The 576,716-nt window shown below is 45.1% G+C and overlaps 1 protein-coding gene across 5 annotated transcripts; it reads right to left on the reverse strand.

Moving 5' to 3' along the window:
* Positions 1-42,809: 42,809 nt before the first annotated feature.
* Positions 42,810-451,951, reverse strand: LOC138511558 (ATP synthase subunit C lysine N-methyltransferase-like). 5 transcript variants are annotated; one of them, XM_069627315.1, is made up of 7 exons: positions 451,801-451,949; positions 411,890-412,025; positions 373,172-373,370; positions 276,155-276,259; positions 261,678-261,818; positions 113,234-113,284; positions 42,810-45,260 (listed from the first exon to the last, which is right to left on the reverse strand). In XM_069627315.1, the coding sequence occupies exons 3-7, from the start codon at positions 373,340-373,342 to the stop codon at positions 45,048-45,050; spliced, it is 681 nt and encodes a 226-aa protein (XP_069483416.1). In that variant the 5' UTR covers positions 373,343-373,370; positions 411,890-412,025; positions 451,801-451,949; the 3' UTR covers positions 42,810-45,047. The 5 variants fall into 5 exon arrangements, with proteins under 5 accessions (XP_069483416.1, XP_069483415.1, XP_069483417.1 ...); XM_069627314.1 differs by lacking the exon at positions 411,890-412,025 and having other exon boundaries at positions 451,801-451,951; XM_069627316.1 differs by lacking the exons at positions 411,890-412,025; positions 451,801-451,949 and adding an exon at positions 401,506-401,579.
* Positions 451,952-576,716: the final 124,765 nt, after the last annotated feature.

The following is a 576,716-nucleotide window of genomic DNA, read 5'->3' on the forward strand; positions in this document are numbered from 1 at the left end:
CAGCATGCTTACCAACACATACACCATCAATGTGTCTCACACCTAAGAGGACTCACATGTGGCAGCCTCACACCCCTGTCCATATACATCCCTACATGGCCCTACGAAAACACATGTGCAACCTGCACACTACTGGCACACCACCACACGCACAGCATCCAATCAATATGCATGTACACTTACCGCTCGATTCCAGATGTGTCTGCCTCTCAAGGACCTGGACGTGGATCGCTGGGCATATGTGTTCCAGGGCCCTCATCTGGTGGTCGGACAGGTGGCCCCGGCGCCCCTTGGCATCCGCTGCCTTCAAGAGGCGCCGGGCCTTGTTGAGGGTCCTGGACCTGAAGTCATCCCAGCGCTTCTTGACATGGTGTAAGTCGTGGACTGCCACCCCCTCCCCGTTGATGGCAGTCACAATGTCCATCCAGATCCTGGTCCGTCCTTCATTGTCGGCGCGCAAACTTCCAAAGAGGGCATCATACTGCCCCAGGACATTCTCCACCAGGACACCAACTTCCCTGGCACTGAAGCTGGTGGCCCTCTGCCTCTCTGGCTGGGGGTTGTCAGTGGTGCCAGATGGTGTTGTGCCTGACATGGCAACCCCAGAGGCAGGAGTGGGTGGGCAACTGGGTCCTGGGGCTGGGCTGTGGAGCGATGGTATCCCAGTCGGGAGTCTTCGGTTCCAGCAGGGGTGGTCTCAGCAACTGCACCCCTGGCTGAAGTGCAGGCAGCAAATAGCAGGGAACGTGGGCAGCAGGCAGTCAGGCAGCAGCAGATGGCAGCTGGGAGCGTGCTCGGGGCTCTGGGAGGCAGTAATTCAGCCTTCTGGGCAGGAGCGTGGTCTTCTGTGTGTTGTTGCGTGATTCGGAGTGATTTGGCACATGAAAATCTTGCACGTCAGCGTGTAATTCGAGGAAAGGCCCTTCGCGCATAAGCACGTCAGCACACGTATGCAGTTTCATTGGACCAAAGGCCCTTAGCGCGTAAGCACTTCTGTGACGTGACTCGCGTGAGCATTTCCCTCGTGACGTGGCAGCGCGCGAGGAAAAACAGCATGTCTGCGTGTGGATGCGTGTAATCCGAGGAAAGGGCCTACGCGCATAAGTGACATGAAGCGCGCAGGCTTTTCCATCAACACGGGTGCATGTTCATCGTACATGTCCAAAAACTGAACGTCCGAGTGTCAACTCGTGTAATTGGAGGAAAGGGCCTTAGCGCGTACACACGTAAGTGACGCTGTACGTGTGGACCGCTTTAAAAGGTACGTGTAGGACCCCATTCCCTTGTACGTGCTTTTTGTGGAGAGCGAGTGGGTGAATTCTGTACTTCTTGTCGGTTCACACGCGATTACTTCACAGCGTTTCAAGTTTGTACTCCCTTTTACCTCTGACAGCGTTCTTTATTCTTTTTTGTCCTGTCTCCTCAGACAGCGTACAATTCTTCTTTTGGCGGGGGTGTTGCCAACGTGTCTTTTTCACGTTCCTTTTCCAGGCAGACAGTGAGTCGCGCACGTATTTACCAACTGTGCTTGCCCTGTGTGTTGCGTACCCCTTCAGAAGTCATTGTAGGCTGCGTGTATTACGTGTATGCTTATTTTTGTGTTTCTGGGTGCCACAGCGTAGTGTGGGTTCATTTTTCCACGCACGTGGTCTATGAGGGCTTGCGTGCACGTTATTTTTTGATTTTGGGCTGCCTGTGCATTGCGTGACCCGTCATCTTCCCCCAGGGGTCACAGACGGCCTTGTTAGAGCACTAGGGTACGAATTCCATATAGTACCCTACCCCTTTCACCCCCAATTGCCCAGGACAATAGTTTACTGCTACTCCCATATGCACAACATCAGTGCCATGGTTGGGAGGTGACCAAGCGGTAAGGGAGGCAAAGGTGGCCGACCTTCAAAAGGTGGGCGTGGTGGGCGCGGTAGTGGCCGAGATTTGCAGGGTGCCCGTAGACCCCCATGTGTGGAGGACCAATCAGGGACACCCATGCCCCCCCCATGGTTGAGGGAAACGTGGCTGACACCATCCCAGCTCAGCCCTTGTTGGACCAGCTCATTGTGGCACCTGACCTGGCACAGGATGACTCCCAGGCTGACTTCCAGGTCAGCAGGTCTAGGCCACGTGTGGCGGTGCAAGTTGGTGTCACCAAGCCACGTGGATCTGGGGCAGCTATGTCATCTGCTGCCCCAAGTAGGCAGGGTGGGGAGGCTGCAGGGGCAGCTGCAGATCCATCCACCCCAGCTCTGAGTCTCCCAGCCAGGACAGTGTCGGTCCAAGTCCATCAAACTGACGTTCCCCCTGCCAACATCACACTTCTGCCAATGCCTTTACCAAGGCCTATGGTCATTGTGCATTCGCACACTCCTACTACCCAGTCCACCGGTGCTTCTGCCCCTACTGACCAGAGCGGAGTAAGCCACTCAGGCTCCGCTCCACCTTTGAAAAAGAGGAAGAAGGGTGCTCTGGCAGAACAGGCTGAGACCCCAGACACGGCTACACACTCCGGCACGTCAAGGAAGCCTAGCTTTAAAGTCCCGGAACTTGATGCACTTGTGACCTAAGTGTCGGCACATAGCCACGAAATGTTGGTGACTGCAGGGTTCAAGACCACACCTGCTCAACGTAGGGCACACGGGCATACCATCTCAGAACGCATAAGTGCCCTTGGATTTGTGAGGCGCACAGCTAATGATTGCTACAAGCGGTGGAATTACCTGAAACACAGAGCAAAGAACAAGCTGGCCTCAAATCATGCCGCTACTCTGGTGACTGGCGGTGGGTCTCCACAAGAAGACAACGAACTCACTGAACATGAGTCTGTTGCTGGGACCTTCGTCACAGAGGAACAGATCCAAGGTGTGGGAGAACTACCTGATTACGAGGCATTGTCCGGTGAGTGCCCATGCGTGTGTGTGTAATACATGTGTATGTTGTTTGGGTGACAGGTTCTGATTGAGTGCCAGGTGAGGTTGTGTACTCCTGAGTGTTATGGGTCACCCATTTGCTTCCTCCCATACATTCACGTGCCTTGGATTTGGATATGACTGTATCCCTTCTGCCCACAGTTGCCAATTACGCCCAGATTAGTGCACTTTACCTTGAACTGTCATCTTGCAACTACATTGGTCAGATTTTTTTGTAAGTGTTCATTCAGGCTGATTGTTTCCACTCTCCCATTTTTAGTTTCCCCAACTCTGCCCTATTGCAACATATGTGATATGCTTCGGTCATTGTTTACAGCCCACACTGGGCCACTACTTTTACCTGGTTATGTTAATGATTACACCATTCAGGCCGATGGAGTATTGGACTGCATACATTTTTTATTACGCCCTGTTTGCATGTGGAATATGACAGGTGTTTCCTGTAATGTTAAAGTGACCAACCATTGATCAGCCCACAATGACTGTGTTATTGGACACTGTATGTGTTTCAGTGTGTGGCACATGCATATTTTGCAACACTATTCAGCATCAATCTTCGCATCATGTCTATGTGACATGGATGTGTGACAGTACTCATTCACTGACATATTGCTGTAGTTTTGTAATTTTCTGTGGCTATGCTACATGACATCTGTGTGGTGGCATGTGTCACGTATGTGTATTGGCCATGCCACTCACAGCCTGATGTGTGATGCCAGTGCTACCCAACATGCTGCAAATGTGTTGCATATCCATCTTGCTCTCCCCAGTGTCTGCCTTTTTGACTCCACTTCCGACTCTTTGACAGTGCATGCATGGCAGGTTTATAGTCATGTGGGACATGTATAATTCATGTACTGGATCTCAGGCTTGTCACGGCCTATGTGTGTGCTATGGTGCTAATGCCTGTTTCCATTTATTGTCTTTCATGTTTTTGCAGGTGATGACGCACTTGGTGCTGTTAAGGTTGAGGAGATGGTGCAGACCCAGGAGGAATCCAGGCACGACCGGGCACCAGTGGGGGACGTGGTGTGGTGGTGGGTGAAAACCCAATGTTACTGCAGACATTACTGTCCAGGGGTGCCTCTGGCTGCACCTCCCCAGACCTCTATTCAGGTGCTGAGTCGGATGATGAGACTTATGTGCAGTCGCAGGTAAGTGTTTCTGGCAGGGATTCTGTTCTGTCCACCCGACCTGGACCAGGGGTAGAACCCTCTATGGAGATGTCAGTGTTGGTAGGTCCGCCTTTGGCGGTTACGGATGCAGGGTCACACTCCACATCATCTGATCCTGTTCCTGGGCCAGCAGATCAGAGGGGGAATGCAGTCGTGCAGCCTCAGGCAGTGCCAGCACAGCAAGGTGTAGATCGCCTTGCCCAAAATAGGTGTGGTGCCCGTCGATGCGGTGGCCGTGCACCACCAAGGAAATACTGTATGGGAAAACTACATGTACGGTATGGCAACCCAACAGGCAGCATCAGTAGAAATGATGGCTCAGGCAATGTAGATGGTGGCCACTTCCATTATCCCCCCTGAAAGGCAGATGGAGCAACAACAGCATGCAACAGACTCCATTTGCCAATCACACAGGGAAGACATGTTGGCGTCCAACAGGGACCGACGGGCGGCACTGGAGACTCTGCGCAAATCCATATCAATAGAGTCCCAGGGCCACAGGGAGGCCCTGAGGGTAGAACTCCATAACCTCAGGCAGAGTCTGCTTGAACTTGAGGCTTCCCGAAATGTTAGGGCAGAACAGCAGCTAGAGCAGCTCACACGTTCGCTCTCAGCTGAGCTGCATACAACACATGAGGAGATCCGGGCATCACGCGAGGCCATGCATGCAGAAATGCAGGCAACCCATGATGTGCTGCATGGCGATCTCCGCACTTTAATCCTCCAGATTCAGACCTTCAAGACCCGCATGCTTGCTGCCATGGAGGACCATACCAGGGCTTTGCGTGTGCTGCCTCCCATAGTGCCACCGCCTCCTGATGCAGCAGCAGAGGATGAGCAGAGCGACAGCAGTCCTCCCACAATGGCATAGCCGTGCAGGCCATGAGCCCAAGGAGGTATTTTTTTTTCTGCAACATCTACGCAGGTGGGTGTTGGTGTGCACCCTGCCCTCGAACCTCCTGGGTGGCCTCCCCCACGCCACCTGGCTCCAACATGGCCATTTTTGATTTTTGATTTTTTTTTATAGTGTGTTGCCTTGTATGGCTCCCGTGGGCATCCACTGTATTCCGGCTGGGCACATGCAGGCTTGTCCTGAGTTTGGGTTAGATGCTTGGGTTCATGAGACACACACCCCTCCTGCTTCCCGTTTCCATGGGCTTGCAAAGGGTGTGACCAAGTGACAGTGAGACGTTGGGCTCCCATGAGCTGTGTGGGCAGTCTGTAGTCAATACTGTGTAGACATCCCTAGTGGATATTGTTGTTGTATTGTACACTGCATGGGATATTGATATGTGCTTGTGCATCCATGTCTTCCTCCTAATCTGCAGGTTCCTTCCCCATGTCTTCACAAGGCCGTCTACTTTGCAGATGCAGTTCATGTTGTATGCAGTACACTGAGACATTTGTGTGGCAGCAACACTCTACAGTTGTAAGGGGTCGATGTGCTGGCGTATTCAGGTTGTAAGACTACCACTACTTGAACTTAGTACTGTCATGCTTTTGCATTTTTCCATGGTGTGTCGCAGCATTGTGTTGGTGGTAAGTATTTGGTAATGTGTGCTGTTAGTTACACATTACTGGGAGCATATTGTGTGTGGGCAGTTTCCATTAGGGACAGTGTACTTTGTGACACTTGTGTCAGGTCTTGTGCATTGCTTTGTTTGCTTTCACATTGCATGACATGCCATGGTGTGTTTGGTGGTGGAGCTGGGGAGGGGTTGGGTGACATGGCGCTGTTCTCATGTTGTATTTAGCAAGGGGGTAATGAATTTTGCAGCATAGATGTATGTCTTTTGATGACACAGCATTGGTGGTGTTTGGGTAGGTAGGGATGCACACAATGTAACACTTCCCAGTGATCAATCTCAGGATGGTATGGTTGTGACAGTTGAGTGTCCCTTATGTCATCATCATTGATTGTCAGCTGGTATGTGCCAGGGCTGTGTGCACTCCCTTGGTGTGATTTTAGGTGAAGTAATTAGCCACAAGCTGCGTACGGGCTGCCTCACCACATGCCCTTTCCCCTCCCATGCGCAGCGGGCGTGCATGTGGTTGGGGATGTGGGGGCACCACCATGTCCACCGGCAGGCCCCGGCGTGTTTCAATGTTGTGCAGGACACATGATGCCACTATGATCCTGCACACTACTGGGGGAGCATATAAAAGCTGCCCACCAGAGCGGTCAAGGGAGCGAAAGCGTGACTTCAGCAATCCGAATGTGCGCTCCACTATGCCCCGGGTTGCAATATGGGCTGTGTTGTATCTTACCTTGGGTGGCGTGGTGGGGTTCCGAATTGGCATCATCATGTGGGTGCTCAGAGGGTAGGCACTGTCCCCTGGGGAGGTGGTGATGGGTATCATTAGTGGGGTTGTGACATTACTCAGTATCTGACATGCATGCATGTGCAGTGGCATTTATACTCACCAAGAAGCCATGTACCACCATGCCGCCCAGCTTCTAGGTCCCGGTTTAGGGTTGACATTCTGTAAATGAAACTGTCATGGGTGGACCCTGGATAGTTGGCATATACTGAGGTGATGATTCCCTTGGCATCACATACTACCTGCACGTTGATGGAATGCCAGTGCTTGCGGTTTCTATAGATGTGCTCAGATGCCCTGGGGCGACGTAGAGCCACAGGGGTGCAATCAATGACACCTAGCACTTTGGGGAATTGTGCCACCGCATAGAAATCCTGTACGGCAGCCTGCCTTTCTGCAGGTGTTCTGGGCAGGTATATGTGCCTACGGACTGATGGGCGTGCAGTCATGATGCCCAACACCTGGTGTAGGCAGCATGACTGCGTGGCCTGTGACACCCCCACCCCCACTATAGCACTTATCCGCTGAAATGATCCAGTGGCCAAGAAGTGCAGTACATTGAGGACCTTCTCCAGGGGGCTGAGTGCTTGTGAGCACAAAGTGGGTGATGTGAGTTCATCCTCCCACTCACTCACCAGGTTGAGTATTATGTGAGGTGGAAACCTGTACCTCCCGTACACCTGGTCATCAGGCATCCCAAAAAGGCTGGGTGTGGGTGTAAAAATTCTGGGCCTGACTATCCTCCTCCTCCTCCTCCTGCGGTATCCCATGACCACTGCTGCTAGGAACGGTATATTCATCTTGGCGTCTGGGCTTGTTTGTTGTTTACACGCACTTTTATGCTGCGCGGTTCCACGTATGCCTGCTTCCTGCTGGTGTACGTGTTTCCGGATTAGCGTGTCTTTTTTGGCGCACGCATTAGCCCCGTTCAATTCCATGAATACGTGTTGAAGATGCGCGTGTGGGCGTTCCGCGCATTTGCCTCCTGTACTTCCTCTGTGACGCCCACATTTTCACGCATTCTTCCCCATTCTGCATATTACGCCCCCTGTTCCGCCTACTTTTGTTGTGTGCGCTGCTCTATGTGCCCTTTCGCTGTGGGCTTAGCGCACGCTGTTTGGAGACGTGTGCGCTAGTGTGCACCATGCTGAATTTTAGCGCCAATCCAGGGATTTACACGCGCACCGACTTCCATGAATCGCTGTGCGTGGGTTTCGCTGCGATTTTCACACTTGCACTGCGATTCGCACGCTTGCGCCGGAAATTTCAGCGCACATTAATTCCATGAATCGGCCTCTGCATTTCATTGTATTTCATTCCTGAAAACCTGCTGATTACTCAAATTGGAGTAGAATTGCTCCTGTGTATTGAAACAAAACTTTGCAGAGGGAACATTTACCTAAATGCTATCTGTGTGCAAAACAAACTGTTCTTTTTCCCTGTGTTTTCTATTTTGCCTCCTTATAAGTGAATTCAATTGCTCTGCTTATCTTTCTGAATTGTATTGTCACCCTTTGGGTGATTGTTGCCCCATATATATCGAAATTAAACCTATGTGTGATTGAGTATTAAATAAATAAATCTTTACCTTTACAAACTAGCCTGATTCCTGGTTCAGTGTGACCTGGGGGGTATTTTGAGAAGGGAGTGATACGAGTGGTATATCATTCAGAATACTGAACGTATAGACACAAATAAAATAAGGGTTTAATTTGCACACTACATGCTAGGCGAGACTTGGATGTGTGCCTGATTGAAATCCCTTAAAATATGTTGGATGATTCATTATAACTTCTAAAGATATGTTGTGTGTAATATACAATGCATGTGTTTTATACAGTTTTAAGGGGTGTATTGTATCAAGTTTGTATTTGCTGCTTCTAGGTATGCTAGAGAAGACCATGCATTTCTTTTGTAGGTTTTCACGTGACGCTTAAGCGCTGAATATACACGCCCAGACACAGCAGTGCTTGTTTTACCAGCACCCAGAAGGTTGAAAGGCGAACCACCTGCTGTAATTTAACCTCACCCGGGGCACTTACACGTGGATATATGTACTTGCTTTGTCAGTGCTCAATTATTTGTCGTTATGGATACCAGGCTACAACATCCATTCGCGTGTGGGCTGGCAAGCACTTCCAGCTGCGGCAAGAGTTTTTTTGTCAGAAAACCTTTAGAAAATGCCCACAGCATGATACCACTTGACCATGATAATATTATCTGGTTTGACAGCTGCTGGCAACCACTTTATACCACCTTGCAACAGCAATTTAAACATTTGCGGTTTGTAGAGGGTATGCCCGACAGTCTCAGTGATGATCGTTTACTTCCACTTAGCATGGTGAATATGATCGTCGTGGATGATTTGATGACTGACGGGGGCCAGAACGCTAAGCTAGAAAAATCCTTTACTCAATACTCCCACCGCCGCAATCTAAGCATTTGTTACATCATGCAAAACATGTTCAACAAAGGCAAGAGAAACAGATCTATAATGCTAAATGCTAGTTACATAGTGCTATTTAAAAAAACTCTAGGATAAACAGCAGCTAGCCATGATAGCCCGCCAGATGTATTTGTCCAAAACACATTTCTTTATGGAGGCTTTTGAAGATGTAACCAGTAAGGCCTGCAGATATCTCCTATTTGATTTTAAAACAAACACTCGAGGATTATTAATTGCAACACAACAAAACAACATTAATCGCATTACAGCGTCAGTAGCCAGTCATGCTTTCACCATGTCGACACACATATGGAGAAACATTGAGCTGCTCAAAATGCTCGTATTTGCCACCTCTCAACAAACCAAGGTCATTCTAGCCGTGGCCTCCGACGATCTGGTGGCAGCTATTTCAGAGATTGCTCAGAACACTTTGAAGGGACACGTGCCCCTAATACACCATAAAATCATTTTGTTGAAAAAGAAAAAGAATGTCATCAAAAAGTTGGTCAATAAGCAAATATTATTAAGGGCTAAATGAGAAAAGGTCTCGCAGGCTGGCGGATTCATAGGGTCTTTGATAAGCATAGCCGTAATGCTAATCACCAGCTTTCTCAGGGTTAGTGAAGGAGCACACCTATAAAATGTATTTGGTGAACAAGCGTCAGAATTCCTGACAACTTCCACACCTGTGCCAGATTGGGACATGCAAAAGGTTGATGCCATGCGTCTCGACTCAGAAATGAAGGATATTTTGAACAGATCCGATTTAGTGGCGCATGATAAAGTGGCCTTATACATGAATATTCTGTATAAATACTTAAACCACACCAGACACGGCAATGCAGAGAAAAAGAAACTAACTTTATACATGCCGCACAAACTGTATATTGGTGTGAAGGTTCCACCAGAGACAGAACCGGTTGCGGCTGATGTGGTGAAGACTCTTTGCCAATGGTATAAACCTTGCATGGAACTATTGTTACGTAAAATGAAACTTGCAAAGGATGTGGCTGCGTTGACCGATAGGGTAGAGTTTTTCTACAGAGGCAGGGTTGTCAGGGGCTCAAACTTGCATGATCTAGTATAGGGTGTTACAAATCACCATCCTGCTGCTATAATAAATGCCCTCATTGACTGGAAAGAGTTTATGCAGTGGTCACTGATTTAAATATTCCAACTTCCGTCGTGGGTAATGTTGCCCAATTATGTGTTCTGGAGCGGCTAAGAACTGGTGCTTCCAGAGCTCCTTGTCAACAACACAGCCCTTTATTCACCCCCGCTGTCCCAGCCCCAAAAAGGAATGGAATATCAGCTGGGTTAAGGAATCTTTATCCACCCAGTCATGCATGTGGTGAGGGACCCACTTGTTCTTTGCTATATTGTGGTATAACATTTTTTCATTTTGTATTTAATATGTCTTTTATTAATAAATGTTTCAAATTCATAACATTGACTGGTTCATTATTATGTTGTATTATTTATTATGTATAAAAACACACAACAGATGAATTATTTTTAAAAAACATTATTTTTATAATACATTTATCACTGGATAGATGACCTGCATTAACATTTTTGACACACTGTGAACATTTTGCGACATCTATACACATTAGCTAACGCCTTGTTAACGAATCTGGCCACCATTTGATCATTTTTATTACATTTTCAAAACAGCCGACAGCAATCTCCATTCAGACATTTGACTGATAAAAAAAATATACACTCCAGACCACAGGTCACGGCTTTAGAGTCTTGAACTGGCACAGTGGCATTACGTAAATACTTTGTGAGGCTTTTAACTTAGTGCATTAAAACTCTGGCATACATGGGTTGTTGCAGGAAGTGCGCCAAACTAGCAAACACCTTTAGCACATCCAACCACAAAGTTATACAATATGTTCCACCACAGGTCTGTGGATTGGTGTTCCCCACCAGGCTAACCAGCCAATTCCTGGGTAGGTGTGTGGGACATGCTTCACTGGCATAAACACCATGACATGTTTTCCGAGCGTATCTATGCTTAAGCAAATATCCTTTTATCTGTAGAGTATCCATTAAATATGAAATGGTATGTTTCTTTGTGATCTCGAGAACACTATCAAAAACGCTTCAAACTAGCAGCGAGTGCATGGCCGTTAGGTTTCTTACAAACTTCATCTCAGCACTTAGGTTTCCACTCTTCATGAGGTTCAAATGACCCGCTGATGCGTTGTTAGGTCTTAGATCGAAGGCAAGTACGGTATAGCTGAGTGCATACTCATTGTGTGTGACTCAGTCCAGTGCATCACGCATGTGCTTCCCCGTGACAGCCACCAAGCCCATGTATTCCCTGATTATTCTCAGAACTCCAAAGTTAGGAGTGTATGCTTTGGCAGGGATCAGGACGCTGTTATTATGCAGTGCTATATAGTTCATGCTACAGTGTTTCAAGTCAAAGGGATTTCGATTGTACGCGCTGGTCATCGATCATGTTTCAACAAATCCCATGATAATTATTTTTGGAAGCTGGCCCAGGAACACGTGTCTTGACTGGTGCCCCGGCTACAGGTAGGAATGCTGTAGACCTTAAGGCCTACTCTCTCAACAGGATATTTCATGTTAGATAACTGCAGCGCCTCTGCATACACGTTTGTTGAATAAACTAGCCGATATGATGAATAGTTTGTATTGTTCAGCATCTCTGATCCTAAGACAAAAAGCATCCATGTTTCTGGATAGTTTTCCTTTACTGTCAACGATGTTGATCAATAGTTTATCCTGGAAGAAAAGGTCAGTGTGTAGATGTCCTAGTAAAGCGAATACACTACTAGTTCTGGAATGAATCTAGTCCTTGTCATCGCCATCCAGAGCCGTGTTGTTAAAATGCCTGCACTGTTGTGATAAAAGAGCCCCGCCGAGAGCTGCCTATCCAGGACATCATTGCCATAATTTAGTGAGCTCTCTATATCGGTCAGCTAGGCATACATATTATCGCTCTGCGTTATCATTCAGTCACCCAACTGGTGGCTATCAGGTAGGGGATCATTCCCACTTGCGTTGTAACTGCGATGTCGGTCCCATCCACCTTTGTTATTTTACAGGTTAGATGCAGCAGCGCGTCGATCAAATCCAGATACATGTTGGTCAACGCTGATACAAAGAACTCTATGGGGGCTAGGGGTGATAGAGCCACCAGAGGCGAGACCTCCATGTAGAACATTTTATCAATGTATATTTGGATCTGGGGTATGGTGAAGAACTCAAGCTCCGATTTTACACATTCCCCAAAGGCTCAATGTAAGAAGGCCATTGTTCTTTAAAAGATATTCTCACCCTTGTGTCTTCTAGTGATAACACGCTTCTTCTTTCTACTCGGCTGTCTGTGTCTGGCTTTTTAACTGCTTTTCGTGGTGGGTTTCGGGGAGCCCGGGCTACATAGATGCTGACCTCTTCCTCTAAACGCTCCTGCACGGTTTATAAATGAGTCCTAATCTGTCGTGGCCCTCCTTTTTCTGTTTGGCGAGATGCTCAGCAATCGCCTTTGTCAAGTTTCCAATGGTGTCTTTTACAATATTGGTGGCTGCCGTTTTCAGATGTGGTTTAACCAATTCAAAGCCACAGAAAGGCAAAAAGACTTCCTAGGATACCGCTGTGCCCCGCACCATTCATTACGGGGCTTTCGCTAAAATAAGGCTGATTGCGTAACCAGCCTGGTTGATGTAATATTCCATATAGGCCAGAGGTCTCCACAGTTCTTCACCACTGCCATTATAATGTTATTTGAATAGTCTTTCAGCCAGAGCGATCTGAGTGCAATCACAGCCAGATTTTTCCATATCTAAATTAGACAAAGTCCCCCTGGTCGTCTCTTATCTGTATGTTGATGGTGTCAAAATGGTTTTTACAAAAGGGGACACAATAGGGCTTGTTGCACTGAACTGCTGAATTTTTCACGCCACCTTAGCCATTTGACTAGATACTGTTTCCTGTCACCACAACCGTTACTCTTTATGACTTGTTCTATTCGATAAACTTGCTGTTGGTCTTTATTGACTTTCTAGATCTCCTCCCTGTAAAAAAACACCTTGAACACCCTTGCCTGAACAATCAATTAGTGTATATAAATATAGATAGGAAAAATAGCAGATTCTCCGACCCCAACATTTTCAATAAAGGTTTTACAAATTGTGCCAGTGTCATACTTGTGATACCATGCCTTCCTTACATATGATGTCAGAAGTGGGATGCAACTTAATTGAGACAAATTGAGGGACCCTAAAACTCCATAGTCACAGAGCCTCCGACTGCGCTAATGTCACAAAAGAATCCATAGGCTTTGATATCTGTAGCAGCAGAGAAGCCACTATCCCCCCTGGGAAAAGAGAGATGATTCCCATGGACCGAGTCTCAATAACCCTTGCAGGTTGTTATATAAGATTGGACCCACATTCCAGCCTAGCCTGAAAGTATGGTTTAGATGTCCTCACAGGTGTCATAGATCCAGACTTTCAAGGAGACATAAAGGTTCTCCGACAGAACCATGGTGAAACTCCATTTCAAATACACAGTGGGGACAACATTGAAGAGGGAATTCTTGGGAATGCCCTATTTCCCTGTTTTAAGGAAGAAAGTGAAACAGAAGAAAGTGGGAGAGGTAGCTTACACTTTGGGGAGACTGATGAAACACCTATCACTGAGGCAAAAAGGGAAGAAGTACCTACCATCCTTCCTGATTTAGCCTTTACCCAGCAAAATGACCCAGCACTCGGAGAGGTGTTTGATTCCGGAAGGAGAAGGATCAGAAAAAGAGAGCCCCTTTTTCTTGCTGAAACAGGCATTACTATATAAAAAGGAAACATTCAGAGAAGGCCTGAGTAAAACTCAGTAATACCCAAAACCCATCCAAGATCGAGCTACAGTTTGCACATTCTCATTTGACGGGGGACATTTAGGGCAGTCTAAAATCCAAGCTCACATCAGTGGGAAATTCTACTGACCAGGAATCTATGCTGACAAAGAATTTCATTTAGACATGTGAAATATGCCAGAAAACCAGTGCACATATTCCCTTACCTGCCCCCCTACACCTGTTACCGATAATAGAAGTCCCTTTCTCCCAAATTGGGATGGATATTCTAGAACTGTGGGAAACCTCTAGACTGGGTGAAACATATTTTCTCGTAATCGTTGATTACGCTACTATATCCAGACGCCTTCCCCATGCGGAACAACACAACCCAGCAAATTTTAAAACACCTACAGCCATTAATTTATAAGGTTGGTTTCCCCAAGGAAATTCTAACTGACCAGGGATCCAATTTCATCAGCATACTTATGGGTGAAGTCAAGGAATTACTACACATTACCACCTTAAGAACCTCAGTTTACCACCTGCAAATGGACGGATTGCTAGAGAGATTTAACATGACGATTTTGAGGAAATTGGTAGATGAAGATGGGGAGGACTAGGTTTGCATGATCCCATGGGCCCTACTTGCAGTAAGAAAAACCCCTCAGGCATCCACCGGATTCCCTCCTTTTGAACTACTTTACAGTAGAGAACAAAGAGATGTCTAAGACATGATCTGCTAGACCTGGGAAGAGGCACCTATTCCCCTCTCACAGACAGCTACGCAATTGCGAGAACACCTGAAACTCATCCGGAGTCGAGTCCATACTCACATGGAGAAAGCTCAAGCCCAACAGAAGTCAACCTATGACAAGTGGGTGAGTTTGAGATAGTTTTCAGTGGGTCAGAAGGTATTCATTCTCTTACCGATCTCTGAAAATAAACTTGTCTCAAAGTTGCATGGGCTATATGAGGTGCTAGAGCAAACAGAACCTGTACCTATAAAATAGCCAAACCTGAAAGAAAACAAAAGACCCACCTTTACCACATAAATCTCCTAAAGGAGTGGAAAGAAAACACTTCTGCCACCACCTCCTCGATACTGTCTTGTTTGGTACCTGAGGAGATAGACAACTCTGAACTTATTCCCCCAGAAATATCTAAACAAAAACCAGAAGATTTGAACAACCTATTATGGCATTCCACAATGTATTCTGCGAGAAACCAGAGAGAGTACATGGTACTTATCATTATATCAGAACCCTAAAGGGAAAAGGGTCCATTTGAAACCATATAGACTCCTAGAAGCATGAAAACAAATAGTGGTTGAGGAAGTGAAAAAAATGCTGGAGGCAAACATTATTGAGCCCTCTTCCAGTCCATGGTCCTCCCCTATTGTGTTGGTAACTAAACCCGATCATTCTTAGAGGTTTTGCATAGTCTTCAGGCAGGTGAACATCATCTCTGCCTTCGATGACTATCCAATGCCATGCATCAATGAGTTAATAGATAAACTTGGCAATGCCACATTTCTATCAACACTTGATTTAACCAAGGGATATTGGCAGTTCCCAGTACATGGACCTGGTAAGGAAAAGACAGCTTTCCCGACACTCCTGGGAATATTCCAGTTCAAAGTCCACCCGTTTGGCCTGCATGGGGCCCCAGCCACTTTCCAACAAATCATGGACAGGATACTACAGCCCTACTCCGATTTCTATGGGGCTTATATTGACGATATAGTCATTTATAGTCAAACTTGGGAAGGCTATCTTTTCCATCTTTCTACTAGAATGAGAACCTTCCAAGAGGCCAGTTTAACTGCAAATCCATCCAAATGTAAGCTGGCTCAATCGGCCCTGAAATACCGAGGCTTCTTTGTAGGGAATGACACTGTCCACCCCCAACAAGAAAAAGTAAAAAGCCATCCTAGATGCCCCAACACCCAAGACAAAGAGAGACCTCAGGGCATGCCTATGATTGAATGGTTATTACCATAGGTTTATCCCAAATTATTCAGATAGAACAGCCAGATTAACAGACACACTCAGGAATGCCGAAACCCCAGAAGATTCCTTGGGCTGATGAGGATGATGCATGTGACAACAACCTAAAACAAACCTTGTGTCAGAACCCCATCCTAAAAGTAGTAGAGTTTTCGAAAGAATTTGTGTTACAAACTGATGTCTCTCTCACAGGGTTAGGAGCAGTTTTGTCACGTATAGACGATGGATTAGGAATCCATATCCTATTCACTATTTGTAAACTATTCCCTCATGAGAAGAACTACTTTGTGTTGGAATTAGAGGCCTGTGCCATCAAATGGGCAATTGTCCATCTAAGATACTACCTTCTACGGAGAAAGTTCCCACTTGTCACCGACCACTCACATTTAGTATGGATAAGTCAATGGAAGGACTCTAACCCTCAAGTCATGCAATGGTTCTTAGAGCTGCAACCCTACTGTTTCATTGTGGAACACTGAAAGGGAAAAGAACAGGGGAACCTTGATTTCCTTTCCCGGTTCCCCTGTGAAACAGATGTGGCTACATCACATAGGGGAAGGGTATGTGAGAAACCAGAGAGTGTCTCTCTCGCTAGTCCCCGGGGATCTCTCTCTCTCTCTTGTGTTCAGGGAATGGCCATCACCTTTGGATCCAGGCCCTGGGGTGTAACAGTGTAAGAGAATCACCTTGGTGAGGGGTCTTCAGGGAGTGGGGGTGAGATAGCTGATGGTGAGACGCAGTATTTCCCCCTTTTTTATTCATCTATCCCATCCTATTTTCGAGGATTATTCAAAGTCCCAACTCCCCCAACCCCATTTTCACACAAACACTGGGCCGAGGAAGAGGGTGACAGAGTAACCAGACTGATTCTCTCACATCGTACTGGACATGTCCCGTAAATCGGGTCAGGCAAAGTCAGGCACTTTTCACTAAGTGCATACACCCGATACCAGTTGGCGCTCCTCACACAAATAAAAGGCAAGACCTAAAGACACACTCTGAGCAAGGCAGAACACAAGTACAAGCAGAACCTCCGGGACGAAGAAACATCTACTGGAGCAGAGCAACAGACCAAGGGATAAGAACTGCGGGCTGAAAACCCCAAGGGTTCCCTACTGGTAATCCTTGCCTCCGACAGACTGAAAAAGACATGTGGAGAAGGCCAGATCCCAAAAGTGAAGATTGCATTGTGTTCCACTGATGCCAGCGACCCTCCCGGCTGAACGACAGAGTTGGGGAGGCGAGGTCAAGCCTGTGGTGCTAACCTTGACTCGTGAATTGGAAATAGCAAAACAAGAAAGAAGCACACACAGTTGGTGAGTTGACAAGCAATCTGAGAGATGGGTGTGTGTGTGTTAAAGCGAATGAAGTGGCAACATTATATCACAAGTAACAGACAGGCGGAATTTTGAAGTAAAAGGCAGCTGTGATATTGGCGATACTAAGTAATGGAAAGGTCCGGTGAAAGGAAGTAGACCTTTCGAAAGTCTCTGTGAATGGTACTTTGTTTGAAGTTAAAAAGCAAAAGTGAAATAAGCGTGAACTTTGAGTCGAGTGGTCCTGCGGTGGTCTGTAAAGAGAGCCACACACATTCGAAAGCCATCAACATCCAGCAAAGGGGTCCGAGACCAATTTAGGGAGACCCAAAGTATAATAAGCTTGAGGAAGGACCCCCCCCGACAAGTTTGTGTTGAACTGTATTGAGAGGTCTGAGTCCGGAAGAGTAGAGGTCTGAGCTCGACAGTGGGGGATCTTTGTGAACTTTACGTTGGAATACAATTTTGAGAGTCAAGAAAGAGACTTTAACATGTAAGGCCAGGAGGACCTCAATCTACTGTTTGGAACTGCTTAGAGTGTCAGAAACCGAGCCAGTGTGTGTCATGCTGCCCACAACAACAGCCTTACTCCGTGAGCTTTAACGTGAGGAGGAGAGCTGGCTCAAGTACCTTTATTCGTTTGAACACTGATGTTTCCTTTGCATACATTACTCCCTTTTAAACGTTTTGTAAAAGAGATAGGGCAGGCATTAGGTTTTGTTAGCATATGCCATTTTGATTTGACGGACTTCACAAGGACTGTTTTGTTTATCGTTTGATGGTCGAGACTACTCCCATCTTAGTTATAGGGCAAAATAGGAGTTTCTCTGACCCCAACATTTTCAATAAAGGTTTTACAAATTGTATCCATTGTGTCAGTGCCATACTTGTGATACCATGCCTTCTCTACACGGAGTATTTAAAAACTCCATACCGGCATCCCTGTAGTTTATCAGTGGCTCAGCCTTTGTTAAATATGCGATTAAAAACCGTTGCCATGCTGTGACCCATCTTGTTCTTTAAAGCCTCAACATAGGCGTATTTCAATAGAATGTCGATGACAGTTAGAATGTAGCGGAACCCATCGTTGTTTTTGCAGAATTGGCTGAAATCCTTAACATCTGCCTGCCATTGTTGGAGGAAGTTGACAGACGTCGGCTACTGTGGTAATTCGTCCATTAAATTGTTTTTTTCGTGCTAGCTTGTGTAGCGTGTAGGCCTCCTCTCCTGAAAGCCACAGACCGCTCCCTTTGACACCTTCTCACCATCGGTTTGCTGTTTACGGAAAAGACTGTCAAGCCCACCATAACTAACAACACCTCCTTCATCATAACGTATTTTCGACAGCTTCAGGCCAGACATGTTCACCCATAACCGCTCAACATAAAGACACAGATAGGTTTTATAAACAACAGATTTTAATTAACATTTAAAACATGTATTTTTATTACAAATATATTTGCAGTACAATGCTAGAACAAATGGTCCTGCTATAGGCTCTGTAGTACATGTGATTACTGCACAGATACATTGAAAGCCTCCGCCTCTATTAGCAAACATGTCGACATTCCATTAGGCGGTCAATTAGATAACCTTTATCCCTGCCCACCTGGGAACTGCTTTCTCAATGATGTTTTTAACAGCCGTCGGACTAACATGTCTAAACTGCATCATTTTCAAAAGGGGGTAATTTGTCCCTTCTATACCCCATATTGTTTAATACATGCATTGTTCAGTCCCTATGCCAATCCTTATCTGTGTCAGCAGCTGCGTCAAGTGCAGCAAATCTACTACACGCAACATATATAGATGACAAATTATCCGCGTAAGATATTTCCAAACATTCGTGAGCATCCTGCTGGGGATCATCAATTTCATATCCGTAGCGCCATCTGTAAAAGTGTTATTTTAAACATGCTCCAGCTACTATAGCCATAAACCCCTGAAGGCACAATGAATAATAACATTGTATTTAACGCTACCGGTTTCAATTGTGGGTTGCATTCAAAAGCCCCAAACTGAAGTCACTTTCACATCTAAAGCAGGGTTTTCAGCACTGACACAAAGAAACAGCTTTGCTTTTGGCTGCATTTGACAATTGAAAATCCCTTTCACATGAAAAACAGGATTTTTCAACACTGACACAGAATTGGCATTGTAGTTTAAATGTGAAAATGTACCACTGCTAACAGAAAAATGGCAGGGGAAATACATGGTGCGTGTTGATAAAAAGTAATATATATTATGTTTTGCATACAAAATACCAGTGACATTTGAAGAGCCACTTTGTTTTCCATGGATACATGTTAGCCCAAGGGAAACCCTTTTGGCTTTTGGGTGGGAAAACTTCACAAAGAAATACGCCACTGCCAGTTTGGATGTTACATCCCCCATCTAATTACAACTGCAATAAAGTGTGTTCTGCTAAAAGCGTGTAAACTCCAGTTTTCCCCCGGACTTGCTGGCTCTGAAGGCTAGCAGGACAGTTCCTCTTGGCTGGAGCATGACTAAAAGGTGTGAAGACTGGGGGCTACAACTTTAAACAGGCAACCAAATTCAAAGGGCAAGCTGCAAACACAAAGAGAATAATAACAACTCTGGTTACAACCTGACCCAGTGAGATCATATGGCCTGAAGGCAGGAGAATTGGCATTTGTCCCACATGAAGATTTACAATTAATTTAAAAGGACTGTTATAATTTAGTCCTTTTTCCCAGCAACCCTAAGGAGGATTTTCTTCATTTATGTACCATTTATTAGGTAATTTCCGGGTCAACTTTGGAGATATAAAACTCATCCCCCTACGAGTTAAGGAACTGCAATGGCCAATTAAACTAGGTTTCTGGCTGATCTGAAAATGATGCTAATGTGACAGTTGGTGAACAGGTGGAGGACAGAATTAGGAATAAAGGGTAATAAATTACATATTCATAACTTGTATGCTTTTTATGGAAACAGCAGAAAATTGTCACATATGATATGAGATGGCCGTGCAATATGTTGCTGATCTGGTTTCCATCTTATTTAATTCCCCATGAATAGCAGATTCAGAAGATATTTATATTATGGCAGTTATTAGTAAAATTAGGAAGTTTTGCCACACCACTAGTTTTTCCCCAAATTTGATATGAGAACAAATGGGGCTTGTACATAAGCTGCCATGTGTCTGCTCCAGACTCTTAAACAAATCTGTAGAGATGGGTTGGATTGGGGAGGAGAGAGAAGGGTAACTGTCCAATCCTAGTTGCAAGAATTCTGGCAGGGCACTCCCTCAAGATTGTACAATTGGTGGTGTCATCACTGCTATATGAGGTGGACCGCACTAGGAGGACGGGAGCTTCTGAAATTTACCATCAGAACAGTGCTGCTGCAATTTACCACCTGACAGCTGCAAGGGAATACCAGAGGAGATTGTTGAGAGTGCATCTGGGTAGAGCCGTCTATTCCTAGGAAGGCCAAAAGCTGACTGGGTCCAATGGTGGAGATCGGGAGGCCATCCTTAACAGTGGAGTGACCAGACCCCTGTCCTATCTTTTCAGAGGGTCCTGACATGCTGCTGGCTGTCCTGAACTTTAAACAGAGGTTTTCAATGTAAATAGACTTGAGCCCTTTGTAACCAAAAGCTGGGGGAATCTTCTGGCCTTAAAATCCTTTCCCTTTATAGTGGGAGTGGGGTGGAGGGCTGCAAAATTGTGTAGATCCTTAGCCTATTTAGCTAAAAATATAAATTGAATTAATTCCCCTTTGGCAGAACACTACGGAGTGATTTTGTTAAAATTCGAAATTAACAAAACTCACTTCCCAGTGTGCACTGCAATACTATAGCCTATAATTTAATTGGGCAATCCTTTTTGTCCCGTTGACCCCGACTTCTTTAATGAAGAGCTGTGTTCTTGTTCTTAGATCAGTCCAATCTTTTGATCCAACTATCCCCTAACACAGGCTTTTTAGTGGAGCGGGGTTCCGAAATCAAACATTTCACAAATGTTGCCAATTTTTCTGTCAGACTTCCCCAACCCAGACCATAGTAAGGAGGGGGGGCTGAATAACTAACTGCTAAATCACCCTGAATTTATTTTAAAGTGAAACATGTGGGTGAAATAATTGCCATATGCATTTACACAAATTTGTAAAAATAAACTGCTAACCTTTTAATGCGCAGGAAAATCAAAATTGCACAGCGCTACATTTATAATTGTTTTGATTATGGATCAGTCTAATTATTTCTTGAAGTGAAATGTGTAGAAATAAACAATTGTAATTTGTGTTTTAAAAAATAAACTAATTTATGTAATGGTTTTGAGTAACAAGAAGTTAATGGTGAACCACAAAGAAGGTGACGTGTGCAGTTGTGCGTTTTGCATTACTTTTAATTTAAATATATACACATATATTTCCTGTACACTGGCCTGCTTTTTGGCTCATTGGTAGCTCAGCGGGAGGGACCCAAGGGCATAATATGTGTCTGAAGTAGGGCTGAATAAAAGAATCTTTTAAACAGTTTGTTGAGTAACTACACGTGGTGTTCCCTAGGGGTCTAACTTTTCTCCCTGGCTCTTTAATCACTACTTGGCACCTCTGGACCACTGCAACTCTGCCTTCTGTTCTAACTTTCAGTGTTATGGAGATGACACTCAGCTCTCCTTCAGGCTCCCCTCAGCCTCTTCTGCTCCTTCTCTCATACCTGACTGTCTGTCTACAATTCGGGAATGGTGTGCCTACAACAATCTCTGCCTTAATACCAGTAAGACTGAGATCCTTCTGATTGGGGCACCTGCTCCCACTTTCCCTCTCTCACTATGGCCGCCCAACTTGGGCCCTCTTCCTGCACCTTCCTGTGAGGCTAAGAACCTTGGTGTCATCTTCGACTCTACCCTCTCCTTCTCTCCTCCTTCCCACCTCACATCTGTGACTTCTCTAAGAAGTCACACTATCAGCTGCACCTCCTCAGGGTTATTCTTCCCTTTCTCACTTTCTCTCAGAAGCTCACTGTCTCCAAAGCCCTGGTTCCCTCTAGGCTGGACTGCTGCAACAGGCTATTTCTAAACCTGCCTGCCTCTACTCTGCGCCATCTCCAACTTATCCAGAACAGGACTGCAAGACTTGTCGTTGGCCTCAAGCCCAGGGATCTTATCTCTCTAGCCCTGGAATCTCTCCAGTGGCTCCCTGTGGCTGCAAGGATCAAGTTCAAGACCCTCTGCATCATCCAAAAAGCTTTCTGGGGTCAGGGACCACCCTACATCCAACTTTCTCTTCCTAAGCCTCTTCCTTCTTGAGCCTTCCGCTCATCCACCTCCAACTCTCTGAGGGTCAGACGCTTCTCCAGGCAGAGAGTGGGTGGTAGATCTCCATCTTCAGCTAAGGCCTCCCTCTGGAACAGCTTCATTGCCTCTCTTAATCTTGAGCGGGACCACTTAAGGTAACCGAAGCAACTCAAGACCTTCCTTTTCGCTTCTGCTTTCTCTCTCCCTCTCCCTTGCTGATGCCCCCGTCTGCTGCGCTAACTTGCGTTGCCTCCATGCTCAAACCACTTAGGGACTGTATCTATAACCCTACAGTCTCCTGACTCCTTGCACTTATGAGCCACTTCCTGACAGCACTTAAGCATTCCTCTGCACTCTACCCTCCCCCTTGTACTTCTCCCCCCGCACTTGCACGATCTGAATGTCACACAGCCTCGTAAGATCGCTGTTTCGTCCTCCTTCTGTCTTCCCTGCCTTGTCTTGTCATGCCTAGAAAAATTTGTGTACAAGTGTGCTATAAATGACGTATATCATAAAACCTTGAGTGGGGAGGGAAGGGACTCACAATGTTGAGGGTGGCTTCTCAGTAAACCATTAAACAATTAAGCAACACATTCCTTACATAGGCGATTGTCGGGATCCACTGTGTTTTCCAGTTGGTTTGAACAGCAAACACAATAACTATTGATAGTCTCTGGTACAGCTTGGCGCACAGCACCCCTGCACACAGGCCTCTGCTGTTCATCAAGGTACCCGGGGGCTAGATCAGTCTCTGGCACCATCACTGCCTGCAAAACCCTAGATTAACAGTCTCCCATTGGCCGCGGCTGGTTGCTCCAAAACCACATTGTTGTTGTCCAAAAACTCTTCAGGTTCATAGTCGGCCATTAAATCCTGGCCTTCTTCCATCTCATCATACACCAAACAGCATATAACAATCAGAAATATGATTATTGTCATAACCCCCAGGGCTTAGAGGGGGTGTTTTCCCCTTGTCATAACTATAGCTGTTCATAAATGTTGTTTCCTGGATAGTACCTGGAAAGCTGAAAGAGTGCCTGTGTTTCTCAGGCCTACCAAAAAGGCTATGTATCCGGGTTGTAAGCCCCTCTCCCCACGCCATCATAGCCTCAGGGCCGACCCTTTAGATCAAAATGTACATCAAACATTCTTGGGATTCTTAAAATATATAAAATGTATGTACAAATTATTGGGGGTCAATAAAATTGCATAAAAAACTTTGGGGGCATATCAATTTGATCTAAAATGTATATCTGTTTCCTTTCGCAGCGGGGCAGAATTCTTGTGTATCGTCATCACCGCGTCACTCTGCGAAACCCTAGCCGGTCCCATCTATATATTGATTTTATATAAAATGTATATTCACTTTGTATCAAAACTGATATAAATTGGAAAACACTTATATCCAATACACATTTGATTGATATATATTCGATATCAAACATTTTGGATATCATTTTTATATCAAATTTATATTTAACTTATATTTAACTTTATATCAAAGCACATCAAAAGAGGGAGGAAAATAAGACCGAAAGCAGGGGGCGTGACTACCTGCCAACATGTTTACTTGTACAAAAGGGGGCCCCCTTCTACTACTTCACATGGGGCAAAGGAAGAAATCTATCAAACATAAGGGTTTTAATAAATTTGGCTTTGGATAAACTGTTAACACACTAAATAGGCCAGTCTTTGTTTCGCGGAAATGGTAAAAAGGATCCCATAAGTGGAAACATTGAGTAATATATCTGTCTTGATGAAGGCCATCCCAATTTAGAGGACCAAGAAGCACAGAAGGCTGGAACACTGCGCGTCGACCCATATTATATGACCAAAACAACAGTTTTGTGTACAAAAATATAGGAATACAAAAAGGAAATGTTTTAGATTCTACATCAGAATTAAAGTGGCTCATAAATAAATCCTCAAAATAAGAGCAAATCAGTCAGTACTGTGTGTGAAAGATAAACCAATAGTTGAAAATCATTGTATGTATATGTTCTTTGTCATGTTTTATATTTTTTCATACGATTAATGCACCGATGTATAGTTGTGTAAGGTTGTGGATGGCTCTGTGTATAGAAAGGAAATCTATTTTGTATATGTACTACACATCAGTGAGATGTTTTTAAAGTATCCAACGTTTTGCAACAAAAACATTCTCAGTAAATAGAAAATGAAAAATAGAATCTAAGCTGTGTCTATCCATGATCGGTGTTGATGTATACTTTGTGTAGAAACCTGGGGGATCAGGGGTAATCCAGGGGCACTTTTCTGTTTAGAAGTTTTGGATGGGACGAGAGATATACCTAAACACAATAAGAGTCCACGTGGTCAAAGTTGTGACAGTATGTTAGTGTGCCGAAGGACAGTCAATCAAGGTTAACATTTGAAAGGGTGCCTTGTTGGCACATCCTTTGACAACCATAATCAACAGGGATGTCACCTGCCACCACAGCACCATCCAGCATTGGTGATGGTGACGATGGTACCTCAGTTCACCCTATCCCCTCAATTATAGCAGCTGCCAGTTGTGCCATACAATGGCACGGCTGTGGTGGCACCAAAGCAGCCTGTTGGTGGTGGTATCATAATGGCAAAGTGCCACATGGGAAAACTGGAAGGACAGACTGAGGCAGCATGCAGGCATGCACTGCCTGTATTTGCTATGGTGAGGCAAATGATATAGCACCATCCTTCCCACGTGTACAGTTGGTGGCCTGGGCAGTCATGGAGAAGAGGCTCATTTGATGGAGACCCAATACATTCTGAGAGTGTCTCTATTCTGTGACAGACCTCATGGGATTGTGGGAGAGGCTCATCTCTATGGGTGAGGTGACTCCTCTCAGAGAGAGAAGTGGAAACCATGAGGAAAGGTCTCCACTCTGTAAGAGCCCCATTAAAAAAATAACCAATGTCTCTGGTCGTGTGTGAGAGCCGGTAGAACTGTAAGAGAGTCTCAACTGTGAGAGTCTGAAAGTTTCAGGCAGTGTCTCTGCTCTGTAGGAGAGCTGGACAAATTAAGAACGTGGCTCAGCTCTCTGGGTGTAATGGAATAAATGAGGCAGCGGCAGGGTGAGTTAGTAGGTAGGTAATACTGTATTCAGCTTTCACCATTTACATTTAGTACAAAATACAATGTACAATAACATTTGAGCCTGGTATTTGCAGATGCAAAATACAAAACAAATCGTTAGTACATGCTAATTGAGTAAGACATTTAAAATGGACAGCAATAAACATTTCTGGGTGACAAAACTGAAAATTAAAGAGGCTCGATATATTCACTAAGATCGGAGACAAAGCTACTTTCTGTACTTGACAAAATATACTGCATAGCCTCCAAGTCTGCTCTAATGTTCTTACAAATAAAATGACCGCACACATACTTCCTCCTTACATCTAATAACAGCTTACATATTAACAAGAAGGGTAGGTCCTGAACAGCCCCGGCATCTCAAGAACAGTACTTCTCTTTAAACATCCGGGACATGAGAGCTTTCAGTGGTGAGACGTTTAACCTACGCCTGTGCGTCTGTAATCAAATTGTGCAGAATGACATGTATTCAGATGACAGCAAGCAGCTACTAAATACATTAATGCACACCGATTTCTGATATGTTTTTAAGCCAAATCAAAGTCTGCTTTTATTTTGAGCTGTTGCTTACTAACCTGTCTTCACTTGCACAATGTATTCTCCACTTTCTACATATCAAGGTGCATCTCTTTTTGGCAACATGTCCCCCATGGTATTTCTGATATTTGGGATTTCTGAGCGATAGATCAGCAAGGAATAGCAAGGCTTTGTACCACCAAAAATTTAATCTGCCAGTCACGAAGTCAAAGTTATGAATGTAACTTTCAGATTCAAATATCAAAGTAGATAGCTATCTGGCTCCCAAGTGCCTCGCAATGTGTACCAGCAGACACTGTGAGGGGAGTGAGTACTGGTCATCACAAAGCATGCAGTATTTATACACAGTCCTGGTCATAGCCCAGCCCTTCTCAAAACTAATAAGTTACTCATTTGGTTTTGTGCCCAGTTAACATAACAAATATAAGAATATTAGTATAGACTTTTGACATGTTGTCCTATCTATGAAGATTCAATGGTGATGTTGGTTCACCAGTTTAGGTTGATCGTAGTTTCAAGAAACAAATTCAGTAGTTTATTGCTAAGGCACATAGTTTTAGTTTGTCTACCATTCAGTTCTGATGTTTGTATATGGCTGATGCTATTGATGCAGACAACACTTTGAATTGAGGTTCACTGTAGCTCCAAGGTTCCTTAAAGACACTGACAAACTTTGTTGTATTCAGCTGTGTAGATCTTTCCTTGTTTCTTGAGCTTTAGGATAAGTCCTTTTCCAAGAAATGCACAAAGGATTTCTTCCAAAACTCACAGCATTAGTTACTTTGCATTGCATGTCACTGTTTGAGGGAGGATGAGTCTGTAGACATAGATAACACTTTGAATGAGAGTTAATTCTGACTACAAGGTCTCTTTGCACAGAACAAATAGTCAGCTCTTGGTAGCTCAAGTGTTGACATAGGCTCAAAGGTCAGTCTGCTCTGGCAGCTGAAAACATGGTTAATCATTTCTGAACAGAGAGCAAGAGTCAGAATCAAAATGGCAGATGTTGCCCAAAATGGCGGCAAAGTCAATTCTGTCTAGATCTAGTTCAGCATAGGTTTTTAATACAAATGCGAAACGGCTTAGGCCAATGTTTATAATCAGGCAGTATTTATGTGAATATGGATTAACATGAGGTGTTTAAAAATAGTTTGACAGAACTCTAAAAATCTTAGTTCTATCCGCATGCTGATACAAAAGGTGCCAGTTTGCAGCCTTAGGGCTGCTCCAGGGGCGCTCAGGCCTCAGGCGAATAGTTTCCTAAGGAACATGTGTTGGTGCGATCCAAGCAAAAACAATTCGCACTTCAACAAATCTTGCTGCTATATAAGACGGCTGATGTGGGAGAAAATACAAATAGAGGTAGTGGCACAGCTCCAAGCTTGAGGAAAAGATGAGGTGGCAACCTGCTCTGTGGCTTTTGTCACAGGAATTTTCAAAGGAAAACTCTTGCTACCCTCTGGTTTGTGGCACACATGTAGTAGTACCATTTTACAGATTCATCATAAATAACCAAACTCATGAACTCTTTTTTTTTTCTTTTTTTCCTATGCTTATTTTACTCAACTGCTATCAGTTTCTAAGTTACCACCTTTGCATATGGCACTGACTAAATTTGTATTTTTTATGGACTTGAAGAAATATCATCCTCATTCAAATTCTTTTGTATTGCATGTGATGGGTCGGATGTTTATTGACATAATTTACTGGTGCTCATTCAATCTTATGAATGTTAGTTCTCTCACATCTATTTCAGCGATGCATCTCCTACATCGCCTAAGACCAGTGTGAAGGCATCATGAATCAAGACAAAGACAACAGAGTTAAAGTTCAAATACAATGGTTTATTAACTTCAATGTCAGGATAGTTGAAAGTCTTACTTGCCCTATGCTAAGATGGGATTTCCCGACCTAAAGAAACTAAAGATCTGTTATTCCATAGCAGTGTCATTAGAGCTTCTTTCATTGAATATGTATTGTGCTTTCTTTTTAATCACTCTCTCTCCTATAACAATACAATTAAAAGTACTTTATTGCCATGACAAGTCAGACATGATTAACACCTTTATTATATAGAATATGTACTAAGTACAATTATGGGAAACTCAGTTTCACATAACAATTGATTTAAACATTTGTAAGTAAAAAAAGAATTAGGCAGAATGTTGGATCAGTCCCTCATAATGGATGTACCCATGCTTAAGCATGACCTGCCCTTTCTGCCTCTGCTTGAGTTGCAGTGAAGAACACAAAGTATTATAATCCAATCACAGACTAATGTCTTCATCATGCTTCGTGGTGTTGTGGTGGTCAGGGTAGGACCCCATGATGAAGAGGGGTTCATATTGCATGCGTGATATTTGTGACAAGGGTGCAGCAAACTGAGCACGATGCTGCAATTTCATATGCATCTAGTGTAGGTAAATGTGAAAGGAATATGTTACTTTAGTATTGCTTTTTGTTTAGGCCGTGACTGCCGTCTGCCAGACCCCCTGGCCCTCCGCCTACAAGGTACTCTTGCATCCCTTTTCAAACACTGCACTGTCACAGTAGCCCAAACTTGCCTCAGTGTACATACGTGTGACCACTCTTTTAACATGAGCTGCCTATGCAGCCTGACCATGCCCTAACCTGAATTACCTACTCCCACTGCCAAATGTGTCTTGTGGGGGATGTCTCTGCATGTCTTGTTATAATGGTTTTCTCTCCCTACTGTGTCATTTAGCGCCTACTACTCAGCAGTACTATTATACTATGTACTTTATCTAGGGTGTACTACGACATTCAATGGCTGCATCGTACCCAAATATATCTATATTTACCATCAACTAGCCTAGAGGTGCCCTGTGCCCTGAATTGCATTTAGCCCTTTTGTATTGGCATTGACTAGCCTAGAGGTGCCCTGTGCCTTGAATTGCATTTAGCCCTTTTGTATTTGCATTGACTAGCCTAGAGGTGCCCTGCGCCCTGAATTGCATTTAGCCCTTTTGTATTTGCATTGACTAGCCTAGAGGTGCCCTGCGCCCTGAATTGCATTTAGCCCTTTTGTATTTGCACTGACTAGCCTAAAGGTGCCCTGCGCCCTGAATTGCATGTAGCCCTTCTGTGGTGTGCTACTGCCCCTGTATTCATACTGTTGCTTTTCATACCCAGGTGCCTCATGGCTGTATGCTAACTGCCAACAACCACCGTGCACCTATCCTATCCTATCCTATCCTATCCTATCCTATCCTATCTGCGTACACAATGTATCTCCATACGCTCTATACTGTGATACTTAGATCACTTCTTTATACTATGAATATCCAATACCCGACCATGATACCAAACTCACCCACACACGAGCCCCAACCGAATTTCCACAGACCAACTGATATGATCTCTGAACCCTCCACTGTCCTCCAGAGGAACCTCAAACTACGTGCAAGGCTCCCTTAACGAAATCAGCCCACAGCAAGGCTATTACTAGCCCCCACAGACCCTCCCAGCACCCTCTTCAACTAAACAGTAGACTATCGTGAACCTATCCACACCCAGAAAGACACACATAAATCCTCACTACGACCTTTAAAACCAGTACAACCCGAGACCAAGGGAGCTCACGCTAGAGACATTGCTGACCTACTCCACAATGAAGACTTGGACTTCTTAGCCGTAACCGAATCCTGCTACATCCAACAGCAGGCCCCGCAATTATGTTAGCCATACCAGATGACTATACTCTACTAAGACTTGATCGTACTGCCTCTCGAGGCGGAGGTCTTGCCAGTATAGCTAAAACTAAACTCCCTCCGACCATTGAGTCACCAGCCAACATAGGATCTTGTGAATCCTTAACTGCAAAGTTAACCTTATCTAATACACAATCCATCTCTATTCACCTTATTTACCGTCCACCTGGCCCCTTAGGGTCATTTGAAGAAGACCTCACAAATATCCTATCAAATAAACTTAACAACTCCTCACAAAGTATCATATTAGGAGACTTTAACCTTGGTTTTAGCGACCCTGCAGATGCTAACGCCACAATAATTAATACTACCTTAGAGGAACTGGGCTTCACCCAGAGGATCACTGTGCCCAGACTGGCTAGCTGTGCACAATTGCCCAGTCTTGATCTCTTCTATACTTCCACAGCCCTGGACAGACCATCACCTGATCTCGTTCACTTTAGAGCCGACACCAGCGCAAATTGACAGTATAGCTCCAGCTGTTCAGACCAGAAATAAAAAGAACATCACCCCCGAAAATTTGATCCCATTAATCGTACCAACCTTGAATGCCATTCCGGACCACTTAGATCCCTTAATGATGGTAGACATATACAACAGAGTCATGCTCTCATCTCTTGATGCCATAGCCCCACTGAAGTTAAAAAAGAGCAAACTAAGAAAACACATCAACGCCTGGTTTTCTCCTCATCTTAAAGCCCTCAGACAGGAAAAGCGACGCTGTGAAAAAATTTGGAGAGCACTTCCCTCAGAAAAAAACAAGAAAAACTTGAGTAGACTAGCCTCTCATTATAAAAAAGAAATCATCCTGGCCAAACATACGTCCTACAGCACTCGAATCTCACAAGCCAAATCCAACACCAGGGAGCTCTTTACAATACTAAAAGAGGTTGAAATTCCGATCCAAGCTCCTGACTCGTGCCTCAAGGACAAAAACTGGTGCACGGATATACAAAATGCCTTAGCTAACAAAATCTCCTCTCTCAAGACAAAGATGAACATTAAAAAGGACTCCCTTCTCTCTTCCACTAAACCCAACATCCCCACCCCTAAAAAGATACACCCAATTCAGACACACCACCCTGTGCACATTCCCCATTTCAACTTCCACAGAGTATCCACCAAAGAGGTAGAAAAGGTCATTCTCACCCTCAAACCCTCGAACTGCCACAGGGACCTATGCCCTGCACAATTGATAAAGGATGCGGCTCGTGAACTCGCACCATTTATAACCAAACTAATAAATGTGTCATTCACATCAGGCAGCGTACCTAACAATCTGAAACAATCATGGGTCCTCCCCCTGCTCAAAAAACCGAATTTAGATCCCTCTACTCCAACTAATTACCTCCCCATCACCACACCACTGTTCTTCTTAAAATCCTCGACAAAATAGCATACCAACAAATCCAACATTACCTTGAGCACTTCCACCTCTTAGGAGTCAGACTATCGGGTTTCAGGCCTCAACACGGCACCAAAACCGCACTCACAGATCTTAAGGCACAGATAGATGAGCTGAGAGATCAGGGTAAGGTGGCACTACTGCTACTTCTTGATCTCTCGGCTGCCTTCGACCTGGTCGACCATGAGATCCTATGTGACCACCTTCAAAAAGCCACCCACTTCTCAAGAGGCGACTGACTGGATCCAATCCTTTCTAAATAACCGCACGATGAGAGTATTTTCCCTACTAGCAGCAGCCGACCCTACACCCATCACCTGTGGCGTGCCTCAGGGATCTTGCGTCTCCCGACCCTGTACAACATCTTCACGAACTCCCTTTTTGATGATCTAGATGGTCTGGGTATCACCTACACCAACTATGCCGATGATACCCTGATCCTCATCCCGTTGATGGGGGATTATGACAAGGATTTAGCCTTCGTCAACAAAGTATACCTCATCATCCATGCATGGATGGCCTCACACGGTCTATGCCTGAATGACGTCAAAACAGAACTCCTCATTCTAGGGTCCTCACATAACCTTAACAAACTAGACCAAAACTACTCCTCCTTTGTAATTGACAACAATAAGATCACAGTAGCCAAGGAGGTCAAAACCCTTGGCTTATACCTAGACTCCACTCTCACCTTTAAAAAACAAGTTAATGCTATGGCATCCGCCACATCATATACATGCAAACTCATCAGAGCAGCCAAACCTTTTCTCTCCCCGTCTAACTGTATCACCCTAGCCAGGGCTCTTATCCTGTCCAAGCTGGACTATTGCAACACACTTTATGTAGGATGCAACAAATATATTATGAACAAAATTCAGATCCTCCAAAACAACGCCCTAAGAGTGGCCCTCAGTATCCCAAAGAAAGTCCACATCTCTGATTCTAGAAGGTCTGTCAACTGGCTTTCCACCAAAGACAAAATATTCCTCAAATCAGTTTCCCTGACCCACAAATGCCTCCACCAAGCAGCCCCTCAATACCTTATTACTAGATTCACCAGAGCTACCTCCTCTCGCCCCTCTAGAGTGGCCAACTCCAATCTCCTCCTGGTGCCCAGGTTTAAACGTTCTATGTCGGGTGGGAACAGCTTTCCTGTTAAAGCAGCACAATACTGGAACTTCCTTCCACCACCTTGCAGGGAGGACCTCCCCTACCGCCTATTCAGAACTAAGACCATCCATTGGCTCAAGATTCACGACACATAACCTCTTGCTCCCTTGCTACCCTAATGCTCCACCACTGTGATTGTAAATATGTACATTTAGGTGTGTCAACTGCTCAGTGTAGTTGAGACAACAACTTTCATGAGACAACCGATTTATTGTATCTATAGTATTACTTATATTGTATATTTCTGTAACCCATGCATCATTGTTTCTTTTTACGCATCCAGCACAGTAACCACGGCTGGACTTCATTCCTTGTATGTTACCAAGCTTTGCATTCCTCTTGTTGCCTCTGTGCCTTGCTACTCCTCTTGGGGTTAGGTCCGCAATATAAATAAATAAATACTTAAGTTGTTACATATATGATTTGCATGTGTGTAGAAAGATAAAATGTAAAACCCACCGAAGGAAATATAAACGCAATTCAAACATGTTGTGCTACACAGTGCCCAGAAGCAGGAATCAAGGAGTTTCTTAATGTGCATGCATGGAAGGGGGGCCTGTCTTGGAGAACGCACTGTAAAGGAGAGATCATTTAAACATGCGTGCACACTGAGGAACATACAAAGGGAATTTATAAATCTGTATGTAATGAGCTTTTATGATTTAATTTAGGTTCTCCAGCCAGCAGTTTGCGCTGTGAATTTCAGGAGGCTGGGAACATCTAGTTCTGCAGATTCAACCTTCCCTTCCTCCTGCACCATTCTGCTCACTGGCTGTTTGGTGGGTGTCCCCAGAGTCTTACAGGACACCAAGCCCTCCTGCACTTGCCTGTTGGCCTTCCTGCACTGCCACCTGGCCTCCTGTGCACTACCGTTGTGTGATTCCACTTGGATTCCCAGACTTCCTTGCACTTAACTCACGGCCCTGCTGCTCTGGGAGCACTTCTCCCTGTACCCTCTCCCCTGCACTTCTTGTCTGCGCACTTGCATGACCCAAATGATATCAGGACTAGAAAGAACATGTGTCTTGTCCTCCCTTGTTCCCCCTCCCATGCCTGGTCGGACCTTGAAACACTTGGTTATAGGCGCATTATAAAAAACAGATCAATCATTTAATCTATTTAAGTGCATTGAAGCTTTGCAGAGGGACCCAGCCATTTGTTTTGACCATTGATAAATATGGGATCAAGTAACACTCGAGGCTAAAGTATAATTGCTACCCAGAAGTTTAAATTCTATTCTCAGATATGCCGTCCATGTTGAAATGGCAGTCATTTAGATTAGATTGTTCCAGGACACCAGTAAAGTTGGGGTGGATTAGATATTTATCACCATTTCAAAGATAAGCTGATTTTCAGCTTTTCTCATGTTACCTCAAGTATCCATGCAAACCATGTGCAATTACAATTAGGGTTAAACTGTTTCAGGCCAGTTGGGACCAGAAATGAATTATGTCTGTATATGAATGATTAACTATGTGCTGATGTCATTACCTACCACGGACGAATCCCAAGAAGGGGTGTGCTATGAATGTGACCAGTCATAAGATAACAAGTGCCCAATAAGAGTTTAAGAATTAGAGAAAGACAGCGTTTCCTTGTTTAGGTTTTCTCGAATCACATGTGGGGTTAGATGGTAATAAAATATATGTTAGTGTTTTAACTGTTGCAAAAATGTACATAATGTGTTAACTTATGTGGTTCGGTGAGAATTGGGTTAGTTTTACTCTGCAGCGCCATCTAGCTCCTCCTCGGACGATTGTACAATAAACTTGCTTTCTATCCTTAAAGAGAGGATTATAGACAGGCATGTTCTGTGTGACGGTGTAGAGCACAGGCAAACTTTAAAAAAGCGATGAAGAAAAGGCCCTATAGAAACAGGTATGCTGGAGATGTTTCTACAGGAGAACTTCATTTATTTTGATACATCTGTTGCCAAGTTTTTTTTTTAATTTCTGTAACGTGAATGGAAACTAATGACTAATACTGAGCAGATAAAGAAAATTAATTATTCATTTAAAAACACTCATGAACCAACAGATGTACTGAGATAGCATAGTGCTTAGAAAATGTTTAATTGATGAAAGCTTTGAAAGCAATTCAGCATGTCCCTCGTACTACCACTCCATAGTCATGTTTCCTCTAGACTTGTGCAATGTCGTCCCAGGGAATGGGATGGAATCTGAGCATGGCGCAGAACAGTGTGACTGATAGATTTAGAAGAAAGCATTGAACCAGGTGCATGTAAGTGTGCGGGTAAACTAAGCTTAATGTACCCCCTGTGCATTGCCCCAGTTCTAACCTCAAGTCCTTTTACGTTAGCACAATTTAAACAGTTTCCTTTTAAGGGGGTGGAAGTTGAGTTCCATTGAGAACAGGGGTCTAATGGATTAGGAGTTCAATATTCAGTACATCAGGTGTCTGCAAGCTGTGGCTTTCCAAATCTCCCGGGATGCTTAAGCCCTGGGTTGCGCTGATGTGCCGCTTATCTGGGTTAGGGGACAGATGGAAGAGGCTTGCCCTATCTAGCACAGGCAGTGAGTGAGTTTCTCAGTAACATTGTTAAAAACACACTATTACGGGCACTGGGTGTTGTGCCCTAAAGCATGACAGAGGCCATGCAGGATGGTTATTCATTTTTAATGTTCCTGTTTCAATTCAGTGCTCTTCAGACTTGTGCTTCACACATCCAGACCTATATACATCCCTATGGCTGCCACATCAACGTGACCTAGAGCCAACTTCAACTTGTCAATGGCAACGTGTTTGGCATCTGCAATGCCAACAAGGAAGAAGGAGGTAGCGCCAGAGAGAATTCCCGAGCACGGCTTAGATCCACCTTTTTACTGATGCCTCTGATGCTTTTCCTCTGAGCCTGAAGCAGTTGATGCTGTAGACGGAGAAGCTTAGAGCCAATTCTATAGCTACCAGTACCAAATGGGCCAATAGATTTAACCCTAGACAATTCTTCTTCTACCGGAGTTCTGAATTTTCCATCTAACATTTTGTTAGTCACGCAGACGGAAAGTGGCATCTTTCATAATTTCCTTGCATTCTTCAAAATATCAGGTTGAAAAAGAACGCATCAGGGTCCTGGCATTTCCATCACTCCTACTACACCCTCAAGGAAGAAATCCATCATTTATTGGGAATCATCACCTTCTGCTCTGTGAAGACCACTCTCAGATGACAGACAGGGAGGAATGATGGTTTTTGGCTGTGAAGATCTCCACATAAAGGTAGGAGGTGTTGGTGATGCAAAAGTGTATCAGTTTTGAAGGCAGCAAAGGTGGAACTGTAGATGAGCAGGTGGATGCATTTTCCCTAACTCCTTCCCCCTCACCGCCGTCATACTGGAACAGCAGGAGAAGGGCCCTGTGCGATACTCCAAGGGTTATGCCTATACTGCATCGAGTGTACGAGAGATGATATGCACTCAGACTTCCATATCGAATGTACCCTCGCACTGAAAGTGTGGACTGATGCTGTATGGAAGGATGTCAGCATGCACCATTGGACATCATGGAGCGCTGTGTGATACCCAACATGGATAGAGTGATGTCAAAGTAGATCTACATATCCTTGTACGAAACAATAAAGTAATCATGAATGCAAAAGAAGATCAAGTAACTTGCTTACCAATAAGTGTAAATATGCAGTAACGCAAGGTAGAAAAGATGCACAATAGCTGGCTAGAGGAATATATAACGTGGCAAGGACACCCATAGTTGGAAAATGGACACCGGCTCGTTTAAATATTCCATCCAACTACCTCAGAACCAGATCAGGGTTCCAAAGTTAGGAGACGCTGGATGAACAGCTTTGTGTGCAAAACAAAGAGGAGTCAATGTTGGCTTGGGATCAAGGATGTTATTTGTAAGGTATAGCTGCAAATTACGAAGGGAGGCAGACGGATAAGCCATGGATGAGACATATTTATCTTAGATTAAAGAAGAAGAAAAGATCTGCAAGAGCCAAGTATTGGACAATTAAAAGTGTATACAGTTAATACAAGGTAGTGTGAGCAAGTCTCTAGAGGCCAAAAGGAGAAATGACACCTAATATAATTAAATAGCAGTAAATAAGAGGCTGAAATGGACTCATTCGTGGTCTCTTCACATGTGACTAAGAAGTCGAAAACAAGGGCTATTCGTTAAGCCTCGGATGAAGATAGTGATGTGCTTTCACTCCCTTGAATGTAATAGAAGAGCGAGCAGGCTAGAAAGTCAACTACATATGGGAGTCTTTGGCTCATGCACATTAATTACCACAAAAACCTTTAACGTAAAGGCCTGGTCACTCTAGTCGAGATCAGAGTCTCTTCCTTATCACTTAGTTGTGATTACTGATGTTTATATGAATAGATGTACAATAAAGAAAAATACACAATTTGTATGCTTTAGGTCAACTGTATTGTGAGGTCATTCAGTTTTCCACAAAGGATATAGAGTAAAGTGAATTACATCATTCATTAATACAAAAAAACAACATTTCCCAAATTGATTCATACACAAAAAATGATTTTCAAGAATAATAAGTAAAAGAGTGCAACATAGCAAATCTCTGAATTTTTCGTCTATTTAGAGATTCATCACAATATGTTAATACAATCTCATATTTATATACACTACGCATTTCGGGGTTTCCATGACCCCTTCTTCAGGTGTAGATGTTGATTGTATAGTCTTCACATTCTAAAAAATTATTATAAAGAGACAAAATCACTGCACTGTCTCATTTTCCATGTGAACACCCATGTATTAGTTATGGCAAAAAGAACTTATTTGACTAACCTTTGTGAGAACAAGATCAGTCTTCAACTTCAAAGCTCTAAAAAGGCACAAGATGTATTGCTGAGATAATCTCCTTCTGTGTAGTCGAGTGTACGAGAGATGATATGCACTCAGACTTCCATATCGAATGTACCCTCGCACTGAAAGTGTGGCCTGATGCTGTATGGAAGGATGTCAGCATGCACCATTGCACATCATGGAGCGCTGTGCGATACCCAACATGGATAGAGTGATGTCATAAAGTAGATACACAAATCCATGTACGAAACAATAAAGTAATCATGAATGCAAAAGAAGATCAAGTAACTTGCTTACCAATAAGTGTAAATATGCAGTAACGCAAGGTAGAAAAGATGCATAATAGCTGGCTAGAGATTGCTGAGATAATCTCCTTCTGTGTAGTTGTTAATCATATGTTGCTTGAAAGACAACCATGACTTTCGTTTCCCAAAAAGGCTGCAAGAGTGCTTGGCCAAATCTGAAATATACAGGAACAACACCTGCCATCAGTCTAATGTCTAAGGAAGCTGTCAATAGACCGCTCAAACTAGTGCAGTCTGATATGTTCCCAAATTCAGCGTTTTAGATACGAAAGTGCTTACCTCTTTGTCAATTTCATGGAACGTGATGCGGGAACGGGAAATCATCTGTTGATACAGCCTCCTGTCCCGCATCGCATATATATTTACTTGCTTGATATGTCACGTGATCGTGAATGGATCACGTGATCATTTGGTACCCGATAGTGTGTAGATTCCATTTGTATAGTCGAAACTGCATACAACGCGATGGACCATATTTAACAGGGGTTTTAAGCAAAGGTGCTAAATTTAACTAGTTAAAATGCAGAATGTCCTAATAGAGGATGGCCTCAATACTGTCTAAGAACGTCAACTAGTCACGAATGTGGCGGTCACCCGATTACTCCGAACCGCTATCATTGGTTAAACTCAAAAGCTGCATTGTAGCTGCACTTCAAGGTCCATGTTGTGAAAACTAAGTATAGTTCAGGCTGTATACTAGTATGGTTAAGTGAAATCTACTAGTGCCCATGATGGAACACTATCTTCAGCTAAAAAGACATACTCCAATTGGAATGTTTGCACAGAGATACTTGAATCTAAAGCCTCATAATGGAGTTCATCCACTGACATTAAAAAAGTAATGATTTTCGTAGTGGCTAAATGGATGTAGAGGGCACTCTGTCAAAAAAATCCCAGACAGAATATTACTGTCTGCCGGATGGTAACACCAAAAATAAGTGTGTTATGGGGGTCATGTAGAGTTCTTGACCAGTTAACTGGATGATTAAAGTTGGTTACTGATATTTGTCTTTAGTCTTTGGCTCATGGCCAGTCTGATGTAAGATGGACTAATTGGGAAAGCAGGGAGTAATTGGACGTGAATCAAGCCCCAGGGTTTTGATTTCCTTACATGCTGCTAAACGAGCCGAATGTCCGCGGTTGCATGAGAATGCCAAGCAATCAGTGGGTGTATGGGGCAACCTGCTATACAATGTTGCATAGACCAATCTGCTGCCATATTGTTCACTATAATCAGTATATGTGTTTATAGGTAGTTTGAGATGTGTCTTACAAATAAGAGGCAGCCAATGAAGTACTAAACCATATATATTCTATAAGTAGACATGTTCCCCTAACCAATCCCTACCCCTAATACATTTTATGGTTTGGCACGAAGGATGACATCATAGATGATGCATGTAGGGGTATACGATCTCTTTGTAATCAAGTTTGTGTGTGAGTGTGCAAGCTTCCGTCTGATATTTGCCAGTTGATTCTGCTTTGTTACACTGGGAATAAAGTAGTACTTTGCCATATTCTATAAATCTGACCATTTATTTGGTCTTAGATATTTATTTGTAATTCCATCTAGCACAAGAGACGCTTCAAGGTGGTAGAGCACAGAACCAATGGTGGATTGTCTGGAGGCTGAAGTGTTAGAACAGGAGGTAGGTACCAGGGGCTCAAGTAAAATTCAATGCAGTAAAAATGCGGCTGTAATCTCATTACCGCTGCATTACCGGAAAATTGGAGTTTTCACCTCCAGCCATGAGCTAGAGGTATATCCACTGAGTTTCTGCCCATTTTCGGCAGAATTATTGCATCAGAATTGTGGACAAAACAAATTGTGATTTACACCGCCACTTGTAATCCGGCAGTAATACAGCCAGACCAAGTGGAAGTAATGGTAATTGCATTGGGCGGCATTCCAGTGGATTTACCACCCAACTTGTAATGAGGCTCAAAATCATTGAAAAATGCCCCCATGGGAGGTTATGTCATGGTCTGCATGAAATTCTGGAGGGAATTCTCTTCCTGTTGCTGTGAGTTCCCCTTAAAAGTATGGAGCAGACTCATCGAAAGTGGGCAGATCTCTCCTCTTCACTCCTGGCCTCAACGACTCAACTCCTCCTTCTTGGGGACTTCAACATCCACTTGGATGCCCCCTGTCCTTCCTCTGTACTCCTTTGCGACCTCTGCAACTCTCTCTCACTTACTATTCTCCCCTCTGGCCCAACTCATTCTGCAGGGCACACTCTGGATGTTCTGATCTCCTCAGACCTTCCCCTCTCTCCCTCTCTCCACTCCTCTCTCCTGGAGTGATCACTGTCTCCTCTCTTCCCACCTCTCCCTCCCTACCCCTCAGGCCAAGCCACTTCCATCACTTCCACTCACCTTCTTGGTCATCCGACCCATGAAGCGCGTGTCAGTAGAAGCTTTCGACACCACTTTCTCTGCCCCCCTCCCCCTTTGGCCGACTCTCACCCTGACACTGCCCTCTCCATGCTTCACTCTGCTATATCTGATACTCTTGATATCCTTGCCCCTGTCATGAGAATCCGCCTGAAGCCCAAAGCCAAGTGCAACTCCTGGTATGAATTGGACCTCATCACCCTAAAACGCAAATACAGGTTGGCCGAGAGGAAATGGCGTGCTTCATGTTCATCCTCTGACAAACCGGCCTGCCGCCTGCTCCAAAGGCAATACCGGTTCTCTGTCCTAACCAAGAAGAGAGTACATATCCACGCCCTCGTCTCTGCAGCATCTAACAACTCGGCTGAACTCTTCAAAATCTGCAAGGAACTAGCTAATCCTGCTGCAGTCTCTACCTCGCCTGTCCCTTCCCAGGCCCTTTGCATGGCACTGGCTTCTCACTTCATCTCTAAAGCTCAGGACATCCTGTCCTCACTGTCCTACTATCACCTCCCACCCCTACTCCCTGCTCTTCCTCTGGCCCTTCTGCAGCCACCCCTCCTCCCTCCTTCTCTGCCTTTCCCCTGTTCTCCACTGAGGATGTTTCTAGACAAGTCTGATCTGTGAAAGTCACGTCGAAACAGGTTCACCCCTGTTCCTCCAAAACTATCAAGGACCACATCAACTCCCTGGCTCCTGCCCTGGCTGATTTCTGCAATCAATCCTTCGCCATGGGAGTCTTCCCATCCCCCCTGAAGCACTCCCTTGTGCACCCTTTTCTTAAGAAACCCTCTGCCAACCCCTCCTGCCCGGCTAACTATTACCCAATGTCCATCACTCCCTTCTTGGGCAAGCTCCTGGAAAAGCTGGCCATCTCCCAGTTTAACCTTCACACTGAATCTGTTGGTTGTTTCCATGACCATCAGTCTGGCTTCAGAGCTGCCAGAAGTACGGAAACTGCTCTCCTGAATATCCGTGAAGACCTGCTCTCCCACCTCGACTCTACCACCCCTTGCATCCTCATCTTGCTTGATCTCTCTTCTGCCTTTGACACTGTCAACCATGCCATCCTGCTCAACTGTCTCCTAATAACCTGGGTAACACTGGTCAGGCTCTGGCATGGCTGACGTCTTTCCTCTCCGACAGACCCTCCCGGGTCCAACTTGGGTCCTTCCTCACCAATATCTTTTTCTCTACCTGTGGTGTCCCCCAGGGGTCTAACCTCTCTCCATGGTTATTCAACCAATACCTTGCACTCCTTGCACACCACATCACTGCTCTCTGCCCCAACCTTCAGTGCTATGCAGATGACACCCAGCTCATTTTCAGGCTACCCTCTGCCTCCCCCTCTCCTTCCCTCATCTCCGACTGTCTGCTATCCAGGAGTGGTGTGCCAACAACGACCTCTGCCTTAATGCCAGTAATACTGAGATTCTCCTCATAGGCACACCTTCTCCCTCCTTTCCTGTAACTCTCTGGCCGGCCTCTCTTGGCCCTCTTCCAGCTACAACCTGCAAGACTAAAAACCTTGGGGTCATCTTCGACTCCACACTCTCCTTCTCTCTTCATATCTCGGACGTCTCTAAGAAGTCACACTACCAGCTGCACCTCCACAGAGGTATTCTTCCTTTCCTCATCTTCCCCCAGAAGCTCACTGTCTCCAGAGCTCTGGTCCTCTCTAGGTTAGACTATTGTAACAGCCTCTTTCTCAATCTGCCTGCTTCTACTCTCCACCCTCTGCAATTTATCCAGAACAGGACTGCGAGACTTGTCCTTGGCCTCAAGCCCAGGGATCGTATCTCTCCACTACTGAAATCTCTGCACTGGCTCCCAGTGGCTGCGAGGATTAAGTTTGAAACCCTCTGCATCGTTCACAAGGCCTTCTGGGGCCTGGGGCCTCAATACCTTCAACTCTCTCTTCTTAAATATCTTCCCTCTAGAGCTCTTCACTCATCCGCCTCCAACTCCCTCAGGGTCAGTCGCTTCTCTAAGCAATGAGTTGGTGGTAGATCTCTTTCTTTGGCTGGTGCCTCCCTCTGGAACAGCCTCCCTCAAACTTGAGGAGAACCATCTCAGGTTCCGGAAACAACTCAAAACCTTTCTCTTTGCTTCTGCTTTTTCTCCTCCTCTCCTCTGCTGACCTCCTGGCTGTAACCTGAATTACATTGGCCACCTGGACACCCTCTGATCTCGGACCCAGGTCCTTCTCCTGCCAGCTTCACACACCTGCACTGCCCACCTGGCACCCTGCACTTGGGACTGTTTCTGTATCCCTACAGCCCCCCTTCCAACCACTAACACCTGATGTCTGCACTTACCTTCTACTTGCCACTTGCTGGCCGTTACTTACTTATTGCTATCTTTTCCCATGTACAGCACTGTCCCTTCCCCCTTCCCACGCACTTGCGTGATCTGAATGACACCTGGCCTAGTAGGATCGCTGTCTGTCCTCCCTCTGTTCCCCTCCTTTGCCTTGTCGCGCCTCAACACACTTGTGTATAGGCGCGTTATAAATGCCATATCATATCTTATCATATCATACCTGCGTGCGTTTCAATGTTTGACAAAAGCATGCTTCATGAATAATGTGAGGAAAATGTTACATTCTACCTAAAATAATAAAAATGTTGGCATGGTAAATATGAACACATTAAAATAAGTCAGATAGTTTAAAAAGGTCTTGTGTGATAAGTTTAATTGTCCTTGAGGAGGGCACAGATTTTAGGCAGCTAAAGGGTGCTTTGCGTGTGCTTTCAAAATAAAAATGTCCCTTTACAGAGCTTAACAAGGAATCATTAGGAACGCTCTGCCCAAAACAATGGTCTCTTAAATAGGCCATCACTTGTAAATCACTCCGACTTTAAGTGCTCTGCTTTAAGAAAGAAAGTGATAAGCAGTGCTTTCTCTCCTTTTCAGAGTTTGGGTAAGGATGCAGCTCTAAAATTTCAATGCACAAGCCCTCCATTCATCGGTGGAATTACAGGTTTTCAATGTTGGTAATCAGGTTTTGTAACACATGCAAGGCAAGATCTCCAGACAACTAGACAATAAAAACACTCCTCTAGGGAAAAGGCTTGGTGCACTTCTTTACAAGTAAAACATGATTTATTTTTTATACAAAAAGGAAAAAGGTATTAGAAGGTCCCGTAGAACCGAAATGACATAACTCTCAGTTAGTTCAAAGCAGGTACATGGCTTTTAAGGAGCGAAATCGTCACTCATGATATGAATAATATACAGTGTTATCCCCCACCCTAAATGGCTACCACCTATATACATACTAACAGACCACTACAGTTCCTTGAATGATTGGCCACATCCTAATCTACCCCTACCCTCACCCTCTAACACGTGGTCCCCCTATTCCATCATTTTGATTAGCATATACTGGATTAGCGAGTTTACCTATAATATTGCCCGCCCCATTGGCCTAGTCACATGGTGTGCACCTGGTCATTAGCATGAGGTCAGTGGACAACTCCAAGGTCAAATCAGCCCTTTGAAATATAGTATGGTCCTCTTGATACCAGACATAAAGGCACCTCAGCCATTCCTCCCCAGCTCTTGACTAGATTTGTCGTCATCACCTCTTGCTCTTCATACCACAAATCACAAAATGTTTTGCTCCCCACTCTCCCCTTATCAGTTGCCGACCCGTGGTACATGTCCTTGCTGTCTCTTGAGGACCTGAATAATCAGAGCAATTCTGATGGATTTATGTACTCTACTTTCCAGCCCACTGGCAGATCTAAATCGCCCTAAATCTAAACCGAGAATGTTGGCAGCTCAAGACCTCTAACCTAACCCCCATGGATTTGTCCTCCGGGAAGGGCTCAGACCTACCCTCGTTCTGCCATTCATATTCCAATCTCGTTCCATAAGCCAACAGCTTTATACAATTAAACAATGCCACTATTCTCAGCTTCAGTCCTGAGGCTTGGGAAAGGGAAAATGATTCGCACCCTTAATTATGTCATGCTGCTACACCTCCAACAGAGTATACAAAATGCTAGGCCTCACTTCCAATATGGCGATCCTTCAGTATTTCCGGCACCCTGGCCCTGTGTCTGCACCATCATCATTACACACATTTCAATACTGCTACACAATATCACCCATGCCTTATACCTGGGCCTACCTAAGCTTCTATAACTACTTCAGGAATGCAGTTGTTGCTCCCAACTGGACTCCCTATCCCTCGGCACACCTTCATTTACTTTGCGCTAATAGATTTTCTTATCCTGAATAATTTGGCAGTGTATGGGAGGTGTACGTGCATCCCAACACACAATAAACATCTACAGACCTTGCATGGAAGGAATTGTACAAGAAACTGAAAAATGATACTTGTTTAAAACTATGAGAGAGTGATACTAGTAATGTAGAGAAATACGAGGACCAAAACAAGTTCTTGATTTATGCAAGCACTTAGAAGAAATACAGGAAGATTATCAGGTAGCAGTATTTGCCAAGACAATAATCAAACCCATTTTAAATTTAGCTCTACATTCTGAAGGTGATGAAAATTAGAGACTTCTGGATTATTTTTTCAGGAATAATGTAGTCCATGAAACAACCGCAAATAGTACATCACAACACATCTTACTAAGAGTTAACCTGGAAGGTAACTTGGCGAATCAGAAAAAAAAATAAGGAAACTCCCCAAATCATTGAAGACTGTATTTTGTTGCCATCAACCAGGACACATATGTTCTGTGGTGAAATATTCTCCCTCTTTCCTTCTATCCTAGTTTATCCCGATCCCTATAACGGCCTATCTGACCCCACAACCCCAGAATGTGATTTTGCTTTCTAGTCCTGTAGAAATAGCAGGGCAGATCCACATAAAGAGAGAATTTGGGTGCATTCACTCCACGTGGTAATATGGGCCTTATCACACTGATAATAAAGATACATTTGTGTATGAAATGGATGTCATACTACAGTGATACGCTACCATATTTTTCTTAGTGTACTGAGGAATGCTATTTTCAAGGGGTGAAATGTTGTGTGCCATCACTTCCTGTGATGTAATTTTGGGGTGGGGTCAAATAACATTACAACACTTCATGTGATGTCATCTGAGGTCAGGGGTCATGTGATGTCACTTCCGCTACCCTTGGCATTTTGGTGAAATGACATCCCTGGGTGGAAGATCAAGGCCTATTACCGCAGTAGGTGAGTCACAATTCACTTTTCAGGCAGATACCTGTGCGTCAAATAATTCAGCACCCAAAATGGCACAATATGTGATTTCAAATACACACAATGCAATCAAGGCAGAAAGTAAAAAGGAACGTAGCAGTAGTGCGCGTGTCAGTAATTCGACTCATGAGACAAGGAGAATCCTGGACATGTCTGTCTGTCAAGAGATGTCTGTTTCAGTGTTTGCATGTCATAAGCCCACACCTGGTCCAAGCCGGATCCCTCGGAGCACGTGGGTGTCCAGTGAGGAAACGGAAAGCGACAAGAAATCACCCGGGCATTCTCCGGAAGCTCCGCTGACAACTTATGTTCAAGTGCTTCCATCTAAATAGAAAATGTCATCATTTTAAAATTCACATTTTCACAGTCTTAGCATTCAATAGTGTGCCCTTTTGTACACAAAATTAAAATTATAAACAGTATGCACCTTATTAGGAGTATGGTGGTAACAGTAAAATCTGGCAGAAATGACCAAGGCCAGCTGTTTCTACACCCTACCTGAGAAAGGGCCTCGCGTAACTACTGCATGTGGCTATTCAAGTGGAATGCCACATGTAGTTATTACTACCGGCGGATTGAATGAACTCATTTAAAATTCATTTTTACCCTCCCCGCCCCCAGAGAAATTGGAGTCACAGAGTTTCACAATCCCCCAAAATCTCTTTTAAACAATGTTTCCTATACTGTACTGAAGGGAAGCACATGCCTTCCCTTTCAATGCAGCAAGCCGTGTTTGTGCACGGAGACAACTAATGGTGCTGAAAAGGTGGGCCTCTCTAAATGACAACTGACCCTTCAGAAGCGGCATAACCTGCTACTGCAGCCAATTAATTTCCACCCTGAAAATGAGTGTGACAATGGGTGAAACAAAAGACAACAACAAACTTGACCTCAACCACAAATCCTTCACCAGTGACAGAATTACAATACCAGTATCCAATATTGGGAAAACCCTGGGCGTATACCTGGACGACACTTTGTCCCTGAACAGACAGGTCAGCGCCTTTGCCTCTTCAGTGGCATACAAGACAAAACGTATCCATGCCTGCAGGCCGATCCTGCCCTCAGGCATCTGTCTCACAATTGCAAGGACACTCATAGGGTGAAGGCTTGATTACTGTAATGCACTATTCGCAGGCACCTCAGCTCTAAATCTCAACAACTCCAGATAATTCAAAATAACGCCCTCAGAGCAGCACTAAACATTCCAAGGTGTGACCACATCTCAGTAGCCAGGAAAAAGACCCACTGGCTAGCCATTAGACAGTGCATCCTGTTCGGAACACTAAGTAGAACACATAAATGCACAACCAACACTGCACCAAGATACTGCTCGATAAAAAATACTAAAAGCTCAATCCTCCAGACCCACACAATCACTCCACTCAAACCGCACCACCTTAAAGACTAAAACGAGCTGGGGCGCAAGCATCCCTTCCATTGCTACCAGACACTGGAACGCTCTTCCACACAAACTGAGAGTGGAACCTTAACATGGGGTTTTCTACAAGCAGCTCAAAAACGTTCTCTTCTCTCAGGACACCCTACCCGAGGTGAACAATCGTACACCCCAGACCCTTTCCCCCACCTTCACTATTTAATGGTCCTCTGTTGTTGTAGTATGACTGTGCTCCTATCACTGTACCAGTACCTCTGTACCTGTATCTCTGTTCTCGTATTTCTCTGTGTCCTATTCATATAACCAGTGCCCTGATGACTCTGGGTTTGGCGCACTGTACAAATGTTAAATTAATAAATAAATAAGAAAGCACGTGGATTGCTGAAAATAAGGTAAGCATTATTTTCTGGAAATACATATCCAGAGATACTGCATGGATTTCCAGAGATACTGCATGCAGTTATACCATTTACCAAATGTGGTACTTTCATTTGGAAACCTGCAAAATGTAGGAGGGCCTTAGAAGCACACATTTTTAATGTATCATGTCCGCTATAGAATGTTGGCATTCAATTAAATCTGCATAAATAGTACGCTAATATTCCAAATGAAGAAACACATCATTTTTGGTACATCTTAAATAAAAAAAACGAATTGAAACTCATAAAACAGAATTTTCTAATTAGGATAATAATAATCACAACCATAAGAAATATGTTTCAGTGTTTCACTATTAGACTGATCACAATTGCCACTCAGAAATTTGTGAGCCAGATAGGTAGACACCTACTCCAAATTTGAAGGCAAATTTCAGTTAAGGAGCTGTAGGTCATTCAATTGGATATTCTGTGTGCCCATATTTGGACAGAAAGGGGCCCTCCCATGAATCGTTTCAAAACAAAAATCATGTAAGCAATCACCAGTGCCACGTTGCGATAAAACATGTCTGTTAATCCAAAATATGCCAATACATGCATTCCAGGGGGAGCCATGTTTTCCAGTGGATTGGTTTTGTTGACAACATCCATCACTCGTACGAGATCTCTTCAGCGATTCATTCAGGGACCTCTGGCTAATCATTATTCCAAGCACCATTATGCCTGAGACTAAGCACTGGGATTTGGCTACAGTCTATATCATAAAACCCATGAATATTACTTTGTTCTCTTTTAGGACTGGCCTAGTCAGCCTTGCCTCTCACCAAATACTGGATACACTCACCCAGGTGATTTTCTGTCAATCCGAAGATTTCTGAAGCATAACCTGCTTCTGGTTGGTCCATTGCCTTGACCTTTCCTCCCCAATTATAGCCCAGCATCCGGTCTACCTCAGTCACTATGACCTACAAAGTTATATTATGCTGCAGTCAGCAAACAAGTTAAATGTATGCTGCAGTCAGCATGCCACTAGGTGCTGAAAGCAGCTTACAGCCTCAGTAAATCAGCCCTGCAGCACAGGAACTGTGGACATGGCACAGAAAGGAAGAACTAACTCTTCCCAGTTGTTTAAGCAGCCATTGATCACTTTATCTTCATTAATATTGTTATTAGTCTAACAATCAAATATGTGCCGAGTACGGCCTTTGATCACAGTGTCGTACTAAAATAGCTTTGAACATATTCTGTCGTATGTTGCTTTTTGTGTTCAACAATGCTTGCGTAAGCGTGTCGCATTATTCCTCCTATAAATATTAATACACATAGACATTAGATATTGTTATAGGCCGATCATCCCGCTTGATATATTAGGGAAGGTGTTTACAAGGTGGACAGCAATTAGATCAGAAAACTGAGTTCGTTCCACCAAAGTTATTCCCAAATAAATCAGACATGCTTTTTCACAGGGTCTTTGCCAGATGATCATTGCCTGATGCTTTTAGCCTTGTGAAGTGGGAGAATGGAAGACCAGGCTCCCGTCCTTCACCTCTCGTGCTTGGCATAGAGGGTCACGACCCAGACACCTGCCACGAGAAGAGTTTGTCCATTTACCAGACGACCAAATACCCTGGTACAGGAACATACGGATGTGTCCATCTGCCTGCCCAACAGCCCGCACTGGCCATGCCGACACCTGCGGCACGGACCAACTAGACTAAAATCTACACGTCGTTAGAGATGCCATGACGACCTAGACAACGGGAAGCACATCTGTACAAATATACACACTGGACATTCCCACACCGATCTACACGAAGAATATACTCAGTGCTATGACGTAGGCGACAGGCATATTCACGGACGTGCATCTTTATTATTTTTACATAGGCTTTCAGAATGCAGAAACGCAAGACGCGTCATTAACTCATCTACAAAGCTTGCTCACGCTTCTCTTAAAACCAGTTACCACCATAAGAAATATAATGAAGACACGATACTGGTCATGGAACTATATGCTACTATAACCTAAAGCACCTATGCACCAAACGGACCACTTATGCACCAGGCCCAAGTAGGCCTCAAACAAGAGCTCCCGTGGACATTAACAAAGCAAGAGTCTGGTTGCTGATCCTGCAGAATGGGCCCGGTGAAACAACCAGCCAAGGTCGCAATGTTGCAAACCCACATTCCAAGAACAAAGCATCAAAGGCACGATGTTGCAACCTCGCACTCCGCGTACCAACGTTAAGGTCACACCTACAAATTAAACCAGACACACAGTGGAAAAGCAATATTAATTGTGCAGAATTCTGCCTCAAACACGGTCCCTCCCCACGTGACCAAGCCGAACCTGACGAGATGCCAAACCCAGGAGAGAAAAGGCGTCTGGATCCCTCGCTACGAGACACAGGCAGATACACTTGAAAGGCTCAATGGACATCTGCGACAGTGGGAGCGGTCAGCCTTCCAACTATGAATAAATCCTCACATTGTCTGCACGTACCCATAGTGAAACATTGTTGCAATTGCAGGTACACCGAGAGCTGGGAACAGCGGTGGTCCCAGGCTGGGAAGCTCACGGGCGCACCAATCAGAACATGGGGCTCTTATCACTGACGCCAGTAATATTAACCAATCCTCAGGAGTCTTCATGTAACAATTTTCATGTATCTAATTGTAGGGACAACCCAGATATATCACCTGACTACCCTTTGTCCACTAACATTGTCCTCTATATGTGTCCTATACTAACCCTACCACTCGAGCAACCAATTAAGAGTGGCGATAGGTTTTTTGTTAACTTTCTGAAGTGACGCAAATAGCGCGTCATAATACAGTAAAAAGGGCCTGCGAGCCCCACGATTGTGTGTGTGTCAGGACGGACACGTACGCTCCTTGACCCATCCCTGCCGTTTTGTCTAATAAACAGCAGAGTCACCTTGCTCCTTGTGTGTGTCTCATACTCTATCTCATCTGGGATACACGGGAGGAGTTGGGGCCTCCCTGCCTGGAGGTCTGCGGACGGCCCGGCCGACCCCGGCAGAATTTCCCCCCGACAAGTTGGAGGCACTGCTGAGATCTGTTTAAGATCGACTTTTTATTTTTTACTTTTTCCAGGCACTCCCGTTGCGAGGAGGCCCGGCGGCGCGGCCCCCTCTGCCGTTGCCCCCTTCTGAGGACTACAGGACCATCGCGGAGCTGCGAGAAGACCGGACAGCGCAATACGGATATTGGCCCTCGGGAGCCGGTTGAGAAGTATCCAGCCCGCGGTTGGCGCGTGTCCAGATGTGGTCCGGACGAGGGGAGGTGGCGAGCCGCTTGGGGGGGTGCACGCAGTCGAGCGGCCCTGCATCGAGAGAACTTGGTGAGCATGACACGCACAACAAGCAATGCGAAATTGTGAGGGAGGGGGGAGGAAGTAAATAAGGGAGGTGTTGTACAGATGCACGGCGAAGGTCTAACAACTTAGTGTTGCCAATGGAATGAATGGTAGCAAAACGAGTGTGAGAGCAGTCGGCTACGTTACACGAAAAAGGGAGGGCGGAGCACGAAAACATCACGTGCGGCCGCTCGTAAGGCACTGATTGGCCTAAGTCGTGACTACGTGTAAGGGTGGGGGTGTGTGTGGTTTCCTACGATTTGGCATTTATTGATCAATGAGTAGACGAGGATCCCTATTGTTCGAGCAAGAAACTCGATAGGTAGATGACGATTCCCTGTAGGCGGTGGCTAGTTGCCTAGTTGCCCAATACGGAAGATAATTGGCTGGTTAAGCCCTCCTGTTGAGGGGCGTATCACACGCGAGGCGACGCAGCGTGCGCAGTCCGATTATATTATTGATTTGATTACCTTGTTCCAGGAGTGATAGGAAGACAGCTGTAGGGTTAGCGGGGGTAGATTGCAAGTGTATTTTGAACTTAAAGAACATAATAAGAATGTACCAGTAGCTCGAAGAGATCGGTGACGTCACCAGTAGGGATTTAATAGGATATCGCGAACGCAAGAAACTTTGGTTTTGGGAGTGGTGGGGAAGAGAAATATGATAAGGGAGCGGACGCGGAGATAAACGATAAACGAGTGGATCGGGAAAAGGAGAAGGGGAAAGGGCCGTGGCTGCACACGGAGAACGCCGGCCACGGCAAGTGTAAAAGGGGGAGGAGAACAGGGAAACAGGACGACTGTATAAGAGCGTCGTAAAGGGTACGCAGCCGCAGGGGGCTGCGTGTGCTTCGGCCGCAGGGGGCCGTAAGGGTGTAGTAACAGAAGGGAATCGACAAATGTAAAACCATACATAAAGGATTGTCGTAAGTCCCCATACTTACGGGGCCAGGTAAACAATATAAGGTTGTATATTGTAAACTAATAGTGAAGGGAAGGATAACAAGTGGAGCGCCACTATGTCATACAGGACAGGGTCGGGAGGGTGGGGGAACACCCTCACTACACCACTACAACACATATGCACCACACTGCCACCCCATAGGGAGAAATTAATCAAGTACAGCATAGAGTGGACCCAGGGGACGGATAACAAAATGTTAACACCATGGCCGCCTAATGGGAGTTTCGATCCATATGCCCAACATTCACTGCTAAACCATCTGCACAATACATACAAGGGGAAGAAGTTGGCAAACCATGTGGAGGTGTTTAACTTATGGAGGATGTTCCAGGGGTCCCGACCAGGACCAAATGGAATGTTCACTATGGGGGAAACACCGGAAGAAAAGGAGATTAAGAAAGAAGGAGAGGATGGGAAACAGGGGCGTGAAGGCACAAAGAATACGGGGAACGGAGGAGAGGGAGGAGAAAAGATTGTTAAATCAGACGACATAAAAAAGGAACCGAACACCGAGATACCCATAACACCGGGAGTGAAAACGGAGGGAGGAGGGTTGTACCCTTTAAGAGAATTAGGAGAAATAGAAGGACAGTTAAGGGCGGCTGAAGGATACTCGAACCCGGCATACAGCCCTCCACCATATGTGGCTCATAGGAAGATGCCAGTGGGGGAGGGGAGGATTGGAGAAGAGCAGACTGTAGAGATAGGAAATGATGAGTGGGTAGCTGCACAGATATTATTAAAATTACGAGGTTCACTAACTGGAGAAGAGAGGGAGGTAGTAAAGAGAACAGACGAGGATAGTGCAAGAGAGAGTGAAATGAGGGGGGAGGAGCTATTACGGCAAAAGGAAGAGATTTTAGAGGAAAGATTAGCAAAGCTAAGGGATGAGCAGAATGAATTGATCAAACAGCTTGAGAGGGAGGAAAGAGAGAGAGTGAGGAAAAGGAAAGAAGGTAAGAACGAATTGGAAAAATTAAGGGAACGAAATGAGGAGCAAAGGAGAGAAGCTGAAAGGGTAAAAGCAGCAGCAGACAGGGTATCAAGAGTAGTGTTGAGAGAGAAGAAGAAGGAAGAAGAAGAAAGAGAAAAGGAAATGGCAATATGGAAGAGGAGGGTACTATCAGAGACAGCTAAGAAATATGAAGAGGGGAAAGTAATAGAAAGTATAGTAGAGAGAGAAAGAGTGAAATGGGAAAGGAAGAAAGAGAATGAAAGAATATTGGAACAGATGAGCAACGAAGTGATGGAGGAATTGAAAAGGAAAAGGGAGGAAAATAGTAGGGAGATGGAGGAGAGAAGTGAAGGGGAAAGAGAAGGGAGGAGTAGGGAGAGTGAAAGATGGGGGGATGTATATAGAAGTAGAGAAGTAGCAACAACATCAGCACTAGGGGGAGCAGTTGGTAACAAAGGAAAAGGAGAAATAGACCTAATAGACTTAGAGACAGTAACAATAAAAGGGAAAAAGGCAGAGTGGGGGGTGCAATTTATGAATGATTTTTGCAGTGAGGAAGAAGAAGGAGTGGAGAGAGAAGGAAGAAAGAGTGAAAGGGAAAGCTTAGATAAGCTATACCTCACTCGAACAAACATAGACTTGCCATGGATCAGTAGGAGAAGGGAGGACCTGGAGAGAAGTGAGGAGGGAGTGCAAGGACTAGTGGAAGGACAAACCCATGAAACCACACCATCCCCATCTCCATCACGCCCTCCCCCATCGCACCCTACATGCTCAACCACCGCATGCTCGCTGCGCAGAATAAAGCTCGCGCCCTTCATGGACGAACTGACACCCTATGCATGTCGGCTTAGAGACCTCCCTAGTCGCAGGCAAGACAGACAAATAAACACGCCCACATTAAATACAGGAAATGACGAAAGGGGAATGGATGGAGAAGGAGCTAGGAGCAGGGGTAATAAGGACGGAATTGAAGAGGTAAAGGAACCGGAAGAAGAGGAGGGGTGTGAGGACTCGATATTATGGAACATAAAAGGTGACACAAGACACAACTTAATGCCACTGTTGGAGAGAGGAGGGGTTAGACCACAGTACGTCCCTTGGAAGCATACGGATAAAGAAAATATAAAATGTAGGCTCCCATCACTAAGTGGAGGTGCGGGTAAGTGGATATATGAAATGGAAAAACACACCGCAGGACAGAAACTAGCAGTAGGAGATGTAAAAGGCCTGTTAATATCAATATTAGGGGATAGAGCGGATGACATTTGGAAGAGAGCGGGATTCCATGGGGTAACAATAACAAACACATCGCATGATGGGGCACCATTTGCAAACTGCAGACATGCGTTATGGCAGGCAGTGAGAGTACAGTACCCAGACACATCAGACATAGGAGCAATTACTTCCCGTAAGATGCGTGAGAATGAGGATCCTGTTGATTATATCCAGGATATCCAAGAGAAGTGGCGCATGGAAACTAGAGAACAATGGGACAAAACACCAGCCATATTTTATCATATACTAGTACAAGGGCTCCCAGAAGGAGTTCAGAAACAACTAAAGAAAGTAGTGGGAATGGAAGCAAAACCATGGCCAGAAATACAACTGACTATAGTACATCACTGCCGGACATGGCAAGGAAAAATGAAACAAAAGGAAGAGGACAGGAAAACAGAAGAGGCTAAACTAGTACAGAAAAAACTTACTAAATACACAATGGAAGGGGCACTAATAACTACGCCCACACCAATGGCCCAAAGCCCCACACAAGTAGTGGCTGCACAAGATCCTGCTCAAATAGCACCTCCACAGACTATAACACAACAAGTCCCGCCACTGCAATTACACGCACCAAACATGGGAGGAGGGTACCCAATGCAAGGAGCTGGGTATTATAGTTTTAATAGGGGGAGAGGAGGATTTATGAGAGGGAGAGGATACGGATATAATGCCCAACAGCAGGTGGGAGGACTCAGAAATTCCTACCCCACAGGGCAACCAGTATACCAGGACAACACAGGGAGCTTCCCATGGCAAAGCAGGGAACCACCCGTGTGTTGGAGTTGTGGATTATTAGGACACATGTCACGTACGTGTAGGGTCAGGCCAGGAACACCAGCATGGAATGAACAGGCACAACCTAGGACCTCACAAGAACAGCAGGGCGTACAACAACAGCAGACGTTACAACAAGGAAGTGACCAACAACAACAACAAATAACACAACAACAGCCACTGCCACAACAACAAGTAGCGCTAACACAGCAACCCCAAACTCAACAAACACAATTGGGTAGGGTGACGGTCTTGGGACACAACCCTTACACAGGGAATGGCCAATCATTGTACCCACAATAGGACAGCCCACAGACGGCCTTGGTGTGTCCCATCCTGTCAGTAACACCTAATAGTGCGGAGGAGCCACGCATAGAGGTAACGATAGGTGACAAAAAATTATCATTCCTTGTTGACACCGGGGCAACCCGGTCTTGCATAAGGGAAGGTAAATTTAAGATGTCAGGCGAAGCCAGGAACACCCAAGGATTTTCTGGGGCTAAAGGGTTGGTTCCATTTACTGATAATGTTCCCTTATCTATTGGAGATTATGATCTGTCGGTTCCACTTTTATATTATAGTGCCTCACCAGTGAATATACTGGGGAGGGACATAATGAACAAGTTGAATATGACGATCTCCTTTACAGAGGATGGCATAATTTGCTCTACTCCAGGGATTAACATGCTCGCAGCACGACAGATTATGCAAGCATACTGTGGACAGACAGCGATTAGGGCGGAGCCAGTAGATGGCGAGCTATTCCAGTATGGAACAGACATGGCGTTTGCATGGATGCCAGGGATAGAAGGGAAGATATGGAGGAGGCCAGCAGCCTATCTGTTCCGACCAGAAACACCTGTTAATGAACCAGAAGGAAAGGTGTTTGTAATGGACATTGAGAGCATTATTGCAACAGCTGATTATATTGCTGTACATGCCCAAGATAAAGAAGGGAGAGCATGGAGGGCAGTGATAGCACTAGCAGAAGGATGTAGGCTGACCCAGGTGTCAGATGAGGAGCTGTTCTCAGAAGAAAAGGAGGAAGGTGAAATGGTGTTCATGATGAGTGTAGAAATATGGCTAAGAGTGGCTCACAAACAAGTAGCACAGAAAATTGCAATGGCACTTGAGGCACCCGCATGCACCCCAGTCCCCTTCTTTAAGGAGGATATGTCAAAGGTGCCCAAATCATTATGGACTATTAGCCCTTATGACGTGGGATGCATAAAAAGCATAGGGGGTGTAAGGATAAAATTGAAAAAGGGTGCCATACTACCAAGAGTGAAACAGTACCCACTGTCAAAAGAGGCAGATGAGGGCATATATGAAACCATAACGGCCCTTATAAACAATGGCATATTGGTCCCCTCAGAGTCACCATGTAACACGGCTTTGTACCCAGTGCGCAAGGCTAAAGGGGGGTCTTGGCGCTTCATACAGGACCTCAGGCCCTTGAACAACATAGTAGAAGCAGAGTATCCAGTAACAGCAAACCCGGCCACAATATTGTGTGGCATTCCAGCAGAAGCATCACGGTTTACAGTGATTGACCTTAAAAATGCTTTTTTCTCAATACCATTACACCCAGACTCACAAGATTTGACAAGCTTCACTTACCGAAATACAAAGTGGAAACATACCAGATTGCCACAGGGGTATTGTGAATCACCCTCAATTTTCAATAGAGTAATACAGATGGATTTGGGTAACGTTGAAGTGGAAAGCACAGTGTTACAGTATGTGGATGACATAATAATTTGCAGTACAAACGAAAGTAAATGCAGAGAGGACTCCTTAAAAATGTTGACGATATTGGCTGAAAAAGGGTACAAGGTAGACATGGATAAGATACAATACTGTCAGGAACAGGTACTTTACATTGGCCAACTGATATCCCAACATGGAAGAAAGATTGCACCACAAAGAGCACAGGCCATTTCAAGCACTCCAATGCCACAGACTGTGAGAGAACTGCAGCAATTTCTGGGGCTGTGCAACTACTGTAGAGCATGGGTATTTGATTACAGTTCATACATAGGACCCCTGCTTGAGGGTTTGAGAGAAGCCAATAAAGGGGAGAAAAAGTTGAGGTGGACTATGGAAATGAGGGAGGCCTTTGAAGAATTGAAAGACGCGATATCAACTGCTCCGGTACTGGCATCCCCAGACTATGAGCGACGATTTTTTATATTTTCACATTGCGACTCAGCAGTGATGAAAGCAGTATTGGCCCAAAAAACGAGCATGGGCTATAAACCAGTAGCATTTCACAGCGGTCATTTAGACCCTGTGATGTTAGGTCACTTCCCTTGCGAACAAGGTCTCGCTGCAGCTGCTTTTGCAGTAGAAAAAGCATCAGCAATAACCATGGGGTGTCCAACTACACTGTTTGTGGAACATGCACTATTTGCAATATTGAATAAACCTAAGTCCACACTAACAACGCAGAGGGCATCAGGTTATGAGATCATTTTGTCTAGAGCTGAACTAGCAATTGTTAGATGTAGCACGGTTAACCCTGCAAGGTTCCTAGCAGAAGTAATTGAGGAGGGAGATTACGCCCATGACTGCACCCAAATAACTGAAATATACTTGTGTACTAGAAAAGTTGAAGAAAACGCACTAGAGGGAGGTGAGCTTTTGTTTATTGATGGGTCATCAACTATTGATCAAGGAGATGGGATACGGAGGACTGGGGCAGCAGTGGTAAAAATGATGGAGGCACCGGTGTGTGTGGCTATGAAATGTGTACAATTACCACAGCATTATTCTGCTCAAGCCGCGGAACTGGTTGCACTAATATTGGCATTGAAGGAAAGTTTTGACAAGCGAGTAACCATATATTCCGACAGTGCATATGTTACATCCACTGTCCACTCAGGGCTATCGAAATGGAGAAGAAGAGGGTTTAGGAGAGCTGATGGCACTCCAGTGCAACATGCCCTCTTATTGGCTGAACTAATTGAAGTAATAAACGACCCCCAAGAACTGGCCCTAGTAAAATGCACCGCACACACCAATGGTGAAGATCACGTCTCAAAAGGGAATGCAGCAGCAGACGCACATGCGAAATATGCTGCATATTTTGGTGAGATATGGAACCCCACAGACTCACAGAGAGGGAGGGGAATGGCTAGGGAAATGTTGATAAAAGAAGGATACACCCATCTCCCAGCCACACAGATTATGGAGCTACAAGCGGCTGCACCAATGGCCGAAAAAGAAATATGGGTAAAAAGAGGATGAACAATGTCACCAACCGACGCACTATGGCGCCAGGGTGGCACTGGGAAAGTTGTAATACCGTTGGCACTTTTAAACACCGCCCTGAGCCAATTACATCACCCAGCCCATACAGGCAAGGAAATAATTGCAGCACGAATTAGTGAAGATTGGTTCTGCCCCGAGTTAAATTCTCATGTGTCGAATTTTATCAGCAATTGTCTCACATGTCAGCAGTTTACGGCCAGTCATACCCTAAAGGTGATAAGAGGTACCATACCCCGGCCAGAGGGACCTTTTCGGCACCTTCACATTGACTATGTTGATATGATCAACATATGTCAAGGTAATAGGTATATGATTGTAGTAGTATGTCCATTCTCTAGGTGGATTGAAGCAGGGCCCTGTTCACACCCAGATGCATTTAGAGCAGCCAAATTCCTAGTAAGGGAGGTCTTCCCCAGGTGGGGAGTGTGCGAGGTGTTAAGGTCAGACAATGGCCCACATTTCGCAAACAAAATGTTCCAGCATATCACATCCTTGCTGAGCATAAAACATAAATTTGCATGTGCATACCACCCACAGGCTAACGGTGTATGTGAACGCCTGAATGGCCTATTGAAGGAGGCAATTGCAGAAATACAACAAACAACAAAGAAAAGCTGGTTGTATTGCCTTCCATTAGCCCTATTTGAATTGAGGAATAGGCCAGGGTCCGACCACCACCTCACCCCTCACGAGGTGGTTACTGGACGTCAAATGCACCTTCCCCTAACGCCAACGTCAAGGGCATTCACTGACCACGAAAGTTCAGCAAGTGTGTTAGGTGATGAAATGTATCAATATGTGTCTTCTTTGATTACTAGTGTTGTGTTTGTGTCTCAACACCTCGAGCGCACACGGGGCGGGTCTACCAGCAATCAAGAAGAAGGCGCCAGTACAGAATTGGAAAAGGAGAACTTGTGCAAACTTGCCAAAGGTGACCACGTGCTACTTCGCAATTTCAATAGGAAGTGGAACGATAAGCGGTTCACTGGCCCCCATCTGGTAGAGGACGTATCAACAAGAGCAGTAAAACTAAAAGACAAGCGTGCCTGGAACCACCTACATGATGTAAAGATCTACAAACTGCAGACCCGCCCCAGCGCCAACGACAGGTCCAGTGGAAGAGCAGCAACAACATCCCCGACAGAGGAAGGAAGCTCTACCACGGACAACGACCCAATTGTTCCCTTACCGTGTCACTACCCAGCTTCCCCGGAGACAATAACTGACGAAGAAAGGGGTGATCCCCATACTGCCCACCCCATGGTCACACGCTCAAAGAGTAAATATACTTCCGCCATCTGAGCCCAAACCCCCCGCCCATTGACCCCCAAGTATAGTTATAACTGAACTGAAAGACATTGCCTCACAAATACACATGTAAACACGTGAATGTTCTCTTTTTCTCTCGCACATACAGGAACTGCGTATTATTGTATTGTTAAGATAATAGCTTACTAACAAGTTCACTGCCCAGGTGTAGATGGTACTCCCAGACGATAACTACCCAGAAGAATTGTCACACCAATTTGTATACGAAATAAAAAGGCCAACGTACCTAAAAAGAAGAAGGGTGCGTGTCTACTACACAGCATTCCTCTTGGCCATAGAATATTCCATGCCCCACCTCCGCCCGTACTTGCCGATCCTAAGAGACAGATCACTTAGAGTAGCGTGGGAACAGCTCTTCGCCTGGGCACTGAATGACTATTTGATAGGGAGAGCTTAAAGGAAACAAACAACTAACATTTAATAACAAGCATTTTAAGAATTTTCAGGCGGGCAACTTTAACGTCGCAAGAATACGCTGCCAGGACTGCAGCAAGGTAAGAGCAAAATACCGGTGAGATTAGCATATGTAATAAAAGTAATAGGGATTTTGATGATCACCGGGTTCTTGGCTGCCTCTGTATGGCAGTACAGCTATGCTATTAATTTTATTGCTGCACCTAAACCTAATATACCCCCGTCCCCTGCTGCAACAGGTGTTACGTCAGGTGATAGTAGTAACCTTGCACCCAAGCAAAATAGAGTTAAACGCAGCACATACTCAGACAATAAAAGGTATTGATAATTATATACAAGATTCGGCACACGTCACAAACAACATATGGTACCAACACATGACCCGCATTGGTAAGCAGACAACTGAGGACAGCTGCTACGTTTGCTCATTAATACCATACGCCATGAGTGCTTCACGAACATTTGTTGCCACAGAAATAGATGAAAAGACAGCACAGTGCATAATATACTTGGCACTGTTCCAAACGAAAGGAAGATTTCAAGGGACGGTAGTGCACATGACATGGAAAACACGAGACTCATATCCATATGAAAACAACTTCCTCAAGACCTATTTGAGTTACCACAAGAGCAGTTTACATGCTGAAGCATTCAGATACATAACAAGTGGCCCTGCAAAAGGAGAAACAAAGAAAGTAACACTGCAGTATCTACCATGTGATTGGTACGCCACTGAAGTTCCGGGTAAACAAGGATGTTGGGAGAGGCCGCTGGTGACGATAACAGGAAAGGTGTATCTGGACAACAGCTGTGAGATAGGAGTGATTGGCAGCAACATGATAACAAAAGAAACTATCTCAACTATCGAGGCACACAATCACCGATGTTGGACGATGTGGATCAAGTATGTACCAATGCTCACGTGGGTAGAAACAGATGAAGACCCAATAACAATACTACCACCGACTGCGCCCAAGGTATGCTACCAGCATAAAGGAGAGGTGGACGTAGGATATAACACCAATTGTGCAAGTGTGATGGAGTTACCTGAGGGGGGAGCAGGAACAGCAGTAATAATGGACCATTATTGGGCCTGTGGAGAAAAGGCATACCATACACTGCCCCCCCTGTGGAATGGTGTGTGCACAATGGTGCACGTCAATGTACCATCACTAGTGGTACCTAAGAAGCATGTCAATGTGGCGAACTTTCCCAAAATGGATGAAGGGGACAAGAGAAAAAAGAGATCTGCACCACTTCAGGAGGAGCAAGGGAACAGGACCAACAGCAATGATACTGTCCTAAATAGAAGAAAAAGACAAGGAGAGCCACTGACAGGAAATTACCTGTGGGGAAGGTCGGAAACGGCACTAACCTCCATACCGCCAGAACACAGACTATTCAGCAGAGCAGCAATGTTCTTCTCCTCAATAATACACCCGGGACTGCAGGCTTATGCAAACGCGAAATGGCTCCAAATAACTAGATGGGAACTAATGATGACCATCAATTCTACAGTAAATGGGTTTAACGCAATAAAAGAGGAGCTGCGAGCTATAAGGATGGTAGCACTCCAGAACAGATATGTATTGGACCTTCTCACAGCGATGGAAGGAGGAGTTTGTGCAAAGATAGGACAGTCATGCTGCACGTTCATACCTGCCAATGATGCTGATAATGGTACACTGACGGAAGCGGTTTCACAATTGGCCCAGATGCACTCCAAAATGATGGATGAAAGTAACGGTGTAAACAAGGATAAGAGCTGGTTTTCACTATTATGGTCATGGATGCCATCCTGGCTGTCAGATGGACTGAAAATAATAGTGGGTTGTACTATTTTGGCTGGAGCTACGCTGATCATAATTAGATTTTGGAAGGCCCGGAAGGCACGTACCACTGACGAGTTGCTCGAAATGGTGGGAATGCACCCCTTGATGCCAGCAGATGACGGCCAACATACAGGTGTGATAATACAGGAGAGGGAGAAGTTGCGCACCCAAATCATCACCAACCATCTAGACCCACCATCAGTGAAGATCGAGAACCCAAGAAACCCCAGAAGTTACATAGGGAAATGGGTATACTGTACTCCTGGAGGAACCTGTGAATATATGTATTGGTCATTTGAAGATCATGTAAACCATTATGGACATCTAGGAGGAATAACTAAGATATGGCGAGTAAGAGGAGATAACGAGAAGGATATGTTTGTGGTCGACAAGTCGACCAGAGGGGGGACTGAAGTGGGAGAATGGAAGACCAGGCTCCCGTCCTTCACCTCTCGCGCTTGGCCTAGAGGGTCACGACCCAGACACCCGCCACGAGAAGAGTTTGTCCATTTACCAGATGACCAAATACCCTGGTACAGGAACATACGGATGTGTCCATCTGCCTGCCCAACAGCCCGCACTGGCCATGCCGACACCTGCGGCACGGACCAACTAGACTAAAATCTACACGTCGTTAGAGATGCCATGACGACCTAGACAACGGGAAGCACATCTGTACAAATATACACACTGGACATTCCCACACCGATCTACACGAAGAATATACTCAGTGCTATGACGTAGGCGACAGGCATATTCACGGACGTGCATCTTTATTATTTTTACATAGGCTTTCAGAATGCAGAAACGCAAGACGCGTCATGAACTCATCTACAAAGCTTGCTCACGCTTCTCTTAAAACCAGTTACCACCATAAGAAATATAATGAAGACACGATACTGGTCATGGAACTATATGCTACTATAACCTAAAGCACCTATGCACCAAACGGACCACTTATGCAACAGGCCCAAGTAGGCCTCAAACAAGAGCTCCCGTGGACATTAACAAAGCAAGAGTCTGGTTGCTGATCTTGCAGAATGGGCCCAGTGAAACAACCAGCCAAGGTCGCAATGTTGCAAACCCACATTCCAAGAACAAAGCATCAAAGGCACGATGTTGCAACCTCGCACTCCGCGTACCAACGTTAAGGTCACACCTACAAATTAAACCAGACACACAGTGGAAAAGCAATATTAATTGTGCAGAATTCTGCCTCAAACACGGTCCCTCCCCACGTGACCAAGCCGAACCTGACGAGATGCCAAACCCAGGAGAGAAAAGGCGTCTGGATCCCTCGCTACGAGACACAGGCAGATACACTTGAAAGGCTCAATGGACATCTGCGACAGTGGGAGCGGTCAGCCTTCCAACTATGAATAAATCCTCACATTGTCTGCACGTACCCATAGTGAAACATTGTTGCAATTGCAGGTACACCGAGAGCTGGGAACAGCGGTGGTCCCAGGCTGGGAAGCTCACGGGCGCACCAATCAGAACATGGGGCTCTTATCACTGACGCCAGTAATATTAACCAATCCTCAGGAGTCTTCATGTAACAATTTTCATGTATCTAATTGTAGGGACAACCCAGATATATCACCTGACTACCCTTTGTCCACTAACATTGTCCTCTATATGTGTGCTATACTAACCCTACCACTCGAGCAACCAATTAAGAGTGGCGATAGGTTTTTTGTTAACTTTCTGAAGTGATGCAAATAGCGCGTCATAATACAGTAAAAAGGGCCTGCGAGCCCCACGATTGTGTGTGTGTCAGGACGGACGCGTACGCTCCTTGACCCATCCCTGCCGTTTTGTCTAATAAACAGCAGAGTCACCTTGCTCCTTGTGTGTGTCTCATACTCTATCTCATCTGGGATACACGGGAGGAGTTGGGGCCTCCCTGCCTGGAGGTCTGCGGACGGCCCGGCCGACCCCGGCAGAATTTCCCCCGACACTTGATTGATTTTTCATATTAGAGAATGCAAGAGCCATTCTGATTGGCCCTCGCCGAGTCATTACCAGGCCGGGAATCCCTCCGTCAGGATTCCACGGCCTTTGTCCCCGGCATGGGAAGCGGGGCAATCCCTGCTCCGAGCCTCCCTGCGGCTGAGAGGCTGCCTTCGCCCCCCGCCAGGGACTCGGGTAAGTCTTCTTTTTTTTTTATTCCATTCCCTCACTCCCACCCGCCGCCCCCCCACTTACCTTCTTGTTGCTGCGTCCCCAGCAGGGGTCGAGGGAAGCCTCCAGCCGTGTGGAGACTCGGAGTGGGGCCATCCCCGCTCCGCGCCGCCACACGGCTGGAGGCTTCCCTCATCCCTCTTTGGGGACGCAGGTATGTTTTATTTATTTATTTATTTTTTTCACCATCTCACTCCTGCCCTCCCAAACCCACTTACCTTCTTTTTGATCCTTTTTCGGGAGCTGAGGCGCTGGGAACACTTGTGTTCCCAGCGCATCCGCTCCCGATGGCCGCCATGGAAAGGGAAAACGGACTCAGTTTTCCCTTTCCATGGCGGCGGCCATTTTCTTGGTCGTTTCTTTTTTTTTTCTGTCCTGAAACGCTGCAGCTGCTTTTAGTGCCCCGGTCACACACAAAACCATGCTTCGCTCGGGGCCTATACCTATGGGCCCCAGGGCATTACCTGAGTCGGTAATGGCCCCACCGCTCGGGTCATATTGCTTAATTAATTCTTTCTGACTTTGAGACTCACTTGGAAGAATCAGATTCCATTGCCCCCTTTTCCAAAGGTATAAGATATCGCTCTCTACTTTATGCTGATTACACTATTTTGACCTGCATAGATATTCATAGAAATGTGGTTACTGCCACAGACTATTTTAATGTGAATAAACTGGAATTGAATTTGGAGAAAACCACAGTAATTTTACTTGCTTTTAAAAGATCTAATTATAATTGGTCTCTCTATCGCACTCCAGTGGTGAAGTAACACAAAATATTTATTTGGACATTACTGTCACCAAAGGTTGCTCTTGCACAGTGCATACAAAAAGACCCAATAGCACATTACATAACAGAATTGGAGGTTTAATAAAATTATACTATATATATATATGGTGCAGGGGTTTACTAGAAGTATATAGATGTTTTCTAGTAACAATAATCACTAGCACTTTACAGAGTTGAATTTTGGGGACATTAAGGTGAACGCCATTGGAAATGATACGAAATAGATTTTTAGGCTAATGGTAGACGTTCCAAAATGGAGCCCAGCGGGTAAGATTGGAGGTGGGAATGGCTCCTTTGGCTGCAAAAGCATTGTTTAAATATTAATTAAGGATGAGGCAGTGCTGGATTACCCAATGCTATAATTGTTTAAGATAGAGGAGGTTCCAAATAGCTAATCGGCTTTGTGGAGTCACCTCCTCACATTATTATTGTGAAAGGTGAGACCTAACAAACCCAGAAGTAGATTGATGAGTGGGAAAGTGGGCATCAATAAAATGTAAGCTCCTTACGATTGTTGGTGCAGATGAAAAATCCTTTGTTCTCATAAAACAAATAGAACAATATGTGTTCCTCAGCTCCAAGAAGCTTAGTAAGGCATGAATGTGTCTGAAAGCTCAAAATTTGTGACAAGAAGTGGTATCAGAAAAGGGATATTTGACATACATTGTGCGATTGTGAAATTGTTGGCTAGATTATCTGACATGCTTTATCTTGTCATATACAAAATACACAAGCTTGAGGAAAAACTGTATTAAAGCACATTAATGAGGAGTAGGAGTCAGCAGGAGACTGGGAGATGTAAAAGTGATTTTCTGTAGCAATGATGTAATGCTGAATTATGTTGCACACTTTATACGAGAGACAATGCTAATGAGACTCAGAAATATTAATGTTCTCTATTCCTCAAGGTATTACTTGATGTTTTAAATTGTTTGAATTGGTTTTATTGAATATTCTGTTGTATTTTTTGTATTAATAATTTTGGTGTATATTTTGTATGGTAATATATTTTTATTTTTTATTTTTTTTTTATTTACTTGTGTATAATCATAAGAGACAATGATTTTTACAAGGATGATCAGAATCCGGGCTAGCCGCGTGTGCTTCTGCTTTCGTGTGAGTAGGCCAGCTCGCACATTCCGTTGCAAGAAGTTAGGGTCCTTTACGGGTTGACCGGACTGGTCAGGCCCAGAAGAACTGAATGTGACTGTGGGTCCGAAGGTCAGACCTTGCTACACCAGAGGAGGTGCTGTCTGTCTCAGTGAGAGGCCGTGTTTTCACCTGCCTAGTGAAAGATTCTATGGCCTTTATTTTTGTGAAGGCAACTTCCAGTAGCTTGCATGCCGCTACAGCCCAGTGTGTTTTTTCACCCGAGATGAGACGGCACCACCACGTGTCTTCCTCTACCAACACTGAATTGACCCATAAGGGTTCCAAATAGGCTACACGTTCTGCGTTGAGAGTGTGGCAGTTTAGCAGAAGATGGCGAATTGTCTCGATTGCGTCCTCGGATTGACATAATCTGCATGTGGTTGCCGCGGCCAGGCTTCTTATCGCCATGATTTCTCTGGTGTGGAGCAAGTTAAGCCTTGCTCTTAGGAAGTATGTTCGAAGATTTCTGTTTGGAAATTTTACACAGTAGGCCAGTGGGCAGTTGAGCCGGTTGAATGACGGTGGCAGATGCTTTAAGAATTTGATCGCTCTGGTTTGGTCGGCTGTGGTGATCCAATCTTGATTTTTTGTAATATATTTTTAAGATCTTAAATGATCTTTTAATGGCAGAAGCCGAAAAAAGATAATCAAATCCAAAAGATAAGCCATGTGATCTTTGTTGTATGTTAAAAATGTCAATTGGTTGATTCTCCCGATTCTGGGTGTTTAGTTTATGATCCACTAATTATTGAATTGCATTGTGAACATAACAAACATGGAAACGTGCCTTTAGAATGTGTTATCAAATATGTTTGTTGTTTTGTAATTAATAAAACAGATTTAACCAATTTCTCTCTTACATCTTTACCTCTCACATGAGCAATCATTGGTGGTCCCTTAAAAATGTTTCCCACACTATTATCTAATTATAAGATCTTTCAGTTGTTCATCAATTTAAATCATCAACACACATATTGTTATGAGAAGGTCAGCAGCAATCAATGGAGAAATGTGGTCCACCATAAGAAGGGTCTGAGGTAATTCAGCATTGAAACACATTATACAAAAGTGCTGGCCAGTTACAGAGTAGCTAAAGTAAATTTCTGGCCTCACCTTTAGCTTGATTTTACTTAAGTGTTCGGACCATGGGCCTATGCTTAGAAAGGTTAAATAATCTAGTAATTAAAATGCAAATAGTTGGGGGCTAGGAAGTCACAAAAAGCTAAAGCCAGTAGCAAAGTGTTTACCATCAGTGATCAGGAAATTTTTGACAAGCATTCCAAGAAATTGATGAAAGTGAGGCAGTAGGGTCAAGTGTAGTCAGAAGAAATGGGGTCACTACTACGGAATTTTGATCTTCAGTACGTGCTTGAGGGGTGGCATTGTGCAATTTAAACATTGATAAGGGATTAAAAGCAGGAGGTGGTTAGCATCTAGAATTATTGAGGTCTGCCACACATACTAGTTAATGTTGTCTCATTTCGATCTGCATAGTATCAAATTTTGATCAATCGACTGTTAGAATCACTTTTCCTTGTATAAAATGTGTACCATAGTCACTTGTCAAACTGTATTCTACCTCTGGTCATGGCATTCACGCCATGAGACCTCAATAAAACTCATTAATAATTTACATTAATGATGGAGTAAAAGATGTAGAAGTTCCAGGAATAACAAAACAAACAAGATCTAAGTGCATTTAACACTACAACCTTCAGACTCCCCTGGATGAGAGTTTGTCTTCATTAATAATGAACCCATTTCAGGATAGGAGTAATGGATGAGGAACACCAATCATTATGGCCCTTAATAGACTGGAGAAGAACCTGCTCTATGAATGGAATGTCAAACCTACAGACTTTCTGTTGAATGTTTATTGATGTTGTTGATGATCTGCAGGTAAGTCAAATCACATAAAGGTATATAATTAAGATGAATTGTATGTCCGTGTGTTGGTAATTACATGTATCAATTGAGACACTGCTTGGGCTATAGCTACATATTGTGCTAATGTTCATGGACTACTAAATGTTGTGGATTTAATTCAAGTGTATGCAAAGTTCCTTAAAATGATGTGAATAGAGAATATGTTTATTTTTAAATATTTGAGAAAACCATGGTTCCCTGTGTTGACTATGGGCAGGCAAAGAGGTAAATATTGTTTTAATTCATTTAGCTTCAATTATATAACACAATGGCATGAAGCTGAATGGGATCAATGAGAGCTGGGAAAACATATGAATAAAGAACAGCTATATTAAGGAACATTAAAGGATTAGGTCAAACTCAGCAATATTCAACATAAGAAGAACAAGAGGATGACATGTCCACTATTCCCAGTCCCTTTTGTGTCCAAGGAACTACCTTCCAAGTTCCCTTCCCGGGGCTTGTGAAGATTTATCGGCCACTCACATTCTTGGTTTTATTAGGGCATTCCCCTACACTTCTTTCTAGTCAGCTTGGTTGTACAATGAGATTCCCTACTTCTTCCTTTTTAGATATCCATGGCCCCTCATACTCTTGATTGATGTGCCGGAAACAGCAGGTCGTGGGGTTAAAGTGTAATAGAACCAATCTCAGAGTGTCACAAAATAACATGCACCTTTAGTCTAAACATGGATTTATTTTTTCACCATATCAAGTAACCAGGGTCCTGGTTCTAAATACCATCACCCCATCCTCATTAGCTCCATGATGATTTGCAACAATCTTGTGCATGAGACTCACCCTGTCCACTGAACCTCTCCTGGAATTCCTCCTTTATCTCCTCAATGCCTCACACTGTGCTTGTACCACCACCCTTCCTTAACGCTGTTTCGTCAGGCATGTAGTGTGTCTGCACTATCCCCTCAACTCTTTCTGTCTGCTGTCATTTCTCCTCTCCTTCTCCTCTGATTTCTCCCCACCAAGCCCCCCTTACAGTTCTCTCCAACACCCTCCTTACTCCTCTTAAAGACTCCTCCAAGTCACTCCTTAACACACTTCTTCCTTCTGAAGTTTACAACTGCCGGCTTAATACAGCCCTTCCATCTGATGTTTCCAACTAGCACCTCCTTCCTATTATTATCTCTTCCAAACTCCTCTTTACTACTCTACTTCTCCCCCTCCTTTCCGTTGCCTCATGACTTCACTTTAGCCTCTTTGTGCCCGTGCCTCAAACTCACTCCAACATTCCTCCTCTGTTTTTGGGGGTGTTTCCTCTATTAAATAGAAAATGCATTAACAGTTAACATTACAATGTAAATAATGTCAGTTACATAGTAAGTGTTCATAGGTATATTCCTGCTGAATCTGCATGAAATATTTTTTCAGGAAGGGGTGTTGTGGTGTACTCAGTCAAGAACCAAGTGTTTATTTCATTTAAACAGCAGTGTTCTTTAAATAACCTTTTTTCCTCAGGGAATGCCCCATGTGTTCAGAAAACTGTGAGAAGAAATGTTTCTGTACAAAGCTAACAGATCATCGAAAGCCCATTTGCTGTAGAGAGATCTGCAAAACACCGGTAAATGTGGACTTGGGATGCTCAAGGCCAAAACAGATGCACTCAAATAGCTTGTGTCTAGGCCCCCTCTCTAAAAATGCATTACATCATGGAGTGGTGTTAGATCTATTAGTTTGACAGGTTAACAATGACCGACTATGAGGGCAAACCTGACAAAACAGAATCTATTGTTTTCAGTTGACCCCAGGGGACTCAGTAGGGCAAGCTCCAGAGTTAAAAGCATTCCACAAGTGCAAATGGCTTTTCAAAGCATGCCCTAGTGGAAGAGATGTTATGTTTCCTACGCAAACTAGAGGCGGTAAACAGAGACTAGGTATAAAAAATGTAACTGAATATTAGAAATTGTGCTGCCAATAAGATTTAAAGTATTTAACTCTGCTTAAATTGGAAAACCATCAACAATGCTATATCCTATCCCCCCAATGTTGTATAAAAATTTTAAAAAATACATGTACCTCATAGTGGTCTATGCTGCATCCATACATATGAATATTACTAGCCTTAAGTGACATTTTGCAACTAAAATATTAGAATTATAATTCTCCAATGGCAAATTCTAGGAGATAGGATGGATTGGGATGCATTATTCACAGTGAGAGACCCAAGAAAATGTGATTGTATTTACTGAGCATATATTAGGTAAATCGTGGAATTATTTTGCCTAAAGTCTATAGTTTAGTGACGTCAGATCCTGGAGGAGGTGGAGGGTTTGGGAAATAAAACCAAAAATGAAGACACATTCTCATTACCACACCTCTTATGCGAAAAAGCCAAAAGAAACGTGGGTGAGAGATTCAGGTGTCATTTTCAATTGAGTGTAAAGACCAATGAAATAAATTGACCAATATGGATCAGCTGTACCTACTTTGCCCTTATGGATGGAGTTTTCTGGGAATTTAAGATCAAACATATAAGACTAATACATGGTTTTAAGGGAAAACAGAGAAGCAAGAGTGAAAGTGCAACAGGTGAAAAGTAGAATGGATTCTAATTGGATGTTGATGCAGGGGAAATCTCATTAAAATGGCCTTATATAGATTTGAATATATTCAAAGGCCTTTAACAAAGCAGGATGATATTATCCGAGAGGGATTGGGGAGCAGGTGCACAGATTGAAGGAGAAGCTGACCTCACTCAGCTGCCCAATGCCATTCAGTGTCTTGTAATGGAGTCAAAGAAGGAAGCTGACACAAACGTGGCTAGATTTTGGTTATAGAATTATTAGTCTATGGAAAAAGGTTCTCACTATCCCTATCTTCTAAGAGTGGTTGCCCTGCCTCAAAGATAATACTAAAGGGTCTGTCAGAATGTCTTCTGAATTAATCCCCACCATCTTGCGTCACAACCTACTTCTATCCCTCACACTACAACTAAAAGATAAACTAACAGAAAGTTCCTTCTCTAGGAGAATTTCTCCCTTCTCCTGCTTCTTGAATAGTGTCCAAATGAATGTTCTCTAACAACAGAAATACCAGTGGGAATGACTCCCTTCCCCTGGCTTATGGGTTTCACCCAGTCTTTATGCAATTTCGCATGCAAGAGAATGGCTCCCCTCTCCTCGTGTAGATCTATACAGTTTCCAATAAAACAAGAAGGAATGAATGACTCCTTTCCCCTGGTGTCTTCAGCACAACTCTCAGCCCGGGGCCAAGGAATGCCTCCCTTCGCCTAGTATTACTTGATACAGTTCACAAGGCCAGGGGGAATTGCTCCCTTCGCCTGGCATCTTTAACACAACTCCTGGGCCTGTACCAGGAGAATTACTCCCTTCTGTTGGTATTGCCTGGTTCAGTTCACAACCCCATGGGGAATCACTCCCATCCCCTGGTGTCTTCACATCTCCTAGTTCGGTAACAGAATGACTCCCTTCTCTTGGTATTGCTTGTCACAGTTCATTCTCACTGCTTTCAGCCTGCGGTAGCCTTTGCCACTTTGGTTTGTTCTTAGTGAAGTTCCAAATCCTGTTGAGGTCCTAGCCACTTCTCTGGTGGTCAGTGGTTCACTCTTTCCCATTGTGATGAGGAAGCTTTCCTCTTATGCTCTTGACATCTAGCTCCGGGTCCCAGACCCATCTCTGGCTCTTGCTAGGGTCCTTGATCCTTCTGGTACTCTTGTTAGGGGTCCCTGACCCTTCTCATGTTCATGGTAGTTTCCCTGAACGTTCCCTGGTGGTTATTGGTCTTATCTCTGCCACTGATGCATCTTGTGTTCTGATTAGGTTCCCTGTTAGGCACAATTGCATGCAGCACCCTCTGGGACCACCACATACAATTAGGACTACACGTGTAAGCAAAACCAACCTTTGGTGTAAGTCTGTACTACACAGTTTTGTGGGAGTGAACTGAGCAGCCATTCTTTTCTCAAGAGGGAATGTAAGCAGTACAAGAGGTTACAGAGAGGTCTTACAATCACAGTGGTTCGAGTAGACACTTACACTCAAGGTTTCTTGGTAAAACACTTATTAATTTATTACACAATCATTTAGAAAACATTCACTAGAAGGAGGCAACTTAATATTATACACAAACACACTTCAAAATCAACCCAATAAGTTTCTGAACAAATTAGAGTCCCCTGAAATAGGAGCAAAATGGCATTTCAGTTACTTTCAATGGGAGTAAAAAGGCACAAGTTATCAGACTAGATCACAAATACTTTCTTAGGCAGTGCAAATAGTTTTAGTTCACTAGAGGACTCGATTCAGTTCAATAGGCCTAGGCTAAAGTCAATGGACTAGTGTCTTGGATAGGAAAGAGCAGTTCTTGAAGTAAACGGTAAAGTCTTTGCCAAAGTTCTCAGAAGTAGTTTGTACGAAAAAGAATCATATATTGGGTCACGAGCTGATTAGGCCTGCAATTTGGGAAAGTTCCATGAACTTTCACCACTAGAGAGGCGTTCTCTCAATCGGGTTGGCACAGTACCATAATATGAAGCAAAAGATGCAGCTGAAGACGTTGGTTCCTGGCAGTTCCTGCAGATCTCACTGTTCCTGAGCCTCAGATGTGGGGACAAGAGGGAGGACGTCGGAGGACTCCTGCACTGCACGGGATCATCAGAAAACACTGAACAAATGTACTCACTTCAGTTCCAGTAGCTGTAATTCAAGCACACAAGATGGTGTCTTTCCCCGTGGTTAATCCTAGCCAGCTCCGAGAATGGTATCCAGGTGGCTTACGAGTTGATTGGTCCCACCAACTCAAACGAGAAGTCGTCCTTGAAGGGGCTTCTCTGTCGAGATGAACTTGGCAATTCGGACCTGCAGTAGGGCTTCACCAGGCTATCCAACAGTCCAGGGGTTGCAGCAGCTGTCCTCTTCCAGCTCGTCTTCGGTTGTTTCATTCCAGTGGTCGACTCTGCTTTCCAGTCCAGGAGACTCGCTTTTTAAACAGTTTTCTCCAATTCATTCCAGCCTAGATGCCACTCACCCAACAGGGTGGCTGTCCTTGCCAGACAGTCAGCCAGCCAATCACGCCAGAGTGCATTTGGGTCTCTAGGGAGACTAAGCACAGGGAGTTTCAGGCACCTCCCTCACTTCCTGCCCACCCCGGACACTCAGACGCCAGAGGCGGTCTTCACTCCTGAAGCCTGCCAAAGGCATAGAAACAAAGGGACCAAACCTGGTTTGGCGCGCAGAGACAAACACTAGAAGGACCTTTCAAAAATGAAATGGCGAAAAAAGACCTGGACCTGTTTTAACAAAGGGGCTTAAGGCGCCATCTTGAAAAACATGGGTCCCGCGATTTTTAGCGACCGGTGTTCGCAGTCTGGAAAAACCATGGTAGTTCATTGTAAAACCACTACCACCAGCCATTTCGATAGAAAAGGGTAGCATTTAACTGCTTCATGAGTTTCTAGACACAGGGGATACTCGGTAACACTTCCAGCACGCTATATGAAGATAGTGTGTGCTGGGTCTAGGAATTTAAAAAGACTAGTAAAGTCAATGTAACCTTACATTCTCTGGGAAACCGTAGTTTATCCCAGAGAAGGTATTTAAACCTTTGGGAAGTCTAAAAAGACATCCCTGTGTCACTGCACTGAGGGTGCTATGTAACACATGAAAAGATGCCTATGGAGTTATCTTAAAACTCCATAATCAAAGAACACAAGAGTAAAACACACATCAAAATACATGAAAGAGTGGGGAAAAAAGGCTCACACTCTTTCCAGGTAAAAAAAAATCAAGTCCTGAAAATCCAGCAAAGTTGCTGGGGGTCTCTAAGGTGAAGGGAATTAGCACATTTTTGAGAATTCTCCCCAACAGTCCCGGACCTTGCTTGTATTCGTGGTAGGGTCCCTGACCCTTCCCTGGTAGTCAGTGGGTTTCTGTCTGCCGCTGACACGAGGAAGATGGTGTTGCATGCATGACTGACACTGGCTAGGCCGAATAGTTGGTTCACTCACACTGGGCTGAGGGAAAGCTGTTGGAGTACCCCTACCACCTGTTCCTGCGTCCCCTCTGGGTCTCCCTTGCCTTCTTGGGAGCTTCAGTAAGCCACCTGGGCTTCCAGGCACCGGGATCAGCTCAGTCAGCTTTTCTGGCTTCTCTCCTTATCACGACCTGCAGCGTGGCATCTCTCCTCATAGATCAACTTGCTTACATCTCTTAGTCCTGTGATCATGTCTGCACGGGCAGACCAAACAGAGAACTCCCACAGCTGTTCACCCGCGTTCTCCAAGTCTCCTTCCCACTGGACCACCAGCAGGATTTGAAACTCCTGCATCGGAGATCTGCTTAACCTGCTTTTTTCTCACAGCTGTGCTTGACTCTGTGGCCGAGCTTGACACATCTGATAGTCCCTTGTTACTTCTCATACACTGTATCCATGCGCAGTGCAAGAGTCCTTTCTCTCTGCTAGCGACTTAATCCCCATGCTTCCTCTGGGCCACCTCGTACCAGTGTTCGCCCAGTCAATGAACTTCACATCTCCTGTTCTCTTCCTCGCCCCAGTACTGTCACAGCCACACCTCCCTAGCCTCATGGAAAAGGGCTTCCCATAGGGGAGAAGCAACAACACCTTGTGAATCTCTACACGTATTGGGCCTTTGAAATACTGGAAAAAGTGAGTACCTTTGCAGCACAATTATTTTGCCTTTTTCACAAGAATGAATTAAATACCAGATTGCATTTCAAAGTATTTTTCCCGAGCACTGTTTAAAAGGTATACAACTGAATAAGCGAACATTGTCCAAGGTGTATGAGCTTTGTCATTTAAAATTAAAACTGAAACCCATTTTATTACGGCATTCTCCTGCAACTTGGTATTTCTGGTGATTAGTAATCTAAAATTGAATACAGAATAGCAAGTCCTATGATCGGAGTATTCCACAGACAATTAGGTAGTTGAAATCTATTCCTTAGTGAACACATTGAACTGGGGTATCACAAGAGATATCCTAATTCTTTGACCCTACTGAAAAATTAAATGCTTTCCTATTGTATGCAAAAATCCAACATCATACAATATGCAGTCAAGTAGTGTCTATGTGCAAGCTAGGAACCAAGAGTTTGTCATAGCTAATGCCCAATTTTCTGAATTTAATTCAGCCCGAGATATAACGTAAGTGAACTGTAACCACAGTACATTATTTAGTTTTAAACATTATTCTGAGAACTGCTTCTCCTTTTGATTTCAGGATTTGATGTGGATATAAAGTAAGTATAATTCTCTGATATATATGGTTTTATTTAACACTACATATAGAGTGACGACAAATCTAAGCGGGTGCAGTCCCATTGTAATTGAAGGAGGAAATCATCTGTTACATTATTTCAATGCCATATCATTTAATACAATCATTTATTTTGCTAACAGCTTGTTCCTTGTTTCCAGCTGTGGGGGTGGGATTGTTACATGCTAAATTATTAGACTCTGGGTTGTCCGAGACCTGAAATCTAGAAACTCAAACTATAGGGCTGAATTTCAGAGGTGATCCAAGGCTGAGGACGAGGATGGGTAGGTGTGAATGTGCGAGCAGGTTAGTGTTGGTCAAACGGTGTCATAACTGCACACTGAAATTCAGAGAAAACACAGTAAATGGAAGAGGCATGAATAGGGGAAATAGACAAAAGAGATAGAGGTCCACACACCATCAAGGGAAGGGGCAAGAGAGTCCTGCCTGAATGTCCTCTTAGTCATTGAAGAAGGGAGCAGAGTAGCAGAAAGTGGAGGGACTGAGATGTTAAAGTAAAGAATGAAGTGTGCAGAGGGAGCGGTCAACAAAGAGGACAGAGGAGGAGAGTGAATTAGAGAGCAAGATGAGGTCGAGAGAGTTTGCACTAGTGTGGGTAGGCTGCTCATAGAGGGAGTGGTCCGATAGGAGGGATTTAAGTTCAAGACACTTAACTGCAGAGGGTTTAAGTCCCCCAGCATGTCGGTAGGAAGTGACCCAAGGAGAAGGATCGGATCAGGGAAGGAGGAGTTGAGAGAACCATGTGGTCGATAGAGTCAGAACAGGGTAGAGGAGTAGGTGGGAGGCTTTGACTAGTGGCATAGTCAAAAGAGGAAGAGTTGATGAGAGAGCGTTAGAGGAGCAGTGTTGAGGGTCTTATTGATAAGGAACCCCATGCTGCCACACTTCCCAACAGGTCTAGGTGAGTGGAAGAAGGAAGCAGGGTCAGTGTGGAAAGATGCTAGTGTAGCAGAGTCATGAGGGAAGAGCCAGGTTTCTGTGATAGCAAGAAGTGAAAGTTGGGGCTGATCAGAGTCAAAGTGGTCAGTGATGTAGGAAGACTGGTGGCAGAAGGATTGTGCATTCTAGAAGCCAAGCGTGAAATGAGGTGGGGGAAGAGGAGAAGGTGTTTGGCATAGGCAAAGGGAATAGATGAGTGTGGAGATCCTCAGAGCATGGGAGAATTTTATTTTAAGGGTGCAAGTGGGGAAGGAGTAAGATGAACAGGCCAGAGACTGATGCAGAAGTTATACCAAGTTGATGCTGAATGCTATGAGAGAAGCGAAGGAGAAGAGTGAGTAGAAGGAGGAATGGAGCGAGATCAAAATGCATGATGGAGGGTAGAAGAAATAGGCAAACGAAGAAAGGGTTCAGCCCAAGAGAGAGGGAGGATAGGTGGGTAAGTGCAAATGGAAGGCATGGATGGCTGGCTGAGAATAACCTGGTGTAAGTTCTGAGTTGGGCTAGAACCCAGTAACCAAATGACAGTTAAGGAGTTACTGTGATTGTGATGAAGTCACTATTGATTGGGTAACTAGAGGGACCCCATGCCACCCACTACATAATGCTTGGCCGGGAGATGTGGTGCAGGGTTTACTGTGCCCTAAACCTCCATGCCACAGTGATCCTCACGTTAAGCTCCCGTTATATAGCCGGTCAGATAGCACAGCGAGTAGAGTGCTGGCTTTGACATCCGTGCAGACCTGCTGACGTAGTTTCGAATCCCGGCAGGGCCAAACTCAGCCTTTCATCCTTCTGAGGTCAATAAATAAGCACCACAAACCGTGGGAAATAAAAAGCAGCGCTTAGATGCCTGAGGGTTCATAGCTCAATATAAAAAGAAAAAGCACCCTTTTAGTGCTACCATACACAAAGGTTGTCACATGTGGTAGCTCGGGGAACCCCATTTGCCACCCATGTGCGCTTACATGCCATACACAACAACTGGTAAGGCAACACTGTAGCCATTGGCGAAAAAGTATATTTAAAGCTCTGCTCATAAAGATAAAACCACGACTCAATTACCACAACCAGGGGAGAACATTATCCATAGTGGAGGGGCTGTTTCCAACATTCGAAGACCTTGGACTGATAGCTATGTATTGCAAACTCTTCATTCCACTGACTGTCATATGCAGATGACCAATGCACACTTCACTGCAAGATACAGAGCTCCATGACTACAGGTCCACTTCTGGCTTTTAAAGCATGTGATTTCAAAATGGTGGCTAGCTTTAATCATTGGCCTGAGCAGCAAAGGTGGCAAAGACCCTGCAGACATTCCCAAGATATTAAAATCGCCTCAAAGAACAGTAAAATTAAACAGCTGAACATGCTTATATAAGCCGCTGACATTTAGACCATAGTGTGTGTTAGGAGGCAGAGCATGTTCATTGGTGAAAGCTGTAGGTGAAAGCAGAAAGAGATTGAGGTGCAGTAGAAATAAGGATGCTGGATAAAGGCGGCCAGAGAGAATGAGAGAGAGAGAGAGAGAGAGAGAGAGAGAGAATGAAGATGAGAGAGAGAGAGAGCGCACACCATGAAGAGTGAGGTGGCTGGTGGGAAAGTTGAGAGCAGAGAGGATGGAGGTAAGGTTCGAGGTGACATGGAGGGGTGCAACCAGGAGGAGACAACATGGGTGAGGGTGATGTGTAGAGTGTGTGTTAAGGAGGACGATGGAAGAGGAGTTGAGGATGCAATGTCTAACATTGGGGCTCTAGAAAAGAAGATTAGAGAGGTTAGGAAGGAGCAGCCCTACCTTACCTCATAGAAAATGCAGATAAGGTCCTGTTAGGAATAAGACCATTGTGACTCGTAAAGGAGGTAGACGAGGATAGCATATTGGGGACTAAACCCAGAACCCTAAAACAGGTTGGTGGAGAAGTCACTCAGACTTTACTGATAAAAAAGTCAAGCGGGCATCCTCACTGTGGATGCTCGGGGGAACTTCTCTTAATTATCTAGACCTAACCTCTGCCCAATCTGCAAGCACATGTGGTTTCCTAGGGGTCAAGGGCAAGAAGCAGAGGACCTGAATCAACTGAACTGGGAGCCAAACAAGAAAACATGGGGACACTGAAACTTCAGAGACTGTTAGGGACTGGCCAATATACCAGAGTAATGGATCCCGTATTTAGAGTTACTACACTCACACTTGCTGATAATGATCATGGGTGAATTCATCCCATCTCCCTTACATTTTCCTTGGTTGGCCCATATGTATCAATCCCAAATAAATCTGTATTTTAGAAAATGTATACCTGTGTGTCCTCCTCATCTTGATCACACTCCGCTTTGTGACAACTATTTTGGGGCTGGGATGCAACTGGCGAAAAAAAGATTCTTTCTTCAGACAGCGCTTGCTACTACTGATGATGATGAAGTCAAGGAAAGCCAAGTTTAGAGGAACATCACAAAAGCCTGTTGTGTGGGAAACTGAAATGAGAGAGCTACACAAAGTTTCAGCATGGCACGAATGCCCACCTACAAGAAACTGCAGGCAAGACAAGTGGGGACTATGTGACAAGGCTGGTACCCTGGGGAGAGAGCCCTTCCGAGCCAAGGGTGGGAGGTACTTTGGGAAGTGCAAAGCCAGCCCTGAACCTGGTGACACAGAGAGGAGGCCCACACCCCTATTCTCATCCCCTGTGCCGAAATGGTTTTGTGAAGATAATGCAAAACTCGATAGGAGAGAAGAACAGGAGAGAAGCCGTGCCACACAAGCACTCCAGCACCACCTGCCACGAGGAGCCCAGTCAGAGAGAGAGAGAAAACCGAAGCTGACGCACCAGTATGCAGCAGCAGAGGAGCAACATGGCAAAACTAGGGACACCAGAGCCAACACACAGAACCTAATAGACTACATCAACCAACAGGGACTTAACAGGGAGCTATTCCTACCATCCCCAGATTCCCTCACCTTTGGGCCCTGCAGAGATTGGCCCAGACCATGAACGTGAACATTGGCCCAGCAAGGCCGGCATCAATATGCTGCAAGCCCACGTGGAGAAAGTGGTGTCAGGTCAGGAAACAGGATTTATGGGTAGGGTCAGAGGTGGAGAAGGACGACAACCAAGAGACCAGCAGGAGGAAAGAGGGAGCAGTGGCTTATGAAGGGGACGCGTGGAGCAGGTGAGGTATTAGCTTAGGGGTAGAAGTGCTTCTGCATTGGCAGTGTGCCTGTTTTTGTGGTGAGTGAATATAGAGGATAATCTAAGGAGGGAATGTGAATTGAAGACTACAGAGAGAAAGAGGGGTGTTTGAGTAGTGGGTGTGAGGAGAGTAGTAGTGATAGGAGGAGAGTAATAGTGGAGGAGGGAAGTAGTAAATGATAAGAGGAATAGTGAAGTGGAATGGGAGTAGTAGTAACATTAAATGGTGGAGAACAAGCAGAGAGAGTGAAATAGTGAGGCAATATCTGAGGTGATATCAGAAAGGAGGGAAGAGTAACTATGCAGTTGTCAGAGTAGCGAGGTAGAAGTGAAGGATATCCTGGTTGAAACCAGTGTACATGTTAGAGACTATCCTGGTTCCCAGTGGGACACTAAAGTTTGGGAAGAGCAGGGAACGCTAGGGCGTCCCTGAGGGTGATTAGCCTGCCAGTGCCTTAGAATACCTTAGTATGCCCATGACAAATAGCAGGAATGGTATAATTTAAAGCTGGTTGTACGTGGCCTTGGAGAAGATCTGGAGAATGCCTGGGAACACTGGTCCAAGGAACAGGGGGCCAGTGAAAAAACCCCTGCAGGGAGATGGCATGCGCTTGGGAGACATACCTGTGGTGCGCATGCACACCTGGCCCATAATGCTTTTTTATTCCTCCTATGAAATGAATATTCCAATATGTGCCCTTGCAGCCGTGACATGCCATAAGTCCACAGAAAGGGGGGATGGGCATCCCAGTGATTTATAATCAGCCTTAGATCCCTTGTAGACTTTGGCTCTGAAGTGTAACCATTACCACCATGTCCTTCTTCATCGTCCCTGTACTTATGTTTGAGGTGCCTTACCTCTCCTCAGGAGCCTTTCTACTCTTTATTCTTTCTTTTCTGGCCCTGCCTCCTCACTTCCGGGCATATAGTACCCTACAAAGGACAACAGACAGTTTAAAAAATATCCAGGGACCCAGGCAGAGATGGCAACTGTTTATCTTTCCTTAGCTGGGCCGGGGGGCAGGGGAGAGGCAACATTCCAGGGCTGGCACCCCTTGCTGAGCTCGGCCTCCCTTCCCCTAGGCGATGGCTCCCAGAGACCCTACAAAGCGAGAGCCTTCTGCTAAGTCATCAGAGGATTAAATTCCTGGTGGACATGCTGAGCAATCAGCGCTGTTTCAGTGTTTAGGCCAAGGGCTGAAGAAGCACCGAAACCGCAAAGTGGATCTTCAGGGGGATCTCCAGGTGCCCAGGACGATAGCGCCCCAGGCATATGTAAGGAGAGGGGGAGGGTCATTGCTGGTTGCCTAGTACCATGAGCACAGCATTGTTTAAGCATGGAGTGGGGTTTCTAGGCAACCCACAGCACACATCGTAGGACGCTTTGGAAGCAGAAATGCTCATTTAATCACAGGGAGTGGATAGCAAAATGTCAGTTCTCCTTGGTGGCGTGAACAGTGTGTTTTCTTTGCTTGAATAGGCAGAAGCAAGGCTCTGAACAGCTTATACATTATGGGGACACACACAGAAAAGGATCTTCTTCTTCACCCAATTCTCCAGTCAGACCCCACAAGAGAAAGACATATGAGATGTCTCAGAGGAACACTTTCTAACAATCTTTAAGAAGGCCATCAAAGAGGAAACGATTAGTAGTAGGGGTAAACGCAGACATGACCCACCCTCCTCACCTTCATCCTCTGAATCTTCTTCCTCCGATGCTTCAGAAGACTCGCTTTCCTCAAATGGAGAGAACCTGAAGGGAACACCCCTGGACAAGGAATCGGTGGCCAATGTCCTGATACAAGTGGCCTATTACATTAGGTTCTGCATTCGGATTCCACAGGCAATGACAGGTAGATCACATTCTAACAAGCCTGGTGGGGAGGTCTTTGATGGCACCAGAAGAAGCCATTAAGGACACCACATAAACAGAAGGTGGATGGGCCCCTGAGGAAGGCTTATGGACGGTCGGACCTAGCCATCAGGGTTGCCACCTACTTGCTGTACACTGCAGAAACAGTGCTAGGAGGACTGAGAGCAGTGCTAAGGCAATTGAGGATGGTACTGACCCCCTCCCAATTATGCAGGCTGTCAGAACTTAGGTTGAGATTATATCTGACCTCGCCTATACAGGGTCAAGGCATCTGCGATGTCTAATGGATCCATTGTGCCAGGAAGGGGGCATTTGCATATCAAAGACAGGAGAACCGATTTGCATCAGAAGAATATAGCAATGAGAATTATCTTTGAAGGACAAATGCTTTTTGGTGAGACACTGGAAGACAAAGTACATGGAGTCTACAAAGCTGACAACCATGCAGGGAAGCTCAGAAGGAAGTTGGAGGTGAGACCCAGGTTTTACCTCAATGCCAAATGTTCCACAAAGCCTCAAGGATGGCAGAGCTACCATCAATGCCCTTGTACTGGGCAAAAGTGGTAGCCCATCACCCCTCTCCAGCTAAACAGCCAAAGTCCTGATGCCAGGCTAGTAGGAGGGTGCCTTTGACATTTCTGGAAACAATGGAGTCTGCTTTCTGGAGAAGCCTGGGTCAACAGGCTAGCCCATTAGGGATACAAGATAGAGTTTCCATCCATTCCACAGTCATTGGGAACCATCGGTACCCGATTACCCAGGTGCAAGGTCAAAAGGACAGCAATGCAGCAGGCAATCAAGGAGCTGCAGACAAACAAAGCCATAAAGAGGGTTCTAACACAGAAGAGGGGGAATGGAGTCTATTCCTTCGTATTCTTGAATCCCAGACAATCGGGTAAATACTGGCGTATTATAGACCTGAAAGACCTCAACTACAATGTGACAAAAGACCACTTAAAAATGGATTGCTTCCAGAGGATCATCCCTCTGGTTCAGGAGAAGGACTTCCTAGCCTTGCTGGACCTACAAAATGCCTATTTCCATATTCCTATATGGAAACCCAACCAGCAATTCCTGAGAACGTCAATAGGCAAAAACCATTTTCAGTTTAGAGCGCTTCCCTGTGTTTTAAAATTAACATTGTGCATCTTCACCAAGGGCTTAGGAGCAGGTGTGGCTGTACTTCATCTTCAAGGGATTCAATGTTTCATTACTCCAACAACTGGCTTCTCAATGCGACTCCAAGGATGTCCTGGGTCAGCATTTGGAATCAACATGCAGATCACTCAAGAGATTGTGGATTCTCTTCAACAAGCCCAACTCCCAGCTCCAACTGTCACAGGATATTCAATTAATTGGGGAAAGATTCTGGACAGTGCAAGGGAAAGTGCTACTTCTATACAGCAGAGTAATCCAACTTCAATCAACAATACAGCAACTGCTGTCACAATCCCAGGCTACAGAAAGTGATTTTCTTCAAGTCCACGTTCATGTTCATATGGCCTCTTGTGTTTTCCTAGTTCCTTGAGCCTGGCTGAATCAGAGGCCCCTCCTGATCCATCTTGATAGATTCTGGTAGCACTCCTCCATGTATTTCAATGCTCTGTTGTAAGACTTGCATTGGTGAATGCAGAGGCCCATCCTCGTGTAGGGGTTTTCCTTAAAACAATCACTAGCGACCATGGTTACCACTGATGTCAACAGTGTGCTGGAACCATTAGCGCAATACATAGACCGAGCATTTCAACCTCTAACTCGCAAATTCAAAACCTACATAAAAGATACTAATGACTTTTTGAACAAACTAAACTCAATTGAAATAAATGAAGAGCAAGACATCCTGTTTACAATGGACGTCGTAAGCTTGTACACGAACATCACCCAATAAGGGGGGCTAGAAGCCATGGAATGGCTACTGCTGAAACCTGATTCTGACTGTAAAGCTGATAAAATGTTCATCCTAAATTGCTGAAGATTGTATTACAGAATAAGTTCTTCATGTTTGAAGAAAAATACTTTATACAAATATACGGAACATCGATGGGAGCCGCTATGGCCCCTAGTTACGCAACAACATACATGGCCTACCTGGAAGAAACCAACATCTTTAATGATGCAAGATGGACCCAACAACTGAAATGCATCTACAGATTTATAGACGGCATATTTGGGATTTGGAGAGGCACACACGAAGAACTAGGAGTTTTCTTTCAACACCTGAACCAGATGGCACCAAGGATTAAATTAACATCAAAAACAAGCAAAGAAACGATACAATTCCTAGATGTACAAATATACAAGAAAAGAGGGAAATTGGAGACCACCATATACACAAAAGAAATAGACAAACAGCATACTTCATGCCAGCAGTTTTCACCCAAAATAAAACAGTAGAAAGCTTACCATTCAGTCAATTTTTAAGATACAGAAGAATCATCTCTGAAAAAGGTGAATTCAACAAAAAATCACAAGACTTGAAACAAAAATTCGAGAAGAGAGGCTATCAAGCAGCAAACATAACACAAGTGCAGAAAAAGTAGGTACAATCAGCAGAAAAGAAGCTTTAAATCACAAGCCCTTGGACAAAGTAGACAATTTGGTGTATGTCACCACCTTTTCACAACAAAGTCTGAAGATCAAAAAAATAATTAAAAAAAACTGGACAACTCTTACATTGGATCCTGTGATGAAAAGACTGTTTCCTGAACCTCCACTCTTTGCCTACAACAAAGGGAGATCGATTAAAGACCAGTTAATAAAAGCAGACTTCTCCGCAGCAAGGGAAACACAGAAAAACCACAAAGGGACGATTCCTTGTCACAATTGCAACAATTGTAACAACTTAATCAAAGGCAACAGAATCACTCATTCCCACAAGGGATACAAGATAAATCTTCAACATTCTTCCATATGTGACTCGAAAAATGTAATATACGGCATAAGATGCCCGTGTGGGATATATTATGTCGGGATGACAACGAGAAAAGCCAAAACAAGATGGGCGGAAGATAAGTCCAACATAAGAACAGGGGCCATCAAATCGCCAGTTACACAACATTTCAAACAAGAGACACACAACCTCGCCCAGATGAGGTTCATCATCTTGGAACAGGTGAAAACCCCAAGAAGGGGAGGCAACCTTAATAAAATGTTGCTTCAAAGGGAAACTTACTGGATCGAAAAATTGAATTCCATGCAACCCAACGGCATGCATGCTGATTGGGATTTAAGTTGTTTTCTATAACAACTGAACAAATGAAGAAGGGCATGTTAACTACATATGAAGATTGAAGATCTCAATACGATCACACAACAAGTAAGGATATGTTCAAATGGCGCCCATGGAATACGAGTAATAAGTCACCTCCTCTAGTTCCTCAACAATACAGTTACCATAACAACCAAATTGAACGGGAATGCTGAGCTACAGTGGAACGTTTCACACACACGGAAATATCAAGAGGTGGACGCCGGAGTAGGAGAGAAGCAAGACGAGACGAGCGAAAGATCGGTGAGCGGTCGATTCAACACATACGGCGGCCCCGTTACAGCGACGGGAACACGCACGGCACTGGAACTCTAGGACAGAGGTGAGCACAAGATTCAAGTGCCCATTAACATTTACTCTTCCTGAAAATGTTAACAACCAGGGTTTTGACACTGGGACTCAGCGCTTCTTTCCAAGCGACTGATCCCGGTGCATAACCTGCATCAAAACGCCCCAAAAAAAGACTATATGGAGTGAAAACAATCCCCTATTGTTTTCTCAACAGATTTAACAAAGAGATTGTTCGTTGCACGCTAAAGACAAACAAATCATTAAGAATCTACAGGCCAAGTGTGGAAAGTGTTTGGAAGAACACTTGATTTTTTTCATCAGTGAAACTGAAGGTCAGAGGTATTTTGAATTAACATTTTTGAGAAGCACGTATCAAGTATTCTGAAACACTGAGTGAACAATGATACTGACTAGAATTCTTTTCTACTTAAATTACAGAAATTGATTTATTGGAACGTGTGAATTACCCGCACCTGATGAAGGGCTAGAATAGCCCGAAACACGTTGTGCATTAAAAATCAACACAAAGGCAATCAAATTGAAAGAAAGGAAGCCACACATTTAGACTACCCCATCTGAAAAAGACAGGGAATATGAAATTGTGGACTAATTATGTAAATTTGAGTGGCTAATTCTATCATCACATTTTGTATGCATGTGTAAAGAATCACATTAGGAAACTAAGTACCTTGAAAGAATTGTTTGTTTATGTAAGTAATGAAGTTATGTACACAGTAACCTGCAATGTTAAATTAATTGCGAGAAACATATAAATTCCGTTTTGGGAATTTACTTTATTTTGAAATATTAAATAATTTTAAAAAAGTCCTAACCATTTACGAGTATATCATAATTGAAAAGTAAGATTTAATTTGCATAGTTATATGCATTAGAGTGTGCACGGAGATAAGGTCACTCAGGTGTTGAGCGACCCTGTTAATTTTGTCTGTTTAGATTGGATTCTGTAGCCCAGAATCAGTCTCTGTCAGCACCTGAGTTTGTATTCAGAAACTGTAGAACTATCTTGAGTATTCATACCACAACGCAAACTTGATTGAAACAGGAGTGCTCCTCTACACCTATATTACCACAGTTACCACTGATGTCAGAAAAAGAGGCTGGGGGCGGTGCTACATGGTCAAGTTCACCAGCAGCTTTGGTCAGAGCAAGAGGAAGCTGGCAGCAGCCTCCAGTGCATTCCAAGTATTCTCACCACTCTATAAGGGGAAATCAGTTCTTCTGTGGTCAGACAACACCACCACAGTGAGATATGTGAAAAAGCCAGGGGGTTTCATTCAGAGTCCCTTTGGAGCCTGGCAAAGCCCTGCAGGCAGTCCACATCAGAGGACATGAAAACAGAGGCGGACAGACTGAGCAGGGTCTATACCTCAGCCGACTAGGAACTGAAAGCAGAAGGTTTCCTGAATATTTGCACAGTCCTTCGGTCACCCACTCTAGATATTTTTGCCTCCCTGCAGAATGCCAAACTTACTAGGTTCTGCTCCAGGTTTCCCTCCCGGGAGCATGCAGAGTAGATGCAATGTCCATGGCATGGGCAGAGGGGCTTCTCTATGCCTTTTCCCCTATGCTTCTAATTAGAAGGATCCTACTCAAGATTAGAGGACTCGTAGGAAGAGGTCTTCCAAGTAGTTCCCCCTTTGGCTCTGCAGGAGCTGGTTCCCTCTCCTCCTAGATCTGGCTGTAGCACGTAGGTTTCTCCTGCTGCATTTTCCCCCGGGGAAGGCAGGTCCAAGAAGCTTGCTGAATGGCCTAGAGGTTGAAGGGCAAATGCTATGACTAGGATCTGTCTCTGGTGAAGTAGTCTGTGCTATACAGAACAATAGAAGGCCCTCCTCTCTGAAAGCCTATGAAAGACACTGTATGAATGTCAATAGTAACAAAGCTCTATGGGCCTGGGGTTGAGTAAACTCCAATGTCTTCAGGATGTCTTTAACCTGGGCCTACAAGTGTCTATTCTGTGGGCACAATGGGCAACCATCTAGGCCTTCATGTTCCTGGGAACCAACTCTGCTGACCTATAGGATCTAGTGGGTAGACTCCTGAAGAGTTTTCCATTTCTAGACCCAACTCTGCCTCAGGCTCACATCCTGAGATGATGATCTTGTCCCTAAAGCCTTTCAATGTCCTCCTTTTAAGGCCCTAAGGGAGGAACAATTAAGATTCTTGCCACTTAAAACGGTATTTCTGGTGCCCATTACCTCAGCTAGATGGCTGAGTGAGCTTGGGGCCCTCTCCTGCAAAGCCCCCGACCTGGTGGATACCCCAGAAGCCTTACTCCTCAGTTGACATCCCTCCTTTCTTCTCAAGGTGTCCCTGAAGTTCCACATTTGTCAGGGGATTGTTCTACCTTCCCTTTTCCACAACTCTTCCTCCCCGTAGAAAGACCTCTGGGGCACCTTAGAGATCAGAAGGGCTGTGCTCACCTACATGGAAAGGAGCAAGGCTATTTGTTCCTCCACTAGCTTGTTTATCACCTATCGGAGCCTTCCTGAGAACAAAAGCAGTGGTACTCCACCATGAGTCGCTAGCTCATAAACATCACCCCTCACCCATGTGTCCTTGGGCTCCACTCCTCACACAGGGATCCAGCGGTGGTCCACCAGGGGTATGTCAGAAGACAGGGGTAATCCATCCAGGACATTTGCAGGACAGCTACCTGGGCAGACCCAAACTCATTCATTAGGCACTACCACCTTAACCTACAGACAAAGGAAGCTGGTACTTTTGGAAAAAGGGTGTTCAGTGCAGCACTACTGGGATAGTTTTGCACATGTTATCTATCCTGTTCTTGAATGAACCTGCCGATATTTAGTGTGCATATCACTGTGGTGTGGGTTGTTTCATGTTCAAGGCCCATTCCTTAGCAAGAGTTGCTATGTTTCACACCTAAGTACTGGGTTGAGGAAGAGGGACGTGGAGATAATGCCCTGAATACCTATGGGTAATCTTCATTACTCCTAGTCATCCTCTGCTAATCCCAGCACTGGCGCCCTGCCTCTCCCTCGTGTCTGGGTTTGAATGAAATGGCCTACCAAGGGAGTTGGTTTTAACTGTCGATTGTCAGGTGCCAGAGTACTGCATGCCCTGAAGGGAGAAGGCGGGCGGGTGGGAAAGAATAAAAGTAGTAGAAGAGCTCCTAAAGAGAGGTAAGGTACCTCAAAGATACATACTGGTACAAGGAAGAGTAGGACTAGAAGTAATGAAGATTACTGGTAAGGAATCAGGGAATTCCATTTGCAAAAGTCAAAATATATTTAATGGTTATGTATGTCAAGCAAAAAATTCGAAATTTTAAAAAACTCAGTTATTACAAATATCAGAATAGTTTCTCTTTGACTGGGACAATTTTATTGTGACCACAAAAGTTCAGCTTTTTAACCAATCAAAAAAATAGTAATTAGGTTTGCTGACGTTACTATAGCCAGTGGCGTCTTTCCACAAATTCCTAATTGTAGAAAAAGTGACTTTCCATGGCATTTGATCCATCCTCCCCCAGGTTCCATGTAGACATCTCAGAAAGGTACATCACACTCTTTCGAACCCAGTCATGGCCCGGTGCGTATTTTTAAGAAATGCTCTCTTAAAATCCTGTGGCAGTGGCATGCAAATAAACAGTGAAAGTAAAAGCAAAAACCACCTTCTAAAGATAGTGAAAGGTCAGGGATTGAAATTAAGACTGGATATGCAGGAGCTAAAAGCAGCTCCTGGGTATTCAGTATTATCCAATGACCAGGAGCTACCACTTGGGAAGGAGTAGCTAGCACACAACTTTCCACAAATCTAACTTCCAGATAAGATGCATTTTCATTTTGTCCACCATTTGTGAGTCCTTATGCTTTAAATGTCATATAGATGTGTCCTAATGTTTATCTAAACGTTGTCCTAAAAGCAGCGAGTTCATTTCACATAGGTATGCTTGCTCTGCATCAGTTGGCCTATGGAGAGTCTCCTTGTATGAAGCTAACCAGGCTCACCTAGGGTACACGCCTGGAGCAAAATAACTCCCAGCTCTCCTCAATTTAGAACCCTGAAGCTAATGGCACACCTATTTAAAAGATGAGACGGCAGAAAAGGCAAAATCACAATCACAGGGGTTGCAAGCAGTGCATAGCACTTCCAAAAACCATAGTCCTGTAACAGCTGCTTCCACTAAATGCCATCTATGAGAAGTAAAGATTTTTTTTTTTGCAAAGCCAATAATGCAAACAGCAGAATTTTCACAGAGTACACAAACACATAAAACACATGTTAGATCTGACTGGAGTGGCAAACAAATTATAAAAAACAAATGGATTACGCATGGGTTGCGCAAGGTTTAACGCCTCATTTGCCAAACTTGACAATTGTCCTCATATTTGTAAAGCACAGCAAAGGCACGTATGGAAATGTCTGATCCTGCCACCCCTCCACTCAGCCTGACAAATATAGGAGCGCCTCCCCCTACATGCCATATTGAGGTGCTCTACACGACCTGCTCAAAGGTTGGTGATGTCATAGAATCCTATGTAAATGCCTCCTGCCATAATAATTGCCTCCCACAATGCACTGACATGGCAAGAAACAGTGAAGATTGCATGCACTGCTGCATTTCTCTGTAGATTGCACTTCAGGGAGTGCACATGGATGTGTACCGCTCAATGCAATTGTTAATACAAATGGAACTATTTATTTGGGAGTAATGATTTAGGGGAAATATACACACGGGCCCTGAATTAACAGTACAACTCAAAAACGAGCCCATTTGGGTGAAGTTACTGAATACTTCATTGGATACTTTATCACCTTATCTCTTACGCTAGAACAACCATTTAAGTAAAAAAGGTGAACTGTGAAAATATTTGACCTTTCTAGTGTAAAAAAGAATGGGAATAAATAAAATAGAAAATAAGCATTTGGAAAGCCAGTAGTTTTGGTGTTTACTGTTCTTTGAATTTTGCTTTTATAGGAACCAGTGTGCAAAGAGGAGAGTGCAAAGGTTCAAAGGAGGATGCGATAAGGGATTCAGGTGTGCTAGAGAACGAGAAGAGGAATACAGAATGGCAGGAACCCATTGGGAGAGGGTGCAATCAATGGTGAGCAAGAAAGGGTGAGTAGGAGGTGTGAAGGCATCATGGAGCAAGACGCAGGGGGTCAATACAAGTTAGGCGGAGCAGTAACACGTGGTGGTGTTTTTACTGCTGCATTTACTGCTCCACCCAATCACGTATTCCGGGCATTCACCTCCAACTGTGAGCTGGAGGTGAATGTGCCGGCTTTAAGGCCTTTTTCGGTTCTATTACCGATGGCGCTATTACCAGCGGTAATAGTGCCCCAACCCCATTGTGTCCAATACCGCCACCCCCCCACCCCACATCTGGTGATCCGGGGCTAAAAACACCCGACTGAGTTGTGATAACGCTATCAGCATTGGGCAGTATCCCCGGCGCAATGAAATAGTGCCCAATTCGTGATAGAGCCCTAACATTCAAACAAAATATATTTATTAAATTAAATGTCAGGATGGTTGAAGGGCTAACTTGCCCTATGCTAAGGTGGAATTTCCCTACCTGAACGAAACTAAGTAAAGTCTGCATCAAAGAGCCAACTTAATAGTCTGTCTGTGTCCACAGCCTATTCTTGCCCTCACCACTAGAACAGACAAATATGTAGGGATGTCAAAGTCAAAATAAACAGTGCTCAACTTAAAGTTCTGAGCTTCTTTCAGCTCAGAGCTTTCTCTCAGCTCCCCTTCCCCAAGCATAAGAACGTTCCATGAAAAAGAGTCTTGAAGTGTTCCTAGCTTCGATTCAAAGCAATACAGTTCTGAGTCACAGCTGGGATTCCCTTCTCCAAGTTTCAAATACCACAATCCAAACAAAAGGGGGTGTTGAGACTCCAATCCCAAGACCACACACAAACTTGCCAAGCCTCAGGGTTCCTTTCCCCAATGTCAAACAGGTTCCTTATTCCTTGGCTCCTGTGCACCAATTACCTTCACTTGCTTCCCTTCACTGCTTTCGGGATTCAGGGAGTGCTCTTTGGGCTCCTCTGGTTTCTCCTTAGCCACCTTGTGACTCTGCCACCATGTGTTACACAACCCTTTTCGAATGGGAGCCTTGTCACACTTTATTCAACCCTTAAAGTTCACTGTTTAGGCTTTTCTCATTGTGCAACATGTATTCAATATTCAACATTTTACTGGTTTTCTGCAATGTTAAATTTCTCTTTTTAGGTCGGTATTCAATATGCATTTACTTATGATTTCATTTGTTGTGAAAAATGCATTATATTCAGCTTCATTCAGTATTCATTTTTTTGCTGGTTCGCTTCAATGTTAACTTTCCCTTTTAGTTCGGTATTGAATATGTATTCATTTCTGAGTTCATTTACTGTGGAACATACATTCACGTTCAGAGTTTTACTGGTCTGTTTTAAAGTTAAACTTCCCTTTAAGTTCGGTATTCACTGTGCGTTGCTTTTCAGTACTTTCATTATTTTACTGAGCCGGTAAGATAGCTCAGCGGGTTGAGCGCTCGCTGCTGCGATCTGAGCCTGATCTGCAGGTCGCAGGTTCGAATCCTGGCAAGGCCAACTCAGCCGTTCATCCTCCCGAGGTCGATAAATGAGTACCAATTTCGGTTGGGTGGTATTGTATCTATATATGCTCTGTAAAGTGCTTTGGATTAAGGCGCTATATAAATAACACATCATTATCATTTTGTTGAAGTCGTTCGAAAATGTTCCTTGTAGGTTTGTGACCACTTCAACAAACTTAATTAGTTCAAAAAGGAAGAATTCATAACATTTGCAAACTTTCAAAAACGTGTTTGCTCCTTTAACAAGGCAAGCAACCACTCCATTACATTGTACCAGTCTTGTGCCTCATTGACAATAGCAGTCTTCAAGAGACTCGCGGTTACAGTAACACTGGGTTTCTTGCTCTGAAAAACTCACTGGCTCAATTTGAAGTCTTCTACTATATCCGTAGGCCATAAACTTTGCGGCTTCCTTCCAGTGGGTTTCTCTCTGCCCCTCTGACACTCTTGCGCTTTTGCAGTGCCACGGGAGAACAAGCAGTCCTTTAAATGGAAGAAAGGACAACCCCTCATCTGGTCTCCTTCCTTTGCCTCGCCTCTGCTCCCGAGAGCTCCTGCTCCCACTTCAAACTCACCAGGACCCTCAGCTGCTTCAGTCCTCGGTGTGCTTCTACAGCTGCAGCATGGCTTACCATGGCTCCCATCAGCGTCTCACCTCTCTCTTTTCTCCTACATGCACGCACCCCTTTCATACACCTGAGTTGTGTAAAGTGGTTGCAGGTGTGAATCCTTTTCATTAATTTCCTGGCTATAGTTAGGCTTGTTAGCAAGACATACCTGATCTTTACCATGGTACTCCTCTGAGGCCCTCTTCCTCATCTCAGTACCAAAGTGGTGCATGTTGGTCTGCAAAATTGCTAACCGCCTCCTCCTCATCTCAGTACTGTCAAAGGTCATGTGTGGAAAAAAGAGGGGTGCTGATTTAAAGTAGCCCATAAAAGTCGGGGGAAGGTTAGGTTTGTCATCAATGGGGAAAAGGGGGATACCATGTCTCGTCTCCTTCCTTTGCCTTCCTTTGGAAGGTTTGCCCACTTACAATCCTCAAGGACCCTCCACCCAGGTGATCCTCCCCCTCTTCTCCGACCCCAGGGTCAGGATCTAAGAGCGATTGCCTTTCCCTGGCCACCTGCACATCGGATCCCAGGGGAGTAGGAGTCGGAATACCCTCAGGTTTCTCACAGAGGGTAAACAAAAGAAGGCTATGAGAGGAAAGATGAGAGAAAAAGTAAGGGATGCGATTAAATGTGAGAGTACGGAAATTGGAATGAGGGTGTAAGAGGGGATATCTTCAAGGGTGCTGGGGCAAGAACGAGAGTAAGGTTGCGAGCAGAATTGTGGAAGAGAGAGAGTAACAGCATAAGGTGAGAAAGAGACAGCACATGGAGAGAGACTGAGTGAAAGCACAAGGAGTAGGAGTAAATGTAGTGTGAACGCAAGGAGAAAGGGAGTGAAAGCGCAAGGAGAAAGGGAGTGCAAGCGCATGGAGAAAGAGTGAAAGAGCATGGAGAAACTAGTGATTACAAGAGCAAAAAAGACAATGTATGACACAGGGATAGGCAACGCAGAATATGACTCACAAGAACTATTTAAGATCCTAAAGGAGTTGGAAACCCGAACACGAAGGCCCACAAAAGATGACGCCTGGTGGATGTTCATTCTAGAGGCAATGCTGGATAAGTTAAACAAGATCAAAAAAACTATTTGTGAATGCTTCCTTCAAAGAAAATCATGTGCCTGATGTACTGAAAAGTGCATGGATTTCCCCACTTAAAAAAGAAATAGGCCTTGATCCTTTTAAACCAACTAATTATATGGGAATCACTAATACCCAATTTTTACTTAAAATACTCGATCGTGTGGCCTATGAAAAGATTCTTGAACATCTGACAAACCATAACATACTCAATAAATGGCAATTGAGTCTCCGATCGGGTTATGGTGCAGAAACTGCTTTATTGCATCTTAAATCTAGCATGCTGCAAACAATCGACAAAGGACAAATAGTACTCATGTTGTTGGACTTGTCAGATGCTTTTGACTTGGTAGAACACTCTCTGCTGATTGAGAGACTAAAGGAAGTGAGAGATCTCTCTGACAGTGCTGCAGCGTGGGTGAATTCTTTCTTGGAAAATAGATTAATATGGGTTTGTAGTAATATTGCAGAAGCTAGCCCAGTTCACCTACAATATGGAGTTCCTCGGGGTGCCTGACTCTCACTGTCTTTATAGAATATTTTTACTATTCCACTCTTTGGAATTCTTGAAAATAGGGCAGTATGCTTTGCCAATAACGCAGATGATACGCAATACGTTATTACCCTATCAGGAACCCAGGAAGAGGACACAAGCACGATCAATAAAGTATATGGGCTCATCCAAGCCTGGATGTTAAAAAGCGGTTTAGCCTTAAACAATGAAAAGACAGAGTTGATGATGTTGGGTGGGTACAGGAATTGGACTACAAAGGCTTAGCCTAGAATACTTACACTTTCAGGTAGCCGACTGTAAGATCGCTACTACACAGAAAGTTAAACCTTTAGGATCTATTTGGATCAAAATCTAAATATGCGAGCCCAAGTCAACAGCTTAGTTTAGACATCGGCATATCATGTATGATTATTATCACAGATACGACTGTATGTTACAGAAAAAAAAGCTGTGAGACAGTATCCAGAGCCGTTGTGAGCACTAAGATAAACTATTGTAGTAGTCTTCTAGTAGGGGAAGGTAAAGGCGACTGTGCTAGACTATAAGTGATTCGAAACAGCATAGTGAGGGCTATAGTTGGCCTAAAATGAAGAGGCCATATATCAGAGGCAAGAAAGTAATTACATTGGCTCCCCATTAATGCCAGGATAGAGTATCGCCTGCTTCTAATTACTCACAAATGCCTGGCCGGATCTAATTCCCAGTACTTGGCAGAAACATTCAAAAGGAAACCCATGCTCAGCGCACTTTGATCCAATGACACCAACTTGTTGGTGGTGCAAAGATCCAAGCGTACTCATGTATTATTTATTTATTTGCATTTATAAAGCACTCAAGGTGGCCCATGGACATCATGGCGCTGTTGCAGTAGGAGTACTTGGTAACATGAGAAAAGCAGTATCGCCTGTCTGTGGTTCTTTGTTAAGTGTGCCGGGTGGGCGACAGTTGATGGTTACATTGACATTGACGTAGTGGGCAAAGTTAAGTGGCAAAAAGAAAACCGTGAGGTCTCACGGTTCCGTGGTTACAAAGGAGTACCGCAATACCTCCAGATTCCTGAAACTGCTGGTTTCGTGGGCCTTGAGAGGTGGGGTGAGCTAATTGAAGAGCTTTGTTTTGAGTGCTTTGCAGAAGGAAAAGTAAGTGGTCTCATTCCTTATGGTTGTAGGGAGGGCATTCCAATGTTTAGGGGCTAGGAGTAGGAAGCTGGAGCCTCCAGCTTTGGTTCTTTTGAAGGTAGGGACGTTAAGCTGATTGAAATGGTGCAAATGTTTGGGTCTGGAGGAGGTGGCTCAGACTATTTCTTCTGAGAGATAGGAGGGGGCTGTGAGTCAGAAACATTTATGAGTTATGGCTAAGGTATTGAACCAAATACGTTCTTTGACCGGGAGCGAGTGGGCATCACTCCTTACGTGGAATATGTGCTCCTTTGTGGAAATACTCTGTGCTGCCCTGACAGCATTACTTTGAATGACCTGTAGTGTGTTGAGGATTTTAGTCTAGGTGCTAGCAAAGAGGACGTTACCGTAGTCCAGTTATGCCCCACTGGTGACTCTGGCTATGGAGAAGCAGTTTTGCATGGATAGGTAGGGTTTGACTGCATTGATCAATTTGGTTGTGAAAGCAGCCAAGGATGCAATAGCACCGATCTATGGAGACGGTGGAGTCGATGTATATCCACATGGTTTTGACTGCTGATGAGACAGTGATTTGGGTGTTGTCTATGTTAAAGATGCTGTATTGTTTGTCAAGCTTGTTGACTCACGTCAATAGAAGTGCCTTCATTATCATGGCTTCCAGAGCCTGCAACACTATTTCACCTGACCTGAGAGAAACTAAATCACTGGACATGTTTAAAAAGAAACTAAAAAACATTCCTGTTCATATAATTACATGTGCTTTTGAATGGTCGGTGCCTTGTTGTCCACTAGCATCTGTCAGTCTCTTTGTTTATTGCTGTGTTTGATCATCTATTTTACATCTTAGGGCCTGTATGCCTCCATGCCCTAGGTGTGCAGTATATTTTTATTTGTTTTTTATTTGTAATTCATATAGCGCTTTAAGCCAAAGTGCTTATAGTGACAATAATCAGTAGAAAAATTCAATAGCGGTTTACACTAAATAAATCAAAATCACACAGCAGATTGAAGATATTTCTTCAAAGAGGTGCGAAATAGAGAATAGGAATTAACAGAACAAAGAGAAAGTGTAAAAGCATTCCAGTTGAGGGAATCTAATAAATAAAAAGCACAAAACCGTGACCGAGCACACGCAGAGCGAGGAACAGATAAAAGAAATTGAGGTTGGCAATGTGGAGAACGAGAAGGACAATAAAATGAAACAAGAAAGGCAAGATACAAGACCATAGATGGATTTAAAAACAAGACCAAGAAATGTAAGTCGAGATTTAAATGAAAGCCACCCAAGAGAGGTTAAAGAAGATGAAATGGAATCTCGAGGCAAAAGAAGATGCAAAAGGTGAATTGCAGCATTAAGGACAGACCAAGAGGTGCAATGTGAGAAGCTGGAAGACAAAAAAAGAGATGTAGAACAGTAAAAAAGATGTGAGAAAATTAGTGAGACGAACAAAAGTTTAGTAGCCTCAAAAGTTAGAAAAGGACGGGCTTTCCGATATTATAGTGATGATAGCGACAGGTACGTGAGGAGACAGAGATATGATGAGAGACAGATAAATCAAGATCAAGCCTCACAGTGCAGGTCATAGATGAACTAGACAGCTGAGAAGGGGGAAATGAAATAAAGGGAAGAGGGGGAGGTGGGAATCATGTTACCAGGAAAGAAAAGAACCTCAGTTTTTGTTGCATTTAAGACGAGAAAGTGAGCAGACATCCACGAATTAATAGCAAGAAGACATGCAGAAAGACCATAATGAATAGAAGAAGGAAAAGAGGAAAAGTTGAGTGTCATCTGCCTAAAAATGATGGGATAGTCTAAAAGATGAAATAACTTCAGCCAGCGTAGAATAATAAGGGGAAAAGAGAAAGGGGCCTAAGAGGGAACCTTGAGGAACTCCATAAATAAGAGATAAAATATCAAAAGATGACCCTGGCCAAGATATCAAAAAAGTATGATTAGATAAATATGAACGAAACCAAGAAAGAACAGAACCAGAGAAGCCAAAGGATGTGAGAGAAGACAATAGAGTGTGATCCACAGTGTCAAAACCAGAAGACAAGTCCAAAAGAATGAGAATTGAAGAGTCTTTAGTGTAACGCGTAGAAAGCAAAGTTTCACAGACAGAAAGAAGAGCAATTTCAGTAGAATGAAAAGGCTGGAAGCCAGACTGGAAACGAGGAAGAATAAAATTATCAGAAACAAAAGTAGAAACCTGGCATTAAACAAGATGTTCAAGTAATTTAGAAAGATGAGGAAGAAGAGAATTAGGACGAAAGTTAGATGGAAGAGAAGGATTCAATGAAGGTTTCTTTAGAATAGGAAGAATAGACGCATGTTTCAAGAAAGATGGAAAACTAAGTATGAAGAGAAATGTTAGAGAGGTAAGATAGTCAGAGAAGGATAAACTTTGGGAATAAGCAACAACAGAATAGGATCAAATGGGGAAGCAGTATGGTAGGCTCGAGCTAACGGAAGTGAAGTCTCATCATTAGAAAACGTGGACAAAGAAGAGATAGTAATATTAGAGGGCAAAACTGGAGAAACTGTAGAGGACAGAAGGATGTAAAATGTGATGGACGCTCGAAGAGTGGCCGCTTTTGTGGAAAAATATAATGCAAATCAGAAGCAGTCAAAGTAAAATTAAGTGAATAATCAGGAGAAGGAGAAGAAAGAAGACGTGATAATGATTGAAAGAGTCATCTAGGATGAGTGGATTAGGCCTACAGAAAATCAGAAATATCGGAACGTTTAGCAGAAAGTAAGACATCATCATAAAGTGACACTGATATGCAGGAATTATCATTTATTCAGGAACATACATTAGATGCTGTGGCAAGATTCACCAGAGTCTATCAAATGACAGAATGTAAACCAACCACAAACAATTCCACAAAGAAACCTACAAAGGAAACATTCCATCATAACCTATCTATGTACAGTATATATACAGGAGAAAACATATGAAAGACATAGCTAGCTTTGAAACCCCAATAAACCTTAGAAAGATCACGACACACATCCCCTCCTAACTAATGGTCCAACTGAGAACATCTTTAGCAACTCAACCATACTTAGCAACTGTCTCCTTGCTCCACACCTCACCACCCATCATTCTCAAGGCATTACCAAGATCCCTCTCCACAATGTTGACCACTGATAACTTCTCACCATACTTCTTCCCCTTCCTTGGTAAAATAATTCTCGCTTTGTCACCACACGCAAATGCAGTGACTCTACAACTCTGCACCCTGTGAAACCTGCATTTCACAACCTTTCAATTTCTCAGAATCCAATCTCTAACCATCTTCCCATTCACAATCACTAACTTGGATTTACCAAGCTACCCTGGAGTGAGAAAGATATTAGGCGTCCTCCCTCTAAAAGGTTCAAAAGGTGTTACACCATAGGGCGTCACTCTGCACTGAAATACTCTCTGCAACAAGTCACCCTTCCAATCCCCACCATTAGCCACCATCATTATCACACCTTCCATGAACGTCCTATTGAACCACTCTACACTACACACCCGTTTGTCAGAGGATGATATAGAGAGGTTTTCTTGTTCCAAATCCCTAAGGATCTTAGCCAATCCTCAAATTCAACTGACACAAATTGAGGAACATTGTGACTTAACACATAAATTGGAAATCCTTCCCTTAAAAATACTCCTTCCAAGAATTCAATTACATATCTTGATGTTATCTCCTTCAGTACTCCGACCTCCGGCCACTTGGACATGGCATCTACCCCAACAATTACATAGCACCCTCTAGCTCCTTAAAAATGTGGTGGTTCCACAAGTCAACAGCCACGGTGTCCCAGGGAACTTTACCCACCTCGGGTATCATCATGGGTCCCACTACTGGATTCAAAACCTTGCCACTTACTTTGCACATACTACACTCATCCACTGATTGTTTAATGTTTTTGTCCATCCGAGGCCACCAAAAATCTGGCATAAAAAAGGAATTTGTCCTCTATATACCTACATGGGACTTGTGACCCAGACTAATCACAATCTCTCTCATCCCTACGGGAACTAACAACCTCTCTCCTCTATAAACCAATCCGTCATGAACACTCAATTCATTCTTAACTCTCGTTAAACCCCAGCACACTTCTCTTGCCATTTCTCAAAGTCCACATTACGCCATCTCTCTTCTGTGAACTGCTTCACCAACTGATACTGCTCATCACGGTTGCACTCCTCTGACCAAAGCATCTGATCCAAACATTCCTCTACAGCTGAAATATCCAAAACATCTTTGTCAAATTCTTCAACCTTATCAATACCTTCTTTATCCCTTACAGCACTGTGTGACAAGACATCGGCTACCACATTCCTTTTCTCTTCTATGTGTTCCACCATGAAATCCAGTCCTTGAACCTTAGTTAGTCACTTGACAATTCGTCTAGACACTCCATCCAAACCGCCTCTGTTAAAAATGTTGACTAAAGTTTTATAATCAGTGCCGACCGCAAATAACCTCCCAAACAAGTATACTTTTAATTTCATTATGGCCCATACCATTGCCAGAGATTCTTGCTCAATGACAGAATAACGCCTTTCGGCATCCTTCAGTATCCTGGATGAGAACGCTATAGTCCTCTTCCTCCCTTCATCATTTACCTGCATCAAAACTCCACCTAAACCCAAATCACCAGCATCAGTGTAAACACGTTTTCAAATTACTCCTAAAACCACTCAGCACTGGGGCACTCACCAGATACTCTTTAATGGCTTGAAACTCTTTTGCACACACTCTGAATCCCACATAAATGTTACTCCTTTTCTCGTAAGCTTTCTGAGAACATGAGTACAATTCGCTAACTCCTTCATGAACTTTGCAGAATACTCTACCAACCCTAGAAAAGATGCAACTTGCATCTTGTTCCTGGGCTCAGGCATCTCCACAATAGCCTTAATGGCACAGGCATTTTGATTAACTCCCTCACTTACCAAATTATGCCCTAGATGCTCAACTTCATTTTGTCTGAAACTACACTTTTCAAGTTTCAACATTATCCCTGAATCACCTAACCTTTCTAGTACCACTCAAAGTCTCCTATCATGTTCTTCTGCGTTCCCTCCCCACACTAAAATATCATCTTGATAGCATTTGACACCTTGGAGATCTCCTAGGATGATTTACATAACTCTTTGAAAATCACTAGCTGCAGATACAAGACCAAAGGGCATTCTTACACATCTGAACATCCATCTTTGCGTTTCGCAGGTTCGAATCCCGGCAACGCCAACTCAGCCTTTCATCCTTCCAAGGTCGATAAATGAGTACCAATTTCGGTTGGGTGATATTGTATGTAAAAAATGTGCTCTGTAAAGCACTTTGGATTAAGGCACTATATAAATAACACATCATTATCATTATGAATGCTGTCAAGTCTCCTGAGTTGGGGTGCAAAGGTATCTGATGGTACACTGATTCAAGATCAAAAATAGAAACCAACTTCGCCCATGAAAGATCAGAGATTAGCTCATCAATTTCCAGCAACAGAAATGTCTCTGATATCACATTCCTTTTAAGATTCCGCAAGTCAATACACAACCTCACTGATCAGTTTGCTTTCCTCGCCACCACAATGGGACTGACCCCTTCCTTGCCTCCACAGGCTCCATCACACAATTGGTTGTCATTCTTTCAAGTTCCAGCTCTACTTCTTTTCTGAGGGCAAGAGGCACCGTCCTCATCTTCGCCACAACTGGCCTCACTCCCTTTCTAAGCTGGATCTTATGCATAAACTCCTTCAAACATCCCACTTTATCAACAAAAATCTGAGGCACCCATATCGCTACATCACCATTCACCTTGTAAAAGTTCCTTCATTTAAACTGGCTACAAGAGCATTTCTTTTCACCCCACGCTCTCTTTCTCCCGTTCCAGAACAATCCACCAGCGATGTGTAAACAGTTTGATCGGCATTGGGATCTAATTTCATTCCCAAGGCTGCCTGACTGCCCCAAGAAAGCAAGTCACCTCCTATATTCGTCACGTACACATTTTCTCTTGCCCACGTCTCTTGAAATTTGAAAACATCTAATTCTCCAATAATGTGTATCAGATTTTCTCCATAAGCATTTGCCTTACATTGGCTTCCTTCAGTACACATCGATTGAACTTTGTTATCCAAGTTTCTTTCCCAATGATGTTATAGTCTGTCCACTGTCTATTAACATTAATATTTCAATCCTATTGACTTTGACAAGTTCCTTAGGTTTCTTTAACTTCTTTCCTAACACAGCATTTACAACTTGTACCACTCTCACATCACCAAAACCTTCCTGGTTCTGAATCACTCTCACTGCACTCCTGAATGCTTCCAGACATGTCAGACATTCTGCAACATCTGGCAAGATGTCCTAACTCTACACAAACAGCACTCTATAAACAGTGGTGCACTCTCTTGAATTCACGAGGTGCTGTGTGCTCCCGCATCTGAAACATCTCCTTTGTGTTTGTTCTCCAAAACGCAATGCCCAAACCTCTCTGCTTTCTTTTGCTGTTCTCGCCTTTCCTGCTTTTGTAGCTTTTCAATTTGTGAGTAACTTGTCCTTTGTCATCCCTCTGACTTCATATCCTGGTATTAGTAACTGCATTGACCTTGGAAATATCATTCTCACGGAAATCCTTGTTCCCTTCTTGACTGAGTTCTTTAATGCACAGTGTAGTGTGTTCAACTTGAATAGCTATCTCAATCGTTTGATCAAGATTAGGGCCCTTTTCCATCCACAACTCTTCCCTTATTTTACTGTCCAAGCACTTGATCATAAACTGATCTCAAATGTGCACATCGTAGCAATGTTGGCAGAACCAACATACTGTTGCTAGCCCTCTTAGAGCAGTAACAAAGTATTCTATTGATTCTCCTCCTTTTTGCTCTTGTGTGCCAAAATGCTATCTCACATAAATCTTGTTCTCCACTATTTCATAATGTTTGTCCAGCTTGGCAACACTGTTGTCAAAGATGTTCCATGTGCTTGCATCAGGCGATTGAGGTGGTTCAGGGAGTCACTTGAAAACGTCTTGTCCGGCATGTCCAAGACAGTGGTTCAGAAGTGCATACTTCCATTCTGCTGCGTAATTTGTTCCGTACACTGCTCAAATGTTTTTTTAGGAAGTCTTCCTTCCATTCTCTGCATTTCACAAATGGTTCCCCAGGTTGGGATAGAGAAAATACAGGACCTGGTATATCCTCCATTGTCTGCGATGAATGTGGGTGAAATGTATGAGAAAAGTCTTTTGTTAGACAATCAGCATGAATAAATGTCTTGGATTCAGTATTCTGTTCCCTTAATCTTATATGATGTGGCAGTGATTACCACATCCACTTTAAACCCAGAGGTTGGTGGCTTGTGTCTGGGTGGTGTTGGAAAACCCCAGTCTGTTTGTTGCGAGAGATCTCAGGTATGTTGCTCAGTGGCCGGATCCCTGTGGTTGTGGAAGATCCCAGCCCATACATCCGAAAGTCGCAAAGATCCCAGCCAGACACAAGCCACCGACATCTGGGTTTAAGGTGGATGTGGTAATCACTGCCATATCATATGGAGAAGCCGATCTAACCAGACGCAGCAAGTTACAGGTCCTGATGATGATGACATACGTCAGAACGTCATTGAAAGTCATCAACCACCTGGATTGACGATACCCCTGAAGAGATATGGGATACGGTTATAACCAACATCACTGTAGTGGAGAACAGATGTTCTCCTCTTCTCGCCATTTAATTTTTAACAGTAACCATACTTAGATTATTTGGAAAACCGTGATTGTTAGCCAAAAACCCCAAACAATTGTTTTGAACATGGAGCCTATTGAGCCCATTAAAGAAAAATAGAAGTAACATCATATTGCGGCTAACTATCACCTTTTCGATACCCTGAAGGACATTTGCATTCCACACAAGATATTTTCATGATCTTTTGTAAAGGCTTTGAAAGATTTCCTACATTGTTTGGGCTTACCCATAACTCACCATCAGATCTACTAAATACTGTTGACACACTTCCTGGAAGGTCAATAAAAGGAAAATAGGGCCCTGGTGCCCTTTGGAAACAGTTCCTCCTTGAAATGTTGACACAATAAAAGTAGATGCGGTTCAGCCCTGTGATTAATATCTGTTCACTAACCAAGAGACACACTTGTAGATTTAGGGATAGCTCTCCTTCTTTCCCTATTAGATAGGCGGTCCACCACCTCTTACCTAGGGACAGGCACACTACACAGGGAAAGGGTGTTCTTCCGCTTAGGGACTTTGGTAGTTCACACATTTATTGTCAAAAGAAACAAGATTTCAAGAAATGTCTTTTCCCCAAAGTGTTTTGTGTGTTAAAACAGTTACCTTAACTAACACTTAAGGCCATGTGTTACTCTTAATCAGATTCCCTGATTGTTTTTTGAGAAGGTCTTATGAACAGCCCTGTTGATTGAACTCATTTGTGTGAGATTGACCAAACAACACCTGGCGAGAAGACCCCCTAAAACAAACTTTGGTTTCCCACTTTTTGTTGACCACTATTTTTCCTTTAAAAAAAAAAAGACTTCCTTTCACATTTTTATACAGAGTGAGGGTAAGCAGAGGTTTAGACACAGGCAGACTTTTATTTTAGACTATTAGAATATGACAGCGATTAGAAACATCAGTTAAGGGAATTGCCCCTTTAGAGTTAGGGCCAGTCAGACATTAGACCAACCCAGGAACCTGAATAAATAAAGGTTTTCAAACAAACCCTTTTGAGCCTGTGCCTCTCTTGATACCATGCCTGTCTCGCACTGTCTTTTGTTCAATGTTGAAGTTCAGAGTATAATGGGTTCACTTGAATTATTAAAGTTCCTTCACTTTAAAGTTCAAATGTGTATTGGTTTTACTTAGATTCAAAGTTTTGTTCACTTAAAGGTTATTGGATTCACCAAATGTCAAGGTTCTGTTCATTTGAAGGTTCAGCATATATAGATTTCACTTGAATTAAAGCTGCATTCATTTCTGAGTTCGGCACATGGTGGTTTCATTTTAATCTTAAATCTCCATTCATTTGTAATCCTTATAGGTAACAGTTCTGCTTATTAAGTTTTAATTCAGTTCAGAATTCAAGAATTATGAAGATATATTTATTAATATTTTCATTTGATTCAGAATTAAAAAATCATGAAGACTCCACCGCCTGCCCCTGAGGCACTCCTGGGTTGGCTTCTGTCCACAGGAGAACGAGCACTGTTAACACCAGAAAAAGGGGCAACCTCTCTGCACGGCTCCCTTTCCAGCGTTCAATCAGTTCCACAAAGCCCCAACTCCCGGGCCGCTCTTCCATGAACCGTCAGCGTGCTTCACAGTCACAGTTCCATGCTGCTTCTCTTGGATCCTCTGCTGCTGCTTCTTCAACACCACTGCCACCGCCTCTACAAACAGCATTTGATTGTGGTTCCTTTTATACACCTGCAGCCCATTGACAGGTTACAAGTGCGAATTAGCTCTGCATAACCATCATTAAGGGGACATGTCGACCTCTACAACTAATGAAAAAACAAGAGTCCACACTCTTGTGGGACTCTCCCATCCCCTGCACATCTCTACAACTCTCAGCAGGCCTCTTCCTCATCCCAGTACCAGAGTGGTAAAAGGACCTAGTCTTTATTACTCCCGGTTGCCTCTTCTTCGTCCGAGTGCTGTCAATGGTCATATATGAAGATGTCAGTGGAGTGGACGTACAATAACCCATGAAGACTCAAAGGGTTTGGTTGGTCATTAGTAGGGAACAGGGGATACCAGGTCTCTTCCAAAGGCAACCCACTCCTAGTCCCAAAGAAACTCCAGCCAGGTGATCCTCCCTCATTTGGCCACCCCCAGGGTTAGGATTCAAAAGCAATGACCTTTCCCTGGCCACCTGCGCTGAGGACACATGGGAAATTGGAGGAAGAATACCCTCAGGTTTCTCACACAGTGCACAGAGAACGAGTGTGAGAACATACTGCGAGATTGTGGCAGCGCAGAGAGAGATAGAGAGTGGCAGTGGAGAGAGTGTGGTAGTGCACAGAGTGTGGCAGTGCACAGAGAGAGAGTGTAGCAGTGCAGAAAGAGAGTGAGAGTGTGGCAGCTCAGAGGGAGAGATTGGCAGCACATGGAGGACAGTGTGGCAGCAGAAAGGGCATGTGGCAGCATATAGAGCGAGTGTGGCAGTACACAAAGAGAGGGTGTGGCAGTGTACAGAGTGGGAGGGTGTGGCAGCAGAGAGAAAGAGAGTGTGGCAGCCCACAGAGAGAGAGAGAGTGGCAGCTGTGAGAAACCTGACAGTGTCTCCCTGGCTCGTCCCTGGGCATCTGTCATCCAGGTGGCCAGGACACGGTCATCGCTATTGGATCCTGTTCCTGGGGGTGCGCCAGTGAAGGAGGATCACCTGGATGGGGGTCCTTGGGGAGTGGGACACCGACAGGTGAGACACGGATCCCCCCTTCTTTCAACACCTTTTCCCCATCCTAGCATGTAGGATATTCCAACAGACTGTCCTCCCCTTTTCTGACACGAACAGTTTCGCACAACATGAAAGACAACGGACTAACACCAGAGCCATTTACCCGACATGTCGCAATACAAGGTTCAGGCAAGGTCAGGCAATTGACCAGGATCACACACACCTGATTGCCCTTTCCCTTCCCCAGAGTGATCAAAGGTGGAGCACGAGAGCACAGGATGAGCAAGGCAGACCGTACGACATGAGAGCCAACTCAGCACAGCAGTTCAAGAGGAATAGAAAGACTGCGCATACCGAGGGGGTGACAAGGAGAGAGGCGTCCTTGCTCTCTCTGATCAAGGTCTGTGAAACCTCCACACATGGAAACATAAGGCTGCAAACAAAAGCCAGCGTGTGTTGCAGCACAGGCGCATGGTACACAAGAACCTCTTTCGCTTATTACCAAGAAGGGGAGAGACGCTTGTCTTGGTGGTACCAACCTTGACTCCAAAGAGAAGGAAGGCCACGCGGTTCAATACAGCCGCTGAGTCGAGGTGAGAATCGATAAGAGACTGAACTGTATTGAATGAAAAGTAGCAAACAGTTAATTTGAACTTTGAAAGGTTTAAAGAAACTATTGATGAAAGAGGGGGAATGCCACAGCAACAGAGTCGTCCGGCACCACGTGGGTGCGCACACAGGAAACTCTGGGCATTACTCTAGTGTAAACTACTGCAACCAGAAAGTGTTGAGAAAAGGCATGAAGAGGTCAAAGTGGTCATACAGGGGTCTTGTAAAATTCTCTGTACCGTCGAAAGTCTTTGACTGACAGATGATTGGGAAACTAAGAGAAATTAATCCCGCTTGTTAAAATGAATGTGATGAACAGTGAACTGTATCATAAAGGTGGGCAAGAATGAACCCTGGCGGAGGAATGATAACAAGAAGGGGCGAAGTCTAAAAAAAAACAGTGAACTCTTTTGTAAAGGCTGGCAAGAGTGGACCCAGCAGAGGGATGCTAACGGAAAGGGGCGAAGCCTAAAGTACCTATGAACAGAGTGTTGACAGTGTTGACAGAAGTGAACCCTAGCGAGGGACGTCCACAATGAACTGTTCTGCAAAATGTGGCCAGAGTGAACCCGGCAGAGGGAGCCCGACAAACAGGAGTGAATCCTGAGGGACTGTTTAAAAATAAGACATTAAGATTCATGAAAGCAAGAAGCATTGCAAGACAAGGGGAAGTGAAGTGTCCCCCTTGTAAATTGGGGGCCGAGCCCGGCTAAGTGAGATCCAGGGGTGGAAAGTCATCACCCAAAGTTCATTGAGAAAAGAACTGTTTAATTGATTTTGTTGACTACGACTTGTGAGGGGTCTGCGCCCAGAATAGGGGGACCCAGGGGTGATGCCATCGCCTAAAGTATTCGTGGAACAGAACTTTGTGTTTGTCTGTTGAGAACATCAGGCCCTCAAAGGCACTTTCATTGAAAAGAGATGTAACCATCGAAGAACCAGATAAGGAACCGTTGTTTCGTGGTGGGAAGGCTCGAGTGTGTGCTGTACTCCAGAGATCCACCTTGTCCCATCCTCAAAACGTGGGGAAAGAAGAACCCTGGCAATCACATCCCGATTTTTTTTTTGTGAACACTTTTTTCCTTTATTGAAAACCCTATCCCACACTCTTTCTGTAATTAGTTGTTAGGATTTGGCAATAGTGTTTTTTTTTGTACAGGCCTTTTTACTTGGACAAGACGCCACAAGGACTGCCTTATTTCTCATTTGATGGTCGAGGCTTGCTCCCATCTTAGATTTACGTTTAGATTAGGCGCTTTTCCACCTTAAATTTACAGTTAAATGAACACCCTTGAACTGTGATCACGTATGACTTTCTTTACTGTAGCCACCATGTGTTCCTTACACAGCCCACAGAGAGAAAGAGTGTGGCAGCAGAAGAGAGAGAAAGAGTGTGGGAGCAGAAGAGAGAGAGGGAGTGTGGGAGCAGAAGAGAGAGAGGGAGTGTGGGAGCAGAAGAGAGAGAGGGAGTGTGGGAGCAAAGAGAGGGAGGGAGTGTGGCAGCAAAGAGAGGGAGGGAGTGTGGCAGCAAAGAGAGGGAGGGAGTGTGGCAGCAAAGAGAGGGAGTGTGGCAGCAAAGAGAGGGAGTGTGGCAGCAAAGAGGGAGGGAGTGTGGCAGCAAAGAGGGAGGGAGTGTGGCAGCAAAGAGGGAGGGAGTGTGGCAGCAAAGAGGGAGGGAGTGTGGCAGCAAAGAGGGAGGGAGTGTGGCAGCAAAGAGAGAGGGAGCGTGGTAGCAAAGAGAGGGAGCGTGGCAGCAAAGAGAGAGAGAGTGTGGCAGCAAAGAGAGAGAGAGTGTGGCAGCATAGAGAGATTGTGTGGCAGCAGAGAGAGAGAGACAGCAGAGAGACAAGAGTTGTAGCACACATTGAGAGTGTGGCAGTACATGAAGAGAAAGAGTGTGGCAGCAGGGAGCATGGCAGTGCAGAGAGAGCGTGGGGTTCACATAGAGAGGAAGAAAGTGGCAGTGCATTGAGAGTGTGACAGTGCAGAGAGAGAGTGTGGTGGTGCAGAGAGAGAGTGTGGCAGTGCAGAGAGAGAGTGTGGCAGTGCACATAGAGAACATGAAATCACAAAGAGTGGAGAGTGTGGTTACAGGGCACAGAGTGTGATAAAGCAGAGAGCGTGACAGCCAACTGAGTAAAGAGGGTGACAGCGAACAGAGAGAGAGTATGGCAGTGCATGTAGAGTGTGTGGGAGTGCACATAGTGAGTGTGAGGGAGAGTGATAGTGCTCAGATAGAGTGTGGGGAAGTGTGACAGCACATGGAGAGACAGCATGACAGAATAAGGTAACATGTGGGAACATGTGATAGCTCAAGAAGAGTGTGGGAGGAAGAGGCAGCGCAAGATGAGTGTGTGACAGTGCAAGGAGAGAGTGTAGTAGAGTGTGACAGTGCACAGAGAGGGAACAGGAGAATGTGACAATGAGAGTGAGAGAGTTTAAGGAGAGAGTGAGAAACAGAGCAACGAGATAGCAAGTGGCAGTGCAATGGGAGAGAGAGAAAGAGAGAGAGAGAGACAGAGAGAGAGAGAGAGAGAGAGAGAGAGAGAAAGAAAGGGTCTGGAGAGAGAGCCAAAGCAAGGAGAGGGATATCAAGCTTAAGCAGAACCAGAGAAAGTGAAAGCAGAGAGAGAGAGAAAGTGGAAACAGAGAGAGAGAGTCAGACATTGACAGGAGAGATTGCAAATGTAAGGAGTGATAGAGAGTTCAAAGAAAGTGATAGAGTGACATTACAAAGAGAGAGAGTGACAGTACAAAGAGAGAGAGTGACAGTACAAAGAGAGAGAGTGACAGTACAAGGTTAGAGAGTGAAAGACCATGCAAAGTAGAGAGAGAAGCAGTACAAGCATAGAGAGTGGGAGTGTGTGACAGTGCAGGGAGAGGATGTGGGAAAATGTGACAGGGCAGGGGGACAGTGTGACGGGCAAGGAAAGTGTGCGACAGGTCAAGGAGAGAGTGATAGACAATGCAAGGAGAGAGGGACAATGGAGAGTGAGGGACAGTATAAGGAAAGTGAAATGGAAAGATAGTGCAAAGAGAGAGAGAGAGTGCATCAGTGCAAGTAGTGGGAGAAATAATGAATAAAGTGAGTGCAGGAAGAGGGAGTGCGTGGTGGCACATGGTGAGAGTTGGGGAGAGGGTGACAGTGCATGGAGAGACTGTCAAAGGGTTTGGTAATGCAAGAGGAGAGAGAGAAGTCACATGCACATACACAGCCAGTCAGTCTCGCACATCAGGGACTAACTCACACGTTCACACTAAGCTAGAAATCCATTCCAAAAGGCATGCAAATACATTTTTTATTTTACTTACAACACACATTCCAAAACTTTTTTAAAATGTTAGTTACCTTCACTCACATGCTGATGCTGCACACGTAACCAGCCAGTCTCCCACATAGAACCTTCTCCCCACTGGAAACATTTCTGGAAGGATAGACTTTATGATATTTTAGATTATGTAAAGCCAACTAGGGCTACGGGTTATTTAATATTATGCTTAAAGTCAATTCCACGTTTTTTATATTAGCCATATACCTTTATCCTGGAAGATCTTGTATTGTGTGCTGATATTCAAGAAGGGCAAAAGATTGGAACATGTTAATCCATTGTCCCATTGTCCTTCAAGATGTTTGCTTCCCTACTTCGGTTTAAATTGAATAGCTGGGCTACGGAATCTGGCCTGTGGGATAAACACAAACCAGGTTTCTCCAAGGGTATGGGTACCCAGTTCATTTGACTTCTCCTTTCTTTAATACAGAGTGGATGACAGCTGCATAAAATGGCTAGATTGCTCAGCAGCCTTTAGCAAAGTGAATCGGTGGATGCTCTTGGGGAAGCTTAAGGCCTTGGCCTTACCAAATGACTTGCTAAATGCAATCGTACTGGTACAATGTCTGACCAATTGAATATGTTCAGAGGCTTATGTCAAGGATGTTTTGTGGACCCCTCTCTCTTTAATCTCTATATTGCTGATTTAGGTAACATACTGAATAAGGTTAAATCCTTTCATCCAAAATTAGGCCATCACACATACATTATTGGGTCTACACGGATGATTTGGTCATCTTTGATCAACCTCCAATTGGTCTCCCATGAAGTCTGAATGCACTACGCAGCTATATGTCTGACAATGACTTAGAAATGTATTGTATTAAGTGTAAAATACTAATTATTACTACCGACCGGAAGAAGCTTACATTTTCATGGTATTTGGCTGGATAAAAGATGGAAGCTGTACAACAATTTACCTATCTAGACTTGCCTTTTTACAAAAACATCCGATTCAAATTACAATTTTTCTATACTTCACACTACTAATCAACCGCAAAACGCACTACTAATCAACCGCAAAAGGGTGATGCTTGCTTATCCAGTGAAAAAGATGAATATGCGTTTTGGACGATACTCTTTATTACTGTTTTTTTATTATTGTAAAATGAAGGTCGTACCATGTTTATTGTACAGAGCAGAATTGGTTCTTGTAGAAGACTAGCAAATTTGTCAGAATTAGAGGGCTCAATCTGGAAGAAAGCCCCAGGGCTCCTAAATTGTATTCCAATTTCAGTTCTGACGTATGAATTGGGTTTACTGTCATTAATTTACAATATCATATGGAAATCCTTAATGCTATATAGGAAAATCTTAGATCCCTGGCAAAACCCTGTAATCTGACCTAGACCTATTGAGGAAAGGAAGCATGTCTCCTATACATAATAACTGGCTCAAAAAATGTGAGAAGTTGATGAATATCCTATCTTTGAATTGTACTATACTTTTGGATAATCCCTTGCCAATTAAGAAAGCTACTAGAGACGATGTGACTCATTACGAGTTGGGTAGTATATGGTAAAAGTGGCAGTAACAGAAGTATGGCAACATTTACCGTACTGCTGAATTATAAGCCAGTGGTAATTCTGCCTGCGGAATTAGCCCCGAAGGAATTACTGCCAACACTGGGTGGAATTAGCCCTGTGCTAATTCCACTGTCAGAATTATTGTCCACATCTACCCTGTTCTTTCCGCCATATTATAAGTTGAAATACCGCTGAAAATGGGTGATAATTCCACCAAAAACATATGCAGACAGGCATCAGAAATGAAGCCACAGGTGCACCCAATCCACTCAAGAAGGCTACATAAGGCACACACCTTCCCCAAACACACTTTCCAACACCATGCTGCCACTAGCTATTGCGAACTGGGCCATGCAGCTGCTTATGCTGCATATTGACCCCCAGAAGCAGACGATCAGTACAAGGAACAGGGTGCAGAGAGGAGGAGGAGATGGCATGCGAGGCGAGTGCCCATATCTTGGGTCAGGCCCCCCTTCTGGACCTTGACCGACAACCAGCTGGTCACCCTGTACCAGCTGAATAGGGAGACCGTAGCTGAGCAGCTACCCTTAATACAGGATGACCTAGAGAGCAGAAAAAACATAACAGTCATAACCCCACTGCTGAAGCGTGTGTCCATCCTTCAATTCCTGGCAACAGGCACCTTCCAGCACTCTTTTGGCATGCTGCATGGCATGTCACTGCCCACATTTTCCAATATGCTTGTTCAGGTGCTGGAAGCCCTCCTGCCCAATGTGTCCCAGGACATGTTCAATGGCATTGCTGCTCTGGACTGCACCAATGTGGCGTTATTGGCCTCTCAGGAATCTTAAGAGTTATACTGCAACAGGAAGCAATGCCCAGGTCAACTGCAATCCTGACCTCTTTATCACACACTGCTGTGATAGCTTCCCTGGTTCCACCCACAATACCATGGTCTGGCAGAACAACAAATGAGCTGGATATGTGGAGAGGCACAGAGGCCAACAGACGTGGATATTAGGTGAGCACAAGTGCCATAACACACATTCATCTTGCAGCACTACAGAAACGCAATGTGAAAGGGGTGGAGGGGCTGCATAGCCACAACTGCAAAATGCATGCCCAGTCAAGGCCCTGTACATGCAGGACCTGCCCTCTCACAGCACAACTGACAGCCCACAACCCACACGACTTGGACATGGTGGACAATTCACAAATGCACATTGCCCCCACAGGCTACCAACACACACACGTCAACAGGTACCACAATGCAACATCATATATCCCTATTAATTGAACCACAAAGTGCAACACTGAACCAAAACAATTTAATACTGGCAGTAGTAATGCCATGTACATGACGTCATCATGGAATAGACAAAGACAACAGAAATCTGCTAAGGTACAACAAACCAACCATCAGGGCACATGTATGAGAGCAACACACAAGCCTACAGCAGGCACCATGGCATCCTGCCATGACAATCACCGACCCTGAAAGCAACAACTGCTGACTGCGAGCTGGGTGCATGGTGTTACAGGATAATGACAATATGCTAGTACTGTGGATTGACAGACAAGTTGTGCAATACTTCTTGTAGAGTGCATGCACAGAATTTCCATCAACATGCTGCTGTAAAAGGCAACACATCCAATGCTCTGTGACTGACCACTTTTCCCTCGCTGGTGACTCAGGATACTGTGAGGGATCAAGCGTAAGACTCAGACACAGTGGCATTTTCAGTGATTTTCAAAGACTTTAATTAAAGGAAAATGAGGGGTTGGGAAACTCCTACCTATGCCTAACTCTACGAGGGGTTTCCCTGCCTCAACAAAACTAAGGAACGTCTGTGTCAGGATGTTTAAAGTTCTCCGTCCTGTGTCAAAAAAACTTAAGCTGACCCTCACACACTAAACCCAATATAACATGACACAGAGTATTTTTGAGCTGCACACCAACAGTCTCTTCTTAAATGTCCAAACAGAAAGACCTGAAGGGGAGGAAAAGAAAAGGAAGAACAGGGTTCCAGTAGAGAACGGATCTTCCCATCCCATAGTGTCTTTTTGGTTGTTCACCATGTTAGCAGTAGATGATCCCCAAGGAGGGTGGTTCTTCCCTTGGGCTTTCTCCCTTTTCACAGATGTTCACAAGGTCACTTACTGGTACATTTCACAGTTCCTTCTTTGGCTTTTCTTTTATCTTGCTACAGAAAAAAGGGGTAGGTCACAAAAAGGTGGACGTATCTCTTACCCAGCTTTCCACAATATGAAAAAAACCAGCACGAGTTTGGCCTTTTTTGGAGGCATGCGAAAACTCCTATTTTAATGACAATAGTTTTGTCTTAAAGGTAGCACTACAAATTACAGTTTAAAAGATAATTGTATACGTTTTCTGCTTATGCATTTTAAGTACAAATCAATAAACAGTATTTAAATTGCCGGGTTTAATGTTTTTTGGAGAGTGAGTACAGGGTAGCCGTAGCAGAGCAAGGGGGGTGTATTCTCGTGTGTCTCTAGAAACTGCCCTGAGTCAGGTTTGGACCTTTGTGAGAGCATGGTGGCAAGACATCCCATGGGTTTACTGGGGTCAGCGGCAAAACACAGGGTCCACCCCCAGGAACTCGATCCAAAAGCGATACACCTTCAGCTTTTTCACAGTATGCTGTTAGGACCAAATGTGTGAAATACATTGCGTTATTTTCTAATTAGAATGCTAATTCTTGATGTAATTTATCAATCTATAGATGTATATTTTCAAATGTAATGCATTGTAATAAATTATGTATGTATTATGTATTTTTCGTTCTTACATTTGTACTATAATTGTTTACAGTTTCGTGTAAACCAAAAACAAAACTTTAAAAAAGGCTCATACAAACACACACCGCCAGTCAGTCTCGCACACACTCACTCACACATACAAACACAGCTTGACATACCTTCAAACATGCATGTACGCACATACACTGTTTGTATTTAAATTACCATCACATGCATACTATTTTCAACTCCTCTGACCATTGTTGTGGTCTTGCATGTATTGTTGGGCCTCTTTCTAAGGGAATTAAGGCTTACTTCCGTTTGTATGGCTGCAAGCCCGAATTCCCTTAGGAACAATGCCCCAAAACACACGTTAATAAAATTATGTTGATACCCGGATTGCAGAAACTGTGGGGCTGCTAGCAGAAGTATTGGGCCATAGCAGTCCCTGCTTCGTAATTTGCCAACATCAGGGGATCCCCACTCCTGAGCCTCCCGCACAATGCGGGGGCTTCAGGGGCCCCTGTTACAAGTGTGGATGAGTTTGCAAAGGAAGTGTCACTACTCAGGTACAGGATGAAAGCATATGCTTTCAAACCAGACTCCTGATAGAGGGAATCATTGTAAAACACCCATGCATTGGTTTAAATGTCTCAGAGGGACACACAATAGCATGTGCATATTCAGCAAATTCATTTCTTATTTCCAGGTACCATGTCAACCAGATCTTGCTTCTGAACACCTATATTTCTTTCTTATGTTAGCAATGCTTTGCCACATAAATGGTGCCAGCTCCAACATATGTGCCAAATACAAACATGGAGGCTTCAGTGCACACTACCAGCTATGAACACAGCCAATGATGCAAGCTAGAGAAGGTACTCACCACATTGGGAGCCAGAAAAATTGTCACATTATTGTAACAGGACATGTCCGCCTGGAACACAAAAACAATAATATGAAAGAATGTCTGCTTAGAGATAAACAGCTGTTCAGTTTCTGATCAAGGATGTCATGCTCATAGCTTTGTACAAACGTGTTACATTTTCTTTAACAACAACAAAGGCTGCATTCTGATCTTGAACAAGAAAGCAGACAAACATGAGCGCTACTACTGCACCTTCTGTGGGATTGCTAAAATGTATGAAACCAAGAATTAATCAAATGGAAAACTCGCGATAATGGTCACCATGGATAGGGCTACACCGTCGGTGGTTATAGCGGGGGATGAAAACGGTGCGCACGCTGCAGTGATAATCTTTCCGAGACGGGTTCCCTGCCTGTACCCAGGAGTAAGGTAAGCAGGAGGGATGACTGGAAGAGAAAGGGGCCCTCTTCTAGAATGCAAAGGTACGGTCCCTGGCATGAATGCCATATTGGGTGAGGGCATGCCGTTTTGGTGATGATAACTTTTGATTTAAAAAAAAAACTATTTAAGAAAGATTTATCCAGGCAGGGTCACAAGGCAACTCTCCCAGCTGGAAGAATTGTCCTGAGCACAATGAGTAAAAAGACTGAGAACAGAAGCATCTGGAAAAGACAGGGTAATCATATTCCACAAGTGTAAGTACAAAGCCTCTGTACTTCCATACCCCATACAAAGAATTTACCATATAGTCCATTTTTTCTGTTTAAAGATTTTATTAAAGTATGGAAGAGGCAGATAATACAAGGAAAAAATAACTTGTTAATCATTTTAAACTGTAACTGTTTCTTGTACCAAATCCTATATAGCAAATTTAGAATACGTTGAAAAGCAATTGAATAATCCATAAAGACAAAGTTGATAATAAAAATGAAGCAATATATCAATGCAGCATTAGGGGTATAAAGACAAGACAAAAAGACAGGATGCAGAACAAAAGGGAAGGAAGGGGAAAAGGTCAAAGGCTATACTCGGTTATACATGAGATATTCCAAGAGTACATTCCATTTTTTATCAAATTTATGTAAACAATCAAAAGTAATAGCATGACATTTTTCAATACGATGTATTGAGCAGACAGAATTCCACCAAATATAAGTGATAAATTGGTAGTATTCTTCCAATTAAAAGTAATGTTTTGAAAGGCAATATTAATCAACAGGTTAAACAAACTTGGCAAAACGATTTGTCTTATAACTGGATTGGCAACAGTGTCAGTCATAAGGTTGGCCAGCGTTAATGGTTCTGTTCGATGAACAAGGTATTGCAAGCGAGACCAGACCTTTGACCAAAAAGCATTAACACATTTACAATTATATATTAAATGAATAAAATCTGCATCAGACTCACAACAAGACCAACATTTATTAGAACTATCCTCATTTCTGGCGATGTGTAGAGGAGTTAGCAAGGCCCAGTAAAGTATGAAGCAGTAAGTTTGTGTAAGGTTGGCAGCAGGAGATGTAGAATGACAGATCTTCCATATTTTAGTCCATTGATCAGAGGGAATCTGCATGTCCAAATCCATTTCCCATTTTTTCACAGTATTGAGATTTGGAGGTTTGGACAATGAGTGTTCATTTATAATCAAATAAAATTTGACAGCCTAAGTGGATGAATTGTTAATCAGTATATTAAGGAGAGGAGCAGGAGATTTTTGATTAAAGGTAGATAATGATTTAGAGATTGTTTTGCTCAAAGAAGTGTAGAAGGGGAGGTCAGATATAGGGATGTTATAACGTGAGCAGATATCCGTAAAAAGGGACCTTAGATAAGTTGTGGACTAATTGTTTGACAAATGCCCGAAGAATACCATATATGAATAGTGGAGCAATTGAGTTTGGTAGAGTTTTGCTTGTTAAACCAAAGGAAGATATTCTGAGGATTAGATTTAGAAAAAAAGTTAACAGGAAGTTTGTTCCATACAATTTTAAAGAAAAGTAATGAGGAGAAAGAGGAGATGTTAGGCCAGGAGGAAGTAGTTAAGAAGAGAGAAATGGAGAGGGGATAATATGTCCAGATTCAACTTTTATCCATAGGGGGGCATTATCAGGGTGGAGTTCATACTTTTTTAATAAGACTAATTGTTTTAGGATAAAGGCTTTGTGATATATCTGGAAGTAAGGGAATTTTATACCTCCTAAGGATTTGGGAAGTCTTAATTTATTGATAGCTATGCGTGGGATTTTTTGATTCCAAAGAAATTTAAGAAGGAGGAAGTCAAGTTTTTTATAGAAAGAGGCATACATTATGGTGACAGTCATGTAAAGTGAATATAAAATAATGGGGCTGATCATCATTTTGATAGTGTCCAATTGTGCCCACCATGAAAGAAATAGAGGTGACCATCTTTCCGTCATTTCTGAAACTTTATCAATAAGATAATTAGTATTGAGGTTGATGGTGGTATGAATGTCTTTAGCTATGAAAAGATATGCCAAGATAGGCCGGATAGAGTGGTATTTGCAGGATTGCAAAAGTTGGTTAGAGGCATGCATTTTGATTTATCGAGATTTCATTTGTAGCCAAATACTGTAGAGAAATTATTTATCATGTTCACTGAGTGGTGAATTGATAGAGTGGGTTCTGAAAGATATATTAGGATATCATCTGCCTATGCTGATAGCTTAATTTCAATATTATTTATAAAAATACCTTTAATAGCAACATTCATTCTAATACTTTGGAGAAGGGGCTCTAAGGCTAAATTGAATAGTAAGGGAGATGGGCAGCATCCTTGTCGGGTGCCTCTTTCTATACAGAAAGAAGAGGAAAGGGTTATTAATGAGAATACGAGTAGTAGGTGAAGAGAAGAGAATTTTAATTAGACTAATAAAGGAAGGAGGGATACCATGCCAAGCTAAAGAGTGGTAATTTAAATGACCACGACACCCGATCAAAAGCGGCAAGAAGGGGGAGCGGTTCATGTGAGTTTTGGGAGTAGGCTAAATAATTAAATAGAAGTCTACAATTGGACGAGGCAAAGCGACCTTTGATAAATACGGATGGATTGGGGTACATAAGTTTGGGGAGGAGTAATTCTAATCGTTTGGCAAGTATTTTAGCTAGGATCTTAGAATCTGAATTAACGAGACCAATGGGTCTGTAATTTTTTTTATTAAGGAAGGGTCTTTATCAGGCTTGGGAAATAAAATTAAGAGCTTCACTAAATGATCCAGGGCTTTGTTCAATTTCATTAAAATAAGCATAAGGTTCTATAAATTTAGGTGCAATGGGTTCCATAAAAGTTTTATAGAAATCAGAAGTGATTCCATCAGGGGTGGAGCTTTATTGGGTTTGAGGTCCGATATAGCTTGTTTAATTTCAACAAAGGTATTGGGATTATTAAAATGAGATAAATCTGTCTAACAGTATTATCCTTAGCATTGGATTTGAAAAAGGAATTCATTTCTTCGGAAGTAATGGTGGGATCAGAGGAATATAATTTAGAGTAGAAATCAAGAAAGGCGTCATTGATGTGTCTCGGTTTCTGTTACCTTTGGGGTAATTAATATGAGTTAAGGGATTTTTCTTTCTTTTTTTTTCAAATAAGATGCTAACATTTTGCCAGCTTTGTTGGATCCATAGTGTAATTTGGTTCTGGATCAAAGAATGGAGTTAGCAGCTTTGTCAGTTTAAATGTTATTGAAGTCAATACATTTAATTAGAAGCTCTTTCAAGATATTGGGATCTGGGTTTGTGCAATAAGATTGTTCAAGTCTTTTGATATAAGTTAAAAGAACATTGTGTATGGATTCAGATTGTCTTTTTTTGATAGCAACAAATTGAATTATAAAACCCTGAAAGGAAGCTTTAAAGGCATCCCGGTTATTATGTAAGGAGGTGTTTTCGGGACGATATTTGAAGAAAAATTATTTGATAAACAAATTAGTTTTGTCAATAAAGGATTGATCTTTAAGAAGATATTAATTGAATTTCCATCTAGGGGAGAGATTAGAGACAGGGCACCATTCATAGTGGTGGAGACGTGTGAATGATCTCATAGTTATTGGGCCAATTTCATAGTTTAAGATAGAAGTTAAGAAAGAATTAACAAAAATGTAATTTAATCTAGAAAAAGATTGATGAGGTGAGGAATACAATGTGTAATCTTTAGTCTCAGGGTGACAAAAGTGCCAAGAATCATATTTAGGAAATTATTTCGAGATTTAGAATTAATGAAATTTGATGTGGATTTCCGATCAAGAACAAAGTCATACATCTGGTTCATATCTCCATAGACGATAAGCTTATCAAGGTTTTGGTGAGATAGTTTAAATAGTTAATTGGACCAAAACCTTGGCTAAGGGGCATTTGGACCATAAACATTGACAATGGTGGCAGGTAGATTGTTTATAATAGCGTCTATAATAATCCATCGGCCGTCCGGGTCCTTTTCTTCATTAACTAGAATGGACTTCATTTTTTTATTTATTAGAATGGAAACTCCTTATTTCTCGTCTATTGCATTGGAATAAAGTGTATGGTTTATCCAAGGAGCTCTAATGTTGCAGTTTTCAGTGTCTAAACTTAAATGAGTTTCCTGGAGACAAATAATGTCTGTTTTTTGTTTGGCAAGTTGTGCAATAATCTTAGAGCGTTTGATAGGGTGGCCCACACCTTTAACATTCCATGTGAGAAGTTTTATCACCATCAGAGTATTAGAGAATAAAAACTAACAACAGAATGATATGTGGCAAGGTGTTAGAAAAAATTAACATGCAACCATATGTAGATTCTAAATGAAATAACAATATCAATTAAGTAAAAGTTGCTAAATCTAACAGTAATCTTGGAAAAGGCGGGAAAGAACATCAGGGAGGGAGGATAACAATATGAAAATGATAAAGAGATGTAGAAACGTAGGATTTAAAAAAATAAGTATGAACATGTAAAAAGAAAGAGGTACACATGTGGACAGTTAGAAAGCAACCAAGCAAAACAACACATGAGTACAGAGATATAGTGGCCAAAGGCAAAGGAGCACAAGAGCCAAAGAATTAAGTAACAATAAAGGGTAAAGCATCATGAACTAAGTAGAAAGTCATTAAGAATAGTAAAGAGAGGAAGTTGGTTTTGTACGCAAAATGAGGTTCAACCTCCGAAGAAAAGGATATGTAGCTACTGTATTTAGAGGTGTAGTCAAGTTTGCGGGTTTGAGAGAGTGAGTGTCATGGTCATGGTCATGAAGTCAGGGGCACAGGCATGCAGGGGACGCATGCACAGGAGACCCGGGTGGACACTGTCCTGGCGCGTTGGCGCCATGCTCATAAACAAAACTAAACAAGAACATCCATTTAACACCAAAAAGCTTTTATTATGGACATAGCACTTCAGATGCGTTAACCTTGAACATTCCATCCATTAAGCAGGATGCATTAACCTTGAACATTCCATCCATTAATCAGCCCCAAGTGTATTCTTGGGTGTGGCTGCTAATGGATTGCCTTTGCACGTGCTCACTCTCTAGGAGTGGCAGGGTATGGCTGGTAAACCGGCCCTAATGGGCGTGCCCACGATCTCAGCTATATTAGCTCAAGACAGACGCTTTGCGTTATTCTGCACTTGCAAGCAGCATAACGCTCATTGTCGCCTCAGGTCAGACTTACCTTTGAAGATCCTGCTTCCTGGACATCCTGCTTCCTGCCAGCATACTTACAACTAGGGGAAGCTGTTTTTACCTGTACATCTCTTCGGCGAACCAAGTATTCATCTTTACACTTTCTGGAACGCCGAAATCTTCATCTTGGCGCCGCAGCACAACAAGCTCCATCGTCGACAGCAGCGCCTGAAAGGAAAAACAGAAGACAAGGTTAGAAATTGAAAAAACAGTCCGTTTAATGTTGCGCTTCGCCATACTTTGTGCTTTTCCTTAAACCATCAATTACCTGCTGTCGAACATTGCGGTAGCATCCATCTTCCATCCGACCGCATCTACCGTCTCACAGCTGCATTGAGGCCGCATTTCCATCTAAGGAAAGAAAAATGAAGAGAGACATTATTGCGGGCATATATAGGAGCAACATATAAAGACAAACAGTGCGTTGCCCACTTGGCCAATTAGCATACCACCTCTCATCAGTTAGGCCCTGAGCCAAGGCTTCTTCTTTGTAGTTGATCTTGCTGACTGTTCTCTTCCTCAGAACTTTAAAGGGAGTGAAGTTACATTGTTATCTTCTTCTGGAGCTTAATGAATAGGTCTCGTTTTCTGGTCTTGCACCACGTTTGAGGAGACTACGATTTTGTCCATTCTGAACTTTTATTTGGTGCTATTTGATTCAATCATACTGGATGCTATTACTCCTCTAAGCCTCTGGAAGCTTGGTTGCTCTGTGTCTTTGATTGTTCAATACTTGGTTCTGGTTACCAGACATTTCATCGAAAAAAATTGGTCGACTGGACAAATGGTCGAACCAATTTCGTCGAAAACCAAATGGTCGATTTTTTTTATTTTTTATTTTTCCCCTTTTTTTGGGGGGGGGGGGGCGGAATCCCCCCCAACCCCCTTTTTTTTCTAAAAAACCCTTTTTTCCCCTAAACTACAACCTTAAAAATAAATATATAAATTTAAAAAAAATCGACCATTTGGTTTTCGACGAAATTACGTCGACCAAATGTCCTGTCGACCAATTGTTGTCGATGAAATGTCCGGACACCCTTGGTTCTTGCAAATGTTCACTCCTTTTCTTAATCTAAGAGAAATATGTTGTGTGTACGTAGCTTATCCTCTTTCGACTGCTCTTGTGCCTTGCAGTTCATTCTTGATGTGGTATCCTTGATCCTAAGCCAAACAAATACCTTATGTTCCTTGCACAAAGCTGTTTTCCAGCGCTTGTCAGCTCTGCAGCTTTGGTCTCTCTCCTAAAGGGTTCTTGCTTACTAGCTATACAGCGTCAACATCATCATGGCTGCTTTAAACCGGTTATATTTTCTACTTCAGCAAGCATCTATATGTCTCATCTACCTTGCGTTTCTGTGTATGTACATCTACTTCATCTCTTCCCACTTATCTTCTCAGTGTATATGATTTCTTCATATTTGCATAATGTTCACTGTGTCACTTAAGTCACATCTTCATTATTTAAGTATTTGCATATCGCTTCAGTGTGTCCTTGTATGTTCTCTTCATGACAACACTGTTCTCTTGTCAGATTTCACTTATAGCTCTTCTATGTTCAATTGTGTATGCAAACACCCTTCTACCACATCAGTGTGAGGGTATACCGATATGGTTGTTTGAGTAAACAATGTCTCTCATATCTTTGATGCAGTATTGGGATGATAGCTGGTGTCATGCACAGTGTCTTCTTGTTCTTCCAATATGACGGATATGAGGGGGTGGGTACTATAGATGGCATGTACATCTGCCTCTCTACATTTACCCCTCTGGTCACGTCCTCAACCACCTCCTCAATCTTCTTCATCTTTTCTTCACACTTTGGTTTCTTCGGGAATCCATATCCTCGTCACCTGCCTCAGGTCACCTGCATTCTTCATGTGCTCATCCAAACTCCAGGTCATATCGCAACACATCAGTTGACAGAATACCCAATGTCCTACATAGTTCCTATGATCCTTGGGGCAACAGAACTTTGTTCCTGGGATTGCTGAGGGACTTCCTTTTAAGTGCTCATGGGTGGTGCTTTCAGTCTGTGTATGCTCGTCAGTCAAAGCATTCACATCGATCATTATCTTCATCCAAGTAGCTTTCTTTGCTGTCTTCATGAGTTGAAAGGAAATACAACTCCCATTAGTATTGTAGTCCTTGGGGTCTGGAGGGTGCCAGTCTGCATTTATAAAGCAGCTGGTTCCCGACCTCGCCTTAGAACAGTTTGCAAGCAAGTTTATGCACCGCTACTTGTAGATTTTGGAAGTTTTAGCCCTATTCACCTTTAGCATTATTGTTGCTCTGAAAAACAAAATATTTTAAAGTTGTTATACCTTGTTTTAAATTCAGTGTAGTGTTTAAAATTGACTGGCTGGACAATATGTTGATGTTTTAGCTTTGATCCATTCATTTTGCTGAGTTTACTTTAATTGAAATACTTCCTGCGTCGTTAGTAGATCAAGGAACTACAACTCCCATTAGTATTGTAGTCCTTAGGATCCTATTTTTTTTCCTGACATGCGCGTCAGTGCCGGCGCGTCTGGGAGGTGCCAGTCTGCGCTAGTCTGTGCAGAACGTGCTTCGGGTTGACTTTAAGTTGATTTAAGGGCCCTGCATTTGACCTAGTATACAACTACTGTCTAAGGGTAAGCGCCCTGTACCGTCTTATTACACATACGGATACATTTTGGTCATAGATACATTGATTCTACATTCCTACTTGGACGTCTAAATGTATCTGTGTTACTGGCTGCTTGCATTTTGCTCCCTTACTAAAAAAAAAAGGCTTTCCGTTAGAATACATCAAACACATATCAAAGACAAACAAGTCCTCAAAATATGTCTGCTAAACACCAGATCACTCGACAAGCATGCCATCAGTGTGGCAGGCCACATTCAGGATGAAAACATTGACATAATGTGCATCACCAAAACATGGCTCAGGGACTCAAGAGGCCCCAACATTGACCTGGCCACCCCAGATGGCTATAGCTTTTATGCAAAAACAGAGAAACGGGTCGAGAAGTGAGTGTGGCAATTATCTCCAAGCAAGAAAAGTACTTTCTCCAATCACCCATTGCATGTACGGGATGTGAATCTATATTGTTAAAATGTATTAGCTCCCCTAATGATTGCATTAACCTGGCCTTGGTGTATCACCCCCGACCCCATCCATCTGAATTATCCTTATTTTTGGATGAAATCTTAGGAATTCTATCTAAACTTAATACTCCCAACAACAATTCTATTTTACTAGGAGACTTGCAACAAATGGATGGGTAATCCTAAAGACCCGGAAGCCATTGAATTAGAAAAGCTATTGTGGAGCTACAACTTTACCATTTTGAGTAATGAGACCACACATGAGCCAGGCAATGGGCTTGACTGGGCTGCAGTCAAACATCTGAGTACCCATAGTATTGATATTAAACCATGTATTTGATCAGACCATTATCCCATAACCTTTGAGGTTATACTCCATACTAATGTACTCCATAAAGCGAATATAACACAATTAGTTACCAGCAGAAATCTGAAGAAACTCAGACAAATTACAGACAGTTATTCAGGAACTAATGGATACCACGTCTGATTTGGATACACCTTCTTCTCTAGTGTTAAAGTATACGAAAAATATATGGAAACTTATAGATCAAGTTCCTCCTTTAAAAGAGAAGAAAATTAGAATCAAAGATATCAATCAGAAATGGTATACTCCGCAGCCAACCTCCCCAAAACAAGAGAAAAGAAAGGCAGAACGAGTATGGATGAAAACCCAGCTATGAGTGGATAAAGAGCAATGGAAAGTCTTAGAAAAAACAACAGATCACAAACCCTCCAAGCAAAAAGAAGTTTGTATGACACTCGAATTTCGAGTTCAACTAATGGCATTAAAAAACTGTTCGAGATCGTCAAATCATTAGAGAAACTGAAAGCCCAGATTCAACAACGATGACTGTGAAGCAGTGCAAAGGTCTTTCTCAGATAAAGTACATAAAACACAATTCTCAATTGTGAATGCAAGAAAAAAACTTAAGTATGTTGAGACTCAGAAATCCACCTGCCAATTAAAGATCCCTATTAATCAACGATTTTCACTTGAACCCATTACATAGGAATTCCTGATTAAAACCTTGAAGAAAGTGCGTCTGACTACCTGTCAAATGGACATTTTACTGTCAAAAATGGTTGTAAGAAATGCACAGATTATTACGCTATTTTTAACTCTTTTTATAAACACCAGACTTATTAAAAAGTGTGACATTCACACCACTACTGAAAAACCCTAACTTAGACCCTAGTACTTTTTCAAATTATAGACCTATGACTATTGCCAAATTATTACTGAAGATAGTGGATAAGATCGCAGCCACTCAATTTCAGAAAAATGTAGAGAAAACCAACATCCTACATCGGCGACAGTCAGGATTTAGGACCGCACATGGAACCGAAAATGCTATGGTAGATTTACAGACCCTAATGTTGGACATTGTAGATGAAGGCAAAGCTGGTCTGCTAATGCTTTTAGCGGCGTTCAATATTGTCAATCAAGCTAAACTGCTAGAATGTATCCAGGGAAGTGGAATTTGCTCTCCTATCTCAGTTAAATGGTTTCACTCATTTTTAAGCAACAGGCAATCTAAAAGAATCTGGCAAAATGTATCCTGTAACGTGGAACAGATTACATGAAGATTTCTGCAGGGAGCTTGCCTGCCTCCGTTTTTTATAATGTGTTTTTCAGATCTCTGTGTGACCTACTAGAGTCTATGGGGTTATATTTTTCGAAATTACGCTGATGATGTTCAGCTTTTATTTAGACTCAGTGGAGATTATGAAAAAGACACAGAAATGATCTCATCCGCATACAGAAAGATTTACACCTGGATGATGGACAACAGACTTTGCTTGAATGGCCAGAAAACACAGATTTTAATTTTTGGCTCTGAGAAAGCTAGAGTCAAACTAGGAGCTGCGTATGAAAAATTGAACATTGATAAGCACATAATCCATACAGTCAGCAAAGTTCACTCAATCACTCAAATCAGACGCTCAAGTTGCAGACGTTACAAAGAACATACACTACGACCTCAAGCTTATACGCTTCATAAAACCTTTTAACTCTGCAGCCAATTGTGCCACACTCATCAGGTCTCTAGTCTTAATGAGACTAGATTATTTCAATGCACTTCTTGGCGGAACAAGTAAATGGTGTATTAAAACATTACAGATCTTACAAAATGATGCCGTGAGAATAGTAAAATGTGTGTCGAAGTCTGTACATATCTCGCAGCACAGAAGAGACTTCCACTGGCTCCCTGTGGAGGCAAGAATTGAGTTTAAGATTAATGTTCTAACCCAGAAATGTTTGTTTGGAGACACACCGAGCTATCACAAAGCACATATCAACGTTCAAAATACAGTCAGAACCACCAGATCTAAAGACACCATGTGACTGCAGTGGCCTAGAGCTCGCCGTGTGAAGGGGAAAGGAAGCTCGTACCCCGTCAAAGCAACCTTCGCATTGAACAAGCTACCTGCAGACTTAAGATGTGAAACAAATCTATCTACTTTCAAAAAAGCTATGAACACCATTCTGTTCTCATAAATGTATGCCTCCTGGTCTTCCCTATATATCTGATTTGTAATTTGCTTGGAGAGCTGTTCTCCGCGCCCTGATGCCCATGGGCTTGAAGGCATTTGTCACAGGACCAGGATCCAGACAACATCTTCGGTCTTATATACTTCTTCATCTTTTTTCATATACAGGGTTGCTAGCATAGTTATTGCCTCTGTCAGTGTGCCATTTGCTCCATCGTGGGCACTAGGTATGTGCGGCAGGAAGGCCTGATCTTGGCGCACACACCCCCTTCCATTGCTCTAATCAAGTCCTGGACATACCTGTTGTGGAGGGTCATGAGTCTGATGGCCCTCAATTCTTCTCTAATCGCAGTAAATCCTTTTAGCGTTGTATTTATTGTTTGTAACAGCTCCCCCTGGTTATTTGTAACCACTTGGCGTTCACTGCAGTCTGAATTACTGGCATGAATATTGATGTAAATATCACTGCCATTCTACTGAAAAATGTATGCTCAGCTTGAATGTCATGATAGTGTTATGCTCACCTGGTCTCTGTGGGGACGTTGGGGCACGGTTGCAGCCCTCCCTGGAACTGGCTCCCCTTGGTCAGGCTTCTTCCCCTGCTCTTGTGTTGTGGACTGCGCTGGTTGTTGGCACTGCCCCTGCGAGAATATGAGAGGCCGTGAAAATGATGTGATATGACTGTGGTCCCCCTCAAACCCTTCTTTCCTGAATGTGGTGAGCATGTGCCAACCCATATAGTCTCACCTCTTTAATTATGATGGCGAGCTCTCCGTCCTGCTTCTCACTGCTTGGGTGCTTTAGATAGACATAGTTTCTTCACTGGTCCATGTGCGTGGCAGCCCAGACCAGCTGTGGCTGAACCTCTCCAAAGGTTAAGTATCCTTTCAACAATGATTATTGTCTGTATCCTTTTGTAATGTCTTTCCTTGATTGTTGTCCGTATCTTTTTGTAATGTCTTTCCTTTTCCCCAATAGGTGATATGAGGCCCAGCGGTAGTTGCCGTGCAAGAAGCGAGCCCTAATGGAAGAAAAGGGAGTTCACAATGTCCCAATAGGTGGTAAGTTTGGTTTGAAGGTCAAGCGCAAGGATTGAACTAAGCGCGACCTTAGCGTAATGTCTTTATCACTTTTCCAACCTTGTTTTGTTTGTCCGACTGCGGTTGCTGCTGGTATCAGGTAAGGATGCGCTCTGATTGCGATTGCTGCTGGAATCAGGTATGGATGCGCTCTGACTGCAGTTGGTGCTGTAATCATGTAAGGATGCGCTTCAGGCGGCGGTTGTTGCTGGAATCAGGTAAGGATGCGCTTGAGAAGGCAGTGAGCGTTACGCTGCTAGAAGCAGACTAACGCGAAGCGGTTGCATGTGGGCGGGACAGGCTTAAATAGTCTGGTCCCGGCCACACCCATTTGTTCTGACTCGTGGCCCCACCCTGCCACTCCTAGAGAATGCTGCACGTGCGGCCCCATTCACTCCTATGGCCACGCCCGACATGGAGGCACGTGTAGGCCCTGCATGGGAAAAAACAGTACGTGCACCAGAATAAAAGTGTGCAGAGCACACTTTTTCATGAGCCTGGCGCCGAAGGTGCCAGGACTGGGTCCAACTGGACCTTTTTATGAAGTGGAGCTTGTGGTTCTTGCCCAGGGGCCATAACAGCACTCCCCCTCAAGGCCCCTTTCTCCTGGTCCTGGCTTGGAGGGGTTATTGCGATGGAATTGTCTGATTAGTCGTGGAGCATGGATGAGAATTCACTAGGTTCCCATGTACCGTCTTGAGGTCCATACACTTTCCAGTCTATAAGGTAATACAGTTTAGATCACACTATCTTGGAATCCAGAATAGTCTTGACCTCGTATTCCAGTTCTCCTTCTATGGTGTCGGGCTCAGGTGTTGCCTCAATCCGAGTGTCTGGTTTCATTGGTTTCAAGAGAGAAACATGGAACACCGGATGGATCTGCATATTAGATGGTAAATCCAATTTCATGGCAGCAGGGTTAATTATGGCTTTGATGGGACAAGATCCCAGGTACCTGGGACGGAAGGCTCATGGTCCTTTCAAGGGAATGTTCTTGGATGCCAACCAAACTTTAACCCGACCTGATAATGTGGAGCCTCTCTTCAGTGTAGATCTGCAAATGTTTCTGTTGTTCATTGGCTCTGGTCAGATTTTCAGCTGCTTCTTTAAGGTTTCAGGTGATAGTTTTGTGCAAGGTTGTAACTGCTGGCCTTTCTAATTCGTCGAGTGAATCAAAAGTTGCAGTTCGAGGATGTCGAGCATGCACTGTATAGAATGGGGTCTGTCCGGTGCTAGCGTGGATGGAATTATTGTAGGCGAATTCGGTCAACCAAAGGATGTATTTCTAGGACTCCTCAGTTTGTTGTAACATACACCTCAGGTATTGCTCCAAGGTCTGGCTGGTCCGTTCAGTTTGACCATGGGTTTGGGGATGATGACTAGTGGATAACCGGAGATCAATTTTGGCTATTTTGCAGCACCTCCTCCAGAGTGCTGAGACGAATTGTGTTCCGCAATCTGAGATCAATACCAGTGGGAAACCGTGTAACTTGACAATTTGCTCCAAAAACACAGTGGCAAGGGCAGAAGCAGTGGGGAGCCCCTTCAATGGAATAAAATGGGCCATCTTGGAGAATAAGTCTACAATAACCAGTATAGTGTTAAATCCGTTGCAGGGAGGAAGATCAGTGATAAAGTCCATAGACAGCATATGCCATGGTGCTGGTGGTACAGTCAAGGGACGTAGTAACCCTGCTGGACTTAACTTCTGAGATTTGTGTTGCGCGCAGCCACCACAGGTCACAATGAATTGGGCAATGTCTTTTCTCCAGGTTGGCCACCAACAGCCCTTTTGTATTTTAGCTCGAGTCCTGGCAATCCCTGGATGTCCTTCCACTAATGATTCATGGTAGTTTGCTATTATCTGGTCTTGTAATTTCTTGTCCCGAATATATAGTCTCGCTTGAAAATAGGGTAGATAATTTTTGATGGTGTATTTGTCTCCTCTAGCTAGCCACTCCTGTTGTGCTGTTTGGTTAATCCGTGATTGGAGATCGGTTTTCAAGTCATCCAAACAGGCGGTTGCAGGGATTTGGTTTTGGATCCATTCTTCGGGAATGATGGCCACAGGTTCAGATGTGGTGAAAGCTTATTTGTCCTCACCCATGCGTGACAGAGCGTCTGCCTTCCAATTGCGTACTCCTGGTCTGTAAGTAATGACAAAATCGTATTCTGCAAAGAAGAGAGCCCAGCGAAGCTGGCGTGAGGATTGGGACTTGGCAGTCTTCAAGTATTGTAGATTACGGTGATCTGTGATAACTGTGACCGTGTGTCTTGCTCCCAGAAGATAGTGTACCCATGTTTCGAAGGCTTCCTTAATTGCTAGCAGTTCCTTGTCAGTGATTCAATTCTGGTGCAGAAAACTTACGGGACCAAAATGCTATGGGATGTAATTTCCCTGTGTCAGCGTCCTTTTGCGATAATACCGCTCCCATGGCTATGTTGGAGGCGTCTGTTTCGACCACATATGGCAGGTCTGGTGGAGGGTGCCGAAGAACTGGTGCTGTGGTGAAGGCAAGTTTCAGCTCCTGGAAGGCGTTCTCCGCTTCAGGAGACCAGAAGAATTTCTTATTTTTTTCTCAATAGGGAGGCAATTGGATGAACTATTTGTGAAAACCTTGGAATAAACCAACAATAAAAATTCCGAGCACACATTGTACTCCTTTTGTGGATGTTGGAGATGGCCATTGAAGGATAGCATCCATCTTGCGTGCGTCCATGTGTACCCCTCGTGGTGTGAGCATGAAGCCCAAAAATTCAACCTCCGTAACATGGAAGAAACACTTTTCTAATTTGGCAAACAGCCGATGCTGTCAAAGCTTTTCCAAAACTGGTCTTACATGGCCGACTTTGGTCCTCCTTGGAAGCAGAGTAAATAAGAATGTTATCTATGTAGACAAGTGCGCAAACGTCCAATAATTCATGAAGCACATAGTTCATAAAGAATTGAAACGCTGCCAGGGCCTTACATAATCTAAAAGGCATGACCTGATACTCGAAAAGCCCATATTTGGTTTGAAATGCCGTCTTTCACTTGTCTCCCTTTTTAACCCTCACAAGGTAATAGGCTCCTCGTAGGTCCAGTTTTATGTAAATTTGAGCATTCTTCACCTGATCTAGAAGCTCCGGGATGAGTGGCAGGGGGTATCTGTTCTTTTACCTTGATTTGGTTAAGCACTCTATAATCTATACAAGTTCTTAAATTGCCCTCTTGGTATGAAAAAGAGAGCTGAGGAGGCAGGGGACTTAGACGGGCAGATGAAGCCATTAGCTAGTTACTGATCCAGGTAAGATTTCAGATGCTGGTTTTCATGCTCCATTAGAGTGTAAATTCGACTGCAGGGAATTTGTGCTCTGGACACCAGGTCGAACAGGCAGTCATAAGGTCTGTGTGGAGGCAGGGTGTTTGCTTGCTCCTTCTGGAACACATCCTGATAATCCAGATATTTAGAGGGTAGGGAACCAGAGAGCCTCAGGATAGATTTTGCCTCGAGTTCCCTGCTCTTCACATTTTTGTGGTAGCAGATGTTAGCACATTCTTGAGGGCAGGTCAGCACTCGTTTTTGCCAGTCGATCCTAGGGTTGTGGGTTTCCAGCCAAGGCATTCCTAAGATCATCTGGAACTGGGGAGCTCCAATGAGATCGAAAGAAATGTCTTCCCGATGACCATCCTGACACATCAGCATGACTTTTTCAGAATGTTGCGTCACTGGGCCGGATGACAACTGAGAACCATCCACTGCTGTGACGTTTTCCGATTTTAGCTTTTGCTGGAGAGGAAGGCCTATTCGTGCAGCCAGATCTTGATCAATATAATTTCCCACCGCTCAGCTATCAATATATGCCTCCAAGGCATGTACCTTTGACAGTTGTTGGTGGTTGACCAAAGGTACCGGGATGACCTAACCTGATGTAAGGTCTGTACAGATTCCTTCTTTTCGCTTGACAAGTGGACCCCTACGCTTGTCGGGCGTTGGAGTTTTCCAGATTGTGTTCCTTTTCTTCGTTGCCATTGTCCATTGCACCAAATATTTTCTTGGGGGGTTTTACCGGGCATTCCCGGAGGAAATGTCCTGCTCTTACGCAGTATAAACAGAGTTGTTGTTGTCTTATTTTTTCTCTCGCAGCCTTGGTGATAGGACTTTGTAATCCCCCGGTCTGCATTGGTTCGGTTTGTTTGTGGGTTTTGGTTTGGTTGTCCCGGGGGTTGCATATAGACCAACCTCCCTTCAGTTCTTGTGTGATCCATTTTTCGATTCTGCAACCTATGGTCAAGCTGCACAGTTAGGTTGATGTATTCCGCACAACCCTCAGGAAGATTGACCACTTGGGCTAGAACATCCTTTAGCTCCCCATGCAATCCCTGATAAAAGTGTGGTCCTCTTCTCTTCTGGCCAGTTTGTCTGTGCCACGAGACGATTAAAAGTAGCGATATAGGTCAGCAGATCTTGGTTTCCCTGCCTGAGTGACAATAGTTCATTGTCCAGGGCTTGTCCTCGAGTGTGCCTAGCAAACAATTTTTCCATCTCCCGCTGGAATTCCCCAAAGTTTCGGAGTAGTGGGTCATCCTGGTTTACTAATTGTATCGAGCAGTCCACTGTGCTGCCTCCTAAATATGAAAGAACAAGGGCGACTCTTGCGCCATCGTTAGGAAAAGCCCCAGGCCGGCACAAAAAGTGGAGGCAACATTGGTTCATGAATATAGCGTACTTATTGGGGTCGCTGGTAAAACGTTCGGGTGGGGCCAGTGGGACTGCACCTCGAAGCACCACTTGAACTGGTGGTGATGGCTGTGGCATAGGAGGATGGGCAAGCCCATGTAATGGAACCTAACCAGCTTGGGTCTGAAGCATTTGTCTTGCCAAGTCGTCAGTTTGTTCTTGATCTACAATAAGGTCCCTTCTTAAGGCATCGGTTTCTTGTCTGGGGGCATGGACTTCTGCCTGTAGTTCTCCCAGCGGTTGGGCCAACTGGTCCGTTTCCAAGGTTTCCATAACGCCCAGGCAGAGATTCAGAGAGGCTTGGCATTCTGTTACGCTCACCTGGTCTCTGCGGGGATGTTGGGCCACCGTTGCAGCCCTCTCTGGAACTGGCTCCGCTTCCTCAGGCTTCTTCCCCTGCTCTTGTGTTGTGGACTGAGCTGGTTGTTGGAACTGCCCCTGCGAGAATATGAGAGGCCATGAGAATGCTGTGATATGACTGTGGTCCCCCTCAAACCCTTCTTCCCAGAATGTGGTGAGCATGCACCGACCCATGTAGTCTCACCTGTTTAATTATAATGGCGAGCTCTCCGTTCTGCTTCTCACTGCAGGGGGCACTTTAGATAGACCGAGTTTCTTCACTGGTCCATGTGCATGGCAGCCCAGACCGGCTGTGGCTGAACCACTCCAAAGGTAAGTATCCTTTCAATAATGATTATTGTCCATATCCTTTTGTAATGTCTTTCCTCAATTGTTGTCCGTATCTTTTTGTAATGTCTTTCCTTTTCCCCAATAGGTGATATGAGGCCCAGCGGTAGTTGCGGTACAAGAAGCGAGCCCCAATGGAAGAAAAGGGAGTTCTCAATGTCCCAATAGGTGGTAAATTTGGTTTTAAGGTCAAGCGTGAGGATTGGTCTAAGCGCGACCTTAGTGTAATGTCTTTATCGTTTTGCTTTTTCTCTTGCAGGGATTGTTTGGCGATGTCAGACTGAAATGCTGTTATCCAAAGATCTGCCGGTGGGAGAAGGATGCTTGATCTGCGATGATGCAGGCCGAAAGTGGACTCCCGAGTAAGTGTTGTGGGTGGGAGCCAGAATCAGGTAAGGATGCGCTCCGACTGTGGTTGCTGCTGCAATCAGGTAAGGATGCACTCCGACAGTGGTTGCTGCTGGAATCAGATAAGGATGCGCTCCGACTGCGGTTCCTGCTTGAATCGGGTAAGGATGCGCTCCAACTGCGGTTGCTGCTGGAATCAGGTAAGGATGCGCTTCAGGTGGCGGTGAGCGTTACTCTGCTATTAGCAGACTAGCACGAAACGCTTGCATGCGCCCATTTGTTCTGACTCGTGGCCCCACCCTGCCACTCCTAGAGAATGCTGCATGTGCAGCCCCATTCACTCATATGGCCACGCCTGACCTGGAGGCACGTGTAGGCCCTGCAGGGGAAAAAACAGCACGTGCACCAGAATAAAACCACACTTTCTCATGAGCCTGGCGTCAAAGGCACCAGGACTGGGTGCAACTGGACCTTTTATGTAGTGGAGCTTGTGGTTCTTGCCCAGTGGCCATGACAGATAGGCTTCTATTGATTTTGCTGAGAAATAGTTCCCTCTGTTCAGTCGGATGAGGTAAAGCGACCTCTTCTTTCTTTGAAGTGTATCCATTTTTGGAAAAATGTCGCTATGGAAATCACTTGGGGAATCACCAATGCAGAAACATATATGATCACCATATAGTATATTCCTCCCCAATTTGTAGGCAACTGCATATAGGCTCATGATCCACAAGCCCAATAGTGGTCCATTAGCACAGCAGTTCCTTCATTCATTCCTGGTACATCAATTATTTGCTTGCATCCTGTATTTTCTCCAGCTTTGGTCAAACCCTTGTTCTTGAAACACAACGTGGTATTCTTTATTGCCAGTATGGATACAGGTACTGCTTCATTTTCATCCCATGTTAATAATTTGAAATACTTGGCCTGTTCTTTCAGGCATTCATAATTCACGATTTGCACTATCTGTACTTGTGCTGTCATCAATAAATGTGCACTGCATGCTAGCATTCTGTCTTCCCATCATGTGCTGGTTGTTACTAGTCCATATACTAATATCTGAGCTCTCTGCCAGCATCCTGGCAATCCTGGCATTTCCCATGCATCTGCACAATCCAGGATCTTTTCTTCAACAATCCTTATCTGGTCTCCAGTCATACCACTAAGTGAGTACATGAGCATCCTGGTTTTCCAATCTGGGTCATTTTCCATGTTCTGCGTTTTTATATATGCACCTTCACATGGGAATGCCTTTCTCAATCTCCATCGTAGGTTTACCCATCTTCCTTCAAATTGTCCTCTTGTCATGCGCACTGCTAGATGGCTGGGATCCTTTGCATCATGTACAGGTATTTCTCTTGCATGTAATGTGCTGACTGTGCTCATGGCATAAGGTATGGGAGAACACACATCAGCTCTCATCTGATGTTCTTCTCCCCACCTCCTTCATGTGATGATACCAAATTTTACTCTTTAAATGGGCTGAATTATCAATATTTATATCCTTTAGGATCTTCTTCAGCAACTCTCTTGAATTGAATAATTTGTTCAAGAATATCCAGAAAAAGATCGCTTTTGCTAGGGATAAAAATAGATGTCTTATTGCTAAACATGTCATCTGTATTATTGAGCATTATTTGATGAAATGTCATGATATGGAAGAAAAGACAAATCATCGTAGCGAATGTAGTTAGAAGAATTATTCCAAATAACCATATCGATGTTCTTGCTGGCAGTTTTTCACTTATAACTTGGAAAATTCCCATTCTATTTTATCAACGTGTAATTCGTATTAATCTTTATAACAGACACACTCTTTTATAATAGAAATTGTAAAATGATTGCAAAGATGATCCTGAAAATAGTAGAACTGTTCTTAGGATTTCCCAAATATTTAACAACACCAACGTGTCGTCTTACTAAGGCTGGGTAAGATTGAAGTATGTAAGTAAAAACAGCATACAAGAATGTATGCAATGTTATTTTTATAGGAAACAAAGTGCTGTGTGCTCTTCTTTTCTTTGGGTTAAAACATTGTCTCTTTAACCTATAGAATCATTTTGGTACTGTTGCAAAGTATATTTGTTTTTCCCCTTTAGACTTGGGAATTTAATTGTCTTTGTTTGGGCTCTTGGTAGCCGATCTCAACATCATCTGTGGAAATTCTTCTCTTGCTTCACTGTCAGCGGGTGCAGGAGGGCTTAGGGTCTCTCCTTTGTAGAGTTTTACAGCTATTCTTCCTTTGATTTTCACTACGGTGGGAGTGATTCCCTCTACTGGGTATGGTCCTTCAAAACTGGGCTTATTCCAAGTATGGACAAAACTCTTAACAAGCACTTGGACACCAGGGTACAAACTAGGCTGTTTCAGCAAGTCTATGGGATCAACTGTTTGTCTTCTTCAATCTTCTGCAACCCCTCCCTCCAATTGTTGATCTGTTGGGAAATAAAAAACACTAGCTGTCCAATTTGTCAAATAATCATGCATCTCATCACCTAATATGTTTGCTACCATGTGGGCATCAGTTTCTATTCGAGTGGGAGGAGCAAGGGTGTGAGGCATCATAAGCGAGGAGTAGCTTGGGTCTCTAGGCCCAGCAGGCTTGGGATCCTGCTGACCCTGTAATGGCTTGGCAGGCTGAAAAACTATGGTGTGGAGGGTTGCCCAAAGCAGTGGCCGTGGTTAAGATTGATTCAAAAGCCTCCAGCCATCACCTTTTTGTTTTGCTTAGGTCACCCTGAGTGGGACGGGTATGCCCAGACCTGGGTCCCGAGCCTGCTGGAGCTGGGAAACCAAGCTACTCCTCACTGATGAGGCCCAACAAGGATGAAACATGTTTGGGGATGCTTGTGGTCTCGTGCAGAAAAGGTGTGACCTACCAGTTTGGGCTGGACTGACCCTTTTGGGGTGGATCCAAGCCTGATTTGCATATGGTCTTTCCCCTTTTGTAATAGTTTGGCAGGCGAAGATCGATGGTCTGGAGGGTTGTCCAGAGCAATGCAAGAGGATACGATTAATTCAAAACCTTCCAGCCATCATCTCTTTTGTTTTGCTGATAATACTGAACACATCTGGTCGGTCTGTGGGCTTTCCTATTGCGGATATAAATTCATCCCTGTACCCATGAAAGGATTTCCTCCTACAACAGTCACACTCCCTATGATGGATGTGGTGGCTTGTGGGTCTCCTGCATTCACATTCCATTGTGGCACCATTGCTTGTTGTGTCTGTGCTTGCTGAGTCTGTACTTGTTGCGACTGTGCTTGCAGTGGAACTTGCTGCGCTTACTGTATTTGCAGCGCACGTGTCTAATTCTGTTTGTTATTTTGGAAATAATACTCCTGCAGTTCTGTATTATGCTGTGAAGAATAGCCCATCCCCCCTCTTGGAGCTTGCCATTTCTGCTGCAGGCCCCCTCTAGTTCTACACGTTTGGATCATATGTCTTACCCTCCCACATGCCAGCCTTGTTGCAGCTGTCCTCCATTAAATGCTCCACCGCCTTGAGGGTTCCGGAATACACCTCTTGCTCTTAATCCATTCCCTCGAACTCTGAGCCAAAAATGTTACCCACCTTGATCTAGAAGATATCCTACATTGCTAAGCCGCGCTGGCTGTAACTCTTGCATTGCAACACCTTTACCACTTGTCAATACTGCTCTTTATATGGCACAATGTGACATTTTCTTCTGAAATAACTTTACTTCCTCCTGCTTTCTACTGTCAGCTTTTTTCTTATTCTTCTCTTGTAATAGACGACAATGATGTATGATAATCAACTGTATTTCTGGACATGGCTTTGTTCCATCTCCACCTGTTTCTTCAGCTGCTGTTGCACCGGCTGGAGCAGTCCCCGACTAACATATGATGAAATAATGCTACAGATGTATCCACAGTTCCCTCGTCTCAAGACACCAACATTCTTGAATGTGTTGAATAATAGCACCTGGATCTTCGTCCTCACTGATTTTCCTTGTCATGATCACACCCATGTCTGATGTGTAAGGATATTGTACTCTAAGCGCCCTCCATAGGTCTGCCCTGCAATTGTTAAATGGCACTCTGTCATGTTCTGGTATTCTGCGCGGTCAAACTCGCATATCCTGCTGGTCTCCAAATGTCATCAGCTCTCTCCCCTAGAATAGCTGCTAGCAGGCCTTTTATGTCACCCACTGCCAACGTCATCCTCGCTATCGTTCTTTCTAACTCACAAATCAATTTTCCAGCACCTGCAGTGAAATTAGGTAATTTACATTTCAGATTATCTTTGTGCATTTGGGGCCACGGTAAATATGATGGTCGTCGTCCTCCTTTCTCTAATAATGGGAGTTGTGTAAATCCTGATCTGCAATCATACCCACCTACACTTCTTGTGTTTCAGGTGGGCTAGTTTCAGCCATTCGTCTTCATCCTGGCAATTATCTTAATCTGCTTACAAATGGCTGGGATATATCTTCTGCACTGCACGACCGTGCTTGTGGTAGTTTGGAATATGGTTTCGGTTCTGGTGTTTTTTCCTTTGGGTTTTCTAAATCTGACCACTTTACCCCTCTTTATATGCTTGATTCTATCGAAAAAATGCATGCACCTTCTCTTCACGCTCTTTCGTTTTCTTCCCTTTCTTCGTCGGACATCATTATAATGCAGCTGGTATGGCTGTCATTCCTTTCCTCATCATCACGATCTAGTCTGCTTAAGGACTGCATTCTACACTCGCCCATCATTATGTGATCCAAACTTTCTCAGTTTCGTTTGGTGGAGCTCCTTCGATGCATCCTTTGGTTTTATAGCCATCTTTCTGCCGCATTTGCCTATATACATCTCCACTCCTTTTACCTATGACTTCTGCCTTATGCTCATCAGCCCATGTCTGTATTCTCGAGATCCTTGATGCCTTTGGGCCATTTGTTTGAGCTCTACAAGTCTATTCACATTACATTCCTTGCAGATCCCTGCATGGCTGTTGTGACCCTCTTCTTACAATTGTTCTCATGCTTCGATTGGTACTCTACATCTATTAAGGATGTGATCTATTTCGTCAACCCTTTGTTCCCTACTCCTTCTCATTTCTTCTTCCCTTATCTCCCTTTTCTCTTCTTCCTCTCACCTTCTTTGCAACCTACTTTCTTTCAATCTCTGGGTTTCTATTTCGTCACATTTATTCTCCTCTATTCTCTCTTTCTCTCTCCTTTGTTCATCAAACTTTCTTCAATCTTCCTTTTGCTTCCTCTCTTTTTCCTTCTCCTCTTTATTTTATTTAAGTATTTATAATGCGCCGGTAGCCCGCAGGCCTCGGGGCGCAGATACAGGGACACGAGACAGACAAACAGAGACAGACAGGAGGACAGGACAACCAAATAGGGTTACTGGGAAGCTAGGTGTGGCCCAAAAAGATTATTTATTTGAAGATATGGGTTTTCACCAGTTTGCGAAAAACAAAGGTAGTTAGCTTCCAGTCTTATGTGGTTCGGAAGATTGTTCCAAAACCCAGCTGCGAGGGTGGGAAAGGATCTGCCTAGGCCACATTTGAGTTTGTGTGGGGCCACTAAGATTTTACCAAGGTAGGATGATCTAAGAGTTCTACTGGGTACATATGATTGAATCATGGTTTTTAGGTAGGCCGGGGCTTTTCCGAAAATACATCTGTGCACAATTGTTACGGTCTTGAAGTGTACTCCATCTTCGATTTTCAGCCAATGTAGCTCCCTTTTGGAGTCGCTGATATGCTGTGATCTAGCTTTGTGCTTAACAATTCTTACGGCATTGTTCTGGACAACTTGGTAGCTGTGCAAACACTGCTTAGAGGCACCCACGACTAGAGCGTTTCCATAGTCAAGGCGAGACATGATGGTAGCTCTTGCTATGGTAGCACAGTTTTCCTCTGATATGTAGGGTCTGATAGATTTTATTAGTCCGAGATGGTAGGTGCAGTTTTTTTTTTTATGTACTGTACTTGGGCATCAGCCCCAAGGGGTGCTTCTAGCATCATACCGAGGGTTTTAACCTTACTCAGGACCGGTATGGATGTTTCTTTAATCTGGAAGGACTTGTAGGCAGAGGATAGTTTGGCTCTAGCTGAGGACGAGCCAAATACCATGAGCACTGTTTTTTTTCCGTTGAGACACATCCAATTGGTGTCCATCCATTTCTCCACATTGTTATAAATCATAGTGAGTTGGTCACTATCTTTCTGATAGTCGCCACTTAGCTCCAACACCAGCTGCGTGTCGTCAGCATAGTTTGTAAAATAGGTGTTGATATGATCTAGGACAAGGCATAGGTATCTCGGGTAAAGGTTGAATAACAGTGGTGACATGCAGGCCCCTTGAGGTACTCCACAGAGGATTTTCTTTTCCAAGGAGAACTTGTCCCCCCAATGCACCCGAGATATCCTGTTTTTTTAAAAATGACATTATCCAGCCGGTGGCTTCATCTGAGCAATTGGTGTTTTTTTTAGAGCATTCTGAAGTAGGTTATGGTCAAGAAGATCAAACGCTGCGCTGAGGTCAAGGAGGATGAGGAGACCGGTCTTGCCCTTATCAATAATGCTAAGCATTTTGGTCTGTAGGTCTAGCATGGCCGTCTCCGTATTATGGGCAGGGTGGACACCCGACTGTTGGGAGTGAAGGGAGTTTGATGTTTCCACGTGTGCCTGGAGCTGCATGGTAGCGATCTTGTCCATGATCTTAAGGACAAAGTTGCAGTTGGTGATAGGTCTCAAATTGTTGTGATCTCGTTGGTCGAGGTTAAGTTTCTCAACCAGAGGCGTCACTGTGACCTTTTTGATAGAGTTGGGTACTTTCTGGGCTCTAAAGGAGGCATTAATAATCTTAGTTAGTATGGGGGCGAAGATGTCAGTGTTGTCCAGTATTATTTTGGGCGAGAGAATATTCTCTGCACATGTGGTGGGTTTCATGGAGGCAAGTGCATTGGCCATTTCATTGATGGTGATTTCTGTGAACTTGAAGGTTTTGATGTATAAGGGTGGGGTCTCATCTGCCAAGGTGACTGTCATCTTTTTGTTGGTCATGGAGTTTATGATAGAGTCCCTGGCATTGGAGATTTTATTAAAGAAGGCGATCTGGGTGGCATCACATTCTTCTTGTGAGGGCAGGAATGGTGGGGTGATGGCTTTGGTTTTTTTTATTGATTTCAAAATGGTAAAGAGTTTACTGGTGGAGTTGGCAGCTGTGGAGATCTGTTCGTTATAGAAGTTTTTCTTAGCCTCTATTATCATGTATTTATATTTTGTTTCACTTTCCTTCCATAAGGCTTTATTGACAGGTGATGGGTTTTTTCGCCATTTTCTCTATTTCGCTTGTCCCTTTTTTGTTCTGCTAGTTCTTTTGAGAACCATTGTTGTTTTTTTTGGTCTAGTTGACTTGGTTTGAAGGGGTGCTTCTTGATTGGTTAGTTTTTTGAGGTGGATGAATAAGTTTGTTAATAAAGTTTCACATGAGTCATTCTCACCTTGGTTACTTTAAACGTCAGCCAGGCATTGCATGAGATGATTCCTATCAATGTTTTCATAGTTTTGATATGTCGATGGAATAGGACAATTGGGGGTTTTAGGTTTGGGAAGTGGCAAGACGATATGGAAAGTTATACTGTGGTGGTCTGACCATTGCACGGTTCCGTCTTAAAGTCACGTGTTTCGAGGTTATATGTAACGACCCAGTCAAGTAGATGACCATTTTCCATCGTGGGTTCCTGGTTATTGATCTTATAATCAATATTGTTTAGGAGTCTTTGTAGTTTGCTGGCTTCTTTATCTTTGGTGTCACCATACCATCGATTGAAGTCACCCAAAATTAATGTGGCTGTATTGGGCCCTTTGAGCATGTTTAGCTGGTGTGCTATCTCATAATTTAATAGACGTGGGGGGCCTGTAGAGGACGATCAAATTTAGGCTGCTGTTAGCCGTAGGGAGGTGCTTAAGGTGCATAATTTCACAACCCGTAAATGCTATGTTGCTGGGAAACATGTGAATGGAGTCTCTTGCAATTACTGCAACACCACCCCCCTGACCATCTTCTCTGTTAGAGTAGAAGATGGAGTAACCTTCCGGGACCGCAATATCGCAGGATGCTCTCTCGCTCATTTTCCTTCTTTTCGCCAACATTGTTGATACCCTTTATGTCCGATTTCAGTAATATCTTCCCTCCCATCCACTCGTTCTGTACTATTGTCACTTCCTTGGCTTTGTCCTTCCCTTCTATTTGTCTCTAAGCTTTTTCTTTATCTCCGTCTGTCCTTTCTTTCATCACACTCTTTATATTCATCTTGTGCGAACATATATTTGCGTTCTTTAATCTTGCTATTTTCCATATTGTCCTCATGACTATAAGCGGGCGCGTATGTTGGATTAACATACCACGACAATGCTTTTAACTCCTTCAAAGGATAGAATTCATGTTTCTCAGCGTCTGTACTCTTGTTTTCAGAAGGAGAAAGAGGAGCTGAGGGCGTTGCGTCCTCCCCTTTATGCATCCACTCCTTTTTGGGCAGGTTTTCCTTCTCGCTCTGATATATCTTCCATAGTTCTAAAATGGCTAATCTTTTCTGTAACTTCTTCCCTGTATATGCAGGATGTAAGTATGTTGTTGTGTGTTGCAATACTATTCTTGATAGCGAACCTTCTTGAGGCCACAGCATGAACATTTTGTCAGCTGTGCCTTTTACCTATTCGGCATGGTACTTCCTAATCTTGGGTGCGTATCTCAGTAATGTTTTGCACAAGTGTAGCAGGGGTGTCCCCCCATAATGACAAGTCATTTTTAACTGTCAATACTCACTGAACCTTTTAATCTATTATTACTTTAATCAATTAAACCACAACAATCAATTCAGGCAAGCACCAACAATTGCTGCCCATTACCACACTACAATTCTTTAACCAAGTTTGAAGCTATGTACAATAATGTTCTCTTTATTGGTATTGGTTAGGGGAACATGTGCACCTATAATTCGTTTAGGTGTTAACGTAATTGGCTGTCCCTTATTTGGTAGGCAAACCTCGGGCTCCTCTCCTCCTCCTTCCACTGAGCCAGAAACCTTGGGGCCATTTTGACTCTTCTATCTCCTTCACCCCTCACATCTTGGGCCTTGCCAAGAAGGCCCACTTTCAACTTCGCCTCCTAGGCATTCTCCCTTTTCTCACCCTCACCCAAAACCTCAATGTCACTAGAGCTCTGGTCCTCTCCAGTCTGGATTACTGCAACAGCTTCTTTCTCAACCTACCTCTTTCGTCCCGCCGCCCTCTTCAGCTAATCCAGAATAGAGCTGCAAGACTTATCCTTGGCCTCAAGCCCAGGGACTGTATCTCTCCAGCTCTAAAATCTCTCCACTGGCTCCCGGTTTCGCAATTATCAAATTCAAGACCATTTGCATCATCACTAAGGCAGTCTGGGGCCTGGGACCATGCTACCTCTGAATCTGTACAAATATATTTAAAAAAAAACGAAAGTGAGAAAACACCAATAACGGCATAAGAAAAACAAAATGAAAAAAAGTCGATCAAGGGCAACGCAAGTTGACATTCCGTGCCTTGGAGATTGCAGGAGTGTACCCCGTTTCCCTAAAAAGGAAGTGGGGACAAGCAGTAAAAAAATAAAAAGGAAAGGACCCTGTAGCGCCAGTTCCCTTCCATGTGAGTGAAGGGAACCAGCGTCGCAGGGCGATGGCTGATGCAGCGGCACACTTTGATGTGTGCCGCCAGAAGGTAGGTAAGGTGGTGGGTGGTAGCGGGTCATCCGAAATGGCCGTGACAGAGATAACCAAAAATTATTTTAGAAAAAATTACTTTTTCTTTCTCACTGTCATTTCGTAATCGTATATATTTCTCGATAATACCGCTACCTGCAACTCTTTCTCACTAAATACTCTCCTTCCAGATCCCTTCGATCTTCTTGCTCCAATTCTCTGCTGGTCAGACACTTCTCCAAGCAGAGAGCTGGGGGCCGATCTCTCTCTTGGGCTGGCTGGCTTGTCTGGAACAGTCTCTGTCCCTCTCTCTCCGTCTTGAACCAGATCATCTCAAGTTCTGCGAACAACTCAAGACCTTTCTCTTATCCTCCCCCACAGCCACTAAGATTTGTGTGCCTGTCCCTCAAGAGTCCAATAGGGTCCTGGCCATTTGCCCAATCAACACCAGCACCCCCCCCCCTGCACTGCCCTCTGGGCCCACACCCACTAGTCGGTGGTTTGCCTCAGCCATGAACTTACATGATGGGCTTTTGACCTCCCTGTTTTGGCTTGGGATGTCTCCGCCCATGCACTTACCTGCTACCTCCCTAACAGGCACCTCTGGCAGTCCTCCCCGGGAAGCCCTTTAGTACTCCCCCCATCCCGCCTTTGTTCTCTGCACTTGCACATTCTAAACGTCACAAGGCCCAGTAGGACCGTTTTTTGTTGTCTTATTTATTCTTCGTCATTTCCATTGTTTATTTGCTCCCTTGTTCCCATCCCTTTGAAACACTGTCTTGTTGTATACGCGCCTTATACATAACCAATAAAATAAATTAAACTACCTCTAAATACTTATTGTACAGATTAATAACAGAATAATAGCAGCAGATTGGCTTCGGCAAAAATGTATGGTCCATTGCCACATAGGCCTGCATGATTGGTTGGCATTCTCTCCCAACCTTGGACATTCGGCTCATTAGAAGCATGTAAGCAAAACGAAACCCAGGTGCCGGGAACAATGTCAGACCACTGCCCACTTGGCCAATTAGCATACCATCTCTCATCAGTTAGGCTCTAAGCCAAGGCTAGCTCTTTGTAGTTGACGTTGCTGACTGGAGTGAATGTACATTGCTATCTTCGTCTGGAGCTTAATGAATAGGCCTTGTTTTCTGGTCTTGCACCATGAGTGAGGAGACCACGATTTTGTCAATGTTGACCTTTTATTTAGTGCTATTTGATTCAATTATACTGGGTGCTATTACTCCTCTTGGCTTCTGGAGACTTGGTTGCTCTGTCTTGCATATACTTTCTGCATCTTTGATTGTTCAATACTTGGCACTTGCAAATGTTCACTACTTTTCTTAATCTAAGAGAAATATGTAACGCGCACGTAGCTTATCCTCTTCAATTCCTCCTGTGCCTTGCATTTACTTCTTGAGGTGGCATTATGGATCCTAAGCCAGACAAATACCCTGTGTTCCTTACACAAAGCTGTACCTGTCAGCTCTATAGCTTTGGTCCCTCTCCTTGAGGCTTCTCCCTTATAATTTATATAGAGTCGACGTCCATCTTTTCATCATGGCTGCTTTACCCGTGTTATATTTTCTACTACAGCAAGCTTCTATACGTCTCATTTACCTTGCATTTCTGTGTATGTAAATCTACTGCATCTCTTCTCACTTATCTTCTCAGTGTATATAATTTCTTTGTATTCGCATAAATGTTCACTTTATTTCTTCAGTCACATCTTCATTCTTGAAGTATGCGCATATCGGTTCAGTGTGCCCTTGTATCTTCTCTTCATGACATCACCTTGCTCTTGTCAAAGTTCACATATTGCTCTTCTATGTTCAATGGTGTATGCAGACATCTTTCTACCACATCAGTGTGAGGTTATATTCAATACGGTTGTCGGAGTGCATAACGTGTCTTATATCATTGATGAAGTATTGGGATGATACCTGGCATCATGCACAGTGTCTTCTTGTTCTTCCAATAGGACGGAGGTGAGGGAGCGGGTACTAGAGAGAACGTGTACATCTGCCTCTCTGCAGCTCTACTGTACTAAAGTACATCTTTACATTCAATATAACTGAGTATTTCTTAGATATCTATTTCAGCCATAAGCTCACCTATACTACTTCCATATTACTGCACCACTGTTTCCATGCTCTGGGACATGCTACCATACGTTTCCACGTCACACACGTGACAACATCATCACGCCATTCAAGCTGTTGGCGTAATATCAGCCATTTAGGCTTCTTAAGAATGTCTCACACAGGGATACTTGTTTGACGGAGACCTTCTTCTTCTTGGAAAACCTGCCTTCCTCTTCAACTGCATCACCTTTTCCTCCATCGCCTCTTTGTGCACATCATTGGGACCACCTTGCTCAAGCCATGGAGGACACACTCTCGTATTAGTTTTCCTTCCCTTCATCAACTCAAAAGGCACTTCCCTCGCACGGCATGCAGAGCGTGCCTCTCATTTCCAATCACAACCACTTTCCTCTGCTATACATATTCCTTCCATGAAGCACGTATTCACCCTTTCCACAGCACCATTATCCTGCAGGTATCACAGGAGTGGCACCATCAAGTGGAGAGAGCAGGGAGCATCATGGGACACGCATGTCGCTTTGGGACGTTTATACATGGGGGGCCTGGTTGGGCACAGTCATGGACACTTTCATTATGGGCAAGAATACTCTAAAGAACTCTCATTAAGAGTGTAACTAGTCTGGGTGTGGACTCCATCTGCATGTGCAACTTCTAGGAGTGGCAGGGTGTGGCATGCAGGACTGTGCTAGGGGGCATGGCCTTATAAAAGCCACAAAAGCGAGCCCAACCCCAAGGCACACGCTTCGCGTTATTCTGCACTTCCGTATGGCTTAACGCTCACCGTCGCCAGGGATTCAACTTACATGAAGATATCCTGCCATCTACATTCATACTCACCATCCAGAGGATCCTGCTCTCACCTGAACGCTTCTTTCTGGCACCGCGGATCACCTGCAAACATCTCGTAGTGCAGACATCTTCTTCCTGGCACCGCGGCTCACATGCAAACATCTCGGAGCGCAGTCATCTTCTTACTGGCAATGTGGCTCACCTGTAAACATTTCAGAGCGCAGTCATCATCTTCCTGGCAACGCGGCTCATCTGTAAACATTTCGGAATGCAGACAGCATCATCTGGGCACCGCGTCATGACACGCTCCATCCGAACTCACAGCACCTGCCAAAGAAAGGCAAAAGACAAGGTTAGACACATAACAGACATTCATTAAAGGTGCACTGCCATTTAACCTTGCGCCTTCCTAAAGCCATCACTCACCTACTGCCGGAGATTGCGGTCGCATCCATCTTCCGCTCAGCCGTGTTCCGCGCCTCCACTGCTGTAGTTAGGCCTCATTTCCATCTATTGGGAGAAAACAGAGAGGAGCGTTATTCAGGGGAAAACAACAACATTGAGAGCAAAAAACATTAAGACAAATCGAGAGAAAGCAGATAGAAGGGAAAAGACAAGAGACATTGCGAGAAAGCAGAAAGAGGGGAAAAGACAATAGACATTGCGAGAAAGCAGAAAGGGGAGCTTGGTCGCAGCTGGACTGGACTAATACTCTGGAATCAGTGAAGGAACTCGATTCCATTAACAAACGCCCCTGCCAGAAGTAGCAGGACTGGGAGCTCATCATTCACACTTATCAGGTGAGCCTTATGGGCCGGTACGTTCCCACTGAAATCAAACCTTGGCTCGAAGTGTTAGGGAGATACCACACTCATGTTTCCCCATATCCACACAGGAGCAGTGCCACTGATTGTCGCTGCCCACAGCTGATCCGCAGGGGACGAAACCAGAAGAGGGTGATCTAATTCCAGGGAGGGCTGCAACCGTGCGCCAACGCCTCCGCAGAGACCAGGTGAGCGTAACAGCAGGTGATACAAATCTATACACTTATGCTTGATTCCATTACCCTTGACGAACACTGCCATATAATCTGCAACAAATTGAGATGCATTGTCAGTTGAGACACGTCTTGGAGCACCCTCCCTCGCAAATACACCATCAAGAAATGTCTTCACACCACTCAGTGATCTTCCTCACAACCTTCACTTCGATCCATCAGGGATAGTAAGTCCACCAACACCAAAACAAACTTCTGCGCCTCTATACCTACAGGTCCTTGGATATCTAGAGCCAGATCCTACCACACTCCTTTCAGTTGTTCAGGAATAACCAAATGCGGTTCCCTAGCCACAAGCCCCTTTCCTGACTCCCTACACTTGCCACACATGTAAAGGGTATTTCCACGTGCTTGTTCAGACCAGGCCACCAATAATCAGCCAGCCTTCAACACATCCTTAGTTTTCTTCACTCCACAATGCCCCTCATGGGCTATGTCTATCAATCGGTCCCTCACTCCACTGGGCGTCACAACCTTACCAGACAGATATACCAAGTTGTTTTCTACACTAAGCTCCACCCACACTTCCCAAAACCTTTCCTGTTCTTCAGGCAAATTAGCCTTCCTATGCCACCTACCCTGCACATACCTCCTTACATCCTTGGCACACGTCATTTTCATACTCTGTGTCCCACTCTTTTCTTCCTATTGTTAGACATGGTACACACTTTCTGATTACATTCCATGACATGTCTTCGTCCATTCTCTTCAACTCTTACTCTTGAAAAGTGGCCTGCAAAAGCATGTCTCCTACCTGACAATACTTCTACCTCGAAATCATGACAATGTACGCGCGTCACCTATACTGCCACTCTCCTGGATACCTTTTCCATTCCCTTCTTCTAAAAAAATCCATTATTAAGTGGCTTATGGTCCGTTCACACAGTGACGTTTGTACCCCACACAAAGCTCAGAAACCTTTAAAATTCCAAACATATCCAAGTGGCTCTTGTTCTATTACAGAGTACCTGTTATGTTATGTTTTGGTAATGAATTTTGTAAAGCGCACGCATGCCGGAGCATCTTGGCACTGAGAGGAACCGGAGGTAGGCGAATTATACAAGCATAAAGGAGAATAGAAAATGCAGAACAAATACGTTTTTAACAACCGGCGGAAAGAAAGAAGATTCTCTGTGGGCCTAAAGGGAGCAGGCAGGGAGTTCCACAACTTTGCTGCCGCCACAGAGAAGGCACGACCACCCACTCGTTCATGCTGATAGCGAGGAATCACCATCATGCAAGCACCAGCAGATCGCAAGTCGCGAACAGGCGCTTAAGGACAGAACTTCTCCTGGAGATACTCTGCAGTAGAACCATAAAAAGCCCAATGCACTATCACCATAGATTTGAATTGGACCCGCTGAAGGACCGGGAGCCAATGTAAAGGGCAGAGGACAGGAGAATTATGAGCACCATATGGAGTGCCAGTGCAAATACGAGCAGCAAAGTTCTGAAAAAGTTGTAATTGGTGGAGGCGATACAGAGGTTGAGGCAGGAAAAGAGAGTTGCAGTAGTCCAGCCGACTTAAAACTAAGGAAGCTGTGACTAACGACCTCAGTTGGACAGGGAGAAATGGCAGTACCTTCCAAAAAACCCAAAGCTGAAAAATTCCTGTTCTGCAGATGGCCCCAATTTGTCTCTCCATCAATAAGGAAGCAGAAAAGATTACTCCCAAATGTGTAACCTCCGAAACCGGGCAGGGACTTGGGCCAAGTTCCATATGCCAAACGGCCGGAGACCACACTGCAGCAGGCACAGAGATGGCTGCCCGAGGGCTGGTGGGGGCACCACCAATATCTCGGTCTTTACCCATTCAATTTTAGCCAGTTACTGCCCATCCACTCACTCACGGCCAACAGGCAACTCCTAAGCTGAGATGCAAGGCCTGGCTGTGAAGAGTTCTAAACTCTGCACCCATCAACACTCTGAAAGCATGCTCTATAACTACCTCCTTTCCATCCTTCCGTACCTGCGACAGTACCGTCCCCAAACAGTGTCACTCGCATCTGTAGTTATAAATAGTTTTATCTCTCATATCAAACTGACCCAATGGCTTTACTAACAATCTCTTTCTTTATGTTCTCAAATTCACACTCACACCTGTTACTCCACTTAAACTCTAGCCGATTTTGTTAAAACCTCTCCTTCACCATTTCTTGAGAAATTCTTTATAAACGTCTGGTAGAATTCCACCAGACCTAAGAATGATCTAAGGTTAACTTTATCTCTTTTATAGTGTGCAGCTCCTCTTTTGGCCTCACACCTTCTTTGGAAATCCTGTGCTCCAGATACTCAACTTCTTCAAATATCCATTACATAACATGAGATACAACATTTACAACCCCGCCCCCATGGGGCCTGTGCAGGGGAGATCCTCCAGGGGTTGACCGCTTCGTGGGCTAGTGCACAAGGGGCATCTCCCCAGGGGATCTGGAGGGCAGCCACCTGGTCTAATCCGAACACCTTTATAAGGCATTACAAACTGAATGTGGATGATCTTCATGCCAACTTGTTTGGTATTGGTGTACCTAGTTCAGGAATGCACTCGGGGACTGGCAATTTCATGAATTTGTGTTTCATTAAAAAGTGGTGGTGCAATGCCAGCAATCTGTATTTGAGTGTTCCCCTTTCAATTAATGGATATTCTGGAAAATCTCATAGGTAAGTACTCTGATGAAGAAGAGAGACCTGGAGATAATGATCTGAGTACTTACCAGTAATCTTCATCACTCCTCCTACATGTCCTCATCACAGTATTGGCGTCCCTTCTCAACTTCTGACATTGGGAAGGGTCCCATGACTTGGCTATGAGAATGAAAACGGAGGATGATGGCTAAAGGAGGTTATACCTCCCGGGGAGGGTCAGAGCCGGAAGTAAAGGCTTGTAAAATTAAGTCCCTGGCTGGGAAGCCAGCCTCATAGGTAAGTACTGTAATGAGGAAGAGTGGGAATAGGAGTAATGAGGATTACTGGTAAGTATTTCAACCATTATGAAACAGAAACACGCTAGAAAACGAGTCTGATAATAGTGAACAATGATCAGCAAATCAATTTATCTAGCTTGGTAGAGCAAGTGTATGTATGTATTGGGTTTAGGGGAGGACAGTGAACAGGGAGGTAAGGAAAATGTGCAAGGGGAAGATTGACAAGTTCAGAGCATAGGGAGCGTGGTGTGGTGCAAGCTGGGACTCTGTACTATGTCTATGTCCAATGAGGAAAGAGCAGTGGGAGAAATCACTGCAGGAAGATACAAAAGGAAGATGCATTGGGGCATTAACATTGGAATTTGGTAGAAAGAGCAGGCGGAATGAGTAATCGAGGAAAAGGGCCAATGAGGGGTCAACACGTAACAGGACTCACAAGAAACATCATGAAGCTTGCAAAGGTGGATTGGATGGTGTAATAAACAAGGACAGGAGGGTGCACTGAGGGAAAAATGAGCAACGGGCTAGTGCACATAGCACCGGTGTGAATGCATCACTGGGGGTGTAAAGTACACTGTGAGTGAAAAGTGCAATGGGGTCACGGAGGACAACACTGAGGAACCGAGGACAAAAGAGGTACTGGAATGGTATGAACACTAGGAGTAGAAAGGGTACTTGGGTATGAGAGTAAAAATAGAATGGCCAGAAGGGGAAACGGGATGCAAAGTTGTCATTGGGGGCAGAGCATGCATGGGGGAGTGCAAAGAACAATGGAGGGCACACTGAGTTTTCCATGTTGTACAATGAGCAGTGGAGTCGACCAAAAGATGCTCCGAGAAGAGCGAGGAGAATTGGGGATAAAACCCTAAGGGCACAAGAGGGCACTGGGGATGCAAGGATCGCTGGGCGTGCAAGGAACACAGGGAAGGGACGAAAGAAGAATTAAAAGTTGCAAGGATAATGGGGGTTGGGGTGGCAAGAAGGGCCCAGGGCATGAGACCTGCGGGGAGGGGGGGTAGGGCACAGGGACCTCTGGGGAGGCACAAGATGCACTGTGGGTTGCCTAAAGAATACTGGGGAGGGGGGAAGAGTAGCACGTACCCATGTAATAGTTGTGCATGATCAGCCTGCTGAATGGGGCAGGAGTGTTCGCGAAGCTTGACTTGAACAAAGACTACCACCAGATTGTGATAGAACAACAATCTTGCTACATCACTAAATTCACCATGTCGATCGGATTCTTCAGATACAAGAGACTCATTTTTGGCATCTGCTCGGCAGTGGAAATACTTAAGAAGAGGGTACGAGGAGTGATTAAACATGTTGGAAACTGTTTTAATTACAGTGATGACATCGGTATTTGGGGCCACCCTCGCTCAACAATGCCAGGCACTTCACTGAGTATGCTTGGCACTCGGAGAAGCTGGCCTGACACTGACAAGGACAAATGTGTGTTTCACAAGTCTTGCCTTAAATTCTATGGGCACATTTTCTCGCATGAAGGCATGAGTCCCGACCCAGGAAAAGTGATGGACATATCCTAGATCTCAGGACATCAGTGAGGTGAGGTCTTTCTTGGGCATGACCAGCTATTGCAGACGATATCTTCGAGACTTTACGACCATCAGGACCCCGCTCAGAGAGCTCACCAAACATGGCAGTGCATTCTGATGGTGTCAGCAATGTGAAGAGGCTTTCACGCAAATAAAAAGGGACATTGCTTCGGCTGAACGCATGGCCTACTTCAATCCAAACTTGTGCACTGAATTGACTGTTGATGCCAGTCCAGTTGGCATGGGGGCGGTCCTAAAACACCAACCTGGGCAAGAATCCCCCAGAATGCTGATCGCCTATGACAGCAAGAGCCTGTCGTAGGTGGAAACATGATACAACCAAAAAAGAAGGGCCTGGCCATCGTGTGGGCTTGTGAGCATTTTCAGGTGTTTCTCCTTGGCAAGCCTTTCACGATTGTGACGGATCATCAAGCCCTGGTGCCCATATACAGCAGCTCAAAATCTAAGATGCCACCACGAATAGAGAGCTAGGGCCTGTGATTTTAGGATTTTGACTTCACGGTCATGCACAAACCGGGGAAGGAGTAAAACCCGGCGGACTTCATGTCACAGCATCCCCTCGTGGATGTGTCAACTAACAAATCGATAGCCGAAGAGTATGTGAACATCCTCACTCAACATGGGGCTCCAGGGGCCATCACACCAGAAGTGATCCTGGAGCACACGGAACAGGACACCATGATGTTGCAAATACAAGACCTCACAAGGTCTGGAAGGTGGAGAAATTAAGAATTTGCAAGCAAGGAAATTGGCAACTAGGCTGTGACAGAACTTCAAGCGTTCAAAAATATAAGAGAGGAACTGTCAGTATTAGCAGAAGGGTTTGTCATGCAAGGCCACAGACTAGTGATCCCGTGGACCTGCAGCTGCAAGTCATAGACCTGGCCTATGAAGGACACTGGCGAGTGTTGGCCACAAAGAGGCAGGTGAGAGACACCATTTGGTTCCGAGGATTCGATCAGATGGTGGAACACACAATTGGTGCCCGCCACTTATGTCAATGAACATCCAACACAAACAATCCAGAACTCCTAAAGATGTGGGACATGCCAGAACTCCCATGGACTCACCTGGCGATAGATTGCTTCACCACATTCGGGGAGAGCAGATACAGGCTGATTATCATGGATGAGTATTCACGATTTCCTCTGGTACACATGGTATCACCAACAGCGCCAGTGCAATCATACCCATGTTGGATAGCATTTTCTCAGCATGGGGCATTCCGGAAGTCCTTGGGTCAGACAATGGCCCGTCATTCAGCAGTCTAGTGTTTGCAAAATTCATGGAGTACATGGGCATCCGCCCGCGAAACATTACTCACCTATGGCCACAGGCAAATTGTATGGTGGAGCGATTCATGGGAAGCCTCAAGAAAGTTCTCCAACAGAACCAGTTACGATCCATGTCGCTCCATCAGGCCCTATTCAACATGCTGCGTGAATACCAGAATGCTCCTCATGGCATGACAGGAAGGTGTCCCTCGGAATTGCTATTCGGCAGGAGAATCAGAACCAGACGTCCTCATTGGCAAGCACTCCGAAAGAAGATGGGGAACAGGTGGGAGAAACGGATACCAGCAAGAAGCAGGACATGAAGGTCTATGCCGACAGTCAGAGGCGAGCAAGGAACTCCAACCTACAGGTGGGATACAAGGTGTTAGGAAAGATTTCATAATTGAATGTAATTTTCCCTCCATGTGTCAACCCCCAAACGTTTTGCTGCTGTTTTACACCCTGAACTAAACTTTGCCAGAGAAGCACAGCCCTCAGCGGCACTCCTCTGGGCTTTTGCTCACTTTTTATGGGGAAACTGACATGACATGCCCTTAAGACAGTCAGTATTGGGAGACTTGTTTCCCTTAGTCCTTTCCTCATGTTGCAACTTTTGTGCAACATGTAACAGGTGTACAATGTAACTTAACTTACAGTACACTTGGGTCTCTAGTCTTTCCAAATGCCCTAGAAACTCTCGCTGGACTTTTTGTGAACTGCGCAGATGTGTCATGGACAGGACTGGTGGTAGCTTTTGTTTACATATATTTTTAACCATTTTCTTGCCATGTTAACCACGCTTACCGCGCTTGGCACGAATAGGTGGCCTGGCTCCAAAATGGCCATGCCACGAGGTTCTTTGTCCTGTCCTTTGGCCATCTTGCACCTTCACCTTCCACAGGTCGAGCCGACCCGGGTTAGTCCTTATTTGGTCATGCACTTTCCCGCGAAACCCAATGCTTTTGCGGGCTTCTGCATGCCTTGTGTGTGCGCCTCCAGGATGTGGGCTGGGATGTCTGTTCCCAATACACATCCTGGGTGCCAGAGAGTCTAGAGTGTCCTGAATGCCTGGGACCACTGTGGTCGTGATTGGTCCATGTATGGAGTGAGTGTTGTGAGCAGATCTCCCATTGGGTCCTCTCCGTTTTGGCGCAAAGGGAACTTTGGATAAGAGGAGGCTGGAAACACCACTACCATGTCAATCTCCTGAGTTCACACGAACAAAGGATTAGGAGCCAAGTATCCTGTAACAAGAAGCCAAGTCGAGGAACCGCTGGTGATCCGCTGGAAGGTTTGGCACCCTGAGCCCGCTGTCGTCCTGTGGGACCCCTCTGCCTCCGATTGTCCTAGAAGTTCTGCGAAGACGCTTTGACCCCTTGGAATAGTGGGACCAACTATTCTCGGCACCTTCATCAAACCCTGCAAGTAAGCCTCTTCGGAAGTGTCCCTGGGCCAACCATTGGGCTGACCAGCTTACACGGGATGTTTGCTCTGTCACCGCCGCCGTTTCGAGGAAGCCCTCGAAACTTGGCATACTGCTAGCTCTGTGTCCACGGCACCCTCACACCGAATTTCGTACACTTGGTATTCCCAGGTCTGAAGTGAGACGAGTGCGCCCAGACCGGAGTAAACGCGGTTGCCGTGTTGCCCTGCTGTGGCAATGACCTGTGCACGTTCGCTGCATTTGTGACCCCCTTGACCCTGAAGCCTGCTACCGAGGAAACTACACCGTGTCGAGACGTCCTGATTGTCGCATTCAAACCTGCCAGCGAAGTGGCCTGAACTGGCAAAGTCTCGGTCTGCCTGCATCGGGGACCGGTGAGTAGTCCATACCCCAACCGGTGGCCCCTAGCACAGGAGCCCATTTCTATGCACAAAGTGGCCCCCGAGGGCCCCTTTCCTTTCCACCGCTATTGCGAAATAGCGACTTGATCCCGCACTCTCAACCTGCCTCTGCCTGCAAGGCGAGGTTCTGCTTGAATAGTGGGGACTTGTTCTTCATCGACCTTATCCACCTTCCTGAGCTGCTAAAGACCCTCGGAGAGACCCTATTTTGTCCATTGGCACCAGCGCGTGCAGGTACTATTGAGCGTAAGGCTCCTCTCTTCGTAGGGCTTGGACTGCCTCTTAGTTAGGTGTATTCCTGATGTTGAACTGGGTCTAAAGATTACTTGCACTGCCTGTTTTACTCCCCATCCAGGTGGCCTACATATTCCGTGCTGTTAACTCCTTAGACCCCTCGGCCTTGTATATATATTGTATTGATTGTGATGTATTGGTTTATTTTAGTGTTATTGTGATTCTTCGCTACGGTCTATGTTACAAAGGCCTTGTAATAAATGTGCCTATATTTTTAATATAACACCTGTCTGTAGTAATTTATAAGTGTGCTTGCTTTGTGTGCTCATTGAGGTCTTTCAGTCACCCTCACCCCTCTTGAGACTTAGTCTTGACCGCCTGCCAGAGCTACCCTGATTAGTCTGGCTTGTCCAGAGGTTACCCTGTTCCAAAAAACTAGGCCGGCCTTCTGAACCTCTGCCCCTCCAGGTCAGAGTTCAGAAATCCATCTTAATACAAGGTGATCATCTGCAGAAGGCAGGAAAAAAACTGGATTCGAGAAATGATCCAGAATACCTGACAGTATCCAGCGTCAAGGGAACAATGGTGACTGCTCAATCTCCCACAAAGGTGGTCACTCGAAATGTCTACCAGTTTAAATGATACAAGGAAGGGGAGCAACAACAAGGGGAGAGAGACACCTCAATGACCTCAGGTAGTGAGCCAGTGAGAGAAGACATGGAGGGAGAGCCAGAAGAATGTTGATTGAGGCCAAACAGATGCATCAGAAGACCAGTGCATCTAATTGAAGAAATGTACAGACAGAACTGTAAGTGACTGATTAGTTTGTTCGACAGGGGGAGATGTAGTGTCCTGGCAAGAACAAAGTTAACAGAGATTTGGAGCGCTGCTGGCTGGGCCCATGAGCATGCGCAAGGTTTCGGGAAGCGGAACTGAATAAAGGTGGTTCAACCTGCTGAAGGCTCCTGGTCTTTCTTACAGTCCTAGGCCTGTTGGTTGTGCGTGGGTGCTGCATACACTCCCTGCAAGCTGCCTTCCCTCCAGAGCGGAATTAAAAGAACCCACAGAAATAAGATAGGACACTAGAGGTGTAAGGAGCACTGGGGGCCAAAGGGGCACTGAGAATAAGGAATACTTTAAACGCAATTGGGTACTACTACTGGGGGTGCATGGTGAGGAAGAAGCAGGGGGTGCATGGAGCAAATAGATATCAAGGGTTTGCAAGAAGTGGTTAGAATCACTAGGAGCCCTGAGTAGGGAAGCACATGAGAGATTGATTGAGACATTTGGGGCAAAGAGCAATAGGGGGCATGCCAGTTGTAGGAGAGCGATCCAGGAGCAGGGCTAGAGGGTGCTGACGAGAAAGTAAGGTACACGGAGTACAGAGAGAGTGACAGGGTGCACAGGGAGCACAATTGGCACTGAGGTATGCAAGAAGCATTGATGGGCACCAGGAAAACTAGGACAGAAAGAAGCATAGGGGGCATAAGGCACACGTTCAAAAGGAGAACAAGGGTCATAAGTGCATTCAACCAAAGGAACACTGGGAAGGAGATCTGGGGATAAAAGCACAACGGGAGGTATAAGGGGAACTGAGAGGCACCTTGATTTGGACAGGTGGCATCAAACGCAATTTCAGGGGAGAGGGGTTTCGGGGTTGGATTCAAAAGCACCTCTCATGGGCCACACCACTGGATCAATGAAAATTAAAAGTATAACACACAGTGAAGGCTGTTGAATTTTTCATGTGCGAGCGGAATGACCATAAGAATATAACATATATCTGCAGGTAACAGGCGTAATACTTGAGAAGCCAGATTGCCAACAGTACAGAGTAGCATTTTACTACAACAAACCATGGACATGGTCATCAGAACAATGCACGCCCCCTAGAAACCATGGTTTCACTGCATACACATACATATATTCAGTAAAAAAGCTTTGTTAAAGGGACGTTATGGTTGTCATCGATGACATTTGTGATGTCATCTTTGATGTCCTAGGTGTTAGTCTTAACAATGCACGGTGGTAGCACGAGTTATGGTTGCTTAGCTTACCATAACTAGTGAATTTCAGGGGGTTTTCGGTTTTACTTGGAACCATAACGTCCCTTTAACAAAGTTTTTTTACTGAATTTCATAGGTTTTTAATAGCGCAACTTAACCATAAACTTCCTTTATCAAAGTTTTTTTTTACTGAATATACATATACATAGTGTGAATTTCATAGATGTTTACTAGGATTCCCTTACTTTATATACATGTAACATAGTTTAGTTTAGTTTATTATTTGATAATGCGCTCAAAACCCTGGGGTATCCGGGCGCATCGGTAACAAGAATACTTAAGCTTAGTTACATACAGTGGATGCATTACATGTTCTTGCAATATTTACAGTACAAGTATGCAAGCTGAAAGTGCCTCACATCACACAGGGGGAATCAAGATAGTCAATAAAAACAGATTTCAGGATAGTACAGGTATCAGTATATTTACATGCAGAGATCCAAAGTCTAAGGTAAGGGAACAGTTTAGCGGGTGTCATTAGTCCAGAGCCAACTTTTGACTTTATTTCTGAAACTAGCGTAGGGTTGATCATCTCTTAAAGCAGGCAGGAGTGCATTCCAGGCACGAGCAGCTCTAACCGGGAAGCTCGCTCCGCCCGATTAAGTGAGTCTGAATCTGGGGGGTTCTAGTAGAAGGTGGTTAGAGGCTCTGGTGTAGTGCCTAGGGGATTTTCTAATTAGTCTAGCCGAAATATATAGTGGTGCTTTGTTGTTCAGTCCTTTGTGAGTGATGGATAGTGTCTTGAGAAGAATTCTGTCACTAATTTTTAACCAGAGGTGGTCTTTCCTGATATTGGAAATGTGCTCTCTACGGGGTATGTCTAAGGCTGCTCTAAGGGCATTGGTCTGCAATATTTGCATTTTGTTTATGACAGTTTTATTGGCACCTGCATATAAGGCATTGCAGTAATCTAGTTTAGACATTACTAATGCGTTGGCTAGTGTAATGCAGTTAGTTTTGGAGAGGTAGGGTCTACAGGCCCTGATTCATTTGCAGGTATAGGCTGTAGATGAAGCCAGGGAGTTGACTTGTTTTTTGAGAGAGTGTGGAATCAAGGTAGAAACCTAGTGTTTTAACCTCAGTTACCACCTTGATTACATTGCCATCTATGTTAAAGGCTGTGTAGCTGGGGCTGAGTTTTTTGAGGTTAGAGTCAGAACCCAGGATCAGTATCTGTTTTGTCATCATTCAGGCAGAGGCTGTGAGAGGCCATCCAAGCCTGAATGAGGAGGTAAATCTTATTTACTAGAGCTGTGTCTGCGACAAAGATAGATAGAGGTATGCGGATCTGCGTGTCGTCTGCGTAATTAGTATAGGTTACCCCTAGCCTGTCAAGTTTGTCAAAGAGTGGCTTAGTGAAGATGTTATACATTGTAGGGGAGACACATGAACCTTGAGGGACACCATAGATGATTTGTATTGGGTCAGCTGAGGCTAAGGGGGAGAACACTCTCATAGTCCGGTTGGCTAGGAAGGATTGTACCCAGGCTATGGCTTCACTTGAGAAATGGGCGGCAGACGCTAGATGCTTGCATAACACTGCATGGTCAACCAGGTCAAAAGCCGCTGATAGGTCAAGGAGGAGGAGCATAGCTGTTTTACCTTTATCCTTCAACTCGTCGATTTGAGTCTTGAGGTCAATTAGGGCCGTTTCAGTACCGTGTTGTGTTCTGAATCCAGATTGGCGTGATCCTAGTAGTTGGTTCGTCTCCAGGTAGTTTTGGATCTGGAGGTAGGCTACTCTGTCAATGAATTTAAGGAGGACCGGGACTGTGATAATGGGCCTATAATTGGTGGGGATAGCTGGGTCAAGGGTCTGTTTTTTAAGGAGAGGCAGTACCCATGATTCTTTAAGGTTAGTGAGCACAGTGCTTGATCTAAAGGAGGCATTAATTATCTTAGAGATGAAGGGTGCCAAGTCTCTAGCTGCGTCCTTAATTACTTGTGCCGGGCAACCGTCACCCTGGCAGTTTGATGGTTTTAGAGATGAAATAACCTTTTCGGTTTCTAGTACGGAGATGTTGGTAAACCTGAAAGGTTTGCAGCTACTTGGTACATCTGAACTTGGGGTATCTGTCAGGGGGGTGGTGTGAGTTCCTGTGGAGCTCAAGGTGGCTTTCTTCTTTGCCATTTTGGATTCTAGGGTTGTTATTTTATTTGCTAAAGCATTTTGGATGCTGGTGCACCATTGTTTGTCCTTAGGGACATTGTCAGTGGGAGGAATAGGGTTCTCCATTTCCTGGAGGATGGAAAAGAGTTCTTTGGAGTTGGAGTTCGCTTTCCTGATTCTCTCATTGAAAGTATTTTTTTTCGGTTTGGATGATTTCTTTCTTGGATTTGTTCGCAAAGTTGGCAAGTAGAGTTTTATTCTCAGAAGGTGAGTGCCTCCAGATTGCTTGCAGTTTGCGTTTTTGTATTTGTAATTCTTTGAGGGGGGGTGAGCCACGAATTAAGGTGTGATTCTTGTTTGTTTTTGTGTAATTTGATAGGGGCAATAGTATCCAAGGCTTTAGACATAGCAATGTTGAATGTGCCAACTAATGAGTTTGGGTCCGTGTTGTTGGCACTAGCAGTAAGGGCTGGTAGGAGGGGGGGGGGAATAGTTTTTCAGCAGTAATTTCTTTTTTGCTTCTGGTTGGCAGAGGTGGTGCTATTTCTCGATTATCTACTTTTAAGGGTTCTATGATGGATGAGAAACAAATGAGGTGGTGGTCAGTCCAGGTTTGAGGTATAATGTTAGAGATGGTAGTGATGCAGTTCATATTGGCAATCCAGTCTAGTGTGCGTCCTTTTATGTGTGTGGGCGCTAGGACTTTTTGGTTAAGGCCATGTTCGACTAAAATCGATTGGATGGATTGGGCTTTGTTTTCCTCAACATCATTAAATCCCAGATTAAAGTCACCTAGTAATAGGAGTTGGGTGGAAATTTTAATGTTGTTGGTGAGGAGGCTGGAAAGGTCTTCCTCAAAGTTCCCTAGAGGGCCAGGTGGTCTGTACACCAGGGTAATGGTTAGTGTGCTATTATTGGAAATGGGTAGTTTAGCTAAGAGTAGTTCACAAGATGTGATAGCTGGAGGTGGTGTGAGTCTTAATGCTGACTTAGTTTTGGCAATGATAGCCAGGCCGCCGCCTCTCGAGTTAGGCCGGTCGACTCTCAGTATATTGTAACTGTCTGGTATGGCGGTCATGAGTGCTGGACCTGCAACATCATGGAGCCAAGTCTCAGAGACAGCCAAAAAGTCTAGGTTGTCCATAGTAAGTATGTCAGCAATTTCCGTGTTATGAGCTATGAGGGACCTTGCATTGATGAGTGCTCCTGATACGGTAGGAGTAGTATTTCTTTCTTGGGTGGGTTTTGGTTTGGGGTGCTTCGGTCTCTTCTGGTTATGAGGAGAGTAATTCAGCGGTTTTGTAGGTCTTTCAGCAGCTGTACCAGAGGGGTTAGGGTTAGTGGCCGTTAGAGTAGGAGTGAAGATTGAGAGTCTAGTTCTATTGTTTTTAAGATCATAGAGTCGTGGTGGCCTAGCTCTAAGTCGCATGTTTCTCTCCTGCAAGTTGCAGGGTGTAGAGTTTGTGTGGGCCATTATTGTGGCAATTATAAGAGTAGCCCCGATTAAGGAGTAGAGTGTGTATACTAGGTGAGTCTTAGAGGTGCGCATGTGTGGTTATTCTATGGTCACTCCAGTATTATGGGAAGGTTCTACGTAAATAGTTATAGGAACTAACCAAATGTGTAGTTGACATTTGACAATTGATAATACAGCTAAACATGCATACATGTCCCTATGGGAGGGCAACTAGATTTGATAATCCCCAATTTAGCTAAAAATGCATACAAGTCCCTATGGAAGGGCAGCTAGATTTGATAATCCACAATTTAGCTAAAAATGCATACAAGTCCCTATGGAGGGGCAACTAGATTTGATGGTCTACAATATAGCTAATGATGCGTGCATGACTCAATGGACAGGCAACGAGATTTGACAGTGTAGCTAAAAATACATAGATGCTATTGCTGCAATACATTAAATCAATTCAGCAGAGTGTTTGTAATGCAAGTAAGAGTGTGTTTGTAATGCAAGTAAAAGTGGACACACGGTTCATCCTGGAGTTGCAATGCATGCAGTTGCATGGGTTCATGGAACATACATCAAACGGCAAAGAGGAGAGGCAAATTGTTCCATGTAAAGGTATAATATGAGTTTTGCTAGTTGAGTCTCTTATGCAAAGAGTACTAAGGAGAGATAGGTTGGGCATAATGGGTTGCCCATGCCGCGCTTCCATGCGCCAAACAGGCGTGTAACAGGGCCTTTTCCTGCGGGCCTTCTCCGGAAGGGCCGCAGCCGGCGTCTTCTGACTGCCGGCGGATTGGTGATGGGGAAATGCACCTGGTTGCTAGGCAACGTTCATTGCCTGGTTGGAGCGTGCGCCATTTTAAAATCAGGCTGATGCGAACAAAGGGCTAGAGGCCACGAGGGATATTTACTGTGGCTGGTAGTGACGTTGTCGAGGGGGGCACGCCAAAAGGTGCTAGGCAGAGAAATTGTGCCTCATAACTGCGTGCTCAGCTCACCTCGTTCCGAGGGGGAGGCTGCCGCAGTGCCGTAACAGCGATCAGCTGTTTTCCTCCTTCGTGATGCGGTGCAGCTGCAGATGCAGAGCAGGGCTCCTGACCTCTCCGTAGAATGCGGACATAGAATATATTGAACCCCCTGCTAGTGATTTTGATGTCCTCGGACAACATCAACACTACCCAAAAACTCAGCGGGTATCTTAGATTGTTCTATCATGCCATATAAACACTGAACATGTTCAAAAAGCAGCACACGAACACATTATATGTAATAATAAATAAGAAGTGGAACCTATATATGTAACACATCACCCGTCCATTTAAATAGCATATGTACTAAAATGAAATATACCAAAACAAAAAAGATATGCCTCCAATATAATTACCTCACAGAAACTGCACAGCAAGAAGCAACAGCAGACCTACACAACAGTAGCAACAAAACCTACCAGAAACTAGTAAGTAAACTTCATTTTTCTTATATATTTCAAAACTTTCTTTATTAGGTACACTAAAAGTAATACATTTTTTTCTACACAGAAATGTCCAGTACTTTGGAATGGCTCAAAGAAAATTTCCCAAGTGATGAAATGCTACTAATGGTAGACACTTCTCTATATAAGCAAATAAATAATCATTAGTTTATGTGTACTTAACCCATTTTTTTTTAACAGACCATACACAGAGTGAAAATAATATAGCAAAAGAGATATTAGAAAATGCTCTGCAGCGCATGGAACAAAAAATGCATATGCTTATGGAAAAAATCAATCTTTTGAAACATTTGGTGGAGGACCACATCAAAGAAAAAATTCAATATCATTGTCCCACATGTACCTATTCCCCCTCTCCGTGTTCCAGTCAACTATCCCCAAACCCTCACTACGAAGAAAAACGTTATGAGACTTCCATCCCTTCATCCCCTCCCATCCATCCTCCCCAAACTCCTAATTCCCCTGTATTTGTGTCAGTTTCTGCTTCCCCCTCTCTTTCATAAATTCTATATTTGTATGTAATAAAAAAATGATTATGTTTATTTTAATTCAGTTCTCTGTGTCTTTCTTTTTTTAAAAAGGCAGTTGGGGTGTCCGTGGACAGCGCAGGTGTCTGGAATGTCCGCAATTGACTAAAATGGAGGTGTCCTAAGGACACTATACCTGTCCGTGCTGTCCGCAATCAAGATTAAACTTTTCTTAGAACACACTCGGTGTCCGGAATGTCCGCAATTAGCCAAAATGGAGGTGTCCTAAGAAACTGTTCTTAGAACACACTGTCCGGAATGTCTGCAATTAACCAAAATGGAGGTGTCCTAAGGACACTATACCTGTATGTACTGTTCGCAATCAAGATGAAACTGTTCTTAGAACACACTCGGTGTCCGGTATGTCTGCAATTAACCAAAATGGAGGTGTCCTAAGGACACAATACCTGTTCATAATTAAAATGGGAGTGTCCGTACTGTGCGTAGAACATCTACGCAAATGCGGACCACACCCATAGGTCCTACGAACATTGCGCCTGTCCGTAACTGTCCGTCGCACGTGTGTCACACTTTTAATTAGTTTGAGGACACAAACACTGTCTGTAGAACACCCACGCGCATGCGCACAACCGTCCCTGCACATTTGGTGTCCACCAGTCACCCGTCCCATTCGCAAACGTGTTTGCGACGTCATCATGTGACCGCACCCATGCTGAGCATGTGTCCTTATTTGTGGACACTGTCCGGGTCCCCGAACATTTTAAAAGTACTTTTTTGGACAATCCAAAGTATTTTACAGTAAAAGTTCACCATTGCCCATGTCCCGGACAATGTCCCTGGCAATCTATATACTTATTGGAACTTTTTGAGCCTTTTCTGTGTGTTCGGTCTGTCCACGGACAGCACAGCTGTTCGTGGAGCATGCACCTGCACCCTTATGAAAAAAAGGCCACACCAAAGAGCTCATCCTCATTCTGTCTTTCGACTATTGCAGATTTACCTGCTTTTGCTGCCTTTGCTGCTCTTGCTGCGATTGCTTCATCAAAACTGATGGAATCCATGGCAGCTGCTGCTCCTGCTGGTGCTACTTCTGTCTCAGCACCACCCCCACTCCCTCCACCACCACCACCACCACCTCCTGAAGGGCCTGCAGAGGGGAACAGGCGTGAGGATGTAGAGGAGAAGGATGAAGAGGATGAAGAGGTTGAGGTAGTGGAAGTCCCTACTACCAGCACTCGCCGTGAGTCTTGGGTGTGGCGGTTGTTTACCACTCTTGATGGAGTGCCAAAAGCACGTGCGAATAAGGTAACCTGCAATCAGTGCCACATGGTGCTGAGTCGTGGGAGGCCTGGTTCCTACAGCTACGACATCAATGAAGCAACACCTAAAGTCGTTCCACGGTGGGGCTATTCGCAAGGTTGTACCTTGTGATAAACATAGTAGGTTCAGTTCTTCTACAACATCCTCTGTTTCCGCTCCTGTCACCACAAGAAACACTCCTGTGGGACAGCGCATCCCTCCAGCTGCCTCATAGGCCATTCATGATGCTGTTGACCCTTACCTTTTCCGAGACTGCGGTCAAGGAGCATGAGAAGGTCTGCCCACTACCTGAATAAGGCCCACCCTACATCTTCCTCTCTCCACCTGCCCTTTCTTATCCCCTTGGTTGGTGTCCCTTCCTTACCCTCCTTTCATAACCATTGCACTTTTCTATGGGAGGAAGTGGTGGCTCTGAAAAGAGCCTTTTAGTGGTGTTTTTCTGTGTTTGAAAAACTTCAAATGATCAATACCTACTGCAAAATGGATTGCTGTAATTCCAAAAAAGGTTGCAATGCATTTTGTACATTTCTCAGAAAAATCTGATTGCCAGCATAAGTAAGATGGACTCCATCTCTGCAAAAAATGTATGTGCTACGAAACATAATATTTTCATTGTGAAAAGAGGACATGCCAACATCTCAAGGCACAAACAACCTTATTGACATTGCGCCTCGCTTTCTCCATTTGTGGACCAAATGAAGAAGAATGCAACCACATTTGTCTCTGCGCAATATGAGAAAAAAAATTACTTGGGGGGGAAAAAAAGCCTGCTGAGAGGACAAGGGCGCTGCTGTTTGGAGCTGAGAAAAGGCAAAAATTGCTTTTGTTTTTGTTCACTGTGCCGTGAAGATTTTGGCTCCGCCCCCCTGTATACAAGGACTTCAAATTCAATACCGGCAGCCCTTGCGGCGAAAAGCCTGCTGCTGTTTGGCTGGACGGCAGGACGCTCTATTCCACCCAGAAGATCAAAAATCACCCAGATATACTAATCTGCAACAATCGTGAGTAACCATAAAGGCAATTAGATTGGATTGACCCCGTAAGCTTGATTGCCGCAGGAAAATCTAAGTTAAGTAACGTTTTATGACAATCCGATAAACACGTCGATTCACTCGCTATCATTGGACTTGAAACTTGGAACAGGGAGACTGTTGGGGCTTGACCCCTTTGATCCCGCCTACCGACGCTATCGTCACAAGTAAGATACAAAAGGTAGCAAAATCATAAAAGGCGCTATTCAAATTTGATATACTTGCCGACCAACTGGAGTGTGACCCCCAAACGAACTAAAGAAATAGTAACGGAAATTAGAAAGTAACACAATAATTAAAGCACGAACGGCCTGAAATGACAACTCCAGCTGACGGTCCTACACTGCCGAACAGCTATGACGAACACATGACCCCACAGCAGCCAAACACATGCTCAATACCGGTTGCTACACAAGGAGACCCACTACCAACAAAGGAGTACATTGAAGAAATTATAATACCCTATTACAACAAAGCTGCTTAAGTTGTGCAAATCGTGAATTCGAGCTTTGAAAATAAAGACCTCAATCAAGGTGGAGTGCCTGTTCACGATAGAGGTGAAGATCGGTAAGCGAACTGAGTCGAGCATGGCACAGGAGGAAACACATCAAAATCCTGTGAAGGAAGGGAGAAATCTTGGCACAGACAATTACACAACCTACCCCACAGATAACACGACTGAGATCGAGCAACCATTTCAGACACAGGAATGTAATGCGATTCGATGAGAAGGAAGGGAGCTATCTTATCTAAGTCAAATGAAGTACCTGACACAAACAAACAAGAGCCAGAATCAATAAAAAAGGCTGACCATCCAAAGGAAGGTGTGTTAGGTAACCCACTAATCACATTAGAAGCAAGGCTAAATGAACCAACTGAAAACACACTCAAGGAAAGTGAACCAAAGAAACCCCAAGGATAGAACCTAACGCCCCGGGCAAACAGTCTGACAAAGCACCAAATGTGATTCCTAGCCCAACAAATGGCAGAACAACTCCTCCCAAATCAATTACAATGGACTTCATAAAATACACAGACTTAGAAAAAGAAAATATGGAAACCACGAACATTATCGTCAGGAGACGCCCAAGATAGAAATAACCATTAGATAGAAAACAATCTCTATTAAATTGGGGTAGGGAACCGCCAACCATGCACCCAAAAAAAACCCCATTAAAAGCACTACGCTAAATGAAATCCCAGATGCGTTAATGTTGGAAAACTCAGCTTTAATGGACAAAGACTCTCTGGCCACAGGGATGGCAACACAAACTACGGAAGGGGCAACGACAAACCAGTCAAATCAAACAGACATCCGGCAGGAATCAGAATTGTTAGTGCCACTCTCAACAACAGAACCCCCTCAAACACTGGGGGAGCCTGACTCCAAACCCGGCCAATGAGAGAAAAATTAGAAAACGATCACTTCCAGATGATCACTACAATGGTATCAATATTGGCCCCCTACATGAAACTACATGAAGATGCCACAGACACCTTAAAAGACCATACTACTTTGTTAGCAATGGTACACTCGAAGATAATCTTTATTGAAGGATTCATAACGGCCATACAAAAGAACATGCAAAACGTCGAGCAAAGAATCTCTGATATGTTGTACACTATATTGGAACCTATAATGAAAGAGAGGGAAAAATCGGTGGAAAAACCCCAGAAGAGATTTACTAGGAGGTCCTGATTTCTCTGCACTACAATCAAAGGAACTAGTGAAAGAACAATCACAAACAGAGAAAAAATCCAACAGAGAGCCATCAGAAGAACATCCTTAAAATGCCATCGAAGAGAAGAATTCAGAAGGGCCAAAAAATGTGATCGAGCACCCAACAACATCTTCGGTGGAAGGATGGATCAATGAATCCCTGCCGCCGACGGTGAATGGCAGCGAACAAAAAAACGAAGATAGTGACCCACCGCCAAACATTTCTAAAACTCTCCCATCTAACGAAGTACAGGAAAGGGAGAGGTCAAATAAAACTTACTCGACAAGTCCAAGTACTCGGCCGAATAACGATCCTCAAGAAAAAGCAAAACAAAACACTAAGTCAGGACAACAAGCACTACAAATAAACTTGGACACTTCACAACCAGTAAGGAAAAATTAATTGCCTAAGGTTGACAATCAGAATCCCAAACTGTGTGAAATCTTTAAAAAAAAAAAGAAACACAAACCAGAAGGTGGTGAATGTCTGACTGTGCCAAAGGAAACAGCGATAACTAAAGTCAATCAAAACACCTGTAGTCCGGAAAAGGCTAGCATGCAGGTAAAAACGAGTCAAGAGGTCGAAGAGGCAGTAACAACTACTGGACCTGTCCACGTACTCTATCTCGGATGAAAACAATTCGACCTCTAGTGACTCGGAAGAAGATGAAATTGAACAAGCAAACAAGGAGCAATCAGAGACAGAACAATTAGAACATCCTAAACCAAAAACATTGCAGGAAGGAAACGTGATACATGAGCAAAACTCATAAATCTGAAGTAGCAAAAAGAAAAGTAGTATAATTGAGTCCTGATCTGTAAACAAGCTAGTCTGTAACAATACAGATGGCGGACAAAAGAAAAAACTAAAAACAACGGTAATAGGAGGACAAAGTACTCCAGCTAACATTCCAACATTGAAGCCGGAAAGCCAAAACAAAAATAGTGTACACAGAAGAAAGCAATCACAACATGGGAAATGAAAAATTCTTGATCAGACCCTGAGATTACCAAATCAAAGGCTAAACCCTGAAAAGACGGGTAGGGGACTACTCCTGGAAAGACTAGTACATACAAACGACAGACTCATTGTAAACCGGGCCAATGTGCTAAGATTGTTCCACCACGTACCAACATTGAGACTAATTAGCTCTAGTGATATATCCCTGATTGAATTTCCTGACAAAACCTGTATGGACCGAATACGGGTTTCAACTTGCTCATAAGTCATCCACCAGTTATTACTATCAGAAGTTGAACCGGACGTATTTGAACTAGAAATTCTTTCAAAGATAGCACAATATCAAGAGGCATACGACACGCACAAAAAAGCCATGCAACAATCCCAAGTAACTCAACACCAGGATAGAGAACAGGAGAGATGGGAATGGCTGGCTAACCTAGCAGCTGGTAAAATGAAGACCCTATAGTGCCGAAAAGAAAGCCGGAAAGAAACCTGGACCCTTGTTACATGGAATACAAGGGGATTTAACCACCTTCTAACAAAAAACGAATTTGAAAAAAACATGCGAGATATTTTATGCCTGCAAGAAACTTGGTTGAGAGAAACTCCCCTGATTGAAGGTTATTCAGTAAACATAAACCCAGCAAAGAAAGGGGAAAAAGGAAGACCAAATGGCGGGTTTGCTGATAGCAATAAAAGAGGAACTAAATTGGAATGCGATCCATTCATTGAACTCATCATACATTCAAATCCTAGTTGTGGAAATACCAGCGACCACATGTGATCATCAATCATAGTACGTATTGCTGATCAACATATACTGGATGCCGGAGCCAAAGTAAACAAATCACTCCCGAAGGATGTGGTAACCGCAATTGACGACTTGAAAGCCAAATGGCACGACGCTTGGATAATAATGGTGGGTGATCTCAACTGCACCTGCTTTTATGAAAACAACAACGCACTTCAAGACGTACCAAAAATGGCAATGAAACAAAAAAAAAAAAAGAGGTGTCAACTGGAGGTCTAACCTTCAATCTAGGGATTGTATCATTTTAAATGGAAACACACCAGGTGATATCCCGGGGAAAACGACATAGCGAGGCCAGAAATCAGAAGCCACCCTAGACTATGTCACAATTTCATCCAACTTTTCAATATTTATCCAAAAACTTGAGGTAGAAACCACGCCGTCGAGTGACCATAACCCGGTCAAACTTACATGCTAAAGTCTTTCTGTGAAAAAGGAAATGGAAATGTATCCATTCAACCTGGAAATCAATTCAGGCAGAAAAAGACTAAGAATGAATCCAGCGAAACTGCCAACGTTGAATGGAAATCTGTCGACAATGATAAACAAACTACAGTCGCAGGCAGTCCTGCAGGTCATCGACTACGTGCCATTGTTAAAAATCTTTAACATTACAAGCTAGCCTGGAAGTTCAAAACCAATGTCTCACCGGCACATATATGACCGAGCCATGGTTGTGAAGAAAAGAACTTTGAGGAAACATCTAAAACAGTTGAAGCAATCAAACGAAGTGAATACAACCGTGGAAATACAGAAAATAAAACAAACCTTTCACAATTGGATAAAGATGCATAAGAAAATAATGCTAAACCACGACTCGCAGGTAATGATAAACACGATATGCAAGAGAAACACTTCAGAGATGTGGGCCTTGATAAACAGTAAGGCGACGCCGCAAGACGCTTTAACATCCAACCCAGTTCCAGGGAAACAATGGCAAGCACATTATAAACAAAGACAACCGTTACTCAAACCTCTAATAAACACATGGATTCCAGCGAAAATAGACGAAAGCTTGCTGGACATAGACAGTTCAACCTTAGAAGACCTCATCTGAAAACTAAAGAATTCGAGAGCACCGGGACCCGACAGTTTGACAAATGAAGGATTGAAAAAGGACCCAGTGGAATGGGCAAACATCTTACACCAATTATTCAAATACATCTTGCAATCAGGAAAAATACCAAATTCATGGAAGACGAGTGTCGTGGTGCCAATTTTCAAAAAGGGCATAAGAACTGATCCAGAAAATTACAGGCCCATCGCCCTACTAGACGTGGCAGGGAAAATCTTTGCCACCAATTGCTAAAAGCTTTGACTAAATGGGCAACTCAAGCTGGCCACAAAGACAAATGGCCATCAGGTTTCGTAAAGGGACAAGGCACACCATTAAACATCTTCATCTTAAACCTACTAAAAGCACGAACCCTTAGAAACAAAGAGGCGAAATTCTACATGGCCTTTATAGACCTTTCTAAGGCCTTTGATACAGTAGATAGAGAGGAGACATGGACAAAATTTAAAAAATGGAACTGCCCGGAAGTTCTCATCTATAATATAAAGGAGCTAAATACAAACACTTCTATCAAAGTGAGGCTAAATAAAGCTGGCCTCCTGTCTGAGAAGAAAATTCCCATGACAATTGGGCTCAAGCAAGGTTGCCCTTTGGCACCAGAACTATACAACCTGTATTCCTCAGACATGGAAGATGCCTTTGCAGACTCAATCTTTCCTGCAAAACTCGCTAATGTATCAATTGGAAGATTAATCTACACGGACGACATAGTCCTAATTGATCAGACTCCAATAGGCCTTCAACATCAACTAAATCCAGGATTTTGACATTCACCAATACTAAAAAGGGGATAAAAACAACACGCTCAATGGTACCTAAACAATAAAAAGATAACAGAAGTGTCTAACTTTACGGACCTAGGGCTCTGCGTCAACACTGACAGAAATGAAGCCCCAAGATGTCTAGACCTGAGAAACAAACTCAGAAACTTGACTGGACAAGCAAAGATCTTATTGGCGCGATTCTGTCGATTTACCTTGAAACCCCCGATAGACTTCTATCGAGCAAAAGTGGTGGCAATCCTCACATATGGATCGCAAACCTCACTTCATTTGGCTGCCAATATATGGCCCCGGCTAGAAGGCAAATTCTGGAGAACAACCTTGGGACTGCCAAAATATTTCCCAATTCAAATAATTCAAAGAGAATCCTCATTGAAAGTCATCGCAGAGTGGAAGATAATGTCCTTCTTCAGGAAATTCCTGGAACCATCGACAAAGGGTGGTTTCACAGCTATAAAAAAAGCAATGGCTGAGAGGTCGGAACCAATACTATCTGAATGGTCCAAGACATGTCAGATAATTCTTCTTAATCTGAACGAAACAGAAGAGTCTCTACTAAGCAACCCGGACCAAGTGAAAAACAAAATGTACACCAGAGACTGGATTGAAACATTGGAAGACCTCTACAAATATCAAGGGTACGAAGATTTCTGGGCAGTTCCACGAAAACTGAACAGACTACCGAAATATCTAACACTATTCCCTAATTGGTTTTTGAGAATAGGCTTTTTAAAACTACACCTCAATCTCTGGTCAAGTAGAACTAACCACTACAGAAAGAGAAGAAAATAAGAACCAAAGGAATGTAGATTATGCAAAAATGCAGAGACGGTGGAATCCCTGAAACACCTGTTGCTGGAATGCCCAACCTTGAGAGGGGAAAGGCAGACCTATATAGGCCATATCTGGCATGACTACAGGTTTAAGGAAATTGACCTCTGGTGGACACACTTGCTGGAAGGAGACAACATTGCAAATAACTTTGCGGTTGTTATGCTCCCCTGGATCCAACAGCGGCATAGATCGAACCCAGACAGCTGCGGCATCTACCAGCGTGAAGCGCAGGGCAAAGATGACCGTCTGGACGGACCCCCTTAGTCTTGTGAGCTTGACTCGTAGAAATATTCTCCTGTAGATGGCGAAAGGTATTTAGGCCCGTGGGTGTGAATGCAGACCCCCTCCCTGCTCCCGTTCTCCCCACTTGCTACCTCCGATATTCCCAGTCAGTGTCCTCACCTTATGTTTTTGATTGGTGAGCTCTCCATCCTGCGTGGCATGCAGTGGCGCGTAGATACCAGTTACTTCACTGGTTTTAGGTGCTGGAGTTCTGGACGATTATTGAATCTGGAGTTTGCCAAGTTTAAAGAGTTCAAAATGTCCAATGTTGACTTACACTTCTCTGTTGATTTGCGGGGGCAAATTCTGTTTGGCGGTTGCTGGCGGCGTTCAGGTAAGAGTCTGTATCACTCAAACTATCCTGTAAAGGTGCGTAGAATTAGCTCACTGTCTTTTCCTTTTTTCCCAGATGCGGCGTATTGAAGGATAAAGCCTCCGGTGATAATCAGGTAAGTCTTGAAATATAAGTGATTGTCTTTTTAGTCTCTCTTTAGGCTCACCTTGCTATTTCTGGTCTTTCCCCCAGGTGTTGAAAATCACCGAAAAAGATGACAGAGGCAGCGCCGAGTCGGAGATGCTAGGGGCTGTGAAAATGGAGCGGCGCTGAAGCTGGGATGCGACGCGTGCCGGAAGAATGTCCCTTTGGACTCGGAGTGATGCAAGATCCGAAATCATGTGAGGAATCAGATTGAAGTCTGTAATCTAACCTCTTTTCCTATTTTCCTTTCTCTCCTAGGGGCTCCGTGTTCGAGGCGGGTGTGGCTGGATGCAGGTTTGCAGACACGGTGAGCGTTACGCTGCTACATGCAGAATAACGCGAAGTGTGTGTTGTAGATCGGGCGTGGCTTAAATAGCTTTCAAAAAGTAGTCCCAGGTAAGAAGTCCCTAGAACCACACCCGAGTGTAAAGTAGTCCTTGTGGAAAAATAGTCCCTTCCCGGTCTCACGTTGGCCTGGATGCATGTGCAGCATGGTCTGCCTGAGGTAAGTGATGACTATGAGCCTGGCGCCTAAGGTGCCAGGAATGAACCCAGATAGCCCCTAGCCGGGGCTTCTGAGGTTTAAACAAATATCCGGGTGCCTGCTTCCGGGGCAGATGGGCTTGGTACAGCTGCCCGGGGGCAGGCATCATGACAGCAGTAACAAAATGTATGCTGGTTATCTTCGAGAAAATCGAGGGAGAAGATTCAAACACAGGTTGACGACAAGGTTCCGAAGCATAACGGACACACTCAGTTATAAGTATCACATAATTTAAATAAAAATTTAAATAAACAGAAAGAGAAAGGCAACCAGGCTGGTTCTTGTACAAATTGTTTATTCATATTTCAGCGTATTTTATAGTACTGAAGATCTTAAATGTAAATTTTCCCTATTTTTTAAGTTAATTCTCACTTTTATATTTTTCTCCTGGTTACTAATTGTTAGTTTGCAGTTATAACACTATTTTTGTTTTTTATTAATTGAACGATTTATTGATTTATAGTTTTTGTTCAATTTAGGCCTCATTTTTTTGGAATAGCCAAAGGTTTTCCTTTATTGTGTAAACCAAAGAGCTAATAAAAAAAATAAAAACTTGGGAATTTGGAAACATGTCCATGATCTTCCCAAGGCTCCTTTCATTGCAAATTGCAAAGAAATTCCAGACACATTTCCTAAACTGTTCCCTCCACAATGGATTATAATTATGTCTGGATGATGCTGCGTCTCCAATGTAGCACAGAGAGGTACCAAGTCCAGCCACTTAATTCCACACACTCCATGCCAGTGCACTCCCACATGAGGGAATCCAAAATGTGCAGCTACTCCACAGCGTTCTGCATGCACCTCCAACCAATGTATCCATGAATCTCCCAAAATCCAGATAATCTGTTTTCTGAAACACACAACCATAGCTATCTGTTCTTCTCTCAGGACAAAGACTTTCTGACAAACTCTCTCCTTACACAACACACCCAGTAAATGTTATTGACCAATTACTTGCTCTACTCATTCTCATTTGCATGCCTCTCCACCCCAAAATCCTTGTATGTAATACGCGGTGTCAGTGGACAACCGCCATGTCCGCGGACATATCAAAAATCTGAGCGTGATGAATTTAAATTTAAATAATGTACCACATTTCCCCGTTGAGGTTGGCTCTGAAAAGAGCAATTTATTTAGTTTTTTTTTTGCAGATGCTTGACAGACACCTGTTATTTTGTATTTTTTTGGGGTTTTATTTTCTTACTTTACTCCTAAAATCTTCATATAAGCTTCTCCAAAGCACCCCTTATGTTCCAAAACAGCATGGCATTTCCCATAAAATATAAAGAAATGCCATATTCTTTAAAATAAACAGCATTACTGGAATCAATATTGGCATTATTACAGAAGAACATACCAGCTCTAAGCATGAAAGCAAACATGCCTCGGTTGATAGCAAAACATTGCTAGGTGTGCAAAGGACAAAAAACAGAACTATTGTCCCATATTGCCCTAGGTACTAAACCAGAAAAAATTAAGGCATTTGGACGAACATTCATTACTGCTTGAACAAAGTGTTCCAAATCTGCCAACAAAGTAGGGGCACTGACATAGCCCAAATGAAAAGCACCACAGTGCAGAACTACCACCTGGGGACTGTTCATCCTACCCATATCTTCACAAACGTGTACAATTCCCTGTACATTGTAATCGGGCACAGTGCTCCACACCACTTCCACTCCTTTAATATCAAAATTGTTTGCCAAATTCCTGCATTGAGCATACTGCTATAAACCATGCACAAACCTATCTCCATCCACCAACACCTTGACTTTCTCCACCTCTGCCATCCTCATTACACACAGCCTCTTTCAACACAAATCCACAACTTCAACACCTGATTCTAATCCCTACAGTTCCCTTTCCATGCTGGATTTTCTGGAAAACCCCAGATGTGGCACGCGGTGTCCGCGGACAGCCGTGTTGTCAGAGGAGCATGTAACTCTTAGACAGCTCTTGTAACATTTCCACTTCACTCTCTGTTCCATTCCTTCATTGGATACAGCTAAGCAGTGACACAACCATCCACCAATCACATCCAAGACCTCTACATCTAACTCCATCATCATAGTTCAGCACTTCAAATGTACTGTTGATCACTCTGAGTACAAGTCTCATACCATTGGAAAGCACCTACTACAAAAACTACAGTACAAGTCTCCAAGATTTCTACTTGCAGCTGAAGCATATCCACACGCATGAATACAAACTACAGGTATGCATATTTTATGCACAGTACATGTACAACTCTTATAAATGCATATAAACAGAGTAACTGCCACTTAACCTGTATAACCTATAAAATGAATTTACTGTTATTTTTCCCTTCTGCTATAATCAACTGTCACTTCCAAACCTGTCTGCTATCTAAATTCTTTTTTTACACACACAGCTTTCTAAAAAAGTCTAATTTAATATTAAAAGATGGGAGAAATAACAGTATAATTGTAGAAATACACTTTCGGGGCAATTAATGGAATTAATGTGCGCTGAGAAGGGGAGCGCAAGCATGAAAATCACAGTGCAGGCGTGCGAAAGCCACGCACGCAGCCGATTGTTGATTCATGGAATGCACTGCGCGTGGCTTACCTGATATGTGTGCTGAATCCGCTTGTAGCGCACACCTCATTACGACATCCTGAAGGCTGTGCGCGAGACGGCCAGTGAAGGTGCACACAGGCCAGCGCACACCTAAAAAGGGGGCAGAACACGTGGAATGGGGAACAACACGTGAAAATGTGGACATTACGGGGGAAATACCGCTGCTAAATCCTCACAACATCCAAACGCATATAACACGTATTCATGGAATCGAACAGGGGAAACGCGCGTGCCACAAAAGATGCGCTAATCCGGAAACACGTACGCCAGCAGAAAGCAGGCATAAGCGGCTCCGCGCAGCATAAAAGTGCACGCAAACAACAAACAAGCTCATACGCTACAATGAATGTACCGTTTCTCGCAGCAGTGGTCGTGGGACACCGCAGGAGGAGGAGGATAGCCAGGCCCTGCATTTGTTTACTCAGGACCACCCTATTTGGGATGCCTGATGACCAGGTGTATGGGAGGTACAGGTTTCCACCCCAAATCATCCTAGAACTGGTTGCTGAGTGGGAGGATGACCTCACATCACCCACCCTGTGCTCCCAAGCACTGAGTCCCTTGGAAAATGTGCTCAATGTACTGCATTTCTTGGCTACTGGGTCATTTCAGCAGACAAGTGCCATAGTTGGGGGCGTCTCACAGGCCACGCAGTCACGCTGCCTACACCAGGTGTTGGCGATCATGACTGCACGCTCCTCAGTCCGCAGGCACATATACATGACCATAACAGCTGCAGAAAGACAGGCCGTGGTCCAGGACTTTTACGGGTGGCCCACTTCCCCAAAGTGCTAGGTGCCATTGATTGCACCCATGTGGCTCTATGTCCTCCTAGGGCCACTGAGCACATCTATCGAAAACGCAAGCACCGGCATTCCATCAACATGCAGGTTGTATGTGATGCCAAGGGAATCATCGCCTCAGTATATGCCAACTATCCGGGGTCCAGCCATGATAGTTTTATATTCAGAATGTCACCCCTAAACCGGGACCTGGAAGCTGAGAGGCATGGCGACACATGGCTCATTGGCGAGTACAAATGCCTCTGCACATGAATGCATGTCAGACACTGAGAAATGGGAAAACCCAACTAATGACAACCATTACCACCTCCGCAGGGGACAGTGCCTACCCTCTCTGCACCTACATGAAGACGCCAATATGGAACCCCACCACACCACCCCAGGTAAGATACAACACAGCCCATATTGCAACCCGCGGCATAGTGGAGTGCACATTCCGAGTGCTAAAGTCAGGTTTTCGCTCACTTGACTGCTCTGGTGGCCAGCTGCTATATGCGCCCCCAATAGTGTGCAGGATCATAGGAGCATGTGTCCTGCACAACGTTGCAACCCGGCGGGGTGTGCCAGTGGACATGGTGGTGCCCCCACATCCCAAACCACATGCACGGCCGTTGCGCATGGGAGGAGAAAGGGCACGTGGTGAGGCAACCCGTACCCAGCTTGTGGCAAATTTCTTCACCTAAAATCCAACCCCTCTGAAGTGCACACAGGCCTGGCACATACCAGCTGACAATTGATGATGATGACAAAAGGGACATACAACTGTCACAACCATACCACCCTGAGATTGTTTTCCTGGAAGTGCTACATTCTGTGCATCCCTAGCTACTTAAACAGACCCAATGCTGTGTCAGTAAAAGGCACACATTCATGCAGCATGAAGGACTAACCCCTTGCAAAAATAGTACACCCAAATAGTGGCATGTCACCCAACTCCTCCCTAACCGCATCTTAGCCACCCAACACACCATGGCATAAAAGCAGCCAAATGAATGCACAATACATGACACACGTGTCACAAAGTGCACCGTCCCAAATGGAAACACGGCAGAAACAATTCCCTCTTACTAACGAAAAAGAAACAGCACACATGAACAAATAGTTACCAGAATGACAAAACATGAATAAGGGACCCAACAGTGGCAACGTATGACAGTAAATAATGAAAGTAGTGCAAGTGTCACAACCTGACAAAGGCAGCACATCGACCCCTTCCATCTCCAGTGTGTTGCTGGTAGGTAAATGTGTCAGTGTACTGCATTCAACATGAACTGCATCTGCAATGGATACAGGCTAGTTAAGACATAAAGAAGCTACATGCAAATATGCAAAATGGCCTGTATGGAATTCAATATACAAATCAACCATGCAGTGGAGAAATCATCACCAATCCTCACTAGGGGTGTATACACAGTTTGGACTACAGACTGCCCACACAACTTATGGAAGCTCAATGCCTCTGTGTAAGTTACTGTCACTTGGCCACACCCTTGAGAGCCCATGGAAAGGGGAAGCAGGAGTGGCATATGTGTCTGGAACCCAAGTTTCAAAGCAAAACACAGGACAAACCTGCATGTGCCCAGATGGAACACACAGTGGATGCCTGCGGGTGCCACACAAAGCAACACACTGTAACATGAATGTAAAATCGGAAATAAAATAGTTATCAAAAAAGGAAATGTGCATTAAAAAAATGAAAAATTAAAATAAAATGAAAAGAAAAAGTAAAAGAAAAAAAAATTAAAAATGAAAATGTTAAATACTAATTGACATGAAAAAAAGAAAAAAATCAAATGAAAAAATCAAATGAAATATGAAAAGAAAATGTAAAGGAAAAGAAAAGGAAAAGAAACTGAAAAAATCAAAAGAAAAAATGAAAATTCAAAAATCAAATTCTAATTTCAAATGAAATATCAGAATCAAATATGAAAAAAAAAATCAAAAATAAAAATGAAAAATAAAAATGAAAAATCAAAATCAAAAATGTCCATGTGTCAACCAGGGGGGGTGCAGAGGGGGCACCCAGGAGGGAGGAGGTACATGGTGCACCCCAACACCCACATGCGTGCATGTTGAGAAAAAAAAAACCTCCATGGGCTCATGGCCTGTGCGGCTACCCTATAGTGGGAGAACTGTCGTCGCTGTCATCACCCTCTGCTGGTACATTAGAAGGTGTGTGTGGTATGGGAGGCAGACCACACAAAGCCCTGGCATGCTCCTCCATGGCAGCAAGCATGCAGGTCTGAAAGGTTTGGTTCTGCAGGATGATGGTCCGGAGATCCCCATGCAGCACCTCACGGGTAGCACTGACTTCTGGCTGCAAGGCCTCACGCGATGCCCAGATCTCCTCACGTGTTGCCTGGAGCTCAGCTGAGATTGTGTGTGTTAGCTGCTCCAGCTGCTGTTCTGACCTTGTACTCTGGGACACCTCAACTGCACCCAGAGTATCTCTGAGGGACCTGTGTTCTAACCTCAGGGCATCACTGTGGGCCTGTGACTCTGCAGATATGGCTGTGCGCAGAGTCTCCAGTTCAGCCCATCGGTCCCTGTTGGATGCCAACATGTCCTCCCTGTGTGAGCAGCACATGGTCTCTGTTGGCTGCTGCTGGAGAGCTCCACCTGTCTTTCAGGGGGGATAATGGAAGTGGCCACCCTATCCACAGCCTGAGCCATCATCTCACACAATGTCCCCTGTTGTGCTGCAATAGTATACATGGAGTTCTGCCACACAGTATTGCCTGGTGGCGCACGCCCATCGCATTGGCGGGCACCACACCTGTTTGGGCCACGGTGATGTGCAGCTTGCTGTGCTGGCACTGCCTGAGGCTGCAGGACTGCATTCCTCCTTTGATCTCGCTGGCCCAGGAACAGGAGCAAATATAGTGGAGTGTGACCCTGCATCCGTAACCACCACAGGCGAACATTCCAACACTGAATGCCCCATTGGGGGGTCTACCCGCAGTGCAGGTGGGTTGGACAGAACAGCATCCCTGCCAGAAACACTCACCTGCAACAGGGCATTTGTCTCAATGTCTGATTCAGCACCTGAGCCATAGAGGTCATCCAAGGTGTACCCAGAGACACCCGTGGACAGGATGGTCTGTAGGATTAATGGATTTTCCTGCACCACCACCCCAAGTCCTCCACTGGTGCCTGGTTGGGGCTCCGAGTACTCCTGCCCCTGTGCCATATCCTCGTCCTCAACAGCATCTAGTGCCTCATCACTTGCACAAAGATAAAACAAATGTAATGTAATGAAGACAGGCATGTACAACATAGCCGACACATACAGGCATCACAATCTACACATCGAATACATTAATGACATGTCACACATGACACTAATTCTGGCATGCATGCACTGGCAATGAAGTGGAAGGGAACCCTAAAAGCAGACACTGAGGACTCCAAAATGGAAAAGCAACACATGTGCTGCATGGTGCATAGCACCTGCATCACACATTAGCCGGTGAGTGGCATGGACAATCCACAAACATGACACATGCCAACACACAGATGGCACGTAGCATAGCCATGGCAGAATTGATTACGACACCCAGATGGTAGTAAATCAGTACTGTCCCCCATCCATGTGAGACGGACATCATCCAATAGAACATGCAAAAGAGTGTGACAAAACACACATGTCACACGCTGCAACAAAGCCAGTGTTTACTAATACAGCGATGGTAGGCACATGGATACATCAATGGTAGGTCACTTGGACATAACACAAGTCAATTGTCATGTTGAACATTCAAACAGGGCTCTGAAGTGATCGTGTGCAGTGCATGTGTATGTGCACAAAAGTCAATCAGTCTGATTGATGAAATCATTCCCATAAAAAGTTAACACATGTGGGGCATTGTGGGGTGAAATCTATGTCTGAAGTATGGTGAATTTGGGGCAGAACTGCACAAAAATGTGTGTTTATCATGCAAATGATTCCATCAATCAGGCAGAATGAAAAAGAAATACAGTATTAACAATGTTGTGGCATGATGCCAGTTGAAGGGCAAGAGCAGTCATCAGGTGCAACGTGTTTACTGCGGTCAGTAGGGAGACTGTGAAACCCAAACCCAAGGGTGGGGGATGGTTTGGAGGCACCACATTGGGTGACCTATAGCAGTCATGACTACACAGCCTGACCTGGCACTGAATCAGAACATATCACCCAAGCAACATAGACATGGTTTGCACACAAATGCATGGCCACTCACCGGACATTGCCTCAAGATCTGGTAGGTCTCCCACGCCTTGGATCTGATCCTCTGCAATGAAACCTGCAGTGATTGCCTCCTGTTCTGTGAGTTCATTCTCCTCTGGTGGAGACCCACTGCCAGTCACCAGAGTAGAGGCATAATTGGAAGCCAGCTTGTTTTTTGCTCGGCGTTTGAGGTCATTCCACCGCTTTGAGCAATCATCAGCTGTGCGCTTCACAAATCCAAGGGAACTAATCTGGTTCGCGATGCACTGCCAGTGGGCCCTACGTTGAGCAGTCGTAGTCTTGCACCCTGCAGTCACCAGCATCTCGCAGGCCATGGGCTGACACGTAGCCCACAAGTGTGTCTAGTTCCACATCATTGAAACTCTGCTTCCTTGACGTGCCGGAGGGGCAAGCCGTGTCTGGGGTCCCAGCCTGTTCCGCAAGAGCATGCTTCTTCCTCTTAAGAGGTGGTGCAGACCCCGAGTGGCTTAGGCTGCTCTGGTCGGTAGAGGCTGAAGCACAGGTGGACTGGGCAGTGGAAGCAGGCAATGGCATCATGACCAAAGGTCTCACTTCAGGCATTGGCTGCTGGGTCCTGTTGCCAGCACCAAGCTGCACAACTGCCTTGGTGTGATGATCTGGAACCAACATTATCCTGGCTGGGTGAATCCGAGCCGGGGTGGATTGAGCTGCAGGTGCCCCTGCAGCCTCCTCACCCTGGCTACTTGGGGCAGCAGATGACATTGCTGTCCCAGATCCACGTGGCCGGGTGACAGCAACTTTCAGCACCACACGTGGCTTTGACTTTATGACACGGAAGTCGGCCTGTGAGTCATCCCATGCCAGTTCTGTGACCAATCTGGGCCGGGTTAACAGGGCCTGAGCTGGGATGGTGTCAGCTGCATCTCCCCGACACATTGGGGGGGCATAGGTGTCGCTGATTTGTCCTCCACACACTGGCCTCTTGGGCCACCCTGCTCATCCTGGCCACATTTTCTACCACGGACACCTCTTGGAGGTCAGGCACCTTTGCCTCCCTTAGCACTTGGTCGCCTCCCAACCATGGCACTGATGTTCTTGTGCGAATGGGAGGTCTAGTAAACAATTGTCCTGGGCTATTGGGGTAAAGGGGGCAGGGTACTAAATGGAATACGTACCCCTATGCTCTAGCAAGGCTGTCTGTGACCCCTGGGGGGAAGATGACGGGTCACGCAATGCTCAGGCACCCCGAAAACAAAATTTAACGTGCATGCGACCCCTGGTACCCCACGTGTGTGGAGTGAATGGGTACGCGACACAAGGGGGCAACCACAGTGGAAAAATGCATGCTCGACTCAACTGGAAAAAGAACGTGAAAAAGATGCATATGGCACATTGGCAACACTCCTGCCGAAAGAAGAATTGAACGCTGTCTGAGTAAACAAGGAGTACGAACAGCAACCATTGTGAAGTAATCGCATGTGAACCGACAAGAAGTAAAAGAATCTCCCACTCGCTCTCCACAAAAAGCACATAGAAGAAAATGGCGTCCTACGCGTACCCTTTAACCCTGCCCACAGAAATGCCCATGCGTGCCATGTCACTTACGCGCTAAAGGCCTTTCCTCCAATTACACGCAGTGACCCCCAGACGTGCTGTTTTTGCACGTGCGGATTCACTATGCACCCGTGCCGAGGGAAATGCCTGTGTGCATTACGTCACTTAAGCGCTAAGGGACTTTCCTCAAATTACATGCGGACGTGCTGTTTTTTCACATGCCAAATCACTCCGTATCAAGCTGGCCACGCGACAACACACGGAAGACTACGCATCTGCTGCTGCCTGCCTGCCTGCTGGCCACGTGCCCTGCTATTTGGTGCCTTCACATCAGCCATCTGCAGGGGTCCAGTTGCTGTGACCACCCCTGCTGGAACAGAAGACTCCCGACTGCAGTTCCATCGCTCCACAGCCCAGCACCAGGACCCAGTTGCCCACCCACACCTGCCTCGGGGGTTACCATGTCGGGGCAAACACCATTGGAGACCACTGGCATCCCCAGCCAGAGAGGCAGAGGCTGCCAGCTTTACAGCAGGAGAGGTTGGCAGCCTGGTGGTGCAAGTCCTGGTGCATTATGATGCCCTCTATGGAAGAAGACGCAACAACGAGGACGGACGGGAGAGGATCTGGCTGGACATCGTGGTTGCCATCAATGCAGAGGGTGTGGCAAACGGCAACCTACCACACGTCCGTAAGCGATCGGAGGACTTCAGGTCCAGGACCCTCAGGAAGGCCCAGCAGGTCCATCTTACCACCGATGACATGAGGGTCCTGGAATGCATTAAACCAGCGCTTCACCGCCAGGTCCTCGAGAGGGAGACCGGTCCGGAGTCGAGCCGTAAATGTCCATGCGTACTTATTGGATGCAGTGCATGTTGAGGTGTGCCAGGAGTGTACAGCTTGGACATATGTCTGAAAAGGGCCATATATGGATGTGTATGTGCAGCGACATGACCATGCTGCATGTGAGTCCAGTCATGTGTGATGCACATCAATGGTGTATGTGTTCCAAAGCATGATGCACAGCTGCATGTGGATATGCACACATGTTAGCATTTATGTTTATGGACTATGGCATGGTTGGGGTGTGACACATGGATGCTGGTTCCACCTTCATGTATATGCACGTTATACATGTGCGTGTGTGTATTTGACATGTGTGCGACTGTTGTACGCCATGGATGCATGTGACAGACATGTAGGAACCCGATAGTTGCCGATGATTGAACTGTGACAGGTGATGGAGATGTACAGATGCATGTTTGTCTGGTGGCGTGTGTGCATGTGTCGGGCACTCCCCATGTTGCTTGTGACGTCAGGCCAACCTTTGGATGTTCATGCTGGTGTGTGTGTGTATGGATGCTGGTGCCTGCTGCACGATTCCTGTTAATTTGTGCATGTGTGTGGGTTCTAATGATATGAGTGCTGGTGAGTGTGATGCCATCTGTTTAGTTTCACACTGCCATTCATGTGCAACTGTCATAGTGTATTCGACCATTGTACAGTGCCCTGATGCCTGTGTTCTGTCTCTCCTTGTCTGCAGCGTCGACTGATGAAGAGAGCGGAGACGGTGCTGTGGAGCTCAGCGGCAGGGATCCCACCGCCAGCTGGAGATGCAAGGCCCAGCTCCCTTCCCATGTAGTGATCCCTTCCGGGAGTGAGGAGTCTGGTGCTGCATCCACGGATGCAGCTGCCGAGGGGAGGTCCAAGAGACAGAGTTTGGAGGTGGACTCTTTGGCCGCAGTAGGGGCAGCCGAGCCCCCACAGGGGCCTATGGAGGAAGATGGCACAGAGTCATCGAGGTTGGTGGGGGGGTTCAGTTGAGGAGGAGGCTGTGGAAGGGCCACGCACAGGGCTTGGACGGGGGATTCCACTGGTGCTAGTAGTGCAGTCCAGGGGCAGGGGCAGGAGGCAGCACAGGCTGCCCCGGAGATGCCTGTGTGTAATCCTGCCCACGATCCTGTGACTGCATCATCCGGCACCAGCAGGGATGCCTCCGTCCAGACCCGTTTTCAGGGAGGGGATGCGCATACAACAAATGGCCTTCCTCTCCCTGCAGACGTTGCAATCCGTGACCGGATTGAGCCTGTCCTAGCTGGGGTGGCGTTGTGCCAACGTGGGATTCGGATGATGTGCAGGATTCTCGTCTGGACAATGCACGTCATTTTGAATCCTTCTTTGGCCACGTCGACCTACTAGGACAGGTTGTCGGCACTGGGTTCATCCGTGTGCTGGAACTTCTTGCAACCCCCTCCTCAACTGAACCCCCTATGCGCCAGTCATCCTCCGTGCCATCTTCCCATTCAAGTATCACCTTGGCACCCTGCGGAGCTGCCTCTGAGCCAGCGGCAAGGCTGGTGGAGGACACATCCCTGCCACAGTCGGAGGTCCAGCAGGGGTGGCCACCCCACCATCTGGACCCCAGCAGATGGAGGATGTGCAGGCATCATCAAGCAGGGCACTTGCACAGCGGCACCAGAGGATTCCATCAGCCTGGAGGCCATCGTGGTGCCAGAGGCAGTTACATTGGAGACAGCAGCAGGCTCAGCGTTGGAGTGATCTGGGAGTGTGGGTCACGGTCTGGGGTGATGGGCTGCCTGCGGGTCATGGTCTGGGGTGATAGGCTGCCTGTGGGGCATGCCCAGGGGTGTAGTTTGGTCCCCTGTGGTATGGGCAGCCTGCGGGTCATGGGGAGGTGGGGAGAGGCACACCAGGGAGGGCCCACACTACCAAATCGTGTGTGAAACTCCATGCGTACTCCCTTGAATATGCATACCCTGCTTGCGCTAGGCCAATCGCGTGTGAAACTCCACGCGCACCGACTGGAATATGCGTACCCCGCTCGCACCAAGCCAATCGCATGTGAAACTCCACGCGCACCCCCGGAATACGTGTACCCTACTCGCACCAGGCCAATCGCGTGTGAAACTCCACGAGCACCCCCGGAATATGCGGCCGATCGCATGTGAAACTCCACGCGCACCCCTTTGAATATGTGTACCCCACTTGCGCCAGGCCAATCGCATGTGAAACTCCATGCGCACCCCCGGAATACGCGTACCCCGCTCGCAACAGGCCAATCGCATGTGAAACTCCACGCGCACCTGAATATGCACAGGCAGCCCATCCACCCTCCTCATGACCCGCAGGCAGCCCATCCACCCTGACCATTACCCGCAGGCAGCCCATCACCCCAGACCATGCCGCGCAGGCTGCCCATCCACCCTGACCATGCCGCGCAGGCAGCCCATCCACCCTGACCATGCCCTGCAGGCAACACATCACCCCAGACCATGACCCGCAGGCAGCCCACACCACAGTGGGGACATTTTCCATGCAATTTGGCTGGCACAGGCGGGGTACATGTATTGAAGGAGGTGCGCAAGTTGATTTCCACACATTTTGGCTGCCACGAGTGGGGTACGTGTATCGAAGGGGGTGCGCAGGGAGATTTTCACGTGTTTTGGCTCCCGTGAGCGGGGTACACGTATTACGAGGGGTACACAGGGAGTTTTACACGATTTCGCTGGCACCAGTGGGGTACGTGTATTCCAAGGGGTGCGCAGGGAGTTTTACATGCGATTTTGCTGGCGCGAGCGGGGTATGCGTATCGAAAAAGGTGTATGGGGAGATTTTCACACGTTTTGGCTGCCGCGAGCGGGGTACCCTTATTCAAGGGGGTGCGCGAGTACATTTTCAGGCGTTTTGGCTGCAGTGAGCGGGGTATGTGAAGTTTTTCACGCGATTACAGTGTAGTAGGCCTGTAGGCTGGCACAGGGTTAGCGTGGCCCTTTGCGCCGTATTGGGAATTTCGATGGCTTTTCCTTGTGCAAGGGGCGTTCTTGGGGGCGTAACTGGCATAGCAGGATGTTCACTGCGCCACGGCTCAAAAAAATCCATGAATACACGGTGTGCCAGAATGCTGTTTAGCGCACACGGCTGGCGCACACTGGCGCACGCTCCCTCTCTGCGCCAGCCGCGTGCGCTGCTTCTGCACATAATTATGTGAATTACCCCCTCTGTAGTGTATTATAAAATTACACACAGCCAGGATAAGATCATGCATCTTTATACACTCACACAGATAGACACCATCATTAAAAAGCTCCCAGCTGAAATAACACTACTGCCCGTACATCACATCCTTCTGCTTTATTACCCACACCTTCACAAATGCATACATTTCTATACAGTTTCTGCCATTTACCCTATACAAATAGCTAAATAAGTATATGATCATTTATTCTATCTCCTAACATCCAATAACACAGCCTTAAGAAACCAAGTGAGTTTCATAGGCTTACTATTATACTCATTTGCAAAGCATGTTGAACTAACAGATTGTAAGTAAAATATAAATGCTGCACATATTCAAAGGAAACTGCATGCACACAAAATTACGAACTTTTCTTTTACAATTTCAGAGTAGACCACTCTCCTGAAAAGCAGCAGCATTAGAAGTACAAACAACAACTCAGAAGAAACCTGCTCATTCCAAACAAAAAAAGTAAGTACAATACTACCACAATGTTCTAACTGTTACTCAAACACTCTGTGGGGTTGATTCATGGAATTTGTGCGCCGAAAAACGGGGATTTGTGCGCCATTCTGCCCACTAATCCCCATTTGTTAAACAGGGATTTGCGGGCAGAATGGCACACAAATCCCTGTTTTTCGGCGCACACATTCCATAAATCAGCCCCTAGAATGTTAGTATTGCAGAACAAAAAAATGTTTTAATTCTATACCATTAGATTAAGTATTAGTGCTTCTCCTCACCACTAGCTTACTTTGTATTATCATCTGAACCCCAGTATAGTAACACCCAAATACAAGATTAGCCTTCCCAACTAGTTGTAGCTGCCCACTGCACAATCACACACCTCCACATGCATCCTTACCATCATACTCAGACACTCATGCACACAGCACACATACATTGCAGAACAGCCCAACCCATACATTATTTTTTTTCCAACAGACCCCAGAAAATGTCTACCAAAAAGCAAGTCCGTAGAAAGCAACGCAGAAGTAGAGCAAATGAAAATAAAAATGTCGAAAATAAGCATCCATCTCTAGCAGAATTTGTACCAAAAGTTCAAACAAAAGATCTAATAGAGTCATTAAGCGAAACAAAACAAGCTTCCAGGACAAAAACCTTGCCTCCTCTTTCAAAATGTAAAACGAAACAGACAGTGATTAACAAGAATTCAGCTACCACTACTGCTAACAATGCTCCTATAAATCTTGATGTAGTGACAAGTAACCAAACCAAAAAAAGTATTTTACAAAAAATGTTCCGCCAGAGTCCTTCCGAACATTATAAAAACAGGAGAGAAATCATGCAGAACCCTTAAAACCTACCGTAAAAAATTAATCATAGAAGCTCTCAGACAGTGCAATCCTTCTCAAAAAGGAAGTTATTTATTTTAGAGTTAAACAGAATGAAACCACTAACAAAACTAACTACTAAACTGCAAAAAAGACTTCTCAATAAACGGAATGTTAACAAAAATAACTTCTTAAATATCTGTGGAGGTGAATGGAGTCACACCACGAGCACAGAACCATATTTCAATGAAGAAGCATACAAACAAAAGCAAACGCACACAATTGCCATACATAGCAGTGGACGAGGGGATGAAAAACTTAATACCATAATGGAACAAGAAATGCTGCTTACAAAAATATCCCCAGAAATCTCAGTATCACCTCTCCATCCGACTGAACCAAAACGTCCATTGTACAAATGGCTGTGCACGTCAATGTGTAACATTGACAAAAAAATCTTTCAAACCTTTAAACCAGTTCCTCAATCAGTATGTGAAAGGCAAAGACAAATTAAAAATGAAACTACTACATAATATGGATACCTACAAATTAAAAATGAAACTACTACATAATATGGATACCTGTCCAGTGCACAAATACACAGGACTACAAGGACATTCATTAGCCTGCATTTCAGGACCTACTTGCAAAAGCACCTTCCATCATATCACAGTGATATCAACACATCATTCAACTATAAGAAATCTAGTCCATAAAGTGAACTATTCTAAAAGTCCAGCTTTAGCATTAGGCAATTGAAATAACAATCCTCCACATGGTACATCCAAAGGCCTACTCGAAGAAATAGAGCCTATCCAGAGAAAATATTTTGGAAGTGAAAGCCACTTACAAAATGCAATGGCTTTACAACAGACTAGGTACAATTCTACAAATGGCAACCTTCTACTACACACATACAAAAAAGGAATACTAAAATTTAAAAGTACATCCGCTGAAGTACCAAACCATGTGTGTGTGTGTTGCCGCAGAACTTTTTTATAAAAGTAGCAGAAAAACTGTAGACATACCATATAAAATAGAAGACAGTGAAGATTCCAAATAGTTTGAATTAGCTATCTACCTTATAGCAGAAAACAGATACGAAATAAATTACCTTGACAACAACCAAACTCCTTCATGTGCTATCACAAATAACTTTGAATTAATCCCACTACCAAAACCCCTGCAACAACTACATTTATATGAGAGCATCATAATTCAAACAGTGCACCCATTTCAAGCAATAATACACCTTCAACCAAAAACAGCAAAATTACCTCCCTCTGAATTAGTGAAATGCATTTGTGGCAAAGTAGTTTATTTACCATTAGATCTGAAAGAAAATGTACACACTCTGGGAGTGCAACGTCCAACAGATCAATCTTTAATTGTCTTAGTAAATGGTGTAGCTACAAAAGACAAAAAAAATTGGCAACAATTCGTAGACTTACATAAAGTTAGACAAGCCTTGCAATATCTAAAAGATAATAATGAATACTACAAAGAAATTAATATTGAAGAAAACCTGTGGGAAACAACTGAAATAATTCAAGAGTCTCCAGAAACTGGTCAATTTCTCCTGTCACTGTTTCTTTAGGATTTCAAACAAGCGGAGTAACTTACATCTGTCGTTTCTCTCGCAACAAATTGGTAACCTGTGCCGCTGTACTCTCATCAGGCACCTCAAGATAACAACTCCATTAATCAGTAAGGTAAGCCGTATACCAATCGGTACAATAAAAAACTGGTACACATTGTTATACTATGGATACCAATTTACTGCATTAGAATGTGCACCGATGCAGAACGACCAAAATGTGGGTTTCGCATAAGAATCAGTCTTTTAAAGGAATTAGTAATCTATCATAGTTTAAAGCCCTTCGGAATTGAGGTTAGGCTCTCGCACTCCTCCTGTGGCTATATTATGTATGTACAAAACCTTTGTGTATCAAACCTACACAATAACCATTACCATTCTGTCAAGAGTGGCACAGGGTACCCAGGTAGGGTTTGGGTGGCTGTGCTGAAGTAAGGTAGCAGATAAGCACACACAGCAGGAAGTTCAACAAGAAAGAAGAATAGGAAATGTAGCTGTGAGCCAAAAGGGGCAAAAGATACAAAGGTACAAACAAACTGGATTCCCTCTTGGGGTGTATGCTGAAATGGGAAAGAGTGTTCCACGAACCTTAGGAAACTCCAGCCTTCTGCACAGATTGCTATAACGGAGGCCCACGCTGTATGCTCATGGCTGGGAACAACAGCAGTGGGTGTCTGTAACACTGAAAACGCGACAAGGGAAGTGGCAGAGGTTGCCTGCCGGAAACCAACAGGCAAGCTCTGTACAAAGGGATTACATAAGACACATGAGAAGACAAGAACAGAAATATCCAGCGAAAAGAAAATTAATGAGCAATCTAGCAGAAGGAAATGAAGGAAAGGCAGTTAGACTGAAATAGATAACCTAAGGTGGAGTATAGATGACTCAAGGAAGAGAACAAGGTAGCTGCAGTCAGGAAAACAGAAGGATGCAAAGTAGGAAGCAGGTCTGCAGTCAAGAGTGGCACATGGTGCAGGCAAACTGTAGTGGACTGCGGAGGACTGTAGTAGGCTGCAAGGCAGGGAGTCCAGAAGAACAGGACAGAGAGAGATTAGTAGTAGGCGACAGAGAGCCCAAAAGAATAGGGCCGTGAGGTAGGGAGCCCAGAGGAGCAGGGCTGTAGGCAGCTAAGTGTAAAACAGGCTGTAAGGCAGAGGAGTGTAGCAAGCCACAAGGCAGGGAGCCCAGAGGGCAAGGGTTGTAGGCAGCGGAGGGAGACAGGCTGCAAGGAAGGAGCCCAGAGGACACGGGCTGTAGGCAGCGAAGAGGTGCAGGCTGGAAGGTAGGGAGCCCAGGGAACAAGGGCTTGGAGACAACAGAGGGTTGCAAGCTGCAAGGTAGGGAGCCCAGAGGACAAGGGCTGTAGGCAGCCGGAGTGAGGCAGGCTGCAGGGCAGGGAGCCCAGAGGACAAGGACTGTAGGCATCCGGAGTGAGGCAGGCTGCAGGGCAGGGAGCCCAGAAGACGAGGACTGTAGGCAGCCGGAGTGAGGCAGGCTGCAGGGCAGGGAGCCCAGAGGACAAGGACTGTAGGCAGCCGGAGTGAGGCATGCTGCAGGGCAGGGAGCCCAGAGGACACGGATTGTAGGCAGCCGGAGTGAGGCAGGATGCAGGGCAGGGAGCCCAGAGGAGAAGGACTGTAGGCAGCCGGAGTGAGGCAGGCCGCAAGGCGGGCTGCAGAGGACTGCAGTAGGCTGCAAGGTAGGAAGCCCAGAGTACAAGGGCTGTTGGTAGAAGGCAGCAGAGCGTGATCGGCTGCAAGGCAGGGAGCCCGGAGAGGGCACTGGGTCAAAACAGGATAATGCAGCAACAGGAACAGCATACAAAGTAGAGGGTCAAGGCAAACAGGAGCTGGGAGATCTCAAGATGCAAGACGCTGTGCTCCTGCAGGCAGCTGCTTATATACAGCCCTGCCCTGTTCTGAGGCAGGCCAATTGACAGCACCTGGAGCAGCACACCTGAAGACAATCTGCCTCCTCCCTCTCTGGTCCTGAGCAGATGGAAGCAACACTGGCCACTAGGACTTCTGGGGATTGTGGTCCCAATAACGATGAATGAGAATAGCCAGGAATTGAGGACTGTAGCCAGGTGCATTATGGTAAATGTAGTTAATTGAATAAAATAAGAAAGAACCAAAGTTGAGCAAATGGAAATAAAAGACCAAGGCGTGAAAAGGAGTTGTTCAAGGAGTATTAGGAGGATAAATGAGTACCGAATAGTCCACGATGGTTGCCAATGCGTGTGCCAGCGGCGCGGGCATGACAGTTAAACCTATTACCACACCCTAACCCTTCCGAGCTCTAATTTCTCTCTTCAATCTCTTTTCCCCCTTAGAGCGAAAAATGAATCATAACTATCTAGTGGCTTATCCCTCTCTACCCTCCTGAAGAACCAGTTCCAACACACTGGGGAAACATGTGTCGAGGGAATCAGCGTGTTGTGAGACAAAAACACATGCATACAACAAATCACTCTAAAGCAACAACTGATGTTTTGCATTACCTTCAAGATTTACTTAGAAGTACAACAACACCCTAAGGACTCCACAATATGCACAATACTCTCATCATATAAATATCTCAAGGACCTTGAAAACAAGAGCATTTTTGAACAAAAATTGACTGCAACAAGGAACCAAATATATGTAAGGATATCTTTTGTAAAACTAACAATATATCCAACAAATAGGGAATAAACTTTTTTTGCAACAAGGACTTTGAAAGGATATTTTTTGTGAAACCAAAAAATATATCCAACCAATAGGAAATTTATTGCAACAAGGACCAAATGGCTTGCTAAGAAAAAGTACACTATAAACAGATACGCATTGTGAAGTTAACAATGCACTTAATACAAGATACCTATTGTGGAGCCAACAATATATCTTAATAAACAAGTATCTGCAACATCTACTGTGTCTCTGTTTGTATTTAAAAAGAATTACTAACCTTAAGAATACTGTAGGCGCAACTTACAGGTAGTACACTCAATTGTTTGTTATCAATTTGAACTTCTAGATCCTGCTACAGTATCCAATATTTTAGACCATTATACAATTCATCCATTACACTCTAAAGCCACCATAGATGATGCACTAGAATCGTAACAAATGCGACAAAACAAAGGATCACCAATCAACATCTGGGAAAAAAAGTATAGACGCACGTGCTTTTCCTCTACTCTTTCCTACTGGGAAAGGGGGAATGTACAGTGATAGACCCACTCAGATAACAGCATCAGAATACCGCTCGTTATGAATGTATTCTGAAGATCCACATTTTGTCTAAATCTGGGAATACATATTCCAGCTACTCTTTGGAAGTGAACTAGCAACTCTAAGATACAGATTTACACACACATTGAAATCAGGTACCCCTTTTCAAAATATGTCAGCTGCGCAATTACTACAAAAAGTGCAAGAAAAAGATGAGGTTCTACAATCAAGCATTACAAATCTGTTAGCAAACATGCGTGATACAAAAGAATACTGGTTCCAACATCACAGAGATGTACGTTGTATGATGTACGTTGTATGATAAGAAACGTTGGCCCACCCACTTGGTTTGTTACATTAAGTTGTGCAGAATATGCATGGGAAGATTTACATGATTTCCTACGCATATCAAACAAAAACAAAACAAACAGATATAATATCACCTGGAGAACTCTGCTCTCTAGATCCCGTTAATGTTTCAAGATATTTTCCATCATCGCTTCATTGCTATGCTACACTTTATTTGTAATAAAACTGTTCCTCCCCTCAGAGAAGTGCAACACTTCTTTTTGGAGAAAATACCACCAAACCAGAGGAGGACCACATATCCATATGCTTTTATGGATTAAAGATGCTCCTAAATTTGGTCAAGACAGTGATGCCAATGTTTTACAGTTTATTGAAAAATATATAATTTTTGAAATTCCTTCACAAACAACAAATAGTGATCTTCATGCACACAGTTTACAATTTCAAAGACACAAATGTGGGAAATATTGTCGTCGAAAATACAAAAACAAAGGGAAATACTACACCAAATGCTGCTTTGGTTTCCCTAGACTAGTTACAGCAACAGGTCAAGTAAACAACTTCATGTCTTCAGTTAGACATAGTGTTAAAGGTAAATCACCTAAGAACACATATTACATAAAAAGAACAGAAGAAGCCAAATATATCAATGATTACAATGCAATCATTGCCCTCTACTGGAATGCAAACATAGATGGGCAGTACATTGCAGACAATTCCAATGCAGTTGCACAATATGTTACAGCCTATTTAACAAAAGCAGAAAAAACAGAGCTTCAAGACCTCTGGAATGACCTATCATCGGACAAAACACTGTCTCAGAAATTGTACAGCTTAGGCATAAAATGCTTTCTCATAGAGAATATGGCTGCTATGAAGCTGCAGACCGTTTAACCAGTACTGCTTTGTATGGAAAATCTGGAAATATAGTATGGCTAAGTCTTGGTCCTGCAAAATCTAGAAAAAGAGTTCTCAAATCATACGAGGACATAGTAACAATAGCCAAAAATGATCACAACAGCCAAGACATTTTGAAAAACAATTTACTAGACATATACTACCCAAAACAGGAGTACCACTTTCGAAATCATGTGTCTATAAAACATAGCCCAAAACTTCACATACAAAAATAATATAAAACCAGATGAAAACAAAGGTAGATACAGAGTGACAAATTGTGAAGGCAGCTTGCAGCTTAGTGAAACTTACCAAACAAAGCTCAATTAATCATATCAAATTGTCATTAAAAACTCAACAAAAAGAACTATATTACATGTCCCTGCTACAACTATTTAAACCATAGATAAAAGAAGAAGAGTTACTAGATATCTATGACTCCTATGAAGACGCATTCAAAGCAAATGAAAGCACTATAACAGATGTAAACTTTATACAGTACAAAACAATGTTGCACAATGAACAGCAACACGAAGAAGAACTCCAGGCCCAACTAGATAAGGACACTCCCAACAGTAGTCAACCTTCTGTAACAGGAAGCCAAGAACCACTGGGACAGCCACTTACAGCAAATGAGGCAGAATTAGCTATTACAGAAGTAGAAACACCATGTGTCACTATGAAGAAGATACAGAAGACTTAACTGTACTGAAATAAAAACTGAAAAATGAGCAGCGTAGCATTTTTCAAGAACTAACAAAAGAAATTGCACATGGTGTACAACATGAAAATAAAAAAGTGTACCTGCCAAAATTATAAACCTACACTACTATATGTCAGTGGTCAAACTGGTTCAGGACAAACATTCTTAATCAAAATCATAAGCAAGTTCCTTCAACAATTGGCAAACAACAAACTGTCAGCTGTTGTAACAGCCCCCACAGGTTTAGCTGCCTACAACATATGCGGTGTCACTTTACATCGATTACCACTCCTTTCAGAAGAACACCAAAACAAATTAGATTATTTCAAACTTTCTACAGAAGCTGCAAAGGTACTATGCAGAGTTTTGAAACAAATGAAAATGCTACTAATAGATGAAGTGAGCATGGTCTCCAACCTAATGGTGGCTTCGATTCACCTCAGATTACAAGAAGTACTCAAAACAAACTACGAAGAGCTCTTTGGAGGAAAACACATTATTGTTTTTGGAGATTCAATTGACATCAGTGAAAGGTGAACCTATTTTTAAAACCTTAGGGCACAAACTCTGCCGTAAAACTGTTGGCAGTATAGGAAATGTCAACCTTTGGCAAAATGTTTGAATACAGAGAATTAACAGAAAACATGCGCCAGTCTGCAGACCTCACATACGCCAACATTTTTAAAAGTATTAGAGTTGGTGTACTATCTCAAGGAGCACAATCAATATTAAAAACCTGGCATATCCATGTACTCTATGGCCATAACTCATGTGCTACTGATGTCATGGAAAAATTGGCACACAAAAATGTCAATTGTATGTCCTTGATGCCAACTCTTGCAAGCTGTTCAATATTCAATGAAACAATGTTGAAAACAGAAATGCAACCAATAATTGAAATTTGTTCCACTGACAAACTGGATGTACATGATATGACACTACCCATGTGTCAACAAGCCACAACAAGACTAAATACCTTCGAAAACTCTACCTCTGACACAGCTGGTTTGGAGAAAATATTAAAATTATCTTTAAACTGTAGAGTAATGCTTAAACGTAACCTTGATGTGGAGCAAGGACTAGATAATGGAGCACTTGGTACAGTTGTTGGCTTTCAAACATACCCACATGAAAACAACATTCAGTTTGTCAATATTCTCTTTGACAAACTATCAGAAGTTAAAAGGATAGGACGCTCAACAGCCCAATTCCTTCTTTTCAAAGACATGTATGTTCGCAGAGAACAATTTTCTCTAATCAAATCACAAGGTCTTACCCTAGATAAAGCATTGATAGATATTGAGAACACAGTCTTTACTATCACGCTTATGTACACTTGACGGTCTATTTCTAATCAACTTTGATGCAAGTAAAGTAAATGCTGATATTCCTTGCATTTTAGAATACAATAGACTACGTTCACTGTACACCCCATCTAAATACCTATCCTGCTCCACAAAAAGCAAAACTTTGTAAAAGAAAACTACTTGAAACAGAAATGCCACAGGATGCACTGCAAATCCTCCAAAGAGAGTAAAAGAAGCTAATACTTCATCAATTACTACAACCAAAGAAGAATCTACTACTCAAAGTAACTCAGGTACTTCTTCAAAGAAGCAACACACACTCCGAAGAAATGACTTGGACACAGAACTATCAGGTCCATTAACAAATATAACTGGTGTAAATTGCTACACAAATGTAGCAATAAATATTCTATTCCAATTGCCACCAATTATTGACATCATTTACTTACACAATACAGACCAATTGTGTTTGCAAATGTTAGTCCTTCATAGAAATTCAAACAACAATCCTGACAACACATACAGTGTTCATGGAATAAGACAAGAATTGGACTACTGTGCTGGAATGGTGAAATTCACTATAAACTCACAAGAAGATCCACAATAATTGTGTATGTACTTACTACAAGTACTGGAAAACAAAAACATACCTACAAATGAAATCTTCCAGATTTTATACATGTGGAAACCTAGATGCACTCTCTGCAACCATGTGGCACACGAACAAATCCCTAATGAACGCTTCGTGTATGTATCAAAACCTAACAGGGAATCCATTCCATTTCAGCAACTTGTACAAAATGCAAACCACAGCAGATTATGTAATACCTGCAATTCAGATATTCGTTCCACCTTACAAATACAAACACATAGTAAATATGTATTACTAATGCTTTGATGTTACAATGCAGATGATACCAGAAACAACTGCAAGCTGACTGGATTCACACATGGTCAAATATCACTTGGTAAGAAAACCTTCACAACAATAGGTATAATCTACCACGCAGGAGCTACAATCAATGCAGGTCACTACACTGCATATATAAAAAAATTGTGGATGGTTCGAATGTAATGATAATACCATTACTCTAAAGCAGAGATTACTAGCAAATCCTATAAACGCTTATTTAATATTCTTAAACCCAACATTTAATAACTAATCTGTGCATAAACATTAACAAAACTTCAATTAGAAAACTATAAACAGTTAGAATACACCAACAGGTATCTAACTTCCCCAAGATTCTGCAACAACCAAACAGATAAATCAATGCCACTAAAATATAAGAAGAAATAAACAGTTAGAATATGCCAATAGGTATCTTACTGCCCAAACAATCTGCAACAACCAAACAGTTAGATGAGTAACTTGAAAATATAAATAAAAAACTATAACCAGTTAGAATACGCCAACAGGTATCTAACTGCCCCCAAAAAATCTGCAACAAGCCAACAGATAGAACCTTAGCCAGAAACAACAAATAAACACTCAAAGCAATGAAAGAAATATACATAAAATATATATAAAAATATAAATATAAATATAAATATACCATAACAAAAAAGTTTTTAATCCACAGTACACTGGTTTGTAAACTACTAAATATGAGGGTCTAAATAATACAGAAATGTCTATTATGCAATGCAATACTGATTATGAACTACCTACACTAACATGATATGAAAAAGAATATGTGCTCCAGTTACCCAAGTCATGAAAAAAATATATGCAATCAGAAAAAAATAAAACCGTAAGTATATAATAATTCAACTCACAAATACTGCTCCATAACACAACCATTGAAGCAAACATCTAATGTTTACGTCCATGGATATGTTATACTACAGTGCTTGTTACCAAACTCTACAATCTTAATTGCATAACGTAGCCAAAACTTCACATCCAAACTATACAAATCAAACAGTACACAAACTGTAGATTTGTGGATATTTGATGGATGTTTGATTTGATGGGTGTGTTATGCTGCGGTGGTTGTGACCAGGGCCTCTGGCCATGCACCCAACACTCTAGGCCCTGGCCACAACCACCGCAGCATAACACACCCATAGAATCAAATATTTGAACTGTGCTATATGGGCTACTGATACGCGATATTAATTACTATCAACGCTGTACTAACAACCCAAAACCAATATCATACTAAAGTAAAATAGCCAGAAGTGCAATCTGTATGTCCGCGGACAGCCGCTGTGACCGCGGACATGATGAACACATCAGGGGTACCTGCCACCTAAACAAATACAGCATTTGACCCATCTTTTACTCCCCCACCCGCCCCAAGCACTCTTACACACCAACACACTCCCCAAAGTTGTATTTTTCCCCCGTTCGTCGCTGCGATGTCTGCGGATCCAAGATGGCGGATGCACCAAAACAATACGACGCACCTCACGCTTATCCCAGCCAATCAGCGAACACGTTGCATGTCCGCGAACATGACGCAAGCCGATTAGCGAACAGAGAAATGTGTCCGTGGAGTGGACATAGATATCACTAATTTTTTTGGACCTACTTTTTGGTCATTTTAAAAAAATACTACTGGACGTATTTACACCAAATTTACAATAGCACACTTTTGGGACCAAGCCGCTGCCCCTGACGCAAATTTGGTCCAAATCCGTCCAGCGGTTTGAGCTGTAGGCGTGAGCAAAGTTTTTTCCCCATTCACTCTATGGGAAAAAAAGAAATTTTGGGACCTCCCTTATAACTTTGCCCCCCCCTGCACCAAACCTCACTAAACTTTACAATTCAGAGTGGGCCATATACTTTTTTTCGCAAAGTTTGGTGAGGATTCATCCAGGGAGAGCGAAGTTATAAGCCACCCAAAAAGTGATCTTCCTATGGGATTAGCAACTTAACCATAACTACACAGCCACTACCGTGGGGCGTGTAATACTTCTGGCATATCATCACTGAGTGCTACTGCCACACTGGGGAAAATGTCAGTAGAAATGACACCATCTTGAAATATTAAAGGGATTGGAAGGGCTGGATATGAAACTGCCACATTAATTGAGTTTTGTTGTGCAGATTTACAATTTGAGCAACCCATGCAGACCAACTTTGCTAGGCATTTTATTGTTAAGTAAGGGCGCCATGATGCACCAGCAATGTTGCACTAGACTGTTGAAGAAACATGAGCTGGCAGACTCTATAGCAATCCACAGCATTTGCGCAGGCATGAAATTCCATGCTGGCGCAAATGCTGTAGCATAGGAAGGGGCGGTGGAACCCTAGGTTACAATCCACCACTGCTCTCTAACATACAAAAACATTTAAATGGGGCGTACCAAAAACGAAATGCGTAAATGCCTTATACAAGGCTTTTACGCACTTTGTTTGCGGTACGCATAGCCCAACATGAGCTCCTATTTGTTCAATAATAGTAATACTAGTCAAAACTATTATCTACACAGAGAAGCAACTCAAACTGGACCTCTTTAAAAAAACAACAGCCCCCTTTGACCATGCAAACCTGTCCTGCTGTAGCGCGGTCCTGCTCTTGAGGCATCGCCCTGTAGGCCACCTTCAGACATGGCATCCTTGCAAGTGTGTGTTCCATCCAATTGCGAAGTTTTAGGAGCATTTTAGTGCATATTAGTGGGCTCAGAAAAATTCTTTATCCCATGGTACTAAATTTTCAAGGGTGGCTGGTGAAACCTAATAACAATGAACCTTTGCTGGAAGAAGTGTTTCGTGCAATGGAGTAACTTTGCTGAAAATGTTGGGGCGGACATGACATCTGAAGAAAAGGTGCCCCAGCCGAATGAATGGGGACAAAATGGTGTGCCATGAAAGTTGGGGGGGACAAACACCCCTATCCCCCCCTAAAATTACGCCCATGGTTTCGTGGTAAGGTAATGGTGTCTCTATATTTATTTGATTGGTTACATTTTCACTCGCCACTCAGTTGTCCATCTTTCATTAATATTCCATGCCTTTGGTAGGTTGGTGATCCCAGATGTTCTACAGAAAATCGGCTACTAATGACAGCATCTTCTTCTCACTATATTTTATTTATTTATTTATTTGGATTTGTATAGCACACATCTCCCAGGGGCATCGTGGCGCTGAGAGCAATCTTACTTGTTACAGGCATACATGGTGTATACATAGATACAGTGCAGAGCATATTTGCATATTTACATACAGTTGTGCTTATTTACATACAGTTGTGAAAATACAGTCAGGATAGGTAAGGTGGAGTAAGTTAAACAACGTGGTTTTGAGTACTCTGCGGAAGGTATGGTATGAGTTTTCGTTCCTTAGCACGGTGGGGAGTGCGTTCCAGTTTTTGGGTGCTAGGTGTTGAAAGCTAGACCCTCCGGCTTTGCTTCTTTTGAATGTGGGTACATAGATCTGGTTCGTCATGTGTGACCTAGTGGGACTAGTGGATGTGTTAAGGGTGATTCTTTCAGAAAGATAGGGCAGAGCCTTTGCGCAAAGGCATCTGTGGGTGATGGCCATGGATTTGAATAGTATCCGTTCTTTTATTGGTAACCAGTGGGCTTCTTTTCTGGCTTGGGAGATGTGCTCCCTTTTAGGGATGCTTAGGGCTGCTCTTAGAGCATTGTTTTGTGTCACTTGCATTTTTCTTAGGTTTTGTGCAGACGTGCCCAAGAAGAGAGCATTGCAATAGTCCAATTTGGTACCTACTGTGGCTCTGGCTACGGCAAGGCAGTTTTTAGTGGATAGGAAGGGTTTAACAGCGTTGGTTACCTTAGTGGTAAGTGCCGCAGAGGAGGCTATGGCATTGACTTGCCGTGTCATGGAGAGAGTGGAGTCAAGGTAAACTCCTAGCGTTTTTACTGCAGTGGAGACTGTGATGGTGGAGCTGTCTATGTTAAAGGATTTGTACTGCAGAGGGAGTTTGTTTAGTGTTTCTTTGGTGCCAACTAGTAGGATCTCCGTTTTGTCCCCGTTTAAGCAGAGGCCGTTGGCTGCCATCCAGGTTTGGATGGCTGTATAGATCTTGGTTAATGCCGCTGCGTCTTGTTCATAGACCCCTGTGAGAGGGAGCAGGACTTGCGTGTCATCAGCATAGTTGGTGTATGCTATGTGACGATGGTCCAAATCATTGAACAGTGGGAGGGTGAAGATGTTGTATAATGTGGGGGCAGTGCAGGATCCTTGAGGGACACCACAGTGGATAGTGGTGGGGGTAGTGCTCGCAGAGTCAGAAAAGACTTTCATAAGACGACCCTCAAGGAATGATTTGACCCAGGAGATGGCTTCTGGCGAGAAGTGGGCTTCATTTTTGAATTGCGTGCCTAGAATATCGTGATTGACCAGGTCAAAGGCGGCAGATAGCTCTAGAAGGAGCAGGAGTGCAGGTTTGCCTTTGTCCATGATGTCATTTAGTTGGATTTTGAGATCTAGTAGGGCCGATTCGGGCCCATGTCCCGGGGCGGAAACCCGATTGCCTTTTTCCTAAAATGTGATTTTCTTCCAGGTATTGCTGTATTTGTGTGTAGGCAACTTTGTCGAGGATCTTGAGCAGGAACGGAACAGTTGTGATGGGTTTATAGTTGTTAGCGTTTTCGGGATCTAGAGTGGGTTTTTTGAGAAGAGGGCTCACCCAGGCTTCTTTTAAACTGGTTGGGACTGTGTTTGTGCTGAAGGATGCATTGATGAAGGTGTTAAGAAATGGTGCTAGTGTTTCTACGCAGTCTTTAACTAGTTTAGCGGGGCAGGCGTCGCCTTTACAATTAGAGGGTTTGATTCTGTTAACGATATCGACTACCTCTTTTTCTGAGACTTCTCTAAATTTAAATGGAGTAATGAGATTTGTCTTTTTTTTCTCAGTCAGTGTTTCCATATGGGATGCTGATAGGATGTGCTGAGTGAGATTTTTCTGATGGTCTAGGATTTTCGCTTGGAGGAGTTCAATTTTGTTTATGAGGGCGGACTGTATGGTGTTACACCAGGCTTGGTCCTTGACAATCTCTTGAGTCTTAGCGGCCGGTGTGGATAGTTCCTAGAAGATGGCGAAAAGCTCTTTGGATTCTGAGGTGGCGTTGGCGATTCTTTCATTGTAGGACATGGATTTAGCTGCTATGATACTTTTTTTGTATTGGGTGGCCAGCGATTTGTAGGAGGATAGTGAGGATGCATTGGGCGCACTTTGCCATAAGTTTAGGGCTTTGCGTTTTTTGGTTTGTAATTCTTTTAGTTCTGCTGAGAACCAAGTATTTGAGTGTTTGGTATTTTTTGATTTTTTCTTTTGGAGAGGGGCGATGATATGGCAGTGCTAATGGTGGATTTGTAGATATCCGCCAGTGCGGCTGGGTCTGGTGTGGCCAGGAGGTTGGTAGTGAGGGTCTCTAGGTAGGGGGAAATATTTTCTTTGGTGAGGTTCTTGGCGCTTCTGGCTAAGGCTGGCGGTGCTGGCTTGAGTTTTTTTACCGAGTTGTTAGGTGTAGGGATGAGGAAATGAATGAGAAAGTGGTCGGACCAGGGGGTAGGTGTGATGGAGCTGATGTCAATGCCACAGTTGTGGTCAGCTATCCAATCAAGAGTACGTCCTTTGTTGTGGGCAGGATGGAGTACTTTTTGTTCAAAGCCCATTTCTTGGAGAGCTTGTGCTAGTGTAGTGGAGGGTCTATCTTTCTGGTTGTGGAGTCTCAGGTTAAAGTCTCCAAGAAGAATAGTTTTGGTAGTTGTTTTAGGGTTTTCACCTAGTAGATGTGAGAGGTTGTCCTGAAAGTCCAGTATTGGGCCTGGCGGGCGATATACTAGATTAAAGGTGATGGTGGTATTGGGAGAAAGTGCGATCTTGGCCGATAGAGAGTCTACGTTTTCCCCTAATTTGGAGGAGAGTTGTCTTATTTCTAGGTGATCTTTGACTATGAGGGCTACCTCCCCACCTGTGGACAGTGTTCTGTCCTGTCTAAGGATGGAGTATCCTGATGGGATAGCTAGGGAGATGGCAGGGCCGGCGGCATTGTGTAGCCAGGTTTCGGTGATGGTGTGGATGTCAAGGTCAAGGTTGGTTAGAAGGTCATGAATTTCTGTAGCGTGAGCAGGGAGGGATCTGGCGTTGATTAGTGCATATTGTAAGTCTGGGCGTGGCAGTGGGTTGGGGTGGTATTCTGCCCTTTGGCTGCCTTCTTGGTAGTGGTCAGTTTGTGGTGTTTTGAGGTAGGTTTGTTTTCAATTTTGGCTAGAGGGGTTTGCGGAGCGGATCTGGAGCGGAGTCCTAATATTTGATTTCTAGAGTTAGTAGCTCTAGGGCGCGTCGTGGGTGTGCTGGGTTTGTGATCTGTGGGTTTGGTGAAGAAGGATGGAAGGAAGGGTGTAGGAGGGATGAGTGCGAAGGGTGGGGGTGTGATGTTGGCCATGATGGGTGGGCACAGGGCAACAATCAGCTATCAGTTTTTGGCAGAGCACCAATCAATTGGCTAGGTATAGGCGGCACAGTGGCTAGGTAGGGGCAACACAGTGGCTAGGTAGAGGCAACACAGTGGCTAGGTAGAGGCAGCAATGTCTAGGCATAGGCAACAGTGGCTAGGTAGAGGCAACACAATGGCCAGGCATAGGCAGCAATGGCTAGGCATAGGCAACAGTGGCTAGGTAGAGGCAACACAATGGCTAGGCATAGACAGCAATGGCTAGGCATAGGCAACAGTGGCTAGGTAGAGGCAACACAATGGCTAGGCATAGGCAGCAATGGCTAGGCATAGGCAACAGTGGCTAGGCATAGGCAGCAATGGCTGGGCATAGGCAACAGTGGCTAGGCATAGGCAGCAATGGCTGGGCATAGGCAACAGTGGCTAGGTAGAGGCAACACAATGGCTAGGCATAGGCAGCAATGGCTAGGCATAGGCAACAGTGGCTAGGTAGAGGCAACACAATGGCTAGGCATAGGCAGCAATGGCTAGGCATAGGCAACAGTGGCTAGGCATAGGCAGCAATGGCTGGGCATAGGCAACAGTACAGTGGCTAGGTAGCGGCAGCAATGGCTAGGTAGAGGCAGCAATGGCTGGGCATAGGCAACAGTGGCTAAGTAGAGGCAACAGGGCTACCCATGCGGTTATCAGACATGCTCACTGTGAGAGTGATCAGCGTATGAGCGTGTGCGAGGCATAGTGGTGGGCTTACAGTAGCAGGCGCTATGTAGCAGGCAATAGTCTGAATACTTAGATGTTGGAGCCAGGAAGGTAAAGTTAGCAGCTGAACAGAGATCTGAAGAGCGTTACCTTGGTGTTGGGATTGCATCCGCAATCTTCAAGATGCTTACAGCAGCGTCTGGGAGGCAACAGAGTGGCTCACTGCTCCTGCAGTGGTCCGGGGAGCTCTGCTTCCGAGAGGGATGTTACCTTCACAGGGCAGACAGATAAGGAGTATAAAGGAAATTTAAGGAGTATGGACTCAGCCCACGGATAGTGCGCGAACAGGCGCAGAACAGGGCCTTTTCATTCGGGGCTTCGCATTGTGGGGCCGGCTTCCGCCTTCCGGCGTTGGGTTGTGGGTAAAGTATATTACTGTTGCTTAGCAACATAAACACGGCCTCGTTTTCATGCCGAGGGGCATGGCGGCCATCTTGGAGGCAGGCAGCTTAAGGACAAAGGCACAGGGCTGTTGAGGAGATATTTGTATGCAGTATACAGCATACAGAAACTGATGCTACTTCAGCAGAGTTGCTTTTACCAACCCCTCACCACCTCCCACCCCCACACGCCCTCAGTGAGAGTGGTATTAAGTGAAATGGTCTTTTTCATTTTCTCTCAAAGTAAGAATACTGATTTACCAAGACCGCTCTGAGACTGCTTGGAGCAGTCATTCCAAATCTTATTTTCACACCCCAGCGGCTGACCGGCGCTGTGCCCCAGAAGACGGAAGCTGTGGGTGAGGAAGTTAAGAAAGTGTGTGTGTGGGTCGAGGAGGAATGTTTGCTGCATTTTCGGGAGGATGCAGTTGGGCAAATAAGTATCTGTGATTGTGTTTGTGTGTTTGTGTCGGCTTGAGAGGGGAGAGGAGGCGGGGATTAGATAGTAAAGGTCAAGGCGGGGAGGGGGCAGGAGAAGAAGCAGAGATTGGGGGTAAAAACCTCTAACTAAAAGGTTGAGGGTGGGTGGGGGATGGGTTAGCAAGGGGGTTCAGGTGGGTGAAAATCCCCCAAAAGTAATATTAATGAATACTGAAAGCTGCACCAAATCGGCCCCAAAAAAAAAAAAAAAGAGGAAATCATTAAAACACGAAAAAAAGAAATTTTGCTTTGGAATGCGGCCTTCAATACCTGAAAATATCACATGGAACCGTTAGAACACAATGCTATACAGTGTGCACTGTCCATGTGGATGGACTGATGAAGGGGCCCGATCCGGCACATGGGCCCATTATTTGACACCCGTGGTTGCGTTGGGGAAGGGAGAAAAGATTGCACACGGGAAGGAGGAAAAGAGACTATGGTTCCAAAATGCACTGGGGATGCATGGGGTACCAAGCACAAAACAGTGCAAGCAGTGGCAAGGAAAGGGGCATAGAGGATATAGGTGATGTAGGGTAGTCTAGGACACTGAAGAGTAGATTGTCTAGTTTCATGCCAATAATCAAATAACTTGTGCCCAGACACTCCCCAGAACTTATCCCTATTCGGGATAAGGCATCTGCCTTGCCATTTTTACAACCTGGTCGATAAGTGATCACAAATCAAACTCGGCAAAGAACAATGCCCATCGAACTTGACGCGACGATTGGGCCTTGGCTGTTTTTAAATACTGCAAGTTCCGGTGATCGGTGATTACCGTAATGGTATGCCTGGCACCGAGAAGATAATGCCGCCAAGCCTTGAAGGCGGATTTGATGACTAATAATTCTTTATCGGTAACCGCATAGTTTAATTCGGGTGCCGAGAACTTTCTGGACCAAAATGCTTCTGGGTGAAGTCGACCGGTTTCAGGATCCTTCTGGGACAGGACAGCTCCCATGGCTAAACTGGATGCATCAGTTTCAACTATGTATGGAAGTTCGGGGTGTGGACAGGTGCAGACGTGAATTTCGCTTTCAGCTCTTGGAAGGCCTTTTCAGCTTCTTCGGTCCACAAGAAGCGTTTGTTTTTTCGCAAAAGTGCTGTGATAGGGTGTACAACATGTGAAAAATCCGGAATGAATCTGTGGTAGAAATGAGCAAATCCGAGCATGCTTTGTACCCCTTTAACTGAACTGGGTGATGGCCACTTGAGGATTTCGTCCACCTTTCGAGAGTCCATTCGAACTCCATTTGGAGTCAGGATAAATCCAAGGAATTCAACTTCCGTAGCATGAAAAACGAATTTTTCCAATTTTGCATATAACTTGTGCTGGCGTAGTTTCTCAAGGACTGCACGAACGTGCTTCACATGGTCTGATTCAGAAGAGGAGTACACTAGAATATCGTCTATGTATACAACAACACAGACATCAATGAGTTCACGAAGGACATCGTTCATAAAATACTGGAAGGCTTCTGGTGCATTGCACAACCCGAAGGGCATGACCTGGTATTCGAGTAACCCATACTTAGTGCGAAAATCAGTCTTCCATTCATCGCCTTTCTTTACACGTACCAGATGATATGCTCCTCGGAGATCTAATTTAGTGTAGATGCAAGCGTCCTTTACTTGTTCTAGTAATTCGGGGATCAGAGGCAATGGGTATCGGTTCTTAACCGTGATCTGATTTAATGTGCGGTAGTCTATGCACGTTCTGAGGTCACCTTCCTTTTTAGGCACGAAGAACAAAGCTGAAGATGCAGGGGACTTGGATGGACAAATGAAGCCATTAGCAAGGTATTGGTCCAAGTATTGTCGTAGGTGAAGGTTTTCGGGTTCCGTAAGGGCGTAGATCCTACTACATGGAGGTTGTGCACCGTGTATGAGATCGATTTGACAATCGTATGATCTGTGAGGTGGTAGGGTGTTTGCCTGTTCCTTTTGGAAAACATCCTGGAATTCTTGATATTCCTGAGGTAACTGCACGACTGGAGTAGCGACTGTGGCCAGGCCTTGGTTCAAGGGTTTTTTGGGTAACAAGTATGTGCACAATCCGGGAAGGTTATTCTCTTCTCTCGCCAATCAATACAAGGATTATGTGTTTCCAACCAAGGTATCCCCAGTATTATTTGGAACTGCAGGGCTTTGATTAAATCAAAAACAATAGTCTCTCGATGCCCATCCTGACCCAATAGTGTCATCTCTGCGGTGGAATGAGTTACAGGCCAGGAGGCAATTTCAGTTCCATCGACTGTGGTGATGACATCCGAAGTGGTCTTTTTGCAGAGAGATAGATTCATCCTAGAAGCCAACTCGTGGTCCACATAGTTTCCTATGGCCCGCTATCAATGTATGCCCTCACTGCGTGCATACGTGATGGCTGCCTTGGATCTATAAGGACCATTGGTATGATGAAGTGCATTATCCTTATAACATGCTTTTAGGGTTACATGACCCCTTATTTATCCAGCATGGGGTCTTGTGTGCAGTCACATGCTCATGAATATTTCCTGTCAGTCTGGGAATCCTCGGTAAAAACAAAGCAGTTTAGCTTTAAACTTTAAACTGCTCTTCTTCTCTATAGAGGATTAATCCGTTGACTGTCTTTTAAATTACCACTGTTTCAGAGTAGTGTTTTTTTACTGGGGATCCATTTGAATTTTGTAAATAGGTAGATTTTAATTTTTATTTCCGCCTGATTTTAGCATTTGCTTCGCCTCATTTTAAACCTTGAGCCATCATTGTGTTATTCTGTGTGTTTTAAGACTCTGCGTTGTGGGAGAATACTGCTGGTGCATCATTAACGCTCTTCGTGTTGCAAACTACAGTTCCCAAGAGAATTGTAGTCCGGGCACTATTTAGGCTTTTTTCAGGTGCGTCAGCGGCAGAACGTCAGGGACCAGCAAGTCTGTGCAAGTCCACTCTTGATGCGCCTGCTGCTCACTGTTTTAGGAAGGTATGGATAAGGGACTGGAGGCATGGGAGGTATCTTCCACCCCCCCGGGGCTGAGGCAGAAAAAGAGACTGTAGCGTGCTCACTCACCCCGCTGGGTGCACCTGACACACGTCCACGTCCACATACATGAATCTTGCACACAAGATATCTACTGTGCACCCTGTTAGTGCAGGGGACACACAGCCAGAAAGTCACATGGTTACATGTCAAGATCTCATTACTTAATACTAGATCTCTAGATAAGCCAGGTTTGAATATTGGGGAGTATATTGCATGATTCTAGTGGCCCTAGTATACATCTAGCCACGCCTCCAGGTTACACTTTTTTCGGCCAGAGTAGAGATGCTGGAAAGGGTGGGGGAGTCTCTATTTTAGCTCCGAATGATTTACACCTCTTCCGATCAGCCATCAGCTGCAATAATTGTGAAATCATTTTACTCAAAATTACCCCATCTCTAATAACTGTATGAACATTATTCTGGTATATCCTGCCCCCAACAACATGCCACTCTTTACCGACGATCTTCTGGAAATCTTATCATCCCACAACAAATCCAACAACGCCACACTTGCACTGGGAGATTTCAATAGATGTTATGGTAACCCTCAGGATACAGAAGCCACCTGCCTGGCTCAACGGCTTTGGTCAGCAGGCTATGAAGTCTACAGTAAAGACCAAACGCACAAACTAGGTAATACCTTGGATTGGGTTGCCAGTAAAAACCTTAACTTAGGTCCCTAAGAAAAGAAGTCCATGTATCTGGTCTGATCACTTTTTTGCCTCTTTTCAGCTGACACTCCCCTCTTACATAGCTGACAAAAATAAAAAAAAACACTGAGAAGGTCAGTAGCAGGAACTACAACAAAATTTGCCATGCAGACCTAGCGAGATGCCTTACAAGACTTATGAAGTCCACTTTGGACCTGGACTCTCCCGATCGCCTGGTACTTTAATATGATATAGCAATAACCGATCTATTGGATCAGGTGGCCCTGATTAAAGTTAAAACCTGTAGAGAAAAAAGTAATAACCAAAAATGGTATACGACAGCCCTGACTACCCAGAAGAAATATAAACGCAAGGCTGAAAGAGCTTTGGAGAAAAAAACAAAAACAGATAATTAAAGACACAAGGAAATCCTTAGAGAAATTAAATGGTGCCAAGATTGTGCTAGCCAAACGAAACTATTTTGCCTGCCAAATTGCTAGCTCAGAGAATGACTCAAAGAAGCTTTTTGAGATCCTTCGAGAGCTACAAAAACCCACTGTCATCATCCGATTCCGATTGTAAAGATATTCAGAGAGCCTTCTCTGATAAGATAGCTAACGCCATTGTCAATATCACCTTAAACAAAGGTCGGACAAACCAGGCGCTATGCCCCAAGATCCCTGGGGAACCCCGGACCACTGAGTCCGATCGGGTTGGGGAACCTAAATTCATCTTTAGGCCTATTCATGAAGGAGACTGGATAAAAACCCTAAAATCTATTAAACCACCTAGATGTGTCGGAGAAACCCTTCACGCCAAAGTTATCATCGCAAACAAAGAGCTCTTCACCCCATTCTTAGCCCATCTCACCAACGCATCCTTTAGAGATAGCAAGGACCCCGATTCCTTGAAGAAGGTAGCTGTGACCCCCCCTGATCAAAAAAACAGGGTTGGTACCTAAAGAATATTCCAATTTGAGACCTATTTCAAATGTACCATTCTTATTGAAGATAATTGACAAAGGGACTGCAGCACAACTCCATGCCCATTTGGAAGATGCTGAGGCATTGCACCCTAAGCAATACGGCTTCAGGGTTCACCAGGGCACAGAAAGTGCCTTGGTGGACCTGCAGACGGAAATGCTACTTCGCATGGACAAAAATAAGGCAGGGCTGCTGATTCTACTGGACCTCTCAGCAGCCTTCGACCTCGTGGACCATATGATGCTCATAAATCAGTTGAGGAACATTGGTGGGAGCTCGGGGGAAGCTGCCGCCTGGATTGAATCATTTTTGTATAATAGGATGTTCAGAATTGTCTGGGGCAATGCAAGCTCGCCTTCCGAGATTCTGAGGTGTGGTGTGCCTCAGGGCACCTGTCTCTCGCCATCCTTGTTTAATATATTCTGCCAACCTCTATGTGTCCTATTTGATGAACTGGGAGAGTGTTTTACGAACTATGCTGATGACACACAGCTGGTGATCAATCTGTGCGGAGTACGTGAGCAAGACGCTGAGAGGGTATCTCTGCTTTACATCTCAATTCAGAATTGGATGGCCAATAGTGGAATGTGCCTGAATGCAACCAAGACCCAGCTGCTTCTCTTTGGCTCCTCTCAAGAAAGAGGGAAACTCGGGACCGCTACACCAGTTTCACCATTGACAAATCATTACATTCCTGTCGTCGCCAAGGTGAAAACATTGGGAGTTACCTTCGAAGCGTCATTAAGCTCAGATGCCCACATTCAAAATGTGGTTAATAAAACTCACTACCACCTCAGACTACTGCAATTAGTAAACCCCTATGTCTCGGAAGCCAACTGCACTACCCTGATTAGAGCATTGATCATGCCTAGGATAGAATATTGTACTGGACTGCATATTGGCGCTAGTAAGGAAGGCTTAGGTCGCATGCAGGCGTTACAAAATGATGCTGTCCGCATTGTGAAAAACATGCGCAGACACGAGCCTGTGTCAACGCACAGAAAAAGGCTGCAATGGCTTGCAGTGGACGCCAGGACCCGCTTTAAGCACTCACCATTCTCCATAAATGTCACTACGGACAGGTCCCAGCTTATCTAAAAGCCAGTATAAGAATCCACACTCCAAGGAGAGCTACCAGAACCAGCGATGGTATATGCATGGTGGTTCCCAGGAGTAACCGTATAGAGGGTTGGGAAGATCTTTTCCTGTCCAGGTTCTAGCCTGGAACAATCTGCCTGAAGACCTACGTGCAGACTGCAGACCCTAACCTTTCAAATCGATCCTATTCGAATAATTTATAACCCTAGTTACACTGACCCCGTTTCTCCGTCCCTCTTCTCTTTTTTCTGAGCTCTAATTCCTGTGGGCTCCGGCACATTACAAACGAGCAAAACAAATAAAACATATATCAGTGTGCTTTGGGTCATGCTGCCACCAGTCAATGACACTTACTCCTAAACTCCATCCCTGGTGGCAATCAGAATTTACTGCACGTTTCTAGTGCTCGATTCCTCCTGCTTCATTCCTTGAAATATGTAGTTTTTTTCCAGTTTTTTCCAGTTTTCTTGAAGTAATCTGCGATCTTTTTTTCATTAACCATCACGCAGCGATGACCGACAGATCTTCAGTCCTCCGTTGGATCTTCAACCCGTGATGCCAACAGACCCAAGCTTGAGCCTACACCTCTAACACCTCGACCATGGCTGATGCCACAAAGAAAAGCCTCTTCAGGGCCTTTGAAAGCTGTGGCCTGAAGTACATTTTCGTTGAGGACCGGCAACTCAAGCGCCTTGATTGTCTTCATCCCGACCACGACGCAAATGGATGCTCCATCTGCCAATCCTTTTCATTGAAGACCAAGAAGGATCGGCACCGGAAGTTGGTGGCCTGGATTGAGGAAGGGAAGGATGCAGTCACCAGACCACATCTTCTAAGGACCCATCACTGACTCTGTCGTCGGCGACTCCATTGTCGTCAAGGGCCCAATCGACTGCAAACCACATCCACCAGGACCATCGTCCTCACCGCGACAATGAGCAGCCCGTCGACAAAGGCAAAATCAAACTTTCTTCACCTGCAACAAGTTTGTCAAAGACAGTCATCTTTACCTCATCAATGGTCACCAAGTCCATGGTCTGTCTGCCTCCCAGACCCCGTCAACGGTCCCAGTGATGATCCCGTCGACGATGGCTCATATTCTGGTTTCACAGTCTTCTGTTGTAGCCTCTTTTCCAAAGGGCTCTCGCCTGGTGAGACATATGCCTGCAACTCTGGATTTCCTGCCTAGGCCCAAAAGGCCCCAAATCATCTACACCAGTTATAATGAGGACCAGCCAGAAGAAATTTATTTGGATGTGGAAGGGGACCATGATGAACTTGACCCCATTCTGCCTATGGCTCACTAGTGGTCACCGGCCGGTAGGCTTTCCCGGCCGTTTATCCCTCCAAGGGGCTCAAGCCCAGTTCCTACTCCTCCTGCACTGGTAACACCAGCTCCTGCACCAATGGACATATAACTGGTCATCCTAATACACTGCATGTATTGGCGTCCAGCCAAGAGTCCTTCAAGGCCACCTCAGCATCAGCTGACACTACCTCATAAGGCACTTGTTACCTCTCGACCAGTGATAGGGGCCCTGCCCCCTGTGGCGAAAGAATCAATTCACACCGACACTGGCACAGGCTCCGACACCACCAGCACTCACACTGATGAGTTTGATGACTACAATCCCACGGATGGCGAACCCCTGGCTGTTGATGAATCCTCCAGGGCCTATCAACCAGACGAAATTGGACCATTTCACTCCATGATATCGAGAGCTACAAAACCCTTCAACCTGGTGGCAGAGGATTCCTTTTTCAGTAGCGGGAGTCTGCTAAAAAGACCATTGTACCAGTCCCTTTGTTGGACGACACATGGTAGGATGGCTTGACAATAGTGAAGGCTCCAAATACCACGCCTGCCAAGCATGACCGGCTAGAGAAGGAATACCAGGTTCAATATTCGGCTCCCAGGTGCCTCAGGTCTCTGCCTTCGCCAGACTCTGTGGTGTCAGCCACCGCCAGGAAGAGGTCATCCAACCACTCTTCATCGTCCATGGTGCCTCCAGACCAGGAAGGAAAGAACCTTGATGCTGCTGGCAAGTGCATCATTAGCACAACAGCCTCCACAATCAAGGCCACCAATGCACTCACCATCCTATCAAAGTACAACAGGGAGCTGTGATACAAGCTGGGGCCCATGCTTGACCTCCTCCCTGATGACAAAAAGGCTGAAGCCTTGGCCATATTCCAGGAATGAAAATTAGCTTTGGACCACGCCATCACTGTCTCGCTCATCATATCAGACTCTGGCTTCTGCCAAATGGCAAATGGTGTGGCCCTCTGATGCCAAGGTTGGCTAAAGGCCACTAATTTCCACACAGACCAAGGTCATCGACATGCTGTTCGATGGGAACAAGCTATTTGGGAAGGCAGTAGATGACACCCTCCAGGCCATCAAGGCTGGCACGCCCTCTGCGGACCCTACAGCTGTGAAGATCGTCCTTTTGTTACCCAAAGGGGAGAGTCTCCAGATCATCCAAGGGGTACACCATCACCTCTCGTCAGCCCTCCCACTCCACCATCCATGAGGCTTACAGGGGTCGCTCCAAAGCCTACGGCAGTGGCACCAAGCATCGTCGTCACCCCTGCGAGGGGTCAGAAATGTGAGGCGAACCACGTTGTGGTGTTTTCTCAAAATATGCCATTTTATTAGAATATTAGGTTGGATGAACGCCTCATCGTCCCTACCCTGACAAGGATTTCCCTGCCTAAAATAAACACTTAAACATACAACAAATAAACAAGGAATACATGGCAGTTCAAAACAATAATGATTGAGCTCATAAAGTAACCAAAGTCTCTTCAGAACCTGGGCAAACCCCACTTCCTCAGGTCTTAAATGTGATTCTGCTTCACAGCTCAAGAAAAGATTTGTAACCCATTTCCAATAGTCTGATGTAAGTTCAACTTATCAACAGAAAGTTCCAACACATAGATTTAAGGTTGTTGAATCTTCTTTGAACAGGTTTTTAGTTCTTCAATAGCAAACATGTTTATTTTGGTCAGGATGATTTGCCACTTTAACAACTCCAGGAAATAGAAATTTTCCTCAACCGACTTGTTGGCTTTTCCTCCAGTACTACTAAAACAAACAATGGACCTCATTACGAGTTGGCTGGTAAAAAAAGCAAATTACTGGCATGCCGGTACAACCGTGTCCGTGTTGCACTGCTGCCGGAATCAACAGTTGATTCCGAGTCAGCGTGCACGCCCATTCTGGCATGCTGGAAAAAGCTGCACTGGCATGCCGTAAGGCCCTCCATACCCCCGATAGCGGCATCATCAATGCCGCAGACACCAGCACCGGCATCCTAGATGCCATAAGAAATGGTATCCTAAATACTGGTACCAGAAATACCAGAAACAACGTCATCGCGCTGTAACGGGAAATGCTCCGCCGGCCATCTTAAAAACCACACTCCATTGCAATCCTCTGCCTACAGCACCTGGACCGAAGAACTGTGCAGTGTGTTACCAAGCTGAGGACAATGGCTACAAGGAAAGGCACAGTGCGGCTGCGAAAGCCACGTTTCAGCGACAAGGAGCTGAACATGCTCGCGGACACAATGAGGGAGCACGCTGCCGTAGTTTTCTGCGCAGACCTGCGCCGGGCGGCTCAAATTCGCTAGAAAAATATATGGGAGGAGGTGGCACAAAAGGTCTCTGCGGTGGGGACAACACCAGGCACCGAACGTGACTGCAGGAAACGCTCTAACGATCTGCGGCTGCGTGTCCACTACATCCTCTCTGTGAATCGCAGCCAGGGCCGGGCCACAGGTGGAGGAGCACCATCCCCAATTAAGCTTGCACTATGGGAGGAGACGTGCAGCACAGTCATGGATAGGGAGTCCATCAAGGGTGTTGGCCATGCAGAGATGGGAGTCACTTCTTCGGCCGATTACAGTGAGTGACCCTTAGCGTAATACAAAAGTCACAACACACACTTAATACCCCAAGTGCAATGGCGGTGCCCAAATGGCAAGTAGATGAGAGCAAATACATTGCCCATCACCTCACACCTAAAGTCAGCCTCTACAAAACCGCAAAGTCCCTGCCATGAAAACATCCAACAAACCCCACTGGCACAAACCACATGAGTCCCCAATTGTAAACACATGCACCATCTGCACGCGCACACACTCATATACATCACCGTACAGATGGAGGCCTGACCACTATGCCATCCCATTGCATGGTGCACACATCACCACTACCTATTGCACACTTGACCCACCCACCAAGACCACGCACACAGTGTTAAAACACCAATGCAACTGCGCACATAGTGCAAGCACATCTGATCCACATCTAAACAACACATGGCACACAGCCCCTGAGGCATGGCTGCAACATGCAAGCCACGATACACCTGTAGGCCACTCAACAGACACCATGCACATCACTGCACCAGAAGGATGCCCAAACACTGCACCCCCCCCCCAACTCCTGTAAGCCCCATGGCTGCCCCTCCAACATGTCCACGAGAATGCACATGACTCTAAATGTACTAGCATTAATGTATTTAGGATGTACATTGACCCATGACTGATGCCCTCCCTCACTGTCCCCCACAGGATCAGACAGCGAAGAACACACTGCAACACCCAAGAATACACCTGCACGCCTGAGCCGAAGGGACGACGATGCCTCCAGGCCTTCTACATCAAGGGCTGCCAGAAGCGTCCCACGGTTCCCAAGCCACAGCCCCCAAGACATAAGGGCGCACAGGCTGGAGAACAAGCCGAGCAGCAACCACTGACACCCAGAAAGGAGCCCCAGCAAAGACACACTGCTGGCATCAAGGCACACCTGCCAGAAGGTACCCGTGCCACAAAGGTCCCAACCCAAAAAACAACATCTGGGCCACAGGAAACACCTCAGATGGAAGAGGTGGGATCCCCAGTAGCCAGTGACATGGAAGGGACACAGTCAAGGGCTACCAGTGACCTGGGTGAGGTGGCACAATCTGTGCAACACAGTGCGGAGGAGGACGACGTGGAGGAAGCAGACATGGCAGGCAATAGCATACCTGAAGACATGCCAAACACCCTACCCATGGTGCCTACCCCACAGTTCTCACCGGAACCTGGCTCAGGTGGACACAGCTCTGAGGATGACCTGGTCATAGTTGCCCACAGTCCCGGAAGCGCACACACACACCACCTCCCGTGCAGCCACCAGCTGCACAATCCATCAGGGACCTGTAGGGGCAGCTGACCTGCATGGAGGAGTACCAGCAGGCCATGCAGGACATGGTCAGGCAGTATGTAGCAGAAGGTGAAGCTACACGCCAGACCATGCAGGAGAATTCCAGGACAGTCAGACGTGCTGTGTACCATGTGGCCCAGTGCGTGCAGGAAGGAATGGCAGCCATGACACTGGCTGTCACCCAGTTGGTTGCCACTATGGCCCAACAGCGGAATGCAGAGACCGACCCACAACCAGCACCATAAACCAGCACAACCCCGGCAAGTTCAACGCAGACCAGTACAGTGCGGAGGTCACTGCATAGTATGCACCACACAGACCAACAACCCCCTCCAACTAAAAGGGGGCGTCAGTAGCCTGACACGCATGTACATATCATGAGGGAGTTAAATTGAATTTGCAGTGAGGGTAGTGGGGGGGTGTGGGGGTGTTGGGGTATGGAGGGTGGGGGGCGTGGGTGTGTGGGGGTGTTGTTGGGCATGGGTGTTGGGGGATGAAGGGCACGGGTGTGTTGGAGGTGGGGGTGGGGCGCATGGGTGTGTGTGAGTTTTGGGGGTTGTGGGGTGGGGTGTTGGGGGGGAGGTAGTTTGTTGTATATTAAAGGATATAGATACACGTTCGTTCATGTTCAATGTACACAATTCTCATTTAATTAATAAACCTGGTGTGCATAAGAAAAACACATGACTGGGTATTGCTTTTTGAGTGTGTGTCTATTTATTTACAGTGCCCAGTGCCCGATGCAGTGTCCTCCATTCCCAGTGCCTTGTGTTACCCAGCCCTTCAAAAGTATTGTGCAATCAAAGTTTGGCATACAGCACGTCCTTCATTCACATTGTGCCGTGGGCGATATGCAGCATCTTCACCATCATCCTCCTCATCTTCAGGTGGAATCAGGTCCATGTCAGGGGGCAGGGGTACGTTGCGCCGGATGCACATGTTGTGCAGCATGGCACATGCCAACACTATCTTGCCCACCTTCTCAGGCATGTATACGAGTGCTCCACCCGACGTGCTGAGGCAGCGAAAAAGGGCCTTCAACAGGCCAAAAGTCTGCTCAATCGTGACACGAGTTTGTTTTATTATTTGTAATGCGCGAGCATACCCTCAGGTAACAGTGCGCAACATTTACATGAAATTCCGAGGCTTAGTTACAACAAGAATATATAACACAGTAAGGAACAAGTTACTTACCTGTAACTGTTGTTCTCCAGCATGGGTCTGGCATGGATTCACATGCTCATGAATATTCCCCGTCGTCAGGCTGGGAATCCTCGGTAAAGAAAAAACCAGTATCAGTTTCATTTCTGATCTGTCTTTCGTAGCAATAACCAATCACTGGTCTCTGCGTCATACTGACCACAGCCAATGACTGCCCTCTACCTAAGCACCGCCTCTGGCAGCCATCTTCAGATTTGGAAGCACGTGAAGTGGCAGTATGACCAAGTGAAGAGCCGCAGAAGGGTAGGCGGGAGGGTTCGCATGTGAATCCATGCCAGACCCATGCTGGAGAACAACAGTTACAGGTAAGTAACTTGTTCCTTCTCCAGCATGGGGTCTGGCATGGATTCACATGCTCATGAATAAAGAATACATAGCAGTACACACATGCACAACCACGGGAGGTGGCAAAGGCTCAACATTAAGCATTACATCAAACCCAACATTAAGCACCTTACCTCCTCACCAGGCTCACCTCAGGCGAACAGGTTGCGCAGCACTGCTTGGCCGACCCTGGACTCCTCCCTGGAATCCCGATCGACGCAGTAGAATTTCGTGAAGGTGTGCGTCGACCTCCACGTAGCAGCACTGCATATGTCCAGCAGGGGCACACCAGAAAGGAACGCCGTGGTGGCTGCGATCGCTATGGTGGAATGGGCTCTCGGACGGCCAGGCAGCGGTCGGTTTGCCAACCGATGACAGTACATGATACAGCCGGAGAGCCATCTGGAAATGGAAGCCTTCGAGAGAGCCTTCCCCTGATTGACAGGTCCAAAATTCACAAAGAGTTGTGACGTCTTCCGAAAACACTTTGTGCGGTCCACGTAGAACTTCAGCGCTCTAGCCACATCCAGCGAGTGCAAAGTCCTCTCAGCCGGCGACGAAGGCGACGGGAAGAACACAGGCAACACCAAGGGTTCGTTGAGATGGAAGTCCGACGGTACCTTGGGCATGAAGGAGGGGTGCGTCCTGAGCACTATCCTCGTGTCGTGAAAAGTCAAGTACGGGGCCTTGCAGGAAAGGGCCTGGATCTCTCCCACCCGTCGTGCGGAGGTGATGGCCACAAGAAACGCTGTTTTCCACGACAGAAACTTCAACGGGGCCGAGTGCAGAGGCTCGAACGGAGGTCCCATGAGCTTGGTCAGCACCACGTTGAGCTCCCACGCCGGGGCTGGAGCCTTCACCGGCGGGAACGATCTGAACAGTCCCTTCATGAACTCTTTCACCAGACGATGAGACCACAAGGACGTCCGGCCCGTGGTTCTGGTGTACCGGGAGATCGCAGCAAGATGAATCTTGATGGACGCGTGTGCCAGTCCAGCTTTGGCCAGCGTCAGCAGGTACGGCAGTACCTGGGGAGCCGTAATCCGTAGAGGGTTAATCTTCTGTGCGTGGCACCAGACAGAGAACCTCTTTCATTTGTGTCCGTAGCATTTAAGAGTCGAGGACGCCCTGGCCTTTGCAAGAACCTCTCTGCAGTCGGCCGGTATGTCGTATCCTCCAAACTCTAGCGCTGCAGGAGCCAGGCCTGCAAGTTCAGCGATTTCGGGTCGTGGTGGAGGATGGCGCCTCCTTCCCTGGAGAGTAGATCCGCGTCCACTGGCAGCTTGATTGGCAGGGACGCTGATCAGTCCAGAAGGTCCGGGAACCATATCTGCCTCGGCCACACAGGTGCGACGAGGATCATCCTGCACCGTGACCTCGTGAGCTGGTTGACGAGCCGGATTAGCAGTGGCAAAGGAGGGAACGCGTAGAGGAACAGGCCCTCCCAGGGGAACGAGAAAGCATCGCCCATGCTCCTTGCCTGGGGAAACCTGCTGGCGAACCTCCGGCACTTAGAGTTCGTCGCCGTCGCAAACAGGTCGATCTGGGGTGTGCCCCACCGTCGGAAGAGGCGATCCACTAGATCCTGCCGTAGTTCCCACTCGTGGCACGAGCGCAGCTCCCTGCTGAGTGAGTCGGCGATGGTGTTTTTTATCCCTGCCAGATGAAACGGCACCAGAAACATCCTTTGGGCGACGGCCCAATGCCACAGGTCCTGCGCCTCCTTGGATAGTGCTGGGGACCTGGTTCCGCCCTGTTTCCTGATGTAAAACATGGTGGTGGTGTTGTCGGTGAAGATCCTCACCACCTTGCCCTTGAGGGACGGAAGGAAGGACCTGAGGGCCCAGAACACTGCACGGAGCTCCAGGACGTTGATATGGAGGGACTTCTCCGTCGGGAGCCAAAGGCCTCTCGCGTACAGATTTTCGGTGTGCGCTCCCCACCCTTCCAGGGAGGCATCCGTGGTCACTGTCTCCTGGTGGTCTGGGGTCTGGAAGTCCATGCTCGCCGTCAGATGCGCGCGGGTGCCCCACCACCGGACCGCTCGGCGGAAACTCTTGTCGAGTGTGATCCTCTCCTCGAAGCCGCCCGTCGTTTGGATCCAGCGCGCGTCCAGGAACTCCTGCAACGGGCGCATCCTGAGCCTGCACATGGGAATGAGGTAGATGCAAGAAGACATCATTCCGAGGAGGGACTTGATGGACCTCACCTTGGCCGCGTCGGAAACCAACATCCGCTGTACCTTGCCCAGGATGGACCTGGTCCTTTCCTCCGACGGGGAGGCCAGAAGGGACACTGTGTCGAGCTTCGCTCCCAGAAACAGTGCTTTTTGCGCGGGTACCAGGTGGGACTTGGCGTAGTTTACGGAGAATCCCAGGTCCGTGAGAAGTTGGACGGTCCTTGCCGTGTGCTCCACGGCGAGCTCCCTCGTCTTGGCACGGATGAGCCAGTCGTCCAGGTAGGGGTAGACGTGGATCCCCTCGCGGCGCAGCTGCGCCGCCACCGGTGCAAGGCACTTGGTAAATACCCTGGGTGCCGACCGTAGTCCGAAGGGGAGGGCTTTGAACTGGTAGTGACGCCCTTGGACCACAAACCTGAGGAATTTTCGGTGCCCCTTTAGGATGGGAATATGGAAGTAGGCATCCTCCAAATCCAACGACAGGAAGTCTCCTTCCTCCAGCTGACCCAGGACGTGCTGGAGGGTGACCAATTGGAACTTCTGCGCCTTGATGAATTTGTTCAGACGTCGCAGGTCTAGGATGGGACGCCATCCTCCCGTCTTCTTCTTCACAAGGAAGTATCTTGAGTAAACTCCGGAGCCCCGAAGCCTCTTTGGGACGAGTTCGATGACGCCCTTCCTGAGCATCGCCTTTACCTCCAGGAGAAGCTGAGGGACGTGAAGCTCTTTCCTGGCCACGGGGGGACGCGCGGGCACCTTCTTTGAAACTCGAGCGCGTGGCCCCGGGCTAAGGCGTCCAGCACCCAACAGTCGGTGGAGATGGACTCCCACACGCTGACGAAGCTCGCCAGCCGGCCTCCCACCGGGGTGCTTCAGTGGGGGCCCGACCCCACGGCCGGTTCAATCCTGTTTCGACGAGGCTTTGCCACCTTGACCTCCTTGGCGACGACGGCGGGGTCCGCCGGACTTGCCTCGTCCTCTGTAGGCCTCCTGAGACGACGAGCGGGCCGCTTGACGGTAGGTGGAGAAACCGCCGCCGGAACCTTTGGAGGCACCCTTGCCTCCACTGCTCCGAAAGGGCGTCCGTCGTTGCTGCAGAACCCCAAGGGCCCGGGCCGTCTCAGTGTCCGCTTTAATGGCCTGGAGGGAATCGTCCACTGTTTTCGCAAACAGGTTGTTCCCATCGAATGGCATGTCCAGGACTCTGGTCTGTACGTCTTGACGGAAGTCCGTAGCCTTGAGCCATCCACGCCGCCTAAGGCACACGCCATTGCCTAACTGGCGAAACCCAGTGTCGGCGATGTCCGTCGCAATAGTGATGGCGTGGTCCGACGCCACCTCGCCTTCCTGTAGGATCTCCAGGGCATCCGCCCTCTTGTCGTCCGGTAGGAAGTCCAGCAGGGGAGCCAGTTTGTACCATAGCTCCCTGTCGTAGCGGGCCACGATAGCCAAGGCGTTGGCCGCTTTAATCGTCGTCGCTGCCGACGAGATGACCCTGCGTCCCATAGCGTCCAATTTCTTTCCCTCGCCGTCCGGTGGGGAAGTCGATGTGGAGGCCGCATCCCCCCCGCTTTCTTGCTGGCCGCCGCGGAGACGAGGGAGTCCGGGGTAGGCTGCGCCCGGAGGCACAGGGGGGCCGCGTCCGGGACCCGGTACTTCTTCTCGTACCGGTCTCTTCTAGCCGGCGTCGTGGAAGGGTTCTTGAGGAGGGCGAGGCCCTCATCCCAAATGTCGTCCAGTAGAGGCACCGCGAGGACCGTCTTCCTCTTGGCCTTGCGCCGTTGATAAAGGAATCCTTCCTTTTTCTTCTCCTCAGGGCAGAGTTGGAAAAGCTCAGATGCCCTGGCGATCATGGAGTGGAACGATCCAATCTCGTCGGGTGGAGAAGCCCTGGTGGGAGGTGACGACGGTAGATCCTCGTCGTATACCTCGTCGTCCGTACCCGTCGCTGCCGTGTCAGTCCCCGTATCATCCCCTCGGGTGGACGGGGAGGAGGGCTGGACGGGGCGCGACGGCTGAAAAGGAGGTGGAGGGTGAATCCTTCTTTTCTTGGGCGGGGGAGCGCCAGAAGGTCCCGGTTCAGGATCCCCCGACGGGAGAGGTTCCTCCGTCGGCAACGGTAGTCTCGTCCTTATCTCTGAACATAAGGACTGTATAGCCAACAAAATGGCCGCCGAGTTGTCTTGCGGCGCTGGCAGAGGGGAATCCGACGGGCGATCAGGGGCCCCGTCGGCACCCTCGACGATGTCGTCGTCACCTGCGTCGGTCTTCTTCCACGCCAAGGCCGTGGCTTAAGACCTCGATCAGCTCTTCCTCTGAGGTCGAGGCCGAATCTACGACGACGCCCTGCCCCCCCTTTTTCTTCCCCACCGGGGGTTTCACGGGGGTCCTATCGATGGGCACAAAAGAGGACTCCCTCCGAGGTGCCAGGGAGACTCCGAGCCCCGAGGTCGCCACCACTGGTGTAGCCTCCACAGGCTGAGCCAGGGCCGCCGCGACAGTATCGATAGAGGGCGTGGCCGGATGGATTAAGGCCTTCACCACCATAGGTGCGCTCACCGCCTTATCCTTGAGGGGGGGGACACTGCCTCGCTCCCCCTCCGATGGGGCCTTCGAGCTCGACCGGGGCCTCTCCAGGAGCTTCGCCGGGTGCTCGCCCTTCCTCTTACCCGACCCAGAGCATTGGCTCGTGGTTGAAGGTGCCGGGGAGGGTGCGCCCTGCCTGGCACCCGTAGAGCCCGACCGTTTGGCGCTCCCGGTGCCAGCGGACTCGCGGTGCTTGGCCTTGTGTTGGACCCCCGTCGCCGGGGCGTCCTCAAAGGTCTTAGAAGACCGCTCGGATTTCTTCCTCTTCTTCTCGCCTGACGGGCTCTTCCCTTTCAGCCAGTTGGCGAGACGTTGATGGCGGTCCTTCATGTTGCCGCAAAACGCAGTCCTTCTCCACGTGCGTCTTGTCCTCATGTAAGCAGTTGAGACAAAAGGAGTGTTCGTCCTCCTTAAAGACGTTCTGCAGCTGGCATCCAGGGCAGATCCTGAACAGCTTTCCGGGCGTCGAGCTTCCCTTCTCCTGGGCCATGTCCGGGCCTGAGAAACTTCTGGAATCCTCCAAAAGCGTAACTCGACGAAATCTTCACCCTTGAGGGGCGCAGACGAATCCGACACAGGTCCCCGTTGATCGGATGGAGAGTCGGTGGAGCTTGAGGCTCTTTTGACCGAAAAAAACGAAGTTTTTGAGAAAAAACGTGAAAAAATAGCACTAACGCTCGAGAGCAATAGCACGAGGATTCCAACACATGAACGTGCGGTAAAAATCTGAAGATGGCTGCCAGAGGCGGTGCTTAGGTAGAGGGCAGTCATTGGCTGTGGTCAGTATGACGCAGAGACCAGTGATTGGTTATTGCTACGAAAGACAGATCAGAAACGAAACTGATACTGGTTTTTTCTTTACCGAGGATTCCCAGCCTGACGACGGGGAATATTCATGAGCATGTGAATCCATGCCAGACCCCATGCTGGAGAATATCAGGATTATATACATATATACAAGTAGGCAGCAATAAGTACAGGCAATAGGCAGTACAATATGTACAGATGGCAAGAGTATGAAAGACTAGGCGCCTGGATGTGTTTGGAGGCCTACGTTTTCAACCATAAAACGACCACAGTTTTGAAAGGGCAAGTCCATTCTGAGAGTTGGCGGTAGAGAGTCCCACAGTTTAGCTGCTTTCACTGGGAAGCTGTTACCCCCTATAGTGGAGCGTTTAAAGCTGGGGACAGAAAGGCAGTCTTTATAGGCTGTTCCTGTGGGTCTTAGGGAGGTCCGTCTATGGAATCTGTCGGTCAGATAGATAGGGGCGGCGTTATGCGCACGGTGTCGGGTTGCCTGATGGGGGTCAGGAGCCACGGTTTCAGGGGATACCCAGCATCACCTGCACAGGAGCAATGGAAAGTGTATTTGTGAACATTGTTGTCATTCCTTGTGTGCACTGTCTGTACAGTGTTCATGGTCACATGCCACAGATTCTTCATGACTGCACTGGACATTTCCTTATAGTAAGGCCCAGGTAGGTGTAATTAGGGATGGCCCATGGTTGGGGGGGTATCTGTGTCGTTCACGTCTTAGGGACCTTTCCATCAGATACAGCACTCACACAAATTAGGTGAGAAGGTCCATGATATGCTGACATCTGATGGGTGTGTTGCATTGGAAAAATGTACGATACATGTGGAGTGCATCACGACACATTTGCCTGATGTGCTTTAAGATACGCAGTGGTTTGCTATTCATGCTTTCGACTACTTGATGTCACCATTTACTCGTCCATCAACGCCTTCCCCCCATATGACCAAGGCACAATGGCACTGGTGGTATGGTCCGCAAGTGAAGGCAAATGTTTCTGTGATGGGGCTCGGTGTGTACTGGCATGGTGGAGCTGAGGTACTGTGAATGGGTCCTGCACCACTCGCTCATATGTTAGTGATGGTAACTGATTGGTGATTACAATAGTTTCCTTGCTTGCACCATTGCATTTGTAAGTGTCCCTTAAGGTGCCTGGGCCGGTATACTGGTCTGCGGTGTACCTGTGGGGTGGGTGCAGTGACAGAGATTTCCAGGTCCATGTGTGGCAGTTGGATTTGGCTCAGACATGGCAGCATGCCCTGTGATGTACTTTGCTCCCCTCATGTATTTCATGTATTGTGCCTGCAGGGTGGTGCATTGTGGTACCTGTTGTTCATGTCTGATGGTGTTCCAGGGGTATGTGCTGAAGTGGGCTCTGTGTATGTTGATTACTTTTATGCACAGCTGTGTAGGTATGCCACATCTGCATCCATTGGCTGTGTCCAACATTCTGTTGAGGTAATTGGGGTCACAGTTTTCGCCACCCAGGTCGCTGTGGTCCCCCCTGAACAACACCGCTCATACCCCAGCCAGCAGACAGGTTGCCCATGCTTGTGGTATCCCCCCCAGGCAACACCCCTCATTGCCTTGTCGTTAGACTTACCCATCAGCCAGGTATGTTGTGCATCGCGTTGTGCCATGTAGCAGGGAAGCGTGGAGTTGCGCAGCACCATGTCGGACTCTTGCCAGTGAAGTAACTAGGCAGCAACGAGCCCGAATCAATCAACGCGCCCCTGCGCTGAAAGCAGGACGGAGAGCACACTTTCCAAGAAAACAAGGTGAGCTGTGGATCAAAGGGAAGGGTTGGACCCCCGGGGAAGAAGGGGTTCAAGCACACAGAGACAATGGGGAGTTAAACTCTACCAATCCTGTGTTTCAGGCCCAGTCTCCAGTCGAGTAGACTCCAGGGAAGGGTTTGAGGTCGTAAGAGGTCAGAACAGGCTGAGTGATATCCCTGTGGATACCAGGTGAGCGTTACAGTGCTCATAACTGTCTTTTGGTTCATGACGTTCTGATCTCCCCGACGTAAGTTCCTATCTCAGTTTCATGTTAATGGTTCCAATGCATCTTACCTATCCTTAATGTGCCCCCAGTCTGGAGCATCGCCGCCAGGCCAGCGCAGAGTCCCCTAGCTGTCGATGCCATTGGTTTGGATTTGTTTATGGGGTATTCATTTCTCTGATTGGGGGGAGGGATGTGGATGGGGTTGGGTTGGGGAGGATGTTTTGTTAAAAAAGGGTTGATGATCACAGGGAGGGCGGAATGCGAGACAATCCCGGGTTAGCCATACGTTGAGGGGGGTGTTACTTGCCTATCCTGGGCTCCAGGCCCTAGGTTGCTATCCTACCGAGGCTTAATATCTATTCAGTGTCCCTAATCTAATGGGTGTCGTTGATGTGATGTTCATAAACTGGAATGTTCGGCGGCTGGGTAATCATAAGAAAATGAGGCAATTACAATTGTATACTGAACGCAATGGGGTTAAAGTTCTACTTCTCCAAGAAACGCACACAGGGGCTGAGCATTGTGAAAAATGTGCCCAGGTATGGGGCCCTCAAAGATATTACACCAACTATTCCACACAGATTCATGAGGTTATGACACGGATTCACAGAAGCCTCAAATTTACTTGCACATCCTCACAGACAGACCCTATGTACTGCTCCACAGTTTCCTACAAAATAAAGAACTGGTTTTGCTGAACATCTATGGTCCCAACTTAGATGACCCCGAATTCTTTCTCCATTTGGCCTCTCTCTTGGCTAGCTTCGCAATGGTACCGATACTATGGGGGGGGGGGGGGTGATTTCAATACAATATTAGAAGTAGACCTTGACAGATCGGGCTCCAGACCCCGGCAGCTTTCTAGAGCAGCTTACACCATTCTGTCTTCCCTTCCCCGGCTGGCTATTGTGGACACATGGAGACTGTTAAACCCTGAAGCCCGAACATACTCTTTTTATTCTTCAGTACACAACTCGCACTCTAGAATTGATAGGTGGTTGATTTCAGATATATTGGTAAGGGACGTCTCAAAGCAGTTAATTTTACCCAGAACCCTTTCTGACCACTCCCCTGTAACTATTTCTCTCTGTTGGGGACCAGACTATGAAAGAGTTCGGGGTGGAGAGTGAAACCAAACTCCCTGCTCGATATAGCCTTTGCTTCAGAACTAGAAACTGCAATTGAAGACTTTTTCAAATTCAATACTAGCTCCGTATCCACACAATCCACTCTGTGGGAGACATTCAAAGCATACATTAGGGGTATTGACATCTCTAAAGAAAGCGGTAATCTGAGAGTGATCCGAGGGGACATCCGAAAAAGCAAATCGGCCCTCGCTTCCCTTGAGTCTCAATATGCCTTCCGTCATTCCACCGAGACCCTAGCGTCCTTAGGCGAGGTGCTTGATACGTTCTGAGCACATGCAGATCGTGAGGTGAAGTTTCTCGACAACCCCCATCTTGCGAGAAAATACAGGGAGGGCGAGCGTCCGGGCCGGATCTTGGCCAGAATCATTCGCTGTGAGTTTGGCTCCCCCAACATTCCTGCAATTGAGAGAACCAACGGCACTTTAGCCACGCTCCCTCAGGATATCAACACAGAGTTCTATGAAGCCCTTTACTCAGAAGTTGAGGATACCCCTCAGCTGAGATTGACACCTATCTGGACAGTCTTCCCCTGTCGGTCCACTCCTATGATACCAATAGTTCTCTCGAGGGACCGTTTACTGCTGGAGGAACTCTCAGAGGCTATCGACTCCTTGGCATCTGGCAAGTCCAAAGGCTCCGACGGCCTCCCAATAGAATTTACAAACACTATAAATGACTCCTAATTCCACACTTGATGGCCCTTTGGGACGAGGCTGGTGAAGTAGGCAGTCTCCCCCCTTCTCTTCTGGAGGCTATAATAACGGTTCTTCTTAAGCCTGGGAACCCCCCCCATCCAATGCTTCTCATACCGTCCCTTATTGCTAATCAACTGTGATGTGAACATTTTTGCCAAGTTGTTAGCCTCACGCTTAGCCCCCTTCATGCCGCATATCATTAATCCGGATCAGGCTGGATTTATTCCAGGGCGCTCCACCTCCCTGAATCTGAGACGACTTTTTAATATAATCAGTAAAATTGGTCCCAATGTGCAAGCAGTGGCTGCCACACTAGACATGCAACAAGCTTCCGACTCGGTGTCGTGGAAATGCCTTTGGCGGGTCCTCGAAAAATGTAAATTTGGACCTAGATTCTGTTCTTGGGTTCGATTACTCTACTAATCTGGTGGCCAGAGTCCGCACCGAGGACAGATGTTCACCCCCATTCCGAATCTCAAGAGGCACAAGACAGGACTGCCCCTTCTCCTCCTTAACTTTTGCAATAGCCATGGAACCGTTTGCCGATAGGATGTGCCAATGCCATGCACATAGAGGGTTACGAACGGCAGGCCAGGCGGAGATAATCTCTCTATATGCTGACAATGCCCTGCTCTACATCAGGTCCTCCTCTACCAACCTAGCCCTGATACTGGAAGATGTGTCCTCTTTGGGCGCCTTTCAGGGCTCAAAATAAACTGTTCCAAATCAACCCTCTTCCCCCTCACAGAATGAACCCCCCCCCTGATCTTATAGGGTTCACTTGGTCCCAGTCGAATTTTACTTACCTCGGTATAGAAGTAACTCGCCATCCTGAGTCATTGTTCGAGGAGAACTATCAGAAGTATCTTGCGAAACTCACAGAAATGGTCTCCGGCTGGGCGAGACTTCCAATTTCCCTGGCTGGCCGGATTGGGATTCTAAAGATGGTCGTACTCCCCCAACTATTGTATAAATTCTTCAACTTACCCCTTTGGCCAGGAGACAGCTTTTTTGAAGCGTTAACCCGGGCTGTAAACACCTTTTTATGGCACTCTGGGGCGGTTCGGCTAAAACTCACGACACTGACCACCCCCATGGAGGGTGGCGGATGTAACGCCCCCGACTTCCTCAAATACTGGCTGGTAGCGCAGGCCCAATTTTCCTCGTACTGGTTTAACACACAGGATCCCCCTCCACACGTCAGACTGGAGAGTATGGCAGTCAGTGACCGTGAGGTTCGTTCCGTGATTCCTTCCCCCCTGCCGACCGTGTTGGAATCACTGGATCCTGTTGTCAGTACATCTATTGCTTTATCAAAAATCTGGAAACTATTGGGTATCCTGCACCCATTCCATGGCAATTTACCACTATGGAACTTCCTCCCAGGGGTCCCACATGTATCACCATCCATCATACACTGGTGGGCCGTAACAGGCTATGTAGCAATTTGAGACATCTTTGAGAATGCCAATTTCATAGAGTGGCCAGATCTCCCACCCATCCTCAGACAAAAACCATCCGTGTGGCTCCAATACTCGTCACTCCGAAAAGTTCTGAAAGTCAGATATCCCGATTTCCCCATGATACCCCCCGATGACCAAATTGTCGCGGAGCAATGTAGCTTCAATTCCTCTAAGGGAAAGGTATCCAGACTATACACATTGTTGCAAACTAGAACAGCCCCCTCCTTTGATAAATTGAAACGCAAATGGGCAGAGGACCTGGACATAGAAATGACAGACGAACGCTGAGAACTCATGTGTGCACGCACCCATAGAGTTTCCTTTAACTCCCGGTTCAAGTTGATCCAGTTTAAGTACCTGCACAGATACCACCATACCCCAATTCGGTTACACCACATGTCGAAGGACTATCCCCCCAGGTGCCCTAGGTTTGTAACTGAGTGTGCCACACATATGCATATGATTTGATCTTGTTCTAAATTGGTACAGTTCTGGGAGGAAGTATGTGCTACAGTGGCTGCTATTCTGGACTGTACAATCGCCCCGTCCCCACGACTTCCCAGATCTGGGTCGGGATTCCAAAAAAACTGGCCGGCTTATGTATCCTACTGGCTGTATGTTGCATTTTACAATGCTGGCTTCGCCCTGGCCCTCTCTCACACGTGCAATGGCTTAGGGTGATAACCTGGGTATCAGACACAGAAGAGGCCTGGTCTAATCAACAACTGCTACACTCCAGGCCCAGGAATATTTGGACGAAGTTTCGCTCTTACATGGCACCCACAGATACAGACTCTGATCCTGCCTCCCTGGCTCCCCCTTCTCCTGTTTGCACCACAGCTTGAACTCTCGATGTCCCAGATCTCCTTTCTTTAACAGTACCACCCCACTCTCATAACGGTATGGCCAAGTACAATGTTGTGATCTAACTTTATGAACTGCAATTGTCAATGCTTGCCCGGGTTGGGCCTCTGCCTGTGCTCTGTTATGTCATCAAGCTGAATAAATAAAGGTTTAAAAACAAAAAAGAAGAGAACACAAGGAAATCCTGATTCATAACCCACTTCCGATATAGTCTGATATAAATTCAACTTGTCAACAGAAAGTTCCAACACATAGATCGTGATGATTCTTCTTTGAACAGGTTTTTAGTTCTCCAATAGCAACAATGTTTATATTGGTCAGGATGATTTGCCACCTTAACAACTCCAGGAAATAGAACTTCTCCACAGCAGACTTGTTGGCTTATCCTCCAGTACTACTAGAACAATGTTTCATCTCACAGATTCCGCTTACTTCCCTGGGCCATTTCTCCTCCCAGGTAATCCTTCCGCAGAACACCGCCCCAAGGTGAGGATCAGGAAGCATCTGCCTTTCCATGGCCACCTGGGAGGAGACTACAGGCATGAAATTAGTGAGAGGTCCATAGGATTCATCATCTGATCACCCATCCAGGATGCAGAGGCCCAAGCAGGACTGAACCGACCCACGACCCGCAGCCCTTCTTTCACACCCCAGTGGGAGGCTGACTATCAAACTTTGTCGATCAGTGCCAAAAGATCTCCACAGACAAATGGGTGCTGGATGTCCTTCAGCACGGGCATGCTTTAGCATTTCAAGACAGGTGCCCCCACATTCCTCTTGTCGCGCCACAAGAACACCACATGGCCCAGCTGCTGCAGGAGGTTCAGGCCATGCTACAAAAAGGGCCAATAGACCAGTCCCCCAGCACCTCCTGGGCTCCGGAGTATACTCCAGATACATTTTGGTGACAAAAAAGTCAGAGGATGGTGACGATTCCTATACTTGCGACAACTTAACAAGTTCCTAAAATCCCCAAAGTTCATGATGGTCATGTTGCAGCACATGCTCGACCAGCTGGAAGGAGATTTTCTGGCAACTCTCGACCTGGAAGAAGCGTACTTCCACATCCCCATCCATAGAAAACATCAGAAATTCCTGCGTTTTGTCATCCAGGGGCGTCATTACCAATTCAAGGCCCTTACCTTCACCCTGAAATTGGCTACTAGGGTAGTCAACCAATGCTTGGCCATGGTAGCAGTGCATCTACGCCGCATGGGAATACACTTCTACCCTTAATTGGATGATTGGCTCATCCGGACCCGCTCCCACGCACTGGCAACCCAGCACACAGCGCAGACCATCTAACTTCTGACTTCGCTAGGATTCACAATGAACTATCCAAAGTCCTGGTAGTGCCATCTCAGAACGCGCTGTTGGTGGGAGCACGGCTCAAAACAGTATCGTGTATGGTGACTACATCAGAAGAGAGTGTGAAGGCCATCCTGAAAAAGGTCCAGCGGCTGTCCACAGCATCTGATGCAACAGTCAGTCCATCAAATCCCTGCTGGAGAAGATGGCTTACTGCTTCCATCTGGATCCTTTTTTCAGGCTCCAAATGTGACCCCTCCAAGAATTTCTGGATGCCAGGTGGCAGCAGGTGACTGGCACATGGACAAACAGGCCCTCACTCAGGCATTCTTTTAAGCTCTCCAATGGTGGTCAGTTCGACCACACCTCACACAAAGAGCTCCTTTCCATATCCCTCCGCACAAGGCTACAATCATGACCAATGCCTCTGTGGAGGGTTGGGGAGCGCACACAGGACATTCTCATGCCAGAGGACTCTGGCGGCTGCCAGCGGTAAAGGTGTCATACATAAACATCCTGGAATTGCAGGCAGTCTGCTACGCACTGTAAGGAGCCAAGAATGAGATGCGGACACATGGGATTCATGGTTTTGGCCAAATACTTTTATTGAAATTAAAAGGGGTTGGGAAGTGCCTCTCTGTCCTTACACTAAGAGATGTTTCCCTACCTAAAACAAAAACTAAGGGTCTGTCCAATATCAAGATGTCCAACTCTAAGGTGAAAAGGAAAAATATCTTTGGCTTTAAGTAGTGTACACAAGGACATATGTAACTCCAACACAAAAGTTACAGAATGATATAGTTCCTGGCTCTAGAGGGTGGGTCCCTTTGCATTGATTTCGCTTCACTCTGGTTTATACCTTCAAGAATATCGGTTCCTTAAATTGCTCTTGATCAATAACACAACTGGTATGCAAAACATCATGGATGTTAATCTGTATCTTGGTAGAAAACCTGGTCTATTCTCCTGTAGAGGAACAGATAGTTCCCGCCCCCTCACCTCTGTCATACTGGAACAGCAGTAAGAGAGCACTATGCATGACACCAGTTATCCACCCACTACTGCATCGAAGATACAAGGGACATTATGCACTCAGACAACCATATTGAATGTAACCTCACACTGACGTGGTGGAAGGATGTCTGCATACACCACTGGACATTGAAGACTGTAATTGCAATCAGACAAGGGCAGAGTGACATCATGAAGAGAAGACTGAAAGACATACCTAAACGATATGTGACTACTTAAAGAATAAAGATGTAACTGAAGTAATAACAGAAACATGTAATCGAATATGAAGAAATCATGTGCACCAAAGCAATAAGTGAGAAGAGACAAAGTGACTGTACATACGCAGAAATGCAAGGTAGATGAGACATATAGAAGCTTGCTGCAGAAGAAAATATGTGATTAGAGCAGCCATGATTAAAAGATGGACGTCAGACTCGTATTAAGAATGACCAACCTACCTCAGAGACAGACCAGGGCTGCAGAGCTAAGAGACACAGGAAAAACAGCTTTGTGTGAAGAATAAAGAATAGCTATTGCCGAAGGGGGGGGCGCTGTTGCGCAAGACGAAAATGGCCGCCTGAACCAAGAGCTCTGGCCCCACTACCATCCTGATTAGAAACTATCGTTACTCGACAGGTGGCGCTGTGGAGCAGCCCAAGATGGCTGCCTAGCTCTTGAGCCCCGTGTGGCTCCGGCTGAAATCCGTCATCAACTGCGGTTCCTTTTGCCTGCACTGCTTTATCTTTGGTGGAGCTGTTACCCCATCCCTTCTGGCAATCTTGCTGCAATCCCGACCCGAATCGGCCCCGGGAAGCCTGCGAACGGGATTTCTGGGCCTGCTGGCGGTTGGCGCGCCGGGCCTTGGCGGACGCCTGGCTCCCGCCCCCTGCCCTCCTTCATCGGCCGCACGGCGTGGACCGGTGCGCGCGGCCTCGACTGCCCGCCTGGGGGGGCCTCTGGCCGCCGGGTGCGGCAGCTCCCCTGAGGACACCATTGAGCGGGGGGCCGCTGCCGGGACCCGCGTGCCCTCGCCTCCTCCTCCACAATCGGCGCCGGAGCACTCGTCACTGTGTAGCGGCTGCACTGGAGCCTGACCGCCTTGACAACATGCATCCTGCTGGGGGTCGACCCCACCTCTCCCCTGCTATCAGCGCCGGAGCGCTCGTCCCGGCGTGGCGACCGGACTGGGACCTGCCCGCCTGCCTCGGCGACATGTGGCCGCTGTTCCTGGGCCCCACTTCTCCCCTTGCATACAGCGCCGGAGCGCCCATCTCGTTTAGGCGGCTGGCTGGAGCCTGGCTACCCTGAGTTTGTGTGGATCACACTACTGGACTAGGGAGGTGAGGAGCGGGGGGGTGCACCGGGTGGACCCCCATCTACTTGTCTGGCTGCTCATGTGAACCCTGGCCCTCTCACTCTGCCCTGCGTGTCATCTGAGCGGCCTGCACCCCCAGAGGACCTGGATCTCTGGCCGCAAGCTGCTGCACCGCTTCCCATACTGAGGGCCCGGACCGCACCATACACGGGCTACTGGGGGCTGCCGCGTCTCGGGCCCGGCGGGGTACCGAGGCTGCACATTCCCATTCCACCGGGGCCACCTGGCAAACGGCTTCGACTCAGTATTCTCTGACATGATTGGAGAGGGACCTCTATAAAACAACCGTCCAACTTCATTATCAGGGAGCCACTCCCTCGTTAGGGCTGGCTGCCCTTTCCTATCGACTCCTACACGGCCTTGGCTTCCTACTCTCCTGCTGCCTCCCCGACCCCACTGCGTCTATAATCTGCCTGGGCTGCCTTTTCTACCTACCGCGCCTGCACGCTCTGCCACGCGGAGCCTGGTCTTCGGGGGGCCACTGGTGCGGCACCCTTGGCTTTTCGCTGTTTGGATCCCTCGACTGGTCCCTCCACTCCGTCGTCTGCCCCAGCGGCCCTCTGCCATCTCTGTGTTTCTATTCACAATGCCAAATAAAACCAAGGGGGCCTCTGGGAGGGGAACCATGGATAAATGTGCCAAATCAGTCCTGAGGGAGGAGATGGGACACGCATCGTCCTTGCAGGAGGACCCGGAAAGTGACACTCCCTCTGGGGCGAGAACCCCCAATCTGACCACACTTATGGAATCCATGGCCAAGAACTTTCGCCTCGTTCCACGAAAAATTGGACGATATTAACGCCAATGTTGCTTCTCTTAAAACCCGAGTGGACCAGGCAGGCACCAGAATTACTGAGGCCGAAAGTAGGATATCCACGAACGAGGATGAGATTCATGTGCTGCAGAATACCGTCGCCTCCCTGTCGCGCGACATGAAGAGCGGGAGAGCCAAGTGTGACGACCTAGAATTGCGCTCTCGTAGCAATAACCTACGTATAATCGGGGTCCCTGAGAACGCACTTAAGGGCCGCATGGAAGACGCCGTCGAAGCTCTATTCAGGGATCTACTAGGCAACCCGAGTCTCTCACCGTACTTTACTGTGGAGCGTGCGCACAGGGCCCTGTCTCCGCGGCCCAAGCCGGGGGATATCCCAAGGCCTATCATTGCCAGGATCCTCAACTATCGGGACAGAGACCTTATCCTCCGGCTGGCCCGTGAGAGGGGAGACTTGCGCCATGAGTCCCACACCATCAGGATCTTCCCGGACTTTTCAATTGCGGTGCAGCAGGAGCGGCGCCAATTTCTTGGGGTTAAGAAACTGCTTAGAGAACGCAATGTCCCGTATGCCATTTTGTTCCCGGCACGTCTCAAAATTACTCATAATAATAAACTATACTTTTTCACTGTCCCGGATGAAGCGGCAAAATTCATCGAGGCTCACATACCACTCCACAATCCGGTGCCTGACCACGCCGGCGCTGTCTGACCAGATGTAGCTTAGTCTGTCACTGCTTCACCTGACTGGTAATCCTTCAATGTGCATGGGCCAATGACAATTTTTTTATCATCGACCATGCGGTCTGGGTACCCTCAATTTACTTACGGGCCGTGGCCCGGCTTGGGTGCTGGAGACTAGCGTTGGGACCCTACAAAGACTCCGTATTCCGCAGAAACCTGTTATTTGACAGCTTATGCTGTCTTACGCAATGTTTAAGTAGCCGTCCACACTGCAACAGCGCACCTCACTGCAATTGCAATGTTTATGTTTTATTGGATGCTACTGCTAGTTGGCCCCAGTTGGGCCCTGGAAAGGGCATATCCCTGTTGGATTTCGCCCACCGACCCTTACTTCCTGGTGATAGTCGGGTTAGTTGCTGGCACGTGCATCCGGGGGGGGGGTGATTTCCACTGCACGTTGTGGGTGGGCAGTGAGGGAAGGGGGTGGTATGGTTGGGGTTTTGGGTAACAATATGGTAAATGACAGGGGCGGTTTGGCAAAGCGCACGACATCGGGGCACCCCCGTGGGGGCTCCCTTCATTCACTGTGTAAGTTTCTACAGAGGTTGTGGGATGTACCTTAGTCTCCTGAAATGTCCACAACAGTGATGTCCTGGAATGTCCGGGGTTTAAGTAACTACACCAAGGCGCGCAAAATCATAGCCCACGCCAACAGACATGGTTGCAAGATATTGCTATTGCAAGAAACACACCTGCATGGGGTCCACACAGGTACTTCACGGCTTATTTGACCCGCGCCAGAGGGGTATTGACAATGATCCACAGGTCACTTAAGTTTGTACTCCATAAGAGCTACATCGATAGAGGGAAGGTACATTATCCTACATTGCGCAATAGCAAACAGGGACTATTTACTGGTTAATACGTATGGCCCCAATGTGGACTCTCCCGACTTTATTGACCGGATTGCTTCCATACTGCTGGGATACGTAGGGGTGCAGATCATTTAGGGGGGGACATGAACTTTATCTTAGATACCACACTTGACAGAACTGGCACGGCCCCCAGACTCCTTTCCAATGTGGCACGCAAGCTCCTTGCACATAGCATTGCCCTTGACATTCGAGACCCCTGGCGGGTAATGCACCCGCAGATGCGGGAATATACTCATTATTCCTCGGTGCATGACAGCTCCTCCAGAATTGATATGTTCTTCCTGTCTAGTTCTTTGCTGGGGAGGGTGTTGGAAACTCAAATATTGGTGAGCACCCTGTCGGACCACTCACCGATCCGGCTATCTATAGACTTGGGTGTGCCCGCCCCTACATTTAACTCTTGGCGTTTCAAGTCCTTGGCCTTACAGGACATAGTATTTAAGGCTGATATATTGGCCGACATCCACTCCTACTTTGAACTTAATACACCTCAATCTACTTCTGTAGGGGTCCAGTGGGAAGCTTTCAAAGTCTTCATCAGGGGAATGTCCATATCTAGGGAGGCGGGAGTCCTCAAGGCCATTAGGGCTGCCCTTGCCCGCTCTGAAGCCAAATTACGCAAACTTGAGAGCGCTCATCCTACATCTATCGACCCCGCGACTCTATCCCAGATCAGCAAGGAACTCCAATTTTTCAATGAACAAGCCACCAGGGAAGTCCAATACTTCAGTCGCCCACAGGTGGCTCGTAGGTATGGAGAGGGGGACAGACCTGGCAGGACACTGGCTACGTTGGCCAGGGGTGAGTGGGGCCAAACCCAGATAACTTGCATCAAGGACAGCCTGGGGTCGGAACAGTGGTCTGACCAACATATTCTGGCCGGTCTTCACGGACTTTTACTCAGAGCTGTACACCCAACCCCCCCGAGCACAGTGAGTCCCAAATGCGCGACCTCCTCGAGCAGATCCCCATGACTATCGTCTCCCCCGCTACCAGGGACCAATTGGATTCCCCCATCCTGTTGGATGAAATAGTTGAGGCTATATCTAAATTCCCTAAAGGAAAAGCACCTGGTCCCGACGGGCTGACAGCTGAGTTCTACCAGGAGCACGTGGCCATCTTGGCTCCCAGGCTGCTTGAGGTTTGGAGCGAGTCACTTCGGCGGGGCACACTTCCCCCTTCGCTGCGCGAAGCCACCATCACGGTCCCGCTCAAACCCGGTAAACCCACTAACGAGTGTGGATCATATAGGCCCCTCTCACTGATGAATTTGGACACCAAAATCTTCACCAAAGTGATTGCCAACCGCTTCCTCCCGGTCATGTCGTACATGGTCCACAATGATCAATCAGGCTTTGTACCCGGAAGATCAACATCCCACAACATTAGGAGGCTGCTTAACATCATGGCACGTATTGACCAAGGGGCGAGTGCGGTTGCGGTCACACTGGATGCCCAGAAGGCATTTGACATGGTGTCTTGGAAATACATCTGGTTGGTTTTGGAAAATATGGGGGTAGGGACCAATATGATAGCATACATTAGGTTACTGTACACTTCCCCGGTGGCCAGGGTGCCAGTTAACTCTCAGACGTCCGGTCTGTTCCCTGTCTTTAGAGGTACCCGACAGGGCTGCCCGTTTTCCCCGATCCTCATCGCCTTGGCAATCGAGCCGATGGCCGATTACGTCAGGGAGCGGCATGCGCAGAGGGGGGTGCGGTTCAAGGACTCCCCTGAGATCATCTCACTGTATGCGGACTATGTACTACTCTTTATAAGAGACCCAGCTGTTCATCTGGACCCGATCTTATGTGACGTCACCCGCATAGGCACATACTCGGGGTTCACTATAAATTATACGAAATCTGAGATCCCCCCCTCACTAGCTCCACGATGCAGCCCACCACCGAGTACCCGCTCCGTTGGTCCCCGAATGGGATTAAGTACTTGGGGGTCCAGGTGTCCGTCGCCAAAGAATCGCTACTAGCAGACAACTACCAGGCAGTAGCTGAGCGAGCCGAGGCCAAAATCACGCGCTGGCGTACCCTTCCACTATCACTAGCCGGCAGACTCTCGCTGGTAAAAATGATCCTGCTACCCAAGTTGTTGTACATATTTGGTAATGTTCCTGTCTGGCCGGGTAGGAAATATTTTACGAACCTGCATAAATTGTTTGCTCAATTCCTATGGCACTCTGGCGCGGTGCGTAAAAAGTGGTCGGATATGTCACTGCCCTACGACAGAGGGGGTTTCACAGCCCCAGACTTGCTGCGATATTGGACTGCTTCACAGGCGCAGTTCGCATCTTACTGGTACCCTGGGCCCCCACCCCGTCCCCACGTCAAACTTGAGGTTCTGGCAGCAACAGGCACTGATGTCATGTCCTTGATTCTAAACCGGCAGTATGTGCCGGACTCTCCCATTGATCCTGTCCGGACCACGGTACAGGCTTGGGGCCAGATATTCAAAACTTGCGACGAGCAATATCCGTACTACAAATGGCTCCCCGCCTGGAACTTTCCCGGGCTGGAACCCACACATGACCGCGCCCTGGCGCGCCTTTTGGAGACCCTGGGATACCGCGCCCTTACCGATTTCTATCCAGAGGGACAGTTTATAACACCACAGACATGGAGGCCGGGGCACTCGGGTTCCGTTCTGGAGCTCCTGCAGTTCTACAGGCTCCGCGCTGCCTTCCGAAATGCATGGCCTGTCTTCCCCATTGAACCCCGGGACTCTCCTGCGATTGCTTACATCGTCAACTCGGGTGGCGCCCGCGGGGTGGTTTCCTCATTATATAAGCTCCTCTTGACCTCGCCCTCTCCACTTCCGTCCAGGGCCCGTGATGACTGCAGACGTGGAGGCCGGGGCACTCGGGTTCCGTTCTGGAGCTCCTGCAGTTCTACAAACTCCGCGCTGCCTTCCGAAATGCATGGCCTGTCTTCCCCATTGAACCCCGGGACTCTCCTGAGATTGCTTACATCGTCAACTCGGGTGGCGCCCGCGGGGTGGTTTCCTCATTATATAAGCTCCTCTTGACCTCGCCCTCTCCACTTCCGTCCAGGGCCCATGATGACTGGGCCTCCGAGCTGGAACTGGTACTTACTGATCAACAGTGGGAGAAGATGTGTTCCCATACTAGCAGAGTGTCCCTAAACTTCCGCTACCGCACCATACAATATAAACTGCTCAACAGGCTGTATTACACTCCAGGTAAAGTGTCAAGGTTTGCTTGCTCCGATACTTGGCTGTGCCCCCGCTGCGGTGCGGTGGGCGCTGACCACTTGCACATGTTTTGGGACTGCCCGGAACTGGCCACATTCTGGAGTAAAGTCATAGGGACACTGTCTGAGATCACTGATACTGAGGTGCACCCTGATCCAATGGGGGTACTGTTTGGAGTGTGGCAGACCGGGGGAGCGAGAGACATTATTAAGTTCTTAAATGTAAGCTGTATCATAGCCAAGAAGTGTGTCCTACAAAGCTGGAAGAACCCCAAACCCCCACTTTCCAGAAATGGTTAAATTTACTCACCTGGTTCCGAAACTGTGAGGAGGAGTTTCTGGGTATACTCCCAGTACGTTCTCGTCCTCGAAACATATGGTCTGCATTCAACAGCTACTTGATTAGCTTAAATGACACTTCCTCGGTGGATGAATCCCCCTAACGTCCCTATTGCTGTTCGGCATCTTGGTGCTCTGTGATATGTTATTACTCAACCGCTGTTACCATAATTGTGCCTATATGCTCTGTATTCACCTGTATATGCAACAAATTTGTGTCTATTTCTCAGATGTGTGTGTATGCCTTTTGCCTCTGTCAGCAAAAATAAAAGTAAAAAAAAAAAAAAGAAACTATCCTTACTCGGAGCACCCTGCAAAGCTGTAAAGTGTCAGACTGCGCAAATAAGGACCCCACGAGCGCATTACAGAAATCGTGGCCTGAAACGGTGCGGTTTTCACGAAGTTACACGAGGCGAAAATTGACCATGAAAAGACTGAGGCGCAAGCCGCGCTCAAGTACCGAGAGAAACTAGGGCTGTGCCGCAGACGCTCTGTCGGGCAAACCATAGACAGGAGCAACCTCGGAACTGCGTGGCACAAACGCCTGAACACGAGCCCCCAGATGCAAAGGGGTGAGAGCCATGCCCCAGGCACGGTGAAACCCAGGAGTGTGTGAAGTGCGGCATTCTGGGGAAAGGAAGAAAGGAAGCGCCAGACGTGGCGTCTGTGGGGCAGCCTGAAGGCGGATCTATCCTGCGGGGCGAGCTAAAGACGAGCGCCCAGAGGGAGAAAATAAAAATAAACGCTGTATTGCCCGAGCCCTATGCGGCTGAACCGCCGATCATACCACTGACACGAGGGCCCGGGGCTAAACCGGGGACAACATTCAAAGGCCGTCCAGGCGCAACATCCAGCTGGAAGCACCGGACTGGGTCGCCGCTGCGATGCAGGCCGTGAGTACATACCTGACCACGAACCTTGGTAAATAAGTCCCTTTCTTGGGACCTGCAGCGGCAGTCGACCACACATGGGGCCCTGAGCACCCCGACCCCTGCAGCCACATCACAGCTGGGGGACAGGTGCGACACCATCCGGTGCAGCCCCGACACCGGGATCCACACGGATGGTGTCTCGGAGGGGCTGGAAAACGGGAGCAACACGCTGCATTGTTACGGGTGGCCCAGCAGCGTACCACCATATGTGATTGGAATGATTGCATGTAATATAGGAAAAGGCACAACAGGATCCATATCACAATGCTGAAACCCCAACAAGGACCAATATAATCACCCAACGCCAACGCACGAGAGAACTGGGCGCTGTGCAGAACGACACCACACTACGTGGGAGAGCACAATCCACTTGCAGGTATATAGTAGGAGCAAACAGCAACACCGGCACTGGACTGATTGGGTGAATAAACACTATGCAAGGGGTAAATACAGTATATAGAAGGATATAAATCACCATAGGTAACTGGCTGTACTAAGGAAAACTTCTACACATTAAAGGGGCGGAGAGAGCCATCACTCCCAACCTTGCTGGAACAGAGAAGTCGGACCTACCCCAGACTAGTAACACGCGAGGAGGCAAACTCACTACACAAAACAGGTAGAGACGCTGGCTTTGGGGTCGCTGCGCCCCTATTTGGAACTAAGAAAACACATCCTGGCTGAAATTTAGGAGACAAACATTACCTGGTGTGAGAATATAGACCCGTAGGAAATCATGGCCATATGAAACGACAGTGAATACTATATCACTACAAACATAGGCCAGAGAAACAGATCCTGTACGGGCGGGGCAGATAAAGGGATCGGCTGATATAGCAGCCTAGAGGAATAAAACCGCTAACTGTGAGGAGACAACCCCCCGGGGGAAACTGGAAATACCCAAGATTAGCAAAACATCCCCTCCGCAAGCAAGACACCCCCTCAAACCAAAGAACGAGCAGCTGTCAGCAACACGGGGGCTCTGGAAAAAACACTCGCTTTGCGGGAAGAATACAGAAACTCAACAAGCAACTGACATAACGCTGTGCACGATTGGTGAAATAGTAACTCCAGTCTCTTCGAACAATTTGACCCCACAAACTGTGAGGAACTGCACAGGAGGTGCACAAACACCTGAGAAGATGACAAAAGGTACAGGCGCAAAAAAGAAAGGCCCCATGGATTCGTTCACCAATAGTTAAATATCAGATGCGGTGCCGGTGACACCGACCACTTCCAATCCTCAGGCTGAAGTAGAGAGCGGAGATCGAGTGGACAGACTGACTACCATAGTGCAGAAAGATTCCTTGCAATAGATGTCAAGCTAGATGATATTGTCACCACCATCGGAACACTGAAGGCAAGAGTAGACAAGGAGAGCACGAGAATTACCGAAGCGGAGGGCAGAATTAGCACCAACGAAGATACCATCGCTCACCACAGTCAAGACATAGCCCAACTGAAAAATGATCTAGCCAAGGTGCAGAACAAGTGCGAGGATTTTGAATCATGATCCAGGAGAAACAATATAAGGATTGTGGGCGTCTCCGAGAAATTTGGTAATGGTGCAATGGAACAACAGGTTAAATCACTCTTAAAAACCCAATTCGGGGCCGAGGCCTTTTCGAACCACTTCTTAGTTGAAAGAGCGCATTGCACACTAGCCCCTGTGCCGAAAACTGGAGCGCCACCCTGTGCGATCATTGCGCGCCTCCTCAATTACAGGGACAGAGACGCAATACTCAGAATAGCAAGGGAACCGCATTCATATATATCCGGACTTCGCAGCTGGAATCCAAGCCAACCGGAGATCATATGAACCAGTTAAGAGACTTCTAAGAGCACGGCAAGTACAATATGCACTAATATTTCCAGCTAAAATGAGAATCCAGCATGGGGGGAGAGCACATTTTTTTGAAACTCCAGCGGCAGCCATGGCCATGTGGAGGCCTCCATACCCTACCCCTTAGAGTACGCAGACCGGATCAAAACAGCAGACCCCCTCCTGAGGCAGATCGACACGATCCAGTAAATTGACTGAAAATGCGCAGATATCCTTTATAATAATTGAAATATCAAAACAAGCGTCTGTGGGGAGCTCCACACACAAATATGAAAGCCGGGTCGTGAGCCTGGAACTGGTGGCCATGTGGCGACTACATGGCGATTTCAGGAGAGCGCCAAAAGTTTGTAAGGGACAATCATGAAGTTGGGGAAGATGATGTGGGTGGTGGGGTTGGACGTTAATTGGACTGTTAAAAAGTTGTAGAAGTTTTCCCAACCATGGTCCTGCAGATAATTGCACTACACACACTAAACGGTACTCTCATACCAGCAAAGCATTGAATAGATATAAATATGCATAACACCAGTACAGGGAACGGAATGAAGATTAAGCTTCTATCATGGAATGTCCGAGGGCTCAACAACCCCTCAAAGTCCAGGAAAATTGGGGCATATGTAAATAGGAACTCTCCCCAATAGTGATTTTACTGGAAACACGTACACAGGGGATCAGCAATGCAAATATACTAGCCTCCTGGGCTAAGCAGAGATACGATACAGAATATTCTACCCAGGCCAGAGGGGTGATAACGTTATTACACCCATCACTGCGATTCCAGACCAAAGGGCACAAAGTTGATCCCCAAGGGAGATATGTAATAATATGGGGGGGAGGGAGCAGAAAAATCAGTCACACTAATCAACACATATGGCCCTACCGTAGATGAGCCAGACTTTTACCTAAACATATTTGAAGTGCTCGCATCACTAGACAGCTCTATCACCATGTGGGGAGGAGATTTCAATCTAATACTAGACACAGAGTTGGACAGATCCTCAACAACCAAAAGGATGCCAACCAAGGCGGCAATCACGCTTGGTCAAATCATGCCACAACTGGCATTGATGGACGGATGGAGGGAATTGCACCCAAACACTAAAGAATATACATATTACTCAAATGTGCATGTTTGGAATAATGGCGCAAATAAACCCAGAAGCAAAAGCGACATCGGTCTCCCTAGGCGCCGAGAAAGTGTTTGACTCGGTGTCATGGATGTATCTCCTGGCGGTACTTAGAAAGTTTGGAATAAGTCCTAATTTTGTCTAATACATAAAATTACTATATGCAGAAACAGGTGCGAGAGTTCTTACGAACCACACGATTTCAGACTTGTTCATTTCGTGCAGAGGCACTAGACAAGGCTGCCCGTTCTCGCCTATATTATTTGCACTAACCATTGAACCCATGGCAATACTCGTTAGGCAAAAACATGGAGACAGAGGGATACGAAAGTCAGGTCCACCCCAATTGATCTCACTATACGCAGATGACACCCTGCTGTACATCCGGGATCCTGAAACCAACCAAACACCGCTCATGACAGACATACATAAATTCGCTGAATACTCTGGGTATAAGATCAATAACAAAAAATCAGAAATCCTCCCTTTTGACACCAACCACAAAATGCCTGCTGATAACTGCGAACCTCAAATGGGCGACCAAACACATATGATACCTGGGCATAATGGTATCCCGAAATAGACAGACACTATACACAGGCAATTACGAACAAGTACTACAGCTCAGCGCCAAATTCCAAACATGAGATAAATTACCCATATCCTTGAATGGCCGGATCGCCATTCTTAAGATGGTAGTTCTCCCCAAGCTTCTCTATATCTTTGTAAACATACCCATATGGCCGGGTAGAACCTTTTTTGATCAATGGTGATAGTGTTTGTCTGGGACGGAAAGACTGCTCGAATGAAATGGGAGAAAATGACCGAACCGTACTGCACTGGAGGAATTGCAGCATCATATTTTGAATAATATTACCTGGTGGCTCAATCGCAATTTGCAAAACATTGGTATGACCTAGAGGATCGCTCACCCCATTTATAGTTGGAGAAATTCGCTGCATCCCCACTGACCTCCGCTCCCTTATCTTTAACCTCCATTACAAAGACTCATGCCCTTATGACCCGTGGGAAGTACGGTTTGAACATGGACAACAAATTTAAAATAGATACTCCATATGACCCGGATGTTCCCCTATGGAACTACCCCGGTATAACGCCCACATTAGACAAGGCGATGCATGACTCTGGGACCCAAACAAAGAAATTAGAATGCAAGACATGTTCCAGAACGGGAAGTTTGTGAGCAGGGAAGACTACGGCAATGCGGTGGGAAGGGGACCACTCAGAACACTGCGGTACTACAGGATGAAGTAGGCATTTAATGCACGCTGGCCACTCTTTCCTGATGAACCACCCACGCACCCATGCATACAGGCAGCAACATCTGGCAAGGGGCTGGGAATCTCCAAGCTGTACACATTGATGCAGACACACACCCCCACACTAAATGATGTTAAAACCAAATGGGAGAGGGACCTGAATATAAACATTATAGAAGAGAAATGGTCCAAATACTGCATGCTCACAAAATCTGTATCACTAAACGCAGGCCTACATCTCATCCAATTCAAGGTCTGACACAGGCTCCACTATACCCCAGCCAAGATGGCTAAATTTGTAACTGATCAAACTGGGGAATGCCCTAAATGTAAAACAACTCAAGCGGGGTCCTTTCACATGTACTGGGAATGTCCTCCAGTGGATGAATTCTGGAGGAAAGTGGCAGAAATTATTGAAGAAATAACACAGATCCCGGCCACCCTGACTCCTCAGAAATACCTGTTCGGGGACATCGGCAAAAATGCAGAAACAATTAGGAGACTGTTTAATGTCTCCTGTGTAGTAGCCAAAAGATGCATACTGAAATGTTGGACAAACTCTTCCCCGCCAAACATCGAGAACTTTATCCGAGACTTAACATATGTAAATGAATGCGAGGAACAATACACATTGACTGTACCAACAAGCAGTCGCCCCCAAAGACATATGGGCCCCGCTCCGGATATATCTGTGTGAAATGGCCTCAGATGATGAAGCCTCAGTATAAATGCAAATGTATTTTCTGAATAAGTGTCTCATAACATAAGTAATGTATGTACTGTGAAGTGTAACTGTGCAATAAGTTGTATCTGCTATGACCATCAATGAACAGAGTGTTAAAAAAAAGAATAGCTATTGGCATTGGATCAAGGATGCCCCATCAAGGAATAATTGCAAGGCATAAAGGAAGTCACAAGGATAAGCCATGCATGTAAGACATATTTCTCTTAAACAAGGAAGAAAAAATCTGCAGGTGCCAAATGTTGGACAATCAATGGTGCAGGAAGCATGTGTGAGGCAGAGCAACCAAGTCTTCAGAGGCCAAGAGGAGTGATGACACCCAGCCTAATTGAATTAAATAGCACTAAATAAAAGGTCAGAATAGACAAAATTGTGGTCTCCTCACACGTGATTCAGATCTTGAAAACAAGGCGTATTCATTAAGCTCCAGCTGAAGATAGAGGTGTACCTACACTCCCTTAAAAGTTCCAGAGAAGAGAACAGTCCGAAAGATCAACTAGAAAGAAGCAGCCTTGGCTTACGGCTTGACCGATGAGAGATGATGGACTAATTGGGCGAGTAGGTAGTAGTCTGACTATGTTCTCTGCACACAAGTTTAATTTTGCTTACATGCTGCTAACAAGCCAAAAGACCAAGGTTGAGAGAGAATGCCAACCAATCATAAGGTTCTATGTAGCAGTGTGAAATACAATGCTTTAGAAGCCAATCTGCTGCTGTTATTCTGCTATTAATCTGTATTATACATATTTAGAGGTAGTTTAAGGTGTACTTACCGGATTAGGGGCATCCAATAATGACACTAACACTTATAGGAGCTATAGGAAAATATGGTCCCTTAACAAATCCCTCCGGTCAATAGGTTTTTGAAGTTTGCCATGTAGGATGACATCATAGCTGATGTATATTGAGGTATAAAGCCTTTGTATAATCAAATTATTATTGTGAGTGTGTGGACTACGATTCGTTATTCGCCAGGTTTCCCTTCTTTATTGATCTGATAATAAAGTAGTATTTTGCCATATTCTTTCAGTCTGTCCAGTTATTTGGGTCCGGCATGGTTATTGGTAATTCCATCTGGCACTTAGAATGCTCCAGGTGCTACTGCACATTTTGGCAGCAGTGCGGATGGTTCTGATCTAGTCGCCCAGGCGCAGATCCAGACTCTCGGACTATCGATAGTTTCCACCATTAGACAGAGGATTGCAGAGTTTCCTGCGGAGAGAGGACTAACAACACACTTGTGACAGCGAGATGGTTGGCAGGGGCCCCTTCTGCGAAATTCCTGCCCCGTCCATGCCAGAGCACCGTGGACAGAAGGCAAAGTGGTTGATTGGGGAAGGGTCGATACTGAGGGACTCGAGCTGAGCAGCAGATGTAAGTAGAGCATCGAAAGTGGCAAATAAAGGGGGAGGGACTGTATAATACATGTATATATAGAGGAACAGGATTTTTTGGGGGGTTAAAAAGAGAGAGAGCGATACCTCGATTCCTGGTTCCAAGAGGGGCAGAAGGATACGCACTAAACTCTAAAAATGTGGTATATTTTTTAAGGATTCCTGAGGCAAGGCCAAGATGAACGGTGCGTATCAAACTTCAGAATGGGGTAAACAGTGATATGATATATTTTATTTATATCGCGCTCTTACACAGGTGTTTCAGAGCGCGACCAGGCAAAGGGAGGGGAACAGGGGAGAAAAAAAAAACAAGGATCTTACTAGGCCCAGTGACATTGAGAACGCGCAATAACTTCTGAATAAGTGTCTCATAACGTAAGTAATGTATGTACTGTGAAGTGTAATTGTGCAATAAGTTGTTTCTGCTATGACCATCAATAAACAGAGTGTTAAAAAAAAGAATTAAACACAGTGAGATGAGATACATTTACTAAAGAGAGTAAAGAAAGGTGAACATGTGAATGGGGTTATAAATATGTCAGCGAACAACTTTTATTGTGTTTAGACTAAGATATAAAACGATAGTACTTTTGATGGTCATCAGATTTTAAAATCAAGAGAATTACGTCACTCAGAGAAGAAGAAAGAATTAAAGGAAAATAATAAATAAATACATTCTTAGTGTCGATAATAAACCAAAGGGACAACAAGAATGAATAGGAATTGTAAATGAAAGAATAAAGAGAACATTATTGCATACATTTTTTAAATTGGTTAAAAAATAGTTTTTTCTGGTATAGGTGGCGATTGATAGTGCTTGCCCAAATTGACTATTATGTAATATTTGATTAAAAAAGTAAAAGAATAAAAGAATCGGGTAAGTATTGACAGTCAAAACAGCTTGTCATCATGGGGGACACTCCCCTTTTACATCTATGGAGGACACTGCAAAATAAACACCTAAGATTCGAAAGTATGACGCTGAGTGTATAAAAGGTACGACTAAGAAAACACTCCTGCTGTGCCTAGAGAAGGCACATTATCAAAAGCGATATAGCAAAACATGACAACATACTTTCATGCTACATAGAAAGAGAAGAAGCTACAGAAAAGATTAGCCGTTTTAGAATTATGGAAGAAATATCAGAGTGAGAAGACCTGACTGAGAAGGAGTGGATGCTTAATAAGCATAAAGGGGAGGATGTAACACCTTCAGCTCCTCTGTCCCCACCTGAAAACAAGACTACAAACACTGAGAATCAGGGATTTTATCCTTTAAAAGCAGTGGAGGGGTATGTTAATCCGATGTACGAACACCCCGCTTATAACAGTGAGGACAATATGGAAGAGACCAAAAATAGAAAATGCAAATATATGTCAATATACAATGAAATCAGCGTGATGAGAGAAATGACAGACAAATAGAGATAGAGGAAGAAGTAAAGAGACAAGGAAAAGCAAAGGAGAAGGCCAAGGAAATGACAATAGTACAGAATGAATGGATTGGAGGACAGATATTACTCAAACTAGATGTCAAGGGCATCGATGGGGGTAGAAAAAGAGAAGAAGGAAGAACAGGAAAAGAAGGAAAGAACAAGAGAAAGCATACAAGGAAGAGAAGGAAAAAAGAGGAAGCAAAAAGAAGAACAAAGAAGGTATCAGGAACAAAAGAAAGAAGGAGAGACTAGAAGAAGAAACGAGATGAGATAGAAACACAGATTGAAAGAACGTAGGGTGCAAAGAAGGTGAGAGGAAGAATAGAAAAGAGATGAGAAAAAGGGAAGAAGAAATTAATAGGAGTTAGGAACAAAGGTATGATGAAATAGATTATGTATTCAATAGGTGCATAGTGCCAATCGACATACAAGACCGATGGGAAGAACAGAGAGGATCACAACAGCCCCGTAGCGAGCTGCAAGGGAAGCCGAGGATGCCAATATGAGCTGATGAGCATGAGGCAGAAGGCACAGGGAAAAGGATTGGGCATTTATATAGGCAAATGAGAGATAAAGATGATTATAACACCACAGGGAATACTGAAGGATTTCCATCACAGGAAATAGGAGGTAGATCAGATGATGTAATGACGGGCGAACATAGAACTTTGTCTTTAGATAGGCTAGATATTGACAATGTGGAAAGGGACAATAGCTGGGGCATAATGATGTCAGATGAAGAAAGGCAAGAAAACAAAAGAGTGCGAGGAGGGGTTTAACGTGGTTTTTCAAAAGATTTGAACATAGAAAGAGGGGTAAAATGTTCAGACTTAGAAGATGGTAAATCCTTCCCTGTGCTTCAGAAACAATGGCACAGTGAAGTGGGAAAGCACAAAAGATGCAGTCGCATCATGGACCTACCAGGTACGAAAATAAGCACAGCTGTACTAATGGACCACTATTGGGCTTGTGGTACAAGGGTTTATATGCAGCTTCTGACAAATATGCAATTTAATTAAAACATAGGTTTCAATAAGCGCCTCACTATCCCTATCCCAACGAGCATTTCCCTGCCCAAAATAAACTAAAGGAAACTAACATACGATTTCTGGCCCTCTCGCTTGTACAAAAGAAAATATATGGTAATTTACATCAACAACAACTTCATTAGATATATATTGACAATATCTCTTCATAACCTGTGTGAGACAGTCATGGTATCAAGACAGACACAGACTCAAGTGTTATAATTTCCAAACCTTTATTTACTAATATTGCTGGGGTTAGTGTAATGCCTGACAGGCCCTAACTCTAAAGGGATGGTTCCCATAAATGATGTTTCTAAGGGCCGTCGATGTCTGAAAGTCCAAAACCAAAATCTGTCTGTCTCTAAACCTATGTGTGCCCTCACCCTCTGATAAAATGTGGTGGGAAGTCTCTTTAAAGACAAAATAGAGATTCAAAAAGAAATGTATACAAAGGCTGGTTTCAGGTGGTCTTCACACCAGGTGTGGTTTGGTCAGTATCATCAGAGTTCAGCACAATGAAAAATAGGTTAGCTCTTCTACACAAAGTTCTTGCACTCTGTTCAAACAACTTCCAATGTCTTTAGTTCCAGGGGATTCCATTCCCCAAGCTTCAATCCTTCCAAGTTTCAGACAAAACAAAAAATATAACAATTTCTTCCAGGATTCTCAAGGGTCCCTTCCCCAAAGCGTATGCCTCCTTGTTTCACCAGATAAAGGCCTCTTTATCTGGTGACCTCTTAGGAATCCAATCCCCAAGGTCAGGCCCTGGCAGTTCCAAACACAAGTTCAGTTTAACAGCGCAGTTTCTCTTAGGCCTCTCAGGGTTCCCGTCCCCAAGCTTAGGCCCCTTCGGTTTTAAACACAAAATTTAACTTGTAAAATAAGTATTCACTTTGTTTAGGATTCTTAGGGTTGCCTTCCCCAAGCTCAGGCTCTTTCAGTTCCAAGCTCGAGTACAATTTAACAACACAGTTTCTCGTAGGGCTTTCAGGGCGGCCTTCCCCAAGCTCAGGCCCCTTCAATTCCAAACACAAGTTCAGTTTGAAACACAAAATTCAACTTGTCAGGATGTGCCCTTCTTTTATTTACAGTTCCTTTCACACACAACCTTATCATGGGGTAATATCAGAGACTTTTGAAAACGCTAAGTTCTTTGCTCCTCCTAAGCGCAACCACTCTGATCTTTGGCCATTCTCTGTATTTCCTGTACTTGCTTTTCGTCTATCCTTTCCTCTTTCAGGTGCTTCCTGCACCCCTTTTTTATCTTCCACTTTGCTGTGCACACTTGCACCTTCTTGGTCTTTCTCTTCTCGTCTTGCTGTACCCCTGGCACCTTCCTTTGGGTTTACTTTCTCTTCACAGTGCCTTTTGCACATTTACTTCCTTGCATTTGTGCACCCTTGCACCGGTCCTTTTACTTTCCGTACCTCTTGCACACTTGTTTCACTCTCCAGTGTTCACTTGCACCTTTCCTTCACCTTCGGGTCACTCGCACCCTTCATATTTACCCTCAAGCCCTTTTGCTTCTTTTCTGCTCTCTTTAGAGCTTCGGTGCACACTGGCACCTCTCCTTTACTTTTTGGTCCATTGCACCCTTCTTATGTATTTTCAAGTTCTTTTCTTCCCTTCAGCTCTCTCTGTGCCTATGTCTCGCTTTCCGTTATTTTTCTTGCTTTCTGGTTAATGCCGCTTGCAAACTCTGTCTTTCCCAATTCCACACTCCCGCTAGCCGCACGCCCCTGAGTTTCTCTCATTTTCAGGCTTGAAAACTCACTGGGTAGCTTTGTGCTGGCGAGCAGTCCTCTCCAAGCACATGGGATCAAGGTCAGGGTCTCACCACCTGCCCCTCAGACCATCTTGGGACTGGCATACATCCCCAGGGAACAAGCACTTCTCCACACACCACCGGAAGGACACTGGCTGTGCCTCAATCCGACTCCCTGGAGACATGGCTCCCTAGCCACGCTGCAGCCCCTCACAAGCATTGGGCCTGCATTGCGATACGTCGCTCTCCTCCGGATTCTCCAGGCTTCTCTCCCTTCAGCTCCCGGCTCCTTGGCTTCTCAGCTTCTTTTCCTTTGATTGTGCAGAACCACACCTTTCAAACTTAAAACAAGTTTCAAGTGGAGCCAGGTCTTAGTTACCAGTTTGAAATGCCTGATCCTATTAATGAGACAACCTAATGGTAGTAGGTGGCAGTCTTCCTTTTGTTTCTCAAGGTGTTTCGTGCAGGGAATCCTCACTACTCTTGGTTGCCTCCTCTTCTTCCCAGTATTTGTTGAAAATGGGCAGGGGAGATGGAATGGGATTGCAAATATCCCATGAAAGCTGAGGAAGGGGTGGAGGTAATCCTCACTACTCTTGGTTGCCTCCTCTTCTACCCAGTATTTGTCGAAAATGGGAAGGGGGAAATTGAATTGAGATTGGGGGTTAATTCCATTTACCAGAATACTGTTAGGAAATTGACAGCGGAGATAGTAACATTCTCTAGCCTTGGTGTACCTAGCTCTTTTCCTCATCTTAATTGGACCATGAACAACGGGCTTTGAATTTGGAGTAATAAGACCTGGATCAGGGCTAAGAGAGTCAGAATACCCCATAAAGGCTTCTGGTATTTCTTCCTCTTCTCTTATTGTCCCGTGGGTATACTGCATCTCACCTAGGGTAACCCAATGTATATAACCGCGGACTCCCCTACCCAGGTGATCCTCCTTGCTTGTCCACCCCCAGCCGTCCCCAGCCACCAGAATAGAGGGGTCTATGGGTTTACATGGGAGAATACCCCTAGGTTTCTCACACCTGGCCGAACATCCCTTCCCCAGGTTTCAAGTTGGACTCAGTTCCAATGTTCAACAAAAAGAAACAAGGAAATCCAGGTTTGTAACAAAGTTCCAACATAGTTCTTTCCACTTTCAACTTGTCAGAAGAAAGTTCTGTTAATTCAGTGCTCAACAAATGAACGATTTCACTTCTTCCTGGAATAGTGATTTTCACTTCATCAAATAGCATCAATGATATTCTTGGTCAGGATGATTTGCTACAACTTCTAAATGTCAAATGAAAGATATGCATTACTTACCGTAAAAGCATTTCTGATGATTGTATCTGCTTAGATTCACATGCTGTGCATTTGGTCCGACATCCAGTGGTAACTGCGGAGTATTGCATCCTGTCAAGAATCGAAAGGGGACGTCGACATGGGCGTCCCTGTAACACTATCCCGACGTGACATGTAGTGTACCCAAGATCCCTCACGCGTCGAGGTCCCTCTGATTGTATTTTTTCTGTCGAGAGGGAGCCTTGTGACTATCGTGAGTGAGTACAGAAAAGAGTGAAAGTAGTAAGATGTGCATGTTCCTTCCATCCGAGCAGGGAGGAAGGGTGGGCGCATGTGAATCTAAGCAGATACAACCATCAGAAATGCTTTTACGGTACGTAATGCATATCTTCTGATGTTTGTTAATCTGCTTAGAATCACATGCTGTGCACAGACTAGCGAGCAGTACCCGGAGTTGGAGGTGGTTTGTGAGCAGGAACAGTAGTGAAAAGATGTCTTAGTACTGCCTGTCCCACCTGAGAATCAGACCCAGAATGAGTGCCTAGGCAATAGTGTTTTGTAAAGGTGTGTACAGAACTCCAGGTTGTCGCTTTGCAAATGGACTCAAGAGGGACATTTGCAATGAATGCTATGGACGCCCCAGTGCCTCGAGTAGAATGTGTTCTGAGCTTGAAGGGCAGCTCTCTCTTAGCAAGACTGTAGCAGAGTGTGATGCATTTGACAATCCATCTAGAGTTAGTAGATTTGGAGACTGCTTCTCTTTCTCTTCCTGCCGCCACTGAAACGAAAAACTGATTTGTTTTTCTTAGTGGTCGAGTTCTTTCCATGTAGAACATGACAGCTCTGCGTACATTCAGTGTGTGCAGGGTTCTTTCTCCCAGGCTTGAAGGATTTTGAAAGAACATTGGTAGTTCTATCGACTGGTTCACATGGAACTTGGAGATGAATTTAGGCATGAACCTAGGTTGAGTGCGTCGACCCACCTTATCTTTGTGAACTGGTACAAAGGGATCTAGGACTGAGAGCGCTTGTAGTTCACTTACTCTTCTAATGGAGGTAATAGCTATTAAAAAAGCAGTCTTGTAGGTGAGCTCTTTAAGACCTGCTTTGTGCATGGGCTCGAAAGAATCCCCCATAATCCTAGTCAACACCACGTTTAGGTCCCATCCGGGAGCCGGGTTAGAAATGGTAGAGTGAATTCTTTTCACTCCCTCCATGAAAGCTTTAAAAACTGGTATCTTCCACCCTGACACTATCTGTTGAGAGAACGTGGGCCGATGAGGAAACCACTAGATCGCCCCACAGTCCGCTGGCCCGACACCACTGGCTGTTGAGCCACTCTTGCATTGGGCGCATGCGCAAGTGAGCGTGAGGAACCAAGTTGATACATGACGCCATCATTCCTAGCAGTCGCATAGCATTGCGTACCGTCACCTTTTGACTGGCTACATACTGAGGGATTTGAAACATCATGTTTTGGAACCTCTTGTTGGAGGGGAAGACAAGGCCGTCCTTTGTTCGAATTAGAGCCCTTAGGAACTGTTGACTTGACTGGGGTCCAAGCTGGATTTACTCTCGTTGATAGAGAATCTGAATAAAAGATCTATCGGCTTTTGGGTATTTGACAAATATTTTTCGTAAGACTACCCTGTTATGAGCCACTTGTCGAGGTAAGGATAGACCGGGATGGATTGCTTGCGCAGATGTGCTGCTGCCACCGCTAGTACCTTTGTAAATACCCTTGGTGCAGATGCTATGCCGAAGGGTAGTACCTTGAACTGGTAATGCTTGTCTTGTATCATAAATCTGAGGTATTTTCTGTGCGCTGGCAACATTGAAATATGAAAGTATGCATCTTTCATGTCCAATGTTGCCATGTAATCCCCCTGTGAAAGCAGTGGAATTACTTCCTGCAGAGTGACCATGCAGAACTTTTGTGGCTTTACAAATGTGTTCGCTGGGCACAGATCTAAAACAGGGCACATGGTTAGATCCTTTTTGGGTACTGGATACTGGAAGTAAACTGAATAAATACCTTCTTTTACCTGTGACAGAGGTACGATTTCTATGGCTCCTTTCTCTTGAAGTGTCTCGACTTCCTGAAGAAGTATGCAAAAATGGTGTGGTGTCAGTCGTCTTGCTCGTGGAGGTCTAAATGTTGGGAACCGGTTGAACTCTATACAGTACCCATGGGCCACAGTCTTTAGAACCCACTGGTCTGTAGTTATCCCCTCCCATGCTTGAAGGAACGATGTTAGCGGGCCCCCGACCGGGAAGGCATTGGAGGGGACCCGAATCTTTGGGTCATTTTGAGCCTGAAGCTGGAGAGCCTCTAGGGGTAGAGACCCGGCCCCTTCCTTTCCCACGACGCTCACCCCTTTGGGGATACGGGGTGGTGTATCTGCTGTTTCCCTGTGGAGAGTTCCAATTGTTTCCCGCGGAGATTGTTGTTGAGGGAAGCGTTGGCCACGAAAAAGCCGTTTGGACCCAGATCCTCGTCTTGTAGAGAGTCTCTGTGTAATTTGTTCCAGTGTTTTCAGGGTGTCATGCTCCTTTTTTGCGGTCTCGAGGGCCTCATCGACCGCCTTGCCAAAAAGGTTGGATTCTTCCATGGTTTTTTCTTTTTTTTATCAGTGACGTTTGCGTCTCTGGCTTGAATCCAGAGTTCCGTAGCCACGCATGTCTCTTGAGCCAGGGATCGACCAGCTGTTTCGGCAGAATCCAGAGTGCTCAAGTATGCACTGGTTCACCTGTCTGCCCTCAGTGACAGTGGTAAGGAGACTAGTACGTAGAAGTTTGGGAGCCTCCTGTATGCCTTCCTGTAGTAAGGCCCACTGAGCATCGGCGTAGCTGGTCAGCAAAGGTCCTGTTGGAAATACATGTTGAAAACGCTGCAGCGACCTTCACCTGTTTCCCAAGAGCATAGAGTCGTTTACCTTCCTTATTGGGGGATGCCTCGCCGGTTCACAAAGGGACCCCTCCCCTCTTTCTTGTGGTAGTCACCACCAGAGAATCTGGGGTGGAGGGACCTCTGATATACAGAGGATCCGAGGGAAAAGGATGAAAGTTTCTCTATTCTTGGGTTAACACCTTTTGTGAGAGCAGGTGTTGATAAGGTGGGAGCCAGACGTTTCATAATGGAATTGAGAAGAGGAATAGCCAAGCTGTCCGGTGGCATCTCCTTGAGTATGTCCTCCACGAAGTCAGCTTCAGGGACAGCTTCATCTGTTGCAATTTTAAAGTGTTCAGCTGCTTTACGCAACATTACGTTGAACGTCAGCTGATCATCCACTGGCGATGGTTGTTGTCTAGTGGGGGTGAACTGGGGAGAATCCAGAGACAGGGCATCAGGATCTTGTGGATCTGGGGGCTGTCATGGTTGAGGGTCACCCACATCTGGGTTCTCCTCCCAGCCCTCTATGTGATCATGCATGTCCTCAGGGTTGATGAATTCCTCATCCCGAGTGTCTGTAGGAACGTCCTCTTCAGTCAGGTCGTAGTTATATATATCCTCTTCCAAAGAGGGGTCAAAAAGCCTTGAGAATTTTGCTTTGGGGTCCACAGGGCTCTCATCTCATGGCCTCCTTGATGTGGGTTGTTCTGAACGGGAAGCAAACCGGTCCAGCCTTTCCATAAAATTTTCAAATTTTTCTCTAGTCCAAACCCAAGACCTAGAATGGTCTAGTGGTGGAAAATGGTCCTGAACACGCTCATCTGTAGAAAAACGTTGAGATCTTTGTCTCAATGTCAAAGATAGTCCTTCTGTGCCCTCGGAGAACTCATCCTGAGGGACCAACAGAGGTGTGCCGTCTCCGTGCCCTTCCTTCGGCTTATGGGTGCGGTCCGGTACTCCCCTTTGGCCATCCTTGGCTTTCGGCCTATCCTTAGCCTTTTCCGTAGGCCTCAGAGCATCCCTCGACTGCCGTTTCTAAGAATCGGCAGAAACAATCATCGCTAAGCTTTCAGCAACGTCCTCCACAGATGGGAGTTGCGTAGCTTCAGCCTGCGATTGCGATGGAGTCTTTTTCGGCAGAGACGGGGCCTTGTCTTCGCCGGCAGCCTTTTTCGGCGGTGCCGGAACCCTATTGTCGCTGGACGCCTTCTTGTAATGCGTCTCGACGGGGCCTGGTATATTAGGGGCAGCGCCCTTTGTCTTTGATGGCCCAGTTGCTAGACGCATATGAGGCTGCGGGAAGGGCTGCCGAACCTGACGGTTGGTGGGTGCCACCGGAGCCTCCAGTGTACCCGTTAGTGATGAAGTCTTCTTCAACTTGGCCAAAGATTGACTTGGGGTTGTGTGTTTAGTGCTGTGCACGTGTTCGTCTTTGTCGCCGGGGTGTGACTTCCCCATAGCAGTGCCTAAACTGTGCCGTGTCGAAAGGTCAACAACCTCCGGTTCGGAGGTCTGATCATCCCTCTTGCTGTCGTCACATTCGGTGGCTGCGGCAGCGGGAGAAAACTCAGCCTTCGAAATACCGTAGGCCACCCACCGTTTGACCTTACGCTCCTTTAAAGTCTTAGGACGGAGTAGCTTACAAGCCGCACATCCTTCCTCCAGGTGATCGAGGGGCAAGCACCGGTTGCACCGTCTGTGATTATCCTTACAAGGAAATTTGCTCTTACAGATAGGGCAAAACCTAAATTGAGTCCTCTCCATAGCTGAGGCTGGGTAGAGTGACGAAGACCAAAAGGGAAAGAGGATGGAAAGGGAAAGGCATTCTCAGATAGTACGGAAATGTCCACCCTCACCCCACTCTCCCTACTCTGTAGGCCAGCGGAAGGCCCGGCCACGTGGTCAGCAGCGCCGACTGGATCACCGTCTGTCGAAATTCTGGAGGTCTTTGGCAGAGATCTGGAACAGCCGTCGAAATAAGGGACGGATAGGGTGATCTGAATTATTTTAAATAACTATTCGACCAAAGGTCAATGGACAATAAGCAATGTCTTTTGACAAGCTCTACATAAGGCGACCAGTATGCTGGGCGGAAAAAAACAATCTGAGGGACCTCGACGCGTGAGGGTCTTGGGTACACTACACGTCGCGTAGGGATAGTGTTACAGGCACACCCCATGTCGACCTCCCTTTTCGATTCTCGAAAGACAAGATGCAATATTCTGCGGTTACCACTGGATGTCGGACCATATGCACAGCATGTGATTCTAAGCAGATTAACAAACATCAGAAACACAACTTCTTTTACGATTCAAGGACATGCAGCTTTTTAGCTTCTTGTAAGGTTCAAAGAAACACAGCTTCTTGCAAGATTCAAAGACACGCTGCTTCTTGAAAGATTTAAAGACACACTGCTTCTTGTAAAATTCAAAGAAACACAGCTTCTTAATGTTAGCTCTCCTTTTAGAACCATAAATCACAGTTTATATCTTTGTCAGGATAACTTCACAGCACTTCTACTTCCACCTGAGTGACTCTTATACCAGGTCCACTTCTACGAGGATTCACCATGCGGGTCTACTCACTGCCCGATAGTGTTCCACAATCAACAGTGCTTTTGAAGTTTGAAATCTACTGACAATCGACAATTTAACCACAGCTCCAGCAGCTTGCAACTTTGTGACTTACAACTTTTCAGAAAAGACAAATTCACTTTAGTGCCGCTCAACACTTCCAAGTAAGCAAGGCACTCTTCTTCTGAACATTCACCTTTGAGAAGAGCAGTCTCATTGCCACTTTTGTCTTTCAGCAACATCAGTACCCAAAATGCCCTTAAGGATGAAATTCTACCTTTCCTCCTTTTGGCTTTGGCAATGTGAGTTTTTATGTCAGCTTCCATTTTATGAAACAGGCACAATGAACAAGCTTCACCCCTGTAATACTTTGCATTCACCCCTTTTCTTCCTGTTGGCCCCATAAGCTGAGTAACCGCTTTGTTGTTAGTCTCTCTTGGCTCTGGACAATGATTGCACCCCTCTTGGCTTTGGGCAATGCGTGTACCACTCTTGGCTTTGGGCAATGCTAGTTCCCTGGCACTCACAATTATTAAAGTTCAGTCACTTAGGTTCAGTGCTTCAATGTGTTCTACCGCTTCATAAATGACTCTTCAGTTAATCGTCACTTCAGAATCACTTTTAAGCACACACAATTAGTCTTTCATCTGTTTTCTTCAGTTCAATATTCAATTAGTGGGATTTGGAGAGATTCATTCATACGCAAGTGCTACTAGAGCGGTTTACTCACACGCAAGTGCTACTTTTGTTGCATTGCATTATCCAATAATTAACGGTTGGGTTAACAATGATATCACTCAGATGTAAGTGATTGTCCTCGACGACAGTTGCCTGCCTTTATTTGCACATGGGATAAGAATGCTTGGTAACACTCGCTGACTTCTGTCTTGGCTCCCTTTGCATGCTGCAGAACTTAAACTGCTTCTGGCTCCTTTTGAAATGGACACATGTCCTCGTTAAACTTGTCTTCATTCCTGCCATCCTGTTACAGAGCTCCTCTTGTACTGGAGACCCTCGGCTGCACACAAACTTCCAGCCACAGTCACCATCACGCTTCCTGCCACACAGTCTCTGCAACTAGGTTCACATGGGGAAAAGCTGTCCCCCTTTAAGCTTTCCACTGCGCAACCTCTGTACTTCAGATTCAGGGGGAAAAGGACCCTGTCGAGACCGGCAGCTGGAATCTGCTTCACAGTGGTCTCAGCGCCCTCCCTTTCCACCAACTTCTGTTCGGATTGCCAACCACGTGCTCTCCTTCCTGCTGCTACTAATCCAGCTCCACCTTCATCTAATGGCCTGCATGTGAGGGGGCCTTTTAAGCCTCTCTGCTTCCCTCAGGTGTGGGTCATGTGCCTTAACAAGCTCACCACTCCTGCAACATTGCTCTTGAGCCCTCTCCCTCATCCAAGTACATAGGGAATTATGGGACTTGAAGTCCGCAACAACAAAATTAGGTTTTCTAGTCAGCTTTCCGGTGTTTAAGGATTTCAAATTAGTTTTACCCACATCAGGATTTGGGGTTTAGACCAATCATAACGTCAATAAGCCATTACAAGCCTTGGTACCTCCAAACTGTTCTTCCCTTTTAGATCTTATCTGCATAATCGCACTGCCCCCTCTGGTCAATTTATTGACCAAACACCCATTGTTCTTCATTCCCTCATCCACCTTTTGGGATCCACACCTTAAATACCTCCCTCAGGTTCCATCCCTGTTCCACATACTCTTCTGTACCACATGTCATGAAACAGCAGTCACCATCTCGGTCACAGTCCACCTAATGCTGGGTAGAAATTTCAGGGAATCTCCCCACCACCCTGAGCCTTGTCTCCACCCAGGTGATCCTCATGCAGAGCCCCAGCCCATGGTCAGGATCAGGAAGTGTCTGCCTTTCCCTGGCCACCTGGGAGGAGACTTTAGGCAGGGTTTAGTGAGGGTTCTGCAGGATTCATCAACACTGGAGGTGTTGCATGCACCAGCACTGGTAGTGCCTAAAAGTAATGTGGGGCAAATTGAAAATTACCACATGACAAATAATTTTAAAAAAAGAGAGAAAAGATCCTTACCGTTGCAGCTCACAAAAAGAGATCATTATTTCTCAAACATAAGAAGAATCACTGGATGACATACCACCTGAACACAGGCTGTTCAGCAAAGCATCAGTGTTCTTTATATCACTCCTGTTCCGTGACCTGCAAACAGCTGCCAATGCTAAGTGTTTGCAGATAATATGATGGGAGTTACTGCAGACGATCAATGCCACTGCAAAGCAGCTTAACGATATTAAGGTGGAGCAAAGAGCTGTCAGATTGAGGACCCTCTAGAATAGCTATGTCCTCAACCTCCTCGCTGCCATGGAGGGTAGTGTGTGTGCGCAGAGAAAGCACAATGGGAGCTTGACAGATGCTAAAACGTCCCTGCAGGAATTACATATAAAAATGGTACAGGAGATGGAGGAAACAAGATGAGGACTGGTTTGATTCTCTGTTCTCATGGATGCCCTACCTTGTTAGGAGATGCGTTTAAAATTCTAATAGCAATACTACTATTAGTACTGACTGGCATCTGTGTCCTGCAAATGTTTCCAAGACAATCAAAAAGAGTGAGGAAGAAAATAGAGAAACACATGCTGACAATAGAACTGGTTAAAGGTAACATGGCACATGCTCACACTCAGAGATGAACCTCTCCACATGCATGTCACAGAAAGATCAATTGGGCCCCCTGGTGATACATTTTAACTACCATTGGATCCTGAAATTTCTACCCAGCATTAGGTGGACTGTGACCGAGATGGTGACTGCGGTTTCATGACATGTGGTACAGAAGAGTATGTGGAACAGAGATGTAACCTGAGGGAGGTATTTAAGGTGTGGATCCCAAAAAGTGGATGAGGGAATGAAGAACAATGGGTGTTTGGTCAATAAATTGACCAGAGGGGGCAGTGCGATTATGCAGATAAGATCAGCACAAGGTCTGGCCCCACCCCCACATATTCCTAGAAATGAACAAAGGTACAATCTGAGAAATTATCTGTAAACAACCAGTTTAAACATTAGAGGTAATTCACCCACCATAAAGAACAGAATAGATTGCCCTACACAAGTACGGCAGAAGTAGAGAGCACTCACAAGTTTAGGCAAAGGTTGTATAATACACAGATAGGTTTACACAAGTAGCATAGAGATGGGGATAGGTAGGGCTTGGTTGCAGAAAATATGGGCAAGGAATAATGTACGACGGCATGCAACACATGAGACACAAAGAAAATGTTGTGGAGAATGAACCAGAGTACTGCCATTTTTCAGGCATAACTTTGAAAGGCTTTTATTCTGAAATGCTAAATCCAGACATCAAAACTGTTTTGCACACAATCCTAAACCCCACAATGTTCAGCCAGACACTCAGGCATCAGGGTCAGTAAGGAAGGGGGCCCAACAGGGACTCGAAACCACACTAGATAACATTATCCAGAAGCACATAGCATAATGTTAATTCGTTTTTATTGGTAGCAGTAAGAAAGTACAGATAGCCTTGATCTCCAGGTGCAAATAGCCATCATGCCAAACGACCTCCTAATGAATAAACACACAGCTGAGCATATACAGGTTAGGAAAGAACGTAAACCCTATTACAGCCCTAACTAGATAGTGCACCTGCTACTCCCTTAGCACATCCATACACAGACGACATGTCAAGGCCATGTACACATTGGCAGATAAGGCCTCAGGTCTGGGAAGGAGAAGGGAATAACGTCTTCAAACTAAATCATAGAGGTCCGTTCATCTCCCCTTCCTAACCACACACCCTGGCATCACATTAAAGTGCCCAAGGTCAGAGGAGCAGATTATTAACAAATTAGAATTTTGTCTGCTACGTTAGCTAATGTAGCATAGTGCCAACCAATGAAAGAGTAGAATGAAGATTAACATTTTTAGTTGGACGAATTTAGGACGAACCATCAGTTAAAGAATATCTAATAGTAGTAGTCATTGCATATATAATGTATAGATGTCATATCTTAATACCCAATAGGGCAAGTGAATAAAATTGTTTTTCTTGCCACTAAACATGATGTCATATGTGACGTGTATTTGATTTAAAAGGTTGTGTTTTGCATTACATTGTTGAGAGAATGCCGTTTGGCCGTTTATATTCGAATAAAGCTGGATTTTCTCTTTCACTTGGTCTTACTAATTTCATTTTGTTATTGATCACCTATTACCGATTCTCAGTGACTGGGACCACCTTAACACCAAATTTACAAATGAGAAAGGAAGACTCTCTTCAAAATGAACGAAAATTGTTTAGATTACGCTATGGGAAGAAAGAAGAGGATTTTTAACGTCCTTGCCAAAATATTGTCTTCACTACAAAATGTAGGTTTAAGTCATGGGCGTATTTTTAGGGGGGGGGAAGCAGTGTTTGTCTCCTCCAACTCATGGCACACCATTTTGTCCCCATTCATTTGGTTGGGGCTCCTTTTCTTCAGATGTCGCGCCTAACATTTTCAGCAAAGTTACTCCACTGGTTTAAGTGATTGAACTACCAAAAAGATGTTCATTATATCTGGTTTGTGAAAGAAGACTCACACTGTAAGCAGGCAATGTTTTAATATGCATCCGGGCAGAGTAACCTTCTCAAACTCTATATTTTTCCAGATAGTGGAAATGTTTTGATTAAATAACCAATGAAACACTTCAATTCATTTTCCAGTAGAATGGAGGATGCAGCATTGTGGAACAAGATTAGTATTAGGTTTGATCCTTATATAATAAGCAATGGACATACTTTTCTCAATTGCTGTACAATATTCCAGTCTCTAAACCCTCAAGATGTCTTCAACATTTTCTCTGGCCTTACAATTGCTGTCCTAGACAACCTAAGTGATCCAGAGTACCATGATGTCCTCTTGGCATTCTTGTACATTTTCGTTGAGATTGAGCAATCATCACGTCAACAGCACTAATGCATATGCCATGATTAGTGCTTTAGGAAAATAGATGGCATAAATAGCTTATTTGTTTCGTCAAGGGTTTTCTGCACCAGTTTTAATAATAATAACTTGTTTTTTATGCAGTGCTACAATCCCGCAGGTATTTTAGAGCTGCAATAACAGTCACTACCCCACTGCGTGGTACTCAATTTATCAACCTCAGAATGATGAAAGGCTGAGTTGGCCCTGCCAGGATTCAAACCTGCATCAGCATGTTATGTACGGATGTCAGAACGAGAGCTCAACTCGCTGTGCTATCTGACCGGTATATTTAAATCGAAATCCTTATAAGACCGTGCAGTTTCAGCATCCAATTTCAGCGGATCAATCTGGCAGACACCCCCATATTTTTCAGGAAGAGACCAGCTATATCACCGCTTTACTGGCCACTACTGTTGTGAGAGTCAAATGAAGAATATTACCAAAATTCCAAATTCAAAGTATTATCCTATCAAGAGTTTGCCTATTTCTTTTGGAAGTTTGAAATGATGAATCTATCAAATTTCTAAAAATCACCCGATTAATAGAATGTTTTTAGTGTATAGGAAAATCTACTAAATGGCATTCCCTTATGGTCACTGCCAGGGGGCAGAAGATGCCAATCAAGTTCTGAGTCATATAGAGGGTGTATGCAAGAGTTGGCCAGTCCATTGCTACAGGTTGGTAGGGCTGGTAGCTACCCTGTGTATTCATTTGCACAACAGTAGATTAAGAAAGTTGAAACATATATGAGAGTGCAGTATTATGCCACTATTGCAGTATTCTCTAGCCGCAACAGGTAGCACAATTAAAGTGCAATTGTTACGTTTTGCAGAGCATCAGTGAGCCTTTTTCAGGATAATCGATAACCATGCTAGATTGATGTTACTCTCTACATAGATATAGAAAACAGATGTGGACCTCAGCTTTGAAAAGACTTTCATCTTTCAGGAATGCAATAATACTATTTGATTTCATAGGAAGATAAGTTTTGAGTGCAGCAAGAAATTATGTTTTTTGTGTTTCGTACGTAAATCTAGTATCTAGTATCATAACTTATTTTATTCATGGGTCAGCATACAATAGCAATCAAATGTAGTTGTAAGGAATGAATTAGGCACTTAACTGTAAACTGTCAGCCATCCGGCAGTTTATTAAAAACATTCAAGTTTGATGGGATGCAGCAGAGCAAGCGCAATACGCCCAGCCCTGGCATACACCGCCATATTGGCATTATGGCTGTGTATGCCGGAGAGGGGCATGATGACTATAACAAAACACCATCTGAGTCGAGCAAGTTTCACACTTTCTTGTCATTAACATAAACCCCTTTAAAATATAAGTGGGCAATTCCCGATACTCAGGCACTGATCATCATCCCTGTTCTGATGGAAGTTTGAGCTTCTCTCTTTCATCTGGGCTAGCACCTTCTGCCTTAGAACGGTCCACACGTAGCACCGTCAAAGAAAAGCACTACCAATCCTATAGGCCTGACTAATTGCCATCTAATTTCCATCTTCATATGAAATCACCTGGCTGCCTGAACCCTTCACCAACGAGTTTCGGACACCCAAGTTCTCTCTCAGCAGTGCTGAACAACATATGTATGGCAGACGTCCATGCCTTTGCAGCCAGTGACCAATCTGTGCTAATTGCCGGCTTACGGAAGGCTTGTTTACAAGGCAATTCCTTGCAGTAGCTTTCACTCTGCTGCCTGTCTGGTGAGTCCTATACCGGATCATCACTGGTACTGTTACACATGTATATCTGTCCTCTTTACCAACTCATCTAGACCCATGTCCCCAGTTACATACCTATGCTGACAAAACTCAGAGCCTACTCAGGCTTGATGAACATCAGTGTGGTCTCCCCCCGCAGTTTAGGCAGTAACTGGTAGCTTCAGGACACTACCAATACAAATGATATGATGGCCATCAAGAGCAATGATGACCTCTTCACCCATGCATCCTGGTCCCAGAGAGCCATCCGGCCCTAGGTCTTCTAGGCTGAATGAGGAACCTGGGGACACAGATCAAAGCTTAGTGACATGGTTTGTGCTCCTTAAGGAAATGTACTTGCCGTTGCAGCATATTCAGTCAGACTGAACAATCTCAGCTGTTGCTGCTCTCATTTCTATCCACCTTGAATAAGCGAGAACGTCCTATACTTGGGTTTCCTTTTCAATATTTTCCCCAAGTTACAGCTGTTTGAATATCTACTGGCAAATCCGATTGTCTGTACCAACCGCACCCCCATGTTACTGCACCTCTCCATTCTTTACATTGAATTATTGAATTCCTCCAAATAAATCTCAAAGTTCTGCACGTGGCCCATTTGTGATTTTACAATAAAGGTGCTGCTTTCCATTCTGCTGTTCTGTTCTTTTCCCAGCAAGACTAGGGCTCCTTTTTTATTGTCCGTCCCACCATCAAAGCTCCTTTTGGAGAAGAACTTCTGGTTCATGTATCACATACACAGACTTCTCATTCTTCCTGCCTCCTCCATAACCATCAGGCTGTTTATCCTAGTTCGGATTTCTGCATTTTCTCTTATCCTCCTTGTGCTTCCTGTTTGCACCAGGAGATGCTCTTTTCGGTGACAGTGTGTTCTAGGAGCCATTTTCTCAATGAGAGTAACCTGTACCATCAACAGCCAAAAGGCATACACACACAAAAAAAAACATTTTAACACAAACAGATCTCACCGTCCAGAAGTTTTGCTTCAGAAATGTTGCTTGGCCACAGGCAAATCCTCGCCATCGGGCTTGCGTTTTAGCATAGGATAATAAAATTGGATTTAGCTCATATCCGGTACAGTGGAAACCCATAGAGGCAGCAGCGATAACCTGAAAGAGAATCAAGATTAACGACGTATGTTTTTATCTGATTGGACAACAGATCCTTGCCATCACACAGACTCGCCCGTTTAACATTATACATATTATTTTAGGAGTGTGTTGAAACGATTGCGAAAATAGGAGTGTGATAGAAAGTCCACATTTGGTCCAACTTGCATGAACTTAGACAACACCCAAATCCAGCTATTCACAAGCAGAGGTGAGCTACGCACTCACTCTTCTAAGCTTACCAATCATTTTATGTCACTACGCCAAGCTCAAAAATTAACACTGATCAAGGTCTTGAGAATGCCAGGACAGTGTAAAACTGTCATGAGATTAAAATATGAGCTGCAGATCAGGGCTTTTAATAAAGAATATTCAAACTGTTTAAGTAACATACTAAAATATATATTACAGGGCTTGTGGTAGCGGCCCTGTAGTTATGGTTAAGTTGCTCAACCCATAGGAAGAGCACTTTTTGGGCAGCTTATAACTTCGCCCCCCCCCCCCCGATCCCCCAGACGGATCCTGCGAAGTGTAGTGAGGTTTCATCAAGTGGGGGCAAAGTTATAGAGGGTCCCAAAATGTGTGTTTTTTCCCATAGACACAATGGAAAACAAATTTTGTTCACGTCTACAGCCCAAACCGCTCAGCGGATATTAGCCAAATTTGTGGCACGAGCGGCGGCTTGATCCCAAAAGCGTGGTTTTGTAAATTTGGTGTAAATCCAGACAGTTGTTTTTTTTTTTTTTTTTAAACGACCAAAAAGCAGGTAAACATTTTTTTGGGTGATATCTGGGTTCGGTCAGCGGACGGGCCTCCGATTGGCCCAGGGGCTGACGTGAGGTCCGTGGACATCGGACGTACCTGCTGATTGGATGGTGAAAAGTGTGAGGTGCGTCAAATTTTTGGAAGCGTCCGCCATGATGGATTTGCAGGCAGGCATAGCTGGTCACGGACAACGCAGTGGGGAAAAAAAGTGTGAACACACATTTTGGGTCATTTGGTGGTGGGAAGAGGGGCTGGGAAGGGTGGAAACAAGATGGTATAAGGCTGTTTTTGTAGGTTGAAAAAGGCAGGGCAGGTGCCACAACTGTTTGCGGACATCGCCATGGACGGGCAGCTTGGAAAAGACATTTGGGGTCATTGGACGGCTGGAATAAAGCATATAAATGGTAGGGAAGTGGAATTAAAGCAATGTGGAGCTTTTTTTATACGTGAAAAAAAGGGTTCGGAAATGCCCCCGAGTGCGCAGTCTATTTCAGTGTCCACGGTCGTCAGTGACCAGATTCTGGGTGCCATGGCCGTAGTCCAAATAGGTTCACTCGGTAGAACCACCACAGTAGTAATATGTGTATAGTAATTCTAGGTAATGCAGTGGGAGTACAAAGCATTTGTAATATTAAGGAATGATGTTATTGAACTGGATGTAATTTGACACGCAGGAAAGTAGGTACAATGATAAGTGGCTGCAAATTGCAATACACCAAAAGTTTATGTGGCACAGTGTTAGTCAACATTGAAATAACGGGCAAAGGAATGTGTATTGACAATGTGCATTATGAACATCTGCCTGCGTCCTTTGCACATTTACATCTTAATGTGAAGGGCAACGAGGGGCATGTGTATGAATCCAGAAATGTATAAGATTACGGGCAGACTTTTACGTGATCAGTGTACTTGTTTTTACGTTACTATTATTCATTCAGGTTCCAGCAATTATGGCAAACAAAGTGCAAGGCTTATGTGGTTGTTTTAAGGGTAAAAGTCAAGGCCCTTGCATTATGCACAAGCCTGTATGAGGCGTGGGAACACACTGGGCCTCATTACGATAGTGGCGGTAAGGCAACAACGGCGCCGGTAGCACCGGCGCCGTTGTTCCCATGCTGCTACATTACGAGTTCTGATCGCGGGTGGCGCTCTGCACGACGGGTCAGACCAGGCGTGCAGAGCGCCACCTGCAAGCAGAACTGGATGTTAGCAACGGTACCATTCTCCCCATTCCCATTGAGCCCTATGGGGGCTCAAATGGGGACATACCGGCTCTGGGTCCCGCGCAAGGGGAATTACCGGGCACGCCGAGGTCGGAATGGCCCGGTAATTCCCCTTTCGCAGGACCCGCTGCCAGATCCGAGTTTGGGGGTAGCCATGCCGGTATAAACGGCATGGCTACCTCCAACCTCGTAATGAGGCCCACACTATCTGCATATATTTTTGAGAAACTAGCTTTATTCTCAATACCTAAGATGTTGTCGCTGTAAATCTCTGCTGGGCACACGCATCCCATTGCAGAAAGCAGGGGACAGATTTTATTGACATGAAGGGAAATGCGTGCGCCAGTGTGGGCTGCGCCTGAGGTTGTTTTTTTAAAGAAAACGTAAATGTATTGGAACTGGTGCATCGATAGCAGTAAAATTGAAGTAAATATTGTGCTGCGTGGTTTACTTGAAATATTTCGCTGTTGTTCAGTGCAATGACTGCCAGTAAGATTGTTAATTTTTGTGGCATGGGTTTGTAAAAACTAAACTGACTCGGGCACGCTGTGAACGGTACATGAAGGGTCTCATTGTTATGTGTCCTTGAATACAGTGCACTAAGAATTTGAAGGAGTAAATGTGTCAAAAATCTACAAAGAAATTATAAGATTGACTATATTAAAAGCCGATATTGGAGAGTAAAGTTTCTATTTCGGAAAAGTGGTTGCTACTCCGGTACTTCCGAAGAATGGATTTGCAAAACGCAATGTAAGCAAGATTTTAAATAATATCTATTGAAGTGTGGATTGAAAGTGTACTGTGTGCCATATGATAAACGTCCTGACAGATGAATGTTCAATTTGAGGCAAAGAATAGACATTGTACGTGTGAATTGTCACGGAAATGTGTAGGCAAAATAAGAATAGAATATACTGTGTATATTTAACTGTAAAGTGATTACTGAAATATGTTTTTCACTTCTTCATTTTATATAGTTCTATAATCCTGATGTGCATATGTCATGGGTACAGCCTCCCGGCCAACGGCTTTTTTAACAGTATTGGACAATAATGATCAACAACGGATATGTAATAACAGTCATCTGGGATGACCGCCAGACAACAACCTGTCCTTTTGCAATTGCAGTAACAAGGAGCAACATGGGAGCATAAGTGTTGCTTTTATTTCAATTTTAAAGCTCCAATTGTTCCTCTGTAATTGTTCCTCTGAGCGCCATGTGCGTACATTATTGGTTGTCATGTAAGCTAATTGTTGGTGAAGAAAGCAAAGATTTGCATTGAATGAATTGATCGGATTTGGCATTAGAAGATGACTGTTGACAGTTTTACTGACAACGATACAAAGTTCGGTAGCTATGAACTGTATTTCAAAAAGTTAACCAAGTTTTCATGGACTTAATTGAATGTTTTTTTCATTGTGTGAAAATGAAAAATACTTGAGACGGTCCCGAGTACTGTTTTCTTCAAAATAAAATGTTTCTAACATTTTTATAAAAAGAAGAAATCCTTTGCATTTGTTGTAACTGTCTGTGCTTAAGTTCCTCATTTTGCATTAGATAACCTTATGATGTTGGTGTTGACAGAGTATGTTTGGCTACTCTGCCCCCCGACGTCAATGAAATAGGTGGAGCTTATTTTGAATGTATAGTGATGTTAGCGTTATGGGCGGGCTAACATAACCAGTGCCGCGAGGGCTTTAGAAGTTAGGGTGACAGAATCTTATTGAGTCTATCTACTTTATTGATAAATGTACAGTAGATGGAGTCTATAAGTTTCTTTTTTAGTTCTAGTTTTTAACTGTGAAGGGTGGTTCCTAAAGGAACCTTTTTTTGTTGTTTTTTGATTATTCATTTTGTTTTGCACAAGAGGTTAGAAAGTAAGGTGGGGAGGAAAATGAGAGAAGAGCCACCAACCACAAATGTAGAGCAGCAGATGGACAGGGGAAGATGTTGCAGATGTGTTACTTCTAAGGTTGGGGACAGTGTTTCTCATGCTCTTTGATTAAAGCTTCAAAAGCACTTTGAAATGGCTCCCCCCTGCAGGGTGGTGTTGTTGCATTATACACAGAGTACTGTTGTCTTCAAAAGATATGGATCAACATTCTCTTTTATCACTTGCACGGTAGCTGATGGGATTTTGTGTCCCACAGAAGTAGGCTGTGTGGTTATAGTACAGATTGAGGAAGATGACGTGCAGGAACACATCCTAATACTTGCTAATAAGGGAACAACCTTTCTGAGCATTGCGGTGGTTGTATGGGCGTGGCGGCACATGGAGGTGGTCCCGTAGGATTACTGTCCAGGTAGTCCTTGACTGAGTAGCTTTAGCCTTTGGTACATTCCCAACAGTGGTAAAGAACTGCCACATCCATGATTCTCTCTTGGTGCTAGAGGTAGTCACTTCCTCTTCTTCATCTTCTTGGTCCTTTTCATGGTCTTTGGATGTACTGTGCTTCTTTTACTGTGTAGATGCTGCAGTAGGTGGCGGTGGCTCTTGGGAAGGAGAGATGGCAATAGCTGATGCCATTTTTAAGATAAATAGCAGTTTTGCTAATATTCCTCCAATTATGTGCTTTGTACTAGATTGTTAATGGATAATGAGTAAGAATAGGTGTAGGAGCTGTGCAAGGGTACATTTTGAGCTTGAAAGTTGCTAGATCAGTAGAAAATGCAGTTCCGAAAAGGGACTTTATGGTTAAGTTGCACTAATAAAAACCTATGAAATGCAATGAACAAATGTTGTTAAATGGACGTTATGGTTACAAGTAAAACCGAAAATCCTCAGAAATTCGCCAGTTATGGTACACTAAGCAACCAAAACTCACGCCACCACCGTGCACTGCTAAGACTAACACCCAGGACAAAGATGACATCACAAATGTCATTGATTACATCACTGATGACATCACATGTGGAATTAATTTTGATGAAAAGTCCCTACAAGGGGTTGTGTTTCTAATGTTGGTCACATGATGTCGGGGCTGATTGTGTAATGTTAAACATGTAATAACTAGCTAACAATTCAAGACTTAATACACACTTGTGCTACTACAAACAATACATATGAAGACCCACAATGCATACAAATCAGAGGCACATACAGGGAAACTAAAGCAAGGAAGAAAGAAACAGCATCATCAGAAAATGTTAATAGCATTAAAGTTTATCTTCATGTATACAAATGAATTGTGTGTTGGAGGCCTGACTATTGCCCCATGTACGTGCAATATTAGCTGAGGGCCTAGATATTTCAGTGAACAAAAACAAGTGGGCCAGATATGTGATGTCATCAGTGATGTCATCAATGACATTGTGATGTCATCTTTGATGTCCTGGGTGTTAGTCTTAGCAGTGCACAGTGGTGGCGCAAGTTATGGTTGCTTAGATTACTAAAACTGACGAATTTCTCAGGTTTTTCAGTTTTACTTGTAACCATAACGTCCCTTTAACAAAGTTTTTCATTGAATTTCATAGGTTTTTATTAGTGCAACTTAACCATAACGTCTCTTTAACAAAGTGTATTCATTTAATATATATATATAAAACAAAGTCGTGATTGGTTGTGGGTTTGCATTTGGCATTTCTGGGGACGTAACTCCTCATGAACGGTGAGTTCTGTTGTCATGAATTTTTAATGGAATATTCTGTATTCCATTGCCGAATGATTGCAACTATTTCTGGCTTGATAGGTCATACCGTTCCCGAGATCTTGTTGTATTTTCGGCTTTGCTTTTCGGCATTACGTTTTGTGGTGTTACACTGCCATCTACACGTCATTTGTAGGAAGTGCTCATCATCGCACATCAAAGCTGAAACATGATTAACTTCTGAAGAAGGAAGATCTCAAGACCATGCAGCTGATAGAATTCAACATGCTTTCAGACAGAACAATGAAAGTGCTGAAGGACCTGAAGCAAGACTTACTAATCAGAGAATTTGTGCTGCTAAAAAACGAAACAACGCAACTGCTGAAGAAACGGAAACACGACTTGCTGTAAAGAGAATTAGTGGTGCTGAACAACGAAGGAATGAAACTGCTGAAGAAACTGAATGGAGATTTACCGATCAGAGATTTAAAAATTTGAGAATTGAAATACCGGGCGAAGCTAGTATTTTATAGAATCTTGATTTGACATTATTTTATATTAGAATCTTTGTACTATTGCTGTTTGAGTTGCTACTGTTATCACCCTCAAACGGGTCTTCAGAGTGCAGCCTGCCCCTCAGCCGTATTTACCAGAAAAGGCAAAGGAGGTATATCTCTTCACTGTGTCTGCTTCAATTTCATGATTGGGACCACTGTTGTTTTGTAGTATTATGAGGCTGAGAAGACCGTTTAGCCACTACTCATCCCTGTACTCCTGCAGTAGTCATTTCGGCACAGACAGCGCTAGTCTTGCAACAGTCTGTGTTAGTGTGAGACACACAGAGCATACGCACGGATATAGGAATGAGGTTGTATGCATGGGTGCACGTCCATGTTACTAAGGACCCAACAGTTTTATAACACGTGTCCATAACCTTAGTGGGGACACTTTCACTATCACAGAATGGCCACAATAGCCCCACATAACATAAATGGGTGTCCACTGCAAAAAAAGCAGCATAGCGGCCCGTTAGTGCAGGTGCCACACTTTCTGTGATATGCCCCTACGTTAACATTCACACATCTAAGTGCCACTCATTTTATTGACATCAGAATGTTGTAAGGCTGATTTGGCATTGCCGCAATTCAAATTTTGACTGTATGAAACCTTGACATGTTGCAGGTGTCACTGCCAACATGAGCTCAGTAGCCAGACTGGGTCACTCAAAAAGTAAATGTATGCCTCTACCAACTTAACTACTCCAAAGATTCTTCCATTCTGTCCCAAGGACTACTCAATGGCAGTTGGTGCAGTTATCACCTATTATTTTCTAAATGTTTGTTTGTATAGCACTTGTCAAATCCTGCCTTCCCACCTCCACTCTTCTGCGAATAGATTCCACTCCTTTCCTCTCCCCCGATTTCTGTCACTCTATGTTTAGGGGTGTTGGGGTTTGGGGGGGAATCTGACCCCATACCCTTCTCCCTCCCACATCTCAACTCTCAATGGGGGCTCTGCTGCCATACACCCTAACCACCTACCCCCATCTCACCTCTATCTCAAACCTTGCTTGGGGGCTATTCCCCCATACCTTCCCACCCCTCCCTAAAGCCCTACCTCATCAGCTGCACAATCAGGCCCTAACCCTATACCACCCACTCCATCATCTCCTTATCTCCACTTCAGTGCTACCCCATTGCAATTCCTCCTTGCCTCGTCACGCTTTGAAACACTTGTGTATAGGTGCCTTACAAATGCCATATCATATAACATACACATTCATAGAAAGAGGGCTACACTTTATAATATTAGGTGTTGGGGTGTGCAAATGCATCGGCGGGTTGGTCGTACAGATACACTTATTCAGGGAAGATGGGTTAGATTAATCTATCTTCGCTGAATAGGAGTAGAACCTTGTGTGCAACTCAAAATACAGCCAACCTTGTTAACACAATCCTCCATGTTGAGCAACTGCCCTGCTCTGCACGAGACCCCCTCCCCACAAAGAGAGAGCCCCTTCAGATTTTACATCAGTCTTCAGGCCAATCTGAGGTGCCCTGTAAACACTAAAGAATGCACTCCCATGTGCCCAATGGGATCATGCAACTACCCTACCCCAGGAGCACTGTAATCATATCCAGGGTCCACATCTAGGAGGGTTATGATATTATATGTCATTTATACCGTGCCTGTACACAAGTGTTTCTAGGTGCAACAAGACAAGGAAGGGCAAGACAAGGGGAACAAAACAAACAATCTTACTTGGACGTGTGTCATTCAGATCGTGCAATTGAAAGAGGAATGGAGAGGAGAAGTGCCAAGGGGAGGGAAAGGGAGAGTGCAATAGTATCACTCAGGTAAGTGCAGCTGGGGTGGCCGGTTCTAAGTAAGTACACGGAGGCAAGGGACTGTAGGGATGCAGATACAGTCCAAAATCCATTGTAGGCCCGGAGCAGTGCATGGGGCTGCTGGTTGTGAAGGAGCCTGGTCCCCATAAGGTTCAGAGGGAGGCCAGGTAACCAGTTAGTGTAGCAGACAAGAACATAAGCAGGGGAAGGAGAGAGAGAAAGCAGAGGTGAAAAGTAAGGTCTTGAGTTGCTTCCAGAACCGGAGGTGGTCCTGCTCAAGTTTGAGGGAGGCAGGGAGGCGGTTCCAGAGGGAGGCACCAGCTGTGCAGAGAGATCTACCCCCTACTCTCAGCCTGGAGAAGCATCTGACCCTCAGAGAGTGGGAGGTGGATCAGTGGAGGGCTCCAACAGTAAAGTGCTTAGGAAGAGAAAGTTGGATGTAGTGTGGTCCCTGGCACCAGAAAGCCTTGTGGACAATGCAGATGGTCTTAAACGTGATCCTTGCAGCCACTGGGAGCTAGTAGAGACATTACAGAGCTGGAGAGATATGATCCCTGGGCTTGAGGCGAAAAGGACAAGTCTGGCTGTCCTGTTCTGGATCAGTTGCAGAGGGGGAAGAGTACACGCAGGCAGATTTAGAAAGAGGCTGTTGCAGTAGGCCAGTTTAGAGAGAACCAATGCTCTGGAGACAGTGAGCATCAGGGGGAAAGTGAGGAAAGGAAGAATACCTCTGGGAAGGTGCAGCTGGTAGTGGGATTTCTTAGAGACGTCCGTGATGTGAGGAGAGAAGGAGACAGAGTCGAGGAAGCGCAGGTAGAGGGCTCAAAGAGGGCGGCCAGAGTGAAAGAGGGAAAGTGGGTGCAAGGGTCCCAATGAGAAGGATCTCAGTCTTACTGGCATTCAGGCAAAGATCGTTAGAGGGACACCATTCCTGAATCTTAGATAGACAATCAGGAATGAGCAAGAGAGGAGGCTCAGGGGAGCCTGAAGGAGAGTGGAGTGTTCTCTGCATAACACTGAAAGTTAGGAGAGAAAGTATAGATCAGATAGGTCTAAGGTGCCAATTAAAGGTTGAAGAGCCAGGGGTTAGAGCCCTGGGGAACGCCATATGTGGAGAGAGAGGTGGTAGAGACAAAGGACCCTAGTTGAACCTGGTAATGTCGATCGGAGAGGAAGGAGGCCAACCAGGCTAGGGCCCGATCCATGATGCTCAGGTTGTCACAGAGACAATTGATCAGGATGACGTGGTTGACTGTGTTGAAAGCAGAGGAAATATCAAGGAGGATGAGGACAGAAGGAAGGCTAGAGTCAAGATTTGAGAGCAGGTCTTTGTGGGTGTTCAGGAGAGCAGTTTCTGTGCTTCTGCCTGCACTGAAGCCAGCCTGATGGTCATGGAGACAACCAACAGTTTTGGTGTGGAGAATAAGCTGGGAGATGGCCAGCTTTTTCAGGAGTTTGCCAAGAAAAGGAGTGATAGAGATTGGGTGATAGTTTGTCGGAGAGGAAGGATCGGCAGAAGGCTTCCTCAGGAGGGGGTGTACAAGGGAGTGCTTTAGGGCGCAGGGGGAAGTTACAATGGCAGAAGCGAGATTACAGCAATCAACCAATGCTGGAGCAAGGATGTTGATGTGGTCCTTGATGGTTCTGGAGGAACAGGGAAGCACCTGTTTTGATGATATTTTCATAGATCAGACTTGTCTAGAAAAATTGTCAGGAGTGAAAACGGAGATAGAAGAGAATGGAGGAGGAGAGGGAGAGGCGGCCGGAGAGGGGACGAGAGAGGTAGAGGGAGAGGAAGAGGAGAGAGAGAGGACAGGACAGGATGTCCTGAGTTTTAGTGGCGATGGGAGAAGCCAGTGCCATGCAGAGGGCTGGGAGGGAACATGAGAGGTGGAGACTGCAGCAGGATTGGCCAGCTTCTTGCAGATTTTGAAGACTTCTGTCATGTTATTAGAGGCTGCAGGGACACAGGCTTGGAGGTAGGCTCTCTTCTTGGACAAGACAGAGTCTGTATTGCCTTTGGAACAGGTGACAGGCCAATTTGTAAGAGGATGCGCCTGATGCCCTCCACTTCCTCTTGGCTAACCTGCACTTGCGTTTAAGGGTGGCGAGGTTGGAGTCATAAGAGTTGCACTTGGAAATGGGCTTCATACAGATCCTCATGAAAGCGGCAAGGACATCTAAAGTGTTAGAGATAGAACAATGCAGGTTAGAGAGGGCTGTGTCAGAGTGAGCGTCTGCCGCAGGTGTAGGAAGAGACGAGAAAGTAGCAGCGAAAGCCTCCACTGACACCCGCTTCATGGGCCGGATGCACTGGAGTAACTTTGCTGAAAATGTTGGGGGGGACGGAGGGAGGGAGGATGGTGGCTCTTAGGGATCATTTCGGCCAAATTGTTCGATAAAATTTGGTTGAATGGCAGATTTGACTGAATTCAGTCACCACCATTAGTTCGATGCTGAAGATACCGAACATGAAGTGGTGGCGGTTGCGGGGGTGTCCCCTGCTTCCTCAGCATTGGTGGCAGGGGACCCAACAAAAAAAAGATGAAAAAGACACACTGCAGTGTCAGATCCGACCTGCGTTAGATGGATGGATCTGACTCTGCAGGGTACAGGAGAGGTGGCGGATGGAGAAAATGTCAGTAGGGGTGGGGTTTATGGGTGGACTGGCGGTTTTCGTTTTTTGTACCAAGGCAAAAACATATTCGCAGCGAAAAGGACTATGGACAATTTCGCTGTAATTATGTACCTCGGTCAAACAACCAAAATCCCTGAGTGACAACACTAGCCTACTATACCACAAGAGTCCATTTCTGACGCTCTGTTATAACTTTCATAAGACTGATGGCCTATCTTTAAAATTCAATTGGACCACCACACATCTCCCGCCGGCCTGCCATGCACCCAGTGACAACATAAAATTCATAAACTTAATTCCAATAACACATACAAACAATGCATTATTTATCATTCATTCAGGCATACAAGTCAACACACATATGCTTACATACACTCTCACTCACACACAAATGCACCCAGCACCTCAATTTACATACATTGTGTGCACACAACATTTATATGTACATATACAGTAACACATGGAAACAGTGGCACAATGTCCACTGAGCAGACCAGACTATCACCCCCTGATCCCTGACATTTTGGGCTAAATTGACTTGACCAAGCAGAACTATAAAGCCATGGCCGAAAGGAACAGATTCACTGGATTGTCAGCAATTCCCTTGATTTTTCCTTTCATTCAAAGGTAGAAGCCATTGCTTAATGCAGTGCAGTGGGTGACCAAGTATACCTGGTATCCATTTTCAAATGCCATATCTCTCCAAACTTGGGTTCTGCAGAGCACCTTATATGTGTATGTGCTGACAGATTTTTTTCTACAAGATTCTGACAGATTAAAATTAAGGTATGTTTTCCTGTGTTCAAATAGCTCCAAGCAATTGGCGTACCAAGCGGGAGAGGCAGGGGGGAGGCAAGAGGCCCCCAGGGCTCTTTTAAGAGCCAGACCGGGACATTTGACATTGGGACACCTCTCCCGTTCAGCACATCAAAGAGGGCGCCCAATGGCAAAGCTGTCCCGCTGGCAGGACAATGTGTGCTGAGCAAATCTTGCTCAGCATGCTCATTGTCCTGGCAGCAGGACACCTTACCCGTTCCGAATGGTAGAGGTGTCCCGCTGCCAGGACAATGTCCCAAGAAGCACCGGGCAGCAGAGGGTCCTCATGTTGCACTGTATCAACAGAGCATTACAATGTGGGCCATTAGGCACTGATGGGAGGGAGGGGGGCTCCTATTAGCAGGGACTTTTGTCCCATTAGAAATGTGAATAGGAGGGATTGATGAGGGATTGATGAGAGATGAGAAGGGTGCATAATGTTGCATGCTTTATGAAATAATGATCATGGCTTTAAAACCGAAGGGGGACTTGTTAGGCTCACATTAATCTACATGATGCTATTGTGACTTTGAATGCAGAATGGGGAGAATACAAATAAAGCCATGCTCCCATTTCTATGACAATGTATATAGTGTATGGTAGTTTACTATGAAAGGCCAGTTTATTATGTAATGTGGTTTGCTTCCAAGGCATTGCTATAAATAATTATTTAAGCACATGAAATGTAAAGCAAAACCTAAATAAATATCTCTATCAACTAAACCTGGAAAGATGCGCTCGGTCGCTTTAATTGTTCACATCCCAGTTTCACCATTTAACCAAGTGTCTGATCCTGAGCAAATCATTTAATCACATTGTGCCTTATCTGCAGCTCTACAAGTGACTCTGATTCACTTGAAAGCTTATGTTAATGTATCATGATATAATGGGAAAGCCTAATGACTATAGAGTTGCTCCTCATATAACAAAAGTGCAATTTAGAAATTTTGTACCACAAAGTTATTTGTCACTTAGCTTATTTATGGCACATTATTCTAAAGTCACTTCCATGGTGATTGCAAGTATCGAGGACTGATGATGCGCCTTGTAATGTCCTTTTCTGTGAAGTCACTTCTGTTGGTGCAATCCATATAATTATTAGGAAGTTTGCATGTATTTTGCCTCAGAGGGCTCTGACAGAGCTCTAATAGATGCGTTTCCTGCATTTGAAATGAACCTGCAGTTTTTGTTGGTCACAGGTTTTCTCAGCTTGACTCTTTCCATTCTACTTGGGGAGGGCGCTCCTTCCACCAACTTCATTTTGAAATTAGGATGGTGGTGCTTTAGAGGCATCTGAAAAGTGGCAAGACTAATTTTAGAGGCATTGCAGAGCTGTGGCTTGCCACAGAGAATGCACCATTTGTTATTGTTAATGTGTCTTCATACACAGGGCCTTAATGTTTACTGTGAGCTCTGCTCACATTGTCCAAATGTGACACGCGCCCTCACAAGGGTCAGCCCGCTGCCCAGCCCCCCAACAAACATACACTAACACAATTAAAAATTATTTTAAAAAAAAGAAAAAGTACCTCTGTTCTGCTTTCAAATGCCACCTGGGCCACGTCTCATGATACACCGACCTAACCTCTTCGCACTCGCGCACCTCCAGACAGAAACCAGCAAGCTTAGTGAGCTTCCTAGTTCCTGTCTGTCTGTCGCACGGACACAAAGCCGGAAAGCAATTCTCTGCGCCACGGCCCCTGGAAGTGCTGCTGTTAGTATGGCAGGACAGGCGCCAGGCCCTGCAACACACAGTTCAGCACCCTGGCGGCTGACTGAGTCAGGCCAGCCAGGGTGACGGACTAAGCCATGCAGGGCATCTCTGCCCTGAATGGTGTTGCAGCGCGGCTGACAGGAATCTCGGCATTATGTAATGAAACAACGCAAGCCATGCTGGGCACCCCAGCCGGGCTTGCGCTGTCCAATTACATAATTGATGATTGAGGCCCCCCTGCCCTCCCTTCAAAAGTTGGGGGGGCAAACAGGCATGTCACAGAAGTTGGGTGGGGACAACCCCCTGTCCCCCTATAATTACACCTATGGCCGGATGGCTGAGAAGGTGGGTGGCAGTGTTGGGCTCGGCCCCTGGGGACAGAGAGCGTCAGGTTGGAAGAGAGAAGAAAGTGGTTGGCTCAAGAGAGAGGAGTGGTGAGAGGGTTTTAGAGGGGGATGTCAGAGGAGATGAGAACATCCAGGGTGTGCCCAGTGGAGTGTGTCGGGCTGGAGGGTAGAATAGAAAAAGTGTCCCAAAGATTGCAAAAGAGCCCTAAGGAAGGGTTTTTAGAAGCAGATGGATGTTGAGGTATCCAAGGAGGAGTAGTTGAGAGATAGAGTCAAGGAGAGGTCGTCCCACTCAGGTTGAATCGCATAACCCCTTAAACCACTAACAATCCTTAGACTGAAGCTCAATCGCAGGCAGCCAGGGTCTGCGTCATCGTCAAGGAGAGTGGAGTCAAGTAACCCTCCAAAACAATAATAATCCTTAGACCATTAGATCTAAGCTCACAAGCAGGCAGCTAGGATCCACGTCAAGGTGAGGGGAGTGTTCATATAAACGGCCTTGTGCCTCAGGATGAGAAGCAGATGGAAATATCATGGCGGGAGAGCGAGGGTCAGCAAACAGGTCTGCCACATAACATTCGTTCTTTGAAACCAAATTGGAGTGGCATGAGGCAACTAAATGGGAGAACTACACAACACGAACAAGACGATATGCTGCGACTTGCCCTGTGCACAAATGAAAACAGTTATAGGAGGTGGAAAACCCACAGCTTCCAGCTATAGTCTAAGCCAATTGCGAGGAAACAAACTGGCTTGAATATCCACCTGCCACAAGGGCGCTTGAATGCATGTGCTGGTGATAAAGAACGCTGACATTGAATGTACATGTACATTGTACATTGAATGTATAACACAAATGGAAGATTTCTGTAGAAAAAAAAAAGAACAAATTCATACCAGTCTCCCATCCCCTGATCCAAGGTCAACCAGGCGTCCTCTGCGACCTTTCAATAGTTTTGTGACATTTTCACACTGAGTCTGACTTGAGGGTAGAAACGGTACCTGTGTGCAGCAAAAAAACATAGATACCGTCATTGTTGTGCCTTTCAAATTCTGCCTGCATGAGGTATACTCGAAACTGCAAACATCAACTTAAGCATGTTACATGGGCATACCTAGAACTAGGTCTCTGTTCAAGTTTTCCAACATCAGAACAGAGTCGTCTAGACCTCGAGAACATGACCAACACGCACAAGAGCGCAGCTTAAACGACACATTTAATCTCCAATTACATGCACGTCATAGCATGGCCCCCGAGTTGCTTTCCTGCGATAGGTGGGTTTATTCCAGACATATAGAAAGGTAATCATTGCAGCAGACAAGGGACACACGGCATCATGCGTCCCATTTCAATGGTGTTCTGAACTGACCCCACTCTCACATGAAATTCAGACACAAACCCTCACTGCTCCTCTCACACCCCATTTACATTCAGCCTTTCATTCAAGAGACAAGCAAGACAAAACGCATACATACTGTCATTTTTACATGTTATAAACAAGCATTGGCAATGCCAACAGTTTGGGCTTTTGTAAATGCATATTACACCCAGGACCCTCGCCCACCCGCCCCCACACCAAGTAATACTATTTTTATTCAAATGTCTCCAATATCAAAGCCCCAAAACGAGATGAAATGGATTGGTCACAGTACATTTAATTTGGGGTATTTATAGGGACTGAACATGGCTTCGGGAAGCAATAGACCTGTTGAGCACTGTGTGTCACTGGCATACATTAGATGGTTATGAATGGACACAAAGGTGGGTCAGAGTCCACACAACAGAGCATTTATTACGGGTATATCATTTACGGTAGCAGGGGAAAAGTAAACATTCACAGTTAGTGTAGGTGGTCGACTATCACGTGATCCATTGGCAAATTGATGGTAAAGCAACAGTAACATTTTCAGCTGTTGCATACAAGCTTTTAAAAATGTGCACATTGTCATGACAATGAATATCCAGAACCTTGTCCTGGGTTTTATGTTGAAACTCTCCAAAACAGGGGTGTAATACAGCTGGGCTGTATAACTGAGTTCTGAGTAGCTTTCCTTGCGAAAATTCCAATTCTAAAATAATGTGCAGCAAAAAGAATTGCTCAGTGTGAAGCATGCATCTAAAGAGGCAAGCAAACTGCGCTGGACATAATACAGAGACATCATCTTCCATCCCAGCAACTTTACTCAACTCCTCAAAGTGCTGAACCTGCATTTGTTCACAGAAGATGAAGGGAACATTGTTATGTACGTGCCACAACACTGCCCAACGCAGGACGCAGTGGTAATGAAGAGCTGGGCGCCGGACATGTACAAGTAAGCAAAAGACACCCTCACAGTGCATTTCATGCCACAGTTGAACCCAGACTACGAGACATTCAACTTCTGCACCACAATCCAGACTGAGGATTAAGCTCTTGATGCGTATCACACCAGATCTGATGGGTGGCCCTATCATGTGACTTCGACAAGTAAATCAGAAATCAATTAATAAATGGTAGCAGTCAGAGAAGTTGTGATGGATTGTCCTGAGTGAGAAAGGCATCTCCGTAGCAAGGATACTCGAACATGGACGCCAGAGGGAGCCATTACATGCCAGGGTAGCCCACATGAACACCGCTCTGCAGAAGCTCAAACTCACCCCGGTGACCACGATTCCCCAGGTCACAAATTGTCCAATACCCAGGAAGAATTGTGGACTTCACAACGCACCAGGATGGCAGCCAAGGGCGGCAGGACCAAACAATTGTCTCTGTTGCGGTGGATCATACAATGGAAGGAGAGACTGCCCAGCCCAGGGGACCACGGGCAAAGCATGTGGCCGCTGAGACCATTACGCAAGAGTGTGCCAGTCATCAGGCCTGCCCTCACAGAACTGGGCCCAAGCTCCAAGAACATACACCAAGAAGAAGAAACAAGCGAAAACCTGCCTCATCGTGACAGAGAATAACTCCTCCACCGACAAATCCGGAGAGGAACATGACAGAGTTGTAGCAGCAGTTGAAACAGGATGCACGAAGAGGAGAGGGAATATCCACCTCATTTCCACCCTAGAACAAGGGGACAAGCCCATGAGGAAGAAGAGGAGGCCCAGATGTCTCCATGTCTACATGTGCAAGGACGAGAAACAGTGATGACGGTCGACACAGGGGCCACTGTAAACATCATGCTGGTGAGGATGTTCAAGCAGGTGCAACCTCAGCCAGAACTGAAGAACATGGACTCACTCTTATACACTTATGGCTGCAAGACACCACTTCCGGTGGTGGGACGGTTTTGGACGATGCTCAGTAGAGGAGACAAGAAAGTCAGATCGAAGGTCTACGTCGTCAATGCTGGCATAGAGTGCCTACTCAGCTGGAAATCTGTAGAAGACCTGGGGCTGATCAAATTCATCTGTGACATCATAGACTCTGATGACATCCACAAACTACTAGCAAAGCACCCAGACCTACTCTAGGGCAAACGATGCCTGAAAGGAAAGCTAATCAAGCTAAACATCAACACAACTGTACACCCCAAAGCAGTGCGTCACAGGAGGATGCCATTTCACATGCAGAACCTGGTTGCCAAGGAGCTACACGACCTTGAGTAAGCAGATATAATACAGACAGTATCAGGTACAACACTGTGGGTCTCCCCCATGGTCGTCACAAAGAAACTGAAACCACCAGATTAGGTATGCATCTGCATCGACATACGTCTACCAAACGCTGCCATAATCAGGAAAAGACACATTAACCCGACCCTGGATGAGATCGTGATGGGCCTGCCGGGATCCTGATTCTTCTCCAAACTAGACCTGAATGCTGGGTATCACCAGTTGAAATTGCACAGAGACTCATAGTACATTACTACTTTCTCAGCATAGCTTGGCCATGATACAAAAGACTGAACTTTGGGATATCATCCGCAGCAGAAGTATGGCAGTAGACAATCCAGTCAGTCATCCGGGGCATCCCAGTGGTACTCCATGTCAGCGACGACATCCTGGTACATGCCAACAACAGAGAAGAACACCTACACTGATTAGACACAGTCCTTGACAGACTAGAGAATGCTGGGCTCACTATCCATAAGGAGAAATGTGAATTTCTGAAGGAAGAGCTAACTTTCTTTGGCTACGTTGTCAATAGCAAAGGGGCGTTGGCAGACCCCTCAGAGTTGCAGACATGAAAGGAACAAAACCACCCACTGCACCCACAGAGGTACGCAGGCTTCCTAGGTATGGCCACGTATTGTGGCAGGTTCATACCCAGCATAGCCACCATGTAGGAGGAACCCCTGAAGGAGCGGACCAAATCCAACACCAAATGGGACTGGAAACTATTGTCAAGAGGTGTTCGAGCAGGTCAAAGACTCCCTGTCGGCAGACACGACCATGGCCTACCACAATGCCACGCTCTACGTAGATGCAAGCCTTGTCAGGTTGGGAGCGTTCCTGGTACAACCATCTTCAACAAGAAAGATACAACCAATTGCATATGCATTGCGCGCCCTGACGCCTACAGAGCAACAATACTCACACGTAGAGAAGAAACCATAGCAGTTCTGTGGGGATGCAGATAGTTCCACCTCTACCTCTATGGTTGGAAGTTCAAGGCCTACACAGATCATAAACCCCTAATACTATTCACAGGCTCGGTACCACATCCTCCTGTGAGAATTGAAAAATGGCTACTGTGCCATCAGCAGTACGAATTTTACCTACTGTATCAGGTAGGAGCAGAAAACCCTGCAGAATTCCTGTCCAGACACCAGAGAGCAGCGATGGCAGTGCAAGTCCTGAAGTCCAAAGAGACAGAAGAGCACATCTGCCAGATTGTGAGCACCATGAAGCCCAGAGCAGCCAGCATTACAGACATCCTGGAGGCAACCAACGCCAACCTGTGTTGCGACATAGTAAAAAATGCAATAAACGCAGGCGAGTTGAAGTCATTCCCGCACAACATTCACAATGACACAGTGTCCGTCAGAGACTTCCTGACAGGAATGTTCACAGTCTGCCAGGAGCTGTCCATCACAGGTGATGGGCTGATACGGAGAGGCACAAGCATCGTCATCCCCAGCAGCCAACAGGTCAGAATCATCCCCCTGTCTCACGAGGGACACCAGAGGATGGTCAGAACCAAAGCCCAGATACAACACAGGGTGCGATTCTCCCAGATAGATGTGTAAGTCAAGAGTGTGGTTTTGTCATGCAACCCATGATATGATATGTTTATTTATATAGCGCCTATACACAATGTGTTTCAAAGCGCTTCAAGCAAAGGGAGGGAACAATGGAAAATACAATGAAATTATTACAGGCAATGAACAATAAGATTGTAAAATTAACTATCGTACTTGGCCTGGCGACATTTCGATAGTGGAAGAGCTAAGACATAGATAAGGAAGGGAGGAGGAAGAGTGGGAAGGAAATGGAAACAGACAGGCGACTACCGTACTAGGCCTGAAAACATGTCTGGTAGGGCCGGGGATTAACAAAAGGTGAGGAAGAGTGGTGCAGAAAGGGAGGGGAGGAACAAAACAAGCTACTAACATACTAGGCCTGACGACATTTCAGATAGTGCTGGAGGTGGAAACAAGTAGGGGAGGGGGAGGAGACAAACAAGGTTGCTATCATACTAGGTCAAGGACAATTCTGATAGAGTAAGTGCATAGAAGAAAGTAAAGGGGAGGAGATAGGAAAAGGGAGAAAAGGAGAGGAGGAGAGAACAGAGTGAGCAGTGAAGAAATGGAGAAGCAAGAGGGGAGATTGAAAACAATTGCAGAAGTCAGTAGTAACACATAATGTTGCGAGAGAACAGCAAATACAAGCCAGGACTCAATAAGAAAATGGGAACAGCATGATTCAGTGCCACCATGAGTACAAGATGCAGGGGAAGTCCAGCATGAGAGTGGTGACGCACTGTGAGTCAATGAAGTCCATAAAAGTCAAATCTAAGCATTGACAAAAGGCGTTAATGGTGAAGCCAGAATGTATCAGGACAGACTCCTGCAGAGCTAGGATGTGGGGGGGAGAGAATTGGAGGGGAGAGGGGTAGCAGGGTAGAAGTATCAAGCAAAACAGGCAACTCCTGTATGCGAGAAGAGGGGGGGGCACAATGGAACATCACGGGGGACCAGAGGTGGGGATGGCCTGTGGGGACAGAGGGAGTAAAAACATGTTGGTGCATGCTTTCCTGCTGTCAGGGGAGGGGTTCGGGCCCTGGGTCCTTCTGGTCCTGTTAAGGATTTCAATCAGGCAACACACACCTTGGTCTTGGCCTAGTATGTAGTGCACAACTGAGATGCTTTTCTCCTTATTTTATGCAGATTCAATTTGAAATGGTACACAACTCGTATCACACCCTCTTTTCAAATACCGCGGGTCACAATGGACCATGAACCAGGCTGGTTGGTGAAATACGATATTTATTTATTTATTTTAAAATTCAAAAGAAATCATACCATTTTTAATATGGGGCAGCAATCACCAATGGGGTGATAATTACAATGATAATGTAAGAAATGCACTTGGGTTAAACTTCTAGTAGAACATATACAAAACACCAGGGAATAGGAGCACTTTTTGATTTAGGAAAGATAGCACCCAAGTTAGGATTTCCCCCTGCAATGTTCCCTCAACCCACAAATAATCATATCTGAGTGGATATAAAGAAGCAGCAGGTAATCAGGAATAAGAGGCAGGAAACGGAATCAAAATCTGACCTTTCCTCCCCAAATAAGAGGTTTTTAACCCCTTGTAATGTTATGAAATGACACTTAGAAATGGACAAATAAATAATTAATGTGTGTTAAAAACCTTGAAACAAATACAATTCCTCACTAAAGCAACAATACAAAGATACTAACAATTAGAAACTATGGATTACCAAGAGCATACAATTCAAAAAACAAGTGGAAAGTTCAAAACAGATTGCAGCCAAATGACACGTGTAAAAGTTGCATTTCCTTTCAATTTCCGTGTAAATTTACTCAACTGTTTCTTTAAAAAACGGGTGAAATATTGCAAATCGTGATGCGGTATTTAGTCTGGGGAACAGAGGTACATCACAAGGATATTACAGAAGTGAAAGAATGGGGGTAGCTGCAGTTTTGAATGAGATTTTCAGGTTGAAATGGTGTTCCATTTTCGGAAAACACAGCGGTCAAAATGAAGACTTCAGTGTTGAAAGAAAGGCAAATGTTACTTGAAATGAAATATCTAGACTATATTTTTGAAGAGGAACACAGTAAGCACCAAGGTTGATTTGCGAGGTCAACCTTACCACCCCAGTGCTCAACCCAAACAATAAAATATATGGAAATTAGTTGGATCACTCGAAATATAACTAAAGCCTTACGGTTAGCACCAGACAAAAATGAAAAGAGATGGCGCTAGCACTAGAATCAAGGTCAGGGTTGCACGGATATAATTCTGACAGTTTTAACAAGTTATCAGGATAAGGCTAGGATGGCTTAGAGTGTGGGATACGTACAAATGCAAGACAAGATAGACTATGGATTTCTATGGGGTAGTGATTATACTTACAGTCCACTTTTAGTTTGGGATTTTTGGACCGTCAACAGGTTCTGGTTGCCACATGGCAGAGCGCCTGGCAAAGGACAGCTGGGCAAAAGACAGCTGGGCAAGGTCGGGTCACCGGATGGTAATTCTGGTCGCTGAATGGCAAAGATACTGCTGGATGCAGTTAGTGGGCAGCAGTTAGTGGTATCAGGATGCTTCCCTAAGAATACCACAGCTTTCTCCCTTTGGTTATTTGGGATTTTAGAATTGAGGTCTTGCTGGAAGGGTCATCAATGCTTAGGCCTTGTAGTTGGAATCTGGACTCAGCAGGATTAATGGAACAGGAAGGCCGGCGCAGGAAAATCAGGAAGAGTGTCTGTCTAGAGTCTTGTCAGGGACTCTTATTTATAATGCATAGTGACATCATCAAAGTATATGGCTGGGCAGGCTTAACTAAGCACCCCTCTAACTGACTGGATTGGTCTGGGGTGCTAGTCCCCGCCTCGCTCTTAACTGGTTGGATTTCATGGCAGAATGTCAGATTTATGATGTGTGTTTCACAATGCTCAAAAACCTCCCACAGTTACTTTAGCTAAAATCCGGTTTTGCCACAAATGGTAAATGTACAGTTGAAGTCTCTTCGCAACTTACATACACAGGTTACATATTTTATGCAGAACATTCTCCAACTCTGAAATCTGAGACATTGTTTCGCCCGTCTTATACTTTTTGGTAATTTTGAGTATGAAAGATTTGCACCAAAATTCTGTAACTTTATACACATGTGTGAATTATCATAAGGGAGGTAAGTATGAACATTTGCAATGGGATCATGGATACTTTTCTTATAATCCCCTATTCTTTGCCATTTATGTACCCGAGGTGTCCGTGAATTCTACAATGTCTCAAATTATACCCCACAAATACTTGTAAACTGCACAATTTTTACATTTTTACACATTCTTGTTGCAGAGATAAAAGTCTTTACATTTTTATTAATCAATAGTCTTTGGAAACAAATGGCAGTCCTTTGTCTGTCACTGGACTATTTTTCTTTTCTCTTCAGCTGCCACCAACTGTCATTTCCTCCAGAGCTAGGTGTGGGTTTGCCAGCTTGATTGAAGGTTTATTGACCCTTCCCCACTTCACACTTCCTTGTCCTAGGAGTTCCATTGCCAGGGGGTTCAGCCCAGACCAGATTCTGTCCAACCTAGTAATTATCACTGGGGTGTTAGTATCTGCTGAGAGTTCATGGTGGTTCCCTTTCTTTGGGTTTTGGGGAAGCCTTAGCTCTGCCAATTGAAATATCCTGTTTTTGAGAGCTTGCAAAACCCAGCCCAGGTGATTTAAAACTTTTATTTTCTTATATTTGGTTATGAATTAAAACAAACCTGGGGAATAAAATAGCCCATGTGTGTATTTTCACCAGCAACTAACCCCTTCTAGGTAATGGCAAGCTTTCATTCCACAGTTGTACTTTTTAAAACAGGCATTTTTCTCCTTTAGTTTGCAATACCCATTTTTTTTTTTTTTTTTTTTTACACGTGTGGTGCAAGCTGGCATTTCTTTTTAAATTCAGTTTTGCATCTCCATCAGATTCCCACACTGTTTTGCAGCCATGGTTATTTTCTTGTGGGCAGTAGTTTATTTCAAGTACAGATGCACTGAAACTGACATAGCCCAGATAGCTGGAGTTTCTATGAACTACTGATCTTTGACACGTTGTAACCCAAAAATGAACGCGCTTCTCGTGCAGGTAAATTAAGTTTTTGTTGATTCTTCTCAGATTTGGTTTGACAAGCTTGTCATTCAGGGGTCATGCTTGGGTTTGCTGAAGCACAATGGGGATATGACTGTAGAGACAGGGCCTTATTAATACAGTAGTTTGAGGAAGAACAGATGAAAATAGCACCAGCAGCATTATTTTAAAAGTGAAAAAGTTTCCTTTTTAATGGGGATTTTGGGGGGCAGCAAAGCAACGCCGATTTTTCACTTTATTCCATTTGTATATGTCAGAACACACCGGCAGGCTCCCTCAGTGTGTCCCCTTGTTCCATCCTGCCCAATGTGTGCTTGGCAAGACGGTGCAGCCATCTTTTTGTTGCTGCAAAATGCAGTTTTGAGGCCATGGAGCTCACAGAAGCCAGCGCAGCTATTTTGTGGTTTCTGCTGAAATGCAGCTTTGTGATGTGGGGGAAGCACAGCTGAGTTGGGTCAATATATCCCACATATATCCCCCCGACTCTTCTGAGATTCCAAGTCGAGGGAAAATCGGGCAAGTGGGATTCCTCAATGGGGCAATGCAGGATACATCAGGTAAGAGTCCTTCTTCCATCAGAGAGCGGTGCACCACGTTCCCCTCGTTGCCTCTCGTTGGAACGTGGAACGACACCCACAGCTTTCTCTTGGATCTTCCTTCATGGTATTGAGCAACAACCCCAGGTTCCCTTCGGTTTCTCCTTTCCATGTCCCCGGGGAGGTCCTCCTTGGTAGTGAAGGCACAACCAGTACAAATCTATGAAAGAAAACACAAACCGGTTACAACAATTTCCCACCAACTGCCCTCCAATTGGGTTGACAGCAGTGGGATACGCAGGCATTCAATGACAATTGATATATTCTCATGTTTCAGATAACTCCTCTACTTGACTTTCTCTGGGTCCTCAATTTGTTGCAACGTGTGCCTAGGGTGACAACTCTTTAACTGATTAATATGGACCCATTTTTCTTCCGTCAATTCGCCTTTGGGCATGCAGATTCTGTAGGCCGCAGGTGAGATTTTATCTGCAATTTCAATATTTTCCTTGCCAGCTTGGTAAAAATGTATGCTCTTTGGTCTGGTTCCTTTGGAAATTGTACAAGTAGACCCTGTCTCCTACTTGGTATTCCTTTTTGGTTGTTTTTAGATCATATTGAGTCTTCATACCCTCGGCAGATCTTTGCAGATTCTGCTGAGCATACTCAAAAGCATGTTGAAGGTGTTTTCTTAGATTCTCAACATACTCATGAGTTGGGAGGCGTTTATCAGTGTCTGCACTTGTGTTCTATAAAGCAGATGCTGACGTAGCACCAGCCTTCGTCCAGTCATCAGCTCAAATGGAGACATCTTAGTTGCAGAAGAAGGTGTATATCCGATGGCCATCAGGAAAAGCGGTAATCGGATGTCCCAATTTGGCCCAGAGTCTGCCACAAACATTTTTAGAATGCTCACAGTGGTTTAATTGTGCCTCTCAACTCCCCCACTAGAAGACAGCAGTATGCAATGTGAAGTTTCCTTTTTACCCCAAGTACCTCCCACATCTTTGTCATCACTTTGCCGGCGAAGTGACTACCTCGGTCTGACTGAATCCTTTGTGGTAGACCAAAACGTGAGAATATGTGGTTGATCATTAGGGCAGCTGCTGTTTCTGCCTTGCAATTTGGGGCCGGAAGACATTCCCCCCATTTGGTTAACAAATGTACTTGTTCCCCCTAGAGGAGCGAATCACAGGCCCGATGAAGTCTACTTGTAAATCTGACCAAGGCAGTGTCATCCCCCTCTTCTGGAGGGGAGCTCGGTGTGTGAGTGATGTTGGCTGGAATTGTGCATACACAAGACACTCCTTCAAGTATTGGTCGAGGTCATGCCCCGTGTGTGGCCAGTACGCAACTTCTCGTAAAATTTCTAAAGTAGTGTGAAACCCCCGATGACCGGCTGGGGATGCGTCATGGCCGTGACTTAGCATCAGGCTTCGGAATGAGGTAGGGACCACCCAATGGTCACAGCCATATATGGATGTCCTTACCAACAAACTGTCTTGGTTCGGAACATTTTTGGACATTTCATCAACACTCTGAGGTCCCCTTTCCCAATGTAATTGTTATACGTCAGGGGAAAGTTCTCAGGGTCCTCAATGTGTTAATAAAAATTTACCAATGATTGGATCCCCTTTTTGTGCCGTGATTAAATCAGCATCTGGGGTGTCCGTACGCCACTGGGCAGTTGAGAGTTCATTGTGAGCAGTTGTCTGGGACATAGTGATAGCAGTGACCTGTATTTCCCCCAACAGGGACTCGATCTCTGTAGTGATACACGAAATTGCAACCTTGCCAATCAGGGCTTTAGATGACAGCATTAGCCGCTGAAAGCCAATAGTGTATTCAAAGTATGTGCTAAAAATGCTGACAGTAGTCTGTTGTAGCACTTCCATTATGCAGTAGTGAGCTACAAGGAATATGCAGGCCTAGTATGAGTGATAGGTCACATTATGCATTGTTGATAGACAGGCAGGGAGAGGGCTCTAGCTCTGTAGCTAATAGGTATTTTTGGAGTGTTTGGAACATTATGGCACCTATATAGCGCTTAGATAGCCAGTCTTAAGCGCTATAAACACTAAGCTATGAGTGCATGCCTTTTAGAGCTTGCAGATGGGGTTAATACATCCCTGCTTCCCTTAGAATATTCAGCCTCACTAACGGTAGCCCTGGCCCCAAGCTAATCTTCCTTTTCTCTGGGAAGGCACTGATAAGACATTCCTGAGCTTTCGCAGATGGGAGCCAGGGTGGGGCTCAGACGGAGCAGTGGAAATGAACAGAGTTGGGTTTTTTCCATGAGCCAGCCTATATTTTGCACAGGGAAAGTTCTGGAACTGTGCGTCATGGACGGGCAGCACGAGATTATAAAATATCCATGCTCCAATGACTCGGGGGGAGATCGTCCTGTGGACTTGGTTCGTGCAAGGTCAAGTGCCCGGAATTGGCTCTGACGGCGTCCTGCAGCACTGTTCTCTGAGCGGGGCTTGTTTACAGCTAGCTTATGAGGGCCAGGGTCTCCCAGTGCTGATTAAAGGGACGTAAGACTGTGTTTCTCTATGTTTCTCTATATTTCTCTATGTTTCTCTATGTTTATCTAAGTTCCATGTTTCACTATATTTTGCATTTCTCTAAGTTTTATGCTTTGTAATATTCTCTAACTTGAATCCCAAATGTATATGAAATTCACTGCTTAGAATAAATATGCTAAAACTTATTTGAAGGTGTCATTTGTCACTTGCATGAGATCACTGCTCAGCACAATAGAACCTGTATTTTGGGCTGAATTGGGTATTTTTTGCTTTCAAAGGGCTGGCCCCGAGGAAGATTTTGCCCAGATCACGACATTCTCAAAGAGATCCCCCGGGATGGCTCCGGTTTTGGACAGCTGATCAGCTAGGTAATTTCCAGTTTTGTCTGGTCCCTCTATTCTGGAATGACCCTTGATCTTCTTCCAATAGATGGTCATCCCACTCGAGGCGACCAGATCATCAATATTTTGTATTAGCTTGCCATGTTTAAGCGGTTTGTCGTTAGCACATAGCATGCCTCTGGTTTTCCAATTAACCAAGTTCTCCACTGACCCGTTCTGGACATAATCTGAATCAGTGATTATGACCAGTTTGTGGAGTTGGTGTTGGACGGTAGTGAGGATGGCTTGATGAACTGCCTTCAACTCTGCCACCTGACTACTACGGGGATCGATTTTGTACCCAGCGCAGGGTTCCGGGGCATCATTCACCCAGGCATTCCCAACGCGGCCAACAGTTCCTTTTCCCCGTTGGTGTCAACATGGTAGGAGCACCCGTCCACATAAACTGTGGGCATGCCCTCGCACTTTTCTTCATAGACTTTGTGCAGGGAATTCAGGTACGCCTCCATGTTGTCCTTGGTTTTAAGACTTTCATCTTTGAGACAGTTTTCTCTGGCACAATCATGCAAGTCAGCCAGACCTTGCGCGAAGGGCACTCTTCTTGTTTTGGCCATATCTGACCTCCACAGGAAAGCCTTGGATTGACAGAATCCAGGAAGTAATTCTAGAATTACTCACATTTCCGGCCCGGATTCTGTCACTTTGGAGGTATTGCAAAGGCTGGTGGGGAGTCTCCACTATGATGTGTTCCCCCTGGATGTACGGGCAGTCATTTTTCCATGCCCACACCATTGCCAGGAGTGCCTTCTCACAATCGTTGAATATTTCCAGCACAGAGGATAAAGTCTTGCTTGCATAGGAGATGACTTTTTTGACCTTGTCATGCTTTTGATATAATACTGTTGTCAAGCATGTATTGGAGAACCCAAGAAGAACTCCTTGTTTCTAAAAGGGTAAGCGAGATGAGGCGCTTGTGAGTGGCTTCTTTTGAGTTGCTTTACTGCCTCGGCTTGTTCTGGTCCCCACTCCCACTTCACCCTCCCCTTCAACAGATGATCAGGGGTCTTGTGATATCTGCGTAATCCTCAATGAACTTCCTACTGTAATTAGTCAGTCCAAGGAGACTTCTTAGCTTCTGCAGAGTTGTGGGGTCTAAGTTTTAGGAGTGCTTCCACTTTCTTTTCCTGGGGACAGAGACCCTCAGGAGTTATTTCATGTCCCAAGAAGTTGACACGGGTTCTGCACCACTGCACCTTTTGGAAGGCTAGTTTTGCTCCAGCAATTCTCAACTGTGTCAGAACATAATGGAGTTCCACTATGTGTTCCTCCACAGTTGAGCTTTTTATCAGGACATCATCCACATAGGCCAGGTTACCCCTTTCACCCATGTCCTGCATGGCCTTATGTAGGAAGATGTTGAATTTGTTTCTGGAGGTGATGTATCCGAAGGGAGTCCGGGTCCACATGTACTGCTGCCCCCCAAAAGGTAAAGGCCAGCTTGTATTGGTCCTTCCTACTGACAGGCACGGTCCAGTACCCATTGGTCAGGTCAATGGCAGTGTATACCTTTGACCCCTGTATCTGGGCAAGACCTTGGTCAATATATGGAAGAGGCTATCGGGACATATGGACCCATTTATTCAGCTCGATCAGGTCAGCACTGGCCGTTCGGTTTTAAAATCCCCAGCACCAGATTATTAAAGATGCTGTGGACTGGACGAATTATCCCATGGGACTCAAGGTTTTTGATGATTTTCTTCAGTGACTCCATGGATGCGAGGCAAGCGGTGTTGCTTCACAAACACTGGAGTCATTCCAGGGTCTGTGGGAATGGTTGTATGGTTTTCGGTGCGACCACAGTCATACGAGTCCACCGCAAAGAGATCTTGAAAATCTAAGAACACCTGTTTCAACTTTTGTTCCCGAGTCTCACAGGCATCTGCTAGGTTGACCAGCTCTTCATTCATTTGTCTGAAGCCTGGAAAGACGTCCGGTTTTGCAATCTCAGCGGCCTCCTCCAGCTGGGTGGTGAGGTTCCTGGTTAGAGTATTGACCTGGACAGAGGGTTTCATGTTTCATGTAGGAGAGGCTGTCATTGTGGACCTGGAAGATCACCTCATCCTGACTGATGTCACAGGTCACCTCTTCCTCACCGTAAGGGCAGGAAGAGTACACCAGGAAATTCGTCCCTTGCTGGGTGAAGATCCTGTCTGGTGGTAAGTCATTGTCACTGTCATTGTCAAAACAGTCATTGGGGATTGGTCCTATCAGTTAATTTCCTAGATCCATGGAAAATAGTTAGCCATCAACCGCCATTCCAATAATGGTGCCTGCGCCCAGAGTGATACTACTAGGGTCGCTGTTATCCATCAATATTGGAATGGTGCTGTGTTCTACATTGACCAATGGCGTTGGGTTTAACCCCAACCCCTGCTGTTGTAGATGGTCGGTTAGGTGTACATATGCATCAGGATTTAGCAGTTTCTGTCCTCTTAATTTTTAATTCAAGTGGGAATAGTAATGTCCGTCCTGGGATGGTGACCTCCTCTCCAATTTGAACTTCAACTGCATACGGCAGCAATTGGGCTGACCGAAATGCTTTTTCTGAATCATCAAAGTCCATGGGATTACCTCGTAATCGGGACCAGGCTTTGTAATTTATCAGGTCCAAGTTAATAGCAAAACGATAGAGAATGTCACAGCCTAAATAAAATGCAGCAGGGACATCTCGCATGACCCAACAATTATGTACTATGCTTTTGTTTCCTATGGTAATTTTGAGCATACAGCTGCTAGGCAGGAGATATTTGGAATTGGGAGTTTACAGACCCATTTCCCACGTATCGATCAATTTAAACGTGGGAATGGCTGGATCTTTTGGGAGCTTTCGGAACATGGCTTCGCTGATGAAGCTCTTACTGTTGTTCGCACACACTCGGGTGAGAACAGCCTCCTTCCCCTCATTTAACTGAATAGGGATGAACAACTGTTCTCTAATTTTCGGAATGTCAGCTAAACGCTGAGCTGGTTTCTCATCACTTGACTATGGAATCGAGATTTTCAGACTGTGAATTGGTGCAGAATTTCAAAGTATTTCCTTCCAGTGTGGAATGCCACTTGAAACTGGAAGGAAGGTTGATTTTTAGGAAGGGAGAGGAGTTCCCATCACCAGTTTGTTGTCCTACAGCAATTACTGTCACGTCAGGTATTTGATTGTTCTGGAAATGAAACTCAATATAATCAGGTTTTTGTTCAACCATGTGGCATGTGCCATTTAAACTAACATGGTTGACACTCTGTTTCAATTTTATTGGCCTGTTAATCTGAGTCCAGAGGACCTTGTTCACACAGTCTATTAGGGGGGACAACCTACGCAGGATGCAATTCCCTAGTAGACAGGGTGTGCCCTTTGGAGTCACGACTATGACCAAGTGTTTCACTTTGTGTCGCCCAATTTGTATTTCCAAATCCGCAGTCGCCTTGACAGGAATTTCCTTCCCATTGAAGTTCTGGAGTTGTCCAGGAAGAGGTGTGAGAGGGATCTGGTATCTATCCCCCTTCCTGAATTTAGCTGCCCAAAGGTGCTTTTTGACAGAAGAGTGGCTTGGGATCCAGTGTCCACCAGCGCCGAAAATGTACATTGCCCTTGCAGTTGGACCAGGGCATAAAATCTACCCTCCTTCTCCTCAAGGGGGCAAAGGTAATGTGCATTTTTGGCAAGCTGGGTGGTCAATTTCCTTATTTTGGACGCCGACACAGGGATAGTTTGGGCATAATTCTGTGTTGAAGTTTGGGAATCTGAAAGAAAAGTTTTACATTCAGATATTTGGGGAGTTTCAGGCTCCTTTTCTGATTCTGGGCTGCCCCCACCCCCTTTTGGAGACAGTCACCAGAATTGATTTGGGAAGTTTGGGAATCTTCTTTTAATATTAGGTTTGCTTGATGCTCATTCTGGGGTTCAAAGATGGCCGATTCTGAATCAGTCCCCACATCCACCCAGTCTTCATTTAGATCTCTTGGGACCCATTTTTCTTTGGGAGGAGTTCCCACGTCCCTGAAGGAGAAGATATTTTTCCCAGAATCTTCTAAGGAGTCTTCTCCTTCAAATTGGAGGACACCAACTTCCTCCACAAAATGGGCCTTTTTGAGGTATACATTTCTCCTACCCACCCTCTGTTCCCTGGGTTGCAGATTTTCAGGGGCAAGAGATTTTTGTTCCGGTTCCTGGGCATCCCAGGGCTTTTCGCAAGTAAGGAAGGAAGCTTCCTCTAGGGCTTTACACCTCCCTTCCCCCGTGCCTCCTCCTCTGGAACTGGTGAGTTGTCAGGGTTCTCTCCCCGTCATTGTTCTGGGGTACCAGAACCTTGGTTTGTGGGGTTCTGAGCCGCCATGTTCATCTGAGGGTTCTGTTAGGCCCTCAACATGTAACTCGGATCCTGTGTTAGGTTCTTAACCTGGCGCTCCATTTGGGACACCCATTCCGCATGTAAAGGGGTATCTGTTCCAACCTAGGTGGATCCCAGGAAGGGTAACTATCCCTTTTCCCGTAGTACCCTGGATATTGTGAATTTTGGTCACCCTCCACCCTTGGCCTCCCCTCTCCCGGATTGGGTTGTCTGGTTTCCTGAAAGCAGGAAAAGAAAGGAGGGTTGTCCTGCAGATTGGGGGTTTTGTGAGTACCGGGGAAGAAACTTAACCCAGCATTTGGGGAATTAGGCCTTCTCGGTCTCTGATTTTGCTGATTTTGTGTAGGTAAATGTTTAGGCTCCCCCATCTCTAGGTCTAAAATGGGGGCAACCTTCACCTCTGCCACCTTAGCAGCAGCAGGGGTGTTGTCTGGCTTGGGGTTTTTGACCAGATGATTATTTTCTGCAGGTTTTTGGACTTCATAAATGTGGGTCGCCTGCTCTATGACCCAGTCGAGAGATCTTTTATCGTGGAAGTCCCTCACCAGCCGGGTCATAATATACTTTGGGAGTGCATGAAAGAAGATGGTTAGAAACTCCCTGCTATCTGTGTGCACCCTCCTAGTGGTTTGTACAAAGGCACGTTCGAGCTCCTGCACAAATTCTCGTGAGGCCTGATCTTCCCCGCACTGCAAATTGTAGGCCACTTTGTGAGACTCTTGGGGGTTTCTGTGGGCGGAAAAGTGTTTCAAGATGGCCGCGCTGTAGGTGGACCATCTTGAATGGTTCTGGTCCTCCAGTCCAGCAAAGAAGCTGGAGTACTCAGGGGAGAATGTCCATTTAACATAGTTTATGCAGTTCTGGTTGTCTTTAAGGTGAAAAGTATCCATCATCTGCTCATAGAGTTCCAAGTGTTCCCAAACAGAATATTTTGCGTTTTTATGGTATGGGGTTATGAAGCTCCTAATGGCCTAATGGGGTCTTTTGTCATAACTCTCTTGAGTTTGTTTGCCTTCTTTGGCTTAGTGACCCAAGTCCACTCACCCTCAGACACACTACCACTTGAGGTCCCCTCATGATCATCTAGGCGCTCCCTGATTCTGTGAGCTTGAGAGGGGATTAGAGAATGGTGGGGCCTAGTTTCTCCACTCCTGTGGTGCACAGTAGAGTAGTCTTCTGACTCCTCCCTGCTCCCAAGGTTGGCAGAGTATTCCCCCCCACTGCCCTACTTGGGAAGATGTCTTTTTGGGCCTCATTTCATTTGGTTTTTCATCTAATTGAACCAACTCGTCCCTTGGAATGTAGTATTTCTGTGGATCCAATTCCCTGACTCTCCCCTCATAGGAAACATCCTTGTCGGAGACATCAGCCTTAATGTTTGCGTATCTATACAGGGACGCCCATCCATCCATTCCTCGGGGGCGCTGACCTGTCAGTTCCATCATGCTTGGTCTATTAAATTCTGATGGCCTCGTGCTTTCCGGCTCATGTGAACCGGCAGCCATGAAGTCAGCAGTGCACAAATTGTTAAATGGGTTTGAGTCCCTTAGTACCAAGGTCCTTATACTATGATCAGGGGTTGCCCTGTCCCTCTCTACCTGTTCAGGGGCCCCCCAGTTAGGATTAACTCTAGCAATCTCTTTTTCCAACCTTGCTAGTTTCTCCTTCTCAGCCCCTACTTCTTGATAATAAGCAAAGATCTTAGCCTTTTGCTCAGCTATCAAGGCTTTACTGGCATCTACGACTCGCTCTTGAGCTACCACCTGCTGGCGGAGCCCCTCTTTCGCCTCACAGAGGGCCTCATTGTCTCTCTGCACTTCCTGTATGGTTTGGGAATGAGAATTTCTGTTGCAGGAGACTCACCTCCCGAGTTTGTGCATCTTTGGTTTGGGTGTTCTCTTCCAGAGCACCTTCTACCCACCTGGCGGGCTCCAGTAGATTCCCATACTCTGGAGTTCATTTAGTTTCTGGAGGGCTAACTCACTTCCCTGTAATTCTGCTTTTAAATTGCTCACTTCCTGGCCTAAGGCGTCTTTCTCCTGATTTAGGGTGGCCCTCTGTTCAGCCAGGTCATCCATTTGTTTCTTGATGGTATTTACTTTTTGGCGTTCTTGACTGATTTTTGTCTGGAGGTGAAGCTCTATATCTATCTATTCCTTACTCTCCTCTTCCAATTTGTCAACCTGTTTTTGTAAAGCGATGACTTGCTCTGAACAGGCTCTGTTACATTTTATTTGTTGTTTTAATTTCAGTTGACCCTCCTCCAGAGAGTCAACATTTTCCTGACACTCTATTTTTACTGCTTCTAGTTGGGCCTCTATGTCTACATTATTCTGCTGTTGGAGAGCCAAGTCCTCTTTTAATGTTATGATGTAATTTCCACCTTCTACCTCCAACTCTTTGCTCTTTTGTAATTTTTGTTCTGCTAAATTTAGATCAGTCTAAATTTTATTTAATAGTTCAGATTGATTCTGTGCAAGAGTCATATTTTCTTCATGCTTTTTCCACATCACTCCCATGTGGAGATACATGTAGGCCGCAATTCTAACAATTTTGATTTGCTCCTCTTAAATTTTCGGGGTCATATTTAGATCACTCAAGGCTTGGTGTAATAGGCCACCGTCCTGCCACGTATCCCTGTTCATGGCGGTGACCTGTTATGTTATTTCTTGTAGCCAGACTTTTTCGTCCTGTTCTGGCTATTCACCTCTGACAAATATCTTGTGCAGTTGGTGCTCCCTAGCCATATTGATTTCTACTGTGATCATTTTGTACATGTTCTTTCTTTATTAATTAATTAATTAATTTATTTATGTATGGGTAACCCGTATTCTATTGCTTTCTGTCTATTTTAGGGTTGATTTAGCTTTAGTTTTCTAGTCACAGGCCTGGTACTTAGAGTATTTGTTTTTGGGAGGCGCTTGTACAGTGTAACCCAGTATTCCAACTACACAAAGTATCACTACCTTGCAGGTTAGTCCGCTGTGTTAGACTGTCACGTGTGGCAACCAAACTCAAATCCCAATTAACGAGCCCCCAAATTTCTTAAGGATTTCAATCCGGCGACACACACCTTGGTCGGCCTAGTATGTAGCCCACAACTGAGATGCTTTTCGCCTTATTTTATGCAGATTCAATTTGAGATGGTACACAACTCTTATCACACCCCCTTTTCAAATACCCCGGGTCACAATGGACCATGAGCCATGCTGGTTGGTGAAATAAAATATTTTAAAATTCAAAAGAAATCATACCATTTTTAATATGGGGCAGCAATCACCAATGGGGTGATAATTGCAATGAGTATGTAAGCAATGCACTTGGTTTAACCTTCTAATGGAACATATACAAAACACCAGCTAATAGGAGCACTTTTTGATTTAGGAAAGATAGCACCCAAGTTAGGATTTCCCCCTGCAATGGTCCCTCAACCCACAAATCAATTCTGAGTGGATTTAAAGAAGCAGCAGGTAATCAGGAATAAGAGGCAGGAAACAGAATCAAAATCCAACCTTTCTTCCCTAAATAAGGATTTTAAAAACCTTGCAATGTTATGGAATGACACTTGAAAATGGACAAATAAATAATTAATGTGTGTTAAAAACCTTGAAACAAATACAATTCCTCACTAAAGCAAGCATGCAAAGATACTAACAATCAGAAATAATGGATTACCAAGAGCATACAATTTGAAAAACAAGTGGAAAGTTCAAAACGGATTGCAGCCAAATGACATGTGTAAAAGTTGCATTTCCTTTAAATTTCTGTGTAAATTTACTCAAACTATTTCTTTAAAAAACAGGTTAAATATTGCAAATCGTGATGCAGTTTTTAGTCTGGGGAACAGAGGTATTTCCGAAGTGAAAGAATGGGGGTAACTGCAGTTACGAATGAGATTTTCAGGTTGAAATGGGGTTCAGTTTTCGGAAAACAAAGCAGTCAAAATGAAGACTTTTGAAAGAAAGGCAAATGTTACTTGAAATTAATTATCTAAACTATATTGTTGAAGAGGAACACAGTAAGCACCAAGGTTGATTTGCGAGATCAACCTTACCACCCCAGTGCTCAACCCCAACAATAAAATATATGGATATTAGTTGGATTACTCGAAATATAACTAAGGGCTTACAGTTTACACCAGACAAAAATGAAAAGAGATGGCACTAGAATCAAAGGCAGGGTTGCATGGATAATTCTGACAGTTAGTAGACTATAGGATTTCAAAAGGGTAGGGATTATATTTGTATTTGTATTTATTTATTTATTTGTAATGCGCACCTAACCCAAGGGTAGCCAGGCGCAAAGGCAGCAAGAGGGTTGCAAAGCTTCGTTACATACACTGTGGTGAGGTCCAGCTAGCTATTATACTTACAGTCCACTTTTAGTTTGGGATTTTTGGACCGTCAACAGGTTCTGGTCGTCACACGGCAGCAAGCCTGAAAAAGGTCAGCTGGGCAAAAGACAGCTGGGCAAGGTCGGGTCACCAGATGGTAATTCTGGTCGCTGGATGGCACAGGTACTGTTGGATGCAGTTAGTGGGCAGCAATTAGTGGTATCAGGGTGATTCCCAAAGAATACCACAGCTTTCTCCGGTTGGTTATTTGGGATTTTAGAATTGAGACTTTGCTGGAAGGGTCAGCAATTCTTAGGCCTTGTAGTTGGAATCTGGCCTCAGCAGGATGAATGGAACAGGAACGCCGGCGCAGGAAAATCAGGAAGATTGTCTGTCTAGAGTCTTGTCAGGGACTCTTATTTATAATGCATAGTGACATCATCAAAGTATATGGCTGGGCAGGCTTAACTAAGCAACCTCTAACCAAATGGATTGGTCCGTGGTGCTAGTCCCCACCTCGCTCTCAACTAGTTGGATTTCAAGGCAGAATGTCAGATTTATGATGTGAGTTTTACAATGTTAAAAAACCTCTCACAGTTACTTTAGCTAAAATCTGATGTTGACACAAATGGTACATTTATACAGTTGAAGTCTCTTCGCAACTTACATACACAGGTTACATATTTTATGCAGAACATTCCACTCCAACTCTGAAATCTGTGAGACATTGTTTCGCCGTCTTATACTTTTTGGTAATTTTGAGTATGAAAGATTCGGCCCAAAATTCTGTAAATTTATACACGTCTGTGGATTATCAGAAGGGAAGCAAGTATGAAAATTTGCAATGGGATCATGGATACTTTTCTTATAATCCCCTATTCTTTGCCATTTCTGTACCCAAGGTGTCAGTAAATTCTACAATGTCTCAAATTATACCCCACAAAATCACTTTTAAACTGCAACATTTTTACAAAGTCTTGTTGCAGAGATAAAAGTCTTTACATTTTTATTAATCAATAGTATTTGGAAACAAATGGCAGTCCTTTGTCCGTCAATGGACCATTTTTTTTTCTCTTCAGCTGCCACCAACTGTCATTTCCTCCAGGACTAGGTGGGGGTTTCCCAGCTTGATTGAAGGTTTATTGCCCCTTCCACACTTCCTTGTCCTGGGAGTTCCATTGTCAGGGGGGGTTCAGCCCAGACCAGATTCTGTCCAACCTAGTAATTATCATTAGGGTGTTAGTATCTGCTGAGAGCTTATGGTGGTGCCCTTTCTTTGGGGGAAGCCTTAGCTCTGCCAACGGAAATAACCTATTTTTGAGAGCTTGCAAAACCCAGCCCAGGCGGTTTAAAACCTTTATTTTCTTATATTTGGTCCAGAATTAAAATAGCCTGTGGAATAAAATAGCCCACGTGTGTATTTTCACCAGCAACCAACCACCTTCACATGGCTAGGTAATGGCAGGCTTTCATTCAACTGTTGTACTTTTTAAAACGGGCATTTTTCTCCTTTAGTTTACCAAGCCCATTTATTTACATGTGTGGTGCAAGCTGGCATTTCTTTTTAAATTCCGCTTTGCATCTCCATCAGATTCCCACACTGTTTTGCAGCCATAGTTATTTTCTTGTGGGCAGTAGTTTAGTTGACGTACAGATGCACTGAAACTGGCATAGCCCAGATAGCTGGAGTTTCTTTGAACTACTGATCATTGACACTTTGTAACCCAAAAATGAACGTGCTTCCCGTGCGGGTATATGAAGTTTCTCTGTTGATTCTTCTCAGATTTGGTTTGACAGAGCCTGTCATTCGGGGGTCATGCTTGGTTTTGCTCAAGCACAATGGGGATATGAATGGAGAGACAGGGCCATATTAATACAGTAGTTTCAGGAAGAACAGATGAAATTAGAGTCAGCAGCATTATTTTAATGGTGAAAAAGTTTTTTTTTTAATGGGGATTTTGGGCTTGCAGCAAAGCAATGCTGCTTTTTCACTTTATTCCATTTGTATATGTCAGAACACACAGGCACGCTCGCTCAGTGTGTCCCCGTGTTCCATCCTGCCCAATGTGTGCTTGACAAGATGGTGCAGCCATCTTTTTGTTGCTGCAAAACACAGTTTTGAGGCCATGGAGCTCACAGAAGCCAGCACAGCTATTTTGCTGTTTCTGCTGAAATGCAGCTTTGTGATGTGGGGAAGCACAGCTGAGCTGGGTCAATATATCCCACAGTCCTAACAGACTCCAACAGGAATTACCCTGTTCTTCGTCTGCCCTTCGCTTCAGATGCCCTTGACCTAAGAGTTAAGAGCAAAAGGAAGAGGCAGGGCTAAGAAGGTCGGCAGGGGTTAGGCCAGGTGACCCGGATCCACGTGCGCCTGTTCCCCATCTGCAAAGGAAAAGAGGCTGGAGGGCTGCTTAAGTAGGGAAACAGAACGGCCATGCCAAGTGACCAGCGCACCGCTGAGGCCTGAACCAATACAATCCGCACTGAGGGGCACAGCACGCTCGGAGGCTATTAGTATTGATTTCTGCTCAGCACAGGAGGGGACATACCTTTTAGTCGCCGTGGATGATTACTCATGCTACCCCAAGGTTGACATCATACAGTCAACAGTGGCTGAAGCAGTGATTCCGGCCCTGGAGAAGATATTCGCCACAAATGGGCTGCCAAAGTACATTAAGAGCAAAAACGGGCCTCCCTTTCAGGGGAAGGAGCTGGCGAAATACTTAGACGATTTGCACATCCACCACCATCACATGACCCCAATATGGCCACAAGCTAATGGTGATGCTGAACGATTTATGAGGACAATTAACAAGGTACTGCACATAGCAAAGGCCCAGAACAGCCCATGGAAGGTAGATCTATACCTGTTCCTGCCGAACTACCAGTTAAACCGCACACCTCCACTGATGCGTCCCTGGCAGATTTGATGTATGGGACCATCCTGAACTCATCAATACCTCATCACCCAAGCAAACGGGTGAACAACCTGTACCAGGGGTGCACACACTGTCGAAGAGTGGCCGCCAGGAGCACATGAGCGTCAGACGCCCAGCTAGAGGAACTCGGTACAAGGTGGGGGATTAAGTGTTGGTGCAGGGAAACACCTCAAAGTCAAAGATAGGGACCTAATATGGCCCCAACCCATGGAGGGTGATCCAGAGAAAAGTGACAATGATAATGGCCAGCCAAGGTCTCGAGAGAATTGGAAGGAATGCATCCTGGTTCAAACAGGACCCCAACATCATCAGGAAGGAAGGCCAAGACCAGCCACAGGCGCAGGACAAAGAGGCAACCACCATGAGACGATGCCCACTGGAAGAGTCAAGGCCTGGCCCGATCCTGTGGACCAAGCAGAGACGGACAGTGTGCTGACCAGCCCCATCGCTGACAACAAAGACGAGGAGGGTGCAGTCGACTGACCACTCCAGAGACACAGCGGTATAACATGAGGGCCGCACCAAGGCCCCCGGGTAAGCTGACTGAAGTTATAATACTACCAGCAATGAGAAAGTTGTGACTGATGATGTGCGTTTTTCTTTTAGGGAAAGAAGAGGAATGTCACTGTGCAAGGTGGGGCATGTCGGTAATAAAGAGCTGGGCGCCGAAACTCCCTGCAGTCTCTGCGCCGACCCCTACATATGCCTGATGTGTCATTGTGTTCTCGCCGGCCCGCCGCAGCTCATATTAGCGCTGCAGGGCCCCTTTCCCTCATGGGGGAGATATGAAATCACAACAACCATTACTACCTCATGCCTGCATCCCCTGTCTGACTTCTTTCTCGCCTTCCCCACTCTATCTCTCCAGCACTGTCAGTTTCGGACACCTCCGCACATGCACACTGCTGTGATGCTAACAAGGGGAAACAAGTTTTGAAGTGATTTATCACTTTGATTTCAGTTGTTAGGTGGGGAGTGCAAGGGGGCTGGCAGCTCTCTCGCCTCCACCCCAGACCGATGACGACAGAAAAGCTGCAGAGTTCAAGGCGAGAAAAGCATCACCCACTCTGTGGACCAGGGAGGTATGAGGGGGTCATGATCACCTAATGTCCAGAGAAGGACAGGGTCCTTGCAGACCCAGAAAAGAAAGTGCCAGCACGTTCATGTGAAATGTGGCATCACACCTGTTATGCAGAAGACACTTTTTTCAGAATTTCTTCACATAGTTAACTGCATTTTCATTTTGTTTTTCCTTTTGATCTCCATCAGCACAATAACCTCTCTGATTTTCCAGGCATGGGGGAGGAGTTGAGTGGGGTTGATCAATAATGCACACATATGCCTGTGAACAAGTGCAACCTTGAATAGTATATGGCCAGGATGTTTTCTTGCACTCGAATTTTGCAGTAAGTCAACAGAAAGGTTTCTTTCCCATAAACCTTCCTGAAAACTAAGTTATTTTATGTTTTGTTTTTGGATTTGTAGAGCATACTACAGCCCACAGGCATCGAGGCACTATAAGGGATACTTAAGAAGGCTTGCTTGAGGGTTACAATAAGTGGCCCACAAATAAAGCCTTAAGACAGTTGCTTACATGGATATATTAAATAGTGCTGTATACTGCATAGCATCGTGTGATAGTCAGTGGTTCAAAAAGGTAACATATGCAGTATAGAATTCATAGGGATAAGCCCACATACAGCCCTTTCATACACAGGGGTAGGCCCTTTCAGACAAAGAGCCTAGTTTTTAGCGCCTTGCGGAAGGCAGCATGTGAGTCGATTGATCTAATGTGGGCTGGGAGGTTGTTCCAGAGGGTAGCAGCTATTGTTGAGAAGCTCACGCCTCCAGCACGCATTCTGCACGTTTGGGGAACCGTGATACAGTTAGCATAGGCGGTTTTAGACGGTCTGGATGCTGTTTGTTTGGTGATCCTTTGTGCTAGGTACCTGGGTGCCAGCCCGTGAAGACATTTATGTGTTAGGGCCAGTGTTTTGAAGACAACCCTTTCCTTGATAGGTAGCCAGTGTACCTGCCTCCTGATCCCTGAAATGTGCTCCCTGCGTGAGATGCCTGTTGCGGCCCTAAAGGCATTAATCTGGGCTATCTGAAGTTTATCCAGGTTTCTTTGTGAGGTTCCAATAAAGAGGCATTGCAGTAGTCCAGTCTGGAGCCAAAGATGGCTCTGGCTATGGCGATACAGTTCTGTTGGGACAGCAATGGCCTGACAGCATTGATCAGTTTAGAGTAATATGCTGCAGAGGAGGCGATGGCATTGACCTGCCTGTCCATGGTAAAGCTTGGTTCAAGGTACACGCCCAGAGGCTTGATCGCTTGGGAGATTGTGATGGGGATGTTGTCAATAGTGAAAGAGTGATACTCCTTGTCAAGTTTGCCCAAGGTGAGTGTAGACCCAATCAGCAGAGTTCGGTTTTCTACCTATTTAAATAGAGCCAGTTGTCTGCCATCCAAGATTGAATGGTGGAGTAGATGAAGTTGAGGGTGTTAGTATCAGTTAGATAGTCCCCAAAGAGCGGTATGAGCACCTGTGTGTCATCTGCATAATTAGTATACGAGATACTCAGGGCATCAAGGATTCTGAACAGGGGTCTGGTGAAAAGGTAAAGTTGGGCCCTCAGCCTAATCCTGAGACATGTAAACAGCCCTTAAGAAGTAAGGCATCAATAGTATGTCATGCATGTCAACGTGCCCAATTCTATTAGGTAGTTGTTTTGTATTCTGGTTCTTGTAGTACTGTATCCTCGCACCCCATTATGCATACACGACTACAAGACCTACAATGTAAAGAAAGAAAAAGAAAAGGACAGCCATCTCCTGAACGTAAACAGCCAGGTTGGTTTTCTAGATATTACTTTCTTAGTCTACAAACCACATTTTAGCGACTGTCATAACAATACATTCATGTTGATTTGCCCTCGGGCTGTGCTTGATCTTTTACCCATTGTAGTGATACACGAAATTGCAACCTTGCCAATCAGGGCTTTAGATGACAGCATTAGCCGCTGAAAGCCAATAGTGTATTCAAAGTATGTGCTAAAAATGCTGACAGTAGTCTGTTGTAGCACTTCCATTATGCAGTAGTGAGCTACAAGGAATATGCAGGCCTAGTATGAGTGATAGGTCACATTATGCATTGTTGATAGACAGGCAGGGAGAGGGACCTAGATCTGTAGCTAATAGGTATTTTTGGAGTGTTTGGAACATTATGGCACCTATATAGCGCTTAGATAGCCAGTCTTAAGCGCTATAAACACTAAGCTATGAGTGCATGCCTTTTAGAGCTTGCAGATGGGGTTAATACATCCCTGCTTCCCTTAGAATATTCAGCCTCACTAACGGTAGCCCTGGCCCCAAGCTAATCTTCCTTTTCTCTGGGAAGGCACTGATAAGACATTCCTGAGCTTTCACAGATGGGAGCCAGGGTGGGGCTCAGACGGAGCAGTGGAAATTAACAGAGTTGGGTTTTTTCCATGAGCCAGCCTATATTTTGCACAGGGAAAGTTCTGGAACTGTGCGTCATGGACGGGCAGCACGAGATTATAAAATATCCATGCTCCCATGACTCGGGGGGAGATCGTCCTGTGGACTTGGTTCGTGCAAGGTCAAGTGCCCGGAATTGGCTCTGACAGCGTCCTGCAGCACTGTTCTCTGAGCGGGGCTTGTTTACAGCTAGCTTATGAGGGCCAGGGTCTCCCAGTGCTGATTAAAGGGACGTAAGACTGTGTTTCTCTATATTTCTCTATGTTTATCTAAGTTCCATGTTTCACTATTTTTTGCATTTCTCTAAGTTTTATGCTTTGTAATATTCTCTAACTTGAATCCCAAATGTATATGAAATTCACTGCTTAGAATAAATATGCTAAAACTTATTTGAAGGTGTCATTTGTCACTAGCATGAGATCACTGCTCAGCACAATAGAACCTGTATTTTGGGCTGAATTGGGTATTTTTTGCTCTCAAAGGGCTGGCCCCGAGGAAGATTTTGCCCAGATCACGACATTTGGTGGCAGCTTGGGGATTTGTGCAGAGCAGTGCCTTGCTGTGAAATGACAAATTGTGTGAGAGAACACAGTGTAGAGTGAAGAGCAGGCTGTCGCATTTCCTTGGGGGTCTCACTGCAGCTCTGAGACTTCAAAAGACAGCAGCGTTGTGTCGGCTTGCCGTGGCCGATAGCTTGTGTGGTTAATACTCCATTCAGTAAATCAGTCGTGACTGACTTATTGCTTGGAAATGGAGCCAAGGGAGTACAAGGCGATAAACAAGCGGGAAATGGCTTTGTTTAAGCGCTCCGATGAATGGTCAAGAAAGATGTATGCTCAATTAGAAAAGAATTTTATCATGCGGTTTCCCCAGTTTAAAGTTGTAATTTGAAATGCAAAGTGAGACGGTATTCTCATCTCTATTCTGTCATGAGGGCAGGGAAAAATAATTGCGAGGATTTGACATGCAAATTGTGAATAGTAATTTAACCATTGACTCAGCCCCAGTGTGCTAGCGAGTGGGGGGCTGTAATGTTCGGAGGCGAAGGTTCGCTTTTTTGATGTATGCTTTTGAAGTGTTGGCATTCCTGAAAAATAACGTGGGGAATGAGCCGTGCTTAGGAGAAAGAGTAACATCTGTGCTGAGAGCCTAAAGGGTTTGTTTTTTTCTTTTGGCAACTGTAAATTCCATGTGCTAATGGTGGCGAATTCTGTTTTTAAGGAAACACACTAAAATGGTTATATTGCATTTTAAGCTGTGCCATGCTTATAATGGGTGAGAGACTCACTTAAAAAAGAAAGTGAGTGATGTTATTTGGATTTTCGATTTTTGTGTATTGATTTAAAATTGCAGAATCAGTTTGCAATGGTTTGGGGGGAAAAAACAATTTATATTTTTCTAAATTGCCTCCAAATTGCCCCTGGAGTATTTTTGACTGTTCCCACGCTATGCCATGGATTTGTACTGTTGCCTTATAAGTGATGCATGTTTGGAAATAGTGACCTGTTGACTGTGGTATATGGTGAAAAATGTTGTTGACACATTTAACAGCCCACAAGCAATATAGGGAGTGTGGGTTGTTCTTGCAGGAAAAAACCGTGCAGGGAGCTGCACTAAACATGGCATTTTTATTTTTAAATGCACTGAAATAAGTGGTTATATTCTGGCAATGGTACAACAGAATGAAAAATCTGTGTGTGATAAGATAGCACAAAGATTTAGTAGGTTACGGGTTCTCTTGAAAAATCGCACATTGCATTGGATTGCGCTTGTGAAGCAAAACTACAAAACTACGAGGAAGAAGAAGAGAAAAAAAAAAACATATGCTTTTAAATGAGACATTAATCAGTTTAAAACAGGCTAAAGACGCTTTGACATTTTGCAAAATTACATGGAGTAGAATCTGATGAAGAGAAAGTGCCTCTTTTGAAAATAAGAGTCTTGCAGTGTGCAAAGCTTGTGCCTTGAAGCGGTCTTCGGCGAGGTTCGCGAAAGGAAGGCAGACAAAAGCAGAATACTGCACTTCTGTTTAGTGAAATGATGCTTCAGATATGGGAGCTTTTCTGAGTTGCTGGACAAAAGCAGTGCAAGAAAGAGTTAATCTGTATGAACTGTCTGAAACGAGTGCCTTTCCATTGAAGCCGCCACAGTTTAAGAGTTATAGAGCAAAGAGATAAGCTTGCTGCGTGCTCATGGCGCTGCCAGGTGCACACGAAAGATAAACAATGACATTCCTGCATTCCTTCCCCTGTGAAAAGACCGTCAGTGAGCAGAAAACTGAGGAAGGGGGTGCAAAGGCAGAAAAGAGACTTTCTAACGGCATGCAATGACAGAACTGATCAGAAGTAAAGAATTTGCCCAGTAACACTGGAAGGAAAACAAACGCTGCATGCAGGATGGCAGACGGGCACATCACATCTGAACATTGGGGAACCTGTGCATCTGTGAATGGGCTAAGAAAAGACAGCTGCCCATTCCAACAGACATTGCCATGCAAACCGCATTCCCATGCACCATGTGATGTGATGTAAAGTGAAACGCTATTACTGTGCAAGCTGCATTCCCATGCTCCATGTGATGTGAACTGAAGTAAAGCGCTGTGCACTGGAGAAGAAACCTCTAGGCGCTTTGAGAAGAGAGAATACACAGCTGGCAAACTGCAAGCTACATTGCCAGGGATGGAGTAACTGACAAAGACATTATGGCATTCCAGATGGAAGCAAAACTGACAAAAGTGCTTAGCCGTTTTCCAAGAGACAACATGCAGAGCAGGGCTTTGGAGTACAACATGAACACTGCACATTAGCCATGATCCAGAAGCCTCACGGCTTAGTGCAAGAATGAATGATTTGTTAAAGCAACAAAAGAAACTGACTTAGACTATTGCGCTCAAAGGGGTGGTCCAAGAACTCAGCAAACACCCTTTGAGAAAATGACAAGTGAAAAACCAGAGGCTTGAAAGACACTAGCTGTATGGAGAAAAAATAAACAAAGCTGCTTGTACAACTGCAGGCGGTATTGGACTGAAAGACTTTACCTTTGAAAAATGGAGTGATGCCAGCAGGGCAACCTAAATCAAGATCATGAGACACTGGAAGCAAGTTGGCGCCTGGCATTTGTGATCGCTTTGGTGAAAAAGAAAAGCATTGTGCAACCTGGGTACTTATTATATGGCTTTTGTAAAAGCACAGATCAGTCTGAGGTACCATTGACCAACTATGATCGCATTGCACAAATGAGTTTGTGATTAGGCAGTTACACCCCGTATGGTTGAGTGTAAATAAGCCCCCAGAAACATGCAGAAGGGTGATAAATAATTGCAGTAGCAATGACAAAGTGTGTAGTTACCTGATGAGACTTTCTGAAGATGGGGGTGGTGTTCAGGGAAGGGGTGGATAACGCCGATATTGAAGAATAATGATATTGAAGTTTTGATGAAATCCTAACATTTCTGTTTGTATTTTGCCTAGGCAAAAAAGCAAGACAATAGCGTGTCCTTATTGGCGTAAATGTGTGCAGTATGTGGGTGACACTGATCTCAGAGAATATGCGAGTTACTGCGAGATGCGAGTCAACTTTAAACCTTGTCCTGCACCGCACTCCATGCTGCTATTTGTTCTGCAACCTGCGAAAGGTGTCCAACAGAGTAATAACTTTTGCTGAACTGGCACGGTGCAGACTTGGCTAATTATCAAATATTTGATGCTACACATTCAAATGATTCAGTTGCTGGAAATAACTTAATTGACATGTCTTGCCTTTCTTGTTTAAAGGACTGTGGACAATGAGTTGTGGACTGTGACATCATGCACCACAAACACATTGAAAAATGTTTTTTCAATGCACCTTTTGAGATGAATCTGAAAAAACGAAATGGTTTTACTCTTCCAACTGAATTGCTTTAACCAGAGATGTTTTGTTTTTTGGAAAAAAAAAAAAAAACTTCTACGTTGCACGTAGGCAGGAGAATGATTTATGAATTGTTGGGGCAGCAGGATTATGCAAGCAGGAGCGTAATTTATTTTGTGATAAAATGAGTGCGCACATCAAAGTCCTGTGCGTAGGTTAAGATTCTTAATTGAAGTAATGCTGCCAAGTGTGTGAGCTCTAATTTGAGATGGTAACCTTCGAAACACTGGATACTTTTACAGCCAGCTTAAGGCAGGTAAATGAAACCATGACTGACTTGATGTTTGATTTTATGACACATAGTGTGACACGGTTTTTTGTTAAACCAACCAGTTTCATGTTTTTGTGGGGACAGCTGTCTCCAGCACACCAATGCAAAGAGTCACCTTTTGATTGTAGACATTTGGAATAATTCTTTGGAAAAGCGCTACAAATGAGTATCCACATGGAATTGCTAGCGTACTGGCCTGGCACATTGTCAGACATCTTTTGTCACTGACTCATATGACTGGTGTCTATGAAGTCATAGGCCCAAATGTTTCAGTGAATGGATACAACGATTTGTTTAAATTTGTTTAATGTGATGTTTTTCTGACCAAGAACTGCAGCGAGTGCTCTCGCCAAGATTTTATGGACTATAACTTGACTAAATGCATTTTACACAATGGTGTGATGAAACAGCCACTGCCGGATAGTAGTATGGTGTTTGTGGCTAAAAACTAATATTGTATATGGTAGATATCCCACTTGAAGAAGGGTATTCTCCAAGTCACAATAGGTAGACACTGTGAACGTGTTAGATTTTCCAGTAGTAAGCAACATGTAAATTGTAGGCTGGTAATGCACACCTCCATTATTACAGTGATACACTTAGACATAGATTTATCATGAGGCAATGTTTCCTTAGTACTACCAAGCTGCTACAAATGGAGTCCATTTCTATGGCCCATCACTAGAGTGCGCGTAGCTAGGGAGCTAGATTCATTAATTGCAGGAGCTTTATATGCTTGCGACATAGAAACTGTGCACAATAAGCTAGCCACTATGGGTTCTGATGCCAGCTCTGCTATAGAACTTCTAGCCTAGTGGGGTTCATTGATACCGCCCAACACTGCTACAAGTATTGGCAACCACTGAAGATGGCAGAATTTTAGGTATGAAGACATTTTTTCTGCCATAGGGCAGGTCAACAAGACTGCTAAATACACACAATGCATTGTATGGCAAACATTGTTTAATCAGCAGGTGTTGGCTTTTTACTGAGTGGGGGCGACCATCCTCCACACACTGGCACGCAGAGCTACAGTTACCGGCATACATATGGATCAAAATGCTTGCTTTTGATTGCATGAATAACACATGCCATACTTGATGTAAATTAGTAGAATTGTTTTTATTTAGACAACCTGGTGCCCATGGGTTCACCTTGTTCACGAAATTAGATGGTTTCTGGTTGGGTTCCACATACATGGGGGAAATGTCTAGTCACACAGCCCATAGTCACGTTTGAATGCCCTGGGATCAGGGGGAGGGTAGGCCCTGAGAGTGAAAGGCTGCCAGGTTTTAGAATTGGTAACCATACATAAATGCAATAGTGCATTGTAGATTAGACTACACTGGATTGCCTTGACATTTTAACTGCATGCTGCTTTTTAACTGACAATCAGTTATACAATAATTATTTAGGTATTTTTGTGTAGGCCAGGTTTTGGCTAGAGTAAATGTCCATGTTCACTTTGTGTAGGTATTTTTGTGTAGGCCAGGTTTTGGCAAGGGTATATGTCACTGTTCACTTTGTGTACATTTTTGTTTAGGTAGTGTTTTACCTTGCATGCCACGCTAACTAACCGCTAGAAGGTAGTTTGCTTAAACCTTTTGCAAAGCCCCAAGGTCTTTATCACTGCACTAAATACTATATTGATAGGTATTAGTCAGCATTTGTCGCACACACGTTGAATAGGGGTGGAATGTAGTGATACACGAAATTGCAACCTTGCCAATCAGGGCTTTAGATGACAGCATTAGCCGCTGAAAGCCAATAGTGTATTCAAAGTATGTGCTAAAAATGCTGACAGTAGTCTGTTGTAGCACTTCCATTATGCAGTAGTGAGCTACAAGGAATATGCAGGCCTAGTATGAGTGATAGGTCACATTATGCATTGTTGATAGACAGGCAGGGAGAGGGCCCTAGCTCTGTAGCTAATAGGTATTTTTGGAGTGTTTGGAACATTATGGCACCTATATAGCGCTTAGATAGCCAGTCTTAAGCGCTATAAACACTAAGCTATGAGTGCATGCCTTTTAGAGCTTGCAGATGGGGTTAATACATCCCTGCTTCCCTTAGAATATTCAGCCTCACTAACGGTAGCCCTGGCCCCAAGCTAATCTTCCTTTTCTCTGGGAAGGCACTGATAAGACATTCCTGAGCTTTTGCAGATGGGAGCCAGGGTGGGGCACAGACGGAGCAGTGGAAATTAACAGAGTTGGGTTTTTTCCATGAGCCAGCCTATATTTTGCACAGGGAAAGTTCTGGAACTGTGCGTCATGGACGGGCAGCACGAGATTATAAAATATCCATGCTCCCATGACTCGGGGGGAGATCGTCCTGTGGACTTGGTTCGTGCAAGGTCAAGTGCCCGGAATTGGCTCTGACGGCGTCCTGCAGCACTGTTCTCTGAGCGGGGCTTGTTTACAGCTAGCTTATGAGGGCCAGGGTCTCCCAGTGCTGATTAAAGGGACGTAAGACTGTGTTTCTCTATGTTTCTCTATATTTCTCTATGTTTCTCTATGTTTATCTAAGTTCCATGTTTCACTATATTTTGCATTTCTCTAAGTTTTATGCTTTGTAATATTCTCTAACTTGAATCCCAAATGTATATGAAATTCACTGCTTAGAATAAATATGCTAAAACTTATTTGAAGGTGTCATTTGTCACTAGCATGAGATCACTGCTCAGCACAATAGAACCTGTATTTTGGGCTGAATTGGGTATTTTTTGCTCTCAAAGGGCTGGCCCCGAGGAAGATTTTGCCCAGATCACGACACCCATCCCGTTCACTAGTTCAGCCAAAACTTTGCAAAGAGCACTATAAAAGCGTTGGCCAGAATACCAGGGTTCCAAGCATGTAGAACAGAACGGGTTTATGCAATTTAGGACTGTACAACATACATGGTCAGATGGCACCTTGTCAACCAGGGTAACACTTATCAGAGGTACATAGTCTCTTAAGAGGCGCTGCTTCCATAGGGTCGGACACAGTGGGTGGCCCATGGTGGGGAAGCTTGTATAGCAGCAATGCCTTTCATGTCGCGGCACAGGGCCCCACTCAGCTGCTTGAGCCCTCTTACTGCACACAAACAAAAAAAGTCTGTGAGCTACATCTGTTTGTCCAGTTTCGTCATGAACGTTGAAAGCGTTTCTTCCTCTGTATGGTCCAAATGGCTATTGCGCAACCCAAAATCCTTTCCGTGCCAGTTCTCGCTCATTCGGCTATAACAATTTACTGTACAGACACGTAAGCAGAGAGTTTAAAGAAATGGAAAAGAATAGACTCTGACACAAACAACATAAAAGGTCCCAGCCTCCAACTCACGCTTTGCTTAACGGTGGGTGGACTTGTTTTTTTTTTTATCAAGACTGATCTGATCCTCAGAGATAAGGGAATAGCTCAGTGTGCCTCACCGCTAGACTAATTGGCCCGACTTTCTAAAGTCCCTCCACCCCCATGCCACACTAATAGAAGGTGGTCCAGACCTCACTTCAGTTCAGCAGAAAACCTAATACAAAAACTCAAAGAAAATAACAGTCCCTAAAATTCTCATATTTCTGAAAAAGTATTCCCTCCCCCCAGTGGCACTTGCTGGGTTCACAGCAAGCTGTGACAGCATTCACAGTTTCACCTCTGTTACCCTTCCACCACCCCAATCCCCAAAGGCGGGGTGCAGGATGTACCTGGCTGAAGGCGGCTGAGCAGAGTTTCCTTGTTTAGTGTTAAAAAAAGCAACTCAAGGCCCCCTTCCCTGCATTTAAACAAAACAAGACTCCAGCAGCCAGAGGCGTTGCTATGGGGGGCTGAGAGGGGTATAGCCCTGGGTCTATTGGTTGTAGCCCCAGATAGAAGCTATGGGGCTACAACCAAAAGGCTAGCAAGCCCGGGGTCCCGACATTCCCGACATTAGCGTAGCCCCAGAACTTAGACCTAGCAACAACCCTGCCGGCAGCAGCAAGGCAAAAGTAGAGGAACCGAAAAAGACAGGGGGTCAAAGAACTCAAGCGAGCCACAGTGCGCTGCCAGGCGTTCATCGATTGAGGCGCATGGGAGAGGTGGGGGGGCTGACTGCCCAAATCACCCCAATAGAGACATTCCCATTGCGATGGATAATGGCACAGTATGCAAGAGCAGGACAGGACCAGCTTCTGTGTTTAAGGAGAGCCAAATGTGAGGAATGGTTCACGGAGAGGGGGCGACATATCATGTACTCACTTCAGCTTCTTCGTGTGATAGCAGTATGGACATAGTCATGCACATTTTTGTACTAAAGTCGCAACCCCTCTCCCCCACCATCCGTATAAATGTGCAGCTCTGCCAAAGTTCATCTTTTTCATTCCAGGTCTGCAGCGTTGCATAGGAAGTCTACTGCCTGAATTGGCTGTTCAAAGCCTGCGTCTTATATCAGCACGCTCCAATGGCCACTGCATTGGAAGAGCACCGAACTCAACAATTTATCCAACATGGCTGCCACCGTCGAAGAGCTCAGAGCTAAAAGAATCCCTGAGAGGGGCAAGATTGAGTGGGATTAGCCAAACGGATTAGCAAGGCTAGGGAAAGAGAATGGGGGGGGTATACAACCAAACACCACCAAAATACACTGTGTCCCACCTCAAATGTCATTCGTGTGAGCCTCTTGTCACAAGCCTTTCTCCCTATGTGCACATGAATCAGTATTTGAATGCAATAGTTTGGGCTATTATAGGTATCGCTTGAGCCCAAACTATAAAGGACATTACACATATCTTTAGTCGTCAAAGGAAAGCAACAATACTGTGTACCTGTAACCTAGGTTCACCAGCCTGTGTATTTCCATCAGAATCAGATATTGCAGGCATATCGAGCGCTGGGTCTCAGCATATTTGCACTTCTCGTTACTTCTCCTAGCCATAAAACAAACCTTTTACACCCAGAGTCCTTCTCTAGGGCTTTACCTTTAATAGTTACTTAATGGCAAGAACAGGAGTCACTTTACATAATGCCCGAGAGAAGGCGATTTCTGTAAGGTCACCAGGTGATTTACACATGCTGGAATCCATGGTGACAAATAAACATTCTTCTACAGAAAGGCATCTACTACGTAATAAGCGTTGTAGAAAACAAGTAGTACCAAAAGGGGTGGCAGGGAGGTTTTCAGAAATTAACCTTTGACTAAAGTAGTCTGTGAGAGCGGCCTGGCACATGTGTCCAGCATGAAATCAGAGTTGAGGCTGCAGTGTCCAAGGAGAAGTAGGGATCCTTCATCTGACAGAGATAAAGCAATAGGCACTCTGACTCTAAGAGGCAATAACGGATTCTTCTTTGACTGACCTCCTGAGGAGAACACAAGCAATATGTGGTGGGTTCAAAATGATTGCCTAGAACAGTGGTCAACACCTCTAGTACTTAAGAGCATCAGACACACCAGGTTTTCATCATAACCACTCACTGAACAAATAACTCACATTAAGATACAATTTATGCACATAAAGGTTTTGTGGACAACCTGAAACCATGGAGTGGATTAACTCTCTAGCACCAGACAATCGCAAGCCCTGACCTAGGCGTCTTCAGAGAAAATAAAGTTAGAAAAGTGTCAGTGATGTTCAATCCGCAGTGATTTGGTGCCAGGGAAAGGAGTGGCCAGTTCAGAAGTGGTTAAGTTTTATTTTTGGATAAGTGCTGCTGCCTTACAGGGCCTAGAAAATACCACCAACCACAAGGAGTCCGAAGGGACAACTCATCCTTCATGTAGTCAACCATGCAGATTGAAACATGGATGGCACTATGCAGATTGAAACATGGATGGCACTGACAACCTTAGGTCATTTAAGGAGCCACAACTGAAGAAATGCAGCTCTGCAACTGGAACATGGAAACAAAAGTCAGCCCAATCATTTATAAGCTTTAATCATACACCGATCTGTCTACCTTTCTCTCTGTCTCAATCTATGTGTCTGTCTCTGCCCTGTGGCGAGAGCTGCACTGTTAGGTGTGAGTTTACCAGAGCCACCCAAGTTGTTGCTGACAGCATTACAATCAGGCAATTATGGTTAAAAGTAAAGAGTAAGGAGCAGCAATAAAGCATTCCACTGTGGGGTGGACCGGCCTGGTATTTTGAGACATGCATTGTCATTGTGTGTATCCTACAGAGTGCCACCATCAAATTGACAGTGCATTATTTGTATGGTGGGAGGTGAAGGGGATGCGGATACACTCTGCTGTGGCTGCTTGGATTCTGACATACCTTCTATGGGACCAAAGGATGGGCTGCAGGGTGTACATTTGCATTCGGTATTTTCCATTTTTTTTCATTATTAGAATTTGTTCATACTGAAATAAATAAACGGGTTCAGTGGGCATCATACAAAGCTAAACATTGCCTTTGTACTCATGGAAGAAACAGATAATTTGTTTTACTTGAATGCAACCCTTTCCAAGAAAGGATATTTGATATTATGATGTATGTTCTTAGCAAAAGAAGCTATTGTAAAAAATCTAATGACATAATTGTACTAACATTTGAAACTGGCTCTTTTCGAAATTGTGCAATGTCCATTTCTAAAGAACACTTACAATATATATTGTAGTTACAATAAGAATGTGACAATTGTCTTACTAAGCAAAGCACATCATCATAACCTCGAATATCCATATTAATTATTCTCTGAACAAAGGTTATCTTTTTAAGATGAACAGACGGTTACACTCAAATTGTACTCCTCTAAATGCCCGTATGAGAAAGGGGAAGATGGCAAACAGCAACAATGAGGATTTGTGTCTAAGTTACATAAACTCAAAGAGCATTTTGGGAACATAAGAATGACCACATTGCCTTTGTAATTGTAATTTTAATACAGATGATAAATATGAAACAGTTTAATGCTTAAATCACTAAGTACATGATGCACACTGAACTTGGTGGACATTCGCTTTTTCAAAACTAAAGTGTATGTAACCATGAGCCATGTATAATCCTTTAGACACTAACAGGATTTGAATGTGAGGATAAAATGGCTGCAACATCTGTCACGTTAGCACTGTGTTGCTTTCAATGCCGAAGGTAACACTTCCTTGCTCCTATGACAAGAGCATAACTGGGTTTGGACTTCACAGAATTTTACTGTGTATTGCTTGCCCAGTCCCCTCACAAAGACATCCTTATTATATATTAGATATATGTGATATGTCTATATTAGAGGGCGGCGGTCGCTGCCCTAAAGTTAAGGTGAGTCGGAAACACATAGGAACCCCTCAAAATTCTATTGTTAAAAATGTTTGATTCGAGTAATGGATTTGGCTGAAATTTTGAAAGTGATTCAAAGTCCGCCCTTCCCCCCACCCACAACTGCAAAGTCTTGTAAAGATTTGTTAAAAAATAAAAGTTATTAAGCGTCCAAAATATATTATTTTTATTTCCAAAAGTGATGCCTACTTCCCATTCATTTTCCCATAGACAAAAAAGGTCAATTTTAGCCGAAGCGCACAGCACAAACTGCAGAATTAATTTGGACCAGGTCCGAAACAACTTGGGCACGAAGCATTGACTCAAGATCCATGCATGGTTTGGGGTTATTCTGTGCCATAGGTTTTTTTTAAAAAATTTGAAGGAGAATGGGGTGCCCCCTTCTTCAAAAATAATAGTTATATCTCCCATGGTGCATTACAGGATCATGGTTTTCAGAAATGAAATGACCGCCATCTCTTTTTTTCTCTTGATGCGAGAGATATTTGCATCTATAGCCGAGGTTATGGGAAAAAGAAATGCAGTAAAATGCTATTTGCAGGTCAAAAACACATACAAATGCCATCAGGGTAGAGGTGGTGAGAGGGCACTGAGTGAAATGTGGGAGTTGGAGGGGGACAGGGACTGAGTTTCCAACACAAAGCTTTCCATAGCCTCAACTACAGCCGGGAATAGCCGACATCTCATAGCAAACTGCGTCATAGAAGCAGCGTGTCATGTGGGAGGAAATGGAGAGGGCAGGGGAGGTGAGGAGGCCATTTGGGGAGTGGGGGGAGCTGATATAGTTTGGGGTGTCAGTGTTTTATATTTTTTTGAAAGTACTTTGTTTGGGTATAGTGACTTTGGGGGTGAATAATCAATGGCCATGGGCAAAGGCCTTGGTCAGTAACTTGGTAGGTATTAGAGAGTCTTTTTTATTTTGGATGTGTGTTTTCAGACTTTTGAGCATGTGAGACTTTGGAGAAAGATACAAGAAAATAGTTAAGCAAAATTAATATAAAAAGGAGCAACTGTATGTGTCATACAATGTATTTTATGTTGTGTATTCTCACTTATGGTATTATGTGGTTTGGGTGTGCAATGTTTGCATATCTAGTTTACTGTTATGCATTTTTCTATGATTTCTTATTTTGCAGTCACTTTACAAGTAAGTTGGATTGTAGTATAAAACTTGTAGTCAGTCCGTTGTCAACTGACTTTTTGTAACTGCGGTTATGATAAAAAGTCAATGAACTGAAGCCACAGTTATAATAAAAAAATAATGTTATTATTTATTGTATTTGTGTAATTTTATATGGTAAGTAGTCTTTAAAAGGACTGTTTTGGGGTACACTGAGTGTACAACTTTAGCACATTAGGAGTACTGGTTTAATGTTATGAAGGCACAATGCATTTCCTTCATCGGCTTTCCTTCATCGGTAAGGTGTACTCCGTCATGTCTATAGAAATTGGCAATGTAGAACTGTAGAACTGTATTTTGTTGTTCGCAATCCATAATTGGTTGTGGTCTGTCATGAATGTGCAGATTTTGCGAATAGCCACGGTTATCAGCAAATGTCTAGGAGGTGCTCTTGTACAGCCACGTCTATAAAAAAGCATGTGCGTAGTCATGTCGATACCATTCTGCGTTTCATTCTTTGCGGCTGGAACCGCCGGTATATTTAAAGTCGCGTCTGTTTCAGTGCAATAATCATGTGGATGATACAGTACAGAATTTTATTTGTGTGTGTTATTTCATGTACTTGGTTGTTCACTTATTTGATTTCATGGTTTAATGTTAAAGGATATTTTTTACTGCGCACTATCACAACCAGAGTGGTCCCCTGGCTCTCTGGCAGCTCTGAAAAAAAGGGAAGAGGGGGTGAGCTAGTGGGAATAAGCTTGAAAGGTGCAAGAGAGCAGTGATGTGCTGTTGGCGGCCTCAACCCAGTGGGTCCATTGGTTGGGCTTGGGGTGTTTTATGGTCGGTAGTCATTGTGTGCTGTTGTGCGAGTCTATGTGGTTTGTTTGTTGTTGCAGTGTAGTGAAGTTTGTGAGGATTGTTGTGTTGTAGGCTTGTGGTTGTGTTTGATTAGAGTTTGGGAGGTGTATGCAGAGGGTTGAAATTGTTAGTGGATTGGTTAATTGGCATTGCTGTCTGGAAGTGAGGCGTTGAATTTCCGTATTCTCTCCAGGTGGGGGGTGGGAGCATCTCTGCGTCTCTGTCCTGATCTGGCCCGTCCGATCCTCACAGCCCCTTTCACACATGGTTCTCCTCTCACATTCATAACCTTATCCACGTTCGGCCTTGTCCACAAATGTGACACCGGTCTGTGTGCAGGGCAGTCAGGCATATGTGCGTCCTTTCAAATCTGGCCAAGAGGGCATTCCCAAGCTAGTCTGTGTGCGGCATTGAGTAGCCAAGGCTACTCCATCCATATGTGGTGGGTGGTTGGCATTCATCATCTTATTCAGTTGTTTATGCAAGTTATTGCTCCCAGTCCCTTAGAAACGTGGCACATGTCAATGCTTGCAATTACGTCCAGTGGTGGGACTTGCCGCCTTGATTCAAAACTCCATACGGTCATTGCCCATGCCAATATCCACAACTCAATTCAAGTGTGGCCAGTGTTAGCATTCATACAACTCTGTACAAGTATGATACCTGGTAGCAATTATGGGGCGGGTGAGGTTTTTGGCTGGAGATGGCTAGGGATGCTGATTTCTGTCCTTCTAGGTGTCACTTGTGTCCTATTTGACTTAGCATCGTCACTCTTGTTGTAAGAGTTTCTCTGGTCGGTTCTGGGTGTTGTCAGTGTCATCCTAAGTTTAGTCATCCTTTCCTTTGTGTTTCTGGGTTCGGTTGTTTCGGTTTGTCACTTTCAATCTGTGGTATTGAGGAGCAAGGTTTTTAGTAATTTTCTGAACTGTAGATGGCCTTTAGTGTTTGTTATTTCTTTTGGGATGTTGTTCCAGGTTTTTGCGGCTAAGTGGGAGAAGAAGAAGCCCCATGTTCTTTCTTAAGGTAAGGTTTTTGTTCCAGGCGGATTTTGTTTCTTGATCTGAGGAGTCTCGTTGGCTTGTAGATTATTTTCTTTTGTAGGAATACAGCTCCTTGTCTGCTGATTGCCCTGTGTGTTATGCACATTGTTTTGAAGGTGGTGCGATGTTTGACTGGGAACCACTGCAGTGTTTTTAGGGCTGGAGTGATGTGGCCAATTTAGTTTGATTTGGGGCTCGCAGAAAAATGCACGTGTACCCGCTGCTACAAGTAAGCTTTGTAGCCACGTAGAATATCCACGGCTACGTAGCAGGGCTTGTATGTGTTTTGGTGTTTCTAATTGGGTAGTGTTAGAGTTGTTAATGCATACTTCATTGAGATAGATTGCATTGAATATGTCGGCCATTTTATTAGTTTTCTTACAATATAGTTCTCTTTTTGTGGTTTTGATTTTGGAAAGTATGAAACTCCCCATTTTGTCTACTTTTCTATGTTTTACTGCATAACTATGCAGTTCATGTTACCCATGATAAAATTTGATTGGCATTAATCAGTTGTTGGTCATTGTTGTTTTGAAAGTTTGATTTGATAATATGTTGATAACGGGGCTCTGTGTTTTTTTGTTTTTTCACTGTATTTGTTAACAATGAAGTGGTGCTGCTGTATATGTAGAACATGGGAGGGAATCATTATTGAAAGTTATTTATTAAGAAAGAAATTTAATTTTAGTGAGGTGAATGATATAAAATCAAGAAGTATGCTTGTTGCTTTCAAAATAAAAGATTTATCACAGAGCAGTAGAAATGTGATTCTAGCTAGAATGCTTTTTTAATCACTTATGGTGTGTGTTAAAGTGTTTTTTGCAGTGATATAAAAATGTGTTTGTTTTAAAAAGATAATTTTTTGCCGGTGTGGTGTGATATTTAGTGTGCCCATAGGTGTAGTTCCCGACTACTGTGAGGGCTTTAATAAAGACTTTGTTTGGGGCTGTATCTGATGCAGGAATGCCCCCTTGGCTTTGGGCTTATTGCTATGCAAACTCCTATTATGTAAAAAAAGAAAATGAATGTTTTTCAGTGCAAATTACCCCAATAAATGCAAATGCATTATGTGTTAAGGAATGCTATTTTAGTACACAAATTAGAAATTGTAAAATGTTGGGATGGTTTATTTGAAGTTTACATTTGGAACAGTTTTAAATAGGAAACACTATTTTGGTTTTAATGTTCTTGTTGCTGTACTGTTATTTGCTACAGAAATATTGGCATCTGTCAATGGCAGTTTACTGGGCACAAAGTCCCGGACAGTCCTGTGATGTCCACAAACATCTTATATGTTCGGGGTCATCTATGCTCATTTGTGTATTACAGGGTTGGTGAAAGGCAGTTTTTGGATGGCTTATAACTTTGGCGGCACTCAATGAAACTGCATGTAATTCTGGAATTTCACTCTAGACCTGATTCTGAATGGTTCTGCAAGAGAGAACAAAATTAAAGGGTGGGGGCCCAAAAAATATTGTATTGTAAAGGCTTATAAATGGGGTGCCATTTGACAAATCAAATCTGGTGGGATTTTATCAAGAGGGGGCAAAATTAGAGGGGGATCTCAACATTTTTGGATGGCTTATAAGTTTGTTGCAGCTTGGCGAATGTGGACAAAAGTGTTCAGCAAGATTATAGACCCAACCTTGAATGTGTGTGCAAAGTTTTAATGGATTTTGTCAAGTGGGGGCCAAGCTATATGACTATTATATGTACGTACATGTTGACACTTATATAAAAAAATATAGCATGGGTGGATTTCCAGCAAAGTTTTGCAAGGAGCATTGACAAGAACCTGAAAGCATGGTTTTGCCAATGTATCTGCGTTTTAAGTGTCATTATGTAGGTACCAAAAAAAGTCATATTCCTTTGGTGACTGAGGTATAGTCTGTAGCCATGTGCAGTGGCCAGATTGTCCCGGTCATGGCATAAGGTAATGACCTGGCCAATCTGGCTAATGCACATGACCACGAGGGATGACCAATGGGGTTAAAGCAGTCATTTGCACCAAGCAATCTTTTTGAAATTGGGATAGGTTTGAAAGGGATAAACAAATGTGCTTGTGGGTAAAGGTTGAAGTGCTGGATGGGATTGCAGCAAATGTGCACAAGGAGGGTCAGCAAGAACTGGAAAGCATGGTTTTGCAAATATGTCCTAAGTTTTTTTTTTTTAAGTATAAATACTAAGTACACAACACACAGTGATATAACTTTGACTGGACAATGGGCCTGGCTGTTAGCAAGGAGAAATGTGTACTGTAATTTGCTTATTGGATGCAGCATGTCCAAAGTGGTAGGTTTGAATGGGAAAACATATGCTTGTGGTTACAGCCTTAACTGGTGGACTAGATTACAACAAACATGTGCAACAAGCATTATCAAGGACCTTCAGGCAAGTTTTTGGAAATGTGTTGTGTTTTATTTTTCCAAAGAGTAAAAATGTAAGTAGAAAAACTAGTGGTATACATTTGGTGTCTGGGTAGTGGGCTCATGTGCCATGTAGGGGTGTCACGGTATTAGTTTTATGACAGTACAATAACCTTCTTGCCAAAACGGTATATCATGGTTATCGCGGTATAGCAGGTGGAGTTAACTAATCTTAACAAATATTTTCTAAAAGGTCATAAATTGTCAGATTTATCATCACAAACAAAACCATGCACCGAGGGCCAGAATTGGGCTTTTCAACATACTTTCCACTGAAATGCCACCCCTTGCTTGCACCAAACACAAACGCACGTGTGGAGAGGAGGGGGAGGTGGGGCCTTGCTGCGACTGGCAAAGCAAACTGAATAGCTTTTCTTAAGTGGTCATTTAGGCTTTTAGCTCCCCCACTGGCTACTGGTGAAGATGAACATGTTGCCATATTGATAATCTGCATGCCACAGATCAATGGAGTCTGATGGTAGTATACGCTTGTGCGCATACACACACACACACACACGCACTCTCTCTTTACGTTACAGCCTTTAGTTTACTTCTGGGCCAAAAGGTGTTCAGTAATCACGGACATGTTACCCTTTGGTATGGCAGCAGGGAATACCCACAGAGATGATTAAATTTCGCAGTGTGACTTATTATATGTAAATTCAATGATAGAACCAGGGAAATCCGCCATTGTCATATGTTTAGAAAACATTATCCATTATAAATATATAAACCCCAAAGCCACCAACCCAAAGTCCCGGGAGGATAGCTCAGCGGCAACGTGCGTGCCTTGGAAGCAAGACGACACAAAGCAACACAGGTTCGATCCCTGGGTCCGCGCTTAGAAACCTCTGGGTATTTAAGCACGTTATAAATACGCAACTAAGACAAAAACAATTACGCAACAAAATAAACAAAACCAATTTCTTTAACAGCGCCTCGATGCCCTGGGGCTGTGTGAGCGCTTTAAAAAAAAATGTAAATAAAAAAAAGTAAACCCCTTTCCTTCTTGGCACTGTATTTATTGTTCCTATTGCTAACATGTTGATTTTGTGTCAGGCACGTCTGGTTTATGGAATGGCATTAAAAACTGCTCAAACTGAAACTACTTGGCAGACGGCACATCCAACAGTGCAAGACCAAGACTGCGCAGAACTTGCTTACTGCAGCCTTTCCAAATCAGATTGAAAAGCACACTTAACGGTATGAACGGTATACCGGTATAAACAATGTGACGGTTATTATTGTTCAATTAAGTGGTTCACGGTATCTTTAACGGTATACCGTAATACCGTTACAACCCTAGTGCCATGTGTATGGAAATTGGCTGCATGTCAAGCAGGTGATTCCACCAGTGCGATGGCACCAATAGTTAAGGAACCGTTGACTTTGACAATAGTGTACTTCAGATCTTCCAGTTTTTTCTGTCTGGTAATGTCCAAGTGTTCTGAACAATAAAAATCCTCGCTTTCAAAAATGGGCTCCATGTTTGAAATATCTAATCCAAGAATAAATACACCCTAAAAATAGCACAATCTCCTAAAACTACATGTCACTCATGTAATAAATATGTACTACATAATAAAAGTTTTAATAGAATGATATAATATAATCTATAGTTTTATTGGCATATATAAACATCACAAAAATACGTTCTCTGATAGGTAAAAAAAAATCAACAGCATCTGACATACTTGACATGCTATTGGTAGCTACCCACAACATAGACAATGAACAACGAATCAGAAAGTTAATATACATATTTGATTGCCTGTTCTCATGTACTGTTTTTCTATTTCTAATTCCAATATTTCAAGTGACAAGCTGTATTTCTATCCACCACACTAAAAACAGAAAACTACATGGAATGGCTGGAGGGGTATTATCCTACAGAAGAAATAAATACAAAAGAAGTTGTTGAACAACAAAAAAATACACCACATGCAAAGTTTTGTAAGTCCATTCTTTATGTATTTGTAAAATGAGAGTAACAATAATATTTTAAGGAAGAAATATTAGTCACCAAACACATATAGATTATCTATCTACAATACATTGTTCATACAAACAACACAATTATTTTTAAAGTTTATTATATCTTCAATTGTTTCAAAATATTTGAAATATTTTCAAACAGATGAAGAAGTTACTGTAGTATGATGAAGAATCAAAAAAGAAGCACTACAACAACTACTCACAAAGCTTATCTGGACTAATTAAAACAATTAAAACGAATATTCATTAATGTTGGAAAAGAAGTACAATTAATTAAAAAGGATTTTGAAAATGTAACCGAAATTATGGACAGTAAAAAAAATCACATGGAGTAAGAAAACATGAAGATGTGGCTTTTTTATGTTCTGTCACCAAACTTTCAAACATGAATTATGATAAATTAACTGGTGCAACTCTCCTGGTATGATATAGATGATGTGTTTTGGAAAATGGATGAGATGGTCTGGGACATAGTGGGCTGCAGTCTTGTTTGGCTTATATGTACTGTTATATCTTTACTGTATCTGTGAGTGGTGGTTCGGTGGTTGTGCAGAATCAATCTCCACCCATTAAAGTTGCTGCCAGCAACAGCTAGAGTTTTCAAACACCTTTAACAGTGCAACACTCCTTTTGAGGAGTTATTAGAAATGCTAGAGAGGTTCAGAGAGGAGGCTTTTCATGAAGTGTTTACAGATGTGGGGCTCTTATCTCCAGTAGCAGCACTTGGATTAGTGAAAGGCCTTCCTAGGATCCTTTTTTTCTGATGCAATGCATCTGTTGTAAATTTTCATCCACTTCAACCGAATAAAGACACTATTAGTACCCTGGGATGAAGATACTCCAGCATTTCGCAACTGAAAAAAGAAAAAAAGATTATGTTTGCCATAGAATGGGATATGAAGCTTGGGAATATCAATTATGATAACTCATTTGGTGTGAATTTACTGTGATGATGTGGATGATGCATATTGGAAATTGCACAGGATGGTCTGGCCCATACTGGGCTGCAGTCTTTTTTGGCTTATATATAGTCTTATATCTTCATTGTAGATGTGAGCGGTGGCTATGCATAATCAACCTCTACCCATTAAAGGTGCTGCTAGCAACAGCCAGAGGTTTCAAACACTAGCAGCACTGGAACACTCTATTTGCAGAGTCATTAGAAATGCTAGAGATGTTTAGAGAGGAGGCTTTTCATGAAGTGTCTACAAATGCGCTGCTCTATACCACTTGGATGAGCGAGAGGCCTTCGCAGGATTTTCTCTTTCTTATGCAATGTATCTTCCGGTATACTTCATCCACTTCATCCTGGGGTGTGTAACGCTCACCTGATTCCCACGGAGGCGCGGCTTCGGGTGCTGATGCTTCCTTAAGGTGGGGCGCCGGACTCCAAAGATGAACAGGATGGGCCCCTCAACGCTAGCTTCTCAGGCTCGCAGGAATATCCTCCTGTGCGTGAAAAGGGAATGTTACCCACTGACGGAATGGTGCTCAAGCCTCCCACTCCCTTCCAACCCTCCACAATACCACTTCCACGATTCCCCTGTGAAGCCTCACCTTAGGATCTGGAAGGAAGAGCTCTCCATCCTGCTTCTGATGCAGGGGCGCGTTGAAACCCAGTTACTTCACTGGATTGAGGATTGGTGTTCAGGTAAGCTTGACTGTTCAGGTAAGACGCAGTATAAGTTATGTCCAAAAGTTCAAGCCTTAATAATGTTCGTAGTCTTATTGCAGCAAGCGTTAATTCTTATGTCTTTTTCCCCATAGGGGCCGGGGTTCGGTATGCCGGAGATATGGCGCCGACCCGAAGTGAAACGTGCAGCTTCAGTAAATGACAGGTAAGTTCGGGATGAGCGCTCAGGTAATGTCTTTGCATTCGCTAATTCAATGTCTTAGCCTTTTTTCCCCTTAGGGGCCGGAGTCCGGAAGCGGCAGGACCCGAAATGAAGTGGAAAAACCCAACAGGTAAGTTTTCAGGAAATTGAGCTTTCCTTATTCCTTTTCTCCCTCTCACCTTTGTTCTTGTCTTTTTTCCCATAGGCGCCGGGACGTGGCGAAATCCGGATGATCGCCGCTGAAGATGGAGGCGCCTGGAAAAGGTGAGTAAAATGCAGCGCTGCAGCGATCGTAGTGAAATGCTTTTAAAATGATGTCTTCCTTTTCAGGATCGTCGGTGAAATGATTCCGGGATGCAGATTTAGCAGGTAAGGTCTTTCCTTCTCCAATTCTCCTCCTTTCTCCCTTTGCAGGTGATCCAGGGTGCTGGCAGGCCTGGCAGAAGTCAGGATGCAGGAGCAGACACGGTGAGCGTCCAGCTGCTAGGTGCAGAACAACGCGAAGCACGTGTGGCTGTTCGGGTGGGGTTTAAATAGCTTTGGAAGAAGTTCCAAGTATGTATCCTGCCACCGATCAGGTATGTATCCTTCCCCGACCACACCCGGGTGGAAAGTAGTCCCACAGGTAAAGTAGTCCCATCCAGGCCTCAAGAGGGCCTGGATGAAGCAGCAAGGTCTGCATCAGGTAAGTGTGCACCCAAGCACTTACACATAAATCATAACCTAAGGCGCCAGGACTGGGGTCCACTATGAGCCTGGCGCCTACGGCGCCAGGACTGAGTCCAAAGAGCCCCGACTTGGGCCCACTGAGACTTCCCTGGAGTGAATGATGTCTGCCTCTGGGGTTGCTGGGCCCGGCCTGGCTCCTTAGAGGTAGGCATCATGACAGGGTGATAATAATGTCTTTAGTCGGTTGAAGACTCTGCAACATTTCGCACGGGAAAAAAGAAATGTTCAATATGAAGCTTGGGAACATCAATTATGATAAATCATTTGGTACGAGTCTCCTAGGATGATGTGGACATTGTGTATTAGAAATTCCATGAGATGGTTTGGACTAAACTAGGCTGCAGTTTTATTTGGTTTATATGTGGTCTTATATATTCCTTGTAGCTATGAGTGGTGGTTGTGAACAAGCAACTTCCACCCATTGAAGGTGCTGCTAGCAACAGTCTTCAAACACAGATAGCACTGGACCACTGTATGTGAAGAGTTATTTGAAATGGTTGAGACATTTAGAAAGGAGGCTTTTCATGAAGATGTGTTGCTCCCATCTCCAGTAGTACCACTTGTAGAAGCGAGAGGCCTTCGTAGGATAGCTTCTTTCTGATGCAATGCATCTGTCAGAGTTTTTCATCCACTACATCCCGGGGTACTAATAGTGTATTTATTCGGTTGAAGACACTAGTATTTCTGAAGTGAAAAAGGAAAACAAAAAGACGTGGGATGAAGCTTGGGAACATCAATTATTATAAAGCATTTGGTGAGAGTCTCCTGGGATGATGTGTATTGGAAATTGCATGACATGGTCTGGAGCATACCCGGCTGCAGTGTTTTTGGCTTATATGTGGTCTTATATTTTCATTGTAGCTGTGAGTGGTGGTTGTGTAGAATCAACCTCTAGCCATTAAAGGTGCTGCTAGCAACAGCCAGAGTCTTCAAACACTGGTAGCACTGGAGCACTCTATTTGAAGGATTATTAAAAATGATAAAGATGTTCAGAGAGGAGGCTTTTCATGAAGTGTCTACAGATGTGCTGATCTATCTCCACCAGTACCACGTAGAGGAGCGCAAGTTCTTCGCAGGATTTTTTCTTTATGATGCAGTGCATCTGCCGGAAGTCTTCATCCACTTCATTCCAGTGTCAAAACCACACCATCTAGTGATGGGGGCAATGGGTCACTTGACTCACTTATGTCCCTTTGGGACCCATAAACACAGGGGCCCTGACTGGACTCAGTCCTTGCGCCTTTGGCGCCAGGCTCATATAGAGATGTGAGCAGGAACACATTATTTCAGTGCAGGAGTGCTTTCACTTTATTTCAGTGCAGGAGTGCTTTTATTTTACAAGAACTTTCCAGCAGCTGAAAGCCTTTATTCCAGAGAACATCCTCATGTGCTGACTCATCGGGTGTGGCTCCCTAGGCCTGGTCTTCATGTGCAGACTCATCAGGTGTGGCAGGCAGGCTGAACCTGGTGGGTGTGGCTTCAGAAGCTCAGCTATATAAGCTGATCCATCCTTAAGCCCGCGCTTCGTGTTACTGTGCACTCACGTGCAACTTGACGCTCACCGCCGCTTGGACCAGTTTACTTACCTTTGAAACCAGGCGTTCTCCTGCATACTCACCTCCAGGAAACCAGTGCTTCATCGCCTCATCTGCAGACTTATCTCCTGACATCCAGTGATCTTGATCCCGATGCCGCAGCACCACACTCCGCATCCACGAACTCGGACCCTGTGAAGAAGAAAGACAAGGTTAGAACATCCGCCCTAGGCCACGCTGCATTTGAACCCTGCGTGCCCCCTAGTTAACAACTTACCAGCTACTGTACCGCTACAGCTTCGTTCCTCATTACCTCCGGCTGCCGCCTCGAGCTCCGCAGCTTCTGCCGGGCCGGCAACATCACCTGCAAGGGAACAAAGCAAAAGAGCAAACATCAAAAGTGGAACGGGCAGCAATACAAGACAACAAACTTTACAATACAACAAAAACAGAGGAGGAAAGACAAAGGCAAATAGGAACACTTACCTGAAGTATAGTGGCTTAGTCGCAGCAGGACTGGACTACCACATGCAAGGGACCAGTGAAGGAACTCGGTCCAGATCATACAAGCGCCCCTGCCAGAAGCAGCCGGACGGAGTGCTTGCCAAAACTAATCAACAGGTGAGCTTTCCATGGACAGCGCATCCCACGGGTACCACGGTTTGGGAGAAGGGGTCTGGAAGGGGATCAGGTGCACAAGCTGGCATATTCACACCCCCTATTCTCCATGCAGGAGCAGTCCCGGGCAGCATCACCTATTACCACCAGTCACCACATAAGCGCAGAGGGCGAAGTCGGACCTGAGTGACCTCACCCCCGGGAGGGTTGCAACCATGCCCAAACGCCTCTGCAGAGACCAGGTGAGCATAACATCCAGGGTACTATTAGTGTCTTTATTCGGTTGAAGACACTCCATTTTTCAACTGAAAAAAAAACATGATATGAAGCTTTGGAATATCAGTTATGATACATCATATGGAGCGCGTCTTCGGGAATGATGTGAACGATAAGTATTGGATAGATCATGAGGCTGTCTGGCCCATACTAGGCTTCAGCATTTTTTGGCTTATATATGGTTTTATATCTTCACTGTAGCTGTGAGCGGTGGTTGTGCATAATCAACCTCCACCCATTAAAGGTGCTTTTAGAAACAGCCAGAGTCTTCAAATACTGGCAGCACTGGAACAATTCTATTTGTAGAGTCATTCGAAATGCTAGCGAGGTTCATAGAGGAGGCTTCATTGTTTTGTGACATCGGCCCTCATTACGAGTCCGGCGGTAGCCGTGCCGGTAAATCCAGCAGGCTGCCGCTGGACCCGTAAACTGTTACTGGTGCCAGGCTTGCTGGTAACACCAGGGTATTACGCCTCCGGCCGCCGGAAAGTCAGGCGCCGGAAACTATGTTGTTCCCCATTCCCATAGAGTCACAGAGGACTCTATGGGAGTGAGGACTAGTGAAACACCATCCCCATTACTAACGGTGCCAGTGTTTCAGTAAAAGTCTGTGGGCGGTTGCCGTTCTGCCTGCCAGGGCAGGCCTGGGGGACGGGAAGGCAACCCGTCTGAAGACTCGTAGTTTGCCGGTCTGGAAACAATGGTGACGGTAAGCTTACCAGCACCATTTTTTCCAGACCGGCAAACTTGTAATGAGGCCTATTGTCTTTTTAGAGTTGTAATTTATGTTATTTTATATTTTCATCACCAGTTGGAAATTTGAATATGTCTAACATTGTGCAAGAAAACACTAAGGCATAGCTCTTGTAATGTTCTGTCAGAAAGATTGGGAACATCAATTATGATAAATCATTTGTGGCATATCTCCTGGAATGATGTGGATGATGGGTATTGGAAATAGCATGAGATGGTCTGGAACGTACTCGGCTGCAGTCTTTTTTTGGCTTATATGTGGTCTTATATCTTTATTGTAGCTGTGAGCAGTGCTTGTGCAGAATCAACCTCTACCCATTAAAGATGTTGTTAGCAACATCCAGATTATTCAAACACTGATAGCACTGGAGCACTCTATTTGAGGAGTTATTAGAAGTGGTAGGGACGTTTAGAGAGGAGGCTTTTCATGAAGTGTCTACAGATGTGCTGCTCTATGAACATCAGTACCACTTGGATGCGCGAGAGGCCTACGTAGGATCTTTTCTTTTTTATGCAATGTATCTGCCGGAAGACTTCATCCACTTCATCCCGGGGTACTAATAATGTCTTTATTCGGTTGGAGCCTCTGCAGCATTTCGCAACTGAAAAAAGAAAAATGAAATGTGGGATATGAAGCTTGGGGACATTAATTATGATCAATCATTTGGTACTAGTCTCATAGGATTATGTGGATGATGCTTATTGGAAACTGCATGAGATGGACGGGCCAATACTGGGCTGCAGTCTTTTTTGGCTTATATGTGGTTTTATATCTTCATTGTAGCTGTGAGCGGTGTTTGTGCATAATCAATTTCCACCCATTAAAGGTGCTGCTAGCAACAGCCAGAGTTTTCAAACAACGGTAGCACTGGAGCACTCTATTTGAAGAGTTATTAGAAATGGTAGAGAGGTTCAGATGCTAGGCCATAAAGACCGCATTTGGAAATAAGGCACAAATAACCATATACTCTAGTGACACGACAGACACGAGGTTCGATTTCCGAACAAGTCTGGTTTATTTCAAAGTATTCTCAGTCGACCGACTGTGGTCTCAACATCCAGCAACGTGTGCACCCAGACCTTGTGAGACGCAAGAGAGGGAGCAACAATTTACATACATAACATGCAATCTTTGAAGGCAATTCAAACCGCCCATAAATGTATTGTTCAGGCTAGGGTTCGCTGATTGACAATCATGACAATTATGACACATTATGACAAGTCTCTATTCATTCTAAATATAGTTATTCTAGCAACAGTAGCAGAGACAGCATTCTGTTATGGAGAACATAAAGCTCTTACTTCAGCATGGATATCATGTTCGTAGGAGAGAAACATTCCTTAGCACTTTATCTTTGTGCTTCTATTCATGAACCAAGGGTCAGACAGTTCTGAGGCAGAAAATACCAGTCTCTGTGAAGGAGTACCGCTAAAAGAATATAATTCATGCTTTAACTGCCTTTTACTACAGCGTTTGCAAGACAGGCCGGCACCTGATCTGCTGATTAGATGCAGCTTCTGCTCGCCTTCAAGGACTTCATGAGGGAGGAAAACAATGTATTTCTGTATCGTTTGACATTCCTGTCTGTGTTAAGTATCTCAGCATTTAGCCTGTGGCCTTCCACCGTGTATGAATTTGAAGCATAGAATACATTTTGCAAAGCGTTTTGACAGAAGGGAAAAAAGCAAATGGCTGACATTTCACAAAACGGACACCCTCTGGTTACATTGACGATTCTGTGTTTGCAATGTTTGTCACATGATGCGATTGGTTTCTGGCCAACATACTATAAATACCATACGGGCGTTTCTGGTCTAACACAGAGAGGCGGCTTCATTTTTGTGGCATTATCTAGCTGTGTCTATGGACAGTGCAATCTCCCATTTGGATCTATTGACATGGCCAATCATGACATCCGTGCGTACAACACCGTCCAATCAGTGGGCGCTGAATTGTGTAGGTGCGAATAATCACCACACCCACAAAAAAGAAGTTTACTTTTATCATTGCTTTCTGTACTTGCTAATGAAATGGTTTTTCATTAATTGCAAGCACCTTTGGCACTGTACCCCTTACATTCTTTATTCATTTTACCCACTTTTCCCATAATACTATTTTTTTTGTTTTGTGATTTGTTAAGTGTGCCTATTTTATTTGAGGCATTGTCTTTTTTGTTTTGCTATTTATACGTTTTACATAGTCCTTCCCAGTTGGACATTCCAAAATGTCCAACCATGAGAGTACCAGCAGTGATGGCGTTTATCATTTGGGTTCTGAATCCATCGCCACTAAGGAAGAAGGCAATTGGGATGGAAACCACTACTGACAGTTTGTGCTTCTTTAAAGAACACTGTTCTAGAAAAGAGGCAGAGTACTTTGCAGATTCTTCAACAAAACATACGCTTTGGTCCTTCCAATGTTCCATCTCAAAGCCTGTGAACATCTATTATGATTGATCATTTAATGTGAGTCCACTGGGATAACATTGATAATGACTATCGGAAAGCGCACAAACATTATTAAAAAAAATCTATGGGGACCATTCTTTGCGTAGAGGGACATCAGCACCATTTGCAGCACTTCCATTCACCAGTGCAACACTATACAAACTGCAAATGAAGCAACACTATTACAAACTGCAAATGAAGCCTCAACTTCAGCAGAAGTATCAACTACACAGACTCCTGTTTTACCAACTCCCGACCCTTCCATGATGCAAGACATCTGAAGATGATGTCTTGAATGGGTAGTCAAGGTAGGTGCTACATTTGAGGAATGACGGAAGTTAATACCGGATTACCTGTCATTTTTATTTCTTGTTGTAATTGAAAGTTTTGCCCTCTTTTTTCTAAAAAAAATAAAAAGGATAAAAAAAATATATACTTTATTTGAATTCCCTTTAAGCATCGCCTTTTAAAGTTACAAAAATAGATCAAATTGAACACAGACTGCAAAAATATAATATAATATCTACTGTAATTTATTTTATGCAGTTTGAGTAATTGAAATCTCCCAAATGATTGTTTGTTTCGTGGTTACACTGTTAACAGTGGAACTAGTTTAGTTGCGAATAAAAACACTCCAGTCGTGGCTCGTGTTAGCTTTGCACGTAAAATCCTGCAATTCATTGGCTGATGCTGTAGCTGTGGCTACAATTAATATTTAAAAATATGCAACTTTGTGTATGGAATAAGAAAACTCTTAAAATTCAAGGAAAAAACTTTAGATGCAGGGACGTTAAGGTGAGAACTTAATGCAACAACACCCTGGAAATTCAACTAAAGTCACCTTAACTCCATGCCTCCTGTTGCGCAGACTATGACCACACTGATGACGGGTCGCAACACTAAAATTGGCAAAACTAAAAATCAACCATGCTGTGTGGAAATAGTGAAGCATTTCAGGACAGAAAAAACAGTAAAAAACAATAATCCCCACAAAGCTAATGAGCAGAAAAGACGGCAGATGATCGAGGGTGCAATTTCAGATAGGCTTAAAAGAATTGTTATACTACGTTAAAGGATATTTGTAACGCACACTATGACAACCGGAGTGGTCCCCTGGCGCTCTTGTGGTTCTAAAAAGGAAAGGGGGTAGGGTAAGTTAGTGGGATCAAGCGGGAGAAAGAGCAAGAGAGCTGTGATGTGCTGGGCAGCTTCAGTTCGGTTAACATCATTCGCTGAGCTCAGGTGTGCTTCCAGTTGGTAGCCGTCATGTTCTGTTGAGCAAGGCTATGAATGATTTGTTTTGTTGTTCTGGTGTAGTGAAGTGAGTGCAGTTTGATGTGCTTTAGAGGTGTAGTTGTGTTTAGTTAAGAGTGTGAGAGGTGTGTGTAGAGTAGTCAGATTTAAATTTAAAGATTTGTTAGTGGCATCGCTATCTAGATGTGATGCATGCTAGCCTGCTGATGTCAAAAGTATATCTAGATGCGGCTCCTGAATATCCCCTACATTCCTGTTTAATTGTGATACTGGCCAATATTCACAGTTCGAAAAAAAATTGAGTCTGAAGTCTAACTCTTAATACTGGTTTACATGATCAACACCATAGGCTGTTTACTGGTAATGTGCATTGGCAGCTGAGAGATAAGGAAGGTGGAGGGGTAAAAACTTCAATGTAATATGCTGAGTTGTTTTAATATTTTTTAACTACGTGTACATTGTTTGCTGTTCGAATTGGGGTTTGACAATTTACTGATTGTGGACTAACGCTCCACGGTCAGTCCTCTTTTTATGATTAGTAGGCGTTCTTGCGCCTCGCTTTAGACTCTTTCCCGGCATTTATGTGCCTGCTGCTTCGCCCGCGTAGCTGACGGGCACAGCAGGCGCACGTTTAACGCGCTTAAGGCAAGCCCGTCTTTGCCAGTCCATGCCAAGTACGGGCCCTGGATGCGCCACTACACAAATTTACCTTCACAAGCTCTATGCTTTTCGCAAGAAGAGCTGCATAAACTTGCCCCAGCCTCTACAATTTTACCCAGTAATTTTGCCTCTTGTTCTGCCTTGACTCCTTTGGTGTTTGATCTACTATTAAATGCTCGTTCTTTGGCAGCTCATGTTTCTAGCTGCCGGGATCTGTTGAAGGACCTTCAACCAGATTTGGCATTTATATCTGAAACCTGGTTGGGGCCCCATTCAGATCTGTGTACTTTTGCAAATTATTTTATACTCAGGTGTGACCGTGCACCACCTCATATGGGTGGGGTGTGCCGTGGTTTTTAACTAAATTTCTAATCCGCACTATGCCATTGCTGCATGATCTCAATATGGATGTGATTTTGGTGGCCATTTGCATGTCTGCCTCTAGTACTTTGTATGTACTATTGATATATTGTCCCCCTGGCCATGAGAGGAGGTTCTGTGAGGAGTTTCCTGGGCTGGTTACTTCGCTCCTCCAGAAATACTCCAATTTGGTTACTATGGGCGATTTTAATCTTTCCAATAATGAAACCTGCGGCTCACTGGCCAAACAATTTACACTTTCTATGGATGATTTGGGACTCTCCAAGCTGATCGACTATCCCAGGCATCAGCTTGGAAACACCCTTGATTTTATTTTTGCTGTACCCGCATCTTTGTCAGTTGCCCCAGCACTACCTATTATCTGGTCTGACCATGTAGTGGTCCCCTTTTCTATGCCTATAATGTCTCACCCTGCGTCTGGCCCTATACAGTTTGCACTCAAGTGAGGCTGGCATAAGGTTGCTCTTTCTGTTTTTACGTCTGTAATCCTTAAAGATCTTAACAAGGTTACTAATTGTACTCTGACTACTGTCTCACAGACCCTTACCTCTGCTGCTGATAACCTGGCTCCTCGTAAACGTTGCCTCATAAGGACTCAGCGCTCTGCGTATTGGTTCACCGCAGAGTTAAAAACTCTCAAACTCCACTGAAGACAGGCAGAAAGGACATGGAGATGCACTTATTTGGCAGAGCATTGTGTCCTCTACCGCAGTGCAACTCTCCAATATCATAAAGTTATTAGGGTAGCAAAACAACTCTACTTCTGCAATAGCATTAAGCAGGCTATTAATCAGCATAGGGCTCTTTCTGTGGTCTTTTTTTGATCCATGTCAATCTGGCTGTCGTCCTGCCAGGGGTCCGGAGTCAGTCTTGGTATCTGTGCTGGATGAACTGACTTGCCTGGTTGATCAGGGTGGGGTTCGTGCCTTGATTCTGCTGGATTTATCAGCAGCATTTGATACCATCAACCACCCTACCCTGATCTCCCGGCTGTCCACCGCTGGTTTCTCTGGCCAAGTACTGGCTTGGTTCTTCTCCTCCTTTCTGTCTGGACGTACTCAGTCTGCCTCCATACCACCTTTCTGCTCTCTGGCAATCTCTCTTCTTTGTGGTGTTCCTCAGGGTTCATCTCTGTCCCCCACTCTATTTAATCTCTACATTCGACCTCTTTTTGGTATAATACACGCTTTTGGCTTGCTTTATTATTCTTACAATGACGATACCCAGATCTTTGTGCGGTTGGATCGCACCAATTCTGAATAGGCAGGCCAATTGAAAAACTGCTTGCTAGCCATTGGTGAGTGGATAGCAAGAAACTGGCTTAAGCTCAACAGTGGAAAAACTGAGGTGTTGGTGGTGGGCTCTGCTACTCCATCTCTGTTTTGGACCCCAGAGTTTTGGCCTGAGAGTCTTGGCCCTTTCCCTGACCCGGTCTCATCAGTAAAAGACCATGGCGTTAAAATCCATGGACGACCAGGTCTCACTTGTTTGTCAGAACTTCAAACTACGGACCCTCCGTAAAGTTCTACCTTTTATCCCGGACAAGTTCCATACACCTGTTGTGTCCTTGTTAGTCATTAGCAACATCAACAATTGTAATGCCCTTTACCTGGCCCTTCCCAAATATCTTCTGTCCCGCCTTCAGCTGCTGAAAAAAAATGCAGCATCCAAGGCCGTTCTTTGCCCTCCTTGGGGTGTCCATATGACTGTTGCTATGACAACTGCACTGGTACCCTGTCAAGCAACGGATCAGGTTCAAGGCACTGTGTATTGTTCACAGGGCCATTCATGGATTGGGTGCTGAATTTCTTCAGAACAAATTTGTTCTATATACTCCCTCTAGGCCCTCCGGTCTCAGGATCTAAGGACCTCACAACCTCCGAGGTTCAGGCTTGCTCGTACGGGTGGGCGTGCGTTCTCAGTGGCTACGGAAAAGGCTTGGAACCAGCACATTTTGTTTTGTCGTGCACTGAAGACTTTTCTGTTTTAATTCTGTGAACTGGATTCCCTCCTTCTCGTTAGCGCCAAGTTGTCTTCAGGCTTATATTGCTCTCTACAAATTTCGTTAAAATAAGATGAGTCATTAAAATTAAAACTTGAAGATTTAGGTGAACGAAGATGATTGAATAAGCTCTACTTGATTAGATGGAAAAAGGGGACACAAGGCTTTGATGAAGATGTGATGGGTAAAAATATTTGTTAGAATGCTTATTAAACTCTGGGAATTCTTTGCCTAGCATTCCATTTCACGGGTTTAACCCAGATGAGCTAAATTGATGCACGGAATTCTACAGATCGGATTTGAGCATTTTGTGTTGCAACAGTGATTTTAGTTCCAAAACCGAACATCGAGTATTTCCTGGTGTGGTCTCCTGTGTCAGTGTCTGCTATAGAAAGAAGTCATCGGTTGTGCTCTCTGCATGTAGTTGCCCTACATAAAGCTCCAGCTCTTTTCCAAGTAGAGAGCAGATTGAAATGTATTAATAGTATATTTGTAACTTTTTTAACTTTACTTGTTTTAATTAGAATTCTTCAAAATTATTATCAACTTTTACTTGTACACTTTATTGATTTATAATAGGTTTTTAGGGAACTGTTTTAGCATTAACTTTTATTTAGCAGATCACAAACGGTGTTTGTGCCATTATTACTAAATTACTATGTTTCCCTACAGTATTGTAGTTCCCGGACCTATTTCTTACTGGGCAGGCAAATCAGTGCCGGTGGGTCTGGGAGGTGCTAGTCTGCATGAGTCCGCACAGGACATGCTTACGCTACTCCCAGGACATCGGGCTTACATAGAAAAGGTTTCTCGAGACTAGCTCTCTAGGTGAGTCGGCTGTTACCCCGTTGGGACACTATATCCATTGCTTTCTAAATAACTAAACTCTATAGGAACTCTCTGCCAATACTATAATTACATCACTAGGCTGTGAAAATAAACTGATTTCTTATTACATCCATAATCAACAACATAGATAACACAATGGAAGATATAACCACCTTGGATGAAATATAGGCAAAGGAGGGGCAGCCTCTTAAGATACCTGGGTAAACAGGCAATCAATATCTCTGACCACTTCTTAGATGAAAATATAGACACGATGTGTGTCACTGAAACGTGGCTCAGAGATTCAAGTGGGCCCAGTATTCATCTTGCTACTCCTGATGGATAGACATTCCATGCAAAACAAAGATAACACCTTATAGGAGGAGGGGTGGCAATTATTGCCAAACAGGCAATAGACTTTTTTCAGGCACCTATTACTTGTAGAGGGTGTGAAATTCTACTTATGAAAATTACAACTACTGCCAACGACTGCATAAATCTTATCCTGGTTTATCGCCCTCCCACCAAGATGTCCATGTTCCTCGAAGAGATATCGGGAATTCTATCGACTTTCAACAAGCCTCACAATCCCACTATTATATTTGGTGATTTTAACAAATGGTTAGGGAATCCTGAATACCCTGAAGATATTGAGTTGGAGCAACTGTTCCATAGTCATGATTTTATTATATAGGGTAAAGACGCATGCAGAGAGTAATGTCCATGGACTGGGTCGCTGCTACAATCTTACATCTACAAATGCTCCACATTAAACCATGTATTTGGTCAAACCATTATATTGTGACCTTTGAGATTACTCTTCCCAAAAAGGCTGCCCAATAGACTAATAACCTACAAAAGGTAATTAGTAGAAATGTGTATAAAATTAAACCTAATGACTTGCAGCAAAACCTCAATGAGTTGATGATTTCCACATCTAACCAAGACTCATCCTTTTCATTGACGTGTAGCTATGTTAAATGTGTTCATAGGATGCTAAATCAGGTAGCACCTTTGAAAGAGAAAAAAGTTACAGAAAGGGAAAATAACCAAAAAAGGTTTACTCCACATCTCGCCTCTCTGAAATAAGAGAAGAGGAAAGCTGGATGGATATGGACAAAAACAAAATCACAAGATAGTAAAAATAAATGGAACATCATTGAGAGGAACTACTGAGTGGGAACCTTTCATGCTAAAAGGAGCTTCTTTGACTCAAATTTCAAGCTCTACAAATAATACAAAAAAATAGTTTGAGTTCATCAGGACATTGGAAAAACCTAAAGCTCAGACAAAATAGTTTACCCGTAGCAACTTAGATTGCAAGGTGGTACATAAAGCTTTTGCTGACAAAGTTTACAAAGCACAGTGCAGTATTGATAATAGGAAAAAGGCTAATGTACAAACCCCCTCTCAGACTTGGTTCCTGAATCTCAAGCCCAACAAAAGCCACTATTCTCGTTTGAAGCTATTACAGTAGACTCCCTTGTTAAAACTCTGAAAGAGATGTGCCCTACGACCTGTCAAACAGACGTCCTCCCTTCTAAAATTATTTGGAACACCCAGACATATTTGCACCTTTTTTGACTCATTTGATTAATGCCACGTTTTCTGATAACGATGTGCCTAACCATCTAAAAAATATAGCTGTCACCCAACTATTAAAGAAACACAATCTAGATCCTGCAACCCATTCTAACCTTAGTCCCATTACTAATGTCCCCTTTTTGTGAAAGTGGTTGACAAAGTAGCTACTATTCAATTCCAGAAAGACCTGTAGAAGTCAGATATCTTACAGTAATGACAATCAGGTTTCAGGACATCACATGGGACGGAGACTGCAAAGCTTGATCTGCAAACTGAAATGTTGAACATTATCGACGATAGGAAACCAGGGCTGCTGATGCTTCTAGATCTTTCAGCAGCCTATACAAAAATGTGGGAAATTGGCAGTTGTTCTGTAAGTACAGTTGAATGGATTAGGGCTTTTCTTAGTAATATGATGTCAATGATTGTTTGGGGAAATACCTTCTCTAAACCAGAGACTATCACATGTGGAGTTCCACAAGGTGCATGGTTATCTCCCGCCCGCTAATATTTTCTGCCGCCCGTTGTGTGATCTCTTAGACTCCATTGGACTCTACTTTCTGAATTATGTTGACAATGCACAGCTCATTTTCAAGCTGAGTGGAGACTACTCAAAGGATGCCAGCTTTGTTGCATCCACATTTAAGAAAATACGAATCTGGGTGGCAGAAAATGGTCTGTGTCTTAATAGTGAGAAGACTGAACTCTGTCTTTGGATCAGCTCAAGCAAGAGAAAAATTAGGAACCTCCTACGCAAACTTCTGCATAGACCAGCACCGTATAAAAATAGTAAGCAAGGTTAAAACATTTAGGGGGTAATTCATAGAATTCAGCGCACAAGTGGCGCACCCGGCTGGCGCACAGTGTGCGCATGCTAATTACTACGCCAGCCGCGTTCGCAAAAATCCATTTCCGCGCACAGCGTATTCATGGATTTTAGCTTCCAAAACCAGCCGTGGCGCAGAGTGGCGCAGCGACCCTGCAGCAGCGCCAGTTATGCCCCCAACCACTCCCCATGCGCCATGCACAGCGCACAAATCCTGTACATGGTGCACAGGCCCCCAACCACGAAAACGCTTGTAAAACTCCCCGCGCACCCCTCCGAATACACGTACCCTGCTGCACGGGGAGTGTCACACGCGTACATGTATAACAGGGTACATGTATAACAGGGGTTCGCAGGAAGTTTCACAGCCGAAATCCCCTGTGCGAGTGGGGTATGTGTATTCCTGGGGTGCGCGGAAGTTTCACACGCGAAATCCCCTGTGCGAGTGGGGTACGTGTATTCCTGGGGTGCGTGGGAAGTTTTACACGCGAAATGCCCTGTGCGAGTGGGGTACGTGAATAACTGGGCTTTGCGGGAAGTTTCACATGTGATTTTGCTGTCAGAGCAGGGTACGTGAATTTCATGCGTGCGCGGGGAGTCCTACACGTGAATTGGCACTGTGGGTCCTCCCAGGTGTTCCCTCTATACCCTCCACGGCCCCTGCAAGGCAGCCCACACCACAGGGACTACCCTGCACCCCTGGTCATGTCCCGCAGGCAGCCAATCAACGATTGGCATGTCCCCCAGCCAAGCCACATGTCACCTTGCACTAGTGATCACCAACTCATGTCGCCCAGCACCCCCACCCCCAGCAGTCAGGGGCACCTGCCAGCAGGCCCCCACTCATGTCCCACTCATGTCCCCCAGCACACCCACCCCCCAGCAGTCAGGGGCACCTGAAAGCAGGCCCCACTCATGTCCCCCAGCACCCCCACCACTTGCACCCATTGTGTGTGTGTGACGGACATGTGTTCATGTACATACTTGCCATTCGGGTGGTATCATGTAATGGCCATTTCTCTGTGGGTGGGTGCAATACTTGTTTGGGTCTTTGGGCTGGGGTGGCGTGGGGTGTGGTGTGGGTGGCCGTGAGGCCCATGATTGAGGATCGTCATGATGTGGGTGCTGGGAGACATGAGTGGCGGCCTCCTGGCAAGTGCCCCTGACTGCTGGGGGGTGAGGGTGCTGGGGGACATGAGTGGGGGCCTGCTGGCAGGTGCCCCTGACTGCTGGGGGGTGGGGGTGCTGGGGGACATGAATGGGACATGAGTGGTCCCACTCTGGGGAGCAGTCAGGGGCACCTGCCAGCAGGCCCTCACATGTCCCATTCATGTCCCCCAGCACCCCCATCCCCCAGCAGTCAGGGGCACCTGTCAGCAGGCCCCCACTCATGTCCCCCAGCACCCCCACCCCCAGCAGTCAGGGGCACCTGCCAGCAGGCCCCCACTCATGTCCCCCAGCACCCTCACCCCCAGCAGTCAGGGTCACCTGCCAGCAGGCCGCCAGGCCGGAGAAAACAGGAAGTAATAACTGACGTAACCGCTTGTAGCTTGTAACGCTAATTAGCAGCAACAAGCCCCTTGAAATACGGTGGTTTTATAGCCGTACGGGGGCATGTCTTGCCATACGTCTTCCACGTACAAGGTGTGTCAGCTGACCCAGAGTCCGTCATAGTTTGTACAGGCGCCATGGCAACCTGTATCTGGTCCACAGAGGAGCTTGTAATGAAGTCGTATTCTGCAAGGAGGGAAGCCCGAAGTGTAACATGTTGATGCTAGTCAACACTGTCTGTCAATACACAGGTCTATGGTCAGCCTTTTGATACCATGCTAGGCATCCCTGCTTTTGGACTTGGCGGGAGGGCTGGTTTGCTTGTCTATAATGCTACCCATTGAATGCACATTGCACGTGATGCCTGAAGTTGACCTTACACTGCCTTCACATTTTCTGACGCACACATGAAGTCCTTGTACATGTAGATAGTGAGTAACATACATATTTAATGCACTGCATAGACCCACTTCAGTGCAAACTGCCACCTTTCCACAGGTCTAATCACAGAAGCAATTTCAAGTTTACCCAGCATGCATGCCAGGTTCTATTATGTGTGTCACATGTCTGCCTGATGCGTTTGGTGTCGGTGTCCGTGTCTGTTGTGTGCTTCTAACATGTGTAGTGACCTTTTTCCTCTTTATTTTTCAGGTGATGACGCAATGGAGCCGGAGGATGGTGTCATGCCAGGCACAGGGTTGTTATCACTACATCAACCCAGCACAAGTGGGGGTCGTGGGGTGGTAGGCCACGAAACCCCCCCAAGTGCTATAGTCCATCTTGTCTCTGGCTGCCTATGAGTCCAGCCCTGATGAACACTCCGACGACCATGTCGAGTTGGATGAGCATCAGGTCCATATGTCAGTGGTGAGTGATTCTGATGTGGACAAGCCTCTGTCCACGACACCTGCACTGAGGGGTCAGACAGTCTTGGAAACTCCGCCCATGGTGGATCGGGACGCAGGGTCACCCTCCACACCAGTCACTGATGTGCCTGGGACATCACGTCGACGGGGGCATGTAGTCGTGCAGCCGCGGGCGGTGCCAACACAACGATGACACCCAGTCCTTGGGTCCCGCACAGGTCAAGCCCAGCAACGCGGTCTCCGCACGCAACCGCTGTATACTGAGTGGGAGCAAGACATGACTGCCAATTCTGAACGCCAGGGGGCAGCAATGGAGAACATCGCTGAGAGCATGGAGCGTGTGGCCCGATCTGTGCTCCCCCCTGCCAGGCAGGTGCTTCTCCAGCAGCAGGCAGCACAGTCCACGGCCCGCTCACTCAGGCTGGGCATGGCGGCCTCAGACAGGGCAAGCCAGGCTGAAATGTTGCCTCTACGTGAAGCAATTGCTGCTTACGCAGAGGCACACATGGAGGCCCTGAGGGAGGAGTATGCTTCCCTCAGATCCACTCTGGGTGTCCTTCTGATGTCCCAGAGGGAGCGGGGAGAGGTTTGCACAGCTTGAGCGTACCATCTCATCTGAGCTACATGCTTGCCGGGAGGTGCAGCGGTTGCCCAGCCAGGCCTTGCAGGAGGAACTCTGTGTTACACGTGCTACCTTGCAAGAGGAAGCACGTGCATCACGGGAGGTTCTGCATGCAGACCTACGTGTCATCGCCCCACAGAACCAGGCTCACCCGTCCGGCAGACTTGCTGCTGACGAGGGGCAAGCTGCGGCTAGGCGTGGTCATGCTCCTGTGCCACCTCCTCCTTTCCAGGAAGAGCCAGACTCGGACGACAATCTATCTCCCACATAGGTCAGGCTGTGCAGGCGTTGAGCCCATGGAGGTTTTTTTTTTCCTCAGAATCATCGCATGTGGGTGTTGAGCAGCACCCTGTACCTCCCCCCTCCTGGGTGCCCCGGCCCTGGGTCGTATGTGGCCATTTTTGATTTTTCTTTTAGTTTAGTTAGTTACGTTTCTGTTTGAATAGGTAATGTAGGTTTTTCATAGTTAGTGTAATTAGTCAATATAGTTTAAAATTGCTTGTCTATTGTGCTTTCATGTGATAGTGTGGTGCTTTGTGGCTTTTGAAAGCATCCACTGTCTGTTCCACCTGGGCCCTTCAAGCTTGTCTTGTGTATGCGTTTGCTGCTTGGGGTCCTTGACTCCTGCTTCCCTTATCCATGGGCTTGCAAGGATGGTTCGGTGTAACAGCCTATTACACAAGGGCTTTGGACTGTCATATATGTGGCATGTCTGCTGCTGTGGAACTTGTGTTGACACCCTAGTGGGCATGATTGGGGTGTAATTGACCACTGTTGTTCTTTTGCTAGATGGGGTGTTTCATGATTCATGTGTACATTCATTGCTATGCATTGTGTAGTATGTTTCTTATCTTTACTGTACATGTGCTTGTTGCAATTCATGCCCTGGATGGTGTGTTCCACACTTTGGCTGTGAAAGACGGACCGATGGTGTGATTTCTGATGTGCGTCTCTGACATGGTCCAGTCATGAAATGCCTGAAGAGACACACACAGATGAATTAAAAGCATTAATCATGTGTTTCATGGCCTTTCTGCAGGGGGATGAGCCTCCAGACCACCTTTGCCAGGAGACATGGGCCATTGGACGTCTGGAATCTGGACACGTTTTGCGGTGCCGACATGCGCATGTGTGCGCAAGCAGAGGCACAGGGATTGCGATCATACATCCGAAAACTGCTGACGTGTTTCAAGGGACTCCAGGCAAAGTGAGCAGCACAGGGGGGTCACAACACAGCAAACCTTCCACCAGGCCAGTTGCACATGCATGCTTAGTAGCAGCACTGACGGTGAGCTTGGACAAATATTGGTGTTGAAGCGCACAATACAGCTCAGATGTGTTGGTGGACTGATGGCTAGTTGATAGTGAAAGTTGTCTGGGGCACCTGCAGGGGCAGTGGCACATACCCTCCGGTCCACCATGGGTCATTGAGGCACTTGTATTAGCCATGTAGCGTTCCGAGAAATGGAAAGAAGCAGCTCAGAGGGACAGACAGCAAGGGACATACTCTGTGCAGTGCATTTCATTTCCGAGTGGAACATGCACTGCCTACTTTATTTTGGTCATGGTGGTACACGACTTGTTCTGAAGTCATACTCTTTGCTATATGCGTCTGTCTGCTTACCCAGGGAACATTGCATGTTGTGTGAATCGTGACACATTGGTGTTCCATTTGCCACGCACCCAGCGGCGCCCGACTTACTGCATTGACTGTGTATGAACCATCACAGGGGTAATGTTACGTATGGGTACAAAGCATCCACACAAGATTGTCTGTTTGTAGAGTAGTTTGTTACTTTGGGGCATATTTGGTGGTGTGTTTGTGTGTTTTGGGCACGCACAGATTATTAACTGTGGTTCTCTTTGCACCATTGAACTGCTCCCGTTACCGGCCCTGAGAGTGCGCAGGCAGGAGGCCAGCACTCACCCCATAGATAAGTTTCTCTTTGACTTCCAATTGAGTAATTTGCTGCTGTGTGCATGATAAACAAGTTTGGTCTAATTGTGTATGTGTTAATGTGAGTACTACATTTTTGTGCATTCCCTACTTTCCCGTGTCAATCCTACTCCCCTCTCCTGCCCCTCATTCTGATTATCCAGTATGCCAATGCCTGTCCCGACTGCATATCCCTGACCCTCCTTCCCCACCAGGGTCTCAGAGGCCTGTGTGAGTTTGACCTTGCAGGCACCCAGACCACGGTGGGGGTGGTTGGTTCGTGCCACTCCTGCGCCTGTACACGGGAGCTGTGACAGTACACATCCATTCGTGGTGCATCATTCTATGTTATGTACCACACATGGTACACATCCTGTTGTGACATTGTTTTACTGTGCTACCTTGGTTGTTGACATCATTGTGGTAGTACTTGGCCTTTGTGGCGTACTGCTACTTCAAGTCATCTACTGGAGGCTGTTCTGGTTTGTTTGCCTGCCTGCAGGCTATTTGCTTGGCTTCAGTGTTGGCCTGCTTTGAGTTCTCTTGGATTTGGTGCTTTTGCAAATCAAGGCGGACTCTGAGGGTGCTGGCAACTTTTTACACACAAGGTGGGAGATGGTGACAAAGGGGAAGGGTGATCCAGTGGCCAGGTGAAATTAAAGGATGAGGCTGAATAACCCAGGTGCAGTTGTTCAGTGGGTTGTGGTGATTTGTGAGGGGGGGTGTTTTGTTGTTGATAGTTGCCTTGCCCTGCAGTGTGATGGGCACCCTGACATTGTAATTGTGGTATCCTATGTACATGATGTATTCTGCTGATCAATGCCTGTTCATGTGTTGCGTTTACCTTTCAGGTGTGAGGGGATAGTTGTGGTTTGACATGCTGGGGTGTACACATGGTGAATGTTCACATGTGATGTGTAGAGGACACTGATGCTCACTTGATTGCACATGCATATGTTGAGTGCATGTCCCTACTGACCCACACACTCGCACTATTATCCACTACATGTACAACCACCCTTCCATGTCCACGTGTACACCTCGTTGGTGCCCACTGTGTCCCTGCAGCAAATGTTCTATGAACAATTGTGGATCCTGTACATGCCTAATTTGCTTTTTGATGTAGTTTATCGCTTAGATGTGATGCTCAGGGTGTGCATCACACACAATGGCTGTTCACTGTGCTGTGCACTGAGCAATGTGTTGCAGGAGGTGGACATGGCACACAGAAGCTGCAGTGTTGATTTTACAATGCACATTGTGCATGTAGACAGGCATTCATTGTTATGTTACAACTACAACTTTTGGAATGCATTTGGGTATGACTTATTTTGGGTGGGAGGTTTTTGGTCAGTCATTTCATCTGATTCCATGTCAGGCATCATTGTCTGATGCCAATTTACATTTTTCACATGGCAATGTGTACCTTATTGGTACTGTGTTGGTGTATGGCTATTGCTTGCCATGTCATGTTGTGGTTTGGGAGGGTTTGAGTGACATACCAGTGATAGTCATGGCCCGTTTTGCAGGTCCGTGTGATTCACACCTTGCATGTGTGCCTTTTGGTCACACAGGATTGCTTGTGTTTAAGTAGCTAGGGATGCACACAATGTGGCAATTCCAGGGCAACAATCTCAGGTTGGTAAGGTTGTGACAGTTGACTGTCTCTTTGTCATCATTGATTGTCACCTGGTATGTGCCAGGCCTGTGTGCACTCCACAGGGTTGGGAGTTTAGGTGAAAAATGTGGCCACAAGCTGGGTCCGGGCTGCCTCGCCACGTGCCCTATCCCCTCCCATGTGCAGCGCCTGTGGTTGGGGATGTGGGGGCACCACCATGTCCACCGGTACGCCCTGCCGTGTTGCAACATTGTGCAGGACACATGCTGCCACAATGATCCTGCACACTACATAGAGGTGCATAGAGTAGCTGCCCGAAGGGAGCGGAAGCGTGACTTGAGCACTCCGAATGTGCTCGCCACTATGGCCCTGGTTGCAATATGGGCAGTGTTGTATCTTACCTGGGGTGGTGTGGTGGGGTTCTGGATTGGTGTCATCATGCGGTTGCTCAGAGGGTAGGCACTGTCCCCTGGAGAGGTGACAATGGTTGTGATTATTGGGATTTGTGTATTTGTGTGTGTGTGTGTGTGTGACATCCATGCATGTGCACGGGCATTTGTACTCACATAAGAGACATGTGTCGCCATGCTGCCCAGCTTTCAGGGCAGACATTCTGTATATGAAACTGTCATGGGTGGAGCCAGGGTAGTTTGCATAGACAGAGGTGATGATTCCCTCTGCATCGCATACCACCTGTAGGTTGATTGAATGCCAGTGCTTGCGATTTCGGTAGATGTGCTCAGTGGCCCTAGGTGGACGTAGGGCCACATGGGTGCAATCTATGGCACCGAGCACTTTGGGGAAGTGTGCCACCCTGTAAAAGTCCTGGACAGCGGCCTGCCTTTCTGCGGGTGTTCTGGGCATGTATATGTGCCTGCGGACTGAGGGGCGCGCTGTCATGATTGCCAAGACCTGGTGTACGCAGCGTGACTGCGTGGCCTGTGAGACCCCCCCACTATGGCAGTAGTCTGCTGAAAAGACCCAGTGGCCAAAAAATGCAGGACATTGAGCACCTTCTCCAAGGGTCTCAATGATTGGGAGCAGAGGATGGGGGATGTAAGCTCATATTCCCACTCCCTGACCAGGTCTAGGATGATACAGGGTGGAAACCTATACCTGCCATAGACCTGGTCGTCAGGCATCCCAAAAAGGCTTGACCGTGTTGAAAAAATGCGTGCCCTGGCTATTCTCCTCCTCCTGCGGTGTCCCACGATCAGTGCTGCGACAAATGGGGCATTCATCGTAGCTGTATATACGCGTTTGTTGTTTGCGCGCACTTTTATACTGTGCGTGGGGATGCTTCCGCCTGCCTTCGTGTGGTGGACGCGTTGACGCCTGTGCGTGTCTTTTTCCGTGCGCGGGTTTCCCGTATTCAAATCCATGAATACGGGTTGTTCGCGTGCTTGTGGGCGTTCCGTGTAGTTCCCTGCAGTACTTCCCCAGTTACGCCTTCTTTTTCACGCGTTACCCCCACTGTTCCGCCCACTTTTGTTGTGTGCGCCACGCTATGTGCGATTTTGCTGTGCGCGTAGCGCACGCCGTTTGATGACGTATGTGCCCGCGTGCGCCATGCACGGATTTGGTACACAACCAGTGGGATACAAGCGCAGCGCCTTCCTTGAATCGCACGCGTGCACGTGCTTTCTCACGCTTGCGCCACCTTGCGCCTGCTTGCGCTGGGATTTTCGGCGCACGTTTGTTCCATGAATCGGCCAGTCAGTGTCATAATTATGGAATCGCTTAATGCAGATGCCCAAGTTGCGAGCGTAATGAAAAACACTCAGTATTATCTGAGGCTCCTGCGCCTTGTGAAGCCTTTCATTTCTGATATAAACTTTGTCACTCTTTTCAGAGCCTTGATCATGCCAAGGCTTGACTACTGTAATGCCTTGTTATGTGGAGCGAGCATATCCTGTGTCATAAATTACAGATTTTGAGAAATGACACCATCAGAGTTATAAAAAATGTCCCGAAACATGAACACATATCATTGCATATGAGAAAACTGCACTTGCTCCGTGTAGAGGCCAGAAAAGAGTTCAAAATCAACACCATGATGCATAAATGTCTGTTTGGAAATGCACCAAGATATTTGAAAGAGTGTTTTATCGTTCAGAGCTCTAATAGGACAACTCGATCTAAGGACAATGTGACTGACATGCCAAAGATTTAGACAAAGAACGGCCATACCAAGTGAAGGCAGTTTTAGCATGGATTAAATTACCAATAAGCCTACACTGTGAAGGAAACCTGATTGCTTTCAAAAAAAGCATTAAAGACCATATTATTCTATTAAGTTATTCTTTGTCAGACTGGACTTTTAGTCCTTTGTCATTCTTTCTCTTCTTTAATCTGTCTCCTCCATACCCTGATGCCTGCAGACTTTAGCATGTGATAAATAAAAATAAAAAATACAAAAAGTACATGTTGCCACACGGACTTTCCTTTATTCATCAGGGATTCACTTTTTATTTGTCCTGGTTTATGAATGTATTACAGCATTGTGGTGATCTCCATACTGATCAAGACTCTCTTTCCCCCTCCCCCACACACTTCCCCACTTCATATTGATTTATGAAGTCACGGAAATGTGGCCGGTAAAAATGAAGCAAAAACAAAAGAGGTGATGGCAGGAAGGTTTAGAATGAATCTTATCTTCTGGCATTGCTCGGGGACAACCCTCCAGACCATCGTTCTTCGCCTGCAAAGCCATTACAAAACAGGAAAGACCATATGCAAATCAGGCGTGGTCCCACCCCAAACAGGGCAGACCAGCCCAAACTGCTTGGTCACATCCCTTCTGCACGACACCACAAGCATCCCCCAAACATGGTTCGGCCAAGTTGGGCCTCATTAGTGAGGAGTAGCTTCGGTGTTTAGTCCAAGCAGGTCCGGGACACACGTCTGGGCATTACCGTGCTACGCGGGGCGAATATAGCAAAGCGAAAGAGGTGATGGCTGGAAGGTTTAGAATTGATCTTAACCTCAAAGGCCTTCACCTGAAACTGGAATCAGATGAAAACCACACACACAGTGAATCACCCCAAGCTCCGTCCATGGAGGAGGAAGATTTCAGCAAATTTGCCATGCTCAACCACCGCCTACACAAGGGCAACCCACTCAATGACCGAGCAGGCTGCCATATTCCCAATAAACCAGGCCAGACGTATACTAGATTTACGCGCATTCCCCTGGGACCTGACATTCATTAGCAATGAAGGAGACAGGATTCCCAAACAAGCTGGGAAGGTCCCGATTGGCAACACTGCCCCAAAAGGGATATTGTGCGTGCTAGAGTTTTGTATCCTCTGTATTGTGAGTTAGGAAGGCTTCACAGTGTCCTAGGGGACTGAGTGGGTTTCAGCACAACGATGAAACATTCAGATCATGTGACAGCGGTTTAGTAAATTGGGCAGATCGTGTTTCAACAACGTTACAGTTCGGTTATTGCAGCTGCTTTGCCACCTCGGAGAAACACTCACTTAAGACTCCGAGTCTGTGAGAATGTGCGAGGCTAGCAAACTTGCAGTGGTAATCTTCCACAACCAATCTAGGGACAGAACTGTAGGTAGCATCAGAGTGTGAAAGCATGCATGATGAAGGTCTACAGAAATTGCATCCAGATTTAAATAAGTGTTGCGATGATACAATACTTTGCAGTTAAGGTTGCAAAGGAATAACAGCGTGAAATTCAAAATGTCTCATTCCTTTATAACTTTCTTAACCCTCGACTATTGTTCAACAAACGTTCCATTGTTGCAGTTATGGCAAATATTGGGTAGCTAGTAAGGAGTGGTCAACATTGGGAAATATTTAAAATGTTACATGGTTGTGAACAAGACAAGGATTTATTTGTATTGAATGCCCATTTCTCAAATGTGCTCTACTGATTTTCATGAAATTTCACACACATGTGTACAGATGATCTTGCCCTGAACTGGTGCACAATGTAAAATTGGTTAAGACACTTTTGTGAAATAAGCCTTAATTGTTGTGGGTACATTTAGTGATATTTAGCATTTGCTCAATTAAGCCGTCCAAGTTCCAAATACAATATATCTGCAATGTCTTTAAAATACACTTAAAGCTACCAGTGCAAACTGTTTTGAACTACTGGAAGACCCAACAGGAATTAAAAAAGTGCCTTTTCCACTCTGCAGAGTGTACTTAGGAAAAGTTAGTTATCTGGCATAATATCAGGAAGGTTTACAATGCAGACCCCAGTGGCAGGCCTTCCAGTAGTTCAGTACAGTGCATCTTGGGGATGTAGTTTCTGCTTTCATGGTTCTCAGCATCACAGGATCAGAAAAGTTAAAATGCTCACCTTTTCCTTTCCTGCCTTCCAGCAGCCCAGCATAGAGCATCCTGGGATGTTTCTATTCTGGCTATAAAGTATCCAGCTTCAAAGCATTAGAAATGGGAAGGATGGAATGTGAATTTTCCAGTTGAAGTCTTCCTGTAGAACAGTGCAGTGCATTGTGTAATATGTGCTGTGTTGAACCAGACTTGTGGCCACTGTGCGAGCGATTTGAAGATTGGGAGAGTGCAAAAAGCAGCACCGAGAGACAAGATGGCCACCATTAGCAAACAGATGTGTTAGCGGGAGCACCGTGCACCCTTTGAGACGGAAGATCATAATCATGGCCTCCGGAGAATGAGTGGGGCATTAAAATACTTCCCCTATGCTTTGAATGTAGCAGACCGGTAAAGTGAACTGAAATTGCCACGGGCCACCGACATTAGATGACTTGTGGATTCCATCGCAGTGAGCCAGGGGCAGCTCTAAGGAATAGTGCCCAGTAAGGGTGGAGGACCAGGCAAGCGCCCCGCATGGGGAGCAGAGACCGGGCGTCTGCAGCACCAGGCAAGCCGAGCAGGGAGAAATATAGGCCGAGAGTGAGATTTCAAAAGGTACCGCCGTAGCATGGGACCGTGCGCAGCGCATGGTGGTAGAAGTCCTAGCAGAGCAGCACAAGGCCCCGCTGAAACCAAAAACCTGTGACTGAGGGACGCCAGCAGCCCACGGGGGTTGGAGTCACTTTCCTTCTCCCTGCCTCTCCCCGACCAAAGTGAGCAACATCGAGAGGGAACAGGGAGAGGTCAATCCTGGCGATTGATGCGAGCAAAAGCCCAGTAAGTGGAGACTTGGGTCGGCTTGGACTGCAGCTGAAGCCCCTAGCTGACGATCCCCACCGTAGCCCAATACAAGGGAGAACAGCACCAAAACAGAAGCGGGACTCAGTATTTGGCACAGCATTTCGTAAGCAACTTCCAGACAGCTAGGAACGGCGCCAGGCTTACACCATGGGAGACAAAAGTCAGAGGCACAATAGCGTTACCTGGAGGCAGGGTCGCAGGGCACCTAAGTCAATGCCTAGTATGGGATGCCCAATGGAAACCCTTATTTATATATTTTTATGTCAACAGTTATTTTATTTCTGGATGATGTACCCTTATATAACGCCCCTCTCTTTGAATCCCCTGGTCTCACTGAACCAAGAAGAAGGTTGTTTTGCAAAGTTAAAAGATTTATTTGATGAATTGAACTATATATCATTTTTATGAATAATATCTAAATGTCACACTTATTAATATTAATACAATGATCAGCAATAGGTAGTATTACAATAATCAACAATCTCTTTAATCAATTAGGAGTGGGTGAGAAGAATAATGTAGCAGAGAATAACTGTGTGGGTTCAATGAATTGCAATGATATGAAATTAATGCCGCACAGAAATAACACTTGATATGAATCAAATCAAAGACAATGTAATCACTCTTTCCCCCTGTTACTGCTCACTCCCTCCAATATGCAATATGAAGAGATGGCATGGGGGCACACAGGTTTCTGGAATAACAACTAACAATTGCAGTTTCAATCCCGATTCCCCCCAGCAAGTAAGAGAGAACAGGAATGATTTTAAAACAGGTCAAATGCTTTTAAATGTAATATGAAATGAATGGGAAAATGCTACAAAATGGCTTTATTTCGCTAGATTGGATCCAGAACTAGTGAGAGTGACTTTGGATTGGTTCAGGTAGACACGAGCAATGATTGTTAAATGATTTGTTGAAAGCATTTTCTTTCAGTTCAAGAAACCCATTGTCTCTTTCCCAGAGCAGCAGAACAAGTCTCCGCCTCTTCTCATTAGGATCCAAATGAGATATCTTCTCCTTTTGGTAGGAAGGAAAAGGGTGGTGTGTTCTCAGTGGGAGAAAACCTCTTTGAAGTTTTAGCTGAATCAGGTTACCTTACAGTAAATTGTGACATTGTTCCTTTTGAAAATTAAAGTTACAATTTTAAATTAAGCAAACATATTTCAATTCCAGTCTTTTTCAACGTGAAAATTAAGTTGTGGCAACCTATTGCATTTGATGGAAGGCTCTTCTTTCCCCAACTTAGATTTTGAGACACGAGTTTTAACATGACGGATTTAGAGATCACCAGCTTCTGACAGAGGCGAGTAGCGGTATTGCACCTATTTTCAACATCTTTTCCCAAGCAAGCATCTTTAAATGTGGATTTACTTCTGATAAAGGAACGTCTGCTGATTATTTCTGTGGATTATTGAAGTAGAATGATTTTTAACATCCAAAAAGGAAGTTGGATCTTCTGTGTGGTTTGTGAACCATGATTTTTGCAAATTTGACAACCAAGAAAAACGGATTTCCAAACGGCTCTGTGTTTCTTTTGCAATCACCATTGCTTTTTCCAAGTAGTTTCAGGCTGCTCTGTAGGTAGCCCAATGGTGGGTTTTGGCAGTGGTCTCCTGTGTTACCACTGACATAGGCAAAAGTGGGTTGGCGGCCTATTTTAAAGGTTTTGCCTGCGCACTTCTGGGTGATTTTTAGCGAGCATCATGCTTTCTGGCGGCCATTCTGATGTTCCTGATGCAAGCAGCGCACAGGAATGTTTCAGGGCCTGGACTAGTGGGTTAAAATATCCCACAAGCCCCCCGATTTGGCATTGGACGTCCATCAATGGGAAGTCGCAAGACTGGGATGTCCGTTTCATCTCTTCTGATTCCACAAATGGCAAAGTTCATAATCTTTTCCTCCATCAGGGGGGGGATCGATCAGTTCTCCTCGCCAGTCCTGATGTGAGTATTGAGCGATACTCCGGGCCCCTCAGATCTTTCCTCCCGGTCCCCGGGTAGTCCTCCTTGGTCAATCTCCATGGTTTCCAATCCTAGGATGGCAAAGCAAAAACATATTTATAGACATTTCCCCACCACTATTAATGTAGTGGGGCGGACACATACATTTTGATAAATCAGGACACATTTTGTATTGTAAATCATGGACGATATATGGAGTATTTTGTAATTGGAATTTTATGGAGCTGGAGTGACCCCCCCCTCTGGGGTTCCGGAAGACTCCTCCAGTTGCTGCAGAGTGTGCCTAGGATGGCAGCACTTTAGTTGATTAATATGGACCCACTTATCTTCCCCTTATGCCAAACTGTCTTTGGGGATGCAGATTTTGTAGGCAACTGGTGAGATTTTGTCTAAAATTTCAAAAGGATCCCTCCAAATGTGCGCTGTTTGGCCTGGTTCTTTTGGAAATTGTATATGTAGACTTGGTCTCCTACATTGTATTCTTTTCTGGTAGTCTTCAAGTCATAGTGGGTCTTCATGCTGTCTGCAGATCTCTCTAGATTTCGCTGAGCATAGGCAAAAGCATGTTGAATGTGTTTTCTTAGATTTTCAACATACTCATGAGTTGTGGAGGCATTGATCAATGTCTGCTCTTGGGTTCTGTAGAGCAGATGCTGGGGAAGCACCATCCTGCGTCCAGTCATCGGCTCAAACGGTGACATTTTAGTTGCAGATGAAGGGGTAGATCTAATGGCCAAGAGGTAATCGAATATCCCAACTTAGCCCAGAATCTGCCACAAACTTTTTTAATATGCTCACAATTGTTTTATTATATCTGTCTACTGCACCACTAGAGGCTCGCCGGTAAGCAATGTGTAGCTTCCTTTTGACCCCAAGTATCTCCCACCTCTTTGTCATTACTTCACTGGTGAAATGGCTACCTCAGTCTGCCTCGATCCTTTGGGGTAGTCCAAAACGCGAAAAGATGTGGTTGATCATCAGGGCAGCTGCTGTTTCTGCCCTGCAGTTTGGGGCCGGGAGACATTCCACCCATTTAGTAAACAAGCATGTCACGGTCAACATGTACTTGTTTCCCCTAGAGGAGCGAATCACAGGCCCAATGAAATCGACTTGCAAATCTGACCATGGCAGTGTCATCCCCCTCTTTTGGAGAGGCGCACAGTGTGTGAGGGATATTGGCTGAAATTGTGCACACAAGTCACCCCTTCAAGTATTGGTCGAGATCTTGCCCCATGTGTGGCCAGTATGCAACCTCTCTTAAGATTTCAAGTGTTGTATGAAACCCCCTATGACCAGCTGTGGCAGCATCATGGCCATGACTTAACATCAGGCTTTGGAATGAGGTAGGGACCACCCACTCATCATGGCCAGCTAGGGATTTCCTTACCAACAAACCGTCTTGGATTCAGAACATTTTTGGACATTTCATCAACACTCTGAGGTCCTCTTTCCCAATTTAATCTGTATCCGTCAGGGGAAAGTTCTCAGGGTCCTCAATGTGTTGATGAAACTGGATCCCCTTTTTGAGCCATAATCAAATCAGCATTTGGGGTCTCCTTACTCCATTGTGCAGTTGAGAGTTCATTGTGACCATTTGTCTGGGACCTAGTGATAGCAGTGACCTGGATTTCCCCCAACAGGGACTCAATCTGAAGTAGATCCCCTTGGATGGCTCCGGTTTTGGCCAGCTGATCAGCTAAGTCATTTCCAGTTTTGTCTTGTCCCTCTACTTTAGAATGACCCTTGATCTTTTTCCAGTAGATGGTCATCCCGTTCGAGGTGACTAGATCATCAATATTTTGAATCAATTTCCCACGTTTCAAGGGTTTATTAATAGCACATAGCATGCCTCTGGTTTTCCAATTAACCAGGTGCTCAACAAACCCGTTCCGTACATAATCCAAATCTGTAATTATGACAAGTTCACAGAGTTGATGTTGGACAGCAGTGAGGATGGCTTGATGCACAGCCATCAACTCGGCCACTTGACTACTTTGGGACCAATCTTGTACCCAGCGGAGGGTTCTGGGGTCTCATTCACCCATGCATTCCCTACGCCGGCCACAAGTTCTTTTTCCCCGTTGTTGTCTAAGAGCATCCATCCACATAGATAGTGGGCATTCCCTCACACTTGTCTTCTTCAAGGACTTTGTGTGGGGAATTAAGGTATGCCTCCATGTTGTCCTTGATTTTTAGACTTTCGTCCTCGAGACAGTTTTCTCTGGCACAATCATGCAAGTCAGCCAGACCTTGCGTGAGGAGACTCTTCTTGTTTTGCCCATATCTGACCTGACCTCCACAGGAAAGCCTTGCATTGACATAATCCAGGAAGTCATTCAGTAATTACTCACATTTCCAGCCCGGATTCTGTCACTTTGAAGATATTGCAGAGGCTGGTGTGGAGTCTCCACTATGATGTGTTCCCCCTGGATAAACGGGCAGTAATTCTTCAATACCCACACTGTTGCCAGGAGTGCCTTCTCACAGTCGTTGAATTTTTCCTCCACAGAGGATAAAGTTTTACTCGCATAGGAGATTACTTTATTGACCTTGTCATGTTTTTGGTATAATACTGCAGTCAAGCGTGTATTAGAAAAGCCTGTCTCCAAGAAGAACTCCTTGTTTTTTACAGGGTAAGCTAGGCAAGGCACTTGTGAGAGGCTTCTTTTGAGTTGTCTTACTGCCACGGCTTGTTCTGGACCCCATTCCCACTTGACCCCCCTTCAAAAGATGAATCAGGGGTCTTGTGATCTCTGCGTAGCCCTCAATGAACTTTCTACTGTAATTAGTCAGTCCAAGGAGGCTCCTTAGTTCCCACAGAGTTGTGGGGTCTCTCAATTTCTGGAGTGCTTCCACTTTCTTTTCCTGGGGACAGAGACCCTGAGGAGTAATCTCATGTCCCAAGAAATTAACACTGGTTCTACACCACTGTGCCTTTTCAAAGGAAATGTTTGCTCCGGCAGCCCTCAATTGTGTCAGAACATAACGGATCTCTGCTATGTGTTCCTCCACAGTTGAGCTTTTGATGAGGACATCTCTACATAAGCCAGGTTACCCCTTTCACCCAGGTCGGGCATGGCCTTATGTAGAAAAAGGTTGAATTCATTGCCGGAGTTGATGTATCCGAAGGGAGTCAGGGTCCATGTGTACTGCTGCCACCCAAAGGTGAAGGCCAGCTTGTTTTGGTCCTCCCTACTGACAGGTACAGTCCAGTATCTATTGGTCAGATCTATCGCCGTGAATACCTGTGACCCCTGGATCTGGGCCAGCCCTTGGTCAATGTAGGTAAGAGGCCATCGGGAAGTATGACCCGTTTGTTGAGCTCCCTAAGGTCGGCGCAGAGTCTCCACTGGCCGTCTGGCTTCAATGTCCCCAGCACCGGATTATTGAAGGTGCTGTGGACTGGACAGATTATCCCACGGGAATCAAGGTTCTTAATTATTTCAGTAAGGGACTCCATTGATGCGAGAGGCAAGCAATATTGCTTCACAAACACTGGAGTCATGCCAGGGTCCGTGGGAATTGTTGTTGTGTGGATGTCGGTGCGACCATAGTCATATGAGTCCACCTCAAAGAGATCTTGAAAATCCAAGAAAACTTGTTTCAACTTTTGCTTCTGCTCCTTAGTCTCACAGGCATCAGCTAGGTTGACTCTCTCTTCAACCATCTGCCTGAAGCCTGGAAAGACTTCTGGTTTTGCTATCTCAGGGGCCTGCTCCAGCTGGGTGGAGAAGTCCCTGGTCAAAGTGCTGATTTGGACTGGTGGCTTCGGGTGGGAAAGGCAGCCCTCATGGACCTTGAAAATCATCTCCTCCCTCCTGAAGTCACAGGTCACATCTTCCTTACCATAAGGGCAGGAAGTGTACACCAGGAAGTTCCCCCCATGCCGGGTAAAGATCCTGTCTGGTGTTGTGTTGTCATCACTGTCACTGTCAAAACAGTCCTTGGGGATTGGTCCTAACAGTTAATTGCCTAAATCTATGGAAAAATGTCAGTGATCAACTGCCATTCCAATAATGGTGCCTGCGGCTAGAGTAATACTCTTTAAGTCGCTGTTATCCACCTCTATTGGAATGGTGTCATGTTCTATGTTGACTAATGGTGTTGGGTTTACTCCCAACCTTTGCTGTTGGAGAGAAGCATTTAGATGAATATAGGCATCAGGGTTTTTCAATTTCTGTCCTCTAACTTTCACTTCCAGGGAGAATTGTCGGGTCCTTTCTGGGATGGCGACTTCCTCTCCAATCTGAATTTCAACTGCATAAGGCAGCAGTTGAGCTGACCTAAATGCTTTCTCTGGGTCATCAAAATCAAAGCCCATGCGATTATCCGCTAATCGGGTCCAAGCTTTGAAGTTTATTAGGTCAAAACTAATGGCAAAGCGATTGAGAATATCACTGCTAAGTAAAAGGCGGCAGTGACGTCTTGCATGAACCAACAATTATGGACTATGCTCTTGTTGCCTACGGAGATTATGAGCATACACCTGCTTGGAAGGACATGTTTGGAATTGGGTGTTTCCAGATCCATCTCCCATTTGTTTATCAGTCTAAATGTGGGAATGGCTGGATCTTTTGGGAGTTGGTGGAAGATGGCTTCGCTGATGAAGCTCTTACCGTTGTTCACACACACTCAGGCGAGAACAGAGTACTTCCCATCATTTAACTGAACAGGGATGAACAAATACTCTCCAATTTGCTGAATATTAGCCCAGCTCTGAGCTGATTTTTCATCTTTCTGGACTATAGAATTGGGAATGTCCGATTGTGGATTGGTAAAGAATTTGAGAGTATTTCCTTCCAGTGTGGAATGCCACCTTAAACTGGAAGGAAGGTTGATTTTCAGAAATAGAGAGGACCCCCCCATCACCAGCTTGTTGTCCTACTACTATTACTGTCACGTCTGGAATTTGATTGTTCTGGAAGTGAAATTCTACTTGGTCAGATTTTTGTTCAACCATGTGGCATGTGCCGTTTAAACTAACATGGTTGACACTCACTCTGTTTTAACTTTATTGGTTGGTTAGTCAGGGTCCAGAGGACCTTCTTTACATAGTCTATTAGTGGTGACAACCTTCTCAGGAGGTCATTCCCTAGTAAACAAGGGGTGCCCTCTGGAGTCACAACTATGACCGGCAACTGTGTCGCCCAATTTTAATGTTCAAATCCGCAGTCCCCTCGACAGGAATTTCCTTCCCGTCAAAGTTCTGAAGTTTACCAGGAAGAGAGGTGAGAGGAATTTGGTATTTCTCCCCCCTTCCTGAATTCAGTTTATCAAAGGCCTTTTTGGACAAAAGGGTAGCTTGAGATCCAGTGTCCACCAGTGCCAAAATTGTACCCTGCCCCTGTACTTGAACCGGGGCATAGTATCTTCCCTTCTACTGCGCAAGGGGGCACAGATAATGCACATTTTTGGACAACTGGTGGGTTAATTTGGTTAATTTTCTAGTTTTGGACATTGAGAGAGAAGAGATTTGGGCAGAATTCTGTGGGGAGTCTTGGGAATATGAAAGAAAAAGGTGGCAACTAGAGATGGGAGACGTTTTGAGTTCCCCTGGTTCTGGGCCGCCCCCCCCTTTTTGGAGGCAGTCACCAGAATGGGTTTGAACCAGGGGATTTTCATGTTGTTGGTTCTGGGGTTGGATGATGGGCTGAGCTAGCTCAGTCCCCACATCTACCCAGTCTGTTTTTGAATCCTTTGGGACCCATTTTTCCTTGGGAGGAGTTCCCACATCTCCGAAGGAGAAGATCCTTTTCCCAGGATCCTCTGAGGATCCCTCTCCTTCAAATTGGAAGACTCGCACTTCCACCTCAAAATGGGTCTGTTTGGGTTCTTTGTTTCTCCTACCCCACCACCCCCTCTGCTCCTTGGGTGGCAGACTTTCAGGGGCAGGAGATTTTGGTTCCGGTTCCTGGGTTTCCAGGGGCTTTTTACAAGTGGGGAAGGAAGCTTCCTCCAAGGCCTTACACCACCCTTCCCCTTGTGCCTCCTCCCTGGGAACCGGTGGGTTGTCGGGGTGCTGCCCCCGTCATTGTTCTGGAGCACCAGGTCCGGAGTTTGAAGTATTCTGTGCCGGCATGCTCATCTGAGGGTTCTGCAGAGCCTTCAGCATACGACCCAGATCCTGTGCCATATTTTGTATCTGGCGCTCTAACTGTGATACCCACTCAGGCTGATACGGGGTTCTCATTTCTCCCCTGGGCTGATCCCGGGAAGGGTAACTATCCCTTCTCTGAAAGTACCCCGGGTTTGGAAGATTTGGGTACCCATCCACCCTTGGCCTCCCCTCTCCCGGATTAGGTTGTCTGGGCTCAGGAAATTGGGGAAAGAAGGATTGATTGTTTTGGGGTTGGAAATTTGGTGGATACCTGGGGAAAAAGTTCTGCTCAGGATTAGGGGAATTTCTGCCCTCCTGGGGGAAGTGAGGAGGGACGTTCCCTGGGTTAGCTGGTGCTTGGTTGGACCCCCAAACCCTTGGTCTGGAGGAGTCCACACATAACCCAGGATGGGTCTGTTCCCCTTGTAGCGGGGACTTATAGTCAGGTGAGTGAAGGATCCCATTTGTGGGACTACCTCCTTGGCTCCCTGTCTGTGACTGGCCCAAGGGCCTTGGGATTATTCTGCTGTGCAGGCGGGTTTTTAGGGCCCCCATCTCCAAATCTAAAATGGGGCAACCTTCACCTCTGCCACCTTCGCAGCAGCAGGGGTGTTGGTTGTTTTGGGGCTTTTAGCATTATTTATGCTTTCTATGGGCTTTTGCAACTCATAGATTTTGGTGGCCTGTTCAATGACCCAGTCTAGTGATCTTTTCTCATGAAAGTCTCTCACTAGCTGGGTCATGATGTACTTTGGTAGAGCGTGGAAAAATGTATTACATTCTTTGCTGTCCGTGCGCACCTTTCTGGTAGTCTGCGCAAAGGCACGCTTTAATTCCTGCACAAATTCTTGTGGGGACTGATCCTCCCCACATTGTAAATTGTAGGCTGCCTTGAGAGTCTCTTGGGGATTTCTGTGTACAGAAAAATGCTTCAAGATGGCCGCCCTATATGTTGACCATCTGGAATGATTTTGGTCCTCCAGCCCCGCAAAGAAGCTGGATTATTCTGGTGAGAAGGTCCATTTCACATAATGAATGCAGCTTCTGCTATCGTTCAAATGGAAAGTTTCCATCATCTGCTCAAAGAGCTCTAAGTGCCCCCAAACAGAATATTTGGCGTTCTTATGATAAGGCGTGATGACGCTCCTTATTGCCTTGATTTGCTTTAAGGGGTCCTTAAGCAAGGCCCTTTTTGCCTTATTGGCCTTCTTGGTTCGGGTAACCCTGGTCCAATCCTCTGACTCAGAGGCACTGCTCCCAGAGGTGCCCGTCTGGTCCTCTAGGTGGTCCTCTAGGTTCTCCTCTAGGTTCTCCCGGATTCTGCTAGCCTGGGAATGGCTGGCAGAATGTGGGGACCTAGTCTCCTGTTTCCTGGGATGCTCAGAGGAGTCTTCGGATTCCTCCTTGCTCCCAGGATTTGATGGTTACCCCCCACTGTCCTAACTGGGCAGAGGTCTTTAGGATGCCCTTAGTGGGCCTACCCTTATAGAGTTCCCCACTAAACTTCACAGTACTTGGATACCCATACCCAGATACCCACCCATCCATTCCTGGGAGGCACTGGTCTATGAGCCCCATACTTCTGACTGGGTAGTAATCTGCCATCCCTGTGGCCCTGGGCTTATGTGCGCCAGTGGACTGGGAGAGATGAAGGCCTCTGGTACTAGGGTTCCTGAGGTTATGCTCAGGCGTTTCCCTTTCCCAGCGAACCTCATCTCTATCAGCCCCTGCTCCCTGTTGCCATGCAAGACCCTGAGCTTTCTGTTCCTCAATCAAGGCCTTACTGGTCTCTATCAGTCTCTCTTGCATGGCTACCTGCCCGTGGAGCTTGTCATTATTCTCACAGAGAGCCTCATTTTATCTCTGTGCTTCCCGAGTTGTTTTTGAGTACTGGACCAGTCTTTGCTGCAGGAGGGTTACCTCCTGAGTCCTGTCCATACTGGCCTGGTCCTTCCTTGCTAGAGCATCTTCCAGCCTTCTAGTGTGCTCTACAATCTTGCATGCTCTTTTTGGAGGTCACCCAGTCCCTGGAGGGCCAGGTGATTTTCTTCCAGTTTCCCTTTTAAGTGACAGACTTCCTGGCCTAAGGGGTCCCTTTCCTGAGAAAGAGCCTGCCTCTGTGCCGCCAGGTCGTCCCTCTGTCTTTGAAGCGCGCCAGCTTTCTGCCGTTCCTCATCAAACTCTGCCTGTACAGGTCTTTCACAATCAATTTATTGCTCTCTGCCTTCTCTCTATCTAGGTGGCTTTGCAGGGTGACAACCTGCTCTGCGCATGCCCTGTTGAAATCCAGTTGTTGCTCCAGCTTTTTCTGGCTCTGCAGTAGAGAGTCCACACTTTCTTGGTACTCCTTCTGCAAGGCCAGAATTCTAGTATCCTGTTCTGCCTTTTCCTGTTGCAGGATACCCATATCCTCTTTTATTTTAACTATATACTGCCTGCTTTCATTTTCTGACTACTGGCTCCTCTGCACAGAAGAGTCCAGGTCAGATTGGGCCTTTTCTAATGCCATCAGTTGCCTACTTGCCAGATCTTGGCCTTCAGCATGTTTCTCCTGTATGGCTCCCATAGATAAATATACATATGCCGCTATCTTGGCAATCTCATTTTGCTCATCCTTGGCCTTAGGGGCCATATATAGTTCACTCAGGGCCACATGTAAGGGACCGTGGTCTTTCCAGATATCTAACCCTGCTCAGTACATTCACCTCTCACAAATAATTTATGCAAAAGGTGTTCTCTAGCCATCTTGATGTCTACCAATCTCGCCATTCTGTAAATATTAATTTCCTTCCTGACTTACAGAAGTTTATTTTATTTTTGCAAAACATACCGTTTCCTTAGAGCGTTCCCTTTTGAGGGGTGCTTTTACAGTGTAACACAATGTGGCAGCCCAACAGGATTTATGTATCCTGTCAGTTAGCTGACTGTTTTAAGCTGTACAAGTGGTATGTCTAATCCAGAAATCCCGCTACGAGCCCCCAATCTGTGAGTGGTTTCAACCCAGCACTCCACCTAAGTCAATGCCTAGTATGGGATGCCCAATGGAAACCCTTATTTATATATTTTTTTATGTCAAACGTTCTTTTATTTCTGGATGATGTACCCTTATATACCGCCCCTCTTTTTGAATCCCCCCGGTCTCACTGAACCAAGAAGAATGTTGTTTTGCAAAGTTAAAAGATTTATTTGATGGATATATTGAACAATATATATATCACACGTTTATGAATATGAATAATATCTAGATATCACACTTATTAACATTAATACAATGATCAGCAATAGGTAGTATTACAATAATCAACAATCTCTTTAATCAAATAGGAGTATGGGTGAGAAGAATAATGTAGCAGAGAATATCTTTGTGTGGGTTCAATGAATTGCAATGATATGAAATTAATGCAGCACAGAAATAACTCTTGATATGAATTCAATCAAAGACAATGTAATCACTCTTTCCCCCTGTCACTGCTCACTCCCCCCAATATGCAACATGAAGAGATGGAATGAGGGCACACAGTTTTCAGGAATAACAATCAAAAATTGCAGTTTCAATCCCGATTCCCCCCAGCAAGCTTAGAGAGAACAGGAATGATTTTAAAACGGGTCAAATGCTTTTAAATGTAATATGAAATGAATGGGAAAATGCTAAAAATGGCTTTAAGTCGCTAAATAGAATTCAGAACTAGTGAGAGTGGCTTTGGATTGGTTCAGGTAGACACTAGCAATGATTGTTGAATGATTAGCAGATGGAAAACGAAATTCAGAAGTGGAAAGCAAGAAATAGCTGTTTTACATGGGGTGAAATTGAGCCAAATGCGAAATCGTGGCAAACTTTTCAGCGCACGAAAAACGTGATTACAGACAAACGATATGGTTCTTAGTTTCCCGGAAAGATGTGGATGTTAGCTTCAAAGGGACATTTAAATTTCGTTCCTAGCATGTACGGTTCAAAAGTTAGAGGTTTTAGTAAAGGTAGATTTTTCTCAAAAAGGAGTCAAGATTTTACAAATGGGAGATTGCGCTTTTGAATTACAGACAGGTTCTTTACACTAAGAGTCTATGAAGACGCCAGCTACACGACAGCGCACCCACCAGACCAGTGGCGCCACCAGTTGGTTGGACCTGTCGAGACACTTGCCTTTCTTCAAAAATATATTGTGCAAAGATGATTTATCACTACAATTATCACAGAAGTATATGGATTAGAGAAGGATTCAGTATAGACAAAAGAGATTCTATAATGTAGTCTGGATTGGTTGGAATGGGTTGGATTGGATTACTTAATACTAAGAGATTTGCTATGGACGGTTCTATGCTAAATACTCACTAATATGGCTTTGGAATGGAATGGGCCCGTCAAAGATCTGGTCAAAGGTTTGGCTGGAATTCGCTCGCCACCGGACAGGTCTCAGGCGCTTAGTTCTGCTCTCAGCAAGGCACACTGGTCTGCACGGCCTCTGGACTGGATCTGAGGGGAACAAGGGGATCTAATGGGTGGTTCTGGGTACAGCTCTGCTGGACTGATCTGGATCTCGGGGTTCTAGCAAGGGTTCTTAGCCAGAAGCAGCCATAACAGCACCGCCAGGCTGTTGAATGGGTTAGGCCCGTGGAAGTTTAGGGGTTAAATCAGGTTGCAAGATTTTAAAGGCTGCTGAGAAGGTTCAGCTTTTTGGGTTGGGCCTCTGCTTCAGGGTTTTGGAGTCTGGATCTCTGGAGTCTGAATTTCCTTCAGAGCGCTTTGCCGGTAGATTAGTGATGGGTGAATGTCTGTGTCTGGGTCCTCAACAGTCCCTATTTATGTATTTTCTAAGGGGGTGGGGAGGCTGATTATACTATGCCCAACCCCCTAAGAATCTGATAGGTCAGGGAATTCTCTCTCCCCTGATTTGAGAAGGGAACAGTGTGTCATGATGCGTCATGTTTATGGTCCAGGGAGAAAACCTCCCCTTTGTTCCTGTGCAGTATATCTTATTTTGAATAAAAAACATATTTCCAATATCCCCAACTTGTTAATAATACATATTTACATTACAGATTCACTAAGGTACGTTTCTGTCAAAGCCTCATGTTCCTACGAGTTTTGGTTCCCAAATGACAGTTTTTCGTGCTTTTGGTGGGTTACCCATTTTCGGATCTGAACAATTTTTTATACATATATGCACATAACATCTGGGCATATCCCTGTACATTTTCATGTTCCTAGCATAATCACAATAGCTAGAATATGAACATTTTTGTGGTTCAGTCTCTGAATGTCGCACAGATTCCAAATTAGTTTTAAAATGTGAGCAAACTTCATTTTAATAACCTCTAAATTCCATATTTTTATCAGTTCAGTACACTTTTCTATGAGTCTTTTCCTTAAACATACAGTTTCTGTGCTTTCTGAATCCACAAACGGTTTGTCTCCGCCACCAAGGTCTTGGCTGGGCCAGAGAGTCACATGGGCTTGTCTTCCTGGGCAGTTGGTGTCAGTCACACCCGAATTAGCATTTTCTTTCAGTTCAAGAAACCCATTGGTTTTGTCCCAGAGCAGCAGAGCAAGTCTCCTCCTCTTCTCATTAGTATCCAAATGAGATATCCTCTCCTTTTGGTGCGAAGGAAGAGGGTGGTGTGTTCTCAGTGGGAGAAAACCTCTTTGAAGTTTTAGCTGAATCAGGTTGCCTTACAGTAAATTGTGACAATGTTCCTTTTGAAAATTAAAGTTACAATTTTAATATAAGCAAACATATCTTCAATTCCAGTCTTTTTCAACATGAAAATTAAGTTGTGGCAACCAATTGCATTTGATGGAAGTCTCTTCTTTCCCCACCTTAGATTTTGAGACACAAGTTTTAACATGACAGATTTAGAGATCGCCAGCTTCTGACAGAGGCGAGTAGCGGTATTGCGCCTATTTATAACATCTTTTCCCAAGCAAGCATCTTTAAATGTGGATTTTCTTCTGATGAATGTACTTCTGCTGACATTATATTTCTGTGTATTCTTGAAGTAGAATGATGTTTAACATCCAACAAGGAAGTTGGATCTTCTGTGTGGTTTGTGAACCATGATTTTTGCAAATTTGACAACCAAGAAAAACGGATTTCCAAACAGCTCTGTGTTTCTTTTGCAATCAGCATTGCTTTTTCAAATAGTTTCAGGCTGCTCTGTAGGTAGCCCAATGGTGGGTTTTGGCAGTGGTCTCTTGTGTTACCACTGACATAGGCAAAAGTGGGTTGACAGCCTATTTTTCAGGTTTTTCCTGCACACTTCTTGGTGATTTTTAGCGAGTATCAGGCTTTCTGACGGCCATTCTGATGTTCCTGATGCAAGCAGCGCACAGAAATGTTTCAGGGCCTGGACTAGTGGGTTAAAACATCCCACAGGTAAGATGGTAGTAGACAGTGCCACAAGCCCGGGGGTTTGGCCGCGAGTGACCAGAGAGAGGGTAGGTGAGATGGGTTGGGCAACCCACACACCCAAAAAGGAACTTCAATGAAAGCAGGCCCGATGACCCAAATAAAGGTTGGCCAACCGGTCGATTCCTCTGACTGCTCAGGGAGCCTAGGCCCAGAAGTAGAGAGCTGAATGCCGAAGGGCCGCCCAATGGACGTAGCGATCAACTCCAGAGCGAGGGACCCGTCAGGCACCCTGTGCAATATCTGGAGGCCAGGTGACCCTAAACTTAGTGGCATGTCATTAAGGGAGATGGCGACACCGAAGGGACTGACTACATCACCTGCGGCCGAGGGCCTCTCCAGGCAGGGCCTCCACCAAGGCCTGGGAGACCTGCAGAACTCACTCTCAAAGTCCTACCAAGAACAGTTCCAGTTCATAAAGACAGAACTAAATGCAGCAATGGCAGATTTGAAGAAAGAAGTAGACCAGTTGGAGGAAACGCAAAGAACTCCTATAACGAGGACTCCAAGACATGGCGGCAGACATCAAAGGAGCAGAGGGCTGGGGGGGCACTACTGGATTGGAATGGAATTCAAAAGTTAAGTAATTCACCAATGTTCGTAGAAGTTCCTTAGGTAGAACCGGTGTATGGAGTCATTTCAGCTGCAAAGGGGCAAAAAGCCTTAAGGCCACCCGAGATAGAAAAATAAACTAAAAGCAAAACTTGTTGGTTGCCAACAGGTAACCCCTGTATGCACTCCCAAGGGATTGGAAAATCCCAAAATTGTTCAACAAATGTGCAAGGGGCTAGAACACAGTGGTTTGGTCTCCCACTCCCAAGTGCGTTATCCAATTTCAATAATTTGAAAAGTTCTCAAAGTTCAACTATGGCTGGGTTTTAGATGCATATGTGTACATTCCTAGTTGATATAAGATCTTTAACTGTCTAAATGATTGAATGATCAAGTAATTGGATGCTTAAGCAATTGATTAAAGACTTCAAACTCAATGAATTTGTTACAAAATACAATCTCAATGACATGTAGCAGGAAGGAAACAGTAATTCTTCACATTCAATGATATAAACAAAACAAACATACATAAAAAAGATTTGGGTCATACAATGATGACTTATAATTCATGCTTCACTCAACATCCTGTAACATAAAAGTTTTCTAAATTCCCCATATGGGTATAGACATTAACATTCTAATATGCTCCACTAATGATGGTCTGGTTAGTGATAGCCATCACGTTTCGGATTCTTCCCACAGTGAAGCGATCTGATATCTGAACAGGACCTCCCAGAATTTGGAAATTCAAGTAGAGAGCCTCGAAAATAGACGGAGGAGGTCCAACATCTGCATAAATAACTTACCAGAAAACGTGTAACCAGAAAACCCAATTTGCGGAACTCCTAGGAGACACGACCCGAGCGGCTGTAGGAATAGACAGGGTCCACAGAACAGGAAGATTTGAAGGAGGCCCTAACCTCAGACTGAGGGACGTCTTGGCAACACTCATGTTGTACCCCCAAAAGGAAGCAATGATTGGGCTGCGAAAACCAGGGAAACACTGGTGTTGTGGGGCACTGCAGTCCAACTCTATAATGACCTGGCATGGAGCACGCAACTGAAAAGGAAGCTTATTGGTCCGGTAGTTTGGGTGCTAGTAAGCAGGAGCATTCGGTACAAGCGAACCTTCCCATTTGTCCTTGTGTTTGAATGTGAAGGAGCACAACAGCGTATCACATCTGTCCAGGAGGACTGCTCTCTACTGGGGATCGAACCAGACAATGAGAGCCAAGAAGAACACCACCTGCTGCTTCCAACCAGAATAGGGACAGACCGTGGGAACGTTCAACAGACAAAAATTGGAGGAGAAAAAGGCCGTTACCCAGGGGCACCAAATCCAAAAATGGCAGGAAAGCTAGCAGGAAGAACCTGCCGAAGTGAAGTTGAAAGAAGCTACTGGGAGGATTATACACTTTATAATTTCGCATTTATATAGCGCTACAAACCCTTAGGTATCTGAGTGCTGCTTATTATTACCCACGGTGTGTGGTGCTCATTTTATCGACCTCGGAAGGATGAAAGGCTGAGTTTGGCCCTGCCGGGATTCAAACCTGCTGCACGGATGTCAAAGCGAGCGCTCTACTCCCTGTGCCACTTGACCGACTTGATATAAGTTGTTATTGGGGGATTGATTATCACAGGTATCAAGAAAAGCTCCGTGAGGCCTGAAATGCCCAGAAAAGGGGTTGTGTGGGGGCGCGTTCATTTGATAAATGGGAGGCAAGAGGAAAGGGAAGACAGAGGTGGTGGGGTGGGCTGTTTCTTATGGGAGGGGGATACAAGGAGATGACAGAATAAGGCTTCTAGGGGTGATCAGGATGGAGGTGGGGGATTGGAGAAGTCCCCAAGAGCCCATGGCATTGCCAGAAGAAAGTGGACTATACTATAATTTTTCAAGTGGTTTACCCAAAACGTTAGGGGGCTGAACTCCCCTTTAAAAAGGAAAAGGCTGGATGTCAAGACACACAAACCAGATGCGCTAGCCCTTCAAGAAATGCACCTACTGCGCAGCGAGCAGGGAAGGCTCAGATAAAATAAAACGACAAAAAAAAAACCCAAGGGGGGAGAGTTCACATGGAAGAGTATTATGTCTCATATTTTTGCACTTAGCACTTATTCCATTGGCAGCAATTTTCTTTTCAACAGCATCTTTATTATTCGAATGAAATTCAAAAATATGAGACAGTGATGCTTTACCTTGATTAATACTGGGTCATGAATTGTGGTAATTAAATTGCGATTGAATGGTTGAATGGTTTAATGTATTAGATTTGACAAGTATTTTATACTAACATTAATTCATCTATTTTATTGTTGTTATGTTGTTTATATACTATGCAATTTTATAATGTTTTGTGATGATTATTAAAATATGAAAATATGAATCTGTTATGATTGGGCCCCTTTTCTTTTCCACCTCTATTCCTATAATTGGGTACTTAAATTAATATAGTACTCTTCCATGTGAACTCTCCCCCCTTGGGTTTTTTTTGTCATATTGTTGCTCCCCAGTTCCATGGTTTAGGGGATACCCATCTTGTGTGGTGTCAGATAAAATAAAGTCACATTTCTTTTTTTTATTGGCATTTAATGGTTAAACAAAACAAACCTTTAAGCCAAGTCATCCATCTGTAAAACCTGAATCCCCCCCACACCGTTTTACGTAATCCTCAAAAAGAAAAAGGAAAGCAGATCACATAAGTCTTTCCCACCTAATGTTCACATTTGTTGGTTACGGTGTAGAGGTATCTATATTCTTAAAAATAGCGAGTACCAGCTTCATGAAAGCCAGAGTGATTGACATCCGCTCTCCTGATAGTAAAATGTTCCACCATTCCTCCTTTGATCTGTGGCCGTATTTCTTGATTGTTTCGGACATCAAGGATATCCTTAGGTCTGATACAGCCGGACATAGCATGACCATATGGTAGAGGGTTTCAACTGAATTAACTTCTTTACACAACCGGCAGACCAGTAAACCATCTCCCTGTTTCAGTGGTCTCAAAATTTCCCTAGTCGGGAACAGATTAAGGTGGAGTCTTAGAAATTGCATTCTAAGGAACCAGTTCGGGAAAAGCTGCAGATACTTTGGCAGACAATTCAACTCTTTTTCCTCATCCCAGGATTTTCCATACAATTCAAGTCTCCCTTTCATCATGCACCTGGATCCAATCCCACCTGTACACTTTTGCATAAGTGTGGTGACAGATTCTCCTATCTCGTTCAGGGCCATATTGCAAACCATTTCCCATTCTCATAGAGAGTTCTCAGACTTTGTCATTAGGGCTTTTTGTAGTCTTGAAGCCACCCCTCAGATTTTCTTCCAGACATTTTCTCAGTAATTGAAGGGTTTTCCACTTGACTATGGATTGAAATGGGATCAGCCACAGCTCTAATCCTTACAGCCTGTATCGGTACACTCTTTGGTAGGCCCCGCACATTTTTCCAAAATAGGCCTTCAATTGTCTGCCAGATCTTGATGTTGCAGTTCAGAGAGGTCTCAGCGCCCTGCCGTATGTCAATATAGGGGTCACTTTCATCCTGTAGAAACTGACTAACGGAATCATTGAGAAACCACAAACCCTTTTCGGGATGATTCGACCTCGAGCTGCTAGATTCTTTGTTTTGTTTCTCAATAGTCTAATTCTGGGGGCATCACAGGAGCTTGTGTTTAAACAAACACCCATGTATGTTAATGATTTGACCTTCTGTATCCTTTCCCCTTGCAGGTGCCCTGTCTGTGATCGTTTTCCAATCCTCTTCAGTGAGTTGCCAAATCTCATGATCCTTGTCTTTGATGGATTAATATGCAGCCCATTAGATGAAATGTATATGTACAGCGCATCAAGTTGCCTCTGCAGGCCTACTGGCATTTGGTAGGCCAACTCAATGTCATCAGCGAAGAGGAGCTGCCCAAACTTATCTGCTCCCAGTTTAGGGGGGGAAACATCGAATACCCACAAAGGCCTGACCAACATCCGAAATAAAAACATTAAACAATTCCGGTGCAAGCGGGTATCCTTGTTTCAAGCCCTTTGTTGTGGGTTAAGTCACATTTATCATGCACCAGCACCCACAAAGACAGGGAGCGATGTGAGGATTGAGGATACTAAGGCTGACAATTTGGGACGCTATATCTTGGCATGGGGCGTTATCCGGGGGAAGGAATACACGATGGCCAGTGTATATCCACCCAATACCAGATAGTAACCCTTCTTGAGGAACTTACTAGCTACATTAGAGGGGTTCGGAAAAGGGAATATAATTATGATGGGGGACTTTAATTTAGGCTGCTCATTGAAACTGGACAGGAGCATGGAAGATCTTCTGAGGGGGGCGGGCCAAGTCACTAAAGGGTATATTTGAAGCTATGGGTCTCTGGGACACTTGGTGGGAGGTGAAGGGCAGGGAACAGAGCTTTGCCTTCTTTTTGTATGTTCACAACTCCCAATCATGCATTGACCTCATATGGATATCAGCGCCACTATTAGTGGGGGTGGAATTGATAAGAGGTGGGCCAATTTACTATACGCTCACTGCTTCTGTCTCCATGGATCTACACATGCCGACTCCCACGGAACGGTTGTGGATACAGGGAACACTGAGGGAGTTGTTTAGGGACCCAAATGTCAAGAAAGACAAAGGACACGATTTCCCAGTTTTTTTAGCTGAACAGTAATCAGCACACACGTTATGGAGTACGGTGGGATGCCTTTAAGGCTACGATTCGGGGCGAGTTTATAGCCATCAAGGCAAATAGAGAGAAACAGCGGAGGGCTCTGGAACACCAACTGAAGGAGGAAGAAGAGGAGTGTAGGAAAAAGAACTTTCTACCCCATCTAGGACTATAGGGAATATAGGCAAATCTATGGGCCAACTACACCTTCTCAAAACCAAATAAGCACAGAAAGCCCTACTCTTAGTAAGGATATGCGAACGTAAACAAGGCGGACAGGCTGCTAGCAAGTTTACTGAGGGACAAAGCGAGCTCCAGGGTCATTCTCGCAGTAGAAAGTCCTCAGAGAGATAGGATCACGAAGACAGTAGGCATCCCCCTCAATAAATCTCCACTGCCAGACAGCTTCACAACAGGCTCTTACAAAGCCTTTAGCAGGGTCCCGACCCCACAAGTTATGAGTTGCTTTAATCATTTTCACAAAGCAGGGCAAATAACACGAACAATTGAGGAAGCAAAAGTGGTGCTCCTTCCCAAACCAAATAAGGACCCCACCAAATGCGGCTCATTTCGGTCCATAGCCCTAACAAACTTTGATAGCAATATCTACACCAAGATTCTGGCAAATAGATTGGAAGGCAGGATCCCCAGTCTAATTCATCCCGATCAATCAGGTTTTATTTTGGGCCGCCAAACATTTGACAACATTTGGAGAGTGGCACACTTGATAGACAAAAGTGCAGAAGTGTGCGACTCCAGCCAGCCTCCTCTCCCTTCATACTGAAAAAGCATTAGGCCGAGTGGAGTGGTGTTTTCTATGAAAAAGATGGGTTTGGGATCGGACTGCATTAGAATGGTTCAGGCATATTATAGGGACCCCTCTACAAAGCTTCTCATAAATGGCCCAAATCAAACACATTGAAACTACACAGAGGTATGAAGCAGGGATGCCCAATATCACACCTGCTCCATGCTATCTCTTTGGAAGCCCTGCTACAGGTTTTCTGGAAATCTGGGAGATCTGAGATGTGCTGTTCGGTCCGAGCCAACAAAAGGTATCAGCTTTTGCAGGTGACATATGGCTGGCGATGACCCAGCCGAGGAGAGATCACAGAGGGGTTGAGGTGGCTCTGGAGGAATTTGGCAGAGTGGCTGGTTTCAAAATACTATTCCGAAATCTGAAATGCTCAACCTTTAGGTCCAGGTGGTAGAGAAATCTAGTCTGCAGGAAAGTTTGCCCATCTATAGAGTCCCAACGAGGTTGAATATTTAGGGGCGACTATATCCCCCCACCAAAGAAGGATCGTAGAAACCTAATTTCCCAGCTCTACTTGCATCAAAAAAGGTAAACCTTTGCTAGTGGGATACCACCATGGTGTCATGGATGGGTCGAATCACAGTCATAAAAATGGTCACCCTCCCAAGGCTGCTTTACTTATTTCAGGCTCTGCCAGTGGCACTACAGAAGACGTTCTTCATAGCGTTACAAAAGCTTACTGGCAAATGACCATGCATAGGGCGTCACCTCCTGTCAACTCCTTGGAGAAAAGAGTATATGGGCTTCCCAAACTTTCGACTATACTATGAGGCCACCCAGATACATATTATCAGGGAGAGTTTCACAGAGAATGTGGCTAGACCCTCACATATGTAATTTAGTACAGTTAGTAGTTGGTAGCAGATACATGGGATATGTTCATCACAAAATATGCCATCAGGTCTTTCCCGTCCATCTTCACGCCACGGTTTAACAACCCACGTTTTCACCAGGAATGGAGAAAGGAGCTTTTCACAACTGACAGTCCGGGCACTGCAACAGGCTGAGAGACATGTTCATGGGGCAAGAACCAAAAACATTAATTGAGTGTAAAAATGAGCTTCGGATAGGCAAGGAAGGGTGGATGGGATACTTCCAAATAAGACATTGGTTCTCAAATTAAAAAAAATCATCCTCCCGACCTCTGCACTTAAAAATATATATATCCACACATGATGGTTCTAAGGGATTGATATCGGGGTTATATGGGTTTTAGTTAATGCAGGGCCCCAGAGTGCATGGGTGTACATGGAGCGCTGGGAACTAACTTTGGGGGGGGGAGATGCCAGGGGACATATGGGAGCGACTCTGGAGGGATGTTCCTAAAATGGCGGAATCCTCTCAGTTACAGGAAATGTGGTTTACGCTCCGGTATCAATGGCATTACACTCTGGCTAAGCTTAAGAGAATATATGCAGAATCTTCACACTAGTCTTGGAGGGGACGCTGGGGAGAGGGCACGTGGTCTCACATCGGGTGGAATGTGCCACACTAGAGGCCTTCTGGACTTTTCCATCCTTTTTGCATGCAACATGACTTAAACGTAGAGCCTGGCTAGTATTTGTTATTTTATATTGCGCTTCAACAGATGGATGCTTGATTGTAAGCACACCATCTGCAGCCGATCCGCTGAATCACAGGGGTCGTGGTATTTGCTTAAGATCACACAATGCGTCAGAGGTGAACTGACACTTCAAACTATGCCACTAAACTCAATGTGATCATCTGTAAACCACACCCTTGCCTCGAGCATTAAGTCGATATGCAGATTATTTTAAAGAAGGAATCCTAAGCACCAGTCCTGGTGTCTGACTTGCCGTTTTTCTTTTTTTTGTGAAAGTTCCCAGACTTCCGGATGACTCACTGAAGCCAACCGAAGTCAGAGCTGCGTTTTTAACTCCTGGGAAGATGCTATGCATTGTCGCTGCCCAGACACCAGTTACAGAACATCCCATCCCATATAAAATGGCGGAACATGTACTATGTGGCAGTTCTATCCAGGGCTTTAAATGGGTCAAACCCTGGCAGCCTCCAAAAAGTGTTGAGCAATGAAAATGGCAAACTACCTCTACACGTACATTTTCTTTTTTATCTGGCAGTTTCCCTTTCCATCATGGTGAAGGAAAGAGAAACTATTGACAGATAAACAAGAACATGTAGGTGTAGAGGTGGTGTGGTATTTGTATTGCTTAATACGTGCTTGCTTATAATATATGCACACCGTGGAATGTCTTAGGCCATGCCCATCAAGTCATAGTCCACACCCATCAGGCAGACCACAGCCCCAAATGAGGGCCCCCCTTAAAACAGGGAGGAGTGATCAGTACTCGTGTTGTACATGTGAACATTCCTCTAATCGGATAGTCTTTTTCAAGTTGAAAATTCAGTAGTGAGACATTTAGTATTTGAAATAGTGAATCATGTATTCCTAGGTTGTTGTTGCCGATGCGTGTTTCAACCCGTAACAGTCTTTTTCAAGGCTGATACACTTCAGGATACTTGTGATTGAGGTTATGAGTCTTGTTAGTCTATCATCTGTAACTGGGTTCCTGGTTTGGAAAGTCTCAAAAATCCCATCATATAGTAGGTGCTTGAATGCGTGAATGTCATGTTTCAAACCCATTAGTCAGTCCTACTTGGTCTATCTCTGTGCAGTTCAGGTGGCGGTCTTCGGCATGTTTCCTGGCCTGTTTGGGAGGGTGAGGGGGGTGGGGAGGGGTTATTTCACACTGTCCCTCCAGGACTAGGCAGAATACTAGAGGTCAGGCCTCACACACTGGCAAAACAAATGACTGCTGTTTAAACAAATATCTGTGAACCTGAACCCATCTCCACTGCTTTACGCAACCTTCTTACCTTTTTTTTAAACTGTGTGTTAACTGTACAGGAAACCCCTAAAATTAATCTACTATGTGATGGCCTTAAAGAACATCTACTGCTACCAAGGGTTTCTCTACCCTCAGATACGACTTTGCACTTTGTTTTGTCAAATCTTAGTTACTACCTTTGTTCACACTTAAAAGGGTTCTTAAATCTCTCCTCTTTTCTTCACTCTTCTGGGCTATGAACTCTCTTGCAGCTCACATCCTATTTTGGGTACAAAAAGACGATTCCATTGAGATCACACTTTATCTTTAGTGACAAAATAAATAATTTACCTTTGTGAACTTATTTAAAAACATATGCTGCATTATCGATGCAGATTATACAAAGTGAGATACCTTTAGTTTAAAGGGAACCTTACGGAATCCGGGCAAAACAAACATCGCCCACAGCCCATAAGCACTTGCGACTGCTCCCGAAACAATCCAGTCTAAATGCGAAATTTGATTCTCTTTGTTAAGGAATACGTTTCTCTTGTACAGCAGTAATATATCAATACTGTCTTCCATTCTTACGTCAAAGTCTTCTTCAATGTATCTAAAAAAGAAAAAATAATACCATATCATCAAATATGTTTAAAATTTACAATTCTACATCTATGCAAATAACCTCGACTCGCTCCCTCACCTTAAAATCAACACATTTTTTAAAGACGAGTTTACTGGCCATGGATGTCAGTGGTTCCTCATTTCCTATACCCTACATGGAATTCATATTTTGTGATTTGGACATCTGGCTCTTTTTCAGTCCTATTTTGGCCAAACAAATAAAGAATATAACAGTGGTTGACATAAGCTCGTGCAACATTTCTAAAGATTCAGAATTTCTGCTTGTATGAATGGACAGATGTTCTGCACGTTTGCATATTTATTTATTGTGTGTGTTTTAGTATAAATCTTTACACAAGTATGGAATAAAAAGATGAACAATAACATAGTCCATTTCATAATCACATTCTTTCATTACATTGAAACCGTAAATGCTACGGGCGTGGGCAAGATTGCGGGCCGAGTGGACATGTGTTGGAGGAGCTCCGTCCAGGCCCGATGCATCGATAAGAATAACCGACATCAGGCACGCCAATCAAACGAAATAACAGTGAGCAGCAGCGGGAAGGGTCCCGCAAAGAAGCTGAAATAGTGAAAGTTGCTCCGATAGAGGGTAAGGCGAGGATAAGGGGGAAGAGGTTGAGGCGGCAGCGGGTGCTTTGAGAGAAAATGGCGCCAGACCTGTGATAGCCCGGGTAAGGAGCATCAAACGCGTGAAACATCAGAGGTGGCGAAAGGGAAGCGGATCAATAAGGGCTGGAGGCGGGTCGCAGGGAGAACAAATCCATTGTTGCGCTCCAAACTCACCCAAGCGGATAAAACCCAGAGTAGGCGGGAAGACCCCGGGCAGAGGACGCGGGAGAATCCGAAAATCTCGGCATCGTGGCAGGCAATTCGAAGACGTTGGAGGACTGACGGGCGGCACCAGAGAAGAAAGGTATGGGAGGAGTGAGGACCCAGCCAGACCAACTGCAGAGGCAGAACGGCACGTGGGAGGTGTGGAAGGCTCAACCCCAAGAAGGGTGGAGACGCCAACGAGGACGAGGAACAGTAACACAGGCCAGAGTTGGTGCCCCCAGAGACCCTCTTGCTCGCACAGCAGGTCCAGCAGGGAGAATGCAAGTGAAGCCCGATAAGACACCAGCAGCCCACGGAGGAACTGTCTGGACTGCGCTTGAGTGCGGGCAGGAGGAGGCAGCAGGGGCGTTGCTAGGGGGGGGGCTAAGGGGGCTATAGCCCCTGATATTTTGGTTGTAGCCCCGGATAGAATCTCAGGAGCTACAGCCAAAAGACTAGCTAGGCCCCAGTCCCAACAGTTCCGACATCAGCGTAGCCCCTGGTCTTTTCCAGACCTAGCAACTCCCCTGGGAGGCAGCAGGACCCGGGAGAGAGCCGTTAGCCGTGCAGCCGCAGCCTCGGAAGCAAGGGATGACAGGGCACTGAAAAAGGACCCGGGATGTGGAGGAAACAGGGCCACAGAAGGAAAGAAGACTCGATGAGGCGACACGAGGCACCAGGCACCCCAGGAGAGCAGGAAGAGAGGAACAGTGTGCAACAAAGGGGAAAGGGCTGCCGGCAGTGACTCTACATAGACTGCTCCAATGTAGCAACACCGGAGAAGCTGTAGGAGATGCCGAGACCAGTAAGGCCTGTGGAAGGGGGGCAGGAAGGACCTATACATTGGCAACATGACCCCCAGCACACAATGAGTCAGGAGGGGCCTCAGACTCATTAAAAAGCTAAGCATTCTGCCAAGAAGCAGGGCGCACCCCGGGACACATCAGGAAAAGGCCAGGAGAGCATCCCTTACATGGCCGGAGGGGGGGGGGGAGGTTGACTGAATTAGTTGCATAACAGGAGGCCCTTGGAGAAGGAACTGCACTGCACCCCGGGCCAAGGAGACGCCGAAGACCCAGGAAGAAAGAGGGGGGGAAACCTCGAGACTAGAGGAAAGAGGCAGTGGGCAAGTCCTGAAATAATAAAAGACAAGGCCCAGAGGAATTAAGGGGAATACCCCCAGGACACACTAAGGGAAGATGTATTGTAGGAAAGGAGGGGGGTGAAGACCCGGAAGCAGCGAGTCATATAAGACTGGGAAGCAGGCCAGCCAAGAACGAATAGTAGAGGAATGCAAGCCACCCCAGGATGGAACAAAAAAGGAAAGCCGGAGGCAATTGGGACCAGTGGACAGGGAAATTGGCAGCAATGGAATAGTAGAAAGCTGATGGGACCAAAGAAGAGGAATCCTAACCTGGGTGAGCGAGAACAGGAAGGACGCAACAAAGGACATATACAAACAAAGCTCCCCTTCGGGAACTCGGCAGAGCAGAACGAGGGAGGAATGGCACTCACTAATTCAAAGTGAAACTCACTGAAACTGTCATGGCGGAGGGGGCAAGTAAAAGAGAAGAACTGTCACAAGCGATTACAAATAATCTGAGCCATTGATTCACTGGGAGAGCGGGTGATGGAAGAGCGCCTGATTGAGTTGGACACAAAGGGGCCCAAATGGACGCAACAAGCGAAGGAAACAGAGGAGAGAATAAGGGCACTAGAAGAGAAGTATGAGGACCTGGAAAACTGGTCGAGAAGGGACAATACACGGATCAAGAATTTGGGGGGGAAGGAGTCGAGGGCCCTAATCTGGAAGCCTGCATATGGGAAATGTTTGAGAATCTATCTGTTAGAAGGAGAGGCAGCCCGAAATATGGGGATAGAGAGAGCACACAGAGTGGGCAGCCGGAGGATGGATCCAGGGGAAAGGCCCTGAAATATATTAGTCAAAATGCACAACTACAAGGCACAGTTGGTAGGGGCGGCAAGGACAAAAGGGGATGGTTCGATTGTGAGAATGTGAAGTGCAGCTGTATGATGACCTATCCCAAACCACACTGGTGAGGAGACACTCATTGAAACCACACAGAGGAACTGAACAAGAGGAAGCTGAGATATTGATGGCCAGGAGAAACATTGTGCAGTGCTCAGCCCGGAGTACAAGGATGGACCACGAAAAAGGCGAGGAAGAACTGAGGAAGAACACTAAAACTAAATGGACGCGCACAACAAAAAACAACTCAAGGACTAGAATATAGCCTGATGTGCAGTAAGAAATTGGGGGAAAGGCAGGCGGGGGAAATGCCACGCACGGTTCACCAATAGGGGGCCACGCCAAGAACGTGGACGCGAATCCAGGGACAGTTACAAGAGGGGGACTTCTAACCAGTCCGGAGGGCGGTAAGGGACAAGGAGGCAATGGCTCGATCATTCAGAGGAAGCGCAAAGTGCCAGAGTAATTGGGGGGGAAATACAAATAAGGCAGGATGTATAGACTGAATTTCTGGAATGTAAGGGGACTGAACAGCCCCAACGAGAGGGTGGTAGTTCTGAGAGAAATTGATAAGGAGGGACGTCTATGTAGTAGGAACTATCCACTGCAGTACCATGCCATGGCAGAAGCCAAATGAACGGGGGTGACAATTGTATTCCATAAAAGTGTACAAATAGAAGGGGCTAAGGTTAAACAGGACACATGTGATGGTGAAAGGGAGAATGAGGGGACAGACATACACATGGGCATCAGTCTATGCCCCCAATCAGGGGAAAGAGGGATTCTTGGGAGAGTTCCTTGAAGAGCTGGGCAGGTTTGGGGAGGAAGAAATGATCGTAGCCAGGGACTTTAATCTAGCAGCCGACCACGTCTGAGACAGGTCAGGGGGCATGCAATAGGGACAATGTCCAGACAACTGCTGGGAAGGTTTCAAGAAGAGGGAGTCTGTGATCGCCCTCCACACGAGAGAGACTACTCCTATTCCCATGTCCATAACACTTAATCCAGGTTAGATTATGTTATGGCAACAAGAGGAATAATCCAAGCAATCAGCAAAATACAAATGGGGACTATAACACTGTCGGACCATGCTGCGGTTATGTTAGAGTGGGAGGGAGGATACACACGGAGAGGGACGGGGGGATGGAGATTAGAGGAGTACCCGATAAGAGATTGCAAGGTGAGACAACAGACCGAGAATGAGATACGTAAATTCATGAACAGTGGGGGGGGGGGGGGGTAGCCTAGGGGAGAGATGGGACGCATTTAAACAGCACATAAATAGATACCTCATAAAGGCTGCAAAGAGGATTCGGGAGGAGCTGAAGGAGGCAGAGGGGGAACTAGAGAAAGAGATACAGGAACTTGAGAAAAGCCACAAGGAAAAAGGCACAAATAAAGTAATTAAAAAGTTAGCATACGCGAGAGGACAGTTGAGACAGATGACAAATAAGTTGCTCAAAAGTACCCTTTAAGGAGCAGGCAGAGGTTTTACGAACAAGGTAACAAAGTAGGGACAGCATTAGCTAGACAGATAAGGGTGAGAGAACAGAAAGCATTTATAGACGCACTGGAAGACAGGGACGGCAAGCAAGTAGGGGCAGAGGGAACTAAAAGGAAAATGGTAAGGGACTTCTATGCTGACTTGTACGGGGAGGACCCAGTAGAAAGGGAAGAACAAGCGGCATACCGCGCAGGCTGGGAAGGGCCAAGACTAACTCCCGAGCAAAAAGACCAACTAGAGGAGTCCATAGGGTTAGAGGAGTTTCAAAGGGCAATATCCCACCTAAAGGCAAACAAAAGTCCAGGGGAAGATGGACTAACGGCAGCATTCTACATAACATTCAGGGACTCATTGGCTAAAACTCTCACATAACTATTCAACCCCTTTAGGGATGTAGGAGAGGTTACTAGATCCATGAACACATGAAGCTCATCTCAAAGGCGGGGAAAACCCCACACATGTGCTCCTCATACCGTCCCATAGCATTTATCAACATGGATGCCAAAATATATACGTGGGTACTAGCAGCAAGGTTAGAGGGGATCCTGCCGGGGCTGGTGATGCAGGACCAAACAGTTTATACAAGGACGGAAAATGTTTGACAATATAAGGAGGGTATTACACATCATAGACAGGGCGGGGAAGGGGGGCACTCCCACTTGTTTGATGCTAGACGCTGAGAAGGTGTTTGACCGTGTCAACTGGGCATTTATGGAGCAAACACTTCAGGTGGGACTTGGACCAAATTTTATGAGAATGATACAGAAGAATTACCAACACCCACAAGCCAAGGTAAAGGTTAATGGAAGACTAACCAATCCATTTCAATAAGGAGAGGGACAAAGCAGGGATGCCCGCTCTCACCACTGCTTTTCGCTCTAGTGATGAAGCCCTTTGCACATCATGTAAGGGAGAACAGGGGGATCCGAGGGATTAGATGGGCAGGGACCCAACATAAAATAGGAATGTTTACGGATTATGTGATCCTGATGATCACGGAGCCGGAGAAATTGCTACCAGCGATAATGAAAGAGATAGAAGCTTACTCAGCGGTGTCTTGCTTTAAAGTACACTTTGGGAAGTCAGAAATTCTAAATGTATCCATAGGGGAGAAGGAAAGGAGCCAAATGGAAAGAAGCAACCCATTTAGGTGGGCATCGGGACCAGCCAAATACTTGGGGGTGAATGTAACCGCATCTATCAAACAAATAGTGGGGGCCAACTACCATCCGTTGATGCAACAACTTAAAACAGACCTAGCAAGATGGAGGGGGTTGTACGTATTATGGTTTGGAAAGGTGGCCACGATCAAAATGAATGTACTAACCCGACATCTATATCTTTTTCAGGCTATTCCCCTAGTAGTACCTGGGAAATTAATGAAGGATATCCAGGAATGTATCATGAGTTTCATTTGGGGAGGGAAAAAGCAGAGGATCGGAAGGAAAGCACTATTTAGGAATAAGTCAAAGGGGGGGGGGGGGTGGACAGCCCTAATATAATGAAATATTACCAGGCGGTGCAGCTAAGGGCACTGACAGAATGGGGGGGGGAAGGGTGGAGAATCAGACGCACTGGATAGACATGGAACAAGCGATGGCAGGGAAACACCTTTGGAAAGTGACGGGGGCTAAGGAAAGGGGACAGGCCGATGGGACTATTAGAGAACCCAATCACGAGCAATCCTTTAAGGGTCTATCTCCCTAGCCATCACCGTACACACCCATATTTGGAAGCCCAGCCTTCCCAAAAGGGAAAGAGTATAGCAGGTTCAAACGTTGGATGTAAGGGGGGGTAAGGGGATTAGCTACCTCTATAAAGGGGCACAATTCCGGTCATTTGCAGACTGTAAAAGAGAAAAGGGTCTAAGGAAGGGGATCGATTTTCCTATCAACAACTGAAGCACTGGGCGGGTACCTCCACGATGATGGAAGGGGCCTCAAGGGAACACAAAGAATGGGAAAAACTAATGGCTTCTGAAGAGAACAACAGAGGACTGATTTCAGCAATATATAAGATTCTAATAAGTGGGGAGAAGGAGGAGGAAGGATGCCTAAGGGACAAATGGGAGAAAGTAAAAGGGAAGGCGCTTTCTGACAGGGAATGAAACAATGTGCTAAGGAATTGGTATACCTCATATACCTTGGTGCAACACCAAGAACTACAAAATAAGCTTCTACACCACTGGCACTACACCCCGGAGAGGCTCCACAAAATGTTTCCCACAAGGTCGGAGGAGTGTTGGCGGGGATGTGGGGGAAAGGGAACGATGGAACATATATGGTGGGGATGTCAATGGCGCAAACATTTCTGGCAGGAGGTGAAATCAAAAGTGCTGGAAATAATGGGAATAGACAGGGATTTTGAGGGGGCAGAGATACTTCTAGGCACCATATTCGATAAACAAGGAGGAGTCGGGAGGAGCGCCGGAAGACTGTGGGCAAACTTAATGATGGCTGCAAAGTGATGCATAGTTAAACAGTGGCAACAGAAGGAACCCCATTAATAATACAATGGTACTATGCATTATGGGACACAGTGGATGTGGAAAAGATGACAGCGACAATACGATACGAAGTTTGCAGAGGACATTCAGTAAAGCTTGGTCATAAATTATGCAATTAAGGACACATTACACCAGTACATCCGGAAGCGACTGAAGGCACTGGGAATTTTAGAGGAGGAAGAGGAATAAATGGAAGAATGAGCAACGGGATTGAGAGAGCCGCCCGTAGGATCTGGTGGGGGAAGAGGGACGGCGTGGGGTAGATTGGGGAAGTTATTAATTATTGATGTTAAAGTATACGAAAATGCAACATACAGCTTGATATAAGGAGATGCAAGCGATCTATAAATGTAAATCGAGCAGAGAAATAAAAGTTTGGTTAAAGAAAAACCTTAAAAACGTACACAATGCCATACATCATAAATCATACAAACGTAATCATACATGGAATCATAAATGCAATCATACATATCAGACCATAGAATAAGCTCAGCTTTAAAACACCCCAATAATTTCATTAAATCAAACTATTGTTCCATTACTGTTTAATCCTTTTAACAATTTCCAGACTTTCTGAACATTTGATTCGATTTAAGGCATCCATGGGCGATTACATTAGTAGTTTCCTTTCTACTGTTAACCAGACCCTGTACAGATTCAAGTGCAATGGCCTGTTTTGCATATTAAGACACTGGAGCCAAAATGTCCTAGTCGTAATAATATTCAGTTAATGCACATAACCACCTGGGTAACGTAAATAGGTAGTACAGGACTGTAAGGAAGGCATGGTATCAAACAGTGAAGACAGACACAAGTGATCACAGTTCAAGGGTTTTTATTGATCAACAAAAGGTTGGTTGAATGACTATCTAAACCTAAATCTAAGGATCGGAGCAAGCTACAACCATCAAATAATAATAACGCAGTCCCAGTCGAGTCTTTGTCAAAATAAAAGGGCCTATACTAATAAACCTATTACCAATCCCTACTTCTAAATACAAATGTGTGTGGGACAATTTGTTTGCAAAAGAAAAGTGTTCAAGAAATAATATATCAGGAAGGTTGAGCAGTTGGCTTCTCTATCTCACGTTTTCAGCACAGGGCAAGGCGGCACATTCGAACTTCATACACACTCTGGCTTCTCTGCCATGAGAATACAGTTCAAATCGTAGGTATCAGTGCCTTCTGCCAAAGCCTCTTTTCCAATACAAGTCTCTTAGTGCAGAGGGCCTGTCGTAACAAATATCAAAGTACCACTCTTATCAGGATCTTCACATGCACAGGTTCTAGTTTCCACTGTTCATCATGGGTCTTCCTCCTTCATGCTTGGACCCCCTTTTTACCACATTGCTTACACTTGGTCTTTGCCGATGGGCTCTGACCATGGATCTCCCTCGTTCGGGCTTGGATCCCTTTTGCACAATATTCACCGTTGGCCTCCCTCATTCGGGCTTGGACCATGTCATCTCACTTTCTATTGTTTTCCTCCTGATATCATTATCGATGACCTTCGAATGTGCAATGGGTTTTGCTTAAACCGTTACAGGACCACATTGCACAATGTCCTGATCAATCTTCTACTTTCATTTCTACTACTTCTTGGTGGGATACCTTACAAAGACCTTCGATTGAGCACATTCACTGTGCGGGACCACTGTCACAGGTATCGTATCTTTCCTTCTTAAGTTCAAACATGCATCAGCAGTTTAGCGATGCTGCAACGCTACAGGGGATTATTCATAATGAAACGGAGCAGAAAAGATTGAGTGATCAGTGGGGATTCCTCAAAAATGTGCTGCAACTTGATGTAAAATGGGGACAGGGAGGTGCAACAGCCACAGGATATTGAAGAGCAGTCTGTTGGCAGTGATAGACAAGGGTTATGGGGCTGTGGCATTTGCAGCACCCTTTGATACATACAGTCCCTCCTTTTTTGTTAATCTTTTATTGTCTGACTTGTGTTAGTTAAATATGGAGGAGATCTTGATTGAAATAAAGAGAAATACCTGAACCATATAAACACATTTAAAAAATTCATTTTTATTACAAATTTGTATTTTTCAAGCTTAGAAGATGATTTATTAATTTAAACAACTATTGGGCTTCATATTCAACTGAACACTTGACAAACTATTCAGTATTCGGCTGAGCACTAAATATGCTATTTGATATTCCCCTAAAAAGAAGTAGTTGCGATAAGAAAATCCAGCTTCCAAGGCAATAGTCTATTATCAGATGTCACTATTTGCTCAAATCATTTGACATAAAGCTGTAAGTACAACATTCAAACACTGTTTGGGTTGAATTAACTGGTGGATATAACAACTAGCATGTAAATGGTGCTTCACTGAAGGATTGGAGAAAGAGATGGATTGATATTCAGAAGTCAAGTAAGAGGTTAGCACTGAAAGGTACTTCCTGCAGAACTCAATTGGAATGCTGGAGGCAGCTAAATTGATACCAAGCTCAGAGCGTCATTTAGGGATGCAAACAAAGAGTACCTATGCCTCTCTAAGCTCCAGTGGAAGAACCCGAGCCATTTGCATTCATATTGTGCCATGGTTGGTGTCCTTCTTACTGCCTGTAAATTCTCCTCCGACAGACTCAGGTGACCTAAGGACCTGACTTCAGGTACCATGCTGCTATGTTCAGTGATCAAACTCCTCCTGAGATAGCACATTTAGTAGATCTGGAAGGAGAACCAGAGCCTCTCTAGTGTAGTATGCTTTTTTGTGCGTCATCTAATCCAGGGAAACTTTAAACCCACCCCAAAACCTGTGTGAAACATTTTCCTTGTATTGATGATGTTTTTTTTAATGGATCTAGGACCCCCAATTTAACAGTATTGATTCCTTACATCCTCCCTCCCCTTGCGGGACAAGATACACAGAAGGCATATTTATTAATAAAATAGAAATAATTCAAACAATTTAAATATCAACCAAGTATGCATCTAAGAACTTTCAATGTGAAATGGTACTACAATGAAAAATAACCAATAATCTAGTCACCTCAGTTTTCAATGCTACAGTTCTAGAAAGAGAGACTTTTGTAAAAACAAACATCACCATGTGCATATTGTGTTTACATTGGGCAAACATGCACCATTGATTGATAAATGCATGAGGGCCCAGGAAAGATATGATAAAAAGCTAATTAATTCAAAACATCCCACCCAATCTAATTCTCTTTACTACCCCTCTATTGAACATAGGTGCCTTCCCCCTTACTCAACAGACATTTCAGAAATTCAGCAGTGTTCTAGGAAACTCAATTGCAACAAGATACTGGAACTTCCTGCATGTAAATTGTTTGTAGAAATGAAAATGTATGTTCAATGTGTATGTTTGCTAAATTCCCTTCTGTAATGTGTCAGATTAAAGTGAAAAAGTGTACGTTTCTCATTTTCAATGGGCAACTTAAGGCCGGAGAATAGGTAGTGAATTATCACCCTTTCCCCTTTGTGTTGAGCAACTCAGCACTAATAATGAGATTCTGCTTTATGGCGCACCCAAAAAATGAGTTCAATTAATTCATTTTTCTAGGCACCCACATCCTTCAGTACTTACAAATGAATGGAGCCTGAAGAGTATCACTCCCCTCAGTATTATTTCCCCTTTATATTATACTTATGATATGAATTTCTTCTGGATATCACACAGACAAGTGGGCACCCTATTAAGGACTGGTGTTACTCTCCACCTCTAGGAACTGGTGGGCATCAGTTAGCAAGATGGGGTCAGCTTCCCTCCACAGTCAGGCCTTCATCTTTCTGTATTGGGACTGGTCTGCTGTCACTTCTTCTGAAGAAGGCCTATAACTTTAACTGCATGTAGGTCTCACTTACAGTTCTCTGCTATTAATCCACAAATGATTACGAAAAGAAAGCAATCTATTCCATCTCCTTCTTGTTTTTTATCAATTTTCCATTCCTTGTTCTTCTCCAGTCATTGAGTGAGCGAGTGAGCAAGTGAGTGTCTGTACCTAGAATCTATGGGCTTTACCTTTAATAGAACAGAAACCACTTCCTTTTGAGGGGTGAATAATTTCTCTAATCTAATTGATCAATCTATGTGATTGGACAGTGTTCCAAAATTGAGATCACATTAAACCTACACATCCATGATCATGGGTCTGATTAATGAAGGGGGTAGTCTGTGGGTGTAACTTTTAAACAAAGTTTCCCTTGCATTTGATGTGATGTCATCTTGCAGCTTTCTGAATTAAACAATAGTAACTTTCTGAAACAGAATATTCCATGCATGAAATCATGTTACCAATAGGTTCACCAGATTGCCCTGTCTGGAGCGAATCAAATATGCAATTTGTATCGCGATAGGAAATGTGGGGAAATAAGTTTCACATTTTGGATTTTAACTTGCTTATACTTTTATGCACAAACTATGTTTCCATCTCAATATAAGAGCCTCCTCAGCAAGGACGCTAGGATATATGAACCACTGGCACACACGGTTTACAAGATAACATAACAAAATGTTTTTTTTGAGCCCATCTAATAGGGGGTTTCAAGCAGAAAATTTGAAAAAAATATAGCTCTTTACGAGTTTTTGTTTAAAAGTAATTAACAGAAATATGAATCCAATGTAATGTCAATGATGTACGTTTTTAATCTCTTCCACTTTACACAATATTTATGGATTTATTTTATTTATTGGACATTTGTACGGCGCATATACACGTGCTTCCATGCGCTAATATTACATGGAAGCCTCAAAGCTCGAGTACGTATGACCCAGAGGCCTGTCGCCATGGTAAAATTCTTTGTAGTTTAAGCTGCTGGGGCCATCTATGCCTCAAGTTCAGCCCCCTGTGAGAAACCTAGGGGTATTCTCACTTTTAGACCCAGAGAATCCCCTATTCAGGAGGCCAGAGGAGGGCCGTCGCTTTTTGATCCCAACCCTGGGGGTGGACAAGTGAGGGAGGATCACCTGGGTAGGGGAGTCTGGGGTCATTTTCATTGGAATAACCTAGGCGAGACATGGTATCCCCCTTCTAACAGTTAATCATAATCGCAACCCGTCTATCTTCTTGGGGTATTTTCAAACACACAACATCCCCTGCTCCCCATTGTCACATAATACTGGGACGAAGGAGAGACAACTGAGAGTAGCAAAGATTACCTGTATAAAACACCTTACGAAAGAGAAGAAAGACTACCACCAACTACCCTCACGTTGTCCCACAAAAGTAGTCAGGCAAGGTCAGGAAGACGCAGCCCTGACCCCACACCTGCAGGCCATTAACATCATACAGGTGTGTAAAGGGAGGCTGCTGAGGCAGCGAAGTCAGATGCAGTTGGGAGAGCAGGAGGAAAGCTGCAAGGCTGAGACCGAAAGAGAATCCCTTTTCAAATCCCAAACACCAGAAGTGAGCTGGGAAAGTTATCTGGATCGTGGAAGCCAAGCAACTGGACAGTCAGGAAAATCCAGAGGAGGAAGGCATGCAGCGAGGCTCGTCTGGTGAGATGAAAGGGCTGCAGCTCGTCACAAGAGCCGTGCCTCCTATGTGTTGGAATCAGACAGCCAGGACCCTGCTGTCACGGTCCAGACAATTGCTCGTTCCTTTGGGGCCAGTGCCATCCCCAAACGGGTGTGAGGGGGAGGTGGTGAGACCCTGACCTCATCCCCATACCCAAGGACGGAGGCGCTGACCCCGCAATGCTGTCCAGTGAGGCTGATCAAAGAGAGATAATTAGACAGACTCGGGAGAGCGAGCAGGAAGCGGAATGCGTGAGGGAAGGCACCAAGGAAAGCAAGAAAGGGTCCGAGCCCGACCAAGGGAGATCCGCATTTGAAAGACTCATTGAAAGTGAGAGAAAGCAAACACAAGAAACAAAGTAACAGAGTGACCCTGTGTGAGTGAAGATGATATCCGAAGTCTCTGAAAAATAAAAGCGCAGTCCCTGACGTGAAGGTAAGTGAAGTGAATATTGAAAAGCAAATGAAAGTAAAAGACAAAGCAGGGAAGTCACTAAGTGGAGGAAAAGTGACTAGAATCCCCAAGAAGGCTTTTTTGAAACAGAACTGAATGTAAAGTAACATGGTACTGAACTTCCAGAGTGTTAAAAATATGCGTAAAAGAAACAGAAGCAAGTTACACAGAATGCAGTAGTGTCGGACTGGTCATGCATGGAATTAAGTAAAACCATTCAGTTTCGAAAGCCTCCGATAGTAAAGCAAAGTGAATTGGTAAGTAAGAAAGTTGGGGAAGAGTAACCTGTTTCAATTGTGTATAGTAAGGGAAGTCAAGAATCCAGTGAGGGAAGCCCAAGAAAGACACCATGAAGAATTGTTAAAACAGAACTGTATTACACTTGGAAAATGCAACAACAGGCTAGAGGGGCCTAAGTGAACTGTGTGAATTGTGGCAAGACAAGAAGGATTGAAGTTGAATAAGGAAAGCATAGGTATCCCTTTTTGTGAACCATTTAAAGTACAAGAAGTATTCTGAAGATCCCAGGTGATTGGAACTTGGGGAGAAGAACTGTGAAATAACTAGTTTGCCATCTTGAGATTATTTTGACACACTTTTTTGTTTAACATAATGCGATACACATTTTGAGGAATAAGGTGAAGGCAAGTGCAGGTTTTGATACAGACATTTTATTGTTTGGATAGGACGGAACCGTAAGACTTTTTCTGTTAATGGTCGAGACTACTCCCGTTTTAGTGATAGGGAAGTTTCCACCCCCTTTAACGTTACAAATTAAGGTTTTGAAACTGTACTCTAGAGTCCGTTGTCTTGCATATCTAACTGTTGATACCATGCCTACCTTACACCCCTGAGGGTGGTCCGAGGGCTTAGCTGGTCTTAGATGAGCCAATCAGTCTTGAAAAGTGTTACATTTCTTCATTCGGGAAAGACCTGGCTGATTGAAATATCAGATTAGATGAGACGGAACCACTGGCAAAGTTGAATTAAGTGTAGATTTAAGATTGTAAGCCCAAGCACATAGGCAGGTGCATGCCGTAAATAGGACACTTGGACTTTATTGCTGGGTTTGACTTCCTGACAATTTCTATTGCTCAGCTTCAAAAAAAAGAGTTATTTCCTTGAGAAAGCAAGGCATCTCAGTTCCCAACTTGTTGCTGAGGGGTTGTGGGAAGGAAGATATATGGCAGTTCAAACCTATAGCTGGTGCTCTGTTCATAAATGTAGCATATAAAAGTATTTTTGTTCTCGACAATAGACACTTTAAAACTGAACAACACTACTGTTAGGCAGAATCCAGGGCAGTTCCCTTAGGGAGCACACATTTCTCATTGAAAACTAATCTAGTGAGAGCAGATCTAACAAATCAGCCAGAGTCAATAGGCCTGAGCCAGAGTCAGTAGTACAGGACCAAGAGCTTAGGAGCAAAAATGTTCTTGTAGCTGCAGTCAAGTCTTTAGTAGAAAACTTTTGAAGAGATAGATGCAAGGCGAAAGACAATGTTAAGAGAGAGGGCCGCCAACCCCACAAGTAGTTAAAGGATATAAAACACCTTTAGGACTACCACAGAGAAAGGGCGGCCTGGCGGAACAATGTACCTTAAACGTGGAGAAGTGGCTCCTGCGGTGGTGGTTGTTCCTGGTAGTTCCTGCAGGTCGAGGGGTCCAACAGAGGAAGAGAGCTCTCTTCGTGGAGGAAGGTTCGAGTCGCTGCACTACACAGGGATGAAACCAGCCGCGGTGCTGCCAAACAAAGTTTAAGAGGTACGCTCCTTTTAATCGCGGTCCGGGTCGATAGCTGCCTGGCTATCCGGTCTTCAAGTGCGGGGCACTGTCGAGTCGACCAAGGCAGGTCCGAGGATGCGATAGGTGAACTGGTTGACCCCACCAGCTCAAGGGAAGGAGGCTCCTCCGCTGAAAATCTCCTCTCGTCGTGTGGAAGAAAAGTGGTGAGACGATCTGGCAGGGCTTCACCGGTGGTGTAGATGCTGAAGATGTCTCTGACTTCTCTTCCCTTCGGGTTCCGTAGTTCCAGTGGCAACGTCTTGCTCTTCCAGTCCTCAGGACCCTGCTTTTATGCAGAAAGAGACCCATTCATACAGCCAGCTGTCACTCACACAGTGGAGTGGTCATCTTGGCGGGAGACCCTCCAGCCTATCAGGTAAGAGTGCAACCTGGGTTGCGGTGGCAACCCTGTCCAGGGGTTCCACTTCCCCTCCCAAACAACAGACCCACCCCAGACTCAGTGGCGCCGAAAGGAGGGCTTCTTGGCAGAAGCCCGCCAAAAGGACGAACAAAGAATCCCTGACCTGGGTTAGGAAAATGGAATAAGACACGAGAACAAAGTTTTATCAAAGTTCTGGCAAATAAAACCTACCGGAGTGAAGTTAGTAATAAAATAAACCGGCAGTATGTTAGAGGCTGTCAGTAAAAGTGGTAGCCTCAAACAATGGGAAAATACCATAGGAAAATATTTGCGGTCGAATATAAAAAGGTAGTAACCACTGCCACCAGCCAGAAACTTTGTAGAGGGGGACTTTAAGGTACTCTCTCTAAAATGAACATAGGGGAAAAACTATTAACCCCTTCCAGTACTTCCATATTAAGATGGGGAGTACTGGTTAAGTTCATAAAAATCGACTAGTAAAGTCAATGGGGACTTTACATGCCCTGGGAGACAGTAGTCAGTCCCAGGGTATGGAGTCTATGTTTGGGGGTCGCTACGACACCCCTGTGTCACGGCACGGAGGGTGCTGTGTGACACATGTGCATAAAGATGGTTCCTATGGGTGAGAGAAAAGATCCCATAGGCATTAAACACAAAAATAGCCTAGAACACACATAGCAAAAATGCCTAAGAGTGGGAGAAAGAGTCTCACTCTTAGCAGGTAAAAAGAAACAAACCCTTCAAATCCAGCAAAGCTGCTGGGAGACTCTATAGGTAAGGGAAATTAGCCATGAAATGAGAATTCTCCCTAACAACTACGACATTGCATTTGCAGATAAAAATTATGTGCAAGACACAGCTGCGCTTTTCTTATATTGAACGGTTTTTCATATAATATAAAAGTTGCAGGATACTTTCTGGTACTTGGAAATATTTATCTCAAACCTCGTCAATTATGTTTTTATTTTAGAGGTGCTACAAAAATCACACATTTTCCTTGCAGGTGTGTTTTTCAGATGCTGTGCGCAGTTCGCTGCGCCTATATTTGGTTTTAAAATGGCGCTTTTCTGCATCTTTTTCTTTAGGATAAATTTCCCTACACGGAGGATGAGAGAACATTTCACTGCCTCCTGGTACTTCAGAAACGCCCGGTGCATTAGAGGGAGAGGCAGGAATAGAAATGCTTTCACCGGGTCCCATGATATGTCCAGCGTGTCCCCTAACGAGTCTGTGCCTTGTCCCTTCGTGGATGCATAGGACTATTTCTTGTTCCGCTTCATGGCAAAATAATCTACTTGTGTGAATCCCAAAGTAAAGGACAGGTGTAATATCACCACCCCATTCAGTTCCTACTCATGATAGGCCACTGCCAGCCGCCTCAGGGAATCCACATCAGTATTCTCTGCTCCTAGTAGGTGCATTACTTTGTGACCAATGCAATGATGAATGGGGCTCTCCCAAATCCCCCTGACAACAGAGTGAGAGGTTTTGATTTAATGCTGCCTTGTTGATGTAAAACCAGCACAGAGATGACTGCCTCGTTTCCGAATATTGGAAAGGAACAGTCTCAGATCAAGAAGGACTGCCCTGAGTTTAAAGGAATTGTATTGTTTGTCTGGTCATGGCTGGACCAGAGATAAAAAAAGAAATGTGCAAGTGGCCCATGGTGCCCTCCATCCCAGCAAGGAGTCGTCTGTGGACATACTCACTTGAGGAGTGGGTTGCACAAAGGCCATCTTCAGCATCAAATCTTTTGCATTGGACCACCAAATCAAATCCTGTCACATTTCCTCTGTGATTGAAACCAACTAAGACTGAGGGTCCATCAGTGCTGGCCAAGTCCTGTGCATTTTCAGTCTGGCCAAGGGTACTGCCAGGATGAAAGCATAAAGCCTAGGAGACTTTGAAACCAATATGCGCTCATGGAGGTAGCTTTGAGGAAGATAGCACGTGTTCTGAATGTCTATTGCCTGTTCTATGTTGGAAATTCCCTGGCCAAAGTAGTATTCCAGTGGAAGCCTATAAAAATCAGGTCCCGAGTGACCGTCAGGGCAGACTTTACCCATTTTACTGTAAGGCCGAAGTCATACAAAAGACCTAATAGCATTTTGAGCCAAACCTCCATCCCTTGTGGAGAAAGAAGTCTCACCAACCAATCAAACATGTAGGTATATAGGTGGAGGAAGGTGAACGAAGGCCGGGCCTGGAACCATCATCTTCATAAATATTCATGGCACCAAATTCATGCCAAATGAAAGAACTTGATATTGGTAGGGAGAACCCTCCTCTAAAAAGTATAGAGACCTCTGGTGCGCTGGCCAAATTGAAATGTGAAAGTTTGCATCCTTCTACTCCACTGCACAGATCCAGTCTCCCTATTGGAGTGATCACCTTGAATATTTCTAGGGATAAATATAGATTGAAGCTCACCTATTCCAAAATAGGGCACAGACCTGCTTGGTTCACTTCTGACACACTAAATAAGAGAGTAAAAACATGTCCCGCTCTGCTAAGGGAACTCTATGGCTTCCGTGTCGCTGAGTTTACCCATTTCTTACCTCATCCTCAGGGAGGGAAAACCACTCTGTTTCAGGGGAGGGTGAGAAGGCACTAAGGGGAGGGAGGGCGAGTGGTAGTTGCAACCCTCCGCTTGCCACTGACAAGAGCCATAGGGCTGGTCTGATGGTCCTCTGAGCCTCGATATGGGCAGATAATATACCTTGCACCCAAGTGCTGTGGGACCGAGCAAATGGATCACTTGTTAGATTTCTAAACTAGGCCAAAAGTGGAACCTGCCCTGGAGAAGTGGGAGAAAACGTACTTCATTAGGTTTTGGTTGCCTTTTTCACTGGAGGCTGGGGGACTTACCGAGGTATCGCCCTTTCCTTTTCTGGAAACCATGAAAACCTACAAAAAAGGAGGATAAACCGGATCTGGAACTTCCTGCTGGATTAGAAGTCTTTTACCTCCCTAGTGAATGTTGTTGTGTGCAACCACGCTTGTCTGCACGCATAGATTCTATGACTATCCCCCTCACAGAGGTGTCCACATGGTTGTCTGTTGCCTCTAGGACATACTGTGCAATGGTCCTTCCATTCACCAGGCCACCCCTGAATTGCTACAAGTGGTCTGCCGAGATTAACTTCCAAAACACAACAGTTCTCTGTAGAAATTCTGGTTGGCCGTGTTGGAGTGCTGAACTCAAATGTATCTTCTTTCTGAAGGCCTCTAGAGCCAGGTCCTCTTTACTGGGTATTTGATGTGTGAAGGATGAGGAAAAGCAATGAGTGTGGTGTGTAGTGGATGCTGCCACTATTGAGGAGGATGGCTGAGGGAGAGACCTGAGGGAGACCTCCTCCAATTTCAGCAGTCTGTACTGCAGATAGGTTCCTCTGTTGGTTGGCGTAAACGAGTGGGGCTGTGACCACATTATCCCTGCTTCGACAAAGACATCATTCTGCAGGCCTGATCCCTGAATTTTCTGTGACTTCGTTAGAAACAGCTCACACCAATAATCCTGCCTCTCATGGCCATGCTTCCGGGAGAAGGATTTCTAGGAGAACCATGAGGTCAGTCCATCTATTAGGCAAACCATGTGTCTACAAATGCGATGTCGGTCTCCTTCTGGTGTTCTTTCATCCATATAAGTATCTGTAGGGTCCCATGAAAGATCTTTTGAATTCGGCTTTGGGTCTGGTTGTGGATGCATATCTGTAAGGATTGCCTCTGGTATTTTAGGCACCTGGGGGCGGGGGGGCGGGTGTGTGCTGGCGGCCCTTCAAGAGCCTTTACTGCTTACTGTGGTCATGAAAACATTTCTGAAATAGGCACCTGAAATAATATTTATATGCCATGAATGCATTAACGCAAGGAACCCTACAAATAAAGCCTCTTTGTTCCATTTCATGCTCCAAGCTTACACTTGGAGAACAGGCCTTTGTGTTGGAGTCAGAGAGAACACCGACTGCATTGAAGTTGGCTAAGAGGACGGCCTACCCATCGAAAGGTCCACATAATGCAGCAGAGATGATGTGGGGGCTAGAGATAAAGTTGGAGGCACTGGACACATGAAATTGGTTCAGGTGACATGTGGCAAGGATAACAATTGTTCAGAGCGGCCATGAAGAACGTGACAACTTCCCTATGAATAGTTTAGTTTGATGAATATCTAATTGTACCATATAACGTAAAGTTGTCCTAGTTGGTTTGTTTCGGAGCACAGTAGTGTGCATTCAATTTTCTACTGCTTTTTTACATTTAAGGTCTTCAAGAATACCAGCATTGTTAGCAACAGCAAAGTACAATCACAATTTAATTGTGATTCTGATTTTTTATATTTAGGTGCAAGGTAATGGTACATCAATCCCCATCCTTTTATTTTTTCATTTTTCAAAATTATTTCAACCAAATAAGTTCAAAAATATATATGGTGACGTGCATTCATTTCTAAAAGTACTTTCAATCCATAAGGTTTGAATTGATATACAGGTACAAACAAGGTTCCTTAACAAGACATTACATACGGTACAGAAAAAAGCATAATAAGCGTAATTAGCTATGTACATCAACATTTAAGGACAGTTAAAAAGTTTTTCTGCATTCGCAATTACATCTTTATTGTTCTAATACTCATTTAGAATATTTGTTCCACATAATTTTGGTGGAAGTACACTTTTTTTTTTAACTTCTTTTTATTGGTTTAACAACAAAGGAAAAATACATTCCCAACTCCCCCCGATTCCCCCCTCCCCTTGAAGGCAATTGCTTATGTCCGTGGTCCATTATCGCCATGGGCCACTCGCCAAAGTTGTTAAGTTCATAACAGAGAAACCGTCGTCTCGGCCACCCCCCCCTCTCCCCTGGGAGTGGCCTCTCCTTGTCCGTGAACACATGTGTTGGCACCTTGGAGTTGTGTCTATATTATCCATTATTTGCTCCGGCCCCGGCCAGGCCACCTCCTCCCCACTCACTGAGTTCCCTCTGGTCTGTATTCTGCCCCCGGGCATAGGGCATAGACGGGCCAGCCTGTCCTCCTTCCGAGTCATCAGAGTCACTCCTGTTGTTTTCCGCCCCGTCTCCGAACAAGTCCCGCACCAGGGTGTTCCACGCCAGTATTCTGGCTCCGCTATTGCCTTCGCCCCTCTGTGTGGCTCTCGTCCAGACGGTCGTTTCCGCTGTCGCCCATTTTTGTAGATCTGCCCACCAGCCCTCTGCCGAGGGTCCTTCACTCGTGTTCCATGCCATTGCTATGCGGCGCTTCGCCAGTATTGTCATCAGGTCTTTCATTTTTGCCACGTGTGCCATCTGCCTGTCCCCCCCTCGGGAACAGGCCCAGTATATAAGACCTAGGTGACCAGGCCTGCATATGGATTCCTGCCGTCCTCGCCTTATTCTTCACCATATTCCAGAACTCTGTTATTTTGGGGCACGACCAGAACATGTGCACCATGTCTGCTTGTTCTTCCCGGCAGCGTGGGCAGCTGGGAGTTTGTCCTTTTCTTATCTTCATCATTCTTTTGGGAGTTAGGTATGCTCTATGGACTATGTAGATTTGCAGCTGCCTGAACCTGGCATTCCTAGAAACTGTTTTAGTGTATTGGAGGGTTCTATTCCATTCTCCTTCTTGGAAGGGCTGCTGGAGCTCCTCTTCCCACTTTGCCCGCACGTTCAGTATCTTCCTATTAGTGGTACCCAGTAGTTGCTCGTAGAGCCTGGACACGGTGTGTCCTCCTTCAGAAATGTCATACCAGGTATCCAGCGCCCCCCCAGTATCCTCTGCCTCCGCCTCTGGCATGGTTCCCCACCTCTTCTTCATTGCTTGTACTAAGCTGTTATACAGGATGAACTGGCCCTTGTGGACCTCTTGCTCCTCCACCAAGGACTGGAATCCGACCCACTGTCCTTCTTGCCACAGGTCCCCTATTTGGGCTACCCCCTTGTCCTCCCATTGTGCCCTGTACGTGGCCAGGCTTGTTATGCGGGTATCTACCAGACCCGCCAAGGGGATCTGTCTTGAGCAGGGGTCCTGCATGCCTTGCGTCTTCCAGGCTCTTTCCCATAGCGTTCGGCCCAGCTGGGCCATGTTAGGAAGAGCCCTAGCCTGGGCAGCTGGCATCCAGAGGAGTTCCCTCAGGTAATATTGCCTGAGTGCTGGTCGGAGAAGAATTGCGTCAAGGGAGATGTCCTCTCCCAGCCATCTCACCACAAATTGGAGTTGTGCCGCTAGGTAGTAGTACAAAAAGTCCGGGAGTTTGATGCCCCCCCACTCGTGGCTTCTCTGTAATGTAGTCAGTGCTACCCCGTTTCTCCCCCCTCCCCACAGGAAGGTCCTCACCAGGTTGTGCAGGTGTTTAAAGAAAGCTCCCGGGATGTTGTAAGGGATATTAGCAAAGTAATATAGGAGCCGGGGCAGGACCGTCATCTTCAATAAGGCCGCTCGGCCTATCATCCCCAGCGGTAGGGTCTTCCAGAACTGCATAGCGTGCTCAATTTTGTTCAGGGCCGCCTGCGTGTTGGCTATGTGTGTGTCCGCAGTGTTGTGGTGAATGTCCACCCCCAGGTATCTAAAGGTGGTCGGGGTCCATGTGAGGCCCAGGTGCGGCAGTTGATCTGGTGGCACTTTTCGCAGGCCCGCCAGGGGGAACAGTGAGGATTTCTCCCTGTTAATAGTGATTCCCGATAGTCTACTGAATGCCCCTAGTGCCTCGAGTAAATCTCGTAGGTGGGTGCGTGGGTTCTGGACGTAGAGCAGTACGTCGTCTGCGTAGATCGATATCTGGTGTGTCACCCCGTCGATCGCTATGCCCGTATCCATATAATCCGTTCTTAGGAAGACCGCGAATGGCTCCAAAGCTAGAATATATAACATTGGTGACAGCGGGCACCCTTGTTTCGTACCTCGCCCTATGCTCCATTCCCCGGAGACAATCCTACCCGTCCTGACCCTTGCTCTCGGGTCTTTGTAGAGCAACTTTATCCATCGGAGGAACCCCTGCCCTATCCCAAAGTGGGCGAGTGCTCCCAAAAGCCAGTCCCAGCTCACCGAATCAAATGCTTTTATCGCATCTAGTGAAGCTACTGCGCACTCCCGCTCTACATGATTAGTCCCATCAATGACGTAATGGAGTCTCCGGAGATTCCATGTCGTGTTTCGTTCAGGTACATACCCTGTCTGGTCAGTGTGGATCAGGGTGGGTAGCACTCTCTTGAGCCGGTTAGCTAATGCCGCTGTCAGGATTTTGGAGTCCTGGTTTATCAGGGAAATTGGTCTATAGGACCCACACTCGAGGGGTGGTTTCCCTGGTTTAAGTATCGGCACTATAATGGATTCCGACATGCTATTCGGGAGCCTCCCAGTCTCATATGCCTCCTCAAATGTTTCTAGCAATCTACGGGCTAAACTGTCTCTGTACTTCTTATAGAACTCCCCCGGTAGCCCATCCGGTCCCGGGGTCTTCCCTGTCGGCAGTTGGGTGATTACTTCCGCCAGTTCCTCCACTGTGAGGGGGGCATCCAGCATTTGGGCCTGCTCCTCAGTGAGTTGCGGGAGCCTGATTTCCGCGAAGGCGTCCTCCAGGTCTCCCTCCTCCCCCTCTTGGACTTTTGTGTACAGCTTCTCGTAAAATTGCGAGAACACCGCGTTTATACCTTCCTGGGACCTTACCACCTCCCCTTGACTATTCTGGATTGCGTTAATTGGTTCCCGCTTGGTCTCCTGTTTGGTTATCCAGGCTAAGAGCCTGCCGGGCTTATCCCCCTCTGCGTGCAGCCTCTGTATGTACTTCCCATAATCCAGGCACCCTAGTCTTTCCCAAGTCACCATGCACTGTTGTCGCAGGGTGGGGAGGTCATCCTGCTCTCCTCCGATCTCCCCCGCCCGTTTCTCGGCCCTCGCAATCTGCCTTTCTAACGCGTCCAGTTGGGTTAGGGTTTCCCTCCTGAGTCCACCTGTCTTCCCCATTGCCGCACCTCTGACCACCACCTTGAGGGCCTCCCAAATCGTCACCGTGCTGTCCACACTACCAGAGTTATGCTCAAAGTAGTCTTCTATCGTGCTTTGGATATGTTCCTGAAATTCCCCGTCCAGCAGTGCTTCTGCCCTTAGTTTCCATGTGGGCGTGGGGGCCCCCCTGTGTGTATGTGCCCATGTGGCTCTCAAGGGGGCGTGATCAGACAGGGTTCGTGCATGTATATGTGCCCCAGTGAATTCGCCTAATGTTTCCCTTCCCGTGAAAAGATGCGGAGCACTGTAATGTGTACATCCCCTTTCCCCCCTCATGTACCTTTCTCCAGATGTCTTCCAGTTCCAGCTGATCCAGTATCTTCCGCAACCTCCGTGCTGGTGGCGCTGGTCGTCTGTGCCTATCGTCCGACCTGTCTAGTCGGGGTTCCAGTGTGCAATTGTGGTCTCCAGCCCAGATGATCGTAGCGTTCCTGTACGGGGCCAGCCGGGGCGTGAGTGACTCAAAGATGGCTGTTGCGTCATGATTGGGGGCATAGGTGTTCACCAGGCACACCTCCCGGTTCTCCAGCATTCCATGGACGATCAGGACCCTACCCTCAGTGTCTTTTTCCTGGTTGATGAGCTGGAATGGAGTGCTCGGGGCGATCCAGGTCATCACCCCCCTTGCGTAATTAGAGTACGGTGAGCTGTACATCTGACCTCCCCATTTTTTGGCCACTTTGGTTTGTTTTTCGACCATCAGGTGCGTTTCTTGCAGCATTGCAACGTGGGCTCTCGTTTTATTTAACCAGGTGTAGACCCTCAGCCTCTTGACGTATGCATTTAGCCCTCTAACATTCCATGTGACGATATTTAGGTCATCTCGGTTCTTGTGGGGCAGGTGTTAGTGGCCCTCACTGTCCCATGGGCCCGTACACTTTCCTGTCCTCTTGACGTGTCTCTTTCCGGGGGTCCTCGTCCCGCATCTTTTCCGTGGTATTTTGTGCGGTTCACACGTCCTCCATCCCCCGCGTTTCCCAGGGGTTTAGCTGCTCTTGCAGTTCTTGGATTCGTTTTTTCCCCGGTGTTTTCCTTCAGTGCGCTTCGCTGACCCCTGGCGCCCGGGGTCCGCCTCACGTGTCCACCCTCCGTGTCTCTGCCGTGGTTTCTTAGTCTGCCATGTCCTTTTTCCCTCGTGCCTTCACCCCACGAACTTAACCTCCTAACAACTGTAACTAAAAACAACGTTAACAAACGCCCAGCCTCCCTCCCCCTGCTCGGGCCCCACCGCTCTCCAGGTGTCGCCTTCCTTCCCTCAGGCTTACTTGTCGCGGCGTAGTGCCTTAGAACTGGCACTATAAACATTGTCTCTGCTTGGGGTTCCTACTGTGGGTCTTGGCGGTCCAGTTCCAGAAGTCTTGTACTCCCAGTATGTTCTTGGTTTAGGCCTTGAACTCGTGAGCTGTTGATTATCCTGCTCTTTCACTTTTTTACAGGGAGTATGCCTGTGTCTTCTCTCCCGTTTTGTCTTTAAGTTCATTGCAGTGAAGTGGTGTAGTAACCTGCGGCTCGCTGCAGTGTTCCTCAGATTTTGTTTCGCCCAGTTCTGCCGGGCGCCCGGGTCTTGCGTTCCATCTTCAATCTCCTTCTCTGTCACGTCGGGGCGCCTCTCTGTTCCGTCTGTTCCCCTCTTCCGGCTGCGGGAACCCCTGTTGGTCCATCCACAGTTGGGCGTCCGCTGTGGTCTCAAAGATCTGTGTCCTTCCGTTATGTAGCACTGAGTTTAGCCGGGTAAAGTAGCATGAACTTCACGCCCGCGGCCCTAAGGCGGTCTTTGGTCGGCCAGAACTGAGCTCTCTGCCTTTGCACTAGCACCGTGTAGTCGGGGTAAATGGTTATCCTGGCTCCATTCCGGGTTATGACTCCACAGTCTCTTGAGAACGCCAGGATTTTTTCCCTGTCTTTAAAGTTCATGATCTTCGCGATCATAGGCCTTGGTGGTGCCCCCGGGCGTGGTCTCTTGGTTAATGCTCTATGCGCCCTTTCCACAACGAAACCCTGGGACAGGGTCCCGGCACCCACCGCTTGGATCAGTAAGTTCTCAATGTAGTTCGTGGGATCTCTGCCTTCCTCCCCCTCCGGCGGCCCCACTATGCGTACATTGTTGCGTCTGGCCCTGCTTTCCGCGTCTTCGGCTCTGCGTTCTAGCGTTCTGATGCGTTCCAGTGCCTCTGACATTTGTGTTTGGGAGGCGGTCATGTCCGCTGTATTGCTCTGCACCTGTTCCACCGTTGTCACTCTCTCTGCCAGGTTTCTCGTGTCCTGCCGAAGGAGCCCCACGTCTACGATTACTGCATCCAGCTTGCCTTCTATCGAGGTCTTTAGTGCTTCTATGGCCTCCAGGATGCTCCCTTCCACCTGTTTGATCTCTCCGTGCGCCACATGTGACGTTACCATGTCCATTTCAGCTGCCTCGGGCTGCTGATCCTCGTTCTTGCGGGCAAATGACTCCATGACCGTCTGCCTCCCCCTACCACCTCTTGGTTTGTCTGGCATGTTGGTTTCGGTTGCTGTATGCCAGTATGCGGATCCTGCTCGTGCAGTTTCGTAGTGGTAGCCTGTCGTTGTTGCTTGGGCCGGGGTCTGTGCTATGGCCCCCAAGGCGGGCTCGGGTGTGGCCCTGCTGTCTGTCGCCATCCGCCCCAGCGTGTGTTGGTGGAAACTGGCCTCCCGCAGGGGCCCGTCACAGACGCGTCACCCTCCCCTTCAAGGGAGCGTCCACCGGTCCCCAGGTCGGGGCCGGACGCTCCGTTCACCCCCTTCGTCCTCTGGCCTCGGGCTCTCTTTTCCTTTCCCCGGCTGGGGCTCCCGGCGTCCGATTACCCAGGGGGTTTCCGCTGGAGCTCTCGGCGTCCTCACCTCCAGCCCCCCTTGCTGTCTGTCAGGGGGGGGGCGCACCTTCCAGTCCTCCGGCGCCGCTGCTGCCCGCCTGGTCCCTTTCCGTTCTGCCACGGCTTGTGCTGCGGTCTGTGGGCGTTCGCGCCTCCTCCGTCTATCTCGGTACAGCGCTGCGGCGCATCTCTCGGTCTCCTTCCTTCTCCCGGGCGGCTTGGTGGTATTCACTGGGCTGGCTGTCCACCGGCGGCGCCCCCGGGTCCTGTCTTCCTTCCTCCTGCGCCCGCCTTCTTCTCGGTGGTGAGCGGCTGTTTCAGCGAGGCGCGTCTGCCATTTTGCGTGGTGGTGCCGCGTATCTCGCACTCTCCGTTTTCAGCCTTCTCAGTCCCGATTTTCCTCGGACTTTCTTCTGCTTGTTCTCTGGGCTTTCCGATGCCTTCCCCAGCTTTTCCTCTATCGTTTTCCTTCTGTTTATGGCCTTTTTCCAGGATCTGTCTCCGGATCGAGTGGGAGCTCTCCAAGACTAGCTCACGCTCGCATGGCCACCAAGCCACGCCCCCTTGGTGGAAGTACACTTCTCAAAGGTCCCTAGTCAATGAGACCTGGGGTATTTAGTGTTAGCCTACTCTGTGTTGGTCGACGTCACGATTTATTAGCAAATAGTTCCGGGCAGGTCTTCCTATTTTGGAGTCCTGACACTTCTTTAGATGTTTTGGCAGGTTACGGTTAGGTATGCCTTCATATGGACCTGGTTGGTGCAGTCCCTAATGGGGAACACCAAAAATCTAAATTATTGGGAAGTATAACTGTTGGGAAAAAAACTGTAGCCAAGTATGCACTGCAGACTGCAACATTAACAAAAGGAGAGGGCTATTAAGATGCCCGAAAGAGACTGACCTTGTAGGGAGTAGAGTTTCTTCACTCAGAGGCTGTTAGCGGGTGCTATTATGCGGTATAGTTGCACCACTGTAGAGGGACTTCATATTAGGGATCTAGTGTAGGGATACAGGAAGAACCACTAAGGAGTGCACCCTGTTGTTGAAACACTGTGGGGTACATTCAGCTCAAGTGGAAAAGCCTGTTACGCTCACCTGGTCTCCACGGGGGCATCGCACGAAGCTGAGTGATGAACGTCTGCACGTGTCTTTCTCCGTCTCACTACTTCTCTCACGAGTGGGCATTTGCCTAGAATGTTGAACGGAGATGTTAACCGGCTGCGTTGGATAGGCAAGACTTCCACCTCCCTTAACCTCCTAGCGCTTCCCTCTGTGCTTATATCTCACCTTAGGGGTTTTAATGGTGGGCTCTCCGTCCAGCATCTGAATGCAGGGTCGCTTTAATGTTCATAGGTGTTTTCACAGGATCAAGTTGCGTCACTGATCCTGGGCCTGTAGAGGAATCCAGACCAGCTGTGACTGGGTAGGTAAGCCTTTGTACCAATCGGTTCTTAGTAACAGTTTTGCTAAGTGTTCTTTTGTTGCCAAAGACTTCACTATTGTGCTTATTCCTTTGCGGGTGTGGTTTTGGAGGTGCCAGATGAAGGATTGGGCTCCTCACTGCAAAGCTTTGCAGTATTTCTGCAGGTGAGTGTTAGCACGAGAATGCGGCGTCGAGATGTATTTAAAATGGGGTTTTCCTTTGCGCGACTAACCTGATTTCTCTGCAGGTGCGGTGTGACTCTGGAGCAGCGATCGCGTGAACCGCTTTGTTGGAATGCTGGAAGACTGTCGCCTCCGGGTTAGTATTCGCTTTCCCTTCTTGTGTCTTTTTCTGCAGGTGCAGTGGTTCCCAGGAACGGCAGAAGAGAAGGCTGTTCGGATGGAGTTGGAGGACAGCTTCTCTTAGGTAAGGACAAAACCGCTGTTCTTCCGCTTGTTCTCTCTTTCCTTTTCTCCAACAGGTGCTGATGGTCCGTGGTTCCTGAGGGGTGGCTGAAGTCTGGGTAAACAGGAGCTGAGCAGACACGGCGAGCGTAACGCTGCAGGGGTGCAGAATAACGTGAAGCATGTTCTGTCCTTTGGATGTGGTTTACATAGCCTTGATCAAATAGTCCCAGGTAAAGTAGTCCCAAGCCCAGCCACACCCTGGAAACTGGACTGCATGGCTCAGTTCCTCCAGACTGGGCTATGTGTGCCTCCATGTTCACTGAATCCTTGTTCACATGATTAAATAATATGAGCCTGGTGCCAATGATGCCAGGACTGGCTCCAGGAAGGCTTCTGAAAACGTTTTGGGGTCTTAAAGGTCCCCATGGGAGCCTGCAACCGGGGAAGGCTGGTCTGATCCTGAAGTCTGGAGGCATGCATCATGACAAAGCCCTAAGTGCACCCACCTGAATAGGCGTACTGTCTAGAGGTCGTGTTCCTAACTCCGACTTCTTATTTGGTTTGTGGTCCAAGATCACGATCTCTGTTCATGCAATGAGCTGCAGAGCAAAAGAAAAAGGTGCAGAGGCTTGGTCAGGAGGAGAGTGGAGATACAATAATAGTATTCTGCAGCCGTTACATTGGTTTGTTTAGAGTATGTAACAAGGTGATACACATTGCTTTGGGGTCTCATTAGCTGTGAAGGGCCCCAAGGCTCTAAAGTGAAGTAGAGGTATTGGTAGTTCAATTGTCTGCTTCCTTAGATTGCAGCACGGTTGTATTCAGGGGTATGGCTGGAGGGAGGAGGAAACACAAGGAAAAGCTGATCTCAGGGCGTTTCTAAAGGAACACGGGACAGGAATGCCCCGTTCCATCCAATATTGAGTACACAGAGGTCTCCTTACCTTGTGCGGCCATGTGGGCCCATGGAAACAGCAGTGCATTGGGCCGAAAAGTTGCACGGTCGCGTTGCTCAAATAAACAGTGGGTGCCAGTTGTAATGAAAACTGACCTACACAAAGGCTGTGCGCATGCGCAAACTGTCAATGTCATAGAAAAATATTCTCTCCCTCTGAGTCTTATGGTCACTCTCTGTAAGCTTACGAAAATTGGGACCGTTCCTCCATCTATTTTCTATTTTTAAATCTGGGCTTTCTAGTGTCCTAAAATTACTCTGATCTGTTGTTTTAACTTCCTTTACCCCATGGCTTCTGTGCGTCTGAGAGATCAAAGTTGTAAATTGTACATCAAAACATTGAAAATAATTGTAAGCGGACCTCAAATCCAGTTATGTACATGGGTTAAATTACATAATGTGTTAAAGAGACCACGTAACGTAATGTCCCACAATGTAAGACAGCCAGCCTTTGCCTATGGAACACACATTAGCAGGCGTTAACATTTTCCAGCAATTTTGCTGTGGTTGGAGTCTACTATGAATATCTATAGACATGTTCTCCATGTGTGATAACACGCTATTCGATTTTTCTTTTGTGCAGACCTAGCTTCTCTATCTAATATTCCAGACTTGGTCCATGGATCCATTAAGTCGTACGTAAGCCACTTTTAAAAGGGGAAACATTTTAAGCTTTATTAATTCTCTATCACAATTATTTAAATTAGCTAGCCTGTTAATTCTCTACTCCATAGGTATAATCCGAATCGAATATGGGCTAATACTCCATTGAGCATTCTACCTATAATTGAACAATTATTCTTTTAATAATAAAATACAATTTATATAGTTGTCTTTACTTTGCTAGCATTGGTCTTTGAAAGTGACAGAAGCCCAAAGTCACTGAATTAGGCATGTAATAGATTAAGGTCCACTTGCGCCACACCTTTGGTTTATAGATGGGGAATGTAGCGAGTTTCCGTGTAGACACACTGGAGTTTGGAGCCTCGAGAGTCCGTCTACTATTCCCATTGCAAACTGCATTCAAAGCACCATAGCCGAATGTGGAGCGTCGCAGAGTGTAGTGAGTGTGTTTTCGTGCAGACACACTGCCGCTTGGAGCCTGGAGAGACTGTCTACTATTCCCATTTCAAACTGCATTCAAATCACCATAGCCAGACGCGGAGCATTGCAGAGTATTGTGAGTGTATTTCCTGTGAGGCCAGTGAGTCGTGTGGAAGAACGCCGGGTAAACTGGTAAATGCACGCGTCCCTCATCCCCCCTCTAATTCATAACTTGACATCTAAGATTCTAAGCTCAAGTCAACGCATGTAACAGTGAGTAATTATGGAGCAAGGAGGAGCCGTGGTGAAAGAAGTGCTACAACGGACGAGACGACAGGCGAGATTGCAATTTCTTGCAAGTGCGTTGCTTGCTATCCTCTACAATATCTATGGAGCTGACGCAGGCAGGAGTGCCGAAAACAAGGTATGTCTGCCTCAAAACAGAGAGGGTTTACACAACACCTAAACTATGTAAGTTGGCCCCCCACCCAAGTGTCACAGACGTGGGCCGAACTATCCCTCACATCCCCTCATGTATGTCGACTTGATAGTCAGGGAGCTCTTCATAAACATGGTATGCATCAGGTAATGGAGGGGGGCAAAGGCCATAGAGATCAGGCGAATGAGAATATGCCGGCCCCACATACATCATTGACAGCCTCTGTTGCACAGGAAAATAATTAGACCAGTAAGGAAGTTGTCAGCCCCATAAGTATGGACATTATGAGAGATTGCAGTCCGGTGTGGAGTCTGGTTAAGCCACTCTCTGCAGAACGGCAAATGGAGATGGAAGAGGAGGTGGAGTGCGTAAGGGGCGGAGCACCAATTGAGGTATGAGAGCCGACGACAAATAATGAAGGAATAAGAAAGGATCTGACCCCTTGTCCAAATAGTGTAAAGTGCGAAATGGAATTGGAATTCATTGAGAGGGTGATGGCAAGCAAAAACGCAATTCATATGAGCAAAATAAAGCCCCCCCACCAGCCCCACTGACAGTCCACTTAGTACTGAACAAAGGCCTGCCTAGGAGCAGGCCATTTGATGTGGTGCAGAATACAAATTCCAGCTAGTGGGGCCATGGTGGAAACATTTTAAGATCTATCAAATATTGCATGGGATATGCAAAGTATACGGGGAGGGGATAGAAGGAAGATAAGGGAAAATACATCAAGTGATGCCCAGGAAAAGGGAATCCCATCCCAATTGGAAGGCAACCAACAACTGGGGTACTGGGCTAAATACCTCATTAAGGAATTGCAAAGACCTGTGGAAACAATATCAATCGAACTGTACAGTAATGAGCCACACAAAGAACTAACAAATTGGAGCAGAATCACGAGTTACACTGAAAGTGATTCTGACTCAACGGACTCCTTGGATTCCGAGATAGGAAATTCTAGGTCTTAACAACGAAATTTACTGAAATTGCCTGGACCCAATAAAAACAAGTAAACATTTTTTTAAAAGGAACTGGCGGATCAAGTGATTCTATGTCTTGGGGTTCTTAAAGTTATAGGATACCATACATGAGAGCTTTAAGGATCAGGCTACCATAATTGCTATGATGCATTCTAAACTTATATATTTGGAAGCCTATGTGACAGCAAGAGCGTAATCAATAGAGAATGCCAGACAGGAAGGTGATTTAAGAGACCAACAAATACTTGAACTCATCACTGAGGGCTTAAGAAAAAAATCAAACTTTAGCAGAAGTATTCAAAATCTAAAGAATGACCTGGGGACAAAAAACATTAAATTATCGGCCAAGACGAACAGATAAGGAAGATGTAGACTTTAAGGATTCCAATGTGGTACGAAAGACAAGTATAGTGTCAAATCCAGATACATTGAAAAAAGTAAGAGGGTGGCAAAGTACCAAGGATTGAGGGTGTGATATATGACCCCTGGTGGATGGCGAGGGAAGGCAATAAAGAAAGTGAAGAAGGCGTAGAGAACGACTCAAGAACCCAGTGAAAGCCAGGAGAAAAGACATGTGGATGATAGACAGAAAGTACTGCTAGTAGAAGACGACGAAGAAACATACACGCCCACCCCCCGAAGGAATGGTGTAAACAAGATCTGACGATAAAGTAAACTTTGAGATCTTTGGCCCAAAAACAGAATACAAAAGGACAAACCTGAGAAAATAAGGCCTTGCAAATAAAGAAGAGTAAGAATGAGTCACAGAACAAGCCAACAAAATCAAACGAATAAAGGAAATTCTTAAGAAACATGAAAGAAAGTCTTTTGAGCATGGTAGAGGCCAAAAAATTAAAAAAAATAAAAATAAAAAAAACACTAAACCAAACAGAAGAGAGAGCAGCAACAATGGTAGAAAGAATATCAAAGGACTTGGAGCATGAAAATTAGGTCAGAAGCTCTATAGACCCTGATTTATGGAACATCTCAGTTTATGAAGATGAGGATATTGAATTTGGGGATGACCTAAAGATATCCCCATAACCACCAAGAACTGAGTTAAGGGGCGATGAAGAGCATCCCATAAAGGAAGATCACCAGAGAGCAAGAAAGGAGCCCTTATATTCAGATTAATAGACATGGCATCCAGTAGGAAGTTGGATGAAACAACACAGGGTGTAAACAGGTCCGCCGGACAGGGAAATAAAAGTGAAACCACAGTGCCTGAAGTAAAGGGCCTGGGCACTAACAATGAATTGATGGGAGAAATGCTATCAAATTCACGTGACCAAAGAACAAAAAAAAATGAAAATGGACTTAAGTTACAGTCCTAAGGAAAAAGGAAAAATTGTAGTTATAGCAGAGTGGGTCTTGACGGCAAATGATGAATTGAACCGTAACAACGGGATGAAACTTTTACACCATATTCCAAAATTAAGAACAATTGAACACGATGGCATCTCAATCGTAGAATTTCCTAAAGAAAGAATCCTTGACCTGGTGTGTCTCCATATCAAATCTAAGATAATACAAAAATTACTCATTGAAGCTACCCCCAGTCTGAGACCAGAAGGGTTTGACAATACAACAGCTTTGGTGAATAGAGAAAGGCTAGAGGGGCCTGAAGAGAAAGAAACACCAAAATCCCAGAATGAAAAAGAGAAGGTGACAAAGAAGGAGGCAAATCAACAAACAGGCATAAGTACATTGGGGTCTTACACAATGAGGATAATTGCAGTGTTGAGCGTGAACTGGGTTTCTTGGAAATAACAATTGATCCAATACGTGGGGGGTAAAAGAAGACTTGAGGAGCATAACAAAAAAATACCAAACCCCGAAATACAAGAGGATACATCCTTGGATTGGCTGGCATGTGAGGTGCGCTGGAGATGGTAAAAAGCAACTGTTAACCCAAATTACGAGATTGTGATGGGTGCTTGGAATACAAGGGGGTTCTCCCATCTATTTAACAGGATGGAGATAGAAACTAGGGACTTTGACATCCTATGTCTGCAGGAAACCTGGTTGATGACAGCCCTGTAATGGATGGGTATAGTATACTCTCAAATAATGCAATAAAGGGGCCAAAAGGCCGTCCAATGGTTGGACTAATAATTATAAAAAACTGAATAGGCCTGGAGATTATTGAAGCGTGCTCAATAAACCCTTATATTCAATCAACGATCATTGCTCTAAGAGGACCTGAGGGTACAGGGATGTCATGGCTATTAACACTATATTCTGCAGGCAACCATCCCTTCACAGGTTAAATGGCCCCAAAATCATGGTGGTCTCAGGCTCACACCTGTAAGGGCTGATGTACAGGTTAGGTGGGCTCAGGCATGGCACAGGTGGCACCTACATAGTCAATAACATTGGGAGAGAAGGACTTCCTGACCCACCAAGATGGTGGTTTAGTGAGCCAAAGGGGTTCAGCAGTAGCTGCCAGTTGCTGGGAGTGGCTGGCTATATAAGCCATGCCCAGTTTCTAGGCTGTGCTTCACATTATTCTGCTGTTAAAGCAGCGTGACGCTAGCGACGACCGGACCTGCAAGAAGACACAAAATACAGCGTTAACCGAAGAGCAGCTGAAAACACGGTCGGAAATGCACTTTACACTCATGGTTGCAGCCACACAGCCATCCGACTCTCGGATCAATTTTTCAGCATTCGACTACCATGATCATTCCTCCGCTTCCCGCTCCGGACACGCCCTCATCTGCTTTGTTCCTCCAGCCGGCTCCGCTCCAGACACTCCTAAGGAAACAAGGAAGATATTGTCAGAGCCAAGGAAATACTTACCCTGAACGCACTGAGTACAAGAAAGACGTTGTCAGATCTAACTACTACGAGCGCACTGAGCGCAAGAACGACATTGTTAGGATGATGTAAGCACTTACCCTGAACGCACCGAATGCAGGAAAGCAAGCAGAGAGATACTGTTAAAACATAAGGAAGTTACTCGAGCGCGTTGAGCGCAGCAAGCAGAAAAACTTTGTTAACTATTTGCAATCTATACTCACCCAGAGCGCAGCACTGGAGTTTCGCTCAGAAGCAGCGCCGTCAAGCAGAATCACACTGTACCCCATCACAGAGGAAGCAGCACATTGCGCAGGAGCTAAAGCGCATTGGACTGACAGTGTGAAAACAACACTACCCTGGAATAACTCCATACAGAACCACAGGACAGTAGCAGGAATAAGCATCCTTAAGCCACAGCCGGCCTGGGCCTTAGACCCACTGAAGAAACTGGGGAAGCACAACTTACCTGCACAGAAGATTAGCGCCCCTGCAAGAACAGCAGGATGGAGAGCTCATCATTATAAACCAACAGGTGAGCTGAACCTCACAAGGGTCCCGGGTGCCAATGGAAGTTGGGGAGAGAACCATGGGTCGCAGGAAGGTAACACTCTTCTCTTTTCTTCATGCTAGGATACCCACACCTGGTAGGTGCTCCTCCTCAGGGTCAACATACGCACTAGTCGCACCCCACCACAGAGTCTCCAGGCGCTCCTGCAGAGACAAGGTAAGCGTAACAGAACGCAAAGCCCAAAAGTCTCAATCTCTGCCTGAGCATCATGGAGGCCTCGGACATAGACCAACTATCCCAGTTGCTAGGGGAACTTTGAGCTGAAGTACATGCAGCCTGAGCAGAGACCAATGCTCTACGAAGGGAGCTGGTGGTTAATAGGGATCGTACCGACGACCTGGCTCGGCAGTCCTTGCAAACTCAGGCTGGACATGCCCCGCTGCCTGGCGGCACGCCACAAATACCTCCTGCAGTAGCCCATGTTCAAGTGGTAGTGCCAGGTACCATGCCTTTGGTCCCCGGGAATGCTTCACTGGGGACCCCAACAAGTATGCAGTATTTATGAATCAGTGCCGCTTGCATTTTCTCTGCAAACAGGGGGTTTTCCCTATAGATCAGACCGAGGTAGCCTTCGTTTTGTCCTATTTAGGAAGGTGTGCTACAGATTGGTCCATTCCACTGGTAAACAGGGACGACCCACTATTGTGCAACTTCCCAGGATTCCAGCAGGATTTGGAAAAGCTGTTTGCCCGTCATATGCGAGGACAAGCCTTGGATAATTAATTGTTGTCATTGCAGTCACGACCTGTTAGTTTATATAGCTGCCTTCAACAGACTGGTTGCTGAAACCAATTGGCCTGAAGAAAAGAGGACAACCCTGTTCTGCAGAGGCTTGCGGGGTCAGCTAAAGGACGTCCTGGCTCAGGTGGTCAATCCCCCCAAAGCTTGCATTGAGTATATTGACCTGGCAGTACAACTAGACCACCAGTTTCAGGACCACAAGATATATCGAGCATGCTCGGAAGGACAGGCGTTGTTTGTTCATACAAGGGAAGGTCCTGCTCGTCCCATGGAGCCACGTCCAGAGCCCATGCAGCTGAGAGGCGTTTGAAGCCCGCTTACAAAAGCAGAAAGGGAGGAAAGGAGGCAGCAACAGTTTTGCGGAAAGGCAGGTAATTTCCTCCGGAATTGTCCAGTGAAACCACCAATGAAGACGATGGGAGCCTTAGACAAGGGAGAGATCGACAGCAGCTCAGAAAACGTCAATGCCCGACAAGTGTAGAGGTCAACTTGTCGAGCAAAGAGAAGGGACAGAAGACCTCAAACCTGATTGTTCCTGTGATCCTGATTTGTCACCAACAGCCTTCCAGAATTCATGTCTTAGAGGCATACATGGACAGCGATGCAGTGGGCAACTATATGGACCACAGGCTGGCAAGTTGCATTGGGGTTTCCATCCATCCAAAATCGGAAACTGGGAATGTCACGGCAGTAGACGGTACTCAACTATCGTCAGGACCGGTGATGCACTGCACTGAAGAGCTTACGTTGTTATGTCAGGACGGGCATAGGGAGGACATCAAATTCGATCTAATCAGCACACCTCAGTTCCAGAGTATCCTCAGGATACCTTGTATGGAAGCCCATAACCCCAACATTGACTGGTGTGCAAGAACATTGACCTTCTCTGACAAGTGCAGAGGATTCCTGTTATGCAGATGGCTCTACGCCCAGAGGCCTGGCCAAGACAGTCCAGAGAGCTGGTTCTATTCTAGCTCTAGGCCTAGTGGGGACATTGCGCCCGGAGTATGCGGAGTACCAAGACATTTTTCAAAAGGAGCAAGCAAACACTCTACCTCTTCACAGACAGTATGACTGTCAAATCGACCTCATACCGGGCTCTCAGGTCTTGTGTAGCTGGATTTACGCATTGACCGAGCAGGAGAAACTCCATTTGAAAACCTACCTGGACCAGTACCTGGCTAACGGTTTCATCCGACCATCCAAGTCACCAGCAGCTTCCCCCTCTTCTTCGTGCCAAAGAAGGAGGGGGACTTAAGTACTTGCATTGACTATCGTTCATTGAACCAGATATCTGTTAAAAACAGGTACCCACTCCCACCGATACCGGTGCTCCTAGACCAGGTGAAGGACGTGCAGATTTCCACCAAGTTGGACCTCAGAGGGTCAAACCATTTGGTACGAGTTAAGAAAGGTGACAAGTGGAAGACTGCTTTCCGCACCAAAGATGGTCTCTACGAGTACCAGGTAACGGCCTTTGGGCTTTGCAACACTCCAGCTGCATTTCAGTATTTCATGATTGATGTCCTACGGAAATTGCTGGACGTATGCGCTATAGTATACATCTACGACATTTTTATTTATTCCACCACAATCCAAGACCATGTAGCCCATGTACGAGCAGTTCTGGAAAAACGTCGGCAGGACCAGCTCTATGCAAAACTAGAGAAGTGCTCTTTTCATGTTTTAGAGATTGAGTTTTTAGGTTTTGTTCCGACTCCACAAGGAATAGGAATGGATAATCAGAAGGTAGACGCAATCCTCCACTGGCCCTCACCTACATCAGTGAAATGGGTCCAGAGTTTCTTAGGATTTGCAAACTTCTACCGTCGTTTTCTACCCAGATTCTCAGAGTTGGTGCATCCAATTACCTCCTTACTGTGGAAACACAAGAAGTTTGACTGGTCTCCAGAAGCTGAGGAGGCGTTCCAAGCTCTGAAGCACAGGTTCACCACATCCACGGTGTTGCAGCACCCAAAACCAGACCTCCCATATGTGGTTGATACGGACGCCTCCAACGTCGCAATGGGAGCAGTACTCTCGCAGACAAGTCCAGAGACTGGCCAACTTCATCCTGTGGCGTTCTGGTCAAAGACATTTTCAGCAGCAGAACTGAACTACGCTATCACTGACAAAGAGCTAGTGCCCATCAAAGCAGCTTTCAAGGAATGGAGGCATTACCTGTTGGGAGCAAGGCACACCATCACTGTCATCACAGACCATCAAAACCTACAGTACCTGCAGTCAGCCAAGGCGTAATCATTACACCAGCTTCACTGTGCATTATCTTTTGTGGAATTTGACTTTGTCATCACATACCGACCAGGAGCACGCAACAGGAAAGCTGATGCGTTGTCACGCCTAGGGAAGGGAGAGGACGCCTATTCTACACCCGAACTGGTAGCCATCATTCCGAGAGACAAGGTCATTGGCGTCCTGATGACCACAGCTTCCCCCCTTCATTACTTTTAAGCAGGAATAAGACTCCACATGTCCACAGACAAGTTACTGATTTGGGCCAAGGAGCACACTCAACGTACCATCCAAGCCGGCTTACCATATTACCAAGGGCGTTTGTATCTCCCAACATAGGCCTTACAAGTTTGGCTAGCAGCTAAACACGTGCCTTTGAAGGGCCATCTGAGGTTACTGGGCCTGTATACTATCAAGGCTGTAATCAACCCCGTCGCAATGAGACTAGCTCTGCCTTCCAACATGCGCATGCATCCAGTTTTTACCATGTCTCTACTCAAACCCGTAGAACCCGGCAGCCGTGTCAAAACACCCCCATCTCCAATCTCTTTGGAAAGTGAAAGTGAACCTGAATATGAAGTTAAGGACATCCTGGGCTCTAAGATAGTCCAAAGAACAATTTATTACCTGGTTAATTGGAAAGAGTATGGGCCAGAAGATAGAACATGGGAGCCCAGTGGGAACGTCCATGCCTCCCGGTTGGTTAGATGTTTTCATCAGCACAATCCAACCAAGCCAGGACCTGACAGCCCATCCTTGCGAACATCATGGTGTTCTCAGGCTCAGACCTCTAAGGGCTGGTGTACAGGTTAGGTGGGCTCAGGCCTGGTGCAGGTGGTACCTACATAGTCAATAACATTGGGGTAGAAGGACTTCCAAACACCCCCCCCCCCAAGATGGTGGTTTAGTGGGCCAAAGGGGTTCAGCAGTAGTCGCTTGCCAGTAGCTGGCTATATAAGCCACCCCCAACTACTAGACTGTGCTTCGTGTTATTCGGCTGTTAAAGCAGCATGACGCTTACCGACGACCGGACCTTCAAGAAGACACAAAACACAGCGTTAACCAAAGAGCAGCTGAAAACAAGGTCGGTAATACACTTTATACTCACTGTTGCAGTAACGCAACCCCTCCGGCTCTTCAAATCCATTTTCCAGCACTCAGCTGCCGTGATCATTCCTCTGCTTCCCGCTCCGTAGACGCACTCAGCTGCTTCATTCCTTCAGCCGGCTCTGCTCCGGACACTCCTAGAAAAACAGGCAAGACATTGTCAGAACCAACAAAATACTTACCCTGAGTGCACTGAATACAAGAAAGACGTTGTCAGATCTAACTACTACAAGCACACCAAGTGCAAGAACGACATTGTTAGGATTATGTAAGCACTTAACCCAAACGCACCAAATGCAGGAAAGCAAGCAGAGAGATACTGTTAAAACATTAGGAAGTTACTAGAGCGCGCTGAGACAGCAAGCAGAAAGACTTATTTGCAATCTATACTCGCCCAGAGCGCAGCACATTTGAGCTTTCTCTCAAAAGCATTGCCGTCCAGCAGAATCGCACTGCACCCCATCACAGAGGAAGCACATCGCACATTGAACTGGCAGTGTGAAAACAACACTACCCTGGAATAACTCCATACAGAACCACAAGACAGTAGCAGGAATAAGCATCCTTAAGCCACAGCCGGCATGGGCCTAATACCCAGTGAAGAAACTGGTGAAGCACAACTTACCAGCACATAAGATTAGCACCCCTGCAAGAACAGCAGGATGGAGAGCTCATCATCATAAACCATCAGGTGAGCTGAACTTCACAAGGGTCCCGGGTGTCAAGGAAAGTTAGGGAGAGAACCAAGGGTGGCAGGGAGGTAACATCTCCTTTTCTTCATGCTAGGATACCCACACCTGGTAGGTGCTCCTCCTCAGAGTCAACATATGCACTAGTCGCACCCCAGCCCAGAGGCTCCAGGCACTCCTGCAGAGATAAGGTAAGCGTAACAAGGGAAGCATGTCTTGGGTTTAATCAACATGTACTGGAATGACAAAAGATGTAAACGGAACAATGTGTACGTTTGGTGATGAAAGCGATTGATAACATTTACTGTAAATATAAGAATGTGTGGCTGATTCTGTGTGGGGACTACGAGAAAGACTTCGAAAAAAAAAGCCTGGTAAGGGTAGAAGTTGACTCGAATAAGATCAGGCTGCGTATTAACGCGGAGACTGTGAATCGATTAACAAAAAGTTTTAAAGAAAAGGTGAATGTACATAAGAGCACCACAGACTACCTACCTCTGTTGACAAGTTTAAAGGACAAAAAGGTGAGAGAGTAACTGTTATTGTAGACATAAGCATAATTATGATAGTGAGATTGTGACACAGAAAAAACTGTTATGGAAGGAATTGAGAGAACTAAAAGAGCTACCAGTTGAAATAAAACAAAAGCGTTGTCAAGCTTGTAAACAGAAATATAAAAAACTGGCTGATCTCTTTTAAAGGTACGATGATGCAAAAAGATGCAGAGTCAATGTTGAGAGCAATCGCCTCTAGTAATACTAGAGAATTGTGGAAGTTGCTAAATGACGAAGATCAAAAATCAATCCCGTGTCAGAAGCTAAGTGGGTTGAACATTTCTGAGAGAGGTTTAAAAAACCAGAAGGGGGAGAAACAATTAGCGTAGATGCCTCTGATTAGAATATCATTTTTGAAAAAGAAGCTGGTAGAGTTGACTGGAGAGGGCAGCAGTTCTTGTGCCCGGGCCCGGATGGATTAATGCAATTCATTAAATCAGCCCCTGAAGAGTGGGCTGATTTTGCAATGGCACCATTTACAGAGGTGGTAAAAACCAAGACGATTGCCCCATCTTGGAAAAGGGCAGTGGTGGTGCCTATCTTTAAGAAGGGTAACAGATTTGAGGCAAGAAACTATCGGCCGATTGCACTGCTGGATGTGCTGCGGCTGTATTGTTACGAAGAGTACAGGCATGGGCAATAAAAGCAGGACATACAGATGAAAGAGAGGCAGGATTCACTAAAGGCGTAGGTTGTGCTCTGAATTTATTCCTGATCAATATATTAAAAGTTAAGGCTCTGCGCGAGGGGAAGAAATTCTACTTCACATTTATTGATCTAGAGCAGGACTTTGATGGAGTAAATAGAGAACTACTTTGGAGCAAGTTAACAACTTGGCAGTGCCCAAATGGCCTGATAAGTGCCATGGAAGCATTATATGCAAACAGATCAATTCAGGTGAGACTAAGCCAGTCGGGGATCATGACAAAAGAAATTGGTACAGCAAGAGGCCTAAACAAGGGATGCCGCCTTGCACCGGCACTATTTTACTTATTTGTCTCTGATCTGAAAGATGCAATGAAAGAATCTAGCACTTTTTCATCTAGAATAGCAGGGGCGCCTCTGGGGTGGCTGTTATACGCAGATGATATTGTCATCGTTGATCAGACCCAAATTGGGCTGCAGCGGAAATTAGTAATGCTGCAGGTGTATATAGATCTAAACAGCCTTAAAATAAATGCAGCAAAGCCAGAGATCCTAGTCTTCCAACTGGCAAGGGTAAAGAGGAACGTATCATTGAGATGGACACTAGGAGAAGGCATAATCCGACCGTCAGAATCTTTAAAGTACTTGGGAATTAACATGAACGGTTGTGGAAGTTGCCTACAGCTCACTAAATCTCCCTATCAAAATTCTAGCTGCCCCTAAGTTCTTTTCGCTTTCACTAGTTAGCGCTGAAGTGGCGCCTATCTAGAAAAGGGGATAGAGAAGAGAAAGTCCTTTGAATGTCTCACTACTTTCCTATATCTAACAATAAAAGCACTTCTGGAAGTTATTTTATTTGTATTCTTTCCTTTATTGTGTGCAACAAAAATAAAACAATTATTAAAGTTATTCCGCATCAAAAATCTGCTTCTTAAAAGAGAAATCTTGATTTTGTCTCCCAAGCTCTCAATTAGTCCGAGTGTCTTGGGGATTCAGGGCATCACCCTGAACCTCTAGTCAACTGGTTTCAGCGGAATTAGCTCTAGCCGCTTTCTTCAGGACTGTTGCCCAACCCTACGGTTTCAGTCACTTTCAGAGGTAATGCGCCATTATTCTTTTATCCAAGTCCCCCATTTTTCCTTTTCAGAGGTCTTTTATCTATTCTTTTTCTCTCTCTTGTTATTTGATCCAACACTGCATAGGGAGAAATAAATCACTATCTATAAACCTTTTGAGTTCTAAAATGGAGCTCATATTCCTTCATACTTCATTTCTTACCCTCAATTTGTAATCTTGTGTGTATCTTGGCAGAGACAGTCCTTCCAAGGTCTTCCTTCAATCAAAGAACCCATAGGGGTAATGTTTTGACTGTTTTTCATAACTGTACACACCATTACATTCATTTATATACTTCATGATCACATTTCATTTTTAGCATTTGTATGCTCGCATCGCATCCTTCCCACTTCCCGTTTTTTTTCAATGCTTATTGGTGGGTCTTTTAGTAGGTCTCTTCTGGAAGGCATAGTGATAATGAGGAAAAAAGGGGCAGGCATTTTTCAAGCTAAAACGCTGGTGTCACAACTCAGAGATATGGACACTGACTGGACCCTATATTTGACAGGTCATGTAAAAGACAAAAATTATTCAAATAAAGAGGAACAAGAAAAGCCTTCGCGAAAAGCACTTAGGGGCAGCTAGAATTTCCAATAGGGAGATTTTGTGAGCTGTAGGCCACTATAGAGGTAGAAGAAAAGAATAGAACCTCTAAGAACTTCTTCTTGTGTTGTGTTACAAAACTGTGAGCATCAAGTAGAAGTTGCTGCTCTTTGGTCCTTGTCCATGACAGTGTGTGCTGATATTCGGTTGCGAAAGTGACCTTATGAGAATCAGGGAGCTTAAAACTAAGAAAATAGCCTAGCGGCCTACGGGAGAAAGATTCATGTTACATTTGGAAGATTTTCCATGGTTGCATTAATAACGTTCTATAAGCAAAAAGCGGCCCCAATAATTTATTATGGTGCAGAGGCATCGTTGGGCATACCTTGGGAGACGTGGGAAACACTAGAGGGAATCTTTTGGCGTAGAGTGTTAAGATTTCCAAATTGTGTTACAATAGTTATTGGATAGGAGCTAGGGCTGGTGTCATTGTACGCGGGAGGGATATGGTCAACACTTTTCAGGAAACTAATCTGCAAAGATAGTAAAATTGAATTTTAAATCTTGAAGGGGGCAGGGAAATTGACGGAACATTAAGATTGTGGTTCAATGCATGCAAGAATATCTTAATAAATTTGGGAGTGTCGGAGGAACAATTGAAAGCAAACCCAGAGTATGTGAAAAGAGTATTATAGGCAGAAGATTGGAGAGAAACGTGGGAGAAAAAGAACAAGTATAACCTGTTTACACATTTGAGGGAGGATGTTAAACATTTAAACAGGTTGCCAAAATACATGGGAAGGTTTCGGAGCAGATATCATCGAGATAAATTCATTCGTTTTCGCATGAATCTATTACCCACTAAGGAAATATTGAGATATAGGAATGTTGGAATGTATGACGATGACATTGGTTGTCGAAGCTGTAAAGCAAAAAAACACGTTGAATCACTGAAACACTTAGTCATGGACTGTCTAGGGTTAAAGGAATGGAGAAATACATGTTTAGGCGAATTTAGATGGGAATAACCATTATTTGATGAAGAAAAATTGTGGGAATTATTATGCTGCGGCACTTATTTTAGGATGACATTTGCCCTAATAAGATTTCTGGAAGTTATCAGCTTTCTTTCCATCAATGAAAAAAAAGGGGACTAACATGAAAGATAACCTTGCTGAGGTAATACATTTAAGATGTATTTTTGAATTGAATTGTGTTTTTTGGGATACTCAAGATTTTAGTGGACATTTTAGTGTTTTAAAGGAATCATCTGATGCGAAATAATGAAGGGTGGAATTAAATTATTAAAAGGTTTGTAATAAACTGAATAATAATAAAATTAAAAAATTAAAAATGATAGGGGAAGGGCAGAGAAAGAACTGTGATGAGTCCAATGGAGTCGATGACCACCTCCCATGTGGCCAGGGGACGGCAGCTGCTATCTGATCCTGACCCTGGGGGCGGATATATGAGGGACCATCACATGGGAGTAGAAAACTACCTGGGTGATGTCATGGCTTCATTGGATGAGACGCAGTTTCCCCATTTACCCATGAAGAAGACCCCTCTGACCCAATACACTATTGCAATTTATCTGTTCCCCCTTTAGGGAAAGTAGAATAACCTTTTCCCAACACCCTTCAAATCAATCTCCCATTCTTGGTCTAAAAACTAAGAGCCACAAGAATACCTTGTCTAAAAGTTCTAAGAATGCCTTTTCCAAAAACTCCAAGAAAACCTTTTTCAGTTCCAATTTCCCTGCGTATAGAACTGATCCTTCACATAGTATAATTGAGAGAGGGTTGCCAAGAGATATGCATCAGAAACCATCAATGGACTGCAATTCCCATAACCACCTACCTACTGAGACGAGGAGCATGAAGGATTTAATGCAGAGCGGCAGGACCATCAAGCTTGGTGAACGCATTAGTTGTTGGGTGAAAACATCTGTGCGTGGTACCTTTTAAAAATTGTAACCAGACTTTGAAGGGGAGCTCGAGAGAAGACGTGGCTTTTCCATTGAAGGCAGCCGTAGCTGGAGGCACAAGCCGGTGTGCAGAAGCTGCAGGCACAAACCGGTGCAGGGAAGCTCTGCAGGTGTGAGCCGATGTGGCAGAGCAAAGGAGCTTGGCAGCCAAGAAAGAAAGTAACGTGGCGCAAGCACGGTGCACCGTGGAGACGCTAGGAACAGCAAGAGGATTCCTGGGCATCCGGCATCCGAGAGAACCAGCGTTGTCCTTACTGGGAATGGAAGAGAAGCCACAGTGCAGGAGCAGAACCATGAGAGAAGCTGGAGAGACATCAGAACCGCCAAGAGTGGGATGCAAGCAGCAAAGGTGCGCTGCATGAGACCGAAAAAGCTAGAGCACAGGTCTGTCAGAGTGAGGACCTCAGGGTGTTTCGGCGACCGTGCCAAAGAACATTTTTAACACTGAAATTACAGAAAGTGAAATAACCAAAAGCTTGTTTGTGAAGTAAAAAAAAAGCAGAGTGCCGACCTGAGCCCAAATAAGAAGTTAATGCAAATGTGGGGAAAGCTTAACAGAACAAGTAGATATACCAAGCTAAGAGAGGTATACACTACTTAGATGTAAAGAGGACTAATATATGAGATGTCCCGGCAAGCATATACCAGGCAGTTGTGAATACAAGAGAAGTCCTGGCAGGAGAGTACACCTGCCAGCTGAGAATGCATGAGCAAACCTGGCTGGGGAGGCAGGGGAGTATACCAGGCAAATTGCAGGTCTACAAACACCATCAAGCTGAAACAGCGTTTGTTACACAAGGAAAGAACTTGTGTTACAAGAAGGACCTTTGGTACAGAAGAACTTATAAGGCTGAACATTATTTATCTAATAGGATTGTTGTGGGCCAAGATAGACCCAAAGGAACTGTTAGATCCAAAGACATTAGTGAAACCGTTGATAGATCCAGGGGAAGGGAATCCCCCTCTGGAATTAAAGGTATTTTCCATTTTGGAGAACATTTATATTGGAGCTATTCTATTTTTATTTAAGGACACTTTTTGCGAGTATCAGGTTAAAGACATTTCTCTTTTTAATGTATTTTCTTGTTTGTTTATGGTGTGAGGGTCAGGATAGAATGTTTGGAGACAAGGCTGGCTTTTGGTTTCTGACATACTGACAAAGACAGATACTTAGTTTCTTGTTTTAGGTAGGGAAAGTCCTCTTTAGAATAGGTCAAAGAGGCATTTTCCCAACCCATTTAAGTTGACTTAAAGTCTTTAACCAAAAACATGACAATGTTGAGTCCAGCTTCAATTTCTGACCTCTCACAGAACCTTGAGTCAGCACCAAGTCTAGGAGCATAGCCAGGGAACGAGGCCCCGACACCTATTCCCTCCACTGGTACCTGCATGTATTTTTGCAGACTATTCATGCCTCCTCCAATCATACCCCTTAGACAGAACCTGTCGGCTTGACTCAAGGCTTTTCAGAACAGAGGGAAGCAGGATTAAAGATTTGCCTAAATATGAGAAAGAGTCACAGAGAATGAATGGTAAGAGGACACCACTGTTGGTGGGAGCCAGGACACTAGCAGCTGTATGACCGGAGAAAGGAGGCTGCTACCAGTGCAGAGAGTTAGTGCAGCCTGAGGATACACAGGAGGAAGCTAGTCAGACCATACACAAACACTGGGGCTCCCTGGACCAGTGGGATGTGCAAGCCTCCCACTAGGAAGAAGGGAGCTCGAAACCCCATGTGTTTGGGTTCCCGGGTGCAAGGCCAGACAGTGGCCTACAAAGACCACCTATTCTAGAGTGTGGAAATGCTCTGACAAAATTCCAAAACAGGAGGAGAGAACTCACCAACAGCCTAGACCAGCATGGAAAAGAGGAAAGGAACCCGAGGTTGTCCACACCAATTTACCCAGCAATCTGGAGGGACCGAAACCTGCAGAGGGAATGGTGGGCTACCGGTGTCGCCATTTATTTCACATGGCAGACCCACATAAGAAAAGTGTATGGATCTTAGCCCCCTTGATCTAACTTTCTCTCATGCACATACAAAAGTCTGATCCGGATTGGACTGGAATAGCTTCCCAATAACGACGAGGGAGGGATATTTAAGCAGAGTAATTTGCACAGTGTTTGCAAGCATGCATTAATCTTTTCAGTGCTAATCTCTATTATTAATAAGGGTCCCTCTAGCTCATTCTCAACCCTAGTATTGGGTCTGCCCAATACTTGTAAAAATCGATACTAAAAATGTATAGGGCCATTTACTGCACCTGGCTGATAGAGTGTTGGTGTATTCTCCTTTTTCTTTAATATGAGATTCATACTTCTTTCCTTTAATAGTAATTGCTTGAATTGTATTATTCCTATATTTTGATGAATCATATTCTCCAGATCAAACTTAAATTCCATTCGTTCCCCATTAAAAAAGTGTGTATCCTCATAAAGCATATTTTCCCATATATTTCATGTTAAGCTCGAGATACATTAGTGTTGCATTTATAAATCTTGTGACCCTCTACAAGTGTTTCACCACATATTTGATGTGGGTCATCAGGAGGTTGTACTGAAATTACAATTTCTATTGTGATCGTGTATGTGATATAAAATTATTAAACAAAGAAATAGAGAAAACACTCAATAGAAATGCATGGACTAAAATATAGTTCAGTGAATTTCTCATGTCTAGTTATTCTTGACTTTGTATTGTACTCCACAAACTGCATTCACATTAGCTTCACAGTAAGCTTAATAAGGTTTTTTGGAGAGTCTTCATATATTTCCTGGTAACATTGTTGTTAGGCAGAAACCTGTGCAGTTCCCTCTGGGACCACTGCAAAAGATTTAGGACTACAGGTGTTTGGCAGTAAACCCACTTGGTAGCAGTCTGTACCACACAGATTCACTTGGTAGCTGTGGCTGAGCAGTCAGACTTCCCTCAAGAAGAGTTAGGCAGTATACAGAGTATTCACCATAGGTCAAGAGAACACAATAGAACAAGTAAACACTGACCAGGGCTTGGTGTAAAAGAGATATAAATATTTATTTAAAACCACATCTAGAAAAACACACAGGCACTAATAGTAAGCAATTCAAAAACACGGTCACTAAAAGATATACACTCCCTTAAAAGAATATTAGACAAGTCTTAACTAAAGCCCCACTTATTTTCAGACAGCGGTGAGCGCTTAACGCAGATGGTACTCTAATAATTCGTTTTAAAAGGGAGAGAAAAACAGAGAATAAATTGAAACAGATCCTAACACCTTTTCACGAACACAACAAGGGAGGAAGGCAAAGTAACATTAGGAATTCAGAGTCAGTAGGCCGGATCCGCTTAAGAGGATCCAAACGAAATGTGTCCAAGGTCACACGGTTGCAGTGCACGAAAGTCTTGTAACGGTTCAAAAAGGAGTTGGACCAAAGAAAGGGACCAGTTAGAGGGTCAAGGCGGCCAGCCCAGTCCAGAAGGCTAAGGAGTTATTATTACCTTGTAGCAATCTTTAGAAAGGGAGGCCTGGCGGAGACGGTACCTTAAAGTGGTGAGAACACTCCAGCGGGGGCAGTTGTTCCTGGCAGCGGATGCAAGTCGGTGCGTCGTCCGGGGGAAGAGAGGATCTCGTCGGGGAGGAAGACAGGAGTCCGTTGCACTGCCAGGGAAGAAACCAGCCGCGGAGTTTCTCAGGTACAAGGAGCGGTCCGTTGATTCGCTGTTCAGTTGTGAGCGGCTGCCAGGATGCTTGGCACGGGCAGTTCGACCACAAACCGGTCTGGGGTGAAGGTAAACTGTTTGTGCCCACCAGTCAGGGGAAGAAGCCTCTCCAGCCGGGAGATCTTCTCTGTCATCGGGAAGTGGCGAGTCGGTTCCACAGGGCTCCACCGGTGGTGTAGTCGTGGTAGGTCGGCTCAGCTTCTCCCTCGTCGGATTCTCAGGTCCTGTGGCGACTTCTGAAGTTCCAGTCTCCAAAGCCCTGCTTTTATGCAGCATACCCCCATTCACTCAGCCTAGCTGTCAATCAAACATGCTAAGTGGTTGGGCCAATCACACAAGAGTGCGACTTGAGTTACCAAGGTAACTAAGTCCAGGGTGCCTAAACCCCCTCCCACACCCCCTGTGGTACCCAGACAGAGTGGCACCACTTTTGGAGGCTTCTGTGGAGAAGCCCGCCAAAAAGTGGAACAAAGGGCTCGACTTGGGTTGGAGTCACAGAAGAGAACACAAACGCCATTTTAGAATCAAGTCCTGGCAAAAAATACCAACCGGCGAATTAATATTAATTAAATAAACCGGCGGTATGTTCGAGGCTATGAAAATTAAATAATTAAAGTTGGTAGCCTCGAACAATGGGAAAATCCCATAGGGAAATATTCGCGGTCGAATATAAAAAGTAGTTTCCACTGCCACCAGCCAAAACTCGATCAGGCGGGACGGAGACGTACCCCCTCGACTAACAGACCCCGGGGCAATCGAATTGCCCCGATCAGTACGTCCACAATATGATGGTTTGTACTGGTTTCTGTTAATAATTTGAGACTAGTAAAGCCAATGGTGACTTTACATGCCCTGGGAGACAGTAGTCAGTCCCGGGGTATGGAGTCTATGGTGGGGTGTCACTATGACACCCCTGTGTTACTGCACAGAGGGTGCTGTGTAACACACATCGTAAAAACACATGAGACCCTATGGAGTAAAGGACCCCATAGCCCATAAAACACATTAACAGTCAAAGGAACACCATAAATCATGTCCAAGAGTGGGAGAAAGAGAGTCTCACTCTTGGCAGGAGAAAAAAAACAAACTCCAGAAATCCAGCAAAGCTGCTGGGGGACTCACTAGGTTAGGAAATTCAGCCTAAAGAGAGAATTCTCCCTAACACTCGCCCCCCCCAGACTAAGGGACAGGAGGATTTAATCCACTCCTGGATGAATCTCATACCTCTAGTCGATGACATACATCCTAGAGAGACCATCAGCATTTTGGTGGTGACACCCTGACCTGTGCTCAATGGTGAAATCAAACCCTTGCAGGCAGATTGACCATCTCAATAGTTTTGGGTTTTCCCCTTTCATTTGCATTAACCATCTCAAGGGTTGGTGGTCAGTCTGAATGCCAAAAGTAGAACCATACAAGTATGGCCTAAACTTCTTCAGAGCCAACACAATAGCAAAACACTCTCGTTCAATGGTTGCCCACCTTGTTTCAGGATCCTTCAGTTTTCTACTGATGAAGCAAATGGGGTGCTCCCTACCTTTCCCATCCAGTTGACTGAGGACTGCACCTATTCCTACATTTGAAGCATCTGTTTGCACAATGAAAGTTTGGTGGTAGTCAGGAGCTCTGAGTACTGGGGCTTGGCAAAGAGACTTTTTCAGGGTTTCAAAGGCCTGAATGCATTCCTCATTCCACGTAACCTTTTTAGGGAATTTGGGAGAGGAGATGACATTCAGTGGAGAAGCTATGGACCCATAGTTCTCAATGAAATTCCTGTAATACCCAGTGAGACCTAAGAAGGCTCTCACCTGGGTCTGAGTAGTAGGTGTTGTCCAATTTTGCACAGCTTCAATCTTACTGGGCAAAGGCCTTATTTCTCCACCTTCTACCTCATGTCCAAGGTAGACCACTTTACTCTGTCCAATCTGGCATTTACTTGCCTTTATGGTCAGATTGGCCTTTCCAAGAGCCTGCAAAACATATCTCAGGTGGTCCACATGTTCTTCCCAGGAATTGCTGAACACTGCTATGTCATCCAAGTATGCCATGCAGAAGTCCTCCATCCCATTCAGAACCTGGTTTACCATCCTTTGAAACGTAGCAGGTGCATTTTTCAATCCAAAAGGCATAACCTTAAACTGGTATAAGCCAACTGGGGTAGAAAATGCAGTTTTCTTCTTGGCATGGTCTGTCAGGGCTATTTGCCAATAGCCTGACGTCAAGTCAAATGTGCTGAGGAACTTGGCTGCACCAAGTCTATCCACCAACTCATCTGTCCTGGGCAAAGGGTGGGCATCAGTCTTAGTGGCTGCATTAAGAGCTCTGTAATCCACACAGAATCCAAGTTCTTTAGATCCTGCCTTTGGTACTAACACAACTGGGCTAGACCATGGATTAGTAGAGGGCTCTATTACCCCGAGATCAAGCATCTTGTTGACCTCACCTTTGATGTGGGTTCTTACATTTTCTGACATTAGATATCCTCTGCTTTTGACTGTCAGACAGTCACCATTGAGTATTCCATGCTGTCCCCAAAGGGTAAAGCCTGGTGAAAGTGAGAACAGAGAGGCAAACTGATTCAACATAGATTTGCACTCTTCCTGTTGCTCAGGTGTCAGATTTGAAGAGAGATTTACGCCTTCAATCTTTTCGTCTAAAGGTAAGCCTCTGAGGAGATCAGGAAGAGCTTCACCCTCTTCTTCCTCTGATGATGCTAGAAGCAAAGCTCCTACATCAGGTCTGGAGACATACGCTTTTAGTCTGTTGGTGTGGAAGACTGTTGGAGCCTCCTTGGGGTTGCCCAAGTCCACCAGATAGTTGACCTCTCCAAGTTTACCCACAACTTTTAAGGGTCCCATCCATTTGTCTTGCAAGGCCCTCTGCCTTGTTGAAATCATAACGAGAACTAGCTGGTCTTGAGTAAACTCAACCATGTTAGCCTTTTGGTCATGCCAGTGCTTGACCAATGGTTGTCCAGCTTTCAAGTTATCACTTGCTTCTGCCATCATTTGTGACATTCTCCTTCGGAGACCTATCACGTAGTCAGTTACTCTGACTGGTTTACGGGAAGGAGCACTCTCCAACCCCTCCTTGATCAGGGCCAATAGACCTCTGACCGGGTGACCATAAAGAAGTTCAAAGGGAGAATAACCTTCTCCCTCCTGAGGGACTTCTCTATAAGCAAAGAGAAGGCATGGCAGTAGAAGATCCCACTTTCTTTTAAGGGGGTCCTCTAAAGCACCTATCATTCTCTTCATGGTTCTGTTGAACTTTTCAACCAGCCCATTTGTCTGAGGGTGGTATGCGGTTGAGAATTTGTAAGTAACTCTGCAGGTTTTCCACATGGCTTTCATGTAGTGGGACATAAAATTTGACCCCCTGTCAGAGATTACTTCCTTAGGAAACTCAATCCTGGTAAAAATACACCAAGAAGGGCCTTAGCCACAGCCGGAGCTGTAACAGTCCTCAAAGGAATTGCCTCAGGGTACCTAGTAGCATGGTCTACTACAACAAGTATAAACCTGTTGCCTGAGGAGGTTAGAGGATCAAGGAGACCAACAATGTCAATCCCTGCTCTCTCAAATGGGACTCCCACAACTGGGAGAGGCACTAAAAGGTGACACATTCTGGGAGCCAACCTTACCAGAAGTCTGGCAGGTGTGGCAGCTCCTGCAGTATTTATCTACTTCAGCCCCCATCTTTGGCCAATAGAAGTAGAGCGAGAGCCTTTCCTTAGTCTTCTTGAAACTCAAGTGACCAGCCAAAGGAATCTCATGGGCTAACTGCAAGAACTGTGGTCTGTTCTCTTGGGGTACTACAAGTCATTTGTTGTCCCCAGGTGCAGACTCGGTTGGTTCACTGTAGAAGAGGCCATCTTCCCAGTGTAACCTATATTTCCCAGGCTCTTGCCCTTCAGCCTGAGCATCTGCCTGGTGGCGTTGACCTTCCAGAGTTGGACATTCTCTCTGTCCCTTACTGAAGTCTGCCCTGTGGGGTCCACCTTCTGCCAGTAAAGACTGCAGCTCAGTATGGTCAACAGTATCCAGATCTCCAATGAGTTCCTGGCCTTCCACTAGTTCTTCTTCAGAGTCTTGTTCAACCACACAGGGTTGTACCTCCCTCTCAGCCTCAGCTGGAGGGGGAGTTACTGGTGTAACTTTGGACAACCTAGGGGAAGTCCTGGTTGGCTGCACTGGAGTGTTGACTGCTGGTTTCTTGTTAGAAGTGTTAGGTTTCCCTTTTGCTTCTTGTTGCTTAGAGACAGCAGCTGACATCTCCAGTGGAGCAGGAGTGATCTCTTTCTTCATCATCTCCTTGGGAGTACCTCTCATGGTTCTCTCCCTGGCAGGTCTGGTGAGCTCCTGTAACCTTTTACTAGGAGGTCTGGGGGTATGTGACACTACTCAAGAGTTTTCAAGTCATTACCCAGCAGAAACCTTCCTGGCACCTCACTTTGTATGCCGACAGGTATCTTCACAGTCATGTCATTACACTGGATGAGAACTGGTAATTGGGGGAAGCATCTGCACAGGCCCTCCAGCTAGCCAGCTAACGTGGTGAGGCGTCTGGGTGCCTTAGCAACATTCTCAGCCTGAAAAAACGATTTGTCCACCACAGTTATGCTGGCCCCAGTGTCCCTAATGGCAGGAGTCTCCTAACCATTCACCTGGACACTGTCCTTATAATACTCTTTAGTATTATCTGGTATAGAATTATAGACATCTAAGTTCTGTTGTTCCCACAAACCCAGAGACACTAAAGAAACACTGGCTGAGACTCCAATGGGTTCATCAGCCAGTAATAGAAAGTTTCCACTTGCCATTTGTACTTCCTCCTCTGGAGCGAAGGCTAAGGAGGCAAGCTGGACCCCTGAAGGTTTACCCTTACATCTGGGATCTCCTTTCACATGGTCAGTAGAGCCACAAACAAAGCATTTACCAAATGCTTTCTGGAATGATGGCTTGTTCTGACCTCCTTCTGGTTTGGCACCAGGAGGTACACTAGCCTGATTTGGTTTCCCTGGTGACTTACCCTTTTGGTTCGGTTTGGGGCCCTCTTTGGAATTGAAATTATTAGAATTCTCTTTGGAGTCCTTTTTTGGCTGTTTTCCCTCATCCTTTTTCTGAGTAGCCCCAGAATCCATGTGAGTAGCCCTGTTGGCAACCCACAAGTCAGCAGCCTTAGTTAACTTCCTGGAATCTAATTCCTTTGAATCAGCCAAGTGCTGTCTGAGCTCAGGAGAGCAGGCATCATAAATGGACTCCAACATTACAAGATTCTTCATTCCTTCATAAGTGTTAACTCTGTACCCCTTAATCCATCCCTCTAGGTTTTTCAAACTTTCACTCACCCAGGTAGCCCAAGGGGTACCATCATGCTTTTTGACGGTCCTAAACCTCTTAAGGTACTGGGAAGGGGTCTTCCCAAATCTAGCTATCAAAGCTAGTTTCACACATTCATAATCCTTCTTATCCACCTCCCCCAACTCCATTACCACATCAGTTGCAACAGGGGGGAGCCTAGAGAACAACCAGGGAAGTAACTCATTCCCTGTGATGTCCTGGAACCCATGATTATACTCAAACATTTTTAACCAATCAAACTTAGGTCATACATAGCCACTAATTCCTTAGGCATCCGGGGTCTTTTGGGACCGGAACTCCTAGAAGAACCAGAGGAGAGAGAAGCATTTTCCACAGAAACTTTTTCATTTGTAGCTCATGATTAAGCTCTATTTCTCTGAGTCTTAACTCAGCTTGCTTCTGCTCAGCTTTGGCATTCATTCTTCTGAACTCTAGCTCTTGGTTTCTTTCAGATTGAGCAATAAAACGTTTGTACTCTAATTCAAGCTTCATTTTTTCAAGTTCAAAATAAGCAGGGTTACATGTGGGACCTGGTATAGGCCCAGTAGGTAAGGCAGACAGAGGCTCAGAGTGGCTAACTTCATTAGGTTCACTTTCCTCTTCTGACTCATTATCAAGACTTTGATTCAGATCAATACCATCACTGTTTTCTACATTTGCTGGGGGGGATTCCTCTGTACCACCCAGACTTTGGTTTTCTAACTATCTTTCTATAAGTTCCATTTTCTTGCCCTTCTCAGAGAGAATCTTATGTCTACACAATACTTTTAAGCAATCAGCAGTTTTGGCAGACAATGATTCTAGGGTATAACTCTCCATAGCAGACATAGTTAGAAAATCAGTTTCTTAGTGCTAAGCTCTGTGGTTAGTTGTCCTAAAGTGTTCAACAAGCACTCTAAAGTGTATAATCAATACAAAATCCCACCGCTGTACATCAGTGTTAGGCAGAAACCTGTACAGTTCCCTCTGGGACCACTGCAAAAGATTTAGGACTACGTAAACCCACTTGGTAGCAGTCTGTACCACACAGATTCACTTGGTAGCTGTGGCTGAGCAGTCAAGACTTCCCTCAAGAAGAGTTAGGCAGTATACAGAGTATTCACCATAGGTCAAGAGAACACAATAGAACAAGTAAACACTGTCCAGGGCTTGGTGTAAAAGATATAATTATTTATTTAAAACCACATCTGGAAAAACACACAGGCACTAATAGTAAGCGATTCAAAAACACGGTCACTAAAAGATATACACTCCCTTAAAAGAATATTAGACAAGTCTTAAGTAAAGCCCCACTTATTTTCAGACAGCGGTGAGCGCTTAACGCAGATGGCACTCTAATAATTTGTTTTAAAAGAGAGAGAAAAACAGAGAATAAATTGAAACAGATCCCAACACCTTTTCACGAACACAACAAGGGAGGAAGGCAAAGTAACACTAGGAATTCAGAGTCAGTAGGCCGGATGCGCTTAAGAGGATCCAAACGAAATGTGTCCAAGGTCACACGGTTGCGGTGCCCGAAGGTCTTGTAACGGTTCAAAAAGGAGTTGGACCAAAGAAAGGGACCAGATAGAGGGTCAAGTCGGCCAGCCCAGTCCAGAAGGTTAAGGAGTTATTCTTACCTTGTAACAATCTTTAGAAAGGGAAGCCTGGCAGACACGGTACCTTAAAGTGGTGAGAACACTCCAGCGGGGGCAGTTGTTCCTGGCAGCGGATGCAAGTCGGTGCTTCGTCCGGGGGAAGAGAGGATCGCGTCGGGGAGGAAGACAGGAGTCCGTTTCACTGCCAGGGAAGAAACCAGCCGCGGAGTTTCTCAGGTACAAGGAGTGGTCCGTTGATTCGCGGTTCAGTGGTGAGTGGCTATCCGGCTGCCGGGGTGCTTGGCATGGGCAGTTCGACCACAAACCGGTCTGGGGTGCGAAGAAAGAAGGTAAACTGGTTGTGCCCACCAGTCAGGGGAAGAAGCCTCTCCAGCCGGGAGATCTTCTCTGTCGTCGGGAAGTGGTGAGTCGGTTCCGCAAGGCTCCACCGGTGGTGTCGTCGTGGTAGGTCGGCTCAGCTTCTCCCTCGTCGGATTCTCAGGTCCTGTGGCGACTTCTGAAGTTCCAGTCCCCAAAGCCCTGCTTTTATGCAGCATACCCCCATTCACTCAGCCTAGCTGTCAATCAAACATGCTAAGTGGTGAGCTGGCCGGCTCACCACTTGGGCCAATCGCACAAGAGTGTGACTTGAGTTACCAAGGTAACACAGTCCAAGGTGCCTAAACCCCCTCCCACACCCCCTGTGGTACCCAGACAGAGTGGCACCACTTTTGGAGGCTTCTGTGAAGAAGCCCGCCAAAAAGTGGAACAAAGGGCTCGACTTGGGTTGGAGTCACAGAAGAGAACACAAACGCCATTTTAGAATCGAGTCCTGGCAAAAAATACCAACCGGCGAATTAATATTAATTAAATAAACCGGCGGTATTTTCGAGGCTATGAGAATTAAATAATTAAAGTTGGTAGCCTCGAACAATGGGAAAATCCCATAGGGAAATATTCACGGTCGAATATAAAAATTTGTTTCCACTGCCACCAACCAAAACTCGATCAGGGGGGACGGAGACATGCCCCCTCGACTAACAGACCCCGGGGCAAACGAATTGCCCCGACCAGTATGTCCACAATATGATGGCTTGTACTGGTTTCTGTTAATAATTTGGGACTAGTAAAACCAATGGTGACTTTACATGCCCTGGGAGACAGTCAGTCCCAGGGTATGGAGTCTATGGTGGGGTGTCACTATGACACCCCTGTGTTACTGCACGGAGGGTGCTGTGTAACACACATCGTAAAAACACATGAGACCCTATGGAGTAAAGGACCCCATATCCCATAAAACTTATTAACAGTCAAAGGAACACCATAAATCATGTCCAAGAGTGGGAGAAAAAGGGTCTCACTCTTGACAGGAGAAAAAAAAAAACTCCAGAAATCCAGCAAAGCTGCTGGGGGACTCACTAGGTTAGGAAATTCAGCCTAAAGAGAGAATTCTCCCTAACAATTGTCTGAAAGGATAACCAACATCTCTGTTTATAATCTTGTTTGTTTTTTAAAACATTAACTCACACAATATGGGGAATGCAGACTAACTATGAATACAAAACTGTACCTGTATTTGTTGGCATCTGATACGGGATAATTCAGTCCAGAATATGGATCATCTGAATGCAGTTCCATGTTTGTGATATCATCGCATTCACGTTGTGCCATGATGATGTCATTGCGCTATCTAACCGCAGCGGCCATATTCTTCGAATACGGCGTGAATTGCTTCATTCTCACAATATTTATGATTACTGCTGCCATATTTCAAGTACATTTAACGTGCAAATATTGGCAACTACATTTCCTTGTTTAAATCTCCTTACTTTTTACCATATTTCTGTAATTTATATTGACATATTTCTAGACCATTGTATATATACGGTGTATATGTCACCAATACATATTTGTAAATATTCATCATAATAATATAGAGAAATTCTTTTGAAAAAAAGAAAGAAACCATTTTGATCTAAACATTAGAGTTGAAGATTATGACATTCTTCAGAGCTAGGTGTAAAACTCATTGTCCTGGTTCAGGCCTGTGTGGTATGCGTCTAAAATATTGATCTATTTGGCCTCCCTTTGGCGTAGCAAGTGCTCTCCATTTCCAGCCATTGGTGGTGAGTGTATCAACTAATGTGTTTAAATCTTACAAATTAAAATGGAATGCCATCGGGTATCTTGAGTCCTTGTTTTAATGGCTCTTAAATGTTCCATTACCCATATTTTAAGAAGTCTCACAGTGCTTCCAATGTACCACTTTTCACACTGGCAGAGGATGCCATAAACAACATATTTTGTGTTGCAGTTAATAAATTGCTCAATCAGACATTGGGTGCCACTGGGTAAATCAATCTTATTCTGACCAACTAATAGTTGTGGACACATTTTGCAGCTGCCACATTTGTGGTTGCCTAGCACTGCTGGCAATTTCCAAAGTGTTTCTAATGTCCTATTTTTTTCCATTGGTTCGGGTGTTCAGGTTTCAAAAAGCTTGGGCTTATCTGGTTTTCGATTGTCTTGGCTTTGTGATGTGTCATAGACAATGAGTCTACATATTTGGTTAGAGCTTTATCCAGTTGAAGAATATTCCAATGTGTCTTTACAATGTTCTTGAAAATGTGTGTGTTGGAACTATAGGTTGTAATAAATCTGATCTTATTTTGGCTGCGTTTTGCAGTTGTTCTTTCTTTGTTTCGTAAGAGTTCTATTTTCTCTTTGGTTTCTGCTCTTTTAGTCACTTTTTGTACAAGGTTTAAGTGGTAACCTCTATCTTGAAATTTTTTAATGATGCTCTTGATATGTTTCAAATATTCTTCATTCTCACTGCATTTTCTTTTTATTTCTCAATGTTTCTCCACATGGTATGCTGTTAATTATATGTTTTGGATAATTACTTTCAGATTGAAGAATGTGGTTGCCTGCTGAGTGTTTCTGAGAGAGTGCTGTGAGCGTATAAAGTTTGAGATCCAAGAAACAAATCTTTTCTGTACTATGGTTCATTGTTAGTTAGATGTTAATCATTGGTGATCGGATAGTTGAAGTATTGGGTAAGAGATTTTTGGTCTCCATCCAAAATTATTAGGATATCGTCTATGAATTGACTCCAGAGAATTATTTTTCCATTCTCTGCGAAGGCTGGATGTGTCCATGCATTTTCAATTTCATAGTGTCCCATGAATAGTTTGGAATAACGCGGTGCATATCTGGCACCCATGGCAGTTCCCTGTTGTCGTTGGTATAATTGTCCATCAAAGCAGAATATGCTGTTGGTGAGAGTGAACTATAGCATTGATAATATCATCTGGTTTTGTTCATCTTATGACACAGATCTTGATTTTAAGAAATATTCTGTAGTTTGTAGTCCTTTGTGATGCTATATTCTGGTGTATAAAGCCGTTACACCCAGACCTAAAAAGCTGAAATTAGTTTGCCAAATAATGGAGTCACGTTGTTGTATCAGATGTTTGCTGTCTCTTATATAGGACGCCAAATCGGAGGCAACCGTTTTAAGGGGACATCAATATATTCGGATATCCTTTCTGTTATTGATCATATACCATTAATGACAAATCTGCATGAAGGAAATCTTTGACATTTTTTATGTATTTTGGGTACAAAGTATATAGTGGCCAAAATAGGATGTTGCATATTCCTGCAACTGTGTTCATCATCATTTAAAAGGCCTGAAGCCCACTAGTTTTTTTTACTAAGTTCCCTCCATTGAGTGAATAGTTGTGTTATTGGGTTGGTTGTCAGTTTTTTGTAACATTTCTTATCGTTCAGTTGCTTGTGAGCCTCTGCTACAAAGTCAGCTCTGTTCATCAGGACTATTTTGCCCCATTTAGCTGCAGATTTAACTATTATTTCAGGGCTTTCCTTTAGGTAGTTTAATGGCATCCTTTCCAGGTAATTAAGACTGAATTCAATGTGTGGTTTTCTGTAGGCAAGGTCATTATTCCTCAAATCTACTGTCACTGCTTTATTAAACAGATCCACCACATTGTCTGTCGGTAGCAGGGGGCAGAAAACAGGAAGTGCAAGTTATCAGGGTGAGGTCAACAGTGGAGGTGGACCAAGAGACCAAAAGGAGGAAAGTGGTGTTGAAGGAGGAGAGTAGGAGTGGGAAGAGGAGACAAGTAATGAGAAGAGTGGAGTAGTTGTGGCTGGAGAAGCATAGTAGTGAATGGAGGAGAGTAGTATTTATTTATTTATTGGGTATTTATAATGCATCAGATCGTCAAAGTGCAGTAACATGAAGTGCGGGGCAGGGGAAGGGGAGGTGCCGGTCACAGCAGAAGGGCCCATGGGTTAATCAAGTGCCAGGGGAGGCAAGGTGGACAGACCCAGGGGAAAGAAGAGAGTGCTGGGGAAGAAGATGAAGGAAAGTGCAAGGAAATGGGGTTGGAGGGGCTCAAGGGGTGACTGCCCAGGCAGGCTAGTGCAGGGGGCGGGAGCCTGGAAGGGCAAGTTCAGTTTGGGGGAGAGGGGGTCAGGGGCGGCCAAGTGCAGGGTTATAGATGGGTCGAGGAGGGCCTGGTGCCATGTAAGAATCTGAAGGAACCAGGCAGCCAGTCAAGAGGCAGAGGGGGGAAATTAGCAGGGGAGGGAGAGAGGGAAGGAGGAAGCGAAAAGGAGGGTCTTGAGAAGCTTCCAGATCTTATGGAGATCTGGCTTATGTCTGAGAGGGGCAGGGAGGCCATTCCAGAGGGAGGCATCGGCGGAGGGGATATACCCCAACTCTCTGCTAGGAAAAACATCTGATCTGCAGAGAGTTGGAGCTAGAAGACTGAAGGGCTCTAGCCCGGGGGTATTTGGGGAAAGAGAGTTGGATGTAGCAGGTTCCCAGGCCCCAGAAAGCCTTGTGGATGATGCAGAAGGTCTTGGACGTGATTCTTGCGGCAACTGGCAGTCAGTGGGGAGATTTTAGGGCTGGAGAGATGCGGTCCCTGGGCTTGAGGTCAGGGATAAGCCTTTCAGTCCTATTCTGGATTAGCTGAAGGGGGCGAAGGGAGGAGTTAGGCAGGTTGAGGAAGAGACTGTTGCAGTAGTCCAGCCTGGAGAGAACCAGAGCTCTGGAGACATTGCGTTTCTGGGAGAAGGTGATGAAAGGGAGAATGCCTCTGAGGAGGTGCAGCTGAAAGTGGGCCTTCTTGGCAAGGTCCATGATGTGAGGAGAGAGAGAGGAGCCGAAGATGACGCCAGGGTTTTTTGCCTCACAGCAGGGTGAAAGGAGGGGCCCCGTGGAGGGCGGCCAGAGTGTGCGAGGGACGGAGGGAGCTGGGGTCCCAATGAAAAGGATTTCAGTCTTACTGGCATTACGGCAGAGATGGTTAGCAGTGCACCATGCCTAAATAGCAGACAGTCAGGAATGAGAGAGGAAGAGGAGGAGACAGAGGAGGGAAGCATGAAGGAGAGCTGCGTGTCGTCCGCATAATACTGGAAGTTAGGAGAGGAGGCACAGATGAATAGCACTAGAGGGGCAAGGTAGATGTTGAAAAACCAAGGCGAGAGGATAGAGCCCTCAGGTACACCACAGGTGGAGTGAGATGGAGGAGAGAAAAGGACCCAGCTGAACCTGGGAAGGTCGTTCAGAGAGCAAGGAAGTCAGCGAGTCCAGAGCCAGGTCAGTGATGCCAAGGGTATCACAGAACCAATTTATAAGGGTGGTATTATTAACTGTACCGAAGGCAGAGCAAAGACCAAGAAGGATAAGAACGGAGGGAGTTGGAATCGAGATCAGAGAGCAAGTCTTCACAGAGGGCAGTTTTGGCACCTCTGGCAGCTCTGAAGCTAGCCAGGTGGTTGTGGAGGTAACTAACAGATTCAGTGTGGTGGACAAGCTGGGAGATGGCCAGCTTCTCCAAGAGCTTGCCCAGGAAGGGGGTAAAGGAGATAGGGCGGTAATTAGCCGGAAAGGAAGTGTCAGCAGAAGGCTTTTTGAGGAGAGGGTGCACAAGGGAGTCCTTGAGGAGTAACTGGAAGGATCCAGTGGCCAGAGAGCGATTACAGAAATCCGCCAACTCTGGAGCAAGGGATACAATTTTGTTCTTGATAGTTCTGCTGGAGCAGGGGAGCACCCGTTTGGATAAGACTTTCACAGAGCGGACTTGCCTAGAAAACTCATCAAGTAATATGGGATGTACAGAGGAGAGTAGGAGGGAAGGGGGCAGGGAGGTCAAGGGCGGCCTGAGAGTGGGTTAGGAAGAAGGCTGTGGTGTAGAGGAGAGCGAGGACAGGATCTTGTGAGGTTTATGCAAAAAAACTAAGGGGGGTCCTGGGAGTCCCTCTGCCAGACATTAGTCCTGGTTACAAAGGCCTTACCCAGATTTGTTAGCTCACTATCTTTCACAGAGGAGAATTGTAATTGTATTTTATTTGTAACGCGCAACCATCAGGCCCGGAGGCATCAGGGTGCAAATTGTGCAAAGTTACATACAGAGCATATATACGTACATAGAAATTATAAACAGGATAATAAACAAGCATTTTTATATACATAAATTACAATGCCGATGTAGGCATGACAAGGGACATAACAACAGGAGTGTACAGTATATAATAGGCAGGTCAGTGAACCAGGGTATGTAAGACAAGGTGTGCAGGACATGTCTTACTGCTGGTTAAAGAGCCATGATTTGATTTTGGACTTGAATGTGTTAAATGAGTCTTCAGATCGGATTGTAACAGGGAGGGTGTTCCATAACTTGGAAGCTAGGACAGGGAAGATTGTGCCCCCCGCTTTTTGGAGTTTGAACCTGGGGATCGATAGACAGTGGGTCTGGGCAGTTCTTAGAGGTTGGGATGTCGAGTGGCGGGACAGCTGACTGCAGAGGTAGAGGGGGGCCTTGTTAGCCAGGCATTTGTGCGTGAGGGCGAGTGTTTTTAGTGAGATTCTCTGCTTGACAGGTAGCCACTTTAGGTTGGTTCTGGATTCCGAGATGTGGTGGTTTCGAGAGATCTTTAAGGCGGCTCTAATAGTGTTGCATTGAGTTGTTTGAAGTTTATTCAGGTTCTCTTGGCTGGAACCCAAGTAAAGGGCACTACAATAGTCTATTTTGGCCATAATGAGGGTTCTGGCTAGTGCGACACTGTTGGGAGTGGTAAGAAATGGTCTTCAGGCTGCAATGAGTTTACACGTGTATGCCGAAGCAGATCTGACTGCATTTATTTGTCGAGATAAGGATAGGGTGGCGTCAAGGTAAAAACCTAAGCTTTTAGTGTTTTTCGAGACTCATATGGTGTTACCGTCTATGGCAAATGACTGATAGGAAGGCTCTAGTTTGCTAAGGCGTTGGGAGGTGCCCAAGATGAGGAGCTCCGTCTTGTCGTCATTTAGGCATAACTGGTGTTCGGCCATCCAGGCTTGGATGACCAGGTAGACGTTGTTAAGGGCCTTGGTGTCAGCTAGATAGTCACCTGTGATGGGAATGAGTATCTGGGTGTCGTCTGCATAGTTTGTGTAGGAGACACCCAAATAGTCAAGCACATCAAAGATTGGTTTCGTGAAAATGTTATAGAGTGTAGGTGACACGCAAGAACCCTGAGGAACGTCGCAGTGAATTGGAGATGGGTCCGCGGCTGCGGACGGGGCAAAGACCCTCATGGATCTATTACTCAGAAAGGATTTGATCCAGGCGTGGCTGAGGTCGAGAAGTGGGCGGAAGAGTGGAGGTGCCTGCATAGGATCTGGTGGTTGACCAGATTTAATGCCGCAGAGAGGTTGAGGAGAAGTAGCATTGCTAGTTTGCCCTTGTCCTTCAATACCTCAATTTGGGTTTTTAGGTCTATCAAAGCCGTTTCTGTCCCATGTCTGGGACGAAATCCAGATTGTCACAGACCTAGAAGATTTGTTAGAATCCAAGTAATCTTGGATCTGAAGGTATGCTGCACGGTCTAAAATCTTAAGCAGAAACAGGACAGTGGTTATAGGTCTGAAGTTGGTAGGTATGCTTGGGTATAAGGATGGTTTTTTAAGCAATGGGATCACCCAAGCGTCCTTAAGGTTGTCGGGGACAATACCTGTTTTGAAGGAGGAATTGATGAAGGCCGTGATGAATGGGGCCAAATCATGTGCAGAGTCCTTAATGATGGGAGCTGGGCAGGGGTCACCTTGGCAGTTGGATGGTTTAATTCTCAAGATGATATTTTCTACCTCAGTGATAGTGAGTGGTGAGAATGCAAATGGTTTAATGTTAGCTGAGTCTAGAGGGAGGGTCCTTGCCGGGGAGAGCAGGCGGTTGTCGAGCTTCAGACTGTCCCGTTTGCCTTTAATTTTGGATTTTATTCAGTAAGGCTGCTTGAATGTTGGCACACCATTTACTATCTTTAGTGAAGGTGTCGGGGCGGGGAGGGGAAGCCTGGAGTTTCTAGCTCTTTTAGGATCCTGAAGAGTTTCTTTGTGTTCGAGTCAGCTTGCAATATACGGTTATTAAGAGACTCTTTTTTTGCAGTGATAATGGCACCTTTGTGGGTGAGTGAGGCAAGGAAGAAGCCATCTTTATGCTCATCAGACGGGTGGCTTTTCCAGCGATTTTGAGCACAACGTTTAGCTTTACGGAGCACTCTTAACTGTGGGGTGAACCAGGAGTTAAGATGTGCTTGTGGTTTAGACTTCCCAAGTTTGCTGGGTGCTATAGAGTCTATAGCAGTAAGCATAGTTTGGTTGTAGGTGTCTGCTAGGGAAGTGGGATCAGAGCAGGTGTCTGTGGCAGCATTGAGAGATGGGAGTAGCAATGGGAGGAGTTTCTCCTTGGTTATGTCCTTTTTACTTCTAGGGGGGAGGGCTGGGGCTATCAGGGTCGGGATTTCGAGGGGTTGCTTCAATATTAAAAGTTAAGATATGATGGTCAGACCATAAGCAGGGGTATTAGCGAGGACATTGATATTGCAGTTAGAGCCGGCTAACCAGTCAAGGGTCCTGCCTTTGATAGGAGTGGGTTCTTGAATGTACAAGGTGAAGCCGAGGTCGGTTAGTACATTCTCCAGATCTAGTGCAACGGGATCTTTCAGGTCACTAAGACCCAGATTAAAGTCACCTAGGATGATAGTTTGCAAATTAGTTTTAGTTTTGTCAAGGAGGAGGGTGGATATTTCACCGACAAGGGATAATGCCGGACCTGGGGGCCTATAGATAAGGTGGAGGGTGGCCGTTTGATTAGGCGTTAGTGATAGTTTGACTGACAGAGTTTCAGGTGATTCAGGTTTGGAGTCAGATGCCACTCTAAGACCAAGAGAGTTTTTATGGATGAAGGCCACACCACCGCCTCTGGTTTTGGCAGTGGTACAGTCACATCGTGTGATGCCATAGTCAGGCGGTAAAGCCAAGGATAGTGAGGGGCCAGATGCGGCATGTAACCAAGTTTCGGATATAGCAATGAAGTCAAGGTCAGAGGTGGTGATGAGGTCAACAATGTCTAGTGCGTGTGCTGGGAGAGGTCTGGCGTTGATAAGGGCACCCTTGATCAGAGGCATTTTAACCCCTGTAGTAGTGGATTTGCACGTAGTGGTGAGCGAGGGTGAGCCGGGTGGTGTTTGTGGGGTTTGCTTGGTGGTGTTGCTGCGGGTGTGTCGTAGGCGGAATCTAGTGCCTAATCTCTTGTTTCTAAGAGAGAGAGAACAGGGTTGGTTAGGGGTGGGTTTCCTGGCGAAGTGTTCCAACCACAGAGCTGGGTCATTAAGGTATTGGTTGATGTGGTTACTGGAGTAGTGTAAGCCTGTGGTGGTGGCTGCATGGCTCATTATATGAGTCACACTGAACCAAATCATATCAGTCTTTGTCCTGCCCTGGGGCAGTCCAGCACCGAAATGCGAGGCAATTGTCCCCTGAACAAGATTATCAACAGCAACCCCAGACACGTGTTTCGGTCTGGTTGGACCTCATCAGTAGGGTGGAGCTGTGCCTCTCTAAGAATAGTGAGCAAGGGGTCCACGTCTGGATTCCCCTAGTCACGTGTCTGGGGTTGCTGTTGGTACTCTTCTTCAGAGGAGAATTGCTTAGCATTTCGATGCTGGACTGCCCTAGGCCAGGACAAAGACTGATAGGTTTTAGATATTTCTCCTCCATGAAAGATAGTGAGCTAAAAAGACTCTGGGCAAGTCTCTCGTAACCGGGACTACTGTCTGGCAGAGGGAATCCTAGGACCCCCCCCCCTCCCCCTTGTTGTTTTTTTGCATATTTAAGTAACTTTGTGTCTCTCCCTAAGTTTGTAGGGGAATCCAGATGTGGATCCCTTGCTCACTATTCGTAGAAAGGCACAGCTCCACCCTACTGATGAGGTCCAACCAGACCGAAACACGTGTCTTGGGTTGCTGTTGGTACTCTTGTTCAGAGGAGAATTGCTTAGCATTTCGGTGCTGGACTGCCCGATATGTTTTAGATATTTCTCCTCTGTGAAAGATAGTGAGATAAAGATCTCTGGTAACCGGGACTAATGTCCGGCAGAGGGAATCCCAGGACCCCCCTTGTTTTTTGTCCTGATTAAGTAATGAAGTGAGAGGCCAGTGAAGTACAGAGGGCCAGAGAAGGCAAAGTAGAAAAGGAGACTGCAGTAGGATTGGCAAGCTCTTTGTAGATTTTGAAAAGTTCAGCCGTGTTTTTAGTGGCCACAGAGATGCAGGCTTGGATATAGGCCCTCTTCTTCAAGCAGATGGAAAGTCTGTATTGCCTTTGGAGCAGGCGGCAAGCAAGTTTGTCAGAGGAGGTGCTCGAAGCCTGCTACTTCCGCTCAGCTGCTTTGCACTTGCGTTTCAGAGAGGCTCGGTCAAAATCATAACAGGTGTTGTGTTTGGAGGCAGGCTTCATGCGGATCCACATGACAGGGGCAAGGATGTCCAGAGTGTTGGAGATGGAGAGTTTAAGGTTAGTAAGGGTTGTATCAGAGTGAGAGTCAGTGGCTTGAGTAGGAGGGGGAATGAAGGTGTCGCAAAAGTAGCAACTGACACTCACTTCACTTCATAGGTCAAATGACGGAGAAAGAGACAGGCAGTGTGGGTGGGGGCTTAGCCGGCGGATCCAGGAGGTCGATGTGAAAGGACAGGAGAGCATAATCAGACCAGAAGAGAGGAGTACTGAGAGGGTTGGCAATGGGGATGTCTGCAGAGATGAGAGCATCCAAGGTGCGTCCGGCTGAGTGGGTCGGACCGGAGGGAAGAATGGAGAGGCAAAGAGAGTCACAGAGGTTGCGGACGAACCCAGAGGCTGCATTAAGGGATAGGGAGGTGAAAATTGAAGTATCTGAGGAGGAGACGTTTGGAGGTGGAGGCCAGGAGAAAAGAAGCGATAGAATAGCAGTTAGAGAAGATAGGGGAGATTGAAAGCACCATGGAGGGAGAGCGCATAGAGAAGAAGGGTGGAGAGGGACAAGCTGCAGTGCACAACACCAAACTACGCAACACAGCAATTCAACAATCTAGAGACAAGTGTCCAGGAAAAGGGAAAAAAGCCTAGGTTACCCTCATATAGCAGAAGAGCAAGACACCTAGAAGAGCACATGGATTTGACTTTCCTAGATATAGGGGGAAAAGCCCAATTTCTAAACACAAAAACACTGCTGGGGTGGCTGCCCCACTCCCAGTATTAGGGAAGTGGCAGAAGAAAGTTCAGTGAGAAGTGGAGTGGAAGGAGTGGCTATATTAAATGGTGGAGGTAAGAATAAGGAGGAATGAAGCATCAGAGTGACAGTAGATTGGAGGTTGAGGCAGTAAGAGCAAAAGAGAAAAGGTATGCATGTGCAGGGGTGAGCCCGAACCCTGTTCAAGTGCAAGGCACCTAACAACTGGCTAGTGCAGGGATATGTAGGAAGTACCTGTGGGAGTTTAGCCAGCCAGCACTTACGGAGACACCTCTAACGGATGGTAGCCATTAGACAGTAGGGATTACCGTTTGATAGAACTGGGTTTAAGAGTGCCTGGGTTAGGGAGGAAATCCCAAGGGGTCGAGAAAGAGAGGGACGGCCCTAAGGCACACAAATATTGAACAAAGACCCTTGACCCGACCTTGAATCTCAGAATGCTTGTGTGCCATCCATGACACCACAAATTCAATACATCTTTCCCAGTGTCAGGGAGCAGGAAGAAAACAAATGTGTGTCTCACGCAGAAGAGAACATTTTTTCTGGGAGTTCAATGTTGCAGTTTCCTCACAACAAAAATGCAGCACACCAAATAATGGTCTGTTTCCCATTCCCCAACTTACCAGAAGGTTTCCGTAGTAGTAAAACACATGTTGGGCTCTCAGAGACACACAGAGAGGAACCGTAAAAGAGATCTCATGTTAGGGGATTGAAAGCACCCATGTAGCGGAAGGAGTAATACATTCCAAAATGGTAAGCTGATCCTTATGTAGCTTTAGACCAGCTCCCTGAGAGACCACCAGGCCCAGTCACATGGACCAATGGAGAATAGCACAAACCGCAGCACATGTGCATCCCATCACCCTGGAGCCCACCCAAAGCGAGGAGCAGTCCCCAGATAAAAGGCAGCCACCCCGGTAGCCTTTGTGGGTCCAGGGAGGAGCATTGTGAAAGAAGACCGATCCTGGGACACCCCAAGCAGGGAGGATTAGCTAGAAGAGGAAGCCATAGCTGATACAGCTGTCAGAAGGGAGCAGCAGAACCAATGTAGGTAAGCGGGCACCAACTCGGATGGATATTATAGTAGAACAACAAATAGTCAATATGGAGGTATTTGGTGCTAGCCAGATCTACACAACACTGTGTAGAACTAACTAATACACAGAACAGTCCTGAATGCACCCTGGCAATTTTTGTAATAGATCTATTTTTAGATGCTATCCCATTTCAGTTTTAGACAACACGAGTTTGGGATGGGCCATCATCTTTAACAGAGGTCTTTACACTCAAGAGCTACTGGAGAAATTACCAATGATCCATTTCATTGTTTAGATGGCTGAAGGTCTATCACTGATGCACATATCTTATTGCATCATCTTGTGAGCAACATTCCTAAGTAGTTAAGGTTATATATTGAACATCTCATTAGAAAGTTCTGAAAAACTGGGATTTGGTCCCCTCTCCCTGAGAGATTGGCATGTTGGTTTCAGTTCAGTTTCTACCTTGAAACCCAGCATCAATAATAATCAATACAACTGGGGGATAGGTATTGCAAAGGGAAGCATTCTTTTTTTAACTGGGGACAACAGTGATGCTCACTATTTATCTCCATTGCAATTATTGTTCCTGATGTTCCCATTGCACAACTTTTTTAGGCGCCATTGCTGCGGTCTCTAAAAATGAATGATATAATTCCCTAGTGAAGCCATTCTTCCTCAGCGATTTGTAGTCTGGTAGAACTATGATAAAAACCTCTGACAGATATCTTTAAATCTCCCTCATTTCTCTGCCTCCTCTCGTGAAACGTCATGGAAGACAGCAATGTTTTTTTTCTCAGCCTGATGAAAGCCTCAGGCCTTTATTGACGCCCATGTTTTTCTGAAGAAAAAAAAAAAAGGGAAAACAAGTTGCCAAACAGCGGCTGACATCTTGCAAGGGCGATTCCAGACACTATTTTTTACATTGTATACCGAAGTATTTACTGTATCCATTACATAATTACCTAAATATGTACATTAATAACTGTTTTTATATTGTGCCTAGGGGTGTTGGATTATTATTTGTTTTAAAGTAACTTTAAAGCATCTACATTGTTTTCCGAGTTGGGCGCTAACCCCAGCGGTATTACCGCCGGGGCTATTGGCCCTACCGCCAAACCCCCGGCGCTATTAGCGTCAGATCATTGTTATCCAAGTGAAGTACTGCTCTGCCCTTGATCTCAGAAGACCTGTGAAGGTGCATCAAACCCTTGGAGTGATGGGGACAAGTATTCTCGACGTTCCTGGTAACCCTGCAAGTGAGCCTTTTCGGAAGTGTCCCTGGGCCATCCAGTGAACTGTCCAGCTTAATACTGGGTTGCCATGCAGGAGCGCTGCCGTTTCAAGTTTCGTGCCAAGACTTTGGAGAATACCAGCTTATCTAACAAAGCACCCTACTGCCGAATTTAGGTGACAGTCGCTGAAGGCGGTTTTCCTGTGTTCCTTCGTGTGCCCCGAGATCTGGTGCATCAGTATTTTCTTTGTTCTTCATAAAAATCAAGAGTTACAGCTCCTGTCCCAAACCGGAAGTATCGCACCCGAACCGAGGGTGGGAAAACGATATCGCTGACGCATTGAAGGTTATTTTGGCCTTCTCTCTATGCTTTTACGCATGCATCGAACATTCCAGACTAGACTCCATTCATATTAGGGTTGGAATTATAAAGCTAGGGTTGCCATCTCTGAAGACTGTTGCTGCTATACGAGTTATTCACCGTTTTCCTTTGCAGGTATTGGTGGAGTTACTAACTTTCTCGCACTGACTCCAGTGAGTATATAGATCCCACAGTGTGGTGTTTTACTATTGCATTTCAGCATTCATTTGTGTTGTTATTGGGCCTATAATAAATAGTATATTTTCATATACTACTGTCGAATTGTAATTCTTGGTTTTTCACTGTGTGCGCTCATTGGAGACCCCTGATCACTTTCACTCCTCCTGAGATTAACCCTTGACTGCTCTCCAAGCTACCATGAATTGGTCTGGTTATCTTCCAGCAGTGTCCCCTGTTCATCTACCAGGGGTGGCCTGCTAATCTGTCCACCAGGCCAGAGTTTAGAAATCCATTCTAACACCTTGTACACTTCAACTTCTCTTGTCGAAGAACGTGTGACAAAGACAACCAAAACAATGTACTCACCTACGAAGTCCAGATCTATTGTGCACAGCTGATTTAGAGGTTGAGGGGCAAAACGCTGGTTGCGATCCTCTATCAAAAGGAGCCCCGGAAGAAGTGACAGAGGTGGACCTAACATCCACAATGACCGTAGCATGTAATAAAGATGGAGGTGATCTACCGAACACAGGGGGATGGACCAAAGAAGATCTGGTCAATGTTTTAATGCGCAAATCAGGGTGGAACCTCAAAGGATGTTCATCACCCTACGAAAGAGACTGAGAAGCACAAACATTTAGACTTGTTCCGAATTACCCGGATTGCCAGACAAGAAATTACAAATTTCTTCTCCAAATCTGGAACTAGTATTGAAGCAAGACCGACCTTACCCATTCTAGTTGCAACTATAGAGGAAGGGATGAATGATCAAAGCCTCCTAGATGCGATTGAGGGGTTAAACGGTCACAATGTCAATACTGAGTCTGATGTAGATCAAATCTACATGGACCAATTGGTAAATTAATTCACTATCTAATTTCCAAGGTGAACTTGAAATGGGAACTCTGACTCTCCTTACGGAGTTAATTTCTGGCAGTAGTGTAACATCTATGCTTTCTTCGACAGAGAGAAGTAAATCTGTGATGCACCATACATTCAAGGATATGGATGAGAAGATAAAACAGATATCCCCTTCTATATCAGCTCTAAACTCTGTACTCTGTTCCTTTGTAGAGCTGTATGAGAACATCAAGGATGAGGGGCAGGCACATGCCTCAATGCTGAGCGAGCTCATCATAGAAATTGAAGAACTTCACGTCTGAAACCTTGGCAATGGAATAAGGGCTGTTAAACAAGTGCCACTAGTCATAACCCTGTGACAGAAAGTCCTATTCCCAGGGTTATAGATGAAGGTAGTGATCCTATACTCCAAGTGAACTTGGCATCAGGTAGTCAGAGGGGGGCTGAAGAGAATCTTATCACTAAAATCAACTAACCCAGATAAACACGATAAGGCCGCCCATCCTGCAAGGGAGGGGTGGCAGGGGGGGAGTAAAAAACAACACAAGAAACATCGCCAAAGTATTCAGAAATTCTTGCACCACATTCATAACACAGAGGGTGCAGCGGCTTTGGCTACAAAAAAGTGAAGAGATCCTCTGCCAAGAAAAGTCATCACCCCAATCTTCTTTGGGCCAAAAAAACCTATAAACACTGACAGAGCCACATGTAATACAGCAGTTCCTACCACTGTGGAGGACAGACCCTCAGTACCTCTGCTATTGTTACACGAAGACTGTATTGCAGCCAAAAGCGATGGTTGGTCACAAACAGAAGGTACTGCTGTGAATTTAGAGCAAGGGAAATTAATTTCAGCTCCCAGAAAAACCACTAAGTCCTGTAGTACAAGGCAGAACACCACTGAAACACAGACTTCTACAATTTCCAGGATATGGGCCAAAGAGAGCTTAAACATGTGGACGTCGCTTCACAATGTGCAGATCCATCAGGTTATATACTTAGGGATCTAGCTTTTGATATAATGGTAAGGAAGAGCGAAACGCTACAAAAGCTTACGCACCACTTCTCCACTAATCAACTTTGTGAAATTGGTTCATATGATAAAGAAACCCAATGTGATTTGGCAAGAAGGAACAAGACGTGTAAAGTTTCGACACAATATCGTCAGGCCAGCTGCAGCACCTCTTTACTTACTTCTTGTAATCACCTATAGACAAGCTCACTGAGATGAGACCCATGATTATTGAGGCCAAAATAAAATCAGGAAAATGAAAGTGCAAACCGAATGAATAGACGAGGTATCAAACAACTTTGCTCACACTCCTGGATAAGGGTACTGATTTGCCAACTGCATGGATGTTGGAAAGAAATTCTACTGAAGCGCAACATTTCAGACCATTAACACTACTGGTGGAGGATAGTATCTGTAATAAAACGAGTCGCAAGGTTAATGGTTATTTGTAGCAGATCCATTCTGACGGGGGAAATTGTAGAGGTAATGCAAAGATGCCTTCCTTGCCAAATAAGACACATAAAAGACTCTTTTACATTCTTAATTATAGAATAAATGCTGTATAAACATGCTGGACCCGATGTATAATCTGGGGCTCATCTTGAACAGATCAAATGCATTGGACTTGTTCAACGAGAAACCCAGATGAAGATTGATATCAACGAAGGACATTGCATTAGTGGAGTTTTGTGAAGGTAAGAGAGACAACATTGTTGCAGTATCAATTCATCATGTGCTGTTTATGTCATGCTGCTGGGTTTGACCTGCGTCTGTGCATTTGCAGACCTGACTTGGGGTCAGTCGCAAGGGGTACAAAAAACACTGGCATGCTACCTAAGAAATGTAACACAGTCATGGGCAGTGATTTAAGAATCTTGTGGGCTCAAGGGAACACCCAAATAGATATGTGTCTGACTGACAGGCATGTAGCAGTCCCAAAACCTATTGTAGTTTGGAAATGGCTCCCTTCAGTTTTTGCTAATGAGAGCCCAAGGCAGGGTCCATGAGCACGAAATCTTTGGCGTGTCCTCTGATGCTCCAGGGGAAGAATTTTGAATAGTGATACTGTCCTGGACCATCAGAGGCTGCTGAGAGACATTGCTATTGTCCTTAGCTTGGATGCTTAAGTTTTAATCCAGGCAACTAGTGCCTTGGAGTACCTAGTTTGGAATGGATATTCAATGTTCACGCAACCAGACACAAGCACTTTAGGGGGTAGACCTTCAGGAAGATTGATGATGGCCATTAGGAACACCTCAAGATTTACAGGGAGATGTGTTCCGGGGAGCAATGGGGGTGTGTTAGTTGTTTAACTGATCTCAACTAGAGATACCAGAGTGAGCCATATACTGATCATCAACATTTACTGGTATCCCTCTCTTTCTGCATTAATTGGCCTAAAGGTAATCAGCAGAAATCTAGAATCCTATAAAATCAGCACCCCTGAGGAAGAAATAATTATTACGGGGAACTGGAATGCAAACTGCCTGGCCCTTGAAGTATATGCAGAATTAGTGGTTTCTATTGATTCGGGCTACCAAGACAAACAGAGGGAACCTGGTGTAGTCTGGAGGGAACTCTGCACAGCGTGGGACCCGCACATTCTTAATGGCCAAGTTAAAGGCGATATCCCTCAGGGTACAACGCGGTACAGGAGATGCCTCACAATCTTGTAGCGATTATGTTGTCTCTCTCGCAACTTGTTTGTCTTATGTTCCAACTTCACAGTCCTTAATAATAACGCTAGTGATCATTCAATATTGAAAACCCACTTAAATGTACCGACTAAACCATTGATCCAATCTATATGTTCAAATATCACTATTAATACACAAAAGAATCACATTTCTTGGACTCAGTGGGTGTTCTGAAATGTTAAATCTAGTGCTGTATTCGATCTGGTGTACCACTACTTTTACATTTAAGACTGTACTTTTCTCGGTAGAGATGTTTCAACCGTTTATTGACCAAATGGTGTCAAGGATTTGCACCCGAGGGTGTTTACCTATACATCGGTCTAGTTATAGTACAGAAATGCAAGAAAGGAATAAATTCATGTGACCTGGTATTAGAAGGATCAACTCTTATGAACATAAACAAGAAGCAATAAGGAAGCTAAAGCAGAGTTACAAAAACTGGTTAAAGACTAACAGGTTTTTGCGGGCCCATAAGGACAGAGAGAACATGCTTAATGTAATAATGGCTAACGATGGTAGGAACATTTGGGCTATGGCAAAGGTTAAGGAAGGGAACCAAGGGGAAGCCCTAACTAATCCTATTGCAGCACAGGATTGGTCGGCACACTTTGGGAAATGATATCCAGCTACATTAAACGGATAAACAGCAAGAGGAATTTGAGGGCACTTGGCAGGTTAATATTTCTGTGGAGCAAATTTATAGAGCAATTTTGTCAGCATCTAATTCACATGCACAACCTTTCCAATAGGGTTCTCTTTTCTGGGATCTTGGCTCTGGTACAGTTCATATAATTTAGACATATTTTGGAAACCAAAAATCTTCCAGCAACCTGGAAACTTTCGACTATAGTCCCAATTTATGAAAAAATTGGACTGATTAAACCCACTGAGTTATCGTCAACTAGCGTTGCTAGACGTGGTGAGTAAGATCTTCTAAGTCAGGAAACAGAGGAATGGCTAGGGTCCTCAGGTATACTATTGATGTTACAGATAGGATTCCGAAGAAGGATAGGCACCAATGCCAAAGGTTTAGTTATAAATACACTAATTGAATAGGCTGGAGACAAAGGAGCCGACCCCCTCTATTTAACGACTGTGGATCTTAGCCTGGCCTTCAACTTGGACGATAGGAACATGCTATGGCGGATATTCTGAAGTTGGAAATCCATATTCATGCCAACACAGCAATACAAGTGAGGCTAAACGCGCAGGGGCACTTAATAGGGCCCATCCCTATACCAAGAGATTTATGGCAGGGGTGCGTGTTGGCACCCTGCCTAGTCAACCTCTATATCTTACACATGGATGAATACTTAGCCAAGACTTCTTACGTTCCTCCGAGATTAGACGAGGAGAGATGTTATTGGCTGAGTTAGGCCAACAACATTATATTATTAGATAGGAATCAAGTATCCTGCAAAAGAACTATCGAAGCTTGCTGTATACATAACAACAAAAGGCTGAAAGTGAACCCCAACAAAGCTAGTATTATGAGCTTTGGGGGAGTTACGAACAAACCCCCTAAATTCTCTGGGTTGATGGGAGGTAAAATATTGGCTGTTGAACACAGTGAAGTGCCTGGGATTTAGTCTTGCTAGAAACACACTTAGGTCACTATGGTCTAACTCATTATTGGAGAAAGCAATACAGTTAAGGGCACAAATGATGTACATCTAGAAACAAATATTGCAGATTTACTTAATCGCAGTTGATTACTTTTTATAAACAAAAAGGTATGCCTGCTTTATTATATAGTTGTGAAGTAACTGCATTCTTGCAGAGCTACGATTTTGATAAATTAGGTTTGTTTGGCGAAAGGTATTGAATATTTCAAACTGCGTGCACATTTGCTTCCTGCGCTTTGAGCTTGGCATCGCCTCACTGACATGCCTAGTGGCGTATTTTACGCACGTACATGAAGTTAAGGTTTGCAAAATCACATTTTGTTTGTACTATTTATTGTGTAAGCATTTAGCAAAAACCACTATGAGAAATTATAAATATTGTTTAAGCAAGCGTACCAAAATCTTAGAAGAATATAAATTATCCAAGGAAAAGTTTGGTTTTAACAATGATTTATTAAAAAATAAAGTTTTAGAGAATCATTGGATTAAAACTTGTGAAGAGAGGTTCATATAAATTGTGTAGGGATTTTTCTGCAGATAACAAAAAGAGAGGTACTCCCTCAAATTATTCAATTTGCTGCCCATACGGGAGATTTATAAGAATGTTCCTGAGTATAAGATTTAATTGAATTCACACTCGGGAGATTTTGTAAACTAGAGGAGAAATTACTAGTCTACTAAGTAGATACTGTCTGAAGGCAAACAAATCATTAAAACACTTATATAGTGATTGCTGCTCTTCGCAAGAGTTAAGAATACACTTTTTTTATTGAATATGTGCATGAGGAACGTGTTCTTAATACATCTACTTTTTGGGTGAACAGATTTTATGGGGTCAAGCAACCTTGTTATTAATTAAAGTTGTAACTTTTTTTAAAGAAACTGAAATTGAGGATTTGTTATCATAATTTATTTGAATTATTTCATTTTATATGTATTGCACTTGACCAATGATTGCATTATCTTTGGGATGAAGTGATCTTAAATGATTCTCTATGTATTTTGTCTAAGGTTTGAAATAAACCAGTCCAATAAAAAAAGGGGGCACAGAGGATCAGGTATCAGTAATGGAGCAAATACTGTTCTTGCCATTTGGAATGCCAGCTGGGGTTAGTCATTTAACCACCGCTTAGACCGCACTGGGGCATAAATGTCAAACATCGATGCTAACTTTGGGGAACTATAATAATCTCTGCTCTGAGCACAGTCACCAAAGACCTCCAGTCCAATGTGATCTGGAACATCATCGAAACAGGAGAAGTTGTGGAACGAAATCTTGCCAGGATTTGTGTAGATGTCTAACGTCAGGCCTGTCCTTGGAAACTGATTGAAGAATCTGGGATTCTGGACAAACTGGCCCTTTGGAAGGATAGAAGATAGAACTGTCAGAGATTGTAGTGCTCCTTTCAAGCTTGTGGGCCCATTGAAGGGATAGGGACCCCAGAGTCAGATAAAGAAGGGTGTAAATCGGACTTGGCTGTTCACTAAAATGTGTGGCAAGCAAAGACAACCATAAAGATTCAATGATCAGTGCCACAGAGAAAACACCCAATGTCTGGTTGGCTTAGGGAACAGATTGGTTACTGTGGCCTAACCCTCAGCACACCTGCTCCCTGCGCCATTTTCCAGCTTGGCATTAAGGTGAGCATGTGTTTCTGGTCCCCCAGCCCCCTTTTGTACCATCATGGTGCTGCAATTCTCACCTTGACCCTCGCAGGCTCCATAGCTGCGTCACAGCTTCCCCCTTCAGGGTCCCGCCTCCCACACCCTCCCCCTGGCCCTTATTGGTGCATCCCTCCTTATCCTGGGCCTGACCTGGGCAGCCCTCCGCATCTAAGGGCAGCTCCAACTGAGGCGGCTACAGATAGTGTCTGCAGGTGTCAGCAGGGGAAGCCAGTGGCCAGCCGTCAACCAGCCACGACGATTAAAGTAGGTGTGGCCCGGGTGGGGAGTACAGCTATCACTGCACTCTGGAAGCCCTGCCACGCACCTACATTGAAAACATAGCAGGCAAGAATGTTAATGCTACCCAACTTAACAACTAGACAGGATTGTGGGTGTTAGCCAGTACCACATGTAGCTCAAACTGTGAACATTAGCTTGCGTCACATCTAGACAGGATTTGAATGATGTACAATTCCACCATTTTGGTTATAACTTGTGAATGCTAGCCTGAGAGTCACATCTAGATAGGACTGTGAATACTGGACATTGCCATATTTTTGCCACATTTTAGTCATATCTAGCTGCATTTCCGTCCCGCACTCAACCTGCATTATGAAACCTATGCCTCTCTCCCACGAAACAGGACTCTCAAATCTAGGTGTAGCCTCCTTCTCTGCCTATTCTATTGTGAAACCTCTAGCCGAATCATTTTGAAGTCTACAGTACGTATACCTCACACCACCAGTGTGGACACAGGCCGCAGGCACAGCCAAGCAACCATGCACCGTAGAATACTTCTATCGCCATGCTCATAGGGTCTAGCAACGCATATAGCCTTCCAGACTGAAACACCTACTGTACCTCAACACCTCTGCCACTAGCATACAGCGACTACCATCCGAAAGGAACTCGGTATAGCTGGCCACATATTGATTCTCTCAACAATAGCAATCTATCCCAAACCACCAAAAGGGCCCCTCCTCCCCAACGTGCCTCGTCTCTCTTTGGGCTGTTTGGTCGAGCGTAGCCTGCCACCCAAGTCCTAGACTGGCAAAATGCACACAGGCTTCTCATCAGCTAAACCCTTTAGAATTCTCCAGCAAATTGACTACAGTCACCAGGAGCGGTCCTACCAAAAAAGCACATTGAGGCCACACAAGTGGGAAAAGAGCACTATATAAATAACCAAATACAATACAATACATAATGTCGTTTATGAATGTGTGCTCTCCTGGGCTTTTTTGGATTTTTGCTACGGGTTATGATGGTGGTGTTCTCACTCAGATAATGTGCTTGCTAAACACAACTCACTTTCAAAATGCTCCATGCTGATAGGTATAGTTCACATGTGTACTTTGTTGAGCCCCGTCTACTGACACACCGGAAGCTACAATGCGATTTGGCAATATGGCAGCCACAAAGCAACGTGTATTCTTAAATCCAAAACCAAAATAAATTCCTAAAACAATGAGCTGCCTTTGAAAGTATTGGCTCCCATATGCAAAATATATTTAATTGCATATCCTCATTTGTCTAGTGGCAGAGCTTTGGTTACATATACAAATAAAGCTTTATTTGGTTTGAAACAGTAGCAGATGGGAAAGTCTGTTAAAACTGACAAATCCAAATCTGTCCTTTCCACTTGGTTTCCGCAGCAGTAATTCTGCCAAAGATGCCCCATACAGTACAATGCATACATGCCAACCGTCCCGATTTAGGCAGGAGACGCCTGATTTTTCAGTGAAAAAATATTGCAATTTTTCACGTTCTTCTGCCTAAAACAATTGTTTCGGCGATGCATTCTTATAGGAAAAATTGTATCTCATGATTTCTGTGACGAAATCTCCCTCCCAGGTGCATCAAAATGTTGGCATGTATGCCAATGGACTCTATAAAAATGGGGATGAACTCTTGCCGCCACCACCACTTATAATCCGGCGGTAATTCCGCCAGAACAAGCGGCGTAACAGTAATTCAGTTTGGCAGTATTTAGGCAGGCTTAGCGCCAGAACCCCACCCAACTTGTAAAGAGGTGCAGTCTTTAAAAGTCTATTGGAGGCAACCCTTCTCGCCCATGCACCCACCCTGCGCATCCACCAGAGGGCAGGTAAATCCCATATAGAGAACGGAATGGCAGTTATAGGTTCCTTTGTGAAAGCAGCCGTTTTGATTCTCAAATTTTGCACGTAGAGATCTCTTGTTTTCTGTACTGTTTATATTGCACGTTCGATCGGCTTATGAATAAGCCAGGTGCTCGTGGCCTTTGTGCGGACATTTCAAATCATGAAGACAAAACTCCTCTATAAAAAAAAATGCAATCATCTTTATTATCATGCAGTACACTCCCTGAACATCCAGCACGAGATGGACGGTCTGCCCTGCCACAACAACTCTGCAAAGAGTGAATTTATTAACACGCTGGAATCTTTCACGCTTCGGTAGCTTACGGTTTGACATGATCTCAGCCCCCACGTATCTACTCACCGGGCTCTGTCAGGTCGTTAGTACTAATTGCCCGGACATACAGCACTGACACACTCCAAAACTTGTGAGTCCAAAATGGTAACCCGAAAATAGCACATGACTTCAGAGTTCAAGCCCCTGCTTAGGGTTCCTAGGTGGGTGTGGCATGTGCCTATCGTTGTCCATGTTAAGGAAGCAAAACTCGAGCAGGACCAATGGAAATGAAGAAACGTTTCTAAACCGCCCACCGAAAAAGCCAGCCGCCTGAAACTAAGAAGCCATGAAAGCGAAGGTGCGCGGTCTAGTCTCTAAAAGGGTGCAGCTGCTTGCTGAAAGCGGAAATAAATGTGTCTGCTTCATTGTTGGGAGTCTAAACTTACAAATGTTTATACACGTTTCTGACAAGACTGACAAACTATTCCGTACAGCCGAAAACGAAGGAAGGCTACAAATGTACTGGGTACCAAATTAATTGGATTCCAAATTAATTTGACACCTTTATTTTTCCTCGCCTTCCGGCATGCAAACACAGTTTTGATTCTATAGACGAAATCCTACGTTGGGGTTATAAGACTTTATAAGGATTCAGTGCTAAGAAAATGTATCTATATAAATGCGCATAAAGTTAACATGTTCACTCTCAATATAAAGTGATAGTTTCCCTTTTTTGAAAGCACCACTTCTTATATGGGGGCCTGCTATGGGCATCCAGCAGGCCCCCATGGGTGCTATGGGTCATCAGCAAATACATGCCAACCCTCCCTATTTAGGCCTGAAGCTCCCGATTTCCCTGTAAAAATAAATTGCTCTTTTTTACTGTCTCCCACCTAAAATATCCCTAACCCCAATGCAACTCAATGGGGAAATGTCATGCTCCTGATTCTCGTGAACAAATCTCCCTCTCAGGGGATCTAAAACGTTGGCATGTATGTCAGCACCTTAGAGGCCCAGTGCTTCTGCGAGGTTGCCGGGGGACACCCGGTCTTATGTGGGGCAGTGCGGGCCACACTTTGGAGGGTCACACACCATACTCCTACTTTTTCATAACAAACAAACAAATGTTATGGAAACATAAATGATACCCTCCCCGTTACAAAACGACATTACTTGAGCCACTTCAAAATTGTAGGATCGACAACAGAGAGGATATGCCACTGCTACACACATGGGGTTCACATCGCTATAGACATACAACACATTTCAATACACTCTACACACAACCCGCGGGTGACAGTCACGGCTGGCAAACTGATAGTGGAATGTTGAGAGTTCGACCACGGGTTACAAAACCCTTTTATTCACCTTGTGTCAGTGGAACATCCACCACTGAATAACGCCATTGTTAGCCGCTGGCACCATTTAGAGCATCCCTCCAAACTTATGAGAATACAGCTTCACATCCATTTATCTGGGACCAAGTTAAGCACATCATTAATGCAGCATCTAAGCACATGTCTACTGAGACTTCGCTGAGCACTTGCAGGACTGCAGGAGACCAGTTCACTTTGCACCAGCGTCCCTTCAGGATAGTCATTTCCACGGGTCTGGGTCCATTGATGTTACAGTTCAAAGGTTGGTAAAGCTGCACCTGGGGCCACATCGGCTTAGTCCCTTGATGTTGGGGCAGGCAGCGAGATGCAGGTAGCAGGGTGTCCAATTTGCGCCATGCTCAGTCGGTGCCATGATGTTGGGCAGTCAGCGAGACGTGGGTAGCAGGGTGTCTAGGCTGCGCCTCATGATGTCGACAGGGCAGGGGTGTCGGCATGTTACTCACTCCCCTTTTCCTTGGTACACTCCCCCTGGCAGGAGTGTCTCTTCACTGTAGTGGGACAGGAGGGCGCACAAGCACTTATACCAAGCTGCAACCCTCGCTTGTTCCTAGCGCTTCTTCTGGTGGTGGGTTTGAGGGCTGCAAGATGTTGGTTGGCCGGACACAATGACTGGGTGTCTGGTCCACTTCGTGTCCTCCCCCAGGCAGGAGACACTGCTGCTGATGGGGCCACAGCAGTCCTGACCAGTCCCATCTTCCCTTCTTCCAGGCAAGACGATAGGTCTGGTGATGTACCAGCTCAAATGGCATCAATAGCACCCAGGGCCACATAGGCCTGGTCCATGGATGGCGGGTCCGGCAGGGTGCACACCAGTGGAAGGGCGATGAGGCCATTTGCAGAGCTCTCTCCCCCAGGCAGGTGTGTGGACAGTACACTGCCATTACCAGAGGGTGCCCACCAGTGATAGGGTGAATTGGGGGCAGGGTGTCGCCGGTGGCAGGGTGGTATGGCCATCTCTTTATTCAGCTCACCCCAGTCAGGAGTAGTTGACATTGTCTGCCAGCACAGAGGCAGGGCGATGAGGCCACTTGCTAGGCAGGACGACCCTGGTGGCAGGATGTCAGTCCTCGCCACTTCCTTCATTTTGGTAACACCGACTTGTGTACTTGCATAGCACGCTGTGCAGGTGCGAGGCACACTGGGCTGTGTGAGGTATCTTAGCACTGGGTTGGCCAGGAGCGCTCTCGAAGCAGCATTCCTCAATGCAGACTTGCACTTATTTGTTGTTGCCGTAGTGAGTGTAGGAGGACACCCATGGCATTGTGCAGTGTCATTATTTCTTTACTGCAGTCCTCTGCTTGAAAACACACAGCCTTCCTCACAGTAGGCATCCATATAATATTTATGGATCACGCTTAACTCCTGCTGGTGTTTTGCTTTTGTCTGTCACCGCCCATGGACCCGGGATCATTGTGGGGTCATATGTCTTCTTTGTTCTTCATAGCGCCGACATGGAAGCGCTACACCTTTCCACCGCCACCCTGGCCCGGGATCATGAAGGGGGCACCAGCATTGATGGTCTGTTCTCTTTCTTTATTCCACTCCGAGAGGGAGCTCATTATCATTCACCATTTCACTTTCCCAGCTCCGACCCCAGAGCACTTTTCCCCTTCTCTCCAACATGGAGCTGCTGATTTCACAACCGGCAGGCTGGTTCTGTTGCACCTGGGGCTGCAGACACAGCAGAGTGCTGCCCCCATCATTGGTGGAAGCGGGCAGCCTCTGTACTTTATTTCACTGTCAGACCCGGGACATTATTCTCTCCCCCCCACACACTCCGGTGTCGGAAGCGCACTGCCGGCCGGGATACGGGGGGTGGCAGTGGAGTCGGGCACTCACTTTGAAAGTGGCCCCTAGGGGACCCTGACGTCTATGGAAACAAGGCGAGTCACCACACACGATAGATACGCCAGACACGAGGTTGTATTCCCAAAGCTAGGGTTTATTGCAAAGCAAAAGTCTCAGTTGACCAACTCGGTCTCACGCCCCGCAACGTGTATCTCTAGACCTCGAGGGACGCAAGAGAGCGAATTACGTACATCAGTTACATATATACAAAATGCATATCAAACAATCAGCTATGACATGTTTAACACCCCCCTTTTATTGGGTTTCTTTGAACTTGGTGTGATGATGGACATCTCCGACCACTATGACACCTTCAAACATCTATTCTAGTAACAATTTGCAATTTGTGAGTGCAAAGGCATCTTTCAATTGTTGAATAGAACACAGTGCTTCTGTTCTTAGAAGCGAACTACATACGGGGGGAGTTGCATTCCGGACCTTGCTATCTATTAGGTGCTAATCGCGTCCTGGGAGCCGACATGCTCTAGCGGGTTCAGCAAAGGGGGGCCGTAAGAAAAGCAGAATTCAAGCCTCTAGCAGTATTATTCTAACATATTCTATCATAAAACGAGACTGGCTGGCAGCTGTGCAATGAGTAGATGCCCTGCAGCTCTGCTTCATGGCTACATTTGGGAGGGACCCGGGCATTCTTCCTGGCGCTGCCTACGTTTGTGTTTCAGCGAACTCTTGTTATCCTCACGGCCCTGCGGCCTTGTCCTTTTCACATACAGACAACAATGTTTCACAGTCGAGCAGTGTAAGCGGAAAATATACTGCGAAGGAATAGGAACAGAAAGCAATGAGCAATGGTTAGAAAACAAAATGGCGATTCTTGTTACATCAAAATGGCCATTCATTGGCAAACTCGAAAACCTATATTTTGTCATATTGTGCATGAGACGGTTGGCCCACGGCCACCAAAATACTTTTGCGGTCTCAAAGTAGAGGTATCCGTATTTCTAGACTGACAAACCCTCCTTTGGCCGTATGCCAAACGTCTCATCTATTTATTGAAACCTCCTCTAGTGATGATGAATGTGAAGTACTTATGTCTGAGTCTTGCATGCTATCGTGGACATCATTGTCTCCATCAATATCTATTGCCATCATCTCTTTTAATGCTCTCATCTCATTTGGGTCTGGGTCAGTTCGATCATGAGGTTGTTTTTTCTTTGTTATCATATGCATACATCCTTCCATACATCCCTCAGTTACCTCAGCGCAAACTATGGGTAAACAATGTATACAACAACAGCACGTTAGGAATATTCCAAACACCACTACTAATATTGAGATCAACTTCCATCCCCAAGATCGTAGTATTCCCCAAAACCAAGATCCTATTCCCCAGCTCCCTTCTCCAGTAGGGAGTTCAGAGCTTAGGGCGTGCATTTTCTTTATTGCTTCAAAGATCGTGGGGGAATAGTCATCGACATAAACGCAACATGCTGATCCCACTATTTTGCAAATTCCCCCACGATCAATCAGGATCACATTGAGAGCCATTCTATTTTGCAGCGTCTTTAACCTGATTCCTCTTTCTTCCAATGTCATGTTAAATATTATATCTGTTGTTGTGTTTATTGTATTCTTTAGGATTCTGGACAGTTGCCTTATATTATAGGAGTTCACTATCTGCCCTAAGAATGGAATTAATGATTTTGCTACATCAGTTGCTATTAAAACACCTTTTGTCAGTCCTTTTGACTCTAGTTCTGGATAATCTGGCCATGGCTGCTGTTTCTAAGAGGAATACTCCTGGGAACAGTAGCCCTAGGTAACATGTACCTCCCCAGTTTCTGGGCAACCAAGGGTATGCTTTCTCCCCACATATAAAATAAACTGGATCACCTACGTATGCTGGTTCTATTTCCCATTTTAGTACCACTGTATTCATACAACCAGCATATGTTCGAACTAAAAAAGAGCCTTTCTTTTTTTAGACAAAAAGGGACAGTTCTTGGGCTATAATTCACCGTGTAAGATGGGGGAATTGCATCTTTGTTCCCTTCTGTTCTTACACGAAATGTCATTACAGATGTTTTTTTCTGGTGGGCATAATCTATCTCGTCTATTTTGTCGTGTTATCTTTCGTGTACTTTTCCTCGTAGGCTCTGGGGCTATTACTTGAGCTTTATGAAAAATGGAACAACCCACAGGCTTCATTATTATCTCCTCAAACTCTTTCGTGTTGGTTCTGTCTAATTGACCTGTATTACTCTCATTCAATTTCCCATAGAACATTGCACCTAAGGATGCACTACATGCAGAACTTAATGGTAATGGCTACACATACCACCCTATTCCTTTCCCGGCATGCTGTGGTAAATGGGCACATACCCAGCAGTTTGTTTTCTTCAGAATTGCATGTGTCATGTTCATTATCAGCAATGAGGTGTTATTTCCAAAACCTTCCCTGTGTTTTTCTTCCATTGGGGGTAGGGTATAAGTGATCACCTGAACCGGGCTTTCAGTAGTGGATATATTACTTATTGGTAAAAACATTTCTAATGGGTGTATTGTTTCTACCCACCATAGTATTAGGGCTGTTGATATTGGTGCTACCACGCTCATAAAGCACATTATTATCGTTAGTACCAGCATACAATTTGTTTTACCATGCGTTTTTCTTAAGCTTATAGTCTTTATAATTGACTCATGGTGGTGGTGCAGGAGGAGGCTGGAACCGGACCCGGCATGTTTCTCGTCGTCCTTCTTCTTTCTTATCACAGTTCGTTGTGGATATCTCTCTTCGTCGCGCTTGCTCTGATGTTAATAAGTTCAATGGAATTGTCACAGTTCAGTTCTGCCTGTCTCTTTTTTGTTAGCCTGGATTCGATTATTCGGTTTTAGGTGAGATCACTTGTCCCCTCTTATACTGCTCAGAGGACCTTCGATCAGTTATCTTATCGCCTTAGTATCATGTGCGCACAGCTTGTCCGTTCTGGTTCTGGACACATGTACTGTTAATTAGTTATCTCACTTGCCATAGTACCATGTGCGCCCAGCCTGTCAGTTCTGGTTCAGGACACATGTACTTTTTATGATCGCACCGAGGAGCCACGAGTCTTGAATTGTCCGACTTGCACAATTCTCACGCTTCTCTCCTCTACACCTCCGGTTCCTTCTCTGTCCATGAACTGAACCAGAGGTTGACATAAACACCAAAAAGAACTGCGGATCACTTTGTCTTCCGAGGCCGCAGGTTGTATCGCCTTGCTCCTGGTATTGTATGATCCGTGAACAGTGCCGGTGCACTTCCAGATTCAGGCTCGAAGTCAGCCTGTGGCGCTACTGCAAGATTGTGTTGCAGTGATGCAGATTCGTTTTTTGGTGTGTTGGCAAGTGCTGGTGGGCGCCAAAGGGGTGGGCGCCAAAGGGGTACACAATTTGGTTTTGCTGGTATTTGCAAGGCAGATTTCGCGTCGGTCAGCAGTGATGTCGATTCTGCTGGGCAACGTTGGGGCACTCTTTGCCCTTCCCCTCTTTGGCAATAGTCTCAGGCTTTGTTTCGACTTTCACTTCTCGTTTTGGCAGATTAGGTGGCTGCTCACTGGCAACAGTTTCTTTCATTTCTGGGACCACTGTCTCTTTCCGGTCATCAGTGTCAGGCAAGTCTTTCAGTGCAGTTGGAATCTTCTTGGCATGGGTGGCATGGATCCACGACTTCCTTCCATCCGCCCGTATTGCCGTCTGCGTTGCCAAAAGTACTTAATAGGGCCTGTGCCACCTGGGTGCTAATGATGACTTTCTTTCAAAGTTTTTTAGCAGCACCCAGTGTCCTGGCTCCAGTGTGTGCCCCGGACCGGTGTATCTCACTGGTAATGCCTCCTGCACCTGCTGATGAATCAAACGCAATTTCTGCATTAAAAGGCCACAATAAGTACTAAGCACAGGATGTTCTATCTCACTTAGTCGCTTTGGCTGAGGTGCGCACCAAACATTTGCCGGCCTCCCCATTATGATCTCGTATGGGGAGAGCCCAGTTTTAGCCTGTACAGACGTATGCATGCATAATAGTGCTATTGGTAATGCATCCACCCAACTCAACTTGCTTCCCGCACAAATCTTGCTAATCTTTGATTTAAGAATCCTGTTGTGCCTCTCCACAAGACCGGCAGAACTCTGATGCCTTGAACTATGGAATCTCTTATCAATCTGGTGACCAGCACATATCTGTAATACCACTGTAGCCACAAAATGCGGTCCATTATCAGACCATAGGACTCGGGGCAAGCCAAATCTGGAAAAGTACTCCTTCAACATTACTTTTGCCGTACTCATTGCTGTGCAGTCTTTCACAGGATATGCCTCCACCCACTTACTGAATGCACAGATCATCACCAAGACGTATTTTAAGTTTTGGCACCTCTCCATCTCTATGAAATCAAAATGAATGACCTCAAATGGCATGTAGGACGGGCCAAAACTGCCTGTTGGAGTCACTGTTCCCTTCCCTACATTGTGTTGCAAACACGTGATACAGTTCTGCACCAACCTCTCTGCATTCTTGTTTATGTTTACATTCTCCCATACTGTAGAAAGGTGCTGTATTATTTTCTTCGCACAAATGTGCGTAGGGCTGTGGGCCATTGTCACCATTGCAGTCATGTACGAATTTGGCAACATCCAGTTTCCAGTTCACTTGTCCACCCAACAACCCTCCAGATCCAACTCAGCAGATCCCTCTGCCCACCCCTGTATTTCATCGGCCGTAGTCTCGGCCTGCATTTCTTTGACAGTGGCAACTCCATCTTCTATCATACAGGGTACTTCCTCTGTCTGAACCGTCATCATTTTGGTATTCAAATCAGTGGCAGTTTGTTTCGCAATTCTGTCTGCAAACGCGTTTCCCTCTCCTACTTTGCATGTTACTTTTTTATGTGCCTCGCATTTCACTATTGCTAGGCGCTTTGGAAACGTGAGTGCAGACAGCAGCCGTACAATCAAAGGGCCATGTTGAATTCTGGCGGCATTTGATGTCAGAAACCCTCTCTCAGCCCAGAGTCGACCAAAATTATGAACTACTCCAAAAGCATACTGACTATCAGTATATATATTCACATTCAAATTTTCAGAAATCTCGCAGGCTCTGGTCAATGCTATTATTTCCGCAGCTTGTGCTGAATTATAGGGGATTCTTTTACTTTCTACAACACTCTCTAGAGTACTTTCTACAACACTCTCTAGAGTAGTGATAGCGTATGCAGCAGTTGTCGTGCCACCTGGTAATTTAAAACATGAGCCGTCACAAAATAACTCTCCATCCAGCTCTTTCTGTGGAATATCACTTAAATCAACTCTTCCCTTGATTTCTTCCTCAGTGACCATTAAGCAATCGTGGGGGGGTGATTCATTCTTCCCAATTTCTTTTATGGTTAGTGGCATTAATTCTGCAGGATTCAAAGCGCTACACCTCATAATTTGGATATGGGGCGCAAACAAGATAATCTCATGTCTTGTCAATCTAGCAGAGGTGTGGTGTTGCGTCTGTGTCCTATTTAATAGAACGTCTATGGCATGTGGCACCATCAGAATTAAAGTGTGCCCCAATATCATTCCTTCTGTTTGTTTCACTGACGCAGCAGCCGCTGCGACAGATCGCAAACATCGTGGTAGTGCGCGCGCTACAGGTTCCAGCGCAGAAGAAAAATAGCCGCACAGGCTATTTCTTCCACCTTGTTCCTGTGTCAAAACCGCCAATGCACATCCTTCACTTTCACACACAAATAGTCTAAAAATGTTCTCATAGTTCGGCGTACCCAAAACTGGAGCCGAGCATAATGCAGTTTTCAATCCATCAAATGCTTTCTGACATTCCTCATCCCACTACAAAGGCATAACCGCATCCTTTCTAGTTAGATTCACTAATGGTTTCACAATTAACGCAAAATTACCAATCCATTGTCGGCAATATGAAGCCATGCCTATTATGGCTCTGACTCCTTTTTGTGTCTTTGGAATAGGCATACAAGAAATACTTTCTATGCGTTCTGGCGTTAGTCTTCTCCCTCCTTTCAAAAGTAGGTAGCCCAAATAAGCCACCTCCTTTCGATTATACTGAAATTTCTTCAAACTAGCTTTATGGCCATGTGCCGCTAGGTGTGACAGTAGTAATACAGTGCTTTCTTTACAAATCTCCTCTGTGTCTGCAGCTAGCAACAGATCATCTATGTATTGGAAGAGTACACAACCCACGGGTAATTCCAGCATGTCTAGCTGCTCTTTTAATGCTCTACTGTAAATACTTGGACTTTCCGTGTAACCTTGCGGAATCCGCATAAATGTAAATGATCATCCTCCTAATGTGAACGCGAACAAATATCTACTGTTCTTGTCCACTCGAATACTAAAGAATGCGTTTTTCAAATCTACTACACAAAAATATTCTGCTGAAACAGGTATCATTGTCAATATTGTAGTGACGTCTGGCACTAGAGGAAATTGCGGATCTACTACCTTATTCAATGTGCGTTGATCAATTATGAAATGGTATGGTACCCCATTACCTCCTTTTTTATAAACCGGATGAATCGGGCTGTTGCATGTACTGCCTGTGATTTCCTCGATTACCCCTAATTTCACCAAATCTGTAACAATACTCTTCAATCCTTTCTCACCTTCAACCAAAATTTTGTATTGGGGTATTCGCGGTAGGGTAACACCTTCTTTCAAAATAATCTTTACTGGCTCCATCTTTAAACATCCTACATCGTTGTCATGCCTTGCCCATATACAGGTTGGTACTTTACTTAGTTCCCCTGGTAACGCTTCGGACATAAATTCTGACACAGGGGCATCGTGTGGCCATATTGTTAAAAACACTCCGTCTGCTGTGCAATGTATAACAGAACCTAGTTTTTTCAACAAGTTTAATCCCAACAAATTTTCTCCACAATTTTCTGTTAGAAGGAAAGGACAATGTTCAGTAAATGGTCCTATGGTAACTGGGACTGGTTTGGACACTGGGTTTATGACTGGTGTACCTGCGAACCCTACGGAAATATTCTTTCGCCCTGACAGTGGTATATCCGGAACCAAGTGATGGTCTATTGAACCCTTCTGTGCTCCTGTATCTACAAGAAAGCGGTGCTCCTCATTCCCGACTCTCATTTCTACATAGGGTCCTCTCTGATTCACGGGAATAGACACTGGTTCCGACCCCTGTCCTGGGCTGTCCTATTGGGGAAATAACACATCATCCGATGTGTAATCATTACTATTACTGTAATACGTGTTTGGCTGTGTATCAAAAACATTTCCACTCTTCCCTCTATTTCCCCCACTCTGATTTCCATACTGTTGATTTTGCTGTCCCTGACTCTGGTTTGGTGCATTTTGGTTTTGACCTTGATTTTGATTACCTCCGTTATTATGATGCTGCTGCATACTATTCCTATTTGGTCCATTTGCTCCTGGGTGTCCTCTATGCTGTCTCCTCTGACCAGACCCATTTCTATTCTGTAGAGGCGGACATTGCGCTCGCCAATGTCCTTCCTCTTTACAATATGCACACTGATTCTGTCCCACTGTTCCCCCATGCATATTCAAATTACTCCTTCCTTGTGTGTTCCCTCGCCCTCTATTATGTCCTGTTACTTGCTGCAATAGTACCTGTGTTCTTATTAGACATTCTTTCAAGTCTGCCCCCACCTGTTTTAGCAATGATAATTCGTTCACCATCTCCTTCTGCCCCGGCGATGGTAATTGCTGCCGTTTATTATGCGACCCCTTTTCCCCCTTCCCAGGTCTCCCGATATCCCTACTCCTGTATGCAGGTGTAGCAAACACTTTGACAGGTGCAGTAAACGTTTCGACATAATCATTATCTAATTCATCTCTAAGCTCAAAAAGTCTACATACATGTTCTCTCACTTCTTCATCCCTCTCCCTACAGCGTGCTAATGCATTCAAATCTAACAATCGCTGCGGTGGTAATTTCCCAATTAGCTGTTTCCATTTCCCCACCAAATATTCACCCATGCATTCCAACACTACCTGTCTTTCGTTGCTTCTACGGAAGTCATATATCGAAGCCAATGTTGTCATCCCATCATTCCCGTCTATATACATCTCTGCCTGTTACTGCAATTCCACCTTCCTTTCTTTGCAGATTGCGCTGCGGGTTACCCTCGTACACTCCCATTGGTCAGTACCGCCTCTTGCCCCCGCGGTTTCAACTTCAACCCCGGAAGGAACGGACGGTACCGGGTCTGTCTGAGGCGGGAGGTGCAGATGGGACAATGGGAACAGGGAGTGTCTGTTGTGGGCCTGATTGGCTAATAGGAAGTGTTACGCGCGCGTTCTGTGGCTGTGGGAGGGCTTGAGCTACCGGAGGGAGAGCTTGGGCTACGGGCTGGGTCTGGGCAATAGCTACTGACGTGTCTGGTCTTACTTCTGATCCTTGGCCTTGTTTTGTATGGGTCAATATATTTTCTATCAATTCATCGGCTATGTGTAATTCTCGTTGTGGGTATATCTTTTCTATATTTAACTGGTCTTGCCTGCCTGCCCTTCTTAGACTCTCAGTCCAATCCTCCTTTCTTTCTTATCAAAACCCTTTCCAGGTTGTCTATCCTCGCTATCTCAAAACTACCATTAATCGGCCACTGATGGTCTTGTTGCTTTCTGGTTTGCCTATGCCAAGTCTCACAGAATATTATCGCACCCACTCCATACTTCACATACATCTCATACGCCGGCGTTCCCCCAGGTGGTACAATTTGGCCATCTTCCAAAGATGTTCTACCACAGCGGAAAAACCCTTCTAGGGTGGACAATACCCCAGGCATGTTTCAACCTTCCCCCTGGTTAATCAACCTTACCTAGGGCGTTTAATTTTGCAAAGTCAACTCTCAACCAATATCAGGATACTTTGAATCGGGGAATGACTCAACTGATAAATCACGTTGTCTGTATACTGACACACCAAAGGACGTAGTGTCTGCATTTCTTGGCTTCCGTCTCGTTTTGGGACCCTCGCCTCCTTGTTCTCTAGCCAGGCACGTCGATCAGGGATCAAATGTGTGCAGATCTGCAAAGGAGTCTCTCATCACTTCTACAGGGTGCCCGAACACCTCTTGATCCCGGCTCGATCGTCCCGTCCTCGCCGTTCTCTGCCTTCCTCAATTACAAAGTTACGCGATGGAACAAGTGGGGGAGGGTCCCCATTCGGGCGCCATCTTGAAAGGGGCCCCTAGGGGACCCTGACGTCTATGGAAATAAGGCGAGTCACCACACACGATAGATACGCCAGACACGAGGTTGTATTCCCAAAGCTAGGGTTTATTGCAAAGCAAAAGTCTCAGTTGGCCAACTCGGTCTCACGCCCCGCGACATGTATCTCTAGACCTCGAGGGACGCAAGAGAGCGAATTACGTACATCAGTTACATATATACAAAATGCATATCAAACAATCAGCTATGACATGTTTAACACCCCCCTTTATTGGGTTTCTTTCAACTTGGTGTGATGATGGACATCTCCGACCACTATGACACCTTCAAACATCTATTCTAGTAACAATTTGCAATTTGTGAGTGCGAAGGCATCTTTCAATTATTGAATAGAACACAGCGCTTCTGTTCTTGGAAGCAAACTTCATACGGGTGGGAGTTGCATTCCGGACCTTGCTATCTATTAGGTGCTATTCGCGTCCTGGGAGCCGAAATGCTCTAGGGGGCTCAGCAAAGGGAGGCCGTAAGAAAAGCATAATTCAAGCCTTTAGCGGTATTATTCTAACATATTCTACCATATAACGAGACTGGCTGGCAGCTGTGCAATGATTAGATGCCCTGCAGCTCTGCTTCAAGGCTACATTCGGGAGGGAGCCGGGCATTCTTCCTGGCGCTGCCTACGTTTGTGTTACAGCGAACTCTTGTTATCCTCACAGCCCTGCGGCCTTGTCCTTTTCACATGCAGACAACAATGTTTCACAGTCGAGCAGTGTAAGCGGAAAATAAACTGTGAACCAATAGTAACAGAAAGCAATGAGCAATGGTTAGAAAACAAAATGGCGATTCTTGTTACATCAAAATGGCCGTTCATTGGCAAACTCGAAAACCTATATTTTGTCATATCGTGCATGAGACGGTTGGCCCACGGCCACCAAAATGCGTCTGCGGTCTCAAAGTAGAGGTATCCGTATTTCTAGACTGACGACCTCTGCACAACTCTCTCCCCAGGCAGGGAGTCCCTTTGTTCTTGCTGCTGCGGCCGCTCCACCTCCTTCTTTTGGCTGCAGCCGCTTCCTCTGCATTTCTGTCCTCACGGAGGTAGATGCTGCAGGGGCTGCGAGGCCTACAGCGGCTGCGGGCTAACCCTCCCCTGGCCGCACGAGCACCCTCTTGAAAGAGGGCAGCGGCCAGGGAGGATCTGCCAGCAGGGGTCTGGTCTCCCCTTTCATTTTGGGGCGGTTGGTATTGCACCCACCTTAGTGTAGGTGGCAGTGGCTGCTGAGTTACTTTCTCTATCTTCTCGCGGTGGATGCCGCAGGGGGGGCTGCGGGCTGACTCCCACCCAGCAGGGCTCCCAGCACGATCTCCCTTCGCCATCCCAATAGCGATAGATGCTGCTCCTCCTCTTCGGTGCACGCAGCGCAGCGATGGCTGCCGCCCACCGCATTCTCTCCCCCGGGAACAGCTCCCTCCCTCATTCCTTCCTCAAAAAAAGAAGGAGGAAGAAGAAGAAAAAACATAGGAATGGCGGGACAGGAATCCCCACTGGGGTTCTTCCTGGTTGCCATTATTGTATGGGGCTATGGGTCATCTGCACCTTAGAGGCCCAGTGCCTCTGGGGATTGCTGTGGGACATCCACTCTTATGTGGGGGCAGGAGCAGGGTGGGCCATACCCATGACCATGTGGGCCCTTGCCACCTTACTTGATCGAGGGTCCCACAGCATCATGAACTACAAGCCCGTGCTCACTCGGTGTGGGCCTGCAGGCCTAAATGAGAGAGGGACCAGTCATTCCTCTTTGGGAGTATGCAGCCGTTCTGGTGCACGTGCCTGCAGGGGCTCCTTTTATTAGCTTGGGCCATGACACAGTCATGGCCCATGTTAAACGTGCAATACACATGGGAGGGACACGTTCCCTTGAAGGGCAACACATTTGGGAGGGTCACCCATCATACCTTTTGCTTGATTCTGTCCTTAATGTACCCCACGCTTATATTCAAAACTAAGGAGCCAGTAAATCCATTACACCACCAGGGATGGTAAGGGTAACAGTTGGTTTTACTGGAGGTTGCTCATAACACAAAATCCCACCATTCCCCACCCCCTTATAAAAATAGTCTACAGAATACTGCAATATTTCCCTCCCCACTGTAGTGAGCGTCAGAATTATACAGTGTTTTCGGAGGAATACTGCATATGGTTTGTAGACAGTATTGGTACACATTAGTGGTATATGCTATAGTTTACTACAGTAATCATAACAATGCTGCAGTAATTTCTAGTACAGATTAATGCATGAAGTGCTTTTCTAGTAAACTGCAATATATTCTGCATTACATAGTGTACAGTGGAATATTACAGAACTGTACATTTGTCCGTAGTAAATACTGTAGTGAATGGTTCCCACGCTGTAGGTTTTGTACAAATGTATACTATATATTATTTTTTACAGTATTTAAACTAAACTAAATAGCTTCTAATATTCACTGTTGTACTTGAATTCCGTCTCCAGTATGCTGCAATATAGTATGCAGTGTATGATAGCGCACTTCAGAATATCACAGAATTGTACAATTGATTGTAATAAATACCATGTATACTAGATTTTCTAATTCTGCACTATTCACATCAAACTGCAGCCAGGTGGATAGCTAAGTGCAGCTCTCAACCCTTGGGAAGTAGTGTGCCAGTCCATACAAATCCACAACGTCAGTCAGACCAATATAGCCTTTCATCCTTTTAATATCGATACATTGTCTGCTACAAGTGTGTACAATTAATGACATCAATTGATACAGAGCGTAAAAGCAGATCTGCACGGAACGCAACATAAATTCCCAAATTATTACAGTAAAATGATATTTTTGTAATAATATCGGTTCTTTCCCAATTCTTAATTATAAATTTGGCCCTATTTTATTTAAGGATTTGGCCCCAAATCTTCTAGGTTTATGGACTGAGAAAGTGATAATTAGTGGAGGCAGAGTGACTGGAGACTGCTGGAGGCGCTGGGCAGTCTGTTTTTGCTTTCATTCTTTTTCATTCATTCAAAACCGCCGTGGTCGGCAGAGCCGAGGTGAAGTGGAGGCAGAGTGACTGGAGACTGCTGGAGGAGCTGTGCTGTCTCTTTTTGCTTTCATTCTTTTTCATTCATTCAAAACCGCCGTGGTCGGCAGAGCCGAGGCGGAGTTGAGGCAGAGTGACTGTGTGACCATGTGCAAAAATGCATGGTCACTATCTGCCAGCCCGTCTGTCTTCAGGAAACCGGTTGCCCAGTGTTAGTGGAGGCCCGGGACGGGTCAGGATAACGTACCAAAAGCCAACAGCCGACAGCTACTGTGCAGGGCAAACTGAAGATGGAGGCACACGTAACCGCGATCAACCTGGACCTACGAGCACCACCTCAAGTCCAAGAGCAAGCTCAAGGTACAGGTGCTGTAAATGTCTATGGCGCAAACCGAGTAGAATAACACATATGAGGAGGACGCAGGTACCACTGCAAAGTGATAAACCTGACATGCTGAGTGTGAATGATAATTATGATAACTATGAACACAAGGAGAAACAGTGGCGTCAATGGGAGCGTGCCCCACTCCCAGTAAATGCTGAGGTACTAATAATGGCAACTACAGCTTGGCATATGGAAATGGAAAGGGAGAGGGGAAAAAGTACGCTGACACCAAATGCCGCTCCCAGTTCTAAATTACGTTCTCCCCCAGTTCAGTGCCCAACAAGCGCTGATCAAATGACAACTAAGCAACCTAAAACCCCTCCATCCCACAGCAGGGGGGACACCTACCAGTTAGACACTAACATGGGACAATCAACAGCCGAGAACATTTTAGTGTCAACTCCTTCAATTACACACGGCCATACAGAAGTCGAATTACAAGGTGACACCATGACGACCATGAGGTGGGTTGCACAGATATGATATGATATGATATGATAAGGCATTTGTAACGCGCCTATACACAAGTGTTTCAAGGTGCGACGAGGCAGGGGGGGGAACAAGGGGAGACAGACAACGATCTTACTAGGCCAGGTGTCATTCAGATCGCGCAAGTGCAAGGGTAGAGGGGAAGGGAAAAGTGCATGGGGGAAAGGGAGAGGGGAAAGTGCAGTACAGGGTTATAAGCATACAGCATACAGAATAAATAACAAGGGCCAGCTGGTGGCAAGTGCGAGGTAAGTGCAGACAAGTGCTGGGAAGGGGGGCTGTATGGATACAGACACAGTCCCGTAGTGCAGGGGTTGCCGTGGAGGCAGTGCAGGGGAGAGTGGCTGGGCCGAGAACGGTGAATGGCCCAGTTGCAGATTCAGTGCAGTTTCAGAGATGGAGACCCTCACAAAAGAAGCGGTGATAGAACAACAAGACGAGCAAGAGGCACCAACAAGTACAGTGATAGCCCCACCCACCGATTCAGACAGAACAAAAGCGCCTACCAAGGGATTCAACTTCAAAGCAGCCCATATGGTGAAACCACTGCAACAGAGCACATGGGCTATTAATAATACAGAGAACCTGAGTGGATTCAATTACTGGGTGACAAAGCTGGGCTAAGCCCCACCTGGCTACACCCTATGGGGGAAAAAAATTGGAAACCACGACCGCTAAGCCTGGATGCTGACCTAAATTGCTGCAGGGTCTTTTATCGGGAGAGATAATTGGGAGGTGCAGCCACTCTCGCTGGGCAATCACAGAAACACATGATGGAAACAATAAGAAAACAGACGTCCGAATACACGGAAAGCGAAATCTCTGACCAACTGATGTTGGAAACGTCCCTGGTTGTGGAGATGGAAGAAGATCATCAGCGGCACGACACCCCACAACGGAAACATAGACAAGGGAGTCTTCAGGGTTTGGGGGATTCTCTTACCAACACACAATCGGAGAACCAATCAGATAACGCAAGTGAGCCTCAGACCCCAATGGGAATGGTGCACCCAGATCAGAAGTAACATCACTGAAGTCAGGGGTGCAAGGGGGGGAGTGAGTCCTGTCATGGGTATCAGGCAGGTAGTTGGGCCAAGCTGGGTGGAGGCTTGGCAGGCCTGGCATAGGCACACAAAGAGCCCATAACCTATCCCTCCTTTCATTCCTTCCTAGTAATTGTAGTAACTTCCTGGTTACCACTTCCTGTTGCCAAACATGAGCTCTCTAGTGTTTGGGTGTGGCTGACTATATAAGCCACAACCAAGATTCATCCAGTGCTTCGTGTTGCTTACTGTGAGTTATATCAGCAACACACTTGCCGTGCTCTGAATCATTCTTTTTCTGCTTACCTGCTCCGGATCATCCTGCTTCTGCTCACCTGCTCCGGATCATCCTATTTCTACTTACCCGCACCGGATCATTCAGCTTCAGCTTACCTGGTCCTTACTCCACGCCGCAGCTATCTCCATTCAAGAGGGGACTTCCACACCGGCACCTGTAAGAACAAAGAAGAACAGAGTTAACATGCGCACATCAGTAACGTTGCGCATACTCACCGAATCTTCCCGCGACGCTGGAATCCAGGTTAGTTGCACGAGCGCACAAACCCCTGTAAGAAAGAAAAGAGATTATTCATTGTGCTCGCTCCAATAACGCAGACACTTATTTCACTGCGCTCTCTCTATCTATGCAGTGCATACTTACCAAAAGCCTCCGTGCAAACTTACCTAAGTCTCCAGTAGCGCTGAATCCGGACTCAAGGCGCTAATACCACATAATTTTACCTGCAAGGGAAAGGGAGAGACATTACCAAGCGCGCTTGAAATGAAGGCGCTGCGCAAACCTACCAGCAGCTAGCTTCTACACGCAGCGCTACTCACCCACAAAAATACAGGCAAACAAAGACAATATGGACAATTTTGGACACTCAACATTCTCCGTGCAACGTTCATTTGTGGGAAGGACTTTCTAGCCAGTGAAGAAACTGGCGCCTTGAACTCTCGGCCTCGCTGTGAAGGCATAAAACAGTGTTTGGCATCTGAACTCAGCCTACAGACATTGGCACCAATCACATGAGTAAATCGCGCCCTGCAAATACAGGATGGAGTGCACACCCTACTAAAGATCAAGGTAAGCCCATAGGGGGACATCACAGCACACAGTAAAGAGAAGGAAGGGCCCGGGAGAATCTGGTGAATTCAGCTCTGAGTGTACACCTTGTATTTGACAGGTATTCCTCCGGGTGAAACGGGGGAAGTGAAGACTCTGGGTCAAGGGAGGCTCGTCCATCGCTCCTGCAGAGACACAGGTGAGTTTGCCAGTCCAGAGATCTTACCAGTACAACAAAATGCTGCAGGGACACAGACATGAACAATATACTGCTATCTCATGCTACACAAACAGATCCAGCTTGTAATACAAAAGACCATACAGAACCCGTAAAAGGACTGCCAAGCGATGCCGACTTCCTGATCATCTCAACACTAACAACAACTTTAGCCCCATTTATGAAACTATACGAGCAAATTGGAGAGCAGCTAAAAGACCCAACAATGATGCTAGCAATGCTGCACTCCAAAATGGTGTACGTTGAAGGGTATGTTACAGCGATTCAAAACAACACGGACAATAGCTCAGCAAGCCTACTTCACACCATTCTGGACCCTATCATCAAAGACAAACAACTCAATAGAATGTCGAGAGGTTTTGATCTAGCAGAGAGCCAAACAACAGGAGACGAGGTATCAGTAGTGAACAGTTGCAAAGCCCACAGTGGAAGACATACAAAAATCTCTGAAACAACTTGCCGAGAAGCCACAAATCCTACACAAGCAACAACTTCAAACTTCATCTATTACTGCATCAATTCAAAAAGAACCAAAAATCACTGTGTCAATTCAAAAAGCAAGCCACTGCCAGCAAAAGGTCACTACTGAATAATGGAGAACCAACCGGTACCTAAAAGGGACCTTTATGTGATATCTCCCTTGAGACTCACCAAGCCGGGGAGTGGACACGAGGACTCCCAGAATCGACAAACTTTTGCAAAACAGCAAAAGCTGAAAAGTGGCGGGAGACTTACCGACACCAAACAAACAAGATCAACCTTAAGTTTGCTGTTGGAAAGATTGGCTCTGACGAAGGACAGCTCATTTTGAACAGAGCAAACATAATTAGACTTTTCCACCACATTCCAGCCCTAAGATCCCTCTCAACAAACAATCTTCTCATAATCAAATTTCTAGATGAAGAACAGACGGATAGGGTCATCCTCCACCTAGCATTGACACTGATAGCACAGCTATTACTCGATGAGGTGTGTAGTCTCAGACCAATGGGATTTGATTTCAGGAGCCTCAGGGAGCACGATCAGCCAGGTTTGACGACAGAACTGCTACCCAGATCAAAACATGAACAATTAAGAAACCTAGAGCATGAACGTGAGGACAGAAGAAAACGGCTAGCCACTGTCTCTAACAACAGGGACTCTACGTCTAGACAGGACCAAAATCGCCCTAACCATACCAGGAGGGAGAAAAGTACGAACGACAACAAAGAAGGGGAGGAGAATTGGAAATGGCTTGCAGGGCTGCTAGCTGAAAAAATAGGCAAGCTATAATACCATCTGACTTCAGAGAAGAAGCAGCTCAAATTGGCCAGCTGGAATATGAGGGGGTTCTCTCACCTGTTTAACAACAAAGATTCAATTATAGGGGACCATGATGAAATCTACTTACAAGAGACTTGGTTGAGAGACCCCCCCAACTTTGGAAGGCTATACCATCTATATAAACCCAGCGGTTAAAGGAGACAGAGGCCGTCCAATGTCGGGTCTCCTTATGGCCATTAGTAACCAGCTCGAATTTGAACTGCTAGAAGAGCAAAATCCAAGCCCCTATATCCAATTATTAGTTGGCAAACTACCTAGGGAAAAAGAAAAATCACATAAGATTGTTTCCCTTATAAACCTGTACTGGAATCCAGGAAGGTGGGAACTGCAGGATTTTCCAGAGCAGGTAGAAGACATCATAGATAAACAAAGGGGAAAAATTGACTGATCCTTACCTTCTCTTGGGAGGGGACCTAAATTGTCAATGTTTTGATAAAAACGGTAAAGAACTTGAAGATGACCAAATACTAACAACAGAATCCAGATTAAGGGGCAACACTGGAGAAACACAATAACTGTAAGAGAAAAATTGATATTAAATGAAAACACCTATGGTGATATACCACGGCAGGTAACCTGGAAAGGGAAGAAAGGAGCACAATTTATAGATTATATTTGTGTCCCTCGTAATATGATTATGTAGATAGAATCCCTAGGGATCAAGGAAAAAATAACAAGCAATCATAATATATTTTCCATTAAATGGCGGATCGCCTGGCACAGGGAAGGACCCTACTACTTGGGCAACCCTGAAATTGTTCCAGGCAGAAATAGGCTGAGGATATGACCGGAGAACATACCGCTCTCTAAAATAACCTGGAGAGGGCAACATCCCAAAAAAAACAACAACAAGTTGGACAACCAATTGCTTACTCACGTTTATTGAAAACTTTTGAGAACGAAAAAGCAAGTGGGAATAAGCCCTGCAGGTGCCATGTCTTTGATCAAATCATTCACAGTAAGAAAAAGGAATTAATCACCTTCATAGGTTCCCTGAAGAAACATGCCACGCATGACTAAAAACAGATTCACAAACTAAAATAGAAATACCAGAACTGGCGGAAGATTTAAAAAAACAATTATCACTCCAGGACACATAGGCAATGCTGGTAAATGTAAGATCAAATAACATGCTGAAACCTGGTCCATGATCATCGCCCTGGACGCACCGCAGGATGCCTTATTGATAAACCCACGACCAGTGGATATATGGATCAAATACTTTTAAGACCCTGTTAAGTGACTCCAATCAATCACTTCCACTAAGTCAGTGCCTTGTCTGGGATTGCTCAAGGGAAGCCCTTATTTATATATTTTTATAGCAAGTTATACCCTGGATGATAAACCCTTGTATAACACCCCTCTCTATGAATCCCCCTGATCTCACTGAGCCAAGAAGTAGGTTTGTTTTGCAATTTAAGATATTTATTGGAAAATTAAACAATATATATATATATATATATCACTCTTTTATAAATGAATTAATAATTGATAGCACCCTAATGAATATAATGTTGATCAACAATAGATAATCTGACACTAGCACACTTATTTACAATCAATGAGGAGTTAGTATAGGAAGGAGAAGGTAGCAGAAAATACTTTTATGGATTCAAGGAAAAGCAATGAGGGAAAATGCAGCACAGAAATAAACTTGATATGATTTCAACAAAAGATAATATGATCACTTTTTCTTTGACAATTCCCTCCCCCCCTATGCAAGATAAGGAGATGGAAGAAGAGCACAAAATTCTCAGGAATACAAAATGCAATACAAATTTCCAGTTCCCCCCGGCGAGCTTAGAGGAGAACAGGTATGATTTTAAAGCAGGCAAGATCCTTTTAAATGTGGTGGCAATGAAGTGAAAAATATGCTGAAACTGCTTTGAATTCCCTCTAGAGGTTCAGGGTGAGTGAGAAATACTTTAAATCAGTTCAGGTCAGCCCTACTAATGAATCACAGATGGTTATCAGGTTGAAAACGGGATTCAGTAATGGAACCAAAAGACAGATATTTTTACACGTGGTTGAAATGAAGCAAACTGTCAATTCGCTGCACTTTTTTCTGAGTGCGTCGATCCCGATTACGGAGGAACTATAAGGCGGCTTGCTGGAAAGCTTAGAATCTTAGCTTTAAAATGAAAGTTAAACCACGTTCCTAGTACCTACGATTCCAAAGATACAGATGATTTTATGAAGGTAGTTTTTCAGAAATGAAATAATGATTCAAAATGGCAAAATGACACTTTTACAGGTTTAAAATTGTAGAAGGGACACACGATTCTATGATGCAGTTCTGGACAGTTCTAGCTGAGTACTCACACTCTAAAGTTGAAATAGGCCGTCAAGGTCTGATCAGGTTTAGACTGGACTCCTGGTGGGTGGTTCTGAAGCCACAGCTCTCTGGGTCAGCTCTGCTCTGCATTTCACAGCGGTCTTGGTTTCTCTGGTTCTGGTCTCTCTGGATACAGCACTGCTTTCTGGGTCTGCTACCGGTTCTGGCAAAAGCTCTTGGCAAAGGATCCAACAGCTCGCCCGGCTGTAGAATAGTTTGGTTGGATTGCTGGATTCTGAAGGCCTGCTGAGAAGAGTTCTCAGCTTGTGGGTTAGGCCTTTGCTTTAGGTTCTGTAGTCTATCTGGAGTCTAAGTTCTGGATGTTCCTTCTAGATGTTGTGTGGTCCGGCAAAATGCTCCGCAAGAAAATGGAAAATGAATGTCTCTACCTGGGTTTTGGTGTTCCTTTTATGTCTTTAGAAAATGGGTGGGTGTGTGGCATAACTAAGCCTGTCCCTCACACCTTATCATTGGCCAAGTTTTCCTCTCTCCCTTGATTGGGGGAAGGAATGGAGTGTCATCAGGTATTCATTTTATGTCAATTTGCACCCAAATCTATTTTTGATCCAAATACATATTTATCTATGTACCATTTTTCTAATAGTATATGTCCAGTTAACATATTTTCTGTAGCACCAAACCATTCGATCCCTATCTTTGTAAGATGTCGTGTCCACTTATGACATAATTCTGCCCTTTTCATCAAGAACACAACCTCTAAACTTTTCCAGAATTTACACAAACATGCACAAGGAATATGGATGACATCAGATGATAATGTGTCAGATTTTTAACATACAGACATTCCGAGTAATACCTTATTTTCTGCTACTACCCCAGAACATACCAGAGTCCTAACACCTCTTAAAATGTGCACAGAAAAATCACAAGACTAATGATATTAATTATATAATTTTGACAAGTCCGTACTATGAATTATCCATCTTTTTTAAAATTACGCTCTGGCCCAGAGGGGTGTGGTTTCCCAAAGCACATGGTGGAATTTCTGGTTTGTCCACTTCCTCCAACTCAAGTTGCTCTCAGAGGCACTGCCCCTCCCAGTTTCTCTCAAGAGGAAGCCATTTACGACCCCCCCTAATTTAACATTTGCCTGAGCCAAGGAAGGCTCATTGTTCTGTTTCCCTGCTCCCAGGTGCTCCTCCCCTGATTCAATCAGGGAGGTGTCATATCCTTTTGGTGGGAACAGCAGAAGGCAGCCAGGCCTGCGAATGCAGTGGCTGAGCAAGTTTCAACTCCTGGCGGGGGTAGTTGCTGGGCAGAATTCAATCTCTTCAAGCCAGGCTTCAGTCAAATGTCACTTTTGTTCCCAGTTTTTCTTCATTCAAATCAAACTTACAATTTTTACACATGCAGCTAGAATGCTGATTCTAAGTTCAAAACTATGACATTTAACACTTGCAAACTATGTGACACTCAAAAGTAGGTCACTCATTTATTTTAAACATTTAGATTTTAGTGGCTTTTAGTCCAATTTTATTTAAGCTGCTGACATCCACAGCTCAGCCAGTTTCATTATGAACATTATTTTAGGCTCTTTCTTTTCCAAGATTTTGTATGCACACAAGACTACATTCTGCCAAATGTCTGCTGGTGTTCAGTGAGATTTTTGAATATCTTGCAATGTTTGAAATAGTCATTTTGAGCTTGCATTCAGAGAAACAAAGGTTATTTCAAAGTGTTTTTGAGATAACAGGCACTGCTGCTTTTCCTTTGGCACACATTCTATTCATGGCCCTCCTGGCCCATCACGCTCGCACTGGTGGGTGGCAGGTTAGGCGACCATTTTGGTGTGCGCAAAAACTGCGTGGTTTTCCTGGATTCTGGTGCAATGTGGGCTTTTTCAGCCATCTTGGATTTTCTGAACCCACAGCCCCAAATGTTGCAGCATAATAACTCGAACATGGGTCAAAACCCCTGACAACCCTAACGAGATGACCCCACCAAACATGCAAAAGAAATATATAACGTGGAACCAATTGGATACCAATCTTGCTGACACCATCATAAAACTGAACAGTTCCAGAGCCCCAGACCCCGATGGGATGACAAACGCCTTACTGAAAGAGAACCTGACACAGTGGTCAACCTTCATGACAACCTTGTTCGACTACATCACGAGTGCCTCCCAAATACCAACAACATGGAAAAGTCAGTGGTTGTCGCATTATATAAAAAAAGGCCCTAAATTCGTGCCAATCAATTACCATCCAATAGCACTGCTGGACGTTGCAGGGAAGGTTTTCGCATCATTAGTCTTGAAGAACTTGGCCAATTGGTCCACTGAACCGGGGCATAGGGATGCATGGCAAGCAGGTTTCACCAACGGAGTGGGTACATGTCTTATCATCTTCATTATTAACCTTTTGAAGGCCCAAGTTGAAAGAGGGAAGGATAAGAAGCTCTGCATGACCTCCCACAGGCTTTTGACACTGTCAACCGCACAAAACTCTGGGGAAAACTACAGAGCTGGGGCTGCCCTGATGAAATCATAGAAGTCATCCAAGACCTTCACACAGATAAGTCAGTAAGCATCAGATTAGATAGAATGGGCCGCCTTACAAAAGAAATCAACACCAACAAAGGGCTCAAACAGGGCTGCCCACTGGCACCTCAGCTCTTCAATCTATTTATTTCAGATATAGAGGAGGCATTCCATAACATAAGATGTTTTCCACCGAAGATCGGCCAGCAGATGATAGGTCGACTTCTCTATGCAGAAGACGTAGTTCTACTGGATCAGATTCCGGTGGGACTACAGAGACAGATAGATGCATTGCACAAATATGTGCAAGCTAATAATCTGAAAATAAATCCAGTCAAATAAATGGTCTTGGTCTTTAAACGTGGGACGAAGAGATCTACCAGAAAAGTCAACATGTGGCACCTCATGGGAAGTAGAATTCCGGAAGTAAAATCGCTAATATACCTGGGAGTATGCCTTAATACAAGCTCAAGGGATACCCCAAGACTTGAGCTATTAAGATCAAAAGCTAAAAATCTAGCCATCCAAGGGAGGATTCTCTTGAAGAGATTCTGTGGTTTTCTCTTGCCCCACTAATCTCCTTTTACCTCATGAAGATGATACCTATATTGACTCATGGGGCAGAAACTTCATTCTTATTTCAGGCGGAAAACTGGTCAAAGATCGAGGGGTTATTTTGGAAGAGGGTCCCCCGATTAACAAAGAGCACTCCCATGCAAGCTATACAACCGTACCTTTTTTACTAAAGATACTAGATAGAGCAGCCTATCTGCAAATACAGGCGTATCTAGAAACAAACAATCTGTTGGGACTAAGGCAATCTGGCTTCCGACCTAGACATGGCACGGACTCTGCCCTAATAGATCTCACCACGCAAATTCAAATTTTAAAAGATAAAGGCAAACTAGCACTGCTCTTATTGCTCGATCTGTCGGCAGCTTTCGACTTGGTCAACCACCAAATGCTTTGCCACCACTTGAAATCTGCAGCTCACTTCTCCGACGTAGCCACTGCCTGGATCAGCTCCTTTTTGGCGAACAGAACTATGAGGGTCTTTTCTCCTACTGACTCGGCTGAACCTTCACCAGTCCCTTGTGGGGTCCCGCAAGGCTCTTGCCTGTCCCCAACGCTCTATAATGTATTTACGAAGCCCCTTTTCGATATCCTTGATTATCTGGGTGTCACGTACACAAATTATGCGGATGACACCCAGATACTCATTCCTATCACGGGCGACTATGAAAATGATAGCAAAACCCTCATTGAAATATACGCAGTAATACAAGCGTGGATGGCATACCATGGACTTTGTCTCAATGACGAAAAAACTGAGTTGATTATCCTTGGCACGCACGCTAAGCTAAAAAAGCTAAATACTGCCTTCAAATCGTTCACTATTGATGGTAACCCCATCCTTGTCTCCAACAATACTAAAACCCTTGGTATCTACCTCAATGCCACATTATCCTTCACTAAACAAACCAATGCAGTAGTGTCATCAGCCGCCTACACATGCAAACTCATTACCGCATGCAGGCCGTTTATCTCCACACCTAACTGCATTACTCTCGCTAGAACGTTAGTCTTGTCCAAAGTAGACTATTGTAATGCCCTTTATTTAGGCACTAGCCGCAAAAATATTCACAAACTACAAGTAACGCAAAATAACGCCATTAGGGCAGCCCTCAACATCCCTAAGAAGTCGCATATCTCTGAGACTAGACGTAACCTGCACTGGCTCCCAATTGAGCACAGAATATCCCTCAAAGTTCTTGCCCTTACCCACAAAGCCAGGACTAACCTCGCACCATCTTACATCTCTAATCAACTTACCCCACACATATCCTCAAGACCACTCAGAACAGCTCAAGTTAACACCATGTCCATACCGAGGTTCAAACTCCATAATTCGGGAGGAGTCAGCCTCCCTGTACAAGCCTCAAAGCTCTGGAACACACTACCTGCTCCAATCAGGTCTATAACCTCCTTCAACCTTTTTAAACGTAACACCAAACGCTGGCTTCACGACCGGGATACATCGTCAGCTTAACATCCTTAAGCTTGACTTTCACCTCCCATTGTACATATTGTAGATACTATTACTGTCTGTCGCACCTTTGGCCCACTGCCTGAAATTGTAACATGTATGCCTGTACATTAATGTATGTATTTTTTCGTAACCACAACTATTGTAACTGTTGCCTACTGCTTCTAATGTAATTGTACGCCTATGTAACATGTTCAAACACACACGCGCCCGTATGCCCCTGGGCCTGGTTGCGCTTTATAAATAAACCAAATCAAATCAAATACGCATGGAACGAGGCCTAACGGCCATGAAAACTATAATAACCTGGAAATCCCTTTGTCTATTCAGAAAAAGTCTTGAGATTTGCAGCCCTCAGAGAAGCCCTGGTTAAGAGCAGTGATGTTACACTATCGGAATGGCTCACGATGTGTCAAGCAATCCTGTTGTACTTAGACGAATCAGACATAACGCTGTGGAGCAATCAAGATAGAGTGAAAGGGAAGCTGTACAGCCAAGACGGGATTGCCACACAGGAAGAACGTGAGACCTTGAAACTGAATCGGTAAACCGATTGAAGAACCAAGGGATTTAAATTTGTTACCTAGATACCTTGAACTGTTCCCGAATCGGTACTTCATGGACCAATTAATGAGATTTTGCCTGAATTTATTCCCGACCAGAGAGATCTTATGTGGAAGAAAAGGCAGTAAATCTGGGACACCATGCAAGTTTGTGTCAAGAGAAATCGACAATTGAAATTTTAAAACATCTGGTACTCGTCTGGCATGAGGGAAACAAGACTGACTCTAATGTCAGAAGTGACAAACAACTATGTCACTTCTGACACGTTCCTTGGAAGATTGCTGGTTAGAACTGTTGTCGTGTAACTGAATTCCACTGACTTTGGTTCTGGTCAAACTGTTGGATACAATATTTTTAAAAATAAGAGAGACTTGCAGCAACATAATAACTGAAAGCCATCTAGCACTGCAAATGCAAAGGTTGAGAAGAAGGAGAATGGTATTCTATGTTTTCTGTTGGCAAAAGGTTATCTATATTGAGTAACCAGATAAAGTCAATAAAACAAAAAAAAGCTTCGGTCTTAGTATGCACCAGTCCCTGGTGAGAAGGCCCATTTCTTGGCCCAGGTGAAGATGGCAGCTGCCTGGGGTGCAGTTGACCAGTGAGAGAAATTTCCCTTGCAGGGGCGATTGCCATTGGGCGAGTAGCGACAGAAGGTGCTGCCTCTGCCTATTCTGACCGGTTTAGTTACGTGGCACTATGTTACGTGCGTCCGAGAGGATCTTTGAACCCGGGCTACCATTTTTGAAAGATTTGCACAGATAACATGTATAGCTCCTGTTCACTATACAAAAGCTACAACTAGCAAATGCTGTCAATGCTTATTTGTATTATTTGTGGATCTCCTTGAGAGCGCAGCTCTAATTTGGGGCTCTGGTCGCAATGAGATGTCCTCTCGTGCTCTTAGATCAACAGTCACGTTCGCAGGTCCTAGATCAAGGGGAGCTTGAAAGCAGAAGGGTTTCAGAGGGTAAGTGACTGAACACGTTTACACCCCTGGTTTATGATGTTCGATGAATCAATGATTTTGTCCACGCTCCGCTACATTGTTTGCCGGTTCTAATCTGCCCATTTTCCCTCAGTCGTCTGCTGAGCAGCATCAGTTACGTGCAGTCACTGTGGATTCCTGGCGTGCTCTCATTTCCTTGTGTGCCATGTCTATTTAAACACCATGAGCATGAACAAGCAACACCTCTTCCTGGAGAGAGCTGCACTGCTCGCAGCCATTGTAAAATATTAATGCCAATCCGCCTGCGGTAAAAGAATGCACGCACAACATGTACAAATGCAGCGAGAGAGTTCCTTTATTTTCAAAAAGAAGATGTCATTTCTTTTTTATTTGGGGCTCAGTAGTCCCAAAATAGGCCAGCTCCAAATGGTGACAGATAAGGCAACAGAGGGACATGGAGATAAGGCCAAAGATCCCACAACGTGGTCAAGTGCAGAAACTGCGGCACAGCTCCATATAGCCGGGTTCCCAAGTGTAAAAGAGGACGACTCACTCACACCAGACCTGTGACTGCTTGTGCTCAAGCGCAACTAGAGTATCACAAGAACTATTCCTCTAAACGAATTATCCCCTTTTAATTGTATCCACCGCAATTGTACAAATGTTATCAACAAGGGTTAAAGGCCGAGCCAGGCACATCTGAGAGATGGCCATCTTCACACCAGCCCTTAGCAGCCCTTCAGAAGAGCAGCCCGCTGCAACGTCTCTGCACTGCAATATTACCCATTGCAATGGAACTCACTGAATCATGCTGAGGAAGATGATTGGCCCAGTGAGACAACCATGACATGCCACTAACCTGTCCCCATAATGAACGGCTGTCCATAGCTTTCTTCATGTCGGGCCAAGGGTTGCAGCATTATGCTGATACCGAGTTGGGGCTGTTGGTGGTGGGAGATGGAGGGATTTCATTTTGGATAATTTTCCTCGGGGGTGCGATTCCCCTCGGCGTGTAGTGGTAGCAGGTGCTGCCTCTGACTCTGACCGGTGTAATTACGTGGTACTACGTTACGTAAGTAAGAGAGGCTCCCTGAGCCCGGGCCCCATTTTTTGAAGTTTTGTGGCGACCGTTGATTACGTGGGGTTGACACTATCGTGGAGTCCCAACAAACCTACTGAAACTCAATCTTTCCCCTTCCGAGACCAGAGCACAAAACCAGCAGTGTGCTATTGGGCATAACCACAACCCAGAGTCCTTCTCTAGCCTGCCCCTCACCCAACTGTCCCCTTGAGATGCGGTTTCTGATGCGTAGTGCTGGTTACCCTGCATCCTCTGGTACTTGGTACTTTCCTGAGTGCCTTCTTATATGGCATGCAGAGGCTTTGAGTGGTAAGGCTTAGGGTGCATTGTCCCTGTTTTTTCCGTGTAAAATAGCGAAAAACAAACAATCCTCAAAAGTATTTTTGGTCATGTGATCCAGAGTAGAACTGAACAACACCTGGACTTCGAAGGGGAGGTGAAGGGCGATGTTTTTCTGAAATATATATTCTAAAGTGAATATGGTGCAGAGCGCACACATCGGGGCTGTCGGTATGTTCCTGAAGAGAGGGTCCCTAGAATGGCTCTCATTATCCCTATGTGAATGTCGACTTGCAGGATCAAGAATGAAAGGTGTAACTCGCTGTTTGGCAAATCACCAACCGCACCAATGTATCAAAGGTACAATAAGAGATATTCTCTCAGACAGCCATTCAAACCGTATCCATTTGATGGGTTTGCGGAGATTGAGGTCTCATCAATGGATCATATCGACTGACAATAAAACCAGGTTTGATGACATCATTAGTGACATCACGACAGAGCCGCATTAGCCATGAAACAAATATGCAGCCAGGCCTGAAGTTACACAGTCATGCACTAAACTGACATGAAAAACATGCTTATAACTCCTATAGGTAGAGGACTGATACATTTACGTAATGCTAAGAACCCTTTCTTTCTTTCTTTCTTTCCTTCTTTCCTTCTTTCTTCAAAGCAAAAACGCAAGTTGCAGAATATATGTGGATCAAACTTGCAATTGCTTTATTGCAACTAACTAAAAGAAGCCATGAAAATACATAGCAAGCCTATAGAGAGACTGGAGTGAATCAGGTAGGAAAAGCCAGGCCTCAAGTACATGGAAAGGGAGAGATGATACCTGTAGCACGAGGCGCAGAGCTGGTGTTCACAGCCAAGGACAAGGGCAGGTGGAAAATTCCTGTCTCGCGGGTAGCAAGCTACCTGCAAGAATTCAGAATAAACCCCTTATAATTGCAGACAGAAGGGCTTCGGTTTTGCGGTCCACTTACACGTGACCCAGCAGGACAGAACAATGCCCATTTATTTGTGGTGGGACGAGAAGCTGTTTTCAGAGAGGAATGATACAAGTATAGCCCACCAAAACTGCAACCTGCAGGCACTCTCCCAGGCTAGGTGATCCGACCAGTAGCAACAAGAGGGAACACACAGCCCTCCATGTCCCTTCACATCACCTTGAAAAGGTACACCAAGCTCTGTGACCAGAAAAGGTCCCAGGCCTGGGAGGACCCACCCAAGCCAATCCAGAAGCTCGATTTGTGAGGTGGTGTAAAATGTTGCATGGGCCAATGGTCTTCCTGTAACCCTGTAAAAGTGTAGTTTGACAAAGTCATGGGAAGTCTCAGGTGGAGCCACTTGATATATGAATCCAGTAGAATCACTAACCAATATAGTTCCTGGATGTAGTTAGTCTAAGCTGACCAACGAGGTGACCTGATTTTTGTGCAGTCACTCGAGAGTAAAATATGTGATACGGGTTCAGGAACTGAGAATGCTGGAGATTTGTGTTCCTGTATGATCCCTGACTGTATTGGATAATAAAAGGCAGTATACATTGCCCCATGGCTTTTTGCATTGGGGTGTCTTTGATTGGGCCAAGATTCTCTGCTAACGTGGGACATTGTTATTGTGAATCCCCAATTCCTTTGGTACACAACAGCCTGCAGATGTCAGACGCCAGTACCGTATATGAAGTCAACTGTAACTATTGTTCCAGATGGAACAGAATGTGCACACAGTCATCTGTCTCTCCCATGATGGCATACAGGTTTTGGAATTCCTTTAACATGGACTCTACCAGGTAAACCAGGTCTATTATTGATCTCTGGCAAACTTTAGCTCCTGCGAACATCAATTTTTCACGGATGAATCTTCTTTTCTGTCATTCAGGTCTTTCACTGCCATCCATTCAGCGACCATTGAAGCATTCCCCACCGGACTAGGCATTAGGGAATTGACATGCAGTGTTTCTGGAAGACGTGTCTTTGCCCCCTGTACTGGGATTTTCATCATACAATTAGGAATGGACAATTGTTCTGGGTCCACGTTCTGTCTGGTGCCTTGGAGATTGTTCGCAAGGCTGGACATGTTCTGCCTCAGTGGTCTCATACCTATTTAGGCAGTCATGGGCCTTGTCTTCAGATAAGCCTGGGATTTATAGGTTCTCCCAAACATGCTTCAGTATTTCTGGGCGCTTTTCCCTTGTGACATACCACCCCTTGGAGGGATCCTCCTCTTCGTCCTCCTCCCACTCAGCAGGCCATCTGGCTTTCCTGTCCTCAGCGAGTACTTGTGAGGTGGCTGCGTGTATCAAGTCATCCTGGTTCTTTCTGCATTTAGGCAAGGAGGGTGGTACCAGCATGTTTGCTCTCCTAGTAGAGGACCACTGGTTTGCTATGGCTTTTAGATGAGGATGAGGAACTGGGGCACCATGGGCTGTCTCTCACACTTCTGCCACTGTCAGTTTTGTGTGTGTCTTAACATAGACTAAAAATGGACACAAAGGCCCTCATTACGACCCTGGCGTTAAGGGGTTAACGGTGCCGTAAAAGGTGTCAGCGCCGTTAAACCCTTAACGCCTGATTACGAGGTCTCTTTGCGGCTCCCGAACCTTAACGGCTGGTCTGGACCAGCCGTTAAAGTAGGGACCCGCAAAGCGACTTTCGAGGTAATTACGGTACCGCAATTTGCGGTACCATAATTACCACCTTCCCCAGTCCCATTGAGCCCTATGGGGCAAAAATGGGAATGGGGAAGGACCATTTTTGCTTCCGTTTTCAGATATGGCAAGAACAGTAGCTTGCCAAATTAGGAGACCTTTAATGGGCAAGCTTAAAACTTACATAGAATCATTTTTTTCTCATTTGCTATGTAAATGTCATGGAAACGTAACTATTGTGTCAGCATTTCCAAAATAGAAAAGAAAAATCATAATGGTGTATGCACCATTGCACCAGTATATTACTCCGTTACGGCACACTAACTATTTTGACCTAGGACATCTGCAGATAAGACATCGTTTTTTTAACATCATATTAATTTCTGACGAAACCGTATAAATCATGAGTAGCAGATAGAGACTAAGGATTCCAGGCATAATCGATTTAGTGCAGAATGTCGTGGAGAACTGCACCCCCAGTTTTTAAGATTAGAGATTCCACTGAAGGAACTCACACGATTGGTTTTGTACTTAAGGGACGAACGCGCATAGGAGGATATTCTAGCAGGAAACAGCCTGCACTTAAATAAAGAGCTTGTGAAGCAAGGTGACACTGAAGCTGATCCGCTGTAAGGGCATGGGTCGAATAAAAAGTCAGTGGGACAGGATCTAAGTTTTACTCTCGTGGATAATACGGACACTGGTCAAAAGATTTTCATTTTGGAAAAAGCATTCTGTAGCCAGATTGGGTCCACATATCTAATCCAAGGAAAAGCAGCTCAAGCTCAATCTGAACGCTCTCACAGAGCCTTTCCTATCGTCAATGATAAGCCTATGCAGGGTCGCAACATGCATCGTTAATTCCGATTTTCAACACAGTTGTTCCAGAAAGTCATAATTCTATTAAAGCACCAGAGGCGAAGGATTATGCTTTCTCCATAACTTTACTTCTCGAGCAGCAATGAAAAATAAACAATAATAGAATGCCAAGAAGAAGACTACAAGCCCGATTTGGTTCGAGTCTATGGTAGTTCAGGTATTATTGGTTCCCGATAAACACATGCCAAATCAATTCCAATCCACAGTCACGTCTCCACATAAACACAGTCACTCCCATGTAACCCCCTCTTTCTTTTGCTGATCTCAACATGCGCCCCAACCGGTAGACGCGTAATTCCCTGAAGAACCTCTGGCCATCAGCTTCCTGTTGGCTTGTTCTCCACGATGGTACCTATTATAACAAAATTCACATTTCAGTGAACCAGATCAAGAGGGTGGGAATCGTTTCATAGCACTACAACATGTAATTACGGTAGCAGTAAACATAATACTTAAATTACCATACACAGATTGCCACGATTTGCTAGGGTGGGATAATCCTTTGTCCTCTGTGTCTTTAATAGAATTATGATTCTGTAACGAATGTGTTGAAAATCTGTATTCTATGTCAAGACCAGAGGCTCGGATTAAGTTTATTCAAAGCTTACTTACCACCAACGTTGCCATCTTCTTGATTGGTTTGAAATAAAAGGTCTTGAAAGTAGCTTCATTTGACCAATCAGCAGATATCATGATATCGTCCAATCTGGCCCCTAAATTGAAGGCCTTGGTGGCCATAGCTTCCCTCAATGATTGAGCCCCATAACATTGTACATTGATACCAGCCTGGCTCATCACCCATCTTAGCTATCTGGCTAGCGTGGCGGGTGATACTGCGGCATATGGCTTACACAAGGCTATCAGAAGTTAAGATACTTCTACAGGTCTCACATCCCGTGTGAACACCTCACAGGCTGCAAGGCATCTAACTGGGCATAACTTTGGCTGATTTGGGAATTCCTCATATGAAATTGATCTTAGCCCTGTTTCGTTCTCGTCTTTATGAGCAATGCCACCCCGTTTGGTGATAATAATTTCCTATTCACTTTCACAGCCCTAACATCTGATACTCTTTTGCATGATAGAAGGCACAGGAGCATAGTGAGTTTAGAAGATAATGCCTTCCTAGATAGGTCTGAATTCTCCAGCCATGCTAAAAACATTTGTAACAATGTGTCTACATGCCACAGCTGAGGGTATTTCTCCCTGGGAGGTCTAGACATTCTTATCCCTTTTCAATAGCCTGCATATTAGAGAGTGCTCTCCTATCGGTACCCCTTCAAACTTGGGATGGGCCGCCAATATCCTCAGCGGGCTGTATTAATGGTCCTATACAATTTCCCTTGTGCTGCTACCTGTGCCAGATCATTGACAATGTGAACTACATCTGTTCCATTTGGATGAACGTCCCTTTCCACGCACCGACTACACCATTTCGACCATGCAGGCCTGTATGCTCTATGTGTCCCTGGTGCCCAAGATTAATTGATGATGAGCTCAGCCTCGCTCGTTAAGCCCGGCCTAACCCAAGATCTCCTGAAATCGCCCAGTTGATCTGATTGAGCGAGCTTGCCTGTACTATTGGATGACTGCCCCCTCTGGGGTCTCGCACTATAGCATCGTACCTGGGTATCGCTACCGGTTTGCTGTGTGTCTGCTCCAGTACACCGGAAAACAAGGCACCACCTTTCCAATCCGGTGTGATCAGAATCAGGGAGGCTTTCTGCTTCCTCACCTGAGCTAATGTTCTCGCTATCATCATGAATGGGGGAAATGCATAACAAGTGTCCCGATCCCACGATTGAAGGAAGGCATCTGTTGTCTCCACCTCTGGGTCTGGCCTCCAACTGAAGAACCAAGGTAGTTGTTTGTTCAACCTTGAAGCAAACAGGTCGACCTGGCATGGACCCCAACAAATCATTAGTTCCTGGAACACTTCCTTGTCCAGCTTTCAGTTGCTGGCAACCCTGAGGAATCTTGAATTCCAATGGCTACCTCGTTGAGTCGACCTGCCAGGTATTCTGCCATCACTGATACTTGTCTCTGGAGATAAATGTGCCAGAACTCTATCACTATTTCTGCTAACATTCTGGACTTTGTGCCACCAAATCTTTTTATATATTGGACCTCTGACACATTGTCCACCTTGAGAAGCATGCAACATTGTGCCCTCTCTTGAGTCCAGCATTGTACAGAGAACGACCCTGCCAATAGTTCTAGGCAATTGATATGCAGGGGTGTTTCCTGGTCCAACCACCTGCCCCCTGCCGACGGGATCCCGCACAGGCTCCCCAGCCCTATCTGCCGCTGTCAGATTCTATCATTAGGTCTGGGGATGAGCAAAATATAGCTCTCTCGTTACGTGCATCCATGTGTTTGAGACACCACTCCAGCTCCTCTCTCACTTCTTGGGAAACTGGGACCTTCTGTTCGTATGATGCACCCCTCATGAGATGCTGGATCTTTAGTCTCTGGAGTGCTCTGTAATGTAAAAGTCCCAGAAATATAGCCTGAATTGAGGAGGCTAGCCGCCCCACCAATCTGGCAATCTCCCATAATGATAATTCTCTCTTCGACAGTGTCTGGCTGATATGTTTCTTATTTCGTTCATCTTAGTGATCGGCAAAATGAGAGAACCCCCGGGTTGAATATATCACGAATCCTAGGAATTCCATTCATCGCTCTGTGTGAACACTGGATTTCTCCTAGTTGATCAGAAACCCCAGACTCTGGAGTAAATGTAGCACAATGTTCACCTGCGCTTTGAGTATTTCCTTGTCCTGTCCCATCAGGCATAAATTGTCCCCGTATACTATGAGACAAATACCTTGCTCTCTCAGGTAAGTCACTACGGGTTAAATCAGTTTGGTGAAACACTATGGCGCTGATGCCAGGCCGAACGGAAGGCAACAAAATTCCCATGTCGCCTCTCCCCAGAGAAACCTCTGGAATTTCTGGTGCTCCTCTGCCAAATACTGTCAAATAATCGTCCTTGAGGTCTATTCTGGCCATCCAGTCCCCCTGTTATAGCATGTCCCTGAGGAGATGGATCCCTCCATTTTGAAGTGTCTGTACACCACAAATTTGTTTAGGGCTCGCAGATTGAAAATTGGTCTCAACTTGTGCTTCCCTTTGCCTATGAATACATTGCTTATGAAACCTCCTGAGGTTCCTGAAACTTGTACTATGGTCGCTTTGCATTCTAGCTTTCTCAGCTCTAGTTCTAGAAGCTGTTGGTCATCTATGCTTGATTGCAGATTACTCAGGGGATGCACCTGCTCTGGTGCTGTGTGAAAGTCTATGTGAAAACCTTGTACTGTGTCCAAAACCCAAGTGTAGAGGAGGTCCCAGACATGGCCTGCACCCCTGCCCCTCATTTCGAGGTACCAGGAGTGGACTCCACAAGGTATGTGACGTATGAGGAGCAGATGAACCATCAAAGAGCTGCACTGGGACTCTGCCCAGTGTACATCAGAAGATCCATACCTGTTGAAGCGCCCATAACAAGACAACCCTGGGCAGCACGGTACCCTATCAGACAGCCGTACCAGCCGCTGAGACGAAATGAAGAGTACCTACAGACGGTCCATGAAGAGACCCAAAGACCCTTAATTGAAGGCCAGTGGAGATGACACAAGGGACTGGACAGACTCGCAAATTAACAAAAACGGCTATCAAAGACAGCACGCCAGTGCAAGCAGTCATGAAAATAGATGTAATGGACACAGGAAAGAGACAATGTTAAAATGTAAGGAAACGTTGCGACGAGACGAGATGGAAGCAACCAACCAGTTAAACGTATGTAAATGGGCTTGAAACGCAAGAAACTAAAGGGAACGGTACTGCTTGCAATGCTTGGTAGAAGAGTAGAGCGGCAAGCACAACCATATATCTACCTCAACAAGGCACATTATAACAGTGTGACTCCATTTTGTAAAGCAGAAATGTACCCAGGCTGCCAGAGGCCTAACAGGCCAAGTTTCATAACCCAGCCAGTTTCAAGAGAAGGAGCAAAATCGAAACTTAACAAAGAGCGGCTAATGCCTAGGAAATCGAGGTCATCCAGAGAAAGGGATGAGAGCGTCAGCTAACACGAATCAAACTTCAGAGCATACCAGCATGCCCCATGAAAGTCAAGATAAGGGGGGCCCTGGCAGGTGGCGAGGCTAAAGAAGAACAAATACAAGAAAAGCTGGAAACTGAAGAAGATTAATGGTGAAACTAGCACGTGACCAGCCAGGTGAGAAGAGGGACCACCGCCTGATGTCACCCAGAACCCGAGGATGCCATAACTTTTCCTGATAAGAGGCTACAGTTTCGAGGCCATACCCAGCCAATTAATTGACACATAGCCCAAGATACTGATTGATGGAAGGGAGGCAGGGTGAAACTTGGGACACCAGGCACCTGGGTGTCCATTCTGCATGCTGCTAATTAAAAGTGGAGATTTATGTCTAGGAGTGTAACCTGCCCAATCACAATGGACCAAGTTATCTAGGGTCCTATATATCTTAGAACCAAGGAGACGTGGAACTTGTAGTGACGTCTATCACGTATGATGTAGAGGGAGGGGTGTAGATGCCCACCTGATAACAGTTATCCAATCCGCATGCTCCATTATCATATACAGATATAGCACCTATATTTAAGTTACCTTTCCTAACCAATTATGTTGCATGACAAGTTTTTTAGAATTAGACGTCAACAATGACGAGTTTGGTGTATATAAATTGCTGTTCAACTGAAGTTCGAGGAAGTCGGAGCAAGACAGGTGGTCGCAACGATGCTGATTCCCAACTGCTTCCCTGTTTGATGTACTTGTCATTAAACAGACTTCCCTTTGCCAAACTACTGAGTCCTCATTATTGAGTCGTGTTGGAGTAAGTGAATCCTGCACCCCCATCCCTCACGTGGTGCAGCTATCTTATTTTACAAGTACTAGAGGGTGAGCACTGACCTATGGGCCCATCAGTGAATATCTTGTCCTCTTTTACACTTGGTAGCGTGAGGATGGTTTCGGCCATCGATTATGAATTATTGATTAATATAGTTATAAAACACCTATAGACCGACGGCACGAAGTAAATCTAGTCCTTCGGCAGTATCACGAGTCCTTTTGCCATTCCGTCTGAGTAGGCTGAGGAGCTTGCCATGGACAATGATAGTGTAAGTCCATAAAAATCTTCTTGATTGGGTCTGAAGGAACCTGCCTTTCTAAGCAAAACCCTTCTCATTACCACGGGCAGCCAATCGGACGAAAAGACCGCAAGAGGCTGAAGAGGAAGGGGCGGTGATCGGGAAGGTCCAGAGAGGAAAAAGATGCGATCGGTGAGTGAAACAACGAACTCGTTACTTTGGCAAATGTCTTGTAGGTATTAGAACAAGCAAGGAAAAGGTAACGGAGGGTGGCAGAGAAAAAATAAAATAGTCAGAAGTAGAGAAGACTGTATATATATATATATATATATATATATATATATATATATATATATATATATATATATATATATATATATATATATATGGTTAAGAACTCGAGTATAAAAGAGAAAAACTTAAGGATACCGGGGGGCACCCAAGAGAAAAACGCAAGGTTACCGGGGGGCCCCCGAGAGAAAAACATAAGGTTACTGGTGGGCACCCAAGAGAAAAACGTAAGGTTACCGGGGGGGCATCCGAGAGAAAAACGTAAGGTTACCGGGGGGGCACCCGAGAGAAAAACGTAAGGATTCTCCTTGTTCCTGCGCTTTAATACAGCGGTGAGAAGAAACGTGAACTCATAGCCCATATAATAAGGGACAATTAGACTATGATGACGTTTAAAGACGCATTAAAGGAGTTTGTTTAAACTCCATGACGGGGTAATGATTAGAAGGCAGGTATATGTATGATCAGCTGGTGTCCGTCTAGTCTGTCAAGTGTCTGTCCTATGTGTTCTGTTGTATGCTGAATGTAAGAGAACTGTATCGTTGATTGTGTGAGATGAAATTTGATTTCACGCGATTCTGTGAAGAAGAGGGAATCGCCAATGAATTGATGGTTTTGAGTTAATTGATGATATAAATTTTGGCGGGAAAGGATTGTATTGGAGCTTGCGTATCTGGTGCTCGCTCATATTAGTAGTAGGATAAAAAACTGTATAAATATTGTTGGTAATGGAATTGAAAATGGAGGAGGTCAGCCCACTTGCGCATCTATAACAAATCTATACAAGCAACTACCAAAGCATGCACCTAAATTAAAAAAGTATAGCACAGAGTGGGTTAAGGGTACCGCCCACAAGATGTATATGCCTTGGCCACAGAATGGGTCCCTATCAAAAGCCTTCCTACAACACATGACGACTTATCTACTTGCCACATATACAGGCAAGAAGCGAGAGAAACGTCTTGCTGTTCTAGAACTATGGAAGATGTTTGAGCAGACAAAGGAGGAAGAGCCTCCTGCAGACTGGATATTAAATCTATGTACGGAGGGGGTGAGACGCCTATGGCACCACCAGCCCCACCTGAGCCAGTCATCGAGGGAAGTAAGACAGAGGGACTCGACCCGCTAAGAGAACTTAAGGCAGCCACGGGGTATAGCAATCCCGCATATGAGTCGCCTATGTACAGTAGTGACGACAATAAGGGAAAGGAACAGGAAAACAATCTTGCCTCTGCGGTCCAGAGGGACAAGGAGAGACGCGAAGATGAAAGGAAGGACCAGGCACAGAGTTGTGCACTTCCTGATAAGGAGAGAGAGGGAAAGAAACGAAAGGGACACAAAGGTAGAACTGATGAGATAACATTCGCAAAAAAACAAATGGATGGGAGGACAGATATTGTTGAACCTAGATGGAAAAGCAAGTGTTGATGTAAGAACGAGAGAGAGGTCAGATAAGACGCAAAGGAGAGATAGAGAAAAGGAGATGGAAATAAGGGATGAAAGACAAGGAGGAAGGATAGGCTGAAGCGAGAACAACTATATCGCAAAGAGCAAGAGAAACAGCTTGATCGCAAACAGAAGGCAGCTTATGACCAGTACAAACAGAATAAGCAAAGGTTGGAAGAAGAGCAAAGGGTACTTGAGAAGAAGAGAAGATGAGGAAATTAGAGGGGCAAAGGAATGTAGAAACGAAAGAATGAGGGAAGTAGATAAGGCTAGAGAAGAAGAGAGGAAGCGCAAGGAAGTATATGAGGAAGCAGAACGCAAGCACAGACAGATGGCACAGGATCTTGAATATTTGGAGCGGGAAGTTAAAAAACCCAATCCTGTTGTAGAATGGGAAGACATAGAAGAATTCTTTCCTGCAAACGACTCGGTGCAAGGTATAAGTGGGACAAATATTGAAGATGATTTTGACACCAGAACCATTGGGGAAACGATTGATAAAATATACAATGAGATGGGGCTAGAGCAGATATCCCCTGGGGGAAGACAAGATGAGCGCTTGGAGAGCACTCAACTGTATGAGGAGGTCACTCTAAGTAGTGGGAACAGGGGACTGTCCCTACACAGGCTGGAGATTGGGCAGAAGGAAGAAGATACAAGGAGTTGTGTAAACTGGGAGTATTCAGGATCTGACTCTGGTGGAGAAACGGAGGATGAGGCACACGAGGAAGGGAGACGGTGCGAAAAACGGCTCCCAGGGGACCGAGGGATATGATGGTCAGATGCTAGCGAGTCCGCAAGTAGGACACCGAAGTCTGCTGCGCCGTTCCGGCCGACATGAAGGAACACCCCACGGTCAGAGGGGGGCATCAGTACCTGCCTATGCAGACAGATTAAGGGCATTGCCAGGAAGACGGCAAGGTGGGAATGCCACCCCAGCGGTAGACAGGAGAGCTATGGGGAAATAAAAGGAAGACTGCGCATTCCAATTCCCGCTGCTAGAAAAAGGGGGAGCAAGACCACAATATATTCTATGGCCACACATGGATCGAGAGAACCTGAAAAATAAGCTTCCAATGCTGACATCGGGAGCTGGGAAATGGATACATGAGTTAGAGAAAATGACAGGGCGTGTCACCTTAGCTATAGGGGACATTAAGGGCCTCCTGATCGCCATACTTGGTGAAAGGGCAGACAATGTATGGAAACGAGCTGGATACCCTAGGGTAACTATAATTAACACGTCCCATAACGGAGCGCCATTTAACAATTGTAGGGCAGCAGTGTGGAAAGCACTACGAACGCTATACCCAGACACTTCTGATATGGGAGCCATAATGACTCAAAAAATGAAAGAGTCAGAGGATCCGTTGATTTATATCTAGAATTTTCAAGATGCATGGGTGCTTGAAACGCATGAGTCTTAGACAAAATCTATCCCGGTATTCTACCACATACTATGCCTGGGGTTGCCTGAACCGGTGCAAAAACAACTCAAGAAGTTAGTAGGAGTAGAAGCTAAACCCTGGGCCGAAATACAGTTGAAAATTGTGCACTACTGCAGATTGTTGCAAGAGAAAAACCAGAAAAAAGAGGCAACTCGTAAGGGTAAGGAAGCAAAGCTGGTGCAAAAGAAACTCTCAAAGTATGCTCTCGAGGGAGCCATGCTGACAAGCCCAGCTTAACCGCGCGCACAGCAAGCGACTAACCCATCGCCGAATAATCAGGGTAACGCAGGATTTTACCAGAGGTGAAGGGGTTTAGGAGGAAGAGGATGTCAGTATACCAGAGTGAGTTTCGAGGTAACCAAGGTGGATTTCAAAATGTGCAGATGGGCAATCCAGCCACGCCAGATGGACATATGGCCCGACCACCGCTGGTGTGTGAATAACAGAACACGTGGCGCGCATGTGCAGCAGCCAAGGCATGTGGCAAAATGGCCAAGAAATGGGAATAGGCATGGTGAATCAGCCTGCCGTCCCACACCAGGGCAGTGCCCAAAATCACACAGTGCAGCAGCAGGCGTCAGGCTTGCAGCAAGGTGTGCAGCAAGTGGTTCAACCCTTGCACATGGGGAACGTACCACAGGGACAATCCCAGCAGGCACCGCCGCAAATGTCGCAGGGCACAAGCTCCGGAGGGGGAGTCAACCCTGGAAATGGGGGAAATCAGCAAGTATACAGCGGGCCGAAGGCAAATTTTCCCTGTCTGGAGAGGCCATAGATACTCAGAGTTTCACAGGAGCTCACAGTAGAGTTCCCTTTACAGACGCGCTTCTAGTCTCTGTGGGAGAACGCGAGATGAATGTACCCTTATTGTATTCACGTCAGACCCGAGTAAACATCCTGGGTCGGGACTTAATGACTAAGTTGAATATGACCATCTCGTTTACCGAGAATGGTATAGTATGCTCCACTCCGGGAATGCATTATTCAAACATGTGCGAAATGATCAGAGCATACTCAGGACGTATAGCCATGAAAGCTATACCATTAGAGCCGGAAGCTTCGCATATGGCGTGTGGGTGCTCATGGCGGGATTGCCAGGCCTCGCTGATAGAACTATGAGGACACCTCATCAGTTCCTATTCAGACCAAGAATACCTATGCATGAAGAAGAGGGACAAGTATTTCCCTTAATGATACAATCTGCCGCAGTGCGAGGGAAAGTGCTATTGGTTGAAGGATATGATGACAAAGGCAGACAATGGTGTGCGATTATCGCCATCGAAGAAGAGTATCGAGTGACTGAGGTCACCGATGAGGATCTGTTCGAAGAACATCCTGACCTAGAAGATACAAGGGTGGAAGTGAGTCTCATATTCTGGGTCAAAATGATGAAACGGGAGGTGCCACAGAGAATGATGTTGGCGCTGATACGTCCAGAATACTTTGATGACAACATGGCCCAAGTGCCTGTCGCGGTATGGACTTCAGGGCCCTATGACATAGGGCTCCTGAAGGGGGCAAGTGAAGTGAAAATTAAACTGAAACCAGGAGCAATTTTACCAAGAGCACGACAATATCCTATGTCCAGAGAGGCAGATGAAGGGATCGCGAAGACAATTGCCACCATGATGTATCAGGACAACCTAGTGATGTCTGAATCACCTTGCAATACTGTGATTTACCCTGTCAAGAAATCAAAGAGAGGGTCCTGGCGTTTAATCCAAGATTTAAGAGCATTAAACGACATAGTTGAAGCCGAGTTCCCTCTAGTCCCTAATCCATCCACAATTCAATGAAACATTCCCACTGAGGCAAAATATTTCACGTGATTGACTTGAAAAATGCGTTTTTCTCAATCCCGTTGCACCGTGACTCACAAGACCGGATGTCATTTACTTTCAGGCAAATGCGCCTGAAAAGCACAAGGCTGCCACAGGGGTACTGTGAGTCTCCATCCATTTTCAACTGAGTCCTGCAGATGGACCTAAGCAATATTGCAGTAGACAGCGTTGTTTTGCAGTATGTGGATGACATTCTGATCTGCAGCGTCACTGAGGAACAATGCAGGTGCAACTCTGTCCAGCTATTGACTATTCCGGCTGGGAAAGGATATAAAGTTCACAAGGAAAAGCTACAATACTGTCAGCGAGAGGTGCTGTACATAGGCCAGCTAATCTCACACGAAAGGAAAAAGGTAACGCCAGAAAGGTCTGAAGCTATCATGAACACGGCTAAACCTCTCACAATAAAACAAATGCAAAGCTTCTTAGGCCTGTGCAATTATGTCAGAGCATGGGTCTTCGACTACAGCTCGTATACCAAGCCCTTGCTTCAGGCCCTAAGGACGTCAAGCACTCGCTAGTCGCCATGCTAGAGAAGCCAAAGTGCACGCTGACATTTCAGAGAGCATCCGCATTTGAAGTGATTATCTCTAACGCATCGATCAAGATAGTGCAATGTAAAACTGTGAATCCAGCCACGTTCATAGCCGAGCCGTTCACAGAGGGAGAACCCGTACATGACTGCGCGAATTATGAGGAATTCTATGATGAAATCCCCAGGGTAAAGGAAAATGCCCTGGCAGGTGGTGAGATCGTGTTTATTGACGGCTCATCAAGAATCAACCAAGAAGATGGACAAAGATACACAGGCATGGCCGTGATAAAACACCTAGCAAGTGTTCCAGGTACTCGTCAGCGCACGAATACCATCTCATTATTCTGCGCAAGCTGCAGAACTATTGGCTCTGATACTCGCCATTGAGAATCATGCAGACCAGGAAGTAACGGTGTACAGTGACTCTGCCTATGTGACATCTACCGTGCACACAGGCTTAGCACGCTGGAAAAGGAGGGGCTACCTCCGAGCGGAAGGCACGCCAGTGCAACATGCAGCCTTATTGGACAGGTTGATAAAAGCACTACAGCTCCCAGTGGGCATAGCGGTTGTGAAATGCGCCGCCCACACCAAAGGGACAGATTTCGTGTCACGTGGAAATCAGGAAGCGGACATGGAAGCCAAGCGCGTGGCATCCAAGGATGAAACGATCATGGATGTGGAGGTGGCACGTAACCATGAGCGTATGATGGTATCACGAGCCACACCAGAGGGCTATAGCAACATGGGAAAGACTCAGCTAATGGAACTCCAAGGGGAGGCACCTCAGGAGGAGAAACATTTGTGGAAGCGTCGAGGGTGTTCCTTAAACCCCTTTGACGGGTTGTGGAGGCAAGACAGCACTGGTAAACCAGTAATGCCTGTCGCCCTACTGAAAGTAGCATTGGAGCAATTACACTACCCTATACATATGTCAAAAGAAATTCTCGCTCCAACGCTCCCAGAAGACTGGTTTACACTGAATTTATCAGAGCATGTTGCGTTCTTCATGGTGAACTGCATAATCTGCCAGCAATTCACCGCTGGGCACACACTAAAAGTAGTAAGAGGAGTTAATCCCCGGCCAAATGGGCCATTCCAGCACTTGCATATCGACTACGTCGACATGATTCAAGTGTGCAAGGGGTACAGGTATTTAATTGCGGTGGTGTGTCCATTCTCTAGATGGATAGAGGCAGGTCCCTGTGCACAACCAGACTCTACCTGTGCTGCCACATGTCTAGTGAGGGAAGTGTTCCCTAGATAGGGCGTGTGTGAGGTAATGAGGTCAGACAATGGGGCTCACTTTGTTAATGCAGTTTTCGAGCAGATCAGCTTGTTGCTTGGTATAAAGCACAAGTTCTCGTTGGCGTATCATCCGGAGGGGAATGGCATATGTGAGCGGCTCAACAGCTTGTTAAAGGAGAGGATAGCCAAGCTGAAACTCACATTAAAAAAGGGATGGCTGCACTGTCTACCACTGGCATTGTATGCACTTCGGAACCAACCATGCTCCGACCATCATCTCACGCGAAGGATGAGGACCCCTCTTACCGCCCAAGATAGAGCTAGATGTGATGCCCAACCAACAAGTGAGGTCCTGGGGACAGAGATGCAGGAGTACTTGAATTGTATGACATCCAGCATCTCTGTCGTTTCAGGCCAGCTGCAGCGACAGCGAAAAGGGTGCAGCACAGTACAAAATACAACAGGAAATGCTGAAACAGACATCGCGCAAGGTTTAGGCGCGCCTCTCATCTTCCCTGGGGATGCTGTTCTTACAATGAACTTTACAAGGAAGAAGTGGGATGAGCCACGATTCAATGGCCCTTTGATCGTAGAGGACTGCACTCCTTCAGCCGTCAAAGTCCAGGGCAGAAGGGCATGGCTCTTCCTGAATGACATTAAACCTTATATAGGAGAAAGCCCTCAAACTACATCTAACCACAAAGAAGCCACAGACAACGGGGAAGAACCTCAGCACGTGCAGACAAGATCCATGGCGAGGAAGAAGGACGCATGAGCATCAAAACAATGACAAAGAACACTGCTTTAATTTGTGACTTTTAAATAAGAACATTTCCCCAAACCAGAGAAAGGTGATAAAAAACAATAATACGGACACTCTGTGCACCACAGTTGCAGGATAAAGAAGAGAACTACATACACAAAGCCACAACAACCCTTATAAAGCAAACTTTTGAAATAACGTCACGCTCAAGTAGTATAAAGAATCAAGACTCTGATAGAAGAAAAAAAAAGGGAAAGGCATTTCTTGAGAGCGTAACACAGCGTCCTGAAAGCAACCAGTGTTGAGACTTTGTTTACAGAATTTATGGTATCTCCCAGCAGAGACCTCAAGTGGGATGTGCTAACCTTCTTCCAGCTGGTGGTAATATGATATCCGTCACTCATAGGGAGAGAAACCAGTGTCACAGACTTTATTCAAGCTCTTGCGAACGAGAAAATAATCAGGCAACTGCTGACTGTCACCACGGAAGCCTTCGCCGAGCACAGCGAGGAGGTCACAAATGCTTCCGCTGCCCGTGGACATTGTTGAACTCACATTCACTTTGTTCTTTCAAATAATTGAGAAATGCCCAGCACTCGTCGGGAGAACAACTGACACACATACTTTCATCAGAGACCCAAGAAACCTAGCTCAGTTGAACCAGCTGTGGACTAAATTAAATCACCTCCAGAATAGATATGTACTAAACATGATCACAGCAATGGATGGAGGTGTTTGGGCAAAAATCGGAGACTCTGTTGCACATTTATACCATCGCATGATGAAGAAAATGGAACCCTGACTGAAGCCATAGGGATGTTGACAAACCTAAAGAACCAGATGATTGATGAAAGTGATGAGGTGGACAACGACTGCTAGTTTGGAACCCTATTCTCATGGGTCCCACAATGGATGTCGGATATATTCAAGTTTCTGGGAGCCTTATTAGCAATGGTACTGCTAGGATGCTGTGTTATCAAGATAATCATCACACAGTGCCAGAAAACTGCGAAGAAAGCCATTGGGATGAAAATCATGGTCAATGTCGAACCAGGATGGAAGCCCAGAGATTTGACCGATGAAGAAATAAGAGACTTTGTGAAGGCTAGTGAATTTGCGCCAAAGAGAACAATGTTTACATATCTCAGGAAACGAAGAAAGTATGAAGGGAAATGGATCTACTGCAGCCCAAATGGACAATGCCAGCTGATGACCTGGAACAAAGATGAGCATGTGAAAACAGCAGGGAGCTTGAAAGGGGTGATAAAAATATGGACCCCAAAGACTCACACATTTACACCATCATGTACAAACCCTGAAGACGATGAACACGACACCGAAGAATCAAAGGAAATAAATGCAAAAGAGATTGCAGAAGTGGTCGATGAAGAGGAGGTCCCAGACATGGCCTGCACCCCTGCCCCTCATTTTGAGGTACCAGGAGCGGACTTGCCAAGGTATGTGACGTATGAGGAGCAGATGAACCATCAAAGAGCTGCACTGGGACTCTGCCCAGTGTACATCAGAAGATCCATACCTGTTGAAGCGCCCATAACCAGACAACCCTGGGCAGCACGGTACCCTATTAGACAGCCGTACCAGCCACTGAGATGAAATGAAGAGCACCTACAGACGGTCCATGAAGAGACCCAAAGAGCCTTAATGGAATGCCAGTGGAGATGACACAAGGGCCGCGACAGACTCGCAAATGCACAAAAACGGCTATCGAAGACAGCACGCCAGTGCAAGCAGTCATGAAAATAGATGTAATGACACAGGAAAGAGACGATATTAAAACGTAAGGAAACGTTGCTATGAGACGAAATGGAAGCAACCTGTAACGCTCACCTGATTCCCGCAGAGGCGCCGGTCTTGACTGGGTGAATGCCGTATCTTCAAAGGTGATGTGTAACACACGGTTGGCTCTTTGGGCTGGACCTCTGTGCACTGTATGTCTGACTCGAAGAGTAAGATGTCTGCAGATAGAAAATATGGGATTAATGAACTGGGGTTATTGGGTGCCTCTCTCCTCTTCCCTTTCTCTTCTCCTGTAGAACCCCAAAGGTTAACGCCCTCACCTTAGGTAAGTGAACGCCGAGCTCTCCATCTGCCTCGGGGCAGGGTGCCGTAACCAGTTCCTTCACTGGATAAGGGTGCAGGCCTCTTGACCTCAGAGGACTGCTGTCGGTCGTTAACTGCACGAACAGTAAGTTCTGGGCGCTTCAAATGTCTTAAAAGTCTTTTGTAATGATATCTCTTGTTTTGCAGAGTTCCGGCGATGGCGGATGGCGGGCTGATGAGAGTTGAGGATCGAACCCGCGTGAGGAATAGAAGCGCCTGGAAGCACGTAGGTAAGCGCTTGTAGCCTGCTTCACGATGCGCACTAACTGTCCCTTTTATCTTGCAGGTACAAGTTCGGAGCTTTAGAGAAGCTGAAGGGTGCTGGAATACCCACTGGATTCGGCGTGGGAATGAGTAATGGCACGTGAGTAATAAAGTTGCCCAATGTCTTTAAACGCACCTTCTTTTGTCTTTCAGATGCGGGATGCAGCGCCGAAGGCCTCCGGAGCGTGCGAAGAGCTGGTAAGCTTTTGTCTTTCAGATGCCGGAATGCAGTGCGAAGACCTCCGGAACATGCGAAGAGTAGGTAAGCCTTTGTCTTTCAGATGCCGGAATGCAGCGCGAGGCGTTGGTGACAGCCGATGGACCAGGTAAGAGATGCGCTGCCACTGAAGACCGTAGTGCTAACCTGTTCTTTCTTTGTCTTTACAGGTGCTGCTGAAGACTGGATTCCAGGATGGTAAGCCTTTGTTTCCTTAGGCCCAGGATCAGAAGCAGAAGACACGATGAGCGTTCTGCTGCAGAGAATGCAGAATAACACAAAGCAAGATTCATCCATCGGGTGTGGTTTAAATAGCCTCCTGTAGTGCTTAGGTGTCTCCTTCCACAGCCACGCCTAGGTAAGAAAAGAGTTCCTGCTTTCCAGAAGAGTTCCTGTGTTCTGAACCTAGGGAGTGGCTCCTGCCCCACCCAACAGGAAAAGTAGTCCCAAACAGAAGAGGATCCGGGGTTCAACTGGCAGGTAAGTAAGCAGCATGGTCTGCTGCAGGTAAGTCCACCCAAGCATTATGAGTCCGGCGCTTCCAGTGCTGGGACTGGGCATCTTTATGAGCCTGGTGCCACTGGCGCCAGGACAGGGTCCAAAAGGTCCCAATTGGGACTGGCTGGCACTCGGAACCGGGGTTATGGGTCTGCTTCCTAGGGAGTCCGGCAAGTCCTGATCTTTTGGAAGCAGAGATCATGACACAACCAACCAGTAAAACATGTGTAAATAGGCTTGAAACGCAAGAAGCTAAAGGAAACGATACTGCTTGCAATGCTTGGTAGAAGAATAGAGCGGCAAGCGCAACCATATATCTACCTCAACAAGGCACATTATAACAGTGCGACTCCATTTTGTAAAGCAGAAATGTACCCAGGCTGCCAGAGGCCTAACAGGCCAAGTTTCATAACCCAGCCAGAGTCAAGAGAAGGAGCGAAATTGAAACTTAACAAAGAGCGGTTCATGCCTAGGAAATCGAGGTCATCCAGAGAAAGGGAGGAGAGCGTCAGCTAACACAAATCAAACTTCAGAGCATACCAGCATGCCCCATGAAAGTCAAGATAAGGGGGGCCCTGGCAGGTGGCAAGGCTAAATAAGCACAAATACACGAAAAGCTGGAAACTGAAGAAGATTCATGGTGAAACTAGCACGTGACCAGCCAGGCGCGAAGAGGTACCACCGCCTGATGTCACCCAGAACCCGAGGATGCCATAACTTTCCTGATAAGAGGCTACAGTTTCGAGGCCATACCCAGCCAACTAATTGACACATAACCCAAGATACTGATTGATGGAAGGGAGGCAGGGTGAAACTTGGTACACCAGGCACCTGTGTGTCCATTCTGCATGCTGCTAATTAAAAGTGGAGATTTATGTCTGGGGGTGTAACCTGCCCAGTCACAATGGACCAAGATATCTAGTGTCCTATATATCGTAGAACCAATGAGACGTCGTACTTGTAGTGACGTCTATCACGTGTGATGTAGAGGGAGGGGTGTAGATGCCCACCCGATAAGAGTTATCCAATCCGCATGCTCCATTATCATATACAGATATAGCACCTATATTTAAGTTACCTTTCCTAACCAATTATATTGCATGACAAGTTATTTAGAATTAGATGTCAATGATGTCGAGTTTTGTGTGTAAAAATTGCTGTTCAACTGAAGTTCGAGGAAGTCGGAGCGAGACAGCTGGTCGCAACGATGCTGATTCCCAACTGCTTCCCTGTTTGATGTACTTGTCATTAAACAGACTTCCCTTTGCCAAACTACTGAGTCCTCATTATTGAGTCGCGTTGCAGTAAGTGAATCCTGCACCCCCATCCCTCACGTGATGCAGCTATCTTGTTTTACAACAACAGTACTAGAGGGTGAGCACTGACCTATGGGCCCGTCAGTGAATATCTTGTCCTCTTTTACACAAGCATCTTTGGATATGGCCCGCCAAGTGCCTACATGATTTGCCAATCTCCCTCCTACTGCGGGGGTTTCTGTGTCTACAACGCGCCTTAGCTCACTCGCTCTCACATGATTTATTCCATTGGCGGTCTCCTTGTTGCCATCCTCTGCCCCTTCCTCTTCCTCAGGAGGGGGAAGAATGGATTTGGCTTTCGATCTTCTTGATCCCTCCATTGTGATTTCTCATCAAAGGACCTGTTGCAATGGTGTTGGCTGGAAGAGCAGCCTAGGCCTCTACCAGCCCTCCTACAAATGAATCTGCCAAATACCCTCTTCAGCGAGGCTTGTGCCTTGTCGAGGGATGTGTACGAGCTGGCAAACCTGGTCAGTTCCTTTATAAAGGCGTCTCCAAACAATTTCCCTTTTGCTGCTGCTGTAGACTCTGAAGTTGCCAGCTAGCTGAGCTTGGGGTCTATCTTCACTAATAGTGACCTCATTCTCTCGGTAGTAATTGCATAGTTGGCATTACCCAGCATGCATACGGCCCTCTGTGCCCATCCGGTTAAAATCACCTGATTCACTGATTCGTTGTTCTCTCTGGCCTCTTCTGCCAGGGAGGATTTTAGTGAGAGGACCTACGATGTCCAACATATTGTCTTAGCAGGACCGCCCAGACCTGTCCAGACCTTTCCCCACATTCTTCACGTATTTCCCCATGAAGGTCACCATCTTTTTTGTCAATCTCAGGTGTGTCAGCTATTCCATCGGGGAGGAAGGTTCTAGGGCCCTCTTTACCTCTCCCGTGCTTAGTACCCTTTAATTCTTCCATTCCTTGGGAGAACATTCAGCAGTCATCTCTTGTAACCCCTTACCCAAAGCACCAATAGCATTTTGTATATATGCCCCATATTGGAGTAATTTATTTTCTGGCTCACGTGAGCTTTGCTGTCATCGCTGTTGCTACTCATGAACAGGTATTAAAGGAGGGCAAACTCTCAAATGATGTATTTACCAGGCGTCCTGAGCCTTTTCCCGTCACAATTACACAGATGTTTAGTGGGTGAGTCCAGCTGCTGATATCTCAGCCAACAGGTTTTACAGGGGACTGTCCCATCACACACTGAGCTTGGCCATATTTCCTTTCTGAACGTTTCTGCGATCTGATATGAAACTTTGGCCAACACATGGCACTGTATGAGTAAAAATGCCTGTCCTTTCTGAACGTTTCTGTGATCTGATATGAAAGTTGCAGAGTATATAAAAGGAACTCTCTCCTGCGCATGCTACCTTTGAGGCTTTCACTCTCTCTAACGGTCAAAGAAGAGTGACACGAAGCACCGGAACTAGGATTCTGTCGTGCTCCGATCACCTATGTTACCGATGTGCCCCCTATCGGACCCCCTTGAAATTACGGTCGCCGGAGGAGCCGGCACACCAAACTTAACAAAACTCCTAGGCGGAATGTTGAGCCACGCGCCTGCTGCCTGCTCTTTTTTTTTTTTTATTTGCATTTTATTATTATTTATTTGTTTTGGTAGCAAAAATTAATTTACACCTTTACAAATTGTACATAACACGTATAAAACATATAAAATCTCATAAAACAAACATAATAGAACGAAGGATTACAAACCAAACAATACTAAAACCATTAGAACGTTAAAACATTTCCTAATGCATCAACATGAATCCCCGAAATCACCGAATCACAAAATCACAAGGTCACATAATCATAGCATCACCGAATCACAGTGGAGGACTACGATACCAAGTATCAAACCTAACCTAACCTAACCTCACCCACCTAACATAATAGTGATAGTAGGGCGTCGCAAGCCTCCACCAATTTAGATCTTGCCACAACCAGTTGGCAGATACCAATAGTCATCGATTAAACAACATCTCAGAGATTTACAAATTTACCCTTTCCAAAAGGTCCTATTAAGTAACAGCAGTTGTTCTTCTATTATTGTAACCAGTCTAACGGTTGCTAGTATGATGGAGTTAGAATTTCCCTGCATACATCTCAGCCATACTAGATGACATTCAAACAGAGAGAACGAAGTGAGATATGCGGCCAAGCAACGTTGTCTATGCATGAGAAAGAAATTACAATGCATGAAAAGATGTGCCAGGGTTTCAGGCTCAGATGTATTTAGGCAAAATCTGCATCCCTCCCATTTTGCCAAGGCCCTATAGCCATTCCAATTTCTAATGCGAGAACCCGTCTGGATAAGATCCATGCGGAAGCGCATATAATACCTTCTTGCTCCTTTGTCTGGGAAAGACAGGATATAAGGCAGCCGAGGTGCGACTGCATGTCTAAAAGTGGCATATACAGTAAAGGAAGAGTAGCTTCCAATCCGATCACAATTGTGAGCCCAAGAATTTTTGAAAAAACGCCTTTTAACTTTGGCAGGGGTATTTACCAGATCATCCTGCGTCATATTCAAGGAAGTTAAAATCGCTTGTATTTTGTCTTTCACAATGGTGAGTGAAATTGGACACGTTCCGACTAACATTTCCTGAAAATCCTCATAAAGTGAGTTTGGGGGAGGGGAAATCATTTTGGAAAATGCAGATACCGTCCGCCAAATAAATCTGTCTTCTAATGGATATAGACCCAATTCATGAATAATTATGGCGTTGGGTAGGTATCCAGGAAGCCCCAATATGTTCTTCCAAAGTCTACCCTTTAAGATGTTTAAGAGGGGCCCCAAATTCAAAAGGCAAATATCTACTGCATAAAGAAGGATGGGCTCTATCTTCATAGTATAGAATTGTATCAGAGGCAAAAGAGAGTAACGACAATATTTGATGAAAATAATTCTCATTTAGGCCAGAAGGGGGTTAAACTTTGCAATCAACACTGAGCGCCACTTGTTAACTGACATCCCATTCGATAGGTAATAGCCCAAGTACTTAATCTCCTCTTTTCTCAAAATCACCTGAGCATTTATTGTAAAGTTGAATCTTGGAAGCTTTTTTTTAGCAGTAAAAACCAATATATGTGATTTAAGTGAATTAATAGTCATATTATTGAGCTTACAATATTCTCCAAACAGATTTAATTTATTTTGGAGTCCAAACGGCACTCTATCGAATATTATAATGTCGTCGGCAAATGCTAGCCAATGAAGCCGCATAGAACCCAATCTAACCGGGAAGGAGTTAGAACCTTGCCAGATCTTATCGATGTCGGCAAGGTAAAGATTGAACAGGACCGCTGCCAAGTTGCAGCCCTGTTTGACGCCTATATACGTGGGTATGTTGTCAGTCAATAGCCCTTCCGCATTGATGCGGACTCGGTATGATGTCTGCTGGTGTAATGCTGCAATTAATGCAACTAGTGGAGATGGTATGCCGTAAGCCAGCATCTTTTGCCAGAGCCGGGTACGAAGTACATTATCAAATGCAGCCGACAGGTCCAAGGCTGCCATGTATATGGTTCCATTGGCTTTGGTATGTGTATTCCGAAGAAGATGGGCTAAGATCGTAGCGTTTAATTGGGTGCCCATTGCTCTGCGGAAACCGACCTGTGCTTTGGAGAGAATTTTTAGCTCAAGTATACAGCCTTCCAATTCTGATAGAAGCAAACGTGCAAAAATTTTTGCAGCAGTGTCTATAAGGGCAATAGGCCTAAAATTTAAGGGGTTGTTTAACACACCCTTTTTATGTATTGGAATGATTATGGCGGTCAACCATGATTCCGGAATCTTACCAGTTATATAGATCAGCTGGTAGCAGGGAAGAAGGAAACTAGCCCAAAAGTGAGGGTCGTCTTTTAGAACACAAGGAGGAAGCCCATCAGGGCCGGCTGCTTTGGAGAACTTCAATTGGGAAATAGCCCATGTGATATCTTTTAAGGCCCAAGGACAGACTCGCGGCATAGGCAAACACATGTCTGTACTCTCAATTGTGGCATAGATAGTAGGCAAGGCATATTTTTGAGAGAAATACTTCTCCCATTCGGAGCCCGAGATGATCGCCACAGATCGAGTATCCACCTTACCTGAAGGGTTTCTTAAGATTGCCCATATCTCTCGAGTTTTTTTTTTGCAGAGCAAACTAATCATATCTTGATTCGCGAGGGTGAAGGCAGCCTGAAAAAGAGACTTGGTCTGGTGCTTAAAGCACCCAATAATATGGTTTTTTTCACGATGGTATGTGAGAGGGCTAAGGGCCTTTTTTCTTAGAGTAGCTAGTTCCCGATTTTTTTGCTTTTTTAATATTGCTATCTGGTTCAAGTTTGGGTTGGCATCCAAAGGGCTGTCTTTAACCGAAGCGTCCTTCGCTAAAGATAGTAGGTGATGCTGAATCATATTGATGTTTCTTTCGTTGATTTTTTTAATATTCCCCAACGACATAAGGTCGTCATGGGTTGGTATGAGATCTCTATTCACCAAGAACACCAATTTCCTACACACGGACGGCTTCCAATTGACAGAGATGGTGTTTCTGTCGGGAACCGCCAAAGAAACAGGGGGTGAAGGGCTGAAGACCTCACACCCCATATGAAGTATTGAGCACAGCATGTGGTGGTCGCTCAGACCCAAGTCTAGAATTAAGACTGGTTCAAGCAGCCCGGAACACACTTTGGATGCAAGGACGTAGTCAATAAGGGATGAGAGCTTGCCCCGTGACCATGAGATATGTGGGGAGTTAGGTGCAAATTGAATTGGGTAAATACCCCATTTTTCAAAGAAACTTAGCAAATGGTACCCTCTATGAACAGCTTGGTGGGCATAAGGAGAAAAGGAAGGAGAAGATCCTAGTGAGTGAAAGAACTGGAGGTATGAGTTTAAGTCACCTCCAATCACAATTTCATGGTAGGGACACGAGATTGAAGCATGCCCCAACATCCTGTCGAGATCATCCACGAGCAGGGGAAAGGAAACAGACTTGGGATTCCAATACAGCGACATTAGAAGCAAAGGGACGGCCGCGGCGGGTTCAAACGACAACTCCACTAAAACGCAAGATTTTGAAGTATCAAGAATAGAAGCCACTGCTTTTAGACCATTTTTAATAAGGACAGCAATACCGCCCGAAGGACGGCCTGTAAGAATGCGACTAGCTGGCACCGAGAAACTGGAGTACCCATCGAGAGTAAGCTCGGATAGGCTCATCGTTTCCTGCAAAAATAAGATGTCGGGTTTCTGATCAAGGGCAACCCGCTTGTGCCATGCAACCAAATTGCCCAGGCCACAAAAATTCCAGGATGCAATAGTCAGGCTGGCCAGTTATGAACCTGGAGTGGGCCCTTTGATGGCTGCAGCTGTTTTTATCAGGGGTTCCAGCCAAGCTAGCCCACTCAATGCTTGGGTTAGCGATGCTAGTTGGAGTGCTAGTTGCGTAACCTGAGAGTCAGATGAATCTGTGCCCAGCCCCACTGGACATACTGGCAAGATGGGAGCTACCCAGTCAAGGTAGGCCCATGCACTATCCATATCCGGAAATAGGCATGGAGTAAGACCGATGGAATGGAAGTCCTCAGCAAAGTCCAACAGCATTTTAGTAATAATCTGCGATTGGACTCTGCACAGGGCTCTATGATTGTTGTGGGTTGCCAATTTGACCCAATCTAGATCTTTAGATGAAAGGTTCCTAAGTACTGGAATTTGGAAGAAGGAGTTCATCAAAAATGACCTGTTTATGCGAGCAGGGCCGTTTGTCTCTGGATTGCTCGCCCACCCAAGAATTAATTTCATGTCCTTTGGTGTGTGCGAAAAGGACAAGACGTCAGGAATAGATTTCCCTACTGCTATGGGCGGTGGATGCATAGCCTCCACGTTAGGAGGCCATCCTAGAGACGCCGAGACCCCAGGTACTTCTAAAGGAGGAGAAGGACAACCAAGATCCCCTCTTTCAGCACCAAGGGGGGCTAGGGGAATGGTAACTACATCCGTCCCAACCAAAACGGTTTCCAGCTGGGGGGGAGCACTACTTGGAGTCAGAACAGGTGTAACTATAGCCTCGGCTGGCATCGTCGTGCTCGCCTTTCTAGGTTTGGTGGTGGGAAAATAGGAATGTAATTGTGATTGGAGCTTAACCGTGGAAGTTCCTTGAGGGCCACGGGAGGCGATCTGTGTGTTCCCAGATTTCAAAGCTGCAACCTGAAGATGTTTCCTACTTTCTTCATCAAGGTCACAAAGGGTTAGGCCAAGATCATCGCGGGTGGTCCCCGTACCCAAGTTTGCTATAGATTCGGGGATCGTCAAGGCACAGACCGGAGGTGGTGTGTAAATACTAGCTTTCTTTCGGCCAGCCTTGGTAAGGTTTAGACGTTTTTGAGCTCTTAGGAAGGACTTTCTCGCTTTACGCGAGACAAAGTGTCTTCCTTCATGCACCACGGGACCTTCCTCCAAGTCCGAGCCTAAGTCCACTGCCAACAACGCAGGAGAAGGCGGAGCCTCAATGATGTCAGTCAGGGCGGAGGGACTATCCAAGGGAGCAGCAAGACCTTGAGTAACATTGGATCCCTCTCTAGGGGGGTCTGCTGGCTCCAAAAGCTGTTGGGTTGCAGCTAACTTATAGAGAAGCTGTTCAACCTGTAATATACGTTCGTGCTGGAGTTTGAGAACCTCCACCAAGTCAATAGCCTCCGAGCTAGTATGTACCATCATCAATGGATTGGCCCCTGACACTACCTGAGAGTAAGAAATCTGTGGGACAACTTGGGAACACATTCCCGGCTCAGTCTGGGAGCCCCGAGTGTAAGTCATAGTAGAAGGTAGGAGCTGAGGTGCTCTATGTGGGACGCTCTCCAACAGTTTTTCAAAATGGGCCAGATAGAAGGATCTGGAGTGCTCTTCGGCTAGAATAAAACCTTCCAATCTGGCCATCTTGTCTTTCATAAGAGAAAATGAAGATTGCATCTCCCTTAAAGAACAATGTGTCAGCTCGTGGCCCTTATCCAGTAAATTGAGAATGCGTGAAATAACTGGAAAATTAAAGGGTTCATTTAGCTGCGAGTGAGAGCAGTACTCCTCTGGAGTAGAGGCCGATCTAACTTCTCCCTTTGGAGTAGTAGCATCTGCCTCTTCATTCACCAGGGAAAAGGGAACCACACCTCCTACAGACGAAGGCCCTACCGCCGTCTCGTTGCCAGAAGGTGTGTTGTCATATAGAGTGGCAAATCCCCCTTCCCATGCCCTATGATGGAAAGTCGACGGAGCCGTCCCATGATCACCATTTATTTCCCTATTATTTTCGGGGGGAATGTGAAAGTGAACTTGTTCACGAAAGGGAAAAGCGGACGACGCGGGAGACGAAGGGCCCAAGGAGAGCCGCACTCTTTTACTTAATTCGCTGACAATCGTAGGTGCCAAGATAGAGGTGTCAGTGAGACAAGGAAGGCCTCGAAGGCCTTGTGTGGAAGAACAGTCTACATCAAGACCATGATTAAACACCTCACCCTCATCGCCAGCATAGTCATTAGCGTCCTGGACTGAAAAGGTTGACACAGCCAAAGCCGGAAACGGACCATGCAGTGAAGGGGAGCTGGCCAAAGATGGTGCGGCTGATAAGGCAGTCTCATTGTGTCCCACCTGATCCAGTCCCACCCCTCTCTCTATAGTGAGGCTCGACGTGGGTAGAAGAGGAGCAGTGGCTAACAAATTCTGAGGAAAAGCGGGGGTTGGCGAGTTAGGGGTAGCCTCTGGGGCAAGGTCTTGCAGGGGAGAGCCGATTTTACTGCCACTTCTTAGAATCGGACTCATACTCAGGAGCGGTACACACCCCAAAGTCAAGCCGTAAAGTCTGCCCCTTTTTAGCCAAGGCGAGGGATAAGGCCAAGTAACAATGTGCCAAGAGCTATTTTGGCACAAAACCACACTTCGAGGCGAAGCGTCTATAGGTTTGCAGAGAGGGTTACCAAAAGGTAGACGTGGCCTCTAAACACATTGAAATAACATCTAGAATAATGACAATGGAATTGCACATTTGTTTGAATTATGGACACGATGTTAGAGGCACCCCACACAGAGCACCACACAGAGTACCTCCCCAGTTAGTGGGACCCCCCCAAATCTTGAGTTGTTAGGCCACGGTACTCAAAAATATAACAGAAATGTCAAAATAAGTTGCGCTAAACTATGAACGAACAATGACAAACCACTCGTGCCTCTAGATCAAACAGGACACTACCGGAAGCCTGAGAACCTCCTCCGCGCTCCCGCGAACCGCGAACAGCCAACAGTACTTAGAATGTCCTTGGCAGGTGCGCGGCGCGGGTGCGCGAGGAGGCTGTTGTTAACAAGGCTTCCTGGGCGTCACTCGACACAGGGGGGCGGGGCCTAGGGAAAAGAAACACAGAGAAAGCACGTTAGCCACACCTCCGGGACTTCCACAAAGCGGGGAACACAGTTGAAACAATGAGAGGACAAAAGATAATATAACAAGGAGGGGCCCTTTCCCAGCGGGCAAAGTCAGGTGAAGGTGGAAGGAATAGGCAGTTCAATGGGCAGGGACACGTCAGAACATAATAGACAGTCACCTCCTTTCGACGAGCGAGGGCCAGGCAAACTGTGTGTAACACAGTAGGACGTCCTTCAGGCGTTCAAAAAAACTCAGAGCCGTACACACGGCGTCCGGAGGCAGGTAGTAGTACAGCGCAAAGCAAAGGCGGCGCTGCAAAGAAAATCCAAAGAACAGCGCAGACCAGTCCGAGTCCACAGCCAACAGTACTTAGCCTGCTCTGAGCTTCGCTGACTCGCAGCTAAGCACGATTACAATTAAACCTAATTATTGAGAAGCATCAAATATCTGAATGACACAATGGAACACTTAACTGGCTGCTCAAGCAGCTATGAACGAGGGGGTTTCATGGGAGTTACTGTGTTTATGTGGAGACGTGACTTTGGATTTGACATTTTTTTGCCACGTGTATATCGGGAACCAATAATACCTGGACTAACAAAGACTCACAACAAGTGGGACTTTGTAGTGTTCTTCTTGGTATTTGTTTGTATTATTGTTTGTTTTTCATTGCTGCTCGAGAGGTAAAGTTATGGATGAAGCATAATCCGAGCCTCCGGTCTTGACAAAGAATCAGAGACTCTGCTGACTGGTCCTAGTGCTATATCCCTGTCATTTATTGGTTGTTGTACTATTTTGGTAGCGGTGCCTGAGTCTGTTCATACACAACTATCTACCATGGAACCCATTAAAGAACTGAGCTCCTGAACATTGGCGAGGAAAACAAATCTGTTAACTTTGATTCAATGGAAGGGTGGAGGAAACAGAATGTAATCTGTACCTTTTTAAAGGTTGTTTTCATAGCAACACAATGCCTATAGAAGAAGACATTCCAGGGTCTTATTTGATCACCTAGGCACTATAGGAAATTCCAATAAGATGTTCCTATTGTTGAGATTATTGTCAGATGCATGTATTGTGGGGAACGGTAGTTTAAGGGTATCCTTTGTAGACCCAAGTATCCAGAGTATATCCTGGAGCAAACAGGGAGTTTTCTCTGATGTTGAAGTGTATTTAGATAATGGGGCTAAGCATTGTCACCTACATATATGAGCATTGGTATCTGCCATGAGTTGCACCCTGCTTAAAAGAAGAGAACCTCAATGGTGTGAAAAGTAGAACTATCTTTATCACCAACATCGATCCATTATATGCATTAGTTGAATCCAGTATTATGGATATGAAACCTATGGCTCTGAAGAAGGTATTTGTCAGTCGTCCTCATTTGAAACTCTCTGCTCACATAAGTGAATCTGTGTAAGAACGGTTCCCCTTCCAACAGGTATGGCAGGGGCACCATTGGGGGGTCGCACGTGCGACCCCTAAGCTCTCCCTTGCAGCTCCTGTGGTCTCCTTTGCTACCCCCAAAAAACTCATGTTTATTTTTTGTATTTTGTTTAATTGAAGCTCCTGGGCTGTGGCCAGCACCATGTGGCTCCTTGTTTCTGGAATGGCTGGCGTTCTTGGCTGGCATAATCCATTTTTTCTGTTTATTAAATCCTCTTTAGGATTGACTATGGAGTCCCAGAGAGTATGCAATGATATGTCAAACCTTTTGCTGAAACTCTTAAAATGGACAGGGCTAGACAAAGAAACAATTTCAGGCAAATGTATCTCTGCCACTCTATCAGGAATGGAACTCTGTCTTGCTAGTTCCCCCCAAGGATGCTTCATTGGTGGACAGTTATAAAAATCTTGCAAATATCAAGAAAGTTTTTCATATACCAACCTCAAATGAGTGGCAACTGAATGATTACCCTAATTGGTACACCAAAGATTGTAGGGCCCTGCAGACTCCGCGGTGCGGGGGCCCCCGTTAGCACATGGCCTGGGAGGGGGCCGCACTTGGAGACAAAAAATTTCCCAAATATTTTTTCACATGTTTTTAAAAAAAAAAAATCTTTTTGAATTCACTCTGCATTCATAAAGAAATAATTTCTGTAACAGAAATAATTTCTTTATGAAGGCAAAGTGACTACAAAAAGAAACTTTCTTTTTGAAGTCCGAGGGCTCCCCCCACCCCATGACATGGAAGACCCCAGGCTGCAGGCCTCCATGTCATGGGGTAGGGGAGAGCCCTGTGACTTCAAAAAGAAATAGTTTATTTTTGAAGTCACTCTGCCTTCAGAGTGACTTCAAAAAGCAACAATTTCTTTTTGAAGTAATAGGGCTCTCCTGAACCCCATGACGTGTGCGTGTGTGCGTTTATTTTGAAAGGGTGTACACTTAAATATGTAGGTGACTGCCTGTGTGAGTGTATGGTGAAAGGGAGCACACTTAAATGTATGGGTGGGTGCCTGGGTGTGTGTACCTCTATGGTGAAAGGGTGCACACTTAAATGTACGGGTGGCTGCTTGGGTGTGCCTGTATGGTGAAAGGGTGTACACCGAAATGTATGGCTGGGTGTGCGTGTGTGTATATTGTACATGGTGTGTGTGCTTGTGTTCAGGGGCACAACAAAACCTACATTTCGTGGGGCTAATTCTTCAAATGTTGGGAGAGGCGCTAACTTCACGGGCGGTGTGGAGGGGCAAATTTATTTGTGTGCAGCATCTAACTTCTTTACGCATTTTAATGAGACTTTTCTAGTGCAGCTTCAATGTTACAAGCAGTAAACACTCTCCTTTAAGTCTGAAAGCACCCAGGTATGGACTGTTGTGAGAATGAGCGGTCTCCTGTTCCCTCTCTACCCTTCTAATCACTCCCCTGGCATGCAAGTACTAAACCCACATCACGATTTAAATTGCCTAAATAATTTGGCATTTGAATGCAGGTACTAGAAGCTAAATGCTTTACATTAGTAATTGCTGGGCCCTTGTTAACAGCGAAAAAAAGGTGCTGTTTAACATCTGTGTCCTGTTATGTCCGGCAACTGCTCTGAAGGTCAGCCAGGTTGAGTCAACATGCCCAAAATTTCAGGGGGGGAGTGCTGAAGCCCAGTCAACTCAATGGTGTTACGCCACTACGTGTGTTTAATGCTTTGAATACCTATTGGTAAGTGTCATTACTCCTAGGTGCTGCTTTTCGAGGTTGGGGTAGGGTCTGGGAGGGAGAGAGGATGTGTGGGGGGGGCGGGATTGTTCGATAAATCATAATGGTTGTCTATGTCCATGCTAAGCAGGCATGATATGTGGTATTAGTGGCTAGAGAGGCATTTTGGTGCAGCCAGTCTAGTCATTCCTCAGTTTGGTATGACCTTTGTTTAACTGCGCATTTCTGATAAAGCAGTTCTGCTAAGTGTAATTATCTGGCTAGACTGGCATTTGGGTGCTGCCAGTCTAGCCGCTTCTTACTGCGGCATTGTATATTTTTCTGTGCATCTATGATAAAATGATATGATATGTTATGAAATGAACCATTTATAACATGCCTGTACACAAGTGTTTCTAGGCGCAACAAGGGAGGAAAGATAGAGGGAGGACAAGACAAACAATGTTACTAGGCCTTGTGTCATTTAGATTGTGCACGTGCGAGAACAAGAAATGCAATGAGAAAGAGAGGGGGCAGTGCAAGGGTGAATGATCAAGAAAGAGCCTGGATTCAGTGAGACTCTGAGAGTAGCCAAGCAACCAGTCGGTACAGCATGCAGGTAGGTCAGCAGGGGAGGGAGCGAGAGAAAGCAGAGCAGAAGAGGAAAGTTTTAAGCTGCTTCCAGAACTTCAGGTGGTCCACTCAAGTTTGAGAGGGGCAGGGAGGCCATTCCAGAGGGAGGCATCTGCAGAGGAGAGAGATCTACCCCCCCACTCTCTGCCTGGAGAAGCATCTAACCATTAGAGAGTTGGAGGTAGCTGGGGAAGGGCTCGGGAAAGAAGGTATTTTGGAAGAGAGCGTTGGATGTAGTGTGGGCCCCGATCCCAGAAAGTCTTGTGGACAATGTAAAGGGTCTTGAACTTGATCCTTGCATCCACCGAGAGCCAGTGGAGAGATTTCAGGGTTGGAGAGATACAATCCCAGGGCTTGAGGCAAAGGATAAGTCTCATAGTCCTATTCTGGATTAGTTGCAGAGGGCAGAGAGTAGAAGAAGGCAGATTGAGAAAGAGGTTGTTGCAGTAGTCCAGCCTAGAGAGAAACAGGGCTCTGGAGACAGTGAGCTTCTGGGGGAAAGTGCAAAAGGGAAGAGACCCTTTGAGGAGGAGCAGCTGGTAGTGGGACTTCTTGGTGATGTCTGAGATATGAGGAGAGAAAGAGAGTGTGGAGTCAAAGAGGACATCAAGGTTTTTTGCCTTGCAGGAAGGTGAATGACGAGGACCCAAGGTGGGCGGCCAGAGTGAGAGAGGGAAAGCAGGGGCAGGGGTCCCAATGAGAAGGTTCTCCGTCTGGCATTAAGGCAGAGATAGTTGGAGGTGCACCAATCCTGAATCGCGGATAGACAGCCAGGAATGAGTGAGAGTGTAGAGAAGCCTGAAGAAAAGTTGAGTGTCATCAGCATAACACTGAATGTTACAGTATAAAGTAGAGATCAGGTGGGCCAAAGGGGCCAAATAGAGGTTGAAAAACCAGGGTGAGAGGATAGAGCTGTGGGGAACACCACAGGTAGAGAGAGAGGTGGCAGAGAGAAAGGGACCAAGTTGGACCTGGGAAGGGCAGTCCAAGAGGAAGGAGGTCAGCCACTCCAGGGCCTGATCCATGATGCCCAGGTTCTCACATAGTCAATTGATCAGGATGGCAAGGCTGACTTTGTCAAAAGTAGAAGAAAGATCACGGAGGATTACGACAGAAGGAATGCTGGAATCAAGGTTAGAGAGCAGATCTTCACAGGTGTTCAGGAGAGTGGTTTCCATGCCTCTGGCAGCTCTGAAGCCAGACTGATGGTCATGCAGACAACCAACAGATTCAGCGTGGAGAGTAAGCTGGGAGATGGCCAGCTTTTCCAAGAGTTTGCCCAGGAAAGGGTTGATGGAGATTGGGCGATAGTTTGCCGGGCAGGTAGGATCGCCAGACGGCTTCTTGAGGAGTGGGTGCACAAAGGAGTCCTTAAGGGGAAAGGGTACTTTCCAGTAGAGAAAGAGTGATTACAGAAATCGGCCAAGGCTGGAGCGAGGGTATCAATATGGTCCTTCATGGTTCTGGAGTAGCAGGGGAGCCCCTGTTTGGATGACACTTTTATAAATCGGACTTGTCTAGAAAATTTGAAGGGCAGACGAACGTAGAAATGAAAAGAGAAAGGAAGAAGATAGGGTGAGAGAAGAGGCGAGGAAACACAAGGAGTTCGATGACGATGTAGAACGTAAGCGAAGACAGAGAGCACGCGATCTTGAATATCTGGGGAGAGAGGTTAAAAAACCCGCTCCAGTAGTAGATTGGGAAGTTATAGAAGAATTCTTTCCTGCGTACGATTCAGTACCAGGCACGTCTAGGGCAAATATAGGGCAAATATAGAAGATGACTTTGACACCAGAAGCATTGGAAGAAACGATCGATAGAATATATGAAGAAATGGGGCTAGATCAAACACCCCAAGGGGAGGGGGAAGACGAGCACTTGGAAAGCACTCAGCTGTATGACACTGAGGAGGTCACTCGAAGTAGTGGGAATAGAGAGCTATCCCTGGATAGGCTAGAAATAAGTAGGAACACAGAAGACACGAGAAGTGGCACTAGTTGGGGACAAGCAATGTCCGACTCCGAATGGGAGGAGTGTGAGGAAAATGAGGAAGGGGGACAGAGCAAAAGACGACTCCCAAAGGAAAAAAGAATAAGATGGTCAGATACTAGTGAATCTGCACCGAGAGCATCAGAGTTTGCCACACAGCCTGACCAAAATGAAGAAGTATCTCACAGTCAGAGGGTGGTGTCTTTGCCGCCCTATGTGGACAGACTAAGGGCCTTGCCAGGTCGACAGCGATGTGGGAATATCACCCCTGCAATAGACAGGAGAACAATGAGAGAAGAGCGAGAGGGCTACACATTCCAATTTCCGTTGCTCTAGAAGGGGGGAATAAGACAACAATATATTCCATGGCCACACATGGATCAAGAACATTTCAAAAACAAGCTTCCAATGCTGACATCGGGAGCCGGAAAGTAGATACATGAGTTAGAAAAAATGACAGGAGGAAACACGTTAGCTATAAGGGACATTAAGGGTCTCCTAATCGCCATACTTGACGAGAGAGCAGACGATGTGTGGGCACAAGCAGGCTACCCTGGTGTAACCACAATTAATACCGCACATGACGAGGCACCATTTAACAATTGTAGAGCTGCAGTATGGAAAGCGCTACGAGTGCTATACCCAGACACTTCTGATATGGGAGCTATAATGACTAAAAAAATGAAGGATTCTGAGGATCCGTTCATTTACATACAGAATTTTCAAGATGCATGGGTGCTCAAGACTCATGAATCGTGGACAAAATCTATACCTGTGCTTTACCATATACTGTGCCAAGGGCTGCCAGAGCCAGTGCAGAAACAACTCAAGAAATTGGTAGGAGTTGAGGCTAAACCTTGTGCTGAAATACAGTTGACCATCACACATTATTGTAGACTATTGCAGGAAAATAATCCAAAAGGAAGCATCTTGAAAAAGGTGAGGAAGCGAAATTGGTACAAAAGAAATTGTCAAAATATGTTCTTGAGGGAGCCATGATAACTAGAACAGCTGAATCAAGTATGCAGCAGGTGACTAATCCACAGCAGAATAATAAGGGCAATATAAGGTTTTGTCCCAGGGTGCCAGAATACGCCTGTGGAGTTTATGGAAGACTTGGCATTTCTAGTCGCCGGTCTAGTCCTCACCCAACGTGGCACACTAAACTATAAATAATGGCCATGCCCCCTCTTCGTCGCATTGTACCTGTTCACTTTCAGAACGCCTTCAATGCTGTTTGCGGCCTTAGTGCTTACCTGCTTTGTATTTTGTTCCATTCTCCTTCCGTGCGTCCCTTTCTGCTGTTTTCCTTGCTGTCCTCTCCTCTGTGAATCCTTACTCATTCTGCCTCTTTCGGCTATCGCCGGCGTTGTTATATTTCCTTTCTGCTTGTTCCTGGTGGTGCCATTTGGGTTCTGACATCCTACTTTCCTTCTATACTCTTCCTGTTTGTCGCTACCCTTCTTACCTTGAGTACCGGTCAGATTCGGAACGCGACTCCGTTCAGCTGCTTCTACATTATTCTTCTGTATTCTTGACTACACAGTAGGTGACTTCCTGTTTCTATCTGATTCGGGAGATACTCTTTCTACCTACCATTCTGCAGTTCCTTATTCTTGCTTCTGGTGCACGTATTTCCTTACCATCTTCCTCTTCTATTCTGGTTCTTCCATCTTCCACTCTAAACTTCTCCCCATCATTTGCACTCATCTCTACGGAGCTTAGTTCGACTTACATATTCCGGATTCTGTATCCTCCTGCTGGACTACGGATCCCTTCTTCTTCCGGCAATATACCCTGCCTTCTTGGATTGTTTCCAACACAAATCATGACTGGAAGTGTGTGAAGGACCCCCTGCACTCTTGATCCTCTTGCAGACTACACATGGTTTTTTGTTGCCCAGAGGCTTTTTCCCTGGAACATTGGGGGTTTAGCTCCTCGGGGTTCACCTTTGATAGGTTACGCTTCCTGTCAAGGGGGCCTCTGGGGCAGCTAGACCCGACTTACACGATAAGAAAAAGAAGCTAAAGAAAGAAAAGTCATCAGACCACTGGAAATTGTGCTGGAAAACTCCAACCAGTTCCAAGGACAGTTCATCTGAAAGTACAGGTGAGGAGGAGGTTGGGGAAGACAGACCTTCATCTGACACAGGGGAAGAGGATTTTGGGGAAGAGGATGGCAGAGCAATCGGGGAGGTTTCCAAAATAACCAAGGAGGCTTTCAAAATATGCAAAATGGTAACCCGGATATGTCAAATGGGCGAATGATCAGACCACCGCCAGTATGTTGGCTGTGTGGAATGACAGGGCATTTGGCGCGCACATGCAGAAATCAAGGTATGATGCAGAACGGTCAAGGAATAAGAGCAGGCATGGCAAATACACCTGCAGCCTTAAAGCAAGGTGGTGCACAGAATCACAAAGTGCAACTACATGCGCCAGGAGCGCAACAAGGCGTGCAACCTCAGAGCATGGGACATTTTCCACAAGGACAATCCCAACAGGCACCCTTGCAGTTCTCACAGACAATGAGCACAGGGCAGACTCAGAACCGTGGAAGGGGAAGCAACAATGGGAATGGGGGAAATCCACATTTGCACAGTGGGTCAAATTTGTATATAAACTAGGACAGCTCACTGGGAACCCTGATGTGTTCTATCCTATCAGTGACACCAAACCCTCACAGGTGACCTAGGGTGGATGTCGTTATAGGGGGTAAAGAATATTTTTTCCTAGGTGACACGGGTGCAACACGCTCATGCATACGTGAAGGCAAATTTTCCTAGTCCGGTGAGGCCATAGATAGAGTTTTACAGGAGCTACCAATCGAGTTCCCTTTAGAAACGCACTCCCAGTCTCCATAGGAGAGTGTGAAATGAATGTGCCCTTGCTATATTCACGTCAGACACCAGTAAACATTTTGGGTCGAGACTTAATGACAATCTCGTTCACGGAAGAGGGCATAGTATGTTCCAATCCAGGAATGCACTACGCAAAAGTATGCGAGATTATTAGAGCATACTCAGGACACACAGCCATGAGGGCTACACCATAAGAGCCAGAAATATTCACATATGGTATGCGTGTGCTTATGGCAGGATTGCCAGGCCTTACAGATAAAACCATGAGAACCCCTGATGAGTTCCTATTTAGACCAAGAATACTGATGCATGAGGAGGTGGGACAAGTATTTCCCTTGATGATACACACAGCCGTAGTGCGAGGGAAAGTCACCCTAGTTGATGGTTACGATGATGAGGGCAGATAATGGTGCGCAATAATTGCCATTGAAATAGGATATCGAGTGACTGACATCACCGATGATGATCTGTTTGGAGAACAAGCAGAAATGGTAGAGAAAATGGTGGAAGCAAGTCTCACCTTTTGGGTGGAGATGATTAAAAGAGAGGTACCTCAGAGAATGATGTTGGCACTAAATTGTCCTGAATATTTTGATGACGACATAGCCAAAGTGCCTGTCTCAGTGTGGACTACAGCACCCTATGATGTAGGCCTCTTGAAGGGGGTTGGAGAACTGGAGATTAAACTAAAGCCAGGAGCAATTTTACCAAAGGCACGACAATATCCAATGTCCAGAGTGGCAGATGAGGGTATTTTCAAGACAATTTCTGCCATGATGGACCAGGGCATCTTAGTGACGTCAGAGTCACCTTGTAATACGTTATTGTACCCTGTGAAAAAAAGTAAATGGGGGTCATGGAGGCTAGTGCAAGACCTAAGGCCAATAAACGATATTGTTGAGGCCGAGTTTCCTCTAGTCCCTAACCCATCTGCAGTCCTATGTAACATATCCCCGTTGAGGCAAGATATTTCACGGTGATTGACTGGAAAAATCCATTTTTCTCAATCCCACTGCACCGTGACTCCCAAGATCTGACGTCATTCATGTTCAGACAAATGCGTCTGAAAAGCACGGTGCTGCCACAGGGGCACTGTGAGTCTCCTTCCATTTTAAAAAGAGTCCTGCAGATGGACTTAAGCAATATAGCATTAAAAAGTGTCATCCTGCAGTACGTGGATGACATCTTAATTTGCAGCACAACAGAAGAGCAATGCAGGCACGATTCTGTTCAGCTATTGACTATACTGACTGAGAAGGGATATAAAGTTGACAAAGAAAAGCTACAATATTGTCAACAAGAAGTGCTGTACATAGTCCAGCTGATCTTACACCTGAGGGAAAGAAGGTGACCGCAGAAACGGCTGAAGCCATATTGAACACGGCTAAGCCGCACACAATAAAGCAGATGCAGAGCTTTTTAGGCCTATGCAACTATGTCAGAGCATGGGTCTTCGATTACAGCTCTTACACTAAGCATTTACTCCTGGCCCAAGTGACAAAAGAAAAGATGGAACGGTCTGAAACCATGGAGAAAGGGTTTGCTGAACTCAAAAGAGCCATCTGTACAGCACCAGTTTTAGGGATTCCCAATTATTCAGAGGAATTCTACCTGTTTTCGCACACAAATGGCAGCATTATGACAGCAGTACTCAAACAGAGAACCACATTGGGGTATAAGCCCCTGGCATAGTACAGTGGGAATTTGGACCCAGTAATGAGAGGTCATTTTCCTTGCGAACAAAGTTTACCTGCTGCAGCGTTCGCCATAGAGAAGGCTACAACCATTGTGATGGGATGCTCAATGAGGTTGTAGGTCGAGCACTCGCTATTTGCCATACTAGAGAAACCAAAGGGCACACTGACATTTCAGAGAGCTTCTGCTTATGAAGTGATCATATCAAATCCATCGATTAAGATAATTCGATGTAAGATAGTGAACCCAGCCATGTTTATAGCAGAGCCAGTCACTGTAGGAGAGCCAATACATGACTGTGCAAATTATGAAGAATTCTATGATGAATTCCCCAGGGTGAAAGAAAATGCCTTGGCAGGAGGAGAGATTGTCTTTATTGACGGGTCTTCAAGAATCGATCAAAGTGATGGCCAAAGGTACACATGCGTTGCTGTAATAAAACACACAGCAAATGGAGAATTTTGAGTGCTTCTTAGTGCACAAATACCATCTCATTACTCAGAGCAGGCTGCAGAATTATTGGCATTGATACTCGCCATTGAGAATCATGCAGACCAGGAAGTAATGGTGTACAGTGACTCCGCCTATGTGACGTCGACAGTGCACGCAGGCTTAGCGCGCTGGAAAAGGAGGGGCTACCTCCGAGCAGACGGCACACCAGTGCAGCACGCAGCCCTATTGGACAGGTTGATTAAGGCACTACAACTCCCAGTCGGCATAGCGGTCGTGAAATGCGCCGACCCCACGAAATGGACAGATTTTATCTCACGCGAAAACCAAGCAGCAGACACGGAGGCCAGACGTATGGCATCTAAAAGTGAGACGGTTATGGCAGTGGAAGGTATCCGTGCCAATGAGCGAATGATGGTTACACAAACTGTACCTGAGGGTTACAGCAATTTGGGGCAAACACAGTTAATGGAACTCCAAAGGGAGGCACCACAGGAAGAGAAGAACCTGTGGAAACGTTGAGGGTGTTCTTTAAACCCGTCTGACAGCTTGTGGCGACAAGACAGCACTGGTAAACCAGTAATGCCTGCAGCCCTATTGAAAATAGCGCTGGAACAACTACATTACCCAGCTCACATGACAAAAGAGAACCTAGCAGCAACGCTCACAGAAGACTGGTTCATACCGAATTTAGCGGAGCACCTTGCATTCTTTATGGTAAACTGTGTAATCTGCCAGCAATTTACAGCTGGGCAGACATTAAAAGTAAGGAGAGGCGTCATCCCAAGGCCAAATGGGCCTTTTCAGCACTTGTATGTCCATTATGTTGATATGATACTAGTATGTAATGGGTACAGATACTTAATTGTTGTGGTGTGTCCATTCTCTATATGGATAGAGGCAGGTCCATGACTCTAGATGGATAGAGGCAGACCCAGACTCTACCTGTGCAGCCACATTTTTAGTGAGAGGAGTGTTCCCAGGGTGGGGGTATGCGAAGGCATGATAACAACCCTCACTTTGTTAATTCAATATTTGAGCAGATTAACTTGCTGCTTGGTATAAAGCACAAGTTCTTGACGCTGTATCATCCGCAAGGTAATGGAATTTGTGAGAAGCTCAACGGCTTGTTAAAGGAGAGGATAGCCAAGTTGAAGCTTCCTCTAAGGAAGGGATGGTTGCACTGTCTTCCACTGGCAATGTATGCTCTTCGGAACCAACCTGGCTCCGACCATCATCTTACGCCACACAAGATAGCCATAGGAAGAATAATGAGAACTCATCTGACACCCCGAGATAGAGCTAGATGAGATGCCCAATCAACAGGAGAAATTTTAGGGTCTGAAATGCAAAACTATCTGAACTGCATGACATCTTGCCTTACTGTAATTTCAGTCCAGCTGCAGCAACGACGAAAAGGATGCAGAGCAGAACAGAACACAGAAGGAGATACTACAACAGACCAAGTTCAAGGTCTACATGTTCCACTCGTCTTCCCTGGAGACGCCGTTCTTGTGAGGAACCATACAAGGAAAAAGTGGGATGAGCCAAGATTTAACGGTCCATTCACAGTAGAGGACTGCACTACATCCGCTGTGAAACTACAAGGCAGGAGAGCTTGGATATTTCAAGGCGATATAAAACCTTACATCGGAGAAGGCTCCCTGCCTGCACCCCAATGCGAGGAGACTACGAGTGACAGGGAAGAACCACAGCACGTGCAGACAAGATCCATGACAAGGAAGAAGGACGCATGACCAGCAAGACAAAGACTAGGAACCTTTTGCTAATTGTGGCTTAAACTGGACACTTCCTCTAAGAAAAAGGGGGATAAGGAAACATCCTAGTTGCAGGGTGAAGAAGAAAATTGCGCATATAAGCCACAACATAATCTGTTGATTCAAACTTTGAACTAAGGCACACTTAAGCCTTGATGAGAAAAGAATATGCCAAATTTTGACCAAGAACACTTACATTGAAAGAAAATCCAGTATCCCGATTCGTTTAATACAGAGACACTATTTGGAATCACTCCTGGTGTCCCACAGTAGAGACATCAAAAAGGACCTAGTCACATATTTTAATCTAGTGCTAAGATCATACCCGTCATTGGTAGGAAGGCTCACCAGTGTCACAGACTTTCTTCAAGATCCTGAAAACAAAAAAACAATAAGACAACTGCTTACTGTCATTGCCGAACAACTTATCCTACTCCCTGAGTACAGTGGAAAGGAACCAAATGTTCCCAACACAGGCGGAAATAGATGAGCTTATCATCACACTGTTCTTTCACATAATAGAAGACTGTCCAACCATTGTCGGGAGAATGACAGATACGCTTACATTTCTTCAAGATCCAGCAAACACTGAACATTTAAGCCATCTTTTAAATAAGACCACAATTCTAGTCGCACTCCACGGGACCGGACAGTGCAGGCATTGTTTACATCAAAGAAAAAACATTTGATCCTGAGCCTCAGCAAAGACAAGACAGATGTCCCTGTCACCAGAAGACAGCAGGTTGGTATACAACGTCTTCTTTTACCTTATTGAGGACTTTCCAAAACTAGTGGGAAGACCAATCAATGTTGACGTACTTACATTTCTCAGAGATCCAGTAAAGTATACTCAGCTAAGCATGCTCCTGCATGGCATTGTAGCGCAAATTAAACTCTCGAATCTCCATCGAAGTCTCCGGAGAAGACTGTGAAGCCTTCCACCGAGGGACAGATCGAGGGAGCCGAGTCGAGAACTTCACTTGTTGTACCTATTGTTATTCTTTTTTCTATTTCTTCATACTGATCAGTGTCCAACATGTCCTCAGGACTAAAGAAAATCCGAGGCGTGGACTGGGAACTCACCTACTTTGAACATGCATGGTAAAGGGGCTCACCGAAGTGTTAGTTGATTTGATTTTTTCAATAGTCTAGCAAAGGAACTCTATCCTGAGATAAAAGACAATTGTCACTCACAAGATGGGGGACACTTGTGGAGCACCGGACACTCTTAAACACAGAACTTGAAAGACGATATTGGTTAAGGGAATACAACAACTTTGACATTTGTTGAATGATCGAGATGGGGGTCCAGATCAGCAATCTGGTCCTCCCACAAGAAGAGTGTTCTCCCCGCTTCTCTGGAAGAAAATGCTGTTGCCTAACGTATAGAACCATAATGTACTTATGCATCATATTTATCATTATTTTATTGTCATTAACAATCAGAACTACATTCTTTATTGGTGTACAAAGCATTCCAATTTCAGTGCACCCACCTGATGATGCACGCATAAAACCCACAAAAGCACCCAGACCTTCTATAGTCATTCCAGTCTCTAGAAGATCTGATGGTGGAGTGAATGACCTTGAAATGAATGTGATTAGCAATGATACACACACACTTGTGGTAACAAACAAACAGAAAATCCAGAGACAGGGTCGGCAAGGAGTGAATGAAGAAAGATTTTTGACAACCACACGCATGCAAACATTGAATGCACACACAACAGGCCTAGTGTCAATAACTGCAGAACCACAAACCGAACCGGTGGGGAAAAGGAAATTGCCTGCCACAAGAAACTCCACAGCAGACATTGCATAAAGACAAGGAAAATTGAAGACACAACCAACAGAAACGATGATGATGAACACTCATGAAACAACCCTGATGAAGACAAAGACAAACTCAAAGAAGATCTCCCAAGCACAACTGATAGTAAACTCGCTATTTCCATACATAGCCGAAGCAAGGAAACTGCAAGAGGAGCTGAAGAGCAAAACCGCAGAGCCTGTATTACCAAGCATATATGTTCCCACACGAGGAACATTTATGCTTGGTAATACAGTCCAGTTCCACAGTACAACCATATATCGGACCAGCATCAGGTTGGTTGAAATGGGCATTTGTAACCAGCAGGAGACGAATGTATGAAGAAAGGGAAGGAGCCACCAGACGCCTGCCCACGCAAATGGTATAGATGAGGAGGCCTGCACCATGGACCAAAATACCCGAGAATCCTCCAGCTCGAAAGAGCCATTCAGAGATGTTGTAATAGCAAACTACATGAAAACCTTAAGAATCAAGAGAAGCATGCATGAAGACGACAATGAACTGAACGAATCCCTGGATAGTACAGCACACCTAGGTAACAACATTTGGTACCAGCACATGAAGGAAGTTGAAAGACGAAATTCTGAGGGAGAATCCTTTGTTTGCGCACTCCTACCGTACAGCATGGGGAAGTCCAAGATCTTCGTGGCTGTAGAAATTGACGTGCCAACAGCACACTGTCTCTCACATGTAGCAATGTGCAAGACCAGAGGCCAGTTCATGGGAAGTGATGCCTCACTAATATGGGCAACTGAAACAGCTTGTCCCGACGAAAATGATAATGTCCAAGACATTAAGACGAGAAATAGACCTCATACTAGGAATCATGTGATCAGGTACGAGAAACCTGGAGTTAAAGGAGCAGGAATAAGATGGGAAATCAGAAGAAGCATTTCATTCGATCGCATATGAACATAGGCTGTTCAGCCACACCTCATCAGTGTTCACAACAATTTTTATGCCAAGAATCCAAGCTGGAGTAAATACTAAATGGTTGCAGATAACCAGATGGGAGTTGCTGCAGACGATCAACATGACCATAAAAGGATTCAATTCGATTAAGGAAGAGTTAAGAGCCATCCGACTGATGACTCTCCAGAACAGATATGTCCATGACATGATCACAGCTATGGATGGAGGAGTTTGTGCAAAAATTGGAGAATCATGTTGCACATTTATACCATCTCACAACAGGGAAAATGGAACTTTGACAGAAGCAATAGGTATGCTGACAAACTTGCAGAACCCGATGATCAACAAAATCAATGAAGTTGATGATGACAGTTGGTTCGGATGGATATTTTCATGGGTTCCACAATGGATGGCAGATGCATTCAAATTCTTGGGAGCCCTGCTAGTGATGATATTACCAGGATTTTGCGTTATCAAGATAATAATCTGGCAATGCCAGAAGACTGCAAAGAAAGCAATAGGAATGAAGATCATGATTGATGTCAAGCCAGGATGGAATCCCAAAGACCTGACTGATGAAGAAATAAGAGACTTTGTGAAGGCCAGCATTCACACACCAGAAGGTACAAAGTTTCTTTATCCCAGGAAATGCAGAAATTATGTGGGAAGGTGGATTTACTGCAGCCCAAGTGGACAATGTCAGCTAATGACATGGAATAAAGACGAACATGTACCGACAGCACAAAACCTAAAAGGAGTAATAAAGATATGGACTCCAAAAAGACACTTTTTCAAGCCATCATATACAGACCCAGAAGATGAAAAAGGAATGAACCCAGACAATGAAGTAAAGATGAATACAGAGGAACCAAGTAAGATGAATCCAAAGGAGGAAGTGAAAGTGGTCGATGAATCGCCCAGAGGGGGGAGTGTGGAGGTGGTTCCAAATAAAGCCTGCACTCCAGTCGCCCTTTTTGAAGTACCAGGAACATACACACCGAGATACTTGACATATGATGAGCAAATAAACCAGCAGAGAGCCACAGTAGGGCTCTGCCCAGTACCTGTTAGAAGAGCAACACCTATTGAAGTCCCAATACCCGGAAAACCATGGACAGTAAGGTATCCATTGAAAAAACCTTACCAGCAAATAAGGTGAAATGAAGATTGCCTAAGTACTGTCCCGGAAGAAACCAAAAAGGCCTTAATGGAAGACGAATGGTGACATCACAAGGGCACGGACTAACATGCAGATAGAAGAATTGACGACCAAAGAATGACACAAAGAGACGAAACGCCATGAATAAGGATATCGTGAACCTAGAAGAAGAGACCGATATTGAAATACAAGGGAAGATTAAGCTGTAAGCAGGATGACAATACTCAACCAGCTAATGCCTGTACACATGAATGAAACCGCAAGAAAGCTAATAAAACAGTGCGGCTTGCTATAGAGCGGCAAGCGCCATATACATAATCCACGTCAAAACGAAGCACAGTATTATAAGTGCGGGTCCACTTTTCACGAAAAGCAGAACCAACTCAGGTTACTAAAGGCCACAAGACAAGATTCATATTCTGGCTAAATGAGAAGAGACGGCTGAATTAAAACTAAGTAGATACAACTTGTGCCAGGAAGAGCCAAGGTCAGACCAATCGAAGGAACAAACAGTAGCTTCACATAATTGAAACTTAAGAACAGAATATCCTGCCTTTGGAAAGTCAAGATAAGAAGGCGTAGGCAGGTGGCAAGCCGAAGAAGAATTAAATGCACAAATAGATAGTAACTCGACAAATTCATGGTGAGGGCAGCACGTGAGCAGCTGAGCGAAGAGAGGCACAGTTTCACATCTACCCTTGGCGTCCGCGCAGACAGAGATATCAGAACTTTCCAGACAAGAAGATGCAGTTTCGAGGCCAGCCACAATGAACTAATTGACACATAGGCACTAGAGAAATGATTGATTAAAGAAAGGCAGGGTGAATCGAGGGGCACCCTGCACCTGGTTGACCGTTCTGTGTGCTGCTAAGCAAAGTGGAAATTTATGCATGGGGTTGATGCCAACCCAATCACAATGGACCAAATAATCTAGGGTCCTTTAGTTAGTAGAACCAATGAGACGTCATACTTTTAGTGATGTCTACAGTAGTCATTATTGAAGGAAGCACTTAGACGCCCACCTGACAAAGTTTACCCAATCCCCTCACTCCGTTACCAATTACAGATATAGTACCTATAGTAAAGTTACCTTTTCCTAACCAATAGAATTGCATGTCGACTTTGAGTGTTACATGTCAATGATGACGCGTTTTTAGTATAAATGTTATAACTTGTATGAAGTTTGTTGGAGTTGAAGCGAGACGGACGATCGCATCACTGCTGATTGCCAAGATTCCACATTTTTTGTACTTGTCATTAAACTGACTCCCTTTGCCAAACCATTGAGTTGTCCTTATTTATTTGGTGTTGGAGAAATGAATCTGCACCCTCATCCATCTCAAGGTGCAGCTATCTCGTCTTAAAGTACTTCAGAGCAAACCCTGACTCTATTGGCTGCCCGGGGGTCTCCCCAGTACAGAGATGTGAGAGGCCAGAGCCATACAGGGTGCCTCGAAGGGAATAGGAGGGAATAAGAGAGGTAGAGACCGCAACAGGATTGACCAGTTCCTTGCAGATTTTAAAGAGTTTAGCCATGTTGTTAGAGGCCACATAGACCCAGCTTGAATGTGTGCTCTCTTCTTGATGAGTGTTATTGCTTTGACAGGCATTTTGGTGCAACCAGTCTAGGTATGTCTAATTATGGCCTGGCATGCTTTAGTGTAATTTTATCATGTGTCTACACTGGTCTAGAACAAGTGGGACATGTTTTCATGGCATGGCATTTTTTATAGCAAAGCATTAATGTTCCTGTGCCTGACTGTTGATGACTTGCATGGATTGGATTTGTGTTACCCTACAAAACTATAGCAAACACTTTAGCTTTTTAGCCATTTTTTCTCAGAAAGTGTGCTGTATCTGTTGCATTGAAACACATATTTCTCTGAGTACAATGTGCGGCATACACCTTCAGCAGCACGTTTTTGTGTATTATGCAAGCGTGATAATCTAGGCCGGCCCAGAGTGTGGCATGACCCGTGATTTGTTGCTGCGTTGGGGGGGGACCGCCTCACCATGGCTTGCAGGGGGGTCCCCCACATTTTTTGTTACGCCACTGATTGTGAACTGATTTTATGAGACCAGGGATCTGTTCAATTCAATGTGAATGAAGCATGGGGTGCTCTCTCTTTAGCACCCAGTAGGAAAGATCCCTGCATGGAGATGACTTCAAATGATACATTTAAATATAATAGCATGATCTGGGTTCCAAAATTTACTAAAATATTTAATGCATGTGCAACCAACCTATAATGTATTCCAGGATAGTTGGGTAAAGTGTATACGTTTACCATTTTTCTAGAAGGATAAAAGATCAGCCAGAAAATGTTATTGCTTAATCAATTCATCTGCACAATGATTGGGCTGGGTTATCTACAAGGTTTTCACATGTTTTAATTGCGGCTATTTTAACCTTACTGTTTTCACCCAGGTGTTTTTGGTGATTTTTCTTTTTTTAATGGGGGTTTTACCGCCACAACCACCCATCTAACCCACCCCCACCATCTCACCCTGTCACCAACCACCCCCAAATTCCTTATTCAAACACACAACACATATATATTTGCTTAAATCACCAAAAACGGCCGTGGTGTAAACACAACGGTTAAAATAGCTGCAGTGGAAATTGCCACGATTAAAACGTGGTAACTACTACAAACAAATCATTGAATGGGTTACAACCATATTGTCATGAAAGAGCAATAGGAGTTTAGAGAAGGTGTATTAACTATTCAGCAATCTCTAAACTACAGATTAATCCTAGACAGATATATTTTGGGATAAAATAGTTCTATATATCTGGAGTTTATGGACTTGAGCATGTAACCGTTTGGCTCTTTGAACAGGGCTCGTCTCTCTGTGTGTGCCTCCTTCTGTGGGTCCCCTTACTGCTTCGCTTTCTCTGCATCTCTCCTCTTCTCTCTGTTTTTGCAGGTTATCATCAGGTTTAAATGTCCTGCACAGCTGATTGTGAACCTAACAACTAGACCACACGCCGTAGTTGATGTTACTTTCATTCCACATTGACTCCGTACCCATCTTCTTCATCTGGGTACTTAAGGCTTTCTGGGACTTGGATTCCAAAGGAATTTTAAATCATTTTAAATTGGATTGCTTTACACATTTGTTTAAATAGCAACCATCATAAACAGTAGAAGTTCAAATGAATTTTAGGGGTGTTATGCACACATGAAGAGTTAATAGTATTTAGTCTGCAATGTGTGATGAAAGGGGGTTTCAGGATTGAACCACTGAAGGTTTCTGAACAATGACAACATGCCATCAGGAACTCTGGTATTAAAGTGTCTTCTTCACAGGACACAGAAGAATACTGCATCCCTCCTGTTGCCGTTACCACTTCTCCCCGACAGCCATATCCTACCATGTGTCCACCCCTGAGGTCAAGATCAGGTAGCAGCTGCCTTTTCCTGGCACATGGGAGACTTTAGGCTAGGTATCAGTGATGTCTCCATACGATTCATCATATATGCCAAGAATGGGAGGCCGGAACATTTATATTGAAGTCATGGCTGCTCAAAAACTTGCCTTAAACACCAATGAATCTAACTTAGTGTGCGTGGGCATGCACCGAGTTCAAATGACCTATGTCTATGGCATCTGGCTGTAGACTGAAGTGAATCAACCCATTCCCCTATTTTGGATATATTCTGAGTCATAGCATACGCTGTTGGAGGGACCACGTTAACGCAGCAACTAAGTTGACTCAGGTAAAGGGTGCAGTCCTTAACTATCGCTGGGGATTGGGTGGACTAACACTTGACTCGATCTTACCCATTTGTCGTGAAACTGCTATTGCAAAAGGTACTTATGGTGCTGTAGTTTGGGTTTATGTGTCTGCAGCCTCAATTCAAGTTAAATAAAATACATTTCATCATTATATATTTGGGGTGGCTAAGGGTGGATCATCATATTTGATGCACCTTAATGCTGGCATAGATTATGTTAGTGATTTAATAATTCTCAATCCTCGACAATTCTGTGTTAGATTGCGGAAAAATATGTGCTCACACCTCCCCCACTGTTTCAATCAGGATAGATAATGGCTTCTGATGTTTTCTCAAAATCCCTTGTCTGTTCTACCTTAAAAAGGAGTTCGATTTGTTGGGTTTGTCTGGATTTTGTGCACCTTCATCAAAAGCAGCCAAAATCGGCATCTCATCATTACATTCTAGATTTCCTGCACTGAGAAATGTTTAGCGGCATGCTGTGAAGATCTGCACGATTTCAGTGGAACCTTATTTCAAATATGATCAACATTTGATCAAGGACATTTATGTGCGCTGGCTTGAGAACAGGTGTAAGGGTTGTCTGCTTTTTGACCTCCGCGCTAACTGCTTTCCAATTCCATCAGTGAAGAGTAAATATGGTTGTAAGACCTCATCATGCTGCTGAAATGGTATTACGGAGGGAGACCTTAAATATGTTTTATTATTGTGCCCTAGACTCAAAGCAGTGAGGAAAAAGTACCTACTCCTAATATTAAGGGAGGTTAATTATAGAACAATGACCTATGCAAATAAATATTTATACTCATTATCCGCTCTGTACTCTTCTATTGAAAGAGCACTATTACAGGGGACACATGTTCCCATTGAACCCTCTTTTTATAGTTCCTAGTTATTTATATTTGTTCTGCTGTTTTTGCTATTTTATTAATTGGTACTCTATGTAATTGTTCTTTTATGATGGTCTATTTCACCTTTCGAAATAAAAGATGCGTTTCACGGTATGTTTTCTGCAGTATTTTCTAGTAGAATACACCCCTTTCATTGTTAGTTCGAAGTAAACACTTTTCCAAATACAGCTTCTGCTTGTGCCTGCAATTTGGGGAGAGATCGATCAAAAACAGAGGTGCAGGAGGGTTTTGGGTGATGTTTAGATTGTCATGAAGGCTATTTTTGTAAGTTATATCAACCTTTTTAATCACCTTATGTTTGAGGGGGCCTGGCGTTAATCACCCTTGCATTTTTACATTTCCAACAGCATGGTATCACAATCACAGAGAGGGCACGTGCCTCTATTTTTGTTCAGCGATGTAGTTGTTGGCTAATTAATTCATGTTTAAAATGACAATGCCATAAAATTATGATGCTGCTCTAAGATTTATTTTGGAATCACTAGAAATATATGCTCCTGAATACATGCATTCTTTTTCAGTGCAACATATGTACTGTGATATATACTAAAGGAGAGATGTTAGTATAAGTAGTGCAATCTACTGTTCATTTACTGTACTATACAATGTAGTATACGCATCAGTATCTTTAGTATATCTACTATAACATATATAGTAGTGTAAACTATATATATATATATATATATATATATATATATATATATATATATATATATATATATATATTTAAGATCATAAATGGCTTATAAGCAAAACATTGATCCCTAACAGTTACTGTGACTAGTAAGAGCAGAAGGTCACATACACAGGGTTCCCTGTATGTGTCAACAGCTGTGATGCTTAACTAGAGTAATGGAGTTTTGGACAATAGATATGCAAGTGTAATGACAACACCACTGTTCAAAGAAAGAACCCTTGTGCCATTAAACATTCAGGCATTCCGTTTTGCTTCGTGCATTACAGAAGAATGTGTAAATGGAGAACTAAAAAATGCAATTGGTATTGGTTATCTATTGTTGCAATGAAAGAGAATAGCAAAGCAGATTAGTTTGGAAAACAAAATATAAAATATAGTAAGAGGTATCTATGGATATTGAGAATTAACCAGAGAGGCTGAAACATTTTAAAATGTTGGATGATATCATATTTGTTCCAGAAGAGAATCTGTTGTAGAAGGTCCCGAAGTGGGGTGGTGGGATGGGGAGGACCGAAAAATGTGGGTCTTTTTGTTTGTTGGCATAAAATATGGTATACTGGTGAACCATAAAGAAATATAGATACCGTTTGCAAAATATTCAAACCATAGAAATTGGACAAGTGGTAAATGTACACAAATGTATATGTTTGGCTTATACTTTGAGTGTTATAAATGGCATCAGTCAATTTTGCAATATGTGGGTGACAGTGAATATTTATGCCATTTTTAAAATGTCTCTTAACTGTATCGTTTAAGAACATTGCAAATAGTGTACAGTGATACAGGTTTTGTATGAGTTTTATATGATATTTGCCATACTGCTAATAAGGACCAATCGGGCGCTGGCAGGCGAACGTCGGGCCCCACCAAAGACCAACACACAGACGCTGTTCTGCAAATCTCCATGTTAATCATTGGAGACCCACACCTTCACCTACAGCTCTGCAGCTCTCCGCCACGATGAAAGAGCCTGCAAATTGGCTAACACGCGAGAACCAGATGAGGTAAGCCCCCTAAGGCCTCCACACTCATCCCATCACAAGCACAACCAAGGAATCATTTGAAATATTTAGGCATGTAAATTGTGCCACTCAATGTCTCTCCAACAGCTTTCTATTTACAAAAGCCTACGTCAGCTGTTTAGCCCGCGGTGCTTCTCGTGCACACACAGCACGTAGTGCGAATACTCGCCAAAATGGCAGACTCTCTTCCAGGTACCGGAGTGCCCGTCTGACTTCCTGGTTAGGAACATGCTATTCTGTCCATTGGTCCCCCACCTGATAATAAGCACCAATCGGGAGCCGGCAGGCGAATGCCGGCTCCCACCAAAGACTCACACACAAGACCCCTGTTAGTACCTGTTTGTGCCAACGTGCGGCACACAGTACTACTTTCTGCCCCTCGCTGCCCCCTGCGGCCCAACAGCTGAAAACAATCACAACTCCCTCCCCTAGGTACAACATTGGATGCCGTAGCGAAATGCTAAGACTAGAAACACCAAACAACGCTTAAACTTGCATTGCAATTATAACCTGCAGTCTGACTGCCTGCTACTTGTAATGCAGCACCCCAGCCTATTCTACTACGACATCCCAGCACAAGCTAATGAAAGGTACAGCATACATGCCACAGCCTGCCCTGAATTGTTGTGTTGCACCTAGCCTGCCCTGAATTGTTGTGTTGCACCTAGCCTGCCCTGAATTTTTGTGTTGCATCTAGCCCGCCCTGAATTTATGTGTTGCATCTAGCTTGCCCTGAATTTATGTGTTGCACATAGCCGGCCCTGAATTCCTATGTTGCATCTAGCCTGCCCTGAATTTATGTGTTGCATCTAGCCTGCCCTGAATGTATGTGTTACATCTAGCCTGCCCTCTTATCGAGTCCTATGCCTTACCCTGCGAGCAAGTTTGTCACCTAACCTGCCCGAATAGTGAGTCTAGCCTGTCTTCAGATATTCAGCCATGCACATCAAACAGCAATCCCCATCGGCCAAAACAGTAAACACCACAACATAACCTCATCTACTGCCTACACCTCCTCCACACCCATCATTGACCAAAGAAATGAAAAACTCAGGAACACGATTACTTCCAATCATTACCAAATTTAAAGCAAGCAACACCCCCACACCTGTAGCTAACAGGACCCGTAACAAGAACAAAGGACCCAACCAGCCCTCCGTCTTCAAAGGTGGCCTCACAAACGCCAGATCTCTCATGGCACATGACTTAAGATATCTTGGACCTCATCACCATCATTGACCTCGACTTCATCGCCATAACAGAAACATGGCTACACCGAGCAGCCGGCCCATCCCTTGTGCTCACCCTATCAGAGGTCTACTCCCTCACCAGAAAGGACAGAACCACCTCCAAGGGAGGCGGAGTTGCCTTTATTTCCCAAAGAAAACGAATCCTAAGAGAAATACCAAACCAAGCTCTACCATCAGGGGAATCCCTGTCAGCTAAAATACCACTCTCTGCCACAGCCTCCATCCTCCTCCACCTGATTTACAGAACTCCAGGCCCCACCTCTTCATTCAAGGAGGACATAGCCACACTACTAACTTCCGATCTCAAGCCCACATCCACGGTCATCCTCCTAGGAGATTTTAACCTGGGCCTCAATGATAACAATGTCAATCAAGCCTCCAATGTAGCCAACACTATAGAAGCCCTAGGTTTCTCCATTTGATCGACCGGCCCCACTCACTCCAAAGGCTGCACCCTAGATTGGCTAGCCGCTACACAGCTGCACCATTAACATTTCTAACAACGATGCCTGCCCCTGGTCAGATCACAACACTACACTGTTCACCATCAACACACCCTCACACTCTAGCACATCCACCAATATTGCACCTGCTACCCAAGTACGCAACCTCCACAACATCACACCTGCAAACATGCTCCCATTACTCACCACGATCACTGACCATAATGACACAACTACCGACCCCACAGCTCTTGTGGACATCTACAATCAGACTATGAAAACGCCCATTAACGAAATAACCCCCCTGGGCTCCTGCAAAGCCAAACCTCAAGCCCATCTCAACCACGGGTTTACACCAGAGCTCAAAAACCTGCGCAAAAACAAAAGAATTGCAGATTCTAAACGGAAATCTAACCCCAGCTTGGATAACAAGACACAATTCGCCTCCTTAGCCTCAGAATACAAAAAAGCCACCCTCCTAGCCAAGAGCATTATGCACAACACACGCATAAACAATGCTTATGTACAAATTCAGAACTACCTCGAAAAACACAACTTACTTGGCCTGCGCCAATCAGGTTTTAGACCCGGTCATGGCATGGAAACAGCCCTGGTGGATCTCAAAACCCAAATGGATCAATTTAGAGATAGAGGCGACCTGGCCATACTCCTCCTACTGGACCTCTTGGCAGTGTTTGACTTGGTGAACCATAACATCCTATCCTGTCACCTGGCCAGCGATGCCCACTTTTCCAACAATGCCGTAAACTAGATTAAATCGTTCTTGTCAAACCGTTCCAGGAGAGTTTAGCGGCGGCACCCCCATCTCCAGTCACATGCGGGGTTCCACAGGGATCTTGTGTCTCCCCCACTCTATACAATGTATTCACCAAACCACTGTTTGACCGACTTGACAAACTGGATATCACATACACAAATTATGCTGATGATACCCAGATACTCATACTTATCAAAAGCAACCATGACACTGATTCCAAATCCCTGTACGCCATCTATTCCGCCATCCAAGCATGGCTGGCTTAAAACTAACTCTGTCTCCGTGACGATAAAATGGAGATCCTCATCGTTGGCAGCCCTGCTAGACTTTAAAACCTCCCTTCCTCCTACGGGTCCTTCATCATCGATGGGAACACAATCACAGTATCCAAAGAGGTCAAAACCCTGGGAGTCTACCTTGACTCAGCACTAACTCCCACGCGACAAGTAAACGTCATAACATCAGTGAGCTTCCGCCTACACAGCAAAACTCGTTACGGCCTGCAAACCACTTCTTACCGTAGAGAACCGCATCACACTGGCAAGAGCCCTGATCCTATCCAGGATTAATTACTGCAATGCCATCTTTGCAGACTCTTAAGCCAAGAACATCTCCAAACTTCAAATTGCTCAATACAATGCTTTGCGAGCTGCACTCAGCATCCCCAAATATGCTCACATAACCTCCACCAGACGAGACATCTACTGGCTATCAGTCAGAGACAGGATCAAATTCAAGATACTCTCACTGACACACAAATGTCTGTCCAACACCGCACCCCGCTATCTCTCCAGCCAAATAACCAAAGCTCAAACATCCAGACCCACCAGATCACCTTATCTCGATCAGCTTGCCATCCAAAAATTCAAAAGACAAAAAGCAGGCGGTTGCAGTTTCCCAGTCATGGCCGCCAACTACTGGAATGCCATGCCCTAAGAGCTCAGGACTGACCCATAACTCTGGTCATTCTGTAAAATGCTCAAAACATGGCTTTTCAAACAAGACCTCAAAAAAGACCACTAATCCTATTATCTTCCGCCTTCAGCCCCACTAGATGGCGCGAGCAAACCACTAAACTCAAAGCCTGAGTCAGCCTGATTGCACCTAGGTAAACAATTCAGAGGTACCCAATTAAGATGGATTTGCTAGTATGTACATGATCATGACTAAGATAAAAGTAACTGGTAGCAACCAATCTCCTTTGGCACACGCGCATGCTGCAGGGTCTTGGTCCCAGGGTCACTTTTTTAAGTCCAATAAATTTCAATTGTTTTGTATCGACTAATTGGTGTTTTCTTTGCCAATGTTGGGCTAGAGGTAAGTTGGTGTCTTGACTTCCGATGTTGGATAAGTGTTCCCTTATTCTTATCCTGAGTTCCCTAATGGTACTGCCTGTATAAATTTCTTCACAATAGCAGATTATTGCATAGACCACAAACTTGATTCTACAGTTAATCTGATCCACTATCTTGTGAGTTATGTGATGTTTGTCTTTGAAGATCACTGTATTATTTAGAGCATGTTTACACATTGTACATGTCCCGCATTTCCGAAACCCTGTTGGTAGTGGCGGGAGCCATGTGGTTGGGGTTTCTTTCTTCTCTTCTGGAAGGAGTGAAGGGCTTAAAATATTCTTGATGGTTTTGGCTCGTCTATAGGTTAATGTGGGATTGTCTCCTATGTACTTCCTCACATTTTCGTCCAGTTGCAACAAGTGCCAATTCTTCCTTAAAATCTTCCTCAATACTTTATTGTCTGCACAGTAACTGGTGATAAAGCTGATTTATTGTCTTTCATCTTGTATGGGTCTTGTTGTCTTAAGGGTACTCGCCCTATTGATTTTGGAGGCCTTATCTCTAGCTTGTGCTGTTGTTTTGTTTCCATAGCCTCTTGTTTTGAATCTGCTGGTCAGTAGTTTGCATTCGTCTTCAAAATTGCTTTGTTCAGAACAGTTTCTCCGAGCTCTGATAAACTCTCCCTTTGGTATGTTCCTGATCACGGAGTTAACATGGCAGCTTGTGGAGAATAAGGTGGAATTTGCCTCGGTGCTTTTCCTGAAGGTTTTAGTTTTGAGATGGTTATTTTCCACATAAATCTTCAAATCTAAGAAGTTTATTTCGTTGGTGCTGACAGTTCCTGTGAATTCTATCCCCATTGTGTTCTGATTTGCTCTCTGTCTGAACTCCTCTAGGGATCCCTCCTCCCCTTTCCAAATCATAAGTACATCATCTATGTACCGCGTCCATAATATTACCTTTGCTTCATATTCTTTGTCTGTATAAATGTGTTTATCTTCGTACATTGCCATCGTCAGATTGGCAAGGGCTGGGGCGTATTTTATTCCCATTGCCACCCCTTGTGTCTGCTTGAAAAATTGGCCATTGAAAATGAATACGTTGTTTTGTAATGTCAATAAGAGCATTTCTTTCAACATACATACAGATTGGTAATTGGATGCACTTTCCTTTGAAAATATATAATCCATGATGTGTATAGCGAACGCACGTCCCAAGTGGCCAACCGATAACCTTGCTGCCATTCTATCATTGCTAATTTGTTTATTGTCTCAGCGGTATCTCTCAAATAGGATTTGGTTTTGATTGCCCTGGGTCTTAAGATGTTGTCAATGTAATGTGCCATGTTCATGGTTGCCCAACCTATTCCACTAAGCAATTTCTTAGGAGCAAGTTTGAAAGTAACTGGATGTAACCAATTTTATGATGCCCAAGACTGCCTTTGTCTCACCTGTAACCATATTCAGTACAAGCGCCCAGATGCCCTAGGGTTAGGTGCGCTATATAAATGTAATAAATAAATAAATACATAAATACTGTAGGAGCTATCGGATTATGTAGAAGTATTTTTAAATTATGCTTCCTAAGTGAAATAATAAGTTATAACAAAAACGGGAATCATTTAGAATGAGCCTTTTGTATCAATACAATTCTGACAATGTGGGGCAATGCCACGTAAAATCAGCAATGCCCCTGTAAATAGTATAGGTAGATAGTATTACTGCACCTCCTGCCCGCCATCCCATTTATTACTCTGTGAGAATGTGTTTCTCCTCTTCGAGCAGAGATGCCAAGGAGGAGACTTGATTTTGCTGTACCTTTCACATACCTCTCAAAGGAACCATAGCAAATATCCCCGATTCTGGAAATGAACAACCCCAACCACCCTCCAAAAACCACAATGGTGTTTTATTTTGTTTTACATTATTGCGCGCCAACACAGGCCTTAACGCCTTGCATTTGATCAGGGTCATTTGACAGTGGCATTTATGTCACGGTTCACCTGTCTGCATGCTATTTTGCACCCTACCCCTTTACCGCTGGCTGCTCCTGTGTTTTCTCTTCACTGGGGAGGACAATGCACCATTGTTGTTTGTTATCTTTTTCATTTTAATCCTGTCGTCATTTAAAGAAAAAATAATGCAGAGTAAGATATTCTGCACCACTAAAATCCTCTTTCAGGCAAAATTGTTCTAATTCCAGCTTGCTCACTTGAACAAATTTTGTTTTTGGGATGCATTTGGAAACAAATTCTCCTTTATGAGCAACATAATGTATGCATTTTCTAAACATTTCCTTTTACGAATGAAGCGTTACTTCAAATCATTTCATCTGGCAATATATGCCAAAACTGCACATATCATTTATGAGACGATCATCCACCCAGTTACTTGTATGTAAACTAGGATTTGTAGTCCTGGATTTTTAATAGGTACAGCAAAATAACAAACCCCAAAATGTGGAAAACAGTGGCTAAGCATTTCTGGAGTGACTGAACACATGAAAGCATGAGTGTCTCGATTGGCATTAGTTTCTTAAGTCTATAATTTCACCCTTAGTGGTAGTAAAAACACAGTGTTTTCGGCTGTGACCCTCGAAAATATGAATGCTGCCGAATTAATTTCAAGTAAAGGTTCACATTGCACCATGTAAAGGCAGAGACGTCATTTCACCAAAATGCCAGGGGTAGTGGAAGTGACATCATACAACCCTTGACCTCTGATGGGATCTCAGGAAATGATGTCATTTGACCCAACCCCAAAGTGACATCACGGGAAGCGATCGAACTCGTCCTTTCACCTTTTGACAAAACAGGAAGGGGCATCACATAGCATTGTTTCTAAGTACACAACGAAACATATGGTTACGATATCACTATAATGTTATAGACATTTCATACAAGAATGGATCACCATATGTATCATTAATATCAGTATCTATAGGCCCATATTACCAAATTACTATGAATGCAAGCAGCAGTCCAAGGCCAAATGACAATGATGTGCTATTATATAGCACTTACGCTTAAGCGTTTTATATAGAACAAATATATATACAATATCACCCAACCTGTTCTGGTACTCATTTATCGACCTCAGAAGGATGAAATTCTGAGTTGAGGTGTTTAGGAACAGACTAAATCAGTGACTCGCCCCCTGAAGTGTGCCTGAAATAAACCTTTAATGAGTCCATCAATTATTCTATAGAATTCCAGAAAGACAAATTATTTGTTATCCCTATTCTTTCTTAATTAGGGTCACTGCTCAAAGTGTTACACTTGTGCAACCCCCTGTTTTTTTTTTTTAAGAGGCCTGAACAAGAAAACCAGCCACTCCAGAAACAAAGAGCCACATGGCCAGTCCAGGAGATTACATTTAAAAAAACAAATGATTTTTTTTTGGGGTAGCAAGTGAGACCCCAGGGGTAGCAAGTGGGAACTCACGTTTCATAGCTGTGACCCCTGGCGACCCCCAAATGGCGTCCCTGTGTAAGGGTGTAGAAGGAGAGAGACCAGACACAGGTGGAATATTCGTTTGGGCTATACACTTTTATTCATGTCAAGGAAAGGAAAAGGGTTTGGGGAAAGTCCAGGATGTCTGTCAAACAAAAATGTCCACTGCCCTGTGTCTAAACCTATTTTCTTCTGTTACACTTTTAATCTTAACTAAAGGAAGAGTGGGCGTCTTCTGAATTTCAAAAGGAGGCCTCTCCCTTTCTGAATGTAGACACCAAAGTGCAGTTCTTCTGCAAAAGAATGTATAAAGTTCAGTGTTCACTAGTTGGCAATTTAAAGATAACCCAGATATCCGCTCTCCTAGGGGGAAACTCTTCCTGGGTTCCTGGTACCTCGTATTCACAAAATAACATTCCTCAAAAATCCTCTGGGGAATTCCTCTTTCCCAGTCCGTAGCACAACACATTATCCTTCCTAGTCTTTTGTCAGGCCTAGTTCACTAACCTGCCAGACCTCACTGTAGAATTGTGCAATAGTGTAACAAGTCTGGTTTACTCCCTGCCAGATTTGATTTCCACAACTCTTGCTCTCAAAGGTATTTGGGTTTTGGGCTCTAGCCCACTGGTTCTAATTCTTCTTGTTTGGAGGTGGGTCCTCAACCCTTCTGTATTCCACCGGTGGGTTGTCCCTTCGTTACCTAGTGCCCACTTGGACATAGTATAGTCTCCTGCCAGGTACTGCCCCACTTAGGTGAACTGTCAATGTGTGTATCTGGTTGTTTCTCCCTTGCATCCCCCAGGACTTGTTTATCTGCTTCACACAGTTCGTTATATATTGCAGATTCTCTTTCTCACCCACTTCGGTATGTTCTAAGTGTGTATCTATTCGAAATCCTCCTTTTTCATTCCCTAGTAATCTTTGGAGTGTTTTAAAGTTTGCAAAGTTTGGTTTATACTGGACAGGATGCCTTTTACCCACTTGGGATTTTGGAATGTTATTGTCGGGTTTAAACAATTTGCAAAGTTTGTTTTATATTGCACAGGATCCCTTTCACCACCTTGGGCTTTTCAGGAAGTTTTCACGAGCTTCCTCAGCTCCATCAATGCCCCCCTGACCAGTCTGGCCCTTCCACTACCTTGGGAACTCTCTGGGCGGTCTCTGGTCTCTTTGGGAGTTGGAGTGAAGCTTCTATGCTCCTGCCGCGTTCAGTGTTTTTCTTCTCGTTCCAGCGTCTCCCTCTCTCTCACCTTCGGCTGCCTGCATCTCTGTTCCTGGCCAGTTTTTGCTGGTCTGGCTAGCAGCGTCTCTGCTATGGATCAGATCCGCCTTGCTAAGATCTCTCAGGTACCCCATGGCAGTCCGTGTCTCGTCCTCCAGTCTTCGGGTTCCTCGGAACGGGACCATCATCTCCTTTCCTGCTACTCCAGGGATGACAGTTGAACCACAGAATTAGGCAGTCTTCCCTTTTTTACCATCAGTCTTCCCTTTTGGCAGCTGTACCACGTGTGTTGGTTTCGCGATAGACTTTTGCCTCCTTGCTTCATCTTCCTCATCATAGTGATATTGAAACACTTGTGTATGGGCGCAATATAAATAAAATTTAATATCATTATATCATATTTTGCATCAGGCTTGGGAGAGTCTCCTGCTTCCTCGCCCCAGTCCTTTTAAGTGTGTCTTCTGCTAAACCATTCCATATAGTTATTTGGTTGTCTATAAGGACTTGACTGGGGGTTAAGGAGGTTGGGGACACCAAATGGGAGGATGAATACTGCGTTCTCCCAGGGCCATTGTCAGGGCCATTGTCATCAATCCCATGAGTGTTTTCCCCTCCCAGGAGATATACCCGCTGAGTACCACCCCAAGGGGGACTATCGGGTAGCTGCCTCGCCTCCCTTGTTTCATGGAAAGGGGTGTACCCCATTGAAGATGTGACAATACCCTGGGATTTGTCACAACCAATATATGAATGCACCGCAATTTCAGGAGTTGATGGAAGTCTCAGGTTACCCAAAATCGGAAGTACAATTTGAAATGATAAAGAATACAAAAGAGTAAATCATGGTAATAATCTGGTGGAGGGAGATTACTGTAACATATTTTCGTTTTTGTGTGAGGTGATTTCAGGCAGTGGAATGCGTACATTTCTTCTGAAAGCTTCGCTATGCATTACCATTTACCTGAGCTGGCTCGCCACATCTCTGGACACTCCCCTTAATGCACCGCCTTTGTCCCTAGAGCAGAAGTGTTTTATTAGATATACACATCCCTGTGTGTCCCTAAAACAAAGGTTCAGCAGCATAAATGTGCCCTCACCCACCACCCAGCACTGGTTCTGTTGTTCTTTTTTTCTTTTTCTTACTTTAATCTACACTGGGGTTCGTCATGCAAGAGAGTCCCGGGAGAGACATGGTCATGGTTGCAGGCACTCAGAATATCTCAGCGTTGATGCTAGGCATGGGCAGTCTATGTGGTCGCCCAGAGCTCCATGCCGATGGGGGACCTGCAGCCAGCAGATGCAAGCTGTATTCTAAATGACTTAGAGAGTGTACTCCGGAGAGACTGTTTCTTGCTGGAAGGCCTTCTTTCTTCTCTGACAAGGCCCACATGACCGGGGGGGGGTGGGGGGCAGAGTGGCAACTGCACTCGCCACACTTTTCCTGTTCCCAGCAGACCCAGACCTATAGGTCCCACTGGGGCCACACAAATTCTCGATGACTTTACCAATTCTTTTCTAGTGCAGCACATTTAAATGTGAAGTTCTTTATTAGTGATCGTTCATTGGATTGCGCTTCTTTCGGACAAGAACTTGATACATGTAAGCACTTCAGTGATTCATTTATTTATTCATTATTGAATTGTAAGGTGTCCACTACTAGGCTCGCTTCCTGGCACCCCAAGGGGAAGTGGCACTGAGTGCAGGCAAGAGATCATTCACAGTCCTTGATCATTCCAATGCCATAAAGGGAGTAGGGATGAGCAGAAGGTGCAATATCCATATTTGTTCTGAACAGGTGGGCAGAAACAGGTAGAGGTGCACTAGAGAAAGCAGTGCTTCAAATGTCAGTATCAGGAGTTTCCAGAGACTGTACCATATCATCCTCATTAGGTCAAGGGAGGCATTGAGAGGCCTCCAAGTGCTAGGCAGGGGAGGCATCATTGCTGTTGAGGCTGAGCCATAAGAACTACAGTGGTTGGTGGCTGTAGAGCATAGTGAGGCAATAGAGGGGTTACTTTGAACAGAAGCAGGGGTTTGGAGTAGCTTCACTGGTAAGGGGACTGTGGACTCACACTCCATCTAAGTGCCAAAAGCTTGTTTGAAAAGACAAGTGAGAAAGTGATAAGAAGTTTCCTCAAGCTTAGGTTATGCTATGTTATTATATTTGGGTATTGGTTATTGCTAGAGCGCAGGGTTGGCCAAAGTGTCCTCTTGGCATTTAAGCCTCTTTTGCAAGCATTGTCAAGAGCCTAATGTGGTGGGTCGGAAGGAGGAGTTGGACACTTTGAGGACAACCCGTACTCTCTTTATTAAAATGAAAGAATAAGGCCTATCTCTCCCTGTGGTTAAAGGGAATATCCTACCTATCTGGAGAAACTGCTTGTCAGATCTTATGTCATGCGAATTTGTAGAGCCCACATTCACCACATGGGCACCTTGGCGCTAGGATAATAACAGCAGACTACAGTAGCCTCCAATCTGAAATAGAAGAGTTTTGAGAGAACGCGGGAATGGAAGACGGATCTTCAGATTCCACGTGCTACAGGCAGCTCATTCCAAAGTTTTCCCGCTGCTACAGAAAAGGCCCGACCGCCCAGAACCAGAATATAGGGCAAAAATGTGTCCTGCAAAAACTCAGCACCAAGATGGTAATACACGCTTGGTTGTAGACAGAGGGCCTTAAATGTAATCCTCTCTGCCACCAGAAGCCAATAAAGGGCACAAATCACTGTAATAATGTGTGCTCCCTAGGGGGAGCCCGTGCCATTTCTTGCTGCCATGTTCTCTAGGCATTGCAGCCACTGGATCAAACCCTTCAGCTAAGCCTGATAAAGTGCATTACAGTTATCAATGTGGCTGGTGATCAGGGAAGCAACCACCTGGGGGCGTGAGGCCTCTGGTAAGAAGGGAAGCGTCTTCTGCAAAAGCTTTAGAGGGACAACGCCCATCTTATAGACGGCGCTCACCTGCATACCCATAGATAGCGTTGATGAGACAGACACCCAGGTTCTTCACTGATGGAACCAGGAAGCGGGATCCCCCCGAGCAGAAGGCCATAAAGAAGGTGTCCAAAGAGAAGCAGTAGAAGAACCCACCACTATCACCTCCGTCTTGTCCCCATTTAGCTTAAGCCAGTTGCTAGACATCCAGCCCTACTTGGCTGTCAGGCATTCGCATAACCCCGCCAACACCCTAGATTGGTCAAGATCCAAACGCACCAAAATCTGGCTGTCATCGGCGTTGGAATAGCAATTGAAGCTGCGAGAGTGGATGAGAGAAACCAATGGCTGAACGTATTAAATAACAGTGGAGACAAGGCGGACCCTTGCGGGACACCACAGGAAGGGCATGATATGATGAGAGGGAAGGAGAAAGAGAGAGTGACTGGCCCCAGTCAGATAGAAAAGAAGAAAACCATGCTAGGACGGTTCCCGAGAGGCCTGCTGTAGCTATGCAAGACAACAGGAGGGAGCAGTCGACAGTGTTGAAAGCTGCAGACAGATCTAACAATATAAGGGCACCCACTCCAAGCTAATCTACCAGCATGGTAAAATCGTCCATACCACCACCAGGACACTCTTTGTACCCCGCCTTTGTCCAAAACCAGACTGCAAAGCTTTAAGAGCATTCGAGTGTTCAAGAAAAGCAGATAGAAGAGGGGCCACTAGAGACTCAAGCAGCTTCATGAAAAAAGGAAGGAGTGAAAAAGGCTGATAGTAAACTAGCAGTGCAGGGTTAAGCAAAAACTTTTTTAAGAGTGAAAGAACAGTGGCTTGTTTAAGCTCTGGGAGGAATAGTGCCTTGCTGAAAGGAGTCATTTAGTGCAGATGTTACCTAGGAAATTACCTCATGGAAAATTTCCTTTAGGACAGCGACCGGAAATGGGTTAGACGGGCTACAGATTTCAGTTTAGAGATTGCATTAAGCATATCCTTCACGGAGAACTCAGGAAAAACAGACCAAGAGTGCAGCAGATTTCAGGAAGTTCTAAGTAAATATGTGCTCCATCCAAACGAACCCTATCTGACCCTACCACAAAATATAACTAAAGTAAATAGGCCAAGAGAATTTCTCTTCTTCCCCTAGTCTTCTCTTTGTTTTGGAGAGTGCTTTTATATACAGGTTTCCTCTTGGATTATATACTTCTTAGCATAATGTAATTTGATTCCTTCTGATCAACTCTTGTAGTTCCTTAATATAACTCTTGGATCTTGTGATTTCTCTAGTCCTCTTTGTAGTACTTTTCATTACAATAGTTCTGCACACTCCTGTCACCAAATATATATCTTGTACTTAACCTTTTTCCAAATTACATTTACTTGTATTTCCTCTTAGGCTTTATTTGCCAATGTCTCTGAGGCTCACTGCTCTTTTATCCTGTTCAATTGCAAGCCTAATCTCCTCTTTCTCATTACATGTTTTAGGGTTTATGCTTTCTCCAGGCTTCAACTTAAATATGGGGTTCCTGCCCTTCCTCCCAGGGGTTCTCTCTCCAGTCCCTGCTGGCTCCCCTCTTGGCTTGTTTAAATCTCTGTGTTATATCTTATTCAATTTCTTTGTTAACTGGAGTCTTCAATAATACTTCATCCTCAGGATTGGGACAAGTTCTTCTCCTCATATACCCCCGGTCATTCCCTACCGGGCTATTAGCTATTCGTTCTCTTAGATTTTTACAGTTCTGACCATTCAACTTGCTGTTTATTCTTTCGTCCTTGGGACTGGGACAAGTTCCTTCACATAGATAATGATTCCACGGCAGCCTCCCATTGTTCCCCATTCCTGCGGTACCTCTTGTTATGTGGTGAATGGTTGCAGGGCTCAGCTCTCACTCTTTTTGCTGATCTTCGGTTCACATTCTCGGTTCCTCGTCGAACGTCTGTTGTCTGCAGACACTGGTGCTTGAAAGGCATTCTGACTTCCTGTCACGGTAGTCCTAGCACTTCCTTTGCAGTCCTGCACACTGGGGCTCTGGCGTTTCACACTCTGCTGCTCTGGTTCTTCAAAACCTGCAGGTTCCGTAATCTACTTGGGCTCCACCTCCACAAGGCTTTCTGATTCATCGCAGTTTAATAAACTTCTCTGTTTAATGAGACATTTTCCTTACTTTCTCCACATGGATTTCTTGTTACTTTGCCTTCAGACAAACAGGAAGTAGCCATGGTATTCTTCATAGAAGACAGTTCCATATATGAAGGGATGGTAATTGCCTTAGAAAGTTCCTCACAGGAATCGGAGTCCTTGTCCCCAAAGGGGGGAGTCTCTCCAAGTGAGGTCCCACTTGCCTCGACCCCTAGGGAGGGTCTTGTGGAGCAGGCTCATCTCCCTAGCCCCACATGAGGAGTCTCCCCCTAGGGGAGAAGGGACAAATCCCTGCGATTCATCACACAAAGTATACTGTGTTTGCATATTCCACAAACAAGTGGACCCAAGTATTAATTCCTTGTGTCGTATGAAACTGTTTAATTTAGGGGAAGAATTTCAACATTTGATTAATTTTGAGGCTCATGGGATAGATCTTGGTCCAGCACAACTCCTAAACTCTTCCCTGATTTTTAAGGTGAAGGGCAGGGTAATAAAGACAAATGCCAATAAGAACAAGAATCAAATTTAAAAGAACCTATACTGAGGAACTCTAGTCTGAGTAGATTTGATTTTCACAAATTAGCACTGGCCCATTTAGCAATTGTAAAGAGGCCATTTTGAAAATCTACCTTTAGGTTATTTATGCCTGCACCTGCAAAATGTCAATAATAACCTATGATCATATTCATAGTTAACTAAATGAAAACCATAATGTTCAATAAGATCTGCAAGGATTAATACAAAAGTTAAGAAGTAGTGGAGATGGTGCCAACAGCTGAAGGACAACGCAAGACACGGTGGCAAAGTTTAGTTTCGTTTATTATTTGATAATGCACTCCAAGCTCTGGGGTAGCAGGGCGCAGCGGTAACAAGAATATTTAAGCTTAGTTGCATACAATAGTTACAGTACATGATTATTACAGTACTTACAGTACATATATACAAGATATGGGTACATCACATCACAAATGAGGAGGAGAGATAGTCAATAGTACAGGTTTCAGGAAAATAATGATAGTTACGTGCAGAAATCCTAGCTCTAGTGCAGGGGAGCAGTTTGATGGGCGTCATTAGTCCAGAGCCAGCTTTTCATGTTACATCTGAATCTCGAGTTGGGCTGATCAGCTCTCAGTGCAGTGGGGAGTGCATTCCAGGCATGGGCAGCTCTGACAGGGAAGCTAGCTCCACCCGCTTTTGTTAGTCTGAAGAGAATGCAGAAATGGCAACGCAGTGCTGGCTTTTTGCAGAAAGAACTCCATCCACCTGTGAACTAAATGCTAGAGATTAAAATATCATGGCTTACAGCATCAACTGCTGCAAAGAAATCCAGCAGCACCAACACTACAACTGTGGCCTTGCCTTTATGTTAACAAGTAGATAATGGTCCCTCAATGAATGGTTTCAATAGTTCTTAGATTCCTCAGTCTGAAGGTAATTGAGGAGTTAATTCCACAGGGCAGCACCAGCATGTCTCTGGGATCTGCCCCTATCCTTTTCTTCCTGGAGGATCTAGGGGAGGTTTTAATGGAACCCGAAGGTCGGTGGTGCCTGGTGATGCAGTAATGTTTGGTTTTAAGGTGGGTGTGTTCAGGTCCATTCTTCCTTAATGACTGGTGGATGATGCAAAGGGTCTTGTAGGATATCTGTTGATTGGCAGGGAGCCGATGAGTGGACACGAGTGCAGACAAGACATGGGGCCTCATTATGAGATTAGCGGTATGTTTACCTAGTTTCTTTGATGACGGTGCCACAGTTTCAGGCAACCCGTGATTCTGGAATCAATGGATGATTACGGGTTGTCGGGCACACGCATAACGGCATGCCGGAAATGGTGGCACCGGCATCACGTAAACACTGTGAAAAGTTGCCAAACCTGACAGCACTGTTGACCTTGGTGCTGGTGCTCCCAGATCTTGCATCACAATGCACAACACAGTGGTGCCGGAAACTACAGTGTTGCAATTACCGTAACCAGAAACAAAGTGATTGCCAGAACAGGAAACAGGCCGGCAGCCATTACAAAAACACAATCCATTGCAATCTGCAACTTCCAGGCAACATACACCCCTCCTGACTGAAGAAATAACACAAGGACCATATCATCTCGCATCTGTGAGACCCACAATCATAAGCCACACTTTTTGGAGGCAGAGCTGAACATGCTTGCGGACATGATTGTTCTGCATGCAGGGGAGTTATTCTCCAAAGTCAGCGCCACAAATCCAAGCTGCACAAGAACGGTATATGGGAAGAGGTGGCACAGAAGTTTTTGACAGTGGGGACAACACCACGCACAGTGAGAGATTGCCACAATTGCTAGGACAACATCCACCTGAGGGTCTGGAAACTCGTCTCTGCACAGCAGAGATAGGGCATGGCAACAGGTGGTGGTACCTCCTCACCAATACATCCGATGTCCTGGGAGGAAAGGTGCTGTAGTGTGCTCCACCTGAAGTCGATAGAAGGGATTGGGGCTGTGGAGGCCGGAGCCAGGACACCTGAAGAGGACAGTGAATAGACCTAACCCCAATGTAATGAACATCAGGCCTGGCCACCCAGCTCCCAGCACTGTACCATCATATCACTGATATGGGAATTGCACCATCCACAACCCCACCAAAGCGCCCTGTATGCCCACCACCCGCACATGAATCAACATCCAGGTTGCATTCATGGACATACACCCTGTCCCCCTAACAATGACCCATGCCTCAATTACATGTTGAACACTGCACCAATGCCCTGTACTGCCAAGTGTACAAGTATCTGCCTGCACACAGACACACATCACCCTGCCACAGCGTACTGCATGTATGTCCGCTGCGCTGCCACTGGCACCAGAGCACAGCAATGCTGACCTCCACCCACACATGACCACCCTTGCACGCAAAGGTAATGACATGTGTCCACCACGTCCCATCCAGCCTGATTCGAGATCCTGAAATGCACATACTGATCCTGCAACTGAGTCAGCCATCAAGCCCATGCGTGCCCCGTCCATACCACTCCTCTCCCCACCCCAACACCCCACAGCCTGACAGGCCAACCCCTAACACCGTACCCAGCAAGTGCCAGGACACCACGACAGTAGCCCCAGTTTTCTGAGGTGACATGTTGGCACATTTCTGATGTTTGCATTTATTTCATTTCATTGCAAATTTGTGCAGTGCTTATACATCAAGTGAATTGTATGTCATAGCGCCCACAGGGCAACAGGGAGGGACATGGGAATGAACAATAACTGCAACAATGGAGGATGGAGGCAGGCCTACTGTGCCTTGGGTGCATTCAGAATGTGCAACTGCTATATGAGTGAAGGGATGAGGGAGTGGGGCGGTAAGTGTTAGGTGTATCAAGTGGTAAGTGTTAGGGATTGAGCGGCTGTAAGTGCCTAGGTGGAGTGTTCAGCCCGTTACACTGAGTATGCGCACCTCCACGTTGGATCGGAACCCTGGTTGCATACACGCACCCCAAAATCCGACATGCAAACCCACCTCCACGCTGCGATTTCTTTGCGCAAGTGTACTTACGCCTGCCTTCGGTGGGGAATAGTATGAAGGCCTTGTGTGGCCATTTCCTGGCTGAGTGGTTGCGCGATCGAATCCATGAATAAATCTTGTGCTGCACAATTTTGGGCATGCGAGAGACTGCCTGCAGGCTGTCCCTCAGAACGCCCAATTTTTCACAAGTTCTTCCCTATTTTTAGTGTTCAGCCCCCTTCCCAACCCTCTGCGCAAGCCATGCCCACGCTCTGCGTGGTGTCTCATGCAAGGCGCTCGAAAGCTCGCAGAGACGTGTCGAGCCAGCGCAAGCTCCATGCAAGTCCAGAAGTCTTGCGCATTTGATTCCATAAATTGCTGAATGGGGACTTGCCCACGGTGTGGCGCAGAAGTCCCCTATCATCCCCACAAATAATTCCATGAATAGGGCCCTACGTTTAAAAATGGAGACTCATGGGTTAGCAAGTTTTTACCATTCTCTCACTACAAGCGGAAGCAAAGAGCGCGTGGGGTGCTGCAGAATTCCCTCCCCAGGCACCCTTTAAATACCCTTCAGATGTATTTTCTAACATATTGCAGGAGTGTCCTTTTTGGTCGAGAAAGAATCCTAAACACTGCAGAAACGTAGCGTACCTGAAATTGCACTGCGGCATTTTTGGCGGGCTCTTTTAGTCAGTCACTTGTTGGATGCGTGCCGGTCGCAGTGACGGATATAAGAGGAGACTAGTGCAGTGTCAATCTTCAAATGGGTCTTCGCACAGAACTGCGGGGCCTTCAATCAATACCTCGAGTCAGCAAGCCTTCTCGGAGGCCGATCACCAGGCTTCACATCGCTGCATGTGGAAACATTATCTTCGAGATTAATACTGTGAATTAGCCAGACCACCACTTCGTTTCTTTTAATCTAATTGGTGCAGCATTTTGTTTACACTGCAGCAAAATGTTGCAAAGCTAGCGGGTCTAAAAACACACAAATCGATGTTATGAATTCTGATGTGCTCTTGCTTTTCTCTCTTTCACTTCGCAGTTATGGAACCGCGACGGACTCAAAACAGTGCATCGGTGTTGGTTCGGGAAAACCTCTTAGAATAAACCCCCTGCGATATCAGTAAGAATGGATCCAGTGTGCGGGTGTGTTGTGGTCATGCATATTTCCCTTGTCACTGTACTATAAAATCGAATGCTTACAGGCTTAGAACTCTGCATAAATTACCCCATATCTAAAATAAACTTTGCAAATGTGAGGCACCGCCTAGCTTGACTGATTGGTCTGTGTTCGGTAGATAGCTGGCTTGTTTGGACCCAAATCGTAGACTACATTTCCCGTGATTACTGCATGGGTTTTTGAACAGCCATTTTGGGCAATTGTCTATTTAAGCTGTGTTTGCTTCGGGAATAATATGTTAATGTTAAAGGATATTTGTACCGCGCCCTATCACCACCGGAGTGGTCCCCTGGCGCTCTGGGGGATCTGAAAAGGAAAGGGTGTGGGGGGAGTGAGTTAGTGGGAATGAGCGGGATAAGTGCAAGAGAGCAGTGACGTGTTCGGTTAACACCGTTCGCTGAGCTTGGAGGTGCTTTCCGGTCGGTAGCCGGCGTGGGCTGTTGTGCGAAGCTATGTGTGGTTTGGTTTGTTGTTGCGGTGTAGTGAAGTTTGTGCAGTTTGTTGTGCTTTAGGGTTCTGGTTGTGTCTGGTTAGAGTTTGAGAGGTGTATGCAGAGGGCTGAAATTGTTGGTGGGTTGGTTATTGGCCTCGTTATCTAATACTCGTGCAGAGTTCCAGTTAAGTGCACAGGATCTGGGGTGACGCACAGAGGACTTCTATTTCAGATTCAAGTCCACTCCTATGAAGAGGCTTTGCTTAGCTGACAGCATGGGGTCCGCAAATGCCTTTGGTCTCAGAAGGCCAAGTTTCAGAAGACAGCAAAGCAGGTTGACTTCTAAACTTGAAGGTACCTCGTAGTAAGAGCCTCATACCTCTTAGTTGGGATTTAAAACAGTCCCATTCCTCCTCAATCGGTGCAATATCTATATTCATATTTAAAGGTCTTGGCATCCATGTGTTTATATGACTAGTAAATACTATCTTTAAGTCGTTTTTTTTGTCAAAACCCCTGCAGCTTTCAGTTTTAAATAGGGTGGCGAACCGTCCTGTATTTTGTAGGACTGTCCGGATTTAAAGGGCAGTGGCCTGCGTCTCGCGCATACTCTGTCCAGCACAGGGAATATCAGGGTCGTCCATAGCTCTGGCAACATCCATGCTGCAAAATAATTTGCCACAAAATTCCCCCATGTAGTATTTTAAGAAAAAACAAACGTGTGTGTGGTGGATTTTGGCTACATTTCACGTAGAAGGGATCATTAGAAAAAGTTGAGGAAGTGAGCCAGCAGGTGGCATGTGCAGCCCGTGGGAATATCCAGGGAGCCGCTCTACTGTAGTAGGATAAGTGAGCCAGCAGATGCAGGGGAGTTGCTAAGTCTGGAAAAGACCCGGGGCTACGCTGATGTCGGAACTGTTGGGACTGGGGGCTAGCTAGTCTTTTGGCTGTAGCTCCTGAGATTCTATCCGGGGCTACAACCAAAAGATCAGGGGCTATAGCCCCCTTAGCCCCCCACTAGCAACGCCCCTGAGCAGATGGCATGCAGATGGCATGCGCAGCCCGTGGGACTGCCCAGGGATCCGCTCTACTGCAGTAGGGTAAGTAGGCCAGCAGATGGCATGTGCAGCCCGTGGGACTGCCCAGGGCGTTGCTCTACTGTAGCAGGGTAAGTGGGCCAGCAGATGGCAAGTGCAGCCCGTGGGACTGCCCAGGAATTTGCTGTACTGTTGCAGTGTTAGTGGGCCAGCAGATGGCAAGCGCACCATGTGGGACAGCCCAGGGATCCGTTCTACTGTAGTAGGGTAAGTGCGCCAGGAGATGGCATGTACAGCCTGTGGGACTGCCCAGGGATCCTTTCTACTGTAGTAGGGTAAGTGTGCCAGCAGATAGCATGTACAGCCTCATGGACTGGCCAGGGATTCGCACCATTGTAGTAGGGTAAGCAGGCCAGGAGATGGCATGTACAGCCTGTGGGACTGGCCAGGGATTTTCTCCTTTGTAGTAGGGTATGCGGGCCAGGAGATGGCATGTACATCCTGTGGGAATACCGAGAGAATCGCTCTACTGGGAGCGTTTCAGCCCCCATTTACCTCCAGAATGTCTAAAACACCACTCACTGAAATCTAGCTCCAAGGCCCTTCATAGGCCCCAACGTTTCTGGGCATTTGAAAGCAAAGCTCTGTGTCAATTGTGTATGGCTGTAGGTCTCCCCAAATTAGCATTAATGTTTGAGTGATAGGAGCTGATGGGGTTTTTTGCAACTAAAAGCCCCCACACAGCTCCAGCAGTTAACAGCTGAAACAAAAGACCCATTGCACTAATTTTAAACGCTTTTTTTCCACATCTCTTCAGCATGCCTGCACAAAAACAGGTTTGTTTGTATTTCCTTTGGAAATGTATCATCTCTTTACATTGTTCATCAATTACAAGTCTTAGACACACAACCTGCAGCTTGAAATTATTTTATTTGTTTTTATATAACAATACAAACAGAATCCCAAACTGCAGACTTGAAAATAAGTTCAAGAAACGAGGAGTGAATGGTTAGGCTTACTTTACATTCCGTTAACTGTATACTTTAACTCGAATGGGGGATATAGAGCTGTGAAAAGTACACACATCATAATAAAGTAGCTTGACAAAAATAAAAAAAATCTTAAAGAAATATGTTAAATAAAAGATATGTGGATTGTGCTTTATTTTGCATATCTTCAATGGAAAACAATCACCACAGTGCAATGTGAGCATAACCAATGCCCTTATTGGTTTCGCAAATGGACTTTCCATACAGGCAAACAGCAAACGACTGCTTTCACACTGCATTCAATGTTAGTAGGCAAATAAGTCTTCAATGGACAAACCTGCACTGTTTAATCATCTCATGAAATCTGAGCAGCTGAATGACAAGGAACACATTAAGTTAAAAAATAATTTGTCCCATGACCCAAAGTTTTCAGTTGTCTATGGTTGGTGGCCTTTTGATTACTTCGCGGTATTCACCCATCTGGCCCTCCCCGAAGCACTAAAGCACCATAAGAGTGTTCTGGGCCACATGCAGGGAGGGCAGTAATGATTTTCATTTTAAATTGGGAAACACAGCACACAATTGGGCAACATTTAAGCTGGTTTCGGCAACATGCGGGTTTCCATTTCTAGCAATTCTTGCGCCCTCCTTCATCTTGTTTTAGTTTAAACACAATTTTTATTGAACTCTTCAATGGGCCTCATTACACGGATGACGGTAAGGGTACCAGTGCCGGTAAACCCTTACCGCCTTTCTACGAGGTCCCTTTGTGGGACCCTACCTTAACGGCTGGTTTTACCAGCCGTTAAGGACGGAACCCACAAAGGGACCTAGGAGGTAATTACGGAACCGCAATTTGCGGTACCGTAATTACCGCCTTCCCCATTCCCATTGAGCCCTATGGGTCAAAAATGGGAATGGGGAAGGGCCATGGCGAATGGGGAATTACCGCCCCCACACACCTTGGAATAGGGCGGTAATTCCGCCATTCACCATGGCGGGCTCGGTAAAATACCGGTGGCAACCATGGCGCTAATAGCGCCAGGGTTACCGCCGTCCGTATAATGAGGCCCAATGTCTTTTTTGAAAATAGCTAAGCTCCCCAGCGCTCCTGCATCGGCTGTCATGACACCCTATCTAATTGAAAAACCCATCCCCCATTCCTGAAGCGGCCGCTGCCAGCATGGAGGTGGAGTGGGGGGGGGTTATTAAAATAGGGTACCGCACCACCATGGGGGAGCTTTGCTTTCACAAAGAGTGCCACGGTTGCAGAAGCAGCCGCATAAGAGAGCTTGTGAAATGCCCCTCCATGCTGGCATGGTGGCAGCTATGGCACCCTATGTAAGAGTAACGCTCCCCTCCCTTGCAGGGCAGCACCAGCATAGGAGAGCCTTTCTTTTTCATAGGGGGCCTTGGCTGCCACCATGCCAATATTGGGGAGCTTTTCAAGGCTCCGCCATGCAGCCGCTGAGACAGCCATGGCACCCTTTTGTAAATATCATGAATTTGAAGCCCTGGGCAAACGCCCAGGTTACCTGTCCCTAAGGCTGTCCCTGGCAAGAAACCTGACTTTTTGTCTTTGCCCATTATGAGCCGTCCAATGCTTCCTTGGCTCAGAGTTCACATGCTTTTGTGTGATTGTTCAAAGAGCAGGGAAGCAAAGCAGCTCCCCTGGGGTCTTGTCAACAGTGCAGCACCATAAGAGTGATTAAAGATTGATGGCCCAGGCATCACAGTGCCTGGGAAAGGGCTATTGTCCACTAAGATGTGCGAATGGTTTGGTGAATAAATAGGAAGGGATCATAAGGCTGCATTCTCTGTGACATAACAACTGAAGTAGATGACCTCATGTAGTGGTGTATTCTCTTTCAACATATTAGAGTTATTTGCCATTCAGGATGGGGAAAATACCTTTACTATCATTTTTTTTGTGGGACATGTCTCAGAAACAAGTTATATATTGTGCGATTAGATATTTATTCAATGTGGGTCATTTTGCAGGTAATGCTTAAAATCTATTCAAACCATAACAAATAGTTATATGAACTATAACTATGAAGATGTGTGGTCGGTTAAGTGTTTAAATCACTGACTGAGCTCAAATCCTGGTAGCACCACTTAACCAAAGATTGTGATTTTAGGCAAATCATTGCATCTTTCTGTGTATTATATGCCCATTTTGGGAGTCTTTATACGTGATGCCGTTTGCATCTTGTGCTATTTAAAAACAAGTCTTGTCTCATTGTTTGCTAGACAGTAGTTACGACATATATCACAATGGTAATAATTCACATACAGCCCAGCACACATTTCACTGTCTCTTGACTTTTAATATCACTAGCAATGATGCTCTTCCGTGTCAAAGACTGATTAAACTCCTTCTAATGTTATTTTTTGTGACGTCACTTTTGATAATGTCAATATGTTATGCAAATTAGGGAGTGTGCATGTCTTTTGCCACACAGTGTCTTGGAAATCCCAGAACAGGCCCTCAAGAGAAATCTTATCTAAAAGTTCAGTCCCAGGTATGCATAACAATTGTACAGTTTATTTTGTTGTGCTATGCATCTGTTAAAATGTCTATGCCACTCATGTTACCACTAACGTGGATACTGGGGAAGTAGGATTGTGAATGACGCTGTACGGCCTGTGCACCCCACCAAGTGCTTTAGATGCACCTTCGGGTCTATTGTGTCCTGCAAAACCAATTATTAAAGTTGTCCACCCCAGTTATAAATGCAAATCTGCTTGGATCATATCAGAGTGAATATTTGATTGAGTTGTACAACTGGATTTATTTTGCAGCTATACTACAATACATATTATTTATGCAAAATCAAGTAGTAAGTGTACTCCCGTTTGAGGGGATGTTTCACCTGTAACTGATCCTTCAAATCATATATCTGCATTAGGCCTTACAAAAATGTATAGGATTTTGCATGTGTACACAATTGAACCTGTTGTGGAATCCAGTTCCCGATCTATTGACATTTCTATATTTTGCAAAGTACTATATGGTCTACCTGAGTGGATAGTACCAAGTCTAATTTCTACCTAGCATTCTGTTTGTCATTCAAGGGGTATCAATGAATGCAAGTGTGTACATCTTACCCTGGACCTGAAGGTTAAATATCTTCCATAAGAGTCTGTTATAAATTAATTTAACATGTCAGAGAAAATACAGAGCAGATAGTGTTCTTAAAGTGAACAACAGAAAGACCTTTCTAAACAAGCGAGAGAGAGAGACACCATTTACTAAAGTATGCCTCCTGTTGGATTGCACATTTTGCTCATTACCATGAAGAAAAGCATGCTACTGAAAGATAAGAGCTGTGAATAAATATGTGCTCAAGAAAATGTTTTAACACAATAAAAGTGAACCTTATTGACTGCAACTGCTCCTAAAGACTTAACATTGAATTTAGAGACTGGCTTATCAGTGCTGAGACTATGCAGGGAACTGTAATTACGTGATAACTTTGTACATGGCAGTGCCAAAAAGGCCTAATGTTATACCTTAAAGACAGAAATTTAAATCACGCATTGTTTTGACTATTGCCTCATTATTATGTAAGGGCATGCACAAAAATGCATAGAAGTCTGAATTTTTTGCCACAAGTAGAAAAACACTAAGACCCAAGCATGTGGTTATCAGCTAAATAACTCAGCCTGGGTCCCAGAACACCTTTCTTCGCAGTCTTGAAGATTTAAAAGAACTCAATTTCTCAACATATTCATATAATTTGGATTCTGTGTGTTAAGAAAATGTATCTAAGTATGTTGCTTTCTTTTCAATGGTGAACTCATGGGAAAATGCAATAATAAATTAATAGGTGCACTTTTTTTTTCACTTTCGAATAATAATGTAATATTTAAAACTCAAAATGAACAGGCCCAAATATATTGTTGATGTAGATCGGGGTGTCTTGAAACTGTTGTAAATTGTCCTTTCTAAATCTGAGGCCCAGTTCAGGAATGCAGTCAAAAGATAGGAGGCCACACAGCACTATTGAATTCATGAATTTAAACTGGTTCTAAAGATTATACAAATAAAAACAACATGGACAGGTCTGTGAGATTCAAAGAGATCTGTCACATATATCTTCTCAGACCCCTCATAAAATCAATTAGTTAAATTCACAAGAATGTTAATTGATCTCCATACATAAACATAAGAAGCCTTGCATTGACATGTTTTCATATTAAGAAGGACCAATGTCAGAATTTCTTATTTCTTGAATGTGAATAAGAATCTAATTAATGGCAATTTTAATCAAAAATATAATTCTTTGAAACATCATCTTTTGAAAGCAAGGTCTTATCAATGTGGGAACAGTTGCAGATTATAGATAGAACATATGTCTTTTCGCCCCATATAAGATCTGCATGGGGTGTGAACTGAAGGGCAGAGCGACCTCTGATGGGCCCATGGGTCAGAGCTCACCCTCAAGAACTTTTAAGATGAGATAGCTGCACCTTGAGGTGGATGGGGTGCTGGATTCACATACTCCAACACCAATAAAAAGAGACAGTAATGTTCATCAAGTTTTATTTCATGCCGTGCTGACACATTGCACAACCAGCATCGTGGTAAAATACTCTGACTCAACCACCCAGATTCAAAATGGAGCTCCTTCTTATAGCTCTCAGAGGGAGCATCCCACCCCCACTCATCTACACAAGCCTAGGCGGACTCATTGTTAAGCATTAGCTCACTGGGCAATTATTTTTTAATTGAACTAAATCTAAAAAAATGAAATACAATCTGCGCACAATCTTACTTTTTTCCCCGGTGCTCTGCCCAATTATGGTTGATGCAGCTGGAACCTTCAGATGAATTTCCAGACAAGGCCCATTTAATGTCTGATTTCTGCCCATTTGTCAAGCATGATATATTTGAATGTTTCAACTTTAGAACTACCTCATTCTATACACTCTTAATTTTAGCCACATTTTCAGTTACATGCATTTTCAGTAAAAGGCATTGCCAGAGCCCTTTCATGTCTGTGAACAGAACATCTTATGTTTAAGTGGCGGGGGGGCTGCCCTCCACTGCATTCAATTGTTGGTTCCCTATCTTTATTTTGGATCCTCCAGTACAGGTGTAATGGACAAATGTGGTGATAAATGGGAAAACACTTATCTCTTAAAATATATATCACACAGAGACAAGCGGTTGCATGTCATCATAAGCATAATCTATAGAAAATGGTGATCTAAATGTTTTTAAGCACGTTTAATTCCAAAGTTATATAAAAACATAGAAATTGATTATGATATGATATGATGTGGCATTTATAACACGCCTATACACAAGTGTTTCAATGCGCGACGAGGCAAGGGAGGGGGAACAAAGGGAAGACAGAACAGCGATCCTACTAGGCGAGGTGTCATTCAGATCGTGCAAGTGCAGGGGAGGGGGAAAGGGAAAAGTGAATGGGGGAAGGGAGAGGGGAAAGTGCAATACATGGGATAATTGAATAAATAAGATGAATAAAAACGGCCACTGGTGGCAAGTACAAGGTAAGTGCAAATATAAGTGCTGGTAGGGGGACTGTAGGGATACAGTAAACAGTCCCCCGGCGCAGGGGGTACCAGGGAGGCAGTGCAATAGGGTAACTGGTGGGGCCCGAGAATCAGAAAGGGTAGCCAGGTAACCAGTGCAGTTTCTGCCAAGGAATTCAGCAGGGGAGACGGGGTAGAAGGCAGAGGCAAAGAGTAAGGTTTTGAGGTGCTTCCGGAACCAGAGATGGTTCTCCTCAAGTTTCAGCGAGGCAGGAAGGTTGTTTGGAGAAGCGACTGACTCTGAGGGAGTTGGATGCAGATGAGTGAAGAGCTCGAGCAGGAAGATACTTAGGAAGAGAGAGTTGAAGGTATTGCGGCCCCAGGCCCCAGAAGGCCTTGTGGACAATGCAGAGGGTTTTGAACTTGATCCTCGCAGCCACTGGGAGCCAGTGCTGAGATTTCAGTCCTGGAGAGAAACGATCCCTGGACTTGAGGCCAAGGACAAGTCTTGCAGTCCTGTTCTGGATAAGTTCCAGAGGGCAGAGAGTAGAGGCAGGCAGATTTAGATAGAGGCTGTTACAATAGTCCAGCTTAGAGAGAACCAGGGCTCTGGAGACAGTGAGCTTCTGGGGGAAGGAAAGGAAAGAAAGAATACCACTGAGGAGGTGCAGCTGGTATTGTGACTTCTTAGGGACATCAGAGATGTGAGGAGAGAAGGAGAGTGTGGAGTTGAAGATAACTCTGAGGTTTTCAGCTTTGCAGGTGGGAGCAGGAAGAGGGCCAAGGGAGGTCGGCCAGAGGGCTGCCGGGAAGGAGGGAGCGGGTGCGCCGATGAGTAGAATCTCAGTCTTACCGGCATTAAGGCAGAGGTCATTGGCAGCACACCATTTCTGGATGGCAGACAGACAGTCAGAGATGAGGGAAGGAGAGGAGGAGGCAGAGGGTAGCCTGAAAATGAGCTGGGTATCATCCGCATAGCACTGAAAGTTGGGGCAAAGAGCGGCAATGCGGTGGGCAAGGAGTGCCAGGTATTGGTTGAACAGGCAGGGAGAGAGGTTAGACCCCTGGGGAACACCGCAGGTAGAGAAAAAGATATCGGAGAGGAAGGACCAAAGTTGGACCTGGGAGGGTCGGTTGGAGAGGAAAGAAGTCAGCCACGCCATAGCCTGACCAGTGATACTCAGGTTATCACAGAGACGGTTGAGCAAGATGGCATGGTTGACAGTGTCAAAGGCAGAAGAGAGGTCCAGCAAGATAAGGACACAAGGGGTGTTGAAGTCAAGTTTGGAGAGCAGGACTTCATGGATGTTCAGGAGAGCAGTTTCCGTGCTTCTGACAGCTCTGAAGCCAGACTGATGGTCATGAAGACAACCAACAGATTCAGTGTGGAGATTAAGCTGGGAGATGGCCAGTTTCTCCAGGAGCTTCTCCAGGAAGGGAGTGATGGAGATTGCGCGATGTCTAGCAGGGCAGGAGGGGTCGGCAGAGGGTTTCTTCAGAAGGGAGGAAGGGAAGACTCCCACGGCGAAGGAGTGATTGCATAAATCAGCCACGGCAGGAGCCAGGGAGTGGATGTTGTCCTTGATAGTTTTGGAGGAACAGGGGTGAACCTGTTTTGATGAGACTTTCATAGATCAGACTTGTCTGGAAACCTCATCTGCAGATAAAAGGGGAAAGGCAGAGAAGGAGGGAGGGGGGTGGCTGCAGAAGGGCCAGGGGACGAGCAGGGAGTAGAGGGAGGGAGGCGATAGGAGGAGAGTGTGGACAGGATGTCCTGAGTTTTAGAAATTAAGTGAGAAGCCAGTGCCATGCAGAGGGCCTGGGAAGGGACAGGAGAGGTAGAGACTGCGGCAGGATTGGCCAGTTCCTTGCAGATTTTAAAGAGTTCAGCCGAGTTGTTAGATTGCCATTTTATGTTAGGAGTGAGTTTTACCCCTCCCTTTGTAGTCATGTAAGCCACACATAGCCACAAGGCTGAGGAGGAGCAGAACAATATATAATAGTAAGCACACTGGGAGGAGGATTAATTAATATGGGGAAATAAACATTGAAGATTTTCCAGATACAACTGGAGATAGATGGCTGGGTAGAACTGAAAAATGGAACTGATTAAAAGGCAGACTGGAACGATGAGCAGGCATGGGTTCCAATCAACCAGTAGAGCATGGATCTTACTGAGTGCCGAAAGCCCCGGAGAGAGTGTCTAAGCTGATTTTCCCCCAAATGGGAAGCCACATTTAAAAAGGTATATAACACCCCAATTGTCCTTATAGACTGTCCATGGTAAAATCCAAGGAATCAAAGGGGCTGGTAATTAAAAGTAAATGTATGTGTTTAGTGGAGACAGTTACATCTCCTTCCCAAACTTGAGCTGAAGAAAAACTCAATAGGAATAGACAAAGCAGAGCACACACTCGTGTGTATTTAAAGCTGCACACCAATGTGCCTTCAATGTGACACACAAATACACATTGAAAGTTATCCACAAATGTTCAAAGAAAGCGACACAAACATATTCAGAAAACTGTGCACACCCACATCTGTTTGAGCAGAGGACACTATTCTGAGAACATTATTTTTCTAATTCAAACCTGTAGCAGTCAGTTGTAATCTGTTCTTTCCTACATTGAAATGGTCTGCACATAGCCAATACATTCACAGCCCCACATTTATACAGGTAAGCCAGATAGAATGGATGTGTGTTTATAAATACTAGTATAGGACTTTGATTGAACATAATTTCTTTTAAATCTTTGTACTATTGCTGTTTGGGTTGTGACAGTTATCACACCCCTCTTAACAGCATAGCCTGTCCTCTGCCCACTTTACCACAAAAGATGAAAAGGGTACATCACTTGGCTAAGCCTGTTTCACATTTAGAATTGGGATCACTGTTGGTTTGTAGTGTTGTTAGAATAAGTAGCGGTTTGACCACTACTCATTCCTGAACTTCTGCAGAGCAGCAGTCATTTCATCACACCAAGGAAGGTGACATGTCTCCAGCACATGAGTCACACAGTCTAAGGCAAGTGGGCAGCCCCTGGAGATGAATGAATATATGCCAGCCCATCCAAGGAATGGTTACTCAGCCCAACTGTATGAATTCCACGGTCTCCCAGTGGAGGAAGCCAGTGGAGGCAACTTCTACGAAATGTCAGTATTTGACTGAAATATAACCTCATAGATTTACTCAAACACTTGTTAGGATGTCATTGTTTTTAATCCATATCATAATGTATTTAGGCCCTATAAGTTATAAACTGGCACTTCACCTCAGATAATCAAGAGCAAGATAAGCTGACATTGCCAACGGAGGCAAGTAGAATAGTGCAATTCATGTAAAAGAAGCACCTGCACAGTGCCACCAAGTAGACATCACTCGAAGTTCAGCTCCAGCAAATCTCATAAGGAATTCATAACGTGCATGTATGAACTGGGTCTTGTAGATTAATGTCATTTAGAACATAAATCAGATGTTGAATTCACATTTTATTTTTAAATGCATTAATAGCCCATCGAGTAGCTGGTGAACACATCAGCACTAACACATTTTATTATAAATCCATTCCAAAAAGTATTTTAATAATCAAAAGACTTCTTTCGATAACACATAATAAATTCATGTATCATACAATTCAATTAGTTATTTCACCTCTTAATTACAAACATTCTGCGTGTACCATTTCATTGTGATACCAACACCCATCTTGGAAACATTAATCCAACAGCAAATGCACCTTTCCCCCAAGTTGAGTATTGTCATTGGGTACACTTTGCCCTGATCACCACATTTTCCAACCTAGCCCTACATGTTTAATTCCTAAAGCACCTTCTGGTTACACAGAACCTATTCAAGGGCACACCCTCACAGGGACCTTATTGCATTGTATCTCTCTCTCTCTCTCTCTCTCTCTCTCTCTCTCTTTCTCTCTCTCTCTCCCTCTCTCTCTCTCTTTCTCATTCAAACAACTTCTGCGATTCCAGGAGACTCATTCCTTTGGTATTTATTGTTCGCTTAGCTTGTTTTAATTTTGTTTGCTTGGCATTGCTCCAAAGTAGTTTCCAATAACCGTCTATACTAATGGCGGCTAGTACTCTGCGCAAAGGTCCTACTTCCTCATTGAGCTGTCATCTGCCAGGTGAAAGGCCACACATTATATAACAATACACTCACAAAATTGTCCTTGCTTCTATACCATTCCCATTTCAAGGTGTTCTACATTTCCATTAAGTTGTATTCACATGGAGCTTTTAGCTCTAGAAAACTGCCATGTTCCGATGCCTCAGTCCAACCAGTGCTTATTTTCTTTTACTAAATTGGTATACAACATTATCTGTTAGCTCTAGTCTGCACCCTCTATTGTAGCCACAATACAGCCTACAGACTACATTTACTTGATTATTTTTTTAATGTATTTATTGGACATTTATATGGTGCCTACATAAGTGCTTCCAGGCGCACAAGGCAACCAGGTGGGGGGAGGTGGACATGGGAAATCAAAGGGGAAAAACAACATGAAAAAAAAAAGAAATGGTCATATTGGCCTTGTAACAATACTACTGTGCAAATGCATGACAAGGTGATAAGTGCGAGGGGAGTGGGGGAGAAATGGAGAAGTGCAATATGACAGTTATCACACGCACACCCCAGAGAGTATGTGCACTGTGCAAAGTTGGTCTTCTTCAGATATCCCATGACGGATTGCCCTAAATCATGCTAATACTCTTCCCTAAGGCAGATTAAGTGTCTGAGCTTCCAAAACGTTTTTGGTCGATGTCGCTAAATAACTCTGACTGCAAGATATTGGTTAAAAGAATTGGTAAATTGATCCTTGTGTTACTTGCTCAATTAAGGCTTATCAGACTTGCTTTGTTAATATTTCTTCTGCTAATACTAGACTTTTCTTTGATAGCTTCAATATTATGCACAGATCATCTAATAGTTTTTCAGCATTGTTTTTGATGTGGAAGAGGCTTTTAATCATGTTGAGTGGGATTATTTATTTTAAGCTTTAAAATGGCATGGATTTACCCCCCAGTTTCTTATACTGACTAAACTCTTATATTCATATCCTAAAACCTCTACTTTCATTGGTGGTCATATTTCCAACCCATAGTCTTTGTTCAAGACTACAAGACAGGGTTGTCCTTTAGTCCTGATTTTGTTCATTCTTGCTTTAGAACCATGTATTGAATGCCCGGTGTTTGGCTTACCAGATGCTGATTAACCAGAGGAGACGTAGGAGATAGACTGTTCCGTTGCCTGGCTCTTGTTTGGGTGTTGTGGAGGAATGGCGGGTCCGCTCTGGGTGTCATAAAGAGCAGGGAACTCATTAAGGGAGAAATGAGTAGCTTGCGTGAGAAGCAGACAAGAGAAAAGGAACGGGGAGAAGGGAATGCCATTGAAGGAACAGTCATGAGAAGCGGAATATATTAAGATGTTTAATGCAGTTGTTGATAACATACCACTTTTATATAATAATGAATCGACTCCTGATCATACTATGCTATGCTTTATGAATGTACCCTCATCTACTAAACCGTTTTTGTGTTATTCTATTCTGAACACTAGCAAGTCCTGGTTCTCTAAATGGTTTTCTGAAATTAATTGGGAGATGAATTGAGAAATGTAATGGGATGGGAATATGTGGTCCTATATGTAGAGTAGAGATGGAGTGATCTGTACATCTGCAAGTTTGACACAAGCTTCCTATTTTACCTTCATGGCTATAGAGCCCTTTTAACCCCTTCCAAATTGTATAATGCAAAACGTATTAGTAATGACAAATGATGGTCCTGTCTTTACAGGGTTGTCACCTTTTTAACATATTCTTTGAGTGCAAATTAATTAAATCATTCTGGAATGAAATTTGGGAAATGTTGCAGCATATATTTAAGATTGACGTTACACTCATTTTTTCAAATATTTTGTTAAGCAGCATATCTGTTGACACCACTGCTGATGGACATTGATTTGCCTTTTTGATGCATTTGTACTTGTTGCTGAACAGACAATCACTGCAAATTAGAAGCATTTTCAAATTTTTATGATAAGGGCATTGTGGAATGTCATTTCACTGATTAGAAAATTGCCTTTCAACAACCCCAAACCGAATTCTGAAGCATAACGTCAAATGTCATGCCGTCACTATATTCTTGTCTCATTCCCCTTCGTTGTGACTTAATTTTTACAGTACATCCCCTTGTTTGAGAAAGTAATTTTATTTCTGGACTGTTTTGCTTAGAACACGTGATCAATGTGATTTAGGATTAAATATTTATATTAATGTTACCCGCCCCTGTGCAAACTGCTCTCCTATTGAGTGCGGTTTCTGTTGTGCTTTTGTGCATTGTTACATTGTTGTAATCATTTAATTAATTCATGTTTAATATTTTAGAAAATGTATATCTGTAGGTACATTCGTTTTATGATTGACTCCCCCTTTCACTTGTATGGTTGATTAGAGATCTGTGCTACCTATTTATTTCTACATTCTCTTTAGCAAATTTAAATCTATTTTTTTTTTTTATTTTATTGTTTGGCTGTATAAAACAACCTTTCAACAATTACAAAAAATGGATAAAACCATATCAAAAACATATTACAATTCAATTAATCAATATATAACACATTTTTAAATTTTGCACCTGACACCCAATATATAAAACATTTTTGTAGCAGCAGCATTTGTTTTTTTTTTTTTTTTTCCCCTTTCTTTCTTTCCCTTCTATCACCATTATCTCATGACAGCATTCACAATCACCTTGGATATACTTCATTTAAAAAGGCCGTTGTTGCTAATCTAATTTACATTCTCTTTGTACCAAAAATCAATAGCCATAATTCTTCCATATTAGTTACAGCTTGCGTTGCAAAGCAATTAAAATAGTATTTACAACGTATGACATATAATGCAGGACAGTAGACAATAACATGTTTCAGCGTTTCTACGTTTGCAGGATCCATACAAATACGGCAGATGTTCTCGCTGGCGTCAATTAGTTTTCGCCTAAATAAAATATCCCTTGTGTGCCACAAGTTTAGACGAAAACGAATATAGTCATCTCTGAATTTTGGAGATGGGTATTTTAAAATGTATGGTTCCGCAACTCTAAATTTTTTATGGCCAAACTGGGCAGTGTTCCAATCTTTAGAATGGGAACATTTTTCCAAGGTATATATCCAGTCTTGCCGATATAATTTAGTTTTAGCCTGCGTTGGATTATGAATTAGAATATCTACGGATATGTCCGCATCTGAAAGAATATTTATAGCTGTGTTTAGCCAGCATTTTGGGTATTGATGATCTGAGTACAATAAATATTTACCCAAGATACCGGATATGTCTAGACATTGTAATGACAGAATACATTTTCTCAACAAGGCTATCAATTTCCATGCAATAGTACTGTATAGCGATAGCAGACCTAATTCAAAACGAATCATTGCAATGGGGACACAGGTAGGCAAATTAAAAATTGAGCGCCAATATTTTCCTTCTAATCGATCCCACACTAGACGGGGCAGCATCGATGCAGCTTCAGAGCCATACGAGATAATGGGTTTTACTTTCATGGAATAAAATGATATTATATGATTGCATGTAAACTTTCCAAATTTATATAAAATGGCCTTAGATTGGGAAATTAGGGTTTGCAATTTCAATTCGAGTTCTTTTTTAAACACCTTATCATTGTTGCCCTGGGTGATCATAATGCCCAGGTATTTATATGTTGAGGTTAGAAGAATCGGCTCCTTTTTTATGTTCCACTTGTATTGGAAGTGTTTTGTCATTTTACGATTTTGGCACATCATAATTTGAGTTTTCGTTAAGTTTACAGTCATAGCATTTTCTGCAGTATACTCTGATAATCCATTAATCAAACGTTGCAAACCTGCAGGAGTTTTTGATAATAGAACAAGATCGTCTGCATAAAGAATCCATGGTATCTGTTCTTGGTCTAATTTAGGAGCATCAGAGTTAACATTCTGAAACTTTTCACCCATATCAAGGATGAATAAGTTAAACAATGTAGCTGCCAAGATGCATCCCTGTTTTAGTCCTCGATATGTTAAAATGGGGCGGGTTAGTATCCCGTCACGAGTAAGACGAATATGAACTGATGTATTTTCATGGAAGATAGAAATTATCTTAACCAAAGAATAGGGGCAGCCCAATAGTAGCAATTTTTGCAGCATTAGATTGCGATGTATAGAGTCGAAAGCTTCCTTGAAGTCTACAAAGGCAATAAATAGCGATTGTTTTTGCTGACAACAAAGTGCCTTGATTGCAGTCAAGGAGACGATATTTATAGCCGTTCCCTTACCAGCTACAAATCCTGTTTGAAACCTGTCTCTCATATTTGATAAATTGATCCATTGTTGGAGATCTCTTAGAATTAATGAGGCAAAGATTTTCCCAGGAGCATCTAACAGGGCAATTGGCCTATAGTTTGCAGGGTTTTGTCTATTGCCTTTTTTATAAATGGGTACAATCAGTGAAGTACACCATGATTTGGGGATCTTTTGGGTAATTACAACTTGAGAGAAGATTTCAAACAGGATGGGGGCCCATAGGTCCGGAAATTCTTTTAGCATGGCATTAGAGAGGCCATCGGGGCCTGGAGCACGGGATCTACTTGCTTTATGGATAAGATTAAGAATATCGTCTATTGTAAAATCTATTGAGAAGGATCCCTCAAGTTTTACAGGAGGTACGCAATTAGTAGAAGGGGGAAGAGCATAAAGATCAGAAAAATGGGAGATCCATTTGGTAGAAGCAACGTCATTAGTCTGCATCTGACATTGAGTGGTGTTATATGTATCTGATATTAATGTCCAACATCCTGCAGTGTTTTTGGTCAACATTTTGACTAACATTGCCTCACCATCTTTCTGGTATAATGAAGAACGATAAGTTCTTCTCCAGTTCCTATGTTTAGTTTTAATTGCTTTAAGAGCAGCTAAGCGCTGATCTACTGGTAGAGATTTAATCGCTTTCTTATTTTTTCGGAATAGAGCTTTCGCTTTCTGCATATCTTGGTTATAAGAGTGTGCTGCAACCGAAGAACTTGTTATCTTAGTAGAGCTGGCAAATTGATACATTAGTTTTGTATAATCAATATCAGAATTACAATGGTTTGGCGAGGTTTCGCTTGATGTTTTAAGAGAATCTGTGAATTGTAATAGTTTCGTACTGGTCCATCGTAAGCGATTTCGACCAAGATTCGCTTCAATAGTTCCTTCCATTGTTATAGGAGTCATAGGTGGAGCAGTGTTTTGAACAGTGCAGTTTAGTGGCCAGTGAAGATGTAACATATTGTGGTCACTGGCGGAAGATGGCAGAACCTGAAACCCTTTTAGGAGATAGAACAAGGAGCGGCTGACATAAATGAAATCAATAATAGCCACAGAGCTTCCCCTTTTCCATGTCGGATGGGGAGGAGAATCCTCAGGGAATGATCCGTTTACCATGAACATGTCTTTCGATTGTATAAACGCATTCCAGCTTCTTACTCGATCGTCAGATAGCACTTTGCTATTATTTAGACAATGGAGATTTAAATCTCCCGCTAATACTCTGTTAATTTGTAGTTTTTTTAAGTCTTGAAATGATATTCTACTTCATGATTAGGAAATATCTCTTGTTTGGTTTTAAATGAGGCTTGTTATATTTCTGACCACATTTATTTTCTGTATTTCATTAAATGACATCATTCGCTTTCAAATTTCTATTGGTCAACTGAGTGTTTGAATGCTGCTATATACTATGAGGTCTACTCAATGCTCCAATCTCAAGGCTGTCAACCCACACCACAATTATGATGCCTAATGAGGGTGAAATGTGTATGTGATTGGTTGTTGCCCCATTGTGAGCTGTCAATCTTGGGTTGATATAGCTATTTATAAAACAGCACTGCCCAATTAGACATGGACAATTTTCTTATATGGAGCTAAAAGCAAGCTTTTCGGCTAATTTGCATACCAGAGTGCATTGCCGTGTAGCTCTGATCACGATGTGCACTTGCAGTGATGGCTACTAGTTGGCGCTGTGCATTTGTAGCTTTTTAGCTGGAAAGGCATATTCTACTATCATATTGCAGGTAGAAGGATTTGTCTTTCTTTTTTCAAGCCCGTCATATTTTTGATAATGAATCGTAAACATGCCCCAATGCTCCAATCTCAAGGATGCCACTTTTCACTACACCAAACCCAAAGATGATGAAACACAAACACATATATGTGATTGATAATTCATTTCTTGAGACCTGTCAATCTTGAGTTGATAAAGCTATGTATGAAATAGCTCTGCCCTGTAAGACAATTTAAATGTCCTTACATGGTTCTAAAAGCAAGCTATTCAGCAAATGTACATACTGATGGTTGATTGCAGGTGGCATAGACTTAGAGGTGAGCTTTCACTCACAGTTACTAGGGGGTGCTGTCCATCTGTGGCTTTTTAGCTAAAATGGGCTATTTTACTTTCCCATTTCAGGTATAAGGGATTGTTCTTGCTTTTTTTCACACCCAACCATAACATTGATGGCCGCTCAGCCAGAGTGTCCTTGGTTATTGTATGCATGCTTTGACACCCCCTGTAGGTTGAATGTGCAATGACGGGTCTTTAGTAAAATATGCAGGAGGTTGTTGATCCATGCAAACTACAGACTACAGCTGATGGTTTCTGATTCAGGCGCTAACTCTCCCTTCAAACTATGCATTAATTTAGGGAAAACGTTGCAGCAACATTCATTGCTTACCAGGTTAATTATTTTAATTGTTTTAAGACATTTGTAATATACACAGATTGGACAATTGGGAAATTGCCCTGCAACAACCCTGATGTTACACTTCGGCCACATGGTTCATCAATTGTATCATTGACTTCCACTGTTTCACGCTGGAAACCTAGTGCTGCTGCATCCGTTTGGCAGCGGCAACGGTTGCCAGAGAGATTGTTTGCAGGCAGAGCACTTCCACGTGATGTGTTACGTGCATACCAACAACGCACATATGCTGTAGCCCCTGCCCCTAAGGGTTTAAATCTGGCGTTATTGAGGATTTCAGTGCTGCTAATTGTGGCGAATTGCCATTACACTTTGACTCTTTCCTCCAAATTCCTTATCGGAAGAATTCTTTGTTTGCCTTGATATCCTGACTCCGGCAATATCCCTGAACTGCTTTCATCCTTCTCTTGTGGATTCTGCTTACCTGGTCTCTGACGTGGAATGCCCCTGGATTGCCTTTGTCCTTCTCTTGTGAACTCTGCTTACCTGGTCTCCGATGCGGAACATCCCTGGACTGCCTTTGTCCTCTTGTGAATTCCACTTACCTGGTCTCCGACACGGAATGTCCCTGGACTGCCTCCGTCACTTTCTTACTGTATTCAAGTAAGTCCTATGGCTATTTACTTTTGTGCTCTATTCCATACGCACCACTATAGGGAGTTGTGCATCCCTTCTAGGAATCAGCCTTCCTGCCTTTTTATACGTTAAGTCCATCTTCTCCTTTCTAAGCAACTCTTGGGAACCCATATTTTTCTGACTGTTTATTCAAGTCGGACCTGTATTTTGTTTATTCCAGTTCCTCTGTGCATTTCGAACGCTCTGCTGATATATGCACCAACCCGTGACTAACGCGTCTCACGTGCCGCCCGGGTTACTACCACACGCTAATCTTCCTGTTTATTATTATCTCCTTGTCGTTGCTTAGTGCTGTCAATCTGGAATTCTCTAAACTCCAACTCAGTCCACCCTCAGGTTAGTGAGCATCCTTAGCTATTTCTTAAAGAACCTACTCCTACCTGTTGTCGAGATTATAGTGTGGGTTTTCTGTTTCAGGTTCTAACATAAGGTCAGAAATCTCCCTTCCAAGCCATAGCTACCTTGCCATCAGGTATTCACGGGGGTGGATTTCTTGGTATGTACAGAACCAACTGAGAATTGTTTTTGTTAACCATTTCTATGATTTCTTGCAGCATTGGTATGACAGTGCGTGTGTTCCCCGCTCTTTTGTGCGATCAACTCCTCTGTCTGTCCACATCGGAATAGCAGAGAGGTGTATCGTAGAGAAGAGTCCCTCTTAGAGGAAGCCTGAATCTTTGTATTCAGGAGTACTGGAGTACTGGAGATTGGTTGCCATTTAATTTCCTACACTTCCTTGCTGGGTCGCTAACTCATCGCTCCGAGCTGTCAAGTGTGGTGAGTAACACCAGACCCGAGCCAATGGCATGTCTTCATGACATTTTTGTCTCATTCGCCATCATTGTGACTTTATTGTTATAGTTCATCCCCTTGTTTGAGATAGATTCATTTTATTTCTGGATTTGTTTTACTTAGAATATGTGTGTATGTGGTTCAGGACGCAATATTTATATTAATTGTACCCCTTTCCTGTGCCTGCTGCTCTCCTCTTCCTGTGTGTTTTAGTGATGTGCTTTGTTACATTGTTTTAACCATTTCATGAATACATATTTAATACTTAAGATTCATTGGGCCTCATTACGAGGCTGGCGGTAGCCATGCCTGTAATACAGGCACGGCTGCGGCTGGTATTTTAGTTGTTCCGGCGCCCAGAAATAGGCAATTACCGGGTCATTACAGCCTTGCCAGACCCGGTATTTGCCCATTCCTGGGCGCCGGGAAAAATTCTTTCCCATTCCCATTTGAGCCGCATACTCTGCCCGCCAGGTCCAACCTGGCAGGCAGAAAGTCACCCGCGAGCACAACTCGTAGATTGCTGGTCCGGGTACTACGGTACTGGCAAGCTTACTGGTACTTTAGTTCCCGGACCAGCAAACTTATAATGAGGCCCATTATGTCTATAAGTACATTCATTGCATACCTAATTAATTATTTTCAATGATTTAAGACATTTTACTCAGTCGGTCATTGAGCTATATTTGATTCAATATAAAAGACGTGTAATCAAAAAATTATTCAATAACTTGTGCAAAACATGTTGGAATTATTTTGGAAGGCATACACTTGCACCTGTTGCTTGCCTAATTGGATTTATGCTTTGGGAAACTGGCATTTTTCAAGTTCGTCTTCAAGGACATTGTACTTTCCACTAACTTTTTCCTAAACATAGGAAGCGTACCCGGGTGCCTGTTCCTCAAAATGTAAATTCTAGGGTAAACCCACACAATACTCTTGTAGACCTAATACACCCACTTTGTGTTTGGTTGTGAGATCTTCCTGCCGGGACCACACAAGACATTCATACTCGCGCATAATCAAATGTCCATTTAAAGAACGAGTGCTGAGTTGGTCATTTATTAACAACACAACAACAATTCAGGAGATAAAGGCTGAGACTATAGTTATGTTCCCCTATTCCCTTTCTCATCAAAATCCATGCAAAGCGTGCGTTTAAGAGACCATTGACATCCACCCAGTCGTGTCCCATTGGGACTCAAGCATTCTTGGGACAAGTCTGTACACTCTCACATTCAGATGTACAGTCAATGTCTCCTCTACAGCCAGGTGTAATGAGGGATCCCGCCTCCCACAGTCTCCATGTGTTGGTCCTGTTCCAAGGGCAATCCAGGACTTATTTGCATCCAGTGTTTCTACCGGAGCTGTGCTGCAGGAATGTGGCTTGGCTTTTCTTCTGTGCTCCCAGTTGCATCAGTAGTGTGTCTCTGCCAAAACTTTAATATCAGGCTGAATTCTCTCGCAGGTTAACCATGAGCCTCCCTGCTGTTAGACCCATGCACCCTACCGCAGGACCTTACTATCCCTACGCCATGGAGTAATCAGTCTCTCACTCCGAACCAAGGTCCTTTCCTCAGTGGTTTGGCATTATGTCTGGAATATCTTTCTGCTGTATTGACCGCTGTCCCTCAAAGACAGGGCTCCTCTCAGTCTGACTGCTGTGCTCCACTGCCATCTGTAGCTACACATGAGAAAATGTCCTTCCAGGGTCTAAGCGATCATGTGGCTGGACAGAGACCACTGTGTCTCTCTCTTGCTCCTTCTTTTTGGCAACCCTCTCACAGGCTTTGTTTATCCCTAGGAAGAGCCAACTACATACTGCCCCCAGAGAACAACACCTCTGGCCAGCAAGTGCCTCTGCTCCCTGTTCTAAACTCACCCACATCAACAGACACAAACACTCAATTTTCAGTTCAGGACCCTTTTATACCCACCTCGCTCTCTGGCTCCTTTTATGCCTTTGACCTGACGTCTGGCACTTCACAAAGCTAACCACACATTCTCTCAGTCCTTTTGCAAGGGAGCCCAGTAATTCCAAGCCAACTGTACCTCATCCTCAGGAGAATTATGTCCACTACGTTAGCCCAGGCCAGGCCCACTGTGGTACTCTCTGGAATGAAGGGAGACATCTACGTCCTTCCCCAGGGTATCCATTTTGTCTTATCCTTCCAAGCCTTCATGAATCATGCGTCAAGGCCTCATACTCAGTTTCCACAGCACCATTCACTCAGTCACAGATGTAAACAGATATAGACTGTACTCCTGATGGTCCTGGCACATGACCCCACTAGCCATAAACAGTGGTGAAATCGTGTTATTTTTTTTTCATTAGACTACTGGTTTTGACATTCCCTGCACTGCCAGTCCTCTATGAGAAGCGGGTATTCATGCCTATGGCACTAAATTTCCAATGTATGTGCCCTGTTCACCATCACTGCCCCTTCCTGCTGAATATTCCCATGAATACTAAGCCCCAGTTTGGGGTGTGCTTATCTTTATAATGACAGGAGTATATCCTGAGGATATGTCTCATACCAAAACAAGACAAAGCTTTTAAATGAACAATCTTATATTTATTGAGAATAACATTTCCAGAAAACCTAAAATAAAAGAACATTACAAATCAGCTATCATAATTCCATAAGAAAATTTGAAAATCATGTTTTAGAAAACGAATTGAATTTGATTTTACTTTTTTCAGTGACCCATCTCTCAGACTGAGTGTGTTGGATACATCTATGTGAAAAGGTGCAGTCCACAGGTTGTTAATCCTATTTATTCATTCATTTATGTACGTTATTTTGCAATGTGCTACATGTCAACTTTTGGTGACGTCTGTGCATTATCGACTTGATGGAGTCAAGGTGGAAGTTGGGGGATCCTGTGAACAGGCCGATGTGATTGCTTCATCAGCCAACAGGTATTTCATGGAGGCCGGTGCTGCATTTGCGGGTTGAGGTACACAAGGCTGACGTCCGACACACAGAAAAGCTCTAGGCGTTGCCTAATGCACAGTAGTGCATCACGCGGTTTGTTGCGGTCTGCAGACCGCAGTAGGAATTGAGGTGGCCGCCAACATTCAGATTTGGGGTTGTTTTCCACGGTGGGAATGTTCGAAGGAGAAAGAACTGAAGATTATTTGTTCGAAATAATATTTGGTCTTTTCTCCCCTGATCATTCCCGATGTGCCCAAACCCCTACTCACACCCCCTCCACCTTCAATTCAGTCTTGGTGTGTCCCTGTGACACCTGTTCACTTTCACTTCCGTGATCGGGAACCAGCGCCGCAGGGGCCTTTGTGTTTGTCTGGTCAGCTGCGGGGGTGTCTCTGGCAACCCTTGCCCACTATACTGTACAGTATAGTGAGCGGGACACCCCCGCAACCCCTGCTCACAGTATAGTAAGCTGGGGTTGGGGGGACACCCCCATAGCCCTAAACCGAATCCAAAGGAACTACTCAACCAAAAGTCGACTTTTTAGAAGGTCGAACATTTGGTGGTACCTTCTTTCAGACTTTTGGTTAGTTAGGTCATTTGTATTTGGTCATTTTGGCCAAAACCAACATGGTTAGGTGAGGAAGGAAGGGAATGCGGATGGGTATGGGAAGAGAGGGCGGCAGCCACGCCGCGAAGAAAGGACCCCTTGATTATGACCGGGCCGAGAGGGCAATACAAAAATGACCTTGTGCAAGTGACCTTCCCTGAGCGGCCTTCCGTGACGTTGACCTTTTGCTCATGCTCTTCGAACCAAGAAGAGGCTGGGTGGCCACAGGACTGTTCTCCTATTTGTGGTCTAATGCTGTCCACCATTCTTCCTAGGCCGATGACAGTATAACCAATGATTAGGATATTAGGAGGATATTAAATTGCTAGGAACAATATTTACTACGCTTACATATGAAGCACTTTGTAAAAAAAAAGCATTCAATACTGGTTGTTATTACTATCCTTTGGAGAAAAATAACAGAAATACCGAAGATTGTTGATCATGTTACAGCTGCTTAGAACCTCGGGCTCTGGAGGTGTGTACTAGAAGATTGCTGTGAACATAAAGTAACACATGCTGAACTAAGACTTGTTATGGATATGCTGTACCCTACGTAAGAAACAAGCAATATGCAATCATTGCAAGGGATTGAATATTGCGTTAAATAAGAACACAATCCACAAGGCGCGTAACTCACCTGGGGCCTGGCCATCTTTAAGTAGTGCTGTGCGCTGTGGGGGTGTGGGTGGCGGGAGTTTGCTTGGATTTGGTGTGCTGCAGCGCAGCTGATGGATTGGCTGATACATCTGTTATTGATCACGACCAGGGTACACCACGTACTTATGGATTAGTTATGTCTTGCAGCAGCGAAAACAGAAGGATACGCAGTATCGACGCCTCTGCGGCTCAGAGGAGGCAGGCCTGTCGCTATTCCCACACAGTCTGTGTTTGGATTCATTAGCTGATCCCAATAAACCATCCGAGGAGGGGCGAGGACCAACAAATAACCTGGTGCCATTGTGCCACGGCGTGTAATCACCATTGTCATGGCAACGAGTAGCTCTCCGCCACAAGGTTGTTTAATCTCTTGGGTGAACTATACTGAAGAGTTTAAAGAAAGAAATTAGGACACTAGATATGTTCGGTTCCCTAATGATACTTGAGCACACACGTACACGGTAGGGACTGGCAGCGCCTCTTCTTTTATGGCAAAGCTGGCCCTTCCTTGGATGAGCACTGTTTTAGACCGCTCAAGACTGGTGGTGTTTCATCAAGCTGTACGTTACATTCCTTCACGCTTTCGGGGAAGTCTTTCCTCACGTGCCAAAAACTGAAGGACGAATTCCACACGCCTGTTCCAACTTAAAATTCAATTGTTTTGGTTTGGTGTAAATTGGTTTCGTTTTTGGGAAATAGAAGGCCTCAAAAATGGCAAAAAGAACACACATTTTTCAGAGCTGGATTCGGGAACCCTTGTGGTCTCA

The sequence above is a fragment of the Ambystoma mexicanum genome, chromosome 6p, assembly GCF_040938575.1.
Source record: "Ambystoma mexicanum isolate Mex_15411 chromosome 6p, UKY_AmexF1_1, whole genome shotgun sequence".
Lineage (NCBI taxonomy): Eukaryota > Metazoa > Chordata > Amphibia > Caudata > Ambystomatidae > Ambystoma > Ambystoma mexicanum.

Coding starts and splice junctions, on each gene's coding strand:
- LOC138511558 (XM_069627314.1), bottom strand. CDS start 373,342: ATGGAAGACAGTATTGATATATTACTGCTGTACAAGAGAAACGTATTC. Junction 261,819..276,154: donor GATCAGGGGATGGGAGACTG/GTATGAATTTGT, acceptor ATTCTCTTTCAG/GTTATCGCTGCTGCCTCTAT. Junction 113,285..261,677: donor TGAAGCAAAACTTCTGGACG/GTGAGATCTGTT, acceptor TTTGTGTTCCAG/GCGGACATGTCCTGTTACAA.